The sequence below is a fragment of the Sceloporus occidentalis genome, unplaced genomic scaffold (assembly GCF_023333645.1).
Source record: "Sceloporus occidentalis isolate IW3139 unplaced genomic scaffold, rSceOcc1.0.p SCAF_4, whole genome shotgun sequence".
Classification (NCBI taxonomy): domain Eukaryota; kingdom Metazoa; phylum Chordata; class Lepidosauria; order Squamata; family Phrynosomatidae; genus Sceloporus; species Sceloporus occidentalis.
In genome coordinates this window covers 27,608,475-28,158,130 of record NW_028316984.1, presented here as the reverse complement: position 1 = coordinate 28,158,130, position 549,656 = coordinate 27,608,475, and the positions used below count along the sequence as shown (strand labels likewise).

At 41.3% G+C, this 549,656-nt stretch overlaps 4 protein-coding genes across 8 annotated transcripts; 1 reads left to right on the top strand and 3 right to left on the bottom strand.

Moving 5' to 3' along the window:
• Positions 1 to 43,022: 43,022 nt before the first annotated feature.
• Positions 43,023 to 43,856, bottom strand: LOC149313657 (testis-specific serine/threonine-protein kinase 6-like). The gene has a single exon (XM_089523242.1). The coding sequence runs from the start codon at positions 43,854 to 43,856 to the stop codon at positions 43,023 to 43,025; it is 834 nt and encodes a 277-aa protein (XP_089379368.1).
• Positions 43,857 to 52,275: 8,419 nt separating this feature from the next.
• Positions 52,276 to 83,213, top strand: NABP1 (nucleic acid binding protein 1). Of its 2 annotated transcripts, XM_089519559.1 has the most exons (7): positions 52,276 to 52,911; positions 54,090 to 54,228; positions 61,664 to 61,735; positions 64,636 to 64,711; positions 65,104 to 65,173; positions 66,371 to 66,442; positions 80,982 to 83,213. In XM_089519559.1, exons 1-7 carry the CDS (start codon positions 52,821 to 52,823, stop codon positions 81,011 to 81,013), a joined length of 552 nt encoding a protein of 183 aa, XP_089375685.1. In that variant the 5' UTR covers positions 52,276 to 52,820; the 3' UTR covers positions 81,014 to 83,213. The 2 variants fall into 2 exon arrangements, with proteins under 2 accessions (XP_089375685.1, XP_089375684.1); XM_089519558.1 differs by lacking the exon at positions 80,982 to 83,213 and having other exon boundaries at positions 66,371 to 69,633.
• Positions 83,214 to 143,029: 59,816 nt separating this feature from the next.
• Positions 143,030 to 179,454, bottom strand: CAVIN2 (caveolae associated protein 2). The gene is made up of 3 exons (XM_089519553.1): positions 178,746 to 179,454; positions 147,108 to 148,002; positions 143,030 to 143,656 (listed from the first exon to the last, which is right to left on the bottom strand). Exons 1-2 carry the CDS (start codon positions 179,262 to 179,264, stop codon positions 147,214 to 147,216), a joined length of 1,308 nt encoding a protein of 435 aa, XP_089375679.1. The 5' UTR covers positions 179,265 to 179,454; the 3' UTR covers positions 143,030 to 143,656; positions 147,108 to 147,213.
• Positions 179,455 to 225,070: 45,616 nt separating this feature from the next.
• TMEFF2 (transmembrane protein with EGF like and two follistatin like domains 2) lies at positions 225,071 to 538,504 on the bottom strand. Of its 4 annotated transcripts, none has more exons than XM_089519557.1 (10): positions 538,245 to 538,504; positions 535,536 to 535,645; positions 515,392 to 515,521; positions 510,445 to 510,471; positions 371,282 to 371,378; positions 337,446 to 337,594; positions 329,953 to 330,012; positions 286,491 to 286,614; positions 282,715 to 282,873; positions 225,071 to 225,125 (listed from the first exon to the last, which is right to left on the bottom strand). In XM_089519557.1, the coding sequence occupies exons 1-10, from the start codon at positions 538,411 to 538,413 to the stop codon at positions 225,086 to 225,088; spliced, it is 1,065 nt and encodes a 354-aa protein (XP_089375683.1). In that variant the 5' UTR covers positions 538,414 to 538,504; the 3' UTR covers positions 225,071 to 225,085. The 4 variants fall into 4 exon arrangements, with proteins under 4 accessions (XP_089375683.1, XP_089375680.1, XP_089375681.1 ...); XM_089519554.1 differs by lacking the exon at positions 225,071 to 225,125 and adding an exon at positions 274,999 to 275,310; XM_089519555.1 differs by lacking the exon at positions 225,071 to 225,125 and adding an exon at positions 277,330 to 281,255.
• Positions 538,505 to 549,656: the final 11,152 nt, after the last annotated feature.

Sequence of the window (549,656 nt, the reverse complement as noted above, 5' to 3'; positions counted from 1 at the left end):
CTGGGAAATAAGTACAATAAGAAGGGGAACGCCGTGGATGGCTAACAGAGCAAATTCCCAGCTCTTTGCCTAGTGACGTCTGTTGATCTTGCTCAAAACTGGTATCAGTTTGCTGCAGAACTTGGAAAATGTTACTTTTTAGACTACAGACTCATCCAGCCAGCATGGCCAGTGGCTTTTCTAAGATCTGGACTGTAGTGTAGATAGTGCTAAATTGTTTTTGTTTTTTGTTAATTGTCTATTTAGAAGATTTGTTTTACCCTGTCTTTCCTATTTGTTAAATTTTCAAGACTACTTACTGTCAAATTATTAAAAATGCACATATGAACAAAATAACATATATACTAAAATTGAATTAAAACAGAAAAAAACACCAGTGACTAATAAAGGGCAATGTCAGTTAGAAGCTACTGAAAAGCTCAGTTAAAAGCAAGGCAAAACAGGACAGTGTTAACAGTCACACTCTGAATGCACCCAAAACCAGGCTTACTTCTTGCTGCTATTTCTCTTTCTTTAGGTACCTTGGGAGCAAATGAGACTTTGGTCCAAAACACACTGCAGAAATAACCCAGTTTCTTTAACTGCCCTGGCTCAATGCTAGGGAATTTGGGGAACTGTAGTTTTGTGAGACATTTTGCCTTCTCTGTCAGAGACCTCTGGTACCACAATATACAATTCCCAGGATTTTCTAGCACTGAGCCAGGGCAGTTAAATCAGTCTCAAACTGGATTATTTCTGCATTGTGTTTTGGATCTTTGCTGCTGGCCACTGTATGTCATAGTTGAACCATATGGAGAATTAGAGATAATCTAGTATTTGGTACAGTATATTCCTCCTGCAACATAGGAACCTAGCATCTTCATTGCTATGATGTGTATGTGTGTCATACTCTCTGACTATCCTAATTTGGCTGAAACAGTCTCGATTAACCCTCCATCATTCCACTTTTTCAGCTGTTTTAAAAATGTCCAAGTTTCTCTCTTCCCTCTTTATCCCTTCATCCGCAGCTTACTTCCATTGCTGGAAACTCAGGCCCGGTAAATACCTTCCTTAATGTGCGGAGCGGTAGCGGCCTTTTTCCCTGCCAGAGGGAAGCTGCAGCCACCAAATCACATGGATTCCCACCAGCGGAAAAAGAACCCGCAAAAAACTGGTTCTTTTTGCGCCGCTATTTTGATACCCGAGTGCACCAATGGCACACTTGTGATGTCACAAGTGTGCCGCGACGTGCAGACAATATGCATCCTTCACATAACAATGGCGGCACCCATTGTTATGGCGCTGAGCCGTACTAGGGTTAGGGACCGTGTGGTTGCAGCACGTACCCTTAACCCTAGTACGCCATCAGCATGGCGCCTTTGGTGCGTCTGTACCACACCTCAGTTCAAAGTGCAAAAGTAGTTTTTACTCAATTAACTCAGCAAGGGGGAGTGGAGGGTGTGAGATCTTGCCCTTCCCAGTAGGTTCAGGCAAAAGCAAACTGCTGCAGCCTCTCCCAGCTAACTATAATATTTGCCATTTTGACACACAGTCATGTTGCTTGCCCACGTGCCCCAATTTTTATCTGTGAAATGTTGTAGAGCATGGTGTGTGGGAAGTCAGATGATGATTATGTTTTCTGTGGCAAGAAAATTATGAGCCTGTCTTCTTAGTAGTTAAGAGATTTGTTTTTCTTTCCTTTCTTTCTAAAAATTCAGAGCCCCCTCTCCACAGCCCAGTATATTTACTCACTTCATTTTCTCATTTCCCAAAAGCTTCAAGTAAAAGGAGCTCAAATAATTTGGAGCCATACAGATTCAGACTTTTTTGGGTAATAGATTCAAAGTAATGCATTAGTGATAATGCACTTTGGATGACATCATAATGGTTTATTTGTGACAGTGCTATGTAAACTGAATGTAGACTTTGTACAACTGATACAGTTGAAAAGATTAGGACTTGTGATGGGATGAAAAATAAATACTCATAAACCAATGAATTCATCCAGTTTGTGGTTTTCATGTTTCTTTAAAAAAAGTGTGTGCATATTTTGGGGTTTCCTTTTATTTTGAAGAAACCATACATGGCAGATTCTTCTTTTTAAGTTTCTATTCCCTTTTAGAATTATATGTAAATAAATGTCCACAATTCAAAATGTGGATTTTTTGAAAATGTACACAAATACACTTTAGTCAATGTTTAATGTGCCATTAAGAAAAACATGTTTTAAAATGCATACAATGTATGCCATACGTTAAGAAAAGTGCCTACCCAAATATACACAGGTTTCCATGCCAAAACCAATAAAGTCTCACAGTCTAATCCAAAATAAGGACAGGGAGAAAATGCAGGTGAAATTTGGAGAAATGCAATGAAATTGAGACTGTGAGAGATTATTGTATCTGGAGATTAGCGACTTTCTGTTGTTTCTAAGCCTTCTCCACTATAAAATCTAGAATCATTTAGGGGCTTGCCAAGTGTTGCATTTAAACATACCCTGTATTATAACATTCACCAAAATGGGTGGGGTGGGGTCCTATGTAATAACAGTAAAACATTGAACTTGCAGGAGCATGCATGTTGGAGTATGCCTCAGCTCCAGGCTTCCCTAGATGAGACAGATTACCTAGACCCATTCTGATCTAGCTACATACTCAGTTATATGAACAGGGACTTCTTGGGTCACCCTGAATGATGACCTATGCTGGGAAGTGTGTCCTTGTGGATCCTACACGACCTCTTGGTAACTCTTGATAACAAAAATTATGGAATCCCTCTGAATTGTGTAGGATGCAATTTGGAGACTTGGGCCCAGTACAGACTGCCAGTTTGCGACAGCCTGGGGCCAAGTTAGAGTTCCAGAGCGTGCAGCATCCACATGCTCCAGAACCCTAGCATGTATGGACAGCACCATCTTTACATGGTGCTGTCCATATGGGGCGCACATGCATGACGCAAGCATGGTGCTGCGTCCGTACCTCCGGGTGCCATGTTTTTGTCATGGATGTGTCACAATGCGCCAGTGGTGCACTGATGACAGTGTCCATGCGTGCCAAGAAGAAGCCGTTTTTTCCAGGTTCTTTTTGGTCCAGAGGGGCACTGCACAGTTTGGCTACTGCGGCGTCCCTCCGGAGGAAAACAGGGCACCTCCAACCCACCTTTTCAAGGCGGTATGTACCACACTGTTTTACACTTAGCGCCAACCTTTTCTGGAGAGGTAAGTTCCAAAGATGGTACTGGGGAATTCATCTTTCACACCATGGCCTCTGGGGTCCCTCAAAGGTGTGCTTTGCTCTTTGTGCTATCCAACACGTACATGAAACCACAGTGAGCAATCAGTTGGAATTTGGGGGGCTGGTGTAACAAGTATGCTGATGAAAGCTTAGTCACTGTCTTTTAACCTAAATATAAAGAACTGGTTTGTGCCTCTGTTTAGTAATGGAATGAATGACAACAAATGCCATATTAAACTTGTCTTATATCCAGAGGGAATAAGTGCCAGGAAAGGTAATCTATAGTAGGGAGAAACCCTTATAGGTGAATCAAGCCAGACCACATCATACAAGGGGTAATCCGGAGAGTTCACAGATAACAAAGAAAAGTGCAATACCCAGCTACCAGTCATTCCATAATCCCACATGAGAAGCCAGAAAACACAATAACCAATGCCAAAATGGAAAGTCAACAAGATATATAATTTAAGACAAACCAGAGGTTAACAATCCAGATAAATCAGGGGTCGGCAACCTCCGGCCCGCGGGCTGGATGCGGCCCACGAAGGCCTGGCTACCGGCCCCTGGCTGCTGTTGCTGCCGCCGCTGCGGCAGCCGCCCATCGCAGCTTTTCGCCGCTCTGGGCGCCGCCATTTTGGGCGGCAAAATGGCAGCAAAGTCCGCGCGACATTCCCCAAGGTCGCGCAAGACTTCCCCACCATTTTGGGCAAAAAAATGGTGGCACCCATAGCGGCCTCTGGGGCTATGGGCGCCGCCATTTTGCCGCCCAAAATGGCAGCGCCCAGAGCGGCGAAAAGCCGCGATGTGTGGCGGCGGTGGCAGCGGCGGCGGGCCTCTAGGAGGCCCGCTGCCGTCTCTGGGACCCTCCTGGAGGGCTCCCAGGGCGGCAAGGGGCCTCTGCGGGGCCCGCTGCCGTCTCTGGGGCCCTCCAGGCGGGCTCCCAGGGCGGCAGGGGTCCTCTGTGGGGCCTGCTGCCGTCCCTGGGCCCTCCAGGAGGGCTCCCAGGGCGGCAGGGGGCCTCTGCAGGGCCCGCTGCCGTCCCTGGGGCCCTGCAGGAGGGCTCCCAGGGCGGCAGGGGGCCTCTGCGGGGCCCGCTGCCATCTCTGGGGCCTTCCAGGAGGGCTCCCAGGGCGGCAGGGGGCCTCTGGGGGGCCCGGTTCCGTCTCTGGGGCCCTCCAGGAGGGCTCCGATGGTGGCAGGGGGCCTCTGGGGGGCCCGGTGCCGTCGCTGGGGCCCTCCAGGAGGGCTCCGAGGGCGGCAGGGGGCCTCTGGGGGGCCCGATGCCGTCGCTGGGGCCCTCCAGGAGGGCTCCGAGGGTGGCAGGGGGCCTCTGGGAGGCCTGGTGCTGTCGCTGGGGCCCTCCAGGAGGGCTCCGAGGGTGGCAGGGGGCCTCTGGGAGGCCCGGTGCTGTCGCTGGGGCCCTCCAGGGGGTCCTCCAGCGCTGGCAGCCCCCCCCAGCTTTTTGCCGGTCTCTGATGGGGCCTGGGGCCCCATCAGGGGCCAGCAAAAATGTGGAGGCCTGGTCCCCGGAGGGTGGAAGCTCCGCCCCCGGCATGCGGCCCCGCCCCTGGAGGGTGGAAGCTCCACTCCCCGGCTTCGGCCCCCCAGTCGCCTGAGGGACAGCAACTCGGCCCCCAGCTCAAAATGGTTGCCTACCCCTGAGATAAATCTATGAACACAAAGATAACTGAAAGGCAAGTAAAGTGAACGAATGCATCAGCTCCCAGCAGCTGCTTGACTATGAAACACTTAGGCCTCTAACAGGTTTGGAAGATAGCAGTTGGGTGGTACAGTGATGACACCAGATAAATAAATAGTAAAAAATAACAATAATGAAGAAATGTATTCTTATCTACAGTCTTCTCCACCCTAATGGATACAGTGGATATGCATTGTGATGTGCAGGTGCATTTCCCATGTGCTCTGCATTGTAACTGTGGGTCATAATATAGCAGTGGGACATGTACGTGCAGTGCAGTTGCTGGATGCAGACAATGAAATCTATTTCTAGGCACAGGAACTTTGTGGGTTTGGGCAGTATTACTTATGTAAAACAGCAACTACAATGTTTCTTTATGTAACCAGATTCTATGAGGAAGATGCTAATGTCAGTTCATCACTTCAAAGGAACAAATTCTGATGCAATGAAAAGAAGGCTCTGGTGTTACCCAGCAGATAGAGAGGAAGGTACAAATTTACCTGAGGTTTTGTTTTCAGGTATGCTTAAGTCACAGAAAGTCTAAGAAGAGAGAAAAAGTAGAGTAATATTATATGAGTTATACAGTGCCCTGGTTCTTGGTGCCACAGTACGTGATGCACTGCTTGAAGTAACAGAAAACAATCCTCATGTCTAAAGTTCCCTATGAAGTCCAGTTTCCTGCCTTTGAAGGTCAATCTCTTTTCAAAGTTAAAAAAATCCCTTTGCTATTACATTCCAAGACAACTTCGGAAATTCCTTCCACAGACTTGGAAAGAGTGAAAAAAGCTTGATTAGCCTGACTTGGCCTCTCTTGGCTTACAAAAGGCCTTCTTGTCCTCAGATGTTCTTTGAGAGGTAACAAAACAAAAGCTGCATCTTCCCATACGTTGCAAATGCACACACGCAAAATGAAACAGTTACATGTTCTCCCGAGTTCTCTTGGCATCAAGAAGTTCCAGGATCGGTGCAATAGATTTTACTTTGCTTTTGATAAAGGAATATACAAGACACCTGGTTTTCTTTTGCTTTATTTACAAACATGCAAACACAGCAGGTGTTATTCTTCCAAAATGGTGTGGAAAGAAGTTGTGCAAGAGGCACAGAGTTCCATGCTCCTGCCAAATCCTGCATGTGTCAACCCCATGTGAACAAAAGGGATTCAACCTGAATTCATCCCAGATTACGTATTTTCATTGTGTGAATAGCCCCTGAATGTTGGAAATTAAAGCACCAATCTGAAGCAGTGGGAGTGGGAAGCAATAGTGTTGCTTTCCCTTTTGGTTTTTCCTAGATCTGTGTGTAGATTGCTATGCTTAGGCTTTAATTCCTTCCCTCTTTCTCTGAAGCCACTTTCTGCTACTTCTTCTCCCAGATAAAATGAGACAGACAGCATACTGAATTTCCGTAATGGATGCTTGAGCAGCTACAAACATGGATCTCAGCACTCAGAGCTTCTGTACTCATATTTATGGATATCAGACACTCTTCAAATATATTTCTGGAAACAAGAAATGAAGGTTTTTTTTTATAGCTTGTTGGAAGTACCCAGAGTAGTTACTCCTATTTTATAGCCCCAAGAGGAGAGTATTAGTGTGCTGCACTCTGCTATCCATGGGGGAAGAATTCAGAGACACAGTCATATTAGCCTGGAATATCAGTATGCAGTCTGGAATAGTTTGTAGTACTACTGAGACTAACCCTATGCATCCGATGAAGTCAACGAAGGGGCTCGACAGACTGTCCCAAAAGAGTGAGCTGGAGCTGCCCATTTTTGCTTCTGAGGGACACCGCAGCAGCCAAACTGCGCAGCCTCCCTCTGCACCCAAAAGAATCCACTAAAAGCGGGAGTTCTTTTTGGCATGTGCGGTGAATGCCATGAGTGCGCCATTGGCACACTGTCATGCATCAATGACGCAAGCATGGCACCACGACGTGCGGACGTGTGCTGTGCTTGCATCATCATGGTGGCCCCCATGTGGACGGGGCCGAACCATGATGGTGCCGCCACCGTGTGGTAGGGCTTGGGAGAATGCGGTCGCTCCACATTCCCAAGCCCTAAAATTGGCCCCAGACTGCTGGTTTCAGGCAGTCTGTACCGGGCCAAGTCTACAAAAGCATATGCTGCAACTTCTTTCAGTTTCATAGGTGCTGCAAGATCCCTTTGCACTCTGCTAGTAAAAAGACCAGATATTCTAAAACTGGGTGTGTTTGGCTCAATGCACTTAAGAGTATTTATTTATTCACACTTTTCTTCCTTCAGAAAATTACTGTTTGAGACTACAGTTTCCAGAATCCTGCATCCAGCATGACCACTTAAGAGTTACAGTACAAAAAGTTAACTTTTCTAAAACTCTAATTTGTTCAGGGCTTTCCTACACAGCCTCTCAGGTTGTTTCTTTCCACTCTGGAGCAAGGACTAAATAGGGCCTTTGTAGGTCCTATTCAGCCATTCTCTCCTCACTTTTCCAATGCAAGTGTGGAAGTATGTATGTGTTAATGTTTTTTCCCACCACAGTTCTTGCTGGACTTCATTATTCTTAATATTCTTATTTGTCTTCCTTTTTATGCCCCACTCTTCCAAGGTGGCTGAGGGGCATTTGCAACGGGGTGGATTTTCTGGGTAAGAAGGCTCCTTGTGGGATGGAAGACCCCAGGCAATCTGGCTTCAGAATCATGCCATCACCCTACTCAGGGGACCAGCATTGAGACAAAATGGGCTCTGAGCTAAGCTCTTTGTTTGTTGTGAGTACAACAAACAAAGTTATGTTAAGCTCTTTGTGAATTAAGCTCTTTGTTTGTTGTGTGTACTATTGGCAGTGAGCTAGGGAAGGGAGAATCTGCCCCCCAAGCAGGTGTCTTCAATAATCCCCTGCTCAAGTTCTACAGGTTGTTTGGGCATTGGCTACAAAAAATGACCTTAGCTTTTCAAGTATGCTGTAAAAGTATGCTTCGTTCCCAGTTTCCAGTGTGATGTCATAAAGGTCATCAGCACCCAGCTTAGATTTTGCTGTCATGCACCACCTAGGTTTTGAAATTTGGCAAAGAATTGACTGGCATTAGGTGAGTTGGAAGGCAGCAGAGTCCTTTCTTGTCCAGTGCATTCTTTCAAAGACCAGCTCTGACACTAGTGAAGCAGAAGAGGTTCCCCATGGCAGAATCCCACTCCCTGGCATGGGACTAGCTGAGGAGGTTAGTGGGCATGTCTAGCCCTCCACTCCTACATGTGTGATGGCAATCTCATGGAGTCAGGGAGAATAGCTGAACAGACCCAGAATATGCAAAGGGATCTTGTAGCAGATGTGAGACTAACTGAACTAAAGTTGTAGCATCAGTTTTCATAGACTTGGTTTACTTCCTCAGATGCATGGAGTGCCTGGGAAGGACCTTTATAACCAGGCTGTATGAACAGCTAGAAAAATGCAAATCTTGTGGGTATAGTGATGAGGTGACAGGTTCAGTTTGAACCATGGTCATTGAGGAACTAAGTTAGGAGGAAAGATGTTGTCTAAGGCCCGGGTGGGTGGGTGATCACATGAATGGTGGAGGGAGTTTGGGTACGTGTTGTGTGCAGGCTTGAAACTGGAGTAATAAGTGTAGTGTAATAATAATAAGTGTAATGTGCTAGGAAGCCATTGTGTCTGAATTCCATACCCACAGTGTGTCTGTATTCTCAGTAAAGGTTTAACGTAAAGCCTATTCTTCTTGGATACGTGACACAGAATTGCAAAACAGCCCTGTATTTTTAGGCTGGCTATTCTGGTTGCTTTTTTAAAATGCAACATAGAAACTACAGTACTGTTATCACTACAGGTCAGTCACCCTTTTAAGGCCTCATTCCCACTTACAAATAAATCAGTTTGCTATCCAAATTCGTGGATCGATTTGACAGCGGAGCATGGTTCACACTGCATTTGCCCCAATCGCATTTTCTTGTTGTAAAATAACCCACTTCTCATTCACATTGACCAATGATTTGATTCCAAAGGGACCCTCTTCAATGGACGAACATCTGATTACATCATAAAAAAAACCCTGATTCCGATCTGCATCCCATTCACACTTGTGCTGAATCGATTTATTGCAAAAGATGTGTAAAAAATTAGTGTCAAAAAGAAGTGCATTAAATGGGTCTAGCGCATGCCCCCCCCCCCTTTCCAAACTGTTTCAGCAATTCAGCTCAAGTGTGAACAAGGGTCATTTAAACCACTTCAAACTGGTTTGCAATCTAGTTTAAAACATAGTGGGAATGAGGCCTAAGTAAAGAGAGCCATGAAATCCAGCTTCATGAATGAAGAGCCATGATACACAGCTTAGTTAACCGGTAAGCAACATTTTAGTAGGAAGTAAAAATAATATGCCTGGATCCTTTTTGTCTTTTGATTCTTAGGACATATCTCCACAAATGTGTACCCATCATACTAGATAACAGCCACAAATGTATCATTTGGTATACTTGTTGACAGCTCAAGTGTGACAAGCATTAGCTCAGCTTTTATTTCTTAAAACTAACTCACTCTAGGCTGGCATTTTTCCTAAAAAGCATTGCAGGGAGCTAAAATTAGATTCCTTTATGGTTCTCCCGAAGGTTAAGGAGGTGGGAGGTGGACTTAAAATGGTTAAGAATACCATTTTGAACAGGAGCTTATGAACAGACATTTTAACATTCTGCTTTCAACTAATGGATGGCATTTCAAAGGTGCTGACAAGTGTGAATTACCCCAAGGTGCTGACTGTGATAGGAGAATATAGCCAATCTCCTGGAAACGGCATTTTGTCATTCTTCCAAAAGAGATATATATATATATATATATGTATATATGTATATATATATATATATCCATACAGATATTGGACTTGTAGAGAGCTGTTAAAACCATTACCAAGGTTATCTGGACATAATTCACCTTACTATATTATTAGCAACATTCTCTCTAAGCCTTAGGTATACTTGTATAACACTGTGAAATTATCTTTTGATGATGTATTTCTGGGTCTCTTTTTACTAAAAGCATTCTGAATGATTTTTGGAATTGGTCCCAACAACGAAATCAGACCATTTTAATTGTAACATATCATTTATATAATTCACTCAGAAACTGTCCTGAGTTTGTTCCCTGTGTGTGCGTCTTAACCAGTTTTTATGCTGTGAGTGGGAGTGATGTACTGGTTTGAGTGTTAGACTAGGGCTGCATCTACACTGCAGAAATAATCCAGGTTAATGCCACTTGAACTGCCCTGGTTCAATGTTATGGAATTCTGTAGTTCATTGTAGCACCAGAGTTCTCTGATGGAGAAGATTAAATGGCTCACAAAACGACAGATCCCAAAAGTCCATAGCACTGACCCATGGCAGTTAAAGCTGTGTCAACCTGGATTGTTTTTGGAGTGCAAATGCAGCCTAGGAGTCTGCGACACCAGGACTCAAATCCCTGCTCAGCCAGAGGAACCCAGTGGGCAACCTTGCGCTCTCTGTGTCATTAAAGGAAGACAAAGGCAAACCTCCTTTCAAGAAGTCTTGCTTAGAAAACTCAATGAGAGGGTTGCCTGAAGTCACAATTGACGTGAAGGCACATAACATTTAAAAAAAAAATGATGTCGTATATGTATTTATTTTAAATAACACATTTGGGAAAAATATCTACACATTAAATCCAGAAATTCAGGATGTAATTCATAGGATTTAATAATAATAATAATAATAATAATAATATGTTTTATTTATATACCACTATTCCAAAGATCATAGCGGTGAACAGCAAGTAAGCTAATTAGCAAGTAAGCTAATTTGCCCCCAACAGTCTGGGTACTCCTTTTAGCGACCTCGGAAGGATGCAAGCCTGAGTCGAGCTTGGGCCCTTTTGCTGGTCTTGAACTCGCAACCTTGTGGTTTTGAGTGAATGGCTGCAGTACAGGCATTTAACCACTGCGCCACCAGGGCTCAAACAAGTTATTTGGAGGAGAGCCTGTGCCGATAATATCTTAAGCAGAGCTTGCAAATAATGATTTACCACCAACAAGTTACTTGTAATGCATTCCTTCCTCCAGTAATTATGATCTAGTCTCCTTTAACTGAAAGTGCAACTCAGAAAGGGATAGCATTGCTCCTTTTGCAACTGTAACGTTAGGTACCTTGAGAGTTACAGGGATTAAACGGTGGAGAAGGAATATCACATGGTTCAAATGCTGCCTTCTGTTCTCTTATCTATGTGGAGCTGACAACCAGATACAGTAGATGGGAAGAGACAGTATTTTCTATCAATGACTGGTTTTGTAACATTCAAAGGTTTTATTTTTTCACAGCAGTGGGACCTTGCTATCCACTGGTGTTTGGTTTCAGGACCCCAGTGAACACCAAAATCTGTGGATGTTCAAGTCTCATTAAATACAATGACATAGTGAAATTGTATCCCTTGTATAAAATGACAAAATTGAGGTTTGCTTTTTGAAATGTACGTAATTTTAAAAAATATTTGCAAACCGTGGATGGTTGGATCCATGGCTAAAGAATCAATGGATACACAGGGCTGACTGTATTTTCTTTTTGAAAGATTTAAGAAAGTCACATTTAGAATTATGTGACTAATGACATCTAACTACTTTGGGAGTCTTTAGAACTATAATTGTAATCAATAGCTTGTCTAAAGTGTCTGAGAGCTGGGTTTTAGAACAACACAAAATGATATCCAACAGTTTTTTTAGGAAGCCATTGTTATTGTGTGTTTGGCCATTTAATGAATGTACTTATGAATGCCTTTTTATGAATGCACATATCAAAGCTGAAACCTATGAGTGGCCAGGAACCTTTAACAAAAGAAAAGTGTTTCTTACCAAATATTTTAGATCTTCTGGAATGTCCAGCCTGAGCAGGGAAGGTTAAGTTACTTCCTGAGGCTAGTAGAAAGAATAAAGAAACCTTCTTAACACATACTTGCTTTTTCAATTTTCATCCCCCTTGCCTGTGTATTGGCATGAGAAAGAGAATGGGGAGGAGAGGAGAGAAAGCAAATGAGATTTAGTTGAAGTTTATAAATGTAGCTTTTGGGAATGAAGCAGTTCTTCCCTTGAAATTGGCTGCAAGATAATAAGTTGCTGTGCTATCTATTTCAAGAGTCTGTTTGGTTTCACTACAGTTTCCTTGTGATCATTATAAAAAACAAAACAAAAAACAAACCCACTGCTCCTATCCCTTGTTATAAGGATAACCATACGTTTCTTATCCTGTCTTATCCATGCACTGCCACAGTACTTTTCTTTGTCCCAGACACTGTGCAGTCTTTATATACTGGACTCTTTGGGTATCAGTTGTTGGACCTTCAAGTCATTTCTGACTTATGGCGACCCCAAGACAAACTTATCACAGGGTTTTCTTGGAAGAATTTTATTCAAGGTGTGTTTGCTTTTGTCTACCTCTGAGGCTGAGAGGGTGTCAAATGGTCACAGTCATCCAGTGGGTTTCCATGCCCTAGTGGAAATTCAAACTCTGGTCTCCAGAGTCATAGTCCAGCGTCCAAACCATTACACCACATTGGCTCTCTGGGAATCAGTTAGCTCAGCAAAAACTGAGAATCTGTTAAGAGTGTCTACTGCTCTACAAACAGTTTTCTCACTCTGAACATGCCTCTGCAAGGAGAGAGAATAACTTTCTGCCCAATTCCATTTAATAACCACTGAGGAGAACAGCAAGAGGAAGGAGCCTCTTGTTTCCTCAGAATTCAAGTGGTTTTTTTCTTTTCAACACCCATTTTAATCTTTTACACTTTCATAGGTATTTCCAGATGTGAGTGACATACCATCCAACTGTCCCAAGTAGGCAGGAACAGCCTGCATCCATTTTCTTTTTCATCTGCTCTGAAAATGTTCCAGTTTCTTTCTCCCACTTTTCCACTTTGCCCTCAGTTTTTCCCCCCATTGCTGCAATTGTTTTTAAAAATTGATGTGTCTCAGAGATCAGGTTGAAATCTCAGGAAACTTCCAGTCTCCAAGCAGGGAGATAACTCAGTTCAGGACAGTTCAGGAAGAAGATAAATGCTAGATTTTGCACCCATCTCTAGACATTCCTAATTACGGCTGCCAGTGTGAAAACTGGAGATGGGATCTATACCTTTAATGGTTGTGTAGAAAAGGTGAGCAGCAACATTTACTAAACAGCCATGAAAAGAACAGAAGCCATCTCTAGTTTTCAGTCTAGTGACCCTGTGCCCAGGCTCTCTGGCTCAGCATAGAAGTATCTGTTATGTCTGTTGTACATGTGTGATGCCAGTACCCCAAAGAGCCAAGAATAGAGGACTAGAGCGAGAGGTGGTGGGTGGGTGCACTTGGGCTCAATGTGCCATTGGGAGCAAGACAGGGAGTTATGTGCCACTGTTGTGTCCCAAGTCTGGTAGTGGCAGCATGATTGTTGTTGTGTGCTTTCTAGTTGTTTCTGACTTATGGCAACCCTAAGGCAAATGTAATCCTAATACAAACCTGCCATGAGGTTTTTGCAGCACGATTTGTTCTGAGGGGGTTTGCTTTTGCCTTCCTGTGAGGCTGAGAGTGTGTGACTTGCGAAAGGTCACCTAGCAGGTTTCCATAGCTGTATGGGGATTCAAACTCTGGCCTCCAGAGTAAAAGTTCAGTGTCCAAACTACTACATCATGCTGGCTCTCAGTAGTGGCACAGAGCCTGGAAAAGGTCCTCAAGTGCTGCCAGCCATTCACAAGCCCCTGCAGCTTTGTAGATTCTGGAAAAACTAGATACCATGTGTGCTGCAGATAAGGTCATATAGGGTATAAGACCTAGGGGGAAGGGCAGCAGTTACTGTAGTTATGAGATCCATTTTGTGGTCTGCCCATTCTATAAAAAATGGTTGGAGATTGCCTCTCACTTGTTATATCAACTGGTTGTCTGAGTTTTACTCAAATTCTGGGACCACTTACCTAGATTGCTTACATGCTAATTTCCACAGTACCACTCTATCTGCTAACTACTGGCTGACATAACAAGGGCCACCCTTGTGATATCACAAAGATCACTGTCTATACCAAAGCCCCATTCCTTGGTCTTGGTTTTGGGCCCTGAAACTTCAGGCAATGGGATGCTGTTCACCTGGGAAACTTACTGTTTAGAGAAGGAAGGGATAAAGTGGTAGATATTATGGATCCAGCAATCTTTCATGCCATATTTGGCTCACAATGCCACTGAATGTACACTGTGGGTCAACTACATCTGGAGAAATTGCATAGCCCTTCCATTAAATTTAGAAAAGTCAGGTTACTTTTTAAAATGAGGTCTGGAGGTGGGGAAAATGGAAGTTAAAGGAAGAAGTTACGAGAGAAGAAGAGTACAATGTAGATATCTTCTGTCTAACATTTGAGCCTTATTCAGGTTTCACCCAGGTTTGCCCTGAAAGGTTCATTTATGTTTGTAAAAGCACCAAGTTATTGCTAAAACTTTGTAGCTGCAAAAAGAGAAGTCTTTCCATGTCACTTTCGGTTGTGCTCATGTTAGCCCTTGGCAGTTATTTAGGGAATTAAGTGTTGAACGGTTTCACAGCTGAGTTATGTTTAATTATATACTTGAAATGAAAGTCAAACATTAAGATACAAATGTGAAAAGTTTAATAATGAAAAATTACTTTCTGCCATAAACCTGTTGCTTTGCAATCCTTTGCTATCAGCATCTGCCCCAGTGGTGATCCTTTGCAATATTCACCAAATGATTTATTTTTCAAGCATAATTCATTCGATTGTATTTAATTTATGGCTGCCACATAGTCATCAACTGTCCTTATTTGGCAGGGGAAATCCTGATTAATCCTTTGTCATTCAGTTTTTCAGCTGCTTTTCAAATGATGCAGTTGCTCTTTTCCCCTCCCACTTTCCTCCTTTGCCCTCAGCTTACTTCAGTCGCTAAAAACTGTGTTCAAAATGCTGGAGCAGTTGCACTCATTTAATGGGGAGAGAGGAGAGAAGAGGAGATGGTGGAATCTTGCCCTTCCCAGTAGGCTCAGGCAAAAGCAAACTGGAGCAGCCTCTCCTAGCTTGTGTGTTCTTTCTTGTTTAATAACTACTGCCATCTTGAACACACACTGATGTTGCTTGGCCACATGTGTCCCAGTTTTCATCTTTAATATTGGAGTGTATGAGATTATGAAGGATGTCAACCTGATACGCCTGAAAGGTTCCAAGAGTAGCAACACCTTTGTGTGTGTGTGTGCTAAATTTTTTTCTTTTGTAGCTAGAGTATGGGCCACAGAAAAGGCATTGGGGCCTCAGGCTGCATTTAGCCCAACTCTGCTGTATACAGATGTAGTGTGGTAAGGAATATTCACAGTATTTACCAAGGCTCTTAGATAGTTTGCAGCCAGTTAACCTAGCAGGGAGGAGGGAAGAGTAGGTGGTAGAACGCTTCCTTGCAGGTTCAGGCAAAAGCAAACTGCTGCAGCCTTTTAGCATGTGTGTTCTTCCTCATTAATACCTTTTGTCATCTTGACCACACTCTGAAGTTGCTTGGTCACATGTGTACTGGTTTTCATTTGTGAAATTTTAGAGGGTATTCTGTTAGCTGAGGAGCCAGCATGGCGTCATCGTCTGTGCATTGGACTACAACTCTGGAGACTAGGGTTCAAATCCCCATTTGGCCATGGAAACCTACTGGGTGACTTTGGGCAAGGCACACTCTCTCAGCTTCAGAGGAAGGTAAAGGCAAAAGTGTCTCTGAACAAATCTTGCCAAGAAAATCATGTGATAGTGTTGCCTTAGGGTTGCCATAAGCTGGAAATGACAATGAGCGCGTTAATACAATTTAATACTTTAAACTCTTAATGTTTTTAACTTTATAAATCATTTATCCTTTTTAATGCATTTTTTAAAAAATTGTATTGCTTTTAAATATGTCGTTAGCTGCCTTAAGTCCCTATATTGGCAGAAACGTGGGCATAAATAAATAAAATAAATAATGTTGCTAGATGGTTAGCAAACATAGGGAGAGAAACATGTTCCTTTTTAGAAAAATATATGAAGAGTTGTGATTCTGAAAAACACAATTCTGTCTAGCACATTCCAGCACCTATGTGTCCTGGAAAATAAATGAATCATTGTTGGGACCCTAAGGAACTATTCTTGATAATATATATTGCCTTTGTCCTATTCTAGGAAAACACTTGTGGTGCATTAAAGAACAAAAGAAACACCAGCTATTGCTTCAATAAGCCTGCTTTTTGAGGGAGGATATCCAGCTAAGAACCGCTATATTTCTATGAACAAGACAAATTAATCCATATTACAGCACAGTTAAGATACCATAATGCTTGCAAGAAGGAACTGGCAGTCACTGTGAAATATGTTGTACTCTGTGAGGAGATGGATGGGAGTTTAATATTCTTCATAGATAGATAGACAGACAGACAATAGGACCATCAATTCATAAAGCCATTAAACAGGGAGAGAAGAGAAAATACAATTTGCAAGTCTGTTGATTTCTTCCCACCACTCCTGCACCAATATTCTTTCCAGGTAATGCTTATTTATCCTCTAACATACTTCTTGTTAAAGCTGGGATTGTACTTGGCAAAGATCTAGGTATCCTTCTTTAGTATCTTGGAAGATGGCCTTGAGAATCAAATTTTAGCACAACTCTGCTGCAGGCCAGTGCAGTAACAATGAAAAGGCATACCGGGAGAAAATGGTAAACCAGTATGGAATATCAATTGAAAATATAATGTGAGACCTAATACAAACACGGCTGATAAAGTGGCACCTAGCTGTGGCTATCTTTGGCTGGATCTGCCAAACCAAAGAAGTGGAGATGTTGAATCTGGATATTTCCAGACTGATGGTTCTTAGTGCTACCAGTCAGAAGCAACTTTTATGCAGATATTCTGCCCTTTTCTTTTAACATATTTATTTATTGTATTGGTAGAAAGAAAAAGCAAAGGCTGGAAGGAACCATGGTGGTGATGATGATGGCTAACACTCCTATAAAATGTTGTGGATGAAGCAAGGCCATAAAAGCTGGCTTCAGAAGCACCTTCTTTGTTCCTGGCCTAGCTTTTTTGAGCTCTGTTTAATTAGATTGATTTGTATGTTTTAATGGAGAGATTATTAACAAATGCAGAGGATCCAAGGGCTGCTACATCCCCATTTTAGCTGTCTCAAATGCCTACTGACTGCCCGGTGCCATTTCCCCAAACCTGGAAGTTATTTTATAGCTTAAACAGTCTTGGTGCCACTTCCACATTTCAAATTATGCTCTCTGGGTTCTTTTCCAAATGCATATGCATACGACAGTGAGAGAGAGAGGGGACTGGTTAAATTAAGATTTGCTCGTCCCCATGGAAGCCACACTGAAGCCAAACTCACTTGCACAATTCCCAGCCCTGTTTCATGGCTTCTTCCTTTTCTTCTATTCATGTTGCGTGCCTATTGCCCATTTTCCCAACCTCTCTGCCTTCTATATTGCCTTTCCTCCAAGGTATCCAGAGCATACTATAAGGTTCCCAGCTGGTGTTCCCAGCCTGGCTGATTCCAGGGCTAAGTTCCCAGAATGCCATTTTAAGATGAGTAGAATGGAAGAAGTAATATTGAAAATCATGAATATGTGCAGGAGAATTATGGGCAGAAGCTGAGCTTTTGAGAACAGTTTGCTTTTCCACTCGAGGGGGCCTTCAAAATCCATAAAGACATGTTTCCTACCTCATTCTTTTAGCCAAGAGAAAACTAGTAATGTGAAAAACTGTTCAGCAATAAATATTAATGCTAAGCTATTGTTCCCAGTGCTTCATGATTAGGGTTGCCATAAGTCAGGACCTCCAAACAGGGACAAATGTAGGACAAGTGTAGGACAACATTTTCAAATGTAGGAAAACATTTCTAAAAATGGAGGACACGTGAAAAAAAATTGGTGATTTTTAAAAAATGTTAATCTAAATGCATGTTTCTTAGGCATGATCAAAATGGAGGACATTTTGACATTATTCCTGGACAGACAACAGGAATGTAATTCCCTTTCTGGCCACACACACACCCAATTCTAAAACACACACACACACAGCACATTTACACTATCATTTCTTTCTTTCTTTCTTTCTTGCTTGCTTCTGTTGGATTTTTAACACTTTTGCCTGATGAAGATGTCAGTGGAGCTTTGAAAGCTTGCATGATATATTTTGTGCATTTTGGTTGGTACTATAAGGGTATCACTGCATGGTAGATTTGGGCTGTTACTGTGCTTGTGTGTCCAATTTGTTAGCACAGAATGTTTTAATATGTGTGAACATTCTTGATAAGTGTAATCCTGAAAGGTACACCATGTGAAGAATCATAATGACAATACTAGAAGGTCCAAAAGGTTGGAATTAACAAAGAGAGTATGGGGCAATGTTGCACTAGGTGACTCTGGGCAAGTCCTACTCCCAACTCTCTCAGCCTCAAGGACAGATCTGGCAGCAGACCTCTTCAGAATACAATCTTGCCAAGAAACCCCTGGCTAGGTTTGCCTGATTATGGTCTCAAAGTGCTCTTCAGTTCTAAGTCTCTGGTGCCACTGCCATTCTGCAAAGTACAGTTTCCACATCCAGGCAGGGTTGCCATAAGTCAGAAAGGAGTTGAAGGCACACAATTGCAATAACAATAACAACAACAGAAGAGGAGGAGGAAAGAAAAGAAGAAGGAGGGAAGAAGAGGGGGCTGGCTTGGTGGCTAGAGAATTGGAGGAGCCAGAATAGCCATGCAAACCCAGTGGGAGACCTTGGGCAAGTCACACTCTCTCAGCCTCTTAGGCAATCCTCTCCTCCTTTGAAGAAACTATGCCAAGAGAACTCTGCAGGGCTGCCATAAGTCAGAAAGGAGTTGAAGGCACACAATAACAATAACAGAAGAGGAAAAAGAGGAGAAGAGGAGGAGGAGGAGGAGGAAGGCTGGGGGACAAGGAGGCCGCCACACCAGGAGACCCCCCCCCCGCCATGCTCCTTCTCCTTCTCCCTGGAGGCAGCCATCTTGGCTGCTGCCTGAGCTCCTGGCTGAAGAGGAGGAGGAGGAGGCGTGACTAAGGGGGTCCCATGGGGGGAAGGAGCCAATCCTGCCTTCTTCCAGGCAGGCAGAGCTTGTCAGTCAAAAGTCTTGACTGGAGATTGACAAAATCTGGCCTGGAGTTAGCAGGAACCCGGGATTGAAAGGGCAAAACGGGCGGGAAACGGTTTAAACCCTCCAATCCGTGAATTTCACGGAGGCAGCCGGGTTATGGCAAGCCTATCCCCAGCCCATGTGTAACTGAAGCAACGTCTGATATCTGCACAATGAAGTAGGCAAGCAGGCGCGAGAACAATGGCTGCAGCCGCCGCCACTCACGTGGATTGGGGAGTGTGTTCAGAGACGAGGGATCTGATTGGTCGAGAGCAGGCCACGCCCCTCCCTCCCTTCCCCAATCACGCGGGAGAGCGCGTGGCTCTTGACCACGCCCCCTTTCTCAACGGTCAGAGTGCTAGCCTTCTACATTAACGTACCACGTAGTCGGCCTGCCCTTTTGTGAGCTGTAAGCTTGTGGGGGTGAAGCAGGCCGGCTGTGGTAAGGACAGCATGTCCTCATGGAGCTCCAGGACATCATATTTCCTTTCTGCTTTGCCATTTTAATTGTTGCACTGCTTAATGACTACCGATCCAGGATCCATACCGAAACTGACAATTGAGAGTCTGTGGAGTTTTTCTGCAGAGCTTCTGCAAGTGCTACAATGCCAGCCCAGTCTTGTGAAGGAGAGGGATTCAGAGGAAATGCTGAGCAGCAGGAAGTAAGATACAAAAGGTTGTTCTCACAGCACAGCAGGATATAAAAAGGACTTCAGCCCTTCACAAGCATAGTAAAATTCCAGCAGCCTTCAGGTATGATGACTTCAGACGCAGACAGCACTCTGGAGGCCAGGTTTCGAATCCAGGGCCTGGGGCACTGTAGAGGTTCCGTCGCAACCATACCAACCTCCCCGCCTCCCAGCAGCTAGCTCGCCTCTTTCCTGGTCCCGGCTGCGGGGGCAAGGAACGAGGCGAGGCCTTTAAGCCATATCTTGTCATGTGTGTGTCTGTCTCTGTGTGAACGAAACGTGTCAGGTAGTTCTATATAAAGAGAGAGAGGGAGGATTGCCATGGCTGAGCCCTTGAATGTCTGGGGGATATCTGTGCCTTTCCCCTTCAAGGCCTGAGGCCTCGGGGTAAATTATGACGCGGCCTGAGCGGGGAAGCGGGGCGAGGCAGAAGGGAGGGCTGCCCCAAGACCTCTGGGCCCGAGGGAGCGTCCGGGCGAGGCGGGCAATTGCTATTGGTATATACTGATATAGGTATTGGGTTAAGAGACTGGAGGGACTATTTAGCAGAGAGAAATCATACAGGCAAAAGGATGAATCCTTCCCCCATCATTACTACTTTAATCACATAAGGACACATACCCCCCACAGACATACATGGGTTTTACACACACACAAATGTGAAAATATTGGGAAATATGATGACAGACGTTTTTGTGTTGTCAGTTTTAGCCCTTGTTACAAGTGCTGTGAATGGGTTTTGTACATACAGGATGCTAAACAGAATTGATCATTTTTCAGTTTTTGTGGTATTTTACTCCATGATCATCTTCTTTTCTCTTCCTTAACAGAAGACCCTGTTAAAAAGTCACTGTTAACCGTGACACTTATTTACTGGTCTGTATTAGTATTGATAAAATCATGAAATGCACAAATCCTCAAGTTTTCAAAGCAAATAAGAATAGCAGAAAGCCCATAACAATCAAGTTTGGAGATGTGAGATGTTTTTCAGTAAAGGTACGTTTTTTTCTGTTCATATATGGTCTTCATAAATTAGGCTAAAGACTCCTTATTAGCTATTATATTTCTGAGAGTGGTCAGTGTCCTTGTTCACATTTGTAAAAAGATGTATGCACAGCCATATACCAGAGAATCAAGAAGTGTTTTATTCTTCTGTAGAGGGGAAATGTTCCCATGAAAGACAATATGGGGTGCTCAGATAAGGTCAAGGATATTAGTTCATTTACAGAGATTAAGAATTAATATAAACTTCTGATTTATCACTAACTTTATATAAGGAGAAGAATTTTTCTCTAGCTTTGGACCAGCAAACGCTTTCTGGTGACTACCAGAAGCCCATATCTGTGGATCTGTTTGGATTTGAGCTACCCTTGACAAATATCATAATGGAGTAAGCAAAGACAGAGGTGATGAATTATACAGTGATGGTGAACCTATGGCACGCGTGCCAGGGGTGGCACTCAGAGCCCTCTCTGTGGGCACATGTGCCGTTGCCCCAGCACAGAATTTGCCAGAGTTTGTTACTAGAAAGCCAGAGGGACATGGCACTTTGCAACAAATAAGTGGGTTTTGGGTTGCAGTTTGGACACTTGGCCTCTAAAAGGTTCACCATCACTGAATTATGATGTCCAAATAAGTTCAAAATTTGAATCCATTACACCTATTTTAAAATCCCTATGCTGGTTCCCCATTTGCTTCCGGGCACAATATAAGGTATTGGTTATTACCTATAAAGCCCTAAATGGCTTGGGTCCAACATACCTGAGGGAACGCCTCCTCCCATATAATCCTTCCCACACTCTCAGGTCCTCTGGGATGAATGTATTGCAGTCAGGGAGAACTAGACTAGTTTCCACTTTCCAGAGGACATTTTCTGTTGCCACTCCAAAAATCTGGAACGATTTACCGGACGAGATCCGCCAAATAACATCTTTAGGCGCCTTCAAGAAGGCAATAAAAACAGATCTTTTCCGACGAGCCTTCCCGAACTGACTTCCAATTTTTCCACTTACCTAATTATTCCCATTGGATTGAATGATCTTGATTGATTTTATTGGCCATCGGCTGGGAATTGTTTTATTGTTTTGTAGGGTGGGAGGGAGTTTGGGAACTTGAAATGTAATATGTCTTTTAACTATTGTTCCCGTGTTTGTTTGTTTATTTGTTTTACTTGATTTTATTGTCTTTGATATCTTGTTACCCACCTCAATCCAATACAGGGAGAGGCGGGATATAAATAAATATTATTATTATTATAATGTGGGTTTTAAGAGACCTATGAGCAAGCAGCTAATTTGATAATTAAATTGATAATTTAGTGACTGTGCAAAGGGCAGAATGGATAGATGTGTAGCTTTATGATGAGAAAGGGGAGTAAATGGAGTCACAACAGGTATATTTGTCTTTATCGGTGTAAGAACACAAAGGATTGAGGCAAGATTTTCCTATGAAGTCTGTTGCAAGTAGGGAACATTTCCTGAATTTGTTCCTTCAGTAAATGTATTTGCTCCATATTTTGATTTTCAGGTTCCAAAGCAGAAAAGTGATCCTAGGAATAGGATTACATTAGAACTGGTGGGCTTTGAAGGACCAAAGGACTTTCCAAGGCTGTTTGGGAATGTGACTATGCACCTCTATGATGTTATTCAGGTAAGTGTAATGAAAAGAGATGTTCTTATTTATAATTATTGTAATTATTATTTGTTCTTCAAATGTGTAGATATATGTTACTCAGTTTTGTAGAAAGTATGTAGTTGGTATTTATAATGATAGCTAAATAACATTTTACTATTTTACCCTCAGTATTTTGTTGGACCAGCTCCCATCAGCCTTAGCCAATAGTGAAGTATTATGGTCCTTGCACAGGTCTACCACCCTGATTCCAATAGTCTTTATTTTCCTAGTCAATGGATGCAGTGGCTCAGGTGGTTAAGATGCTGACTTCGTTGATTGCAAGATCGTCAGGTTGACAGTTTGAGGCCCGAGTGCTGCATGATGGGGTGAGCGCCCATCACAAGTCCCAGCTTCTGCCAATCTAGCAATTAGAAAGCATGCAAATGCAAGTAAATAAATAGGTACCATTCCGGTGGGAAGCTAAACAGCATTCTGTGCAATCATGCTGGCCACATGATCACAGAGTAGTCTCTGACAATGTTGGCTCTTTGGCTTCGTAACGGAGATGAGCACCGCATGCTATGGATGGACATGACCATAGAGTTGTATTGGAGGACTCCAGATGCCTAGAGAGACCATTTTTCCGGATGCAGGTGAGTGAGACCATGGATACCAATCCCATGGATGAGGGTAGTGATATTCTGACACACACATCCCCCCGCTTCATTTGGTACAAAGATTTAACTCAGTTAAATTTTAGCCAAGATATCAAAATGTACCGTATTTGTGAGTTTTATCTTCAGGAGTATTATACCTCTGAATATAAGATGCTGGGGACAAATAATAGATGAAGCCCACTTGTGGGCTTCCCAGACAACATTTGGTTGGCCTCTGTTGGGAACAAAATGCTAGATTGTGTGACCTTTGATCAGTCAAGGCTATGATTGTATTTTTAACTAACTCTTGGTTTTTTCATAATTGGGCATATGTACCACATTTGGGGAAGCCAGTCATATAATTGGATTTTATATTTTCATATATGAAGGACCCAAACTTTTCTGTCTTTCCTTTTCCAAATATTCTTAGAGGTTCCTTGAGCTAAAACCTAAAGCCTGCTAGGGCCTCATTTGAAAGTCTTCAGATCCCCTCCTCCATCTCAAGACATTGTGGAGACTTCATAATCACAACCTCATCAGTCCTCTCTCTCAACATATTTTCAGTAACATCTTGCCTGAGGAAGAGCCCTAGAGATTTTGAAAACTGATAGACTTTTTATGCCCTTCTGGTTGTCCTAGTAGTTATTACATACTTCACAATGAACTTCACGATTATTGTAATGGACACCACAGCTATCTTTCCTGTATAACCATTTGTTATGGGTATGGATTTATAATCAGCTAAGAGCTATCGATTAAAGAGGGATGGAATTAGACCTGGTGATTGATTACAGTGTTATGAATAGTCTGAAATAGCTTGGCCTTTTTCAAACCTCTAGGCTTTTGTTTGGAATTTAATGAAATGACTGAAGTGAGCAAATCTTTGGGCAGTGAAGGAGCTCTCTAAATGTTGCTATTTCTCCCCATTCAGAAGCAGTCCTTCACTGAAATATGTGCTATGAGAATTCGAAATATGGTAAGGTATCTTTTTAAAAAATGAAAAATGCATATTGCAGAACTACTGTAAACAATCTGTCTAAATTACTGTAATAGATTTTTAATCTGAATTTAAGCGTTGCAGCACAGGGACATTTTTAAATGTTTTGAGTTATGGGTGAGGGAAAAGTTAACAATATATATAAACTTGTTTATAGAGTCATGTTATAGAACAACATAGGTATACTGAAATTAGAAATTAGAAAATATCTTTCAGCCCATCCTGCTTTAATCCTGAAACAGTAACCTCTAAGCCCTTTTTCTGTTGTATAGCAATGAAATTTATTAGATTAGAGGTTTCTAAATGGGCCTAGAGTGGTAGATTCAGAAGGTCACTGTTAATTAATCCCCGTGTTTATCCCGATGTATGATCTGCAGATACAAGCAACAGCAACAGAAGCTACTATGTCGGGGAAGTTTTTTTTAAAAGAACATTCTTACGGCCACAGCCTATTTGTTTTTAAAAGGACTAATATCTCAGTCTTTCACCATACATTTTCAGCCAAATTATTGAACATTTTCCCATTCTGGATGTATTTGTTTGTCATTTGTAGACTGGGACGAGTGCTTCTCCTAAAACTTTGAATTAGCACGGTTCTAATGGAATAATTGAAAGCTGAAAGTGTTTGTTTTAATGAATTCATTTTTCCTAAAAAATGTTACTCTAATTTTCTACACTGTATCTTACACAGGTGGTTTACCAAAAATAAAAAATAAAAATCTGTATTGAGATACCGTGAAAGAAGATTAAAATGTCTGCCCTTTCTCAAAGATTAAGATTCTTATTCATGGATTGTCAGGTTTAATTTAATTCATTATGACTATAGTAAAGATGACCAACATCTAAATTCTTGGAGAATGTTTTATCCTCTAAATGGTGGTGGTGGTGGTGGTGGGGAACTAAAGTTAATAATAGGCCTTATAATAAATTTCTTTTCATAGCGAAGGTTCTATAGGTATAAATTGTCTAAGTCGTTCCATATAGACATTTATATTTACTTATATTGCACTAAATTCAACTGCTGATCTCATAATTTTGATTCAGTGGGTCTCCTCTCTTTGAGACTAGAGATGTGAATTTGGGGCCGGGGGGGGGGGGGGGCAGAAAAAATAATTGTGTTGTGATAATCGCACCATTATCCCACAAACAGGAACTCTAGTGCCACTTTTCATTCATTTATTTGCGGGATAATGGTGCAATTATCGCAGTGCCACGTGGCATCGTTTGATCGTCTTTGTACAATTGCACAATAGTGACAGGAGCATCCTGCTATGGCTGTGTGAAAATATCCTGAAACCAACCTATCGTGGGTTTTCCAAGCAAGATTTGTTCAGAGGAGATTTGCTGTTGCCATCCCCCAAGCCTGAGAGCATGTGACTTGCCCAGCATCTGGATTATTTATGTGTATCCTTGACACAATACTGAATTCTCATTGTAGACTATCCCAAAGTGCTCTTCTGAGGATGGTTACTAATTAGAAACAATGAGCTATTTAATATTAATTAATTTCCCCAATAACTATGATATAGGTAAGTCGTGTTAGTACTGCAGTTTAACAAGATATTAGCTCACTCTTTTTTGAAACGGTCATGGAGTCTGCATTTAATTACTTTCTAAAGAAGGAATGTAGGACCAGACAGCCAATGAGCAAGATTAGGCCATTCAGATTTCAGTTTACACCTAGGATTTACACTTTAGCTGCCCTGGTTCAATGTAATACAGTTCTGGGAACTGTAGTTTTGGGCAACATTTAGCCTTCTCTGTCAGAGAGGTCTGGTGCCACAATAAACTACAATTCCCAGGATCCCCTAGCACTGTGTCAGGGCAGTTAAAGCACTCTCAAACTGGATCTGCAGTGTGTTTTGGACCTATGACAAAGAAACAAGCAAAGGTTTATTTATTTTGTGTGTGTGTGTTCATTCATGTGTATTCCATCTGTTACCTAGTTGTGAGTCTCTACCCTTTAGCAAAATGCACAAGTTCATTGGGAAACTGAAGTTAAGAGAAACTAGTCGGCTGTTAAATTAACAAAGCTAGAGATTAATTTTCAAATTTGCGTCAGATTAAAATAAAAAGGTCAATAGAACAAGATGAGTTTTTCAAAGGTGCTGGATTGAAAGTACTTTCAGAAAATGAATTTTTGTCTTCTGGTGGTGCACAATCTTTCTTGAAAGTTAGGGTCCTGATCTTGAACAGCTACAATTCTGTATCTACAAGTAAAACAAAGTGCAAGCCATACAAAAAGCATCAGGTAGGTAGCCCTAATGACCCATCAACACCAATTGCAATGGTGTTAGAGCTGTTACTTTTGCTAGTGTTTTGCCTCCCCTCATATTCAGGCTTTGATTAAATGCAGACTACACGGACCCCTCTCTTCTTGTAAATGCTAATCTGATGAAGAGATCTGGAGAACTCAAGAACATGCTTCTTATTTTGTGATATATGTTATATGAATGTGAGATTATGCCTAGTATAGATAATACTCTTATTAAGCTTCCAACAGATTTAAGGCACAGGAAACAAGTGTAATGTAATTTCAAACTGTAGATGGCACTGCTCATCCCTGCTTTAGTGTAAGCCGTTCTGCCTTGATCAGAAAGAAGCTCCCAGAGGATGTGATTTATCTTTTCATTTTTATGTATGTTTGGGTTTTTTTAAATCTTATTTATTTTAGTATGGTATTGAGGTTTACTGCCACTTGAAAATATGCATACTTATTTAGACATTAGTGCTTATTTAGACAATATGCATACTTATTAACACAATTAATTTAGACTTTGGCGTTGTTGTTGTGGGCCTTCAAGCTATTTCTGACTTATAGTGACTCCATCCAGGGATTTTCTAGAGAATTTGTTCGAGGAGAGTTGCCTTTGCCTTCCACTGAGGCTGAGAGAGTGTGACTTGCCCAAAGTGACCCAGTAGGTTTCCATGGCTGAGTGGGGATTTGAACCCTGGTCTCCCAGTGTTCTAGTCCAACACTTAAACCACTATGCCATGCTGGCTTTACTTGTTAAGTCATACCCACCTTAGCCCTTCTTCTCCCAATTTAGGCATGATTACTAAATTCATTGTAGTTCAAGATAAGTAACAGATGGCATTAGAGCAGAGTTGATATTTTTTGGTTTGGTGGGAGAGGGGGAATGATTTTGAGAGAATTACCTGTTATCAGTGGAGTCTAAAAACGTGTATAGTTCAGAGGTAAAAGAGTTAGTGAAATAATAATACAATATTACAAGTTGAGTCTCCCTGATCCAGAATTCTGAAATTCAAAAGATCCCAAAACCAAAACATTCTCATGAGTGGTTGAGATAGAGGCGCCTCTGCTTTCTGATGGTTCAGTGTACACAAATGATGGCCCTTTGTGGCATGGCAGCAGCGCCGATACTAGGGTTAGGGACTGCGCAGCAACCACACAGTCCCTAACTCTAGTATGTGCAGGCGGCGTAACAATGGCGGCATCCCGTGTACACAGGTCCTGCCATTGTGACATAAGCGCTGCACGGCATTAGCATGTCACCGCACATTGCATATGTCGCAGGTGTGCCATTGGCGGTCTGTACCGCACCCTTGTTTCATGCACAAAAAAATATTGTATAAATTACCTTCAGGCTATGTGTATAAAACCTATATGTATATCAAATACAAATTAATGTTGTGTTTAGACTTGGGCCCCATTTCCAAAATATTATATACGTATAACCAAACAGAGGTATTCCAAAATAATTTTTTAAAATTGGAAATCCCAAAACACTTCAGGTCCCAAGCATTTTGGATAAGGGAGACACAACCTGCATTTGGTTTCCTTTAGGATAACAAATATGTGGTCCTTTGGATGTTTTTGCTCTGTAGTTTCCATAGCACTACTCAGTATAACCAAGAGTCAGGGGTGATTGGAGCTGTAGTCCAAAAATATGGACCCCTCCTTTTGCTCTTGTGGATTGGGTCTCAAAACTCTAACTATGGGGCCGAATAGACCGCTCCTAAGAGACGGCTTGCAGCTGCCTCTGTCTTCACCGGATCGGGCCCACAACAACTACATGCTGCGGCCCCGATCTGGCCTTTCCATAGAGCAAAAAGGAGCTGCAAAAAGTGGTTCCCTTTTGCACCGTGGAAAGGGCACCATAGCTGCCGGTGCCACAGCTTTTTGGTGCACCTTTAGCACTGCATCATCTGGATGCAGCACCAGAGGAACGCCATGATGCCGCCCGCAGTGTGGTGGGGCAAGCGGTGTCACGGTGGCAGAGTTGAGGGATGATGCAGATGCCCCGCCCCCACTCCAGCCCCATGCCAGTCTTTGATGCCGGTCTGTACAGCCCCTATGTTAATTAAAAGGAACAGTTATTTATAATTCGTGGACATTACCCATAACTTGATTTCAGTGCTTCCAATCTGTATTAACAGTGAAGATGCCCTACTTTTTGGGGATCAAAGGTACAGCTTGAAAGCAGCCAAATAAGTGGAGTCAGGTTTTACTAATTTCTCTAAAGCAGGGGGTGGGAATCATGTGGCAGCTCTAGCCAGCATAGCCAATGACAAGGAATGCTGGGAGTTGCAATCCAGAAACATCAAGGACGGCAATGTTTGGTCAAAAGCAAATGTCACCTAGTTCAGCAGTCAAACTAAGTTTGCTCTCACTGTATGGAATCACATTAACTTTATTCATGTGTTCACTCACAAGCCTGTGGAATTCATTTCCCAATAAACTAACCCAGGATGTAGCTTCAAGGGTGGGGGGGAACCTTTTGCCTTTCAGATCTTTTGGTTTACAAATGCCATCAGACCTACTTGAACTAAAGGACTGTAATAATTGTAGTCCAAAGTGCTGCCACATGGCAGAATTAATGCAGTCTGACACTACTCTAACTGCAATGGCTCAGTGCTATGGAATCCTGGGATTTGTAGTTTGCTCTGGCACTAGAGCTCTCTGACAGAGAAAGCTAAATATCTCAAAGAACTACAACTCCCAGAATTCCATAGGATGGAGCCATGGCAGTTAAAGTGGTGTCAAATTGCATTAATTCTACAGTATAGATACAGCATGAATAACAAAAAGAAACCGCCATATCAGATCCAGTTCTTGATCTGCAAGTTGGGGGACAATACAAGAATTTATTCAATATGATAACATAATAAATTGCTCTGGTGAAGTTTGGGGAATCCCTTAATTGAAATGGTGATAACAACATTCATCTCTGTTCAACTGACAAAATTGTTGTCCTCGCAGAAGAATATGTTATTCTGAAGGCCTGGCTCTTCCACATGATTAAAAAATTGTTCTACCTCTAAGCATATGGCAGAGCCCCTGTCAGTTTGTTTTAAATCATGAAAAAGAAGAGATTGCACCAGAAAAAATAAAAATAAAAATCTCTATGCAGGGGAAAAAATAGTTTTCGCCTTTATTACCTTCCATAGTTCTTTGGGTAATATTTGCCCAATTACTTAATTTGAATGAAGAAATTAAATTAAATTAAATTATAGAAGAATAATTATGAGGGCAACGCAGTGGATCATATGCCATGGGTTCTTGCTTTTTCCTTTGTTTTACTAATCTTATTTAATATGATTCACCAGCCTTGTCATGGTTTGTCTCGCTCATTAAATAGAAAACATATTTTTAAAATAAAATACACAGAAATCCCACAACATGCTCAGTTTTTGCAGAACATTATTTGAGGGGAGTATGGGGCAAAATACAAAGCCAGTATGGTGTAGTGGTTTGAGTGTTGGACTATGACTCTCGAGACCAGGGTTTGATTCTCATCTAACACTTCGTTTGTTATGGAAGAGGATGGGTCTGACTACTGTAGAACACTAGGGGGCCATATTAGCCCTCCTGGAGAACTTGGAGGGCCATATCTGCTCCAGTAAAACAAACAAAACATCTCTCTTTTTTGCCTCCAAATGCTCTCTATGGGAGATGGGAGCATATATTTGGGGTTTCCTAGGTCCCTAGTGGGAATTTTGGTACATTTGGGGGCAAATAAACGTTTAAAAACTGTTGAAAATTTTTGTTTTGGGAGGATGGTCCTTGGAGGCTTAAAACACTCTATATCCCCTAGAGATAATCTTGGGCATTTGGAGGGGGGGAAACCTGTTTGACCCCAGGGAGGCACAAAACAGTCCTGGGGGACCGCATGCAGCCCATAGGTTGCACATTAGCTGCATCTGAGCTAGTTGTTTGACTGACCATCAGAAAACCTGGCCAGGAACACTCCTTGGGGTAATTCCCACTGGCGGAATAACCCACATTTGGATTTGGCTCTGCCCCGCTATCTCAATTGATTACAAAAGGTTCCTCATTCTCACTATGAAAAGGGGGGCTGTTTGGAATTGATTTTTTTCGTTGGCACCCTTGTCGTTCCCATTGGAGCCAGGGAAGGCGAAGCAGCCTTTCAGCCAGTTTTCAAAAATCACGTCCTCTGGAACGGATGTAGGACGCGACGGGAACATCTGGCGGCAGCGGCGGCATTCCTCTGTGTGATAACATCCATTCTTAGCCCCATCCCATTCTGGTCATGCCCCCTTTTGGGAACGTGATGGGGCCGTTCTGGGGGTAATGCGATAAAATTCATAAACACACTAAAAGATCCTTCTAAAACAACCCGTTAATCACCAAAAGTCATTCTACTGGTTGAAAGAGGGCAGAAATATACAAAACAGGGGATAAGAACTGGATCGGCATGATATTGCACTGATTTAGGGAATCAATGTTGATCTTTAACAATAATGGCCAGCTTGCAAAAAAAAAAAAAAAAGAACCTTGGAACAATTTATAAATACTAAACATGTTTTGTTCTGAAATCTCCTGTGCTGTTTCAGTTTTGATTCCTTGCTACACTTTCTGTTCTTTGGTTAGTGCCTTCGCTTTCAGTATTCTTGAATGGAGGGATTCTAAAGTTATTTTTGCTCCCTCTGAGCAAAACTAAAGCAAAAAAAGAATCATTGCTGTAAGGAGAGGAGTGAAAAGGAACACCATGAACCTAAACAATATTTGGATTTCAATACTGGGTATGCCAGTCTTAATTGTTAGAGGGAGAGACCCGGGATTTAATCACAAAACCATAAAACAAACAAAACAAAAAAACACAACCCACTATAACATGGTCTCAAAATGGTCCTTTAGCCCCATGTTGTATAATGGTCACAATTTCTTGCTACACTGATTTCCAGCCCACAACGATGGCTTAGCCATTTCCGTCTATAATTGTACAATCTGACTCAAATGGGAGATGGCTCGTGGAGCCTAATAAACACTTAGGTGTAAGTCCTCTAAATGAGCCTGCTGTCATGGCAACTCCTGTTTATACAGGACACAAGAAGGTAAGCCTGTTAAGTCGCTCTGCTTGCCTTCCTTTTATCAAAACGAACAGTCCACGCTTTGCTGCTGCGGCGGCTTTGCTGCTGCGGCTTTGCTGTAATTACCAGTCCTGGAAATTAACAGGCTGCTTACTTAGATGAGTATCTGAAGAGATTAACCTTGAGAAGGCTACAGTTGAAATTCAGTCAATTTCCCTCATTATTATTATTATTATTATTATTAATTAACTGTTGTCAAGGCGACTTTGATGTATGACGATCCTACGAATGAAAGCCCTCCAAGTCACTCTATCCTCAACAACCCTTCTCAAGTCTTGCAGGCTCAGCCAAGGCCTCCTTGACTGAGTCTTTGTTGTACTACTTCTTGTTGTATAAGTCAGTTTCCAACTTACGGTGACCCTGGCAAGCCTATCATGGGGTTTACTTGGCAAGATTGCTTTCCCCTCAGGCTTAGAGCATATGCCTTGTCCAAGGTTACCCAGTGGGTTTTCATGGCTGAGGTACGAACCCTGGTCTCCAAAGTCATAGTCCAACACTCAAACCACTAAGCCATGAATCTATCCATCTGGAATGTGGTCTTCCTCTTTTCCTTTTGGCTTCTACCTTATTAAGCCTCATTGTCTTTTATAGGCAGTCATTTTTTCTCATTATATGGCCAAAATATGTCAGCCTCAGTTGAGTCATCTTGGCTTCAAGGCAGAGTTCAGATTTGATTCACTCTCAGACCCATTCATTGGTCTTTTTCGCATTCCACAGTATCCACTGAACTCCTCTCCAGCACCACATCTCAAATGAGTTAATTCTCTTCCTATCTGTTTTCTTCACTGCCCAGCTTTCACAGCTATACATAAGAATGGGAAATACAATTGCATGGGAAATATGATGGCACAGACAGTCCTAACTTTAGTACCTTTGCACTTCAGGAGGGTCCTATTTATTTCCTGCATACCTGCCCTTCCAAATCCTAGTCTTCTTCTGATTTCTCCATTCTGGTTAGTAACTGATTCAAGATATGGAAAATCTTGAACTATTTCAAATTATATTTCAAATTATGTAAATCATCCATACTCATTTGTTTAAAGTGCTGAAGTAGTTTGCACTCAGTTAACTCAGCAGGGGTGAGAGGAAAGAATCAGGTGGAATTGTGCCCTTTCCAGTAGACTCAGGCAAAAGCAAACTGCTGTAGCCTCTTCTAACTTGTCACTCCCACCCAGCCTTAATAACTTATGCCATCTTGACCACACTCTGATGTTGCTTGGCCACACATCTCCCAGTTTTCATCTGTGAAATATTTGTCAAGCTCTCGGGGTCCCCTCCTTCTTCTGCCTGTACTGGATGGGACCTCCAGAGGCCACCTACTGTATCTTAGCTGCTTCCATCCACTGATTTGAATCTTCCTTGCAGAGCAAAGCAATGGGACATTTCACTTGCACTGTGCTTTCCACCATAGTCTCTTCAGGGGCAGTATGCAGACTGAGTGAATGCATGTGAAGAGTGTGTGTGAGAGAAGTACTTTTAAACGAAAGACTTTATTCTAAGCAAGCCATCTACATTAACAAAAGGGCAACTTCCTTTCGGCACACTTAGGGCATTTACAAGTTACAGAATAGTTTACATCATACTCGGACAAGGTCACCAAAAATAAACACAATTCCTAATACAACTGTCTAAACACTTAACACTTGTTGTTGTGTGCCTTCAAGTCATTTCTGACTTGGTTTTCTTGGCAAGATTTGTTCAGAGGAGGCTTGCCATTGCCTTCCTTTGAGGCTGAGAGCATGTGACTTGCCCAGGGTCAGCCAGTGGGTTTCATGGCCAAGCAGGGAATTGAACCTTGGTTTCCAGAATTATAGTCTTAACACTCAAACCACTATGCCGTACTCCTGAGACATAATTACACAAGCCCTGTTCTCACTACAATTCTGCTAGTTAAGGAAAACAGAAACATATTGGTTTGAGAGCAGCTATTATTGCACGTCTTTGCAGCAGTATAACTGAGGCTGTTCCTTTCCTAGCATGATCTTCCACACTCTCCCTTAACCCCACCACTATGCAGCATGCCTTTCAGTCTTGTTTTGTTTTATTTTAGCTTTACTTGTTAACACAATTCCAGAGTTGTTGTTGTTGTGCGGCTTCAAATTGATTCTGACCTCTGGAGACCCTAAGGGGTTCACCTATCATGGGGTTTTCTTGGCAAGATTTGTTCAGATGGGTTTTTCCATTGCCTTCCCTGAGGCTGAGAGAGTGTGACTTGCCCAAGGTCACCCAGTGGGTGTTTACATGACCAAGCCAGGATTTGAACTCTGGTCTGCCAGTGTCCTAGTCTAACGCTCAGACCACTATGCCACACTTCCAGAGTTACGCTAATGCAATTAAATACAATTATTATGGTTAAATAATAATAATAATAATAATAATAATAATAAAGAAACAAGAAAATAAATAAAGGAAATCAGTCTGCTTGCGAAAGCAAAGGGCAAGGGGGACAGCAAGAGAGAAAGAGATGGTGACACCAATGACTGTCAATATTGTAAATGCCCAGGCAGTGCCATTTTGCACATGAGGACTAATGGGAGTGCAGTGTGAATGGCAGCTAATTGAGGAGTGCCCTCCATCAGTAAAAAAGGATGCCCAAACCATGCATTGCAGACAGAGCAGCTATGAGTGGTACTGATGTCATGTGATAAGTATCACCAAAAGAGCTTTTTTATTACTATAATTGCATTTTAAAAGCTCCATGTGAAAATCTCCCAGGAGGAGAGAGTCTGCTCCTCAGCTGTGTTGCCTAGATAATGGGAGAAGCCGATTATCACAATATTGGCAGGTATGGTGGTACTCCATATCCTTCAGATGAAGGTACTCCACCTAACCTGAAGGCAGCAGGCTAGATAGAATACAAGGCAGACCTCATGGTACACAGTTCTCTCCTTCAAGCTACTGCTGCCCAAAACAGCCATTTTTCCTAATAATTGGTCCTGTCCATGCTCCAAATGGTTTGGGGCTGGAGGTTTGCAGAGAAGAGACCTACTTTTCCTGACTGCACTGATGTCATCACATTCACTTTGCAGGGCTTTGCTGTGGCGCATGGTATCTGCCATTTGCATTATCTTCCTGCTGGATCAAACAGTAATAGAGTGGTGGGGGTGTGGGGAGAGTAGAGCTTGGGCAAGTTACTTTTTACACTACAGGTTCCAGAATCCTTCCAGCTAGCATGGCCAGTGGCTAGAGGATTCTTGGGGCTATAGTCCAAACAAGTGAAATTTGTCAAGCTCTCCTCCCTTCTCATGTTGCAAGCAAGACACACTGCAGGATACACTGCAGGAAGAAATCTAAAAGACCCACCACTATCCCACCTCACATGACTAAATCTGGGTGATGTTTGGGTCTAACCATTTAGACATCCCTCTTAAGTCAAACCCAGTCAGTTGAGGTTGAATGTACCTAACAGGGGCAAAGCACTGGATTTTCCTTTAACTCTTTGACCTTCTGCAGTGCTCAGTTGCCAAGTAGTCGTGAAAAACTGAGAAACAAGTTAAACTGGATGTCAGCTCTGACGTGAACCAGAATTGTCATGTCTGCGGATGCAGGGCTTAAAAAAAAAAGCCTTGTTGCTTGATAACTAAGGCATTCTGTGGAATACAAAAGGCCCTGTGATGGACCTGAGCAAGACATTCAGGGACTGTGATGCCAGGCTCCTTTCTATGCCCAAGTGAACTAAGGCTTGGGAAACCAGTAAAGGTCAAGACTTTACTGAACTCAGACAGATCTCTTTTTCTCCCAGCCTGACCCACCTCACAGGGTTGCTGTTAGCAAAAATTGGAATGGAGGAAAGCCAGGCATGATATAAATGTAACTAAGGCCCTCAACAGACCAGCAAAATACATGCGATTGGTCGGGTACCTTGTTAGGAAGGATCGAATTAGGGGAATTTGAATTAGCTCAAATATGAGAGGCGGGTCCTAACAACACATGCACAAGATCGTGTCCCTATGCATATACCAGAGGTCGCCTAGTCCACCCCCAAGAGAAAGAGACTTTGATACCAATGAGGTGCAATTAAACTATGAACATTTATTAAAGCCACACAACAAAAGGGATCACACACACACACACACACTTTCAATGCTATAGCAAGGGAGGGGTGAGTTCGGGGAGTAAAGGAAGGAAGAGAGAGGCACCGTTGGGAATATTTCCCTTAGACGTCTTCTCCAAGGAACCGGATGAGATGTAGGATGGATAGTGGATCATGGCCATGGGAAGGGGAAAGGAAAGAGCGGCCGCGGTGGTTTAAGAGCTGAGTTCTGGTGGGCAAAGCTAACTTAGAGGCCCAGTGACAGTGAGCTTGGCTTCGCTCAAGTGATTTCAGCAGAGCAAAATGCTCTTGGAATCTCAGGCTTGGAATGCTCAACAATCCCACTGAAGGGCTGAAAACTTATATAGGGCTAAACATACCCTCAGGCGATGGCTTGCCTGCTAGACAAAGTCTTGATTGCTTTGGCTTTGTCTAAGCCGAAAGCTACACAATAGTTGCACAATACAAGAGGTCTGACACTTTTCAGGAGAGCAGATACCTTGATGGCCGAGCCGTTAAGTGAATCACTGGCTCATTTAAGAAGGAAGCCACATCTATTGTCTTCCTCTATGTAGGTTTCTGCGAATCTGGTTTTGCAACTCCCAAAGACTTCCTCTGAAAGGTTTAATTCTACCTTTTCCTGAGACCTGGCCTTGTCAGGGCGGCTGGCTACGTGATCTGCTCGCTTTTAGGTTAATGGCGGTTTGCAGTGGGATCAGTCAGGGGTCATGGCTTCAGACTGCATGGCACCCAAAATTTTATATAAAGCCATACTCGGTAACAGCCTCCACTATATTACACTATATGTAATATTTTCAGGCCATGGATGGTTGAATCCTTGGAAATGGCGGGTCGACTGTAAGTCACACAGAAACCAAAAGAAAAAGAAAAAAAAGACTGCAGTTGTAGATGGTGTGAAATAGGAGCTCCCTTGAAGGATCAGATAGGCGGAGGTGAGATTGTTTCTTTCTGCACATGGAAGGATATGGGCAATTTTCTTTTTCAATTTGTTACCCTCCATCTCAGATTCTGGCTATTTTAAATGTGTCAGTTGTGAACATAAAGGCAACGGTGAAGCTTGCATGAGAATAATGGTACAGTGTGACAGTCATATCTTATTATTATTATTATTATTATTAATCTTTATTTATGAAGCGCTGTAAATTTACACAGCACTGTGCATACAATCTTTTTAGTTAGACGGTTCCCTGCCCTCGGGCTTACAATCCAAAAAGACATGACACAGAAGGAAAAGGGAGTGGTGGAGGGAAAGGGGATGAGGTCCAGCAGTTCCTCTCTACCTCCAAGGCCTGGACCAAGGCAGATGGACAGGAGGGAGGGCTTGGCATCATAATGGATGGTTAATCTTCTACCAGGGAAAATACATACTCTCAAGTAGGATAATACATATACAGTACATAGCAATACAGGAAATGGTTTGATAAATAGGCACCAAAAGAACATCAAATAGTAAACGGCAATTATGCAATTATGCAATATCTGAAGAAATGTGTATTGTTGACTTCGTCGCTTGTGGGAAGAAAACTTTTGGTTTCCTCTAAAATAAACAGTAACAAAAAATAGAGTCCCCTCTGTGTGTATGAGAGAGATCTAATTGCAGAAAAAATGACAGTAGCAGTAGCCTGTATAACAGACAAGATGTGAGTTTATTGCACAAACTCAGGGACCAGTGGGTGAAAGCCAGGGCATGTGGCTTTAAAGCAGGATGTACTGTAACAGTGTTGCCAACAAGCCTCAAAGATATTCCCCTGCATGTTTTACCAGAATCCCCGGAATTCCCCAATATTACCTGGAATATTCAGTCAAAATCCCTGTAATGTTAATATGGCGGATCTTTTGCAAATAAACGTCAACATAAATTAATAAAAAATAATTGTAACTTATTTCAACTCTCAAAATTACCATTGAACCAACCAAAGAATCTTTCAGTCCTTCTAATACTTTCAAGATACTTCTTTTGGCATGAAGGGGGTCCAGAAGCTTTGTGCCAAATAGAAACGTGTTTGAGACCCCTTTAACTGCCCTGGCTCAGTGCTATGGAATCCTGGGAATTCTAGTTTTCTGAGACATTTAACCTTCTCTGTTAGCAAACTCTGGTGCGACAAGAAACTACAATTCCCAGGATTTCATAGCACTGAGCCAGGACAATTAAAGCGGTCTCAAACTGGATTATTTCTTCAGTGTGTTTTGGACCTTAGTTATTAAAAATGCTCAAGGTCCACTCCATATTGCAGAAATAATCCAGTTTGAGACTGCTTTAACTGCCCTGGCTCAGTGCTAGGGAATTCTAGGAATTGTAGTTTTGTGAGAAAGAGCTGTGGTGCCACAATAAACTACAATTCCCATGCATCTGAGGAAGTACGCTTAAGTCTAGGCAAGCTCATGCTGCCAAATTCTTTCTTGCAGGGAGTCTCAAAGGGGCTACAAGATCTCCCTACAATTATTATTATTATTATTATTATTATTATTATTATTATTATTTCCAAGTGCACCTGAGGAAGTAGACTTAGGTCTGACAGTCTGGGCCTGGCCTCATGCATGGGAGGTAGTTTAAATTCTTCTACTGCCGATGGGCAAATGGAGGGACGGGACTACGATTCCCATCAGCCTCTTGGAAGATCTGACCATGATGGGGGGCCTAAAGGGGCGGGGTTGAATGGAAAGATATAATTCCCCATAAACGGAAAGGATTACCCAATGGGAAAGTTTAATTCCCCAGAAATTCCCCATAATTTTTTAATATCTGGAAATTACCCCAAATGGCTTTTTATTACATGGAAACCGAGGAATTCCCCGGAAATTTGGAACACTGTATTGTAAGGAAGTCCAAGGCAAGAGATAAGTTTCTTCCTCTGGTTGAGAATGTCACAATTTGGAGAAGCAGAATCTGTTGTAAAGCTATCTGTAAGAAATGTTGCCTAACCAAATCTTAGAATGTTAGGCTAGAATATTAATTTGATGTGTTAAACATTTAGATTGAGAAATTATTTCATTGCCACTGACACTAAAATAATTTAAATTAAATTAGTTGAAATTATCATAAGGCATGGAGGAGATTTAGGTCACAGGAATGCTTTTTAACTGCTCACTGATGTTCTCTTTAAGACACATTTAATTCATTTAGTGCGGAATGTTGTTACATTTCCATCATTAAGGGCAGACTTGGATTACCAGCTTCAGAACTTATTGTAATACTTCCATGGTTGCCTATGCAGAATACTGGATCAGGATTTCCCAGTGAATGATTTGTTGCTGGTTATTGCCGAGATAAGTCCTCTTTAATCATGACGTTGTGTAAAAATTCTCACTGTGATTGTGCAGTTTTTATGGGCTAATGTCTGTTTAAACCCCCACTTTCCTCTGATTTTCCCTATAGTGATAAAGTCCATAGGGGAACACAGCAAATCCTGGAGATGCTCTAAACAAGGCCTAGTCCATAAGCTATGGTCCTGTCCAGTCATTGCTCCCTTCTGGCGGGAAGCAGTTGTAGGTATCACATTTGTTCTTAAAATGTTATTGGACTTTTCTGCTGTTATAGTCTAATGCTTAATCCACCTGGTCGCTCTGGCTGATACACAGTGCACAACCGCAATGCAAAGTATAGGATGCACAACCAAAATGCACAACGAGCAACTTGCAGAGACAAGGCACAGATGAACATGCTGTGTGTGCAACCCAGCTTCCACTGCTATCAGCAAAATGCATCAGTTGCAGAACAATGGCTTTTTGGCCCTGCGTGTGTAGTGTGACTTGCCCATGCATATATCCCTAAGTGAATTCCGGCCCTTGACAATTACCTTCTCAGTTACCAGTCAAGCAGAAATGTTGGTTTTGCAAATATTCCAGGGCAGTCCAAAGCACTTCCCGTCAGGGCTATAGAAAGACTTTAATTTGCTGCTTCTGCTGCCACTTCTACTGCCTGTGCTACTCGACCATAGAAATTAAACTTTGTGCTTTCCCAAGTTGTTTTAAAACTAGAAGTTATTCTCAGAGCAACAGGAAAGCTTCTATTTGAACGCCCTAAAGTGAGACTTACAGCTACTCACCAAAAAGCGTTCACAGCTATGGCCCCTTTGCATTGGAATAATCTCCCGGAAGAGATTCGACTCATTCCAGCTCTCGACGCCTTTAAAAAGCTGCTGAAAACTCATCTCTTCCAACAAGCATACCCTCCTGTAAAGGAAATTACTCTCAATTGAAATCTACCTCAGGATGTTATATGTTATATTGTGATTGTTAATTGTATGTTTTTAGATAAGTTTATCTTGAATGTTGATTTTAAATAATTGTAACTGTGATGTTTTATGGAATTTTGATATGGGGAGAGGCAGGAAAATATAAATAAATTTTTTATTATTATTATTATTAAAATCATTCTGAAAAAAATTTAATTTATGCTATAATGAATTAATTTTAACCCCAAAGATTTGCAATTAATACGATCACATTTAATGCATAGAAATAAATCTTTTCAAATAACAATTAATTCATTCTTTTAATGGGCTGGGAAGATTTAATTTCTAAATACTGTTTTTTTTCTTTTAATTAAATATATTTTATATGCCCATAGTTTACAAAGACCAACACAAACAATGATGAGCTACAATTTTTTAAAAGAAATAAATAATAATGATAATGGGCACGTAATGAAATTAAATGTCAAAAGTAATGCAAGAAGACAAGCTGAAGTTGCTTTTAGTTGCTTTAAAATATCATTTTTGAGTAATTTTGCTGGGATTTTTTCAGGTTTTGCTTTGTTCTCTGATCAATCCTAAAATCAATCCACTCCCTAAAAAAAAAAGAATAGTGAATAGTAATGTACAGTAAAAGGAAAGAGAGAACATGACGAGTAATTGAAAAACACCACCACCAAGACGGTAATATGCAATGACATTTATGAGCCAGTGTGGTGTATTGGTTTGAGTGTTGGATTATGACTCTGGAGACCAGGGTTTGAATCCCAACTCAGCCATTGAAACCCACTGGGGTGACTTTGGGCAAGTCACACACTCTCAGCCTCACAGGATGGCAATGGCAAACCTCCTCTGAAGAAACTTGCCAAGAAAATCCCATGCTAGGTTCACTTTAGGGTTGCCATAAGCTGGAAACAATTGGAAGGTACACAACAACAATGGCAACAATGGCATTTAATAATTTCTTAAATAATATAGCCAAGATCTTCTTGGGCCTACAGGCCAGCCAGTGCCTAGGCCCTAGGCACAGTTCTGCCCCCCCCCCCCCCCCGAAATAGTCACCGATTGTCAATGGGGTGCCTCCAAAAGCTACTGGCCAAACTCCTTGTGCCACTGCTGAACTGGCTGCCTCCATTGTTCCCACAGTCCCATGCTAAGTAGGCCAATGGCCCTTTCCGCTCCACCAGCTTCAAACAGAATGACTGACTATAATGAGTAAAAAGAATTAATTAGTTAAAAAAAAGCTTCCCAAGGCCTGCTTCTTCTGTCTGCGTGCTTCTGAATACACGAATAAAGATTCCAGACCTTAGGTCTTACCCAAAGCCTTTTCTGAGTAGCTTTTGCCTCATAGCAGACAGTATGCCGGAGAAAAAGTCGAACATTCATGTGATACCCTGCTCTTTTTAAAAAAAAACCCACGATGTACTAACTGTGCATATATATTTTCTAATGCACTGTTTGTTATTGTTGTTGTGTGCCTTCAAGTTGTTTCTGACTTATGGAGAACCTATCATGGGGTTTTCTTGGCGTTCAGAGAAGGTTTGGCATTGCCTTCCCCTGAGGCTGAAAGTAGATTCAAAGCAGAGCAGAGGGTGAGCCCTAGCACCACAAAGACTGGGAGGGAAAGTGGAAACTAAATAACTAAACCCATAGGCTCCTCCTGCCTCAGCGTCTTTGCAAGTTGCAGCAAGAAATCAAAGAAGCCTTGCAAACTAGTTAACTGCTGCTGTGCTAGATGAGCTGGAGACTTTTATACAGCCCTTTGGTCTCGCCTGGGGCTAAGCTCTCAAAAACTGGAGCATTCCTTAACCCCTATACTGAGTACCAACATAGTGCAACACATGGATAAGTGGTCAATGCGCATGGCTGATATTCTATTGCACAATAGCAATATGTAGTGCATACTCACACACAACTCTGTGAAGTTTAATGCACTGTTGCATGTGCCATGGAACCACATGCAGAACTCCACTTATGCTGCTGTCAGCTGGATAGAACTGTTGTGCATTGCCCTCCAAAATCACTCTTCATGCATAGTGTTGTTGCTGTGTGCCTGAGTGCCTTCAAGTCGTTTCTGACCTATGGCAACCCTAAGGCGAAGGTACCATGGGGTTTTCTTGGCATGTTTCTTCAGAGGGAGTTTGCCATTACCATCCTCTGAGGCTGAGAGAGTGGGACCTGCTAACAGGAAACTTGCTTAGAAGTCCCAGTCTCCTGGCTGGCAAAGCTCCTGAACATTCTGTCTGGAGGTTGTGGGAGTTGCAGTTCCAAGAAGTAAAACTCCAAATGTTGGGTCTTTGGGTCCTTTCGCACCGTGATTTCCCCTTAACATCTATGGCTACCTCCTAGGGAATCCTGGAGCTTGTAGTTTGGTTGAAGGTATTAGAGTATCTCCCTGGCTGAGGATTTTAAAGGCCCTTCCCTCATTGCCATTCCCAAGATTCCATAACATGTTGCCATGGCAGTCAAAGAGGAATCATAACACTGTAATTGTATAGTGTGAAAAAGCCCCGGGTGTCCTCTGTGTGCGTTTTGTTGGCAAATAAAGGGAGTTGTAGTTCAAAACATGTGGAGGGCTCCAGATTGCCTATTCTTGAATTAGAAGAATTATACCCAATTGTTGTAACATTTTCAAATTGTTATATTTTCAGCAAGGAAAATTCCAGCTATAAGAAGCTAGCATACAGAACAGATTCCCTAACTTGAGTATTTCTCCAGACTGGAAGAACTGGCAGCTAAATGGCTAATGTAGTTCTGTGTAAGTAAATTTAATGCAATGCCCACTGGAGTAATAAATATGTCAATAAATTCTCATTTGCCATATAAATCTATGGGGTCTACACTAGCTGTTACTAGCTAGGTCTTTCTTTGCATCATAGTTTTTCACACTGCAGAGTTATAGCATTATGATTCTCCTTTAATTGACATGGCTGAACCCTATGGAATCCTGGGATTGGTAGTTGAGTGCCTCCCCAAATGGGAAACCCCAGGATTCCATAGGATGTTGCCATTGCAAATAAAGCGGAATCATAACACTGTAAATGTGCAGTGTGAAAGGTTCCTATGTTGGCAGCCTCTCTAAACACCCTCCCCCCACAGCTGAGTTGTCCATAGGGCACAGGCCTTTCCCATCCCACAAATACATAGTTATAAAGAGAATGACAACTGACACGTGAAAGAGGGTTTAAAAGATCTCATTGGCATCCCAAACTTAAATACACATGTTTGAAAGAAAGTCCCTTAATTTCAGAGGAACTTTTATTGAAATTGTTTTCTTTAGGTTTTCCTCCCCTCACTACAGCCATTTGCTCACTTTCTTTCCAAGGTAAACATCCCAGAAACTTCTTTTTTGCAGCTATACATTTCTGTTGTTAACATGATATATTCCCCACTTCACCCTTCTTGAAGCATCTGCAATTAGCACCAATGCCAGGGTCTCCAAGTAGCGCCTTTATGTTTCCCCCTTCAGCCAGTTATTCTTAGAGACTTGTCCTGCACAGGGCCGGGATTCTGGACTGAACTGGAGCAGCTGAGTTATGAGAGCTTTGCAGGGTTCAGATAAACAGGGAAGATCCTCTGGAAACACGACTCCTTTCTTCTGGCGGCAAGGCATGCTATGGATGTGAGTATCATCAAACGGCATGCAACCAGTTATCATCACATACAGCATGACACCTAAGCTCCATATATCATACTTTTTGGAATCATAGGGAATGCCCATCAGTACCTCCGGGGAGGCATAGGCAGCTGATCCACAGTAGGTGGTACTCAGTTCTGGGTATCCACGGGACTCTTTGCCAAAGCCAAAATCGGTCAGTTTGGCTCGCCGGCCATCAGACGTGAGCAACACATTCTCACACTTGAGGTCCCGGTGCACCAAATGTCTGTCATGGAGGTAGCGGACAGCACCCACCACTTGGGCAAAGATGTCCCGGGCTTGAGGAGTACAGGGCAGTTTCCCCACTTGCTGCACCATTTGTAGCAGGTCTGTCGAGGCTGCTTCCATCACGATGTAGAGTGTCCCGTTGCAGACTTCAATGAATTCGTAGACCCGGACGATGTGTGGGTGCCGAATCCCTCGCAAGATGGAGAGCTCCCGCGGCAGGAACTTCTCAACAAAATCCCGGGGTGCTCGACGTCGGTCCACCATTTTGATGGCCAGGGGTCCCTTGTATTTGGCAGAGGTGGCCACTCTCACTTTGGAATAGCTGCCTTCCCCCAGGGTCTGGCCCAGCTTGTAACCCAGGTCAGTCAGAAGTTTGTCTCCTTTGGAAGCCCTTGACATGATGATCCGGTAAGGCTGAAAAGGCCTTTGGTTTTCTTCCTGGGATTAAATGCTTTACCCCATTGTGATTGATATCTCTAGACCTTCACTCCCCATGTGCCCACTGAGGACCTGACTTCGAAGTCATCACTACTCATTCAGGTATTGTGAAGTGTCATGAAGTGTCATGGGTTATGTCTCCCTGGGCATAATCAGTTGAAACCCAATGGGAACATAGGGCTAATGAATCCAGTTTAGACATCCAATGGATGGATACAACAGGCTTGGGGTATTAAGTTTGGGAATTAGCCTAGCTTTGTCCCTATCAGAGGAACTGTTAGTGTATAAGTGTGTGAGTGAGAGAGACTGGGGTCTTAGAAAACAACTTTTTACTCTAGTTCCCAGGATCCCCAACCAAAAGGGCCAGTGTGTGTTAGATTGGAGTTTCTGGGAATTGTGATCTAAAAACACCCTTTAAAAATGCTGGTGTGACTATGCTTGGGAGCATTCCATCTTGTGAACACTCAGTTGCTGTGATACAGCCCAGACAAAGTGTACCCACTGCAGTGAGAACAAATCATTGAATGCTTTGAAGCTTTAGGTTGTTGTTTTTAACCTCCTTGGCCTCTCAGGAGTTTCATAAGTTCCTTTAGAATTTTCTTTTACTTTGAAATGTGTTTTTTTTTCTTTACAAAAAGAACCAATTTTCTGATTTATTCAAAAGTACAGAACCAATTTGTGCCAAGCATGTAATATTCTAGGGAGTTTCAACTGTTTAGATTATGTAAATAGGACATCAGCGTGAAAGAAGGAAGATGAAGGGTTTGGAATAGCTTGTTACTAAATACTAGCACTAAAGTGCTAATACATATAATGAAGGCAGCTGGTTTTATCTTGGCAAAATAATTGCTCTGGCAACAAGGAAAACCTGAAAGAGATCTCCAAGGGGCCTCAAGGTCAAGTGTTGGACAGGTAAGAGTAAAATCTTGAGCTCCTTCTCTTACAAAATCTTGCAAATAGAACATTATTTGATTCTTCCCAGGAAGGATCTTTTAAACAGAAGCTTCCTTTTATTTCGTAAGATGCACAAACTGAACAGCCATGGCCTCTTCCTGCCAACTGCTGGTATCAAACCATATGCTAAGATGGTATGCTTAGCACATAGTAGGTGATCTTGGCCTTGAAAGATCAAACTGTATAACATTATAAGCATTCCTCATAACCTAATGTGGATTTTATGAATCTTAAGTGTTTTTTCAAGGAAGAAACTGTAGACTTCCCCCAAGAAGATCTGGTTCTAATTATTCTTATTGTTAAGTCATTTCTGACTATAGGCGACTTTAAGGTGATCCTATCATGGGGTTCTTTTTCGCAAGATTTGTTCAGAGAGGGGTTGCCTTTGCCTTCCTCTGAGGCTAGAGAGTGTAACTTGCCCAGGGTAATCCAGTAGATTTCCATGGCTGAGCATAGATTTGAAGCCCAGTCTTCAGTGCCATAGTCTAACATTCAAAGCCACACTGGCTCCCTGCTCTAATTATATTCCATGTCCATTCCATGTAAAGAATCAGATTCTAAGAACACATAAAGTTAAACTATTATTTAAAGGAAGGATATGTTATCCCTTTCTTATTACAACAACAGCATTGTCATCTCCCTTTTCCAAATACTTTTCAGAGCTATGCATCACCAACTACAAATCCCAGGATTCTATAGGATGGAACCATGACAGTTAAAGTGGTCTCAAAGTACTAGAACTATATAGTGTAGATACACTCCTTGACTGTGTGGAGTTCCACCATATTTAACATTCTAATTCAGAAATTGTTACATTGGTACAGGTGTACTTGATCTACTTAAAAACAGTCCCAGTTGTTGAGGCTGCAGACAATCTCTAACATAACACAATAGCTGAACCACAATTCCCAAGATTCTTGGAGCGAGACAGCAATTGCCCCGAAAATAAAACAAAAATAACATTGTTCAGCACTCCGAAGGAAGCATGCTGGATCAGACAAAAGCAGATTTATTCAGAGCCAGAGAGTTACTTTTGTGGAGTACAACCTCCAATATATGCCAGCTACCAGTAGGCACTGGCCATGAAGGTGGGGGATTATGAGGAACTGTATTAAAATATATATAAAATAAATTAATCGTAACTTCCCCAAGCTCAGAGTCAATCTAATGCAGTGGTGGGAAACATGAGGCCTCTAGATATCATTGCACTGTAACTGCCAGCAGCCCTAGCCAGGATAGGTGATAGTGACAGATACTGGGAGCTGTAGTATGGAGAGCCACAGGATTCCTACCTGAGTCTTGTTAGCCGATCATCCTGCTTCCCACACTAGCTAACTAGATGTGTTTCAGAAGCTAACAGGCCTCTGGGTAAAGAGATAATATACCCTCCAACCAGCCCAATTTGACAGGGAGAGTCACAATTAATCCTCTGATATCCCACTTTTTCAGCTGCTTTTAAAATATCCCAGTTTGTCTCCCCTTTTCCCGCTTTTTCCTCCCCTTACTTCAGTCTCTGCAAACTGAGTTCAAAGTATAAAAGTAGTTTGCACTCAGTTAATTCAGCAGGAGGAGAGGGACAGATTCCTGCCCTTTCCAGTAGCCTCAGGCGATAGTAAACTGCTGCAGCATCTCCTAGCTTGTCTGTTCATCCTCATTAATAGCTTTTGCGATCTTAACCACACTCCAATGTTGCTTAGTCACAATGTGTCCCGATCTTCATCTGTGAAATATTAGAAGGCATGAGATAGGCTCTATCTTAGCCCTGGGTGAAAGGATCTCATAGACATAGGGGTGAAACAGACTGCCTTGAAGTAGCAACCTGCTGCCACCCCTTGGTGGAGCAACAGATTGGGGTTGTGGCAACCGGCGCCAACTGCATGATCCGGCATTTTTCTGGGCCAAAAAGAAGTAGCAAAATGCTGCTTCTTTTTGGCCCCAAACAGGGCACCCTTGACACCACCGTGTGGCTCTTCCCCGTTTCTTTGGTGCAGTGTGTCAAAATGCTGTGCTGAAGAAACATTGTGACGTCACCCACCGTCTGGTCGGGCAGGTGGCATGATGCCACTTTGGGGGTGGAGTCAGGGTGTGCGGCATGTAATCACCATGTCCCCACTCCACCCTGATGCTGTCCCTTTTGGCCAGTCTGTACTGCCTCTTACTCTCCAGTCAAAAACACATTTAATTAAAGTAGGTTCCACCGGTTTCCATGGACTTTATACCTACCAAATGAAGTGACAGTTTTTGTTGTGTGCCTTCAAGTAATTTCTGGCTTATGGCAACCCTATCCCATGTTTTCTTGCCAGGGTTTCTGGCAAGATTTGTTCATAGGAGGTTTGAGATTTTCTTCCCCTGAGGTCGAGAGCATGTGACTTACCCAAGGTCACCCAGTGGGTTTAATGGACAAGCAGGGACTCAAAACTCTGGTTTCCAAGATTATCAGATGGGGAAAAAAGCTAAAGGTGTGTGCTTCTGGAAACATGATAATTATGAGAAGTCAGATAGTCCTGATATTTCAGCTTCCTCATATCACTGGGAGTGGGATGAACAGACAATTGGGTGAGCAGATTTACAAAGACAGAAGGCAGAAAAGCAAAACCCGAATGCAGAAACACAGCATGAAGAAGGATCGTGCACAAGAAAACTGCAATGAGTAGAAATGTGAGGGCTCGGGGAAAAAACTGCAACTGAACACACTGGGGTTTAGATGATGGGCAGTCATGCAATGGTGCCACAATGATAAATGTTAATACAGAACAATTATGAGGTTAAAAGTCTAGCTTAAGAAATAACTGCCTAACAGGATGCCAGCCACAGTTACTCCTCAGAGCAGAAAAAGATTGGGAGTCTACAATGTGTAAACAGTACGGTTTCTAGATTGGAGCCTTTTTTCCACTTTGTTTCCCAATTATTTTTGAACCTCATTAGAGTTACTATAGCACAGAGATCTGGCCTCACACCCTTTTTTAAAGTAAATCATCCTTGCAAGTTTTTATTTAAACAGGTAACACACACACATCAAGAAGTGTGTGCACATGCATGCGCATGCATGCACACACACACACCAAGAAGCCAGCATATAAAAATATGCATATCTTTCTAAGCAGAATGAGAAAAAGTTGTATAACCCAAAAATACAGAACTGGGGAGCAGATGAAAAACTGGAATTTTCTCCCCATAACGGTTACATAGTTAGGTGTCATAAGTAATTAAGATAAGTACTAAATCAAAAAAGGGAATAAAAAAGCTATACTAAGGGTTAGAGATAAAATTACCAAATGTAGGGATAGCCATGCTGTCGATCATAAGGCAAAGTCCACATTCTGGTAAATTGTTTATTAGGTCAAACAGAAAGGCACATAATTCATTATGCAGAGGAACACAATTCATTGTGTGAGCTTCTGGGACGGACATGGTTCTTCCATCAAGCACAAATGGTAAAATGAGACATGCAAGTGAGCAGTGATAGGAAGGAAAGAGACGATGTTAGAGGAGTCACATAGTCTGCATGTTGTTTTCAGTTGTTATGGAGGAAGGCCTTCCAGACTATCAAATTAGACTCATTAACCACCACCGCCCAACCCTATGGTCCTGACCTACTGGAACCAAGGAAAGCAATAAAATAATAGCAATAAATTTTGGTTCGCCATTTGAAATAAACACATCTCTATGCAAATTAGAGGCCTCTTTTCAGGAGGAGAGACACAACTGCTGGATTAAAAACTGGAGAGGGTTCCTATATCTTTTAATGATTGTACAGAACAGGGATTTCAGCAGATGTTGTTTGTCACGCAGCCAGGTAACAAGCAAATCACTCAAATTACCTTTTCTACACAACCATCAAAGGTACAGGAGCCCTCTCCAGTTTTCACTGTTGTGGAAAACTGATAAAACACTGCAAGTTCTTCCACTTGACTCACAGCAACTCACTTGGGCAACATTAAACCAGCTATTTTTTCCTGCATTGGTACAGCAGTCTTACTTCACGTTGCACAGGAGTATTATTATATCTTTCCTTCAAGTAGGCAGACAGCATACACCAAAAGCATAGGGCTGTAAATGCTTTTCTAAGTGGGGACAGGGTCAGGTTGAAAAAAGTATTGTTCCATTTTATATAGTGGGTACTATAAGGAATATGTTGTCAATTTTTCAAACCCTCACCTAAATGGATATACACCCCTCTCCCCAGCACACTTCTACTTTTGTTGGTAAACTCAAGACTGGATTTCTTCAATGCTAGCTCTGTACCAAGTTCAGAAACATCTATTGGTTCAAAACATGGAAGCCAGATAGGTTATTGTTAAATCTAGGAGTGATAATATTACACCAACATTAAAATAACTTATTTGGTCGCCAGTCAGTTTCTGGGCAAGGTACAAAGTGTTGGTCGTTGCCTTTGAAGCCCTGCATGGTTTGGGTCTAGATTACCTACAGATCGCCTCCTCCCATATAATCCACTCTGTACACAGTCCTCTGGCAGACATTTACTCCAGTCATCCAGGACTAGGTTGGCAACTATCAGCAATGGACTTTTTCATTAGTTGCCCCTAGGAATGACCTGCCAGAAGAGATTAGCCAACTGAATACTCTGAATTTAAGACAGCTTTAAAGACCAGTCTTTCCCACAGGCCAATCCAGATGATTTTAAAATTATGCTTTTTTAAATTATGAGTATTAAAGTATGGATTGCTTGTTTTAATATATATTGGTCTTATATAGTCAGACTGATGCTATGTGTTTTAAACAAATGCATGTTTTAAACTGATGTTATATGTTGTATTTTTATCTGTTGTTTTTCCCTGCCTCAATTCATTGGGAGAGGTTGGTAAGAAATAACAACAACAACAGCAACAACAATCTTTTGTGTTATGACAATGGGTCAGTTATGATATCAGTTCAAAGCTCTGCATGTATATGCTTTCAAGTCATCTTTTGACTTACGGTGACCTCATGAATTTCATAGGATTTTCTTAGGCAAGGGATGTGGTTTTCACATCCCTTGCCTAAGAAAAGTTAGAAGCAAGTTCAAGCAGAGACTGCACAACGAGAAACCTGAAAAGCCATCTTTGTAGTTTGTATCAGCCTTTTCCATGTTGTATTACAGCTTCCGCTGTGCCAGCAAGAATGTGCAGCTGGGAGTTGTGGAATATGCTGGCTGACTCATCTGGTTGTTGCTCACTTTGGGGAAAGGTGTATATATGTGTAAATGTATCCCAGTTTTCTGCTGGGTACTATTTTGAATGTGGATGGCAGAAAGTGGGGAAAAGTTGGCCCTCCAGATAGTTTGGCCTACAACTCCCATCATCCTCACAGTGTGGCCAGTGCTTAGGGTGTTGTACTTTAACACATCTGGAGGGCCACGGGTTCTCCAGCCCAGCTGAAACACACATAAAAAGAGAACACACAACCAGGAACACCAATACCTGCCCCTTAGTTAGAAAGCCATGAGACATTTCACACCTGAATCTAAAACGGGGCCTCCTTAAAGGCAACATATGGGCACACTGTGGGTCTGGTTTCCTCTATTGGCAGCGTGTACAAATTTTCAGATTTTGCTGTCATGCATTTCAGAGGCTATTTGTTAATTAATAATTACAGTTGGTCCTCTGTATCCGCGATTCTTTATCCATGGATTATATATATGTAAATTCCCAAAAGCAAACCTTGATTTTGCCATCTTTTATACAGGATACAATTACTCTGCTAATGTATTTAATGGGACTTGAGCATCCACAGATTTTGGTATCCACGATGGGGGGTACTGGAACCCAAACCCCAGCGGATACCAAGGGCCCACTGTATTACTGGTTTGTGCCATATGATAACAATTTTAGTAATAATTATAGATTTGCCATTGCATGCCTATTTGTCAGGCTGTAAGCCCATACTGGTCCCAAACAAACCACCAGCTGAAGAAAAGTGAAACAGATCCCTGTGCTTGCACCTTGGAGAATCTGAGAATACAGGCCTTATTCTGGGACAAGGTATTTAATAAGATGGTAACTATCTTGTAATTTTCTTGCCAAGCTGGAGAATTTACGAGCAGAAGCAAAGTATATCTTGCACATGACGTTCTCAACGCACTATTTAAGGCTGTCTCAGTCCCTACTGAGAGTTGAACACTTTGCACATCCTTGGAGGCAGTTGGCAGCAGGTAGGTAGGGTTTGTGAACAGGCACTTGGCTGTGAACCTGTTATACATTTTGTGGACACCTAAATATCCTAAAGGCAGCAGATTTTGTCTGATCTTGGAACCTAAGCAGGGTCAGACCTGATTAGTACTTGGATGGGAGACAGCTAGTGAAAAACAGGTGCTGCAGGCGATATTTCAGAGGAAAGAACTGGTAAAACTATCACTGAGTATTCCTTGGTTAAGAAACCCTATCAAATGTCATGGCTGGGTGACCAGATATCGTAACTGCAAAGGAGGACAAGACACTGCAAAGTGTATGCACTCAAGAAAAATGTAAGGCATTACAAAATAAAAGCTTAAAACACATAAACATCAATTCATGCTTCTTAGTCATGCTCAAAACAGACATTTGGGAATTCCTCCTGGAAAAGGAGGGCATCTGGTGACCCTCACTGGGTGACCTTGGGCAAGTCACACTCTCTCAGCCTCAGGGAGTCACACTCTCTCAGCCTTTCAGGGAAAGGCCATGGCAAACCCTCCTCTGAACAAACCTTGCCAAGAAAACCCCATGCTGGGTTCTCCTTAGGGCTGCTGTAAGTTGGAAAGGACTTCAAGGCACAGAAGGCACACATGACTTGAACATGAGCCAACAGTGTGATGCGGCAGCTAAAAAGGCCAATGCGATTCTAGGCTGCATCAATAGAAATATAATGTCTAGATCAAAGGAAGTAATACTGCCACTGTATCCTGCTTTGGTCAGGCATGGCAGAAGGGGGTTGGACTGGATGGCCCTTGTGGTCTCTTCCAACTCTATGATTCTATGACTCTATGGGGAAACCCAGCCTTCTGGGAAGCAAGAGAGAGAGAGAGAGAGAGCAAAAAGAAAAAACCCAGAGCAAAGAAAGGGGGCGGGGCTGGGAGGGCCTGTGAACATTCTAGGTCACAGGACAAAAGAATCCCCGCCAGCCAATCAGAGCGCCTCCCGGGGCTGCCTTCTCACATTCCGTTCCATTCCGGCGTCTCCGCGTCCCACGGACGGTTCCATCGCAGCCGCAGGGGGGGACGGGATCCTCCACCTCGCGCTCCCTCTTTCTCCAGGGCTGTTCAGAGCACTGGAGGGAATGGAGGCGGGGCCGCGAAACTCAACCCCCACCCAATGAGTTTTCACCACGTGGGCGTCCGGCTTCCTCCCTCTGCTTTGTCTTCCTCCCCCCTTTCTTAGATGCAATGGTCCAGTCCGGCTGGGTATAAAAGGCGAGCGCAGCACATGCTTGCCTTTAGACAGAGGGGGAGCGTTTGCAAGGAAGGAGGGTCTCTGTATGGGGAGAGCAGTGAGGAAAGGGAAGGGCCATTGTAAAACAAGAATAATAACAACAATATTTGGTTAATAATAATATATATTTTTATCAAGGAGGAGGTTCTTTGCCTTGGGGAGGGGAAGGGAGCCAGGCAGTGGGGGTTTCCCCCTTTTCCTATTAGTCCTGCTCACCCCTTTCCCCCTATTAGTCCTGTTCACCCACAGCACCCCCTTTTTTCTGGGTGTTGATCAGCAATAGAAACCAGCTGTCTTTTTTTAGGACTCCTCTCTCTCTCTCTCCTTTCCAAGACCCCTCCCAAGAATAAACACAATTTATTAATAATATTATTATTAATCAATATTATTAATATTGATATAACAAACTGGTCACCAGCTCTTTCATTGCCCACCCCAAGTGCCCCCCTCTGTCTCTGTGTGCCAAGGAATGCTTGGTCCAGCTCAGCCTGGGCCCCCCAATAGTCTGCCCCCCATCATCACCATCCTCTTCCTCTCTTCTTCTTCCTCCTTTTCCTGAGCCAACAGGATGAGCGTGGCCAACGACACATACATCTTCATAAAAGACATAAAGCCTGGACTGAAAAATTTAAATGTCGTCTTTATTGTGCTGGAGATAGGTAAGTTGTGCACAGAGAGGAAAAAAAAACCTTTGGCAAAGCTTTTGGCTTCTTGTCTTGTCCCCCCCCCCCCTTTTCTCCACCCCACTTTCTTCCCTCGTTTTCTTGGGTCAGGAGTTGCAAAGTGTGTATCCTTTGGGGTGTGTGTGTTTGTGTGTGGCACGTGGTCCCCTTGCCCAACATTTGGGGATTTACTCCTCCCTGCTTTGCTCCACCTTCTCCCCTTCCTCCTCCTCTTCTCCTGCTCTTATATAATCCCCCCACACTATTATTTAGGGTTCCTCCCTGATGTGCAATGCCCCCCCCCTTCTGTCAATTATTTCCACTTGCATGCAAAGCCCTGAGGGTCTTCCTAAGGAGTTCATTACACTGGTGGGGTTCATTTTGGCATTAAAAGAGAGATTAAAGCGCATGTAAAGCATCCCACAAACGAAGCGGAAATGGCGAGTAACTGCACGAATGGTTATCGCACACAGTTGCGCAAATGATATCGGGAATGCGTGGTCGCTGAAACCCAGAAAGTAAAAAGATGTGCATTAATGCTTCGTTATGGCCACTCTAATGGCGGGTTTTGTGTAACGCCGTATGAGATCGTTTTGCGTAAATAAAGCAGTTTTTTTCCAGGATATTCACGGGACAAACTCCCGATTGCCTTTGTGTGATAAACTCCTAAGTCACTTTTTGCCTGTGAGTAAACTTTTTAAGTAGCCAGTAGGCAAAAGGGATCTTGCAGCACCTTTTCCAGACTGGGTCTTTGAATTTTAAGGAATCAGCTTATACTAATGGTTTAAGATTGATACTAATGGTTTGAGACTTCTGCAGTCAGCCCTCCATATCCACGGATTCCTTATCTACGGATTCAAGCACCCACGGCTTGAAAATATTTTTTTAAAAATTCTGAAAAGCAAGCGGTGATTGTGCCATTTCATGTAAGGGTAACCATTTTACTCTGCCATTGTATATAATGGGCCTTGAGCATTCATGGATTTAGATATCCACAGGGAGTCCTGGAATCAAACCCCAGTGGATACCAAGGGCCCGCTGTACTAATTAATGATTTGGAACGTCTCTCAAGGATTTGAATTTTAAGTAGCCAGTTTATACTAATGATCTGAGGCTTTCCTCTTTTCCTCCTCTTCTCTTTCTCTCTCTCCCCCCCTCTTTTTTCTCGTTTGCAGGGCGAGTTACCAAAACCAAAGATGGGCACGAGGTGAGATCCTGCAAAGTAGCAGACAAGACAGGCAGCATCACCATCTCAGTATGGGACGAACTTGGCAGCCTCATCCAGCCGGGCGATATTATCCGATTGACTAAAGGGTATGTAATGCAGGGACATAATGCTGAGCCCAGCCAGTCACTCATTTTTAGCTGCTGGAGGAACTTCTCTGCTGGCTGACTGTTCCTGTTAATGCCTTCCTGGTTGGTTCTGACTCACAATGTGTCTTCCTCTCTTTTGCAGTGATAATTAGTTCAGGAGGAAGACCAAGGGAGCAGGGATATTTGGCTTGGTCTCACAGGGCCAAATTAGATGTGATGGCACCAGTCTTGATGAAGCCTGAGTCCTGCTCACATCACATCCTTAGGAGCTGTGCGGTAACGCTACCAGGGTTTGCAGGATGGATTTGTGGATTAGGAGGGATGATGGCATTATTTGCCACACCCACACCTTTCCTCAGGGCTTTCCTGTTTCCTCTGAGCATAGCTGCAATTGGTTGTGAGCACTGGGTGTATATATGCACACTAGGGATGGGAAGAGTATTGGCAGAATCTCTTGTTCTCGGCAAGAGAGGCTGTCTCGACAGGTTTAGACCAGCTGCAGGCCACTGTGAGATGATGGGTTCTCTGCTTTTTCATACTGAAGTTTACATAATTTGCACGGGAATGTCTAAGCACAAAATTGCTGCCTTCTCTCTTTGTGAAGGAGAGCACAAACATAGCAAATGCAAGAGGGTCAAAAAGAAGCTCAAAAGTGGTAGTGAGGCTTTTTTAAAAAGTTAATTTTTTTATGCCCATGCTACAAGGCAGCAGCTCTTGGCATTTACATTGCAGTATGCATCACAACTGATTCTCGAAAATGTGAAAACTCTCAGATCAAATATCTCTCTCCTGCCTTTGGGGTGGGGAACCTGTGGTTTCTTGATTTTGCCCTTAAGAGTGTAGTGTAGCAGGCAAGGGTTTTTCATCCCTACATAAACATGCATGCATGTGTACACAGATAAATATGGATGCATCTCCACTTGCATTTTTGGATTCTCTTTTGGAGAGGGTTGGTTATGGGAGCTCTCTTCATTAATGCTGTTACTCTTTGATGACGGTTCTCATAATCCACTGCGGAGGAAGCTGTATCTTTGGCTGAGTGTTTTGCCTGGTGTGAATGGCTCTTGGGTTTTCTCCTCCACCGGCTACCTTAGATCCTGAGGTTTCAACCTGGGTCCTTTTATCATGCAGCTCATGTGCTCTGGCCTCTCTCGCTGTATTTTATTCTTGTTATATACTTGCAATTTGACTCTGACCTATGGTGACATGGTTTTTCTTAATAAGAGTTTTTCAGAGGTCCTTCTTCCATTGCCTTCCTCTCAGTCTGTGAGAGTGTGGTTTACCCAAGGTCATGCCTGAATCCTGGTCTCCTGGAGTTCTAGGCCAGCTCTCAAACCACTACCCCATACTGTATGTGGTTTATTTTTTAAAGCAAAGTGAACTCATCTGTCTTTCACATCCCAGCATGCTTCCCTGCAGTTGCCCAGTCTTAGTGGTCCAGTCCCTGCGAGCTACCTTGAGGGCAAAAATTGCTTGGGGAGTTAAGTAGCAGAGGAAGAAGGTTTCAGTTCCTTTCATTGTTGCTTCTGCCCCTGCCTGTGCCCCCAATCCCGAAGGCATCATTTTGTGCATTCATATGTACACACTTATTCTCCCTGCTTGGTACATGATTGGGGCAGATCCAGTTTTAAGCAAGTAGGTTGTCTGCCATCACTTCCATCTTGAGTCACAGTGATGCAGCCTTTCTTGACCGCTGTGGTCAGTGACTCATCTTTCTAAGAAGCTGGTGGTGTTTACTTGAAGGAAACAATGACCCACCCACATTTCCTGCATAGTCTCCTTTTGGCTTTTATACTTTTGCCATTCTTAAATACTGGGTAGACTAGTGTTTTCACATTACAAGAAAGCAAGGGTTTGTTTTTTTTGTCCCTGAGATCCAGAGTGAGCATCCCAGTAGTGCTTGTCCTTAGGACACACTGAATTTATACAGGTGAAGAAGTTGCTCATTATCCTAGCGTTGTCTGACATAAGTTTTGCTGATCCCCATTAGGACAAAAATAACTTGAATAAAGTTGTTTTTGAAGAGAGGATGATTACTCTGTAAGTAGCCTGCAGTCTCCTAATGTTTTATTTGTAATTTTAAAATTTAAACCAGTTTATAGTACTAAAATATTAATTAATGATGCATATCTATATAAACACAGATACAGACACACACTCTCCAGATGTCTGGGCAGCAGCTCTCACAGTTCCCTATTATTGGCTATACTTAGTTCCCACTCTTTATGGGAACTCAGTGACAGTTTCCTTCATTCACAAAATTTGATGCTGTGTCATGCAATGTGGTCTGATGTGATCCATGGGCAGCTGCCTCCAAACATGGTGTCATGCTTGAGGGTACATTCAGGAGACAAAATGTTCTCTGGTTTACATTTTTAGTTATAGGCTTAATGTGAAAGGTGGCCCAATATTTATTTATTTATTTATTTATTTATTTATTTATTTAGGTATTTATATCCCGCCCTTCAGCCCTAATGGCTCTCAGGGCGGCTTTCAATTCTTATTTTTAATCAGACAGTTCCCTACCCTCAGGCTTACAATCTAAAAGACACAAAACAAAAGGAGAAGGGAATGGTGGAGGGAAAGGGGATGAGGTCTAGTGGTTCTTCTCTCCCTTGAGGCCTGGACCAAGGCAGATGGATTGGAGGGAGGGTTCTTCCTTCTTCCAGGCTAGTCCTGATGGAGCTGGACCTGCCTGGTGAACTCCCTCTCAGGCTGGCGGATGGCAGTTATGGAGATGGAGTCTCCTTCCTCTCAGGCTGGCCCTGGTGGAGCTGGCCCTGCCTGGTGAACTCCCTCTCAGGCCGGCGGGTGGCAGTTATGGAGGGTGGCGTCTCCTTCCTCTCAGACTGGCCCTGATGGAGCTGGACCTGCCTGGTGAACTCCCTCTCAGGCCGGCGGGTGGCAGTTATGGAGGGTGGCGTCTCCTTCCTCTCAGGCTGGCCCTTATGGAGCTGGACCTGCCCTGTGAACTCCCTCTCAGGCCGGCGGATGGTAGTTATGGAGGGCGGAGTCTCCTTCCTTCAGGCTAGCCCTGATGGAGCTGGACCTGCCTGCCAGCCGGGCAGCCCTCCGTCCTCTACAGCCCCTGGCTGGGCTCCTCCGAACTAGAGTCCTCCTCCGCTCCTGCCAGCGGCGGGGCTTATGTAGTTCATTATCAATATGTAGTTCATTATCAAGCAAAACCATTGACACTGTTGTCTCCAGCCTTTTCTATCCTTTTCCAACAGAGTTGGATCTGCAGAGCTAAATCTTTAGTGGCACATCCCTCGCAGTCAACTAGTGTAGTAGTACCTGGCTTTTTTACACACATAGTAAGAAAAGCCCAAGTGTGTCCATCTGTGGTATCTTTTTGAATTTTGATATATTAGAGGATTGAGGCTTCAGCATGTAAGATGATTTGTAACATAGCACTTTCCCTGTAGTGGCTGGTATTTTTGCTTCCTCTTTCTATGAGCTACCTTCAGGCACAACAGAGAGAATGGCTTGCTTTAGAAGAGAAATAGATCTATCAGCTAACAACAAAAAGCATCCTATTACCAAGTGTGTACTATTTGCAAGTGACAGATGCAGCCCACAGGAGATCAAAGAGATTGCCATGTTACATCGTTTTGTAAACATAATTAAAAATGAGAACCCAACTAATATTTGCTTGCCTTTGCATTAACTGGTCCATCGTTTATTGTCAACATGTAATATAGCCATCTTCCTACCAGATGTTTTGAGAGAGAAAAAATGCTTGTCTATATTCTGGCTTAGAAAGTTAGGTCAGAATATAGTGAAATACATTGCTGTTAGCTTCCCTCTAGTCATTCTCAACTCATGGAGACCCTGTGGATGAGACATCTCAAAGACCTCCTTTGCTCTACCTCCCTGACCGGGTCTTACAGGTCCAGGCCCATGGTCTCGCTGACTGAATGTAGTCCTCTGACCTGTGGTCTTCCTATCATTCTGCTGGCTTCCACATTTCCTAGCGTTATTGCTTTTTCTAATGAATCTTTCCTTCTAATGTTGTGTCCAAAGTATGACAACCTCAGTTTAGTCATCCTGGCTTCCAGGGAGAGTTCGAGCTTTATCTGTTCTGGAGTCCAGATGTTCATTTTTTTGACCATTCATGGTATCCTTAGCACTCTTCTCCAGCACCACATCTCAAATGAGCTTATTTTCTTTTTGACTGCTTTCTTTACTGTCCAGCTCTCACGTCTGCACATGGTGATGGGGAATACAATAGCTTGGATGGTAGTATTTAGTGAAATATATAGACTTTCATTAAAATTTTTGTGCTAGCCTTGAAAATGTGAGGTCACCATAGGAACTTTGTCAACTGTTTACTCATTTGCAGTCTGGACATAATATCTATTTCCCAGGGTGTAAAGGTTATAATGTATACAAAAGCCTATAAATGCTACATACATACGTTTTAATGATGTCAAAGTAGAAAATGCTAATGGCATTATCCCTGGGCAGCAATATTTGTTAGCAAAAAATCATAGTTGTACTCTTAAAGGAAAATGGCATTCTTTTTCCTTATAAGTTAATTTTAGCAGATGTTCATTTGTTGAGTATGCACTGGTGAACACAGACCTCATCTTTTACAGAAAGAAATTTTATAATTTTTCTCACAAAGGTACTTTCTCCCATCTAGGTTTAAAGGCACCCAGCTTTGTTTGCATGACTGATGTGTTTGGCCAGTGGGAATGCTTGCATCAAACTGCCTGGTATGGCAAGACATTTCTATAGCCATTTTATAGCTATCCCCAAGCTTATAGAACCCAAAAATAATTGGTCATTAAGTTGTGTCAAAAAGTAACATGGTGACACATGGCTAAGAATGTTTGAAAGGTAAATCCTAAACCTGTTTGGGAGTTGAATAGAGGGTGGCACACTCTCCTTGGAGGTCGTTAAGCAGAGGCTGAGTGGGCATTTTCAGGAGTGCTTTAATTGTATATTCCTGCATGGCATGTTCCCTATGGTTCCTCCCATCTCTATGGTTTTATGATTCTATAACCTATTTATGTGCCGATGACAAAGCCATCTGAAAGCCCTCAAGAGAACTAAAATACTCTTTTTAGTTGTGGTTTTCCTTTAGCATAGCGACAGTAGGCAGACCAAGGAAAATATGCAAGGCTACATGTACAGCTTGTGTGGTGGAGTGTAATCTGTAAGGAAACTGCATTGACTTGTCTTCAAACTTCTGTTCAGCTCTGATGTCCATCAGAGGATCTTGGCCAAATCATTTCCTCTCTCAACCAGACCAGCATCACAGGATTGTGATGGGGACAAAAATGGAAGAACCCACCTATATGTCCTCCAGAAGCCACTTGAAAGATGTTTTGCATACAAATGTGATTTGTACATAGAATTATCCAAAGTGTTGCAAGAACATAGTTCTTGATTTGATGCAAAAACAATCATTAGTGTTTCTGCAGGGCCATATAGAGTTCTTGGATTGCCTCCATGTCTACATGCGTATGTAACAAGTTTTGCTCCTTGGGATAACGTGTAAGGTGTTCAGATTACAATTTGGCTTTAGACACCAGGCAAAGGTCATTCTCTATTTGTGTCAGAGCTTTTATATGACAGTATCCACACGAAGTCAATGACTAACTTGTTTAGATACTGATAAAACTTAACAGCATTTGTAGCACCTAAGTAGGAAAATGTTAGAAATGTAGAGGGAGATGGTATCCTAGATACTTAGTATGTTTTTTTCTTTTACTGAGCCTTAGGAATGGGTTTCTTACAAGATAACTAATGATTATATAAGTAAAGATTTTTGCTTGATGATCTCAACAGTTAGTTTTCAAGGCCCAACTGAGCAGAGAGCTGGAAATGTAAGAGTCATTACAAACAACACATCCCAACCTGCTGTTGAAAAAACAGTAACAGTTTGAAAATCATTTTTCTTGTGTATCATCCACTTATTTCTTTAATAATGTTTTGTTCCATCAGGCACGATACAGCTGCTCAGTCACCTAGTGATTAGAACCAAAAAATAAAGGACATGTATTTAATGAAGAATAAACTTTTCTTCTTTGCAGGCCAAAACTTTAAGAGTGTGAGTAATTTTTTGTGAGGTTAGATCATTTTTTCCAGTGGTATATTTTGTTGAATATAAACTTCTGGATCACGGCATTGTCTTAACTGCCATGTGCCTGATTTCTACTGGATTAGGTTATGTGTACTTGAGGGGAAAAGAGAGGCAAATGGGAGAATACTGATGAAGAGTTGGGCCATATTGGGCAACTCCTCAAGTATTCTGTTTAAAAGTGTAAAGGAAATTGTATTGTCCGCTGGTTTCTTTTTGATTGCAAGTCTTAGTAGTTCTAACCAGTATGTCTGGTGGTGAGTAATTCATGGAGTTGCAGTCTGGTAGTACTTGAAGGGCCACGTGATCCCTCCACCCATAATGAAATATAAGTCTTGGCTTTTAGGTAATGATCCTAGCTTAGCTCATGTGGGTTATGCAATTGGGGGTGCCACTTGGTTGCAGCAGTGGTCCTGCTAACATGAATACTTGAGTGTGATTCACTTTCACTAGATATGGACTTAACTCTTCAGGCCTCATGTTTCCCTAGAAGGTGTAGACAATTTATGAGAAACTTTTTTTTAATGGCTGATATTTAGGACTGCTGGTAGATCAAAAGCACAGTAAAGCATTTTTTAACAACAAATTAAGTTGTTGATGATCATCTTAAAGCTGTTTAATTTGGTGATTGCACAGTGGCTATTGTGCTCTAAAATAAGGGGAAACGTGATTATATCTTGATACCCTAACAGACAGAATGGACACTAGCACAGAGGTTGGGAATCTTAGGCCATTGAGATGCTGATGAACTACTATTCCCATTACTACTACTGGTCAGGCTAGCTGGGGCCAGTGAAGCTTGAGTTGAATAATGTGTGGTTTTCCAGCCTTGTTCTAAAATAGGGTTGGGAATAAAGTGTTAAGATGTTGTAGCAGCCCTAACCAGCAGCGAGGAATGCTGGGAGGTGCAGTCCTACAGTATATGGAGGGCCTCATGTTCCTTCCACTTTGCTAAAGAATCAGTTTGGATAGCAAGTTCATACTGGTGTGGCTGTAGTAAAACTGGTATGTGTGACCTCTGCTGATTTAACATTTGTAGTAATGGCTACAGTGAAAGGCTCATGAAAAAAACCCTGCAGAACATCATAGCCTTGGAAGATAATCCATTGTGTGCTGATGGTTTATCAAAATTGCCTATTGGACAAACCCAGTATCTTCTGTACAAAGCTGAGCACTTCAAAATTCTCTTGGTTTCAGTGGATCATGTGTTTAACTGTCCAATATGATGAGATGAAGATGTGCTTAAGTTTTTCTTGGCCATTTCTTGCCTTTTCTTTTGTCAGGCTGGAACAGTGCTTCTTCTTTTCTTTCCATGCCTTCTAATGCTGCTGGTGCTCTTTTGGTTAGGTATGCATCTCTGTGGAAAGGATGCCTTACGCTTTACACTGGAAGGGGCGGCGACCTTCAAAAAATTGGGGAGTGAGTATCTCATTTTACACATACTTGGTACACCTGCTTGCAGCCTTGCGCTGGGCAGCCTACACTGCTAGGTATATGTTGCCAACAGGCCTCAAGTAACAAATGTATTTGCCTGTTATTACTATTTTCTTGTGCTTAGTGTGGTAGTCTGCCAGAACATTCTATTTATGACAATTTGGCTTTTTCAAATGGAGCAGTGTTATCCATTTACATTTGTTTATATAAGTTGATTTATTTTAAACTATCCCCAAAACACTTTCCCAAAGGGGTTTACATGTGACATTGATTTCTCTTCTGGGTACAGCTGTAAAAAGGTAAGTTTTAGGTGTCTAAGCTGTCTCCTTTGTTGGTTAATGCAATTGTCGCTTTCAAGGACTTGCAGCACTGAAAACTGAAGTCCTCTATTTATCCACAGGCCAGTACGGTAGAGGCAGCCGCAATGCAGGCTTCCACATTCTACTCTGGTCATGAGCTCCAGCTTGTCTTGGAGGAGCCAGCCTCTCTAGGGGTGTAAAGGTAAATTTCCCCCTCCATCTAGCAGAGTCTTTTGGGGCATAATGATGATGGTCTAAGTCATAAGCGGGGAACTGTTGACTCTTCAGGTATTTGGACTACAACTCCCACAATCCCTTAATTGTTGACCTTGCTTGTTGGGGCTCTGGGTGCTAAAGTCCAAGACATTTGGAGGACCAGATGTTCCATGTCCAGACATTAAAGCAGCCTTCTCATCCTTGCACCCTTCAGATACTTTAGGCCACAGCTCTTACTAGTCTGGACCATTGGCCAAGCTGCTGAGTATGATGGGTGTTTCAGTTCAAAACATCTAGGTGTTGCTGAGATGGTGAATGCTTCCTTCAGGCGTCAGGGATCATGCTGTTCCTTTGCTTCTTTAACACAGAAAGCAGTTTTGAATTGGTAGTCTGTAGAAACTTGTGATACAGATTTTAAAAGCAGTGTTGTTGGAAAGGTAAATGCATTACAGTATAACCCATATATCTGCGGGCCTACTACCTGTGATTTCACTTACTGATTCTGGATCCTCCAGGTGATTCTATGGTATGCTGGCAGTGGATGACCATAGAGCCATGCCGAAGGACCTAGAAATGCCTAGACAGGTATTCTGTCTAGGACTCTCTAGGTCCTCCAGTGCAACTGTGTGGTTAACTTCCTTCAGAAGTCATTCATTTGAACACAGTTCACTATTATTTGTAGTTCTGTGTTTTTGTGGTACATCCAGGAATATATCCCCCCTTCCCTGCATACAGATGTCATATTGGAGTTAGTCCACCCAGATGTGTTTACCCACTGATGGTTGAAACATCGTGTGTGCAGATGGATGCATGGATGGGCCATTACATAAATAACAATGGGTATAAGACATTGGTCACTACTGACATCATCACATCAAATACAATGTTTTCTAAAGGTGATCATGATTTAGCTGCTCTTAATTATGTGTATGGTAACTGAACAATGATCATTCATGTATGAGCCAGCCACAATTGTGGTAGAATGTTGTGGACATTTTCCATCTGTAGGATATGAAACATCACAAATTTACCATCAATGGGCTTTCATGCTGTATTTGTGGCCTACTATGTAAAGTATGGCCTTTGGTTATTTTTTAAAAAAACTTCTTACACTTCAAAAAAAGAGAACAAGCAAGTTTCTGTGCCACATGGTACATTGCTGGGGATTAAAACAAGTGGACAGGAATGCTATACTGAGAAATAAAACCATCTCAGTGGAACCAGTCTAGAATTGGCTGGTACTAATATTTACAAAGGCAGGGGGTTTTCTTGATACCATTTTGGGATTTAGGAGGATTAAAATGGATTTATGGAATCATTCACTATTTCTGATTTTAGTTGGAATAGGCAGTGTGACAGGTCCTGGCCATTTCTAATTGGAACAGCATGTTTGAAGAAATGATAATTAGAGGCATGGTGGGATCTTTTTTGATGCCCATAGATTCTTTGCTGATGTGTTGGATGGGCCTGCTGAGCCAATTGTCACTTAACAACTATTAACCTGAGTAGCCTTGCAGACAACTTTTTTCCTTCAGTATTGTGAAAGTGCTTGACAGTTTCATAGACAACATAAGGTTGTGTGTGAGTTCTGCAGTTTAGCATGCCCTTATATAGTGCTTACAGAGCTTGAAAGATTAAAACAGTAGTTATGTTTCAGGAGTACATATTGCATTAAACCAGGTATGGGGCATCACAGGCCCATCTATCCTAACCAGTGTAGCCAGTGATCTGATGAGAGAAGTAGTTTACTTATCCCCTATAGGGTCATACTCAAAATCTGAGTTTTTCTTTCATCATCGTTGTTGTGGATATTTCCTGTTAACCTGGTCTTGTTTTTTGAGAAGTAAGACATGCTTAAAATAATGAAACTTGCTTTGAACAAAATATGTACAGCAGGACTGGGTAGTTATAGCCCTCCAGATGTTGTAATACAACTCGCACACCCCTTGCCTTTGGCTGTGCTTGCTAGGGCTGATGGGAGCCATAGTTCAACATCTGGAAAACCACAGTTGCCCATCTCAGTCTATATGAGACCAATCTTGGTATGTGTGGAAGTGAATGATAACATTCAAGATAGGTATCTCTTGAATACCATGCTGTAAAAGAAGCAACATGGAAACTCTATTGTATCCTGAATGGCAACTTAGTTAGAAGAAGCTGCGTTGACATTGATAGGATCTCTGAGTAGACCTGCTTAGAACTTGACCTGAGTCGCATTGATAAGGCCAACCACCAAGTGTGAACCTTGCTACTGGGGCACGAGTGGGGGCTGCTTGCATCCCTGTTTATCTCTGGGAATTAAAAGAATGCATTCTGTGATAAGGTAGTTTTAGCAAAGTAACTCTCTCATGAGTTTGTTTTGTTTTACAGGTTCTGCATGGTGTACTCGGAAGTGCCCAACTTCAGTGAGCCCAATGCAGATCACCTTGGGCAGCCTACCAAAGCGGTATGTCAGCTGTGTGCTGCTTTGTGTGTGTATCTGTGGTTCAACAGCTTCATGCAGGGTTTAGCTTCATTCTAGGGGACATCCTTTGGATGATGAAGAGCTCTCTTCTGTTCACCCCAGGCTGACTAAGTCTAAAAAGAATACAGCAACATTCTGAAGGCTCACTAAACTTTTCCTTATACAGTTCTTTTAAGTGTGATTTTGCCAGTGGTTTGTTTGGTGTACTGTATGGGACGAGATGGGCACTTAAAAAGATGGGGGAAAGCTATCTTGCAAAGGATAACTTTGGCATCTGTTGAAAGTAATGCCCCCCTGGAACCTCCATATTGCTTTCTGTTTTGATAGGTTGGTTAGTTGTCTTAATGGATCTCTCTCTTACATTTCTTTTAAAGGCACAGGGTGAGCAGAGTAATAATTCCCTTCCATCAGCTAATGTGGGTACTTGTACTTTTGGGCCAGCTGGTAAGTATAAGAGTGCATGTTTGACCATACAAGCGAGTGAGTGATTTTTGGAAATGAGATTTAGGAATACTGTGGCAATTAGTTTAAACTGGTTTATTGACACAAGCTAAGATCAAAGCCCATGGATTTATGTTGACTTGTTTCAGTAGGCCATTGTTTAAATCAGACCTCCAGAGGTTGTTGGACTGCAGCTTTCAGCAGCTCTAGCCAGCATTGCCACTGGTGAGGAATGCTGGAAGCTGCAATTCAACACCATCTGGAGGACCCGTCGTTCCAACCATAGTTTGGAGGCAAAAGATGAACTGGCTGGTTCAGACCAAAAGTAGATATTTCCAATTGCTTCCAGTGCACCTTCACTTTGCAATCTTGGCTTTTCTGAGCATGTCTTCTACTCATTCACTCTCTCTGTCTCTTATTTAGCTAGACTTTCTGCTTATTTTTGGTTGTTTTGCATATACCTTCCTGATCATCATTCACACAGTATAGAGTCTGTTTTCTTTTGGCTGCCTCCTTAATGAATGGCAATCGCCAACCATTTTTATCAAATGACAACATGTTGAGATGAACACATGGCCTTTTGCAGGGCTGCTGGTGGGTGTCATCTTCTGGTTGTCACAAGCTCATTTTTCAGAAAAACTCTCCTGTTGAGAGCAAGACCACAGAACAATTCTCACATGTGGGGTGGTATTAGTGGTATTGGATATAACAAAATAAATCCCTCTGTGGCTCTGTGCTCATCATGTAATGTTCAAAAACGATTTTGTATTCCCTCTTATTACTGCAGTGAGGATAGATGATGAGTCCCAGGCCTGCTTTTCTTCTTATCTGTCCTCCCTTTTCCTTTGAGCACCTGCGTCCACTAACAGGCCAGTTGTAGCATCTCAGCACATTTTGCTATCAGTTAAAGCAGACCTCTGGGAAGAGGCTGCTAAGTCACAGAGGCATGTAGCAACTTGTTTTCTCTGTACTTTGGTTACCGTTGCGTGGCGTCTGAAAATACAGACTGTCCCTGGGGACTCAGTGTTCCCCACAGATGCCTTCCTAGCTCTTGTCAACCTCGAGTAGATATGTTTCCTGATTTTAAGGACAAGGCTGCTTAAAAGGCAAAGCTGTTTTCAGAACTGATGGCCATGAACCCTGAGAACTTGGAGTGTCTGATGCTCTCTCTCTTTTTCTTTTTTCTTGTTTATTCTTTAGGCAATGGTTTGCCCACAGGACCTGAGCTGGGTGGCGTGTCAACCACTTATAACCATGCCCCCTCCTATGCAGGTACTGGGAGGGCCAGTGGACGAGGTGCCCCCACTCCTTCAGTGCCGCCTAACAATACTCGTTCCCTTCAAAGCACCATAAGTAATGGGAGGGACCCCCGCAGAGCTTCGAAAAGATGACCAAGCCAAAATTCCACACTCTCTGCCTAAACTCTTTAATGCCCTACTTGAAAACACTTCCTGCACTTTTATTTGTGGTTAACTGTGAAAAAGGTTTGTCCTTCCCCTTGTTCATAAGCCTTCTGTTTGTCTGGAGAGAGGGATTTTTTTCTCTCTCTTCCCCACGTCACAGCTGAAAATCCAGTGGAAGTGAAACTGCTGATACTGTGTTGCCCCAGGAAGAAAACATCTTTAAACAGCGGCATGGTTGATTTTTTTTTTTTAAATATTAGACCCTGATTCCCAAAACACACCCAGTCATTCTGGGTTGCTTATTTTTATTCTGGTCTGGTTTGAACAACACAGCCTTAAGATGTTTAATAGCTCCTCTCCTCCCTGTGTCGGACTTTTATCATGGTCAGTGGGAGCTTGTGCATAAAACATGGGGAGGAACCTCAAATCTAAAAAGTGTCCATTAAAATGACATGGTGTTAAGTGTAAACTGTCTGATGCTGTCACAGAAATGCTGTCTGGTTTCTTTCTTTCATTTTTCCTGTTGGCTAATTCAGTTAGAGTCAGATTTCTCTTGTGACCCTGTTTATATATTTAAAGTCCCTGCAGTAGTACATACATGGACTGCATGCCCCAGCCATCTTTCCTAGATGAGAATGCTGGGAGTTGCAGTTCAGCAACTTGTAGAAGTTGTTCTATCTCTATATAAACAGTGCTGCAACATTTCAGACTTAAATCTCTGTAAAATAATACCTTTCATGTTTGTAATAGACCTCCATGGAAATTGAAAGGTACTGTAGTTGCAGTAGCATTGTCCTGGGGCTCTTTCACGCTGTACCATTGTAGCACTCTTGATTCTACTTTAATTGCCATGGTTCCATTCTGTGAAATCCTGAAACTGGGAATTTAGGGAGGGACTTTTGCAATATTCAGTCAGGGACCTCCACTGGTGCCTCTGACCAAACTGCAAAGCCCATGGTTTTATAAGGTAGAGCCGTATCCGTTAAAGTGATATAATTATGCAGTGTGAAAGTGTTCTTAGTCTTCAAAACATCCAGCAGCATGTACCTACTTGAAAGGGGTGCAGTCCAGAAGAATACCTACTGCTTGACTCTGCAGTAAAGTATAAAAAGACTATTCTCTATGTGTCACTGACTTCAAAAAGGTAAAGATACAGTTTCATGTTTTGGGGCAATAAAACACAGAAGTGTAGCCTGCCAGACAGAAAACCAGCTTGAATGATTCTTACTTGCTAGTTTTTTTGTTTGGTAGTATTTTTTTTATCCACCCTCTAATGTAGAACCTTTAGCATCATGTCCAGGAGACACTTCACTGCTTGATTGTCCTGATGTCATAAACTGGCTCAAACGTGTGTCAGAGAGCTGCAAACAAAGTGTGTCTCTGTGTGTGAGAATATTCACTGTTGATGCCCCCTTTTCTTGAGGAGACCCTCTATCTGAATTCTCAAGTACACTCTTTTGCCCATGATTGGCTTTGGAGCTACTCTTCTTGATTTCTAGAAAGTCAGCCTCACACCTGTTCATGCAAATAGTTTTCAAGCTATTGCGTTTGAATAAGAGAAGGTGTATTCTGGTGGTCCTGGCCCTCAAGTAAAAGGAGTGCATTTAAATATTCTTGGTGTCCTTTACCACCAGGCCATGAAAACATGTTGACGAATCCCTGCATGGGGACACTCTCAGGTTTGGAATGGATTTAAATGCTGTTGAACGACCGATTCCCCCCACCCTTGAATTTTTGAAGTGGACCTCAAAGTTGCACTAGCCATGTGAAGGGGGGGAAGCACCCTAATATCTTTTTTCCACCTAATTATTCGAGAGTACCTGGGATAGAAATGTATGTGTTCAGCTTTTACCTTAACCATATCTCCTTGGAAGTGGATCCTGACAACTTATTTGCAAGCAAGGAAAGGTGGGGGTATTAACATGGTTTAGCTTCACCTTTGATGTATAAAACCTGATCAGGCTTTTGGCACCTCGTTCTATCTGTCCGCTTGTGTTAATTTTCCCAAATGTTAATGAAGAGTTTAAATAGGATGGATTACTTGGAAGGGAGGTTGCAACTTTGGCTAATGCAGTAGTACTCCTATATAAAATCCTACTGCCTGTATTTTAATTTTTTGATATTGACATGTTTTAGCTCACTGTTGGGATATCACAAGAAGTTTAATGGCATGTTTTGACCACTATTCAGTTCTGTCTTCATATTTTAGTTAGAAGTATTAGTGCAAAGTCTGTAGTTCTAAAACTACTCTTGGGTGGCAGTGGAGCAGAGGAAACAACACCTGCCACCTGCTTAAATGGGGGTGTAATTGCTCTGGGAGAAACCCTCATTATTGCAGCCAATGTTCAGTGTTCATTGCTAAACATGGGTTACAGGCTGTCCACAAAACACTGCTTTTGCGTGCTGCTCATTGCTGTAGATGAACATGTCATATTTTGTAACCAAAGCCGCAAACATAAAAGTAGCACAGAAGGAAAGATGCCACTCTTTTTTTGTAATTATTTTTTAATTCAATATCCAAAAAGAAAAAAAAGACACACGTTGATTCAATTTCTCACCCCTATTAAAAGAAAATGATTTCCTGCTTCTCTCAGGCTGTATTTTAGGTATATTTCTATGCTTCTCCATCCTTTCTTACCATCTCTTATTCAACTCGTCTTACCCTTACGAAAACAATTTCCTTATAACAATTTACAGTCTAAGCATCGAACCCTATAATACTGGTGTCCCCCTTTTTAAATTACAAATTCCATAAAAGGGTTCCACATATCTAAGAAAGTTTCTATTGAGTTGCCTCATGGCCAAGTTAGTTAATTATCTGAGCCAATAGCACTTGATTCTGCAGTAACATATAAGAAGGCCATTCAGATGAGGGAATCTAGTAGCACCTCTAAAACATGACTGGTTTCTTCTAGTGGGTTCCCCTGCTGTAGTTTCCTTCATGCTGTTGACATCACAGCTTTCAGAATTGCACACCTGCTGTCTGGCCTCAGTTTGGAAGTCCCAATAGTATCTGGGGCTTTGGAGGCTTGACAGACCACCCTGAAGGGGTGGTGTGACACTGGCCCTTTCCTAGCTGGATTGGGACTGCAGCAATTGCATGGCGCAGCCCTGATCCAGTCTTTCCAGGGTGCAAAAAGGAGCCACAAAAAGTGGCTCCTTTTTGCACCCTGGAAAGGGCATCATAGCTGTGCTGCTATAGCTTGGCAATGCTCTTTTGTCACTGTGTTGTGTGGATGCAGTGTCGGAGAAGTGGCATGACACCATGCGCTGTGTAGAGTGGCGTGCGGTGTCATGGCACCCTGGCAGTAGAGTCGGGACGTCTGTCATCTGGACGCAACACCCTAATTCCACCCCCTGACCGTCCTTAGTGGCTAGTCTGAAGAGGCCCATACGCTCGGGATCCACTGACCTGCACTCTAAAGTCAGACCATTTTTCATTTGGCCAGTCACCATTCTCATGGTTTGTAGCTTCTCGGAACAAAAATATATTGAAAACCACAAAGTGTGCCACTTTTTTTTTGGTTGTTAAATGACAGTACTGCAGCCACAAGGTTATGAGTTTGATCCAGGGCTCCAAGGTTGACTCAGCCTTCCATCCTTTTATAGGTCAGCTGGTTGGGGGCAAATGGTTTACAGATTGTAAACTGCCGAGTCCCCTGATAAGTGGTGTAGAAGTGTAAATGCTGTTGCTAAATTGTCATGAAGAAAAGGCTTGTTTTTCCAGCAGTTGAGAGCAAGTGTAAAAAAAACCACAAAACCATAGAGCAGCAGAACCTGAAAAACAGTTTTAATTTTTATGAGTAGCAATTTTAATTTTTATGAGGGTGTTGCAGTTAGCATATTTATGCTTGAATGAGCAGATTTCCAAGTAGAAGTATGGAGGCATTTCTGGAATTGTTCTGCAATGATGTAGCACCCAGATAGGAAGTGAGGAGTACAGTCATAAGTTACTTCTTGTTGCAAGGTTTTTAGGTTCTGTTTTGGAAGCACGGTAGTTCTCCCTCCCATGGTGGAATCAATCGTTGCTAGTTTCTGTGACTTAGCATGAATGCCAAAAAGGGATTGATGAGACTAATGTAGTTGATGACGTGGTGCTCTAACCCATAATGCCACACACCTATCATCATACAAAAACACCACAAGTATTGAAATCTCGGTTTGTGAGAAAGTAGTTTCTGGTAAACATGATTTAAGTTTAATAGCAAAGATGATAAAATGTTCAATTTGATTTGTATTGAATTTTGTGAAGCCCCCCCCAGCTCTGTGTTCAACCAAAATGTTCTGTTAAGTAAAAGCAGTGCTGCTCAGCAGGTGCCATTTCATAGATGAACCAAAAACATCTGTGTAATCTTTACGGTCAGTAATGTTTCTGTTTGTTAATTTAAGCTTAACTGTTCTTATTTTCACTCAATTAATCACTTCTCTATTTTCTTAAGGGCAAAATCGGTATCAAGCCAAAAGGAAATGGAATAAGACAGCACAGGAGGAAGTTTTGCTTGGTTTGCCCATCTCCTCATGGATAGCTCTTGTGCAGATGTCTATGTTGGATTTTTGCTTGCTTTATATAGGTTTTTAAAAATGGTGTCCTGAGAGGAAAGAAATGGTCTGTGTGAATGGAGCACAGACTAACCTTGGTAACTTCTTGGAGCCTCGAAAAGAGAGGTGGATGAAGCCAATTCCTTTTTTCTGTATGCACTTGAAACCCTTTGTCCTTGGGAAACCCATGATGTATGCATCATTTCCATACCTTCATTCACTCAAAAGTCCTCTTTCCCTTAATGTAGTACCATCATAAACAAGATGACTGTCACTAGCTCCACTTTGACACTTGATGGCATGTTACCATGGCTGAAGGTACTAAGTGCCAGTTCACGCAATTTATTAAGTGTTTATTCATCACTTAGCCTTTCAGGGCTCCCAAGATGATCCACAACAGGTGACACAACCTTCTTTGAAAACCAACATTAAAATAATTATTTTAAAGTGAGCTATAAAGCAGAAACACAAACCGAAGCACACATTTTAACACTGCTCAGAACTATGTGGAACAAAGCAATCCTGGTTGCCTGCCAGAAGCTCATTAGCAATGGAGATGGCCTGACTTTTTCAGGGTGGCGTGTGTGTGGCTACAAGGGGGTTTCCACTATATAGGTGCTCACCTGGCCTTTTCAGGGGGATCAGGCCCATTAATAGAGCAGCCACAGGAACGTGTCTTCTGGACAGGTTCATAGGAGACAATGTGGTCTTTTGGCTACCTTCTGGATTATCGGTTTGCTTAGTCAAACATTTAGGCATTGTGTCTCATGAGCCTCCATTTCAGTTGTGTAGGAGTACATTCAAGGATGGGGAAAGTTGCTTTGTTAGACTCTGATTCAACAGCTGATTTTTTAAAATATGAGGATCAGGACAAAAGTAGATGCCATTTAACTGTTAGAACTGATCTTTCACTGTGATGGTTGGAAAGGAGCATCTGTAAGGCTACCATGGTCAGATTTCCAACAACAAGCCTTACAGTAGCCCTCATCTAAATGGTGAATCCTTCCCTGTTAAAGGCTATAAACTCAGGCAACAACAACATCAAATCTTACCTAGAATTGTAAAGATGACAAACATTTGTGTAAATGCCCCCTCTAGTGGTAGTAGAATATATGTAGCTCCCCAGTAGCAGATCAGTAACAGTCTTGTTTGATCAGGCCAGAAATAGACCAGAATTGAGAATGTGTAGTTTTCCTTGTTGGGGAGCGGGTGGGCTTGAATTAAGAATGGTGAAAGGGATGAAATGCTTATCAGTAAGTCCAGATAACAAAGGTATCTTGTAGCTGCTTTGTGATTAACTGAGAAGTTGGTTTGCTGCCACGCTGTAGGATCAATGATGTTTGACATGGCTTTAGTTGGCATGGCTTAATGCTATGGAATCCTGTGATTTGTAGTTTGTTGTGAAACCAGAATTTTGACAAAGGCTTAATATCTCACGGAGCTACAGATCTCAGAATGAGATAGCACTGAACCATGGCAGCTGACACAGTGCATTGCTTCCGCAGTGTACTGCATTAATTCTGCATGTAGATGCTGCCTAAGTATTTCATCTGATGCCAGATACAAGTATGTGAAGAAAGTGATAGCAAAAGGGAGTATAGCATGGTGTAGTAGCATGGTATTGTTGTTTGAGCATTGGACTCTGGAAATGAAGGTTTGATTCCCCTGCTTGGCCATAGTAACCCACTGAGCAACCTTGGATGAGTCACACACTCTCAGCCCTAGAAAACTGAGGCTTAGGGTTGGCGTAAGTCAGAAATGACTAGTAGGCACACAACAGCATGTGTATGCTTATTTGCACATATAACAATTCCATGTCACAGTGAAAAAGATGCACAGCATGTATCTGGATATCCAAATATCGTAGAGTCCACAGTCATGTTCATGCCCCGCTGTCCTCAAGACTGAGGGCAAACCGACAGCACAAGACAGTGAATGAGTCAGGCCATAAATGGCAAGCAGTTATGAATATGACAGTGTTATATTTCTTGGGGAGAGAATATGATGGAGTAATACTCCAAAGCACTTTGGCAGAATTATGCATGTTGCAGGGCCTGGTAAACTTGTGATCTGACAAATCAAATGTAACTCTTAGGGGTAGTGGTCTGGAACTTGATTGGTTAGAACAGGAATGGCCAGTTTTAGATCATCTTGAGCCACAGGCTGCAACTTATTTTCAAGGGGTTTTTTTTTTTTTAGGGGTGTGTGTGTGTGTATTATTTTGCTATAAATATATAACATTTTTAATTTAATCACACAGCTGATTGGAGACTGTGGCCTTTTGGATCTTACTGATAAATCCTTTGAAATCTAGTTGAGCATGATTACTATTAGTAGTAGTCAGCTTTTTCACAAAGGAATCAAAGTGGATTCCAACAGGATAAATAAAACATCAAACAATTAAAAATTACAATTAAAAAACCCCAACCCCTCCCCCCAATCATAAAAATAGTGATCAACCCCTAAAAAATGATTATGGTAAACATCACAAAATTTAAGACTGTCCAATATGAATACACTAAAATTTTGGGCAGATATAAATGGCAGATTTATAAAAGGCCTTGGAGCAAGCAACGTAATCCCTCTTTTCCTGGGCAAAGCCTGTCAAGAGAACAGAAAAGCCTGGGTCAGATGCAGATTTATCAACTTCTTGTGCCTTGTGAAATTTGGGGAAGGCCCTGGAAGGAGCAAATGAGGTGAGGCGTATAACAGTATTCCTCTAGAGTGTCTGATGCAGTGGATCAACATTTTCCCCCAGATTGTGGCAGGGACAGGAAATATATATATTTTTGTCATATGATAGTTTCTTGGAAATTCACTGCAACAGCAGCCAATGGTCCACAGCCTACCACTGAGCAGCACTGGCCTATAGGATATAGTTGGAAGAGGAGAAGGTGTGTATGGGGGTTATTTGTTGTCATTTCCAATTTATGGCAGTCCTTAGATGAACCTATCACAGAGTTTTGCCTTCCCCTTCCTCTGAGGTTGAGAGAGTCTCTGTTGGCTAAAATCACCCAGTGGGTTTCCATAGCTGAGCAGGGATTTGATTCCTGGTCTCCAAGAGTTGCAGTCCAATGCTCAAAGCACTACGCCATGCTGGCTTCCATATTGGATGGCCGTGGTTTGTACATCAAGTCTAAATTTGTTGCTCACAACTTGATAATTTTTGATAGTGGTTTGACATTAAAAAATTTTTTTGCATGTTTTAAAAGAATACATTTATGTCTTAATGATTAGCATTAACTCATTAATTTTGTCAAAATTCTATTGACATGGAATCAAAGTGGGAAGGGACTATGAAATCCAAACCTTGCCATGCAGGAATACATAACTAAAACACCCCTGAGATGGCCATCCAAGTTTTGTCTAAAGACTTCCAAAGAAGGAGAATCCATCACCCTCTGAGGCAATCTATTAAACTATTGAGCAGTTCTTGCAGTAAAAAAGTTCTTAATGTTTAGATGGACTCTTTTCTTGTGATCGGAATACATTTGTTTGTGTTCTAGGCACTGCAGTAGCAGAAAGCAAGCTGGCTTCATCTTCTGTGTGTCATCCTTAGAAATACTTTGCTATCATGTCACTTCTCAATCTTTTCATTTCCAACCTATTAACAAATGAATTAATTTTTAGATATAAATAAGTTGTGCATTAGAACAAATTCCAACATTACCAGGTTGTAGCATCTTGATCTTTTTCCTCTGTCCTCCTTTAGCACTCTCTTCTCTTATTTATGCTTTCTGTGGCGCTTCAGCAACTCCTCTATCTTGCATGCCAAGTTCTGCTGTCCTTTGCCTTCTCTGGTGGTTATACAAGTATCTATAAAATCAAGCTACACATTATTTTAAAGATGTAGCTAACAAGGGTCTAGCAATAAACATTGTAAGTGTGATCTAGCAGTGGCGTTCAAGACCTTAGTAGGAGGCAAAATGTTAGCACAACCTGCCAATGCACTATGAGCTCCAATTCAATTAGGTCCCTCTGTATACAAATGCAGAGCTGCAAGATATTTCTTTAAAGCCATGTGTAGTTTGGATCTTGGAGTTGGAGTGTGTGCACAAAAGGCATAGCTTATCTTTGTTGGCTCAAGGGCATAAACAAGAACCCAACAAGAGCACTCCTGGGTCAAACCAAGGTTCAGTATTTTATTTTCACAGTGACCCACCAGATGCCCATATGGGAAGCTTGCTAGTAGGATATGAGTGCAAATGCACCTTCTAGTTTACATCCTCCAGCAGTGGATATACAGAGGTGTGTTTTCTCTGACACAAGGTGTGCTTGTGTATGTGCTATTGAACCATTATGACTAGTAGTAACTGGTATTTTGAACTCCATCTTAGACCTATAACTGTCCCCTGAAAGAGCTCCCACATCATTTTGGCTGCTCTTCATCATGACGTAACACTTTGAGTGTTGGACTATGACTCTGGAGACCAGGGTTTGATTCCCAGCTTGGCCATGGAAACCCACTGGGGGACCTTGGGCAAGTCACATGCTCTCAGGGGAAGGCAATGGGAAACCTCCTTTGAACAAATCTTGCCAAGAAAACCTTATGCTAGTTTTGCCTTAGGGTCACCATAAGTTGGAAACAACTTGAAGGCACATGACAGCAAAGAAAACAACCGAAGGGTTCTAGCAAAAAGATATGTATAAGGAAATAACAGCACCCTTTAAGATACTATATTGTTTTTTTGCTCCAGGGTGCTGTTATTTCCTTATACATATCTTTTTGCTAGAACCCTTCGGTTGTTTTGTTTGGTTTTTATCTTGGGTTTTTTCAGTTTGGCTGGTTTACATGACAACAAAGTCCAGAACCTCAAAAGATAGGGTTTGTCAAGATATCTGGCAGGATGTTTTTATAGGTGAGCTTCCTCCTCATTTATTTATTTTTTACCTGCCTCTCCCCATGAATCAGGGTGGGGAATGACAGCAAATCAACAATGCACATCAGTTAAAGCACATTAATTAGTTTAAAAGGCTGTGCAAGTCTGTTTCTCAATTTGCTTGTGGAAAATGTGCCATTCCATGAAAATAGAGATATTCCCTTAATACGAACATCTTTGTTGAGATGTCTCACAAAAATTACTTCTAAGTGCAGTTATAAAATCTTACTTTGGTTGAGCCTTTAACGAAGTCTGACATAGGAGGAAACAGTGGGGAGGAAAAATCTAGGAGCTGCCTGGCCCAGCACAACAGTTTTAGAACAATTTTTATCTGCCTGAAATCTTTCACCATCCCATCATGCCAGCCAGGAATGATGGAAGTTGTAACCCTAGACAGCTGAAGGACCTTCAGTTTGGCTTAGGTTAGTAGAGACAGTATGGAGGCAGATGTATGAACGGATAGACCTGGTATAAGAATGCTACCCATGTTTCCTTCCAAATGGGCAGTGCCAATATTGGACTAAATTTCCCATCCTGCCTGGTCACTGGTTTTGGTTATGAAAGTTCGGCAAGGTCTGGATATCTAATAAGCTGATGCCTTCTGAAATGGTGATGTCAGTTGCAATTCTACCTTACAATTAAAAACGATAGGCTTTTCTGTTTGACACAAGCTCTTTCAGTGTTGTGGCAACCTTACGAGAGGCACAGCAAAGGAACAAGCAACCAGGATTTGTGGGAGTTTACATTAGCTATTTTTATGTTTCTTTGCTTGTTGATAAGACTCTCCTGCATTGGGGAATTGTTTGCCTTTCCTTTTCCCTTCTTGATTGGCACGAAGTTTAATTTAAGCTAATCAGGCTGAACGCACGAAAGGAAAGTGCAGCTCTTGGCTGATTGCAGTGTAGAATGTGGTTTGATGAAGGGCTGCAATAAATAGTATATATTTTTATGCACCTCTCAGTAGGATTGGGAGGAAGAAAACTACCAAGGGAATAATTCACTCTTCTATCTGCTTAGGAGGAGGTGCAGGAATGGACAAGAGGAGTGTTGTGAGGAAAGGGGACTGTTGACAGAGTTTGGAAAAGTTAGATCTATGGCTCTGGCTGTGTTGGCTGGAAGATTTTATAGAGTTGTCCAAAAAAGAAGAAGAAGAAATTTTCCCATTGCTTCCATGCCTTTGTGTGCTTTCAAGAAACAGCTGGCTGGATATTTTGGTTCAATGGGAGCAGGTAGTTCCTACATTCTCCTACACAATATCCATCTCTTTTTGAATAACATTGATTGAATCTGCCATTCCTGAGCCAATTTGGTGTCATTTGTAGCAGAACAGACCTTGGACGTTTCAAAAGGCGGATGATAAAGAGAAGAAATACACATTTCTTTCTTTTCAACTAGTACAAAAAGGAGGGTGAGGTGGGTGGCGGGGGGGAAGGTTCTCTAAGAAATCTGTCTATATTTCTAGAAAGGGTGAACAAGAGATTGTAATACATATAATGGACAATCTGTTTGATATATAAGGTTGAAAACTGGAATCAAAATTCCTGTTGAACAGCATTTGCAAGCCTAGCCCTTTAGTTAAAGGTAGGGTTTGACAATTTTACCATGATTCTTCAGTACAAAATGTGTTCCACGTGGAAGAGTTTTCAGTCCCCTGAAAAGTGAAGGACACAAAGAGCCTTGCATTTCTTTATCCTTCCCCATCCCCCTGGTTATTTCAAAGATAAAAATCTTTGAAACAATTTCCCCTACCCTAGGGCCATCTGTTCAAAAGTGACTGTAATTTTCTAGGTGAGTGCTCCTCTTCAAATATTCTGCAACCATGTCTATCTTCCATTGAGCTGGAACCTCAGGTGCCAAATAGAAAGGGAGTGTAAAGCATTCTGAAGACACACATGCTGTTACCTGGTAAGAGTTCTCACAACACAATTTAGGAGGTTAGCACACAATCCCCTGTTCTCACCACAATTAATGAAAGAATACACATATGTATCGGCTTGGGAGAAGTACCTATCATATGTGTCTGCAAGCACTTTAGCAGCCATTGCTGGTCTGAGACTCTTTCCCAAACTTCTTCATCTCTGCCCTGTTGCTTGACCAGCATGTCTTTCGGGTCTTTTATTTCTCTCTCTCTTTTTAACACAATTTGGGCATGGTGGCAATGCAATTTAAGTGGATGGGGGGGGGGGAGAAAACATTTTTTAAAGGGTGCGCTCTCATCCTGGAGAGAAGTGGCCAGTGAGATGCCATAGGGTTTTGTGCTGGGCCCAGTGCTATTCAACATCTTTATCAATGACTTGGATGAAAGAATAGACGGCATGCTTATCAAATTTGCAAATGATACCAAATTAGGAGTAGTTAATACCCCAGAGGATAGGATCAAAATTCAAAATGATCTTAATAGATTAGAAAGTTGGTACAAAACTAACAAAATGAATGCCAGCAGGGAGAAATGAAAGGACGAAAAAATGAAATGCACAGATATAGGAGGTGAAAGGGATCTAGAAGTCCTAGTAGACCTAAACATGAGTCAACAGTGTAATGTGGCAGCTAAAAAAGCCAATGTGATTCTAGTCTGTATCAATATAGGTATAGTGTCTAGATTGGAGGATGCTCTCCCACTGATGAATGATAGAACTGGTAGTCCACTCAGCTCTTGCACATGGAAAGGGGAAAGGTGCCATCTTCCTCTTTATCTCAGGCAGAAAAATGTCTTAGGTTGACCCTGATGTACATACTGGTTTCATTCCATTCATTGTCACGGAGGCAGCCGTTGGCCTATCTGCAGAATATGCCATTTGTATCTTTGTCTACAGTGTTTATAAACTGAGAAGAGCATGGGGTAAGAGCAGCGTGTTCCCATAAAAGCAAGAATCTGACATAATTATCTGAAAGCCAATACAGTTTGAACGCTGGTAAACATCTGAGGGTGAACAGATATTCCAGCACAAAAGAGCATGCCTTGAATATTTAGAGCTGAAACAATACCTTTAAATAAAGTAAGAAGCATTATTGTCACAGTATTAATGCTGTTTTTCCCAGTGTGTTGTCAGCAGTACCTTGGTTACAGAAAGGGGTCAACTTTTAATTGACTTTTAATTAGAAGAAGCATGTGTTTCTCCCCTACTAGGCATTTGCAAGTAACCACCAGAGAATCCCAGTTAACAGTATAACCAATTTGTAAGAAATTCCAAAGCTTGTTTCCTTTGCAGTAAAAAGTGCTCCCTTGGCACCTGGAGTGTATTAGCCAAAGATACCTCATTGTGCCAAATAGTACTGCCTGACTTCAAGTTTCACAAATTGCCTTCCATGTGGCATCATACCAGGATTGGGAGTTCACAACCGTCACCATCCTATCCCTCCTATTTAGTCTCAAATTCTACAGTAGTTGCTGCCCTATTTCTAAATTCTATTAAAGCTTGGAAAAACTTCAAAACCATAAACAGAATTCTACATGCACTACGTACTTCATTACATAAGTATGTTAATTGTGTAGTTAAGTAGTGTCTCCTGGCCTAACCCTTCCAAATCTAATTTACTGGCAGCAGCCATATGGAGAAAAGATGATCCATTCTTCTGGCAATTGGAGTGTGGGTGGATGATGTTTTCACTCTCCTTCCCGGCAGCCAGGCAGGCTGTGACAAGGAAATGTGACAGGAGTTGGGCTTCTAATTGTCACAGCCTTGCTTGCTGGTGAAAAGGGGTGGAAATGTCATCTGTCTATCCACTGATCACCAGCAGAATGAACCCACGTCTCTCAGTGTGGCTGATGCCTGGTAAAAAAGGTCTGAAGGCAGTTACGATTGAGGCAACAGTGCCATGATTGTGGCTATGTAGGGACCATGAATACAGATCTACTATGGACACATAACTCCAGGTTATGCATAAATCGGATCCTGAATTCCATTCCATAGTTCTCAGAATTCTCCATGGCCATATTGAGGATAACTGGACCATTATGCCATGCTGGCTTGTTTCTAAAAGCCCATACCTAAAATGCCTATTTCAGGATTCCGTAGGATGGAACCATGGCAGAAAGTGGGATCATAGTGGTATAATTGTGTCAAGTGAAGGTGTTTGTCATCTTTTATTTTATTTTTAAATAATTATACAGTCCCCCCCCCCCCCCCAACTTGTGATATACATTCTTCACTTCCACTTTTATCCTAGTAATAATTCTATGGAGTCAGATGTTCACAGCCTCAGAAAATCCCATGATAGGTTTGACTTAGGGTCACCATAAGTCAGAAACAACTTGAAGGCACACAAGAACAAAGTTAGGCTAAGACATGGTTCCTAGCCCAAGGTCATCGAGTGAGTATCAAAACTCAGGTCTCTTCCCTCTTGTCCTAAATTCACTTTCTGTTTCTAGAGTCAATAGCTTAGTGGTTAACCAACATTTACATATATCTAGTGATTCAGTGAGGCTACTCCACCTGGAACTAGCAAATGGATTTAGGCTTTACCAAAAGCAAAGCAATGAAAACTCAACCTCCACTGCAAGTGTGTACATAAGCTGCCTCTTTACTGTCCTTTTATTACATTCCTGTTCCTGAATATAACACCACATAATCACTGGATTAGTGATAATTAATGGAATTCTGAGTAATCACTGGATTAGAATTCATTAATGTTGTTACAGGTAAGCTTGGTCTTATTTTAATGAGAGTTTCAGAGTGGTGATAGATGAGAATTTAGCTGTCTGCCTAGCAAGTGCTAAAACACAGTAACTTTTCTGGGCAGGAAATTAGATACTTTCTGATACTGTGTCTCTTCAAGTCATTTTGGACTTCGGTTGACCCTAAGGTGAATCTATCACAGAGTTTTCTTGGCAAGATTTGTTCAGAGGGTTTGCTTTTGGCTTGCTTTGAAGCTAAAAGAGTGCGACTTGCCCAAGGTGGCCCAGTGGGTTTGCATGACCCAGCAGAGATTTGAACCCTGTTCTCCTGAGTAATGCTCAAACTACTACATCATGCTGTCTCTCTTTTACAGGTACTTTTACAGATGTAGCAAATGCTGGATAAGAAGAAACAAGAGTACCATGTATAACAGCCAAACCATTTTCAAACTACATCACATTGCTTATGCTATTCTTTATTCTACATTCATGTTTAGCTGGTAAAAACATTTTCTCTAATTTCTGCCCTCTACGTTTTTGTTGCCCTCTTGCTGTCAGCGTTGATACAAATGTAGATTCAATGCCTTTCAAAGATAGCCTTTTATAGAGCAGAGGTTATACCTACCCTTATCAATTCTGTCCCCCTTCCCAGTAGTGTTACTTCAGGTGAGTGATGTCTTCTCTGCCGGATCATATCTATGACAAATTTAGAATTTCAGTCTCATTGCAGAAAACAGAGACAATGAAAAAGAGCTGGAATCTATGGTTCAGTTTCATCAGATACTTGTTAAGGCCCCCAACTCTGCAAGGGAGCTATTGCCAGTCTCTGGAGCCTCCTACATTGGTGCTGCAAGCAAGTGAGCAATGAGAGGAACAAGTTGAACAGTACTGTCTTTTGTGTGCCTTTTCTTCTCTCACTGGAAAGTGGTGCCACTTGAGCATAAAGGAACGGAAACCAAAATGGCAGCATCAATTATGGCAAGGAGGAAGAAATGGGTGCACTCACTGAGCAGAGGGCTGGTGAGAGCCTAATGCCTAACACCCAAGTATTTGAAGGGGTGTCACATTGAGGATGGCGCAAGCTTGTTTTCTGCTGCTCCAGAGAGTAGAACATGGAACAATGGATACAAGCTCCAGGAAAAGAGATTCCACCTCAACATTAGGAGGAACTTCCTGACAGTAAGGGCTGTTTGACAGTGGAACACACTCCCTCAGAGTGTGATAGAGTCTCCTTATTTGGAGGTCTTTAAGCAGAGGCTGGATGGCTATCTGTCAGGGATGCTTTGATTGAGATTTCCTGCATGGCAAAGGGTTGGGCTGGATGACCCTTGTGGTCTCTTCCAACTCTATGATTCTAAGATACTCATAGATCTTATGATATAGGGCAGGATATGAATATTTACATCAGGGACGTAGCCAGGATTTTAGGAAAGGGGGGGGGGTCCAGACTAAGTGCCACCATTATAATGGAGCTTGGGTGCAGTGGTGCAGCAGCACACACCATTCATTTTTCTAATGGAAGGGGGGTCCGGACCCCAAGATCCTCCCCTTGGCTATGTCCCTGTTTACATATTACATAATCAGTACCCTCCCATCCTGAAACCAGAATGGCAGTCATGCTACACTCTTGCAACAAAACAGAGCAAAATCCTCTGGCACTTTAAAGACAGGTAGGCTGTTAGCCAGTGGATTGTTGTCCATTGCATCCAGCACATTCCCTTGGTGAATGTAGACACATTTACAGGGTTACAAATGTCTATGGAAGGCCAATTCAGCACTAAGTATGTGATCTGTCTATTCAAATGTATAATGGATGTAAACAAACTGAGCATTCACAACAGTAGTCACAGTAAAAGTGCTGTGTTTCTAGCTAGGACTGTCTAATGTAATACTGGTAGGTAGGGAATAATTAAGTCTGAATCAGTTTAGGACTTAGGGCCAACCCAAGGCATCTTACTGCCTGAAGCAGATGAATAGATGCCATCCCTACCAATGCTTTAAAGGCTAATTAAATGAATTTGTTAAATGGCCTGAATTTCCTCATTTTGGCTGAATTCCATAGACCACTTAATTTAAAATGCAGTTACTCCTACACTTCAATGGATTAGTTATTTGGGATCATTAGAATTTTTAAGGGAGGTTTCCCCTCTGCCAATAGAGCAAGACAGGAGGGCCTCAAGAGAAGAAGGTTGAGACTGGAGGAAATATATCCTATGGTTTTCTGGTGGCTGGCTTTCATAGATTAGACACAAAAGAAGTGATAGGGAAAGAAACACACACAATAGTAAACCCTTCTAGAGTGGAGGAATGGAATGGGAAGGGGGGTTTGCCTAGCAGAAGGCCTTCAGAGATAAGCTCTGCCTTCAGACCCTTTAGGACTGAAGGCAGGTGCCTCTGTGGACGCTAGTACAGTTTTTCTGGGTGGCAGTTGAAGAATGGGAGAGATTGTGAGTCACTACCATCCTCCTCCTGTAATTTATATTTTAAATTTTATTATCAAGTTTTTAACTGCTTTTATCTGTGACCCATCTTTCCAAGAGGAAGGCAGCAAAATAAATAAATAAATAAATTATTGATTTTATTTTCTGGTTTAGAATATTATTGTTTGAGATGAGCTTTAATGAACCTGTTGCTGTTGTTACGTGCCTTCAAGTTGTTTCCGATTTAAGGCAACTCTAAAGTGAACCTGTAATGGAGTTTTCTTGTCAAGTAGGCAGCAGTAGAAGGCTATTGTTGGCAGGTGATGGCCTGAGTCATGCTGGAAGATGAGCAGACGAAAGAGTCCTCAGAGGTATGGTTGATGTGATTAAGTCCTGCAATGGTGTTGCAGGAGGAGGTTTGTTGCTGGACATAGTTCATGGAAGTATGCCAGGACTGGCTCTAATCAAATCTGTGCGCTCTAATTCAGTCCTGTGCGAAAACACGGGCATCATCTAAAATCCAATAGGCATCATGTTGTATAGATTTTAGGTAAAAGGAATAGTCCTAGTGAATATGTCAAAAATACCCAGAAGGAACTGGAATGATAAAGCAAGATTCCTTGCTGGAATCCAACTTGTGGCCAGTTATCACCCCCTCCCGCTCCATCGCAAGTTAAAAGAAATGGAAGCTGGCAGTTGTGAGTTACCTAGAATTTTGTTAGTATCTGTGTTACAATGAAAATGTGCCATTTGTCCCTTTTATGGCATGGTTTAAAATGGCCTGCCTGATGTATGCTGGGGAAATGTATACGCAGTGAATAATTCACTACGGCATCTGTTCCCCAAGACTACATATATAATTTTCCTCCCAGAAACTACCTAATATGGTGTCTGTGTTGGCAGCAATTTCTCTTTCAGTATTTTAAACAAAGGTTTATTATTTCAACCAGCACATTTCACCCCAAGTGTGTCAACGCACTGCAGAACTGATTTTGATCTATGTTTATAGGATGGGTGAAAACTCAGCTAGAGTCATAATTTTCTTCTTTGGCTTAGTGGAATAAGAGCTGTGTATATACTTTGAGTAAACAGTCCAATTTGGACAAGCGAAGAAGCGTAGCAAACACACCATTTTGATGTCTTAAAGCACTCAAGAAATACTGCTATCTAATAGTTTCACAGTATTATCTGCTTTATAAGCTGAAGTGAAAGATACCTCCTTTCCTAACAATTTATTAACATTGCCAGGTTTGTAAAAACCGGGTTGTCTTTTCTTCCGCTCTTGAAAATGGAAGTAAAATATATTTGCCTGATGCCTATTATGAAGCGTTATACATATTTGTCAGGGTATAAATAAGCAAGCACCTTTTGACTTTCTTTCAATAACACACAGCGGATACATTCCAAGATCATTTTATCAAGTGAGTTTCTGACATCTCATGGTATTTTAAGACTCACAATTTCAATTCAAAGGCTAGCATAGAAAAAATTCTGGATTTGTGTTAATATTTTTACCTTCCTTGATGCCTGTCTCACATTTCAGATGGAAATAGCCCAAGGCTGGCCCAAGATATCTGGCTGCCTGAGGCAAAGAACAAGATGGTGCCCACTCTATTTCATGTCCTAGCAATTGAATCTTAGATATGGGCAATGGGAGGACCCTGTACTATACTTGAAGACAGCAGATGAGTTTAGGGGGATGAAGAACACACACACCTCTGCCCCCCAAGAGAAAGAAATGGAACCCAGGAGGAATGCCTGGTCAGAGGGCACCACGGTCTCTCAAGATCTGTGGCCTGGCTCTTTTGCCTTAGTTTGCCACATGACAGAGCAAACTTGGAAGCGGCAAACGTTGGTGAGGAAGGGAGCATTATAATAAATTTACATTTCAAAAGTATCATGAATGGAAATGATGTGATACATTTTTGGTGATAAGTACCATTTTCTAGGACCTGCCCCTCTCTCCCCAAAAGTTACAGAAAAGTTACAAGAAATGGAATGAGCAATGGAATGGATTGCTAATTATTTGTGATAATGTTCATTGACAGTTAATTTCCTTTGACAGCTTTGCAAAAAGCTACACAATGAATTCATTTTTTTTAAAAAAACTAAAAACATTCTGAGCTCTGTAGTAGAGTTGGACTTGAGGTGGTCTTAATGTGGTTTTGTATTTCAACAGTTCTAAAGGGCAGTGGAATCCAAGGCTTAAGCAGTGACTTGTTGAAATCAATTTATCTTTTAACTTTGACTTAGATATGCTGGTATATTCACTACCAGCTCTATTGATTACAAAGGATTTGTTTGAAAAATGAAATAGAAGAGACTGTTGATGTGTCCCAAAAGCTGTTGCATCTTGGCAGGCAGCAAATGAAACTTCACAGCTGGGGACAGATGGTGGTTTCTTCAGAGAGCTGAAGACAGCTTGAAAGAGACCTCTTTGTTTGCCCCTTACTTCATCATTAACTATATTCAAGTTGACTTTGTCTCTTGGTGACCCTGTGAATAAAGCACCTTGAAGCCCTTCTCAACTGCTCTGCTCAGGTCTTGCAGGATCAGGCCTGTGGCTTCTCTGATTGAGTCTAACCATCTGGCATGTGGCCTTCCTCTCTTGTTACTTGCCTCCATCTTTCCTAGCATTATCATCTTTTTAGTGAGTCATCTCATGATGTGGCTGAAGTACAATAGCCTCAGTTTAGTCATCTTGGCTTCCAGGGAGAGTTCAGGTTTGATCTGTTGTCTTTTTGGCCATCCATGGTATTGTCAGAACTCTTTTTCAGCACCATATCTCAAATTAGTGGCTAAGGCACCCCCGTAGCCTCCCACAGTTGCCCACCCCTAATGTAAGGGATAGTAGCAGGACCCCCAAATCCTTGTTGACCCAGACCTCACAGACCCCTTAGGTAGTCCTAACTGTAAGGTTTTCTGTCCCATATAACCAAATACCTTGCCACAGATGAGCAAGAGGCACCATTTTCTACTCCACCTCACTCAACCAAATGTCTTGGACCAGGTCTAGCCAGGGAGGAATGCATAAATGTGGTTAGGTGACTTTTCTTTCTCAGAGGCTTTGTTGACTGAGGGATGCCTGTATATAAATATCTTAAGAGGAAGAGGAGAAAAAGCAGTCAATGAAGGCTTTTTAAAGTACATATTCCCCACCCCAAGTTGGGCCAAAAAGAGAGAGAGAGAGAGAGAGAGAGAGAGATAAAAGCATAGTATCATAGAGCTGGAAGAGACCACAAGGGCCATTCAGACCAACCCCTGTCATGCAGGAATACACAGTGAAAACACTCCCGATAGATGGGCATCCAGCCTGTGTTTAAAACCTCCAAAGGAGTCTCCACTACACTCTTAGGGAGTGTGTTCCTCTGTCGAACAGCTCTTACTGTCAGAAAGTTCTTAATGTTTAGGTTATTATTATTATTATTATTATTATTATTATTAACCTTTATTTATAAAGCGCTGTAAATTTACACAGCGCTGTACATACAATCTTTTAGTCAGACGGTTCCCTGCCCTCAGGCTTACAATCTAAAAAGACATGACACAAAAGGAGAAGGGAGTGGTAGTGGGGAATAGGAAATCTCTTTTCCTGTAGTTTTAGTCGATTACTCCAGGTCCTAGTCTCTAGAGCAGCAGAAAACATGTTTGCTCCATTCTCAATATGACATCCATTCAAATATTTAAACATGGGGGCAAACCTCCCCTGAATAAATCTCACCAAGAAATGCCCATGATAGGTTTGCCTTAGGGTTGTCATAAGTTGGAAATTGATTGAAGGCACAGAACAACAACAACAAAGTTTAAGTCACCCCATAACCTTATTTTCTCCAAGTTAAACATACCCAGGTCCCTAAGCTGCTCCTCTATAGGGCATGGTTTCCAGACCTTTCACCATTTTGGTTACCCTCCTCTGGACATGCCTCAGCTTGTCAATGTCCTTTTTGAATGGTACTGTAAATTGTGACTGTCAAGGTGAGCTCCAGTCAAAGCAGAACTGAGTAGTACTATTACTTTGCTCAATCTAGACACTCAGCCTAGTATCATATTTGCCTTTTTTAACTGCTGCATCACTCTGTTGACTGATGTTCAGTTTGTGGTCTACTGAGACTCCTAGATTCCTTTTGTATGTACTGGTGTTGATTCAGGTGTCACCATCCTATACCTGTGCATTTCATTTTTTTCTGCCTGAATCTTGTCCCTATTGAAATTAATTTTGTTCAGTTAATAGTTCCTAGATGAGCAAAAATTTGAGAACAGGTAGCTGGGACTGGGAGGGGGAGCTTTAAATCTCTGTGTACTGTATTGGTCCTGAACAAGAGCAGAGAGCCCCATGTGTTTCCATAAAACTAAAAGCAAAAAGCAAAAATGAATTAATGTAATGGCATGCTATATATTTTAATGTACCATGCAGTTTAGTTCTGGGACAACTCTTCCTCCTCTGCAGGAATTTGCTGAACAGAAGGGAGCCTGCTAATGTGGAATTGTTTGAACACAGAATCCACTAGCAGTTAAATTTATCTGTTAAACTACTAAACACATCTTTGCTTGTAAGGATAATTCACTCTGGGGTGAGCACCTCTAACAAATGTTTATATAACTTTTTAAAATTGATACACATGTATAGTAAGGGACAAGCTCACAGTGGAATAAAAGCCCCTCCATGGACCAGTCCAGAGTGAGAATAATTGAAGACACAAACAAACTGTCTCTGTTAAGAACAAAGATAATAAAATCAATGTGCATGCCCAAACACACTGCCCGAGGGATATGTGTGCTTCTTTTGAGCTAACTTCAATGTCTTGTCTCTTTGAATGACAGGAATGTAACTCCTCTGGCACTGGTTTTGAAATGTACATAGCTACATCTGGGTATAGAGCTGCCCAAATAATGTGATGCATGGGAAATACAAAAAAGAAGAATATCAGGGCAATCCATTCTATAGTTTGCTGTTTTCTAAGATCGTTGCCTGAAAGTATCTAAAAGCACATCTTAGTAAGAGCTGCTCACAAAGCTACACAGGAAGAAACTGATGTATGTGTGCAAATCAAATGAATTTGTTACATTGCAGCTGCAGAAGGAATGGGAGCCAGTTTTCACCAGTGCTACATCATGGGCTATGCTGGTGCATTTTGGCCATCAATATAATTTGGGGCCACACTTTTTTTGTGGTTTGGGGGTCTCTGGAAGGTGGGAGAAATAAATGACATTTGTGGCTGCATTTAGATTGTTTTGGCCAGTGAAAAATTGTCTGAAAATCGGTAGCCATTTGTTTCGGATTGCGTGGGTTTGGGGGAAGGATGCGACCATCTTCAGGGATACATGAATTGGACCTAGGGGCTGCTTGCAGCCCATAGTTCCCCCTTGCCTAAGTTACATGATCTTTCAAGTTTGAACATATTACCCTATTGATCTGTCAATTTATAGGTATATATGTATACCCAAGTTATAGGTATATATGTATACACACACCCACACACACACACATATATATAGCACAGCAGGACATTTAGAGCTAATTGCAGTTTCCAAAGGTGTATACATAGGGTTAAAATATAGTTAAAAGCATGACTTTCATGTCACATGCAGATATCTCACATATACATGGTTCTAGAATTTGTTTACAGTTGGCCCTCTGTATCCATGGATTCTGCATCCACAGATTCAACCGTCCACACCTTGAAAATATTTCCTCTCAAAAATTCCAAACAGCAAACCTTGATTTTTGCTATTTTATATAAAGGACCGCGTTTTACTATGCCACTGTATATAATAGGACTTGAGTGTCCACAAATTTTGGTATCCACAACCAAATCACAATACCACTCTCTCTGTGTATATATCTTCAAGTCACCTGTTGACTTATGTATGACAACTCCATGAATTTCCTAGGGTTTTCTTTAACCACATGAAACTATGTAGACGTAAATACATTTAGGCTCTGCGTATGATATTGTTATTTAGAAGTATAATTTTAATTTTGCTAGTTGTTCATGTCACAACTATTACCTTTACATTCAGCGATGTATGGGAATGACAATTTATGAGTAACATTAGTCCAAAAAACATTATTAAGGATTCTGTATGGTGTGGTATGGGAAGTGGTCAGTGGGATGGTTACATTATGAGTTACTGCATGAGTGACGCCAGCTCTAGTGACACCACTGTTGATAGAAATGAAAGCAGAAATAGAAAAGAAGCAGAGAAGAGGCACTAGGGTGGGTGAAGGACTAAGGGCTTTGTGTTGGGTACTTTGTCTAGTTGGTAAATAAAACAAATATTAAGATAGTGTTGCAAGATGTAGGATATTTTCTCCAGCATGCAGTTAGGCAACAAGGGGAAAAACCCATGGAAAAGCAAACACTAAGTCTCTCCAGAGGCCTCCACAAAGATGTCTTCACAGGAAAAGCAGGTCTCTTCATGGTGGTGCATTTGATTTTCTCCACTTTCTCTTCAGAAGGTACCTGATTCCTGTTCAACATGCCTGTAAACATGATAATGAGATGGAATTACAGGAGCCATTGACGGAGGCTGTCTGAATGGCTGCCAAGATGTTTGTTGATTGCTGGTACGCTGCCAGGCCTCTTTAGAAATTAAGGGATTCTTTTAAATCATAAAATTGCTTTGTATTGAGGGGTAATTATGAATGACTGCAAAGCATTTCATATCAAGCAAATAAGCCTATTTTCATTCCCCATACTGATTGGCACAGTGTTTTGCATCTTTCCTGTAGCAATTAACACAGCCCTTGTGTATTAAGTCAATCTGTCTTATATGGGCCTGTGCATGGAGAATTTCATGCAGAATTTGTTATCTGGCACTGAATTATGGGAGCTTTCTATTCTATAGAACGTTCTGCTTTGTAAATACATTTGTGGCGTTGGCTTTTGAGGATTTGATTATTCACCGATTTGATTAATATGTTCTCTCTAGGAATCTCTAGGTCCTATGGTCAACTTTCACCAGACATTATGATGGAGGACATAGAGATTCCTAGAGAGACCACTTGTCTAGACATTTATAGGTCCTCTAGCACAATTCTATGGTCAACCTCTATCAGATGTTGACCACACAGTTGCACTGGAAGACCTAGAGATTTCTAGAGGGGTGACCGCTCAGGTTAAAAAAAATAGTGTTATGTAGTTTTCCCACTTTCACAGAGATCCTGCATTTCTAACACCAATGAATGTGGAGTGCCCACTGTAGAATAATTTTCTGCTCTCTTCATGGTTAAGTAACTCTCTATTTCCCGCGATTATGAGGACACCTGTGAAAATGTTGTTGATAGCAAGACACCGAGCGCTATATAATTCTCCTGTAAATGGGAACATTTTAAGGAAGCTTCCTCTCTGGACTAGTTGAATTCCTCCTTCTTTTGCTGCATTTACTGTGCATTTAATTGGCTGTTATACTGTTTCAATACTAGGGATTGTTCGCTGCCATGAATGAAATATCAAATTTTAGAATAATTAAACAAACAAACAAACACCACACTTTCTTTGTACTGTTGTTCAAAGTGCAGGGCAATGCATGCAATTTATAAGTGAAAAATTGAATGTGCATTATGTGTCACTGAGCACAAGGTGAACAGGGCTTTGTCCAATTTTTTTGTTGCTTCAAGTTCCTCAATGCGGGTGAGTGATTCAGATCTTAGAAAAATTCTTCTTTGGGATTACAACTCCTTTGATCTCCCACTGACCACACTCATGCCCACCAATGAATTCTGGGAACTGTTTGTTTGTTTGTTGTCGTGTACCTTCATGGCAACCCTAATGCTGCCCTATCATTGGGTTTTCCTGGCTGGATTAGTTCAGAGGAGGTTTGCCATTGCATTTCCCTGACGCTTTCTCTGGAGTTTATCAGACAAGGGAAATTGGAAGTATAATCCAATGGCAATCCAAACGCAATCATGGGGTTTCACGTTATTGCGTGATAGATTACCACACACAATTTCAGGCAGTGGCAAGCTATTTTCGGGTAATGGGAAGTCAGTTCAAATGCAATTCGAATTCACGTAAATTCACTAACCTAGCAAATTCACGTGAATGCGTTTTGGCCCCACTTTCTTTTCATTTGAAATTAAGAGAAATTCCTCCCATGTGATAAACTCCTGTCTCTCTGTGGTGCAGCAGGAAAGTCAATCAACTGTATAGGAACTTGAGTGCATTCCAAATTTGCAAATGTAACTAGAAAATGTATGTAGAGAGGCCTTGTAGCACCTCTGAGACTAACTGAAAGAAAGAAGTTGGCAGCATGAGCTTTCATAGACTTAGGTGTACTTCCATCTATGAAAGCTCATGCTGCCAACTTCTTTCTTTCAGTTAGTCTCACAGGCACTACAAGGTCTCTTCACACACTGATTCTACAGACTAATGTAACTAGAAGTAACTTAAAAAGTAATAGTGCTAAAGGAGTGATGTTATCCCTCCTGAACTGTGATCTTATTTTTATCTTTTTTGTTGGGGGAAAAGAGTAGTATTAAATTTACAGTGCACCCGCATCATATGCAGGCACGTCATACGTGGCTTCCAGCATACGCTGGAAGCAGTGCTGGAAAAAAGCCTTGTGCACCCCAGAAGAAATAATGGGGCGTGTGGCCACCGCATGGCAGGCACAAGCCCCATTATTTCCAATTGGGCTTGAGTATACCCATTTTTCTTTTACACGGGGGGGGGGGGGGTGTGTGGGTCCAGAATGGATCCCTGCGTAAGGGAAGGGCCCACTGTATAATGTTGTGTGCCTTCAAGTTGTTTCCAACTAATGGCTGCCTTAAGGTGAATTTATCATGAGGTTTTCTTGGCAAGATTTGTTCATAGAGGGTTTGCCTTTGCCTTTCTCTGAGGTTAATAGAGTGTGACTTGCCCAGGGTCAGCCAGGAGATTCATGGACAAGCAGGAATTGAACCCTGGTCTCCAGAGTCATAGTCCCACATACAAACCAGTACACCATGCCATCTCTCTTTTATTAAACTTATATGTAATGTTTATTAATAGTATTAAAACAGTATAAACAAGTTATTTGGAAGACATTAACTCTGTCAGATTACAACTGCTAACATTCCTAGTTAGCATGGCTGTGCTGTTTCAGGATGGTTTGAATTGGAGACTAACATGGTCTGGACAATGCCAGATTAGGGAAGGCTTGGCTGGAATTTCTATCTCATTGGCTAGATGAGCAGTTACTTTCTGTGGTAATATGAGATGAAGTCTTGATGGAATAGGGCTTCTTGCCTGTGGTTATTTTTGATGAAGCCATTGAGCAATGATTAGATTAAATTGCCATTGCCCTTGTCATTTCTGATGTCCATCTGCAGCTGCAAAAGCATATCCTGGGGCTTGATCTCATCATTGCCAATGTTGTAGAGATTCTGACAGGTTTTTCTTTCTCTTTGTTTAAAGTTTCCTTACACCTTGCTATGCTCACTTTGTAGCTTCTTTGAAAATCCATGTTTCTGTAGAAGGGGCCAACTGAATCCTTCATCAAAAGCCTGAAGCATAATGTTGCCCATTTGCTCTGGGTTTGGACAGTGATGGCAAGAAAAATGCCTGTTTGTGGGGAAAATACATTAGACTATTGTTCCCATCATTCTCAGATAACACACCATGTTTGTCTAGGGATGATGGGAATTGTGCTTGGCAAAATATTAAGAGGGCTGATCAGTTATCAGCATGGATTGTTGCAAGCAGAGAACATACATCTTTAGACGGATATCCAAATTTGGTCTTGATAAGGACAAAGTTCAAGAACCATTGGTCTTGAGAAATGGATAACAGATCAGTCAGAAGAATTTCAGTTTCATACACAAAGATGAAGATTTTAGGTGAAATTCTGTGACTTCTGTATTACATCAGATGCTCACAATATTCAACCAGAATATCTGTGAATATGCATGAATAATTCATACTGTATATAAATGGGTTAGGCAGAATGCAACAAAATACAACTTTCTCAGAAATTTCTTCTTTCAGCAGAATGTACCTGTGTATAAATTTGCAGCAAGAGATTATCTGGATTATAATTAGGAAAGGTGATCCCTCGGTTAGAAAGTACATAGATACCCCATGACTTTCTAGTGATTCAAGCAGGGAGTCTAGTAATCTTGTTCTTTTTGTTGTCAATGCTTCAAAAGATCCAAGGAATTAATGCCTTGACTACAGCATAACATGTTTTGTGATGTCTTCTAAACCTTATCCTGCTGCACAAGGGCAGATCACACTGGGCCCAGGAGATTATTACACTCATAGTTATAGCCACGTATCAATTATTTGAAACAGAGCCACAAAACTGCCAGCCAAAGAGTCACTACGTCTCTGAGGGCATTGTTAAAAAGGGGATGCTGAGAGGCTGTTTGTCCTACTGTGCCACCCAGCACTACTCTCACTACCATGTGTCACTTGCTCTGAGGTCAGAGCAAGGCGCCAAGCATAAAGCACATGGCTGGGTGCCTTGTTCTGACCTGAGAGCGGGTGATGTATGGCAGCGGTGCTGGTGCAGGGAGGCACAATAGGCCATGTTGTAAACAGCTGCTCAGCACTGCAACAGAGAGCTCTGAATCTTCCAGGAAGATCCAGAGCAAATGGTGAGCTATTTTAAACTGTTCTAAGGGGGTACAGTGGCGTCGGTGCTGAACTGGCTGCACATTGTCGAGCCAGATCACACCAGAATCAGTTTGGCCAGTATTTAAGAAAGCTGTTCTAGAGACAAAATACAGAGGAAGGGACTAGACCTCTAAGAAGTCTAAGTAACTCTTATCAAACTTCACATAGCAGGATTCTGTAGGATTCAGAAACAACAGTACTATTTCACAGCTATTACTATGTAGTATAGACACAACCATGTGGTCATCTGGTTTTCTGGTGCCACATGTGACTCAGTTATATTGTATACCCTACCCATATTGTTTACCCAATATGCTGTAATTTGAGGCTGAGACTTACCCAAGGTCATGCAGTAGGTTTCTATGACCGAGTCCAAGGCTCAAACCATTACACCATGCTGGCTGTGATATGTAGTAACATAATGCCAGTCCTCTACTGGATATGGATGTTATGGAACTTCCCAATTCTTATTCCCACAAACCTAAGTCCTCCTTTGAAATTGTAACACTCCAGTAGGATTCCAGCCATTAATTGCACTCAACCCAGCTTAGCTTCCCAAATCAGATAGGACTGGGTGTGTTTCGGGTTGCATGGTTACCACTGGGCTATTCTAAATGTCAGGTAAATAGATTCATAAATACACAATTTGTTGCCTTAGAATCCTAGAGTTGGAAGAGACCACAAGGGCCATCCAGTCCAACCCCCTGCCATGCAGAAAATCCAAATCAAAGCATCCCCGAAAGATGACCATCCAGCCTCTGTTTAAAGACCTCCAAGGAAGGAGATTCCACTACACGCCAAGGGAGTGTCTTCCACTGTTGAACAGCCCTTACTGTCAAGAAGTTCCTCCTAATGCTGAGCTGGAATCTCTTTTCCTGTAGCTTGCATCCTTTGCTCCAGGTCCTAGTCTCTGGAGCAGCAGAAAACAAGCTTGCTCCCTCCTCAATATGACATCCCTTCAAATATTTAAACAGGGCTATCATATCACCTCTTAACCTTCTCTTCTCCAGGCTGAACATCCCCAGCTCCCTGAGTCGTTCCTCATAGGCCATGGCTTCCAGATCCTTCACCATTTTAGCTGTCCTCCTTTGGACATGCTCCAGTTTCTCCACATCCTTTTTAAATTGTGGTGCCCAGAACTGGACACAATATTCCAGGTGGGGCCTGACCAGAGCAGAATACAGTGGCACTATTACTTCCCTTGATCTAGACACTATATTTTTATTGATGCAGCCTAAAATTGCATTGGCCTTTTTAGCTGCCGTGTCGCACTGTTGACTCATGTTCAACTTGTGGTCTACTTGGACTCCCAGATCCCTTTGGCACATAGTTTTGTTCAGCCCGGTGTCGCCCATCCTATATCTGTGCATTTTATTTTTCCACCCTAAGTGTATAGTACCATACATTTCTCCGTGTTGAAATTGATTTTGTTAGCTTTGGCCCAGCTTTCTAATTTATTAAGGTCATTTTGTATTTTGATCCTGTCCTCTGGGCCTTCAGATGCTACATTTGCAAGTGTACATTTCAGGTGTATGCTCAAAAATGTAATGTGTAAAATGTTCCTTAAAAATAAGAAGTATCGAGTACTTATGAGTAAAGATATGTTGGATTGTTGTGTAAATCATTCACCCATGGGGCAAAGCAATGAAGCATACAAAATATGCAAAGCATATTTAGAAGTAAGATGACTACTTTCCATATGGTACTGCCATGTATGTGTGCTTAAGGGTGTCATCTTAAAAGGTGTGCACTCTATCTCACATGCAGAAATCAATGCTTATACATTTCTTGAAAAGCTTCAAAACTAGATAACCATTTTTCACCCAAAAGACATAATTCAAAAGGTGTGTAGATAATACTGTAAACCCATGGATATACTTTCAACTGTTTGTATGTGGCTCTTGGAATTAATAATAAATAAATAAAATCTCCCTAATGCCTGTTCTAAGCTATCCATTTTGAGATCTGAAATGACACAAGTGTAGCAGTGAGGCTTGATCACAATTACAGGAATGTTCAAGAGGTGATGAAACTTGAATTTAGAATCAGGTACTTATTGAGACAAATCACTAATCAACGTTCAGGGACTGAAAATACATAAAATACCATGGAAATGATGAATCTCACCGAAAGGATTAAATTTAAACATTTGTTTAAACATTTTTAAAAAATATTTCTTGCACCTTAACATTGACTATGCTAATTATTTCCAGCATATCTTCACCTATACAAAAGGTCATTTTATTTACCTTTCCAAAAGTTTTGTTTTAGGGATGAAGGAGAAACATGTCTGGTCTGAATTTTTGCACAAGTGCACAAAATGCTAAGTTGCTGGATCTACAATGCACAACATACACTTGTGCCCTGAAATCTGTAATTTTTTATGATTCAGTTTTGCCACTTTATGCAAAGGACATGATTTTGCTACATCATTGTTTTTAAAGGGACTTGAGTATCCACAGATTTTGGTATCCAAGGGAAGTCCTGGAACCAAACTCCAATTGATTGCAAGGGTCCACAGTATAAGGAAAAGACCAGGTGCAAAAATGCATACATTGCATGTGTGTGTGTGTGTGGGGGGGGGGGGGGGCAAGGGAGTTCATTAAATTAAAGGGAAATACAAAAAGATCGCAACCTAGGAAGAGTTTATGAAAATTATTACATTGGGAGAAATAGGTTTGATGAAAACAAGGACCAAAACAAACTGGCAGAAATTTGACAAAATTTTACCAATCCCTACTTTATTTAGTTTAATTTTTATTTCATTTTTCTTTTAGCAATGGAGATTATCACACATAAAAAAGGACATGAGCAAAGTAGATCACTCCCATCCATATCCTGTCCTTATTGCATGATTGAGCAAAGATTATCACATACATTGCGCTTATCCCATCAATGAAGTGGAATTGTCCTGTCACTTTTCATTAACGGAAACATCTGTTAATGAAAAGTGATGTGACAATTACACTTCATTGATGGTATAATAACAGGATAATTTTACGCAATAAGGACTGGAGATAATCTGTTTTGCTTCCATCCTTTTTCACTTGTGATAATCTCCAATGTCAAGGAAGAATCCATGGAGACTTTCCCACCCAGATATAGAACAATCCAGTGATGTTGTACAAAGAACTATGGCAGAATCAGAGGCCTCATTCAGGCATCTGGAAATACTCAGGGGGCACATGTTCTAATTTTTTTAATTTAAACAAATTCAGCCATTTATAGAATAATTAATTTAAAACTGGGACTGGCATGAGGTGGATGGAAGGAGGAAGTGGGAACACAGGCAGGCAAGAGATGAGACAGGACAGGATTTGTAGATTTGTTTGCTACAGCAAGCTGAGGGTTGTCTGTGCCAAGGTGCAATAACTGTTATTTGCTGTTTGAAGCATCAAGAATCTTTCCATTTTGAAGGGGTGGCTCAAGAGGCTTGGGGGTGCTACACGTTTGAATCTGGTTGTATGCATGTGGCCCATGATCTATATTTTGTATTGTGGAATAAATATATGTGGATGACAGCAGACTTGTGAGGTGAATTAGGCTGATCAGGCAGAAAGAGAGTGACAGGCACAATGGACCCAGTTAATCCCTGAGTGAGTGGCGATTTAAAGTCAGAGTGGAAGACTCATTACACATTGCTCTTAAGCCTCCTCTCTCACCTTCATGACAGCCATCGAGGAAAATCTTCGTTTGCAAAAGATTTCTGAGACTCTTGCTAGCCTTCCAATGTCCGGCATTAAGAAGCGATTAAAATATAACTGAGAACAGTTTCTGAACTTTACCAGCATTAGGTCATGGACAAGGGCACGAAAATGTAAATCTGTTTTCCATTTAAGAAGGCCTTTGTTCAAGACCAAACTTTGAAAGTTACTTCTTAAAATTAATATGTTTCCATGACTCGTCACAGCATTTGAGGACCAATCTGTTGCCTTTAAGCAGTTTTTAAATGATGTAGTTTAAAAAGTACCTATGTGTGACTCGCTCTATTCCATTAAAAATTACTCTTGAAATGCCTCTAAAATTACCCTTTATACTAACTTTGAACATTGGAAAGTGTTACTTCTTACACAAATAAAAGAACTTTTTTCCTATCAATTAGGTTGTGATCCAAATGTAACTTCATACAGTTTACTAAGAAAAGAAACCTGGCCCATCTGACTATGGCTGCATCTGCACTGCAGAATTAATGCGATTTGACACTGCTTGAACTGCCATGGCTCTATGCTATGGAATTCTGGGATTTGTCATTATATGAGATATTTAGCCTTGTCTGTCAGAGAGCTCTGGTGCTGCAACAAACTACAAATCCCAGGATTCTATAGGATGTACCCATGACAGTTAAAGTGGTGTCAAACTGCATTAATTCTGTGGTGTGGCAGCAGCCTATGTTTCTTGAAACTCATTGTCCTAATTCCAGATGTTAATATCAAATACAGTAGGACTAATAATAAATAGAACTAAATAGATTTAATGGACAGATTAAATACAGTCGGACCACCATATCCATGGATTCTATCCATAGATTCAGTCAAACTCAGTTCGAAAATATTCACACACACAAAATCCAGAAAGTAAACCTTGGTGATTTAAAATCAGAGTGGAAAGAAAGGAACACCATTGTACTACACCATTTTATATAATAGGACTTGAACATCCACTGATTTTAGTATCCACAGGGGGAGGGAGGTCTGGAAACAAACCCCAGTGGATACCATGAGTCCACTCTAGAATTAAATTGAATCAATGGGAATTTAGTAATTCAGCACATATGTGAGTTCCACTGATTCAGGGGCAAATTATTACTTGGATTTGCCTCACTTGGATTTAGGTTATTACTTCCAAGCACTGGTTCCAGATTAGATGATGGATTTGTGAAACATCTGCTTACAATAAATACAGTGCTGGAAGACAACAAGAAACATGACTTAGTGTATTCCACCTAGTGCCTAAAATGTACAAACCAGATATCACTACATGTCCCAGTTGTTTGTGGTGTTAGTGCCATCTGGGCAGATTGACCTGATCTCCTAGACCAGTGGTCCCAAAACTTTGGTTCTCCACATGTTTTGGATTTCAACTCCCACAAGCCCCAACCAGGTTGGCCAACAGTCAGGAATTCTGGGAGACGAAATCCAAGACATTTGGAGGATCAAATTCTGGGAACCACTGCTGTAGATTAAGTGTTTACAGAAACACTTACAGAAACACTGAAGCTCAAGTTCCATACCTTGAATGTTTATTTTAATGTTTAACCTGCAGTGGAATCACCACCACAGTGGCATGGAAGCCACTGGCTTCTATTGCTCCAAAATAAATACTCAGATGTATGAAATGTAGAGATGCCACATGTCTTTAAAGCCACAGCAACGTCACGGTTGTACCCAAGAGTCTTTCAAATGAGAATGTCTCTCCAATAGGTCATTAATTATGGTTTTAGAATAGCTACAATTTAAGTTAATTTAATTCTGTTCTATTAGTAGATTTCAGAGTCACTGATGCTGTATTATTGGGTAAAATTCTTACTGAAAAATCCTTCAAGACATTATTTCACTGGGATTTAATTTCCTTTCATCTAACAATCAACTTGAACATCACTTGATTGACAAAATGCATCTGTTTTGTGGATGGCATTGTTACATGATCCACAAAACTCTGCTGAAGACCACATTTACATGGAAAACCAGTTTACTATGCCTACTTTTCATTGTTATCAGCCACGAGGAATAGAATATATAGGGGAAAAGTGAGTTCTAACATATATGTGGATGTTTAGATTCAAGTGACCTTAAAAAACACTTGGAGCACCTTAGACAAATGCTTTTTGGCTCTTTCCTGTCTGCTTACAACATCAGAATACATACATACATACATACATACATACATACATACATACATACATATCTGGTGTACAAAAGGTCTTACACACATGTGTTATTCTCACAACATCCCCACCCCACCATCAAGTAAAAGTCTAGGCCCTGGAGAGTGTTGGAGTCTCCTTCTTTGGAGGTTTTTAAACAGAGGCTGGATAGCCATCTGTTGAGAATGCTTTGATTGTGTATTCCATATGGCTCTCGTGGTCTCTTCCAACTCTATGATTCTGTGGTTCTATTTTGTACCTTGCCGGTGGTCATAACTATTCTTCTGTGTTTGCTTCAGGTCAGTTCATTTCAGCAAATAATGAAATGGTCTCTAAGCAGGGCTGGCCCTAACATCTGGCAAGATGGGGTAGCTGCCTCAGGAAACAGATCTAAGCTTCAGGTGGTTTACTGACACTGTATGTGATGCTGAGAAGCCTTGACTTGATTTTGAGTGCAACTGAAATGGTCAGACTGAACCTGTACTCTATATACTGTACAGTTCTTGTACACTGGTGAGCAGAGGGGGGCTTTTATTCAGGCACATGGTCTCACTTCTTCAAGGACTGTATTTTTTATCAAGACCATTTCAGGAGGACTCCTGGCTGAAATAAACTGTCATGGCAACAGTGGCTGCAAGTAAGGAACCAAAAGAAAACTGAATGAAATTTAGGCAAGGTTAGGAGCTGGTCTTTTAAAACCATAGCTCTTAATAGGATACACATGCAGAGTCAGTGGGAATTGGTGCCTCCCATGTTAGAAGGACAGTGAATTCATTCTGATTTCTAGTACAAACCTTAAAGAAACTATTTTGAAAATAAGATTTAACATCTTGCATAGTTCCTTTAAAGTTCAGGCTAAATACCAGAGTGGACTCTCTATCCTTTGTTGTTGTTGCATGCCTTCAAGTAATTTCTAGTTTATGGTGACCCTAAGGCAAACCTATTATGGGGTTTTCTTGGCAAGATTTGTTCAGAGGAGGTTTGCCATTGCTTTCCCCTAAGGCTGAGAGAGTGCCCCAGGTCACCCAATGAGTTTCCATGGCTGAACAACCACTACGCCACACTGACATGAAATCTCTCAGCCATGGATTCTATGCACCTTAACTTGAGTGGTTTTTGAGTGGTGGTGATAGTAGGTGTCATTTGCTCCATCTGAGGCAGCACAATGTGAGTTAGACTCTATAAAATTTATAGTTAAGGTGCTACGGTCTTTTTGTTCATTCCAAATAAACAACGACAGACCTATCAGCTTTAAACTTGAAATACTACAGCTGTCTTATGAGAAGCAGCAAGGTCTGCTTGCACCCACCAGATGGCAATGTTGTCCTGCAGGACCAACTGCTCTGAGCATTTGGGCTGCCTCCTAAACTGTTGAAGTCAGCGACCGTATGTATAGACATCCGGTGGGTTTCACGAGTCTGAGCAGAATCTGATTTTTAGAGCACTTTTTATGATGATATCATTATTTCTTTACAGCTACAAATTAACTGTCTGCTTCAATATGCGCTGTGTTCTCCATGCCTTCGGGGATCTCCTTGTCAGTTATGCAAGCTTCCAGTTTTATGAGTCTGACATGGTACCAATGAGAATCGAGATGGATTCCTTCAAGACAGGTCATTAGAGACGACAAGCCAACGCTAATACCTTTGGGCAGTGAATCCAGCACGGGCGGCTCATTGCCATTGATTTCCGGCAATTATATTAAAGTTGCCTGTATGAACAAACACCCAGCCAGGCTTGACAAAATAGTCTTTGTTATTCTGACAACATCATGCACCTTCATGGCTGGCATTGTTTTGCTTTAGCAGTTATCCACCTGATGCAGAATAAAATAAAAAGGAAGGAAAAAGGTGGAGGCAGGAGAATCATCTCATATTTCGGGCTCTAAGACTGCATGCTGTGAGGATACAGGAAGCTGGACCTTAACAACTGGCTTTGATGCTTCAGGCTATGGGCTCCATCACATGGAGGAGACAAACATCATTAAATCGTGATTAAATCATGCTAATAGCACAATTGAGAGGAAGATTAACACACTCCTGCATACTTCTCCTGTTCGTATCCTGTGCATAAACAGTAATGGACATGTAATTGGATAATAATGGGAGTTTCCGTTATTATCCAATGATGTGTCCATTACTGCTTATGCACAGGACACGGATTGGAGAAGTTCACGGGGTGTGATAATCTTCTCCCTGATCATGCTAAGAGCACTATTTAATCACGATTTAATGACACTTGTCTCCCATGTGAAAAAGTCCTATATGACACTCTTTCCTTACATTGTTGATTCACACATATATCCTGTACCTAGTTTGATGACTTCAGTGTGATGGCCACTGGAAGAATGTTCATGAGCTCCTCAACTTGTCCTAAGGCACAGTGCATTTCAGTCTAGTAAACTTCTCAACTTCACTTGTGATTGCCGATGAACAGGTGAGATCTAGAGGTTGATCCACAGATGCATGATAGTGATGTGATCTCTATCACTTCATGATAGTGATGTCAAGTGGGGATTTGGATGTGTGAATGCACCGTCCAGTATCAATGCTGTATTTAATGTAATTAGAGCAAGTGTGAGGGAACCAATGTGGTTTAGTGGTTTGAGCATTGGACTATGGCTCTAGAGATCATGGTTCAAATCCCCATTCAGCCATGGAAACCCACTGGGTGGCCTTGGACATGTCATGCTCTCTCAGCCTCAAAGGAAGGCAATGGCAGACCTCCTCTGAACAAATCTTGTCAAGAAACCCCCCTGATAGAGTTGCTTAGCATTGCCAAAAATCAGATATGATTTGAAGGCACGCAACAACATGAATACATAAGGGAGCCAGCATGGTGTAAAAGTTTCAATGCTGGACCGGAACTCTGGAAGACCAGGCTTCAAATCCCTACTCAACCATGGAAACCCTTGGGCAAACCCCATTCTCTCAGCCCAAGAGAAAGGCAATGGGAAACCTGCTATGAGCAAATTTTGTCAAGGAAGTACTATACAGTGGCCACAAGGTGGAATCAACCCAAAGACAAATAAAAATGAATGTATAATTTAAAGATTTGACGTAATATTCTACTATTTCAGTTATAGTAATAAATTCTTTATCTGCATTCATGCATATAAATCAGTCCATGGAGAAGTGTATTTTCTCCTTCTACAATATGTCTATGGCTACTGTACAGACAGACCAGGGAGTGGCTGAGGGAAATTGCCTATCTGCCACAAGCTCACTGGGGCCATGCACTGGAGACCCACTGTCTCTGGCTTGTCTCTGAGGACAGGTTTATCCACAGCTATTCATATATTAGTCAGATGAAACCTCCATCGTCATCGTCATCGTCATCATCATCATCATCATTTGGATTGACAATTGAATTTTTCTTCAACACTGGAGTGAAAGGGCTAGTGTTCTCCATCCTGGCCTTGGACTGATTGACTGATTGATTGAGTGAGTACTGCTCCTAGAATATCCTAGTCAGTATGGCCTGTGGCTAACGCAGAAAATTCAGGACAGCAGTGGTGGCTGATGGTTTCCAGTGGGGCAGTGAATCTATTTGGGGTTCTAGGCTGAATTTTAATGTAGCTGTATAGTACAAGGTGCTCAACCTACTTTGGGAAGAGGAAGAGAGGTTAGTACCTTGGATATTGTTGGTAACTTCCATTGAGTCAACGCACTGCTCGGCTTATGTCCTGAAAATTCAGGCCTGTGATCTCCTTGGTTGAGTCTAACTGTGGCCTTTCCCTCTTTCTACTGCCCTTTACCTTTCCTAGCATTATTGTCTTTTCCAATGAGTCATGCCTTCTCATGATGTGCCCAAAATACAATAGTCTCAGTTTCCAGGAAGAGTTCAGGTGTGACCTGTTCAAGGATCCATTTGTTTTTTGGCTGTCCAGGTTATTCTCAGCACTCTTCTCCAGCAACACATCTCAAATGTGTTGATTTTCTTGTTATTCACTTTCTTCACTGTCCAGTTCTTACATCCATACATTCTAATGGGAAATACAATGGACTGAATGATTCTAATTTTACTGCTTATTTGTATATCTTTACGCATCATGATCTTCCTTACTTCTTTCTAAGTTGCCCTTCCCATTCTCAGTCTTCTTCTGATATCTTGACTGTGGTCTTCTTTCTGACCTACGTTTGTTCAAGGTATGGAAATATTTAACTATTTTGATTTCCCCTTTGTCTAGGTTGAACTTATGTAGCTCCTCCATGGCCATTATTTTTATTTTCTTTATGTTCGGCATGTTTTTTTTCTTTATGTTATGATCCCTTTGCCAATTGGGAACCATTCTGTTTCTCCGTGTTCTTTTCTAACTATATCCTCTTGTCCGAAATACAAATTTCTCACCAGGACTATCAAATTTAGTACCTTTAAGAGCATTCTTTTCAACATCTATGTAGTCAAAGGCTTTGCTATAGTCTATAAAGGATATGCTGATTTTCTTTTGAAATTCATTGGTTCACTCTATTAACCATCATAAGTTTGCAATGTGGTGCATGGCAAACCTAGCGCCTCTCTTTTTTGAACACCACTTGTACCTCATGGATTTCTCCCTCCATATACAATTGGAGTCTATGCTGCAGACCTTTGAACATAATTTTGCTTGTGTGGGATATTAAATCTGTGGTCCTTTGGTGCAGTCTTTTGTGTCTCGTTTTATGTGGATGAGGATGTATATTGATTGTTTCCAATCCGTGGCCACAATTGTGTTTTCCATATTTGTTGCATTATTTAAGGAGCTTATCGCATGCACAAATATGCCGGTTTACCTCTTCCGCATTCAATTCAGGATCTTGGATGTCACCGGATGTTATCAGACCTAAATCACCACCAATCTAGCTGTGATGCCACCACCAAAATGCACCCTGGGTTGAAGCTTCTCTCAGCTGGCCATTTTTTGAAGTTGGAAGTCTGATTCTTCAGATTCTCTTATATTCTTTTCTTCCACCCTCATCCTCCTGCCTCCTACATGGGGATTAAGCAAACAACCTTACTTTACAGGCCCAAAGATTAAAGGTGAAATGTTTTTAATACTCTGAAATGCTACCTAAATTCTCAGTATTATTCTAAACTTGAATGGCCCAGTTGGAAACTGGTGAAATAGCAGTTCTAGAAAATGGCATGCCTGTTTCATTGTAAAACATTGGCTGTTATCGTGGGGGCTGAACCATCAGGAAAAAGCAACAGCCACCAGCCATTTTGTGTTCCTTTCTGCTTGGCATTGTCCTTAAAGAAGCAGTCTGTCTTATTTCAAGTCATTAAAATGATATGTCTGACTCCCAGAGGGAAGAGAACGCTCCCAGAATATGGCAAAAGCTACTGTTTTGGGCTACAACTCCCAGATCCCCTAGCCAGCTTGGCCTGTTGACATGCTGTCTGGGATAATCCTGGGAGCTGCAGGCCCAAAAGGTAACATTTACTAAGCTCCACATTTTCCTGTTTCCCCTTTCTTCTGTAGACATCTCGCTGCTACACATTCGTAGGCTGCCTCTGTGTGACATTTACTGAGAAAGATGCAGAGTCTCTTTATAGTGACTGGAGTGGGAAGGGAGAATTCTGCAACCAGGCCTGATGCTTAGCTGCTATTCTTAAAGCTGTGAGTCCTTTCTCTGTGAAGGGAAAAAGAATGTGCCAGCATATGTTTAAAATCTCACATATGTCAGGAGTAGCTTGAGTGGGGAATACCATTTGCTAATAGCTTCCTTTCTACAAAAGCAATAGTAGAAGAACAAACCCCGTTAACTCTGATGTGAATTGCCCTTCTCTCTGCCTCTCCAGGCATTATGCCTTTATTTTTTTGGCAAAAGGTTCTCCTCTCAACTGTCTTTTGAGCACAACAGAACCTCTTGGTTTAATTTTGGCATTAAGTATTGTTAAAGAGTTTCTTCACTACGTAATCTATTTTCCCATTTCCTCTCTTTACCTTATCAGTTTGGGGGACTGAAGCATTTCAGAGACACCTGCATCTAGTTACTCATCACAGCCCAGGCAAGAAATAATTACAGGTGCTTGTGAAGCAATATTGGGAGAATACTGATAGTTTCTTATTCATTGCCTTTACTGTAGATGTGTGAGCACATTTCAGAATCGTGGGGCCTATTTTGCAGACTACAGAGAAATGGAATGGTTTTCAATTGGCAAGGGAGTCAAGCAAGGCTGCATTTTATAACCCTATACTGTATGTTTAACCTCTATGCCTAAAATGTTATATGTAAAGCAGAACTAGGCTTGGAGGGAAGGAGGCATGAAAACTGGAGGAAGGAACACCACCAATTTAAAATATGCAGAGGACTCCATACTACTAATACAAGCTAGCAAAGACTTGGAATGATTACTGAAGAGAGATACTTTTCAGCTTGTGCAGCCTGATGATGTGGATTGGATCCTTCGAGAGATAAAAGCCATGGACACTGGCTGAGTGGGTAAAGGAGGTAGTAAGTGCCTCCCTATAATAAGGCAGAGTTCCATCTTGCCTAAAGGAGGCAGTTGTAAGGTCTTTGTTAAAAAAAAGTCATCCCTCAGTCCCGCTATAATGAATAATTATTGGTCAGTGTCCAACCTACCATTTTTGAGCAAGGTAGTGGAATGTGTGGTAGCTTTCCAACTCTAGGGGTTTCTGAATGAAATGAATTACCTAGTTCCATTTCAATCTGGTTTCAGGCTTGGCTATGGAACAGAGACAGCTTTAGTTGCCTTGGCTGACGATCTACACAGGGACCTGGACAGGGTAAATGTGTCCCTGTTAGTTCTGCTGGACCTCTCAGCGGCTTTTGATACCATTGGCCATGGTATCCTTCTGGACTGCCTCTCTGGGATGAGACCGTGTGGTACTGTTTTACAGTGGCTCCATTCCTTCCTGGAGGGGCGAAACCAGAAGGTGGTGCTAAGGGACTCCTGCTCAACCCTGGCCATTGGCCTGTGGGGTTCCTCAGGGATCTGTTTTGTCCCCTATGCTTTTTAACATATACATGAAGCCACTGGGAGAGGTCATCCAGAGCTTTGGAGTGTGGTGTCATCAATATGCCCATAACAACTCTACTACTGTTTTCCATGCCAATCCAAGGAGGCTATCCTGATCCTAAACTGAAAAACTGCATGAGAAGCCTGGAGAAGCATGGATTGCATACGAGCTGCTTACGGGTTGTCATGGGGCAGTATGATAAAACCCGTCTTTGACTTTTAGATCCCATATCTATCTTGCAGGTGAATTGCTGTGCAATAATCTCCATGGATCTCCAAAATAAAATCAGAAACAACAGGCAGAAAATCAGCAACCTTCTAGTCTAATCAGTCTGGATGCCTTCTTACAATCTGGTTTTGTAGAACAATTCTCTTCTATTCCCTCCTTGTATCCATCTTTGTTACCCATATTCTCTGGATATGGGGGAGGATTCTCTCCACGTGAAAGAGTTTTTAACTGGTTTGCCCTAAGGCCTGATATGAACAATAAAGAAGATGGCTTCAGAACCATCTTTAATGTCAAACAAGCAGATACTAAGAACATAAAGGCTAGAATATGTTGTAAAAATAGACTTAAAAACAAAACAAAACACCAACAGTTAGTTCTAGCTAGCTTTCCCAAAAATGCTCACAGCCAATCACAAAGGAGGATACATTGCTATTATAATCTAAGCCTGTCCTTTATGATCCTGAATAGTATACTTCTTGAAACCCCAATTTTCCTTACCCTCCCTATTCCTTTTTCTTTTAGCAGCCTAATTTAGTGTGATGGGTTTCTTTTTGTTGTTGCCACTGTTAAAACAACTGGGAGCCAATTGTTTTGCTGATGTAGTGGAAACAATCCCAAGATCTACTAGCAAACCCTGATTTACATTCTGCTAGATCTCATCATGTGAAGCATTTCATTGGCCACACTATCTGGGCTTCATGGAGGCTGAAGTCCAAAATATCTGGAAAACACCAGATTGGCCAGGCAACTTTACACCCATTGTGCAAATTTGATTAGTTTGCAGAGGAAGGTTTGAATGGTATTGAGGCTGATGTGAAGGCTAACATGTTTGACATTTGTTAATGTTAAATTCTGTGACTCTCATACATTTGCATTGTGCCTCTGTAGTCCTTTGCCCTTCTGTCCTCTGATCGATACAGAGGTGAAATTTATTCCTCGTGTAACATTTCTGGAAAAGAAAAACAACTATAAATTTATAAAGGAGCTACACTGTATACACTAAACATGCCAGTTAACACTACACCTCAGGCAGTTTTTAATTTTAGATAGATGAGTCAAATTGCTGAAAAACAATATTTGATATTTAGGCATAGTGTACTCAGAAAGACTGAGAACTAATCTTTTATAAACATGGCCCATATTTGTCTCTTCCCAGTCTTTCCTGTAGTTAGCTCTGCTATGCAGATACAGAAGTGGTATGAGGAGTAGTACATCATGAAGTATAGTACCATTGTTTTCAGGTGGGTTTTTATTTTAAACCTCCATGGTAGTTCCTCTGCTTTCTGGCTCCTATACATGGCTAAAAGAGAGCTGAAAGCAATAAATAAAAATTGAAGAGGCAGCTGTTGGATCACCACACAGGACCTGCTTGGGATGCAGATCTTGACCATGGCACATCAGTGTTCAGAGGTAGTAACAGTGATCACTATCTTTGTTGCCCATATTTTGCCAGTCCTTATGTAGCAAAATTACATTTACTTTGTTACCCATATTCTGCCATCCTTGAAGACATAGTTCAACAGTTTTGAGAACTTCAAAGTCTGTAGAAACCCCCCCAGGTAAGGTGGGGGAAAGGAACCTTCTCCACAGCCCATTGAGGACTGAGTATGTTAATAGCAATAGCACCTACATTTCTATACCACTGATAGAGAGTTCTGCTGCTGAGCTTGTGAGAGTAGATCTGCTTCTGTATGTACCTCTCTCCATGGAAGAAAATCAGAAAATCATGGAAGAAAATTTATGGACCCCAACATGCTGTTTGAGGGGTTCTGAGGAAGTAACTCAAACATTAACTTTTCCAGACTGAGACGAAAACCCCTCCTGCTTTGAGATTCTCAGCAGAAGAAACATGGTTGAAGGGTCACTGAAATCATCACTGGCTCTTCCAGGACCAGTCACATAACACCAATTCTGAAAGATCTCCATTGGCTGCCTATCCGCTTCCGGGCACAATACAAGGTGTTGGTTATTACCTATAAAGCCCTATATGGCTTGGGCCCAGGGTACTTGAAGGACCGCCTCTCCCCATACATTCCGCCCCGCACACTCAGATCTGCTGGGAAGCAATTGTTATGTGTCCCAGAGGCAAGATATTCTACCACCACTCAGAGGGCCTTTTCTATCTCGGGCCCCATCCTCTGGAACTCGCTTCCGGACGAGCTCCGCTCGGCCACCTCCCTGGACCACTTCAAAAAGGGGCTTAAAACTTTTCTGTTCCAGCAGGCTTACCCCTAACATTCCATGTTGCCCCCTTCTCTCTCCTCATTGTCTTTGCAATTTTGTGCTAGTTGGGAAACTTTTTTAGCTGTATTTTAACTGTTGTAAGATTTTGTATTTTCTGTATTTAAATTTTGTTGTATATTGATTGTATTGTGTTTTTGGCTGTTGTGACCCGCCTTGATTGCAGGAAGGGCAGGCTAAAAATAAAGCTGCTATTATTATTATTATTATTATTATTATTATTATTATTATTATCACTATGCAGATAGAGCAAAGCTATCCTGACAGGAGAATTCTGTATGTGGCTTGGTGGATGGTGATGCAAAGTCATTCCTCTCAGTGATTATTTTCGCATATATTAATCTGGAGCTTGACTAGCGCATGCACATACACAGACATGGAGAGCGACCCAGCTGCCACCACTGTGCTGAACACAGACAAGCTGTTGGAGCCCAGGAGTGTTCAGGCCCTGACATGTTTCCAGGCAGGATGGCTTTCATATCTGATAGGGTTTTGCTTGTTGCTGTTGGAGTGTCTGGTCACTGGCTGATCCCTTAATGAGAGCTGACTTGTCATTTCCCCAAATTAAAGGCATTACTGCAGGTCTTGCCCATGTATTGTTTCTTGCATTCTTAACATTGGCAGTGGGTGACATCAGCCTCGGATGCTCTCGCCTGGACTTGCTGCAGTCAGTGAATAAACCACATGTGTTGGTGGATTCCAAAGACAATTCTATGGTGTGTCTGTGCCTCTTTTCATGGCTCTGAAATCCTGTGTCTGTGTGTGGCTGGATTTGGACTGCAAGTTATTTCTGTCAGCTGGTTCTGTCAGCATTTGTATGAGAGGGGGGAAAGGGCATAGCATAAACTAGTAATTGATGAGACCAGAGCTTGGAAGAAAACAACAACTGTGGGGACTATAATTCCCAGAATCCCCAGCTGTGTTAGCGAGACAAGCCTCCATGATCTTGATGAAGTGATCCATCCAGTGAGGCAGCTGGGCAATGTTAAATGCTGGATATATTGGTCTTATGGGCCAGCAGGGGCCTTGATTGGTGTATTTCTTCAGTTCTGAAGGCCAAAGGAACGTCTCTTTCTTTCGATCCCACTTCTCTCCCTTCCTTCATGATCCTATGCTTTAAAGCTGCTTTAAAGTTCCCATTAGAACAAAGAACAAAATAAACTATTCACTAACCTCATTTTTTTAAAAGAGTTATTCTGAGCATGTATAGCTTTAAATTCATTTAAATCCCAGTGCTCACAGAATTAAAATGGAGTTTGTTTCTGCTGCCCTGATGCTTTTACACACAAATTTGAGAATATGTACCATTTTGTTGAAAAGCATTGTATATATTTTAAAATGACAAAATGAGTATCTGTTTCCAGGTACATACTTTCTCAGCTGCATCTTTACTGTAATTAAAAACATATATTTTAAAATAAGTAAAAGGAAATGATGCTGTGGATTTGGTTTACCAACTGGGTTTAATGTTGGGTTTCATTGATCCAGATTAATGAAGAAGAGAGCCCTGAGGTCTGCTGCTGAGGTGAATGTGCCCAGAGGTCTGCTGCTTGTAGCCCATGTGTGTAGCTAATCTTGCCTTCTTATATGTCTCTTAAATGGAAGGAAACAACAGGGTTGGACTTCCGTAGACAGAGCGAGGTGGCTGCATCAGGCGTTGGATGATGGATGGAGCTGGTGGGGAGAGAATTACCATTCTATAGTTATACTTGAGCCTTCTAACCTTGGTTTGTGAGTTCCCCTTGAGGTATGGCAGAGAATACTGACTTGTCACAAGTACTGAACTGCCAGTCCACTTGGCTTATGCATGTGGAATATAGCTGATGCCGAATACTTTTATTAATCCTTTAAATGACCACATTTGTTGTTGTTAAGCACCTTCAAGTTGATCTCAAGTCATGGCAACTCTGTGGATGAGACACCTCCAAAACTCCTGGTCTTCTGCTTAGTTCCTGCAAAGTCATACCCATGACCTCCTTAATTGAGTTCATCCATCTAGCATGTGGTCTTCCTCTCTTTCTACATCCCTGCATACAAATAAACATTTGCCTCTTTGAAATCATGATTTAGCAAATGCTCCCACTCCTGCTGTTGCTGCTTCCTGCTTGCTCCTACTCCCCCTTTTCACAGGAGACTTTTCTGGCAAAGGATGAAAACCTTGACCCACTTCAGTTTTTGGAGAGAATTGAAATATGCAATACTTTGGGGTCAAGCGAGAGATCTAGTGCAGAACGATGTGAGCTTTTTGTGCAACTAGTGGAGTGTAAAAGCAGAAGCTCCAGGTCTGGCATCAGAGAGGGATGAGACAGTTTGGAGCCCAGGTCTCTGTATTGTATTGATAGCCTAAGACTATCAATGACTATATATTATTTCCAGAAACAGACACAGCATGGTTGTTATTACTAGTTGCTGGGAGTGTATAGGAAGGAGGGTACTGTTGCACTCTGATTGATCCAGCTTGTGGGTTTCCCCAAATAGGGAATGACTGAGACAAGGTGAGCAAAAAGCATGCTGGACTAGACAGAAGTTTGATGGCTCTTACCTAGTCATTTTAAACTGGAGATGTCAGGGACCGAGTGCAGAATATTTCACATAGTAAGGGTATATTCTGCTACTAAGGCTGCATCTGCATTGCAGAAATAATGCAGTTTGACACTGCTTTAACTGTCATGGCTCAATGCTATGGATTTGGAATTTGTTGTAACTCCAGAACTTTCTGACAGAGAAGTCTAAATATCTTGCAAAACTACAAATTCCAGAATTCCATAGCACTGAGCCATAGTAGTCAAAGAAGTATGAAGTCTTACCTACTGTTCCACCCAGTAAGGTTGCCTTGCCAAGTTCCCAGATTATGGAATTGGTTTTGCTAAATTCTGTGCAATTCAGCCCCTCCTGCAGAACAGGCTATGTTGCTCTCAAGTGTTTCAGGCATCAGATGGCATAATCCTAAGCAGAACACAAACTGATGTCACATTGCAGTAGTTTCCACTCCTTGCACTTCCAGACATTTCGGATTAGAAGTTCCACTGGCCAAATCGGCTGAGGTTTCTTAAACTGAAGTCTGAAGCAACTGAAAGATAAATGGATGAGAACTACTTTTATGGCCAACAACCATTTTTTAAAAAACCTTAGATGGATTTGCATCTGCTTTATCAAGATGTAATATTCAATTCAGAGGTGAATCTCAAGTCAGGGTGAACCCACTCTTTTTTTTTTTGTCTGAACTTGTTAAGGAGCTATCCATAGAGGTGAGCATATTTAGGGTTAGGGTGGAACCTTTAATACCGGTTTTAAATTTTGGATTAAAACCCAGTGCAGATTCACACTAAGATAGAAACCATCACCCTCAACTGATTCAAAGCCCCCTCAAAAAAATCTTTACTTCTTTTCAGGTAGTACCTGATTTTCTAGTTCTAGTAAGGAGGGATTACTGATGCAAGATTTTTCACACAGCCACTTGTGGGGGCCTGATGCAAGAGGACAAGCATTCCTAAGCACACCTTGCCTTTTGGGATAGAGAAACCTGTCAACAGTAAAACCACACCTTCCCCTTTCACTATTTGCTTTGACCACCCAGAGAGAAGAAATGTCTAAATGTACTCCTAGAGAGGTGAGCATGAATGCATTTTGCAAGGAAGGTAGAAAAGTGCTTTGATAACAGCTTTCTCTCTTGATCCAATTCCATTTTCTGATGGAAAAATGTTGGGTGAGAACAGACACTGTACTGGCAGAGCCTAAAGGTCCACCAGGTATAGCTAAGTGTATTCTTCAGCTCCCCACACTGTTAATCTTCCTGTTTGCAGGCTGACCGTTCCCCCGGTTCATTCGATGGCCAGGGAAAGATGGGGGAAGATGGAGGAAGGCAGCTAGGCAGCAGCTAGCCACATTCCTGCAACCAGTATCTCCCAGAAACCCTTTCCAGTTTGACCAACGATCAGGAATTCTGGGAGTTGAAGTCCTAAATATCTGGAGGACCAAAGTTTGGGAATTACTGAGCTAGAGGAAAATAACATCATCTTACTCGAACTTTGGAAGACCGCTGGGATGTCCAGAAAGGTGCTTCATCCTTCCTGCAATCTTAGGCCCTTATTACACGAGCAAAATTTGAAGCTATCCCAGGGTCAATGTGAAGGCAATGTGAAGGCAATGCAGGGGCAATCATGGGGTTTCAAGTTTGTTTATCACATGATGCCAAATGCAATCAGGAGCCATCCTAAACACAATCAGGGGTCATTCCAGGGTTAGGTAAATTCGGGGGGAAAAGAGGGTTTACCTAACCCTGAATGACCCTGGAATGACCCCGATTGTGTTTAAGATGGCTCCTGATTGAAACCCCATGATTGCCCCTGCATTGCCTTCACATTGACCTTGGGATAACTTCAAATTTTACTCGTGTGATAAAAGCCTTAAGTTGGAATTGATTTGAAGGCACACACCACCACCACATGTCCCTTACAGAAAACCAGCCAAAGTTGCTCAGGATGTTCATTGCCTGTGATTCAGAATATCTGTGCTTGTATCTCAGCATGGCTATGAACTGATTGTGTTTCCAAACCTCACTCACTGAGCCGCTGTTTAATATCTGTAAAGTACAGTGGGTCCTCGCCTTACGCGGGGATCCGTTCCGGATCCCTCCGCATAAGGCGAATTCCGCCTATGCTCAAGCCCCATTGTAAACAATGGGGCTCGTGCACGGCGGCACGGCGGCGCACGGGGCGCAACGGGCGCGCGCACCCATTCAATTGAATGGGACGCGCCGTCCCTTCTGCCCCGTGCGTGCCCCGCGGCTTGAGCGCGTATGCTCAAGCCGCATAAGGCGCGCCCGCGTATGACGTGGGCGCGCTGTAGTATTATTAAAGTCTTAGCATGAGGAATGACAGTTTGAGGAAGAATGACATCATATTGGTAATTTGGTATTTTTTTAAAAATCCTTTGTAAGTTGCATGGACTATAAAACTCACAATTGTTCAGCCTAGGCACTGGAAATTAAATAAATGACTAGGCTGTTGGATGATAAGTAACTTCATGCGTTTGCTTTCATGGGCCTCATTCACACTACGTTTTAAATTGGTTTGAAGTGGTTTAAATGACCCTGGCTCACACTTGAACTGAATCACTGAAGCAATTCTGAGAGGGAGGGGCATACTGTAGACCCATTTAACCCATGTCTTTTTGACGCTGATTTTTCTGCAAGTTTTTGGATAAATCGATTTTACGCAAGTGTGAACCAGATGCGGATTGGAATCAATTTCAAGAAGCGATTTGAAGAACTGAATTCACAAATCGAGTCAGTGTCAGTATCAGTGTGAACAAGACGCAGATCGGAATTGATTTACTATGACATGATAAGGAGTCACTGGGTAGGGGCAGCGGAAATTAACAAACTGTGTTCGCTCACCCTTCAGCCCTCATATGGAAGTACATAAATGCAGGATCTCTAAAGCAGGACACATGGTCACTCCATTAAGTATATGTGGTGATGGTAAAACAGACTTGGCCTAATCTGATAATTGTGAATCAGCTGTCCATAGAAGTCAGACAACAGCCACCCTTACTATAAAATACACCCTCATTTATGGGGTAGTCTAGCTTATCTATTTGAGGAGGGGCTATCTGCTTGCAAAGGACCAGCCTCTACCATGATGCCATGCTTTTCAAGTAGTGTAAGCCTATCAGTGGCAACTAGTCATGGCGACTGCTTATTACCTCTGGTGTCGAAGGCCGTGTCTCTCTGCATATCAGTTGCTGTGGATAAGGATGGAAAAAAATATTTGGAAAATGGCTCAAAAAAGTATTTCTTCAGTGCCAGGAAACTCTGATGAGCAGAATCACAAACTGATGAGAATACTTACAATTTGAGTCTTATTCTGCACAAAATTTGCATATTTTGTTTGTGCAGGAAACAGCTGTTAGTGTTTACAAAATAATATTTTTGAAACTGTTTGCAGTTTAGGACTTATTCCATACCAAAATTCAGGTGAAGATTTTAGTGCACTATGAGCAGAAAGCAGCATTTTCCAGTGCAAAAAAAATGCTGTATTTATGCAAAAAGTAAAAATAAAAAAAACCTGCAAAATTTCCACATAATAAGTCCTGAAATGTGAGTAGTCTTTGCAGATAGTACAGTTTTCAACCACTTTCTGGCAGTGGGGAAAAAACTGTTAAAAATTCTTATTGATTCCTTTGACAATGAAAAGTGTGAAGAATTTCATCCCTAACTGAGGAACACAAGCAGAGTAGTTGTACTCAGGTCCTACTGGTGGGCTTTCTGTAGGAATCAAGTTGGCTATTGTGCAAACACAATGCTGGACTAGATAGGCCTCTTGGTCTGATGGAACAAGGCAAATTACATTCTTACATTCTTAAGTATGTAGAAATTTCCACCTTCAATCCCTGCCAATTTAAAAGATGCCTTTATGCACACAGGCCTCTAAAGGATTTGCTTTGGCCCCTGGTGAAGATATTTCATGAGTTTCTTGTCTACTGAATAAAACTCTTTTGGAGGTGGTTCAGTGCTTAAAGTGGAAAGATGAAGCACAAATCTGGAAAGAACTATGGAAGTATCTGTTAGAATTTTTCAAAGACATGGCCATGTAAATAGTCCTGTGACACTTCTAAAGCTGGCAAATTTATTGCAACATAAGCACTTATGACCTACAGCCTATCAGTTCAGACTTCATGAGTCAGACGAAGTGGACAGTGATCCATTGAAGCATATATACTGAAGTAAGTTTAAAAGGTGGTGCAAGACCCCTATTAATTTCTGTTGGATTTTCTTACTGTCCTCCCTGTAAGTATTCTCATCAGTTTGTGATTCTGCTCATCAGAGTTTCCTGGCACTGAAGAAATACTTTTTTGAGCCATTTTACAAATATTTTTTTTCCATCCTTATCCACAGCAACTGATATGCAGAGAGACATGGCCTTCGGCACCAGAGGTAATAAGCAGTCGCCATGACTAGTTGCCACTGATAGGCTTACACTACTTGAAAAGCATGGCATCATGGTAGAGGCTGGTCCTTTGCAAGCAGATAGCCCCTCCTCAAATAGATAAGCTAGACTACCCCATAAATGAGGGTGTATTTTATAGTAAGGGTGGCTGTTGTCTGACTTCTATGGACAGCTGATTCACAATTATCAGATTAGGCCAAGTCTGTTTTACCATCACCACATATACTTAATGGAGTGACCATGTGTCCTGCTTTAGAGATCCTGCTTTACTCCCCTGTCTGAAGGTCTGCTCAGTCAAGGTCTGGTTTAAAGACCAAAACCCTAAGATGGAAGAGCAAGAAGGGCCCATGAAGTTATCCATTAATAGTGAGCATCTGGACAACAGACTGAGCAGCAGGCATACAAGTCATGATCATTTCCAAATTTGCACCTATATGTGTAAATCACCACATGCAAATATTATGCAGAATTGCACCTTCCTTTGTATTCTTCTTTGGTGATGGTTAAATGACCAGCTTGTTGTTTAATATAGGCAGCCCCTTTCAACAGGTTACAGCTAGCAATGGTCACCTCTTACCAACAGCGGCATGAATTCTCTTGCTATCTGTGGCTAACAGGGTTGCCAGGTGGAATAAGTGACAGGGCTTCTGAATTTGACCGTGTAAAAGAGGGAATTTCAGCTGGCATTGCTTGCATGAAAAGCAACATCAGCTGAGCTTCCATCTTCTACACAATTTTTAAACCCCTGTCTCCTATTTCACCTCACAATCCTAGAGGCAACACAAGTGCTGCTTTGGCTTCTCCTGTTCCACCATGTCTGTTACCACCTTCTTCCATGGCTTCTGTCTTGCTCTAAGAGCAAGAGCATGACAGAGGGCAGATGTGTGAACTCTTAGGATTTTAGCACTGGTTTAGGACTTTCTGAATGTCAATGCTGGAAGACAAAAAGGGAACAGAGTTTATCTTTATTTCCCCCGTTTCCTCCCACTTTCCTACAAGCATTTGACACTCTAAACGTCTTTGCCTTTCCATTCCAAACTTCTAAGGTTTCGTTAGCCCTGGGGAATCTGGGCTATTGGTCTGTTTAGTTTTATTTTTCTTTGTTACAATGCTAAACCATGTGGGCTTCTTGTGCAGTGTATTATGTCATGCTGGTTGTTGTTGCATGCCTTCAAGTAGATTCTGACTTATGGCAACCCTAAGGTGATCCTATCATGGGGTTTTCTTGGCAAGATTTGTTCAGAAGAGGTTTTCCACTGCTTCCTCTGAGGCTGACAGCTGCCCAGCCTCACCCAGTGGGTTTCCATGGCTGAGCTGAGAATTGAACCCTGGTCTTCAGAATCAGTCTAATGTTCAAATCACATATCTACCTGGTTTTATTTTAGTTTGTTACATCTGTCTCCAGCTCTTCCAATTGCTCAGTGAAGTGCAGGTGGAGTTCCCAGGGAAGTTCCCCAGATTCATCTTTTTAATTTATCATTTTAGTTTGTTTATTTGCAATACCAACACAAAAAATAAATAAAACAAAAAAGATAACTACACAAAAAAGATAAACACAAAACAAAAAGATAAACATAAATACACCCCCATATGACAGAACGGATTAGATTCAGAAAAAAACCTCTCAAAGACAGAACCAGTTTTTTAGCAGAGAACTTTATCGCATCGGGTTCTCGGCCCAGCCTGGCAGGAAACGGAAATGAGTGGGGGACGGATTTTACCGCACACACCCGTCCCTCACTCGTTCCGTTCCCCCTCTCTTCCCTGCCCATTCCGTTCCAAAGGGAACGCTTTTTGAGAACTGTTCAGAACAGTTCTCAAAAATTTCCCCCTCTGGAACAGATTAAGAACGGAAGAGAGGGGGAACGGAACGAATAAGGGACGGGTGCGTGCGGTAAAATCCGTCCCCCACTCGTTCCGCACTCGTCCCTGCTCCTTCCGTTCCGTGCTCAGAACGGAACGGAAGGAGCCAATGCGATAAAATTCAGAGTAACGATATTTTTTCTTCTTTTCCATTGAATAACTCTGCATCTTTATTTTCCAAAAATAAAGTAAAATATCAGGGTTTTCCCAGATTCATGATACTCTGTTTAGTTTCTGAAATGGAACTACATTAGTCATGTGTGCACTTCACATGAACTATATATATATTTGGTAGTTCACTGGCAGTGCACAGACTTTGCATGTCTAATGTTCCTAGGCTTGGTATCTGGTTTCTCATTTTAAATGTTAAATTTTAAAGAATGTTGAGTATCGTGTTTGGGAAAGATCTCTGACTGATTTTCCTGGAGAACTGCCTTCAGTACACAGTACTTTTCTGGCTACAAAAATGTTATCATTCAGTATGAAGCAACCTCTTAGATCTTGGATAAGAATTACTACTTCTCCAGGCTTACCCCAGACTTCCAATGGCTTCATATATACAAGAGAACTTTCATTACAAAGTGAACAATTGTGTAACAGTCCCAAGAGGCCATAGAAGCAAATGAAAAAACAGAAAAGTGAAGGAAGCCAGAAGACAAAAAAATGTTTCTGAATAAATATGTGAAAGTGGAGAAATTCCAAAGGGAGTTGGGGGAAAAATGGTTCTAGCAAGCATGCCCTGTCTTTTCAGTTAAAGGCAAAATGTTTCTTAACTGAGGTTGCGGCAGATATGAGAGATCACTTTGTATTTCTTAAGTAGTATTGCAAGAAAAGACAGAGAAACTTTCTCTGGTAGAAGAGATGGCTTTTTCTTCTAGTGCTCTCTCACCCCCACCTACTATACACTTGAAAAAACAACTTATGCTGCCACAGTGGAGCATTATATCCATGCAAGTCACTAGGAAAATCCCAGCCATTAATATGTATTTATATTCCTCCATTTCCCATGAATTGAGACTTCAGGCACCTTACAAAAAACAGATGCAGGTGAAAACACATATGACTGTATGAAATGCTTGGATAAAAACATATAAGGAGTTATTATTAAAATGCTATTAAACTTTCAATTGAATTAATCCTAAAGGCACCAGATCCTGTCTAATATTGGAAGCTAAGCACGGTCAACCCTGGTTAGTACTTGGATTGGAGACTGCTAAGATTAATGTCCCTCTAGAGGCATGATAACCTCAGGCCACTGTTTCTTTCTCTACCTCGCCTACCTTGCAAGGTGGTTGTGAAGAGAAAGTGGAGCCATGTACACCACTTTGATCTCACTGAAAAAAATGGAGGGGGTATATATTTAACTGATACGTGAAGTTAAAACATTTTGAACTGTAGCTTCCAATAGCCAGGGTTTTGTGCATTGTCTCAGTATATCTCAGTATATGCCTTAACAAAGAAATCTAAATACCTAAAGGCACCAGAACCCTAAAGACACCTGATCTTGGAAGCTAAGCATGATCAGACCTGGATAGTGTTTGGATGGGAAATTGATAAGGGATGCCAAGTACTGTAACCTATATTTCAGAGGAAGGAACTGGCAAAACCACTGCTGAAGATCCCATGCCTAAGAAAATCCTATTAAATTCATAGAGTCACCACAAGTTGACAGGGAACTCGAAGGCACATCCACACGCACAAAATTAAAAACTACAGTGGTACCCCGGGATACGAATGCGCCAGGATACGAAATTTCCGGGTTACGAAATAAATTTACTTAAAAAAACTGTTCCGCGTTACGAAAGTTTTTTCGGGTTACGAAAAAACTTTTGGTGCTTTTCGGCGCGATTTCGCACCAAAAAGCGGCTTTCGCTATTAGCGCCTATGGGCATTTCGGCTAGCGAAAGTTTCCGGGTTACGAAAAGGGCAGCGGAACGAATTAATTTCGTAACCCGGGGGACCACTGTATTTAGAACTCAGCTATTAAAAGGGGAAATAAATTAAAATAGCACAGATGCTATTAAAAGTGCTTTGGGAAGCTTGTCACAATCAAAAGGTATTAACTGCTAAAGGAAGAAAAATAACAAGGAGCCTCTAGCCTCTCTACGAAGGGAATTGCAGAGTTTGGGAGCAACCACTGAGAAGGCCCTCTCTTGGATTTCTAAGAGGGAATTCCTGCGAGGGTGGCAGAAGTAAGAAAACAACTTCTCCCAAAGACCTCAAAGCCCAGGAAGGATTAGATGGGAGACCTCTTCCTTCAGATAGTCAGGACATGATGAAAGGGGTGGTGGTGGACTTTATAGGTCACAGCCAGCACTTTTCACATGACGACTGATTAAATCTCCGTCACCCCACTTTTTCAGCTTCTTTAAGAATGCCCCAGTTTCTTTATCCTCCTCCAGCTTCTCCCCTTTCTGTACAGCTTACTTCAGTTGCTGAAAACTGAGTTCAAAATGCAAAAGTAGTTTGCACTCAGTTAGCTCAGTCATAGGTCAGTACAAACCATGCAATAAGCAATGTTGCCATGGAGCCAGTGTTTGTAAGGTTTATATCCTAGGATTTTTTTAATTACTAAGGAACATTTGCTATCATTCCTTGACCTCTCAAACTTTAGCTGCAGTTCCCATGGCAGTTGGAGTAGATGACACAACATTAGCTTTCCTTGCAGCAGCATACTATTATGATATATCACTCATGTGCATGTCTGTGGGGCTAAGTCCAATGCTAGGATTAACAAGTACAGACTTGTCAAAATCAATGGGATTTTAGTTCATTGTAATTAAGCAGTCTAATTTATTCATTTATTATTTATTTGATTCATTTATAGCCTACCTTTCTCCCAATAATGGGACTCAAGGCAGCTAACAGCATTTTAAAACAATACAGATGAAAATACTACAAAAGTTAAAGGAAAGTATAAAATGTACAATTAAACAGTCATATGTTAGAACAATTAAAAATACTAAAATGCATTAAAAACAATACAAATAAAAGACCCTTAAAAAAAGTCAAAAACAGCACCAAACTGCATTAAGAGCCCAAACGCAACAGTTTGTAAAGGCCTGGTGGTGCAAAAATGTTTTAATCTGCTGCTGGAAGGAAAGCAAGGATAGGGCCAACCTTGGCTCTCTGGGAAGGGAAGTTCTAAAGTGTGGGAGCAGCCACCAAGAAGGCCCTCTCCTTTATTTCCACCAAATGACCCCGAGAGAGTGGTGGAATGGGGAGAAGGGTCTTTCCAGATGATCTTAAAATCCTACTGGGCTCATACAAGGAAATATGGTCCTTCAAATATCCTGGACCCAAGTCATTTCTATGGATCTTCTTTAAACAGATCTGATGTTGGATTTAGCACATGTGCACACAGAGACGGAATCATAGAACTGGAAGAGACCACATGGGCCATCCAGTCCAACTCCATGATTCATTGGCCTGAGCTTTACCTGGAAGCAAAGATGGCTAAATTGAGATTGCCATATTTTGGTTGTATCATGAGAAGAAAGGACTCACTAGGAAAGATCATAAAGCTTGGTGAAGTGGTGGGAGGGGCACTAGGAAAAGATGAAGACCACATTCTAGATGAATAGACTCAATCAGAGAAGCCATGACCATGAATCTGCAGGAGTTGAGCAAGGCGGTTGAGGATAGGGTGACTTGGAGGTCTCTCATTCATAGGGTTGCCATGGGTTGAGGTCAACTCAAAGGTAATTAACAACAAACAAGATTGTGTGCATATTGGGTAAGGAAAGTACGGGTAATTGACTCCATTTTGCAGCTTCTCAATCCTCCCTGGAAACTTCCCAAACCCCAAGACAATAATTTCTTTTTTGAAAAATCAGTTGAAAAAACAGTTTAAAACACCAAAAAAATATGCCCAAGCAACCACAAAAACATAGTGGCTGATCTCTCTTTGCCCCTCACTACCCCACAACATTGAGAAAAGAAAAATCAGGGGGCAAAAAGAAGCTGGAAAAATCAGGTATGTTTTGGTTGATTCCCAGAATCCTTGCTTCTGGTCATACTGGGAATAACCATATGGTCTGTGGGGTGTACTTGTCCACCTCTGGTATCTCTGTCTCTAGCTCTTTCTAGATCCACACACACCCTGATCCAGATATTTAAAACTGTATGAAGAGCCCAACTGTAACAGAGAAAGAGAGATGGGATGCCCTCAGCTACATTTTAGGACTCTCTTTGAAGATATTCCTCCAGGGGTTTTCATGATGAAAGCTTGCACTTCAAAAATTGACCAGACTTTTGTTTTGTGAGAGTTTTGTTTTTTTAACAAAATATTTGGTTTTTCCCCTCTCTAAAATTACATCTAAACATATCAATGAGTATATGAATAATGTATGGAAACCTCATCCTTTCTGTATCCTCATCCTATAGAATCCTGGGCTTTGCAGTTTAGGGAGGATCCTTTAGAATTCTCAGCCAAACAGCTCCAGTGCCTCCCCAAACTATAAAGCCCAGGATTCAACAAGATGGAACCACGACAATGAAATTGGAATAACGGTACTATAAATGTGTAGTGTGAAAGGGTCCCAGATTGGATCATTTGTCCTCACACAGCACAGGCTGGAGAGCAATTGAAAAGGGGAGTGGTATTCTCTGCAGAGCCTTCTCCAAATTAATCTGCAACCTTCAGGTGTAGTGAAGGATGTTGCTCCATCACTAGCAGTGTAGTAAAATCCAACCACCTGTCTGACTGGCTTCAGCATGGGGTTGGGGAGAGCATCTATTCTCACAGGCACAAAAATGGCTTGGCTTGACCTGTTAGACAAGAGATGGGTATTTGTAAAAGATCCACCCCCCCCTTTTTTTAAACACATTTTAGAGTTACTGTTTTAGGACTGTTGTAATTTTATTGCCTTTACAGATTTTACAGCTACCTTCTACACCATCTCTAATAGTTTGTGTTGATGTCATTTAATAAAAAGCTATTCTCCTCCTGCCCTGCAAAGGCATAAATGCATACTCATTTGTTGTGTGTGTATTTTTTACATTTGGGAAGGGTTTTTTTTTTGTATTTGCTTATATTTAGTTTCTCATGACAAGGTGTCACTAATTAAAAACCTTTGGGCCCTTTGGGTCATGTGAATAAAGAATTGCATTAACTATATCTATAAGTGGGTATTTTCTATGTGTTGGACCTGTACCTTTGTCATAGCTTCATGCAATTCTCAAACAGGAGAAAGTGTTGCCAAAAATATGGGCAGCCTGTCACATGGAACAGCTCCCAAACACTGGGATACTTGATTGATAGATCAAATTGCTGTCTGAAACAAATGCAGGCAGCTGGCTGCCTATGAGCGAATTATTTTTCCCTATTACTCTGCAGCAGACTTCAGCCATCATCTCTGTGCTTTTGAGAACCAATCAAAGAGAATTTCTAGAAACAGAAATATGTTTGGTGAAGCTCAGTCACACACACACACATAGAGAGTCAGAGGTGATCTCTTTAACTGATTTTTCAAAGTTTTAAAAATTCTGTTCCACAGACATTTCTGTTCCTTCCTTTCATTCTTTATTCTTACATTCAAATCTCCCACTCCTTGTTGTGCTTCTTTGTGGCACAGGTAAGTCCTTGATAAAAGCTATACATTCTTACAACTAAGTTGAGTCTCCCTTCTCCAAATGCTCGGGACCAGAAGTGTTTTGAAATTTGGATATTTTCAGATTTTGAAATGTTTGCATATACTTAATGAGATATCTTGGAGATGGGAACCAAGTTTAAACATGAAATTGATGTCTGTGTCATGTACATCTTGTACACATAGCCTAGAAGTAATTTTATACATGCTATTTTAATAATTCTGTGCTTGAAACAAAGTTTGGGTATACTGAACCATCAGAAAGCAAAGGACTCACTATCTGAGCCATCCATGTGGACAATTTTGGACATTGAAGTATTTTGGATTTCAGAATTCCAAATAAGGGAGACTCAACCTGTACAAGCTTTTCTATATTCTTTCATTAAAAACAACAACATTGAATATGATAATGTCACCTGACAGATTATTTTAGCTGCGAAAGACTTTGGGGAAGGATTATTGACTATTTTATTCCTCTCTTGACCTCAAAAGCCCAATAAGACAAACATTTGGGAGTTATTCTGCAATCCACACTAAAGGAGTTGGCTGTTCTCATCTGGTTCTCAAACTTCTCACATGGTGGTATGCATGATGGTGCAGGATGGTGCTCTAAGTCAGTGTTGTTGGTCTGAAATCTTTTGCTTGAAATTAGGAGATCTTATAGGTACCTGAAAGCTGGATTTAGCAAGTAAGGGCAAGTTTGCTTGAGCTACTGGTTTTTAAATATATCAATAAATATAATATTAATAAGAGAACCAGGATGGCATAATAATTAATAATAATAATTTGTTTTATTTATATACCGCTATTCCAAAGATCATAGCGGTGAACAGCAAGTAAGCTAATTAGCAAGTAAGCTAATTTGCCCCCAACAGTCTGGGTACTCATTTTAGCGACCTCAGAAGGATGCAAGCCTGAGTCGAGCTTGGGCCCTTTTGCTGATCTTGAACTCGCAACCTTGTGGTTTCAAGTGAATGGCTGCAGTACAGGCATTTAACCACTGCGCCACCAGGGCATATTGGTTTGAGTACTGGACTGGGACTCTGGAGACCAGGGTTCAGTTCCCAACTCAGCCATGAAACCCACTGGGTGACCTTGGGCAAGTCACATGTTCTCAGCCTCAGGGAAAGGCAATGGCAAACCTCCTCTAAACAAATCTTCCCAAGAAAACCCCATGAAAGCTTCTCCTTAGGGATGCTGTAACTTGGAAATGACTTCAAGGCATACAATAGCAGCAGCAAGACAACAGCAACAGCAACAACAACAAACCTCATTTAACTAATCTTTTGCTCATTTGCTCTGTGGATATTTTTCAACAGATTTTTATAGTTAAGTTTGGCTCTTTGTTTGTATCACTGACACTCACAAGTAAATACTTTTAAGTGTCTTTTTGAAATCACCAATGCATCGGCATTCCATATGCAATTAAGGTTTTTGGATGAAAGAGACTTATGGATGGGAGGGAAGGCAAAATATTTCTCACTTTAGTTTGCCCATTTGTTAATCTACAAACTGATAGGCAAGATGAAAGTAATATTAAGCAATTCCCCCTCATCATATTTAACCTATATTTTGAAAAAGAAGAAGAGGAGGAGGAGGAGGAGGAGGAAGGAGCAGGAAAGGAATGAGGAGGAAAAAGAAACAAAATCCTAGGAACAGGCCTTCATCTTTTTCAAATAACAGGAGATGAAACTTTGTAATCTCTAAGCAAAGTCTGGAAAGGCTGCTTGTCAGTTTCACCTCAGTAGCCAGTTCCCCTGAACTCTGAAGGCAAAGTCTGAAGATCTGGCTGCTGCTAGGGATGAAGAAACTGACAACACACCGTGTGACAAAGTCCCCTTTCAAGATTCAAAGTGAGCTGCAAGACTTCAGATTTTGCCTTCAGACTAGACAGCTTTGGCTGCCGTTTTCATCTCCTGTAGTATCAAAGGCACAGCTGAACACTTGCCTGTGACACTTGTGCAGCCAATACCACTCCAAAGCACAATAAGGCAGGGGAGGAAAAATGGCTTTTCCGTAACACTGTTCATTGACTTAGGCTCCTTTCATCAGAGATCTCCGAGTGGCATGTGGGTAGGGTTGCCAGTTCAGGATTATCCCAGGCCTTTGGTTTCTGAACCAAAACCCAGAGACCTAGGGACAACCCCTGGGGATGTCATTAAATGTTATGCATTAAGTACCAACCACAGTTGCTCACATTCAAACACACACAAACAGAAGTTATTTTTCTGATTGTAAATTAAAGAGAAATTTTAGCTAAATGGGCTGTTCCCAGATCAAAGTGAAATTAGATTATTCCTACGCACTTAATTTACATGATAAAGAACTCTTAATTTAGTCTGAGCCAGTGTGGTGTAGAAGTTTGAGCACTGGACTATGACTCTGGAGATCAGGATTCAACACTCTGCTCAGCCATGGAAACCCATGGGATGAGTTAGGATGAATCACACACTCTCAGCCTCAGAAAGCCCCATGATAGGTTTGCCTTAGGGCTGCTGTAAGTCAGAAACAATCTTAAGATGACCACCATTATCATGTTTCTAGTTAAAAGGTGGATGCAGAATAGAGGGGGATGACTGAATCCATGGATAAAAAAATCCATGGTTATGGAAGGCTGACTGTACATACTTCTGCTCCCCTGGATAGGTTTTGTACATTGGAACAACAAATTGCAGTGAGCTATTGCTCTACTAGCTGAGCTGGAGATTTTTACATCTTTCCTTTCCTTTTGGCTGGAGCTGAGCCTACTTTAAAAAAGAAAAAAGAAAAAGGAGGAATGTGCACCCTTGTCTCCTGTCTGGAGATGACCCACAAAAACTGGAGATTCAGGGCCAGGCCAGGAGATCTAGCCACTCTACAAATGTGTGTCTATGAATTTTAGATGGCTTAGGACAAAAGGGTAGAAATATAAGATGCTTCCCTTTGATCTGGCCAGGTTTTTGTCTATCTGTTTTCCATTCTGAGTGGTGTTCTGCAATGTCTCAGTCAAATGTCTACTCTTGGGCCTGCTAGTGAAACAATTTATCAGAGGACCTTTTCTTCAGCTGCCCCTAGACTGGGGAATGTCCTACCAGAAGAGACTCGACAGCTTTGAAGACTAGTCTCTTCTGGAAGGCTTATCCAGAGAATTTTTAAATTGTGAATTTTAAATGATGACTTTTAGATGTGGATTGTTTTAATATGTGCACATCTTATATGTCTTTTTAAATTGATGTATGTTTTAACCAATATGTTTTAATTGATGTTGTTGTTAGATAATTGTTGTTGTCCCCATCTCAATCCATGGGTAGGCACAGATACGAAATCATCATCATCATCATCACTACCACCACCACCTGGAAATGCCAGGGAGATTCTGCAAACAAAGAATGTGCTCTATCACTGAACTACAGTTCTTCCCTAGACAGCCCAATACGGTTCATAAAACTGAAAGATTATAAATCTAGGTAGCCCATATTTAAGACAAGCACACTGTTTGCCACTGCATTTTATTGGCTCATTCTATTCCATTGTTGCATGAATTCTGGGATAAAACAATATTTCCACAACAAAAATGATTCTACGAAAGAAAGCATCTGAACTAACTAATACATCAATAGTATATTTGTTCCATGAGAAACAAAATGATGTAGTGGTTTGAGTTGGACTAGGACCAAGATGTGAATCTTTGCTCAGCCATGGAAAGCCCCTGGTTGACCTTAGGCAAGCCACAGTCTCTCAGGGAAAAGCAATAGCCAACCTCTTCTGAATAAATCTTGCCAAGAAAATGTGCTCACAGGTGAAAGGAAAGCAGCTTCAGACTTTCTTTTCCCCTCTGAGCACATCAACAGTTGAACATCCTTTTGGCTTGTTAGCTATGTTGCCACTGCTGCTTCTCTCTGAGGGTTCCTCCACTAATCTCTTCCTCCATTATTGCTGCTGCTCAGTAGCTGTTTGGCATATTTAGTCTGGCTCTTCAGCAAAAGCCTGTCTGACATGGCAGACCCTACCAGCAGCACTACTACCATCAGCATTGCCTCTTGCCTTGTAGAAGCACACAATCCCACCACCGTAGAAAGGTAGTGTCATTGATACGTAGACAAGGTTAGTCACCTTTTACAGCCCAAAGAGACTTTGTGTCCAGGCTGAGAGAATCAATCTGGCTCAAGACTGAACTCAGAGAAGAAATACAGTGCCACAGTTTGATTCTAATCACTGTTGGGTGTCCACAACAAATAAACCAGGACACAGAGTCAATAACTCTCTGTCACCAAAATACCAATTGATCCACAGGGAATCTGAGAAGTAATTCTTCTTAAAAGGTGAGAAAATCTTCTGCCTTGCTGCATGGTTGTTTCTTATTCTTCACTTCTTTCCACAAGCTGCCTTGGTTTCTTTGTTCTTTTTGTTTCCTTTCCCAAGAAACCTTTAATACCAGCTTCTTCATTTCTTTCTCCTTTCCAGTGAAAGAGAATTCCTTGGTTCCATTTACCAAATAACCTTTGCAGCTTTTTTCTTTTTCTTTTGTTTTTTTGGGGAACACATGAAACTACTCTCAGAGATAATTTGATCATTCTGAGAACGTAACAATGGGAGACAAGCAGAGAGATGAGGGCTGTCAGTACAACTGATTCTGTGAATTAATTCACATTTTTAAAGTGCTGCAGCCATTCTGTCATCTCCCAATGCTACTCATCTCATTTTGTTGCTGGTGTAAAAACCAGGGGTGAGTAATTTTCACAACAGATTGTAAAGAAGACCAATGTATCCCTAAATTTCAGATTAAAGGGGTGAATCTATGCGAGAGCGTGGGGAAGTTTAGAAAAATAACTTTAAAAAAAAAAAAAGTTACTTTTAGTGGCCATGCTGGTTGGAGGTTTCTAGGAGCTGTGGTCAAAAAAAGCAACTTTTCCAAGCTCTGAGATAGTGGCATACCAAAGGTTCTCTAGTGAATATTTGAGTGATTGAGGTTTAAACCAACAAACGATAGTCATTCTGGCTGCACAATTAACTGTCTGAACTTTTATAGCATGCTGGAACTTTCTATGAATGCCCTCTGCTTGATCTCTAGGAATCTAACAAAATATTCAATTGAGTTAGCAGGAGACACTGGAAAAGAGGCTGGGAGTTTGGGCCAAAATATAACCTTTCCAAATCGAGCATAAAAAGATGCTGTGTATTCTACATCATGCATTAACTTTGGCAGAACTAATGCTCCTGGGTTTGACTGGAGTGGGCTTACTTTCAAAGGGGGAAGAGGCTGTGTGGCCTTTGGAATGGATCTGTTTCTAGTGTGACTGAACATGGTGGCTGGCCAGAGTAGAGAACATCTCTACTTAATTTGCCCACTCAGCACCTTAACCACCTACTAGAAGTGTGACTATTTTGGAACACACAAGCCATTTAGTTCAGTATTCATTTGTTACAAAACAAAGGCACTGAGTAACAAATGAGTATGTCATTTGTAGCCATTTATCGCTCATTCATCAGAAAGAGGAGTTTATCTGTTTCTGCCAATGCCAGCAGTAGAGCTGATTTTGTTGGATGTCCCTCCTAGCTGCTGTCATTTTCCCAGAATGCTTCTAGGGGAATAATAATAATAATAATAGACTCAAATGGGGGCTACCAAGAATGGCTGCTGAATTCACATTTGTTGCCACTCTTTATTGTTGTTGTTGATATTTGTCATCATGTCAACTTCATCTTATGGTGTCCTTATGAAAGAGCCAGCATAGTGTAGCGATCTGAACATTGGACTATGACTCTGGAGACCAGGGTTCAGTTAAAAACAGTTTAACATCTACTTTCTGGTTCCCAGCCTGTACACACCACATTCCAAAATTCTCTTCACCATCCCTGTGGTCATCCACCCAACATGTCCTTAGGCAACATGTTTCTCCTGCTATCTCAGAGTTTTTCAAAATCCATCAATGAGCATTGTTAAAACTGAATGTGTCACCTCATCACCATATCCACAAGTGTTGCATTGCCATGGCTATTCATACAGTCTGATTAAAAAGGTCCTTCCTGGCCACTAGTTTATTGCATGCATCTGAGGAAGTAGGCCAGGTTTACAAGAATTTATTTTACAACTTCTTTCACACAGTTATTCTCAAAGGTGCTACAAGATCCCTTTGCATACTGATATTCCAGACTGACACAGATATGTCTCTGAATTATGTTAACTGTTCTTCTAACGTAAGCTAACTTTTCAATTAATACCACTTTCCACTTTCTTTTCTACCAGATGGTTGTTGCTGTATGCCTTCAAGCCATCTTAGGTTCTCAATTTATGGAGAACCTAAGGCAATGGGGTTTTCTTGGCAAAATTTGTTCAGAAGGGGTTTGCCATTGCTTTCCTCTAAGGCTGAGAGGGTGTGACTTGCCCAAGCTCACCCAGTCAGTTTCTGTGGCTGGGTGGGGATGTGAACTCTGGTCATCCATCTATCATTAAATTGGGAAGACTTTTCCATTTTGCAGCAATCTCTAAACTTGCTAGTGAAAGCAATATGGTTATAAAATTTGTGTGTGAACAAGGGTAGGAATCTGCTGCAGTAAATTATGGCCTAAATCCTGTTGTTAGTCCTGGCTAGAGTAGATCCATTCAATCAATGGAATTTACTCATGTGTTGTCTCACTATTCAATAATCAAATTAATGAGTCTACTCTATTTGGGAATAACTGACGAGATATCAGCTGATATGACTTGGGAGATTGTACCCAGGACCATTTCTCAATATTTTCCTTTACTTTGGGGCACAGCAACCTGTGGTATGGAAAGGAGCCTTTAGAGCTGCAACTTCCCTAAAATAAAGGAGAAATGATATTTGTTATTCTACACATTTTGTTGGGGGCATGATGCCATTTGTGTGACAGTCTTAATGTCTTCTGTCTAGTTAGAGCAGAGATAGATTATAATACTGAAAATGCCAAACATTGTGCCAATTCTGCCTCTGATATTTTAATCATAAGGTCTGCTTTCCATATAGTTATTAGCTCAATACACAGTCAACTTTTCCTGTATGAACCATTCATATAATTAGGCAACATGTTACTTAGGATGTTTTCCAAAGATATCTCAGATTTTTTCAAAATCTATCACTCTTAGTGGTTTTAGATTCTTTTTCTCTTTCCCAAATTCTCTTGCTAGTGCAAGTATCTAATCAGTCTGAAGCCATATAGTTTTTACATTATGTATTTTGGATAATAATTGCTGCTTTCCAATCAGTTTCCCAAAGTAAAACAAATCTTTAACTTGTAATAATCTGATGTCCAATGGTTTCTAAAATAATTGACATTTTCAGGTATGTTGAACTGGGACGTGATGAAGAAAGGACATAAAGGGAAATGTTTAGTTGTATGAATTTAATCTCATCCCCCCCCCCCCAACCATTTCTAAGGGGAAAATCTGATCTGTATGGTTATCCCTAATTTCCATACCCCTTTAGTGGACGTTTTGCTTCCGTAACAAGTTGAGAAAGTCATTCTATTTGAAATGTTTCATAATACAATCCCAAATTAGACATTGTTAACCCATTTTTTAATTACAGAATTTAACTGTTTTAATAAAACATGACATTTCCCCCTTTGAAATGAATGCATCTATTTTTTTGTGTGTTTTTCCAAGTGTAACTTTTCTTGAAAAGTTGCATATCCTTGTGAGGAGGGCAAGAGGCAAAACAGAAAGATGGAGAGAGAAAGAAGAGGAGAAATGGGGAGATAAAGGAAAATAGGTGAGGGAATGAAACATGAAACCAATTTTGTAGGAGAAGGAGACTTTTACAAAGAGTCAGAATGAGACAGAAAGTGTGTGTGCGTGCGCCTCTACCTATAAAAGTGACAGACACAGGGGCTGTACAGATGGGCAGCGTGCAGCCGTCCCTTTACTGTCCTGACCAGGGCCATGGCAACCTCACCTCATGGCCCTGTTCTGGCCTCTGGAGAGCGCAAAAAGGAGCTGCAAAAGGCAGTTCCTTTTTTGTCCACTAAGGGGTGACATAGCCGCGACGGCATGGCTTTATGACATCCCTTCAGTGCTGCATCATGTGGATGCAGCACTAGAAGAGTGTCATGATGGCGTGTGCAGTGTAGACTGGCATGTGGACACTGTGCTCTAACTCTGCCCACAGGCCAACACAAAATGCCAGTCACATTAATGTTGTGTTAATGCTCAATTAGCCTGATATGTCTGAAAACAATCCAGCTTTTGTGGGATATTCCCAGGATTTATCCACAAGATTTGTGTGCTTTGCCAAAGAGGACCTTATCATATGGGAGGCAAAGCACACAAATTCTGTAGATAAATGGGGGTTAGAGCCCAGGAATATCCCATAAAAGCTGGATCGTTTTCAGACATGTCAGGCTAATTGAGCATTAATGTGACATTAACCCATGCAGAAAGTGGGCAAAATTTCACCACTTTTTACTTTCGAGGTTGATGTCATGTTAATGTTCAATTAGCTCGACGTCATCTGAAAACAAATGGGATTTGGGCACTTCCCTCCCATGTAATAAAGTCTAGAGAGAGCATGGAGATGTGTGTATGTAAGAGAGACACTTAGCACCATCACCATCGACACTCTTTCTCTCTTAAGTTCATCACTATGTTGCTTCTCAAAGGAAACAAAAAAGAAAAAAATATGGTTAGAAGGTAATCTTGTGAGAGGAAGAGAATGTGTGGGGTGGTTTGAACTATACACAGTTTTACACCCAAGCAAACAATTTCTCTCCTTCTGCTCACCAAAGCTGGACTGGAAACCCAGAATATCGCTGCTGCTGCTGCTGCTGCTTGTTGTTGTTGTTGTTGTGTGCCTTCAAGTCATTTCTGACTTATAGTGACTGTAAGGTGACACTATCATGGGGGTTTCTGGGTCTGAGAACATGTAACACGCCCAAAGTCACCCAGTGGGTTTTCATGCCTGAGCCGGCAATCGAACCTTGGTTTCAAAGGTCATAGTTTAACTTTCAAGTCACTACACCACTGATCCCTTGGTTACCTGAGTTCTTGGTTGTGAACTTTCTGGCTTCACAATGACCACCAGTGAATTCCAGAGGCTTTGCTGCCACTGTACAATATAAACAGGTTTCCTGTCCACTGATGCATCTGGTCCCTGCTAAAACTTAGCCACAAAGCCTGCTAATCAGTAGCAGGAGCTTGGAAGTTTTCTGTCCATGGAAGCTTGGTCTTTGTAACTGGCACTGAACTCTAGGAACTGGGCTAGCTAGAGGTCTGAATAAATAGTTTTCTAATGAGGGTATCATTTAGGTGAATTTAGATCGTTTCTGAAGGGACGCTCCTAGAGTGGTATATGCACTTGCAGGGACCTGCTACAACCTAATGAAGTTTCCTGCAGGGCTGTTATGAATTAGCCCTTGGGGTAGCCTTATTAGGTAGCACAAACCTGAGAGCTGTCTCAGCCTGCAGCTCCCAGCTGCTCTGCCCGGAGGGTGGGGTCAGATGTCTATATTAAGCCACCCTCCCTTAATACAAAGCAGTATTTATTAAGAAAGGCCTCCTTCCCTCTCCCTGGTATGAAGAGGCCGAACCAAAAGTTGCAAAAGTGGAAAACTCTGTATATTTTGAACTCCAGGCTGATCATAATTAGAACAAGAGAGAGTGAAAAAGTCTTCTGGAGAGAATTGGTGACTCATAGTTTGTGTTCCCTGGAGTGTTGCTATGGAAAAGGAATTCTGTGCCAGCCGTCATGCAGATATTAATCCTTGATTTGAAAGGAAGATAAATAGCCAAACTTTACTTTAGCCCCAAACCAAACTTAAGTTTGTATCAACAGTGGAATGCATCTTGTTAGACCAGGCAACTCAATTGCAGAGGAGAAATGAAATGCATTAAATCAACGAGGCTGAAAGTACACTGTGCTTTTCAAGGAGAGCTAGTTCTTTTATCTGATGTGGGAATACATTGGAGGGGGATGAAGGCAAAAGGGAGAGGAGTGAGTAAGCCAACCCAGAAATGGATCAAGTGTCAGGGCTTTCCACACATGCATCCATGGTGTTGTCACCAGAACCTGGAAAAGGTATTTCTTCCGACTATAGCTCTTGGAATTCCCCAGCTGGCATGGCCCTGTCGATGCTGATTTGGATCTTCTGGGTCATGTAGTCCTCAAAACCAGCTTTTCCAAGCTCTAATTTTGCGTCATGTTCAGTTCACCTTTGAACCTGTCTTGCACACTATTTATTGTACACTATAGAGATCATCATATGAAGCTTTAAATGGCATTAAAGCTAGAGAATAGCATCATTCATAATACTTATTACGTAATGCCATTTCCATCTCATCACTGCTTTGCCATGAGATGTTGTTGGAGAGTCCCTTTTCATGGATGATGAGAACCCATCAATAAGCTCACAATCACACTGCTGTCCCATTAGTCCTCTGGTGCAAAATGTGACTTTTGTGGCATTTTCAATATTGGGCAGTCACATGGTGTCAGTGTCCCCTCATCTGCCCTGTCCCTGTTCCCTCTCACTATTCTCAAGCAGGCTGTTTTCCTTTATTTTTTCCTCTTTTAACAGTAACAATAACAGTGAAATCCCAAAACTCACACTGGCTAGGGCATAAAACAGGGGAGCAGGGTTAACTGATTAATTAATAAATTAATTAAATTTCTATGATGCCTTTCTCCTAGAAAGGGACACAAAGTGGCTCACAGAGAGTGCGGAAGAAAGTGCTGGGGGCCGTTGATGGCAAAACAGCCCCAGTTGCACTATTAATGAGATAGGCAATAATGAATGAACCTTAACTGGCATATATCCATTTCCTTTTACTAATGCAATTGCAGCAAGAATGAAGCTTGTATGATAATGTTGGATGTCTCTTCCCATGGAAAGAAAGCTGAGGAGTAAGAATGTCAAGAATGAGAAAAACTGGATGTTTGAAGGAGGTGTCAAGCAGTCAGAGGTGAAGGGATAGTGGTTTCAAAAGCAGGCATGTCAACCAGCAGGCTGGATAAGAGCTTCCAAAGTGACATGACTATGCTTGTAGGGTGAAGGTTTGATTCCTCAGTGCTAGAACCTTAGGCTGCATACCAACACACACCACCGCACTCACTATGCCGTATTTTAGAATAGTCATATATAGGAGTATACTATCAGAAGCCTATGGCCTGTTACAGACTGCCAAAATAAAGCTGCTTCGGGTCTCTTTGGAGGTATGCTATTTAAATGATGCATGGGTCCTATGAGTCCGGAGGTCGCGCCAAAGCCACACTCCATTCTTAAGCACTGGAGTGCAGCTTTTGGTGCAGCTTCCGGATTCTTAGGATGCATGCATCATTTAAACAGCATATCTCCAAAGAGACCTGAAGCAGCTTCATTTTGGCAGTCTGTAACAGGCCTTTCTTTCACAACTACTTCATAAAAAATTGTCTTCAGACTATAATTGGCTTTCTGTTGACTAGGAACATGTGGGATGACTCTCAGTAGGGAAATATAGCATATTTGGTCACTGGAATCACACTGATTTCTCAGTGACTCACTCTGGTTGGGAAAGTTTAATATTACTTTGTGGCCAAGGTGGGCCTTATGGTTAGGCTCAGTGAAGCCGACACCTGAGGCGGCAGATACTAAGGGGCACAGAAAGGCAATGTGGGATTGCCAGATAGAGCTGTGTATGCCATGATGACTACCCAGTGCCCCTATCATAAGCCAGTCTGGTGCCCTCAGATATAGCAGAATGTCAGTATCATTGCCGGTGTTGGAGTACATTTCAGCTCTGAATCCAGTAGGGCTGCCATCTTGTCCATCAGCTCAAATTGCAAAAGTATTTGAGCCAACTCTGCTTGCACCTCAACAAGTAATGCTTTTAACTGACTGTGAGTGAAAATGGGTGGCTTCCATGTTAGTGAAGTGTTGAATCTGCTCCGGGCTTTGGTTCAAACTTTAAAAGAGCAATCCAAGGTACTTGATTTAGCTCCTTAGATAAACTCTCTTCAATTGACTGGTTGTCAGTGCCTCCTGCACTGCATGAGGCCAAATTCTGAAGAAGATTGCTGTTCAACCAAAGCCTATGTGGCCCACTGTGGAAAGACACTGGCAGAATGGAATATTAGGAGCAGCCCATCAGACACAGGCTGACAAAAAGGTGGGGCCTGCCTGATGAGCAGCTATAAAAAGGAGGAGGAGACGATATGAGCAGAAGAGTATGTCAAGAACTGCTAGGAGTGCAGTTAGAATGGTCAGGAGTGCAGCTGGAAATAAGAGATTAGCCTTAATGGGATTCGGATTCCCATATAAGGAGGAAGTATTTAGAAAGACAAAAGAAGACCTGAGAAATTAGTTTAAAGTATTACATTCTTTGAGAAGTGGAGAGCCAGTAATGGGAGGGGGGCTCATATCCACCTTATTCTGTGTATAGTACTAAACTTTCAGAGGATTTATACTCCTAATGAATTTTAGTAGATGATGTGTGTGTAAAGAAACAAAACATAGTTAGAAGTGTAACTGAAGTCATTGAGTATACTGGAACAAAGTCAATTTTTAATAAGTAAAGTGCTGTTCATGCTGTAACAACAAGCCTTGAGAATCAACTACCAAAAGAGATACAGTGCGCCTGTGCCATACGTGGGTCCACTATACGCGGTTTTCAGCTTACGCTGGAGCCGTGTGACAAAATAATGAATGGTGCAAGTGCTCTCCTGCGCCGCAAGCACAAGCCCCATTACATTCAATGGGGCTTGAGCATACACATTTTTTGCCTTACACGGCGGGGGGTGGTGGTGGTGGTGGTGGTAAGGCTCCACGGTACTATTGTAAGTTCTGTCTGTAAATAAAAGTTATTTTCTTTTTGTTCACAAAGGCATGGTCTGAAGTGATTTATAAGTAACAACATCAAAAACACACTTCTAAGAATATAAAAAACGCTTAATAGTAGAGAAACTGAAGTCAGTGATAGGACCAAGAATTAGAGAGATAGTTCTGAGGGAACAGAAGCCTGAAACTATTTAGGAAAGGACAGGAAAAGTATGCTGTGAAACCCAGTGGTCACAACATCCACCATCTTGTTTCTCACTCATTCTGGCCATCCTAATGCCTTCAGAATGCCAACAAGCTGGGCAGGAAGGAAAGAGTTGGATCCCAGCACCTGGTATGATACAAGAGGCATGCTTTCTTTTAAATGCTTTCTTTCCACTTTCAGGCAGGGAGTTTGGACATAGAGAAGCAAAATGTATACAAACATCCTTTTTACTGAAATTATAGTATAGATGGCACAATCTGGCATTGCTTTAGAGGGACATTGTAATCAGAAAGTTGGTTTTAAACTAAAACAACTTCCCTTTCATGCATCCTTTTCATCCAGGGCCCAGGTCCTAAATGTGGTTTGCAACTTCCATAAAGCCAGAGTTGCGGATGTATTTGAAAACATGCACGCAAACAAGCAACTGGTCTCTTTCCTCCTTTGTAATCTAATTACCATAAGGAAAAGCCCTAGGGATGAGACTTTAGCTTGAAAGGCTGCCAGTGATGGCAAGAGATGGGACAGACTAAAGCTTGCGTTTCCGCAGTAGCGTCGTCTGTGCTTTGCTGACAAAATGAATCCTTTTTATTCTGTTGGTGAACCAAGAATAACAGATTAGAGGATCATAGCGCAACAGTGATTGTCCAGCATGCTTGCCCAGATCCCAGGATACAGACCACTCTGCAAACTATGCATGGCTTTTTAGAGCCCCAATCAAAGGAAAAACTATGTCATTGATAGAAACCTGGTTGCTGCCAGCAGCAGGTTTACTGATCAGACGCTGACGACACCCAAGGTTAAAATAAGTATGATTTGTTCTTTAGGTACATTTTCCTTATACATTACCCATGCTAGGTATTTTTTCATTTGTTGGATGTACAAGCTGCAATTTACATATGTTGCCAGAATTTACCTTCTGCCTGCACTTTTTTTTAAAAACGGTATCTTTCAGTGCAAGCATTATTTTTTACCATAGTGCCCTTTAGAGCTAGTAGTGGTTCATTGGGATTAGACTTTATCAAATTCTGCCTGCCTGTTCTTTCATCTTTGTCTACTAAAAATAATGCAAAAAAAATATGGTTAGGCACATAAACCTTCATGTCTATTTCCCCATGATTTTTTGATTTGGGATATATTTATCACAAGTTTATAAAACAGGTGATGCTGTAGTAACTGTATTGATTTGATGAGCTGCAAAAATAGGTGCACAACAACACACACCTGCCAATCTCACTCCAAAAATGCAAAACATTATTTAGCAAATAATCTGTTTTTAAATGCCTGCTGGAACAGAAAAAAAAAATCACTTGATGGGGAAAGGTGAGGAAGGAGGGTGATGATGTGAGCACTTGGATAACAGGCTGAGCAAGCTTGATCAGTTGGTTGTAGTCTTTAATCTCCAAGACAGTGAGATGTACTGTGGGCCCTTGCTATTTGCAGAGGTTTGGTTCCAGGGCTCCAAAATACTAATACATGGATGTTCAAGTCCCGTTATATACAATGCATAGGAAAATGGACTTTTTAAATTATTATTTTCAAGCTGCGGGATGGTGGAATCCATGGATACAGAATCTGTAGATAACAAGGGCCAACTGTATTTCGTTTTAATTATAGCATTTCCTTTTGAACGTGAATCTATAACCTTAGAATAGAATAGAACCTTTATTACGGTCATAGGCCAACAGAGATAAAGAGAAGATACAGAATAACTGTTATTAATCTATAACCTTAATTAGCATATGGAAATAGTATGTAAATGCATATTCTCTTGTTTCCTTCTGCTTGCTTTGATTTTTGCTGATGCATTCCCTCTTTTTTGTTAGCTTGTGTGTGGTCATCCTTGGCATGCTGTTTTGCTTTGGGACAGCACATTGGCTCTTTCCATGGGACTGCAGGCCCTTCTATGGCCCAAGGGCACATGTATGCACACAGGGAGAGAGGAAGAGGAAGCGGCAGGTGCTGTGACATTTAGGATTAGAGTTAACATGTCAGGAAACAGAATGGTAAGGGCTTTTAGCACACCAGAGCCCTTCTAATATAAGACATGTTTGTCCAGTCAGCAAAAGCACTGGTGGTGTTCTTCCTTGGGATGTACATGTCAGGAAGAAGACTCTGAGAGAACCAGTGATGTCCTCTGGATTTGGTCAAATTCTGCCTCACAGAACAGGAATGCTCAGCACTGTTTTTGTTGCATCTGTGCAATGTTGGAGGGTGCAGCATTGCGTGCTTGTTTGAAAAATTATAGATGTCCACGTCTTTCTGCTTCTGGCGCTGTATGTTCCACAACTATCATCTGCCATTCCCAGTTCTATTTTTTATTTTGTGTTGTGATTTTGGTGCCAGCTGAGCACAAAGTAACTGTTTTTCATTCATGATTACATCTTAGTTCCTTTGCTTACAGTCTTGAAATGCTGCAGTTTTCTTACTCTGGACCACCGTGGTGATGTGCGTTATTTTCATAACAGTTGTCCACAAACATCTGGGAGAAATAAACACCTTGGCTGACATCTTGGATGGGAAGGTATGACATAAAGTATTCCTGAGGCAGAATTACATCTCCTCTCTCCACTCCTGCAGGACTCATCTTACTGCTATGGCACCCCTCCATGGCCACTTGCAGCTGATGGAGAGTAGAGGCACTGGAGAACTGTCTGGCTATATGCCACATGTACTATAACATTGTGGTCCTCTGGGATCCCAGGAAGTCTTAGCTTAGAGGATTCCTTTGTTCTGCATCTGATTATGGGGTCAGAGCCATATGGTTCTCCAATGCCCTTCACTCTCCATTAATTAGTAAATGTGAAGCCTTCCCCTCGCCACAAGTAAGGTGACTCCTGCGTGTGGTCTATGAAGGATGTAGTGAATTTCTCCCTTTGCAATGAGCAAGAGTTCATCATGTAGCCATCATTGAAATTCACTACAGGATGCCAGTCATTTTTGCTTGGTTAGCAGGGAAAACCACCCTAAACTATAAAGACTACAGTTACACAACTGCCCTTGCCCCATCCTCAAGCTTCACTACCCTGCAAAAGGAAACCATGCCTCCAAATGGCATCCAATTTTCCTAATAATTCTTTCAGAAAAGGTTATCAACAGTACTCTTTAAATAATACATAAACAAGCACTTAAAGGTGTTGTAGCACAAACCCCACCATATTTACTTAGTTGAAATTTGGCAGGCTCCGTCTCTGCACAGGGAGCTGCTATTTCTGTGAAGTTTATCCAACTCTGCCAAACAGCAAGAAAGGTTCAGTCCTTTGTTGATTTCCAGCGGCAATCAGTGGGAAGTGCAAAGCTTTGGATTTACTAGGTTGGAACTTCTTTTTTTCAAAAAAGGCAGTGGTTGAGTTGAACATTTAAGTATTTGTGTATGGAGGGTGGGAGAGCAGGTTGTTTATTTCAGAAACTGGCATACCTGAGGAAGCCTGGAGTTGTGTATTTGTAAAAATATAAGTGTGTGAGAGAGCATGTGCCAGGAAAGGAGGAAGTATTGTCATCTGTTTATCACAAATATTCCTTTTAAAAATGTAGAAATAAATTTCCACTCGTGTGTGAATTTTATTTTTAACCTTGAGCTTTCGAAACCAGCATGGGCTTCCAGTCTTTGAAACCAATTCCATGCTTGAATTCCACATTGCTGTTTTTAACTTTGAATGTGGAAAGCACTGACAGCTCTTGTTGTTTAACTGCAATGGCAAGGATTTTCTTTTTCATGTTATTGAAACCTGAAGTGTGTTTTTCACTCAAGCACCTAAGAAAAGCTAGGTAAAATAGGTCTGTTGCCTGCCATTTCCCCCATAGTTTGCCATAAAGCTCGCAGGAGCATAAACAAATACGGGTGGTAGCTGAGAGTGAAATGCAAACATGATGTTCAATTCCCTGGCAAGTGTTAAAGGGTTGCTGGAAGTTGACAGCTATCCCATGAAGGTTAAACATACATGCTTTGTCCTGTCAGTAAAATTAAGCCTTTTAAAGACTGTGTGGCACTCAGTGCGACACAAGAGTATCTGTGTGAATAAACAGAATGCCCACTTCAATACATTTCTATGTGTAGAGCTCTTTAAGGTACATATTAAAAGACTAGTTCAGTAGATCAAAAAATGCAGGTGGAACATGACATACACTAGAACTGGCAAGATACTTGTGTGAGTTATGTTTTGGAAGTCGTGCTCTGATCTCTTATGTTTTCTTTCTTTTTCTTTAATGAGAGTAATGGAGTTGAGACAAATGGGATGTAACATCAGAAACTCCAGTCCACCTGAGAGTTTATATACAACTATAGCTGGGAGTATGTTATGAAGCCCCTTTAATGGTTTCTTTTCCTTCAGGGCACGCAAGGTAGTTTATATTTAGTTCTCCCCTCTCATTTTATCCACAGAACCCTGTGAGGTACATTTGACTGAGACTTATCCAAAGTCACCAAGTGGTTTTCACAGCTGAGCAGGGATTTGAATCTGAGCCTCAGAGGTAGGGATGGAAACAAGTGAAAATTATTCTCTAAATTATTGCAAAATTATTCTCAAGTGTTGGGAAGCCCTGACAAGAAGAATCCAAATGACTTGGAATCTTCTCAGTTCATGACTTATTCTGCATGAAAAATCCAGTGGCAGGTGTTGGTTTTTTTTGCACAGTAAAGGCATTTTTGACACAGAAAACTGCTTTTCTGCACTAATCCCTGCATTTGCTGTTCAGAAGCAAACCTGTTTTCTGTGTAGGAGTTGTTCTCTGCCTAGAAATGTTACTTTCTGTACAGAAAATGTTGTCTTCTGTGCGGGGAGAAGATACTTACCTACATTTATTTTATGATATTTTATTTTATTTTGCACAGATTATGAACTTTGAATTGTCTTTAAAAACTGCACTGTTCTGGACATCTTTCTCAATGAGAACAAAAGTGTGATAAGATTATTCATTCTTGACTGTGCAAATGAAATTTATGAAGCTTTACATCCCTTCTTTGATGACCTTGTCTGTTTTGTTTTTTTCTTCCAAGAGGAGGAGAGTTTTAAACAAAAGCACATCTGGGTGGAGGAGCAAGAAGATGCTTAATCCTTTATCCACTTGTCACTTTTTTTCCTCACAGTCTCCCCTCTTTTTGCATTTGCTCTGCAACTCCTAGAATTCCCAAGCTGGTTGGGGGATCCTGGGAGCTGTAGTCCCAAAAGTAACTTTCCTAAGCACTGGGTTGAACTCACTGGGTTAAGAAGGCTTTGTGAACTTCAGCTTGTTGTTATGTGCCTTCAAGTCGTTTCTGATTTATGGCAAACCTATCACAAAGTGATCTTGGCAAGATTGTTTGCAGAGGAGGTTTGGCATTGCCTTCTCCTGAGGCTGAGAGATTGTGACTTGTTCAAAGTCACCCAGTGGATTTACATGGCTGAGCCAGGATTCGACCCCTGGTCTCCAAAGCCATAATCCAATGCTCAGATCACTCCACTGTGCTGGTTCCTCTTCACAGTGGGAGAGAAGACTTTGTGCAACTTCTTGCTTAAGATTCTTCCTGTTAAGCTTTCCTTTTTCTTTGAATAAGGACCCAGAAAAGAGTGATGCGGTTCCATCTATTTAGTTGTGGGATGCACTTAGCTTTTCAGTCACATGCAATACCCTTCTCAGATGGGGATGAGCATCTCTATTGTTATCAAAAGATACAGCCAGGTACATGGATGAGGTCAAATGACCACTGCAATAGCGGTGCATATCTGGATATGCTTGTATAGTTGTGCACACAGACGTCTGCTTCTGGACACAGATTTCCTTTGACTTGATATTAAATGTGTTTTTATAAAATCAAATAACATACTCTTTGTATTGAGGGGGTTGAAAATGATCAAGATTGCATGGGGGGAATTTAACCTTTTCCTCTCCTTTGGCAATCTTGAGCAAAGTCCTTTCGCTGACACTGATATTTGAATTGGGAAGGTTCTCAGCACCACAGCAACAAAGGGCCAAGTCACCGCAGGCCTGTTGTGATACATTTATTATCATCTCCCCATTCAGCTGATGTTCTAAAAAGCTGTAATCAACATGTGAAATGCAAGGCTACAGTTTAGCTCTCAACCCAACAAGCATATTGGCTGAGTCAAAGTCCCAGCCAAGTAATTTTACTGTTGCCAGATGGGTCAGAGGCAGCTATCTCCCTTGCTCTCACTTCTTTCCAGATGTGTAATAGCAGACTCGAGGCTTTCAGCCATGATTCCATTCTCTCAGCCACTGATCAGGAAGCATCTGGTTTTGAACAGCCTCCACCCTCAGTTTAAAGCTAACCCTTCTTTCCTGGTTGGTCAAGGATAGCTAGAATACGACTGGCTGCACCTCTGCAAGCAACCAACAACCAGGAGGACAGAGCCATGCTTAGAAGCCCCTGGCTACTCTTGCACACTGGGAGTGATGATGTGGCAGAAGTGGGTAGAGAAACAGGATAGCGCCTTGTGCAACATCATTAAAAGGAACAGATATTTATGACAGCAATGGGTACATCTACATTTTACAAATAATAATGCAGTTTGGCACCACTTGAATTACCATGGCTCCAATCTACCAAATCCTGGGATTTGTAGTTTTGTGAGACACCAGCACACTTGGGCAGAAAAGGCTATTTGTAAAACTACAAATCCCAGGATGCCATAGGATGACGCTACAGAAATTAGTGTTAAACTGTATTGCTTCTCCAGTGTAGATGCAGCCACTGTTACCAACAGGAGCCTTTCGTGTCATATTCCACAATAAGTTTGCTCAGACACATGTCACTTAATTCAATTTGATGTTTATTTACTTGATCACATCTGTAGTTAGTAACAGGTACAGTTGTTAATTCAAAATAAGATGAATGTGTGGATTATATCACAGTTTCCCCCTACTGATTGCAACTCTCACAATATTGATATTTTTAAAGAAAAAGTTTAACAGTCAATAGGCCTGCTTAGAAATTAACTCTGATCAAACATCTAGTAACATGTATAGCTAATGGGAAGCTCACCACATGGCACAGCTCCCTATCACAGATACATTTTCTAAAAGAAGATTTTCTTAACTTGCAGTTCTAAATATATCCTGGGGTAAAAAAAAAGCAAGGCTTTAGTGCAATATTATGTAAAAAGCAGATTTATCCATATTAAAAGGGAAAAACATTGCATACAAATAAAACAAGATTGTCAGGCACTTGCATGTCGGCTGATAATTTACCTTTGTGATTAATGGAATGAAGATTCAGAGAGAATTAAAATGCAGAAGGAATGTGGTTTCATTTCTAAATATGTCCAGCTTTTGGTTGTAAACTATAATGTTTGCAGAGAATTCAGACGCTGTTCAGACGCTGTCTCACTTTGAAGTCCAGTACATATTGAAAGATTGGGAATCAACCTTCACACTTTTCAGGCCTCCTGAAATGAATCAACATTGTGAACAAGCAGATTTTACACTGAGTTAGTGCAGAAGAAAATCTTGGTGGGTTGTATTCACTGTCTTTTGTAACTCAAATCACACACACACAAAAACGCACAACAAAGTATAAAATCTTCTGATTTCACTAGCCCAAAAGGTAAACATTCTTCTCACTTTAAAACTGGCACTTATATTCCCATCTGAACATAAATCCAATCTATCACATTGAATGTTCAAAATGTGGAAATGATATAAAAAAAGAGTCAGGAAAGCTATAAATTGAATCGTCATGCATCTGGTACATGTCCCAAACTAGGGAGATTTTCTAAATTCACTGGCCTTTTACCTCCTGGTCAGCATTTACTAGAGTTACTTCACACCGTTGAACACTGACCAGATGTATGAAGGATCATAAACATTCCTCAATGTTTTCCATCTCTCTCCTCATTTTGGACAGTGGCCAGTGAAGTTATGTACACTCCAGTTCCATGAAAATCAAGGAGGCTACAGTGCACATTACTTAGGATTATGCTCATCCTCTATATCATATGCATCCAAATAATTTATAGATATATTTTCCAAAACACCCTTGTCTATAAAGTTGTGCAGGTGCAGAATGAAAAGGCATCCATGATAAACACTTCACTTGTTATTGCTTGGTTTTGAATTCATTACTATTCAACTCCCTCCTCTGTTTTTAAAAAATATCATATATTCTCTTTACCTTTATTAGATTATATTGCAATATTCCAACCTGTTTCTCACATTGCACTCTTAAAATACAGTAGTTGGGTGCATAGAAGAATCTGTTTGATAATTATTTCTACAAACTGCTTAGATTACAATATATGTCTCCCTTTTGCCATTTAAACATAGTCATTTTGAGTAAGGAAACAGCATTTTATTTAAAAACTGTTCTCTTTTAAAAGCTTTCTCTCTTGAAATATACTATATATATATATGTATGTATGTATATATACATTAGTTATTGAATCAGCATACTTGGAACACAAAAGCTAAACTATACTAGAGAGCATATGCAGACAGTGCTAAGTTTATACAAACAACCATCTTGTTTACTCAGTCAAAAGTATCACCCATCTCCCACTTATCATTAGGTCCAACATTGCTGTCCATAGTAGTTTTCCTTTGGGAATGTGGCCACATGAAGAAAAGGTGGAAATGCAGATCTTTTGCAAGAGATACACATTCCCAGGATATCACTCTTCTCACCCCACTGGAATATTCCCAAGGAACACAAATATCTAACTCTGTTATGTTCCTCCGGGTTCTTTATCTTAGGTCCGTGATGAGGAATATGTAGGATTTCAAATGTTGAGACAACAATTCCCATCATGCCTGAGCCCTGGCCATGCAGGCTTGGACTGAATGGACTTCAACAACAACTGGAAGGCCTGCAGGTTCCCCATCACTGTCCTGGAATAACCTGTATGGCCTGAAATCTCTAAAATTCAGATGCTGAGGCAAGGCATGTTCTGAAAGATGTTTGGTGGTTATAAATGAATATGTATTGGATTAAAGCAGGGGTGGGCAACTGTGGGAGGCTAGGAGGCAGTATTGCCTCCCCAAGCTACCATGGAAGACTGCTCCTCATCACCCTCATTCTAAAAACTTAAAAACTGAAAAGTAAAATATAATAATATGGCCACAAAACGACCCTGGGGGCACGTGGAGCATTTCCACCCTATTTTTATGAGTCTCTGGGCCATTTTAAACCATGGAAGGGCCTTTTTTTTTAAACAAAAGGCAATTATCAGAAATCACTGCCTATTTACCTCCAGTGAATAGGACGTCTCTTGGACCTAACATGGCCCAGGAGAGCCAAAAACACAGTGAAAATACCCCCATAGAGCATTTGGGAGGATTTGGAAACAATAAACAAAATGTTTTTGGTGGCTCTTGAGGACCACAGATACAGCTCTGGGGGCCACATGCTGCCCACAGGCTGCACTTTGCTCATCCATGTATTAAGAGAGGCCCATGCCAAGCCATCATTATCCATTGTGGGAGGGACATGTGGAAAAGGTCTTCATTCAAAATGGTCCTTGCTATGCCATCCGTAACTGATCCTGCTTCATAAGGCCATAAGCCTTTCACCTAGGAGTAAGCTTTGCTAAACCCAGCAGAACTTATATACGAGTAGACATGTCATAGGACTGCACTGTATTTCCAATAATGTTATTTTTTAAAAAGACAAAACAAAACCTCCACCTGAGAAGAATGGACATGGCATTGTAAAGACTAATAAAGATTTGATTAATAGGGTCCTTACTAAGCTGACATCCAAATAAGCTAGTGGCTCACATCCTTATGGACTGAGAGTTTATATAATCCTATGGGGGTGGGGAGATTATTTTTCAGGGACTTGTCTTATAGATCTTGTTATACAGCAAAGGTGGGAATCCTGTCACGCATCAAGTAGTGCTGAACTGCTACTCCCATCGGCCCTAGCCAACATCACCAGTGAGATGAGGAGTGCGGGGACCTGGAGTCCAACAATACCCAGAGGACCAAAGGATTCTCATCTCTGCCCTACAAGGCTGATGCTTAAAGTGGGGGATCACATTGTGTGTGGGCATTACCACATCAAAAAAGGAACCCAAGAAACCAAGTTTAAATGTTTCATAGGGAGGAAAATAGATCAAACTACAAAATTAAATCACAAAAAAGGAATAGCAGATAGCGTACAAGTTATGGTATGTAGTTTTGAAAAGCAATGAGGAGGAGAGCAGCTAATTAACTTGCAAAGAGGGCACAGCAAGCATCCTCTCCAGTTCCCTCCAAATCAGATTATTTCTCGGGGCCGGCAAGCAAAGCTGAGCACAGTTTAGTGTCCTTTTCAACAGGGGCTCACTCTTTCCCTCAAATTCATTATTCCTGAGCAGCATGCCTTTAAGGGAAAAAAACTTCCATGGAATATATCTGAATGAACACTACACAGAAAAGTGGGGTGCTATAGATCTTATCTGTATCTCAGATTTGGCCTTACACATTCTTTCTCCCCAGAGAACTTTCAAGGTTTAAGTTTCTTGGAGTGGGAGCTAAGCATCTCTGAGAACTCTCAGCATCTGCAGTAAACTATAATTCCCAATATTGTTTAGGGAGGAGTTAAATGAATGTTAAAAGGATGAAATATGTAAGGTAGCTGTGCTGTACTTCAGCTGGCTTAGCTCTCTCTGCCGGTTCTTTTAAACACTGTTTTATAGCTCTAAGCCTCCGGTCCCATTACAATTAACTGCAGCAATTCTTATCTAATAACTGAATCTGTTGAGGGAGTGGCAGGGATGGAGCATGGTGGTTGGTGTTGCCTACAGAATGTCAACAGACTTAACTCTAAATGATCATGGGCATCAGATCTCACTTTCACTATGGATTTCAGTTCTAATGAAACACAGGAAGAAATCTACCTTAAAAACAGTAACAACTTACTTTAACTCGCTATTACCCCATTTATCGTGTATTAGGCATACACCCAGGTTATTGATGTAGCTAAAAAAAGTAGGAATTTAGAGAAACATAAAAAGGCTCAGAAGATTTATGCAGTTTGGTCTACATGGAGGACAGCTGCTTGGCTCGATTCTTCCTCCAACTTTTCCACTTCGCTGCTGATCGGTTTGTTCCTTTCATCATAAAGTTCCTGCCTGATTTCTAGTGAAGCCCTGTAGTCGTCACCTTCTTCAACAATCGCAAGCTCAATGTTGTTGTTGATTGCTGCTTCTCCTTCACTTCCTGATTCTTTTTCCAGCGCATCAGCCAGGGCTTTTCCTTCTTCAGCTGGAGCAATGGGAGATGCCAGGTCTGAGTGAATCTCAGTGAAGGAGGTCTCATCATCATTTGCCGTGTGCTCACTGACAGAAACATCTTCTGGCTTGTCTTCTGCTTCCATGGAAGTGTCTCCATCACGAACCTTTTTCACATTGAATGTAAGGGGAGAGACCTTGAAAGATGAACTTTTTGATGAGGAAGATTTCTGGTGGTTAGGGGTGAGAGATTTCCTAATCTTCTCTCTCCGTTCAACGGACACAATCTTGGTGCCGATCTTGTTCATCTTCTTCTCAATATTTTGCCGGGAAAATGCCTTCTTCAGGCTGTCCACCTTCTTGAGACTTGACCTCTTGATCTTCTCAGCTCTTGTCTCCTCTATTTTTTCATCCATGCTATCTTCTGCACCGTCATCATGGGGCACTTCATCCTCTGAAGACAGCTCCACAGTGTGCAGTGTTTCCTCCAGAGTTTTGTTCTCGTCAACAGACTCTTCCTTCCCGTCAGTAATGCTTGGAACAGGCTCTTTCACAAAGACACTGGCAGGAATTTCATTTTCTTCCTGTAAAGAATTGACATATGTTTATTTAGGAGTTCGTGTGACACTGATGTGATAAACAAATCACAGTTCTGAACAACATCAATATTTTTCTTTTGAGCAATGAGGTAAAGGAAGTTAAGTAAGTTTTTGTTGTTGCCACAGTATATTTAACCAGGAACAATCACTTATTTCCTATGGAATTGTTCTGTTACGCAGTGTAAGAGACTAATGAGCTTATGAGCTGTCAACTACAGTATTTTTCAATTCAATTTGTTTTGCATTCCTGTGTTGGGGGCTAGTACAGATCTAGTTTAATGCATTTAGGAGCTGGATGCAGGATCACTTCCTGTTTCCCTTTCAGGTCCACCCTTCTGGAAGACAAATCCCACTACAGGGTTTAACTGAAGTTAACTGTGAATATGGCAGGGTTCCTGCATGATTCAAGACTGGAATTCAGCAATGAACCATAGTCAAGCCACTGATGTTATTATCTCTCCACTAGCTCTAAATCTCTAAAAGTGGAAAAGTAGTAGAGGCTGATTCCCTTCCCACTGTGGAATTCATGTTATCTTTATCACTAGAAGATCCCGTGACAATATAAAACATCCCAGAAAAAAACCTAACCAGAATGATATAGGCTTTTGCAATTGTACACATGCTTCTCAACAGCTAAGAGTACTGGGCTGTAATCCTCTATCATGGCCTACATTGTGTAACTTTATGTATACTTAGCTATGAAGCAGAGCTGCTAAGAAGTCCTGTGACACCAGAAGAGTATGTCAATATGCATTGGCACTCCCTTGTTGGTGTCCTAATGCAAAATGAGACTGGTGCACATTGGTCCCAATGTGCATTGGTCACCTTGCTGGTTCCCCTGCGTAGCAACATAACAGCAACTCTTTACTGGATACCGATGTTATGGAACTCTAACCCCCCAACAGAATTCTGGCCCCAGATTTCTAATTCAGTTGTTAAGCCTGTATCCAAGAGCACCCTAGGATGTCTCACTTTAGTTCAGGATATGTGGTTTAAATCCCCCAGTATTTGATCAGATTAACACATTTCTTTGACATGCACACAATACTCAACCTAGGTCAAACTCTGGCCTTGGAACAAGGTGGTTGAATGTATGAAGTTACCTTACACAGAGTCAGAGTATAATACATACAGCTCACTATACCAGGAACTCCCAATGTTGGCAGCCTTAAGATATTGTTGGACTAGAAATCCCACTAGCATTGCCATGTTGGCTGGGTGTGATGAGAACTGTGGGACAATATCATCTCAGGGCCTAAGGCTGGGAAAGGCTGCACTGACTGGCAGCAGCTCTCCAGAAATGGATATTTCCCAGCTCTGCCTGAAGATGCCAGGGCCTGAAAGTGGCATCCTTATTACTTTGTATCAGTACTACTCAAACTGGTGGTCTATGGAATGTTACCAATCCACAGGGCATCAGCTGCTGGTCCCTGGAGAGTTTCCAGGAAGGAAAGCAATGACTGTTGCCAATGGTATACTGTTCCCTGCCATACTGAGAAAAAATGTTGCTGTTCTTCCATATCAAATAGCTTTTCAAAAAACATTGGTCTACATCATTGAGCCAAGGCTAACTGGAGTGCTCAGTTACCCATTCACCCATCCCTCTATCCGTCCACTATCTAGCTTTACTTGTTACAAATGGAACAGCAACATTTTTGTATATGCAGTGGGAAACCTAAGGACTGTGGTGGGGAAATGAAGCCATTAAACTGTTGCAGAGTTGGACAAGAAGTCAAGCATAAATTGACAAGCACTAAAATTAGAATGAACAGAATCTGGAATTCCTGTAAAGTGGCTCAAAAGAGCATTTGGGCAGGCCTATCTACACAACACAATCCCTGTCTCCCCCCCTGTCCACCCCCATACTTTAAATAGGATTTGAGAAGCCTGGACTTTGGTGATTGTGCTGAGTAGAAAGAGCAGGATATTTTGCCTTGAAACATTTACATTCTTTTGTTACTTTTTGTCACACGTGATAAACAACTAGGCATTTTTTTCCACTGATTTTTTTCTTTGTGTCTCCTTGTTTTTCTCTTTCGACTTTCAACAGGTTGTAGAAATGATGGATAAAAATGATGAGTAATCATCAGTTCCCTCTAAAAGTATTGGTATAAGAAATGACTGAATAAATGTTAAAGCTCTAACAATGATAGCATCTCGATGCTAAGGGCTTCATTGACTACACAGAACATTTCTGAAGAAACAGTGGGGAGGATGTGGTGACACATACATTGGCCTTCATATTATGGTGGGAATGTAAAGTAATCAATACATGTTGGCAAAGAGTGGTTAAAAAAATGCAAGATACACTCTCCAAAGCCTGAGTGTGTGTCATCTGGATAGGGTATGCGTATGTACCTTCAAGTCACCCATCAATTTATGGTGACCCCCCCTGAATTTCATTAGGGTTTCTTCAGCAAGGAATACTCAGAGGTGGTTTGCTTTTGTCTGAAATACAGCTTACAGCATCTGGTATTCTTTGGTGGTGTCCTAACAAGTACAGTCACCACTCTGTTTTCATGGGGGATCTGTTCCAGACTCCCTTGTGAAAATGGAAATTTGCCTATATTCAAGCCCCATTGGCTGGAATGGCAGTGCATGCCCCATTTTGTCTCCCTCCGTTTGCCACCCGCGCAAGTCTGTGAAAAAAGAGGGGAGTCTGTACTAACCAGGACTAACCCTGCTTAACTTCCAAGATCAGATGGGATCTGATGCCATCAGGGCATTTAGGCCTAGCCTGGATAAGGACAACTTTTAAATAACAGCAGAATTAATCACTACAAAAAAGTGACTGACCCACTAAAGTTGCCTAAAAAGGGGTTCCCTTCCCTCAAATGAATTCTTCCAGAAATGGTATATGTATAGCAGGTTAGTGGAACAAGGTTCTTGGAAACTAAATATACTACAGTAATTTCAACACATCCTTCTAGTTTCACCAGCTGAAACTAGACTTTCACAGAAAAGATACAGTACAGGACCTCAGCCTCATTTTCCATGTAGACATTGTAAGTGTTCCCTATGGGTTCTTGAGAGGGAACTTGGGTTCTTGACAGAGGTGGAGGCCTGCCCCCAAAGTGGGACCAAATTTTCTAAATGTTTAAAAAGGAATTGAAATCACTAGGACTAACTGAACCACTGTGTACAAAACCTAAAGCCACTTTAACTGAAGAGAGAGTTAAGCCTTATTTAAACATGATGCCAAAACAGGGTACAGAAAAGCATGCAAGAGGCACACTGTTGGGCATGGTGGCCCCATCTTTCAACACTTTCTCAGAATTCCTCACTTCTCAGCATGTTCTACTTCTGTTCAAGGAAATGCTTGTAGAAGCCCTCTTCAGATCTTCTCACTCAACATCAGGAATACAGAAAAGTGATGTTGCCATGTGTATCTAGGGTTGCCATATCCCGCCCCCTGGCGGGACAATCCCGGTTTGGGCGGTGCCATCCCGGTCCCGGTCCGGTTTGGCGACCAAACCGGGACGGCCCCGCCCACCGCGGCCACCTCCGCCGCCGCGGCGGCTCCAAGGCCAGGGAGGAGGAGGAGGAGGCGGCCGCTTCCCACCGTGGCGATCACCGCGATGAGGGGCGGCCTCCGCCTCCTTCCCGGCCTGGGAGCCGGCCGAGGCTTGCTCCCAGACCGAGAGGAGGAGGAGGCCGCTTCCCACCGCGGCAATCACCGCGATGAGGGGCGGCCTCTGCCTCCTTCCCGGCCTGGGAGCAGGCCGAGGCTTCCTCCCAGGCCAGGAAGGAGGGGGAGGCCGTTTGCCACCGCGGCGATCACCGCGATGACAGGCGGCCCTGGCCCTCCTTCCCGGCCTCTATGGAGGCTTGGGCCTCCACAGAGGCCGGGAAAGGGAGTGGGGGCCGCCCGCGATCGCCGCGATCGCGGGCGCTCTCCTCCCTCCTTCCCGGCCCCTATGGAGGCCCAAGCCTCCACAGAGGCCGGGAAAGGGAGTGGGGGCCGCCCGCGATTGCAGCGATCGCCGCGATCGCGGGCGCTCTCCTCCCTCCTTCCCGGCCTCTATGGAGGCCCAAGCCTCCACAGAGGCCGGGAAAGGGAGTGGGGGCTGCCCGCAATCGCGGCGATCGCGGGCGCTCTCCTCCCTCCTTCCCGGCCTCTATGGAGGCCCAAGCCTCCACAGAGGCCGGGAAAGGGAGTGGGGGCCGCCCGCGATCGCAGCGATTGCCGCGATCGCGGGCGCTCTCCTCCCTCCTTCCCGGCCTCTATGGAGGCCCAAGCCTCCACAGAGGCCGGGAAAGGGAGTGGGGGCTGCCCGCAATCGCGGCGATCGCGGGCGCTCTCCTCCCTCCTTCCCGGCCCCTATGGAGGCCCAAGCCTCCACAGAGGCCGGGAAAGGGAGTGGGGGCCGCCCGCGATTGCAGCGATCGCCGCGATCGCGGGCGCTCTCCTCCCTCCTTCCCGGCCTCTATGGAGGCCCAAGCCTCCACAGAGGCCGGGAAAGGGAGTGGGGGCTGCCCGCAATCGCGGCGATCGCGGGCGCTCTCCTCCCTCCTTCCCGGCCTCTATGGAGGCCCAAGCCTCCACAGAGGCCGGGAAAGGGAGTGGGGGCCGCCCGCGATCGCAGCGATTGCCGCGATCGCGGGCGCTCTCCTCCCTCCTTCCCGGCCTCTATGGAGGCCCAAGCCTCCACAGAGGCCGGGAAAGGGAGTGGGGGCTGCCCGCAATCGCGGCGATCGCGGGCGCTCTCCTCCCTCCTTCCCGGCCTCTATGGAGGCCCAAGCCTTCACAAAGGCCGGGAAAGGGAGTGGGGGCCGCCCGCGATCGCGGCGATCGCGGGCGCTCTCCTCCCTCCTTCCCGGCCCCTATGGAGGCCCAAGCCTCCACAGAGGCCGGGAAAGGGAGTGGGGGCCGCCCGCAATCGCGGCGATCGCGGGCGCTCTCCTCCCTCCTTCCCGGCCTCTATGGAGGCCCAAGCCTTCACAGAGGCCGGGAAAGGGAGTGGGGGCCGGGAGGAGGCTGCTTCCCACCGCGGTGATCGCCGCAATGAGGAGCAGCCCTTGCATCCTTCCCGGCCTGAGAGGAGGCCGAGGCTTCCTCCCAAGCCAGGAAGGAGGAGGAGGACAAGGTTTTAAAATGTAGGACCTTTAAAAAAAAAAAAGGTCCTACATTTTTAAGCCTTGTCCTACATTTGTCCCGGTTCGGAGCTCCTCATTTATGGCAACCCTATGTGTATCTCTATTTCCCTTCTACCTGTTCATGTGTCCTATTCAGGCATACCACTTTAAATCATGGATGAGGAACCACTGGATGTTGTTGGACTTGAGTTCCCATCAGTCCTACCTAGCATAGCTAGTGGGCTGGCAAACTCAGAACTGTTATTCAGGCAGCCTACAAGCTCTCTGCCTTTGCTTTATGCATTTTTTCCCCTAAGAATTCACTTGCTGGAACATATGCGACAGAAAACTAGTTGCAGAACGTCACAGGTTTCTCTTTGTTTTAGAAGACTGTTCCTCCCATGAACATCATGAGAAAAAAACAAACCCAAACAATATAGTATATCTTTCATTTTTATATATCCTGTCCCAGTATTTTAAATGAGTTCTTAAAAAAGTCAAACAGCTTGACTGAGTGCAAGATGGCATCTGCACTACATTCAGAAACTCATCCTGGGCCAATCCTTGCCAAATAACCTTTCCTCCAAGAAATCATTTTGGCAAAGGATCACACTTTCTGTTCAGTAATTCGCAGATGCCACATTGTATCTGTGATGTTTTGCAATTAGTTTCTCACTGGGAACAGGGTTGAAGCAATCACAATATTTCAGTTGGCATGCCCACCTAGTTCTGTGTCTAAAGATACTCCTCTTCACTGCTTCTTCACAGTGTGAGATCAAGTTTATCGCATGAGCATTATCTGGTTCAGAAGGACAAACCAAGTACATTGCAGTGACATAAATGCTTGAGAATATGTAGATACCAGAAATGGCAACAGATTGGGAGGGAGGGAATAGCTTCAAGAGATATTGTTAAAACTGATAGACTTTTCTAGGCTTGAAGGCAATGCAGGCCTGCTACTGGCTTCATTTCTGACTTCTGGGACATAGCTTGCGAAACTGTGGCTTTTTAAAAATACATAGACACTAGCTTGTGTATAGTCTGCAAACATCCTGATATGGCAATAGTCCTAAACTACTCCTCCTCCTCCTCCTCCTCCTCCTCCTCATCATCATCATCATCATCACCTTGTTTCCCCCCCAGAATTGGGACAGAGATTAATACTCTACTGTCCCACTTTCTCAGCTGTTTTTAAAATAAAAGTCCCAGTTTCTCTCTCGTTCTCTCACTTTTACCCCTTTGTTGTTAACTTTACTTCAGTTACTGAAAAATGATTTCAAAATGAAAAAGTCATTTGCACCATTTAACTTGCTGGGGAGAAGGGAGGAGAGGAAGGGGAATCCTTCTTCCCTCTCCAGTAGATTCAAGTAAAAGCAAAATGGTGCAGCCACTCCGAGCTTATTTGCTCTTTGTCATAAATATTTTTTGACATCTTTTCTATATTCCAATGTTGCTTGACCACACATGTCCGGCTTTTAACTGTTAAATGTTGGAAAGTATGCTTATAGAGAAAGAACTTCAGTTGCTTCTCAACAGCCTCTTCTTGATTTGGAGAACACTTCTTTTAGAATACTTGACTTTCTTGATAGTTCTGGGTTGCAAGTATTACCCCATTGCATGCCACAGCAGTTAAGAATGATTGCTATTTCTTGCAACATCTCCTGGCATAACTTTTTTTGTCTCTTAACATTTGTACATATTTCCATTGACACTTTCCTTTTTCCCTATGGTGGCCCCAGCCCATGCATTTCTTTTCTTAGGTTATTTTTGAGTGTTTTAAATTATTTTCAGGGATTTTAATCCTTCTCACATGTCTAGTCCTGATCAAGAAGTGAAACAATCACCCAGGCTTCCTGGTATGTGCCAGTTCAGACCACAAGTAGGGGCATCACATATCTGAATTTTCTTCCATACAGTTGGCCACCGGGGTTTGGTTCAGGACCCCCATGGATACTACAATCCGTGGATGCTCGAGTCCCGTTGTACACATAAAATGGTACCCCTTATATAAAATGGCAAAATCAAGGTTTGCTATTTTGGAGTTCTTTAAAAATATATATATTCAAGTCATGGATGGTTGAACCTGTGGATGAAAAATCTGGGGATATGGAATGCCAATTGTACCTTTCTTTTTTTTAAAAGCCCTGTTTATTGAAAATAAAATATGTGAAATATGGGGGGTGATTGAAGATCTTGGGAGGAATGATAGAATGCTTCAGGGACCATAGGTAGTCTGCAGTCCTCAGTATGCCAGTAGTTGTTTTAAACAGCAGGGACAATTTAAACAAACTTAGGGACTGTGCACAAAGCCCTATAGGGGCAGCCTCCAGCTCCCCTTTTTATAGCCAGAATGGGGGATGCAGGAACTACATGTCGCAGCCCTGATCTGGCCTTTCCAGGGTGTGAAAAGAAGCTGCAAAAAGCAGCTCCTTTTTGCGACCTGGAAAGGGCACCACAGGCACAGCATTGCAACTTTATGGTGCTCTTTCGGCGCTGTGGTGCAGTGCATGATGCCACACTGCCCTGGGGGCAGAGCCAGGTGTGCATCGTGTAGACACTACGCCCCAACTCCACCCTCCAGCTGGCCTTTCAGGCCAGTCTGTACAGGGTCTGAGGCAATAGAATGAGATTAGCCATATGAACATTGGCTCTCTTGTAGCCCTCATGCTTTTCATAGAATCACAGAATCATAGAGCTGGAAGAGATCTCAAGGGCCATCCAAGCCAACCCCTGCCATGCAGGAAAACACAATCAAAGCATCTCCGACAGATGGCTATCTAGCCACTACTTAAAAAACCTCCAAAGAAGGAGACCCCATCACTCTCTGAGGGAGTGTGTTCCACTGTTGAACACCTCTTATTGTCAGGAAATTCCTCCTAATGATTAGGTGGAATCTTTTTTCCTGCAGTTTGAATCCATTGTTCCATGCTCTAGTCTCTGGAGGAGCAGAAACAAGCTTGTTTTTTGGCACTCCTTAATTTAAGGAGGTTGGGGCCAAATTCAAGGAACTTGAATTATAATTATACTTATACTGTTAGTATCATATGGAGGACCTGTGTGTGCTTCCAGTGAGGTATTCCCCCCCCTGATGCAAAAGTCCAAAAGGACCCCCACCTCAGTGGTAAAACATTGCATTACTAGTGAAAAGACACAGGTTGAACCTTGGCATCCCCAGGTAAGACTGGGAAGACTCCTGAAAAGTTGTGACCAGTTAGTAGAAATCAGGGATGGGCAATGTGAGGTCTTCTGCATGTGGGATGGCAACTTCCATCAGCCCAATGGATAAACCATAGCCAGTGGTAAAGGATGCTGGGAGATGCAGGCCAATAGAGCATTTGAAGGACCACAGTTTCCCACTCACTCATTGTGTAGACAAATCAAACTAGATGGACCAGAAAGGCAGCTTTCTGTATTCTAACATACTTATTTTAAAAGTCACATTCATGTATAAATTACATCTTCTCGGAATCCCTCTGAAATATAGACAAGCTGATATTTTAAGGGGAAAGTCGCAACACATGCATGAGTGCACATCTCATAGTAAAAGCAAGACATGACTATTTTTTACACAGGTATGTGCACCACACTTCAAAAATATATTACAAAAAGTAGTCCCAAGCCTATACTGAGTCTACTGTTAAGATGGCATTTTACACAATACTTTTCGGATTTATTCTTGAGCTGGGCATGATTACTGATAGATATCCTGGGCAACTTCTGGGAAGAGCACTTTGGGATACTTAGCAAGCTTGCAATCTGTGGCTTATTACCTTTCTAGGGAACTCTTGAAATCAAGGCAATTAAATACTTCATGTTCGTTTGTATTACACTGGCACATGCCAAAGCTGTCTGAACCTCTTGTAGACTTAAAAAGCAATCTTATATATGACTACTCAGAAGTAAGACACATGGTATGTAGAGGCGGGCAACCATACAGATAGATGATGGGGCCAATTTTTTTTTGTCCCTGTGCCCACACAGACCACAAACTATCATGATTCAGGTACACTGGAACTAACATCATGCCATTTCCAGTCAAATTTGGGCCAATTTTTGCTCTTTCTGTAAGTTTTAAATAAGGTTTGGAAGGCTGTGGGGGATAGCTGCAGCTGGGTGTGGAGTTTTTTGGCTGGTTACTAGGTGGAAAAAAATCATCCAAAAAAATCAATACAGGGAAAAATCTATTTTGAAGGATGGGTGGTTTTGCACTCATCAGGGAAGTTTCGGGGCTTATGCAAGTGAAATTCAGGCCACTTCCCCCAACCCCGGCATAATGGGAAATGCTCCCAGGTAAAGGTATACATGACTACAACCTTAATTTGGTTATGCTTAGTGATGTTTCTTAAATATACTATTTTTTTCCTTGGCCTAAACTTCCTTGCGACTTGTACATGTTTGTACATCCAATCAAGACTTGAATATCTGGCAATGCTGTTTGACGTTAAAAAGTTAAATTACATGTAAAGTGATCGAATAGTCTAATACAGAGTAACACTTTATATTACTAATCACTACCCACTCATCACGCTTTATTATATCATGAACTAGGGATAGGAACTAGGTTTCTTATCAAAGGCAGAAATTAATAATTTTAGCAATTTTCTTCCCACTACAAGAAAGTCTTTGAACTCCATGCCAGTTTCGAAGTCTGTTTGCAATGTGAGACTTATTCTGCACAAAATCCGTATGTAGTTGTTTTGTAGAGAAAATAGCATTTTCGGTGCAGAAAAAAGCATTTTCTGTGTGGAAAATAATATTTCATTGTACAAATATTAATTCTGTGTAGAATTATAAATATAGAAATGTGTAGAAATTAGAAATATAGAAATTCATAGAAATATTATTTCTCTAAACATTTTCTAAGGGATGTGGTGGCTTCATGGTTAAGATGCCAGTTCTGATGATTGGAAGGCTGGCAGTTTGCGGCCTGAGTACTGCATGAGGGGGTCAGCTCCTGCCACTAGTACCAGCTTATGCTAGCCTAGCAGTTCGAAAGTATGCAAATACAATTTGATAGATATGTTCCACTTTGGTTGGAAGGTAACAGCATTTAGTGCAGTCATATGCTGGGCACATAACCATGTTGTCTTCCGACAACGCTGGCTCTTTGGTTTAGTAATGGAGATGAGCACTGCCCTCTACAATCGGTTACAACTAGACATTCATGTCAATGGACTACCTTTACCTTTACCTTTTTAAACATTTTCTGCGCGCGCGCACACACACAAAACTTAATTGGGGATTTGTTCTCAAAAAATTCCCAAATTGCTGATTTTGCCTGCAAGGAAAATAACCTTTCAATGCAGAAAATAAATAAAGCAAAAATATCGAGAAGATATTAAAATATATGTTATTTTTCATTTTGCAAATTTAGCAGAGTGCATTATGTACTAGAAAAGTATTCTAAATTTGTTTAGAAGTTTATTTCAATTGGTGCATTGATTCTAGAAGGAAAATGTGTTCTTGACTGAAGCAGGTCCCTGAAGACTGAAGTGTAAAATCCTCTCAAATTATACACATCATACAGTGGACCCTTGTTATACGCTGGGGTTTGGTTCCCAGATTCCCCATGTATAACAAAATCAGTGTATGCTCAAGTCCCATTAAATATAATGACATAGCAAAATGGTGTCCCTTATAAAAAATGGAAAATCAAGGTTTGATATTTGAAATGTATACTTTTTCTGGAAAATTTTCAAACCGTGTATGCTTGAATCCTTGTATAAAAAATCCGCGTATAAGAAGGGCCGAATGTAATACCACCTGCCCAACTGTAGACAGAGCTTGGAAATATTTCCCCCCAAGTACTACTTATAGGTTATTATTTCTGGACTATACTGACCAGAAACTCCCAGCCAGAATGACTATTGCCTATGCTGGCTGGGAGGATCTTGGCGATAAACAAACCAACAAACTCTCCTAATTTTTGCTTATTTGATACAATTTCCCATTTCAAAAACTATTCTGTTATGTGGAAAACCATGCATCAGGAAGAAAGTTAGTTCTCCTTCCAAGATGCTACAAAGCTGTGGCAGAACTGTGGCAATATTTCTGAATTTGTTTACTGTGTATAAGCTCTAATGGTTTCATAAACTGCTTCACAAACTTTTTTTTTAAATAGACATTATAATTTTCTGAATCTTTAACCTTCCAACTCTTCCTACTTAAATGTCCAGGTGTTTTGTCAGTTTCTTTTTATTCGAGCCTAAGCAACATAAAAGGCAACCAAACAATTAAATCCCCTATGCCCCCCTCTTCCTCCTTGCCTTTTCATTTTAAGATCAAATATTTACTAACTGCAGTATCTGGAATAGCGCTGAATACCAATTCATTGGCCCTTAGCTCTAATTTACTCGGATATTTTTGTTTGTTTGTTTCTCACGTTATTAAATAGCACATTGTCTTCAAAAAATCTGACAGCACTTCCCACTTTTGGATTGCAACATGGGCATTTGTTGAATCTCTGGGCTGTATGACTGGCAGAATGACGTTTATTCTGAACCCAAGTAGGCAAAAAATCATGCAGGTCATGTGCTTCCAACAAAGCAGAAAAGGAACAATGCCAAAGCTTAATAAGGCTTTGCAAACAGTCATTTCTGTGTTTTGTTAGGTTTTTCTGTGCCTGCATTTATAACAACTCCTGCCGCTCTATTTGAAAGACATAGGAACCAAGCAGAACAGTACAGTAAATCTAAATGAGAGAAGAGGAAGGAAAAAGAAAGTAAAGGCTTCGGGGAGTTAAAAAGATTTTTTTCAAACAAAGTGCAAACAACACGTATTATGAAAAACTTGCCTCAATGGTACATTTTAGAGGAGCCAGGTTTTATAAGCCATGGGTCAGAAAAGAATGTACTATGCAACATTCCTGATATTGGCCTGCCGTGGGAAGTGCATGGAGGGTTATGATATTAGATGACACAGGTGCTTATCTGTGCCTATCTATATACTATATAACTGTAGCAGTTTGAAACCCCTTTAACAGTCATGGCTCCTTCCTATGTCATGTTGGTTGTTGCTGCATGCCTTCAAGTAGTTTCTGACTTATGGCAACCCTAAGGTGACCCTATCATGGACTTTTCTTGGCAAGATTTGTTCAGAGTAGGGTTGCCATAACCCGGTTGCAACCGGGTTTTTCCTGGTTTTGGCGGCACCTGCCCGGTCACGGCACGGGTGCCGCCAAAACCCGGGAAAAGCCCGGTTGCAGCGGGGTTGCTAGGCAACCCTGGGGCCTCGCTGCCCTCCCCCTCCTCCACCGCGCATGGCCGCGCGGAGGAAAAGGAGAGCAGCGAGGCCAGGGGCGGAGGAGGCTGCAGGGAGGCGGCGCCTCTTGGGCGCAGCCGCGCCAACCTCCCTGCCTCCCTGCAGCCTCCTTGCCTTCTTCCTGGTCCCTGCGGGGGCCAGGAACAAGGTGAGGCCGCGGCGATCGCCACCGGCCTCCTCGCCTCCTTCCTTGTCCCTGCGGGGGCCAGGAACAAGGCGAGGCCGCGGCGATCGCCGCCGGCCTGCTCCCCTCCTTCCTGGTCCCTACGGGGGCCAGGAACGAGGCGAGGCCCCGATCCTGGCCTCCGATCGCGGCGAGGCCCGGGGCCGAGGCAGGGAGGGAAAGCCTCCTTAAGTGGAGGCTTTCCCTAGCCGCTTGACCTCCGCTCCCCGCTGCGATCATGAGGGAAAATGTAGGACATAATTTTCAAATGTAGGACACATTTTTGTGTGTCCTACATTTGAAAAATTTATCCTACATTTTTCCCGGTTTGGAGGTCTGGCACTATGGCAACCCTAGTTCAGAGGAGGTTTGCCATTGCTTTCCACTGAAGCTGAGAGCATGTGACTTTGCCCAAGTCACCCAGTGGGTTTCACGGCTGAGTAGGGATTTGAACCCTAGTCTCCAGAGTCATAGTCCAGTACTCAAACCACTATGTCACACTGGCTCCTTATATAAAAATTATATTACACACAGGATAGTATTCTGTTTGTAGAGTCGTCCAAAGAGAATCATTTGTTAGAATGTGTATTAACTCCTCTTAACTATCAGAAGCATGAACTACAAGGGTGCAAAAGAATTCTTCATTTGTTCTTGTACTTCACAAGACATCAGCATCACAGGCCCTTCTGGTGAGGACACAAAAGGGAGCCTTTTCAGTGGCTGCTCCCAGGCTGTGGAACTCCTTTCCACAGGAGGCTAGGCTGGCCCCCTCCCTGCTTTCATTTTGTTGGCAAGCAAAAACATTTTCATTCAGACAGGCTTTTAATGCTGTTTAGACTGTGAAACTCCCTTCCCAAGGAGACCAGAATGGTCCCTTCATTGTTATTGTTCCGCTGGCAGGCCAAGACCTTCCTTTTCCGAAAGCATTTAAAACAGAATTTTTTAAAAGGACAGTCTGGGTGTTGTATTCTTTTAAATGTACTGTAAACACTTTTATCTTTTTAACTATATGTTATTCTTTTATAGGCAATCTATTTTAATATTGTAATAATTTAATTCTGTTTTAATATAACACTTTTCTATGTTTTGGATTGTACTGTTTTAATCTTGTAAACCGCTCTGAGTCCCAGTTTTGGGAAAAAGGCGAGATATAAATAAATATAATGATAATAAATAATAATGATTAATTGGTGTCAAGGAGCCATTTTTTGACTGCATTGCCATTTTTAACTGTATTGCTATGAAATTATTTCACACTCTTTAAAATCTAATGTCAGTTTAATATCTTAATTTATTAAACTGTGTTTCAATTATTTTATTAACAGGTTTTTAATTTTTTCTTGTTTCACTCTTTTCTAAACTGCCTTGAATCCCTTGCTAGGAGAATGGCAGGGTATAAATTAAATAAGGAAACAATAAATCGTAATAATAAAATGTAAGTGAACACTGGAATTAACTGTAGTCCAGCAAACCCCCAAAACATAGGCATTTATATTCGTATCCACTTGTTTTTCCGTAAGGGAAAAGGAATGTATTTATGAGGAACATGCAGTATCATATTTAATCTTCCCTCCTTGTGTGTGTGTGTTTTGTGACCTAAGAACTAAACCAAAATCTTGCCCCGGAGTTACACAGGTCCTTTGTCTTCTATAGGAAAAACAGATGCTAATATTGTTTGGGAAGGGAAAAAACAGGCATGCTTTATTTCTCAGAAAGACTCTGAAAGCTAACTGAATATAACCTTTTGAGTGCGTGTGTGTGTTTAGCTTTTCATCCTGTGGACAATGCTCTTCTCCTCAGTTCTTTAAACTAGGGTGCGGTTTAAAGAACTTAATTGGTCTTTTCTTTATTAAGCTCATATAATCAAAATAGATGAGAAGGCTTTTTGTCTGGAAAGGCCTTTGCTGGATGAGAAGGGAAAAAACAAAAGAGCCCAGAATCTCATAGCAGTGCTTATAATATATTCTAGGGTGTGCTAAGTCTGTTCCCTGGGCACAGGCATGCTTGGCAGAAAAGGCTGTGTGGCTTCCAGAGCTGAATATTTAAGTTGCTCCTATAAGCTTGGCAGCATCTTTGGCCTGAGATGTATGACATAAAATACAGGAATAAGACTTTTTCATGAGCCAGCCGCTTCAGGCGCAGAGTCTGCAAGACAGCACTCTTCTGAGGTAGGAAAGCTGTGCCCAAAGGAGATGGATCACAGGCTAAACCTGAAACCTTTGGGGGGGAAAGTGTTGAACTATTGGGAAACCTGTGTGTTCAATAAGTGCCCTTTTTTTACTTGTCAAGGTGTATAAAATAGACCTTGAGATGCTGGTAAGTGCTCTTTTCTAGAACAATTCAGATCCCTTTGTTCTAGACAGGGGCATATGGGGAGTTGTTGTCAGGACTAGTCCTACCATGGCAGACTGAAGGGGCAGATGTCTATAAGGGTGCTGGGGAAAAAATGGGCTGTTCCTCCTGAGCTAACTACTTGTTGTTCCTTCCTGTTGGAAAATGGACTTACATGTCCCACTCAGCTGGCCCTGTCCCCTCCCAAACTAGCTGGTTGCTTCTCAGAGGCTGTGGAGGCCATTCTCCCATCATCAGTGTTTAAATGAGATTCCGCTACTGGTTTAGTTGGCTTCTGAATATGAAATGGGAAAGCGGCCATCTTACAGAAGGCAGCAACATATCTTTTCATGGTAAAAGGCATTCAAAAGGGGTTTACCATGCCTCCTTCTGTGAAGTACTGTATTAACAAGTGTTAGCTATGGTGCCATTGTCATTGTCTCTGAAAGATCCCCCACCAGTATCAACCCCTACGACTCTGGTGCCCAGAAGCTGTTTGGCACATTTTGTCTGGCTGCTCAGCAAAAGCCTGTCAGACATGCAGAGAAAGCTTCTATAGCAGCTGGTTTGGGGTTTTGTCTGTAACCCGGGTATAGTGGGCCACTGACAGAATGAGGAATTTCCACAGAGTGAACATAATCGCTAACTTAACCAATATTGTCTTGTCAAGTGGCAATAATACATTTCTGTCTTTAAACCTTTGTTCCTGGTTTGTTATCATGCCTAGAGTCTAACCAAATTGTCATCACCACATAACCAGGAATATTGGTGGTGATGGTTTGGGGTAAGATATCCCCAAACAGAACAAAACAAGTCCCTAAATTATATGTATTTCTTCTTATTTTCCCCTCCATCACTAAAACAGGTCTATTTGATCTGCTGAATATGGACAGCCTAGAAAGAACTCCTAATAAAAAATATTTGTAAAAAAACTTTATTAGCCTACATTTTTCTACCATTGTACTGTTCCTATGCCCCAATTTAAATGGGCCTTTTTCGCCGCCCCAGTCACGTGCTAGGGGTTGGCCATCTGTACTGGCCTTACCCCTAGCACGTGATGGGGGCATCAAAATGGCAGCGGCCTGTACATATGGGTGCCGCCATTTTGACGCGACGGACGCCGTTTGAGCACTCGGGCATCGCAAGTGCAACGCAAAAAGAACCCGCTTTTTGCGGGTTCTTTTTCCACCACTGGGAAGCCTCGCCGTTTGGAGGCTGAGGCTTCCCGCTGGTGGAAATGCAGGTGGCGACAGACTGCCCTTTTTAGGCTGTCTGTATCCTGCCTCTAAGACTAAAGCTTAGAAAACCGTGACATCTCTGTTGTATCAATACCATGTTCTCTCCATTGCTTTTCTTCTGTTGCTTCCCATGAGCTGATTTTAACCCTTAAAAAATCTGAATGACAAGAGTGGAGCATGAATTATGAGGCAAAACAGTTTTACTGCTAATAAACGTTTCTAGACCTAAAGAACAGATATGTTTTTGGTGATGGGGCAGTAGTGGAATTTGCTAACAGTAAAAAGGGTTTTGGTTTCAGAGGTCATCACTGGTAAGGAAAGGATAATATGTATCTCTCAGGCTTTCTTGTTTTGCCTTACAATTTGACTTCTGTCTTATCCATCTCATATTTTCCGTCAACTTTCCCTTTGCCATTGCATGTTGCAAAGAATTCCTAATTTAAAAGTAACACATCTTTGCAGAATGATTATACAGATCAAGTGACATTATAGGCCATTTGCATGAACTGGAGTATTGATCTGAGATTTCAGTGAACATATAGGATTTATATGCCTCAACACATTATTTGTTTTAACCATAGTTTATTACTTAAGATACAAGTGACATGGCAGCCAAACCAACCAATCATGGTTTGTCATCCCTATTTCTATTTTTCCTCATCCGTTTCTTTTGTGAGTTCCCATTTCAGGATGGGCAGCTCAAAGAAAAAGTAGGGACAGGCATGTTTGTGAGTCAACAAGCATGATTTGCGGCTGATTAATAAAACACAGTTTGTTACCAGACACAGGTTTTCACATTGTAACAAACCAGGTTTGAACAATTCATGGCTTGTCTTGATTTGTAAGTGCAGTCACTGTTGCAAAATATAGTTATCACACCCCTTTCAACTCATTTTAAATTCCATCCAAATAAAAGCTTAAGAAGTAATTAGCTTTACGCACACTGACATAAAAATGAACTCTAAATTTAAAGGAACTGCTTCCAAGCAAAAGTGTCTAGGATTGGGTTGTTTATACTAGCTTTCTTTGTTTATTCAGAGTTTCTATTTTAAAATAGCAGAGGCACTGAAAAGACAAAGCACTAAAAAGGAGAACGCATGAGCTTATGAGGATCTTTTCCCCTTCTGGTTTTATAATCCTGAGAACTGTGGGGTGAAGAGAACAATAAGCAAGGTGGAGTCTTTTCCTCCCAGAGGGAAAAGACAGGAGGTTAGCTAGTGATTTTTGCCAAATGTTTTCCATCAAGACCTGTCTAATTTATTTAAAGTATTATCATCTAATGGCGTAAGAGGTATTTAACATGGAATCAGATCAAGACTCTTTCTTTGTTAAACCTGGGGAAGTCAAACAGCTTTTGCCTCTATTTAAAGCTGTAGCTTTCCTATAACTAACTGGGATGGCTTGTATACTTGCTGCAAATTTAGATTTTGCATAGACCAGACCACTGCTAAAAAAGGGGATGGAATGCAACACTGTTGATCCTATAAAAATGCAAGTCTGGTTTTACAAGCACATATTGTTTTCAAAAAGAGCTGTGCTTCTGAATGAGCCAGATTGGTCCCCAAAAGTTTCAGCTGGCACACCATCAAGAACAGCTGGTATTTATAACTAGGCAAGAGCTCAATTTTAACCAGCAAAAGAAACTGCCCTCTTACAAGTTATAGAGCTGAACTAGAATTCTGAGAATGTTCTCTACTCAAACATGGAGAGTGGAGTACAATGCTGCTGTTTACTCTAGAGTAGGGTGGGCAACTTCTTTTTTTCTTGGTGAGGGTTACTTGGTAAGCTGTGAACAACGCAACACAGTTTCTTTCTATATCTACCACTTCTTTCTCTATTTATCTCCCCCTCCTTTCTCTTCTCCTCACCCAGTGGCTTGCCTGGGGAGGAACAGATCTCTCTTGCCAGTGGGATTTTGAATCCTTTGCAATGAGAACTTGAAGTCAGTCCAACGGCCACAGTGATGCCCACTGCTTCTCTGGAACAGAACTTGGAGGAGTTACTTTTTTGGACAACAGGCCACAGAATGTCACATGTGACATGGCCTTTTGACAGACTGGCCAGGAAATTCTTGGAGTTCTTGTCCAAAAAAGAAATTTTTCATTTCCAGAATCAATAAAGCAGTGCTGCTAACATCTTCCTGCTAACTACTTACATTAGCCATGTGTGACACTACAACACCTTGACACAAGCCTAGGAATGGTGCTTTTTCAATTTGGAAAAGCTCGTCCAATTTATGAAAGCTTTGCCCAAGGCGTTCAAGGTGCCTTATATGGGCCTTTACAGACCAGCCTGAAAAGCCAGCCTGGGGGCAGAGTCGGGGTGTAGCGCCCTCATGACACATGCCTGACTCTACCCCCATGGCACCCTGACGCTGCACACCACTCCAGATGGCACATGGTGTCACGGTGAGCCTCCAGCGCTACATCCAGACGACACAGTGCGTGAGGTTGCCACGGCCCTGATTCATTTAGGAAAGGAGCAACTGGAGGCCACCTCTTAGGGGTGATCTGTTGAGCCCCTATGTCTCTCCTCACTCCCTATTCTCACACAACCATATCCCTATGAGGTAGCTCATGCCCAGAGTCACCCAGTGAGTTTTATGGTCCAATAGAGATGGAAGCCTGTATCTTCCAAGTTCCCGTATAATACCATAAGCACTAAACGATAGCTATGGGTTAAGTGGAGATTGACTGAGATCTGTTGGGGATGCTTTAGCTTCAGATTTCCTGAACCAACCAAAGGGTTAAACTAGAGAGGCTACAAGGTGCTTTACAGTTCTGTGATTTGTGGTCCCAAAGCCCAACTCAACTGCTAATTCTGATCTTGGACCAATCACTTTATTTCAATCTAACCTATCAGCTCTGGTGGCAGAGATATATGCTTCCTGCAGAGCACCCTCAGTTCCTTAGGGAAGGAAAAGCAGAATAACATTGTAAGAGATAAATCAAGATATTCCCTGTTCAAGGGTGGGAAGTGTGAAGTCCTCCAGATACTGTTTAATATACCCACATTACTCACCATTGAGCGTATTGGCTAAGGCTGCTGGATATCGCAGTCCAACAACATCTGGAGGGCCACACAATTCCCATTCCTGCTGTACATATTAGCATTTAAGACTTAACAAGATAATTGTATACTCTGGGAAAGGGGAAACTTTGATTCTCCAGATGTTTTGGATGCCAGTTTAGAAGCCACAGATAGCAATGTCTAAAGGCAAGAGATTGAGTGAGCTGTAATACAGAGAGCCAAAGGTTCCCTGTCCATGACATGTAGTGTATAGCTAACACAAAACAGGATCAAGAAATCCTCTGACTTATTTTCAGATCATGTAATGAAGTTATTGACCTGCTAGTTCTGATTAGAGTAGACTCACTGAAGCAATTGGATTTACCTATAATTTTGTTTTTAAACATGGGATTTGCATAGTGTTTCCTTGACTTTCCATCTTATGAGTTGCTTTTAATATGCTGCTTTTTATTTCTTCTTTCTCTCTGTGTAGCATTCAAATCCTTGTCCTTCTATGTCACACTGTTACTTTATATATGTTTAAATTTCAAGTAAGTTCTTACCTCCTTACAAATAGTGTCCTTACATCCAGTGTTATTTTTCCTCTTCTAAATATTGTGTACAAGGTTTAAAACAAATCAAATATTACACCTACACTCAGTCCTATTTGTCTTCTTTGCTTATTTGTAAATGTATATGATGGTAAACCTATCACCAATTACACCAGTTCTCAAAAAGTTAGCTACCTGTTGGTTCAACATTCAATTTGATTTCTACTATAAGTCTATTCTAGATGGGAGTAACTGACTCGATTTGGCCATAACCTCTGCAAGTGCAGAGTAAGGAGTTTTGTATATATACAGAGACTCTGTTGTCCAGCTTAGCTTGAATTGCAGGGTGGCTACCTCACCATGGCAGCAGAGGTGATGTAGCCATGGGTGCTGTGGCAACTGGGGATGGTGGTGGCATCAGAATGCATCTCTGCCAGAAGAGAAAACTGCCCTGTCAGCTTCAGAGCAGCTAAAGAATTGGTAAGGCAGCTTTGCTCCTGACAAATATGGCTTTTGCTGCACCGTCCCAATCCCTGTTGCTATGCACTACTCCAAAAATGCCTTATGCCAGTATAACTGACTGTTATGCCAATGCAACTCAACAAAACTATTTTTTTATTTATTTCTCACTTTTCTCTTCTCATAGGCCCCAAGACTCCGGCAGCTCTCTACATGTTAGCACTGTAGAAGAAAACCAATATACTTGTCTCTGTCACTTTCCTGATCTGGAAAATGTGCCTCCATGTGATTATATTCTAGCCTGAGCAACAATGAATGGGTCTTGTGTGTGGGCACTGATGTAGAAAATGGAACATCATCTGCCAGGCAGGAGGAGGGTGTACACAATACAAACATTTCTTTCAGCGCTCGTGCTTTTGATAACGTTGGATGGATCGGCAGCCAAATAAGTCTGCGAATAAGGAGGTGGGGAAATGGAATCTTCTAATAGATTCTTAATAAAATCGTGATATATCTGGGAATAGTGAGTCTGAATGCTTTCTTCTTTGTTCATTACACTACATTGTATGCTCCACTGCATTTTCATCATTCTCAACTTTATGGCAAAAGTTTTGCTGTTTTTCAGAGGAAAGCCAACACAAAACCCCAAGATTTAAGCTCTGGAGCCTTCATGAATGTACTAGGTGATGCTAGGCAAAGCTATTCTTTCTCAGAATGAACCCTATAACCCTATATCCCAAAGCTATTAAAAAGAGAATTTTAATGACTTACAGGGTTGTTGTAAGGATTACAGAAAAAATATATAGGAAGTATTCAAACCTTCCTTATCACTAGATAAATGTAACGGTAGCAACAATATCTGCTTGCATTAACTGTCTCTAGTCATATAGGAAAAAGAGTTATCTGATGACTGAAAAAACATTATATAAAGTTAGTAGTTAATATATACCAGGAAACATTTGATAATTTTAGCACATGCCATTAACTAGGGACAGGGGAAGATAGAAAGCAAGGCTACTCCATCAACTCTATAGAAAGATCAGCTTTATCAGGCTCCTCCCTCTACTGCCATTCCATCAAGATGCACCAGAGGGAAATGGAAAGCAAGGCCTTTCCATCAGCTCTGCTGAATAAGCAGCTCCACTTGATTCCTCTTTCAACTGTCACAAGGCATCAGTTGTGACAGAAGAAGGAAAGTGGCCCATGCCATTAGCTCTGCTTGAAAGACCATCTTCATGTGGCTCTTTCTTTTTGTTGAGCTCTGTTTCATTCCATCTGGTTAAGAATTTGTTCTTTCCTCTTCCTTCTTCAACATACTTCCCTTTTGTGTCATGCCTTTTAAACTGTGGGCAGGGACTGCTCTGCTCTATTGATCAAGTATAAGCTATCCAGGGAGCTTTTCCCCCCCAGTGGAATGGTGGGATTTAAACAGATACAGAAACAATTAATAAATACTTCTGTAAGAACTGGGTAGTGATGACTATTCGACAGCATGGTAAAAACTGGTATAGTTACAAGGTTGACAAACATTTAAGTGGGTATGCTGTCTGCAGCTCTTTAATCCAGGCTCCCCCCCCCCCCAATTAGTAATCCCAAAATGAATAGTCTGAAACATATTGTGGTACCATGTTATCTTAAGATGTCAGTTGTTGTAACGTTTTTTGTGGGAAGGGAATATTTAAAGCCACATCATAATCTGATGCCTTTGCTTATGCATAAATCAGGCACTGTCCTGACAGGCCAAATAAACAACAGAGGCCACATACCATGAAACAGTAAAGTGGAAAAAATGTTACTCAGTGCGCAGTGCAATTGGCAAAACCAATTACATTTGACAGCTTTGAGAGCCTCTGGCTAAGGCTGGAATATTTACAGAATTTGCTATCTTCTTTCCTCTCAAGATCTTAAAATGAAGGCTGCCTCTCATATTATACTAGAAAGAGTTGGGGCAACCTTTGGGACAGACTCTCTGAAGGACGAAAGCCCTTGAACTCTTTGCAGACAGGAGATATAAATCCATTGATATCTTTTGGAGATGCTTGTGCATGCTGGTCTTAAAACACGGGAGTGACATATGTCACCCTAGGATTGGAAAAAATATACACATAGATCAGTGATTCCCAATGATTCCCAAACTCTGGTCCTACAGTTATTTTGGCCTTCAGTTCCCAGAAGTGTTGACTGGCTAGGGCTTCTGCAAGTTGAAGCCCAAAATTCCTGGAGGACTAAAGTCTGGGAACCACTGACATAAAGTGCTGGATGCAAACCTGCATCTTTGCTTTGCTGAGTTCAGTGGAACTTACTGCCAGGTATGTGTGGACAGGATTGCTGCCTTCTTGTGGCATTTCTGATTGCTAAGGGAATGTCAAGAATCCTACACATGCTTCTCCAGTGCAACAGGAGCACAGGAGGTTCCAGGACCTTGAACTGGCTGGAACAAAGTTGCTTATCACTGGAAGCATGATACAACAGAGCTCAGTGTTCATTCCCACAGTTCACTCCTGAGATAGCACATACAAGAGAAGCTCTCTCTCCCTCCCTCTTTTTCTATCAAATTGCCTTATCTTTCCCCTCTTTGATAGCTTGTTAATTCATTACTTAACTACTTTGTTTTAAATTCTTTCTCTTTCTCCTCCCACACATGTTCCAAGTCAGTTTTCAGAGTTTCTTTACTTAGAAAACAATCATCAGCAATTTGGGTGTGGCTGATCATTTTCCCTTCAGTACTTGGAGAACCGCTGCTGAATAAAACACAAAACATCCCTGCACATTATAAGCTTGAGAGAACTGGCGGATGGTGTGTACCTAAATGTGTGTACGAATTCACTTGAGAGAGAGGGAGCTGTTGCTGCATTTTCCCTTCCTGAATCACAGGAGAAGTAACAGATGGTATCAGCTGAACCCAGGAAAATGCCTCTGTGTATTTGTAACATTTCTATTGTAACTCCAGGTACTCTACACAGCTTCCTCCACACTCAACTTTATCCTCCCAAGAACCTTGTAATGTCAATGGGGCTGAGAGAAAGAGTGACTCCTCAAAGACTATTTTTGTATAACTTTGTAGCATCTTGTAGTCAGGTTGCGTGTGGGGCCCAAATCCGGATCTCTAAAGTCCCAGTCCAGCCTCTTAATCACACTGTCTACGCCATCCTACCACTACCAGGGTGAAGTGGTTAAATGGATGCTGGAACAAGCTTCCCAGGCATTCTTCCTGAGCCCTTCCCCAACTGATATCCATTCCCAGTTCTCTGAGCTGGTGCTCCAGTGAGACAATGCTTCCTTGCCGATAACCTGGCTAGGTTCCTTGCCTTGCTGTTTTTAGAGAAAACAAATCTGGAGGCAGCCATTTCAAACACAGAATATGCCCCTGCATCCCTCCATTGGAGTGCAGAATTTATTGGAAGGGGGAGTAAGCAGATGCCAAGAAAAGCCAATGACAGGTTTGCCTTAGGGTTGCCATAAGTCAGAAATGACTTAAAGGTACAGAAAAATGTGTGTGTGTGTGTGTGTGTGTACATATACGCACATACATAAACACATACACATTACTTTTCTAGTACCATTGTTCTCCAAATGCTCTATTTAACCAGAAGTAGTCAGCCATCATCCTTAAGGGTATGTGTTACAAAATTACACATCACCAAAGTAGTCATTGTGTCAAAAGAAGACACCACTTCCCATACTTGGTACCTAAAGTGTTAAGAATAGTTGTCCATTCAAAGAATTTCTCACAAAAAAACCTAGATATCTGAAGTGTTTCTAGCAAGTAACTCTGGCCATGAATAAAAACCTAGGTCATGTTGCACATCTGAATAAGGCCTCCATAAACAATTGTCTCATCAAGACACTTTTACCATGGAACGCTTGGAATAACTTTTGTATGTAAACATGAATGCCACACTGTTTTCAGTGGCACTCTGCCCATAGGAATGTGATTAAAACACAATGTGGGTGTCCTAAGATCACACACAGGCAGGGATTGATTGTCTATTTAGGGATGCTGTTTGGTCAGTACATTAGAATGAGAGAAGTGGAGAAAAGAGGCTAATGTACTCCATGTGTAGTTTTGGAGGTGGTGGGGAAGAAGGGTACTAGTTTAACCCAGCTACTTGTTTCCATGAAGCTCCATTCATGGAATCTATTGATGGAAGACTGGGAAATGAGATAAAAGAATCCAGATACATTTGACAGGTGAAATCCAAAACCCAGATATATTAAACAGATGAAATCCAAATCCTATGCCTGCTAACTTACAAGTAAATCTCTCTCTTTTCAATGTGGTTTACTCCTGGCTGAGTTTCCATAGAATCTCACTTGTACTTTGTACTGGGCTTAGTAGGACATCTTTCTGAGTGAGCAAGCTCAAGATCATGCTGCCAACAAGTGAAGCTTGCCTTGAAGTTTCTTGGGGCAGCTGCAAACATTTTAGATTCTTGTGGTCAGTTCATTTGGTGAATAGCAACAAACAGTACCATTACGTTTGACTTTCCTTCAAACTGGAGTTGTAATTCAATGTTCAATAAATTGGTTTTAATTGTTTAATTGATTTTATTACCCCATAAAGACATTTTCTTGTTTTAAGGTGCTACAGGACACTTTGTTATTTCTGCTGCACAGTGGTGTAGCAGAGCCAGAGCTTGCAGGGTTAAAGTCCTGCAACTTTTTGGTTAGCAGGGACTACACCATCCTCTGAAACTTTTATGGACTCCTCAGTTCCCCCCTCTGAGTATAGTGACTATGTCCATAGTAGCTGGAGGGAAAATTAACCCCTCCCCCCCCAAAAAAAATATTGTTATTCCTGTTGTAAAGAAAAGTACCTTGGGATAGTTTGCAAAAGGATCTTGCAGCACTCCACCACATGCATCTGAGGAAGAAGACTTAAATCTAGGACAGCTCATGCAACCAACTTCTTTCAGTTAATCTCAAAGGTGCCGCAAGATCCCTTTCCACACAGATTTTCAAGACTACCACAGCTGTATCTTTGAATTCTACCACCACTGGAGTAGTTTGGTTTTGTGGAAGTAAAACCCATTCGCCTTACATAATAACTGCTGTTACTATGCATTTTGTACTTTCTACAACAGTTTTGCTATTGGAAAGATGATTATAAATGCTTGCAGTTCAAAATTTGCCACTATATCAGGGTTGCTCTAGGCAGAATAAGATGACCCCACCCTTTTGGATGTAAGATAATCAAAGGTCTGGAAACCAAGCCTTATGGGAAATGACTGGGAGAGCTGGGTATGTTTAGCTTGGAAAAGAGAAGTCTGAAAGGTGATAGCCATCTTTATATATCTGAAAGGATGTCAGCTTGTTTCCGCTGCTTCAGATATTAGAACACAAACCAATGGATACAAATGACAAGAAAAGAGATTCCACATTAGGAATAATTATTTGATGGTAAGAACTGTTGGATAGTGGAATGCAGTGCCTCGGAGAGTGGTGGTATCTCCTTCTTTGGAGGATTTTCAACAGATTGGATGGGCATCTTTCAGGGATATTTTAGCTGTATATTCCTGCAGGGCAGGGGGTTGGACTGGATGACCCTTTCAGCCCCTTCCAGCTCTAGGATTCTAAAAGTATATAACAGAGGAGGAGGTGCTATTGAAGAGGCAGCTGTTTTGACTCCATGAAGGAGACTCTTGGGAGGGGAACAGGGCATTTACTTTACTGAACCACTCACCGAGTCTTACTGTATCGCCTAGACCACAACATAATATATTTACCAACATTAAATTACAGACAGATGTCCAGGATACCAGAGTCCACATCTTGGGAAAGTACACAGCAGAGACTGAGGTTTCATCAGTGGACATGGCCCGTTGCAGAGTAAATGGGAAAACTTAGAAAGATTCATGCCGTGAAGACATTTTAAAACAACAGTTAAGAGAAATGGAGGGAGGCTAAAATAATTTGTCAGGATGACAAAGTTTGTTAAAGCACAGCTCATGTTTTCAGGAGTGCTTCTTAAAACAGCCAGGAGCAAAGTGTAATTGGGTTTTTAAAAAAGAAAAGAAAATTATATCAGCTGACAAACAGGAAAGGGTGAAGTTTAAAACCTAGCCTATGATCTCAGAAGAGAAATCTTAACCAACTGGGAAGAAAACACCATTGATTTTTAAAAGGATATAGCTCCAAATGAGATTGCAACCTGCAACTGCTTGGAAGTTTGATGCACACATATTATTTACCTCTCTGTTGGGCACAAAAATAGGAAATACATTCCAGAAGTGTATCTGCTATCCCTTTATATTATTTGCAGAGAACCCAAACAGACTGTATTTCCAAACAGGAAACCCACACAAAACGATGATTAAAAACAAACAAAACTTAACCAAGCAGTGGATAACATGAAAGATGTTTTAAAAACTAATTTATTTACTAATGCAGTTTGCAATTTGATCATTGAATATTTACAGCTGCAATGGTAAGCAAGTTTCTTTGGGAGTGAACACCACTGAACTCAACAGGACGTACTTCTGAGTAAACATGCCTAGAACCAAACTGTAATGCAGTGGTGATGCCTGAGCTGTATATCGTTGCCTAATTAAACCAAACTGGGGGAGGAAAAGCAATAATTTGTTGCAAGGAAACTAGATAGGATTCAATAGAGAGTGTGTTCCAAGTCTCTGGGTAGGGCTGGATTGCAGTGCCAACAGCTAACGGATCTTCGCCCACCCCAGAGCACAACAGTGTGGCCTCTGTTTGTCTAGTGGAATTTTGGAGGCAGAGAGTTTTGATGATTCATACCTATTTCAGTTTGAAGAAAATGGCTTGAACTAGACATGATACCTCAGTGTTGAGAGACTAGGATTCCTTTCTTTGTGTCTCAGTTTGACCCTGGCAAAGATCAAGACTGTGCCATTGAGCATGTGCTATGTAACCACAGTTCACATTTGATACGATCACAGAGGCAGTGACTCCCAGCCAGAACTGATCCCTGGGATTGATCCCTTCTGTTTGCTTCCTTTGCGCATGTTGGGAGGATGGAAGAAGTTGAGGGAGTGAAAGAGAGACCTTGAATGCACCAGGAAAAATATGTGGGGTCTATAGGGGAGGGAAGGAGACAGCTGTTGATGTTATTATGTTTATGACTCAGGTTTCTGCCAAAAAGCTAGGGTACTGGTTGTGGTTCCCAGTGAGGTGTACTATTTAAGATAGTGGCCTGGGATTGGGGAGATCTAACTCCACACTGAACCAGAGAACTTCCTTGGTGACTTTGAGCCAGTCATGTTCTCGCAGCTTGACCTACCTCACAGTGCTGTCTTTGTGAGGATAATGTGGTGTTGGAAAGCATAAGGAGAGCCACACTAGCTGCTTTGGCTCATTCACAGGAAAGGAAAGGTGGGACATCTGTAACTCCAAAATAAACTCCAAAATAAATTCTGTCCTCCATTTTATCCCCTCAGAGGATTAGGATACATATTTTGGGAGGCTATCAAATGAGACGGGTAACTCAAAAATAAAGGCTCTCTTCGATTTTATCTTCTGAACAAACTATATTTTCTTTCCAGGCAAGCATTCTCTGAAGATGCCAGGCACAGATTCTGGTGAAACGTCAGGAAGAAACTCTTCTAGAACATAGCCACAGAGGCCAAAAAACCCACAAAAATCTATGGATGCCAGTCATGAAAGCCTTCAACTTCACAAACTATGTGGTGTTCTGTTGGCATGTGCCTTCAAGTCAAGTCTGACTTAAGGCGAAACTGCTATGGGGTTTTCTTGGCAGGATTTGTTCTGGGAGGCCACTGCCTTCCCCTGAGGCTGAGAGAGTGTTACTTGTCCAACGTCACCCAGTAGGTTTCATGGCTGAGTGGGGAATAGAACCCTGGTCTCCAGGGTCATAAATCACTACAACAAAAGGGACAGGTTGGTAATCCATATTTTCTGAAAGTAGGCGAATGGGGGAAGAACTTTTAGTTCCACTGTTTCTTCTCTGAGTCAGTGTGGCACAATAGTTTGAGTGTTGTTTTTTCAGATGGCGTAGGTTTAGCACCTTATTTATGGCCACTACAAATAGTCTACAGAAGTATAAAGGATGGGATGTTGTGTCATAACGGCACCTTATCACTTTAGAGCACAAAAATGAGGTTTCCTCTCCCATCACAGTTGTTTTAAAATAAAGGGAATATTTGTTGTTGTTATTGTTGTTAACTACCCTTGAGTTGGCCCCTACTCATGGCAAACGTGAGACATCTCCAAGAATTCCCTGTCCTTTACTGCTCTGCTTTAGGTCCTGCAAATTCAGGCCCATGACCTCCCTCACTGAGTTGGGAGGTAGTGGTTTGAGTGTTGGACTACAACTCGGAAGATGAGGGTGCTTGGTGACCTTGGGCAAGCCACACTCTCTCAGCCTCAGGACAAGGCAATGGCCAACCTCCTCTGAACAAATCTTGCCAAGGAAACCCCAGCATAGGTTGAAAAGGACTGGAAGGCCCCCAACCACAACATTTCCTCTCCTCCTGTGAAATAAGTTGCCTCCAGCCAGGGTGACCAGATGTCCTAACTGCCAAGGAGGGCAAATGTAGGACCTTCCAGAAAAGTGGAGGACATAACCAAATCAATGTTCAAAACACTATAAGTATCAGCACATGCTTCTGAGTCTTCTTGGACAGAAGGTTGAATTGAGGACATATATTGGAAAAGGAGGGCATCTGGTCACTTTGTCCTGGGCAAGTTATTCTCTCTCAACCTTAGAAGATGGCCATGGCAAACCTCCTCTGAACTAATTTCCCCCAAAAAACACCAGGATAGGTTCACCATCCTTTGGAAAAGACTTGAATGCTCCCAACAAACATCTCCTCTCCCCCCTGGGAAATGAGTCACCCCTAGTCAGGGTGATCAGATGTCCTACCTGCCAAGGAGGCCAAAATGTAGGACATTGCAGAGAAAAATGTTGGATACTACCAAATCCAAGCTCAAAATGCTCCTATAAATATCAGTGCATGTTTCTTTGTCATGCTCCCAATGGAGGACCTTTTGGAATTCTTCTTGCACAGAAGGTGGGAATGGAGGACATGTCCCTGCCTTGGGTGAGTCACACCCTCTCACCCTCAGGGGACAGCCATGGCCAACCTCCTCTAAATAAATCTTGTCAAGGAAACCCCATGATCTGCTGGCCATCATAGTTTTTTTGTAGGTTTTTTGGGCTATGTGGCCATGTTCTAAAAGAGTTTATTCCTGAGAAGATAAAATAGAGGAGAGCACTTTTGGCCATCAGTTGGAAACATCTAGAAGGCACTCAACATCTCCTATCCCTCTGGTGAAATCGGTGGCCCCTAGTCAGGGTGATGAGATGTCCTAATGGCAAAGGAGGCCAAAGCACCACCAAATGTAGGTCACTCCCCCCCCCCCCCAATGGAGGGCATGACAAAACCAAGGCTGGCTACACTCCTAGCGATATCAATGCATGCTTCTTTGTCAAGTGGAGGACCTTTTGGAATTCCTCCTGGACTGAGATGGAAGTCAGGTCTTGGCAAAAAAAGGTCTCTCACTCGCTTAGCCTGAGAGGTTGGCCATGGCCAGCCTCTTCTAAATAAATCTTGCCAAGGAAACCTCGAGATCTATTGGCCATCAGTTGGAAAGTTCTTGAAGGCCTCCAATCACAACATCTTCTGTCCCTCTGGGGAAATGGGTGGCAACTAGTCAGGGTGATGAGATGTCCTGACGGCAAAGGAGGCTAAACGTAGGACCTCCCCCCCAAAAAGGAGAGCATGACCAAACTACGGCTTGCAACACTCCTAGTGATATCAATGTGTGCTTCTTTGTCAAGTGGGGGACCTTTTTGGAAATTGCTCTTGGACTGAGATGGAAGGCAGGCCTTGGCAAAAGAAGGTCACCTACTCTCTCAGCCAGGGAGGTTGGCCATGGCCAAGCTCCTCTGAACAAATCTTGTCAAGGGAACCCCAGGATCTTTCAGGCCATGAGTTGGGAAGCTCTTGAAGGCCCTCAACCACAACATCTGTCCCTCTGCAGAAATGGGTGGTAACTAGTCAGGATAATGAGATGGAGGGCAGGTCTTGGAAAAAGAAGGACGTCTGGTCTCCCTAGTCTTCGGCAAGTTATTCTCTCTCAGCCTCTGAGGATGGCCATGGCCAACCTCCTCTGAACCTCAGCCTGGGAGGATGGCCATGGCCAACCTCCTGTGAACAAATCTTGCCAGGATCTGTTGGGCCATCAGTTGGAAAGGTCTTGAAGGCCCTCAACCACAACATCTCCTGTCCCTCTGGGGAAATGGGTTGTGACTAGTCAGGATAATGAGATGGAGAACAGCTCTTGAAAAAAGAAGGACGTCTGGTCCTCCCACTCTTGGGCAAGTTATTCCCTCTCAGACTCAGATGGCCATGGCCAAGCTCCTCTGAACAAATCTTGCCAAGGGAATGTCAGGATCTGTTGGGCCATGGGTTGGTAATGTCTTGAAGGCCCTCAACCACAGCGTCTCCCCTCTGCTCCTGGGAGATGGGTGGCTCTTAGTGACTCTTCCCCCCAAACCCAATCTTGCCAAGGGAATCCCAGGAAATGTGGGGCCATGAGTTGGGAAGCTCTTGAAGGCCCTCAACCGCAGCTGGGCGATGGGTGGCTCCTGTTGCCTCTCCCCTCCAACCCCCCCAGTCCCCCCAGCCTGTCCATGCCAAGGCTGACCTGGAAGATGAGGACCTTGAAGTGGTTCCTGCGGAGGAGCTGGGCGTGGTTGTGCTCGAGGCGCTTGACCTGGGCGCACTGGCGGTCCATGCGCTCGCGGACCTCTCGGGTGTGGGCGCTGACCTTGCGGGACTTCTCCAGCAGCTTGGCCACCGTGTTGGAGGTGGAGGTGTGGTGCTTGCAGAGCTTGCTCAGGTCGCTCTGGATGCCCTTGACCGAGCCCTCCAGCTCGCCCTGGCGCTGCTCCATCCGCTCCTGCTTCTCCTGCACCGAGTCCAGCATGTGCACCAGCTTGTCCAGCAGGGTCAGCACCGTGATGGCGTTCACCTGCTGCTGCTGCTGCTGCTGCGGGGAGCCTTCTCGGAGGCTGGCCTCTCCCGGAGGATGGGGCTGCTGCAAGCTGGGGCTGCGGCTGCCCGAGGAGGGCACCGGGCTGGCACTCCTGGCATCCAGGGGGCCTTCGGAGCTGGGAGAAACGTAGCCACTGCTCTTCTCGGCTTGCAGCCCATCTTCCCCCATGGTGGCACCTCCAAGCCTAGGAAGCTCTTGGAGCAAAAGGTGCCCAAAGAGGTGCCCTAAGTCAAGCCCAGCCTAGTGGGCAGTGGGCAAAGCCTTGTCTGGGAGCCTGCTGGAAAGTTGGAGGCCTCCCCACTTGCTGCCTCTAGACTGGGCTTCCCTCCCCTCCTCTTTCCTCTCTTGCTTTAGGAGAGGAATGGCATATTTCTCTCATGACTTCATGGGCGAGGGCGGGGAAAGGCACACACAACACAACACACACACCACACACACACACAAGGCCTGGCCCAGCACCCAGAGCCTGCCATTGGCTGACCCAAAGCTGTCAACTTTTTGCCACTGACTCCCCTCCCTCCTCCTCCTCCTCAATGTTCTCTTCTCTGGGGCTCGGCCTCTCTCCTTCTTTCCTTCCTTCCTTCCTTCCTTCCCTCCTCTTCATGACTTGGATGGAAAGAATGGCTGGCCCTTAGCCTGTCTCTGGCGGGAAGGGAAAGGAGGGGGGAAAGAAGAAAAATAAAAGGTGGAGAACATCTTCGTTGTTGGAGGGTGTTTTGAGAAATAATAAAGAAAGGTTGCACCTTCTTTGGCATTTTTAGGAAGTTTTCTCACAGATACAAAGAATATTTGTTTTTATGTATTTCTAATCACACTCCTCTCTCCTCATTCGCTGGAGTTAGGGGCACAGGACCCCAGGGAATGTGGAAAAAACACAAATAACAAAAACACTGTTCTTTTACCTCAGAGAACACCTCTCCAGGAATCTCTAAGTCTTCCAGTGCAACTCTATGATCAACATCTGACAGATATTGACCATAAGAACTATGCAGGAAGAGCTACAAAGGCCTAGTGGAGTGGCTCTCTAGGAATTTCTAGGTGCATCAGTGGGACTTTTGGTTAAAGTTGACCATAGAGCTGCACTGGAGGAGCTAGATATTCCTTGAGAGAACATATTAATCAAATCTGTGAATATTGAAATCCACAGAAGTCAAAGCCCCAAAGGTGGAGGAATGAGTGTACACTCATCCCTCCATATTTGCCGATTTGATATTTGCAGATTTGATTATTCACAGATTTGATTAATATGTTCTCTCAAGGAATATCTAGCTCCTCCAGTGCAACTCTGTGGTCAACTTTAACCAAAAGTCCCACTGAAAGACCTAGAGATTCCTAGAGAGAATACTCTTCTAGGCCTTTGTAGCTCCTCCAGGGCAGTTCTTTGGTCAGTGTCTGCCAGACGTTGGCCACAGAGTTGCCCTGGAGGACCTAGAGATCCCTAGAGAGGTGTCCTCGCAGGTAAAAACATGGTGTCTTTGTTATTTGTGGTTTTTCCATATTCACAGGGGTCTTGTGCCCCTAACCCTAGCAAATATGGAGGGGCAAGTGTATTTCATTTGTATGCTGCCTTTCTCCCAGGAGGGATCCAAGGTGGCTAATAAAATATATTCACTGTATAACAATTGATGTGAGTGTCTTGTCTGCCTTCAGGTTGTTTCTGACTTATCATTACTGAGTTTTCCTGGGTAGTTTCTTCGGGGGGGGGGGTGCTGTGGCCATCCTCTGAGGTTGAGAGAGTGTGACTTGCACAAGATCACTCAGTGGGATTTTGTGGCCAAGCCAGGATTTGAACCCTAGTCCCCAGAGTCCAGTCCAGTGCTCAAAGCTCTACACCACGCAGGCTCTCTACAACAATTGGTACGCATCTGAAAGTCATTTGGATATCTTGAAATAAGAAAAGCAGGTGTATAGTGTGTAGTAATGAATTCAGAGGAACTGCCACCAAAATAGCAGCATGCAAAGGGATCTTGTAGCACTGTTGAGACTAACTGTAAGGAAGAAGTTCCTAGCTTCCGTAGATTTAAGTCTGCTTCTTCAGATGCTATAAGATCCCTTTGCATACTTCTGTTCCAGACTAACATGGCTAGCTATCTGAATTCTGCCACAAACCTCCTTAACTATGGGGCCGCCCTGAACCCTTGGGCTGCCTGAAGTGGAACAGAAAACACTGCCTCTCCGGCATGCCCAAATCAAAGTGCCTGGTACCCAAAGCCAGCCAAGTTATTTTGGCACCTGAGGCAGAAAATACCACAAATGCTGCACCTCTCCCCATCATTGACAGGATTCAAAACACAACCAAAACAGCACATCATTTCAGGACACTCCAAATCTGCTGTCTAATGTGTCTGCTTCATCCTTCCTAAAGACAGGAGGAGGATAGAATCTCCCGCCATAACTGTGGGGCTCAAGGATACATAGAAAGTGAAGGTAGGAGCTATTGCCTCTGTTTTACCACCAGCATCTGCCAGCTGGGGGAACCAACTGCCTTAGGCTGCATCTGCACTGCAGGAATAGTGCAATTTGACACCACTTGCACTGCCATGGTTCCATCCTAAAGAATCCTGGGATTTGAAGTTTTATATTTACCATTCTCTGAGAGCACAGCGAACTACAAATCCTAGGATTCCATAGGATGGAGCCATGACAGTTAAATCGGTGTCAGACTGGACTATATCTGCAGTGTGGATGCAGCTTTCCATTAGGCTAATGATAATATATAGCCTTGTAGGACTTTGAGATAAAAATGCAGTGTCTTGTGCAACAGAATGAGCAAGAGGGCCCCAAATACGGCAGAGCAGGCTTATTGCATGCAACTAGACTACAACCTCTGGGTAGTTAGGGGTCCTATAGAAGATAGAGAACAAAAGTCCTCCGTTTGAAGGTGTTCTGGATTTGGAGGGCTGGGTAGCCAAAGGCAGCTTTAAAGATAAAGAACCATATGTCTAAGGTCCTCAAAGCTACCCATCAACAGTGAGGACCTGGACAGAAAAATGCGGAGCACATGGGTCTCCTAGGCGGGTTACACACCGCCAGAAAGTACGCGCAGAGCGCGTACTAGGGTTAGGAAGAGGCGGTGCATCCGCATGCCCCTAACCCTAGTACGCGCTCTGCGCATACAAAATGGCAGCGGCCGTTCCACACGGCCGACGCCATGATTACGTCACAACTACGCTGCCTCCACATGAGGCGGCACGGTTGTGATGTATTGAGGCCGCGCTGCGGCGCATAGTGCGCCTTTTCTCTGGCCCTGGAAGGAGTGCGATTTCCGCGCTCCTTCCTTGGAGCGTCCGGGAAACATGTGGTTTGGCTGCTGCGGTTCCTGGACGCTGCAAGCGGCGGCGGCGGGAGAACGCTGCAACCTGGCAGTTTGTAACCCGCCCTTGTCACCTCCTCCTATAGGCAGAAAGGTCACCTCCTCCTATAGTGAAATGTGTCATGTTTATGTTTAAATTACAGCAGTTTCCCCTAAACTTGCATTTTGAAATCTTAAATCAGCATATGCCCATCTGTTTTCTCCTTTCGCTCCCCTTCTCCCTTTTGGTTATCAGAAAGCCCTATCTACCTTATTCATGTTCTGTAGAACTGCCTGCTGGCAATACACACACACACACACACACACACCTCTATCTGCGGGTTAACTGCTACCTGATTCATTACAGGGCAACTGTTTAAAAATCACTTGGAAGGTTTTAAAATTGATTCATACTCATGATTAATCCAGTATGCTTTACAATCCAAGCAGTTAGGTGTCTAATTTGTGGAAGCAAAGTTTGAAGGCTGTGCTGTAACTCTCAGTTGCATTTTTGTGCGATATCAGAGCTGGATGGCATACAATGTATTGAATTAGCTGTTCAGCTTGTTCTGTCAGATTTTTACATTGGAATCTTGTTCTAGGTGTGATCTTTATATCTTTTTCTGAGTTGCCCTTGAGGGATGGGGGTGGGAATGAGATAGACCAATTCCTTTGGGAAGATTCCTTCCTTTCCAAACAGTGATGGCTGATAGCTTCTGCAGCATTAGGGCAAAGTTTAAAGGAGATAGCCAAAGTAAAAAACAAAACAAAAACCTATTATAAGGGAAAGGGTTAGCCTGCAGGATAGAAACTTGGGTTGAGGCAAAACAAAGCTTCTCATCCTTGCAGAATAATGGCTTGTTATATGCCTCTTAAAATGAAGTGCAGAAGAAGAGGAATAGAATCACAGACCTGGAAGAGTCCAAAAAGGCCATCTAGCCCAGCCCCTTGCCATACAGGAAGACACAATCAAAGCACTCCAGACAGATGGCAATTCAACCTCTGTTTAAAATCCTCCAAAGGAGGTTCCACCACACTCTGAGGTGGCATATTGCACCTTCAAACATTTCTTATCATCAGGAGGTTCTTCCTAATGTTAAGATGGAATCTCTTTTTCTGTTCTTTGAACTCATTGCTCCTTGTCATAGTCTTTGGAGCAGCAGAAACAAGTTTGATCCTTTTTCCATATGACATCCTTTCAAATAATTAAACATGGCTATCATGCCAACTCTTAACCTTTTCTTCCCCAGAATAAACATATCCACCTCCCTAAGTGGTTTCCAGACCCTTCACCATTTTGGTTCCCCTCCTCTGTACGTGTTCCAGGCTGTCTATATCCTTAAATTGTGGTGCCTATAACTGGACACAGTATTATTGGTGAGGTCTTTGAATAAAGTGACACTATTACTTCCCTTGATCTAGACATAATGCTCTTATTGATACAGCCTAGAATCACATTCGCTTTTCTAGCTGCTTCATCAAGCTGCTGACTCTTGTTCAGATTGCTGTCCACTAAGACTCCTTGATCCCTTCTGCATGTCATGTTATCAAGTCAAGTGTCCTCCATCCTATCTCTGTGCATTTCATTTTTACTGCTCACGTGTATTACCCTACATTTCCTCCTGTTGAAATTCATTTTGCTCCAGTTTTCTAATCTGTTAAAGTCATTTTGAATTCTGATCCTGTCCTCTGAATTCTGATCCTGATATTAGCCACCCCTCCTAAATTAGTGTAATCTGCAAATTTGATAAGTATACCCTCTATTCTATAACCCAAGTCATTGATAAAGATGTTGAATAGCACTGGGCCCAGGACAGAACCCTGTGGCACCCCACTGGTCATTTCTCTCCAGGATGAGGAGGAACCATTGCTGAGCACCCTTTGGAGTTCCGTTGGTCAACCAGTTACAGATCCACCTAACAGTTGCATCATCTAGCCCACATTTTACTAGTGTGTTTGCAAGAATATCATGGGGGACCTTGTCAAATGCCTGACTGAAATCAAGATATGCTACATCCACAGCATTCCCTTCATCTACTAAGCTTGTAATGCTCTATATAAATAAAAGCAATAAGATTAATCTTTTTGAGAAGCCCATGTTGACTTTTAGTGATCACAGCATTCCTTTCTAAGTGCTTACTGTCTGTTTATTGATCTGCTCTAGAATCTTTCCTGGTACTGATGTCAGGCTGATTGGGCAGTAATTGTTTGGGCCTTCTTTCCCCCACCTCCTGTTTTGAATATGGGGACAACATTTGCCCTTCTCCAGTTTGCTGGGATTTCTGTTCTGTAGGAAATCTCAAAGATTATCACCAGTGGTTCTAAGATTACTACTGCCAATTCTTTTAACTCCCTTGGATGTAGAGTGGGCCCTTGGGATCTGCTGGGGTTTGATTCCAGGAACCACCCCCACCCCCACCCCAGATACCAAAATCCATCAATGCTCAAGTTCATAAAATACAATAGATAGTGAAATGGTGTGCATTATGTAAAATGGTAAAATCAAGGTTTGCTTTTTAGAATGTATACATTTTGGATTTTTTCAGATTGTTGGTGTTTGAATCTGTGAATAAAGAATCAGTAGATACAGAGGGCCGAGTGTAGTTCACCTGGCACTGGGGACATGTATTCATTTAGGACTTTATCACATGAGGCTAGCACAGCAGAATTTCTGCAGGATAAAAGTGTCTTTTGCTGGTACTCATCACATGACATTGTGTCCATTCTGCTGCTCCTTTGCATGCCATTAATTCCTGGAGTGTTCCTTTTCATTGTTGGGTAAAACCTGACAATGCCGCCCAATCGTGTTGCTTTTCCATTATGAATTTCCATGTGCTAAGTGCGCTGAAGTTCTGCTTTTCAGTAAGTTACATGTGTGAGTGGCTGTGATTCTACTTCTCCACCCAGCTCCCTCTCCCTCTCATTATTCTCAAGCAAGCTCCTTTCCTTTCTCTTTCCATTTTCCCTTTCTCTTCTTTTTAATTTCATTGTATTGCCATAATTGTACAATTGCAGAAAAATAAAGATAATAAAAATGAAAAGGCATGCTGGGTAGGGCATAGGGCAGGAAGACAGGGTTATGGAGGCCATGCGGAAGATAAAGTGTAGAACCATAGATTGCCTTAGCACCTTAGCACTATTGCAGAGTATCACAGAAGTGCGATAACAAATTTCTCCAAATCAATATTTTCCATTTCCTTAAACTAACATGATTGCAGTGAGACAGCAGGCTGGGATGATAAAGTTCTTAGAGTAGCCAGGCATTGCTATACTACCTCTTTACCTATTGTGTGCTTCATTTCCCCTACTGCATCATCTGTTTTCCCCCAGATTGAGCACTGTTCTCTTTTTGGGAGAAGACTGAGGCAAATAAAGTGTTGAGTAGTTCTGCCTTTTCTCTGTCTCCTGTTAGTATTTTGCCATCTTCTCCATGCAATGGACCTACCATTTCCTTGTTCTTCCTTTTGCTATAGACATGACCAAAAAGTCCCCTTTATTGTTTTTAACCTCTCTAGCAAGCCTGAACTTGTTCTGAGTTTTAGCTTTTCTGATTTTCTCCCTGCATGTGCTGGCTATTCGTTGGAATTCCTCTTTGGTGATTTCCCTCTTTCCCCATTTCTTGTGCATGTCTCTTTTGAGTCTTAGCTCAGTTGAAAGTTCTTTAGACATCCATCCTGGTTTCTTTAAACACCTCCTACTTTTCCTCCTCATTGGAACTGCTTGAAATGTTGCCTATAATACCTCACTTTTAACACACTCTCATCCCTCATGAACACCTTCCTTCCTTCCTGACAATGGCATTGCTGGCAGTATTTCTCTAAGTTTACTGAAAACAGCATTCTTAAAATCTGGAAAATGTTTGTGACTATGCTTGGCTTCCCCTTTCCATTGTATAAGAAATTCCCGGAGAACATGGTCACTCCCACCTAAGGATTCTGCCACTTGCACCCCATTAACCAGATCATCAGTGTTGGATAGGATTAGACATAAATAGCTGATCCCCTTGTTGCCTCTTCCACTTTCTGGACAATGAAATTGTCTGTAAGGCAAGAAAGGAATTTGTTGGACTTTATTTCTTGGCAGAGTTTGATTTCCAACAAATATCAGGATAGTTGAAATCTCCCATTACTACTGCACTGTTTGCTTCTGAAAGTTTGGTGATCTTTTTCAGGAAGGCATAATCTAAATCCACAGTCTGAGTTGGGTGTCTATAGTAGATCCCCACAATTACTGTACATCACTGTCAATCAATCAATCATTTATTATTGCGGCATACAGCCAGTACAAGATAAAATACAATAACGGTGACCAAACATCTGTATAAACAACACACTCAAAATGACCTTTTACAAACAGGTACAAATATCAGCAAGAAATCTAGAATAAAATAAAGCTCATTGCCATGTGTCAGTTAACAGGGGAATGTTGTTTCACTCCCCCTCAGTTTTTACCTTTATCATATAATGCTCCTCCTCTTCCTCCTTTGCTGTTTGACCTATTTCTTTGAAATAGGTTATTCCCCTTCTATGGAGTTTATCACATGGGGGAAATCCTGTGCAAAAATGGGATTTAAAAGGTAGAAAACTCCCACAAAAGTGGGTTGGTTTTCACACATGTCATACCTGAATGGAAAGTAAACAAAAGCCGTTCCTTGTTAATTTTGGGATTTTGTATACTTTCCCTCCACTTCCTGTTTGGGTTAACATTAGTTTAACAATGACATTGTGTGAAAATCAACCCACTTTTGCAGTTTCCCCCCCAATTTAAACCCCCATTTTTGCATGGGATTTCCCCCGTGTGATAAACTCGTATTACTACATTCCAGTCATGAGACTCATCCCACCAGGTTTCAGTGATGCCTATTATATTTGCTTTGCTCTTTTAAGAGTTCGAGTTCATCTTGTTTATTTCCTATGTTCTTTACATTATTGTAGAGACATCTAAGACCATGGGTCACTCTCCCCAGCTGCTTATTTAAGTTTTTCCCCTCTCCTACTATTCTGGTACATAGTTCTGGTACTATTCACTCAGTTCTCTCTATACAATTTGGGCTATTATTTCCAGCACTTGATGGACTTCTGCCTGCAAGAATACTGTGTTCCAAATATGTTCCAAACTACCTTTTGGGAGGAGCCAGTTTGAATCACTCTACATATTTGATCTGGAGTTCATCTAGCTGACTTAAAGACCATGTTTCATAATCCTCAAAATGCATTTTTTGACAATGGAACACAATTTATGTAATTAGTGGATCAGTTAAAATTATGATTTCCCCTAACTTGACATGAGAACATGTTTAAGAACAAAACAATGGAATTCTGCCATTTGGTATCAAGACCTCTCATTCAGTTTTGATTTTTTCTTCTTACATTCTAGGAAAGAACGTAACAACATCCATATAATATATTTTTCCACTGTGTTACATGAAGGTTAGCCAAGGATTAGTGCTGGCCAACTGAGTTCTTCTTTATTTAGATTTTGATTTGCCTAAAGCCCTCATCACTTGAGGGCACAGATTTCTCAGATGAATGAGATAGAGTGGCCACATTTTCTGGTTAAAAGGGTTTCCCTTAATTTAAGAACCGCCTTGCAACACAAGGAATATCCACTTTCAGGCATTATACTCTTCTGGTTTCTCTCTGGCAATGCTAACATAAAGCTTTCTGAATGACCTAAATCTTCAAAATAGTCTCTGTGTTGTGTGCAGCACACAACCCTTGTGAGAACATGGAGTGGAAATAAGATTACCCACAGATTGCCACCAGATTCTTGTGCACTCAGCAAAAAACTAGCGTAGATATTTCTATTCTTTTAAGAAGCAGTCTTGAGCAGAAGTAGGCATATATAGGTGTATGTACATACACAGACACACATACAAGAGAGAAAGCTGAAGTATACCTAATGGTTCCCAATCTGTACTTAATAACGCCCTCCCCCCTCCAAAGGGTCCATGGTGCCTTCTATTTTTCTACTATTCCCCTTTTTTATTATAGGAATCTTACCAGCAGATCCGTAGAAAATCCTGGCCTATCTTCTTGCCTTCTTTTTAACCTTAGAAATCTTAGCAGCAGTGTTTTGCACACCCTTTTCTCCCTGTCTCAGGAATCTTAGAAGTAGTGCTTCAGGGAGCTTTCTCTTGTTTTCTGGCCCTTAAAAAAATCTTTCCCAGTTAATTATGGCAGATCCCAATTTGTGCTTCTAGAAAGTTGCTTGTTTGGAAAGTTGACCCGAAACTTAGGAAACGGCTAACACCACTGTCAGATTTAGAAACATCTGCCATGATTGTCCCAGGAGATATGGCAGCCCCACTGCCTTTGCTCTTCTGAATTTTGAATAAGGATATCAAATTAAAACTGGGCATTACAACTTGGATGGCAACGCAAAACATCCTGTCAATTTCTGAGGTACCTGTCATGATTTCCTGATGAGTTAGAGGTGTCCCCTCTTTTTTGCTTCATGGCAACTTATGTAAATCATTGCTTATTTTATTATTGCATGCATGAATAAATACTTTCAAAAGTTTTCATCTCTCTATATGAAACTGTAAAAGGTTTTGAACTGTTGTCAATGAGTTTTCATACTTCAGAACTTTTTTGTGAACACATTGCAGGAAAAAAAATTTTTTTGCATCCTCCCCAAGAATTATACAAAATATACTGTTTTCTTTGCATAATTTTTTTGAACATACAAACCCAATATTTTAAACAAACTCCCCCCTGAAATGTGCAAAAAAAATTCTCAGTGATTGCCCATTTTCTTAATGGACAGTCTCAGTGGCTTAAGACATCCTTCTAATCAAGAATGAGAAAACTGATGAGTATTCTTTATATCGCTACTGCAACTTAGATGACAAATTAAAAGGGGATCAGCAATCCTGGGCTTGAGCCTAACCAACAGGGAGGGGAAGGACACTGCAATCAAAGCAGTTGGTACCTTGGGGGAAGTGACCATGTAATGCTAAAATGTACGATTGTGGGACAGACAAAGTAGAGTTTAGTTGACCATGACCTTGGATTTCAGGAAAGCTCAGGAAAATCCTGAGTAGAATCCCATGGCTAGAGATACTAAAAGAAAAAGACACCCAGCACAGGTGAGGTTTCTTGAAGAAGACATTGCAAAAAGTACAATCTCAAGCAATTCCATGGTAGAAGAAAAAAGAGAGAAAGATCTGAAAAAGCTAATGTGGCTGCCTGATAAACTCCAAGGAGGAAGTGAAAAAAAAGAGCATGCATAAAGAAAGAAAGGAAGAATAAGCAAGGAAGAATTTGCTAACCTATTTGCATGGCCAGGGGCCAGTGGATTCTAAGTGCTGAATGGGGGATTCATGAAGTTTTCATCTAAGAAAGTAACTTCTGCAAGCTTTGATCCTTATGGAGGTTTCTCAGAGTGGATCTGTGTGTTCCTGGCATTCTGCAGGTGCTACCCACAAACACATAATTAAAAATGAATCGCTACACTGCAGAACCAGACTCCAGCATTTGCCCTTTCCAAAGGTGAGCTTTTAAAAACCTTCTGTCATTCCTCACAGAATCAGAAAATAGAGGCCTTGGCTTTTAATCATTTCTTTCCCCCCACTTCCACCCCCTACTCTCTTAAAAACAAAATTGCTTTAGTTTTTAGTTTTCTTGTTATTTTCATGCGCTCATTAGAGAACAGCCATTAGAGTGTGAGAACAGAATGTTTCCTGAGCCGTTGGGAAATGAAGGCCAAATATTGGACAGGTTTCAAGCTCTGAAACAATACCCCCATCCGATCTGAGAGCTGTGTATGCGAGTTTGGAAAAAAATGGGGCGGGGGGGGGGGAGAGTGGAGGTCAGAAAAAACGTTGCCTCGGAAGATTCCAAACCTGTGGCCAAACTCCATAGTCCTTGGCAGAACTCCTGTTGATCTCATGCCATCTCCCACAATGACCTGGGAAAGTGGAGAGACCTTTGGTATTGTATGTGATGCTTCATGTAAGCAGAAGGTCTGAAGGAACACAATGTCACCATCACCTCACCATGGCAAGAAGAAGGTCTTAGGGTGCATGGCTCTCTCTGTATTTTCACGGTTCTCTCCCCCTGAAAATCCTAGGATGTTTGGGGCAGCTTTTATATGGTAAATGACTAGCCTTTCAGATGTTCACCTACAACCCTCAGCAGACCTAGGATCTTAGAATCATAAAGCTGGAAGGAACGACAAAGGGCATCTAGTCTAACCCTCTGCCATCCAGGAATGCACAACTAAAGTATTCCTGAGAGATGGCCATCCAATCTCTGTTTAAAAGCCTCCAAAGAAACAGAGTTTTTCACTTTCTCAGACAGTTTATTTCATTAGCAAACAATTTGTACTGTCAATAAATTATTCCCCATGTTTTAATGATTGTATGATGAGACTTCAGCCTCACATTTGGAGGGCCACAGCTTCCCAGCTCTCGCTTAGTGCAAAGTGATCTTTCAAGTGTTTGACCATTTCCTGATCCAAGCATGTGACAAAAGGTCTTGGCAGGTCACTATTTATGGCTGGTCCATTGGATTTGGCTTAATCACAAATTGGGCTAAGTTGTTTTATCGGAGAGTTTCATTTGGAGAAAAGAATTCTGGGGACTTCTGCTATCTTAGTATTGTAGTCCATTCATTGCAGAGCTCAGAAACATTAATGTTTTGCACTGCAACTCCAAGAACCCTTTGGACATGCTGGCTGGAGGACTCTGGGAGTTATAGTCCAAAAAAACTTTTCCACACTCTGCTTTGTTGGATTTTTTTTTAAAAAAAATAACACCCTAGCTAGCCATGATTCATTACAAGAGAACCTTCGCAAAAATCCATCCATCACACTCTGCCCAAATTTAAATTTTAATAGTAAGGGAGACAACAAAGAGAAAAAGGAAATAATATACACAACTTGCAAAGATGGATAGCAAATCATTCTCTGACTTTTTACATAAAGTTACCCAGTTCGCACCTCTCAAATGAGTGCTGAAATGTGCATTCTTTGGAATGTTGCAAAGCAGTTGGCAATGCAAAGATTTAATATAATTAAGGAAAACCATACACAAAATGAATCTATTAGGGGAAAGTGTAAATATCATGTTATATTGGGTAAAAATCACTTCCCAGATGTGCATATTCACAGAAAAGCATGTGTAAAAACCTATGTATAAGAATATTTTTTAAATGTATGTCATATTCAGAAATGGATGTGGAAAAGGGGCTTGCAGTCAGGAAAGTGTGAAAATGAAAATGAAATTGTCCCCAGTCCTTGATGCTGAGTAGGCACAATAATGCTGCAGAAGCAAGCACACAAGTTGTTAGCTCAAAGTTACAACATGTCTGTGCTTCAATTTCAAATTAGCTCTGCAATAGATAAATCAGCAATGCTGTTCTATGTATGTTCCATGTACATGGAAAACCAGCTATCTATTAGCGTTCTCTACCACACCCTTAATGTCAAGGCCATACAAAACTTTCACCAGGGGAGCCACTCCACACCTTCATGTTGTATAAGAATGTATAGCAGTTAGAGCATTTAACAAGGACTTGGGAAATGCAAGGTCAAGACCCTACTGAGCTGGGAAATTCACCAGGTGCCTTGGGTCTGACTCTCCTTTAGAGATTGCTGTGGGGATAAAAGTGGGGCAGACCAGAGTCATGGATGCTACCTTGATTTCATTGGTGGAAAGTGGGATATAAAAGCAACTAATACAGTGGGCCCTTCCCTTATGTGGGGTATCTGTTTTGTATCCCTCCTGCATAAGGGAAATTTCACGTATGCTTGCGACCCATTGTAAATACTGCGTGCTCACAGAGTGGTGTGGTGCATGCGCCACAGTCGTGCATGCCATTTGTTTACTTGTTACGCAGCTTCAGCATAAGCTTGAAGCCACATATACTACACCCATTACTATCAAACTTTGCTGCAGATTCAAAAACATCCAGAACTTTAAGCTGAACTTTCTGCTGAACTCTCTTTGTTGTTCCACTCCCTTGTGGCACAACATTTCTTTCCTCCTGTGTATCTTTTCCTTTCAGAAAGAATGACAAATACATTTTTCCTGAGTTCTCTTCAGCAAGTGTGTTTTCCTTAAAAATAATGGCCGCGTAATCACGGTTGTGACAAATGGGAATTAAATTGTTTGGGCCTCTCGCCAACACAGGGGCGTCATGGCTCCTAGAAGACCAGCCCTGGAAAGTGTTAAGGAATCTGCCATTCTAAACAGTAATATGTGGAAGAGGTGTCTTTGTCAAGTACGGCATTGCAATGTACAATGTTTCCATGTACATGTTTCCATTTCCACATATTATTAATGCATACCCCTTTGTGTTGTAAACATTGCAAGGAAGTGGAGCATAATGACACAATTGGGCCTTTTCACACTATGGGCATGTCTACCTGAGCAAAATGAACTAGTTTTCCCTGTCCTCATAATGTAGGGACAATGCCCTGATGCAAGTATGGACTGTCTTAAAACATGAAGCCAGTTCCACACTGAATCTGTCCCATCCTTTTTTTGAACCAGATTAAAAAGATTTACCATTTACTCTAGATATTCCTGACTCTGGAGTGACACTGGTGACCTGTTTAATCACAAGTCCTGCTGTGCTGCTTAATGCTGCCACCACTGACAAGGGTTGCTTCCCCTGAGGTCACAACAAGACACCCAGCCATGTGATTGACACTGGGTGCCTCGTTTGTGGCCTTGGAGCAACTCCCACCAGTGGTGGTGCCACATGGCACAGCGGGATGTGTGTGTAGACAGCCACCCAGCATTGCCCCAGCTGCTCCTGGACCACAATACTCCGGCAGCAGCCCAGAGTATTTTGGCTGGTGTAGACCCACCCCACATCATTAGAGAACTATAATTTCACTTTAACTGCTACAGCAACATCCTATAGAATCCTGGGATTTGCAGTTTAGGGAGGGGCATCTGGATTCCTCAGCCAGGGAGCTCCTTTGGTGCCTCACCAAACTGTAAATCCCAGAGTTCTATAGAATGCGGCCATGGCAGTTACACTGGAATACTAGTGCCATATCTTCCAATATTTCCCAGATGAGAATCAGAACTTGCAACATGTGACCAAGCAATATCAGGGTGTGGTCAAGATGGCAAAAGTTACTAAAATTTTATTTGTCATTATATGTGAAAAATAAAAAAAAGTAAGAAAAATATGGGAAAGGTTATTATCGAGGAAGAACACGCAAGCAAGGAGAGGCTGCAGCAGTGTGCTTTGGCCTGAGCCTCCTGGGGAAGGGCAATTCCATCCCCTCCTATTTCTCCTCTCCTCCACTGAGGTAAATGAGTGCAAACTACTTTTTCATTTTAACTCAGTTTGCATTTAAGTAAACTGAAGATCAAATAGCAAAGCAGAAGGAGGAGAGAGAAACTGGGACATTTTACAAGTTGAAAAGTGGGATGACAGAGGATTAATTGGGGCTGTCCCTGTCAAATTGGGACAGTAGGAAGGAATGTAGTGCTGTAATTGTGTAGTGTGAAAGGACCCCTGATCATAGCTGCAGAATCAAGTGTTTAAAAGACAGTAGAAATCTGTACAGAAATATTTCTATTTAGATAGCTGATGGGGAAAGATTCACCATGAAAGAAATAGCTGTTTCAGCTGGGGAGAGCTACCTATGTTCATTTCAGAACTGAGTACAGAGAGGTCTTTTTTATGAACAGCTGAACACAGGTTCTGACAGATTGTTTGGTGTAACTAAGCACATATATGTTGATGTAATGAACATAATACCTATCAACTGTGTACATAATGTGCCAGGAAAACAAGCACTGAACACAGCAAGATTTATGTTGGAGCAAACATGCATAGCATTCCACTGTACCTCTGCCAAGCAATGAGTTCAGGTCCACGGACTGGAAGATTTAAATTGGGGATACACCAAGGAAAAGAAGGGAAGAAATGAGTGGAGAAGAGGGTTGCAGCTTTTGGACTGCTGAAGGCAGGGCAGGGGGAATTCCTTTGGCTCTGAACATTCCCATTGGGCAGATAACTAATCTGATTTTATGTCTATGCCTCCTGTCTCTTAGAACTGGGATCCAAGGTGGGTTACAAGAAAATAAAACAAATGGACATAAAATTATAAAAGTACAGTAAAAAGTTTGTTGTTGTTGTGTGCCTTCAAGTCACTTCCAGCTTATGGAAACCCTAAGGTGAATCTGTCATGGGGATTTCTTGGCAAGTTTCTTCAGAGAGGGTTTGCCACTGCCATACTCTGAGGCTGAGAGAGCGTGAATTGTTCAAGATCACCCAATGAGCTGGGATTCAAACCCTAGTCTCCAGAGTCATAGTCCAACACTCAAACCACTATTATACTTAAACACACTATAATAATAAAATATGATTGGATTACAAAGGATTTTAAAATATGAATGTTGTAACATCTTGCTTGGCCTTGCTTTTGTCCAGCCTTTGGCAGATCCTTTTGTGTCTGGCTTTGTTTGTTTTTTGCATAAATTTCCTGAAAGGCACACTTTGCTTTCTCATTAGCCTCTCACAGTGGGTTCTGGCATGCCATTACTGGTTATGTACCATGATGTAGTAGAGGATTCTGATGTGCAGGCAATCATCCTGACAGCCCTCATAGCCACACCCCAAGCAGAGAGCAAACATTCAGGCAGAGATATTGGCCCGGTACATACTGGCTTTTCAGGCACCCTCATCACATGCAAGGGTTGCCTTGGGGGGGAGGGCGGAGTGCCCACAAGCCCCGCAACCCTCACACATGATGAGGGCGTTATAATGGTGGCACCCTGTATATTTGGGCATTGCCATTGTTATGTAAATGCTGTGCGGCATCCTTATGGTGCCGCGTGACACTTATGTAACAAGTGTGCCAGTGGCACACTTGTTACGCCGCAGCGTAAAAAGAACCCACTTTTTGCGGGTTCTTTTTACACCAGTGGGAAGCCACACCATTTGGCAGCTGAGGCTTCCCTCCGGCAGAAAAACAGGCGCTGGAGGGCTGTCCTTTTTGGGCAGTCTGTACTGTGCCATAGATTCATACTGAGAAACTAGGTCTAGGCATTTTTCTTCTCCACAAGCAGTAGGTATTTTGTAAAGTTAATGGGTCTTAATCTTACATTCTGGACTGAGCTACAGCTACAAAATGCTTTTGATGGCAAGAGACAAAGCTCATAACATATTACTGTTGATAAATAACCAAATACCCCCCTCCCCAATCCTCACTTCTCCCCCAGCTACTGTGTGAATTGCCACTAGGATCAGAGGGAACAGGGGGTTTGACAGATTATGGCTGGCATTCTGTTGGAGCAATATGCATGCATATATCATGCTATGCATGTGAGGCAAATTATTAACCATAAGAGAACAGATGTACAGTTGCCCCTCCGTATTCATGAATTCTTTAATCCATGGGTTCAGCTATCCATGGCTTGAAAATATACCGAACATATATAAAAAAAGCAAACTTTGATTTTGCTGTTTTATATAAGAGATGCCATTTTAGTACGCCATTGTCTAGAATGGGACTTGAGCTTCCACAGAATTTGGTATCCACAGGGAGCCCTGGAACCAAACCCCAGTGGATTCCAAGGGCTCCACTGTATTTTGCTGAGAGCACCAGAGGCTGGTGGAATGAGGAAAATGTGGTGGTACTGAGAAACCAAAAGTCTGGGTGCAGAAAGGATTGGGGGCCTAGTTCTAACCTGCAAGCAAATTTTGATCAGAGCCGTATTCTCTGGATGGCCCTTGTGGTTTCTTCCAACTCTATGATTCTATGATTCTAGATTTTCACACATAGGGCTGTTGTGCATTGTGGCTATGCACTGCAAATTATGCTGGGTGGGTGCATTTGGCGCATTGCATCACAGCACCGAGTCAGTGACATGTGTCACACAATGATGTTATGCACGGGGGTTGCATAGTGTTGGTGCAATTTATCTCTTGCATGGGGATAGTTCCACTATGCTGAGAGGAAGTTGGATTGCAGGGTTGTCATCAACCCTGCCAGTCAAAAAGTATTGTTACTTTTACTGGCTCCATAGACACCTGTATCTGAGTCCAGGCGGACTGGACTTCTTGGCTGACTCTGGAGTTATCAACGGATGCCTTAGCTATTGATTCATTCTTCCTTTGGGCCAAGCTTTCTACCTAACTCTTCTTTACCACTCATTCCCTGCCTGAGCAGTAGACACTTGTGTCTCATAAAATTGTTTGCCTTCTCCAACTGCTGCTCTTGCTGCCAATGCAGCAAAAACAGTAGTTACAATTGTGTTTTGCATAAGGTTGTGCTTTAGATGAACTTGGAGTTAATCCATCCATACCCCCCAAATGTATACAAGAGGAAATATCTGAGCCCAGAAGGCTCTGCTAATTTCCTGGAGCAACACTGCTATATACTGCCTCTCGGTAAAGCTTGTATCCTGAATGAATCAGATGACTAAAGGTTATTTGCTTGCTTATGTAAGGATTTACAAAAATCTAACTCAGGATTATATGGTTTGACCTGATGAGTGTCTGACAGTTTCTGAGTTATGTTGAGACAAGCCAAACACAATGGAAGCCTGCCTTTTTATGTAAATAAGAGATCGAGATGGAATATTGTGCACTGGATGTTCATCCATTCACATTTTGTGATGCACAATGTGTCCTTCCTCTTCCTTTTTCTAGACTCTCCAAATGTTTTTCCCTGCCCAAATTTGCTCACATATACTACCAATTCAGTGCTGTTTCCTCCAATGATAAAAAGATGGTTCTTCTTTCATAATGTGATCCTTATCAACCAGGGTACTGTATATACTATGAAGATGATAGCATGACGACAGTATGCAACCAATCACAGCTGGCCATGTCATAATATTCCTGAGAACAACACATCACAGGGAATCAGTTATCTTTACTCTAAATTGTCTCCATGGGTGAGCATTTCTTCCACTGCTATCACTACCACAATTCTGTTTCATGGCAACCCCAGTAAAAATTACCAAAAGTGGCAGATTTTTTTTCACAACTGCAACATTTGTTCACAAAATCATCCCCCTTTCACTTCAGCAGTATTTTCTCAAGAGAGCATATAATATCCAGATACACGTGATGTGAGTCATCACTCACTACCCATAATGTTCTTTGACTCAAAAAGAGTAAGTAAAATCCCTCCCAAGCTATAACTTTAGACATTCTTAAGTAACCAGGACTCCAACTCTCATTACAAGATGGTGGTGTATACAGTCCACCCTTGGCTAACATGGGGGATCCATTCCAGACCCCCCCCCACGTAAGCCAAATACGTGCATGCTCAAGCCCCATTCAAGTGAACGGGGCTTGTGCATGTGGTGGTGTGGCGGCACGGCGGTGTGTGTGCCATGGGCACGTGCCCCATTCATTCAAATGGAATGCGCCATCCCTTATGCCTTGCAAGTTCCCGCGTGGCTTTTAGCATATGCATTGAATGCACTGTACATTACACATGCATTCTATGACCACACCACTCCATTATGAAAAACTGGGATCAGAGAAGCATCTTCCCCAAGAAGATCATGACTTGGGAGGGACAGCTAGACATAGAACCAATACAGTGAGATAGAAGATGGAAGATGGCAGTGCATGCACTGGTGACCTCAAGGCTGGACCTCTGCAATTTGCTGTACATTGGGCTACCTCTGTACCAAGTATGGGAACTTCAATTTGTGAAAAACATGGCAGCCAGATTAGTTACTGGTCATCTAGAAGTGATCATATTATGCATACAGTGTCCCTAGGTATCCACTGGGGTTTAGTTCCAGAATCTCCTGTGGATACCAAAATATGTGGATGCTCAAATCCCATTACATGGCATAGTAAAATGGTGCCCCTTATATAAAATAGCAAAATCAAAGTTTGCTTTGTGGAGTATAAATATAGATATTTGGAATATTTTCAAGCTGTGGATGGCTGAATTCATGGATAAAGAAGTCATGGATATGAAGGGCCAACTGTATATTAAAGTCACTCCTCTGGCTGTCAGTTAGTTTCCAGGCAAGGTAAAAAGTATTGGTTGTTATCTTAGAAGTCCTACATAGTTTGGGTCCAGGTTACCTAAATGATCCCCTTCTCCTGTATAATCTATCCTATATACTCTGGTCTTATGGGGACATTTACTTCAGTTATCTAGGACCAGGCTTGGAATTGTTAACCAGAGGACCTTTTTTCTTTTCCGCAACCCCCACTAGTAGGATGACCTGCTAGAAGAGATTCAACAGCTGGATATACTGCCTATGTTTAAAACAGCATTATAGGCCACTCTCTTCTGGTAGCTCTATCCAGTTATTTTTTTAAAATTATGAGTTTTTAAATTATGAACTGATTGTTTTTAATATGTATGTTTTTAGCAGATGTTATCCTCTTTTAGCTGATTATGTATTTGGGGTTTGTGTTTTTAATTGTGTTATGGGTATTTGTTGCTATATAGGAAGCTGGGATGTTTAGCCTGGAGAAGGTTAAGAGGTGATATGATAGCCCTGTTTAAATACTTGAAGGGATGTCATATTGAGGGGGGAACAAGCTTGTTTTCTGCTGCTCCAGAGACTAGGACCTGGAGCAATGGATGCAAGCTACAGGAAAAGAGATTCCATCTCAACATTAGGAGGAACTTCCTGACAGTAAGGACTGTTCGACAGTGGAACAAACTCCCTTGGAGGGTAGTGGAGTCTCCTTCCCTGGAGCTCTTTAAACAGAGGCTGGATGGCCATCTGTCGGGGATGCTTTGATTGAGACCTCCTGCATGGCAGGGGGTTGGACTGGGTGGCCCTAGCGGTCCCTTCCAACTCTATGATTCTATGATTCTATGATTCTATGATTTTAATCTATTGTTCTCCGTCTCGATCCATAGAGAGAGGAGGGTATGAAAATAATAATAATAATAATGATAATAATAATGAGGAGGAGGAGGAGGAGGAGGAGCAGCAGCAGCAGCAATTCCTCAAGTAGTAAAAAAAATCTGTTTGTCATAGTATGTATTTTTACTCAGGTTGTATTTAGTGTGTTTTGTTTTGAGATTTGTCATTGGAAGGTAAACATGGGATCAATGTGCAAGTCTGCTTCCTGAGTCACATATCTCTGGGAAGTTCATGATGTGGAAAATCAATTTATCATATGGCATATGCATTATCCTTAATCCTGATTTGATCAATGAAAATCTGGTGGCTTTACTAGCATTTGTTGTTGATGTGTGTCTTCAAGTCATTTTTGATTTATGGTGACCCTAACATGGGGTTTTCTTAGACTGGGGGAAGTTTGCCATTGCCATCCTCCAAGACTGAGGGACTGTGATTCACAAAACTACAAATCCCAGAATTCTGTAGAATGGAGCCTTGGCAGTTAATGTGGTTTCTATAGTGTAGATGCATCTGCAGCCTCCGATTTTAAGAAATTGTGCTTCAATGCAGATTTGTATGGTTATGTGCCACACTGAAGTTTGTAAGTATTCAATTATGTTGTGTGCGATTCCCAAGCTATTATGGGAAGGAGGAACATCCTAAAATATAAAGATACACAAACTGTATGAAAATAATGACCAACTGTGACCTACAAAATGTAAAAACCCTAGATGCCAGCTCAACAGAAAATACAAATGAATATCTGCTCTGTTGGGTTGTTTATACTGTTTTCTAATGATTGTTGAACTGATCCTGATGATACAGCGAACAAGAAAACAACAATAATAATTAATCCATATGTTAGCTTGCTTCTGCACTTTCAGTAGATGGCAGGAGATACCACCAAATCCAGCTAGAGATAGGAAGCAAACTCTCGTCTCTCTCTTTCTGCCGAGCATTAGAAAAGGCTGATTCGCAGAGCCCTACATTTTCTTGTTGATGCCTGAGGAAAATTATTTATGAGTATGGATCTGTGTTAAACTCTTCCACTGTGTACTCCCCTGCCTAATCCAGAGAGGTTAAGGTAAGTATTAAAACAATATTGAAATGACTCTCTGTTCTGGGTAAAAGTAACCAGGCCACATGATTAATTGTCCAGATCGTGAAAGTTAATTCAGTATCGTAAATTGTGTTAAATGGAGTCTCAGCACCTGTGAAGAAGAAATGCTGGCCTTTATTTCCACGGCGTAATCAGGGAAAACAGTTGTAACATTAGGCAACCTTTGGGGCTGGAGTTCAGCCAGTTTCCACCTCAGACTGGCCAAATAAGATAACCACATTTTCAAAGTATTACTTGGAGCCATTTTTTTTTAAAAAATCACACACTGTTATCTATTTTTCTGCACAGTTGATCAAAACTCCATGGGAATGGCTTATTTGGGCAATGTGTTTTTTAGATTTGTACAAACCTGAAATAGAAGCTTCCCTTATATAGAAGCTTTCTTTGGGAAATCTTTGGGAAAGTATCAGTAGGTCAAAATTTTTTAAAAAGTGACTCAGAAAATGACACCCATCCCATCCTTATGGGTAGCACACTGGGTGGGGGAATAAAAATAGCAAGAAGCAGGAAATCCACCAGGTGAAAGCCTGCAATGAAGTCAGAGCCTTTCCACAACATTGGCCCCATTGCCCTCCTTCTATCCAAACACCAGTTTTATCAATAGTGACATAATTATTTTGCAGACTTGGGAAAGTTTCTTTTTTAAAAAGCAGTCACTTCTGGCCACAAATTGCCCAACCTGCAAATACTTATAGTTGTTTTGCTGTGTGCCTTCAAGTCATTTCTGACGTATGGTGACCCTAAGGTAAGCATATCAGAAGATTTTGTTGGCAAGATTTGTTCAGAGAAGCTTTGCCTTCCTCTGAGGCTGGGAGCGTGTGACTTCCTCAAGGCCACACAATGGATGAGTGGGGATTTCAACCTTGGTCTTCAGAGTCATAGCCCAACATTAGAACCACTACATCATGTTGGCTCTCAGTTATAGGAGTTTATCACACAAAGGAGATTGGGAGTTTATCCCATGAATATCCCAGAAAAAGCACGTAACTACATGAAACGATTCCACATGACGTTGCACAAAACCCGCCATTAAAGTGGTCACAAAGAAGCATTAACACACAGCTTTTTGAGTTTTCAGCAACAATGCATTTCTGATATCACTTTATTTGCGTAATTGTGTGTGATACTGGTAATCATTCACACAATTATGCACCATTTTTGCTTTATTTGTGGGATGTTTGGAATGTACTTTAATCTCTCTTTAATGCCAAAATGAGCACCAGTGTAATAAATCCCATAGTTACTTTTGAATAACAAATACAAGTATTATATTAAATAGTGATGATACATAATTTTAGTTAACTTTGAATAATAAAAGGCAAAAAAATATGTCTTGGGTCTCCAGAGTCATAGTCCAATGTTCAAACCACTATACCATACTGGCTCTGAGTTGTGCCCAAGTTCATAACTACAACCTATCCACAATAAGATGAGAATTCCAGCTGCAATTTATTAGTTATGTTTGCCAATCAAAACTGAAGATGGAAGTGAGTTTCTTCTGCAGCTTTTGAAAAAAAATAAATCAGATGTCCTACAATTTAATAAATGAGTTTTGTGTTACTCAAAAAACACACACCATAGAACTGCTCCTCTGTTGTTGGTTCGAAGTTTGAGACCCAGTCAAAACTGCCCAGTAAAGAGAGATTAATTCAATAAAATGTGCTTTTAAGGAATTCACTGGGTCTGCCAAACTTGACAAACCTATGGAAAATATGTTGAGATTTTTAAATATGCAAACTCAAAAAGGAGTGGGCATATTTTAAAGAGAGAGAAAGAGATCGGGTGAAGCTTATGTGATGGTAGTTTATTTTTTTCCGTGGCTGGTTGAAGAATGTTCCCAAACATTGTATTACTGAACAGAAAACATTAATGTTTTAAATAGTGGACATTCTTTAACTTCCCTCCTCCAAGTTCAGGACCGCATCACTGCTCTCCTTCTGGCAGGCTGCTTCCAGTATATCCAGTATCATATACCACTAGTTTACCTTGCATGTCTGTGTGGGACAATCCCAACTCCTGCAGTGCCAGCAAAGAATTCCCCTTGATAATTCAGTCCACAAGAACCTTTTGAGGACAGCTGCTGGAGAGTGTGGCCATGTGCGAAAGAGAGAGTGGGCTGAGACTGGTCTCTCTGGAGCACCAATGAATGTAGTGAAAAGACTTGTGTGTCAGAAAGGGGTGTGTGAATTGGGGCTATCTGATCCCTTGTTGGGGTGGGTGAAGAAACAGCTAGGACTAGAGGTACAAATATAGGCCAGTTTGAAGCAGGAAGACAGATGATTTAAAAAACAACACCACATTTTTTACTAACACAAATAATTATATGTAAGTCAAAATAAAAGGACAGATCTTAACAAAAGATACACACACATACACTTGCTGACATCTTACTTTAACATCAAATCAATCATAAATATGATGTCCCCCCCACACATATTGTTTATGTATGCCTTCAAGTCGTTTTCAACTTATGGTGACCCTGAGATGAACCTATCATGGGGTTTACTTGGCAAGATTTGTTCAGATGAGGTTTGCCATTTTTTTCTACTGAGGCTGAGAGCATGTGATTTCCCTAAGGACACACAATGGGTTTCATGTATGAACTGGGAATCAAACGCTGGGCTCCAGAGTCATAATTCAACACTTAAACCACTACACCACATTGGCTCTTTCCCAACATACCTTCATATAAAATATTTGTCAAAAACTACCACTACCATGTCAGGATGCACAGGGAAGCCATTGAAACCCACAAACATCTGGATAATTTCAAGCGGAAAGAAAAAACCCTTAAAGTGAACAAAATTTGGCCTAAAGAATAGCCAAATTAGGACTCAGCAAATGCAAATAGGGAAACCACTCAGAGTCAGGGGCTTTCCCAGCAGATAATGATGAACAATTAGCAGACATTAATCCTCTTTTGCATTAGCCTTCCAGCCTGAGGCCTGCCATCAGCAACAGAACAATACATATGCAAATCACTCCTGCATTCCCAGGCTCACACAGTATATATACACCCACTTTTCCCAGGCAAGTATTCTCTGAAGATGTCAGCCACAGATGCTAGTGAAACGTCAGGAAGAAACTCTTCTAGAACATGGCCACATAGCCCGAAAAACCCACAAAAAACTATTGTCAAAAACTGTCTATATCAATTTCCATCTAGGCTTGCTAGCATTTTCTCTAAATCATCATGATCTTTCCCAAAATTTATAACAGTTATCTCATTCTTCTTTTAATTTTAATGACTCTATCTTTTGTTTTACCCTGTTTTTTTTGCTAATGTCCATCTTAGTTTCAGCTGCTGAATGTGTGCATGTACATCCATGTATGCACATGGATCTAGTGCCAGACGGACAGGTTCTTTAATACCTCATCTTCATGTATTGTGTCAAACCAGGTTTATAATTTCCCTTGCAAATTGCAGGCAGAGGGGGGCTCAGCCTAGATTGTGACTTCAGGAAGGGGCAAAGTGAACTAAAATACCCACCACCTACTGCTCAGGTCTTAATCTGGATCAGGAAACTCACATCGGCAGTTTGTGGGGTGGAAACACCCTATTCTGCTGCGTAGTAAATGTTTGAAATAATTTAAAGCCATTTTCTTGCTGCTGCATACTCATCTGACACCAAAACAACGAGAATGCCCCTGTAGATGCCTCCATAGTTCTTCTAGACTGCCTGATTGGATTCATGTCTCTGTAGATATAGTATAACTTTCATGTTGCTTCTTCACCTTATAGCCCTTTGGTGCTAATGGTTTCCTCATTTTGTCAGCTGTCACTCTCATATTTTTCTGCACCATCTCCCTTGCAGTGTGAACACTTTTGTGCCACACCATCACCGAACATCCTTAACCCTCAGGCCTCCCAACCAAATGCTTGCTCACAAAGGAAGCCTCCTTTGTCCATGTTGTCTCTATTTCACATTCTTATTTTTCTTTTCTTTTTTTGAGGGGAGGGCAAGTCAGTGGGTACAATTCTGTCAAGTTTTTCATGTTCCACTAATACCAGTGAGAAGTGTAAGCATGAGCTTCTAACACGTTTCTCATACTGAAAACAATTGGACTTACTTAGTTTTTCATTTGTCATACTTGCCCCCTCCTGCAGGAGGTGTGAAACCTTATATGGGGAGTAGTTATGAGGAAGAACCATACTGAACCAAGTGGCGTTATGTACGTTTCCCCATTACATGTACATAAAACAGCTATACATAATTGAATTAGCTATTTTTATTTACACGATATATCTGTATTTGTGGTTTGTTGTAGATCAGTGATGGCGAACCTGTGGCACGCGTGCCAGAGGTGGCACTTAGAGCCCTCTCTGTGGGCACACGCACCATCATCCCAACACAGACTTCACTAGAGTTTGTCATTAGAAATCCAGAGAGACATGGCACTTTGCAATAAATAAGTGGGGTTTGGGTTGCAGTTTGGGCACTCAGTCTCTAAATGGTTCTCCACCACTGTTCTAGATATATGAGCCTGGCTTCTCTTCTGATGTTCTCAGGGTGTGGGAGAGAGGTCTCAGGGAGAGTACTGCCTTTTAAAGGATTGTGTTTATGTCCATTTGTTACTCTCTGTCCTCTTTCTTTGAGTGGAGTATTCCATGAAATTGTTATTTATGTTGACTATATCAAGCTTCATGGAATCACCAGAGGTTGATCACAAGAACCCTATGATATCACAGGGGTCATCTCTTGGTCCTAGGTGGTGGCCCTGAAATCTCAGAGCCTGGGATAGTTCCAACCAGTCAATCCTAGATGTATCTGTGGTGACTGCCACTTCCCTTCCTTCTCCACCTGGTGACATAACCATTCATGTACCTCAAACTCATCAAAGACACTAGCCTTTTTCTTGACTGCAAAGCATTGGAATAACTGGATGAAATGTGCAGGAATATTTGATATCTATATTAAGCTCAATGTAGTGGGGCAAATGCAACATGAGCTTGTGGTAGAAACTGGAGTAATAATTCTGGATGCTCTTGTAAGGTTGTGTGTGTGTGTGTGTGTGTGTGTGTGTGTGTAAAAACATATATTTATTGTCTCAGCAAATCCACCCAAGGATAGTAAAGAAAACAGACAAAAGAGGTTGATCTATACTTGGTTAGAAGAGCCCCTAAAAGCTGGCTCTCATGTAGGGGTAAGCTAGCATCCATTATTGGGGTTGGAGTCTCATGGGTGTTCCTTCCAGAGCAAAGGAAAACAAAGACACTGATTTCTTTAGAGAAGGGGAAATGATGTCTTCAGGTAAGAAGGATGCAAACACTTTGAATATATTGACCAAAGAAAGAATAAGAGAAGTGAAAACAAAGGGCAGGCATTATTTAGACTCCCTTCTTTCACTAACCACTGTATACAAATGTTGGTCCCTCTTTGCTTCTAACAAAATGGCCTCAGAAAGCAGCCTCTCTCTCTCTCTCTGTGTGTGTGTGTGTGGCAGCAAAATAGTGATAACACGTAGGTCAGTGAAAATGTAAATACCTTTACTGTGATGCCATAATGGTAGTAGCTGAGGCTTAAGGCTGCTCCAAACAGTCAGCAGCCACCCTCGGGCCCACTTTGGTCAACTAACAAGGAGATGGTGGAGGTGAGAGTGAGTAGGTCTGTGGGTAGGTAGCAATTTTGTGGGAGGTCAAGTAAACTGCCACTATGGAGGACAGTCCTGGAGGTGCTCCAAACTCTTCCCAATCTGCCACCTGAGCTGAGATGCTCACCTTGGCTTGTGAGATGTGTGTACAAAAAACAACAACAACAACAAATAGATTGACTGTCCCACATCCTGTGAAAAAAGTATATGACCCTATATGTGTGTAAGGGGAGAGGGGGAAGCAAGTGACAGCATGGCAGGTTCTGTTGCTCCTTACATCATGCCTTTGTTGCATCCAAAATCAGAACAAATAAATCCTCAGAGGAACAGCATGATCCCACTGGTGTGATGGCAGTTCTCCCACTAAATCTCTTTGCATCATTATCATGATCCTGCGGCACTGGGCATATCTTCTTCAGGGCTATTGAGCCCACATTTTATCTTTCTATCTGAAAAAAAAAATCACCAAGGAAATCCTAAATCCTGTTGTTAGGGTGGGCAAGGAAAATGTAGGGTTAGTAAGGAGCTGTGATTGCTGAAGTAACTGGATGGTGTTGTGGCCCTTCCTGGTTATGTGGACCTTGCTAGATGCCCATGCATGCCAGTCTGTGGCATCAGCTAAGGTATGCATGACAAAAGTCACGTATGATAAGTACCGCAAAATGAGGAAAGTCTGCATTCTTTTTGACATGCCAAGAAAAATAGAAAGACATGCAAACACAAAGCATTAAAGATATTAACTATAGGCCATGGTCCTGGCAATATAAGTCCAGGGCTGTTTTCATGAGAAATCAATCTGCATAGATTTATATTGACAGAAATTTGCAGCTACTGCTAATCACATGATGCTTGGACTAATAAATGTTTAATGTGCAAGCATTACTGATAATTTATGAGGCGCTGAGTAAGAGGTAAAGCAATGGGATGAGGTTCTAAGGAGTTGTAAATGAGGAAGGGAAAACGGCTGTAAAGGATATTTTGGATTCTTTTTCCAAACGTTTATTTATTTCCAAAGGCTGTCCGTGAGGAAGACTTTGAACATTTTGACCACATGGTGCTGGTCTGTCACTTGAAACATTTGCATCCAGAGGTGAGCTGCTAGAAGATAGGTCAGCACACATTCTTGCCAAATTTATAATGAAGAAGGAATATCAAGAGGCAACCTATATTGACTCTTTCTCCAAAATTATTTCTCTGCAACTGCACAGAGGAGTTGGAATGGGAAAATGTTGAAATGTATCTAGCTAATAACACAATCTAGCCTGTTAAGCTTGTGGCTCAGCTCCATTGATTTTGGAGGAAGGAGAGTTAACTAAACCTGACCTTAAATTACTCTCCCTGAAATGAGTGAAGCTTCCAAAGGCTTAGCTTTGGATAGCTTGCGTCAACTTCCTTGTAATAATGGCTATGGTGGGCCAGAAGGAGGACAAAATACACTGTAGTCACATGTAGCTGCTTTATTGTAAAGAGATAGGATTATTGGCTTCCGGGAGATTGTCTGCAGAGAGATCTTTGTCTCAAAGGTGCTACAAATCTATCTACATAATGATTCTACAGACTAACATGGCTATATCTTTGAATTTTACAGGAGATTGATCAGAGATCAGACTAGCAGGAGGATGGGAAGTTCCTTTGGGCCACATCAGACCCATGAGGCATAGGCTCATCTGCTATAAGGCAATATTAATATTTTCCCACAGTTAAGGATTTGTTTTGGAGTGTGACCCCTGACATGGTGAATGTTGCAGTCTGAGGTTGACTACTCCCAACTAGAGCAGACCCATTCAATACATTGTTGAATGGTGAGTCAACACATAGGTATATACTATTGACTGAATAGGACTTGTCAGGACTAACAACAGGATTTAGGCCTGAGAGTCTCTTGCTTTCTTTTCTAGATAGTAAGATAAAATGTGGATTCTCTCAGTAGCCCCGAAGAAGAGGTTTCCAGTGCTGCAGGATTGAGATAATGATGTGAAGAGATTTAGTGGGAGAACTGCCATCACAGCAGTGGGATCTTGCTGGTCCCTTGAGGATTTATTTGTTCTGATTTTGCATTTTACTTTTAACCCAGAAGGACTCTTGCCCCAAAGGTGGCTTACACAAAGTGACATAATATAGGAGGCCTGCTTCCCTTACCCTGATAATGGTTGTGCTGGACTACTATTTCATTACTCCTAACCAGTACATATGCTGCCACCTTCTGGTAGCTGTCAGGAGTTGTAGTCCAACAGCGCTGCAAGACACTGGATAGGAGAAGGCTGTGATAAATGTGAGGGCTGCTTCTATCCTTCATGCCAGTGGGTTAGGAGCAATCTACCAACCTTCCTCTTGGAAATATGAGAGGGAATTTTCATTGCAGATGTCACATCCCACGGAAAGGTAAACCCAATCTTCATATTGATACAACAACCCTGTGGAAGTAGACAGGCTAGCTGAGGAAAAATAAATAAATAAATAAATAATTTGGTGTTCACTCGTAAATGTTGTGGCTATGTAGATAATTTGAACCCAGGACTCTACAACATTCTATGCAGCACTCCACCATGAGAGATCCCAAATACGTGTTGGATCAGTTGCTTACAGAGTACACTTAATTTTTTTAAAAGGAGGATGAAGACTTTGGGATGTGGGCATAAACAGCACCTGATATCATGAGCGTTGGTGAGCTAGTGACTCATCTGGGTCAGCCATAGCCATAGGAGGCAATAGAAATGTCATTGAGGAGCGATACATAAAAATGCTAATCTGAAGTTTATAGTGCTGGATTGTATCCCAGTCATGTCAGTTTCGGGTGACTCAGCTTTTCACACAGTTATGTGACAAAGTACCTTGGATGATGTCCTCTTGCCTTTGATTTCCTCTTTAATGGGTGGAATTAAGCAGCGGATAGAAATACACAGAACTTGCCACCTATTCAGTTTTGACTACTGCCTTTATTTTTGTGTTTTTGAAAAAAGAAAGAAGGAAAAGAAAGAAGGAAAGAGACAAAAAGAGACAAAAGAGAGGCACAGTCTGAATCTTTGGTGTGTACATTATGGTAAATATATTGGTTCTAACCAGGATTTGGTTCTCAGCTTGGCCATGAAACCCACTGGATGACCTTGGGCAAGTCACATACTCTTAACCTCAGGAGAAGACAGCGGCAAACTTCCTCTGAACAAATCTTGCCAAGAAAACCACATGATACATTTGCCTTAGGGTTGCCATAAATTGGAAATGACTTGGAGGCACACAACAACCAAATTTATTTGTATTTTACAGCAGCAGCGGTAACAACAACAGTGATAATGGTGGTAATAATACTCAGGCCAAGGTGCATAATAGTATGATGCTATGTGGCTCTGGATTAGAACAAAATAGCTGTTTGGCTCCTGGGACCTTTTCAAACTATGTAGTTACAGCATTAGGATTCTACTTTAATGTCTATAACAACATGTAAACATGGGACTGGCAGTTTTAGGGAGAGAGACCATTACAATCCTCAGCCAGAGAATTCTCCTCAGGTACTTCTGATCAAACTACCAATCCCAGAACTCTATAGGATGCAACCATGGCAGTTAAAGTGGAATCATAGTACTATATAACAGGTGTCAACATTGAACACTACAAAACTTTAGCTGAAGTTTTGAGGATACTTGATTTTACAGTTCATAATTCCTCCAGAACTCTCTCTTTGGGGACTGTGGCTGAGCTATTTTCCCTGCTATTCTTAGGACAGGACTAGAAATGAGGCAGAAAATTTATGATTATCTTTATCCTTTTTTAAGAAGCAAAAAAGAGTTGATTTCAGGCATAATGTGGGAACAGCAGGGTTTAATACTTTCCTCAATGCAATTTCCTTGCTTGAAATACAGGCATACCTCAGTTAACAAAGCCTCAAAGAACAGAGCTCCTTTTTTTATAAAGTCTTTTAATGTCCATCCAGTCCCTTCCTTTTTTTCTTTCTCCAGCTACCTGGACATTTTTTTAGCTGTCTCAATATTGGGCGGATGGTAAAAAAGACTGGAGAAACACAGACTTTTGGCGCAGGGTTGCAGCAGCTTGTCTGCAATTATCAATGCAATAAACAAGTCTTGAGCCAGAACAAACTTGGATTCTGCTCTACTGCATCCTACTGTGACTGTGAGGTTCTGCCTACAACCAGCAAAGTAAAAAGCAGCTGCCCTTTCTGAGCATGAGTGAAAAGCAAAACAGAAAGAAAAGGGAGACGAGATAAGCTTGCCTCAACAGCTACCTCTAACATGCTTTAAAAGCATAGACCTATAAGCTTGGCCATCAAAATGGGAATCAGAAGTGGAAAGAAGAAAGAAAATAGCATCCCAGTATCCATGTTGCAAGAAGCCCCCAAGTGGTTGCTAGGAGGTTCTAAATGTTTTATTTACTTATGCAATGCTTACCTGACCTGGTTTGGAATAAAGGTTTGTTGGAACATGTTGGACTGCTCTTTTGTGTGGTGTAAGAACCTATCCTTATTCTTTCCATTCAAAGGCATAGCTGTGTTAGTAGGAAAATCAGAATGCAAAGGGATCTTGCAACACTTTTGAGACCTCATGAAAGAGAGAAGTTGGTAGCATGAACTTTTGTAGACTTGAGCCTACTTCCTCAGATGCTCGAGGAAGTAGGCTCAAGTCTATGGACTTTATCATGCGTGGAAAATCAGGGTGGGGGGGTTAAACAGTGATTATCCCATGAAAATCATGTTATCGAGATTAACATTTTCACAAGACATTGCAATTAAAGTACCAATATCCTGGGAATAAACAGGCAATAAACAGCAACAAATCATTCTCGGGGAAATCCCATGCTGTTTATTGTCTGTTTATTCCTCGGATAATGGCTCTTTAATCGCAATGTGTGTGAAAATGTTAATCATGGGTGGGTTACAGACCACCATAAAGTACGCGCTCTGCGCATACTAGGGTTAGGAAGGGCCGTATTAGGGTTAGGAAGGGTCTTACCTTCCTCATGGCCCTTCTTCCTAGTACGCGCGGAGCACGTCCTTAATGGCAGCGCCCATCCACATGGGCGCCGCCATTTTGATGTCTTGGATGCATAGCATCCAGACGTGTCACGGCAGAAGTGACGCCACGAGGGCGCGCTTCACCCCTCGTGGCGCCACTTCCGCGTTTTGAAAAGGAGCACCATTTTGGCGCTCCTTTTTCGCTGCGCCGGGAAGCCTCACGGTCTGGCCGCTGGGGCTTCCCTCCGCAGTGAATGGTGGCGGTGGGAAAACGGCCGCTTGAGGGCGGTCTGTAACCCGCCATGATTGTGCAATTTTCACTGGATAATTTCTGTTTAAACCCCCGATTTCCTCCCTGTAATAAAGTCCTAGGAAAGCTCATGCTACTAACTTCTATCTTTCAGTTGGTCTCAAAGATGCTGCAAGATCACTTTGCATACTATTCTTTCCTTGTTATTTGGGTGGCTATTTGACAGTGCTTGGCAGTGAGATTTTGTGGGAACAAGTTGAAAAAGGGAGCTTCATATTGCCAAAAGAAGAAGGAATGCAGCTCCTAAAATTTAAATAAATATAGGGGGTGGGGGAGGCAGGTACAGATTTGTTGTAAGATATAAACTTTCACCTCCTTACTGCTAAACTCTCAAATGAATCTCAGGCAGATTTTGTACAGTACATGCAAGTTCTGCAAAATTTAAAATGAAGATGCAAACATTTTACCTTTCTTTTTTAAAAAAATGAGGAAAATTTATGGACAATTTAATTGATTGATTTTGTGGATAAATGTACTTGCTGAGTTTTCCAGGGAATGGGAGGGGAAGGGAGTGGCTGTTGCCTTGGTGGCTGATGGATGAAAAAGAGAGAACAGAGGTTGCACAGGAAGTCAGCTTGCAGGCATCCTAGAAATCCTGGCCCTCACTGATTCTCAACCTTGGGTCTGCAAGATTTCCCCATTTTCCTTGAATACAAATTCATTATTGTTAAGAACATGGAAGGTTTCAGTCTATCTTTCCAAAATGGCTTTGTTTGTACGGTAGGAAGTCATTAGCTTTGATTTGTCTGTCTTGGGTGGTCTGATTGTCACATTCAGGTGACTTATTGAAGCTGTACAGACCCTATACAACCAAACCACAAACAAACATCAACAAGCAAAGCACCTCCATTTCCTCATGGTTGTTATAAACTAGCTTTGGGAGGAAGGAATCACTCTTGCAATTATTTTTCTTTCTTTCTTTTTTAAAAGAAAATACTTTGTTTAGAGTTCTGGAGGAAAGACAGAGCGAGATAAAAAATACCCATGTGTAGTGAGAGAAGTGAAGAGAAAGAGTCATCATTCACCAACAGGTAAGTAACCCCAAAGCCAACAAAGAGATAAATAGCACCACTGGTGTCCTGCTCATTTGTCCCTGAAATGAAAGTGCAGGTGAACTGACTTTGCAAAGAAAGTTTTGCAGAAAGGAACAACGGGTACAATTTCTTCTTGGATCCGTATGTTTCAGGTATGTACGCTCAGGATATCATGTGTGTATGTGCATTCAAGTTGCCTGTCGACTTACTGAAAACCAATTTCTTAGGTTTTTTTTAGGCAAGGAATCCTGAGATGTAGTTTTGCCAGTTTCTTCATCTGAAATATAGCTACTGCACTTGGTGTTTGTTGGCAGTCTCCCATCCAAGTACTAAACAGGGATGACTCTGCTTAGCTTCCAAGATGAGACGGGGTTGGGAACCTTTTGGGTTTTTAGGCCATCTCAGGGTACCATATCTGTCTTCAAATTTCCAGCAGCAATATCCCAACTTAGAGGGCCAGATGGGAAAGAAAACAGAAAGATGACTGTAGAAATATTGAAATCATTCTTTCCTCCCACCTCCTTGGTTGAGATGGTAAGTCTGAATCACTGGTCTGTGTATAGCATCCTTGCACTCTGGTTAGTGGAAGGGGCATTCATTCATGTACATGATCTTGCTTTTTTAAGGATGTGCTGTCAAGACTGTCAGACGGGGACTCCTGGCTGGAAGAAATTGTCCTGGTCACAGTGGCAGCAAATAATGAAGCAGAAGGAAGCTGAGTGAGATTTAAGAATGGTTAGAACCAGGTTCTTAAAAGCTCTTAATGCTTATAGCTATACATGTTTTCTATGGCAACTGGTTAGCAGGGCAGTGAATATGCTCTGGCTTCTAGTCCAAACTTTAAAGGAGCTATGTTGTGGATAGGATTCAGCACTTCACAGCTCCTTTAAAGATTAGACTAAATCTCAGAGGATTTCCTGCCCCACAGACATGACAGCTCTGAGCTATCACTGCATATTGCCAGAGACTAAATAAACAACTAGTCCCCAGTTTGTGGTTATGAGATGTTATACTTTCGGTCCCAGAAGCCCCAGCTAGCGATTCTTGGAAATGTAAGTCCAGTTACATCTTGGGAACCTGAAATTGGGAACAAATGAAATTAACAAACTGAACCATGTGATGCCAGCTGGATATACTGTAATGACTTCATATCACGGTGAAATAGGCACTCCCTCTGTAGCCAGATTCCCAAATGCCATGTTTACATGCATGTTCATTTCATGATTTCTCTACGCTCAGTTACTGTATATGTTGGACCAGTTCATGTAATCTATCCGTTTCCAGTGAAAATGTAGACTGCTGCCACACTGCATTCATTCCAAACCTACTTTAGAAAATGAAAGAAAGACAGTATCATCTGCACATGATAGGATAATTCTGACCAAAGCCAATTTAGGCAGGCTGAAGGGTTCTGAAGAAACAGAAGTAGAGAGATAATTAAGGTACAGAATGTATAATGAAGGTGCCAAAATACAGCCCTGGTGCACATCTTTATCAACAGAAAATATCTGTGAGATCCCACATCTAACTTGTACAGTAATATTTGTATATAAATTCATGAATAACCATAGCAATCTCTTGTCAATAGAGGAGGCAAGGAATTTGGCCCATAATCTCTCTCTCAGGATTAGATGAAAGGCTGACTTCAGATCAATGAATGCAACATACAAACTGTTGCTATGGAATCTAGAATATTTCTCTGCCAGATGATTTAGGACCAAGCAATGGTTATATGTTGACTTAACCTTTCTGAAACTTGACTGTTCATCACCAAGGATATCAGTCTCTATCCACTCAGAAAGGTGATTATTAAGAAATTGGGCATACAGTTTGCCTATGACAGAGAGTAATCTTATAAACTGATAGTTAGATGGGCCATTCCTATGTCCTTTTGTAGATGTGAATTAGAATCACTTATGGCCAGCTATTAGGTAGTTTAGTCTGTTAGCGCTGGGGTACAACTGTGTCCACACACAGAAGACTGCCAGCCAGGAAGACAAACACCAGTGTTGAGTCTGGAAGTGGTTCACAACTGCCAAGGTTTTTAATTTTAGTTGCAGTAAATATTTACAATCATGATACAGCAATATTTACACAAACCAACATAAAGCTCCGCCATCAACCAACATCCACACCACCACATTGTGTACTGGAGCATTCATCCTTATATACACAAACACAGCTAGGATTCTGATCCAAACCCCTGTTAGTAATTTCATCAGCTTTGTCTCATGTAGCCACAGTGACAGTGCGGTTTGGAACTGCTATGACTCACCTCCATGCTCAAGTTGCATCAGCTTCCTCTGAGTCAGCATTTCCTCTTTAACCCATTGCATACACCTGAGACATTTTACATAGCCTGGGGCAAAGATATACTGACAATGCCATCAGTTTAATATGAGTGAAAAGAGTTGCAGGAAGGGGTGCCCACCATGTTATATTTGTTTTCAGCAGTTTGGGCAAGATTAAATCAGGCCCTGATGCTTTGTCAAATTTAAGATGGGTAACTAATATCTTTAATTCATCTTGGGACACAGAAGACCACAGAGGAGCATCCAAAAGCTTGAAGAGAATGAGCTTAACTACTCAGAGATCACAGAACCTGTTCCCCACTAGCTCTATACAGGGCATACAAGAAATAAATGCCTCACACATTTACAGGAATATTGCAATTGGGTGAATCCACAGTATTTGCTATCATATCTGTGATTGTAGCCCAAAACAACTTGGTGTTTTTTGTAAGGAGAAATATATGAGAGATGCCCATTGCATTTGAATAGATTCTTTCTTTTTCTTTGCTAACAGTGATTTATAGTATCTTTTGGGAATATAATAAGGTTGTGGTACTGTCTGACAGTTGTCTCTCCCATATTGACCATACATTTTCATTAATCAGGTTCTGTCTTCAGCACAGTCTTTACTGAACCAGGGAGCCATCCCTTTATGTCTAAAATTGCTAGGCCTCCTTTCTGTTCACCTCAGTGTTGTTGTCAGTACCAAAAGGAGCCGAGAATAACTTTCCAGGGCCTCTTGTTTATTATGTGATGCAATAATATGATTTTTAAACCACAAACATGGCGTTGAATTCAAGATAGTTGAAATCTCATCATGCAGGTTTTCTGACCACTGCAGCCTTTCTGTGCCAATCATCATAATTGAATTAATAGGAATTGTATCTGGGAATGGATATTAATGTGAACCCCAAAAAGCTTGTCCACTTCTCACTGGGATTTTGGTAAGAGGGATGCCCACTTTGTTTTGTTTAAGTGTTTTCTACTGCTGCACACCTTGGGGTCCCTCTGAACGTGCTCAGACCACCTTCTTTCTGCACAAATGGGCCCATTTCTCTCAGTATGGGAGGCAGGGTGGAGTTAGAATGAATAGGAAGAAAAATTACACCAATAGTTTAAACCTGGTGAAAAGATTAAAAAACACACTCCTTGCCTGAAGGCTTACATTCTAATAGACGGTAGAAGAAAAGGAAAAAAGGATATGTGTGTGTATGTGTGTGTGTTAATGTGGAAACCAACATTGCAGGCTCCGGAAATACCTCAGAATTGCAGCAAGGATAGATTCTAAAATCAATGCTGTTTTCATATTCATGTTGCAATATGCAAAAGATATCTTTTGAGCCTAGAACAAACAGAAGTAATACTGTAGGGTCCCCTACTGTGGGGAAATTGAAAACTTTAAAACAAAAGAGATAGGCCTTGTACAACATGAAATATATGCTATTCAAAGGATGCAAAACTACAGTTTCATTCTCTAGTAAGCTTCCTATCTAGAAGTTAATATGCAAAGAAGCAATACAATTTCACTTTTATCAGACAGTCTAAATCATGCAGTCCACAGGAGAATTCTTTTTTGCTTCCTACCAAATAACAATAATTCAGAGTAGCACAAGAGACATTTTTTTAAAAAAATCTAAACTAGCACTATATATATATATATATATATATATATATATATCCATCCCATACATACCATGTATTTCTGGTGTATTATCTTACACATTTGAAGAAGACTGTAATAAAACCCATTTTTCATTTAGAAAGAAATGAAGTAAGATGAAATTTCCATGACAAAAATATAAAAGAGGAAAGTAATCTTGTCTTTTTGGATAGTATTATCACAGGCTCCAAATGCTAATGCAGTATGCGGCATTACTGCACAGGAACAAAGAACAATTATCAGCCTTGGTCCACTTGCAAAGGTGGGGCAGGCCTTGCCATTATGGAGGGTGGCACAGCTACCTTGGGCAGCAGTTAGAAGGAGACAAGGAGTGGCATCTCCAGCATACATACTGGAGGACAGAACTTGCAGGGCAATGGGAAGGCTGCATTTTTCACAAAGTTAGGCTCATGCCCTGCCACTGAGGTTCAAGTAAGATTCATTTTCCAGTAAGTCAGTTGTTATATGTGGAATTGCATACCCTCCAACATTGCACATGTGAAAACTGGGAAACATGATGTCAAGCAAGAGCAGAGTGTAAGTTGGTAGAACTTATTAATGAGAAATCACACACCAACTAGGGGAGACTGCAGGAGTTTGCTTTTGCCAGAGCCTGTTGGGAAACCAGCATAGTGGTTTGAGCATTGGACTATAACTCTGGAAACCAGGGTTTGCATCCTGACTTGGCCATGAAACCTCTTGCCTGACCCTAGGCAAGTTATACTCTCTCAGTTTCAGAGGATTGCAATGGCAAACCCACTGTGAAGAAACTTGCCAAGAAAACACCTTAGGGTTGCCATAAGTCGGAAACAGCTTGAAGGCATCTGACAACAACAAACTGGAAAGGGAAGAACTTGCCTATCCTCTCTCCTGCTGAGTAAACTGAATCCAAATTTTGAGTCCAAAGTACAAGCTTTTGTACTTTGAACTCAGTTTCTTCCAATTCAAGTAAGAAAAAACAACAGGAAACGTGGGAGGATGAAAGAAAAACTAGGACATTTTAAAAGCAGCTGAAAAAGTGGGATGACAAAGATTAAGCTGGACTGTTGCTGCAAATTGAGACTGTCCACAAAATGTCCCTAAAAATTTGAATCATATAAGAGAGCTTATTTCACTACTCTTTGAAAAGCTTATAACAGCCTCATTCCCACTACGGTTTAAACTTAATCATGATTCAGTGTGATCTGGTTTAAACGACTACGGTGTCACGGCCAGCCACGAGGAGGACGAGGAGGAGAACTCGGCTCCTCAGGTACAGGAGGAACCTGAGTCTGTGCCAGGGCCCAGTTCTGCCCTGCTAGGTCCCAGCTCTCCTCTCCCAGTCCCAGTAGATTTGCCTCAGCCAGACCCTAGCTCTGTGGGATCTTCTTCAGTGGATCCTGGAGCTCAGCAGCCCAGCCTTGCCCCAATAGAGGTTTCAGGCTTGGGAGACATAGAGCAGCAGGGCATTGAGGTTCCTACCTTCAGCCTGAGGAGATCAGAAAGGGCGTGCCTTCAACGTTCCAAAAGACTTAATGAGAAACACTCATTAGCCACTCAGCAGCTGTGATAAGGGAACTGGTGTGAGATATAAGACACGTGGCAGACACCGAGCTCCTTTATCAGAGTCTATTTGCTTCCATTAGTGACGGCTGCTTGCTCTGACTCCCCTGGATTCCTTGCTTCCTAGACCTCTGACTGCCTTTGAATCTTTAACCTCAGATCGGACTCGTTGACCAACTCTCTGGCACTCTTGACCTCAGACTAGACTTGTAGAATTGCTCTCTGTAATCCTGAACTTTGGACTGGCTTGTGGCTTATTCTATTCAGATGTCAGCTGGTACTGTTGCCTGTGGAATTGCTTCTTGACAGCTTGGCGTGGTTTACTCTTGCCGAGCAGGCTCTTATCAGCCGTGTGAGTGTGTGTTGGCAGCATTCCCGGACACACAGTTCCCACTTAATCTGATTCAGAAAGAGGGGCCATGCTTTTGACCCATTTAACCTGTGTCAAAAAGAAAGACACTGTTTTTCCCCCGGGTCTTTTGGGCTGAATCGATTTATTTCAAAATAAATCCATTCAGCCCAAGTGGGAACCGTGCGGATTCAAATTTGCCTCGGCCTTCTCTGCTCCCGGCCTCCTTGCCTCCTCCCGGCCTTCTTCCGCCCCCGGCCCTTCTCCGCCTTCGGCCTCCTTGCCTTCTTCCCAGCCTCTCTGGCACTGGCCTTCTTCTGGAGCAAACATAGTGAGAACCACGCTCGCTGCTGAACTGATTCCTGGATTTGGTTCAGAAACCCGATTTAGCGGTAAGTGAGAATGAGGACAAAAAGTTACTTTTTGAACTACAACTCCTAGAAATCCTTGCTCACATATATTAAAATAACAGAGTACATTAATAGATATTAGCTAAAGGTTTACAATGTTGCTATTATTGTTTTGTATTTCTGATTAAAAGTGTTTTTTAAAGGTTTACATGCAGCTTTAGTAGTTTTGTCTGTGCCTGCTTGTTAATAGTAAATCTATATATGAGGTTACAGAGAAAGAGTCTGTCTTTTAGCAGACTTTGTAACGCCTTTGTCAGTTTTTGATCTGCAAAAATATTCCACCAATTATTTATACCATGCACCTATTGATATACTGTTAACTTCTTTCAGTAGCCTTCCCATGAGGTTGTTCCAGACAGAGACAGAAAGCAGGATGGTCCTATGAGCATTGCTGAAAGACCAGCTCCTGCAGACTCTTTCCTCAACTGTTACCAGACTGCCATTCCATCAACCTGTTGCAGAGATGTGAAGCAGGCTTTTTCATCAGCCCTGCTGCAAGGCTAACGTTGTGAGGTTCCTGCAGTCCCTGAACTCTTTCCACTTCACGTGGTCATTGAAAGGCCTGCTGTATAAGACTTACCACCTGAATCTACTTTTTTCTTTTCTCTCCTAAGGCCATTTTCCTTTTTGTCATGTCTTTCAGATTGTAAGCCTGCAGGCAGGAACTGTCTTGTTTTACTGACTATGTGCTTCAGTGGCAGAGGAAGGCAGAAATGCTTTTAATAAATAATCAAATAAAACTTGTTGAGTGAGAAGATGAATTTTACAATGCAACAGTTCATGCTTCATGCAAAAATGGAAAGCAAAATAAGCCACATCTGCCCCAAAGCTCTATTCCTACAGGACAGTGATTAAGCAGAATGCACTCCTTCATAAGCAGTGAAGACTCTAGCATGTTTTGGCTCGTAAATTTAGTGGCAGCAGGCATCATAATGTTTGTTTTTGCCCTTTATACTGGAAGTGATCGAGTAGATACTGGATACAGATAGTGACTTTCTGTTCTGTTTCCAGGCATCTGTCACATTGTGTGAGGCTGCTTTGCATTGTCAAAATGACATTGAAAGACATAACCCAATGCAAAAAAAAAGGCCTCAAGCATTGTAAGAGTGACATGGCATGCTCTAAACAATATTTGCTATTTGTGGATCAGGTACTCCTTCAAAACTGGTGTTTAGGATGATCCTTAGATAATTCAATAAATGTGCTTTTCCAGCAGTAACAATGGCAATGTGGGTTAATATTTGCTGTTTAAGACAGATGGCATGAAAATGCAAAAGGAAAAGTTAAGATTCTAAGTATGTTTTGAGACCAGTTATTGAAGTGGCCATGGAATGCCTGTTGAAGCCCAACATCTAAATCATATATGAAATAATTAAATAGTGTTCACCATAAATAATGTGTCTACATCATATATGCTTACTTGTGGCTAATATATTAATTTGTTCTTCCTATTTGCTGTTATGTCACCATTGGGATTAGACTAAAAATTGGGGGTGTGGGAGGGAGAACAGCAACAACAAAAGAATCTGATGTCTGGTTTCCTTCTTATTTGGTCAGAAAGTGTACCTTTCAGATGCTGTAATATTTGTTTCCCATCTTCCTTGGGTATAGAGGAGGATACTTTGTATATGGTAACCAGCATGGTGTAGTGGTTTGGGTGCTGGACTAGGGGCTCTGGAGACCAGGGTTCTTCACCAATGAAACCCATTGGATGACCTTAGGCAAGGCATACTTTCTCACCCTCAAAGGAAGGCAATGACACCCGCCCCCCGCCCCCGAACAAATCTTGCCAAGAAAACCCTGTGATCGTTTCACCTTCAGGTTGTCATGAGTTGGAAATGGCTTGAAGGCACATAACAACAACAAGCTTTGTATATGAAATGGGCTCTACCTATCTTAACCTAGGGCTAGAGATGAGCAATGAACAAGGTGCTTTAGCAATTGAAGGAAGTAATAGTGCCACTCTGTTCTACTTTGGTCAGGCCTCACCTGGAATACTGTGTCCAGTTCTGGGCACCACAATTCAAGAAGGGTGTTGACAAGCTGGAGCATCTCCAGAGGAGGGTGACAAAATGGTGAAAGATCTGGAAACCTTGCCCTATGAGGAGCAGCTTAGGGAGCTGGGTATGCTTAGCCTAGAGAAGAGAAGGTTACGCGTGAAATGATAGCCATGTTCAAATGTTTGAAGGAATGTCATATTGAGGATGGAGCAAGCTTGTTTTCTGCTGCATCAGAGACTAGGACCCAGAGAAATGGATTCAAACTACAGGAAAAAAGATTCCATCTAAGCATTAGGAAGAAGTTCCTGATGGTAAGAACTGTTCAGCGGTGGAATACACTGCCTTAGAGTGTGGTGGAGTCTCCTTCTTTGAAGAGTTTTAAATAGAGCTGGATGGCCATCTCTTGGGAGTGCTTTGATAGTGCATTCCTGTTCAGCAGGAGTTGGACCGGATGGCCCTTGTGGGCTCTTCCAGCTCTATAATTCTATAATAGCTTGGATTTGCACTACAAGTGAGACTAACCTCTCACAGCCAGTTCTACTCAGATCTGCAACAAAAATGAGACACACCCAGAAAGGAAATTGAGTTGCTATTGCCATCTAGGCCTATTCCTTAAAGAGACAGGTCCTGCCTACTGCAGATATTGTACATGCGTATTTTCATTATTAGTTTTTCAGAAAACAAACTAGATGAATATATTAAATAAATCTTGGCTACTACAAATTTCTTTTCCATCCTGCCTTGCCAACTCTTCTAGTTTGCCATCACAAGCAGGCAGAGGAAACAGGATGTTTCTTGAATCTTTGAATGTTCACAATGACTCAAGCATTTGATGTGTTTCCAGTTGTGCATGCCTGAAGTTTGAACCTCTCCAGTGGTCAGATCCCACCTTCAGAAGAATATGGCATATGACAACATGAATTATGCCTTGCTGATTTTTCTCTTTGCCTATTTTTCGGAATAATATTATCTGAATTTTGAAAGTGGATTTCTCCAAGTTTTCTTTTGCTGCAAAAGTTTTGTGAGGGGAAAACACACACACACACACACACACACACACACACACACACACACACACCTAGATACTTCAAGAAAACCAGTTCACTGTCAGAAAATATATCTGAGGAAACTGTGCCTGAAGAAAATCTTCAGAAGTGTCAGCACTCATGACAATATCTGTTCTTTCTGCGTTCATAGGTGTCCTGTGTGTGATGTGTCATAATTTGAAAGGAAAAAGAAATGGTTACATTTCTGTTGCAGAGAACCCTGCACCCAATATAACCCCAGTTCTGTTCTGGTTATTTAAAATACTCTTCAGCTTGCATTCATGGAAGATAATATTGTTTGAGGAGAGACATAATATTCCAGATGTATGAGGTATAGAGTGTCGGTGCCTAAGGGTGTGGGGGTTCTTTTGGATAACGCCACAGCTGTCCATAATAGACAATTTGCCTCCTATTCCATAGGCTCTTTTCAAACCATTTCCAAAACAGTTTGTTGTTTTTTGGAAAATGGAACTGGAAAACCCAATCCCTTCTATGAAGAAGAGAATGACTGATTCAATTGCTCTATGTTGTGCTGTTGCAGATATCTAGTGACCATTACATCTCTGGACCCACTTTCCCCCTGCTTTCTATTTATGGAAGATTTTGGGAACTGTTATTAATAGGGGATGTTTAAAATAATTTGTTGAAAGATTTTAATTATTTCCTTGTTTCCTGTTTTTATCTTGACCTTTTAACCAAAGGACTGTTAAGGCAGCAAGAATAAATGCCTCTTTATTTATCTTATTTCATTCTCATTACTTTCCCTTTGTACGCAATTATTATGAAACAGTAGTAAGTCATGGAACAAATTAAGAAAACTAAAATTAATCAACTCATTACAATATTGAAAAGGGATCTAAAGTATGCTTAATCTTAACAAAATCTATCCCCAAACAAAACAGCACCAAATCCTTGTGCAGCCAGTTGTGAGTCATGCTGGATGATATGCACATCACAGTGACAGTACTACCCACTAAGAGTGACCCTGTATCTTACTTTACAGAGGATGCTCCTCTGTTTGGTGGCTGCAGGGTGGACCTTGGATGAGGATGGGTAACCCCGCCCCCCAAGTAGTGGAATAAGGGGGCAAATTACAATCAACGAAATCTGAGATTCCATCCAGTCCAAAGTGATACAGGCCAGGAAGGTCAAGTGAAAGAATCATGATGTTGGAAAGGATTGAAAAGTCTTCTTATGTCCATTCACGTCAATTTGGACTTATGGTGACTGTGTCATAGACTTTCTTAAAAGGGGGATTGCTATTGTCTTTTGCTAAGACTGAGAAAGCATAACACAACCAAGGTCACCCTGGGGCTTTCCATGGCTGAATTAGGATTTGATCCCTGGTCTTCTGGAGTCCTAGTCCAAGAATCAAACCACTACATCATGCTGGCTCTAAAGTCTTTTGTTCTGTAGTATCACCATTCTAAGTATCAACACTTGTAGTGCCATGCAAGCTGTTGCCTTTAACCCAAATCTGCACTAGGAGATAACATGTACAGCTTTGCATCTCCCCATTCTCTTCCTCCTCTTTGGAAATATGGCATATTCACATCAACATGTGTCCCTTGTTCTTTGCTGGCAGAGGAACAGAGAGAGGGTCGCTTGTTGGCATGGAAGCCGGAAGCTGTTCTGCTACTTAGAGAAACTATGCACGGTACAATGAAGGATTGGGGATTCCACACTCTCTTTATGGAGGAGCCTGCGGCACTGAATCAGTACAAGTAACACAATAGGCAGCTCATGTTCCTGCCGGGAGGATCAGTCTCCACAGTCTTAGTGCAGGCTGTTTGGAAATGTAATTTGTGTGTGTGTGTGTGTGTGTGTGTGAGAGAGAGAGAGAGAGAGAGAGGCCCTATCTTATGCTGACTCTTCTTAGTAGTTTATCATATGAGGACCTATGTGCTTGCATCCTGGAAATGACTGAAATGCTTGCATCTTGGATAAACACACAATTGTGCTAATGATTTTTACACACAGAGCACAACAAGGCATTAGAAGTATATTGCCAACAGGAGAAAGTGGGTAGAAAGCGTATTTGGTTTTCACAGGGATGTGGACAAATCCTGTTGTTTTTTTGAGCATGCACACAGAAGCAGTAGTTGCATCACCAGAAATGATGCGCAAATCTGTCATTTCTCCCTGGGAGAGTGGTGGGGGTCTCCTTCTTTGGCAATCTCTGGATGGCCATCTGTGACAGGGGGTGCTTCCATGGCAGTTATAGTGATGTCAAACTGGATCATTCCTGCAGTGCAGATCCTAACTTGGTGAGGGACTGGCAGGGAGGCACAAGCTGTGGGGCAGAGACACATTGAATGGCAAAGAGAGGGAGGCAGCCCTGTAGCCAGATGTTCCTGCATGGCAGAATGGAGTTGGTCTGGATGGGTCTCTGCAGTGTGCAGAAGCCCAAGCAAAAGCAAGGAGGCAGGAATCCTTCACCCTGCTCCTGCAAGGTGCTCCTGCAAGCCAGGGGGGACCCAGCTGATGGGTGCTTCCAGCCCAAGGGAAGGAGAACAGGCCTTCTGCTTTGGGACCAAGCCCTGGCAAGGGACTGATGTAGGAACTGCACTCCTTCCTCCTTGACCCTGGTGGGTCTAGTCTGAGCCACAAGCTCAGACTCGGGGCAGGCGTCCTCAGTTTCTAGGACAAATCCATTTTGGCCTTCTGTTCCAGGAGGAATTCCAAGAGGTCCTCTGTGAGAAAAACATTCTTTGCCCTGAAGCTGTGTTCAACTGGGCACAACAAAACCAGGAAGTAAACTCGCCCCAAAGAATAATCGGAAATCTGGCAACAAGTAAAATCTCATGAACAAACCGCAAATATCTTTCACACTGGAGCACTTGCGCAAAGAAAGTGAATTAGTGATTGAAATAGAAATTAAAACATGGTGTTTTACTGAAAATTTCCATTTCATGATTCTTGACACTTTCTGTTCAAATTCCATGCAGTTTGCACACAACGTCATCTGAAAACCATTTATGCAAGTGTGCCTAATATGTTGGATAACCCTGGGTTCTATCCCATCTAACCTTCCAATTTTCCCTGTGTGATAAAGTCCATACATTTGATATCAACACACACTTTGGATGATCTGGCACGTTTAGGATGATGTACAGTATGGGATAGTGAAAGTCTCTAAGAAAGAATTCCCATCATGCTCACAAAGTGACAATTCTGACATCTAGTTGTTAATTTTTTAGGAGGCTATCCAGTGGTGCTTAAATTGCTTTCAACCTGGTTGAAATGAAGAGTTGCAGTGTCCACATGGCAACACTCCTTGAAGGGCCTTTGCTCTATAATTCCCTGGCCTGTATGTCACAATGATAAATCTTACTATAGAACCGGATGTGCTCTATTCTTCTCTTTCTTCTTTGTTCTCCTTCTGTCTCAAAAAACACAGATTAAAGCAAGCTGGATGTGGTGTTGCTGTTGCATTGTTACTGCTTCATGATAACTGTTTAAATCAAGACAGCCACTCCTTTGGACTTGTGATCAAAGCCTGGATCTAATCTTGAGCTTGAAGAGAGGAGAATCCAACCACAGAATGTTATTTTAAAAACAGATGCTGTGCTCCTAGGGTCCGGCCACCGGGTGGAAAGCAACTTGGAAAAGTCTGAGAGAAAAAAAGATGAAGATAAACAAACAAATAACTAGTACAGAGGTTAAAATATAATTAAATTATCAATAAAATAAAAAGCAATTAAAATAGACCATTAAAAAAGAACAACAAATATAAATAGCACAGCACACGAAAGGCTATGCAGTAAGCCTTCAAAGGCCTTCATGGTCCTGCCAAAACAAAAAGGCTTCACTAGCCTATGAAAAGATAGTAAGGAGGGTCCCAGTGTAACCTCTCTAAGAAGTAAGTTCCATAGCCTGGGGGCAGCCACTGAGAAGGCCCTCTCCTGCATTCCCACCAGATGTCCCTGTGAGGGTTGTGGAACAGAGAGAGAAGGGCTTTCCTAGACATTCTTAAGACATACCCAGGTTCATATGGGGACACATGGTCCTTCAGATAACTTGGGGCACATTTGCATCACAGAATTATAGCATTTTGATTCCACTTGAACTATCATGGATGCCACCCACTGAATCTTGCTGGGGCTTGTAATTTGGTCAGAGGCACCAGAGGAGCTCCCTGGCTATGGATTTTGAAGGCCCAGCCTTAAATGGAAAACCTCAGAATCTCATAAGACAGAACTGTGGCAGTTGAACTGGAATAATAGCAGTAAAATTCCATAATGAGAACAAGGCCCAGGACCTGAGTCAAACAAGATTTTGCAGATCATAACTAGTGCTTTGAACTGTGCCTGGAAACAGACTGGAATGTTCTAACCATGAGATAGGAATAAACAATCAGAGGGTGGTTAAGAGCTCAAATAGACTACTGATTGTACAGTCAGACATTCTTATACATGGATTTTTTTATACAGGGATTCAAGCATCCATGGTTTGAAAATGTTCAAAAAAAGTATAAATTTCAAATATCAAACCTTGATTTTCCATTTTTTATATAAGGGACACCATTTTGCTATGTCATTATATTTAATGGGACTTGAGCATCCACAGATTTTGTTATCCACGCGGGATCTTGGAACCAAACTCCAGCGTATAACAAAGGTCCACTGTAAAACCATTTGGTGTAGCATCTGTGTTCTTGAACCTTCTTTTTCTTCTATATTGTGTATACACACACACACACACACACACACACACACACACACACACAGTCTTAGTAGACGAACTATCCAAAATGTTGATGTCTTTGAATTCCTCTACCTGCTCTCTTTAACCTCTGTATCCACAGATTCAACCATCCATGGCTTGAAAATATTGAAAACAAATGTAAATCCCAAAAAGCAAATCTTGATTTTCCTATTTTATATAAAAGACACAATTTTCCTATGCCATTGTATATAATGTTATTTGAGAACTCATATCCACCTGGGTGTGTGTATCTGTGTTTCCTGAAACAAAACCCCAGCAGATACCAAGGTCCCAATGTACCATCACATTTTTGCGTGTGTGTGTGTGTGTGTGTGTGTGTGTGTATATATATATATATATACACACGCACACGCAAAAATGTGATGGTACATATATATATATATGTGGTTAGTAACATTTTTGCTAGCCATGATTAGACTTTATGAAGATCAGGAAAGTAAATATAGGTTGTATAAGCACTGAATGTCTGAATTCTTCATGCATCCCTTGAAAATGAACCATATTACCTTTCTGACAGCTTTACATCTATCTCTGTCTGCCAGCCTGTATCCATCTGAGTGATTAACAAACAGAACTTAATAGATGAAATGGAAAAATAATTCAGCTTCTGCTTACTTCACTTACTGAAAACAAAAATGAACAGCATCCAAAATGGTTGCCAACGTTTTTAGTGGTTTTTAGTGAGTGAAGAAGGCCAAAACTTAAACCTTTTTGCTATTTTATATTTATTAAGTTCTGTTTGTTAATCACATACACACAAACACACACAAATGCACATATATATTAGGAGTAACAGCATCCTTCTGAGAGCCAGAACAAACTTGTCAAAAGTGCTATTTGTTTGCTTTTAAGTCATGCACACATACATAATATTAATATATGTGCACACATACATAAGTATATGTGTAAGTGTGCAAAACAAACTTTAGCTCTCAAGGTTCACAGGTACTGTAATCCACACTTTTAAAAAAAATGTGGGTGAGGGAAGGACAGCAGAAGCTTCCATTACAGCCTTTATATTTTGTTACAAGTGGGTAGAAAACACTTCACTGTTGTTGCTTGCTTTCAGGTACTTTGCAGAAAGGAGAAGTGTTCTTATCTTTTCTAGCTAAAAATAGGTATGTCTTCTAATGACAAACTTCATCCTCCCAAAGCACTATAAAAGTATACTTTTATTTTGTTCACCCAGATTCACCCTGACTCACTTCTGAATTACAGTGTACAAATGGTTAAAGGAGAGTCAGCATGGCATCAGGATTCAAATCCCAACTCAGCCATGGAAACCCACTGGGTGACCTTGGGAAAGTCACATTCTCTCAGCCTCAGAGGGAGGCAATAGCATACCCTCTCTGAAGAAACTTGTCAAGAAAACACCATGATGCTTTAGGGTTCCCATAAGTCAGAAATGACTGGAAGGCACAAAAGGCACACAACAACAAAAACAACATAGAGGTCGAGGGGGGGGGGAGGTACCAATAATTTTTATGACAATTGGATTATATTGATCAGTTTCCTGAAAATGTGATATAATACTGAGGCTGTTTGATGATTATGAAACATTTAACATGCCTACTGGCAAAACAACATCTGAGTATTTTTTACCCAAGAAAACCCTGTGAAATTCATGGGGTCACCATAAGTCAACAGGGAACAGGAAGGTACACACACACCACACAAACACATTAATTGCTAAATGCAATGGTTGGAACAAGCTGTATAATCAGCTGTCTAGAATTCTTCTGTTTGGGATTAATTAAATTATTAATGAAACTATAGCTGCATTAATAGACTGAAGATTTTCATCGTTTGTTAATTTAAATATATGATATTATGTAAACAGGCATAACCTCCACCTCTACAACTTCATTTTCATATTTACAGAGAAACCTGCATGCAATCCTTAGTTGCCTCCATCCCTCTAGAAGAGGATTACATAAAGGGAAGCTTTGTTCCTTCACAAGTCTATATTTGTCACTATCCTTTTAGTAAGTTATCATCATAAGGCAGAATTACAACATTGCAACTCAATTTTTGATGATTTGTTTTGATCAAGCAATGACCACAATTCCCCCTACCCACCTTGTAATCCACCCCCACCCCACATAGCCATTCCTGGGTTGTTGGAGAGTGAGGGAATTAGTGGCAGCACATCCAGCAATTTTCCTTGTAGCTGGACACATAGCAAGTCACCTGTACCAGTGCATCAAACTGAATAAAAATAGCTGGACACATTGCTGCTGTTCCCATTGTTGTTGTTGTTATTGTTGTTAATGGTTTTCAAGTTGAAAACTTGAGTTGATGTACTGCAACACTATGAATGAGAGACCTCTGTCAACCCATCCTTCACTGCCCTGCTCAGATCTTGAAGATGTGGCTTCTCTGATTAAATCTCTCCATCTGATATGTGATCTTCCTCTTTTTTTTAATTGCCCTCCACTTTACCAAGCATTATTGTCTTTTCTAGTAAGTCCTTTCTTCTCATGATATGGCTAAAATATGACAACCTCAGTTTAATCATCTTTGTTTCTAGAGAGTTCAGGCCTCATTTGCTCTGGGACCCATTTATTGGCTTCTTTAGCAGTCCATGATATCCACAGAACTCTTCTTCAGCACTACATTTCATATGTGTTGATTTTCTTCCTATCAGGTTTTTTTCACTGTCCAGCTTTCACAACCATACACAAAGATGGGGGAATATTATGGCATGGACCATCCTAAATTTAGTATTCAAGACACATTTTTACACATCAGGATCTTGTCTAGTTCCTTCCTAGCTGCCCTTCCAAGTCTTCTTTTGATTTCTGTCTTCTTTTGATTTCTTGAGTGCAGTCTCCACTCTGATTGATAACTGAAACCAAGCATGGAAAATCTTATACTATTTCAGTGTTTACATTGTGTACTTTAAAATTATGTAGATACTTCCTTCACTGTCCAACAATCCTGAAATGGCTATGTGGTGTATGTGTGTGGCAGGGGATATGTGGGCTTGTGGTAGAGGGCTAGCATCAGGAGATGCAGCTAAGGAGACAGAATGACATAAGACACATAATATCCTGGTGCAGAATTCTGGCCCTAGGTTTCTTTCATGCTACACAGTTATAACACTTGATGCCACTTTAATTATCGTGGCTCCATCCTAAGTAATCACAGGGTTTGTACTTTTGTGAGGTTTCAGAGCTCTCTAGAAGAGAGAATTATAAATATTTCACAAACAACAACAACAAAACAAAAACCCAGGTTTCCATAGGATGGAGCCATGGCCATTTAAGTGGAATCACAATGGGCCTTTCGTATCTACTAGAGTTTGGTTCCAGGACCCCTTGTTGATACCAGAATCCATGGATTAAAGTGCCATTCTGTACAATGGGGTAATAAAATGGTTTCTCATATATATAAAAAAGGCATAATCAAAGTTTTCTTTCTGGATATTTTTGAGGGAATATTTTCAGGCCATGGTTGGAAGAATCCATGAGCCTGTGGCAATGTAGGACTGACTGTGTAATACTATAATTGTGAAGTGTCAATGAATTCTTAGGCTCTTGTGCAAAGAGCTGAGTGCATGAAGGCTGGAAGATGGTATCAGTGGCAAGTCTGAGTTCCTTGGGGGAATATTATAAATCAAGGGGACTTTATTCAAGTGAATGGTGTGACCACCTGGCTGTGTGTGTATTGTTTCAATACTCAACATTTATTGGAGGCAACTTTAAAGCTCTAAATGAAAATCCTGCTTGGCACCCTATTACTTAGTTATGATGTAAGTTAGACTTGTGACCGTGCTTTCCATTTTCTCACAAATACATATATTAAAATCAAATTACCCACATAATTGTGGCAAAGGCCTAGTTCCTGTCCCTGGCTAACTCCACCCACTGCGTTAAACCAGTAATTCATAGGATTTCCAAGCTCTTAACCAAACACCTATCTGGGTTGCTTTCAAACATATGAACAGCATCCTACTTTTCCTTGAGCTTTCACAACTGTATTTTGAACATTGCTTGACCCCCTCCCCCTGCTTTTAAATTTATTTTTAACCCATCTGGAGTCTCGGAAGGCATCTCTTGTCAGTCCAATTTGCATGCTCTACATGGGCACATTGGAAACTCTTTGCCCTTATTAGCAAACACAGCCAGCCATTTCCTTAAGTGTTCCTGGCTGAAAAGCATCCCTGAGTGCCACAGAGAATTAAGACTGTGAAGGGTATGAGGCTTGTGTGCGTGTCTTTTGCAGAAACGTAAAACTTTTCCCCTTCTGCACTCCTTTTCAAGTCTTTGTGACTGACTTCACAAAGGCCTTTTCGAAAGAAGATAGAGAAGACACAGCTTCTTCTGCTTGCCTGGGCTACCAATGTTAACCAGAGAGCAGGGGGTCAATTTTTCTTTTCCCCTCCCTCCCTCCCTTCCTTCCTTCCTTTCCTCCTCCTCCTTCTCCTCTTTCTTTGTTGCTGGAGAAACAGGGAATACATCCCTTGCCCTGCCCACTCCATCCTTGGAGGAGCAGAAGCCAATGCCGCTGAGATAAAGGAGGACAAAACTGCTGACCTAGGCTGCCATGCAAGGCCTTGAACTACAGCCCAGCAAGAGCAAAAGGGTCTGATAGGCTGCAGGATTAAGTCTGCTTATCTATTTTTCTGGATTTCACTTAGGATTTAGTCAGAATTTCCTGCATCTGCATCAGCAAAAAGAAATGCCTATTCCAGGGGATTTTAAAGGGTCAACAATAGGCCATGGATGTTTTAAACATATATTTCAGAGCCTTTGTAAGCTCCTGAAAATGTATAGGAGGGAATCGGCTTCAGGAAATAGTTTCTTGGCTTACCCAAAAATGTCAAAATCAGCAGGGCAATCTTTTAATTAAGTCCTTCCCCCAACCCTTTGCTCACTGCTTTTTCAGCACCAGTAATACCCTTGGTAGAATTGATGTGCTTCTGCTATCACAGTCCATTCATTTTCTCCACATGGCAACTTCCCTCTCCCCAGAAAACAAACTTGCTTTAAAGTCAATGGGACTAAGCCCCTATTGATTTCTTTGGTGCTGAATCAACCCTTGAGACTGTGGCTCTTTAAACTCTTCCCTCTCTGAGATTTCAAGGCATTTATTTGCTGCTTTACAGTTTGTAGGAGGGGGAACTAGTAATCAAAGTGGCTGCCATACAAACATTGCTCATACAATATTCTGTTTTCATTTGTTTGGCGGCCCGAAAGGTGTTGGTGAATAGCAGATGATCTATCAGCCTTGCTTGAGTTTCATAAGAATGGAAAGCTGTACTGAATATAGACTATCTGAGTCAGGAGAGTAGCTATACAAATGAGTGCATTGCCTTCCCCACAGAAATATTCTTTCCCACAATGAAAGTTTATTTCAGTCCCCAAATTTCTAGCATTGCAGATAACAAGAAACTGGAAACGATTCACATCTAGAACTCATATATATAGAACTCCCTTGGTAACTCTGCCTGCCACTTTTCTTTGGCTCATCTTATCACTGTTTACTGGGGCTCCCAACTCATGAATGATAGTAAAGTCCAAACAGGCAAAGGTACCATCAACATTTTATTTATGCTCTCTTAAAACTTGGAATCTCAGGAATTTTACACAGGAGAATGAGCAGGCTCTCTATTCTTTTTTAGGCTATTCTATTAACATGGACAAAATAATAAATCTATATACGTATGCACTTCATTTAGGGAGGAACATAAACATTTCGTCATCTAGGCACGTTTCATGTAAGGCATCACATTTCCTACATCATATTCCATCATATTAATCAAAGCAAGCATTCACTAAGAGGTAAATGGCTTTCCAACCTCCCACCAGTGAAGCAGGAGCCTTGTCACAATTCCTTTTGGCAGTCTTGCTTGCTAGCAAGAGAGGACTAGAAAGTTTATTCTACTTATGCCTCAATTGCCAATCAAAGAGACCTATTTCACCAGAACTGGCTGTTGGCTATTAAGGTGGATTTGGGGATTAGACCAGGGGATGTTGCATAGTTACATAACTAAGTAACCAGTGTAGAGACTATCAGCTGTTGTTTTTGCTGCTGCTGCTGCTGCTATTATTATTATTATTATTATTATTATTATTATTACTGCAGCAACAGATGCATTTTGGATCCTGCCCACGAAACAATTCTGATGGGTGTGCTTTTGAAATGTTATTCTTCTACCAGACAAAGAAGAACCTCTTTGGATTAACAGTCCGTCTAAAAGCTGAAATCATTTAAGACATCACATTAAAATGCCATTCCAAGTTGGAAGAATCCATTAAAACTTTTATAGAGCTTTTTGCATTGGTTTCCTCCCCCCACTCTCTCTGGTACATTTTGTTCCAGGTATATGGAGCACCTGTCTTACAATATTCCCCCTCATGCATTTTGGTAATGAATGCTTTACTCTCAGTTTAAAATGTACCTTTGAAAGCTTTATTTCATTTTTCGGGAATCAAAAAATAAAATAAAATAAAATAAAATGCACTGATTGTTCTTCCCTCCTCCAAAGGATAGCAAAGTTTTTTTTGTTTCTTTTGGTGATAACAGTTTCTTCCTAATCGTAATCTGTTTATTTGTATCTTCAAATCATTGGTGCTTATTCACACATGCATGTTCATAGTTAGATAAAATGTAATATATAACGATCACTTCTTTTGTGTGAATAGGTCCACACAAATCTCAGCATCTCTAATGACAATGGTTTTGAATGGAATGAGCTCATAAACTTGACTGTCAGTTATGCCTAAGGAAACCATATGAAATTCAAGTCACTAGGTGACTTGAAGGCTCATATACACACAGACACACACACAGCAAGTACAGAGCAATCAAGAAATATATAGACAGCAAACCAGTCTTCAGAGTGACATGGCATTATTTCCTTTCACTAAAGCTTGAAAAAGTCTCTTTCGGGACTACAGCTCCCAGCATCCCCCAGATCCCCCCAGACAGAAGCCCCAGACTGGGGCATCCTAGGAGTCATAGTGCAAAAAACAAAACAAAACAAACAAAACAAAACACTTCATTAAGTTTTCTAAGGTGGGTTACAGACCGTCCATTTGGGGCGGGCTGTACCCGCCCCTTTCCCCGGAGTATCGGGGCCTCAGCGGCCAGAATGGCAGCTGCTGAGGCCCCGATTCGCCGCTTTCTGGGCTGCGGGGAAGCGGCAAAAGGCCGCTTCCCCGCAGCCTGGAAAGGGGTGTCCCTGGGGCTTCATGCCCCAAGGACACCCTGCGGCAACGGGGTGGAGGAGAAAGGGTCCGCTTCTCCTTTGGTCCTCTGAGTGCAGCCGTCTGAAAGCTGCGCCCAGCGGACCAAACCAGGAAGGAGCTCCGAAACGGAGCTCCTTCCTGCTCTGTGGAAAGGGCGCATTATGCGCCCTGGCGCGGAGCGAGGACGTCATGTCCGCACTGCCCCATATAGAGGTGGAGCGGTTGTGAAATCCTCATGGTGGCGACCGTGTGGAACAGCCACCGCCATTTTGTGCGTGCGGAGCGTGCACTAGGGTTAGGGGGATGCGGAAGCACCGCCCCTTTCTAACCCTAGTGCGTGCTCTGCACGCACAACATGGCCCGTTTGTAATGGGCCTAAGCCTTTTTCAGTGATTCTCTGAGATTGCTTAGGCTGATGGATAAGGATTTGCCCAAGGTTACCAAGTGAAGTCACATTGCACTTTATATATCAAATGGCTGCTACAATGATGTTACATTGGTGTCCCCCCCATTATTTACATTAATACATGTTTAAAGGATGCATCAACTAATCATTAAACACTATACTGTATCTTGGAGGAAACCATAAGGGGCCTCCTTAGTGTGTGTTCTGAAGACCTTAGTGTCTAGCCTTCATCTTTTCCATTTTTTTACTGTGCAAATCACCAGTGCAATACTGGGGTATTCACATAGCAAGCATGCGCACTTAGCAAAGCAAGGGTGAAAACTGAGGCTCTTCAGATGCTGATGAACTACTATTTCTGTCATTCTTTACCACTGGTCAGATTACCAGGGCCTGGTGGGAGTCCAACAATATCTGGAAGGTCATAGGTTCCTCATCCCTGCTGTAAAGTGTGAACCTCAGTGGGCACATTGCTATGCTTTCACTTGTCTGAAAGGACAAAGTCTGTATTATTTTATGAGCAAGAGGATTTCTTTACTTTTATTTTTTGTAGCCTCTCTCAGCATGAGCAAGAGGGCTCGGCTACAAATAAGGAATTATTTATAGCAAAGGTTGTACAAAACCCGCTGGACCTTCCATTATCCTCGGAAGGGGGACTGGGAGGTATTTCAGGTCAGATGGCAACGTTCATGTCAGGTTGAGACACAACAATTGGGCCATTATCTGTTGCTGTAGCAATTGTGAGATCCTTGAACAGTGCAGGAGGGCTGTTGCTGTGGCAGAGACGGAATGATTATTTGTACATGACAGTCATGGAGATTTCTGCTTGCCCTTTCCCACATGAATATAAATAAAAGTGATGGAGATCATAAACAGATTGAAAGACCATTGGGTAAGGTGAGGTGACTTAATCAGGCAGCATATTTTGAGTGTCATGAAATGGCAGCCAATTTAAAGTCTATAATTTGCCACAATTATATTTCTGATGTCAGGTTTTGAATAGATTTCTTGCCTTTTTTGTGCCAAAATAAGCTGGCTGCCTTTAGGCACTTTGCACCTTGATTTGGCTGGGTGGAAAGCAGCACTGGTTGCACTGCCTGAGGACTCAAACCAATCCCTTTCAAAGGGGAAAAAAGATTGCTGGGGTGGGGTGGGGGGTGCTGATTTTCCGTTTAATGTTCCAGTTATGTTTTTATTGTGCTGTTAAGTCTACTCTAACCTATTATAAACTTAAATGACAATAACCTTAGGAACAACAAACAAACAAACCAACAAACAATTAAATTTATAGTTTTTTGTGGGTTTTTTGGGCTATGTGGCCATGTTCTAGAAGAGTTTATTCCTGACGTTTCACCGGCATCTGTGACTGGTATCTTCAGAGAATAATTAAATTATGTGACACAGCTGTTGCAGCTATCATAATCCTATAGCAGTCCTTGAGTGTATGTAAAATTATAGGCCATCATGTAGCAATAAATTTATGAGACTAAAAGTTTACTTAATTCAATATAATATTGCTTTTGAAAGTTAAACAATGGCGATTTAGGCTATCATTTTTTCTAGTACCTCTTGGTCTATCAGAGCTTGGCGATATCCATTTTGGTTCTTCCTTGGGATGCTTTGTGGAATATTGGTTCTGCTCTGCAGTGAATAGAAGCAAGTCTAGTTACTTACTGCTTTTTCTGGAAAACTGAATCACACTCTAAGGTTTGCTAGGTGTTGAAATCAGCACCGCCCTTCCAGATGGTTATTTGATCATTCTGCATAATGCCAAGCATCAAAATGTCTCATGAAAAATGGGATGCGATGATAATGGTAGCAACTCCTTCATACAAGGATGGTATGTATGAAGTTACGGTAGCCAAAGTGTTTGGAGGGAATGGACTTTGAAATTCCTTCCTTCCTTGATGTATACACAGAGACAGCACCTGCCCTCATGCTTACAATCAGTGGTATCTACCCTCCGGTTTACAATGTCGGAGGGGGGGGGGGGGGGAACCAAAAGGGAAAGGGGGTTGTGTAGGAAAAGAGAAAGGAAGAAAACTCAGGCATAATTCCCTGATGCATTAGGTTGCTCTGCCTGATGGAATGGTTTTGAGGCAAGTTAGGGAAGTGGATTTTTGGAGGCTTGATGACTGTGCTTTCCATCTCTTCCTTTCTATAGTCTGGCATATGCACTGTATTTCCAAAGGTAACTGGTGGGCATTAAGCCCAGGACTGTTGCTTACATCAGGGTCTTATGGAGCTATCCACAAATGGCCAAACAAAAAGTATTGTCCACTGGAATATATTTAAATAAATAATAAAATAATAAAATTTTTATTTGTACCCCGCCCTTCCGGGTGATCAGGGCGGCTAACAAAATGCACCGAAGCGCAAACAAAATACAAGATTAAAAACATACAATAACAATAACAATCCTTAAAAACACTGAAAACCCCTTAGCCCAACCTCACGGCCACGAGAGAGGAGGGAGGCCCACAGGATGTTTAGTCGGGGAATGCCTGATTAAATAGGAAGGTTTTTAGGCCCTTCCTAAATTGGGCCAGGGTGGTAGATGAGCGGAGCTCCGTGGGCAACATATTCCAGAGGGCTGGGGCAGCTGTGGAAAAGGATCTTCTAGCAGTAGCAGCCAACCTAGCCCCAGGCACCTTCAGGAGTTGCTGCCCAGATGTTCTGAGGGTGCGAGGCGGAATGTACGGGGAGAGGCGGTCCTTCAGGAATCCTGGGCCCAAGCCATTTAGGGCTTTATAGGTGATAACCAACGCCTTATATTGCGCTCGGAAGCGAATGGGCAGCCAATGGAGGTCTTTAAGCACGGGTGTTATATGGCTGGTCCTGGGAGCACCAGTGACCAGCCGCGCTGCCATGTTCTGCACCAGTTGCAGCTTCCGAGTTTGGTATAAAGGTTGCCCCATGTAGAGTACATTACAGAAATCCAGTCTCGAAGTTACCAGAGCATGTACAACAGTTTCAAGGTCCCTCTGAGCCAGGTATGGGCGCAGCTGGCGAATCAGCCGAAGCTGATAACAGGTACTCTTGACCGTCGCATTCACCTGAGCAGTCAGGCGAAGGGAAGAGTCAAGAAGCACCCCCAGACTGCGCACGGAGTCCTTCACGGGGAGCGTGACCCCATTCAGAACAGGTGGAACCACCGTCATTCCTGGTCCAGGGGAACCTATCACTAGTACCTCCGTTTTTTCTGGATTAAGCTTGAGTCGGTTTTCCCTCATCCAGCCCATTACTGACTCCAGACAGGCCACGAGAGGAGAGACGCCATCCCCGGTCACTGCATCAGTCGGAGACATAGAGAAAATGATTTGGGTGTCATCAGCGTACTGATAACCCCGCGCCCCATATCTCCGGATGATCTCTCCCAGCGGTTTCATGTAAATGTTAAATAGCATGGGGGACAAAATGGCTCCTTGAGGGACCCCAGTTTTAAGGGCCCGCTCACTGGAGCACACGTCCCCCAGCTGCACCATCTGGGACCTCCCAGAGAGGTAGGAGCGGAACCACTGGAGCGCAGTGCCCCCGATTCCCACCTCAGCCAGGCGCCCCAGAAGGATACCATGGTCTATGGTATCGAAAGCCGCTGAGATGTCCAAGAGCACCAACAGGGACACGCTTCCCCTGTCAATGCCCAGACGGAGATCATCGACCAAGGCGACCATGGCCGTCTCAACCCCGTGACCCGCCCGGAAGCCAGTTTGAAATGGGTCCAGATAATCCGTTTCATCCAAGACCGCCTGAAGCTGGATCGCAACCGCCCTCTCAATCACCTTCCCCAAGAATGGTAGCAGCGACACCGGCCGATAATTATTATGAACCAGGGGGTCAAGGGAGGGCTTTTTTAGGATCGGTCTTACTATGGCCAATTTAAGATCCGATGGAAATCGTCCATCCCTGAAAGATGTATTAATTATCCGGCGTAACAAAAGTGTCACCGCCGGTCCCCCCTGGGCCGCTAACCATGAGGGACAGGGATCAAGAGAGCAGGTTGTTTTCCGAACACTTCTGAGGATCTTGTCCACATCCTCGGTACTCACCGACTCAAACTGATCCAGTATAATATAATCCACGGAGGCTCTGGACGCTTCTACCCTAGGTTCTGCCATAATGTCGGCGTTCAGACCTTCGCTTATACGAGAAGTTTTATCCACGAAAAAGTCGTTAAACAAGTCGCAGCAGGCCTTAGAGGGTTCAAGGATCTGGTTCAGGGCGGGAGGGAGCTGAGTTAGCTCCCTGACCACCCTGAACAACTCTGCTGGACGCGACTCCGCAGACGCAATACGAGCACCATAGAACGAATTCTTTGTTGCTCGTATTGCCTCTCCATAGTCCTCTAACAGTCGGTCTAGGAGAGTCTTGTCGCTGAAGCGAAGGTGTTTCCGCCAACGGTACTCTAGCCGTCGCAGAGCCCGCTTCCTCGCCCGGAGATCTTCCGTGTACCAGGGCTTGCGTTTGGAAGCGGGCCTGAGAGGGCGCTTGGGAGCGATTCTGTGTATAGCCCCAGAGAGACCGGTATTCCAGATACCGGTAAGGGCATCAACAGAGTCGCCGTCATTTCCAACCGTGAGCCCCTCTAAGGCTTCTTGGAACCTCTCAGGTTCCATCAGCCTTCGAGGGTGGACCATCCTAATCGGTCCACCACCCCCGGGGGGGATCTGGGTAGAAGCCTTGATTATCACCTCTACCAGGAAATGATCCGTCCATGACAAGGGGGAAATATCAGCTATTTCCACCCACGGATTTTCCGCCTCCGAACAGAAGACCAAATCGAGAGTATTACCTGCGCAATGCGTGGGACCCCGTATCAGCTGGGACAGGCCCATGGCCGCCATGGTCTCCATGAATTCCCGAGCCGCACCAGGTGGAACAGAGCTTGCCGTGAGGGAGATGTTGAAGTCACCCAGGACAAGAAGCCTGGGCGCCTCCAACATCAGCTCAGCAACCAGCTGTGTCAGCTCGTTAAGGGAGTCCGCTAGTGCACGGGGTGGCCGGTACACTAACAGAATCCCTAGACTGTCCCTAGCCTTTAGGGTCAGGTAAATACACTCAATATAGGTGGTCTGTCGGAGGTGGTTCCTGGTGAGGGACACGGTGTTCCTATGTACCAAGGCCACACCCCCCCCGCCCACCTAACCTGCGCTGGTCCTTCACCGAGTACCCGGCAGGGAGGGCCTGAGCCCACACAGCATCCCCTTCAGGCCCCAGCCAGGTCTCGGTAATGCAAGCCAGGTCACACTTTGAGTCCTCCAGGAGATCATGAATCCTGATCCGCAAGACTTAAAATAAAAAGCAGGTGACCAAGTCTATTACCAAGTGGAAACTAGAATGCACTTCAATATATTGTGATAGAAATTCCTAATCATTCATTTTAGTATGGCCCACTATTGTAGGAGTGTCTATTTTGAATTCACTGTTTGCCCTCAATTATTCTTTCTGTTGCTATAATCAGGGTATTGGATGCTTTGGCATAGAAAGCACCCCAAAACAGCATTTTATAACCCCACAGAGGATTTTTGTTTTAAAAAATGATTTTTGAACTGGCATTTTAGGAGAAAAAAGGGTGGGGGAGATCTCTGTGGGAGGTTAAGATGTCATTGACCTCATAAGGATTTCACTTTCACATAAAAACATGAAATAACACTGGAAGGAAAGAAAATAATTTTAGCTCGAAGGCAACTCATTTGTGTGCTAAAGAAACCCTCCAGTCTTGCAGTAGGAACTAAAAGCCCATTAAAGGGTGCATGATTAGACTAGGGAGTTTATTACATTGCCTTTTCCTGTCCTTTCCTCCTGAGCTAGACGTGGGATGAAAACTTTTAAATGTGGATTTTATCACACACCTTTGGGTCCAGGCAGGAGGCATTCTGTACCCAATCATGGCCTCCCATACCCAATCTGGATTTCTCCCACATCTTGAAAGAATGGGAAAATCCCATGCTTTCAAAAAGTGCAGAAGTGCGGAACGGGTACAAGATGCCATGATCGGGTACAGGATGCCTCCTGCCTAGGCATGGAGATTTATGATAAAATCAGTGTTTAAAAACATCCATCCCACACCTAGCTCGGGAGGAGAGGACAGGAAAGGGCAGTGTGATAAACTCCTAGAAGAAACCACTCACAAAACAATACCTTGCCAAAATTAGCAGTTGGAAAGTCAAAATTCCCCTTAGCTTTAAAGTTTCAAGCTAGTCATTAACAACACAATCCTATGTCTCCTTTCAGCAGGCACAATGATATTGCTGAATTGGCATAAGCAGTAATTTGAGGGTCAGGGCAGCCAGTGAAACATAGTGGACACCTTGCAAACTCCTTCTTCCCTTTCTGAGAGGAGTGTGTAGTTTTCATGGGCTTTTGAAGGAGTGGAGGGTCAGACAAGCAGGAAACACCAGGTTGGCTGGAGGTGGACTGGGACCAGATGAGGCCACGTGAAGGCTTCACTTAGTTCTGTTCACTGACTATATAGACCAGACCTCGGCTCTCTCAGATTCAGTTCATGCCTAGCATGGTGGGGTTTGGAGCCCATGTGACCCTCAGACCAAGGTGGGAGTTCTCTTATGGGGTCTTGGGGTTAGACATATGGGGATATGCCACTTCTGGAGTAGATGGATCCACCCTATGAAAATACCCATGTGAATCCCCACATCAGTCATTCCAGAGGTACCCAGATGACAGACTGGATTCGTTGGTTTTCAGTGGCTAGCATATGCTTCAGTCAATGCCTCAATGCAGACTGTAATGGAGCCAAGCATTGTCAGTCATAAGCAATCAAGTTGTGGCCTGTCAAGTTGTTTCTGACTTATGGTGACCTTAAAGCAAATCTACCAAACAGTTTTCTTGGCAAATTTCTTCAGAGGGGGCTTGCCACTGCTAGCCTCTGAGGCTGAGGGCATGAGTTTCATGGCCAAGCTGGGAATAGAACCCTGTTGTCTAGAGTTGTAGTCCAGCATTCAATCCACTACACCACACAGGCCCTCATCATAAATGTGCATGGGATTGCAATGCAAGTCTATCAGTTAGGATAGGATAGCATGTCATTTCTTTAAAAAAAAAAAAACACACCTCCCCCAAGAGCCACAGAATTCCCTCCTGAATGAACAAACCTCAAAAGGTTACTGACACAAAGCTATCTGATTTTTCTTACTCACTGAAAGCAAGACTGTTGCCTCTAGCAGCCGGATTCCTCCTTACCTCTTGACCAGCTGTGGGTTCTCAAGCTAAATGGGTCCTCATTGAAAGACCTGATTCATGAGGGGGAATTTAGCCTCCAGCTTTGCCTAAATGGAGGCTGCCACCTGCACCAGATTAAGCACTGAGGTTTTGCAAAGTGAACTGTTGAGTTATTATTACTCGACAATAATTTCACTTAAGAACAGAGTCTAGAATCCCCAGGGGTGTAATGCTGGGAGCTGATCTGTTTTAGATTGACAGGGACTCTGAAGAAAGAGTTGTGAAACACATATTAACACCTTTCCTCCCCCCCCTTTTTTTTCCTTTTCTACATCGGTGGCATGTGAAAGTGTATCAGGTTCCTTGTTTTGGAAAGTCTGAACTCAAACATAGCTCCCACTTAAGGCTGAGATAAAAAATACTGCCTTGCTTTTGTGGATCTCTTCTCAGGCTGCAGAAGCATCAGTAAGGGATTTCTTGTGTTTTTTTTTTTTTTTACAGGAGGGAGACGTTTTGAATCCAGATCTAACCATGTACATCTGAGTTGGTAGAAGGAGGGTTTACTTCTGGAAAGTCCCACAGCTGGAATTATAAACCAAAGATGAAGAAGGAATTTTTTTTGCTGGAACCCCTGCTGCCTGATATTCAGGGAAAGGGATAGATTAAGGAATACCCTGAGCTACATATCTACTGGTGGTCTACATGCCCTAGAGACACCTGATTCTGTTTGATCTTGGAAGCTAAGCAAGGTCAGCCCTTAGATGGGAGATTACTAGTGAACAGTGGGTGCTTTAGGCTATATTTCAGAGGAAGGAACTGGCAAAACCACCTCTGAGTATTCTTTGTCCAAGAAAACCTTGTGAAATAAATGGGGTCGCTATACATAAACAGGCATTGTGAAGGTGTCGTTGTTGTTGTTGTTGTGTGCCTTCAAGTCATTTCTGAATTTGGGTTAAACAAGGGCTAGTTAATGACATTTACAATCCTAGAAGACCACAAGAGGGGGAGCAATCTGATGCAGGCTCAGCTGGGACCAGGTACCAGACTACCATCCCAGCTTTTCCTTGGGTGAAACAGCAGACACTGGGGTGCATTCCATTTTACTGCACTGCTCCTCAGCCAGTCATCTGTTAGAAGATAGACCCAGGTGCTCCCACCCAAGCTGTATAACTTTAGAATTGGGAGCAAAGCACCAGATCCACCTCAAGGGCAGAGTCCTTCTCCACCTCCAGGCCATGGAACTCTATGAAGGTTGTTCCAGAGCTGTACCCTTCACCCAAAGGGGGTGTCACAGTGTACACTGGAACTCTTCCTTTCTCCCCTGCTACCTGCTATGGGCACCTATTTATTTCCACCACCAGGAATGAATTATCCCAAGTTCCCCAGATACAGTGTGGGGTAGGTGAAAATCCCCTTAGGAAAAAGGGGAGAAAGATATTTCCCAGCCCATAGCCATGTTCACATTGCACTAAGGATGGGAGGGTGGGGTGTGTTGCTGAAGCTGCAAGGGGAAGCATGGTAGGGCAATGAGGCCCTGTATTGCCTGTATCACAGCAGCTTGTGCCATGCGCAGGGACACCTGATCTCCTCCCATCGGAGGCTATCAAAGTCAGGTCCCTCCATGCAGTGCTGCACACTGCAATGTCTAGGACCCACTAACTTTATGCAGCCACCCAAGAAAGAGATTGAGAAGGAATTACATTTGTTCTCCCTTCTCTATTCTCCATACATCCTTTTCTTGTTTAAGAAAGGAAACATCACATATTTGTTTTGATATTACATCTTGGGCAGAAGGTTTTTCTTGTGTTAGGATGGTTATGTGTATGAGTATACATGTGTACACACCAGTTGTGTATGTGTACTGGTCGAATGTTGGAAAAGACTCGGTAACAGTTTTGAAAGTCCTCTTTCACTACTCCATTTTTTAAAAAAATGTTCCTTCTGTTGCAAGTAACTTTTTCTACTCCACTTCCTTCCTTCCTCTCTTGCTAGTCCTTGTTTATGGTCATAAAGCACCTGAGACCAGGGAGCTGAATTTGTGCTTGAAAAATGCCAATCGTATCCCTATGCTCATCTGCCACATCGTGTCCCCTGGAAGTCTTTTTTATCTTGCTTCTTGTTGCTGTGGAAGATAATTCCTTCAAAGAGCAACCCTGTTGCCCGGTGTTCCAGTTTAACTTATTGCTCTTGTGTTTGCCAAGCCAACCATCAATGCCAGAATCTGAATCAAGGTTTGCTGGCAGGAGCGTTGGCTGTTTTGCCCTTGCAGTTGGCAGAGAGTCTAATTTCTCCTGATTGTGAGTGCTTGTCATCATCCTTTTGTGAATTAGCTGTGCCTTCAGATGAGGCATAATGGACCCAAAGTCTGCAGACCTCCTCTTGGAGCTGTCTGTCAAAAGGAGGGCTAATGCACTTGGTTAGCATATTTGCCTGCCATTTTGTTGGAAGCAGAAAGCAGCTGGCTGGTGGCGACTGGCATTGATTAGACCGGAACAGAGCTCCAAATACCTTTTTGGCAATCAAAGACTGAGGGGAGGATGCAGTAATGTTAATGTACAGCCACGGGAAGGTGTGAGCAACTAGAAAGGCTATTTGTTCCCACACAGCCTAGTCATAGGGAATTAGATGAAAGATGACAATTTTTTGGCTGTGGGGTCTACCTCAGGCCTGAAAAAGAATAAAAGAGCCTCCAGAAAGCCTGGGGCTATTCTTCATGTAATATTCTTTTTCTCTTTCTAATCTAAAGCTTATTGCTGTGAGGTGTGTGTGAGTGTGTGTGTGTGTTTCAAAAATGCTCAGTGTGACTGGTTGAAGCTATAGTGGTTCCCAATTTGCATATCCATTCAAGATTGGCACATTTTACACAAAGTACCATCTTGCATGTAAGTGGGGAGGAACCCCTTGCCCCTGGTCCATAGGAAAGAGTGAGGGGGAGGGCGTCTACTGGTCCAGAGTAGCCAAGTCCAGCTACAGCCCTCTGCCAGTGGTTCTCAATGTTCCTAATGCTGCAACCCTTTAATATAGTTCCCCATGTTGTGGTGACCCCCAACCATAAAATTATTTTCATTGCTACATGCAAATATGTGTTTTCCAATGGTCTAAGGTGACCCCTGTGAAAGGGTTGTTCGACCCCCAAAGGAGTCCTGACCCACAGGTTGGGAACCACTACTCTAGACCATGCCTGAGTATATTTACAGGAACGTATTTGCTTGGTTTTGTCTGTTGTCCAGATCCTGAGAGATTTTCTGAAACCTTTCAGAAGTAATGCGAGTGTACTCTCATGCAACAGTCTGAACTTCTGGGCCTTCTGACCTGGCCCTAGTCTCCCTTTCAAACAGACAAAATGTGATTGCACTATATTGTTAGGACTATGTGAGATTAAAAGAAGGAGATTTGGTTTCCTCTCTCTGATATGATCTATCAGTAGAGGGGAGAGGAGATGAGGGGGCCACGCCTTTCCTTTCCCAGTAGGCTCAGGCAAAAGCAAACGGTGGCAGCCGCACCTAGATTGTACCTTTTTTCCCATTAATACCTTTTGCCATGTTGACTACACTCCAGTGTTGCTTGGCTACAGATGTTCCGGCTTTTGTCCATGGAATATTGGAGGGTATGGAGCTAGTCTGTGATGGGTTAATGGATGTCTACCCCTCCACTGGTTTGTGATATGATAAAGGAGGTGTACATGGAGCAAAGTACATGTGATTCCCCCCTTCCTTGTGTTTTTAGCTGTACAAAATGTACATTCATTTTGAGGGACAAAATGCCTCAAGCGGGCTCCAAAGGAACACTACACAGAGATCACACTGAACCAGCAGGAACAATATAATTTTGCATAAACCTAAATCCATTCTTTTGAGTTTTGTTCATCATAATTACATTTGCAATGCAAGTAGCTGTGAACTGTTCTTGTAAGGGGAGAAGGGAGGGAAATCAAAGTTCAGTTTGTTAATTTATTCAGAGCTTCTACTTTGGGGGTAAAGATATTTTAGCTTTCAATACAAGTTAATTTGGAACATTTTAGAGTGTTTCCTGATAGACAATGCCAGAGTGATGTTGCACGGAAGCCTTTAAAAGTTTATTGACCTTAAATAATTTAAATCCATGCATTTGCAAACTAATCTTGAGCAAAAAGTGAAGATTACACTTTGTAAATGTACCTTTATGAGCTTAGCTCCAGATACAACAATCCCTCCTTGTTCCCTAGCAACAGCTATACCATCACTTAGTGTGAGTTCAGTCCAAACAGAAACTGATTATTATTTAGGGATGAATATAGTCACTTCCTACCTTCCATTTCTGCTGCTCCCTTTAATTAATGACGTCAAACTTTGTTATTATGTTTGAAGGCCTAGAACTATTATTATTAATGGCTGATTTCCAGAAACAATGGAAGCATCATGCCCGCTATCCTTTTAGAAGGCCCAAGCATCTTTTCAGAAGCTGGTTTAAAACTTGTAACACTGGCTTCTTTCTTACATTTCCACGGCAATCCACCATCTCATATTTCTAATCTCGAGAACCAGGATTTTTTTTTCTTTTTAAAAATCTTTTAATTTTGAAAATATGATTGGCTCATTCTTCATTTCGGAAAATGTCTGTCTGTATTCCTTTAAAAAAATAAAAATAAAATTCTTACCCTGGGAGTCCAACAGGTTTGCTAGCTGTTTTATAACTTTTGGGTCACTAATGTTGATTTCTTAATTTTTTTCCCTCCTTCTAATAGGCCACTGAGGTGGAGACAGGCTAATGAGCCTCGGAGCTTTATTTATTTATTTAGTTAGTTAGTTATGGAGTTTTTGATTGTGAAATAATGAAGTAGCCCTCAGGTCCATTTCTCTTGCAAGTTCCCAATTAGTAGCTAAGGTGTCCAGCTCATGTAACCATTAGGACTGAACAGAATGTACAACAAATGCCATTAGTTGCTTTTGAATCTGTGCTCTGACAAGCAGGTGACATTATCCAAACTTGCACTAAAACCCTGAGTGACTTAAACATATCCTTCAACTGTCTCAGGCATAGTACATACTGCCCTGAAAGGGAGGGCTGGAGTTGTCCATTTTTCTTCTGGAGGGAGGGACGCCGCAGCAGCCAAAAGCTCATGTCACGAGTGCATCATTGGCACACTCGTGATGTGGACGGGATGCCACCATGATGCTACCGCTGTTACACGCTAGAGTTCAGGAGTGTGTGGTTACTGTGCGCTCCCGAACCCTAGTATTGGTGGCGGCATGCTACTTTTGGCCTGTGTGTACCAAGCCTAAGTTTGGCAAGGGCAGTCCCAATTAATCCTCTATCACGTCACTTTTTCCACTGCTTTTAAAATGTCTCAGATTCTCCTCCTCTCATGTCCCCCCTTTATCCTTGCTTTACTTCAATTGCTGCAAAGTGAGTTCGAAGTGCAAAAGTCATTTCTACTCAATTAACTCAGTGGGGCAGAGGATGACAAAATGTTGCCCTTCCCACTAAACCAAGGTAAAAGCAACCTGCTGAAGCCTCTCCTAGCTTGTGTGTCTTCCTCATTAATAACTATGTCCATCTTGACCACCCTCTGATGTTACTTGGCCACACATGTCCCAGTTTTCATCTGTGAAATGTTGGAGGGTATGGAGACTTACTTAGAAGCCTGCAAATGGGCCCTAGAGCAAAATAGGGCCAAATTTCCACTAGAAAGCTAGATTACTAAACTGATGCTTTAGTACTTTGGGCTTCTCATGAGATGACATGATTTTATTGCAAGAGACAGTAAGGCTCAGTAAAATAGAAGGCAATAGGAATAGGGGGAGACTGCATTACAGATGGATGGAGTCAATCAGCGCTTTATAAATAAAGGTTATTAATAAATAACAATAATAATAATAATAATAATAATAATAATAATCAAGGTCTTTTGTCTGCAGTACCTGAGCCCTGATGCCCAGAGCTCTCCAAGAGCTCTTGTTTGTGGGACTGCCATCAAAACAGATTAACAACAAATAAAGGGTCAAATTTTGAAAGCAGTTGCAGGCAGCCAAAAATGACAGGCCAGGCCTCAAAGACACGAACACAATTTCAGGAGTTTAGTTATCCATTTGTTGGCAGTGGGATAAATGGAGTGTAAGCCACTGGGTGGGGAGGGGGAGAGTTTGCTGTAGAAAGGTGAAGGAAAGAGATTCTCTTCCCCACTGTTGTTAATAAGATATTGGACATCCCTTTTAACTTTCATGGCCTGGACCACTCTAGTCTGACACAGGGAAACAAGGGCAACTGTAAAAGAGTATTCTGCTTCAAACGGATGTGAAAAGCCACGAGTGTGGAGGTTGAAGGGACCTGGCAGCTCGTGCCAACCTGTCATCTCTTTAAGGATTCCTATTAAGTCATAAACATGGCAGAGATTAAAGAGTTTATTAATGTTATTAGAGGCTTGAGATGAAATGCCATGCCTAAAGGGTCTCTCTCTCTCTGTCTTTAATGAAAACATTTTCATCACCTCCGGAATCTATAATAATCTTCATTGCAGAAATCTTGTGATGATTTTATTTTAATTAGAAGAGATGTCTGAAAAGTCGGGAAGTAATCTCACCAAATTCCTCGCTGTGTTTTAACTCTCTCTTTAAATCTGCACAACCTGAGAGCTAAGCATCCTCAGCCACTACAAGGGCTACTCCACATGATCTAGCATTTTTGCATTTAAGACATTTTGCGTAAGACTTCATGTGCCGCCCATGTGCCAGTTGGGAGGTCTGGCTCTGAAACAGATTTGCCTTTCTTTATTTCAGAGGAAAATAGATAGATAGATAGATAGATAGATAGATAGATAGATAGATAGATGAATGCAAAGCAATCCCATTCATATGTAAGCAACATAAATTACAGTTGATCTCAGTTAGGGAAATAAATCTTTGTAAATGTCATTCTCACAGGCAAGAATGAAAATTTTACCATTTTCCTCTTTGCTGCTAGAAAGTTCTCAAAAACTTTGCAGTTTCTGAAAACTATTTGTAATCTGGGACATACTCCATGGGAAAAAAAGAAAAAGAGAAAAAGAGAAAGGAAAGGAAAAAAGAAAAATGCATGTGAGTTTTTTTCCACAGACTATGACATTTCCTGCACAGAAAACAGGATTTTCTGCACAACACATTTTCTATGAATAAAATACCGTTTTCGTTGCAAGTCATACTTTTTTTTGCATGCAGAACCTATTCTCTATGTAGAAAATGCTGGTTTTTGTTCACCCCCCCCCCACTCCTATTTATTATTCACAGATAATATGAATGGAACATGCTATCTAGGATTTTTCTTATTAGGGCATCAAACACTAGAATAATCAATTTTTTTCCTGAAATTTTCAAGTAGTCTTTCCAGTCCTAAGCTCAATTAAAATTAAAATGGGATGGGAGAAGAAGATGTTTTCTATCACAGGTATAACCAGCAATGTGTAGCTTTCATTAGGAAACACACACACATCCACATGAGAACCTGCAATATAGTGATTTAAGTATTGGATAGCAGGATTCAAATTCCCACTTGGCTGTGAAAACCAAGTGTTAGACATGTCACACTCCCTTAGCCTCAGAGAATGGTGATGGAAAAGCCTCTCTGAACACATCTTGCCAAGAAAACTCATGATATGTTTGCCTTAGGGTCTCCATAAGTCTGAAATGACTTGAAGGCACACAACCAAAAACAACTGGCAAAAAAAGCAAGGAATTAGTACAATGGTGCTGTAGGCTTTGGAACACTTTGGGTGATCAGAGGACCACCCAAAATTATTGATTGTTACACAGAACTTGAAGGTTACAAGGTTGTGTCTGCCCCCCCCCCCTCCTATAAAGATAACGAACATTTGGAGAATCTGGAACTGTAGCTGTTACTAAGTACTTTCAAAAAGTAACCTTGACCGGTGAGGGTACTGGGAACACATGAGACACAGAATCACAAAGCTGCCTCTTGACTTTCTAGGTAACAAAGGCACAGACTGAGATCCTGGATTAGGATATGTTTTATCTAGTTCTACACAGGTGGAACTATGACATGTTTCCCTTTCAAGCCCTCAACCCACTTTTAAAGCAGCTGCATTCCTCTCCCAACATGGGAGCCAGTGGATCTGAGTGAAAAAGCTTCTGTAATGCTGGATGCATAACAATGGGCTTCTGGGATGTTTTGAGCTTCTTCTGGAGGTCCTGGAAGATGATATGCATCCAGATGTAGACTGACAGCTGGATCTTCTCCACCCCTCCACTTGCCACCAGCCAATAAATGTCTGCCCTGGGGGTGAGGTTGGGAGCTGCAGCAATGTAAAAGGTGGTTTTCAGGGGAAAGGGAATTTGGTCATTGCGTGGTTGGTAAAGAATTCTGACTCCTGCAGCAACCAAGAAAGTGAACCACTCGGGAGTAAGATGAATTTATTCCTTCATAAGACAGTAAATAGGATGCCAGCCCTAAATCATAATAACTTAAACAACTTCAAACAGAGGCTGGATGGCCATCTGTCGGGGATGCTTTGATTGTGATTTCCTGCATGGCAGGGGGTTGGACTGGATGGCCCTTGCGGTCTCTTCCAACTCTACAATTCTATGATTCTTCTATGATTCTATGAACTAATGATTTGTTGCCCTTTTGATAACATGATCCCCAACCTGGGGCCTTATTGCATGGGGCCCTCTCCTGCTGCAGTTCTGTGGCCTGCCAAAATCAGGATGGCATTCTTACCTCCCACAGTTTTGCAATCCCAGATAAGAGCCCCTGTTAGTGCCCAAACCTCATCACATTGCTCTTGCTGCTTCTGTTCTACCCTCCTTCCCTTGGCTCTATTTCCTGGGAAAGCTACATGGCTGCTTGTAAGGGGAGGTTGGGGGGAGAAGCTTTGGGAAGAAGGCAGAGGAATAAGGAGGAGGAGAGATGAAGAGAGGAAGGTGTGTGTGTGTTGCATTGCAGTGACAGAACAGAACTCTGGAAGAGGGCTAGATCTCCATTTCCTCACACTTGTCCATTGAACAGGCAAAATGGGTAGGAAAGCACTAGAACTTTCACATTGAAAATCATGCATGACAGCAGTGCTAAAGGAGGTCATTAATGGATTTTTCCTGTGAGTACAAATATTCACTTTTACTAGTCTCCAACAGTTCAACTACACCATGGCAGCAATGTCATGCGGAATGAAAGAATCTGACATGTGTTTATAATGTTATCCCACCACTTTGAGGGTCATGTGTGATAACATCCCTAATGTCTCAGGTTATTACTTCACTGTGTCGAATGGTAGGGTTGGCTCTTCTCAGAAGCTTCTTTTTTTCAACTCAAAACCACTCAACAATTAAAGCTCTGGTCACTTACTCTTGAAATATCTAAGGAGTGGACCTGAGATCTGTTTTACGAATGTGATGAACACAGAGAGAAAGAGAGAGAGAGAGAGAGATCATTTGGGTGTGGAAAATCAAACAAACAGGAATTCAACAAACATGGCACACTAGCACTTGGTGAGTATAGGCATGTAAAGGTTGCTGACTCTAGCAGAGAAGCAATGTGGAGGTTGTTAAAGGTGCAATGCACCAAGGTTTTTTCATATCTTATTCTACATCAGCCTTTCATCTCCCTTGCCCCATGCTGGGCATTATCAAGCATTCTTGTTCTGAGTTGGAAATAGTCTTTCTTGTTTTTCACATTGTAGTATAAACATCCAGCACAGCTTTCTTTCATGGCTGAATATTAAGCCCCCAAGGATCCAGATTTGGTTGTGTTCTTCTGCTCTTATAAAAAAGCAATTGTGTGCGTGCATGTGTGGGCTTGTTAGTTTTAAAATAATCCAGTGTAATTTTGCTTCCATAAATGAATTTGAAGGAGAAAAACTATTGTGACTATAAAAGAAAGAAACCAGTGTAGTACACAGATGGCATTTTATACATATTTGCTTCTGTGTCATCTGCTCTGAACATAAATATCAGTTCAATAAGTTCATTGCTGTACGTTAGAAGCAAAGCCAACCCCCTGTTCTCCCACATTGTAACGACAGTAACAAAATGAAAAATCGCCATCAAACCCCCTCATTTATTTGCATATTTTGATGCTGTCAGAGTCAGCAGTGTTAATGTAGCATAAAGATAGTTTTAAATAGAAACATTATGTTTTAAAACCCTCATAAACATCAAAGCAAAATAAACACTGGGAACAGATTTGAGAGAGAGTGTGTGCACACAAGTATAACTATTTTGTGATGGTGCAGTAATGAATGCTCTTACTTATGATATTTTTAAATGATGAATTATAATTTGATGCTGAATTACTCTGGAATTTCTTTGGAAATTGAGCTGTTATCATCGCAACTTCAGATGAGTCTTTATGTGATTGCATGTTTGTTTGTTTGTTGTTGTTGTTGTTGTTGTTGTTGTTGTTGTGTGTCTTCAAGTTGTTTACAATTCATGGCAACCCTAAGGCTATCCTATCATGGGGTTTGCTTGGCAAGATTTGTTCAGAGGGAGGTTGATCAGAGGTAGGCTGTGAGAGTGTAAGTTGTCCAAGGTCACCCAATGGGTTTCCATGGCTGAGCAAGGATTTGAATCCTGTTCTCCAGTCATCATCCAGTAGTTATTCCTTGCCAGGGGATCTAGGGATTAGCTGCAGCAAGGTGATTCTCACCTATGTACTAGTGTAATTATTTATCTATACAATAACATTGTGATAGGAAAGTCATTGTGGTTCAAGCACTGGATGATGACTCTGGAGAACAGGATTCAAATCCTTGCTCAGCCATGGTAACCCATTGGGTGACCTTGGACAACTTACACTCTCACAGCCTCCCTCTGATCAATCTCCCGCTGAACAAATCTTGCCAAGCAAACCCCATGATAGGATAGCCTTAGGGTTGCCATGAATTGTAAACAACTTGAAGACACACAACAACAACAACAACAATGGATTGTGATTACTCATATTTCATATACTGCCTCTTTCCAAGCAGAGCTTGAAAAATTACTTTTACAAAGACTGAATATAAAGAGGACATGCAGGAGTCAACCATAACTGAGTTGTGGTAGGAGGATGTCCTAGTTCCCAGAGCATCATCCTTTCACTGCTCCATTATGGATGACTTCAGCACATCCTCATATTCCTACTTCTTAAAAATGACTTCCCAAGTTCTGCTCTCATGGAACATAGACACAGGACTGCAATCCAAATTCCTTTCATTTAAATGAAACTTATGTGTTTAGACTGCCAATGCCAGCTAGCCTCACTTGTCAAAACATCTTCACTTAATATAGCATTTCTTAATATAGCATTAGCATTTTGAACAATGTCTCCGTGCTTCTAATTTGTTACAGAGGAGTCCAAAGATTTAATATTTTACAAAGTTGCATAGTTCCAGACAATGATTCATTACAGTCTCCTTAATTAAAGCTTTGTTGTCTTTCTGCAAAATATTTTATTCGTTTTAATTGAACTGTGAATGCTTCTCTCTCTCTCTCTCTCATTTTCTTTCTTTCTTTCTTTCTTTCTTTCTTTCTTTCTTTTTCCTCCACCTCCTATTCTTTCAGTAAAATGAAATTAAGATAAACCCTGCATATTTCTGCCTACATGTGGACCAAGGCAATAGCCAAAATAACGTGCTTTCATAATAGATCAGCATTGGCATCACCAAGGAGAGAAAAAGAAAAGCCATCTGGATAGTGGATATATGGCCATGAAAATTGCTATTAGTAATGATCACTCTAATAATTACCACTTTCATTTGATGACTCCACATGTCATAGACCTTCAGGCATCACAGATAGCATTTAATAAACTGAATGAATTTATAAAGAAGGAAGGCTGACCTTCTTCAGTTAGATTTCAAAGGCAAAAGGCAAATCTGTTCCCGTGCAGCTTAGGTAACTGCTGACATACTGTGACATCTACATTTCATTCTGTTTATTCCATTTATACCATGGCTTTAACTCCTCAAATGATCCCTGGTGATTTCCCCCATCCCCATATTACAAATCTTTCTAGTTCTTTAATAGCTGTCCTCCCCATTCTTAGACTTCTTCTGATTTCTTGACTACAGTCCCCGTTCTGATCTATGGTTGATCCAAGATATAAGAACACTTTTACTATTTCTATGTCCTTATTGTCTAAGTTGAACTTGTGAAGGTCCTCTGTGGTCAATATTTTTGTTTTCTTTATGTTTAACAGTACGCCTGCCTTTGAACTTTCTTTTATGACTTTCCACAATAGTTGCTCTAGGTCCACAATGTTTTCTGCTAATAGGATAGTGTCATCTGCATATCTTAGACTGTTGATGTTCCTTCCTCCTATTTTAACTCCTCCTGCTTAAACAATTTATAAAGTTAAAAACATTAAACATTAAAAGTATTAAAATGTATTAAAACTCTATATAAACCTTTAAAGTCTGAATTATATAGCCCAACACTCATCAGTTTGAAAAGTCTGAGGGCACAAAAATGTTTTTATCTGACCCTGAAAGCAAGGACCATCCTGGCCTCTCTAGGGAGAGAGTTCCAAAGTCCAGGAACAGCCACCGAGAAAGTCCTCTCTCTTGTTCCCAACAAATGAGCCTGAGAGAGTGGAGGGATAGAAAGAAGGGCCTTTCCAGATGAGCTTATTATTCTAATGGTCTCATAAAGGGAGATATGATCCATCAAATAGCCTGGACCTTCAAATAAGCCATATAGGGCTTTATAGGTCAAATTCAGCACTTTAACGTGTGCCTGGAAAAAAGACTAGCAGCCAATGGAGCTTTGCAACAAGGGAGTTGTGTGCTCCCTCTAGCCAGCTCCAGTTAACAACCTGATTGTAACTCTCTGGGCCTTCTGAAGTTTCTGTGCACTTTTCAAAGTCAGTCCTGAATAGTGCTCATTGCAGTAACTCAGGCTTGTACCACTGTATTCAGATATGACTTCTCCAGGAATGGACCCAGTTGGAAGAACAGCTTTAGCTGTCCAGAAGCACTCCTGTTCACTGCTGAAACCTGAGTTTCCAGGCTCAAGAGCTGAATCCAGGAGTACTCCCATACTGTGAACCTATGTTCAAGGGGGGCTGTAACCTAATCTAATACATGATGAATCCCTATTCCCAGATCTGTTTTTCAACTGACCAGGAATACCTCTGTCTTGTCTAGATTATGCTTCAATTGGTTTGCCTTTGTTCAATCCATTACAGCTGCCAGACAACAGTTTAGCACAGGAACAGCTTCCTTGGAATTAGGTGGGAAGGAGCGATAGAGCTGGGTATCATCAGCATACTGGCGCACCTGACTCCAAAACTCAGTACAATCTCTCTCAGTACTTTCATGTAGATGTTAAAAGTTAATTTTGCACAACAGTGCCTAGAATCCTCCAGCCCGAGAATTCTGTAAATTGTCATCCAAAAAATTAACGTTTCCACAAGTGTGGAAGTGTGCAACCCAGGCTATCTTTAATGCAACAGATTACCTATCATGGCTAAATGTTTTTCTTGAAAGTTTAAATATGACACTTGTAGGTCATGTCCAGAGGTTCAGGAGGCTGGAAGCCTGAGACTGGATGAAGAACTTGGCTTTCTAATATTCTCTTAAAATGTAAATTCTCCTGTTGTGACGGAGCATGGAAGAGTCATTACGTGTGTGTATGTGTCTGTTGATATATGATGACCTCATGAATTTCATAGGGTTTTCTAAGGCAAGGGTTATTTAGAGGGTGGTTTTGCCAGTTCCTTCCTCTGAAATGAAACTCTGGTACAGGCTGGCACTATGCGCTGGCGTGGGGCCAATTTTATGGCTCGGGAGAGCAGAGCATCCATGGGCACCATCATGGCTCGCCCCCAAATGGTGCTGCACTGTGCATATGTCATCGGTGCACACAAGGGCTACAATGGTGCCCCGCACATGCCTTAACATCTTTTTATGCCTCACGGAGGCTGCACCGTTTGGTTGCTCCAGCCTCTGTCAGAGGCAGAAAGAGGCAGAGTTTCACTGCCCCTTTCTCCCCATCTGGCAAGTCCCATAGCCTACAGCAACTGCTATTCATTGGCAGTCTCCCTATCCAAAAACTAACCAGGCCTGACTCATCTTAATTTCCAAGATCTGGTGCCTTTAAGTTATTTACTAAGTCTCAAACATCTTCCTCTCCTCTCCTCAGCTAATGCCGCAATACAGGAACAGAGGCTGGAGTGCTTCTTGTCAGAGCAATGGGATTACCTGGGTGTAGTGTCCTCTATTCTCTCCTCTTCTGTCATTGACCCATGGGAAAATAAAACAAAATCCAAAATCTGCAAAAGAGTGATACCTTTATTGACCAGCCAAAATAGACAAAACACATCATCTAACCTGTCAAAGCTCCACTGGCTTCTTCATCAGGCAAAAAAGGGCATCTGGCTGGCATGGCAGTGGTCCAAGCAATGTTGGCTGGCTATGTCCAGCCACCCTTTCAATTTCCCACCATGCCTCAGAACAGCACTAGGTCAGGAGCCCTGCTGGAAAGTGAAACCATGGCTAGGTCCAGTTTTCTAGTGCTGCTCAGAGTGCCATTCCAAAGAATAAGAGCAGACATAAACCACGTGTCCTATCAGAGCAATGTAGCAATAACAAGTACATTTCTATACCGCTTATCAGTGCACTTCTTAAGCACTCCCTAAGTGGTTTACAAAGTGTAAACTGATTGCCCCCAACAATCTGGGTACTCTTTTTGGTGATCACTGTGCCACCAGGGCACATCCATTTGAAGCAGAATACTCTTTTACAGTTACCCTTGTACATTGGCACTGCCACCCTGCTTCCTTCTTTTTCCTTTCTTTTCAACCCAAAGTTCTGGTTGTTTCAATTCTGGGATATGCTCAGGGCTGGAGAGGGAGTACTGGGATGACATGTATCTGAAGATACACCAGGTTCATATTTTAGTTCATTGGAAGCACTTTGTCATGCCCAAATGCTGAGGAAGGAGGAATTTCACTGAGCTCTAGGGAAGGCCATACAGAAATCTTTCACTATATCCTCATTGGAAGAGAGAATCCCATAGAGTTCCACCCTCTTTATTATTTTTTAAGGCAGATTTCTAGTCCTTATGCCTGAAGTTTAATCTAAACACTCCGTGTGCATAACATGTAAGGAAGATTTCCCCCACTTATTTTCTATTTGTATTTGCACAGGAAATCGTTGTCCAGAAAAATAACTTTTCCAAACTGAGCTCAGAAGGCAGAGTTTATTGTGAGTAAGGTTTTTGAGTGGGTGGTGAAATAGCACTTCAGTATCTTATGTAACTATTTGTCCCTTCTCATAAATAGCAAAATCAGAACAAATAAACCAAAATAACATACACTGCAAATCAATTAAGCATACTTACTGTGTATCATTTAGGTGGATCACATACATATGAATTTTTTTGCAGTTTATTTGTACATTGTAATGTACAGTCAAAACCAAAATGATATACATTCAGAAAATATATACAGAAAATAAAGACAAAATTAAGAAGAAAAGAGAAGAGAGAGAAGAAGAAGACACAGTAGGGCCCTGATCCCCCAGTCCTAACTGAACTGAAAATAAAAATAAAAAGAGATATAAAATATATTATTTGGCCATTACAGATAAAACTAAATAATTTTTCTAGAATTATGTATAACCATAACCACAGATTATTGCATTGTTAGATTTCTTATTGTGCAAAAGGTCCATAAACCCACATTATGATTTAGCTTGATCTGTAGTACCCAAATAATCTCTCTCCCTTTTTATTAAGATGGGGGGATCAGGGTCCTCCTGTGTCTTTCCCCCCCTCTTTTCTTCTCATTCTTATTTTTTTCTCTCTATATATTTTCTGAATGTATATCATTTTGATTTTGACTGTATATTAGAATGTTAGTTTGAAAGAAAACTTACAAATAAACAAACAAATAAATAAAATACATCTTCAGTTGGTTTATCCTTTAAAACCCACATTAGTTTGGCCATTTCCACTAACTCTGCAACCTTAATAATCCATGCTTCCATTGTCAGGGCCTCAGTCCATTTCCCAGTTTGTGCAAATAATAATCTTGCTGCTGTTTCCATGTATTGAAGAAGAAATCCATATTTATTTCCCCTAATGTCCAACAGAAACATTTCTGATAACATTACAAAAATCTACCCTAATTTTTTTTTAATTAGCATATAAATCTTAGACCAATAACCTATAGCTTAAAGTTTAGTATTTAATTAGAAAGAAATCAAGTCTTTTAGGTTTGCACTGCAGAATGATGTGCAAGTTGAGTGTTCAAAACATTGTTCTTAGGCAGTTTTCACTGTGTGTTACCTGTGTGTGACAATCTACAGGTTTACAATTTAAATACCTTTTCCAAGTTATAGTTTTTAAAGCCTGTTCAATTTAGCAGTTAGGTGTTTTCTTCTTGACATCAGAAGGGAATGGAAGGACATACCAGGACCTATTTTATGGTATCCCCAAACTTTGTAGAATATACTTTCTGAAATTTCATTTTTGCCTGAGCAATTGTTGCTTATCTTTCATGAAACAACTATATAGCCTTTTCATTCCAGGAGGCTTAAGGAATTTTTTCAGCATTTCTGTCGCTGTTTCTTGGGAATAATATTAATTTCATCATCTCCAAGTGGAGAAATGTTAGTTATGATTGTCCTCTTCAAATAAGTGAAGAATCATATACTTGCATACTTGTATTCAGTTGGGTTTATTCTCAGATAAGAATGTTCAAATTACAGCACCATTATAGATGGAACATGTAACTATTGTTGGGTTATCATATTCCTGTTCTCCAAATCTAGGCAGATTACTTTACATAATATACAAATTAAGCACTTTAACCGTGGCATTGCTTATCTGTCTGCTAGGTGCTACCACTGTTTTACTCTGGGGCTATTTATATAACAATCATTCAATGGAGAGAAAGACATTATGGTTAGAGTGCTGGACCTGGAAGAAGAAGACCCCAATTCAAATCCATCTTTTCATGAAGCTTGCTTAGTTATCTTTGACATTAGTAAGAGCTAGAGGAGTTAAGTGCAAATTGATACAACTGAACACTAAGGTTAGGATAGTTCATCTCATTGTATTTCCCATCACTGTGTATGAGTTTGAGAGCTGGACAGTGAAAAAAGTGGATAGAAACAAAATCACCTCATTTGAACTGTGGTGCTGGAGAAGAGTTCTGTAGATAAAAATACAAAAAAAAGTGTTGCTGAACAGATCAAGTCTGAAATCTCTCTAGAAATCAAGGCCCGTTACAGACGGGCCTAAAAGTGCACACTCTGTGCATGCTAGGGTTAGAAAGGGGTGTCCTTTCTGGACACCCCCAACCCTAGGACGTGCGGAGCACACACAAAATGGCGGCGGCCTTTCCACACGGCCGCCGCCATGACTACGTCACAACCGTGCCACCTCTAAATGGGGTGGCGCAGTTGTGATGTAGTGGGGCCGTGTGAGGGCGCCTAGTGTGCCCTTTTCGCAGCCCCGGAAGGAGCTCTGTTTCGGAGCTCCTCCAGGTTTGCATTGCTGGGCGCAGCCTTTAGATGGCTGCGCCCAGCAATGCAGAGGAGAAAGGGGCCAAGCAGCCCCTTTCTCCTCCTCCCCGCCGCTGCGGGGTGTCCTTGGGGCTTGAAGCCTTAAGGACACCCCTTTCCAGGCCTCGGGGAAGTGGCCTTTTGCCGCTTCCCCGTGGCCTGGAAAGCGGCGGATCGGGGCCTCAGCGGCTGCTGCTCTGACCACTGAGGCCCCAATCCAGCGGGGAAAGGGGCGGGTGCAGGCCACCGCTTTTCGGCGGTCTGTAACGCGCCCAAGATGACTAAATTGAGGCTGTTGTACTTTGGCTACATCATGAGAGGGCATGACTCATTGGAAAAGACCATTATGCTTGGAAAGGCAGAAAGGAAGAAAGGAAGACTGTATATCAGGGGGATAGACTCAATCAAAGAGGCCACAGCCCTGAGCCTAAGGAACTGAGCAGAGCTGTCCTGGAAATGCCTTACTCATAAGGTCGCCAGGGTTGAGAGTGACTTGAGGGCATTAACACACACACACACACACACACACACACACAGGAGTTAACTGGAAATCCATAGCTCTTTCTCATCTTTGCCGTGACACTTGCAAACATCTCTTAGGCAGAGTGAGGCAGAGGACAAGGAGCAGTAAATTGCTCTATTCCATTCCCTTCCATCTTTGCCTCATCTCTCCACCTTGCCCTTTGGAACCTCCACTGAGCTTCCTTCTTTTTGCTCCAACCCTCCTTCCTGCCCACCCCTACATGCCTCACCTCATACTTCTGCCATCCTGAGTGCCTATCACCTGCAAAGAAGCAGAGAATGGTGCTACCTAAAACAGGTGGCAAGTGATTACCCAAACCTCTTGGTAATCTAATTTCCCAACATTTGAAGTATCAATGACAGCTGGTGGGGACCCCCAGTCCCCACACTTGTTATTTGGGTAACACTTATAATTTGGGCCATTGCAATGATGAAGCGATGATAATGAATCCAAGTAGTTATGTCATAAGTTTGGCTTATGGCATTATAAAGATCTAAAAGGATACCAGCCATTTTTATTCTCCTTACCTGCATGTTTTATTATCATCGTTGCCTGATGAAGATGACTGTGAATTTTGAAAGCTAATGTGATGAACAGTGGGGCCATGGAATCTGCTGCAATTTGGGTTCTTGGACACCCCCCCCCCCCCCTGTGGATAACAAAATCTGTGGATGCTCAAGTCTCATTAAAGACATGGGCATAGTAAAATGGTGTACCTGACATAAAATGGCAAAATCAAGGTTTCCTTTTTAGAATTCATTTTTTTTTAAATATTTCCAAGCGTGGATGGTTGAATCTGTGGATAAATAATCTGGATAGGGGATATTGGGTGGCCTAACAAAATTATTGCTGAAAGCTGTATTTTTGGAGTTTTGTTTCATTTTGTGTTATGGCCAACAAGTCTGCTGCTGCAAAACTGATAAAGAGTGCTTTAGTTCTTCACCCCCTACTTGGAAGCCTTCCCATTAAGTGTGAGAGTGTGGTGTTGCCTACCCCAGTTCATCATCTACTATTTGAGACTGCTGTCTCACCTTGGCTCTTGGCAGGACCAGCCTTGCCAGAAGACAAAATCCACGTGCAAATTAGCTCATTGTGAGCTCCAGGTCCCAGAGACAGTATACATCATTGGGGGTGTGTGAAAGTGAATGATTGCTTATGCCTCACTTGTACATTTATCAGAGGTATCTGGCTGACTACTGTTAGAAGCAGGGGCAAAGCTAGATGGAACTTTGTCCTGAGCTAGCAGGGCCCCTCTTATGCAAAAACCTAATGAATTGAATGAGAATTATACAAAGACATGAGTGTGTTTTCAGTTTTTAAAATGTCATTTGCCTCAGTGGATTACAAGCAAGAGCAGTTGTTTTAATAGTCTGCTCAGTGATTTTATGTTGCCTAGAGAGTTCTTCAAAATAGTGTGTATGATGGTTTTATATTAAGGGGAGTCAACTATCAACCAACCAACCAACCAACCAACCAACCAACCAACCAACCAATCAACCAACCAACCAATGTTGGCAGCAGTGTAGCATAGCATTAAGTGCACTTGCAATCAATAAGCTTAAATAGCTCTTAACTGGGCTCTGGATTGTGGCCATTGCCTTCCTCTTCTCTTCAGTCATTCATTCAGTAAGCGCTGTTCGACAGTGGAATGCACTCCCTCGGAGGGTGATAGAGTCTCCTTCCTTGGAGGTCTTTAAACAGAGGCTGGATGGCCATCTGTCAGGGATGCTTTGAATTGGATTTCCTGCATGGCAGGGGGTTGGACTGGATGGCCCTAGTGGTCTCTTCCAACTCTACAATTCTATGATTCTATGATTCTATTAGGCTTATGAGATTTTCTAAAAGAAGCTAATCTAAAGGGCCTACAGTTCTCTGGCAGCAGCACCTGGGGCTTGATAGCTTTCATATAGTGCTGCATCAGTATGACAGACTGATCAGATACCCTGGCGGTACAGACCGGCCCTTTGGGGTGGCTTGCACCTGCCCCTTTCTGCAGAGGATTATGACCAGGGCAGCCTCACCGGCAGCCCAGAGACCCCAATCCGGCACTTTTCCAGGCCATGGAGAAGCGGCAAAATGCCACTTCTCTGTGGCCTGGGAAAGGGGTGTCCTTGGGGCTTCATGCCCCTGGATACCCTGGGAGCCAGAGCCACGGGAGAAAGGGGCCACTCGGCCCCTTTCTCCCTGGCATCATTCCCGCAGCTGTTTGGTGGCTGTGGGAATGAGGCGTATGCCTAGAAGGAGCTCCGTTTCAGAGCTCCTTCTTGCCCTGCAGCCAGGCTTCTGTGAGTGGCCTGGGGCGGCGCAAAGACGTCATGTCCGCGTCACACCGTTTAGACGTGGCGCATACATGACATCATAATGGCAGGGTCCGTGTACACAGGGCGCCGCCATTATCACGCCACTGGCACATACTAGGGTTAGGGAGCATGTACATGGTGTGCGCTCCCTAACCCTAATACCGGTGCTGGTATGCCATTTGTTGGCAGTCTGTACTGCGCCCGTGTGTGCTCTCAAGCCATTTCTGACTTCCGTGAGACTGTCTTAGCAAGATGTGTTCAGAGGGTATTTGCCATTGGCTTCCTCTGACATGGAGAAGGTGGGACTTGCCCAAAATCACCCAATGGGTTTCCATGGCTGAGCGTATAGAGAGCTTTTTGAGTGTTGGACTACAATTTGGCTCCCCACAAATTGTAGCCCAACACTCAAAAGGCTCTCTATATGCTATGCATGGTCCAGCTAACTATGCAGAATTCCTGCTGGCCCAGAAAAACGTACTGTTTGTGTTAGGAAGCAAGCCAGTAACAGTGGGAATAAAACTTGCAGAAATCTAACAGTGTTGCACTGAATAACAATAATGACAATCCCCCCAACACACATTTAATTTCATGCAGGTCCATGTAGTTCCTCCATCTTGCATACTGTGTTGCTGCCAAAGTGAGCATCCTAGGAACACACGTCATTTTTATTAATCTGTGAACACAATGCTCTGTTTTTTATTATTGTTTTAAAAACATAAAACCCAGAGAAAAACCTGTCCATAACCTCAAATTCAGGTCACATTACTGGCCTGAAGCTCTTCACTTTCACCTGTGCAATAAAATCTGCAACATCAGCCCCAGGCTAAAGGCAATGTGCCATCCTGCTCATTTGCATTTTAAAAGCCAGGGAAGGATATGGAACAATTACTTGATCAGATGGGAAGGCAAGCAGTTGTTTTAAAGCAGCAGTGGGCAAAGTGAGAGCTCTCCCCCAGGAATGTTTTTGTGGCCCTCGGTACCCGTAGAATTCCCAACCTGACTGTTTTCTGTCCAAAAGAGAACGTAAATTGCCTCCAACTGCAACAACACATCTTTTCAATGTGTTGCAAAGTCTACCATCCCCAAATATCCAGTTTTCAGAACCTGAAGTGGATTTCTGCCCACTTTGTATTTTCTATTTTGTTTTTCAGTAGTCCAAGTGGCCCCCTGGAAATTCCCAGGGGATAAAACTGGGCCCGAGACTGCCAAAGTTGGCTTTTCCTATTTTAAAACACCACTGGTAAAGAGCAGATGGTTTTCTTTCCCATTTTGCTGTTATTCATCCTCCCCCCCCCCCCCCCCAATTTGCTGGGGTTTTTGGTGGGGGGAGTGGCGTGGCTGGAGTATTAAAATAGGCAAATAAAAACATCAAAAGTATGCAGATCTCAGGGCGACCAGACGTAGGATGTGTCTTCTTTTCCAGGACACATCCTACATTTCAACCTTCTCTTCAGGAGGAATTCCAAAATGAGCATGATGTAGAAGCTTGCATTTCTATTTATATGAGTGTCTGAGCTTTTTTTTTTTTGGTCATGTTCTCTATTTTTCTTGAATGTCCTCCATTCAGCAGTGCCTTGTCCTCCTTTGTGGTTAGCCTTAGAGGAATCTAGTCCTTCCTGTACTTATTGGATTTGGTGGTTTATAAAATGCATTTATTTATTATTTTAATAGGAGGAAAAGCCACCCCCCTTCCTGCAAGTGTGTCTCTTCTTATTTGCATAAGCACTTAATGACTTCACCTTCCACCAGAAAAGGGCACATTGAAGCTATAGTGGGAGAAAACTAATAGCAAGCAAAGGTCAACCCCAAGGCCTCATCCGGAGTTTTGATCATCTGTTTGCAGGTTTCCTAAACCGAGTGCTACAGCAGTTACTTTTTATTTATAAGCCCTGGTTAATGCCATCTACTTTAGCACTATATAACTAACGGGAGCAGGCTTCTTCTTCTTTTTTAATCACACGTTCTTGGCAGCTTCAAGACAAGACTGCAGCAAATTTTACTGCTTTCTAGCACTCTTTGGATAAGACTGCAGGAACGCTTAGACAAATGTACATGTTTGTTTATATGTGCGTCCTTCTTTGTGTTACACAAAGTGTGTGGGTGCACTTTTACAATACTGTGCTTTTCATGAACGTTCCATGACATTTTGCATTACAGATCCCAAAATAAACAAACCACATTTGAGACAATTTCAGAAATGTCCACTGTGAAGCTCAGAAAGCTCAAAGTTCCAGAGCCAGATATTGGCTGGAGGGTTGTGGACACCATAGTCCAAAAAACAATTTCCTCAAATTATCAGGTATTTATTTGGGGAAAGGGAGGAGTCAGCAGGTAGGGTCTTGTGTACTAGCCTTGTTTTTTTCATGTAGAGATGTCTCTCTTTTCCACCCTCTATGACAGGGGTAGGCAACCTTTTTGAGCTGGGGGCCGGGTTGCTGTCCCTCAGGCGACTGGGGGGCCGAAGCCGGGGGTGGAGCTTCAACCCTCCGGGGCGGGGCCACGTGCCGGGGGTGGAGCTTCCACCCTCCGGGGCGGGGCCGCGTGCCGGAGGTGGAGCTTCCACCCTCCGCGGTGGGGCTGTGTGCCGGGGGGTGGAGCTTCCACCCTCTGGGGGCGAGGCCTCCCCATCTTTGCTGGCCCCTGACGGGGCCCCAGGCCCCGTCAGAGACCGGCAAAAAAGCTGGGGGGGCCCGCCAGCGCTGGAGGGACCCTTGCAGGGCCCCAGCAATGGCACCGGGCCCCCCAGAGGCCCCCTGCCGCCCTCGGAGCCCTCCTGGAGGGCCCTGGCGACGGCAGCGGGCCCCCCAGAGGCCCCCTGCCGCCCTCGGAGCCCTCCTGGAGGGCTCCGGAGACGGCAGCGGGCCTCCTAGAGGCCCGCCGCCGCTGCCCCTGCGGCCACCCATCGTGGCTTTTCGCCGCTCTGGGCGCCACCATTTTGGGCGGCAAAATGGCGGCGCCCAGAGCCCCAGAGGCCGCTATGGGCGCCGCCATTTTGCCGCCCAAAATGGCGGCGCCCAGAGCGGCGAAAAGTCGTGACGGGCGGCTGTGGTGGCGGTGGCAGCAACATCGGCCAGGGGCCGGGCGCCAGGCCTCCGCAGGCCGCATCCGGCCCGCGGGCCGGAGGTTGCCGACCCCTGCTCTATGATGAGACAGCCATTCTTCTGGAATCTAGGTGGAATGGGACTGGATTTTGCTCAAAAGCATCATGTTGCTGGGCCAGGAGGAACTGGTCCAATTCTCTGTGCAGAACATAATCATCCTGGCAAGCATAAATAAAACACCAGGAAGGTAGAAAAAGGCAGCTATCATGCCCAGCCTGGAGGATGATTCGGAGGACTCAAAGGGTGAGTCAGAGCCTCTGAGACCTGAGCCTGCAATTGGGGAGCCTGAGGCCGGCCCTAGCTCTGCTGGAGCAGTGTCTGTGCCCCCCCCCAGAGGTTCAGCCACCAAGTCTGCCTTGGGCTGAGGCTGTGGACATAGAGAAGGATCTGGAAAGTGTGCCTACCTTCAGGGAGTGTCGAGCCAAAAGAGAGGGCCTTCAAAGATCACTGAGGCTTTATCAGAAATGCATTTGTAATCAGAATGCCTGCTGCCTGTCTATTTAGGCAGCTGGAGCATGTGTGCCTCCTTGTCAGTGATTATTCCTGGAGGAAAGACTTTGTCTCTGGTTCCCAAAGCTTCTTGGAACAAATCCTTGCTATTTAGACTGCTGACTATCTTGATTATCTGGAACCCTTGACCTTGGACTGCCTTATCGACCTGCCTATCTGATACCTTGAATCTTGGACCATTTGACAACTCTTTTGGTAATCCTTCTGCTGATACTGTCTTGAATCTCCAAGATTCTCCTTTGACTCTGCTATCTGGGGGTTTGTTTGTTTGAGAACTAGGCTGGCTTTATCAGCCATTTGGCTGCTTTCCTGGACAGCAGCAGAGAAGACCCCCTACAATAGCATCCCTAAGAGATGACTTCTCCATCCTTCAGTCTGCATGGTTGGGCAGTCATTCTTGATAGAATCATCATATGTTTTCTTTTGGAATGCTTCTGGGACATTCTGGGCTTTGGCACATACTGTTATGACAGCCAGTGTGGCATAGTGGTTTGAGTGTTGGACTATAGGTCTGGAGGCCAGAGTTCAATTCCTCTCTTGGTCATGAAACCCTCTGGGCTAGTCACCCTCTCAGCCTCAAAGGAAGGCAATGGCAAACCTCCTCTGAACAAATCTTGTCAAGAAAATCTCATGATAGGTTCACCTTAGGGTTGCCATAAGTTGAAAATGACTTGAAGGCACATTAGAGCAGCAACAATAAATAGTCCAGGCAGCAATGCTCTGGCATAGTGGCATCGGAAAGTCAAAGCCAAAGTGGCTACTGAATGACAAGACCCTTTGGCAGGAGGGAGGTGATGAGGTGAATCAGGCTTTCATGTGTGAACTAGAGGACATTGTAAAATGGAGAAAAAGAGACAGCAGATGTATGGTCTGGAATGGTAATGTTGCTGCACTGTGTTTGCTTCAGCAAGAGCTGCTTGAGTTTGCATCTGTGTCCAGGACAAGACTGTGTGGAACTGAATGTTTACCATGGAATTAATTGGACTAATATTTGCATTGTCTCAGTCTTCTCTGCATTAACTAAGCTCTACTTGGCTGTGTTCTTTTGGCTGTGTAAGGGCTCAAAGACCTTTTGTGGACTCACTTCTCTACAGATTAGTGGGTGGTACTTTATTTAACTTGCTTTTAATTCAGTTGTTTTAAAACTTATAATTGGTTTAATGTTATAAAATTCATTTAATATTAATACCATTTGGGTGTGTGTTTTGAAAAAGCTGTACTTTTTAAAGTTCATCTTGTTGTGAGCTAACTTGAGCCCTAGTTTTGGGAGAAAGGTAGGATGTAAATCACAGGAATGAGTGGATGAATGGATGGATGGATACTATCTGACTAAATTATTTCCTTCAAAGTAACTACATAGTAAATGACATTTGCTTGCTTAAAATAAAAAACAAAACAAACACCTTGATCTTGCCAGAAGCTGACCATAGAGTTGTGCTGGGGAACTTAAAAGTTCCTAGAGAAAACACTTCTCTAGGCATTTGTAGGTCCTCCAGCATGATTCTATGATCAACCTCTGGCAGACGTTGACCATAGAATTGCACTGGAAGACCTGGAGATGCTTAGGACATTATCAGACAAGGGAAATTGGAAGTATAATCCAATGGCAATCCGAATGCAATCATGGGGTTTCATGTTATTGCGTGATAGACTACCACACACAATTTTGGGCAATGGGAAGTCAGTCCGAACGCAATCATGGGGTTTCACGTTATTGCGTGAGAGGTGATCACACACAATTTCGGGCAATGGCAAGCTATTTTTGAGCAATGGGAAGTCAGTTCGAACGCAATTCGAATTCACTGAACCAGAGAATTCACGTGAATGTGTTCTGGCCCCACTTTCTTTTCATTCGAAATTAAGAGAAACTCCTCCTGTGTGATAAATGCCTTAGAGAGGTCTCTCTAGGGTAAAAAGAATATTGTTTTTATTTGTGGTTTTTCCACATTGAAGGGGGTCTTTCACCTCTAACCCCAGCGAATGTAGAGGGACCACTGGATCATAACTTAGCCTGAAGAAGAAGAGCCCTCCCTCCGGTCCATCTGCCTTGGTCCAGGCCTCAGAGGGAGAAAAGAATGCTGGATCTGATCCCTCCCCCCCTCACCATTCCCTTCTCCTTTTGTGTCGTGTCTTTTAGATTGTAAGCCTGAGGGCAGGGAACCGTCTATTATCCCCTCTGTTGTAAGCCGCTCGGATTCCCAGTGATTGGGCGGCATATAAATAAATCCTATTATTATTATTATTATTATTATTATTATTATTATTACCTGAGAAACTGAAACTTTATTTTGAATATGTTGAAAGGAATGGCCAACTTACATGGAACTTTGATTGGATTTTAACTGGACATTTAACAAATAGATACTGCACATTGTGGGCTACGTATTTAGATTAAATCCTCTTTGGGAGGGCTATTATTTAATGTAATGAGTCAAAGCAATTTCTGAACTTGAGAAATGACTGATAGCATTGTTTTTATTGCCTCAGAAATAATATTGGTTAAGTACTTGAAAAACTAAGCTTCCACGTGTAAAAAAATGGATGTTTAAGTGCTCAAAACTGTCAGAAATAGGCAAGATTATGGACTGGCTTCCATTCTATTGCTTGGTACCAGCTAGAATAGACCCAGTGAATCAACTGTTAAATAACACGTCAATGCATAGCTATATCCCATTGATTTAGTGGGTCTGTTCTAGTTAGAATAATAACTAGCTACTAGATTTTTCTAGTTAGAAATCCAATAAAGATTTCAATAAAATCCTATAAAAACAAGAGTGCAATGGGTAATCAGTTTACTAGATCAATGGCGAATACCATTTTTTGATTTCACTTGGTATCACAGACAGATTAGTTTACACAGAAGCTTATCATAAGTGCAAATATTGTTATCTCTTTGTCCATCTATATTCCATCCATCCATTCAATAGAGATTATATGTGTGTGTGTGTGTGTGTGTGTTTATGCATATGTATATGTATGGGGATGCTTAACTTTAGTGATGTGATCATATTGTTCTGCTTTCACAACCCTATCTTTAGCTATACCTGGAAGCTTCCAGAGTGAAATGAATCTCACCCACCAGATATAATTACTATATTGCATATTGTAGCTAGAAACCTGTAGGAAAAGAATTGAATGGATGGCTTTCATCGCTATGTGACATTCAAACCTACAATGATTGTCATCTCATGTTCTTGCTTCCTATTGCCCCCTTAGGGTATCCAGATTGCACAGTTACAATGACAGAAGAAGCCACTATCTCCTTTGAAGGATGGATTGATCCCCCTGTTTTACATGACACTGACTCAAATCACATTTTTCTGTATGAATGTGCAGCTGCTGTGAGAACAAATAGTTACATCTTATGAAGAGCTTGGGAAAGTAACATGTTTGGAGTATAGGTTCTCCAGCCAGCATGAGCATTTTGTATTTTTTGTCTGCTGGCCATGCTTGCTAGGTGGATCCTGGTAGCTGTAATCCAAAGAAGATGGTTTTCCAACTATGATCCTATTCATGGTGGCAGAGGAAGGGTTAATCTGCTCTGCTTTCCACCATCCAAACTCTCTCTTGTTCCTGTCTTACCTTGGCTCCTTTCATTACACGCTTTGTAGCTAGCTGAACACTTGCCTATGGACCTATATTTGAATTTTTACATGTGCTTACTTTGGTCTGATTTCTGTTGTTACTTCTGACTAGAGTTAACTTATTATTTATTTATGCCCCAGTCCAAGAGCATCCCACATCCTCAGCCCTAAGGATGGCCCTCTGATGATGTTATGAGAACCTGATGATGTGATGGGAGCAGGCCCTGAAGCTTTTATATTTATTGTTTGCACTTATATCCAGGCTATCTTTCAGCGAGTTCAAGATGGTGTCTACGGTTCTCCTGTTTCCTGACTAATCTTCCCAACAAGCCTCTGTGGTATTGTCAGTCAAAGGAAATGTCTGAAGTCATCCGGTAAGTTTCATGGCTCAGTGGGGAATGGAGCCTGGATTGCCAAAGTCCAGATACAACACTCTTAAACGCTTCACTCAAGCTTTAGAAATCTAAAAAGAAATTTATCTTTTGGTTTGATGTGAAACCTATGCAAGTTCAGTGTGTTTGCAAAACAAACTCTGGACAAAATGATGCAGGGTGGGGATGCAACCTAAGGTCAATTTTAAGAAAGACCATGCCTGGTCCAAACCTCTTTTCCATATATCTAATGAAATATTTTATTTCAAAACAGCACCCTGGGAACCCCAGCAACAAATGCTGGAATATTCCACAACATTGCATCACATTTGGCCCATCTAGTGAAGCCCATTGTCTCAACATTGTTGTTAAATATGCAAATAAAGTTTCTTTTGTCCTTGGGGGAGGGAGAAGAAATATTTTATTTAAATTTAAGACGTGAGCTCCATGTACAGTGATAAGAGTTGTATGGATATTATAAAACTACCACATCACTGTTGGAAGTGGTGAGAGGTTATGCATCCATGGCTAGATCTGCATTCCCCCCTGCATCTTGTATATGATATATCAGAAATGGCTATGGTTAATCTCCTCACATGGGTATTTTGGAGGCTGGCTTGGACTGAAAACTAATTGTGAAATAGGAGGTTTAAGAACAGATCATCTCCCCATTCTAATCTCAATCACATTTTTCTGAAAAAAATATTGAACAACTAATTAAAGCTTATTCAGGCATATCATGTCTTACATAGAATAAGCAATGACACAAAGTTCAGTTCTTTCTGCAGAAAAAAAATTCCACCCATCCCTTTGAGTCCTAAATTGGGACTCAAGGTGGCTTCAAAATAAGAGAATGACAATTAAAACATATATGGTTAAAACAGATAAACTTGAGAAAAAGGTTGAGTATTTAAATTAACAACAAAATTAAAACTATTTAAAATTGCACAAAGAATAAAAGCAGTGCAGCACCATCAAAAGCCATGTTATAAAACAGTCAATTCTGAAAGCTTGTGAGAATAACAATAAAAAAAGTTTTTTCACATTTCATGTGGCTAATCTCCCAGCGAAGAATATGAGAAACTCTCGTTGTTATGGAGACAGTTTGTGCTATATGAACAAGGATGTTTTTTCATCTGTCTTGACTGTTTTGAAAACCACCACCACCACCACCACCACAAACGTGGTGCAATTTGTGCAACTTGCAAACTGTGTGCAATTTGATGAAGGTTCTGCCTTTTGAGGAAGAAAGGGCTTTACTCACAAGAGGTATCTCTGTCCAGTTTTCATGGATCCACTTTCCCACATGCATCTTAGCTTACACCATTCAGTAGGGCTCCATCCACTTGTTCTGCATTTTTGGTGGACGGGCTTTAAGGGATAACATATTCTGCTGGTTTGAGCATTGGACTATGACTCTGGAGACTAGTGTTCAAATCCCAACTTAACTATGGAAACCCACTAGGTAACCTTGGGCAAGTCACATTCTCTCAGCCTTAGAGGATGGCAACCCCCCCCCCCAAAAAAAAAGAAACATTGCCAAGAAAGTTCCACCATAGGTTCACCATCATAGGTGGCCATTAGGAAGAAATCATTTGAAGACAGGCAACAATAACATCAACAACGTTCCCTACATTGGGTTCCATGGGAGAACATAACCAACCAGGGGCACTTGCAAATTGATCTAAAGAGAAAGACAAGGGACTCTTAAATTTGCCAGGCTTTGCATGCTGCAAGGAAGTCACCTCCTGCACAATTCCTCCCCACTTTTTTCAAAGCTTTTGTATCCTGATGGGGGCAGGGAAGAACTTCTCCATTCAACATGGGAAGGTCATGGATGTTGAAGTAGGGCTGGGATGGGTGGTTGTACCGTTTTTCCTTCTGCTTATGTACTGTACTCTGTTTAAGCAGCATGCCTGAATACAGTAGGTTCACTACAGTGGTAAAGTAGACCCAGAATTAGCAGGGATGATGACATGTTTTCCCTCTCCTCTCTGAAGAAACTCTCATAGTAACTGGTGATGGCACGATGGGGAGAGATGGATTCTTCCCAGCAATTATATATTGTTCTGAGCTACCCTATTGTAATGCAAATTTTCTTGGTGGCTTGGCTTGGCCTTGAATAGGCAATTGGGACTCATTAGCTGTACAAAAAGCCCACCCACTTTGAAGATGAGAACTGCTAGACCCAGGCTTGTTGATATGTCTGGACACAGCTGCCTGATTTGTTTGGAACTCTACTTGGGTGCATGGGTATCATGTATGAGGATGCACATGATTAGCCCTAAACTTCAACATTTTCCACTACAGTGCTGGATCTGTACCCATATGCCACCAGACTTAATCTAGCTGTGGATCTGTACATTTGAACCTACCTATAATCATATTCCTTAGTTTAACCTAGAGATCAGGGGGTGGATGAAAGGTGAATGGGAAACCTTTTTGCCTCTTATTCTGTTCAGATAAAGCTCAGGGAAGTAATTCATCTTCAAAAGATCTCTAAAGCTCCTTTGAAATAAAATGATTAAAGGCTGTCTCTCCTCTTATCCCACATCAGACACACCATTAAATGTCTTGTTGTCCCCTTTGACTACAAATGCACTTTTTTTGGGGTTGTAGCTGCAAGTTTTGTTTTAAAGTGAGAGTTAGCATACTGTTACCAGTGAGGTTCATTACAGCGAGGTTCATTACAGCAACATCAAAGCAAACTCTACTATCTTAACCACATGCAGTTTTTTTTTTAAAAAATTGCATTATAGTTAACTATGGGTGTAAGGAATGGAAACCAAGGTGGACCAAAGGGTGTGTTTATGATTTTTTTTTGTTGAAAGTATTGATTGGCTGGTGACCTGACTAAAGACAAATATATATATATATTAATCACTACAATCTCCTTACCATATTTGCTCAGATGTAAAACCCATGGAAATCAGTGGGTCTTCACTCCAAGCAAACCTGGCCAGAATCAAGCTGCAAGATTGCTGTTCTGGCCATGCTAAATTAATGTGCACACCTGGTTGAATCAAGTGGGGTTTACTGCCAAAGATAATATGCACAAAATTGCCTAGATCCAATTCACAAATGATAAATCTAAGTGATGATGTAGTAGTGGCCCAGAAGAATAATAGCTTGGAATTGGATCAACTTTGACCTAGGCCACCCCCTTGGGTTTAACAAGGGTTTGGGAGCAGGGATTTCAGCCTTCTTCAATTGACATCCTACCCCCGAATTCCTAACAGATTGATTTTTGGTCCAGTTATATTAGACAGAATAAAATGTTGCAGTGTGGTGTGTTCCTGTTCTTTGTTTGCTGGACATAATCCTGCCAGGATTCTACATTCTCTTGTCATTTCTACTTGGCTTTTTATCTTTCCTTGTAGGAAGTCATTATCACTAGATTTTTTTTTTTTTTTTGAGGATGGAAGACAGTATTCCTCTGCCTAGTCATCCCCCACCCCATTTTTTTGCACTTCTACAAAGTTTAGTGTTCTCCTAAGCCAGTGGTTCCTAACCTTTGTAACTTCAGCTCCCATAATTCCTGACTATTGACCATGTTGGCTGTGGCTTCTTAGATCTGAAGGCCAAAACAAATGGAGGACCAAAGGTTGGGAATCACTCACCTAAATCCTGTTGATACTGCCATAATGAGAGAAAGTAGTGCTGTTTTGGTTACATATGAAATGAGACCCTTTACCTAAACATCAGCAAGAGAATAAATGATATTTGATGTATCTGTATGATATTTTGTTTGTGGCTTCCTCATGTTCTTCAACAGAGAACTAAGTTACGGGAATGGCTTTATGAGGAAACAGCACTGCCCTGGCATTTCAGATTTAACATTCCCATTCATTTTAGCAGTGGAAATCATTTCAGTTACTCTAGTTATTAAAAAGCATAACATCATGATGGGCTGTTTTACAACCAGGAACTGAATTTAGAAATGAAGGTACTATACTACCTTTTTCAGGAAAAATTCTCAGAAAGAATTAAAGAAGAGGCAGGGAATATAGAATCCTCCAGATGTTGTTGGTCTTCAATTCCCATCAGTCCTACCACAGCTTTACCTACAACATTGGGAGGGTGTAGAAAACTCACCAGAAGCATGGCCTCAGCTATTCCTAGCTCCCTGGCCTCAGGAGGAAAGGTGGCCTAAGTTAAAGCAGCAACAGCAGGGTGGTGTGGTCAGGAGGCCAATAAAAACCACTAGCAAATGCAGATAGGGGAGCTCTGGAAAGCAGAAGTTATATGACAGGAGAAGGGTTGCAAATTCTTGGGACCTGAGTTCTGGGAGAGCAAAGGCCTGTGGGAAAAGACTAGAGTAGCAGTTAGATTGAAGCTTTTCTTGGTCGCCTGACTGGGGAGGACATTCAGGCAACTTGGGAGCTCAGAGAGATTTGCAGAGAACATTGAGGACAATGCAAATGCCAGCCAAGGAAGTCAGGTATATAGTAGACATGGCCAGCTGAAGTGAAGCCTGTTTTACAGCTATATTCTTTTTACTGATCTTTTAGTTTTGCCTGCTCCTTGAAGCTAATCTGCACCAGCTGCTTGGGCTCCCCATCCTGCAACCACTCATCCAGCCGTTGACAAGTTGGTGTTGTTGCCATTTCCATGGCTGAGGACTCTTTCAGCTTAAAGCCCATTCTTCCTACCCAAGAGGCTCTAAGTGCATTTAGAGGGCCATGTAAGTAGGGACATTTGATATACCCCTTCCCATGGAAGATACAGCTTCCGTAACAGAGGGTTACATACCTGAACGCATGGCTGAAAGGAACCCAATGTCCTCACATAAGTACTCAGTGCTACCCAAACCCAAAGACATTTTGCTGCTCTAAGCAGAATCCACATTTGTCGTTCCCACCCTCTTTTGCTGAGTCCATTGCTTTACTTGCTGTACTAACCAGACAACCTTTCTTACTTTCTTCTAATCTCCTTGATGGTGCCATGTGAGGCTGGCCACTCTCCTTTGGCTATACATAACTGGTCTTCTTTGGTGTTTAGTTAAGCTAGAGGTTGAGCAGCGTGTCCAATCTCCTCTCTTGGGAGCCCAGAAAGATTCTTTCTTTCTTTGGTTTTAGACAGGCCATTAAACCTTTGTTTCTACCTCCTGGTGTGGCAAAACATAATTCTGCACTCTGTTTCCAAAGATTGTTTTTCTCTTGCTTTAATTTGTTCAGCATGCTATTTATTACAATATTGTTTATATGTTTTAATTCTTGTGTTGCTTTAGGGACTACAACCGGGCCTAAAAGGTTTTTAACACATTATAGAAAGCATCAAAGTACCCACGTGGCGGTTACTTCAGGGAAAGATTGAAATAACAGATGCACGAGGAGGTAAAAGCCATAGTAGAGTTTTCTAGTACTAGCTGCAGTTCTACACAGTTAGGCTGCCTATATCCCATCAACACTGTATAAGAAGGAAAGACCCCACCAGAAAAGACAATCATGTTTTAAAATAATATGGAAATTACATTCCTATGGTGACAGACTATTTTCTGGAAATTCATGTCACCAGCCACAACTCTTTGTTATCAACCTCAAGTGTGTTTCATTTTAATTCTGAGACCTATCAGAACTATAGATTCCTTTCTCTTCTGTTCTTTTTAAAGTATGTTTTTGTGTTATAGTGTCCTAGTGCATCAAGGCATCAAAGAAATGGCACGTTTGCACCATAACTGGATAACTCTATATTTAAAAAATAAATAAAAAAGAAAATTTGTGCTTTATTCCACAGAACCACTTCAGCAAACCACATCCTCATTAAGAAATTTAGAAAACCACTAGAGCAGCTAAAATTAATTTTTAAAACATCATTCATTGCAAACAGCCCCTGAATGCAAGGAGTGTATGTGGAAACAATAACCACCAGCAAAACCCAATGAGCTACATCTCAAGAATTCACACTTCTTTAGACCACTCTGGAAGAGCCATAGGTTTGGTAATGAAGCCCTTGTGCCTATATATAGTAAACAGATGTGTGTATAATTGCAACCCAGGCTGATTAGAGCAAAAGACAATGCAGTTGTCAGATTTAGAAAATTTAAGAAAGCAAAAAAATTTTTCTCATCACTGAGTATTTATTATATATAACAAATACATGAAAAAGAAAAAACTATATTGTGTGATATAAATAGTTTATTTACATTACAGAAAAAACATCAAGACAATGTATACTATTTCAAATATATCCATACATAATCAAATATAGCTGTAGTACATGTTTTTTCATTGGTGTAGATTACCACAAATGCAAGGCAACATGTGTAGATCTTTTGTCTATAATACTGTATTTTTGTAAAGTCCAAGCTCTCTGCAGCTTGCTTTTGCCATTGTGGAAACATGCGCTCTTTTAAATTAACCTGGTTGATGCTCTGGTTGTGTTGTCTGAACTGTAGTGTCCTGTGTTTTGCTTCTGCCTGTGGATTCGGTTGCTCCTGGGACATTTCCTGGAAAGCAAGTGGGGAATGGGTTGCGAGGAAGGGAAAAAGAACATGTAATTTGCTTTGCTAAAGGACAGTGGAGGTAAGACAAGGACTAAAGTCCAGTGAAGATCAGCTGAGAACAACAGGCTGTCTGTACAACTCATCCCTGACAGTGCACCTATGGTTACTCTTTGCAGAGAGAGAAAAAAAAGGGCATCCCCTCTGTTCTTCTCTGAAAATGCTGAGGCACTTATCTGGGGATTTACTGGAAGCCAGGGTTACTTCCATGCCTGGTGAAAATATGGCTGAAGCGTAATGTACAGGAAAAGCTTGGGATATGTCCCCCAGGTCTCCTTCCAACAGGGAAAGCATGAATAATTGCGGGGGTGTGTGTGTGGAATCAGTGGTTGAGATCCTTCATTGGGTGTGTAGAGTGTAATGGTCTGAACAGGCAGGGGGCTTTTTGTCAACCCTGTGGGGTACTCCTATGGGGAGGGAGGAAGGGAGGTGCATACTCCTTTACTTGTTCATGTACATGTGGGTGTTTCAGTACAAAAAAGTAACATAAGTGTGTCACTGTCTATTTTAATTTAAAATAAAGATTTTAAAAGATTACACTGGCTTGGAGTCTATTCCCATGGGCTCATTTCTATCCACTGATTTTTTAAAAGAATTCTTCCTTTCCCTGAAATGTTGTCTTTTCATTTTTGGGATTTTTATTATTTAAAAAACCATTAAAAATAGCTGTGATAACATCAAATCAATGGAGCTGAAAGGATCAACAATAAATCCCTTCATACACAGGGTTGGGAACTTGAAAAATTAAAACATTTATCATTATTGTTTGAAAACAAAAGAAATGGATACCACATTGAAGAAAAACCTGCCATTGTTCTATCTTGTGCCTGCATGGTCAATTTTTCTGACAAAGCTATAGACTAAACACTTGATTGCTATATGAACAATGAAAATGGTTCAGCCGATTTCCAGTGTAGCATAACTGGACACTACAATGCATAAGAACCTAGCGGTTGAAGACTATGTAAGCATACCCTCCAACAATTCCTTGATGAAAATTAGGGCTCATGTGGCTAAGAAACATGGGGGGGGTGTGTGTGTGGTCAATGTGGCAAAAGTTATTAATGAGGAACACACAAGCTACAGCAGTTTGCTTTTACCTGACCCTACTGGGAAGGACACATTTCTTTCTTCTTCTCTTGCCCCACTGCATTAATTTAGTGCAAACAATTTCTACACTTTGAACTCAGTTTGAAGCAGGTGAAAAAAAACACTGAAGACAAAGAGGTAATGTGGGAGGAAGGCTATTTTACAAGCAGATGAAATAGCAGGATGATTAATTGGGACTGTCCCTCCCAAACTGGGATGGGGGAGGAGAAGGCATGGGAGGCAGCAGAGAGAGAAAATTGAGAACAACCAGTGATCCTCTCTTGTGCAAAGGTCAGTCTTCAATTCCTGCTATGGAACTTGTATACAGTGAGGGAAAATACTCTACTGTGATTGTAGCACTCTCTAGTACTATATGGTATTGGATCCTGGGGGAGCAGGGTTTGGATCTCCATACAGCCATGGAAACTCCCTGGATGATCTTGGTCAAGCCCTATGCTCTCAGTGTCAAAAGAAGGCAATGACAAATCTGTGAATAAATCTTGCCAGGAAAACCCCGCGATAGGGTTACCATATGTTGGAGTCAAACTGAAGGCACACAACAGCAAACGTGATTGTATAGACATGCATGTGTGCTCACACTGTCTCTCGCACAAACAGAGGCGGGTTACAGACCGCCGAAAAGCGGCAGCCTGCATCCGCCCCTTTCCCAGCCGGATCGGGGCCTCAGTGGCCAGAGCGGCAGCCGCTGAGGACCCGATCCGCTGCTTTCCAGGCTGCGGGGGAGCGGCAAAAGTCCCCTTCCCCACAGCCTGGAAAGGGATGTCCTTGGGGCTTCAAGCCCCAAGGACACCCCGCGGTGGCGGGGAGGAGGAGAAAGGGGCCGCTTGGTCCCTTTCTCCTCTGCATCTCTGGGCGCAGCTGTCTGAAGGCTGCGCCCAGCGACACAAACGGCAAAAGGAGCTCTGTCTCAGAGTTCCTTTTGCAGCTGGGGAAGGGGCACACTATGCGCCCTGGCATGGCGTGACATCACGTCTGCACCGCCTCGTATAGATGTGGCGCGGTCGTGACATCATAATGGCGGCGGCCGTCTGGAACGGCCGCCGCCATTTTGTGCGCGCTCTGCACGTGTTAGGGTTGGGGGCATCTGGAAAGGATGCCCCTTTCTAACCCTAGCACGTGCGGAGCGCACACTTTTAGGCCCGTTTATAACGGGCCAGAGATATGTAGCTTTTTCTCTGCGTTAAAAATCCTGTCAGACAAGCTGATCTCTTCAAGGTGGTTTACAAAAATACAATTTTACTTATGCATTTCAAAAATTAAAATATACTGGTTTTCCACTCACAAATTCATAGCTTGCAAGAATAAAAGTCATGGGTTTCATCAAGATTTTACGCTCTTAAAGTCTCTTGCTTCCACTGCACCTACCAGTCAGAGGCTGGGACAGGGGGAAGAGAAGTGATTTTTCCCTTTTTCCTGTCCCTTTGAATAGCCATTGCTACCTTCCTCACTGTTCTAGAAAGGCACTAAATCCCATGGACCAGATCTGGGGAGGAACAAGGGGATGCAAACAGAGAGAGGATATCAAATCCACCCAAATGAACCAGTAAAAAAATCACTGGATTTCAAACCTTCTAGGGATGGAAGAAGCTCTTCCATTTGTGAGACACAATTTTTTTTTATCTAACCCTATATGAACAGTTAAATCACATCAAAAATTATGAAAGCCTCTATGAAAAAGTAAAAGAAACAGACCCTCCCCTTTCTGCACAAGAAATGCTAACAGAAACTATAGCAATAGTCAAACAATCAATACAAATAATAAAACAGAAGTAAAAAACAGCCAGGCTAGTTAAAAGTCATAAAATAATAAAGCAGAAGAAACAACTTTTAAAAACCATTAAATGCCCTGGTGAACAGGAAGGTATATCAGATTTCTGAGATTAAGCATTATACATAGCATAATAATTGTATTGCATTTCCCTTACGCATTACATTTTACATTGTGTCTAAAATGCTGTTTGTACTTGTTACCATGAACTTCTCTTCCCGGACCAGATACTAGCTATTCATCACAGGCATGACAACCCAGGAGAGGCCTTTCTGTACACTACTAAAATCATTCATAGAATTTTGGCAATCATGTACAATTATCTGATATTTGATTTAATATTTGATCTTTTTAATTTGTTGTCTGCTTTTTTTTATCTAATTCTATCTTGGACTATTATCTATTGTTTTATATGTACTTGGTAGAATGTGCCATTGGCAGGTTTCATTTGTATTGATTTTATTGTTTGTATGTACAGCGCTGTGTAAATCTACAGCGCTATATAAATAAAATATAATAATAATACTCCTACTTTACACCCTCTATGATGTATTAAGAAAATGTGACCATTTATGATGATCTATGATGATCTATTTTTTGCATCTGATACCTTTCTTTTGTAATCTGCTTTGGTTCCGCGAGGAAAAAGCAGAATATAAATAAAAATAAAATGTCTAAAGCATGGACATTTACTTCCAATCTCATGGAATTTCTGCTATTTTACCAGATGGTTATTAGCGCTTGCTTCTGGAGTATTGTGGACACTCACAGTCCAAATCTATTTAGTTTTACTCAGAACACTGAAATTCCCACTCTTCAGTGGGACTTCTAAATTAGGCTACAATCCTAATTTAGCTCACTGGGGCTAACTCTTGAGAAGGTATTTTCCACAGCTGCTACTTAGGATTGCACTGCTAGCCTTCATACGACTGATCTTGCTCAGTAGCCTTGCATGTGAAGAGAGAATGTTCTGATAGTTTTACAATGCTAGAGCAAGGGAAAAGAAGAAATTTGGCTAAAAGTGAAAGCAAGGGACACATTTTCATAGATGAATGTAATATAGTGCAATACATAACACACCTATATGGAACATCAATATAGTAAATACAAGACTATGTATTCTGTTACATATAATTCCCAGGGAAGATTCTTTAAGAATTTGATTAGCAGCAATATCTAACTCTGGTAAAATATGCGTTTTGTTGGTTGACTGGAACTGGCATCTGTTAGTGACTTGTGCAATTACGTATTTGTAAATCCCTTTTTTGGATGGTACACAGATGGGTAGTGTAGTAGTTAAATCAATGGACTAGCATTCTAGGAGAACAGGGTTCAAATATCCACTTGACCATGGAAATCCACTGGGTGACCTTAGCCAAGTCACAATCTCTTGTCCTCAGAGGAAGACAGTGGCAAACATTTTCTGAACAAACCTTGCCAAGAAAACCATGTGATAAGTTTGATTTAGGATCTTTGTTGGAAATTACTTGAAGGCACACAACAACAAGCAGAAGGCAAGTCTCTTGCCCTTATGCTTTATCCAAAAACTTGCAACACCTCGCAGCTATCACACCCCAGGAAGGGCTGCTGCTGTTTCATCTAAACGGAGGGAAGGGAAAGGAAACGCAGAATCTCTGATTGCTCTGAGTTCTGGTGCATACACTCTATTTGCAAGCTCACCCCCATTTTCTCTCTTTCTTTCCCAAACCGAGCTGTAACCAGCTGCTTCCCTGTGGTCTGGATCACTCGGTAAATCAACAGCAGCATCGGCCTCTCAGACGGCTGGTGGGAGGACACACAGCTGTGCATGTAGTGCTACACTCACATGTAGGACCTCAGCCTGTGCCTTATATGACTGCATTGTTCACACTAGGTGCTGAAAACACCTGTTCTATCTTTTAATGTACACCCCATGGTGATCAGCTGAAACGGATGTGCACTGATCTGCAGTCTGACACTTTGTATTTCCACATTTTTAGTTTATGTCTAACATTTGATTTTATACGAATAAATGACTGATATATTAATATACTGAACTGAATGCAACTCTCACACAGTGGTATAATGCAGCTCTCACAAAGTTGCATAATGTTCTTTTCCTAGTGAAAAAGACAATGCGAGGAACAGGCTATGAGTATGAATAAGATTAAAGAGGGTTGGCCTTGTGTCCCTCAATCTACCACAGATCAGCTGAACAGGTAAGATTCATGTAAAATCCAACCATTTCTTCTACATACAAACTCTGTTACCTTGCTTTATGGCCTAAAGCTGACGAACTTGAAGTCACTGGGGAAGATTGCTTGAACAACATGATGTAGTGCCATTTTTCTGTTGAGCAGTTACTTTCCCATCTCTGCCCTTTTATGTACACTGTATTTTTGCCTCTGTGAATTATCGTCCTGTTCCCCGAAACCTGCTTTAATATAATACATTGCCTTTTTGCAGGGGAGCATCTACTCTTGAGGGTAGAGTTGATGAACTGAACTTGGGTTGGCAAGCCATCTCCAAGCTACAGCAGGCATTTTTCTATTATGCCTTTAGGCCAGGAAAGGATTTATGAATTATTTTGTACCTTTTTCTGGCCCAAATGTCACACCTTTCCTCTAAGCATAGCGAGAATGTGGATGCTTAGATATATTGGAGCTTTTAAAGTTTCTATAGGAACCTGACATCTGGTCCCCCCCTTCTCTCTCATCTTTTAAGGAAAGGGATTTATTTTTAATGTATACGATTTATTGGAGTAGCTGAAGGAAGACTGAATCACCGTGTGAAGTCTGAGGAAAGCCACAAGAAAATGGGGAAAACTGCAAATCTTTTTGGAAAAGTACTGAAGGATGTGTATTACTAACATTTATGGAAAGACACAATTTCAAAGTGCCTCATACAAAGGATTTCTCTCAGTCCATTTACATCAGTTATGTCTAATCTGATTTGCAGTGGTTCTTCAAAGCCTCATTTATGCCAAATCCTTTGAATCTTGATTTCGATTGGGAGTTGAGTTCTTTCTGATAGGATTGGGAGTGTCAACAGAAGTAATATTTTAATTTCTGAAGCAGAATGTGGTTGAAGACACCAATCAAATGCTAACCAACTACACACCAACATTTGCAACACACAGTCTATATACAATAATCATCTATGTCTTCACACAGAAGAACAGAGTGACCCAGGAAAATACAAACATTGATAATCCCCGAGTTATTAAAAATAAATTCCTCCCCCAACTTTCTACTGTGTATTATGGATTGCTTACTAAGTGTGCAGTGATGGAAATTTGGACAAGTCAGTTAGATTCATTTGTAGCCTACAAAAACCAGAATTCACATTTGAGCTGGTGAGGGGAAGCTGTATTTCTGCCATCATGGCCACATCCTAAAGTTGCATAACCACATGTGTCCTATGTGAAATATTGGAGGGTATGGCACAGCAATGATGAGAAAATAATGGAAGCTGCAGTCTGGCAACATTTGGAAGGCCCTAGGTTTCTCAGTCCTGCCACAGAGCATGTTTAACACTCCTGTGACTGAACATAACAAGGGAAACATGGTAAGGGCTCAAACAAAGGGTGTAGTCATCTTGCAGAATTAAAACAGTTTCGCCCCACTATAACTGCTATGACTCTATCCTACAGAATCCTGGGAATTGTAGTTTGGTGAGACACCAGAGTACTCTCACAGACCAGACTGAATACCTCATCTTCGTATGCATCTCATCTCCTTACTCACAAGGTTTTGAATATCAATTAACACATGCACTACCAGTCGTTCTCTAGACTCTCCACTTCACTCTACACATTTGAGGAAGTAGACTCAAGTCTATGAAAGTTCATGCTACCAATTTCTTTCTTTCAGTTAAATCTCAAAAGTTCTACAAGATCCCTTTGCATACTGATTTTCCAGATTAACATGGCTATATCTTTGAAGTCCCAGGATTCTGTAGGTCAGAGTCCTGGCAGTTAAAGTGGTGTCAAACTACTTTAATTCTGCAGTGTGGCTGCACCCAAAGTGTCTTCTAGGATGGGAGTTGTTTTTCCATTACTGATCTTTTGATGCCGAACTTGAGAAGCTTCCAGGAAATCTTAGTGTTCCTCAGAACAGCTTTAAAATTGCTAATATAAATGAAAGCACAATGGTTATCTGTGAGCACAGAACATAGGAGCATCTGCGACCAAGCCCATGATGTTACATCAGACATGGCTAGTTCTAGCAGTCCTGAACAGGCAGTGTTTCTCACTGGCCTCCAGGCAAACCTATGTTTGGATTCTTGACTGGATAGGAAGAGGAAAAGCAGAGCTTGGGAAAAAAAATTGAACAGTAACTTCTAGAATACCCCAGGAGCTGGAATCCAAAACATTCTTAGTTCTGAGGGAAAGTAAATGTGGATGCCACTGTGCTTTGCAGCTGTGCTTTTTGTACTCTAAGTAAGAGTGTTTTTCTCTGACTCAAGAAGATACCTTGGACTGTGTTACTCACCTTGTAATGCAGAGGACCACAACGCAGATGATAGCGATCTGGATAGTCCCAATCACTGCTGCTATTAAGACATACTGAAATCGTACAGGGCCTGGAACCACATATAAAACACTATAGTCTTTCTTTTCACAGTGTTGTCCAGTGTAGCCTGCATCACACCTAGAACAGACAAAGATGTAGTTACCCTTTTTTTCCAGTGATAATTTCTGCTTTGAACAAGTATAGTCCAGACCCTGCAGAGAGATGGTGTCTGCAACTGGATTAGAATACTGTATTGCAGTGACTGTGTATATCTTGTAAAATGCTGAGAACATTGTTTTTATGTCCCAATAACCTTGGAGATATAAGGGGATTTGTTTAGTGGTCAGTTTATGACTGCCGCCTATCACCCTAAACTAAAATTCTCACATGAGCCAAACTGAAAATTCACAGAAAAGTCCTTCTTGAGGAGGTTTATCTCTGTTCCAGCTAACAATTCATTTGAAACTGTTACCAACTGTTTGCATTTCTTTTCTTTTTTTATTGCAAGAAATCTCAGAGCTTGACCTTCAACAACATTTCCAGGAGGGCTTTCAACATTTCAAAACATAATAAAACAAGTTAAATAAAACATGCTAGCTGAAGTAAAACTATTCAAATTGAAAGAACTGAGAAAAGAAAAACATTTTTTCCTGGTGGTGAAATGACATAAAAGTAGGTGTCTCTCTAGGGACAGCACTTTCACCAATAGGTCAGGCAATCTCTCTCTCTTTTTTTTTTTTGGGGGGGGGGGGAAACTAGCTTAATTTAGGAGATAATGCAGGCAAGCATTTAATTTTCAGTGAGATTTTTTTCTCAGGGTCAATGAGAACGAAGGCTGCTACTGTGCACAAATGTTTGCTTCAAATAGACCACATCTTCATCACAAAACCATAGCCCTTGGCATCCAAAACAGCATTTGAACAGCATTACGTCACAAGTATAGCAGTGCTTTGTATAGTGGGCCCTTGGTATCCACTGGGGTTTGGTTCCAGGACCCCCATAGATACCTGCATATAAAATGGCAAAATCAAGGTTTGCTTTTTAGAATTTATATTTTTATATTTTTTAAAAATATTTTCAAGCTGCAGATTATCAAATCCATGGATAAAAGAATGTGTGGATATGGAGGGCTGACTGTACTTGTATTTGCCGAGATGGATAGCGACTGCTGGACTGGTGAGGATTTTATCTTTAGAATACTATAATGTTGTGTTTTACTGTTATGTTTTTGGTTATATATATCTGATGTGCCACCCTTTGGCAAAAAGGGTGTTATAAATGGATGATGGTGATGAGGATGATAATGATGATAATTGTTATTATTATTCATACTGTTCCTTCTTCAGCTGTGCTTGACATGGACACAGTAGTGCCTCAATGAGTCTGTTTCAATTTTCCTCATGTAAATGCTGCCTCTCTCTCCCTTTCTCTTTCTAGGGGACAAACAAAGTAGATACCAGGGGCATAGCTACAGGAGGGAAAAATGAGGGTGTAATGATCCCTGAAATAAGAATTCTGTCTACTGATGAAATTTCCCTTTCATGCCCAATTTTCTAGCATTAATTCTTGTTGTGTGCCTTCAAGTCATTTTTGGCTTATGGTGGCCCTAAAGCCCTATCATGGAGTTTTCTTGGCAGTGGCTTTTGCCATTGCCTTCCTCTGAAGCTGAGAAAGTGTGGTTTTTCATGGCTGACCGGGGATGTGAACCTTGATCTCCAGAATTGTAGTCCAATGCTCAAACCATTACATGATGTTGGATATTTCAACCCATATAGATGTCCAAATAACACCTATAATTTAAATATATATATAATATATACATGAAAGGAAAAACCCAATAGACTAGTGTATGTCACCAGGTGCTCAGTGTTCACGGGCAATTTCCAGCAACCCCTTTTAATCTTTAAATTGGACTTGGACTGGAGAATGTCTTTTGGGGAGGGGGCACCTTTAAACAGAGATGTGACCGCCAATATTCTTCAAACGGAAGACTACCCTCTATAAAAGAAGCCACTGTAAGGTGAAACCTGACATGAGGGTTGCAGATTTTATTCAATTTATAGCCTGCCTTTCCAGACAAAGAGCCCAGAGTGAAGAAACCTCACATAAAATAAATTATAACACAACACAGAAACACCATTAGACCCATAATTCTAAAATCACAAATATATAATAAACTTCCATCTGCCGCAGTCAAATAAAAGAGAGGCTAGCTGTCCATTTTAAACAGAAAAAGAGGTGAGGAGTGCAGAGCCTGACCCCAGCCCTATCCCCATCTCACCCAAGCTCTGATGCTCAGGTGAAAGAAATGATCTTGGGGAAATGGGCTATTGTAAAGTAGACCATTGTGGAGGAAGTATCTTCTCCTCATCCAGTTTATCTCTTGTTGTCGATATTTGTCCCCCTGCACACACCCTCCGATTTTGGTGTAACCAGGGCCAATTGGGCTTAAACATTCAGCGATACCACCATCACATCTAACTGGGTCCTCAATTTCTTTGTTGAAGAGTTTGGCACTGGGTACTGATTTTTATGATTTTGATGTGGCAGAAGAAAGAAAGCACCCTGCAGTTTCACCCCTTAGGGAAGCAGAGCTCCTGATTACTAGAGGTATTTTTTTTTAAAAATCCATAATGACAGCATGTAATACCTGAGCAGAAAGGGAGAAAATAAGGAAGGTCACCAAAGACCTCCCTAAAATTTGTCTTCTGAGCCTGAAGGCCAGTCCATACTGCATTTTTACTCATGTACACACCCCATACTTTCCCAGAGCTCTGTTACTCCAAAAGCACCCTTAAATATTGATCTGAATACCCTGAAATCTGTGATTCAAAGATCCCTCTAATCATGCAGATTACACCTGTTTCATACCATCATTGTGTTCATAGTTGCTATAGGCAACTTGTCGTCTTCTGGTGATAAGCTTCTCTGCACCTCACTAAGCTGGTCCTCAGACAGAAAGTATGCAGATTTTCACCAGGATTTTACTTGAACCCTTTCCACATTGGCAGAACCTTCCAGAGTGCATTTGGCTGCCACAGCTTCAAGAACTATGGGTCATCTCTATGCCACAAGAGACAACAGAGTAGGATTTTGTGGAAGTACTGCCCAAGATACGCACCCTTTATCCAGCTTTTGTTACCCTTATATTCCACATTTATTCTGAGAGGTTTAAAAATGAGGGTCAGCCTAGGAGTGCAGGTTTGCTTGCACTCAGGTATGCAGAGAACTCAAGTCTCCACGCCAGGCTTCCCACTCTGCAGAAGTATGAGATCTGGACATCCAGTTCCATTAGTTGCCATGCAGCATTGCTTTCTGTAGCTAACCTTTCTTCACCCCTCACCTTTCTTGCACTTCACACCAACCTCCTGTCTTCAACCATTTTGCCAGATGGGGAAATTGATGTTGACATAGTTCTTGACTTTTTGTACACTGTTCGGTTTCTTGAGAGGACAGCTGTTGGCTGTGTGCTCAAAAGCAACGGATAATATACAGCAAGACAACCTAGGCTTCTGTAGTGCCTTTTTAGGAAGGTATTGACAGTCATTGCAGGAATGCTTTTATAAACAGATTAATGGTGCTGCATAATTCAGTGCAGTTTTGCTACGTACATTATGTGCCTCTGTACATAATTTAGATCCAGAGTGGATGGGGCTTTGACAATTATTGTCTTCCTTGCAGCATCAAGATAACCTGTATTAGCAAGTCTGCCAATTCTGTTTATCGTCACACGTTCAGTTTGGGGAAAGTGTTACCTGCAAGATGGTTCCAGCATATTAGCAGAGTGTTCACATTTTCCATGCATGCAGAAACCATTATAGTGTTCTGGACAAGGAATGTAGATCCCTCTGGCACTTTCTTCTAGTTTGTTTGCATTCTCTGTAAAAATACAGGTGAAAAGAATATCAAAGTGTAAAATGTAATGCAAGATGAAGAAACAATAACAGAGACAAGAATAAACAAATGCTGCTTTGTTTAGGGCATTTGAGGGATTCAAAAGCAGTTATCTGAAACACTTCATTTAAGTGCAGAGGAAACTATTAAAATAATGCTACACTGTAAAATAGGAATACAGATTTAAATAAACATGCCTGGGGAATGGTAGAATAAAAGTTTTACAGAAACACTGCAATTCCTTGAAATGGCCCCGTCAGTTACCCACTTTTGTTTCCCAACTGTTCAAAGGGCGAGTTGAGTATTTTTTAAAATTCCTTCTCAATGAAATTAAGGGGGCTTCAAAGTATTCAATTTTATAAGACTGCATCATTATTGCATACCATATTCACACACAGACTCTAACTTATTAAGCGGAACTAGTTATAGTTTGTGTTCAAAGCCTCAAGGGGAAACTACTTTTAGAATTACATCAAAAATCAACTCTTTACTTACCCCAAGTCATGAAAACACTTCTAGTTACTTAAAAACTGAAAACTACGGCCTGTTACAGACTGCCAAAATAAAGCTGCTTCGGGTCTCTTTGGGGGATATGCTATTTAAATGATGCATGGGTCCTAAGAGTCCAGAGGTCACGCCAAAGCCACACTCCATTTCTAAGCACTGGAGTGCAGCTTTGGTGCAGTTTCTGGATTCTTAGGATGCATGCATCATTTAAATAGTATACCTCCAAAGAGACTCGAAGCAGCTTTATTTTGGCAGTCTGTAAGAGGCCTACAAGTCACTGGCCTGTAGAATAAAATTGAGTATTTCTATTCACCTGTTTGTCAGCTGAACAGCTGGAGCAGCTCCAGAACAAGTCAGCAGTTAAGGCAGGGGTGGGGAAGTGTAGCCACTGTGTCACAACTGCCCCCCAAACTATCACTTTTGAGACCTTTAAAACCCTCATCAGTCTTCTGGAACACCTAACTTTTTCAATATGATTTTGGGTGATTTCTGCACAAGAAACATGCTAAAGACCTCAAGTTGCCCATATCCCAAACTGCACAGAAACAACCAAAAAGTGCCCTCCCATCCTCTACCCTCACCTGTCTAAGGCTGCATCTGCATTGCAGAAATAATCCAGGTTGAGACCACTTTAACTGCCATGGCTCAGTCCTATGGAATTCTGGAAACTGTAGTTTTGTGAGACATTTAGCCTTCTCTGTCAGTGAGCTCAGGTGTCACAACAAACTACAGAATCCCAGAATTCCTCAGAATTGAGCCATAGTAATTAAATTGGTGTCAACCTGGATTATTTCTACAGTGTGATGGCAGTCTCAATAATTTTTTTTATTTATTTGTTGAATGGTGACAAGGAATGACCAAATGAAAAGGAAGTAGAAGAAAGTGTTTTCCTGGAGGGTGGAAGGGTTTGTGTGCAGTTCATGGAGGGGGATTGATTCTCAGCTCCTATGCAGTAGCACACAGTTTAAACCATGTGATATTTTATTTCCACCAAGGCAGACCCCTGGGAACATAAAGGAACTTTAAGAGTTAACATTATATTACAAAAAGACTGGAGGTTAGTGATGTGAGTATGAAGAATTTCATTTGTTTTCTCTTCACTGTGGAAAATGAACATTCCTCTGCTGTATTCTTCCCCTGTATGAATGTCTCAAAGGCATTATAGAGAAATTATTCTGCATAGAAAAACGTATGTGGGTGGGTATATCTGGTGGTTTTTTGCATTAAACCCCACACTTTTCTGTGCAGACAAAATGTTTTCTGCATAGGAAATTGTTTCATGTGCAGAAAACAAGGTTTTGCATTCACAAACGTGTTTTTGTAAGTAGAATAATCCCTCTGCAACACTTTGGGATATAGAATATGGAGACAAAATGGTGCAAGGTTGTAGTGGTTTATTATTTTTCCTAACAGGCTTTTTCAACCATTAGGAACCCCATGTTTCAACTTGGTATTGAATAATCAATATTCTTTCCATCACTATTTCATGGAGGGAACTATACAATATTCTTCATAAAGATACAGTTTTTAATGTAAATTGGTTATACTTTTATCACAGGTTGAGTCTCTCTTATCCAAAATGCTTGGGGCCAGATTTGGACTTTTTGGATTTTGGAATATTTGAATATTCTATAATGAGATATCTTGGAAATGGGACCCATGTCTAAACATGAAATTCATTTATGTTTCATATATACTTGATGCACATAGCCTAAAGAGAATGTTATACAGAATATTTTATGTAATTTTATGCATGAAACAAAGCTTGTGTATACTAGACCATCAGAAAACAGTGGTGTCAGCCACCCATGTGGACAATTTTGGATTTTGGAGTATTTCAGAATTCTGGATAAGGAAGACTCAACCTCTACTGAAAAAATTAATAAATTACAAGTTATAGGGACTTTGTCCCTTCTGTGCTCTCGTTTCAATCCTTCCCCATCCAGCTCGGAACTACTTATATTCCAACACAGTGGTACTCAAACTTTTTACCGTTTATATCTAGATTCAGATGTCACCCCCCCCCCCCACTCATCATAGTATATGAATAAAATATACTTTCTTTATTTAGTGTGCATATTTTCATTTGCACATTCATATACGTCCATATTTTAACATTTTATAAGGAAATAACATTGTTCAAATTAGAACAGTGTTATTTAAGAAAATGCAATATTTAACTCAACACGTATTACACATAAAGAAGTTTGGGAGGAGGAGGAGGAAAAGGGGAGGAGGAAGACGGCGGATCAGAGCTCCCAATTTCACGTTTTGTGCAACTCTTGCCCCCCTGGGGGTCCTGTCCCACTTTTTGAGAACCACTGATCTAACACACCACAGTGCACTGAACATTTGTTGTTTTTCTGTGTGCTTTCAAGTCATTTCCAACTTACAGTATGGCGAACCTAAGGCAACCCTATCATGAGGTTTCCTTGGCAAGTTTCTGCAGGAGGCTTTGTCACTGCCATCCTCTGAGGCTGAGAGAGCATGACTTGCCCAAGGATACCCAATGAGTTTCATGGCTGAGATAGGATTCGAAATCTACTTTTCATATTCATAGTCCAATGCTCAAACCATTATACCATGCTGGCTCTTAAACATAGCTGAACTCAAAAGGAAGATATAAACCCTTAAGTATACTGTGTGGGAAGACATTTATTTCAGCCTTTTGCAAGTATATTCTTACATGGCTATCTGACAGGCTCGGAAATGAAATAGCCCATGATTTATTAATGCTCTTTATGATGCTTTATCTTAAAATCTGGATAGGAAGAAAACTCTGGAATTTAGAAACAAACCGTCTACCTTTGCTTATTAGGGCCTCTTCTGCAGCAGTTTAACCACTGAGCACTAAGGCTTCTTTGCTTTATCTTATCATGGAAAAGGCTTCAGAGCCACAGAAGCTTTGCTTCTAAGTGTGAGCTGCAATTTTACTCCTTCCTGAAGCCAGAAGAGGATATTGAACAGGATGAAAGCTCAGCTTTCATGCAATTTTGTTAAATTCCAGCAAAAATATAAGATATAGGAAACTCAGATAAATGTTGGCTCTAATCTGGATACAGTTTGTAGGCAAGTAGCCATGACTAATAATGCACTGTGGATAGGATTGTGCCCAACAGCCCCTGTTACTGTCATGTAACTAAAGTCAGATGGGAATGGAAATTTGCCGTGTGGATTGAAGGGGAGATGTACAATATAAGCCATGTGGTTAAAAGCACTTTCATCTACATTACAAGCTGACAAACAGTAGGTACTGCCTGTATTTATCTATATGTACAGTTGTTTGGAGTGGTCCTTAGAGGCATCTGTGTGGCCATTTGCATGTGGAAGTTCTAGGGAAGTGGGCTTCATGTGCCTCCTGTCCTCTATTTTTGGCCCCTGCGAACTCCTAGCCTTCCAGGACCAAATAAATTTGCACCCCCACAAAAAAGATCAGTGGTGTGATTTTGCCTCTTGTGTTCTACTGTCTAATATATAGTCAGCCCTCCATGGTTTCAACCATCCACAGCTTGAAAATATTTTAAAAAAATGAAATTCCAAAAAGCAAATCTTGATTTTTGCCATTTTTATATAAGGGACTCCATTTCACTGTCCCACTATATATAGAGACTTGAACAGCCACAGTTTTTGGTATCCATGGGGGTGGTGGTCCTGGAGCCAAACCCTACTGGATACCAAGGGACCACTTTAGATACCAAGCCTTAGACTTAAGACTTAGCTGTCGGCTTAAGACATTGCTCCCTCCCTCCCTCCCTCCCTCCCTCCCAGTCTTAGATGGACCACATGTTGCATAGACACATTGGCTGGAGGTCAGCTTCCTTCTATTTCCATCCCACCCAGGGGTTTTGGGTAGGATGAGAGATTCTAGAAGAGTTTGGGAGCAGTGGGTTTTTGCATGTTTAGGCAGGGCTAGATGTGGTTTTCAGAGAAAAATCACCCCAAATTGAGCCAAAGATTGATGTTTAGTCAAAGAACTGAATGAATAAGGATAAATTGCAAGCTTATCACACAGCTTTTAATGCAACTTACCACTCCCTAACTGAAGCCTAATTCAGGCTGCATCCTCATCCTATTGCACGGCTTTTGTCTCCAAATCTGACATCTGAGTACAGCCCATGTCCCTTTACATGCTTTGGCAGTTATTTTTCAAAGTTTGGAGCTTTCCGACTTTGAAAAATGGCTGCTGAAGCGCGTGAAGGGACGTGGGCTGCAGCTGGGCTGTACTTGCATGGTGGATTAGGAGACAAAAGCTGTGTGACAGGGTGAGGATGCAGCCCAAATTAGGCTTCAATTCGGGAGCAGTGATTCACATTATAAGTGATAAGCTTCTTGGTGTAGAAGCTAATTACCCATATTCTACATTGCCTACTTAGTTATGTATGTATGCCCAGACATCCCCTCAATCCACTTTAACAGCCAACACTGGGATTGGGGAAAAGATGTCTTTTCAGCTGGCAAATGGGGTGCAAGGATCTTTCTACACCCCACACTAGTGATGAAAGGCATACATAAAAACAACCAGGAGTGTGCACACTGTCTGCACAGTTGCTTTTGAGAGGCTGTGGATCATGACTGTCTATCTGACTGTCCTCATACATCTGGGAATGGTTTCTGTCAAGACATTATATATTGACTTATTTTTTGTTGCCATATTAATATTAATTACCAAAAGAGGCTAGAAAAGGCAATCATTCTCCCCTTCTCAAAATCACCACATACAAGGAAGCTAACCAAGGCGGCATGGTGTGCGGCAAGTTTAAAACTGAAGAAAATTCTTTACTGAGTGGGTGTCAAAGTGGATTTCCTCTTTCCATAATCTCACAGCATAATCCTATTATGGTTACTCAGAAGTAGGTCCCACTGAGTTCAAGAAAGTTTACAGCCATGTATGGATGCCTAGGATTGTGACCTTAGTACCTCAATATTATTATTTCAGTCCAAAGCCATGACAAATTCTCATCTTCCTTTGCGTAATCTAGTTATTCAGAAAACCAGATTTGGAAGGCAATATCTCCTGACTATTAAACAGAAGGGTTTGGTCTCTGCTGTTCCTAACACTGCTCCTGTAAAGAGCAGGACTGGAAATGAAAGTCACTCTTATTCTCTGGCACAATTTTGCAATTATTCATACAGCAATGCTACAGATTATGATTTCAACATTAATCAAATTGCAGTTACATTGTGCTTGACAGCTCATCTTCAAATACCAGCCTTTCCAGTGTCCTTATTAGACAGGAAGGAATTATTTTAGCTTTATTGAAGTGATGGTTTCTCTCTCTCTCTCTCTCTCTCCCTCTCCCTCTCTCCCTCCCTCCCTCCTTCCTTCCTTCCTTGTCCTTATTCAAACCAAATTTATATGGAACTAACAGAGAACCCTCAGAGCTTAATGACAAAATGTAGTTTGCTGTGAAAACAGCTTTATCTAAATTGTGTCATTTTTGACACATTAGCAATTATCTTGTGTTCAGATTTGGAAGGGGAAAACCTATACATACCCTTTTTTCATTCTGCTTGGCATATTAACCTTCCACAATGAACCAGTGAGAGGAAAAGTTACAACAATAGTAGTTCTAGAAAGGAATCTCCTGAAGTTAACAGTGAAACTGTTTTTCAGTGGTGAGAATCAGTGTGAAGTCACACACAAATGCCCAACAATTAATGACTTTAATATCAAAAAGTGACCTGCATATATGGAAGAGGAGGCAGTGCCATATAATGGTTGAGTGCTGGAGGGAAGTTTAGCAAGATCCAGGGTCTAATCCCTTCTGTGCCATGAGATTCACTGGATGACTTTGAACTAGATTCAGTGGATGAATTTGGATTTCTCAGCATTAACTGCTTCACAGAGTAGTTGTGAGGATAAAGTGGGAAGGAGGAGAGCCATGTGTGGCATCCTGAGTTGGAATAATAAATATAACAGGGTTTTTGTACCATGTCACTTTCTATCCATAGTGCTAACTGAGTGAACAATTATGGAGCAAAGGCTGTAGATTACCACAATTTCTATTGTGTCAGAATTCAAAGAGATAGCTGTGTTAGTTTGAAAAATCAGTATGCAAAGAGGTCTTGTAGCACCTTTCCAGACTAACTGAAAGGAAAGCTCATGCTACCAACTTCTTTCTTTCAATTAGTCTCAAAGGTGCTACAAGATCCCTTTGCACAATTTCTATTAACCAGAGTAAGCTTTGCAAAGACCCTGTCACTGGGGGCCCTTTCACACTACTGAATTATAGTGCTATGATCTCACATTAACTGCCACGGCAACATCCTATGCAATCCTGAGATTGGCAGTTTAGAAGGAGGGGCCTTTAGACTTCTCAGCCAGAGAATTCTCCTCTGTGTCCTTTGACCAACTCCAAGCCCTAGGACTCCATAGGCAGTTAAAGTGGAATCACATTGCTTAGTGTGACAAGGCCCCAGAGAGCCCGTGTGCCATGATAATATTGATGGGAGTGTGTATGCTATGACAAGCTAATTTAAACAGCATAAGATGGCACAAGGGTAGGGAATGGGGAACATGTTTGGGACAAGAAGTGGATTCCCACAAATTCCCACATGGGCCATATGACAGAAGGGACAGCACTATGCCCCTCACTGTTAATGGGATTTCCAGCCAAAGCTTCATGGCTCCTGTTATCTTCTCTGCATAAATAAAGATGAGCAGCAGCATACCTACACGATGACTGATTTTAAGGTTTCTCTCAGCTGTATGTGGTAACCATGTACTTTGTAGTATATATAATCCCATAACTCTTCCCCCCCCCCCTTTATTTTTTGTGGAAAAAGATCATACATCAAGAGTGGTTCTATGTGGAAATGAGAAACAATGAATTATGTGGCCTAAGTCCAACATGAAACTGGTGGTAGCATCTGGATTCTGACAATTCCCTCTCTCTCCTGCAAATCCCAGAGCTGCCTAAAAGCAAGGTTGAGAGGTTTTTGTTCTCTGGAGTAGGTTTAGGAGAACCTGTAGGGCTGCAAAAGGAAGAGTTGATCATGCCTTCCCTCATGGCATTAGATTCATCTCTTACATGAGTAAATGCCAGTGCTTGATACATCCTGGAGACTAGACACTAGTTCTAGATGGTCTGAATGAGATACTTAATTTCCTCCCATCCCCTTTGTCACTAAGTTATATTTGTCATTTTCTGTCATGGGACTCACTCAGAGCATTAGCTAGGATGAATTTTTCATAACTTTTGACTTCTAGAAAGGCTCATATTGGATGCACTTCCTATGGGCAAGTTACTTAATCCCTTATTGTCTATTGCTGTTGTGTGCCTTCAGGTTGTTTATGGAGAGCTGATGCAAACCTCTCATAATGTTTTCTGGGCAATATTTCTTTAGAGGGGGTTTGTCTTTGCCTTCCTCTGAGGCTAAGAGAGTGTGAGTTGTCCCTGGTCACCCAGTAGGACTCCGTGGTCGAATGGGTATTCAAGCCCTGGTTTCATAGTCCAACCCTCAAACCACTGGGTCTCTACTTAATTCCTGCCTTTCCACAAGTCATCTTGCTGCTGCATCAGGTTGACTGAAATATACTTGTCTGAAATTTATGCAAAGTTTTGAACAATATTTAAAGGTTTTTAAGATATCTTTTACTTTCAAGCTATTTCAATTTTCAAAAACCTTTAAAAGTTTGATAAATTTCTGAAATCAGGTATGTGTGGTATTCTATGCTTTGTGGCTGTTCTTCTATAGCAAGTGATATATACTGTACTGGTTGTGTTTTACTTTTTTAGACATCCCATGATGAAGACCTTGGGATGATGGTGGTGGGTACCAAAAGGTATTAAGTTCATAATAAAATGACCTTCAAGATTTTCAGATGCTGTCTTTCTTTTTTGGATTGCTACCAGCCAGCCAATCCATCCTCTCTGACAGTTTTATCTATAAGACACATGTGTTAGGCACTCACTTTACAGTTCTATGAACTTAGGGTCTCTGCTTTCAGCCAGGAGGAGAGAATGTTTCCCCTAAAAAAACAATTGCATGCTGCCAGACATGCAGCTGTAGGAGGCTACTTTTGCATTTTTCTTTTCTTTCTAGCTTGGAGTACAAGTCCAATGTTTTGCTAAAAACAATTCTTGTAAAGGTGTTAAAAACAGAGGTGTGAAGAGTTTGTGGATTTTTTTCTGTTCAAAGAAAAGTGTTGAAAACTTAATTTTCAACTACAGAAAAATAATTTCTCATTTCTTACACATCATGTTTTTTTAGCTGAATCACCTGTTCTCAGTGACTGCTATTGACAGATGATACACAAAGAGTTATCCTCTTTAAAGACAGGGGTGTGGAAGGTGCAGCCTGTGGGATCCCTAAGTGCAGCCCCGGGGGATCCCCAAGCAGCTGCTTAAAGTCCCCAGACCCCTTAGAATTAATTTTTGAAGCGTTCTACAGAAAAGAAATGATCAGAGATACTAAATGGTATAAATACAATGATTTGATAGAAATTAGGAATGGGAATTGGACAATCAAAACAAAGGAAAAATTAACAGAAGAAGGATGGAAAAGGTCATGGCTCGCATGTAGACAAATTTATGAAAGATTCAAGATAGACTTTAAAACTTATGGATTTGAGAAAAAAGGGGATGAATCACAATTGGGGAAGATATTGGCTTCTGAGGAGAATAAATTAATTGGTAAAAATTATAAAGTAATCTTGGAATATGACACAGAAGAAGATGTGGTTAAACACCAGATGATCCAATGGGCAAAAAATATCGGACATCCTATATTACTATCACAATGGGAAAGGGTTTGGAAAAATGGATTTAGGTATACAGCCTCCCAAAATTTGAGGGAAAATTTTTATAAAATGTTCTACCAATGGTATCTATCACCGGACAAGATTGCAAAGATATATAAAACAAAAGGAAATAGATGTTGGAAATGTAAAAATGAAATAGGTACGTTTTATCACTGTTGGTGGACCTGTAAATGGGCGAGAAAGTACTGGTTAATGATAAATAATATAATTAGTGGAATTTTAGGTATTAAACTGCAATTAAAACCAGAACTTTACCTTTTGGGCATATTTGGAGACGAAATCAGCTCTAAACATGAAAAAATTGTCTATTATATGATAACCCTTGCTCGGGTGTGTTTCGCACAAAAATGGAAATGTGAAGATATACCATCAAAGGAGGATTGGATGTGGAAATTATACGATGGAATGGGAATGGACAAGTTAACACAGGCATTAAGGAATGATACAGAAAGCAAATTAATGGAAGATTGGAAGGGAGTTATGGAATTTTTAAAAGAAAATTTGGGTAAATATGCATATATTAAGATAGATTAGAACAAGAGAGATGGATCCTATTGATTAACTAATATTTGGTTTTTAGGAAAATAACTATATAGAGCTGGAATAATAATGGTAAGCAGGAAGTCAGTTTGTATGAATGAGAGAAGAGAAAAAGAAGGGAATGTGATAAGAGGGAAAATTAGGGATTGGTGTGGAAATTTAAAAGGTAAGAAAGAGAAGAGTAAGATGTAGGTGGACAACCAATGGGGATAGAAGATAGAGGTAGGTAGGTTAGGGATGAGTTAGAGAAGATAGGTAAGGAAAGTAGGTGTATGAGTAAGTATGGGAGTTGTGTATTGTAAAGTGTATTGTAAAATGTACTGTGTGTAATGTTGTATTTTTGTAATTGTTTTAATTTTATTAATAAAATATTATTAAAAAAAGAATTAATTTTTGGGCTATTTTTGCTCCAAACCTGCAAGAAAAATCTCCCCAAACAACTTAGAACTACAGTGGTTTTCTCCCCACAACTCCTCAAAGCCCCCCAAATGTCCCGAAAAACACAAGCAAAGTAAAGTAAAATAAATGGACAAAACCGTGATCAGAGATGCTGTTGCATCCCTTCGAGCACACCAAAACACACTAGTGTGGTTGGCAGAAGGAAAGAAAAATGTCACCACTATTTCTTTTACATCACCAAGTGCCCCCAACAGTAACATCATGGGGGCTCACCCCTAGAGACATCTATGTTCTTAGGATCTGACTTTGAAATCCTTGGGTCTGAGAAGCTCTTGACCTGGTAATCCTAAAGAGAAGAAGTACCTCTGGGTATATCTAACCTGTAGAAATAATGCAATTTGACACCACTTTAATTGCCATGGCTCCATTCTACAGAATCCTGGCATTTTTAGTTTTAAGAGGCACCAGCCCTCTTCAGCAGAGAAGGCTAAACAACTTTTAAAACTACAAATCTCAGGATTCCAAAGGATGGAGCTACAGCATTGAAGTGGTGTCAAACTGCATTATTTCTATAGGGTAGATGCACTAGATGTATGTCGAGTACACAAGTCCTAATTCCACCTTCACTAGAGTAACTCCATTCAATCAATGGGATTTAACTAAATGTTGACTCACCACCCAACAGTTGATTCAAAGGATCTATCCTAGCTGGGATTGCCAGTAGGATTCAGGCCAATGTGTGATGTGGTCATGAATGAAAAAAGCATGGCCTGCTTTCAAACCTAAACCCCTCGCTGCCTCCCAAAGAGCTTTTGAGGAACTATCTTACCCTGAGGGAATGGCAGGGGATGGAGCAGAAATAACTATTAACCAATTCTCAGTAGTTGCTCCTCCCTTCCCAGCTGTGAGGAGCTATCCTGCCCTTATGCACTCATGAGCAGAAAGCAAAAGGATAACAGAAACAGCAGAAGAAAAGAGAGAGCAAAGGAACAGGCTAGCAAAGAACATGACAGTCCAAAAGGAGAACAGAGGCAGGCCTTAGATTGGATGCAGAACTTGCATCCCCACCCAGCCACCTGCACAATGGAATCAACTGTCAATGACATACCTTTTCTCCCTCTCAATACACAACTTCTTCCCTTATGTCTCCCCCTGCTTCTTTGGATGAACTCATTACACTTCTGAACTCTTCCAAACCTGCAACTTGCTCTCTTGACCCAATTCCTACTCGTCTTCTAACCTCTATAGCTCCTTCTTTTCTGCCCTCGCTTCTCCATATCTTCAATCTCTCTCTCTCTACAGGATCCTTCCCGTCGGACTTCAAACATGCTCTCATCTCCCCAATTCTGATAAAACCTTCTCTTGACCCCTCCTCTCTGTCTAGCTGTCGTCCGATTTCTCTTCTTCCCTTTCTTTCTAAAGTTTTGGAACGGGTTGTTTATTATCACTGTCTTGAGTTTCTTGAAACCAACTCCATCCTCGATCCCTTTTAGTCTGGTTTCCACCCATGGCATTCTACAGAGACAGCTCTCACTAAGATCTCGAATGACCTTTTACAGGCCAAGGCTAATGGCTTCTATTCTGTTCTCATCCTTCTTGATCTGTCTGCAGCCTTTGACACCGTTGATCACTGTCTTCTAGTTGATATACTTTCTGACCTTGGGTTCTCAGACTCTGTTCTCGACTGGTTTAGAACTTACTTGTAAGGCAGATCTTTTGCAGTAGTCACTGGAAGGTCAAACTTCGTCCTCTGTTCCCTTATCTGTTGGAGTTCCCCAGGGCTCTGTTCTGGGTCCCCTTCTGTTTTATCACTACCCACTGTCCTTAGGTAAACTCATTAGCTCTTTTGGTTTTTCCTACCATCTGTATGCCGATGACACCCAGTTGTATCTTTCCGCCCCTGACCTTTCTCCAAGGCTTGAACAGCAAGTTTCGTCTTGCCTCACAGCTGTCTCGCAGTGGATGCACCATCGGCGTTTGAAGCTCAACATGTCCAAGACGGAGCTTCTTGTCTTTCCTCCTAAGGCCACCCTTCAACACTCCTTTTCTGTCTCTGTGGACAACATTTCTATTCAACCAGTCCAGCAAGCCCGCAGTCTTGGTTTTATCTTTGGCCTGTTACAGACTGCCAAAATAAAGCTGCTTCGGGTCTCTTTGGAGATATGCTATTTAAATGATGCATGGGTCCTAAGAGTCCAGAGGTCATGCCAAAGCCACACTCTATTCCTAAGCACTGGAATGCAGCTTTGGTGCAGCTTCCGGATTCTTAGGATGCATGCCTCATTTAAATAGCATACCTCCAAAGAGACCCGAAGCAGCTTTATTTTGGCAGTCTGTAACAGGCCTTTGATTCTTCTCTGTCGTGTATCCCTCAGATCCAGACCACAGCCAAGGCTTGTAGATTCCTTTTGTACAATATTCCCAAAATCCAACCTTATCTTTCCGCCTCTACTGCCAAGATCCTGGTTCATGCCCTAGTGGTCTCACGACTCGATTACTGTAACATCCTCCTGGCTGGGCTTCCTCTTTCTCACCTCCGTCCTTTAACTTCTGTCCAGCATTCAGCTGCACGCATTATCACATCCACCCACCGCTCTGACCACATCTCTCCTGTGTTGGTATCCCTTCACTGGCTCCCCCTCCCTTTCCGCATTCAGTATAAGCTCCTGCTCTCAACGTTTAAAGCCCTCCATGGGCTGGCCCCTCCTTACTTATCAGACCTTCTTTCTCCTCACCTTCCCACTCGGGCCCTCCGTTCTGGTAGTCAAGGTCTGCTGTCCCAGCCCAGGATTTCCTCTGCCCCATCTCAGATTCGCCCCTTTGCACTCGCTGCCCCTCATTCCTGGAACCTTTTTCCCCTGCGAGCAAGAGCCATCACTTCTTTAACCAGCTTCAAAACGGAGCTGAAGACCATCTTGTTCAGAGAAGCGTTCCCAGGCATTGCATAATTGTCACTTGCTATTTGATGCTCTTTTGTTGTCTGTTTATTGAATCATTTCCTGTATTGCTATGTATTTTATATGTATTATCCTACTAGAAAAGCCCCTTCCCCACCACCACTCCCTTCTCCTTTTGTGTCGTGTCTTTCTAGATTGTAAGCCTGAGGGCAGGGAACCATCCCATTAAAAAGATTGCATGTACAGCGCTGTGTAAATTTACAGCACTTTATAAATAAAGGTTAATAATAATAATAATAATAATAATAATAATGTCTTTTAGACTGTAAGCCAGAGGACAGAGGTTGTCAAATTATTGATTTTTTAAAGCCCATCTGGGAGGCTTTTTTTTTTTTATGGTGTACAGAGTAAAAATTTTACAAACAAACCAAGTTAAGATTCTTTAAAAAGACAGCTGATGAGAAGTGATTATGAGATGTCATGGGTTTACTCTTTTAAAGCATCCCACAAGTCCTATCAGGGTGTGCAGAGTCATTTCTTTGTGATCCATAGACTCACCTTACTACCCTACAGTTTGTAACCCTTTTCAGGGTAGAATGAGTGCTTGCAATGATGCGGAGAAAATAGCATGAACCCTGACGATAAATTGAAATTAGGGAGCCCTTTAAAATATCCTCAACTTGAGTGATATTAACATGTAAATAGGATGTAAACTACAAGGAAGGAAACTAATTATCATTAATTAATGGGTACATAACAGCCCACATATTGATTGCTATGGCTTGCTGGCATTCTCAAAATCAACTGAGCAAGTTAATCATTGTCTCTTAAAATGCCTGTCATTTATCAGAAATTACTTTTAATGTAAGAACAGGCTTACTGGGTGAAAATCAATAATCTTTTCAAAGAGTGGCCAGTTTTTCATGGTACGGTTAAAATGTCAAGAACTCAAAATAATAGCAGAATTATTTGTGTCAACATCTCTCCCTGGTTCTGGCCCAACTGGCAAGAGACTGTGTGCCACAGCAATCATAGTGATCTCAAACATGTTTATTTGGAAATATGTTCCATTAAACCCCCTATGATTTGAGTGGTAAGCAAATGTATTGAAGATCAATTAATTATAGGTGTTTGTATCACTATATTGTTCCTCAGCATTTGGAAGATCACTAGGCAAAACATGCTTGTCTTTATATTGTGCTGTATCTCGAGTAGGGTGGAGTTCGAGTGTTGCATTATAAGGAGGATATCGACAAACTGCAATACTTCCAGAGGAAGGCAATCTGACTGGAGAAGAGCATCAGGCCAGACATCAAGTACAAGAGTTGTTTCCCTAACAGATGAGGAGGTCAAGGAGAGAGGTGACAAATCTTCAAATATCAGGACTGTCATATCTAAGATGAAATGGACTTGCTCTCTGTGGCTTTTGCCAACAGGACTAGAATCATAGGGTGGGAACTGCAGAGAAGTGAGTTTCTACTGAACATCATGACAAACCTTCAAGTAATACTGACTGCTGTTCATCATAGGTACAGCATCTCTTGGGACAGAGTTGATTTTTCCTCAGTGGATGTATTGGAGCAGTGGCTTAATGACCATCCATCAGGGCAGAATGATGGAACTGCATCTTACATTGCAGAGCCTGCGCATAAGCAGAGATTTGGACTACATGATCTCTAAAAACCCTTTTAACTGTATGAAAAATTCTGTGAAATAACTTCTATTACATCCTATAATTCTGTGAAAAAACCCCCACACAGTTATAATGTCATCTATGTTACAGTGTTTTACAGAGGTCTGCTGTGTGGAAATACATCTCCTTTGTTCATTAAGAAGTGGGATTTAATCAAGAGTCTAGTACTACATGGCATATCATGATAGTTCTTTCTCAGTTTTCCCCGCAAATAAGTCATGATTAAGTATACTTGTATTATGTTCCCACTCATACACTGTTTTTGTTTTGTTTGTTTTTTAAAAAAGAGATGTTCTACTCATTTAGATTCTCTGACCTTTCCTGGCCCATGTTATGGAAATGTACTCTCTGTGGTGCCTAAATCTTTATTTTGTCTTTTATCTAGTTTCTAATCTGTGAATGAGAACCAGTGTGGTGTAGTGGTCGAGTGTTGGATAAGGATCTCAGGAGACCAGGATTTGGTTCCCCACTCGACTAATGGAGACTAATTGGGTGACTTTACGCATGTCCCACTCTCTGAGCCTCAGAGGATGACAATGGCAACCTCAGAACAAATCTCACCACAACTCCCTGATAGGTTCATTTTAGGATCACCATAGAACAGAAGTGACTTAAAGGCACACAGCAACAAGTCTGCAAATACGGTAGATATTTTAAAATCAGAAAACACCCTCCTCTGCTCTTATAAGGAGATGTTTTTGCTTGCAATGTTTAAATATGTATTTGACAGAGAGGGCAGGGTAGCTTCTCTTATCAGAAGGGTGAGTAATCTGTTCTCTGCTATCCAGAAATCAATCCAAAGGAAACGGAAGGGATGACGTAATGTATTTAATGGCCTTAAGCCAGAACACCATCAGAAAGCATTAGTGGACTGATCATAAATTAAACTTATTTCCCCATTTCAGAGCAGAGCAGTTTTACATTACTTGGTGAAATTTACTGTGCTTAAAAGAACAAAGCAATCAAACAATCCCTCCCCCATGTAATTCTAGTTAGTCACTGCAAGGATGAAAAAATAGCAGTACATTTCCCCCTCAGTTTGGTTACAGAGTTGCATTATATCTGATATGATGCAGTTTGGAGAGGTAGACAGCAGTGGGGACAGACAGTGGTGGGTGACCTAGCACTTAAAAGAGAAACCACCAACAACACATTTCCCCCCAAAATGCTTCTGGGATCTTTATCAGAGCCAGTGAGGAATAGATTGGCAGCTTGTGAGATCATCATCATCATCATCATCATCATCATCATCATCATCATCATCATCATCATCTCCCCCTCCTCTTTCTTCTTCTTTAGCCCAAAGGATTGATGTAAGGTATTTATTAGGGCAACTAAAAAGTCATAAAAATCTCTCAAGTCTCACTAAAAAGGCAGAGATTTTCATCCTTCTCCTGAGCCACCTCTAGTCTCTCTATCACACAGGAAGAAAGTGTCCTCCTCCCATCATTAAATTGTCATTAAATTCTGTTAATTGCACTATCGGGGGAAAGATTATCACACTTCTCCCGTTTTTGTCCCATTTGTAAACAGTAATGGAGGCATCATTTGGTATTAATGGAAACTCCTGTTAATACCAAATGATGGGTCCACTACTGTTGGGACATGAATGGGAGAATCATGTAGGGGTGTGATAATCTGCCCCCGCCCCCCGATTGTGCAATTAACAGGATTTAATGATGATTTAATGATGGGAGGAGGACACTTGCCTCCTCCGTGTGATAATCTCCTCTGAAACTCCCTTCCCAGAGAAGCTAGTATGGCTCCTTCCTTGCTGTCCCTCTGTCAGTTGGCAAAGACTTCTTTTATTCTGACAGTCTCTTAGAACTGAAGGTTTGGAAAGAAAGGGCTTTTAAGAGCACAATGTACTGTTATAATCACACTCTTTTAAAAACAGCCTTTAAAAACATTTTATTTGTGTGTTTTGAACTGTTTTAGTTTAGTATGATTTTAGTTTAATCACCCGTCAATGCTGATATCTTCCATTTTCTAGCTACAGAGGGCCCTCCATATTTGCTGAGGTTAGGGAAAGTGGAAAAAGTGTAAAAGTGGAAAAAATGCAAATAAAAAACCCAATTTTTTAATCTGAGAGAATACCTCTCTATGAATCTTTAGGATCTCAGTGCAACTCTATGGTCAAAATCCACTGATTGTTGGCCATAGAATTGTGCTGGAGGATCTACAAGTGCCCAGAGAAGTGTCCTCTATAGGAATATCTAGGTCCTCCAGTGCTACTTATGGTGAAAGTTGGCTACAGAATTGCACTGGAGGACATATAGATTCCCAGAGAGAACATATTAATCAAACCCACAAATAATGAAATCTGCAAAAGTCAAATCTGCAAACATGGAGAATCAACTGTATATTGTACTTGTTTTAATCTGTAAATTTGAGTCCTGTTTTTGGGGGGAAAGCATGGTAATTATGATGCTGATGAGGATGATGATGTCTTTTCAGTGTGCCTGATGAAATTATTGCTACCATATGACCTTTGGAATATGTCTTACTGTCAACATGGTTACCCATGGATTTGTATTCATTTCCCCCCTGAAATCCAGAGGTCCATCATCTAGGCCAAGCACAAAATAAAAGAGGCACCACAATATGGGGGCTGAATAGATGGAGCCTGTGTGTGATATATACTTTGGAAAAGTTACTTATTTGTATTACAATTCCCAGAATTTTCCCACAGTCTTCTAAGTTACAGTCCACAAAAGGAACTTTTCCAAGATTTGACCTATACTGGGATGACCAACATAAATTGCTCCGAATACAAATCTACATCTGAATGACTGAGGATCAGAGACTGTAACACCACACTCCAGTCACACTGTATAGGTCACATTGTATAGTGACAATGAGATCAAGATATGTAATTTTTTAAAAAGCAATTTGATAAAAAGAGCAATCGTTGTCAATACTTTTGCATACAGTCCTAGTTTTATAACTGGGCAACAGTGAGCCTCAGGGATATATACCATGGATCAGCCAAGTACACTTGCATAGAAAGCACACCCTTTGTGTTGTTAAACTTAGAGTCAACACCCTTTTCTGACCGACTGCAAATCATCACCCAAAGAATCTATATCTTTATCAGTAACTGAAAAGTTACTTTTTTGGACTGCAGCTGCCAGAATCTGCCAGCTGCTGTGGGATCCTGGGAGGTATAATCTACAACAGTAACTTTGCTAAGCTTTGCTTCTGCTCTGCCTCCCAGTTTTCCTGCACAAGCTCTTATTTTCTTGCAGTGTCATATTTATTTCCTCCTCCTCAGCAAATCCTCATAGTACAAGACTTTGAAGGCAAACCTGTAGCAGGTGAGGTTTGCTGGGAATATTCTACACATCTGGCACATTCAGAGAATAAACCTTTATGGGTGTCTTAATGTGGGAATCACTTGCAAGAGTTATCTCAGGTCTGGAAAATGTGAATGCAAGAATTGATCCACATACACTGTGTTTGCAACCTTAGATGGATTCCTACTGTGCTAACATAAGGAGGGATAATTCCCAAGGATCACATTTTGATGGGCTCCATTACACATGTAACAATATAAATGGAACATGAGTTAAGTTTTTAAGGTCCATGTTATAAAATTCCCTGGCGTTCTGCATAATCATGCAGGAGTTGCAGCTAGCTCAGGGAGGTGACTTTCAGTTAAGGAAATAAGATTCCATGATTCTGCCCAATGATGTCCCGCTGGTTTTACTTTTTATATTGCATTATCTAATTTCTGAATCAAAATAGCCTGGCTGATGTGGAATTCAGAAAATAGCTTATTTATATGTAGATGCAGCTCTATGACATTTTCAAATGCCATGCATTTGCATATGAAGGTTTCTTCTCTCTCCCATCCCACTTTCTTGAGTAAACAGATTCATTCTGCTGCAACATCCATGATAATCTATACAGAAACAATACCCCCCCCTAAAAAAAAAAAAAGGTCTTACTCAAACCACTAGCAACAAAAACTATAGTTTGAATATTAGTGGGAAAAACAGCACGGGTGGAGCAGCAGGAGGAAATTGTACTAATGCTAGTATGAATAATGATGTTTAAACTTTTAAAACACAGAAACATTATAGGAAAAAAGTTAAGCAATGGCTATCAGTGGTAGTTTCTTGACTGTCTTTTTGATTGATGATTATACCTCTGATGACCTGAGGATTTTGTAGAAAATGGATAGAGGTAATCCATAACATAAATCAATATTTACAAATCAGCTTTGAAGCAAAGCATAGAACCTTCGTGGGTGACCTGAGAAAGGCCAGAGATCAAATTCATTTTCATAACGATCAGAGTGGGATTTATTATTATTATTAGGCAGACATTCTATTGAAGGGCATGTATTTGCCCTCAAAAGGGCCAAGAAGCTGCCCAAGAAGTCACTCTTCAATTCTTATGCCTTTCACTTAACTTGTCAATTGTTTCCTAGTATTCTTCCACAACATGAAGAAAAATGGGGAAAAAACCAATTTGCTTGTTGTTTTACAGGTAGGCAAGGAACAAAACAATACTGCTTGGTTTTGGACATAATGGCAGGATACAGACCGCCCAAAAAGGGCGGTCTCCCACTGCCCTGGTTTGCTCCATGAGGGAGCCGCAGCAGAAAACCGTGCGGCTCAGTCACGAAACAAAAAAACTCTGCAAAAAGCGGGTTCCTCTTGTGACGCCTTTGTGACACTGCAATGCGCCAATGGTGCACTTGCAACGTCACAAAGGCGCCAGGATGTGTGGATGCTAAGCGTCCGTCGCGTCAATGGCAGTGCTCGTGTGTACAGGGCACCACCATTTTGACGCCCCCGTCATGTGCTAGGGGTGAGGCCAATATGGACGGTGTGTCCTCGGCCAACCCCTAGCATGTGACAGGGGTGCCACAAAGGCCTGTATAAATTGGGCCAATATTATTAGAAAGGAAGGAAACAGTAGCGAGTCACCGTCCTGATGGCACAGTGGTTAAATGCATGTACTGCAGCCACTCACTTACAAACCACAAGGTTGTGAGTTCAATCCCAGCCAGGTTTCAGGGGCAGCTCAGCCTGGCATCCTTACAAGATTGTTAAAAATGTGTACCCAGCTTGCTGGGGGGCAATTACCTTACACATTGTAAACAGCTTATGGAGTGCTTAAGTGCTCTGCTAAGTGGTATAGAAATGTACTTGCTATTGCTTCCCACCTTAATACTTTCGGTGTGTATTGCCTTCTTTGTACTGATCCTGGCTGGCTTCAGCTATACTTGTCTTTCCATGTGTGAAGTGGGAAAGTGGGGTTTTTATGTTGCTTTACTTTTTAAAAAATGTGCTGTATTTTAAAAAGCAATTTCTAATTTCCAAAGGGGTATATCAACCATATAGTTCCAGAGACTGGCCCTTGCCTGCCTTTGAAGTTGCGGGTGTGTAAAGCTGAGAAAGTGGAATTTGCTCAAAATCACCGAGTAAGTTTCCATGGCTGAGTGGAGATTTGAACCCTGGTCTTCCGGGGTCAGAGTCCAACACTCAAACCACTACACCATGCTGAGAAAAATCAAACACACCAGTAAACACACACCATGTAAGATCTGGCCAGTCATTTCCATTGATGAGCAGGGATTTGAACTCTGGTGCCCACCATTTTTTAAAAAATAGAACAATGAGCTGCAAGTTAAGCTATCCAGGACAGGTGTGCCAGAAACCTGTGTGCAAAGGAAGAGGATGACAAGCTGAGACTTCTTCTTCAATTGCTAAACTATGGTTTAGAAAACTGGGAATCTTTAAACAGATTATTCTCTCTTATCATCTTAAATTAACCCTGGAGAGATTACCATCTATGACTCAGGACAGTAGTGTCAGTCCACTGCATATTCAAATTTTAAGAATATCATTTAGCCAAATTTATGGGTGTTGTAGTCCTACTTATTTCCATGGGAGAGTTGAGGACATGTCCCTATTGAAACAAAGCGGACCTGATGTTTTTAAAAATCTGGCTAGATTGTGGCCCTAATTCTTAGGGCTTCCATTTTTGTTGCTGCACATGCTTCAGCATGGAACTATGACAGACTTTCTATGCACAGTGAATTCAGTTTCAAACATTTAATTATATATTCTTCTGTCTATAAAACCTTTACATTTATACAGTGGGCCTTTCCTTTACACAGGGGATCATTTCCGGACTCCCTTCCTGTGTAAGGGAAATCCAGCGTTTGCTGGAGCCCTATTAGAAATAGCAGGGTTTGTGCCCATGGCATGTGCACATGCCCCATTACTTCTTCTGGGGTGCACCAGAACTTTTTCTGGTGCAGCTTTCAGCGTATGCTGAAAGCCACGTATATCATGCCTGCATATGATGGAAGCACACTGTATTGTGTCATTACAACCTAAATCATGCCCTGAGAATGAGACAGCGAATAATACTTTATATTTAAAGTAGTGAGAGATCATGTAGCTCAACATGAAAATAGAATGCAAAGGAATCTTGTAGCCCCTTTGAGACTAACTGTGCAAAAGAAGTTGTAGCATAAGCTTTCAAGGACTTGGCCTACTTCCTCAGCATGCAGACCATGAAACTGAGAAAGTAGACCAAGGGCCCATACAGACAGGCCAAAATAAAACTGCTTTGGGTCACTTTAGAGGTATGCTGTTTAAATAATGCATGCATCCTAAGAGGCCAGAAGCTGTGCTCCTGTCCTTAGCCTCTTAGGATGCAAATATCATTTAAAAGCATACCTCCAAAGTGACTTGAAGCAGCTTTATTTTGGCCTGTTTGTATGGGCCCAATGTCTACAAAAGCTTATGCTACAATTTCCTTTGCTCAGCTAGTCTCAAAGGGGCTACAAAATCCTTTTGCATACTGATATTCTGTGTTAACCTGACTATGTCTCTGAATGAAACTAAAAATATCACATTAGAAATGTGTCAACGTGTCAACAGTCCCTGATCATTCTTATTGGCATAGGAGTGCCACCAAATAGAATAGGGTCTTCCGTTAGAAAAAAAAAGTCTCTTCCCTATTCATTTCAGTGAATGAAACATATCCATGACCACTGCTGCCCACAACAGAGTGCATGAAGAACTCTAGGGCAAGGAACATGGTGTGCAGAAACAAGTAAAACTGTCTCACCAAATGAAGACACTGCTGCTACTACCAACTACCAGAATAACAACAGCAACGACATTAAGCTTGAAATCACCAAAATACATTTATGTAATGTGTTGATCCTGTTTTCAAGAACCGTGAAGCAAAATGCACATTTATAGATAAAAGAAATGAGAGAAACAAAATGAACATCTAATAAAAGGAGTCTCAGAGAATCTCTTAATCTAATATCAAATATCTTTCATTTCCCATACAAAAGTAGCTTGGTTTTCAAAGGAAGAATGAGGTGGGATTGGATGGAGGTGGGGGCAGTAGCCGGTAAGGATGCTGGGAGATAGCATCAGATGTGATAAATTGGCTGAGCTGACAGAAAGTTGATGAACTCTTTTGATATGACCCTAAAAATAGCAAGGTGATGCTTGCTCACTGACACTTCTTTAATGGCAGATGGATATGCATGACCTAACTTTTAAGACAAGTGTCAGGAATATTGATGTGTGGAGTATAGAAGATCATTTCGCTGGCACTGCTGCAGGAGATGGTTTGCATGATTAATGATGTTTCTTGAGTTTCTTCCCCCGAGGGAAGATATAGGATGAACCTCTGTCACCCCAAAGGTACAAAGGAATTCTGGATGAGCTGGAAGAGATCTTTAGCCATAAAGAAAATGTCCCTTCCCACAAAGGGGAAAAAGAACAGTAGAGCAAAAAGGTATTGACAATGCTGATGGCCAAGAGTGTTTGGCCTCTCTAACCATGATGTGTTTCTGTGACTGCTATGGGGGAAAAACTGATCTGACAATGCTAAGTATAGGTTTTAGATGCTCACAAAGTGGATCTGAAAATTGTGTGTTCATTCAAAACAGTACTAATACCTTCTTGGAGTAAAAGGCAAGATTGACTATCTACAAACAAGTGTAATGTAGTTTGAGGTGTCAGAGATAGGGCAGAGATGCTTCATGGTGGCCTGGCTTAGTTGTGAGAAACTTGCTCTTGGAGTGGAGAATGAACAGGTAGAATAGAAAGTCATGTAGATGAGCATTACTGGAAAAGGAAGGATTATTATAGCAAAGTCATACCACTGTTTTGTTTTTTCCAATTCATGGTTGGCATATAGTCTAAACGAAAAATTTGGTTTCAGTAAAGGTAAAAGTTTCCCTTTTGACAAGGTTGTGAAGTCGTGTCCAACTGTAGGGGGTGGTGCTCATCTCCATTACTAAGCCAAAGAACCAGTATTGTCAAAGACTACTCTGTGTGTCATATGGCTAGCATGACTGGACAGAATGCTATTACCTTGCCACTGAAGTGGCATCTACTTATCTACTTGCACTTTTACATGTGTTTGAATTACTAGGTAGGCAGAAGCTGGGACTAGTGACAGGAGCTGAATCCATCATGCTCCACTTGGGCCTCGACCTGCCTACTTGCTGATCTTGCAGTCGTCAGAGTCAGTGTCTTAACTGCTGTGCCACCACATCCCTTTGGTTTCAGTACTTTATGGGATTTGCCTAAACAGCAAAATCTGATGTGAATTCACAGTTTCTTCCTAGTCTGAAGGAATTTGAAACAAACAAATGAGTATTGATTGGGTCAGTAGTGGAATTTTTTTGAGAAATCAGGGACCCTGGAACTGTTTTGAAGGTGTGAATGGGGCAGACAAGTTGTTATTAGACAGAAGATGACAGAACCTCACTAATGGTCACATATAGCTCCCAACATCTGTGATCGACACCCTTTTCATTATTCCAAGATATTTTACCTTGCCTTCCAAATCTTAGCATCTCAGACACTCTTGATTACCACACTACACTCTTATAGTGATATTCCATTTTAACTGCTCTGGTTGAAAAGAAGAGGCATTTAGAATTCTCAAACAGAGAGCTCTTAGGCCTCACTGAACTACAAGCCTCAGAATGCAAGCGGAGGCAGCCAGAGCAGTAAAAGTGGAACAGCAACACTATAATGTGGACTGTGATCGCATTCTTTTAGGCTACCCATACAGTGGGCCTTTCCCTCTCATGGGGGATCTGTTCCAGATCCCCCCTGTAAGGGGAATTCTATGTATGCTCGAGTCCCATTCAAAAGATGCACGTGCACCATTACCCCTGCCTGGACATGCTGAGCCTTCTTCCAGTGCGGCTTTCAGCATACACATATAATGAGGGCACATTGTATAGTGATCACATCCCTCTGAATGCATGCAGTTCTTGGAAGAAGGGAATGGTAATTATACCATGATATGTATTTTGTTTTTCTGTATAAACATGGATGTAATCTACATTTCATTGCCTATATCCTCTCTGCTCATTTCAAATCAATATCAACAGCATAGCCTAGGAAAAAGTGAGCTACTGCTGATAACAAGATGACTAAGTGCGGATCAATAAAGCAACCAAAGGCTTCAGATTGAGAAGCCCTGAACAAAAGGAAGGCTTTTGAGCCAGTCAGAGTGCTTCACCCACTCTAATTATGATCTGCAAAGTAAGTGTGAATGCTGTTCATTATAAAATACACATATATGACAGCAAGCAAGATTTGATGAGGCCAAAAAGAGAGTGTTGAGTATTTTCTACTTTTGTTAAGCATCACATACCAATGTGTTCTGACTAGCAGCCAAGCTAGAGGATGGGATATCACATTTTGACAGATTCACATGAAGAACTTGTAGAAAGTTAATTTTGCCCTTGATCAAGGGCTTGGCTTCAATTTTCCCCCACAACCTAAAAGCCACACATTTCCAGAGCTACAACAAAAATAGTATGCCATCCTTATGCACACATACATATCTGTCCATCTTTGTGATGGACAGCTACCACTCTTATCTATAAAAGTACATTTTCTCAAATGTCAGAGAAATCAGAGGGAAAAAAACTGGAACTGAGAAAGAAAGAATCTTCACATCTTGATATAAAACTAGCCACATCTATATAAATGTTTATTGGCCTGGAATAACAGCATGTAAACCTAAATTTTAAGAAGAACTTTGTGAAGCATTACAGTTCCTCCCTCTTAAAAACCACCAAAATGAAACCTTCACTTCCAGATCTACTCTCTGTGTATATAGATTTCTCTGGCATACTAATTTTGTTGTTATTTGTCTTCTCATCAACGGCAACTCACAGTGACCCTCTCATAGAGTTCTGCTCAAGGTTACTCAGTGGGTTTCTAGGGCTGACCTGGGATCTGACTCCTGGATTCCCAGAGTCCTAGGCTGCATCTGTACTGCAGATATAATGCAGTCTGACACTACTTCAATGTCCATGGCTTAATGCTATGGAATTCTGGAATCTGATATCTATGGGGAATCCTGGAACCAAACCCCAGAAGATAACAAAGGCCCAATGTATGTATAAATAAAAAATAAACAAACAAATATTTCATAAAGAAAGATCATTTCTGTTTCTAAACTTTCGCAGATGTAAGCAGCAGTGGCAGTTCCATGTCATTGTGGTGGTGCATCTGCTCTGTGTTTTAGTCCAAACTTTAAAGTCAGTGTTTAAAATGCCAGACTCATTTTGGGAGTTGGTGTCATTGCTTTACATTCTATTCTTTTGACATTTTTGAAAAGCCTCTTCTGTTCCAAAATATGAGACGCCTACAATGTTATTTTGACATTTTTTTCTAGTGTTATTGTTCTGTTCGCTTTGTGTGGCTGCTCAGGAGGTTGCCCTCCCAGCAAATTTGGCAGTATTTAGAAACCCTTGTAATTACTGGGAAACAATATGTTTTATGCATCAAGTACAGAAGACACTGATTTCTTAAGAATGCTTGTTTCTTATTTTAGATGGAACTATATTTGAAAGTAATAAAATTCCATAGGGACACACAAAAAAGTGACAGTGTTTGAAATAATACATCTGAAATAACGCATAATAATAGGATAGTCAAAGGCCCAGGATTGGTAGAGGTTGTTGATGTTTGGATTCTTTTTCTTTTCTTTTTAAAGTCCAGATGACTTAACTCCTTTCCTGGTCCATGGGGTGAATTTCTGGGACCAGCTGTGACTTTTCGAACACAGGGCAGGAACAATTTTTTAAAAATAAAATCCCAGGAAATCCTGATTAAGGCAGGAGTAAAGTCCCACACCTGTCTCCACTGCCTTGCTCTCTCTCTAGGATGTTGCTTCGATGATGCCTTGAATGGGGATATAGCCTTTGGCACTGAAATCTTCAAACTTCCCTCCCTCAATGCATGCCAGAGGTGGGGAGGAAAACCTTGCTCACACCACATATCGAGGAAGAAAACAAAACAGGATGAAGCCTTGGTATATATCAGGCATATTTGGATGTGGGGATAAAAATACACATTTCATTCCAAGGTGAGCTTTTAGTTGATCTGGATGAGCTCATTGTCTGAACTGTTGAGTGGCCCATTCATTGATTCTCTTCCATTCTAACCACAATGACAATTCCAGTGTATTGTGCAGCATAAATAGGGCCATGTCTGAAGTAGTGTTTGCCTGTGCAGAATCCAGTATATTCTGCCAAATGTCAAGTGTCAGAAAATACAAGATAGAACTGGATTAAAACCAAATCAAATCAACACTTTTAGGTATTGAGGGTGTTCCCTGAATCCACTGAAATCCAGAATTTTATCACACCAGCTACAAAAGTGGAATTTTAACAGCATAAAAGTATATTTGGCAGTACTTATCACACAGCATCATGTCTGACCTGCTGCTGCTTTGCATTCCATTTGCTACTGTATTGCATCTTTTCATTGATGGGCAAACCCTTTCAATAGGCTCTCAATCATGATGTTATTCCATTACTCCCTTCATGCCACAGGCCTCTTTTGCTGCAGTTCTGCTTCTCAGTCACTCAGTGGGCTGAATGGGCAAGATTCTGCTCATCTCCCCCCTCTCACAGGAATCGCAGCTGCCAACATCTTCCTGAAACTGGCTGCTGTGTGCATATGCACACAGAAGCCAGCTTCAGAAGGCAAATGGTAGCCTTGCTGGATACTGTGAGCCCAAACAGCTGTATTTTTGAGTGGCACAAATGTGTAGCTACCACTTGCTGCCTGACATTGTTCCAAAAAGATACAACTTCAATAGTGGAAACTGTGATGGCCTTACACTCTCATAGAACCTCTTAACTGTACGAAACTGGCATCAAAGAGATACTGCCATTTCTTACTCTTCAGACATCTTAGCCACACAGCTGGACTACAGGAGAATAGAGCAAACAAAACTGTAGAAGTGAAGAATCAGGAACACTAAACAATGTCTGTATATTTTTGGAAACACAAGTAGAAGTGAAGAATCAAGAAGAGCAAAGAAGGTTCACATCTTTTTGGATGTTAAAAGTACATTCAACTAAATAGTTAAAAATCTGCTACATGACCAAGGTTGTTTATACAGCTGAAATGAAGGCCCGGAAAGCTATTAAATTCTGTCAAAGCCTTCCTTTTTGCAAGGCTGAATATCCATCCGTCATGTGTTACTAAGGGGAGATATATGAAAATTCCATTTGCTAATCGACTTTGTATTTGTGAGGTAGCCCCAGATACCCTCCAACATATTGTTTTTCTTTGTCCATTATATCAAAAACCGAGAAAGAAATTGACAAAGAAATTAATGGAAATGAATTATCATGTAATGGATATAACTTTAGTGCACCTATTGGAGGATTGTAACGAGCAGATTACACGATTGATGGCAAATTTTCTAATGGAGGCAACAAAAATCTGGTATAAACTGAACAACGGTAGTGCATAGAATTACATGTTATAAGGATGAAATTTTAAAGTAACTATGTTAATAATTTTAGTCAAATTTTAATTTTGTATGATGTTTTTGAGATGCCTAATAAAGGTTTTATGGTATGGTATGGTATTAAATTCTGTCTCTGGAAACCACAACTGTCACAGCGGTTCAGGCAGAAACAAGCTCCAAGGGACCCTGGAGGTGAGGAACTACTTCTCTGAACCTGCAGTCAAAAGGCAACAAAGGGCTTATCTGTACTCACTGAGAAAAATCTGGAGTGCCTCTGCAGTTTCCCAATGTGCTGTTTATACAACATCAAGGTGAATTCAGAGTAAGTGGCTGCACACTTCCCACTTTTGAAGTCACCTTGATGTAAGATGGCGGTTGGAAACTGCAGATTCAGCCATTGGGCAGATTCGCTCATACACATCTCCGATGATTGAACATGCTGGAGATGAGCAAGCGCTAATCTACATGCCAGCAGCAGTGTTATCTTTTTAGAAAATGTCGCTCACACTGCTCCAACCTGTAGTGTCAAGTTCAGAACTTCTTGATGGGAAGGATAATGTCACTGGCAAGCCCACTCACTTGCCCATTTCTAGTTCCTTCCCTGCCCCCAACGTGAAACCATTTCAGAACATCAGCCACACATCCAATCATCAGCATTATTTGCAAAGTCTAGAGTAAACTACGGTCATTTTTTCCTGCAGATTTTGCCCTAAAAACCCCATAGCTGTGTTCTGCCAGGATAGACTACAGAATGAGTGAGTAGTATTTCTAAAGTATAGACAAGGCCAAAATTGATCAGTTGAAATATTGAAAACTAACAACACTGGCCTGAGACCAACACTGTGCTAAAGGCAGTATGGCAGAATTCCTCCCCTCTCCTTGCATTCAAAAACTGTCACTGCAGTTTCCCAGCCCTTCAGAACCACTTGGGGGTGAGGTCTATAAGAGGGTATGGGGGGGGGGGGAACGGGACTGTTCCCATCCTAATGTCACTGATGGTCGATTCTGTCAGTAGAGCACCCCATAGAAACATCCCATGGTTTGTCTATCAGCTTCATTTCTAGATCTCAGATGAAGGTGAGGCTTATTCTCTCCTTTCTCCCTTAATCCATTCTCATTTTAGCTAGAAATAACCATGTTTCTACTATTAAATGAAAATTTAAATGAAGCACCCTTGGGAAGAGGTGTTTTTGATGTACAACACACATAGCTTTAAATCACAGATAATATAAAAGCGAGAGAGATTAAAGGCATGAGGGATCCCCCTCCCTCTCTTTTTTTTTTAAATTTAGTCAGAAAATACATTTTCCCATTATGAAATGTTGTCAAGAACTGATAAAGCTTGTCATAACAGGTCTACATTTTAATTCAGTGTGCTCATTCATATCTTTCAGAAATGTACTGTTACTGATTATGGAACATTCATTTATTATATTTAGAGGAAGGAATTATTTATGACATTTATATCCCAAGGAGCTTAGAAACATGGTTTTTCCTCACAACCACCCTGTGAAGTAGTTTATTCTGTGAGTGATTGACTGGTCCAAAACCATCCAATAACTGATCTGAGTAATACTGCACCTTCAGTAATAGGTACCTAGCATGACATATGCAGTAACATGTCAAGTAACAATCAACTAGAGATGTGTATTAGATATGGATGAATCTTGAATTAAATTGGACTGATTTACTCTATATATGCATGTATACGTCTAGAAATTTTAGTCAAAAAATAATAACCCCCAAAATTTGTGTTGACTTATCTATGAGAAAATGTAAGTACTGTACTTTAATGCTTATTTTAAAAAGGAACCATTCCCTGGTGACAAGCAAGAGCATAATTTGTCCTGGAAGCACTGACCCACCCCAATACTCTTATCCATCCAGCAAACAGTTATGCCTGCTGGAATTGTGTAAGATCTTTGCCATTCTTTTCCTTTGCTTCATCTTTTAGATCTTTTGCTATGTGCCCCTACATTTTACCCTCAACTTATCCACAGGTCATATAAAAATCCATAATTTTACCCACAAAACCTTGACTTATACATAAGGTTGATTTATAGTCAAGTATATATGGTAGGCAGATTTGGAATTCTTCTGAAGCTAAACAAGGGTCATCAGATCACCCCAATATGCATATGGGTTCTTCCAAAGATGCAGAAGTGATTTAATGTTCTGGAGGGATGCATCATATCTGCAAAATTGTATTCCCTGTCTCCTAATCTCTCCAGAGAATGAAGAAGAATGGGAATAGTTTTATGACTGACATCTTTGTGTAGTGTGAATGGGCCCCAGGTGGCCTGTCTGTCTGCTGAGTCTACTGGAACAGCTTCAAGGCTACCTGCTCACTCTCCACTCTGTTGTGTGTGTGTTTGAACTGGACGTGCAGCCAGGAGCAGAATTATTACCTCATCCACTGAGATCCACCAGGGTGTCTAGAGGCCTCAATGGATGATGTCTTTCTGCATCTTGCTATCAGCACATAGTCAAAAGCTTTTTTGATCTCCCCAACCCAATTGTCACCAGCCTGAGAATGGCCACGTGGAAGAAGCAGCTGCTGCTTTATGGTATATCCAAGGGGGGAACTTGGTTGTTGCAGAGGGAAGATGGGAATACTAACTGCTACAACCAAAACCAAACCAAACCAAACATAAGCATGCATAAGGTGGACTTATGCCTGCATATGCCACTAACAGGATGCCAGCCAAAGGGTGTATGTGAATGAATGGTGGGTGGGGAATGCTTTCATAAATCCACAGACCTTAAATGTTCCTTTTGCACTATACAGTGTGCACAGGCTCTGTGGTATACATATTTATAGACTTTCTCAAAAGAATGTCATCCATTCCATCAAGGGTGAAGCTCTTAAAATGTCTGTGACTTTGTTGCTGTCAACTGAAAAAAATAAAAATAAAACAAGCTAAACAAAGAATACTCCCAAACAGGAATCACTATTAAAACACTGAATAAAAGTGAAGCATGTTTCCATAAAATTATCTTGTTTGATTAATCACCTAACCATACAACCATAGGGAGTTCTTTTTAAATTAAAAGCTTCCTTAAAGTTAAAATGAACCTTTTAACATAAAAAAGAAATGCACCATACACTGCAGGCAGCCTCCTGGGTGCCTTGCTTCCTGGAATACCCATGGGAGGATATCATGATGAAACTCCATCCACAGGAATTCTAGGAAACAGGACAGATGAGTGAAGCTTCAGAGGATCAGAGAACAGTGGGAAAAGATGGTGAATTTAAAACAAAGGTAAAAGAAAGAACACTGAAACTGAATGGCCAGCTTGCAATGGTAAAAAATAATTAATTAACTGCTTTTTTTCCTTGCAAAGTTGTAAAACATACTGGCTGCAATTCAGCATGACTCAACATAGCATAGCCTCTGACATCCCCTTCCAAATGGCAATTCCATGCATCATGGAAAACAGACAGGTTCAGAGAAGCATCTACTTATGTCTCCGTAGCCAGACATAAAATGATTACAATGCTGAGATCTGCCTGGGTATTCCAGGGCTCTCAGTGCTGATATAATAATTTTGCTTCTGAACACAGGGGCATAGCCAGATTATTCTCTGATAAATATCTAGCTATGCTTATCAGAAGCACTTCAGGGGGGTGCTTCAGAGATTGTATCGTAAGTCTCGGGGAAGTTGAGCACTGCCGAGCTGCAAAAAAAGGGGGGGATATAACCCAGAACCCATCTCAAAAAACACTAGAAATGACAACAAACTTGGGCTAGAAAATACTAAGTACAGTCAGCCCTTGGTATCCACAGAGGATCTGTTCTAAATCCCATCATGGATACAAAATCCACAGATGCTCAAGCTGTTCCTAACAGTGGTGCAGCCACGTGGCTGCACCACCATTAGGGACAGCCCCTGTTGTCTCATGGTGGCGTATGCATACAGCCAGGCTGCCACTGGGGACAATGGGACCTAATGGCAGCATGGCCAAGTACATGTGTTACCATAGAATAACAGAGTCTGTCTCTAATGGTGGCATGGCCACGCACATGGGTCACCATTGTGTACAGTGGCTTGCTGTCCATGGATGTTTGGATCCATGGATGGGAAATCCGTGGATACTGAGGACTTACTGTATATAGTGTAGCTCAATGGTGCCACTAGGGTTGATATCACCCAGTGTGGTAACTTATGGTATCAATCTCCCTCTCACTGACCTCCTGCCATTTCACATCATACAGAATCCTTAGTAATGCTTTTTTACACTGTTACTCATAAATTGTAATTCCCATATACCACTGAATGTAATGCTAATAGTTGTGGCACTCCACATTACCGCACAACCTTCTTATAGTGCTGGTATTCCACTTTTACTGCTCTGTCTGCCTCCTGTTGCATTCTGGGGTTTGTAGTTCAGTGAGGCCAAAGAACTCTCTGGCTGAGAATTCTAAATGCCCCTCCCTCAATTGCAAATCCCAGAATGCAGCTGGATGCAGCCAGAGCAGTTAAAGTGGAATAGCAGTGCTAGAAGAGTGCAGAGAGATAATCTACAAAAACAACTACCCAAACTAAAATTATACCTTCAAATATCAATATCACATGCACAACCTAAATGTATTTACATATCCATAGTGGAGATTTGGGTAAAATGTGATGTTTTTTAAAGAATATTTTAAAATAATATATTTTTAAAAAATCATTTAAAAAAAAAAAACCCTGAAAATTAAAAATTTCGAATTTTAAAATTTTAATTAAAAAAATTCTTGGGCCTCTCCTTTCTCCTCCCACTGAGTGTCACCCCACTCCCACCATCTCTTAAAGCATTTTAAAGGGAAGCAAGTGAATGCCACAGCCCATTTCTGCCCAAAGGTAGGTGTTTGGGGAGCAGTGGTGTCAACCCCTCCTTAGGGTGTCAGCTGGTGCAGTCCACAACCATCCCTCTAGTGTTGCCCCTAGATGGCTGGGGAGGAGTGTGAGTTCAGCTAGTATGAGCAGTATGCTATGGTCTGATCCGCATGGCAGAAATAATGCAGTTTGACACTGCTTTAATGGGCATGGCTCAATGCTAAGAAATTCTGAGATTTTTAGTTTCTTGTGGCGCTAGAGCTCCCTGACAGAGAAGGCTAAATATCTTTCAAAAGTACAAGTCCCAGAACTCCACAGCACTGAGCCATGGCCATTAAAGTGGTGTCAAACTGCATTATTTCAGCACTGCAAATTAGATCCATACCATTTTGTGTGGAAACATTTGTAAATATTTAGGGACTGGCATTATTTCATTGTATTCATAGCCAAACCAGAAATCCTCAAAGAATTATTTGCCCTCCTTCAGTTTTGCACATTCAGGTTCATGGTTGAAAGCAATAACATTTTGTGTGGCAGCGTCTTGCAAAATATAAAAATAGATAATGTGACATGAGTGGGACACGCCTCACCCAATCACACACACAAAATGGCATTTGCTCAATTAATGGTGAAAACCACTAACAGCATTTGGGGAAAAATCTTAGATGTCATCACCAGTCTTCATCAAAGAAAATGTAATCTTAGTAATCCACATCTTCCCTAAATGGAATTAGCTTTTCTCCAACTATTTATTTTAACCTACTGGGGCCCATAATGCAGATGTGTGTGTGTTTTTATAATAAAAATATATATATATATATAAAAGTTTGTTTAAGAATACAAAAAATGCAGGAGGCACAATCAAACCCAGTGAGACTAAGGGATATATGCACGGAGGGAGACTCATTTTCCAAGTTTTTATTTTATAATAAGGATGGCACCTTATTTAAGCTCATTTATCCAGTTGGGCATGGCAGAGACCCTGATTCTGAGCACGTGCAGAGGGACCAACAGAGGGATTAGTGGGCATTAAAAAGCCTCTAATTTGTTTTGGAGCAGGGATTTCCAATTTTCGAGTAAGCAGAAACAACTATAAATGATGCATGATGTATTTATGAACTGGGGCATAGCGGTGCAGGATCAGTTCATGCCAGCTCAGGGTTCTTCTGTGCAAAAGTCTTCCTCTGCCCTGCAAATACAATTTCCGTGTTTATCCTTAACTGCCACTAACTCAACACAATGTTACAGATGACTGGCTGTATGATATTATGGGAAACAAGTAAAGTACAGTCTTGGAGGGAATGGATATACACAGAGAACCAAACCCTCTCCATTTTTGTTAAGGGATACTGTTCACCCCTAATGCAAATCTCAGAATGGGAAATCCTTGTACTGTTATTTCCCCCCGTCCATCACCCCAACCCCTGAAGGGGTTTGACACTTTAATTCATTTCTAAGGCTTACATTTTTCAGGAAGGCTAGCGAGACTGTAATAGCTCAATCTGGGCCATTTATTTATTTATTATGCTGTTCATGCCAATAAGATATGTGACAAGCTTGCTCTCTGTTTCTCTCTCCTCCATCTCCAGTTTGCTTATTTATTTCCTTCAGATTAAAGTTATTAGGCCAGACGGCAGTGTGTTTACAAGCTATGTGCTTGTGGACAAACCAACAGCTTTCATTTCCATGTTCGTTTGCTGAGTGGCTTCATTAGTGAAAATGAGGCATAAACCGACTCCATGTAAAATGTGGTCTACATTTGTTAATAAGAAAATTAAACATGAGGCTTTAGGGGGAATAATAGCAACATTTAGGAAACTACGGCAAAATATACAATATATACTCAACTATAGAGGTTAACCTTGTGTATAACTCGAGGGCAGATTTTTAGGGCGAAAAGTATAGATTTTGATATGACTCATGGATAAGTTGAGAGAAAACCCAGGGGCATGCAACAAAGAATCTAAAGGATGAAGCAAAGGAAAACAATGCCACAGAATGTACTAAATTCCAGTACTAAATTCCAGCAGGCTTAACTGTTTGTGCTCGCCCTAAAGGCTGGATGGATGAGAGAGTAGAGGAGGGTCAGTGCTTCCAGGTCAGATTACACTCTTGCCTTTCACCAAGGGATAGCTTATTTTAAAATAAGCATTAAAGTACACTACTTGACCTGTGGATGGGTTGACTCAGGTTTTTTTTTGGGTCAATTTTTTCACTAAAACTTCTAAACTTATACATAAGTATATACAGTAAACTAGATTGGGCAGCCAAATGGCCCTCTTCTCTTTTGACTACTGGTTGTTGTTGTTGTTGTTGTTTTATTAACTTGCATCATGTTGTATGTCATATTACACAGGTCTATGGTGTTACAGCAGCTCGCTCAACATGACATCTTTAGGAAGGGTCACAGAGTCCCACAGCACATGGAAGGGATGATGACAAGGATTGATGGGTACTCTACACTACAGCTTTTAGAGTTGTCATGAGTGCTTTCTGGTTAATATTCAGGGTTGGTGGCCTTTGGCCCTCTAGATATTTTGGAGTTCAATTCCCCAAACCCCAGCCAATGATAAGAGGGTGGAAAAATTGTAGTCAAAAATATTTGAAGCATCTGAACTCCTACATATGAATATGTGTGTACACACAAGTCAGACCACAGAGATGCCGCACTGTATTTAAAGGCTGCATACTAGGGAGTGATCATGTGAGCTGGTTTGTTGATGCTCATGCTGATCCTCTTTAGCTTTGTAAAGAGTTCCATGTAGCTGCTCTCTCATACATTTTTGAATATAGGCCATGGATACCATTTATGTTAAACTTCTCAAATCAGTAATGAGAAAAAAGAAAGCCTTTAAAAAAAGGAATCAAAAAGGATCCTAGAGCAAAATTATAGGTCTTTTATTGCTTTCTCTGAATCTCAGAAAAAAGGTTGGCACAGTAATACATTTTTGTTAAAAATACTTAATTTAAAGGGACGTTGTCAGGTAGTTTAGGCTCAAGATTTGACCTACTTTTAAATGTTACAAATTGCAAACTAGGACTGGCTCCTTTTTCAAATTCTAACCATTTATTGCTAAAAATCTATGAAGTGAATTACAGTCAGTAAAAAGAAAAAAGGATGCCCCCCTTAACTATGTTCATAACATTGGATGACACATCTTATTAAATGGTCCAATGGAGAGGAATAATAATAATAATAATAATAATAATAATAATAATAATTTTTAGCTTGCCTCTCCATATGGATCAAGGTGGGTTACAATAAAAAATAAGAATACATAATACAACCTAGTCATAAAATTACATAGCCCAACCTTCCCCCAACATAAAAATAAAATAATCAATTATGATTTCAAGTTAAAATTAAATTATACAATAATTAAAAGATGGGTAGTTAGCAAAAACTACTATGAGCAGACAGGATTCTTTAGGATTCTTTTTTAATGGCAGGTCAGTCTGGGAAGGCCTGCTGGAAGAGATCTGTCTTGACTGCCTTCTTAAAGGTGTCAAGGGTGGTAATCTGACAAATCTCCTCTGGCAGGTCGTTCCACACTTTTGGGGCGGCTGATGAAAAGGTCCTCTAGGAAACTGCAGCCAACCTGGTCTTCTTCGGCTGCAGTAAATTCTTCCCAGAGGACCTGAGTGTGTGGAATGGATTATAAGAAAGGAGGTGCTCCTGCAAGTAAGCTGGACCCAAGCCATGTAGGGTTTCAAAGGTAATAACCAACACCTTGTACCATGCCCAGAAGATGACTGGCAGTCAATGAAGAGATTTTAAAGTAGAAGTTAAATGGTCGAATCTGAATTTACCAGCAACCAACCTGGCTGCCATATTTTGTATCAGTTGAAGCTTCCAAACTTGGCACAAGGGTAGCCCCATGTAGAGTACATTGCAAAAGTGGAGATGAGAAGTTACCAGCACATATACCATCATTTCTAGATCCCTTGTCTCCAGGTAGGGTTGCAGCTGATGTATCAGCCGAAGCTGATAGCAGCACTCCTGACTGTTGCATCTATCTGTGATGACAACTGGAGCAATGAGTCCAGGAGCACCCCCAAGCTGCAAATGCAGTCCGATAGGGGAAATGTGACATATCTCCAAACCCGGATTAGGATCCCCTATGGCAAGTACCTCTGTCTTACTAGGATTCAGCCAGATACGCCATCTTTTTCCCAATGGGGCTCTCCAGATTCATTGGACTATACATTCCACCATCCCCAGCTAGCATAGGGAAGGCTGGAATAGATCATTGTTTTGCAATTCTCTGTCAGGGGAGCCACCAAAAATTACTTTGTGTAACACTAGTGCAAAGTATTCATTAAAAAAAGAAAGTAAGAAAAATTCACATCTCTTCTCACAAGCTTTCCTAAAGGTGCATCTACACTGTAGAAATAATACAGTTTGACACCACTTTAAGTGCTGTAGCTCCATCCTATGAAATCCTGGGATTTGTAGTTTTACAAGGTCTTTAGACTTCTTTACCAAAGTATGCTGGTGCCTCACCAAACTATAAGTTCCAGGATTCTCAAGGATGGAGCCATGGCAGTTAAAGTGGTGCCAAACTGCATTATTTCTATAGTGTAGATCCACCCTTAATAATTTCAATTTGTTTGTTGGAAGCCACATGTCACCAAGAGGAAAACTGAGAGTGGGGTGAGAGGACAAAATAAAAAGGTTCCCCTTGGTGGGATAGTGACACCACCAAACTGGTAAAGAAGGCCTTTCTAGTCTGCGGGATCATATATTGAATGTAATCCTATTCAGGCATTCTAAAGTAGCATTCATTAAATAGAAGGTGGATTAAATGGACTAAACATACCTATTACCTGTTTCTATCATCCTCTAGCTGGGATTAAAAGAATATTTAAAAAAATTCAAAAAATTGTTGTAATAAATTTTCTGAGTGTTGAGAAACCCCAATGAGGAATCCTGGACTGATGAAAATTTTGTAGTTCCGGACCTATTCTGCAAAAAATTTGTGTGAGACTGTTGTTATAGAAAAGAAAAATTTCTACACATGAATAAACAGCATTTTTATTTTGCAGAACTATTATTTACTGTGAATAAAAAATTGTTTTCTCTGAAGAAAATACTATAACTTAATCTCTGCAAAAATCACACATGGCTGTTTGCATAGAAGACAACATTTTGTGTAAAGAAAATAATATGTAATTTCTAAAATAAATGTCTGGATAAGGATGACAGAATAGTATCAAAAACAATTTGTGTCAGAGATTTGTCATGCTGTTACAAAGGAGGATGCTTATCAATGGCACATCCTGTATTTCAAAGAATACAAGTTATACGTGTGTCATTTTTTCACTTGGTAAATGTAACTCACTGTTATCCCAAGCTTGAAAATCTATCTGAGATAAGGGAAAACTTCCAAAGAGTCTCCAGTAAGAATGCAAAGCAAACTAAAGACTTAGATCCTGAGTGCATAATCTTAAAGCATCCATTCAGGGATGTTATCAAAGAGACAATGTTCTTTCTTCATACAGTAATCAGCTATATGAGAGGCATTAACATCCACTGAGCTAAGGAGCACAGACAGCATCCATAAAATAATCCCTAAATACAAGCAAGGCAGCCCGGCTGATAAGATGAAAGTGGAGGATTGTATGGACACAGAGTCTGTAAATGGATCCAGAAAAAGGTGTGAACTCCTCATGAACCTTGGTTTTATTGCTATCTGATTAATAATTTAGGGCCCTTTGACCCGAGTTTTCCACCGAGGATTAATTCATAAAGGCGCTACAGGAAGTTGGAGGCACAGCTGGTCAAAGATCTCCTCCCTCGTAGACCAAATTGGGGTAGGGATGGCTAATCCCATCACAGCATGGTGGAGCACTCCCCTGCTATAAAATGATGTCCCAAGCTTTTGGGACTTTATTTTGTGTTGTTCTTGGATGGATGACATTCCCCAAACTTTCCATTCTGTGGATATTTATGATTATTCAATCTGTCAAGCTGTTTTACTTTGCTTTTTGTAATTTTCACTGTCAAGAGTGAAGTATCTCATTCTGCAGGCGATTTTGGGTTTTTATGGGGGGGGGGGATAGATTTTTATGCCCCCTTTGGGGGAAAATAAGCAATTTTTGTACGTATTTATAAATTTATAATTTTCCCTGTGTGGTTTTGCAAATATACACACATTTTCAAGTATTTTCTTTTCAGTTTAACAAAACATTTCTAGATGATTTTTTCCAAATATCTGCAGTTTTGGCAATTTGCCCACAACTACACATATACAGATAAACACACAGTGTAAACGGTTTAAAATTGTTGTGCATATTTTAAAAACTGCACTGCAAACCTTGGAAATATGCAAAGTGCAAACTGATCCATCTTAAAGTTTGGGATTTGTGAATTTGGTAGATACACACTGAATGGGAACAAAAGCTTTTCCCCCAGCACATAACCCCACTCAGTACTTGTAATTATACCGTAAAATCTCTGCAGAGATCCTTTATTGCATGCAGAGAGCATAAAGCAGTGTGAGTCATAACTCTGCTCCCTCCCATGCTTTCCTTCATGCTCTGCCCAAGGCAAGAGAGAATGGGGGCGGCCCATAAGAATCCAGTTGTATTCTTGCACCCAGATGCATCTAATAATAGCCATCCTCCTGAGGATTCTCAGAGAATCCTTCAAGAGAAGGCTAATATGGCATTGGTTGAGCGAGACACTAAGATGGCTTCACTTGGGCTAACTTAGGAAAACATATCTCTATTGAATTGCATGTCTTTGTTTCATGGATATCCCCCCCCCCCACACACACACACAAAAAGCTGACACAATGAAGATTAAACCCAAGATATTTACTTCCTCTGTAACAAAAGTGTTAAGGGCTTTCTGACAGCAAGGACTTGGTTGTTTACACAGAAGGGGCCTGCTGAAGGTCAGTTTAGATGCCTGGCATGGAAAGATAACCTAGGCTCCGGCTAGAAATTTTAGTTAGAAGGCAAGTCACTCTGGCACATGCACCATGTATGTGACTTGGCAAAACTGTACTAGAGTATACAATAAGTCTGGAAATGTCAGCCCCCCCTTTCCATTCCCCCCTCTCTGTGTCACATTAAAGAATGGCAATAAAATATGTATAAAAAGCAGATAAAAAAAATCAACTCATTTGAGATGTGGTGCTGGAGAAGATTGCTGGGGAGACTGTGGACAGTCAAAAACAACAACAAATAAATGGGTCCTAGGACAGATCAAGAAGTCAAGAAGATCAAATTAAGGCTGTTGTACTTTAGCCACATCATGAGAAGGCACAACTCATTAGAAAAGATAATAATGATAGGAAAGGTTGAGGGTGATAGAGAGGAAAACCGCATGCCAGATGGCTAGACTCAATTAGGGTGGTCACAGGCATGAATCTACAAGACTTAAGTAGAGCAGTCAAAGACAGAGGGTCTTCGTGTTTTCTCCAGTGTCACCATGAGTTGAGGTCATCTTGAGGACAGGTAACAACAACAACAACAAAATATGGGAACTTTACTAGCAACCCTTCTCTGGATGTCTGGTAGCTGCCCTTTTTATTATCCATTAGACTTCTGGCAAAGAAAGGAGCACATCACATACAAGAGGTATGGTCAATGAGTCACAGTCATAGGTCAAGGTGGATCTAGAAGGGGATGAATAAGCCAAGATAACAACTACTAAGAAGAAATCTTCCCCCATATTTTCCAAGCTGTTGCCACCCAACCTATCATCAAATGTCTTTTCTCCTTGCAAGACCTCATCTTAGGCTGAAGCAAAAATTGTCCTATAAGAATTCGAAGTGAAGAGCAAAAATTTGCCCAAATGCTATTTCTGAGCTCACCACTTTTTGATATTTGTCATCATATGTGACATGGCTGCCACTTCCAAACTGGGAACAACCATATGTAAACAAGGCAACAATACTTTCAGAAATTCAGCTGTCCACCTGGTACTGTAATATATAAAACCCAGTGGCAAACTTCCATTGGATCCTACTGTATCCTCAAGGACTAGCAATTCCCCTCCCCTCTCTCAAAGCTTCCCACCCTTGCACTCCCAAAACTGCCCTAGTGGTCTGGCGAAAACCAGATGGAATTGGTTTGTGCCACTGCAGTGAGGAGGGGAAGAAAGTCACCATTCTGCTAGTGCTGGATGTGATTGTCCACCACTGAATCTTGACTGTAAATCCCACTCACTAGTCTATTGTTCTGGAACTCAGTGCCTTAACACAACCAGCCATAATAATGCTTAAATTATTTTCATTTGTTTTTTTAAATTGAAAATGGTATAACATTTTTCTTAGCTAAATAAATGAATGAATAAGCACTACAATGATCTTTTAAACTGAAAAAATGGTTCTTAAAACATATGTCATACACATACAATTATATCAAACTGTTTATTAAGCCATGTGCTGCAGATAGATGGTGAATGTCTTGCTGTCTAATGGGGCTAACAAAATCTTCATAAATTAAACTCAGCACATGCCAATAAATATGGGACATGCTGTCTTTTATCTTTCGGTACATCCCGAACACAAACCAAGTGTTTAATGTCAAAGTTAGCCCTGCAACCTCACAAAGCTCTAGTTCCTGAACAGAAAGGAAATCACAAATAAAAGCCATTATGAATCTCTTGTCATGTTTTCAATGATTATAGTCCCAAGTATTCCCATTCTCAGTTCTACAGTCAAGCTGTGAAAGACTACAGAAGCATTATAGACTCCTTGCACATTAATCCTTCTGGTAAAGCAGATTTGAAAAATAAAAATAAGCTAAAATAAAGATACTGCTCCCACGCTATCAAACAACACTTGATAAAACCTTAAATAACATTTACATATATATTATATTTCAAAATACTATGTTAAGCCTGAGCTGGGGTTATATTTTATTGGAAATTCCAAATAAATTAAAGCCATTCATCATTAAAAAAATAATCTGTTCTAAAATATCTCATTAACTTTGCATCCAAAAGCAGGCAAGTTATACTGCCTATTCCAGCAAGGTCTGAAGACACAAGCAGCCAGAAATGAGCTATATGAAATTATTGGTTTCAACTTCATGGCATGCTGATCTTTTTTCCAAATGAAATTTGAATCACTGTGGATGCTGCACTGATGAATGGGAGTGCAAACGAAGTCAACCCTAGGAAAACGGGAAGGGGGAGTTCATGCATTAAAATGAAAAGAAGTGCCTGATTTAAAAGCAGTACTGTCAGGAGATTAATGGTTTTTAAAACTTTGATTATTCTGGCATTTAACTGATTAACTGAGGTATTTAAATATAATTAAATGAATGTACATTTTTGGAAACTCTATAAAAGCATCTTTTTTGGGGAAGGCATCCTGCACTGAGGGAACTAGCACTTTCAGATATGAAATCCATTTCATTCAGTGACAGAAACATCATTCCTTATAGTCTGTTTTTCATCACATTACCAAATGGGGAAAATATGGCCAATATGATACATCATAGCCAAAAGGGGTCATAAAATAAACAGGAACAAAGGCTATTAATACTGTGAGGTACAATAGAGAATTATGAGAATACTATGAGATATTGAGCCAATAGCTTAAATCTAGTTGGTACCCTCAACTAAAATCTGTCTACTAAATCTATGCTACTTGACAAAAACCAACACTTAGGGGTGAAACAGATGGTCAAAATAAGTAGGTTTCCAACTGGCTTCGAGGCGGGGTGTTTAAATGATGCGCACCTTGAAGGCGTCTGGAGAGCTGTCTGGGGAGAAAAGCTGGACTAAAAAGGAGCTGGATTTTTCTGCTTCTTCCCAGAAAGTGCGCACTTTTGCATGGATGTCTAAATGCTGCAATGCCAGAGCAGCTTTAAAGGGGCACTGGATCCAAACCCTAACCCTAACTCTGCATATAAATGCCCCGTTGCAGGTGCACCTTTAGAAGGGATGGAACTGTCGTACCCAAGCAGTGGGGGTGGCAATGCCCAAAAGAGAAACCATGACATCTCTCATGGAGATACGAAAAACATACACAAACTAGACAAAGAGGGGGCATGGGTTGAAGGGGGCACGATTGTACCTTGCCAGCATCTGCATGGGTGCTCCGATGCTCTGTCCCAGTGGAGTGCTCCACTTCAAGTCACTTTTTCCTGCTTGTCTGTTTGCCCCTTAGGGGCTGTTTAGACCGCCCCTAAGGGGTGGCCGGCAGCCATCTCTTTCTTCGCCAGATCGGGGCTGTGGCAATCATATGCTGCAGCCTCGATCTGGACTTTCTGTGCTGCAAAAAAGCAACTCCTTTCTTTGCTACGGAAAGGGCACCATAGCCACTGGTGCTGCGGCTTTTCTGTGCTCCTTTCGCACTGCATCATCTGGATGCAGCGTCAGAGGAGCGTCATGACACCGCCCATCGTGAGGTGGGGTGTGCAGTGTTATGCTGGCATGGGGGCACAGTCAGGGCATGTGTCATGCAGATGCCCCGCCCCCATGCCAGACTTTTTGTCCGGTCTGTACAGTTTGTCAGTTCCATTGGTTGTGTTGAATTTGGGACAGTGAGGCTGGTTTCAACTGTAGTCTTTTCAGAATCAGTTACCCATACTGCTGCTGCTGTTGTTTTGTGACTTCAAGTTTTTTCCAACTTATGGCAAGCCTAAGGTAAACTTATCATAGAGTTTTCTGGGGCAGAGAGAGTATGACCCGGCCAAGGTCACCCAGTGAGTTTTCATGGTCGAGCAGGGAACTGAATCCTGGTTTCCAGAGTTATAGTTCAATGCTCAAACCACTACGCCAAGCTGGCTCTTGGGGATAGCCTCACATTTCCATTTTTATTCACATTAATAACATTTACTTAAATTAAAGGCACTGACATCTTTTGTTAGCTTTTGGAAATTTGGCAAAAGTAAATGTGCTTTCCCTCCATGAGAAAACCTTTTATTTCTATGCAGTGGAATTAATTGATTACCTGCATAATCTGTTCTTGCATAATGTCCGTCTTCTGACTTTGTAGTGGTAGTTGTATTATCTGAAAAACACCAATACATTTTATCTTGTTATATTATGATGACTGTATCCCCCTGCACTGGCAAATTGCTCTCTTGCACTTTTAAGTCATGACAGTGCTACCTCAAATCAGCACTATGCTAATTCTGAAACATAAGAAAAATTACTATATCCTTGCCTGCTTCTCCAGGAAAAAACAGTCCAAATGCTTTAGCAAAGTTTCTGTGGTACACAGTCTTCACAAGACTTATGGTACAAGCCAGGATTGGTGGGATAATCCTCAAATCTATCTGAAGGCTGCATTTTTGAATGCATGCTTATGCTACACTCGCCCTGAATATGCAATGCTGGCAAATATATGAACATTTAAAAAATCATGTTCAATAAAAAGTCAATGCAAAATCTGCTTGTTCAGTACAAAATCTGCATATCTGAGGAAACATGTCATGAACTCATACATTCTTTTTAAAGGAATGCAATGACAAAATTGTCAAATTATGTTTTCATGTTTCTGTGCAATAATAAAAAGAATTGATATTTCAACATTCGTAGCCATTACATAAAAATGGCTTCAAGAATTATATAAAACATTTAATAAATATAAAGCATTTAGCATGGAGATTTGGAAGATATGGTTGCATCTCTGTTTCAAAAATTGTAACAGGGAAAACCCTAGCTCAGTCTTCTGACTTTTAACAAGTAATTTGTTTATTTTTAAAATGCACATTATTCAAAGAGTAACATTTTCCTTTTTGCCAGCACATTACTTTTAGTTCCTTTTAAAATGTATTTTCCCTTAAAAATACACTTTAAAAATCCAAAAATATCCTAAATCACTCCTTGGTTTGAGGATGAGGGGGCTGTCGCCGCCCCATTACTGGTCAGATCAGTGTTGCACCAACCGACTGCCATGATCTCGATCCAGTTTCTAAAAAGCACAAAAAGGAGCCTCAAATAGTGCTCCTTTTTGCACCCTCTAATGGGCATCACAGCCACAGCGGCATGGCTTTGTGACACCCTTTTCGTGCTGCATCATCTAGATGCAGCACCAGGGTTGTGCCATGATGCTACATTCTTTTTAGAAGGGCATGTGGACTTTATGGCATGAAGGGGCAGAACCATGGCATCCAGCATGTGGATGCTGCGCCGTGGCTCCTACAGGCTGGCACAAAATGTCATTCTGTACTGCCCTCTAAGTCACTATCACTTATTTTGCAAATGGAATGTCATTATGCCCCAGTTAATCAAAAGTAATATGTTGCAGTTAAAATTGTTACTTGTAATTTCTTACTTCCAAGTTGTAGAAAAACAATTATAACCTGAAGCTTCTTCAGGAGCTTTGGATATGTAACAGAAAAGACAAGATGGTGACAGAAATCAATTAAAAAGCAGTTTGGGGCATCTCCATCTGCATGTCCTTGCTCCAGATGTTGCAGACACTGTCCTGGTCTGCTGACATGGACCATATAATTTTTCAGTAATGAACGCCTTGATTTTTAAGTACAGTTGAATGAACCAAGAATTCATTGAGAACCCATATGGTGCAGTGGTTTGAGCATTGGACTATGATTTTGGAGACCAAGATTCAAATCCCAGCTTTACCATGAAGCACACTAGGTGACCCTGGATGAGTCACACTCTTTCAGCCCTAAAGGAGGACCATGAAAAACCCCTCTGAAGAAACTTGCCAAGAAAACCTCATGATAGATTCAACTTCGGGTTGCCATAAGTCAGAAACAACTTGAAGGCACACAACAACAACAACAACTAAAGGCCTTCCCAAAGGTTGGTCCAAAACACACCTGGACAATAAGGAGAAAGGAAAAAAAAAAAGAACAGAGCACCTGACTCTGAAATTATCTAGATTGCTGTTTAGTGCCTTCAAGTTGATTCAAGTTTATGACAATCCTATCATAAGGTGGTTTTTTTTTTTTTAGAAGATTGCTTCAGAGGGGGGTTTCTATTGCATTTAAGGCTGAGAGAGTGGGAATTGCCGAAGATCACCCAGTGGGTTTCCATGGCTGAGTGGGGATTTGAACCTTAATCTCCCAGAGTCATAATGCCACACTTGAATCACTACACCATGCTGGGAAAAACAAAAACACCAGCAGTCTTATACATTCTGGCAGCATGTGTGGCTGCTTTGGACTGTGATGCTATAAACACTCCCCCAGGAGTAAGTTCCACTGAGATCAGTGGGACTCATTTCGGAATTGACATGCATACCATTGCACTAGAAGTTTGAGGATGCTGCCACACTGCTGAATTAATGCAATTTGACACCCCATTACCTGCCAATGCTCAAGGCTTTTGAATTCTGGCATTTGCAGCTTTGTGAGCTATTTAGCCTTCTCTGTCAGAGAGCCCTTGGAGACCAAGATTCAAATCCCAGGACCCCATAGGATGGAACCATGACAGTTAAAGTGGCGTCAAACTGCATTAATTCTGCAGTGTGGCAGCAGCCTCAGACTCTTACACATAGAAAGTAATAGTGGTTCCCTCCCCTTCTTCTGATGGCTTCAGTTCACACAACATTCAAGTTATATATTGATCAAAGCAAAGTGACATGAAGCAAAAGAAAAAAGAAAAGTGGATCCAAATCCTGTGTTCAGAATTGTTTATGCATTCACACACTTTACATCATTCCTTGTTTTTCAAAGTTTCAGGGTTTGTATCTTCTCAATAATTCTATTAGCACACAGGAAAGTACTTGAGAAATGGGGAAAAGTTCATTGTATGAGCACTAGTAGCAAATGAGAGATCAAAAACCTTAACCTTGATGGAGGAGCAGATCAGGGCGCCTAAGGCAAAAGTTATCTGCTTCTCAAATATAGTTTTCAACAGAGGGCTTGTCTACACTGCTTAAAAAAGAAATCCCTTAAAAAACCTGCTCTCCCCTTGAATCTGGGGCAATACTGCCACATAACATGCAACCTCATAGCCAAATCTGGGGCAAAAAGGCCACACAACACATGGCCATATCTGCCCCAGATCCGGGCTATCCTAGCTTATCACAGAGTTTTTAAATTCTGGTATTTTCTCCAGAGTTTGTGCCACCATTTTATTGTCCGGAAGAGTTCCCAGGCTGATCAGTCAGGATTCCCCTTCCTCCTCCTCTTCCATTGGCACTACTGTCAGCAGCATCTTGCAGCTGCTTATTGAGAGCAGATGAGGTGCTGGGAGCTTCATTTGCCTCAGAGCTAGCACTGCAGAGGGAGAAGAAGCCTGCCATTTGGCTTGGAGCTGGTATGGATAGATTTGAAGGTAGCAGCAGTGCAGAGTGGTGGCAGTAACCCAGCAAACTCTGAAGGGACAGTTGAGTAGTGTAGACAATCTATCTGATATTCCTGGAGAGAAAAAGATACGTGGGGTGGCTCTGGGACAGGTGTGGGGGTAGGAGTCCATTTGGACTTTTGCCCCTACTGTAGACGAGTCCTAGATAAGATCTCTGTACACAAGACAGAGCAAAACTCAGTATGTGTCTTCCATGGCTGGCATCCAGCATCTATTGCCTGGGCTATGAATGGCTGACATAGTCAGCTTTGAAGCTGCCAATCATCTGTTGGATTCCATCAGATGGAGCTATCATGTTTAACAGCTTCCTGGGGCAGTGGCAATATGTATCCTGATATCACCCCAAAACCTACATTCTGGCACTACCATGCTGTTAAAATGTTCCTGGTGTGCTCCTGAATTTCAGCAGTGATGCAGTTTTCTGGGAGAACAAGACGTCTGGAAAATGCACACTCAGTACCCTTTAAAGCATGATGTGCACTGGCAACCCTGGGATTAAAATCTCGCCCATCTCTTCCTCAGGATAGTGAGTGTCAAAGATGACAGTGCCACCCAGTGCCTAGAGCCTCAGTCTTGGAGGAAAAGGTGGGAGATAAATAAAGTGAGTGAGTGATGGGATGGAAGCATGCTCCCAGAAAGCTTCTGAGACTGTAATTCTATTTTTTTTTTTGAAAGAAGCAAAATCTCCTCACAGATATTGATTTCAAGAGATGTGTGTGTGTGTGTGTGTGCTGCACCACTGAAATATAGCAGAGAGGTGGCATGTTTGAAAAATGGCAGCAGTGGTGGTAAATCTCCATGTGTCGTCTGCCAACCCCTGGATCAATGTCTCACCCAACTCTTCTGCAGGCTGGTGACTGGTGCTATTAACCTGATGGTGTCACCCATCTTGCTGGTGGCAAGATGATTTTGCAGCCACTACCTGACTCAGTTGTGGGTTAGGGCCTTGGCACAAAATAACTTCACTTCTTAGATGACACATTTTGAAATGTTTGCTGGCCTAAACATTCCAAATGCAACTTTTCCTAGGAAAATGGGAAGGGCGAAATCCAATAATTTTTGAGTGGTGTTGGAAGACTATAGAGAAATTGTGTGTGTGCATGTGGACTTCCACTATATTCTTCCACAGTGACCGAATCTGAACAATTCTGTGGCAGTGTTGGAAAACATGGCCACTCCTTTTGATGAAGAGTCAATCCACATGATGTAAGGGTAACATAGTGGTCACCAAGCTACAAAAAAGTGGGCTCTGTTGCTTTTAATAATGTCCAAACTACTGTTAAAATACGTGTGTGTGTGTGCGTGCGCGCACGCAAGACACACAAAGAGAAAGTGTGATGGGAGGGAGGGACTAGCACTTGTTTTACCAAGAAAATCCCTGATTCACCCCACTTTTTGATCTTCACATTGAGAGAACTCTAAGGTGGTTTGGGTGCTAGAGCTATGGTATTCTAGGAACATATGAATTAGACCGATAAATTAATAATCAATAAATAAAATACAATATACAGTAGAGGAAGCAGAAAAATCTTCACGAGTGAACTAATGTTCAGCCCTGCAAATTCAATGAGACTCGCAGCTGGGTTCTATGCATTCTGAGTCAATTACTCAAGTACCTAGGGTTTCTCAGATACTTGAGGGCTGGACCCAGGGCCTCCAGTTTTCAGAGGAAGGGGGAGAAATCTCCAAGCAAGAAAGCAGCCTTAAAAACTGTGTACTTATATTTTCCTTTTTACTTAGACTTAATGGTTTTCATTTGAATGCAATTCTCTGTGCAAGTGTGATTGATGCTTAAGGGATCATGCTTGATGACTTCACCAGGGCTGCCTCGTGTAACATCACACTTGCAGTGTCACTAGGGCCCATGCTCTGTGACATCACTAGATCTTAGATTCTGCCCAGAAATTGTAAGGCTTGGAATACTGTATATATCCAATTATTAGTCAAAAAATTTATGCCCAAAAGTTGACCTTAAAATCGTTGGTTGACCTATATATGGGTCAATACAGTAATACTGCTTAGAAAGGTCCTGAAAGAAGCTCTGCCCTGATGCCTCACTCTCCCTGCCTTGGCAGTGATCTCTGAAAGATTAACCTTCTTAATCTGATGTTAAACCCTTCTCTTCCCATCCTCTTCCTCTCTCTCTGGATGTCTCTTGACCACCAAACCCCACTTCCCTTCCCTTCTCAATCTGATGTTAAAACCTTCCTTCCCCATCCTCCTCCTCTCTTACTGGACCTCTCTGACCACCAAACACCCCATTTCCCTCCATTTTCTTCCTTATCGATCCAATGTTAAAACCCTCTCCTCCAGCACCAGAGATGTGGTGTTAGGTGGTTGGGAGACGTTCAGAGAAGGAGAAGGAGGGAAGGAAGTGGTGTTTTCCCCTTTGATCCTTTGTTACATGCCCCTAAGTTTTACCCTTGACCTATACCCAGGTCATATCAAAATCTATGATTTTGGCTCCCAAACCTGCCCTTGCTCGACTTATATATGAGGTCGACTTGTATAAGAGTATATATGGTAATCTTGACGTGGAAGCCCTAGAAATAGCACACAACATCAGGACAGTTAGGAAGCATTTGGAGAAGAAGAGGAAGCAAACTTAACATGAGGCCCCTAACCTGTGAGGACCTTGGAACCATTGCTAAACTAGCCTTTCTTCACACTACCCTGTTGTTAAAATGACCTCCTTTCACAGCCTGTGAATAGTGATACAAAATGTATGTTTGTGTGTGTGTGTAGCTTTCTAAAGGTCAGCATATTTATTTATTAAAATATTTATATTTTGTCCTTAGATCTCGAGGTAGCTTGAAACAAAATCAATGTAATCAATTTAAAATCAATTAAAATGTAAAATAGCAAACGAAAATTTATAGCCTAAAACAGATTAGCTTGCAAATTAAAACAGGTTAAAACAAATTAGACCATGCAGATTTTAAATCACAAAGGCTTTAAGAAAAAGCCAGGTGTTAACTTGTTGCTGAAATGAAGCTACCATGAGTGTCAACTGGATCTCTAAGGTAAGGGCATTTCACAACTAAGGTGCCACAAGAGAAAAGACCCCGTTCCACTCTCACTGGTGCCCTCATTGTAGGACACAAAAAGTGCCATTCAGCATACCTTAGGCTATGAGCAAACATATATCAGGAAACATGTTTCTTCAACTATAGAGGTCCCAATCCATTTGGGGATTTTAATGTCACCAGTACCTTGGATCTGGACAGATGTTTAGTGATGGTCAGTGCAATTCCTTTAAGACCAGTGTTATCTTTATCTTTCTTTTGATTTATGTATTTAATATATTTATTTGATAAATAGATTTATCAAATAAATATAAAAATAAACAAATATTAAATGTTTCCTACAAAATGTCTTGATCAGAAATGTTGGTGCTGTGTTTTGTACAGGTTGAGTCCTCTTATCCAAAATGCTTGGGACCAGAAGTGTTTTGGATTTTGAATTTTTAAAAAATTTTTGGACTGCCTGTATTTGTAAATATGTACATAATGAGATATATTGGAGATGGGACCTAAGTATAAATACAAAATTCATTTATGTTTCATATGCATCTTCTACATATAGCCTGAAGGAAATTTTATACAATATATTTAATAACTGTGTGAATGAAAAAGTATGTGTACACCGAACCACCTGAAAACAAAAGTATCATTATCTCAGTCACCCATGAAGAAGTTTTTGTAGTACTTTCAATTTTGGAATTCTGGATAAGAGAGACTCACCTGTACTTGGTATGCAACTTCAGATGTATCAGGGTGTACTGGAGTACATTTTACAAACCTAAGGCATCTTCTTCGTCCTCAAGCTGCACTGACAAGGCATATCACAAGCACAGTGCAAGACTAGACCCTGATGTTGGAAACACTGATCACAAGCAGCACAGGGAACCGCATTTGTTTTCAGTTGGACTGAAGTGAGTGTGCAAAAGGCGAACAGTGGGCTATGCTTGCAGTCAAACTAGAATGAAGACTCTTAACTATATTTTACATGTCACATATACTGGAAATGCATTTGCAATGTGAGCAGCACTTAATAATGAGCAGGACAACCCCTCCTACACTGCTCTCTCTTTCTCGCCCACGTAAAAATACAGTAAAAAGGTAGAGCACTCTTTGAAATGGATTTTGCTGCAAACATTACCTTGACATCGGCCCAAAGACATGACTTCAATTTTCTCCTGTTTCTGGCATGATGCTTCTTTGATCTGACATGCATTATCATAAGATTTCCCATCGGAAGCACAGAGAGGATTGAAGTTGGTTTGAGAACAGTCAATGTTACACACGCACCTGCAACAATAATAAAAAAGGGCCTAATGTAAAAATAAAATAAAATAACACCACCAATGTATAATACAAGAAAGCCCAACCACATTTAAGAAATAAATGGTAAAAAATAGCAAGTCAAATGAATATGCTTGACATTTTGCCGTAAGATTCTCATAGTGATTGAATGAAAGCAAAGACTCTTAGGAGTGGCACAACTGGCGTAGTTGCATGCCTGTATAGGACTGATATCCTGGAAAAAAATAAAGCAGAAAGAACTACAATCAGTCTATCGACTAAGAGGATGAACTGTGAAGCAGGAAGTGTTCAGTTCAATACCAACTGGGGAGAAGACCTTTCCCATGGCAGCACTCTAATTATGCAGTGCTCATCTTGGGACAAGGCAGGATATAAAATAAATAAATACTTGTATTTGACCATATGAGTTTTATTATTCTTTGTATCTTACTGTGAATGGCTTTGGGAACTAGCTTACTGTAAACTGGTATACAAATACACTAAGTTCCAGCCATGAATAGAGATCACTTCAGCTGATATATTTCTCCTAGGGAAGCTTGATGTCTTGTTTTCAGACAGCCACACCTGTCTTTGTGTAAGACTGCTATTTTCTATGCAACCCCCCTGCAAACCTGTACAACAAAATACCTTTGTAGAAAAAATTTTAGGCCAGAAAACCAGAATCTTAGACAAAAATAGTCATATGGTTTTGTTGTTTAAGATGTTTGTTTTCTGAATACGATGTTTGTTATGCAAAATTTCAATTTCCAATGCAAAAAGCCACAATTGTGTGGAATAATTATCTTGCACAAGAAATAGCCATGCAGTTTCCTTCTGCAAAACTGCTGGGCTGTTGTTTTTTGTCGATAAAACAAGAATTCTGCACAACACATAGACAGACACTCACATATAGTAGAAACAGTTTTTTGGGGGTAAAATGCCATAGTTCTTTCTCACACAAAAAAGTTTATTTCAGCCCAGAAATCCAAAATGTGAATAGTGGGCAAAAAATACATAAATATTATTTTCTGCACAGCGAAAGGAGGCTGCAAATTATTTATACTCAATTGCAAAGACAAAATGGAATAATTTTAATATTTCTAGTGAATCTTCGCTGCCCCTTTGCTGCATACTTCTTTTATTATAGAAAGAAGATCTTCCTCCTCTCTGTTTTATATAGAACATACATGTGCCACATGACACATCTAATGCTGGCCTAGGAATGACCTCAAAGAAGGGATTGGCAGAGTAAACTTATGTTTACTTATGGCCAGTCACAAAACATATGATACTAAATGCAAGATACATATGTGAGGAAAATGTAATCATAAACAGGTGTCTTTCAACACTGGAACACCTCTGAAAACATTATGATAAATATATCATTAATTTGATGCTTATTTTCTTCCTCTATATCTTGGCTATGTAATTTCTCTGTGCAGAGAAAGGGACTACTCATTTTTCGATGCACAGAGGTAATACAGCAGTTTTGCACACGTGTACTATTGTGCCCTTCTTTGAAGGTTGTGCACAGGATTGCAAGAAGACAGACAATCTCTACCAGTGCCTCAACAGGTTAGATGGGGAAGGAACATGAGTCTAATTTGGCGTAAGGGGAAATAAAAAGGACCCCCAGTGACGCAGTGGTTAAATGTCTGTACTGCAGTCACTCACAAACCACAAGGTTGTGAGTTCAATACCAGTCAGGGGCTCAGGGTCGATTTAGCCTGGCATCCTTCTGAGGTCTCTAAAATGAGTACAGTCCACCCTTCCCTTACGCAGAGGATCTGTTCCAGACCCCCTTGCATAAGGGAGAAAATGTGGATGCTCAAATGAATGGGGCTTGTGCTCGCAGCGGTGCACGGTGCGCACGCCATGGGAGCGTGCACCATTGTTTCCTTCCGGTGTGAGCCTCCCTTCCTTCCGTTGTGGCTTCCAGCATATGCTGGAAGCCGTGTAAAACACGCCCATGTATAACGTGGGTGCACTTTACTCAGCTTGTTGGAGGCAATTAGCTCACACATTGTAAATTGCTTAAGGAGTGTTTAAGTGCGCTGATAAGTGGTATAGAAATGTACTTGCTATTGCTACTGTTATAAAGGGAAATGTTCCACACCCCTGGCATAAGCATCCATCGGGTGGCAGCAAATGAGTGTGAGAAAGCAAGAATTGTCAGTTCTCTTGCCTTTTTTATCTTTTTAAAAATTGTAATATACTTTAAGATAATATCTCTCAGATGTATCTGTGTGTGTGACTTTCAATTTTTCCAAACCTGCAAAAAAAATAAAAAGCCAAAAATATGCTAAAATCAGCAGTGATGTTAATTTCACTGTTGTAGATATCCCATATAGTTTATGGTGTTAATTTTGAGGTATAATAGTAATGCATTAAAGAACAGAAATAAAGAATAGTCATAATATCAATTTGGAAACTTAGGAACAAAAAATCAGGAAGGCGGCCTGTAATAGTACAGAGAATGAACAAGATTTCAGATACAAAACTTCTGTTGAGTGCTCATCTTGGACAATAGGTGTGTTGAGAATCCTTAATAAAATACATACATACATACATGGATTTTTGTGAAATGGATATTCAGATAATCTCTGGGAGCTTAGTTTCTCTGCAAAGCCACTGGAAAGTAGCTTGGAATGTGTCATATGCAGGATTTTCAAGCATCTTTCCAGCATCTGAAACATGGCCATGGATACTGGTCAAGTTGCTCATTATTAAATTTTGCAGATTTTGATACAAGGGAACCCTGGGCACTTAAACTCAGTTTATTTCTGAAACAATATCAGAATAGATTTCCCAGCAGGGCTGATGTTTGAAATCTTTAAGACTTACCAGAACAGGCCTTGTAAAATAGGTGAAACATGCCTCTGGTGTGTAATTGACCTGTGTGATGATGTCCTTGACCTGAACTGGGTGGCTCTGGATATGTGCAGTAAGGAATAACTGCCCTGGGGATCTTTATAGAACACTTTAGATCCCCTTGCCTAAGTCTAACAACATTGTTGCACCAACTCAGTGCAATGCTATGCAACAGAGCCTTTTACGCAAGTACAGCCTAGTAGCAATTCTGGGCTTTGTTGAAGAACCCTCCAAACATCTGTATCAACTTCTGAAATTATTCCAAAGGATTCTGGAGCTTTGAGAGACTCTAAATCTAATTCCTGAATACCATCTCCAGAGGACAACTAAAGAATTCTACCCATCACTCAGTGAAACTCTTTTGGAGACAGTTATTATTGTTCTTTGGTGGTAGAGGAGGTGGCGGGGTGATTATTCTTCCTGGTCTGAGCATTTAGGACAAGGAGGGCAATATATCTAAATGAACAGAAACCTCAAGGTGTACTTCCCTTTGGGGCAAAGAATTATTCTTATTGTCGCATTAAAAGGTGAGCAAACAATGACAGCCCTGTTTGTGGCAGCAGTAAGACAGTACTTTCCCCGTCCCAAAGGCACCTGGACATGCCTCACTTTTAAAACAATAGATCATTTGATCATTTTATCACCATGCATGTGACAGCCAGTTATAGTTTTATCAATAAATCTACTTCATTTATGTGCTACTGCAAACAGTCTGCTGAATAAAGTGGCTCACATAAAAGTTGTTATTGTTTTACTTGTGGACAAGGAACCATGACAGGAGAGTATCAACAATGTTGCTCAGGTTAAGGGCACTTTCCCATCATGGAACTCTATTGACAGGTAGGACTACAGATCTCTTCCAGTTTGGCTGGAGATCATCCCGCACAGCTGAAGGTCCAACAGATTGGGAAAGATTAGGTATTCTTATTAAGGTATCACAATGGTCACCTTTCACATTCATTTGTAGTAGGGAGGAGCCTCTTGAAGAACTTATTGGTGCATTTCAGAAGCAATTCAGAAACCATACTCTGTGCCATGCTCCTCTCACAAAAAGGATTGTGGGAAGTGGAACCTTTGGGTATCAGCCAAATGATTCCTCGGATTCTATCAGGGTTGTGCACTTGGATCTTCCCCTCTCTCTCCAATGAAAAGTGGTTGGACGTTTCAACAGCTGCCACAGGGCAGATGCCCACTTTGCTGAGAAGACAGTGGAGGGAAGAAAGTTGAAAGAAAGTTATCCCTCCACATTTCCTTTCCTCCCTCCTTCTCTCCCTCTCATTTCACAATGGAATGTTTTCTTGTAATACATTTACAAGAAAGTTATTCCATAACAAATAAATTTAATTTATAGACAGGAAAATGGCCCACATTTTATAGTATTACCAATGGACAAATGGTCCCCAAACCGGTGGCAGTTTCAATGCCTCAGTATCTTATTTACAAAGAGAATTTTCATTAAGGAGAATCTCATTAATAAGATTAATGAAGATCTCTTTAATGAGAAGCCTAGGGTGGGTGGAGATTTATTTTCTATTTGTTTCAATTACAATTTTCTCCAAATTTTATTAATTTCTTCATATTTGGGATGTGAAGACCATTTAAAACAAACCCAAACCCAAAGGTACCGTTTAAGCCTGGCTTTGAATTCCTGCCTTTTCAACCATGTTGGTGTTGAATTATATTCCCTCAGTGGTTCCACATTGTTAATAACTATATGGCAGGTATACATGCATAATCCTCTCCATGCTAGAAACAGCTGCACCTACTGAACTGGGCCAGTGCACAGAGGGAGAACGTCATTACAGTTCATTGTTGAAGCATTTGCTAATCATAAAACGGGAAGGAAAGAAGATGAAGTTTAATATAGCAAAACAGAAAGCTCCCCTTGCAACTAAAAATTCATTTGGTTCTTCTAACTCATCTGATATATTAGAAGTTTATGTCCCCAAAGTCCTAAGTTACAAGAAAAAAGAAACTTTCTCTTGGAGGCTTAAAATGTTTGTGAATATCCTTTGTAACCCTTTCAGCAACCCCATGCCCAGCCCAGCTCAGCCCAGATCAATACACTCCTGCTATGCCTAGTTTTTTTTACACCTGCAGATATTTGGATCTACAGATTGTATCTTCACTGGCCCAGTTTTGCACCCTTCCATAAATGTAAAGCCAAGCTGTGACCAAGAAGAAGATGAGCCAGCAATTTAGTCAGCCCTCTTTGTTCACAGACTTTTTGTCCATGGATTCAAGCATCTATAACTTGAAAATATTTTCTAACACTATAAATTCTATGAAGTAAACCTTGAATTTTGCCATTTTATACAAGGGACAGCATTTAACTATGCTACTGTACTTGAGCATCCACAGATTTGGCATCCATGGGAGGGGGAGACCTGGGAATAAACCCCAGTGGATACCAAGAGCCTACTGTAGTCTGAATGAGGTATCTTCCTTAAGGTAGAATCAGCAAGTCTTAACATATTGGCTTGAAAAGTCCTTTCAAGGATTGTGGCAACTTCAGTTCAGAACTCCATAGTAACAGGAAAGAGAATATAGATGCATCTTGAAGAAATGGCCTACTTCTTCACTTTGAACTTCCTCGTTGGGAATGAAAGCATGTGGCTCCACTCACAGTATATTATCCCCCCCACCCCCACCCCTACTTCAGAAATCCTATTTATCAAGACTGTTTTTGCCTGTGAAAAATAGGAAGAATGGGAGATGGAAATGTTATCAGACTGGCAACTGCCACTCTGCAGAATTAATGCAGCTTAACACCACTTTAACTGTTGTGACTCCATCCTATGACATCTTGGGATTTGTAGTTTGTTATGTAACCAGAGGCTTCTGATAGAGAAGGCTAAATATCTCACAAAGCTACACATCCCAAAATTCTACAGCATCGAGCCATGGCCAATAAAGCAATATCAAACTGCATTAATTCTGCAGTGTGGCAGTAGCCACAGACAGCTATAAATGATTGCCCCAGCAGAAGCCCTATTGAGGAAGTATGCTTAATATATACATACCTTTTCACTGCACCTTCATTAGAGTGACAAGTAAACAGAAATATTTGAATGTTATAGTGTTAGTCACTTTAATGAATGCATACTCTTAAGTGAGTAACTACATTCTTCTGGGGTTCAGAATAGAGTGCTGTTTGTTGCCTGAAGTGCTGTTTGATGCTTTGAGATATATGGATGTTTCACAGTAAAGAATGGAAAATTGACCTATTTATATTTCACAGATAATTGCATAGGAACACAGAATAATCACCAGCATGCCATAACATGATTGAATTAAATTCTTCTTTACAATTTTGAATGGAACAGCACTCTAGAATTAACAGTCGGTCCTTCCTTTCTGCAATGTAATAATTGAGGCATAATCAGAAATGACTGGATGATTTCTAGGTGAGCAACAGACACAACTCCTGCTTGTAGCTTTGATGAGGCAATGGAAAATCAGTGAGAGAAAAAAAAAAGAATTATAGAAACTGGTCCACCCATTGATTTTACTCATCTCACTGTAATAGTTTGTATATTATTATTATTATTATTATTATTATTATTATTATTATTATTATTATTATTATTATTTAACCTTTATTTATAAAGCGCTGTAAATTTACACAGCGCTGTACATACAATCTTTTTAATTAGACGGTTCCCTGCCCTCAGGCTTACAATCTAAAAAGACATGACACAAAAGGAGAAGGGAAAGGTGGTGGGAAAGGGGATGTGGTCCAGCAGTTCCTCTCTACCTCCAAGCCTGGACCAAGGCAGATGGACTGGAGGGAGGGCTTGGCTTCGTAATGGATGGTTAATCTTCTTTCAGGGAGGCCTGTTGGAGCTAGCCTGCCTCTCTAGTAGGATAATACATATAAATAACATAGCAATACAGCAAATGGTTCGATAAAACAGGAACCAAAAGAACGTCAAATAGCATGCAACAATTATGCAATGCCTGGGAAAGCTTCTCTGAACAGGATGGTCTTCAACTCCTTTTTGAAGCTGGTTAAGGAAGTGATGGCCCTTGCTCACGGGGGAAGAAGGTTCCAGGAGTGAGGGGCAGCGAGTGAAAAGGGGCGAATCTGAGATGGGGCAGAGGAAATCCTGGGCTGGGACAGCTGACCCTGACTACCAGAGTGGAGGGTCCTAGTGGGAAGGTGAGGAGAAATAAGGTCTGATAAGTAAGGAGGGGCCAGTCCATGGAGGGCTTTAAATGTTGGCAGCAGGAGCTTATACTGAATGCGGAAAGGGAGGGGGAGCCAGTGAAGGGATGCCAACACAGGAGAGATGTGGTCAGAGCGGTGGGTGGATGTGATAATGCGTGCAGCTGAATGCTGGACAGAGATTAAAGGACGAAGGTGAGAAAGAGGAAGCCCTGCCAGAAGGACGTTACAGTAATCAAGTCGTGAGATCACTAGGGCATGGACCAGGATCTTGGCAGTAGAGGAGGAGAGATATGGTCGGATTTTGGCAATATTGTACAAAAAGAATCTACAAGCCTTGGCTGTGGTCTGGATCTGAGGGATACACGACAGAGAAGAGTCAAAGATAAAACCAAGACTGTGGGCTTGCTGGACTGGTTGAATAGAAATGTCCACAGGGACAGAAAAGGAGTGTTGAAGGGTGGGCTTAGGAGGAAAGACAAGAAGCTCTGTCTTGGGCATGTTGCGTTGCAAACGTCGATGGCGCTTCCACTGCGAGACAGCTGAGAGACATGACGAAACTTGCTGTTCAAGTCGGGGGTGGAAAGATACAACTGGGAGTCATCGGCATACAGGTGGTAGGAAAAACCAAAAGAGCTAATGAGCTTACCTAAGGACAGTGTGTAGAGAGAAAACAGAAGGGGACCCAGAACAGAGCCCTGGGGAACTCCAACAGATAAGGGAACAGGAGATGAAGTCTGACCACCTGCAACCACTGCAAAAGATCTGCCAGACAAATAAGATCGAAACCAGTCGAGAACAGAGTCTGAGAACCCAAGGTCAGAAAGTATATCAACTAGAAGACAGTGATCAACGGTGTCAAAGGCTGCAGACAGATCAAGAAGGATGAGAACAGAGTAAAGGCCATTAGCCTTGGCCTGTAAAAGGTCATTTGAGATCTTAGTGAGAGCTGTCTCTGTAGAATGCCTTGGGCGGAAACCAGACTGAAAGGGATCGAGAATGGAGTTGGCTTCAAGAATCACAAATGTCTACCCAATTCCATCTTTTTAGGCATGTGGCTATGCCAAGGATCTACCCACATGACACCCCCACCCATCCTGTACATGCTTTTTCAACACTATTTGTCTGCCACATTTCTACTTCACCTCACCAAAATTCAAGGCAGCTTGTAACAAAACAAAACTTTCTAAAATCATACATTAAAACGGAGCATTAAAACAACAAAATCAACTGTAGCAACACTAGGTTTTATCTGAGAGTCGGTCTGGTACAGTGGTTAGTGTTTTTGTCCTGAGACTCTGGAGATCCAGGTTCAACTCCCCCCTGAGGTATGAAATTCACTGGGTGATTCTGGGCCAGTAATTCACTCTCAGCCTGAGCAACCTCACTCTGGTTGTTGTGAGGATTAAATGGATAGTCAATAGATTTGACACCAGAGTCAATGCATGCTGTTACAATTCATCCTAGATTCAGCAGGGAGCAGGAGAGACTAAGCACAGCCTTGCGACAACCTTAACAGCTTGTACCTGAATATACAGAGAAAGGGGAAAGTCATACACTCTGCATTTGGCATCCTTTGTGTGCTTGTTTTTATATTGGGGGGGTGGGAGAGACAAACTTGAAACCAACCAACCAACCAAACAAGCCAACCAGAACACAGTTAGGCTGCCATTGTTCTACCTCTAGGACTGCCTGAGATTCTGTGGTGCTTTGGCTTCACATGGGGTTATTCACACTGAAAATAATCTAGGATGAATCTAGGTTAAATCTCCACTCTTCACACACATCCTGAATGCACATAATTAAGGCTTCTTTTTGGGGGGGAGGGGGTTTAAAAACCTCATTTAATCTGGGATAATAGATATTTGGTTTTCCCCGAGTTTTGTTTTAAATATTTTGTCAGTAGTGTGAATAACTGATGCAAGTAGACCTGAATAGACCTAACTGAATACCAAAACACTGCATACCAAAACAAGGGGTTCTGAATGCATTTGCATTGTTGGTTCCATCTGTATTTGAATGCTTGTATATGTGAACACAACCAAACTCACAGAGATGTGCATAGATGAGGATCTATACGGTTCCATAGTGTGAATAACAAACCTGGAATGCATGAGTGAGATGATTCACACTGTCACACTAAAAACAATAATGTGTAAATGACCCCACAGTAACAGCTCTATTTATATGTCATACTTCAATGGGAATTAGCTTTCTTTTTAGGAACCTTTTGTATTCACACTATGGAGCCACAGAGATCCTCTTCCAAGCTGTTTCAGGAAATGACCACTATAAGAAGTTCAATGCCTTCTGAATGAAATTGTTTAAAGCGGCCATGAAATGCACTAAATATGTCCACAGCATCTATCAGCATATGACTGCTGATTTTATCAAGTCGAGACATTGTCACTTTCTCCCCCAAGTCAAAGTGATGCTAATTTGGGCAGCTCCAATTTGTGATGGCTCATTTTCTGAATAAAAATAAAAATAAGAAAGGCAAGTATTTACAATACAAGCTGTTGTGCAGTTTAGTAGACTTTTATTTTTATAGTTTTCTCTCAAACAGAAGACCATAAAAGTTTGCATGTGTGGGTGAGTGTGCATACACACATTCACATCCTACTGTATAAAGAAAATGAAGAAAGAAAACTGAATATCAGGAGAAACAGAATAGAGGTCAGCCCACAAACTGTGGACAAATAACTAATATAAGCATGAGAAAAGCCATCTCAAAGGTTCTACTCATATTGAAAAAAAGAAGGAAAGCTAATGTGTCTTGGCTTTTGCCTCCTGATAGATATCTCCCTATCATTTCTTGAGTATGAAGAAGTCGTGATGAGGAGAATTTTGGAATGGTGAGAATCTTCACAGCTTGGTTCTCAAGCTGTGCAAATTTTGCATGTGTTTTTTGTGTATCCAGAAAAGAAAATTTTCTGGGCAGGAGACAATATTTGTGATCAGAAAATGCTCTTTTCTGTACAGAAGGTGCTGTTTTCTGAGCAAAAAAGTGCAACTTTTGCATGGAGTAAGTCCCCAGCTATAGAATGTTATGTAAAAAAAAGATGGTATATTCTGCACAAGAAAGTATTTCTATGCAGAAATATTATTTTCTGCACAGAAAATATTGTTTTCCTACAAAGAAAATGTTTTTCTGTGCAAAACAAAAACATGACATTTGTGTAAAATAAGTCCTGAACTGCAGTTTTCAAAGACTTTCTCACAATGTGAAGAAAATTGTTCAAATTACCTGTTGGTCCCTTCAATAATGAAATTAGCAAAGAATTACACCTCTGGTTACCATTTTCCCCAAAGGACACTACCCCAAATCCTATGTGTACCTGCTTGTGAAAGACAAAGAAATAGACAGAAAGATCTGTGTGTACACACATGTGCACACACACACAAACCTACACTAAAACCAATGCAATGAAAAATGCAAGTATATTAAAATGGTTCTTGTTGGAAATGTCTGTGCAATGCCTTCAGGGGCAGTTTCTTTTCCTAAGGAGAATAACAGTGTGATCTTTTATATGTCTGCTCAGTATGAGTCCCACTGAGTTCAATAGGGCTTCCTCCCAGCAGACAAGTGTACATAGGATTGCAACCATCATAACAGAAGAGAAAAGAAAAACCCAACTCCAAATGCTTCTTTTGAAAGAAATCTGATCTATCTTTTAAAAATGTGTATTTTATTTATCATGCCTTTTGCCCCTTTGAGCTTTTCAGTGTTAAGCGGCTTGATGTGTCTGATTTTTGCAGTGGTTCCCTGTGAAGTTTTACCTCTTTCCCCTCTCTTCAAATGTTTGCCTTTGCTGAGAGCAAGAGGAGAAAAGCCTTATTCCCGGAGGGTGCAGCTGTGCTTATGCATGGCATTTCAATCGCATGCTGTTATTCAAACAATTAGAAATCACACAGACCGTGCAAGGAATTATCTGGGCACTGCACAGAGCATTTTATTATTATGGAGTGCATAATGAAAATGATTTGAAGGACCCCAAAGCCTCATAACATAAAGAAGCTTTGAATAATCAGGTGGTGCATTAATTTTTTTTCAAAGGGCCACAATAGATGAAAATGTGGTTTACTGGACATATGTCAAGGTAAAATGCACTAAAGTGGAGAATGTATTTACCGTGGATCTCCACTGCATACCAACTACAATGAAACAGAGAAGGGAAGTTGCTGTAGTGATCAAAGGCAGGTACAGGGATCTTGTAGCTGCTGGGTCACTGATTTCTTCTCTCTCTCTTACTCTCTTGCAAGAATGGAAGAGGGACCAGGGTGTTAAGTAGCACATTTTAAAAGGCAGTCCCCTTAAATTTAGTGAGTGCAGTATTCAAAAACAAATTCTTATGTTTACTTAGGGAAATGGTGACTTTTGGCTAGGTTTTGTGCATTTTTTCTTGTTGTGCACCTTCAACTCACTTCTGACTTAAGGCAAATTTATTCAGGGGTTTTTGTGGCAAGATTTTTTCAGGGGACGTTTGCCATTGCCCTCCTCTGGGGCTGAGAGTGTGGCTTGCCCAAAGCCACCTAGTGGGTTTCCATGGTTGAGTGGGGATTCAAATCCTGGTCTCTGGGAGTCTGTCTCAGGGTGACCAGATACCCTCCCTTTCTAAGACATGTCCTACATTTCAACGTTCTGTCCAGAAGGAATTTCAACATGTCCTCCAGTTTGAGCATGACTAAGAAGCGTGAATTTACAGTTATATGAGTGTTTTTAGCTTTTATTTCATAATCTCCTACATTTTGCTCGAATGTCCTACATTTTGCAGTGCCTTGTCCTCCTTTCTGGTTATAACATCTGGTCACCCTGGTCTGACTCCAACCTCTATACCACAGTGGCTCATGTATTGTACAAGCTCTTGTATAAATGCCACTGGTTGTTTTGTGAAAATACACTAGGAAGGTGTCTCCTTTAATTGTTGAGATGTAACTAGAGACATGTTCCAGGAATAGGTGACTGCTTTCAAATCAAACCACCAGACCATTTCCCCTCCAACCTACTACATGATGTCCTTGAGCAACATAGTTCAGAGTAGGAATCAGAAGTCTTCGTGACCGCAAACTTTCCACAGAACACTTTGAAAAGCAAGCCCTAGAAACATCACCAAAAAAGTCCACAGCATGGTTCAAACATGTGGACAACACTTTCACCATTTGGAGCCACAGAGAAAAAGATCTGACAATGTTTCTGAACCATCTGAACAACATCCACCCGAACATCTAATTCACAATGGAAAAAGAAAAGGAAGGAACATTGCCATTCTTGGATGTCCTTGTCATCTGCAAACCAAACCAACGTTTGGGCCACACAGTATACAGAAAACCTACACACATGGACAGATACCTACACATGAACTCCAACTATCACCCAGGACAAAAAAAGAAGCACAATAAAAATACTGGTAGACTGGGCAAAAAGGATCTGTGAACCCCATTTCTAGGAAGATGAATTGAAGCATCTGGACTGGGCTCTATAGGCTGATGGTTACTCCAGCTCAGACATCAGAAGGGCTGCCAGATGGAGAAAAACCCATAGGAGTGAAGACAAACAACCACCCAAAGGGAAGGTATTTTTACCATACATCAAAGGAGTCACAGACAGAACAGGGAAACTGGTGAGGAAACACAACCTCCAAATGATCTACAAGCCGACCAAGAAAATCCAGCAAATGATGTGCTCAGCGAAGGACAGGAAAGACCCTCTCACAGTCACAGGAGTTTACCACATAATGTGCAGTTGCAGACAAGTCTACATACGGGCTACCAAATGCAGTGTGCAAACACGAATTAAGGAACATGAGAGACATTGCAGAGTGGGTCAGCCAGAAAAATCAGCAGTAGCAGAACACGTTATAAACCACCCTGGGCATAAAATGCTATGTGAAAACACTTAAATTCTGGACCATGCCAACAACTATCAGGTCAGAATGCACAGGTAAGCCATAGAAATCCACAAACACCTGGACAATTTCAACAGGAAAGAGGAAGCCCTTAAAGTGAACAAAGCTTGGCTACCAGTCCTGAAAACAGCAAAATCAAGACCCAGCAAATGGATCACTAATTAAATGGACACCCTGAGGCCTTGCCATTCAACAACAGAACAATACATATTAACATGTAAATCACCTCCTCTCAACCAAGGGTCACACAGTATATACTCCACTCACTTTCATGCCAGCATTCTCTGAAGATGCCAGCCACAAATTCTGGTGAAACATCAGGAATAAACTCTTCCAGAACATGGCCTCATAGCCCAAACTCCCCCCCCCCAAAAAAAAAAAACTATGGATGCCAGCTGTGAAAGCCTTCAACTTCACATCAGAAATGACTTCAGTTCCCTGTCTTTCATCAACTCTACAGTCGTACTGAGTTTCACAGGATGTGGCGTAAGCCTATTTAGTGGCTATAGAATCAAGGTAAACAAAGCCAGCCAGCAGCAATAGCTCCCTATTTCTTACTCACTACATCTCTCATCTCTTATTAAAATTCCTTTCTCAGTCTGCAGCCAACTTTCACCCTTCCACTCTTTCAGTTCAATTATAATATAACCTTCATCTAGCTCACACCTGTCTCTGGAGACTCCAACACTGTATTAGCTTGCATGGTGCAGCACCTTGAGGGCAAAATAAATGTCCCATTTTTCTTTTGAAAATGGCTGCAATTTAGATAGAGCTGAAACAGTGGAATAAGTACAAGCAGTATTAAGTGGGTGTAGCCTCTCCCCCCGCCTCGAAACTAGGAAGCTTAAAAATCTCAAACCATTGCATACACCCACACACTAGAACAGAACAAAGTAGGGCTAGACAACTACTAAGTATCTGGTGTAGCTATATATAAACCTTAAGATAGTATATAAAAGATTATATGGAATTATTTTTAGCCACAATAATGACTAATGTAAGCACAATTTCAGTTCCTATTGCTGTGTATTTTTGTGTTCACCTCTAGAACGTACACTCACATATTATAACATTAATCAACAAAGGCATACATTACATGCAATGTTTCACTTAACATAATTCAAACAGGTCTGGGACAACAATAATATGCAGCTACAGGAATGCTGATTCTCTCATCCAGCTCCACCATTATCAGAAATAGCTTCCAACAAACAAATTCAATCCATAGGATGTTTATGTTGCAATGACAGATAACATTCACTCCCATCCAGTATCTTTGTGACTTTAAATTTCCATCTGGCAGTTGTAGCTCAATAGTAAACTTTCACAAACAATTAGACTTTTGTAACCAAAACAATATGACTTCCTCCGGAATACCAAGACGTTTTGTAGTAATTTCTTCAGTTGTGCTTAATCGTGCCTAAACTTTACTCACTTACATTATATGAAGAAGTCTCCAAGGGTAACAAATTTAACAATATTATTAATAAGAGGCTAATTCATAAAACAACAAAGATTAACAATAAAATAAATTGCTTGAGCAATAGCTGCCAGATGGCAATTTAATGTCACAAAGAACTAATACTTGACAGGAGGGAATGTGATCTGTTATTGCAGCTTAAATATCCTTGGACTGAGTTTGTTTGTTGTTAGCTAATTCTGACAATGGTGCAGCTGGAGGAGAGAATCAACATTACTTGCAGAATCTAGCTGCATATTATTGTCATCCCAGCACTGTTTGGATAAAGTTAAGTGAAACATTGCAAGTAAAAATAGATAATAAGGGCTTTCTTTCAAGCAGCGGCTAAGATACACAGACCTACATGTCTTTTTCTATTTCTAGAGGTTTTTGTGCAGGATTGCCTATTAAGAATTTAGTTAAGTTTTCTGGGCTACGTGGCTGTGTTCTGGAAGAATTTATATCTGACATTTTGCCTGCTTCTGTGGCTGGCATCTTCAGAAGGTGGTTGACATGGAAGTGTGTGGGGTAGATATACTTGTGTGACCCTTGGTTGAGAGGAAGTGATTTACATGTTAATCTGTGTGTTGGTTGTGTTGTTGAATGGCAAAGCCCCAGGGTGGGAGGATATGTGAGTCCATTGTGTGGGGGGAAACCTCCCCAACCATGGGTGGTGTTCATTTGCATGTACTAAGTCTTAATTTTGGTGTTTTTCAGGACTGGTAGCCAAACTTTGTTTACATCATGGGCTGCTAGAGTTAAATCAGACCAAGCTGTTCCGAAAGACAGAGTAGAGCTTCAAAGTACGAACATCTTGCTGAACAGAGTAATAAAGTGGTATCACAGTAGCCAGGAATTAGTAATTACAACACCGACAACACCATATCACTTCTTTTCTTTTTCTGTTTTATCATACAGAAAAAGAGGGCTTTGCAAGCTGAATGTAAATACATTTTTGGGATTCTGCTGTAATCAGCAAAACTCAGAGCTAGGATGACAGACCAATTAACAATCCCTGTATATGGTGATAATCCCATCATATGCAATGTTTCCTTCCATTGCAAGAGTTTCCCCCCATTATACCTCTGGTGGTATAAATATTGTTTCAAAGCTCTAGCCTATCACTATAAATTTAAAAGGGATCTTGAGATGAGATAATTCACATGTGCTTATCACACTGAGACCGAATTGAAGCAATTCCTGGAAGGTATTTGACAAGTTAATTTTTGAAAAATGAAATTTCATGCCTCTTAGTAACTGGTTGATTTCACTGGCCTAGTTCTTCTTTTGCTTTTTGTCTCATATCTTTTACTAGTCAATGATGACACCTCTCTCAATAAAAAAAGTAATCCAAGGGCCACTATCACCAGTGGGGCGAACTACTTCTTCAGGGCCTCACCTGCTCCATTTTCAAGCCTTACTTTAAAAGAACAGGAAACCAAGATGGCTGACGTGTTAGATGATAACTAGGCGCTTATGTAAAGCAAGTTAAAGTGGCTAATAGAGAAATCATGCATGAATATGAATAAAGCAGGGATCATAAACAAGCAATGTCACTGTGAAGGACAGGAGAGGGAAAATGTGGCAACATCATTATTATCCTGTCTGAGAGGATGAATGCTAAGGATCAAGAGTAATAATTTGTTGTTGTTAAGATCAGCATGGGCTGTTATTTCTCTGCAGCTACAGTGCTTTGGAGCAGTTGGGTTGGGATTTAAATGTGTATAATTAGGTTGGTGGAAAGAAATTCAGTAGCCTGACTAACCCCAGAAAGTGCTGTACTGTGTGTTGGGGCATGCTGCTGAATGGGGAGAAGTGTAGGGCAGGAGGAACCTAAGAATGAGATGATGTTCTTTCCCATGCACTATAGGATGGGTGCAGCTTATATTAATGGATCCTAGATCTAACCCATTTTTTATTTTGTGAGACAAGCAGCCCTTTTATGATTGTACTTTTACTGTCATGGTTGTATCCTATGGAATCATGGGATTGACACCTTGGTCAGAGACTTCAGAGGAGCTCACTGGCTGAGGATTCTAAAGGGTGCTTCCTAACGGTCTTTGGAGGAGGAGTGACACAAAAATGAATGTAATAATATAAGAAAAGTATAGATGCACCTATAAACGCATCCACATCCACTATGTCCCTGCACTAATCAGGAAGAAGAATCCATGAATCACATTCTTTCTTTACTCGTAGTTTCTACAAGCAAGCTTGGCGACACATGATTAATCCATTAATGACATATCTACCAGGAAAATCAACCCAATTTTATGTCATATGTTTTCTATTTTGAAAAAAAAGAAGTGGTATTCTAGGCTTGAGTATGACATGTATCCCTCAATTACATGCCATATGTTTTGAATGAAAACATATTTCATTCAAACATTACACTATGGGCCCTTGTTTCACCCATCTGAAGGAACACATTGGGCCTTCTTTCCAAGTAGATGTTGAGGGCTAGAAAGCTTACCAGGACAAAAAATAGATAGCAGTCCCAATCCATCATCACAAACATGGCTGTATACTCAGAGATCCAAAGCGAGACTTTGAAGGGCTTAAACACCTCAAGCCCTCTGCCTGGATGGAGGAATCTGCCAGTTTCATTTTGTCTGAGAGTTATTATTTTTTTTAAAGTCAAGTCTTTTCTAGCCAATTTACCTAGGATTTCACATATATTGGAAGGTTCTAAAAACAAAACAAAACAAACAAAACAATTGAAATGTCTTGGTCATGCCTATAAAGCAGGGCTAGCTTACTTCTCCAAATGGCATGTGCACCTCTAGCTGATCTATTTAGCAAACACAGAGATTTCTGTTGCATCCTTGCTTCCTTAAGAATACTTACATAAAACTCAATATCAACACAATCCATTTATTGCTAAAATGCTGGTAGGAAATTGGAAAAAGTATAAATAAGACACATTGCTTGTGATCCCATGCCCCTGAAGGCACTGTAAGGCTCAAAAGCCTGCTCTGTTCACAGCCTCATAAAACTGAAGCAATAAATGTCAACTCTTTTCTTGATTGCACATTAAGCCAATCGGCTTTTTATTGCAACTAAATAGGCCGTCATCAAGGCACCAGTCATTTTACTACTAGAGCATGACTCCAACAAAAATGCATAGGCTGATGGGATACATTGTGTGTGTGTGTCATGGGAAGAATTATTTTTCATATGCATACAAACATGCACACATGTGAATGAATGAAATCGACAGGTTTCAGAAGAAGAAGAAGAAGAAGAAGAAGAAGAAGAAATGAATTAAAGGAAAGAAAACCAGCCTGCTCCCTGAGTCAATGCTAGAGAATTTTGGGAACTGTGGTTTTGTGAAACCTTTAGCCTTCTCTGTCAGAGAGCTGTGGTGCCACAATATGCTACAAGTCTCAGGATTCCCTAGAACTCCCTCTGCCCGTACTACCTGTTCTCCCATTAGTTTAGGGCTACAGTTCAATTCTGAGAGGGAGGCATTTTATTTGCAAAATCTGACTATTTCAAAGTATCGAGCCATGTTCTCTAAAGCTAGATTTAATGTAATTCCCTCAGCGGTGCTAGAGGGTCGCTTCAAGGGAATCCCCTATCATGAACGGGTTTGCCCTTGTGGTGAAGGCTCTATTGAGTCTTTAGAACACGTTCTATTCTTTTGTACCTTCTATAAAGATGAGAGGTCAAGATTAATTTTTTCCCTCCTGCTCAAGTTCCTGGGTAGACCAAACAGCTGGTACATGGAGTACCTGTTAAATGTTTCTAAGAAAAGCAAAACGGAAACAGTGGCTAAGTTTCTTTTTTCTGCTGTTAAAATACGTAAGATCATGTGTCAAACTAAATGAACAGTCTTGTTTTTTGCATTTTGTATAGTCAAACAAATATCCACCTTGGGCTTGTGTTTTATGGTTTAGTATCATTCAATATATCTGAGAGTGTTTTTGTATATACATAAATGCACATACCATGAGCATGTTATGAACATCTATTTTATAGTTTTATTTTAACAAGTTCACGTGTTTTAAATGTTTTACATGTTTTATATACATTTTTGCTGTTTAATGGTCTGTTGGCTGAAATAAAGTTGAATTTGAATCCGCCCCCCTCAGAACTGAGCCAGGGCAATTAAAGCGGTCTCAAACTGGATTATTTAAGCAGAGTGTTTTGGACCTTAGAGAAGCAAGGAAACTGTAATGTTGTTCAGCATGCATTCCGTTCTTCTTAGACACTGAGGAAATGGTTGCTGCAGAAAATACAAAAAAATAAAACAAAACAAAACATGCTTTTCTGTTTTCCCCTAGAAACAATGTCTCTTTCACCTCATCTAATCCCTGACTGTGTACACATCCAATGGTCAGAGCTAGGTGACCATTTTGTATTTGCTCCCCAAGCCCAAAATCAAAATGCAGCAATCCAAATAAGTATAGTTCCTTATATCATGGGGGTGAAGTTGTCTGTAGGACTGTAGGAGTAGTGGCCTCTCAACAGTGTCTGTGCTGTTTTGTGTATGAATACATTCTGTTTCTGGGAGAAAGACCCTATAGACAACATCCACAGAAAGAGCTTTCAGGGCACCTAACTATTTTTACTTCCTTCACTTTTTCTCACCTGATCCAATGCAGCTTTTCTTCTTGTGCATTGAAATGAATAAAAGTTTGGTGAAGAAACAATTGGTGCTACCAGTTTTTTTCTTCTTGAATAGGATTGGGGGTGGGGGGTGGTGGCTGATGAATTCTTCCATACTTCATCCTTACTCATTATGCTTCTCTTTAGATGTTTTGAAGGTACATTATGGGAAACATGAAAGGTATATAACAATGTAGATTATTGCACTGTTCTTAAATAATAGGATAGATGCAGGATTGAAACAGTAATTGACAGATCTTCTCACATCACATTGTGGCTAGGCAGTAGGTATCCTGTAGTAGTCATTCTGTGCTTCTGCTGCTGCTTTTAATGAATGGGAAAATCCCATGAATAGCTGTCAGTCCCGCAGTTAACTTGTTATTGAAGTATGTCCGATAGGTCATTCCAGGGTAATTGAGAGAGAAGGGGGTTTAAACTGGTTTCACTGCATAGCCCCCATTCCCAATGAAGGCAAGACTTCTTACTCACAAGAAGGCAGGAGAAAGGGGATTTAAACCAGTTTCAGTGCACACAGCCCATCCTCAATGAAGGCAAGACTACTTACTCACTTACTTAATCTCAGATAGCTGACCAGCAAACAGAATAGTAGTGTGATAAGATGTATTGCCAACCTGTCGTCAATTTGCAATTGTATGATAATGTGGAAAAAAATCATCCCTGTTTCAGCTGTTAAAAAAACTGCAACAGCATTGGGAGGGAAGCTTCATGCGCTAATCTCCAATATCCCCATTCTGCAAGGATTTGGATGCTAGCCTTTCAGATCTACCTGCAACTATAGCAGTGGAAAGGAACCCTTGACCTGTGAGCCTGTGGATGTTCCTCACCTGTTCCCAAAGGAGCTTCTCATCCTCTGAAGCCACATTACCTCTTGACAAGCTGGGATGGGATTCCCTACTATGCTTTTTCCTCCCAAACTCTCAGCCGGCATATGTGGGCATTGGCCAAGTCCCATAGTCAATTCCTGCTGGCTCCTCAGTTGGCTTTTGCAAGTGCTAGCTGAGACCATTTTGCTTCCCTTACAAATCCCCCAAGTAGAGAAAGGGGAGGAGGATCACAGCTAGTCTCCATTGGGTAGAAAAAGCTCAATGATGTTCTGGAGATCATCCAACTGTGAGGGTGGGGAAATATGTCAACAAACATGGTTCCCTATCCTGGTGCCACATAACTGTTGTTCCCCATTGAATCTTCTGTTAGAAAGATAGTAGCTTTCCTTCATTATTTCCAGATTGGCTTTCTCTTTCTTTCTGGTAAAGGTCACCTTTGCCCATACAGATCTTGCTTTATCCATCCCATCTTTCTTTATTTTATCACTAGCAAGTTCTTTGTTAGCATACAAATCTCCTCTGACTCATTTGCCATTAACCTTTTCTGGCCAGGCAACCCTATCAATAGATGCAATTTCAGATATAGCAACTGTTACATGCGGTTTCTATTATAATACCTGTGTCTTTTCATCTTCAAAAAATCATTCAAATGCCTCTGTTTTGTTATCCAAATGCCATGCATTAGTATAAGGACATCCAAATTGTTTCTTTTGACTTTGCTCAATTTAACAGATTATTCATAATGATTAGTTGCAAGGAACATTTCGGAAAGTGTGTGTGAGAGAGAGAGGAGGTGGGAAAAAGAGGGCGGTAGGATTCAGCAAGATTCAGAAGCTTGCTGTTAGATATATTTAAAGCTAAACTGATTTAAAATGCATTGGCTTTCAAGACTGTTTACAATGATTTTTTAATTTTTTTTACAAAAATAATTTTCGTGATATCATATCCTAGGGCTCAGGTTTCATAGTTTTCCTCCTCTACTACAGTGGTTCATACTGTTTTGGGACTATAGACCCCTCTGAGAATCTGATGAAAGTTATGAACCTCTCCTCAGGAAAGTATACACAAACATATATTCACAAAACTATTTTATGATATTGGAAACTGATTATCTTCACATAGACCAGTCTAGCACAACCTTCCTAAAATTAACACTTAAAAGGACAACATCTTTCCTTAAAATTCATCATAAGAGACAAAAATTCAAAATAATAGGAAGGAAGTTGAAGAGGAGAAAAAAATCAGTTTGCACCCAGTCTGTGAACACCTTGAACCTCAGGCTAAAAGCCCCAGGATAAGAACCCACCTAAGACGACTTTGTTTAGGGAAGCTTTCTAACTTACAACCTGATTCTGATGGTTGAAAATGTGTTTTATTCTAAAGATACGTTGTTAATTTTATAATTTCCTGCTTTTCACTCTTAGACTGTACACCATAGACAGGCTTTTATTTGGATTTTAATTGCTTACAACACTATACAAATAAATGCTAATACTAATGCTAATAATAATAATAATAATAATAATAATAAAGTCCCTGTTTTTCAAAACATTGAATGTCGTTCTAAAATCTAACGTGTTAGAGTCAGCACTACTGTTGTTTTTTAAAGTAACATTTTAGTCCTTGCACATTACTTTATTTATCAGTAACAAACTGCTAACATTTTAATGCACAGTTAATTAAAAAAAATAACCTTAAGAACTTCCCACCATCCAACATTTAAAGGAATGATGTATAAATGTTACTCATTCTACCCAAAGAATAATGACTTCATTTTACAAACATATTACAATGCAATTTCCTAAGTATAATGTTATGCTGAGATATGTGTTACAACGTTACTTTTAACCCATGATTTGCAAGTTCAAGCTGGTTCAGATGGCCCCATGAAGAGCCCCCATATGACCTTTGTGGTTTGTTTCAAACTCATTAAAAGAAACTGGCTCCCAATGTTCCAATGATATCACGCTATTTATATTCTAGGAGCCATTATATCCAATCCAAAGAGATAAATGCTTGAGACGATAGAGGTCATGAAGTATATTTGGCTCCATCGCAACCTCCTCTTAGTGAGGGTGAAAGGAGATGCGTATGGGTTAAGCAGAGTCCAGATGACACAAAACTTAGCAAACAATTTGAGTGGTGTTTCATTACCCGTACGCAAAAGTAAAAGTGGGGAGGGTAGAAGTTGATTAGAATTTGCTGCATTAGAACTATCCATTTCTATTTTGAATAGTACAGTATAAGGGGCTTGGAGGGATTATAAATGTGCAATTAGAGTTATATAAATTGCAGGACTCTACTGATTGCTATTATGGCTGGATTTTTCCTGATCTGGTGCAAGTGCGTCATATAATTCTTGCACATACTGCTGAATGTAAAGCAGCCAATACCTGTGCAATGTGCATAGACTAGCTCTTGGTATATGAGTGCTAATGCTGCAGCATCCTGCTAAAATGTTCTGGCTAAAATGGGCAGATATGTGAGTGGCTTATTGATGAAATTACCATTTGAACTGAGAAGCTGCCAAAATCAGATATCAGTTTCCTTTATATGTTTTCCTTGCTTTCTTGGAAAATATTTGCCCATAATAAAGATAAATATTGATTGTTTGAGCAATATTGATTTTAGGAGGTAGTTGCTGCTGACAGCTGCATTATTTGTACAAATGTCTATACTCTTTCAATGAAGTTTAGATGCATGCAAATTTAGTTTGAGCATCTTGATGTGGGGTTTTACTTGCTGAATTGGCATGGAATAGAATTTGCATATAATGTGTGGCTGCAATTAGAGCAGAAATATGAAGTTAAGGGTTTTTGTATGTGGGTTTCTTTGGCATTTTTTCTCCTGGCATCTTGGTAGTGGACATTTTTCTTTTTGTCAGGATGACTACTCTAATAACATTGTGATCCCATGGTTCCCTAGAATAGCATCCCAGGAGTGGTAAATTATGTCAGATCTCTGCTTCCAATCTCTGCACCCTCAAAATTTATGCAGATACTTATGGTTATCACTGTGGAAACTACTGTATTATTTTTGCAAGTGCTGCATGCTGTTGAAAATGTTATAAACAATAGAGAAGGGACATGAAACACATTTTTGCATGTAAAAATGCATGCTAGTGTATGGCCACCTTGTTGATAAATGTGTACATTTTGCATATTATTTTCCACCTAAAATCTGCCAGAGTGAAAACAAAATCCAGCAAGAGCATTCTTTAGATGACTGTCTGGATGAGAGTTTGTGACCTGTTGAAATATCTGCGAGATTATTTATATTTGATCGCTACATCACTACTCAGAGGTACTGAAATACCTGGATTTTACACTAGATTATTTCCCTCCTATTAAAAAAAAGAGAGGAAATTTGGTTCCGAAAAAAGGGGGCTGATAATTCTCAGCCTTAGCTGAAGGCAATGGCAAAATCTCCCCTGAACAAATCCTGCCACGAAACCCCCAGAAAAACCCTTAGAGTCTCCAGTGTTGGAATCCCCCCCCCCAGCTCTGCCCATGATTCTGCCGCCATTAGGACTTCTGTGTAAGTAAAATAAAAGCTGTACCTGTATTAAATCAGAATCCATCAGAGTTTGGAAAGTTAATTTTTATACATGATTTCTTATTTTTGTCCAAAAAATTGGGGGAATTCTGGAAATGCATCATGAAAGCATTTTTAATTCCCCAAAATAATAAGGAAGACATTTTTAACTCCAAAAAATAATAAGGGAGAAATGTTTACTTGCTAGATGGTGTGTGTGTGTGTGTGTGTGTGTGAGACAACATTAATTTTGGATCCTCATATATGTTATGACAGGGAGATCTTTCATATATGTTACAACAGGAAGATTCCCACCCCCCAGTCCACCTTCAATAACCTGGTAGTACATTTGTTTGAATCTCCTAGAAAGAAAATCACTTTTAGAATTCACTGTGTTTAGTTATTGAACTCCTTCCATTTTTATAGCTTACAAGTAGTCCAAAAGACAGGCAGTTTCCAGTCTTCTTGACCTGTAACATAAATTTAAGACTTTGGATATGGCTTTTTGACACGGTCATGCACTGACATTAAGCCATTTTACAAGATGAAAAGCCACTTCCTTTGATATGTTCTATTTATACACTCTCCAAGAGCTCTGATATGTGTGTGTGTGTGTGTGTGTGTGTGGTTGGGTGAGAAGAGGATGATCTCTGAACTACTTCTCAGTACTCAAAACCATAATGCTTCACTTTACTTTTTGTTGTTGTAGTTGTTGTTGGAGAGGAATGGTGTGACAATGAATCACCCCCGTCATCTCAAGTCAATTATTTTCTTAGCAAGCACAGGAATCAAGCCCAAAGCAAGCATGGTGAATGCCCGATTTACCAATAGATTACAATGTAGTGCTTAATAAATGGGTGCAACCACTGGCCTGCTTGAAATATTCATGAAGCTTACGCTAGGACAAAATGCATTAAATGTGGGAATAATGCCAGTAATGTATGATCCTCTTACAGACAAGGAGCTTTCACAGATTAAAAGAAGCAAGACGTTAAAGACTTTTAAACTGAACAGTCTTTGTTTTTAACAGAGTGAAGGATGTTCACTAATGGAATGCCAAATTGTTTGTGTGTACATGTGCACACACGTAAGTTTTGCTCTCTCGATAAGAAAAATATGCTAAAGCTCTGGTGTGTGGAGTTACCACCTCCATTAAAAGATCAGGGTTGATGTTGCCTGGAAGCAGAGTAGCTAAGGACTGTTCAACACACTTTATGGCAGAAAGCCCAGTTTTGCTAACAAATGTACCTGCAATAATAAAAATAATAAAAAAGCAACACACCACCCTTCATATATTACAGTCTGCACCCATTTACTGCCATGAAAATAATCCTAAAGGTTTGCTGATGGCAGAGAAGGGAGGAGGAGATCAAAATATGCTAATTCTTTAGGATTTAATTTATCTCAGTTATTTATTAAGACTTTAGATGTTCAAAGCACCCATATAAAGAACCATTCATTACATCCAGAAATAGCACTCCCGTTCACATGTTTCGCTAGGAGAGGGGAGAACCAAACTGTTATTCATTTAACCTCCAGTGAAAACGGTGTCTGAAGGACACTCCCCATAGTCATACCCCTAGGAGATACCAAACATGCAGGCAGTGGTTTTGATCCATATCAACAGTGATGTATTCAAGTCTTTTACTCCAATTCTCAAGTCAAGTCTCAAGTCTCTGTCTTCAGGTCTCAAGTTGAGTCTCAAGTCCTGGCAAGATACTTTCAAGCCAAGTCTCAAGTCTGCAAGCCAACTTTAACAGGAAAAAAAAAGATGGGATAGTGGTATATGTGTGTATGGGGGGGGGGGGGCAGAGTTTCAATAACTATAAAATCAAGAAGATGTGCACAAAAATAGGTTAAAAAATAATGATAGGCAATTTATCAAGATATCATTTTAGAAAAATGAGGCCTACTTAGCAGCCCATCCCTGCTGCACATCAGAGGAACCTTCTAAAGCTTTTCCTAGGAGCCACAGGCAAGACTCATCCCTATGGAACAGGGCATGGGGATTTTCAGTAGGGCAACATAAAATACCACTTCCATCACATGGATCAATAGGCACAAAGCAATGAGTTCAAAGGAGGAAAAATCTTTTCTGTTCTGAAATGTTTCTGGATATAGTTAGGCTAGCAAGTTGGTCACTAAAAATATACAAGTCACAAGTTGAGTCAGTGCATCATTTGTTGTGGAGCTGAGTCCAAGTCGAGTCAGTGAAGGGCTTTGAGTCTGACCAGAGTCTGAGCCAATCGACTTGAGTCTACATCACTGCATATCAACACATCATTTCAATCAATTTTCATCTCCATAAGAAGCATGTTTCTTGTAAAAGCAATGGATCTTAATTGCTCATTTAAGACCAAGTGATTTCCCCAAATCCTTTGCATTACAACAGGGATCACTCTCCATGATATATTGTTCTTGGGAAAATCTGCACCTCCCTCCCAACAACCTGCTCTTGTGAGAATTGCAGGTAAACTCAGAAAGGCCATTAAAGCCTGAGAGGAGTCTCAGATGTTAATCAGAAAGCTTCAGCCTCCCAGGTCTGACTCCACTACAGTTAGGCGGGTTACAGACCGCCCATTTGGGGCGGGATGTACCCGCCCCTTTCCCCGGTGTATCGGGGCCTCAGTGGCCAGAATGGCAGCTGCTGAGGCCTCGATCCGCCGCTTTTCAGGCTGTGGGGAAGCGGCGAAACGCTGCTTCCCCACAGCCTGAAAAGGGGTGTCCTTGGGGCTTCAAGCCCCAAGGACACCCCACAGCGGTGGGGAGGAGGAGAAAGGGGCCGCTTGGCCCCTTTCTCCCTTGCTTCGTGGGCGCAGCCATCTAAAGGCTGCGCCCAGCGACGCAAAGCAGCGCTGCAAACCAGGAAGGAGCTCTGAAACGGAGCTCCTTCCTGGTCCACGCAAAGGGCGCACTAAGCGCCCTGGCACAGAGCGAGGACATCACGTACGCGCTGCCCGTATAGAGGCGGCGCGGCCGTGACGTCCTCATGGCGGTGGCTGTCTGGAACGGCCGCCGTCATTTTTTACACACAGAGCACGTATTAGGGAGGTGTGGAAGCACCGCACCTCCCTAACCCTAGTACGCGCTCCGCGCGTACTTTAATGGCAGTGTGTAACCCGCCTTAGTCATCCCTACGTATAGATTAGCCTGAATTATTTGATAAATTTTCAAGAGGATGAGGAATCACAGGGTTTGCATATAGTCCACAACAGTGCTACTCAAGGTGGTGGTCCATGAACTGATGCTGGTCCCTGAGCCATTAGCTACATGTCTGCTGGGAGTTTCCAGGAGACACAAAACAGTTGGAGCTCATGGTTATAAATATGGTACCCATTCCTTGCACATTAGGGGAGAAATGCTGGTTCCCTACATCATATAGCATGAGAAGCACAGGTTTAGAGCTCCTAGAAAAGGCTCACTTCACCCTGGAAGTTGAGTGATGGAGAATCTAATTTCATCCATTATCACCCTGTTTCAGCATTTTCTTCCCACTCCCAAATCCAGGGAAGAGTTAATTGTCCCATACCAGGTGACTATAGCAGAGTGCTCATTCTTGACTTGAACAATTATGTATGCCATATTTGATCCACAGTCTGAATGGGACTTTCATAGCCCCCCTCCCTTCTGAACAGCTACTGCAGTAATTTGTATCTAAATCAGACAATGATAATGAATAGTGACAACAGTGAGTATTAATTTTGCTGAGTGGGATTTGGCAGAAACGTTAGGGAAGAGTTTGAATGGGGACAAGAGGCTGCAAAAGCACAAGCTGTAGCTGTGCTGAATAATATTAATTGTTCTTTTAAATCAACCCAGCCACATCTGTTGGCACACCTGCACCTTCTTTCTTCCCAGGCATGCTAAGAGTGGGTGAAAAGCTGCCACATGTATTATTCTGTGCTCATAGTGATTTGTCAATGTGGTAGCTACAGTAGGGACCTGTGATACAAAGCGAAGCTCCAAGGCTCCCGTTCATCCTGTTGTAATCAATACAATCATGGTGGCTTAAGCTCTTTCACAACTTTAGATGCAAAACAATGTACTGCACATTGCCCCCGCACGGCACAGGGTCTGCCTCTGTGGTTTGCACAACAGCACAGCCGTCCAGCCATCCAAGTAAAAAGCCTCTGCAGGTGGGCAGCAGTGGCGTTGGTGCTTCCATACCCTCCTTGCTATGGGAAGAATTTTTATTCAAGCAGGCTTTTAAAGTAATTGTGCCAGATAGGCTTTTATACAGGGTGTATGTTCTAATTATGTAATCAACCTTTCTAGGTTTTTATAAATTTATATTGTTTTTTTAGCTAGTTGATTTTAATTTTCTTTACAAAGTTTTTAAATGGTTTTATTTGTGAGGCACACTGGGTCTCTTTCTGGGAGAAACACAGAATTGAAATGAAATAAGTAGATAAAATAGAAGGGGAAAAAACACATGGTGACAGCAGCAATGGTGACTCTAGCAGGCCTTGCATGCCACCAAAGGAGAAGAGAGAACATGGTCATTGGCTATTTTATCAATCCCTTCCTCCCAGGGGTATTGGGGCAAATGGAACTATGGAAAGGTGGATTGGGAAAACTGCCTGTGCTGTAGCACAAGAGATTTTCTTGGTTACCCCTCCCAAAATGCCTTATCACCCAGAAAGCTGCTGCTTTCACCTCATTTGGGGTGTGTGCAGGGAATGCTAGAACAATCACTACCGCCTTCCTTTCCTCATGCCATGGCAGGCAGAGTGCAGAGGTGACACTGCCACCACCAATCTCCTCTCCTGGCACAGTGGGAGTTCACAGTGAGCACCGCAGAGGTTGCTCTGTAAAACTGATGGGGATTCTTTTCTCTTATTCCTTGAATCACCCCTCTGTACATTTGCAGACTGTTCCAAAGGCTTCCCCCGCTGTTTTTAAATCCAAATTGAAAACTTTTTTGTTGTCTAAAACTTTTGGAATTTCAGATTAATGTTTATATCGTTAGTATATCTGATTATCTGTACTGCCTAGTTTGCTTTATTTTGCTTTATTTCCCACTGTATTTGAATATTGTATTTTAGTATTTTATATTATTGAAAAGTTACATTTTATTATCTAACTGTAAATTGCCATGAACATGGATAGCACTACATAAACAATCATCATCTTTATCAACATCATCATCTCCTGGGGCAGGGGAAGGAAAGGGGAGTGGAATGAGAAAAATGGCTTGCCTGGCCTCCTGAGCAGGAAGGAGAGCACCATTTCTGTGGGTATGCAGCAAACAACCATTTTTGGAAGAATGCACTATTTTCTGCATTAAAAAGGTTTTTGGGTGTGATAAATTGATTTCCACATATCTGAAAATTTTGTAAAGTAGTCCAATAATGCACACACACACACACACACCCCCAGTCAAACAGCAGCTTATCTTTTTTCTCCAGTTGAAATACACTTTCTCAATAAGGATAATGCAATAGGAATAAACTCTTCTAGAACATGGCCACATAGCCTGAAAACCCAACAAAAAGCTATGGATGCTGGCCATGAAAGCTTTCGACTTCACAAAGGATGACACAATTTGTGAATATTCTTTACATCCTACAGTGGAGATGCATCCCAGAAAAATGGCACTCCTAATTTTGGTTGGAGGGCACTAGACTGGTGAGTGAATGCAGACTTTGATGTTTGCCACCTTCTAAGACCAAATTTGTGCACACAGTAAAACAATCCATATAAAAACTCAATAATACAACTTTAGAGACACTTGGCCCTCTATATCCACAGATAATTCATCCACAAATTCAACCATCCACAGCTTGGAAATACCCCCCCCCCAAAAAAAAATCCCCCCAAAGCAAATCTTGATTTTGCCATTGTATTTAATACAATATGTAATGTTTACAATGGCTGAGTGTCCTTCCTTGAGCATCCACAGATTTTGATATCCACAGGGAGTCCAGAACCAAACTCCAGGAGCTATCAAGAGCCCACTGTAATGGCTGGGGAAAGCCAAACCAACAAGGTCAGTTTTCAGTAAGTAACTAGAAGTTGCTAGCACTGGATCTTGCCATACTGCAGAATGGAGATCATTCAACAGGATGGATTCCATCACAGAGAAACTCAATTTCAATGTTGCCACCTAGGCCAAATGAACATCTGCAGTCTTCAGCATAAATATCAGGGCTTTCCATAAAGAGCAAAATGGTATACTGGTGGACTGGTATGGGGGAGCTATTGTTTTGAAGTAACCTGGTTCCTGAGTTGGTTAAGGCTTTGTATAATAATAAATCCAGCTAAAAATTAGTTTAGTAGCAGATTGACAGTCAGTGCAGATTCTTCAACACAGATGTAATATGCAGACCTTGGAAAACCTTTGATTAAAGTTCCCATAATCCCCCAGCCAGGATGGCAGGCAATATCTGGACAGTAAGGCGTCTCAGTCAGCAACGTGTTTACTGCATTCTGCTTTAGTTGCAGATTCTAGGCCAGAGTGTTCCCAATGGACTTATTCACAATCCATAGGAGAGACTGTAACACTGTGAACAGCATGATGAGTGGGTTTTCCCAAGTAAGAGTGGCTCCTATTTTTGTGCCTGTGTAGGTGGAGGCAGAACATGGAGGGGTTTCAAATTGACTTGAACTCCAGCATTTTGTTGCATCTTAAAAGAAATTAAATACGGTTTGCATGTTACAACAGACAATAAAAAACTACACTTGTAGTTTGTGTATGAAAATGATTATGGGTGGGGTTTTTGGGAGGGGTACAATTGATGGTCTGTGGTCCAAGTGGAGGGACAGATACTTCATTCTACAGGGGTGGATCTTCTGTTCTCATTGCTCAGATAATGGGCGGCTTGTATTGTTGTTGTGAGTCTTCACGTCATTTCTGACTTATGGTGATGTTAAGGCAAACCTATTAAGGTGGTTTCTCAGCAGGATTTGATGTGAAGGGGTTTCCTACTGCCTTCCTCTGAGGGTGACAGATTGTGATTTGCCCAAGATCACCCAGTGGTTTTCCAGGCTTGAGTAGTGATTTGAACCTTGGTCTCCCAGAGTCCAAGTCTCATTTTAAAGTATGATATAAAGGCGTGGTACAGATCTCCCAAAAAGGGAGGCCTGTCGGCGCCTTTTTCCCCCCACAAGGAAGCTGCAGCTGCCAAACTGCACGGCTTCTTTGCAGAGGAAAAAGAACCTGTGAAAAGTGGGTTCTTTTTGTGCTGCCATCGTGATGTCCAAGTGCGCCAATGTCGCACTCATGATGTCACAAGCGTGTTGCGACGTGCGGACACTATGCGTCCATCACGTAACAATGGCAGCACCCATATACACGGGGGCACCGCCATTTTTATGGCGCTGTGCCATACTAGGGTTAGGGACTGTACGGTTGCCCTGCCATAGTTAAAGAAAAGTTGGCAAACCTGTCTTAGCTGTTGGGGCATAAGGTCTCATTGCTTCTTGTGGTGACAGTGATAACAATGCCAAATTTATATTTATACTAATCTTTAATTAATTTTCAACACTTCTATGCAGTGGGCACTTGTTATCTGCTAGGGAAGTGGTCCCCAAATTGTGCTCTTTAAGAGATTTTGGACTTCATCTCCCAGGATCCCACACTACTGGCCGACATGGCTGAGGCTTCTGGGAGCCGAAGTCCAAAATCTCTTAAAGGACAGTTTGGGAACCACTGTGCTAGGGTTTTCTTCCAGGACCCTCCATGGATACCCAAATTCATGGATCTCAAGTCACATTATATACAATGGTGTAGTACAATGTTGCTCCTTATATAAAATGACAAAGTCAAGGTTTACTTTCTCTCTCTCTCTCTCTGTCTGTCTGTGTGTGTGTGTGTATCAAGCTGTGGATAGTTGAATCCATGGGTGAACAATCTGTGGATATGGAGGGATGACTGTACTTTTAATCACATGATGGCATAGAACCAAGAAAATAGGAGACATACAAATCTGTTGACTTCCAGGTGACCTGACCTGGTCACTTATTCTGTTCTTGAAAAAATGCCTTGCTGCCTTTTGAGATGCGGGCATATAGCATCTTTCCTAGCAATTTACCTCCTATACCTCCCACTTCCTTAAAAATGGGTTTTATGTAGCAATCCTCAGAGGTTAGAAATGCCCATTGGGGGTGACAGCATGGCTACTGGGATTCTGCAGGTGTAGGAATAATTTTTCCAAGCTCTATAATACTCCCAGGTATCTGGCAGAAAGTACCATTGGACTGAATGAGACTTGCTTTTGAGTGATATGTTGTAGCATTGCACTGAGTGTGGAAAGGCCGACCTGTCAATAAAGATGGAGCACTTCACCTCCCATAGTCATTATGCAGCTCTTAACAGGCTAAGATGCTTCAAAGGAGTAGAATCAGAAATCAGCACAAGTTTCCTGCTGTAAGGGGATTACTGCTGGCATATAGTGAGTCAATAATTTTTTTCTCACTCCCTTGGTTAGCTTGACATTTATCAATAATGTCCAGCTCTTACAGCTGTGTGCATGCATGCATGCCGTCCTCACTTGCATGTTATTCTGTAACCAATTACTCACATGTTGGGAAATATTGTACATATGTTCACCTGTTTTCCAGGACATTACTTATGGATTCTAACTGAACGATTCCCCCATCCATGAAAATGCCTAGGGAAATCATTGCCAATTTGTTTTGGAATATCAATTTTTTTTTAAAAAAAAAAAGTCCACACCCACCTCCACTGAGATTTTGCTTGAATTAAACACTGTTCACTCAGATACATGTATACATCCATCAGTTGGATCTCATTGTGCATATATGTAGCTGTATAAATGGCATTTCTTTTCGTTATGTGCAGACTTTCCATTTGATCTTGAGGGTGGCTGATTTGCAAGAGGAAATAATGATTGCAGACACCTCTGCCCTAGGCTGCAGAGGCTAGGGATGGGTGGACTGAGTTGAAAGGAAGAAGAAAGATATGCACGGCTGAACAGAATGAAACAGGCCTGCACAACTTGTGGCTCACTGAGGCAATGGTCCTATATACTTATGTTGATAAATTCAATGACACTCCTACGGCAAGTATAATATTGCACTGTATCCCTGTGCAGTGGCTAACTAGAGTGCTACTTTTAAGAAAATTGCATCCTAAAGTATTACCCAACCACTGAATAGTTACAGAGCACTTTAGCCTCTCAGATGCATTCTTTATCAAAATGATTTCTCATGTTCTCAATAGTGGCAGACATCTTGTGCTTTGCTTTGAATAGGTTCTGTACAAAATTAGCATGTGTGAGAAGAGATAATCATACAGCTACACAGAATTTTTGTGTGAGAAAACAGTATTTCTGTGCAGTAAACAATCTTTTCTGTGCAAGAGATAATTTTGTTGTATTTTAGGATTTAGAAGTGTTAGAAAATCCTGTCTCTTACCAGTAAATCCTCTTTTCTGTGCAAAAAAGCTATGTGTAATTTTTTCACAAAATAAGTCCACAACTACAGCATTTTCTGTGCAGAAACAAATATTTCTGGACACAAAGATTACTTTCCATGCATAAAATGTTGTTTTCTGTGCAACTCTTGCTGCCCTATGTGTGAATTTTGTGCAGAATTAAGTCCCAAACTGCAAATATTTTATTCAGGCCTGGATTCTTTTCATCAGGCACATATATGGTTTTTCAACCATTTTAAAATATTCTTTTCATCCTCATTTGAGAGCCAGGCACCACTTAAAAACAGGCAAACCTGTTATGACATAGACACACCCCTTCCTTCCTACTGAGGTCTAAGCTTAGTCTGTGGGAACATTACTTATTATCTCAACACTCCATCTGTGGAGAAGGTCATCTCATGATCAAATATGAATGTGGGGGAAAAAACATCTATGTATTCATGGACAGCATAACACAGGAGCCTATATGCAATCCATAACCAATCTATAATCTGTGTTTTTTTGTGGGTTTTTCGGGCTATGTGGCCATGTTCTAGAAGAGTGTCTTCCTGATGTTTTGCCAGCATCTGTGGCTGGCATCTTCTCTGAAGATGCCAGCCACAGACACTGGTGAAACATCAGGAAGAAACCCACAAAAAACCATGGATGCTGGCCACGAAAGCCTTCAACTTCACATTGAAAATCTATAATATGTTTTGGTAGGCCGGGGGTTGCACTAAAATAGGTTATGTACTTAGTGTACATGCAGATATGCTTATGCAAAGGAGACCGTGAACATGGAGAGAGCTGGAGAGACAAAGTAAAGATGATTCTGCTCCCACCTCAAAGGCATGGAAGACAAAAGTTGTGTAAGGAAAAATCAAGTTTGTCAGAACAAAAATTATAGCAATAGGTTTCTGTACCAGACATCCTCTGCATCTTCATCACACTCTGCCCCAAATTGACAAATGTCACATGTGGAGGTTTCTTTTTGAACAGTTTCTCCAGAACCTTCACTGCCTACAAAAAGAAAAAGGAAAAAAGACAGAAAGCAAGCAGGAAAGTGTCAGTTTGTTAGCCCATAACTTGTAACTCCATCAACAGAGAAAATTATCCACATTTGTATATTGCAAAATTAGGAATGTAAATCTTTGCTTTTAAAACTCCGCATTCTGAATTTTGTATATTTTGAATCTCTATTTTCTTCTTGAATTACATTTGATCTGCATTTTCATTTTATGCTTGCATTTTGTTTGATGTGTGCTTATATTTTGTTCTTCCATGTGAGTATAAAAAAATTCAAGGGTTCTCCTCAGTGGATACGTTTATAAATCCTTTTATGCAATTGTTTTAGATGTTTGAGGGCCTTTGGCTGCTGACACACTGCAGAATTAATGTAATTTGACACTACTTTAACTGTCATGGCTCCATCCTATGAAATCCTGAAGTTTGTAGTTTGATGTGGCACCAGAGCTCTCTGATAGAGAAGGCTAAATATCTCACAAAATTACAAATCCCAGAATTACATAGCTTTAAGCCATGGCAGTTAAAGCAGTGTCAAACTGCATTAATTCTACAATACAGATGCAAGCCTTCAGTGTGAATATTTCACAAAGAGGTGGTGTGTGTGTGTGTGTGTGTGTGTGTGTGTGTGTGTGTGTGCAAACCCTCTTTTCTGCACAAACCCCACCATTTCTCTGGGAAAACATTTTCCTGATGACAAAAAAGTTAAATTATTAATCCATTTGTAAAGTTCCCATTCATGCAGAGTCATGCCCTTGTAGACACATATTTGAGTCATCTCCAGATGACCACTTTAAAGGATAGGATAGAGATGAAAGCTCATTTCCTGCCTTTTCCCAAATGGATTGTCAATTATTTGTGTTTCAAAAGCTTTTATTTTTCATACATCTCTTGCCTCCTTCCAGGCTAGTGGTGGAAACAATTGTGGGGTGGAAGAAGCTGGGGCAATGTGCCCAGATGCCAGATAAAACCCAACCAACAAAATAATATGGCATCGCAGGCAAAGCCAGCTCCTCCTCCTCTCCCCAAAACTTTTTCCCAGGGCAAATCACACTCAATGTTGGGGCTGTTGCTCCCCTTTCTGGTAGGGCTCATATTTTGTGCAGCCTTGCCTATAGTCACACATGACCCATGCATACCCTCCAACATTTCACAGATGAAAACTAGAACATATGTGGCCAAGCAACATTATATTAGAATGTAGTGAACATGACAAAATGTATTAATGAGGAAGAACACACAAACTAGGAGAAGCTGCTGCTGTTTGCTTTTGTTTGAGCATCATAGGAAGGGACAGAATCGGGCAACTTCCTCTCTTTTTCCTCTTACTGAATTCACTGAGTACAAACTACTTTTGCACTTCAAACTCAGTTTGCAAGAACTGAAATCACCTGAACAGGAAGTGAGGAGAGTGGAAGGAAGAGAGGAAACTGGGACAGTTGAAAAGCAGCTGAAAAAGTGGGAGGGTTAAGCAGGACTGCCAAATTGGGACACTTGGAGGGTATGCACACAGAGAGTTTGCCAGACACTGTGTAGGGCTTATGTCACAAGATTGTGATAATGTTCACTGCCTCAGTTCAAATGGTGTGTGATGGGAGAAAATGCAAGCACACACCATGGCTGTTCCTCATCTCCCCCTTTGTTACAGCTTTTGGGGTGTACTGTTGCACACCTAAAATACACATAGAAGCCCCTTTGTGTTGAGCCAGTGAGTCCAGGTGCCAGATGGGAGTGGGGAGGAGATGGACACCCAGGCTGTAAAGACCCCTCTTAAAATAAGATCCAATCTCCTCCTCCTTCTCCTCTAGCTCTACATGCCATGAGACTTGTCTCTCTTCTTGGAGACCCAGGGAAGTATAGCACAGTTTACACATTCATTAAAGAAAAATGGAATTACATTTAATTAAAAAAAACAAAACACCAGCTCTAACATGCTGTTTGGGTTAATGTGCAATCCATGACATCACAACATCAAACACAATAAGGAACAACAAGATGAGTATTGGCAAGAGAAGTGTGACCCTGTTGGTACTTTTGGACCTCCCAGTGGCATTCAATACCCTCGGCCATGGTATCCTTCTGGAACGCCTGGGAGAATTGGGAACTGGGGGCACTGTACTTCTCTCAGGCAGGTTCCAGATGGTAGTGGTTGCAGATAGTTGTTCCTCTAAAAGGGAACACAAATATGGAGTCCCTCAGTGCACAATACTATCCCCAATGTTATTTAACATTTATATGAAGCCACTCAGAGAGATCATCTGGAGACATGGGGCGGGGTGCTATCAGTATGCTGATGACACCCAGATATACTTATCCATGCCTTGGAAAACAGCATTAACTAATGATGCCATCTCTCCTCTAAATGAATGTCTTCGGTAATGGACTGGATGAGGAAAAACAAATTGAAGCTGAATCCAGATAAGACGGAGGTACTTGTTGTAGGGGATCCTACTCCGGGTATGGAGTTATGTCATCCAGTCCTACACGGGGTCACACTTCCCCTAAAGGACAATGTTCACAGCTTGAGAGTACTCCTGGAATTGTCCCTCCAGCTGACAGCTCAGATAAACACGGCAGCCAGGGGTGCTTGTTATCAGCTACAGCTGATATGCCAGCTGTGACCCTTCCTGGAGTTAGAGAACCTGAAAACAGTGGTCCATGCTTTGGTAACCTCACGTCTTGACTTCTGCAATGTGCTTTACATAGGACTACCCTTGTGCTTGGTTCAGAAACTCCAATTAATTAAAAATATGGCAACCAGGTTGGTCAACCAAGAAACAACCACTTAACTCTAATTTTAACATCTCTCCACTGGCTGCCTATTAGTTTCCGGGCTCAGTACAAGGTGTTGGTCATTACCCTTAAAGCCCTACATGGCTTGGGTCCAGCCTATGTAAAGGAAGGCCTTCCTCCTTATAATCCGCCCGCAGGCTCTAGTCCGCTGGGGAGAAACCCATTAAAGCCTTCTAAAACAAGGTTGGCTACAGTTTCCCAGAGGACCTTCTCATCGGTTGCTCCTAACCTATGGAATTGCTTGTCGGAGGAGATCCGTCAAATTATGAACCTTAATAGTTTCAAAAAAGCCATCAAGATGAATCTCTTCCAGCAGGCCTTACCTGACTGATGGTTGCACCTATGTTTTTAGAAGCCTAATATGTGGTTTGCCCTTATATCCTATGAAACCCTGTCATGAATGTCCCAATGATTTTAATAGATTTTAACAGAATTTAAAGTTGTTATTGTGTTAATTTTGTGGAATTTTATGGATTGCTTGGATATGGGAATAGAGGATTTAATTTATGTTACTGGTTATTTTATGAATTCTGTGTATTATGTAACATTTTATCAATGTAAGCTGCCTTGATCTGCAGGGAGAGGTGAATTAATACTAATTAGCATTAGTATTCTTTAAAAACAGCTGCAAGCTAAAATTCTGGGGCATCAGAAAGTCTGCAATGTGGTTACCAGGTAAATAGAAGGGCAATGCAGAGTCAAGGTGCCACTGCTGAGAAAGCCCTGGTGTATAGTGGGTTAGCTGTTCTTCACACTAAAGTTTCAAGATACAAGTTAATGATCTACAAAGCATTTTTACATTTCCCAAAGGAGAGAGCTTCACACATGTGCCATCCAAGCATTATAGATCTGTTATATCTTTTGTAAACCAGCCAGGTTGTCCAGGCCTCAGAAAACACGCCTTTGCATATTTTTCTTTGTAAAATTGTTTGGTTTCCATTGACCTACTAATCCCATTGAAAACCACCTTCCAATAGTCTTAAATTTAATGTAGAGGGCTTTCACTGTCTTCTTCTCCATCATCCCTCTGCATCCCAGCAATGATGTACCCCCTTACACTGTTAACTGGCATGCTTTTCCTAGGGACTAAACAAGATCTCATGAAGAAACACAAGAATTCAGATTTTTATCTGAAGTTCTCAGCATCCATAGGAGGCTTATGTTTTGAATGCTAAGTAGGCGTTTTAGAGAAAGAGCTTTAAGCACATACGTGCAGCATCCATTTCTATTAGAACATAACAGGTACTGTAGTTCTTTCATTTCAGTAGCAACTTGTGAGTTAACAGAGTAATGGGTCTGACAGGACTAAATGGCACAAGCTTATGCTCTGGCATTCAGTTAAAATAGCAGCTTCCTCTTCTCTTCTCTCCTTTCCTCTCCTCTCTTTTTAAAAAATTCTGTGGCTGGTCTCCACAGTGCTGCCTGGTGATAAAATTTGTTTAAGGTGAATTGTTCTCTCTCTCTTTCTCTCACCATCTCTCTTCCCCCTACTGTGCAGATGAGTGCCTTGATAAAACCAGACAACCTAGAAAGAGTTATTTTCTCCTTATTTCCTGCTGCTATTTAAGCTTCAGAGGATAAAAGATGTTCATTTTCTAAGGTGACTGGGGGCTCTTGTTCTCCCTTGTCCCCCTCCCTTTTTTTGCACTACTTTCTAATTTGCACTTGCCTCCACAGCTTGACTGAAGACATTTCAGAGTAAAATGAAGTCATTTCCAGAGAGGCAAAAGAAGGTGGAAAGTGTCTCCTTGCCACATCTAGAATATTCAATCAGTAGTTCAGCTAAAATGATATAGGCTATAGGGCCATCTGTTGTCCAGGATGGACTGAGCTAAAGAAGAAAACCTCCAGATATTTTGTCTGCTGGCTCTTATGATATGCCACTCAACACACCAGTATTTCCCAAAACATCCTCCATCATCTCAGGATAGCTCCATCTACCCCGATAGCACATTGGTTCATTATGACCTGTCATGGATATAAAAACTGTGATCTGGGCTTTGTTGAAGAAATTAGTAGACTTACCCTTAGTAGACTTCTCTCCCCACCCCCCCACCCCCCAAAATCTCAAACACTTCTGGTCCCAAGCATTTCACATAAGGGAAATTCAAACTCTATCTCATTTATATATCTCAGTGCTTCAGAGCCCCAAGTAGTTGCTCAATGGACCATGTTTTACATTACAATAAAGATTTGTTTCCTGAGCCCCCACTGACACAACATTTTTCTCATAAGTCTTGCTTTTATTTGCCTTCTATACTTTGACACAATCAGTCCTTCAGACATACTGAGCTGTCTGCTGAACCATATATAGAGTTCTCTTCTAAAGAAGTTTAAAATTGTATGAGAATTCCAACTATTCCTCTTCTCACTTTATCTCCACGTGTTCAGTTGATCTATGACTGAGAGTGCAACTTCATATGCTCGCTTAGACTCCATCTTGACCTCATTGTGCCCAGGGGAAGGTGTGATGATTTTGATTGCACAAGATTCCTGGCTAAATATAAGATTCTACCTATTGATATATTACATGTATATATAGTTTACTTCACACTTTTTGCTGAATGCCCAGAAGTTGAGAAAGGGTCACCAAGTGTCACCCCACAATCACCTGGTGATTGAATATGAATAGGAAAGGTGAGAACAGAGCTAATATCACACTGTTTGGGATCAAAAGCTCTTTGATACTATCTATTTATCATCATTGTCATTTATGTATATAGCGCCATGACTGTACCCTTGAGCTTACAATCTAAAGACAAGACACAAAAGGAAAGTGGATGGCACTGGGGGGTGGGGGGAGTAGGTCCAGCATCACTGCCCCATTTTCTCTCCCTCTGAGGCCAGGGCAGTGGTAACTGGTTCATCTAGCATAGTGGTGTCTAAACAGATAGACAATGATTATCTAAGACAGAGTTGGGGAATTTTGTCCCCTCCCTCTGTTCTGAACTAGAACATTTATAAGTCCCAGTCAGCATGGACAATGTATAAGGATTATGGCATTAATGTAAACCAAACTATCTGGAGGGCACAAGTTGCCTCCTGTGGCTCTAATGCAGTGGTTCCCAACCTTCCTAATGCCGTGACCCTTTAATACAGTTACTCATGTTGTGGTGACCCTCAACCATAACATTATTTTCATTGCTACATGCAAATATGTTTTCCAATGGTCTTAAGTGACCCCTGTGAAAGGGTCATTCGACCCCCAAAGGGGTCCCGACCCACAGGTTGGGAACCACTGCTCTAATGTATCATGGTCCCTTCCCAACTGCACTACATACAATAATTTCATCTCCCTTTTGATGCTAGGGATTGTATCTGGATGTTTCTTCATGCAATACCCAAACTCTGCCAATGAAGAAATGAAGGACTATATTGCATGCCATCAAAGATCTGCACAACACTGACATACATGGCTAGTGAGTTGTGCTTGATATGCCTGATATTTGATCCTGTTAGTTGTCATATGCATTCGAGGCCATTCCTATTTATGGCCTGTTACAAACGGGCACCCTAGTACGTGCTGAGCACGTACTAGGGTTAGAAAGGGGTGTCTTTTCCGGATGACCCTAACCCTAGCACGTGCTTGGCGTGTACAAAATGGCGGCGCCTGTTCTACATGGGCGCCGCCATCTTGACGTAGCAGATGCTTAGCGTCCGCACGTCACACATTGCTAATGACATCGCGCAAGGGCACCATTGGCGCCTTGCGGCGTCATTAGCGTGCCGCAAGAAGAAGCTGCATTTTGCAGCTTCTTTTTTGCTGCGCAGAGGAGCCACGTGGTTTGGCTGCTGAGGCTCCTCCATGCAGCAAATGAAGGTGCTTTTCAGACCGCCCTTTTGGGCGGTCTGTAAAGCGCCTATGTCACCCTTATGGCAAATGGTTTTCATGGCAAGGTTATTAAGGTTTGTCATTGACTTTCTCTTAGGCTGAGAAAGTGGGATTTACCCAAGGTCACCCATTGGGTTTCCATGGCTGAAGGGGATTCAAACCCTGGTTTTCTGGAGTCGTAGTCCAGCACTACACCGTGCTGGCTGTTGCACATATTTTCTTCTTTTTTCTATTATTACTTTTATCTTTTATTGCAAACCTACCATGATAAGGTTTCTTTGAAAAGTGGCATTTCAATAAACAAAATATTTTGGCTAAGATCCTGCATTTATAATGCTGTGGCTCTCCTTCTCCCACACACCTGGGAGGTCCCTCTCCCATATTCTCTTGTCTTTTTTCCTCTTGGCTCTTCCATGCCTTCTTCATCATCTGAATTTCCTACTCCTCCCACCCCATAACCAGTAAATTACCTCAGCAGCACCCCACTCCCCTGGATCTAAGCAGTTGGTGAAGTAGATTTTTGAACACCGCATAAAGGGCTAGTGAATAACTACTTGAGCTGTATCCAAAAGAAGACACACATGAATATAAATCTGACCAATGTTTGTATATGCCACTAACATGATTTCATCCTTCATATTATTATTATTTTTTAAATGTGTTGTATATTAGAGTAGAAGAAGGTATTTCCTGGCTGAAATTGGCTTTTAGCTTGGCCTCAAATTTTGCAAGCTATTAACTAAGCAAGAATTGATCAAAAGAGGTATCCACAACACCAGCCCACTCTTCCTGCATGCATCTGGTTGAAGAGTACATAACCGTGTTAAATATCATTAGGGCATGGGAGGAATGAGGAGGAAAAACTGAACCAAACTTTCAAATAAGAAAAAGAAAAGAGAAAGCAGACAAAAACATATGATGATTTGAACATGAGATGGAAGGATCCTATTGTAAGCTTTCAAGTTATCATGAGAGAATGAAGTAGGTCAAAATGACAGGAGTGAAAGTGAGAGACTGCTAAGGGATACACAGAGGGAAGCCAGGAGTGTTGGCAAAATGCATAAGACTAAAGACTACCAACACCTTTCTATAAAGTGAATAAAACTCACTCGCGGCACAAAGAGAGGCCAGAAAAAGGCTTCAAGGCTGAAAATGATTTCGTCCTTATAATCAATAAGTCTTCTAACCCCCCAGGCACTATAACACACACATTCCCCCAAATACATTTGCTCAGTTGAAAGCTGCAAAGTGAGAAAAATGAATGGGTGTGAAGCAAGGGGTCGGCTCAGGAGCAACTATCTGTTCAGATCTCTCGCAAAGGCTCAGAAATAACATTAGAGGGAAGATGAATAGAAAAATTCACAACTGTATCTGCTGACAATACTGTGTGTGTGACATAGTTTGCCTCTGCTGGAATCCCACAGCCTTCTCCTTCAGTAAAAGCAAAATTCATATCCCACACAAGCTCCCACAAAAGGAAATTAACAACAATTTCCATTGCCAACTTGAGTCCCGATCAAAAGCTGTTGATGTGAGTTGAAAACACGAGCACTGATATCAGTGAGCTTTCAATCAAAGTCTCAGCATGGAAAGTGGTGCTATAACTGGAGATTATAACATCAAGAGTTTCTTAGATGCAAGCAAGGCATGGGGTCTGAGCAGTGTGAGCAAAAGGATGCACGTAAGTGCCCAGATTTTATGCAACAAGCATCCTTCTCTTGCTGACGGCTTGCTAAGGGATGATTCATATGTTACAAGAAAGGCCATTCCTCCATGATTACATGATTCTGACACTCACATAGGAATCCTCCCACATGGTCCAACAGTCCCACAGGATTCTGTCATTCAATTGTCACCAGAACAGTGTGGGACTGAGCCACAAGGAACTAGCAACCATTCAGCTCTGCTAAATGGGGCTCAGGCAGGTTTGGGGGCACAGAGCCATTGTAGACCCCCTCAGCAGCAGCAAATGTATGCTAATTCTATTTCTCTTTTATTATGTTTCTAATTGTTTTCAGTATCAAGGATCCATGCACGGAAAATTATATATACAAAGGGGAAAGGAAAGGGCATCTCCTATGATGGGATGATTGAGTGATTGAATAATTCTCATTTCTAAATGGGGATAATAAAATCTTCCTGTTTTGATTTCGTTACATTTCTCTGAATACTGTTTACATTCCATTTTTGTTTTGTACCAAGACACTCTTTGTTTCCATTGCATGAAAAATTGTGTGCATTTTTTTTACTATTTCTAATGTGTAAACGAATTTATGCATCATATAGTTCTGTGAGCACTTTATAGCTCCAAATGCCCCCTAAGTTGCACAAATGTAGGAATTCAAGAGGTGAAGCGCATTTCTTCTCAGGACGAGTCTCAGGAATTGTAAAAAGGCCACCAAACAAATGCAGCCAAAATCTTTCCCATGTCTACTTCTGAAAGAGGTGTCGGGGACAATGACCACATTCCTAAAGAAAGGTCTTGTGGAAAGTATGCTTGGTCCCCTGCATCCCTCACAATTGCTTTTTGAATTATGAAGGTGATCTCCAAAGAGACCAATGGAAGCTTTCTTCTTCATGTACAGTGCCTCTCCATTTTGGACTGCATGCCTCCCTACAGCTGGTATATATCTCTCTGCATATACTCCAATCCTTGTATTGCAGAATGATGCCATATTCTCTATATCTTTACTGCAGAAATCAAGAAGAGGGCTAAATCTATTTTTATCCAAACCAGACTTTTCTATAGCTCTCCAATAAGATCTTGAGACCACTGGTGGCCACAATATCCATTAAAACATTCCATACTCTCCACCATTTCACATCTGAAAACTGGGACACACTCTGGCCAGGCAACATCAGAGTATGGTCAAGATGGCAGAAGTTATAAATGAAGAAAACAGACAAGCTAGGAGAGTCTGCCGCCATTTGTTTTTGCCTGGGCCTACTGGGAAGTGCAAGATTCCATCCCCACCTCTTCTTTCCCCCCTGCTGAGTTAACGGAATGCAACCTACTTTTGTAGTTTGAATTCAGTTTGCAGCACTGGGAGGAGGAGCTGAGAGAAAGTTGGACAGTTGAAAAGCAGCTAAAAATGTGGGATAAAGAGATGATTAGTCAGGACTGTCCCTACCAAACTGGGATAGTTGGATGGTAAACATTTCTTTCATCCAGTTTATTTACATAAACTTCCCAGGCTATTTACTTGTTTCTGGACTAATTTAATGCAGCAGATGCTTGCAACCAGGGCGGTCTCATGTTCATCCCCAGCATCTCTGAATGGGGATAGCAATGCTCCTATCTAAAACTGTGGAGGGCCACTGTTGGCAGAACTAGGCTAGAGGGGAGGGACCTATGATTTGACACAGTGTAAGGCACCTTCCAAAGGCCTGTAATGGATCTCTTCTTGTTTACGTGCTTCCCCAGCCTCCCTCCCCCCTGCCAAAATCTCACATTTATGAGGCGTTGGGGAAAGTTACTTTTTTGGACTGTAATTTCAGATTCTACATGGGACACTGGGCTATGGACTAGAACTCCAGATTCTGGGAGAGGTCGTTCAAAAAGCACCTTTCCAAGTAGAATCTGAAAGCACCATAAAATGTAATGATTCAAGACCCACACAACAGAGGGCTTTTAAGGTATATAGACCCTTGGAGCTGTAGCCTCCCAAAAGGAGCTTTTCCAAGCTCTCCATGTATCAAACTCTTTATTGCTTGGGAAATCCAAGATGTAGGCCTATTCAGAGAGGCTGTTAAGACTTTCTGTCTTCCTCTGTATAGGCAAGCTTTTAAACTTAAAGCATGATGGAATATAGTTGAGCTTCTTTTATTCTTGCTGTCACTATGTTAACACTGCTGATTGGGTTTTTGTTATAGATTTGGGTACTTTAATGTTGCTCTCCACATTCAGAAGTTAACATTTATTCAAAAGTAGCTTATTAATGGTCAAGTAAATTACCAGTCTCATTTCCCCATTACAGTCACTGATCTTTTAATAATATTACTTGACTGCTAAACACTGCAGAAATTATATGGCTGATAGCTTGTTTTGTGCATGTATGTGTAGAGGGCATAGGGCAGATGGAGGGAGAGAGGCAATGATGTTGGCAACAATGGTACATGGCAGTGCTTCTTCCCTTGTTCAGGTGCTGGGAGAGCCCAGGCCACAACTGTGTACAGGCACCAGTTCTTCTCTCCTTAGCGTGCAAAGAAGAGACCATCAAAAGATCCAAGACTCACAACGCACAGCTCTCTGACTTCAATACCAATAGGAAATGACTCTGCTTGTAAATGAGAGCCAGCATGGTGTAGTGGTTTGAGCATTGGCTTACGAATCTGGAGACCAGGGTTTGATTCGGCACTCAGCCATGGAAACCCATTGAGTGACCTTGGGTGAGTCACATACTCTCAGCCCCCCAAAAACCCACAATAGATTCACCTTACGGTCAGCATAAGTCAGAAACGACCTGAAGACACTCAACAACAATAATGCTTGTAATTGCCTCTTGAACTGTTCCTCCTTAAAGCAGTGGTGTCATGCCACCAAGAGATGCTTTCTCACACTGGACTTTACATGTAAGATGACATTCCTCCTGCACCAAGGTAATCACAGCACCTCCATCCCATCCCACCCCAGCCCTACATTACTTTGCCATGTATGAAACAAAATTGAGAAATGCCAGTGTGTGTTAACAGTGACTGTGTCTGACAGTACTTAGAAGTACCCTAGTCTTACAAAACCAAAAAATACCCAGAAGAAGTTCATTTGAATTTGCTAAGAGCTACATCTGGGAAAATTCACAAGACAAAATCACCAAGTAGTGCACTGGGAACTCTTATGGCTCTGCTCTTGTTTTAATTTTATTTTAAAAGGAAACAGATTCCTTACAAAGGGAAAGAGCATATGCAGCAGCTGTAAACATCAATGTGGTTTCATTATGCTACAAATTAGGAGAGAGGGATTCTGGCCATTTTCACAAGTGATGCTTAAATCAGGTTTTTTTAATTTCCCATGCCTGTCATTTGAATGAAAAACCTACATGGGCCAGAACAAGCATTTGGTTCCAGAACTTGTTCTCTTTTGGCTGCACCCCATCACAACAGTATAAATGATTCACACTGCTTGGAAGAGAAAGTAATCTAGAAACTTGGATGGCAATTCAATCAGTATTTACTTGGGAGTGAGTCCTATTGGAATTGGTGAGATTTTGTTTTTGGAGTAAGCAGGTAAGTGGGCATTGTCACAATACTCCTCTAACTTTCTAGGGAGTAATAGTCAACTCCTGTACAGCTCTACTCAGAAATAATTTCTGCCAAATTCAGTGGTACTTAATTTATGGAAGTGTGCATATATAGGCTTGTGCTTCAGTGTATGGAGAGTACACCCCCCTTTGTTATTAACAAATTCTTCAGTATATGGAAAAATTCTGTTAACTGCTCTGGAACTTTGAACTGTTGATTCAAATTAACTGAAGCTGGATATGCAAATCATGTTATTGAGGGAATCTTGCATTCCAGCTTCAATTAATCCTTTTATTGAGAGGAATTTCCCAGACTCTGGGTGATGTACATACAATTCTGCTTTCTGTGACAGAGAGCTGGCATAGATGTCCTCTTCATATTCCCCTCTCTATTTATCTAGCTTCAGGATTTGGTTTGGTTTAGCTTGATAGAAAAAATATTCTAAGAAAACATGACCTTTCAAAAATTAAAACCAAATGCATATTGCAAGTATAGTGGTAATATATTGGCTCAGATACCTTTTACTTTCCTGCTCTTTTCCTCTTACTCCAGTGCAGACTAAAAGCACTGTATTCCTTAAGCTGGAAAAGTTTTCCCCTCCTATGCATTCACATCATGATGTATATAGTACCTAAAGCTAGAGAAGTTATTTCGGCACATGTGGGAGAACACCCCTTAAGCACTACTCACCTCCAGCAGTAAAAACATAATTAATAATAAAGCATACACCTTACTATTTGTGGCCTTTTTATGGCACCCCAAAATATACTGTTTGAGGAAGTTCTTACTTTTCCTGAATCATAGAATCATAGAGTTGGAAGAGATCTCAAGAGCCATCCAGTTAAAATCCCCTGCCATGCAGGAACACACAATCAAAGTATCCCCAACAGATGGTCATCCAGCCTCTATTTAAAAGTCTCCAAAGGAGGAGACTCCACCACACTCTGAAAGATGATCTTGCTCTCACTTTTGTCACCTTCTAACCGAGTAGAACTATGTTCAGACTTTGGAAACTCTGGGGAAGGGGTAGGAATTTTGACAGATCCATTCCTTGATCCAGGCCAGGCTACTAAACAAAGTTTAGAGAGTCCACTCCAGGTTTTTCTATTGGGTATCTGAGAAGTTTGGGACAGTTGGACCATGGTCCTGGAAAGAAAGGAAAGGAAAGGAACAGCACTAAAACCTACAGCAATACATGCAGTTTGTGAGCCTATATTCTTTCTTCCCAGAACTCCAGGACTCTAAACACAACAGACATCCATAATTTGTTTCATGCTGTGCAGTAACCTATATATAGATAGCATTAAACTAAATAACACACAACACATCAGCAGGCCACTATGTTAGAATCACAAAACCAGAGTTGGAAGAGACCTCAAGGGCCATCCAGTCCAACCCCATTGTGCCATGCAGGAACTCTCAATCAAAGCATCCCTGACAGATGGCCATCCAGTCTCTGTTTAAAGACCTCCAGGGAAGGAGACTCCACTACACTCCAAGCGAGTGCGTTCCACTGTCAAACAGCCCTTACTGTCGGGAAGTTCCTCCTAATGTTGAGGTGGAATCTCTTTTCCTGTAGCTTGCATCTATTGTTCTGTGTCCTGTTCTTTGGAGCAGCAGAAAACAAGCTTGCTCTCTCCTCAATAAGACATCCCTTCAAATATTTAAATAGGGCTATCATATCACCTCTTAACCTTTTCTTCTCCAGGCTAAACATCCCCAGCTCCCTAAGTTGTTTCTCATATTTAGATGGAATCTCTCTTCCTGTAGTTTGAATGCATTGTTCCATGTCCTAGGAGATTATCACATGGGAGGGACAGTGTCCTTCTGCTGTCCTTCTCCCATCCTTAAACTGGGCTAATCGAGTGATCAGGGGCTGAAGTTTCACACACCTCCACATGCTTCTGCCATCCTTCTCCTGTGTGTAAGATGTAATGGATCCGTCCCTGCATGTTTCTCCCATGTGTAAAGTGTCATGGAGCTATCATTTGGTATTAACGGGAACTCCTGTTAATACAAAATGACAGCTCCATGATACTTTACACATGGGAGAAGGACAGCAGAAGCACATAGGGGTGTGATCCCTGACCATGCAATTAGCCCAGTTTAAGGTTGGGAGAAGGAAAGCAGAAGGATGCTGTCCCTCCTTTGTGGGACACATTTTTAAACCTCTGGGAAATCACCTTTCTTTCACTCTTTTTCTCCCTTCATTGTGATAATGTATGTTTTTTCCCTACTTCCCAACAGCACCCACTTCATTTGCAAGCATTTTCCAGTAGTATATTTCTTTCACACTCACCCAGGGTGATCAGATTCATAACTGCAAAGGAGGATAAGGAACTTCAAAAATGTAGGACATTACAAAATAAAAGCTAAAAGCACTAATATAAATATAAATTCACCAAATTTACAAATGTAAATAAACAGAAAGAACCGCCCTGATGTGGCATTATTTTGTTTTGTGGTATCCTACAATGCCATTATATAATTCTGGTAAAGTAGGGAAGGGAAGGAGGACCAACATACTTTAAAAAAAAAAAAGATGATGCCAGGTAGGTAATTTCCAGTTTCACTGCCTTTTCTTCTTCTTTTTCCTTCCCCTCTTCCCCTTCTTTGGCTAGAATTGCACTGTAGTGGCACTGTGAAAGTGGGAAATAGCACAAAGCAAACAATCAAAACTCCAAAGGGATGGGTGGGAGAAAAGCAGGCACTGTGCATCCTCCCTTGCAAAACAGCTTGGGGTCTTCCTTTCATTTCCCCCTTCCCTCCAAGATCTTTGGTGTTTTCAGTGCACTATATACTGATACACTTCAAAAGGTGAAGTCGTGTCACCCAAATGCCTCCACACACATCATACTGCAACTGAAATGGCACTGAAAGAGAAAGGGTGCAGCTTGGAAGGAAGGACAAGCATCTACAAGCTATCTCCCATCCACTCACACATCTTCCACCAAAGTTTGCGGAAGAGTCACAAAGTGACTTTCCAAGACAAACATCCAGTCCTTATTAAATGTACTTAAAAAAGAAAGATCAACAAGTTTATTTCAGAACTAGAAAAAAATCAGATATTGAAAGGGAGAAGCGCAGAATTGTGACAAGATAGAGAAATGCAAAACATCTGTGGACTGTTAATAAATTTCAGATTTAACCTACCCTCCCCCTTAAAAATATGTCCACAATACCTTTCCTTCACACATACACATGAATTGTAGACATACAGTTATAGAGTCAACATTCCCTTGCAGTACAATATTTTGCTGAACAATAAAAGATTTCATTATTCAGTAGAAAGAAAGGAAGGAAAAAAAGAAACCAAAACCAATCAACTCACCCCAGAGAATGAATATGCCTTTAAGAATTCTGCATAGGTTCAGTTCCAATTGCAAACCCACTTAGTAAGGAGGAAGCTCAGCTCAGATCCATAGGATCTGTTTCTTAGTAAACCGGCATTGGATTGTCCTTCACAGATCAGAGAAGCCACTGGGAAGCAGAGCACAGGGCACAATGTGAACAAAGTGGAGCCAAGTGCTTGATGTGGCAGAATTTATTTCAAAAACCAGGGAGAGCCCTCTCTCCAGCTTCTCCAGCTGTGCCATTACTCAGGCCAGGAGAGGAGAATGGCACTTATTAGCTCCCTATCTGGTCACTAGGATTAAACAGCAGAAGCCTTGAATTTGTACGCACACTGCAGAGTCATTCAACCTTCGGAAAACATAACAAGGGAAAACACAAAGTAAAAGAGGCATCAGACTTTGTCTTGGAAAACGTGTTGGCTTTAAAGTCTTGGTTCTGATGTTCCTAGATTTATATGTTTATCTTTCTGGATATTACTATGCCTAGCAAGATAGCATCATCATATATTAAAAAGTACTTTTTCTGGGAACCAGCAAACTCCCAATGGTTAAAAAAAAAAGTAAAACAGAAAGAAGAAAAGGGAGGGGGAGAAGATTTAGGTATCTTGGAAGATTTCCTATCACTGCACAACATAACTCTCTAATGGTTCGGTGCCTTGGAGGGTCATCGGAGATCACTTATCATATAAATCAAATAGGTGGCAAGCTATAAGAGTGCAAGCCTATAGCAATTTCATGTCTTTGCTCACAGACATCAAATCTATCTTTTAGGCAGACTATGGGAAAAGATAATGTGCTGGGTCTATTTATACACTATTCGAAAGACCCAAATCGAGAGATCAGCTAATCTGAAGATGCCATTGTGGCTACTGATTAAATGGCAATTTGTTGAGGAAATGGCTGGCTTTTAACCCTCAAAAGATTTGATTGGCTCAAACTCTCATTTGCACAGTGGGACTTCCCCACTTTACAGAAATGACAGTTGTACCTGTCCCAATACAGCTGGTTGTACTAAAACATCACTAGATCAGTTTGTGTAACTTGGCACCTCTTCAGGTGCTGAAACTGAATTGTGGTTGGAAAGTAGTTTGGTTACAATACTACAGTAGGATGGTCTCATGAATATCCTTGACACTATGATGGTGGATGAGGAATTCCCAGTGGGAAAAGCCCATCCCTTTGTCTAAAATACAAACATTAAGCCTGTGGAGCTTAATGTTCAGGTTCTGCCCATCTAATCATTACTGTCTCTTCCAACAGGGTTCAGGCAATTGCTTCGATCATGGAGTCCCTGCGTTCAAACGCTTTTCACAACAGTGTGTCACCATAATGCCATGTGGTAATTGTGAATTGATTCACTGCAAGGCATCTTGTGTGTGTGTGTGTGCGCGTGGGTAGTTTCCTGGAAGACTATTCAGAGGATCTACATACTGCTAAACTGAGTGCATAGCAGAGGTTCTTGTAGCTGAAGAAGAAAGTCACAGAAATGCTCCTGCTTTGTGTGATTTTGATTGGAAAAGCTGTAGAAGAGAAGAGAGACTGTCATACACATATTCCATTTGTTTTTACTAATCAAAATGATCTCTTAAATTCTGTTTTTTTTTTAACCAAAGGGGAAAGATGTAGAAACATTACAAGGAGGAAAACAGAGCATGGGAAGTTACTTTTAAAAGTAATTAATCATATTGTTCCAAGACCCCAACATACTTAGTTACCATTATTACCATTAGTTACCACTATAGTTTATTTTTTTAAAAAATGTATCAGCATCCCCTTTCATCACAAGTAACTATCTTGTTACTTTTGGTTAATTTAAAAAATATATCTGAATACTGCAGATCATTGATCTCTGGTACAAAACACAATCTCCTCCTGTTCATCTAGCTGTTTCTCTTTACATCTACAAGAAAGAACAAGGCAGAAGCATATGGATGTGCTAAAACTTTGTCTGGAAGCAATGAAGGACTAGATGTGGTTGCATGAATTAAGGTTCAGCCAGATAAGAAAGAATTTCTGCTGTTTAGTAGGAATGCCTAACCTTGGATCAGGATTACAACTTATTCTGGATGGGGTTGGGCTCCCCCTGAAAGACCAAATTTGTAACTTGGGGGTGCTATAGACCCAATTATTGTGGGGTGCTATAGACCCAATTATTGTGGCCAGGATTGTTTTTGCCTAGCGTCACTTGCTACCAGTGGGGATTTGCAGGGGCAGGACTACTGGAGGGGGACTTCTGGGGCCGGGGAAATGGCCATGTGGGCTACGGAAATGGCCGCCTGCCACCCGCCCTGGCTGTAGACCTTCCCAAGGTCTGGAGGGGCATCCACGTGGGCCCAAGGAGCACATGGAGGTGGTGGTGGGGGTGACACAAGGATGACCCTTGTGGTATCTTCCACCTCATGATTCTATGATTCTAGGTTTCTTCTCAAAGGTAGCCACAAGTAATTTCAGATATATTTTTTTTTTACCCTGCTGAGAAAGTCTTAGAAAACTATGCAGTTTTCAAAGGCTACTAACAATTCGGGACTCATCCTGTGCAAAATTCAAATGTAGTTGTTTTGTGCAGAAAACAGCAGGAAACATAATTTTCTACATGAAAAAAAGTATTTCAATGCAGAAATATGAATTCCTGTGCAGAAAATTCTGTTCTCTGCACAGGAAATGCTATATGTGAATTATGAAGCTGAAAGCTTTCATGGCTGGCATCCATAGTTTTTCATGGGTTTTTTGGGCTATGTGGGCATGTTCTAGAAGAGTTTATTCCTGATGTTTCGCCAGTATCTGTGGTTGGCATCTTCAGAGAATGCTGCCCTGGAAGAGAGAGAGAGAGAGAGAGTGTGTGTGTGTGTGTGTGTATACACACACACACACACACACACACACTCTCTGTGTGACCCTGGGTAGGGAGGAGTGATTAACACAGATAAACATAGGAATCATTTCTCCCTACCCAGGGTCACACTGTGTGTGTGTGTGTGTGTGCGTGCGTGTGTGCGCGTGTGCGTGTGTGTGCGTGCGTGTGTGTGTGTGTGTGTGCGTGCGTGCACACACACACACTCTCTCTTCCAGGTCAGCATTTCTAAAGATGCCAGCCACAGATACTGGCGAAACGTCAGAATAAACTCTTCTAGAACATGCCCACATAGCCCGAAAAACCCATGAAAAACTATGTGTGAATTTTACGCAGACTAAATCTCTAATTACAGCATTTTATCCACAGAAAAAGCATTTTCTGCACATGAATGAATATCTCTGTGTTAAAATACTGTTTCTCATGCATAAAAGGTTGTTTCTTATGCATAAAATGCTGTTTTCTGCACAAAACAACTACATGTAAATTTTGCAAAAAGTCCTGAACTAGGAAGATACTCATCAGTCTAAGATTCTTCTCATCATGGTTTCAACATTAAAAAGCAAAATAAAACATGTTCCTTGCCCATTTTTCAAGTATGTTCAAATATTCTTTCCATCCCCAGTACTGTAATACCAAAAAGAAAACTGCCCACTTTCCAACCCTCCAACTATCAGCTTCCGGGCCCAGTACAAGGTGTTGGTTATCACCTTTAAAGCCCTAAATCGCTTGGGTCCAAGCTATCTTAGGGACCGCCTCCTCCCGTACAATCCTCCCCGCGCTCTCCGGTCCTCTGGGAGGAACTTACTGCAGCCTCTAAAATCTAGGCTTGCAGCGACCTCCCAGAGGGCGTTCTCTGCTGTCGCCCCCAAACTCTGGAACGACCTGCCAGATGAGATCCGTCAGATAACATCATTAGACAGCTTTAAAAAAGCGGTCAAGACGGATCTCTTCCGGCAGGCCTTTCCAGATTAACCATCCCGGCCCAGGTTCCCAGGTTCCCTGATTCCCTCATTCCTCCCGTGGCCCCATCTTAGTGATGGTTGAGGATCAACAGAGGGATATCAGGGTTTTTAGTTTTAATTGCTGTTTTTATGCTTGGTATTGTGTTTTTAATATGTTATACTATTTAATACTGTCTTAAGGGGGGGAGGGATAAAGGGTTTTTAATTCTCATATTTTATATTTTACTGTTGTTAACCGCCCGGATTGGTTTGCCAGAGGGCGGTATACAAATAATAATAATAATAATAATAATAATAATTAACTGTCCTGATTTGCAGGGATAGTCCCAATTAACCCCTGCCATCCCACTTTTTCATCCATTTTTACAATGTCCCAGTTTCTCTCTCCTCTTCCCACTTCCTCCTTTGTCCTCAGTTTATCTCAGTTGCTGCAAACTGAGTTCAAAGTGTAAAAGAAGGGTGGGGTTGTGCCCTTCTTTGCAGGCTCAGGAAAAAGCAAAATGTTGCAGTCCCTTCTAGCTTCTGTTTTCTTCCTTTTTAATATTTTTTGCCATCTTGACTATACTCCTATTTTTCTTGGCCACATGTGTCCTGGTTTTTATTTGTAAAATGCTAGAGGGCATGGGTTTCTAGCATTTGTGTTCTTGGAAAGCACATGGGTAGCATCTAGAAGAGGTTTGGAAACTAATTTATGTTTAGGTAAGAGTTTTAGTGGTTAATGGATTTGAAGATCATGACCCAATGATCTGTTACCTTGTTACCCTGTGTTTTGATAATAGCCTGCCTCGTATTAAAAATAAAAGGGTTCTTGTTCTTTTATTTAAAGATATATACATAACAATTATCCTGTGTTTACAATAGTTCAAAAAATTAACATTATGCACCACCATAAGATAACATACTAATTAACTAAACAACTGTAGCAGATTAGACTTTACATCTTTTAGTAATGAACATGAATGCAGGTTGCTGAGAGGACTCTAGCTAATTTGGAGCCACCAAGAAACAAGAATGAGGTGCCATCAGCATTCTTGGGGAATTGCAGAGACTTTCAAAAGTGTGTGTGTGTGTGTGTGTATATATATATATATATATATATATATATCCTTAGGAAAATAAAAACCCTAGGAGAACAATATTTTAAGGGACTCATTACCATCACAAAGGCAAAATAAAGACAGTAATTTATCAGAAATTATGAGAAATCCTGATATCAGGCCCTTTGGAGCATACAGTACATATGGAGCAAATATAAGCCAACCAGTGACCGTGTAAAAAGAGTGGGAGTGCTAAAGTTGTCTGACACTTTCATTATTTGGAAGGGAATGGATATGGAACACAGCTACCATTCTGGAGCACAGATGGAGCCAAGTGCTATACGGTACTGTAGAAGAGATCTGAAGGGAAGCTAAACATCTTCAATCACTGCCTCTTCCTGTTTGTCATTATTTGCTTTCAGCAAGCAAACTTGGCCTCTCTCAGCCTGCTCTTGTCTGGCAAGATTGTCAAGCATCTCACACTGAAATAACATTACCTCCTGTCCTACTAGGGGCTGGGTTGAGTTTACCTGGGATGCTGATTCACTTCACACACCAAAGAACAGCTTGGCTCCTCGGCCAGCTGCAAGCTAGTTAGCATGTGCTGGTATTTTGTTTAATTTTCAGTGTGTTGGAAACATCTGATTGGAAGTTATTGGGCACCTCCTATGTGAAGTGCCAGCAGGTACTCTTAAAACTACATTTTGTTTTCCTCAACAAAATTATATGGTATGATAGGGTTTTTAAAAATCATTTTTTTGATTCTCACTATTGTTAGTACACAAAACTACAGTACAGTACACTAGGCAGTCACACTTCAAGCTTGATAAACTTAGTTTGAGTTTTTTTTTTTTAAAAAAACAAAACTAAAATGGTCAATCACATGGAGGGAGGTGAAAAATAGTGGTAGGACTTCCGGTGTGGGAAGAATCTGAGGAGGACATGGGTTAGAGGAGTTCCCAAACCCTAGCCTTCACAACAATGGTACTTGGTGGAACGGGGCTACAATTTACCCGTCCATATTCTTGTTGGGATACAAGAATAACCTGGCAACTCAAAGGGGGGTCTAAGGAAATGCCCAGGTGGGTTATTATTCTTAGACCGAAGAGTTGTGGACACCCATTGTTGTAACCGTATTAGTACGGGGGAAGAAGTCTTCCACGCTGAGAAAGCTACAAAAGAGCTGCACATGTAAGCTAGAATACAATTGGACTAACCCACAAAAATTACTCCTGGATTTTCCATGGTGACAGAAAGAAAGAGGTTTTTTTTTTTTGAGCTTTATTTTGGATCTGGTTTGGACTTACAAATCTCGCTGGAGGCAGAAGCGTTTGTGTGTTGGACTCCAACTCCCAGAAACCTCTAACAAACAGAACACACCCATAAAACTGAAGGGACGGCAGAGGTGGAAGGAAAACGTGGAGTGGACTAGGCAAAGGGGAAAGAAGACAGATAAAGAGCTTCTTGGCGCTCTACCTTAGGCTCTGTGTTTTGCTGAAGACGGAGAAGGAGGTTTTTGGAGTTTTATTTCTGCTTATATTTTGCTGGAGGTAGAAACGTTTTGTGTACTGGACTACAACTCCCAGAAGTCTCTAATAAACAGAACACACCCATAAAGGGGAGAAAAGCTGAAAGGACTGCAGAGGTGGGAGGAAAATGCGGAGTGGGCTAGGTAAAGGGGAAAAGCAGACAGAGAAAGAGCCTTTTTGGAGCTTTACTTTGGGCTCTGTATTTTGCTGCAGATAGAGAGGGAGGTTTTTGGACTTCTGTTTTAGGCTTTGTGTTTTGCTGGAAACAGAAGCGTTTGTGTGCTGAACTACAACTCCCAGAAGCCTCTAACAAACAGAACACACCCATAAAGCTGAAGAGACTGCAGAGGTGGAAGGAAAACGTGGAGTGGACTTGGCAAAGGGGAAAAGCAGATAAAGAGCTTCCTGGGGCTTTACTTTAGGCTCTGTGTTTTGCAACAGATAGATAAGGAGATTTTTGGAACTTTACTTTAGGCTTTGTGTTTTGCTGGAAACAGAAGTGTTTGAGGGCTGAACTACAACTCCCAGAAGCCTCTAAACAAACAGAACACACCCATAAAGCTGAAGAGACTGTAGAGGTGGAAGGAAAACGTGGAGTGGACTTGGCAAAGGGGAAAAGCAGATAAAGAGCTTCCTGGGGCTTTATTTTAGGCTCTGTGTTTTGCAACAGATAGATAAGGAGATTTTTGGAACTTTACTTTAGGCTTTGTGTTTTGCTGGAAACAGAAGTGTTTGAGGGCTGAACTACAACTCCCAGAAGCCTCTAAACAAACAGAACACACCCATAAAGTAGAAGAGACTGTAGAGGTGGAAGGAAAACGTGGAGTGGACTTGGCAAAGGGGAAAAGCAGATAAAGAGCTTCCTGGGGCTTTACTTTAGGCTCTGTGTTTTGCAACAGATAGAGAAGGAGATTTTTGGAACTTTACTTTAGGCTTTGTGTTTTGCTGGAAATAGAAGTGTTTGAGTGCTGGACTATAATTTCTAGAAGCCTCTAACAAACAGAACACACCCATAAAGGGGAGGAAAGCTCAAGGGACCACAGAGGTGGAAGGAAAACGTGGAGTGGATTAAGCAAAGGGAAAAGTAGATGGAGAAAGAGATTTTTGGAGCTTTACTTTAGACTTTGTGTTTGCTGAAGGTAGAAGCGTTTGTGTGCTTCTGAAGAAATTATATGGAGACAAGAGAATCTACAAGACGAAAAGAGAAAGAAAGAGTAAGACTGAATTGGAAATTAAATTAATGTAATATAATATATTATTAGAGATACTAAGAAAGTAAGCTGCTTAACTGTATAACTTATGTTAGAATTATTCTTGTAAAATGTTTACTAAGATTATAAATTTGATAAATTTTGGGTTTAAAATAGGAAGATAAGTGTTTAAATTAGGAGAAGAAATAAGGGGAAACGAAATGGAAGTGTAATATTCTGAATGTGGTATGATAAAATAAGAGATTGAGTTGATTGAGATTTTTGAGAGATATCACTATATTGATTGTTTGGGTATAGAGCTAATTGTTATTGGTTATTAGTTATAGATCTTACTCTCTTAATCTTACTATTAACCTTAACTCATAAATTGTAAATTAGGAAGAACAGCAACAAAAAAAAGAAACCATGGCAAAAACAAACAAAGGATCAACCCAATCTCAGCTTCTATTAACAACACAAAGAAGAGGTTCTATGGAAGATTCAATTAAAATAATTGATCCAAATATTCGGATTTTGGATGAAATAAGAAAACTACAACAGGAAATTAAGGACGCAAGACTAGAAACTAAGGAAGATATTAGAGTTGCATGCGCAGAATTAAGAGAGGAAATAAAAGATACAAGATCAGAAATAAGGAAAGACGTCAAAAAGGAATTGGAATTCTTTGGGAAAAAAATAGATAAATTAACAACAGACTTAAATAAAACTCAGAAAGAAGTTGAACAAATAAAAGAAAGGACTAATTTGTTGGAAAAATCTTCTAAAGACATCAATCAACAACAAGAGGAGTACCGACGCATGGAATGGAATAATGAACTACGGTACAGGGAAAAATGCATTAAATTAAGAGGATTAATGGAGAAAAATAAAGAAGATCTATATGAAAGACTGATTCCTGCTTTAGCCATGTATATTGAAACAACAGCAGAAGAACTGGAACTAGAAATTGATAAAACTTTCAGAATAAATTCATCCCTTCAAAATAAAGATAGAAATACTCCAAGAGATATAGCAGTTTGCTTTACGAGAACCAAAATTAGAGATAAATTCATCCAGAGAAGCTATGAATCAAAATTATGGATTGACGATACAGAGATTAAAATATTTAAAGACATTCCTCCACAAATAATGTTAAATAGACAAAAATATAAACCACTAACGCAACTCCTGAAGAATATGAATGTAGAATTTAGATGGGAACGGATTGAAGGACTATCTTTTTCTTACAAGCAAAAGAGATATAAAATAGATACTTTAGAAAAAGCTAATGAAATGGAAATGAAACTAAGACGAGATGATAAAGAAAATGGAGGAAAGAGATTAGAAAGGAATCACCCAATGAGAGAATGGAAACAGAGTAAAAATAACGAAAAGGATAAAGAAACAGGGAAAAGACCGGAAGAAGAAAAAGAACTGGAAAGATTTAAACCGTTAGAAAGAACGGAAATAGATCTTTTGGCTTGATTCCCAAATACCAAGATTACTATCGTTGCTCATTCTTTGTGTTTTTATTGTATACCCAACAAAATAAATAAATAAAGAAAGGGGTGGAAGGGGTGGAACAATAACAACAACAACCACAACAACCATAATGACAACTAAGATAATATCATGGAATGTGAAAGGGATAAATTCCAAGCATAAAAGAAGCATAATCTTTCACCAATTGGAAAAACAAAAAGGAGACATTATTTGTATCCAGGAAACTAAAATTAAAACTGAAGAAATAAGATTTCTAAGGAACCCCAAATTGGGGGAATGTTATTTTTCAGCTACAAATAAAAAGAAAAAAGGAATAGCATTATATGTTAGTAAAAAATTTAACTCTAAAGAAATATTTTGTGATGATAATGGATCTATTATAGCAGTTGAAATCAAGCTAAGGAATCTTGTAGTTTTGGCTATAGGTATATATGCACCTCATGAAAACAAAGAAATCTTTTTCTCCAATTTACATAAAAAAATTCAAAAGTTATCTTATGATAATGTTTTACTTCTAGGCGATTTTAATGCTGTAATAAACCCAAGTATAGATAGGAAATCTATAACAGGAAGAAATATCAAGAAACACCAAGGTAAACTGCCTAGAACTTTTTTTCATATGATGGATGACCTAAAACTCTTCGATGTTTGGAGATTTAAGTATGGAGAGACAAGAGAATTCACATTTTTTTCAGAGGTATATAATTCTTTCTCTAGAATAGACTTATTTTTAGCATCTAAGGCTTTGCTCCCCTATGTACAATCTTCTGAGATATTGGGGAAACCACTATCAGATCATAATCCAATTGTGATGAATTTGCAAGAAAAGAAAATAGGACACTCTTGGAGATTAAATGATGATCTACTAGGGGATGAAAAAATAGTAATGCGGATGAAAAAAGAAATGAAATGGTACTTTAAGGAAAATATGACAGATGACCTACCTATGAAAACGATATGGGACGCAAGCAAGGCAGTAGCAAGGGGGATACTTATCAAATTAAATATTGAACTAAGAAAGAAGACAAAACTTGAAGAAATAAACTTACAGAATGAGATGAAACAAAAAGAAAAAGAATGGAGAGAAAAGGGAGATAAAAAACTAAAAATAGAAGTTGAAATTTTACAAGAAAAACTTAAAACATTGGCTATTAAAGAAATTGCTACTAAATTGAAAATGATTAAACAAAAAAACTTTGAATATGGAAATAAAGCGGGAAAACTTCTAGCACAAAAAATCAAAAAAATTAAAGAAAAAAAGTTAATCAACCTAATAAAATATAAAGGAAAACAATATAACACTCAAGATGAGATTATAGAAAAATTTGTAAAATACTATGAAGAATTATATGATGACAATACAAAAATAGAAAATAAGAACATGAAAATTAAACAATATTTGGAACAACAGAATATCAAACAACTAGAAGAAACACAGAAACAAATACTTAATAAAGAAATTACTGATAAAGAAATTTTGGAAGCAATACAGAGACAAAAAGTGGGGAAGGCCTCGGGTCCGGATGGACTATCAGCCATTTACTATAAAAAGTTAAAGGAAGAACTGATTAAACCATTAAAACAAACAATTAACGAAATATATATGCATGGTATCCCTGAAACATGGAAGGAAGCGCTGATAACAGTTATACCTAAAGGTGAAAAAGACCAATCTGAAATAAAAAACTATAGGCCTATTTCTCTCACAAACGTGGACTACAAAATTTTTTCATCAATACTAGCCGAAAGACTAAAAAAAATCTTAGCTGAATATATACACAAAGACCAAAATGGGTTTTTACCTGGAAGATACGGCCAAAATAATATTAGAACCTTTATAAATATACTGGAACATTATGAACAGCATAATGAAAGAAAACTAGCCTGTATATTATTAGATGCGGAAAAGGCCTTTGACCAGGTAGACTGGAAATTTATGTTTGAAACAATTAACAGAGCTGATATGGGAGAAAAATAGTGGTAGGAGGGCAGAAGCTAAAGTCAGGGCAAAATATTGACAGGAGGGAAGAGGGTAGAGTCAGATGAAAATAATGGGTGGTTGAGAGTATCTACTGCACCCAGGAGCATCCAGCGGAAAGTCCTGCACATACAAGTACAAATCTACATCTGAGTTAGTTTTTTGTGGGTTTTTCGGGCTATGTGGCCATGTTCTAGCAAAGTTTCTTCCTGATGTTTCACCAGCATCTGTGGCTGGCATCTTCAGAGAATGTTTGCCTGGAAAGGACTTGGCTATATATATTGTGTGATCTGGAAAGGCAGGAGTGATTTGCATGTGTATTGTTGGTTACTAATGGCAGGCCTCAGGGTGGGAGGGTCTGCAAAAGAGGATTAGTGTATGCTTGATTAGTGCTCACTGTCTGCTGGGAAACCCCTGACCCTGGGAGATTTCTCATTTCCATTTGCTTTATCTTGCTCTCTTTCAGGACTGGTAGCCAAACCTTGTTTACTTTAAGGGATTCCTCTTTCCTGTTGAAATTGTCCAGGTGTTTGTGGATTTCAATGGCTTCCCTGTGCATCCTGACTTGGTAGTGGTTGGCATGGTCCAGAATTTCAGTGTTTTCAAACAGTTTTTTGTGGGTTTTTTGGGCTATGTGGCCATGTTCTAGCAGAGTTTCTTTCTGACATTTCGCCAGCATCTGTGGCTGGCATCTTCAAAGATGAAGATGCCAGCCACAGATGCTGGTGAAATGTCAGAAAAAAACTCTGCTAGAACATGGACACATAGCCTGAAAAACCCACAAAAAACTATGGATGCCGGCCATGAAAGCTTCCGACTTTACATTTTCAAACAGTATTTTATGCCCAGGATGGTTTGTGGCATGTTCTGCTACTGCTGAGTTTTCTGGCTGGCCCAGTCTGCAGTGCCTCTCGTGTTCCTTGATTCTGGTTTGCACGCTGTGTTTGGTGGTCCCTATGTAGACTTGTCCACAGCTGCATGGTATGCGGTAAACTCCTGTAGCTGTGAGAGGGTCTCTCTGGTCCTTGGCTGAGCGAAGCATTTGCTGGATGTTCTTCATCGTTTTGTAAACCATTTGAAGGCTGTGCTTCCTCACCACTTTGCCTACTCTATCTGTGACTCCTTTGATGTATGGTCAAAATACCTTCCCTTTCGGTGACTGCTTGTCTTCACTCCTCTGGCTTTTTCAGGGCTTAACAGCCCTTCTGATGCCAAGTCCTTTCCAGGCAAACATTCTCTGAAGATGCCAGCCACAGATGCTGGCGAAATGTCAGGAAGAAACTTTGCTAGAACATGGCCACATAGCCCGAAAAACCCACAAAAAACTATGGTTGCCGGCCATGAAAGCCTTTGACTTCACATTACATCTGAGTTACTTTAGCTGCAATATTTTTCTTTCTTTCTTTAATTTATATTCCACCTTTCTCCCAATATGGATCCAGAGCAGCCTAGCAGAATGAAGAATTTTGTTCTGGCGGTTACAGTTAATTCACAATTGGGAGTCAGGCACCCTAGATAACTTCTTTCAAAACATCCAGTGGTGTGTAGACTTTAAAGGATGCCTGCCTGCCCATTCCTATGCCAGGCTGTAGTGGTGGAATAGGCTGTGAAAGGTTTTGAGATTCTCACTGGAATTACCTATTTCACACATCTCAAGGCTCAAAAGACCCAGAAAGCTGCACATTAGCAAGGTTTGTGGTACATTTTGTAGGCACAAAATCATGAATACATTTAAAAAATGCAAATGGGTGAAGTTGTGCATAATAGGAAAATACTCCTAAACATGCTATAGTCCATGGGGAAAATGTATACAATATTTATGCACTGGGAACACATCATTACAAAAATGTGTATATTGAAAATGTGTATGAATTCCATGTGGAAAGGGGGGGGGGGCACAAAGCTTTGCAAGTGGATATAAGAAAAGGTTGGGATGGGAATCAGGTGGTATTCAGAGAAAGGCAACAAAATGGAGTCTGAGAGTTCTCCACACTCCAGTCAATTGAATCCTGAACAAAGATCATAGTCCTTTTGGTAAATACTTTGACTAAAATATCTGAAACGCAAGCTTTATGCATGGGTTTTGCTGACTTGGGAGCCCAAAATATTTCTTATGTGTGGCTTTCAATAGAAATGCCTAGATCTGTCTCCACCTCTGGATATGAACCCTCCAACTGTATTATGATTCCAGACAAGTAATTAACTAATTCATATTGCAGAGTAGTGATATGGCAAACCACAAGGTGAATGCTGCCAAGTCAAATAAACAGTAGTTAGGCTTCTTCTCTCTCGCGCGCTCTTGCTCTGTGCTACTCATCCTGTTTGCTACTGACACAGACACAATTTAAAGCCAACTGCTTTAATCAAAATCAACATGTCCTGCTTATGCTTACAGTGCTGGAATATAAGGGCACATAACAGAGCAGAAGCGACAGACGTTGAAATGGGTAATAGATTGCAACTGGAGGCAGATTCTGCCTAAAAGACTGAAAAGTAACATGCCAGTTGGAGGCTTTAGCCAATCCACTTAAGAATCTAAATGAGCCTTTCAGCTATTTGATTCATACCAATTCACAATTTCTCCCCCATGAATAGCTAGCCAGAAGATAGCATTCTTCTCTGGCCAGCAGGCCCTCACCAGCAAAACAAATGCCAGCATATTTTTGATAATGAGAATAACTTTGAGAAGGATTTGGAAGATTTGCCTTTTTTTTGGATTATGCCCCCCAGAGTCTTCTAGGACAAAAGAAACACAAAATCTCTGATAAGACAACGTTGGAAATAAAGGAAGAGGTTTAAGTGTGTTGCTGATATACAATAATAGTGCTGTTACACATTATATAAATTGAACATTGAACAATACACTACAAAATTTACTATGAATGACATAAACACCACACAAGATAAAGAGGCTAATATTTATATGGAAAAGGGATGCTACCAGATGTCCTTTGAGAGTGACTGAAAGAAATAAGAAACTTTTATCTTTCAGTTAGTCTCAAAGGTACCAGAAGTTCTCTTTCCATACTGATTTTACCGACTAACATGGCTATATCTTTGAAATCTGGTTAATATCTAATGTATTCCCCTTCTCCACAATGATTTACAAATTAAATTACAAGGTACCAGAAGACTTAATCTAAAAGATGAAATATCTTTACATAATGGTTCAAATGAGAGCCAGTGTGGTGTAGTGGTTTGAGTGTTGGACTATGACTCTGCAGAACAAGGTTCTCAGGCATGAAGCCCATTGGGTGACCCTGGGCAAGTCACACTCTCTCTCTCTCTCTCAACCTCAGAGGATGGCAATGGCAGACCCCCTCTGAAGAAACTTGCCAAGAAAATGCTGCAATGAGTTTGCCTTACGGTTGCTGTAAGTCAGAAATGACTTGACAGCACACAACAACAGCAATGGTTCATATATGATGGCACCTTACACTTCAGCACAGATCACACTTGTAAGTGCAACTTCATAATTAGTCAATCAAAAAACTACACTGAACACAATTCAAATGCAGGTAAATGCAGTGGTAACCAATCCAAATAGATTTCAGCACCATATGTTGTCATAACAGCAACAAGAGGAGTCAGATTTTAGCACAAGAAGTCTTCTTAGAGCAACAAGAGAGATATGACAGGTCTTGGGTGTTATCATTCCCATTTTGCCATAGTAGGCTTCTTCAGTTGAGTATGCAAAATTCCATGCATGCTATTTGATGACTATAGCTTGCTGTTATGTATTGCAGATGGAATGGTCTTCTACAACCTTGTAAATTTAGTTTGTGACTCACTGTGGAGAAAGACTATATTAGATATTGTCCAGTTTATCTTGTGTGGTTTTTATGTCATTCATAGTAACTTTTGTAGTGTGTTATTAAATGTTTAATGTCCACCATCTTGAGGGAGAGAGAGGCAGGCTAGCTCCAACAGTCCCTGCTTGGAAGAAGAGAAGCCCTCCCTTCATCCACCATCTTGAGGGAGAGAGAGGCAGGCTAGGTCCACCAGGGCTAGCCTGAAGAAGAAGAGCCCTCCCTCCGGTCCATCTGCCTTGGTCCAGGCCTCAGAGGGAGAGAAGAATGCTGGACCTGATCTCCTCCCTCCCTCCCCATTCCCTTCTCCTTTTGTGTCGTGTCTTTTAGATTGTAAGCCTGAGGGCAGGGAATTGTCTATTATCCCCTCTGTTGTAAAGCGCTCGCATTTCCAGTGATTGGGCGGTATATAAATAAATCCTATTATTATTATTATTATTATTATTATTATTATCATTATTATATTGTATATCAACAATACTATTGTACAGTCGGACTTCCTATCCACAGACTCTTTATCCCGAGAGTCAACTTTCTATGGCTTGAAAATATTTTAAAAATATATAAATTCTAAAAAGCAAGCCTCAGTGTTGCCATTTTATATAAGGGTCACTATTTCACTATGCTACTGTATTTAATAGGATGTGAGCATCCACAGATTTTGGTATCCACAGATTTTCTGGAACCAAACCATAGCAAATGGCAAGGGCCCATTGTATATCAGCAAAATGTTTGTACCTGTTACTTTAGTTTTCTAGCCAATACTGGGACTGGCCTGGAGATTGGCTTGGTGATTCTGCGGCGTATAGAGCCCCCCCCCCCCCCCCACATCCAAGGTAACTTTTTAAAGCTCTGCATTTGAGCATGTATCTTCCAAAAGCTCCGTGACTGAATGAAGGTATGTAATTCCCATTCATCACAACAGAGCAGACACAGAAAATGTTCTTTGTAGACTGCATCCACTCAAAGAGCTCTCCTTCGTTTATTGGCTGGTTTTTGTAAGGTGTACCTTGCTTTGTTGGAATGATAAATGTAATAGCCTGCCATAAAATGAACCAAGGGAATCTGTAAGGGTAAATTGTCTGATGAAATCCATTTGTTACCTCTATTTCATTCCAAGAAGCACCTTTTCAGGCAATCTAATCTTATACAAAATCGTAAGACTTCAGGATTGATTGGGCTAAATAAATTTATAGATGACATATTAACCTGGTTAGACATTCCTCCCCCCCACTTCCCTTCATTAGCACTGTTAATAATTAGCTCAGGCCAGAGCACTAAAACCGATCATATGATATGACCCAAGGGGATAGAAAATGCATCAGGGACATCTTGTATCAGGCTTTCAAAGTGCTTCATACAGAAGTTATATTTAGCAATCACTATTTTCAGCCTTTGAAGAAAGGAACCCAATGCTAGAGGTTTTGTTTTTGATCCCCAAAAAAACCCCAAACATTCCTTCTTAACATTCATTAGATAAAACACATCAAGGCACAAAAAAGAGGATTTTATCAAGTTCCTACTTGATTGAACTTCCGCTTTTTATTTTTGCGCTGACAACAGTCTCTTTGGGAAAAGCAACGTTTACAAAAATAGAACCCACAGTGAACGTTGATGCTCAAACTGAAAGGAGATTGTTGTTATTCTGTGTCCTGGAATATGAGCACTGTTCTCCGGAGAGCTGTTTGCTACCATGAAATAAAAATCTAACAAGCGTAATCAATTAGGAAGGCATCTGGGTGAAATTTTAAACAGCCTCTTTCCCACCTCTATCAGAATAAAATAAGCTACTGTATTTGCAAAGCAATATATTCACATGTTTTATGATTGAATAAACATAACAGAATAGTAACTGCAATAAAAAGCTACTTTAAGAATTATTATTAAGAATCAAACATACTTCCATAGGGTGGAATGAGATGACAGCATGAGGGAAGAACTGCATCCAGAAAAGTTACTCTTTGGACTATAACTCACCAAATTCCTCAGCTTCTATGGCCACATGCCCAAGAAATACTAAGCCTTTAATGCAACAGTTGTACTCCATCCCTGTCCTTTGCACTTGCTAAGATCTCTTTACTGAAGTGTTTTCTTAACACCATTCCTACTTAGGCTTGTATCCAATGGTGACCTTCTTTCAGTGGGAGATGCAGCACTAGCAGAACAGATTCTTTCTCCTTCCTGGAGGATGTCACTGGGCCTCCCTGTTTGCTCCAGAGTATTGGGAAGGCTCCACTCTGATAGTTAAAGAGGGGTAAGGGAACAAGATGAAGGAGAATTCACACTGCATTAATGGGAGTTTACTCATATGGCACAGGGGATATGTCTATACTGGTCCCCTTAATCTGGAGTATTATGCTCCAGAGCTGTCCCATTTTAACTCAATGCTGTCCAAGCATGTCCAGATGACTGGCCAGGCAACACTGCATTGTTCCCATTCTGACCTAAGCAGAAGTGATGGTAATGGCCAGGATCTTGCAGGGAGATGCTTAGCTGGTGAGTCTGCTGCAGCAGACATTAAGATAGGTGTGTAGTAGTAGTAGTAGTAACAACAACAACAACTTGCCTTTCCCCATGGATTGAGGCGGGGAACAACAACAGACCAACAAATATACATCAGTTAAGAACACAACATCAGTTAAAACATACATCAATTTAAAAGAACAAACAAGAAACATAAGTTTTAAAACAAATTATGTTTAAAATTCATGATTTAAAATTTACAGTTTTAAAAATAAACTGGAAAGACCTGCCAGAAAAGGCTAGTATTCAATGCTGCGTTCAATTCGGACAGCATATTCAGCTGTCAAATTTGTTCTGGAAGGTCTTCCACAGACAGCTAGGCTGTCTGTGGTGGAATGACCGATTTAGCTGTCGGTCGATTTAGCCCGATTTAGCTGTCCTCATGTCCAATATATCTGGGTTCACACTGGAGTAATTAGCATTTTCTGTTAAAATGCTTTAGCGGCTTAAAGAAATGGATTTGCTTCATGTATTGTGAGGACTCATTGCAACAAAACGAGGGTGAGTCTGGGGGTTTTGGTCAGTGTAAACAAGCCTTGATATAGGGGTCATTCCTTATTCTCCTATTGATATATTTATAGCATTTTCTTTATCCAAAAATATCAAAGTTCTTGTTTTTGTTTTGTTTTTTGCCTCACACAACCTCCATCTGTTTGCACAGTATTTGCGTCCCATAAGTGGGCCTGATGGTAGGGACTCTTTCCACAGGAATGCTTGTATGTAAGATGGGCCAATTTGGGCAATTCTCCCCTATCAAATCGTAAGGATGACAGCAATAGGTCTTCACACATATGATCCTCTGCCTGCAAGGCCTTCATGACAAGCTATTTTAGGCATATCATTTGGGACAAAGAAGAACTGAAACTGGTCTACATTTTTAACTGGACCAGCCAAATTTATCTTCAGAAACTAATGTGAGAATTGGAAAATAGATATTCTCTGGACTGCAAAAGTCTCTGAATTTTTAAAGGGAGCTTATGTGAAGCAAAATTGTATTCAAAATGCATACATTAGGGAAAGTTGCAAAAGAAAATAAACATGAATTTCTGGGTGTTCATTTTATTGATTGATTGACTGATTGATTGATTGATTGATTGTAGTTGTGATGTGGAAATTAGACAGAATAAATATAGGCAAACTGACAGAGATAATAAATTGGCTAATTCACCTATGCCTACACACACAGTAGACAGTGGAGTATTCCTCATTTTCCATCATGAGACAAAAGGTTTGGCTATTTGGGCAAGTGTCTGGACTGAAGAAGTATCCAAATTCTTAAGCAAAAAGAAACTAAGGATGGTCCAAAGATAAGTGCATTCACGTCATATGTTAGTGAGATGCATGCCAACAAAATGGAGCCTCTTTGGAACATTACAGCTCCCTATTCCCATTTTTGTGATCTGGCAATACTAATGATATCCTAGATGAGTTTACAAGAACAAAAAGGATTTTCTCCGATTGTATCCCCACCCACATTTCTTTCTCTTTTTTTACTGCAAAGGTATGTACATGGATTTTAGGAGACAAAGAGCATTTGTTAATGTTCTCCTTTTACTGTATTAAGTGAAGACCCTGCTCAATACAATGGAAGGCAGAAGAGTGACAAAGAAATGGTACTGATGGTTTAAAAGAGGGGCAGGATATAAATCACAGGCTGGGTTTGCTGCAGCTCTCTCCTATTCAAGCTGCAAGCAGCTTTCTGTAGATAAAAGCATTAGAAAGCTGAAAAGAGTTGACATTACAAACTTGGCACCACTGTGTCATGTTGCACACATAGGGGAAAGGAGGATCTGCCAGAGTGAAAGCCAAAGATAATATAGAAAGCATAAAGGCAACATACTGACCTTATTTAAAGCCTCCAAAGCTTAACATTAGGATTTTGTTCACACCCCACCACTGCCACCACCACCAGCAGCAACAACAACAACAACAGCAATCAAAACATTTGGTATTCATCACTTTCCTGGAGGTTCCTTTAAATATTCAATTTCTTTTATCTACAGGTTTCCAGATCAAGTTGCCAGATTCAAAGTAATGATTTCCATCAGTCATTGCTTAATACATTCAGCTGTGTCCTTCCTCTCCATACATGACACTTATTTGCATCTCATTACCAAGGATACCAGGTACTGGCATTTGGCTTTCAGAAATTAACACACAGTAATAGACTGTGAACTTTTGCTTAAAGCCCAGATACCATTTTGACAAGACCTCTCTCCCCTTTCAGTCTATGCCCAGTTTAATCCATACTTCTCACAGCTAACAGACTAAAATATTAACTGGGAAAAGAAAATAACCTCGGTGTTCATGGCAACTGGTAGAGTTAGCGAGATCCTACCACAAAGGCAATTATGAAGAGATTTTCAGAACACTGCAGATGAAAGAAGACTTAACGATAAAGCACTCGAGGATACATAAAACCATCTGAAAGTAAAGAGAAGGAGGGAAAATAGGCATGTCTTGTTTCCCCGTCAAAAGGATGGAGTACTTTAATTTCGCTACTGAATGAATTGTATTATTTAGTTTGCAATTTAGCGACACTCAACCAACAGGCCTCGTAGCACGAAGTCAAGCATTACTGAGAACATACTCTCAGATGAAAATCAGGACTTGTGTGGCCAAGCAACATCAGAATGTAGTTAACATGGCAAATGTTATTAATGAGGAAGAATGCACAAGCTAGGAGAGGCTGCAGCAACTCACATTTGACTGTGCCTCGTGGGAAGGACCTCTGCATCCCCCTCTCCTCCCACTGAGTTGAATGCAATTATTAACATTTTAAGCCCAATTTTCATCAACAGAACTGAACTGAGCATGAAGGGGAAAAGTGGGAGGAGGAGAAAGAAACTGGAACATTTTAAAAGCAGTTGAAAAATAGGACATCAGAGGATTAATTAGGACTGTCCTTACCAAATTAGGACAGTTGGGTGTGTGCGTGTGTAAGAATATTTTACAACATATTACTTCAGTCCTCTCCATTGACGCCCCCTTGTTGTGGGGGAGAGGCTTGCGTACCCTAATGAAGTTGTGAGCTATGCTGGCGGTGGTGTAATAGCCACCAGTAGGGCCCCCCATGCCAGACAGGTCCCAACCGAAGGGTCTGACCAAGAGCGCCAAAGGGCAGGATGGGCTCTCTAGCCTTATGGCAACCATTTTAGGAGAAGGAAAACTCTAATCCCAAACCCATGCAGATGGTGCTCGTCTAACCCTCTTAGGTCAACCATCTAAGAGAAGGAAACTCTAATCAAACCTACAACCTGAGGACCTCGCTGCCACTGTCCATGCTTGTCAAGGCCTCAGCAGTCAAACCTCTGGTTTAAAGGGTGAGGCCAGTTCTGTGCACGCTGCGCTCAACCAGAAAATCCATTGCACAGGCTCGAATTACTTCAGTATACATTCTTCATTGTATGACATATCCATAACCTAAAGAAACACCATCTTAGTCACAGGAAATTAATGCTAACTGAAATAAGTTTATCCTTTTCTATGTGCCCAACTAACCATTAAATATGAATAACTTGAGCTTAAGAAAAAAATGATCTTCTAACAAACAATCTGACTTCTGCACAGGTAAATGAGAGGTGAAATTCTCTCATCATGGTACAGGTAGTAACTACCAAGAATGTAAGTTTCTGGGTCTGCTATTTGGACAGATTTGGTCACATAGGTCTGTGCTCACTGACCAGAATGGTTTGAGACCTTACTAATGTCTAAGGAAAGTTTGTATAGCATCATAAGGAAAGAGTAAGCCATCTGTTAGAGGGTTTGGATGTAAACAGAGCCATGTTTGAGCCCATCTGAATTTGACACATATAAGCAAGCAGGGATCCCTTGTTACCTTCTTCGATCTCAGCCAGAAACTTCATAAGGCCAGAAGAGATCTCTTATGGCTATGAGAAATAAAGTTCATGTCAAAAATGTGTGGTGTGGGGAATATTCTTTCCTCCCTGCTTCTCCTCCTGTGCTGGACTCTTATGGAGGGAGATACATCTGCAATGGATAATATTTTCTATATCATCGTAGTGATCTTGGCTCATGTCTAATATGCAGATAAGAGAAAATTAGGATGGAAACTGAGAAGTTGGCTATACTCAGACTTTTGTGTATTGTACAGAAAGACAAGGCTGGGTGATAACCACATATTGTAGCGAGAAATACTCGAAGTGGCAAAAGTCAAAAGGGCAAGTTATTGGAAACCTCAAAGTAATGAGTAAATATTCCCTACCAGCTGCTGCTTCTGCTATTGTTGTTGTTGTTGTTGTTATTATTATTATTATTATTTGAACATGCCGCTCTTGCTTGACTAGCACAGGGCCAAAACTAAAATATCAACTCAAAATTATAAACACTTTGTACAGGTCTACTACCAATCTCATCCGCTTAATTTAATAATAACTCACAAATTGTGCTCAGAGTGGTTTAAGGTTTGTTGTTGTTGTTGGCCTTCAAGTTGTTTCCAACTTACAGTGACCCTATAACAAACTTAACATGTGGGTTTCTTGGCAAGATTTTGCCTTTGCCTTCTCTGAAGCCAAGAGAGTATGACTTGCCCAAGGTCACTGAGGGGTTTCCATGGCTGAGCAGGGATTTGGACACTGGCCTCCTAGTTCCCTAGTCCAGCATTCAAAACACCACATCATGTTGGTTTTCATATGGGGGGTTAACATATTTCTGAATGCAACTTTCATGGTGATGGCAAAAATGAGACGGGGTAGCCCCCTCACCCTGCACTAAATTTTCAAGTCAATTTTCCTGGGGAAGGCAATGGAAGATAAGCTGCTTCATATAATATGTCACCACATTAGAGCAAACGGCATCACACTCGCTTAGAAAATAATCAACCACAGGATTCTTTTTAATAATCCATAGTCTTAGCTCCCGTGTTGTAGATCTGGGCACAAGGGAACTGACAGCAGATTGCAGCTTTGTCTCTGCGGCATCACACTAGAGGGGAATGATGATAAGTGAATGCCTTATGAGGGAGCACTTTCCATTCATTGGGAACATTCACTTTCACAGTTAACGGCACCAAGCAATCAGATGAATAGGGACGTGGATAAAATTCCAAAGCACTCTCCCTGTGTTTGATCATTAATAATTGTTTCACTACCTGCTATCGGTATCTTAACCCAATTACATGCTTTATGATGTCACATGTGTGAGTACTTTAAGGTAATGATTGTGTTCTTAATCAGAAAGCAATCTGGTCTAATTTTGATAACGTCTGACCAAAACCGAATCAATCAAATTTGCTTTTAGACTACAATTAATAAAAAGAGACTATTATACCCTCAGGGTGAGCCATCAGTTTTTCATAGGATGTGCTAAGGCATAAATAATGAGCAAATCGCAGGTTGATCTATTTTTCTTTTGCAAAGGGAGTGGATTGCAAAGAAATACTGTCAAAATTGGAAATGTAGAGATATGATGGGCCACATCACCATGAGAGTTCTCATTCTGTGATGACTTGCAGAAGCTGAATGTGTGGACTGTCTTCTTTAAGAAGGTTCTGTATGAGCCAGTGTATGGCATAGTGGTTTCAGTGTTGAACTGTTACTCTGGAGACCAGGGATCAATTCCTAGCTTGGTCATGAAACCCACTGGTGATCTTGGGCAAGTAGCATGTCCTCATCCTCAGGGGAAACCAATGGCAAACCTCCTCTGAACCAAGGAAACCCCATGATAGGCTTGCCTTAGGGTTGCCATAAGTCGGAAACAACTTGAACCCACAACCACAACCACACACAACAACAAGAAGAAGTCTGGCAGCATATGAAAAGCAGGGTTGTTGGTTGTGCCACTGTTTAACCAGCTAGGCTGAGGTGTGCTGAAAATGCAGTGCTGTAGTCCTGTTCTTTAAAATGAAGAAGAAGGAAGAGTGAGGTTACTAATCTCTTACATGAAATTTTCTACATTTGGTCCTTTGCCTCAGGCAGGGAAATATCTGAAGTTGGCACTAGTTGTGCTGTATCTGTAACAGCAGCTCCTCACGTCTTCAGTCAATAAGTAAAGGTCAGGACTTTGGTCTCTAAACACTATGGGAGAAGTAATGATTCCTACAGAAAATCCCTTCATTTCTTCTTGAGATATACCCACACTGCAGAATTAAAGCACTTTGACATGACTTTAACTGCTATGACTCTATCCTACAGGATCCTGGGATTCTGACATACCAGGCTGAACATCTCATTACAAACCCCAGGATTCTGCATGATAGAGTCATGGCAGGTAAAGTGGTCTCAAACTGCTTTAATTCTGCAGTGTGGCTACATCCTTAGTTTGTTTTTCTGTGCAATGATGGTCCCATCAAATTAACCCAATTGTTCCAATCCTTGCTCATGTCACAGACTTCCCAATATTACTGTTGTTTCACAAGTGTTACCCACAATCCCTTGCTGAGCATGCCAAGAATTGAAGCATTCTTTCTTGACCATTAAGCCTAGAGCTGTGTCGCAGCTTCTTTGCCCAGTGATCACACAGCCTTGTTGGAAGAGACATGCACAATGATGAATCAGAGATCCACACAGAACTGTCTGTCATATCTGATAAGTGTGAGTGAATCACATGGATGTTTAGTCACTGTCATAATAATCACTTACAACTGGAAAAAAAAGTTCCTACCAAAAAAGAAAAAAAAAGTGGAAAAAAAAAAAGGAAGCGATTTATGGAGGCTTCAATGATACACAGGGTCAGTTTAAAAGGTTATAATGATGTGATGTGTGCCATGGAGATTTTAATTATTTAGCTGTAAATTTATCCTTTAAGAATGACTCAACATCTTTAACTGGGTTACTGCGATGGATTTCAGCTGTGATTACAAAATGGCCAGTTTAATTAATCTCTGAAATTGAATCTGGACTCAAGATGCTTATTTTCCCTTTGAAACAAAGACACCTATGAATTCTAATGGAGGGAAACTATGACGTAGATAAAAGCTGCTACAGCAAGCCCCGTTCCTGAAAGATGTCTCTCAATTAGGGCTGCATCTACACTGCAGAATGCATGCAGTTTGACACCTTTTTAATTGCTATGGCTCAGTGCAATGAAATTCTGGGATTTGCAATTTTGTGGGACATTTAGCCTTCTTTGTCATAGGGCATGCACAACAGAAACTCAGACAGAGACACTGGCATGCACTGAGGCACTTGCACAGGGAACTGAGGCAGTGGAACAAATTAAGGCACAGGTGCAAGATACTAGGGCATGCACGATAGGGTCTCAGGCTGAGGCACTGGCATGCTCTGAGGCACCAGCACAGGAGACTGCACAGGTGAAGCATGATGAGGCTGAGGTGCAGGGAGAATTTAGAGTGCCGATGCTTTCACAGAAGGGGAAGTACTTTGTGCTGAAGCAAGCACAGGTCTCTTCTGGAGCAGAAACAGGGAAGGCACAGAGCACACGTGGTGTTCGCAAAAAGGACAAATGTGTAGGTGGTGCAGGTGGATAGCTGGTAAGCTACAGAAGTTTGGCATGCACACTTACACACACACCTCTATGCATTTAGAGGGGATTGTCAGGGATTTGAAGGGTTAAAACACAGCACACAGGGAAATGCTTGATGTGTGTGTGTGTTTGGCCATGAGCATTCAGCAGAGTGGCAAAGTTGATCAGCACAGCTGAAGCTCATTGGCTCAAGGACACTTCAATGCCCAAGTGCACGTAGCCATGGCTGATGAAACCATGTGTCTAGATTGCACTGGAGACACATGACATGGTTACACACCTGAACTCACTGGGTTTGGGAGACCACATGGTCTGGAGACTATATAAGCCCAGGGGTTGCAAGGGTGTGGTGTGGGTTTGTAGAAGGAGTTGGACTGGAGTTTTAAAGATCTGTATTTGTATTATAGCACTGTGAATAAAAAGCACTTCGGGAGACTTAGTTTCTCTGGTGGTTTATCAGAAGAAACTATAGCATCGGTTTGCTGTGTGTCCCCGGAGGTTCCTGCATTGCTGCAGTTCCTGGAAGACATCCAGTTGCTGTCATCCCCAATTGGACTTTGGAGCCACGCTTCTGCTTCTGGAAATTTGCCAGCTCTGCTAAAGGGTCTGATTTAACCCCAGGACTCGTTGGAGTTGCTGACAGTGGTTGTTGGACCCCAGCAGTTGCGCTGACAATTATATAGGATGGAGCCATGGCAGTTTTGTCAAACTGCATGTGTAGATGCACCCTTGGTAGGATTTATAGCTGTAATTATCATGGGGTTCCCCCCTTCGTTCCCTATATAATGTTTTTCCTGGCCTGATACTTTTCTTGTAAATTTCTAGTAGCTTTTGCCACAACTTTAAAAACCATTGCAGGGTATGGGTTTCTCTCCCTGTCCCAGGAGTTTCTGATACCAGCACAGTAAATATATCACATCTGTAGCCATTGTTTTGGTTCCTCTTGCTGTACTTTTGAACTGTCCCACGGATAGTGTTTGGAATTAGGATGCAGATTTTCTGGTGACCTTTCTTCCCTGATTATGTTTCTGGTTACATTTCTTGATTGTACATTTGAACAGACTGAACACCCTCCCCATCTCTGTTTTTTCTCCCTTTCACAGTTATAGTTCTAAAGTGGTATATCACTTTAGCACTATGACTATAACATGTTTTAAAAAATTAGGTGTGAGAGAAAGGGAAGGTAGAAATCCAAATTGAATGATGGTAAGCCGGCCTGAGAGGAAGGAGACTCCACCCTCCATAACTGCCATCCACCGGCCTGAGAGGGAGTTCACCAGGCAGGTCCAGCTCCATCAGGACTAGCCTGGAAGAAGGAAGAGCCCTCCCTCCAATCCATCTGCCTTGGTCCAGGCCTCAAGGGAGAGAAGAACCACTAGACCTCATCCCCTTTCCCTCCACCATTCCCTTCTCCTTTTGTTTCGTGTCTTTTAGATTGTAAGCCTGAGGGTAGGGAACTGTCTGATTAAAAATAAGAATTGTAAGCCGCCCTGAGAGCCATTAGGGCTGAAGGGCGGGATATAAATACCTAAATAAATAAATATAAATAAATAAGCCAATAATTCTGAAAATCTTATGGATTCAATTGATCTGCTCTAGCTGGGTTTAGCAACTGGATTTAGGTCTCGGTTTTTGATGTGAAGGGTTTTAGAGGATGTTTAGGTTTTATGCTTTCATGCAATTTACATATTTAATAAAGCCATCTTGTTTTAGTTTCTCACCTGAAAAATAAAAAATTAATACTCAAAAACTGACACATTTCTGTTTAGATCAAATAGTAACTGTCTAAATCCCACAGGAGATCTGGCTCTAAAGAGTGATGACTCCAATTCTGTCAACCCTTGAAGGGTGTTTTTTTTTATCTGCGAGCAATGCACAAACAGAAAAACAGTTTTAGTATACCAATAAACAAATGTGACCTTCCCAGTAAAAAGCAGAATAAATATCGCATCAAGAAGAAAAGATATTCATCAGAGACAAAACGTACTAATCATTACCAAATCTATATAAACAGAATTACATTTCTGTCTGTCTGTCTGTTTCTTATTGCATCACATAAACATGGCTTGATGGATTTTCACCAAATTTGGAGGGCATGTTTGGGAACAGTTGAGCTTGAATTAGATTATGTGGCATACACTAAAACCCACTTAGGGGGGTTAGAGCACCCTTTGTATTTTTCATTGCATTTTTACTAATTTTGGACAAAACGCCTGAGATGATCTTATTTAACATAAAAGCTATGTGACATAAATGAATTTCATGCCAGGGCTGGAGGGCAATCTCTTTCATTCACACAGAGAAATGTGGCACATTATTTGAAGGAATTCAACATGCTAAGTTTAGAAATGTTTGGAGTTATGTTGTTACTATATAAGTTTCTGGCCGTTTGTCTATATGTTGCAGCATTATCTATAAACAGCTGGACAAATTTTTACCAGATTTGGAGGCAATGTTTAAGATGGTCAGACGTAATGCAAGCTACAAGACATACATGAAATTCACTTGGGGGAAGAGCGAGGTACCCCAATTATTTTTTTTCATTCATAGAGTGTAGTTTGTTTGATGACTGATTGGGAGAAGCACACTCCCAAGATGAAGATGGTAGAGGATAAAAGGAATAAGCTGGATGGGAATGGTTTAGGAGATTACTGGTTCCAATTACATAAATCTCAGATTTCAGTTTGCTTTAACTTTTTTCATTGTTTCCTGAATAAGCACTCTATATGTTGCTAACCCAACTAGGTAACTATTTGTGGAACTCACACTTAAAGTTTGAACACCTACCTTGATGCCTACACTTACACAGTGCTGTACACAAAGTAGGACTGTGGCAGATCAGTTGATGAATGTTGACAAAAATATTAATGTGCCAAAACACAGCTTTATGAAGGCATTTTTGTATCACTACAGCATACGCTTCAGACCTCTGTCATATTTTCTTAACTGCTGTTTTCTCAGGAGAGTAATGCAAGTCATATTGACCTTAATTTTTCTGAAATACCTCTCTGATAGTTTCAGTTAACATTACTGCAGATATTCTCTCTGACTAGACAATATTGCTGTCAAGTTGCCATATAGTTATTGGGTACACAGCTTGTGTCAACTTTTGTATCCACTATAGTGTATGGAAAAACAGAATTAAACAAAGTTTCACATAAATTGCCCCTGTGGTTAGGTTCCATGAGCTTTCTACAATTTATTGTTCTAATTCCTACTATGAATTCCCTTCAGAGGAGCTCACAACACCCCCCCCCCATGCAGCGCCTTTGAGAGAAATTTTTCAAGACGGACCAAGATTTTTTTCAGGCCTGGGTTAGGGGCTTCTCGAAAAAGATCCAAATGGACCATAAATCCTCAATTAAGTCTTTTCACTAAAGATAATGGTATGACATGAATTTTTTTAAAGTTGTAGTTTTTCCTTCTCTGGAAAAAAACCCGGCTATGATAAAATATGAACAAAGTAGACAGCTTTTGGTGTATGATTATCAAAGTATAACTGAACAAGATGGCTAATCTCAGGCTACCACTGGTAAAATTCTGTAAATACTTTATTCCCTGTGCACCAGAATGAGCAGATAACAATATACTTTATCCTTTATATAAAGCAACTGTAAGTCTAATCAGCTAATGAAATGAATTTTTCTGCCCTTTTTATCTGCAAAATTTCTAATAACCTTGGTAAAATAATGCAATGGAAAGGGGCCATGAGAGGTGGTTTTTTTTTGAGAGAGGGGGGGAGGGCATCAGAAATTCATGTGCCCCATAGCCCTCCAGGCCCCATACCTATGTACTGACTGGATCCCACTCTTACAGGTCCTGCCTCCCTGAATCTCATTTATGTCCTTGGAGAGAAAGGTATCTCAAAAGTTGATAAAACAAGGTTAAACAACAACAACAACCCTGAATATTTGTTTTATGAAGGGAAAGGAGAATTGATACAATGAAGCTGAGAAGTATATATTTAAAAAATCCCTTCCCCCTTCTGTTTCTAGTAAAGACGGTACAGAATATCCTCATGTTAAGTTCACAGGCCTTCATTACATACTGAATTTCCCCCCTCCCCTTTATCAAGACTTTTCTGCTCCATTTGAATCCCAAACAGTACAAGCCTGTCCCATGGGAGCAAACTTACTCTCCAGCTGTCAAAATAATTTCATATCTGAATTAAGATGAGAATGAATTTCATTAAAGCTGAAACACTTGCCTTTGTACAGCATTATTCTCCTTGCTTTGTACTTACATTCCTTAATTGCCAGTCTTCATTTTACCCATTTAAAGGAGAGCATGTTAATGGGATGTTTGGGTTCAGCAGGGGGGCACAAATAAAGATTGGCTTTGTTTAGGGTGAGTGGGTGATTATCAATTTTGTATACACATCCCTATAGGCACTGTTGCCACGGCTCTTTTTGCAGGAGTCACAAAAGGAAACTAAGCCTGCTGAACCATTTTGCGTTTCATCTGGCCTGTGTGTCATGGGGATGCTATGATTGTGATGGAAACTCAGATTTGTTAACTAGCCTGCTGAATTATGTATATAGCTAATCTACACTGTTAATATGTTAACAAAATCACACTGAGAGATATTCCGCACAGGTTGATGATGATGATGATGATGATGATGATGATGATGCTAATACATTTTATTTCTATTTCCCACCTCTCCCTGCGGATTGAGGCGGGATTACAACAAACAAATTATTCCAGCAATAAAAACATATCAAATACATTCAATAAAAACAATATCATATTATCAATATAATAAGGTTAATAAAATACAATTAACTTTCATAAAACATACAGTACTAATGGAGGTGGGATATTTTACAGCAAATTTGGTGGATAGGCTCATCGGAAGAGATCCATCTTTAGTCCTTCTTGAAGGCATCTAAGGTGGTAATAAGGCGGATCTCTTCTGACGAGTCATTTCATAACTTGGGAGCTATGACAGAAAATGCTCTGTGGGAAGTTGTTTTTAACCTACTTTTTGCACACTCTAACAATTTCTTCCCAGGCTCAGTTGGAGATCTGATGGTAAAGCAGTGGATTTCTGGCAGGATTTAGTAGAATTTACTCTCAGACAGGTACAGGACTGCACCGCAAGTTGCTTTTTATATTTCACAAAAGCAATTTGTTTGCTAAAGTGCAGCCTATCAACCTTACCATATCCTAATAATGATTAAATGATCTAGTTTAAATTTGGTTAGGCCAGTTATTAGCTCAGGATGATCTACATCAAGGATAGGAAAGGTGCAGTGTGAAGACTGCAAATGGCTGACAAAACTGTGTGTGACCCTGTGGCTCTTCTATTTTAATTTGCCTTGGCTAAAATCTCTTCCCATTCTTCCCAGAAGCTATGAGGTAATTTCACACTTTTTTAATGCAGGATGTCTTTTCCTAATCATACGTAAACTAGAAATGTATGACTTCTGTTTTAAAAGGCTTCTCCTTGCCTGGAATAGCTCCCACCCCTTGCCAAATATAGAGAACTCCTATGTTAAAAGTGGAGAAGGAGGCTGTTCACTCAGGAATAAAGAAAGAATTTCTGTAATCTTCTACGGCTGAGTCTCTCTTATCTAGAGTTCCGAAATCCAAAGCACTCCAAAAACAAAAATCTTTTTTATGGGTGGCTGAGATAGTGACACCTTTGTTTTCTGATGGTTCAAAGTACACCAAATTTGTTTAATGCATACAGTTATTAAAAATATTGTGTATAAAATTACCTTCAATCTGTGTGTATAAGGTGTTTGTGAAACATATATGAATCCTGTGCTTAGACATGGGTCTTATCTCAAAGATATCTGATTATCTGCATATATGCCAATACAGGTATTCTAAAATTTTAATAAATTCTAAATCCCAAACACCTCTGGTCCCAAGCATTTTAGGTAAGGGCGACTGAACATGTACACGTAAGGGATAGATGCATTCTTTGAATGCTGGTGACATTTGGAGAAATACAGCAAAATGCACTATGCATTTGCAACCTACCCATGGGCAGTTAGTTTGCTTCACACATGTATGCATTTTCCAGGCTTGGGCAAGAAGGAACCTGATGCTTCCTTGTAAAAGTAGTTTTTGCTGCTCACATGTGTGGTGTCAGAAGCCAGGTAGCACAACGTGCCATCTTACATACCAATCTGTTGCCTGGGCCCAATTCCATCTCAGTGAGCCAAGATGGCTCATGGGAATACTAGAATCTCCAAGCCATCTCTGTGCTTCACCTGCCCACTGCATTACAGCCAGCTGGATGCTTTCCTTCTGCCTCTGTGGACCTAAGCCTCTCCAGTCTGCATAACTATGCTGGCAGGTTTTTTCACTCATCCACTCTTACAATGGATCTCAGACTGAGAGCTTTTCATGCCCCTAGTGCTGTTTTTACTACATATTTCAGGTACTATCAACCTAGAGAACCAAAAATAGGAGGATTCCTTTAATTTATTATTATGTTTGGTTGGGTTTTCCATAGGAGAAGCAGTACATCTTCTCAGAAGTAGATCCAAGTGGATTTACTAGAATTTACTCTCAGATAGGCACAGGACTGCACTATAAGTTGCTTTTTATGGCGGGATACAAACCGCCGCTTTGCGGCGCTTCCCCGCCGCCGCCGTTTGCTCCGCGCGGGAGCTGCAGCAGCCAAACCGCGCGGCTCCCGCGCGGAGCAAAAAAGAAGCTCCAAAATGGAGCTTCTTTTGGAGTCGTGTTTGCGACGTAGCGAGGCACCAGGGGCGCACTCACTACGTCACAAAGGACGCGACACGTCTGGACGCTATGCGCTATGCGTCCAGTACGTAAAGATGGCGGCGCCCATGTGGAAGGGGCGCCGCCATCTTGTACGTATAGGATACGTACTAGGGTTAGGGGGGTGCGGAAGCACCGCCCCTTTCTAACCCTAGTACGTATCCTATACGTACTATATGGCGGTTTGTATCCCGCCTCTATTTCACAAATGCAAGTGGTAACTGCACTAAGGTTTTGAGCTAGAACAGACTGGCTCTAAAAGCTGCTATCCAAGTGGCCTGGGAATGCAACATTTATATGTTGCACGTTCCCATACTGCCTTGAAGCCGCCTGCTAGTCAGGAGGCTGCCCAGATGGCTTCAAGGCACTGCAATAGCATGACGTTTACATGCCACTGAAGCACCTGGAAGCTGGCTTTGGGCTGTGCTGGGGTGGGAAAAGCTGTCCTTTCTCCTGAAAAAGGAGCAGATCTTTTCCATTCCTTTTTTTTTTTGGCTGGGGAAAAGGTGGATTGGGGCTGCAGTGTGTGTTCACTGGGCCCCAATCCATCTTCGGAAGGAGTGGCTTTAAGCTGCCCCTTCTGCCGGTCTGTTTCACCCCTTTGTCAGCATCCTTGAATACATGCCTGTTACTGTGTGAGTCAGCACATTTGAACTAGAGATGCTGCAAAGCTTCAGAACTTCATGATTTACAATATACATCTTAAGGACAAGGCGAGCATTTGGTACCACATATTCTTCCCTGGCTCAGACTTCCTACCTCCACTCTACCCAAGCAGCTGGGCCCTGTTCCAATGTCACATGTTACTGCTGTTGGGGTGGCAGTGGCAGAACCAACTAAGGAACATGGGGAACAGGGGGGCTTTTTCTTCAGTCCTTTCCTGCTTTCTTCTTCTACTTCTCTTGCTCTTTCTCTGGCCCCACTCCCAGTACCTGAAAGTGGGTCCTTGTTATCTGCTGGAATTTGGTTCCAGGACCCCCGTGGATAGCAAATTTTGTGGATGTTCACATCCCATTAAATACAGTATATAAAATGGCAAAATCAAGGTTGACTTTTTGGAATTTATATTTTTGGGGAATAATTTCAAACCATGGATGCTTGAATCCATTGATGAAGATTCCATAGATACAGAGGGCCAACTGTAGCATGTAAATGTCCCAAGGCATCTGAGAACATCAGATGCCTTTGGGAAAACTGCATTGCCCTGTGTCCCAGGCACAGGACAGAATGGGAGTGGAAAGAAATGGGCAGAGAACTCTGTCGGCACCACAGGATCTGCCAGATGAGATACCAGTTGCTGTGTGTACAAATACATTTGGTACTGGGTGAAGAAAAACTTTTATTTACATGTGGTAAAGCCCAAGCAAGATGAGATTATCACACCAGGGAAAGTGATGGGAGCATATCCGTAACTATCACGCTAGTATACTAAGATTGTCAGCTATGGCCAAGTAACATCTGTGTATTGGCAAAATGGCAAAACATATTAATAAAGAAGAACATGGAAGCTAGTAGAGGTTGCAGCAGTTTGCTTTTCCCTGAGACTTCTGAGATTCCATCCATACCTCTCTTCTGCTAATCTAACTCTCTTGGAATTCTATTTGCAGCAACAGACGTAAGCAGAGGACATTTTAAAAGCAGTAGATATTTTAAAAGCAGTGGAAATACTGGGAGGGCAAAGGATTAATCAGGAATGTCCTTACCAAATTGGGACAGTTGGAGGATATGTTCTAGTACAGTGGCTGGTTGTAATTAGAAGTAGGCATCCTGTTGTGTTTCATATTAAAACAAGCTTTCTAAGAAACTTCATCTGTCCTTTGTTGAATCAACAGAACACCAGGAATTCCTATTAAAATGCCCTCACTCCAAGCATTCCCCACTCAGTTTTGTCTTAATTTAAACTGAGCATGAGGAAGTCCACCCATTTATAGTTATAAATATATTCCTACCAGGTTGGCTGAGCTGAAAGTATACGCTTTCACTTCTTCAATGAACCACAAAGAGAATGTGCTACAAAAGGAATTTTAACAAATCCAACCATGGCCTTGCTCTTGTGTATGTGACACTTTCAAGAACCACACATTGGCTCTGGTGTCACAAGCCTGGGCAGCAAACAAAATCCCTGTTGTTTAAAACTGGGCTTTTTGCCCAATCACAAGATAACTGTAGCTGTACGATGGCTGCATGGAGAGTGTGCTGACCTTCAGTACAGTAGAGAAAATTCTATCAGTCCTCTAAAATAGCCACTACACATAAATAAAAGGAACAGGGAAGTTGGACTTCTATGTACATGCTCTGGTAAAAACAGCGAGTAAAGATGTTAGTGGAAAATTAAAAGCTTGGAAAGTTACTTTAAAATAATTTGTTTATCACTGCATGTCTTAGCTCCCTTCAAAATTAGGCAGTTAAAGTTATAACAACTTTTTTTTTAAAGTAACTATTTGACATCTTATCCAAAATACAATTAGAATACCTTTCTAGTAACGAGAATATATTTTAGTTACTTTTAGGAGAGGAGAAGCATTACAGTACTACAAGCCATTGGATAGTAACATAAAACATCCTAAGTACTAATTGTTGATGATGATGGAATCAACAGTCAAAGCACTCTCAATGTATGGTCATCCAGCCTCTCTTTAAAAATATGCAAAGAAGGAGACTCCACCACTCTCTGAGGCAGCATATTCCACTATTGAACAGCTCTCACTGTCAGGAACCTCTTCCCAATGTTGAGGTGGAATCTCTTTTCCTGTAGTTTGTGTCCTAGTCTCTGGAGCAGCAGAAAACAACCCTGCTCCATCCGCAATATGACAGTCTTTCAAATATTTAAACATAGCAATCTTGTTACTTCTTAACCTTCTCTTCCTCAGGCTAAAGGCTGTTCATGTTGTTATATTTACACCCTACCTTTTCCACAAGATTGGGACTCACAACACATTAACGTGATTGCCATATAGTTAAAAACGTAGTACTTTACCACACTGGGAAAATGGGGGGGGGTGAATTGGGGGTTTAAACAGTGATTATCCTGTGAAAATCACACAATCACAATTAAGATTTTCACACACATCATGATTAAAGAGTCATTATCCTGGGAATAACCAGGGAATAACCATGCAATAAACAGCATTAAATCGTTCATGGGATTTTCCTGTGAATGATTTGTTGCTGTTTATTGCCTGGTTATTCCCAGGATAATAGCTCTTTAATCGCAACGTTGTGTGAAAATATTAATCACAATTGCGTCATTTTCACAGGATAATCACTGTTTAAACACCTGATTTTCCCCATGTGATAAAGGCCTGTTACAGACTGCCAAAATAAAGCTGCTTCGGGTCTCTTTGGAGATATGCTATTTAAATGATGCATGGGTCCTAAGAGTCCAGAGGTCGCACCAAAGCCACACTCCATTCCTAAGCACTGGAGTGCAGCTTTGGTGCAGCTTCCGGATTCTTAGGATGCATGCATCATTTAAACAGCATACCTCCAAAGAGACCCGAAGCAGCTTTATTTTGGCAGTCTGTAACAGGCCAAAGTTAATAAAAACAACAACTTTACAATAGAATTAAACTTTTGACAATATTAAAACAATGTAAGACCTACACTTAAAATGATAAAAAACAGTTTAAAAGAGTACAATTTAAAACAATGCAACACCCTCTTAAAAGCCCTTTAAAAAAAAAAAAATCAAGTCCTGAGAGTCCGTTGAACTCAAAACAGTCCTTGCCTGCCAACTGAAGGACAGCAAGGAAGAAGACATTCTGGCTGGTCTATAGAGACAATTCTAAAGTCTAGGGACAGCTACTGAGAAAGACCTATTTCATGCTCCCACCAATTGAACCTGTGTGTTGCAGAGTGAAAGTGGAATGGACCAAAGTTTCAAAGCAGTTTGGATTGAAACTCCCAGAGACCCTTAGATGGAATGGCCAGTGGCCAGTGGATACACACATACAAGCAATCAAAATCCTCAAATTTACACTGAGCCAATCTCTCAAGATAAATCAAAATGTTCAATAGTTCTTTTGGGTGATATAAAATTATGTACAGTATAACTCCCATATCCACAGGGGATATGTTCCTGGACTTACTGTGGAAACGGAAACTATGGATAATAGGAAACTCTACTGAAATGAATGATTTCCAGAGGAAGCTGACCATAGAGTTGTGCTGGAGGACCTAGAGCAGTGGTTCCCAACCTGTGGGTCAGGACCCCTTTGGGGGTCGAATGATCCTTTCAAGGGGGTCGCCTAAGACCATCGGAAAACACCTATTTAATTACAGTTATGAAGTAGCAACAAAAATAATTTCATGGTCACCACAACATGAGGAACTGTATTAAAGGGTCGCGGCATTAGGAAGGTTGGGAACCACTGACCTAGAGAGTCATAGAAAGAACACATCTCTAGGCATTTCTAGGTCCTCCAGCACTATTCTACGAGCAACTTCTGCTGGAAGCATACCACACAATTGCTGGAGGACCTAGAAAATGCCTAGAGAAAACACTGTTTTTAAATGTGGGTACTGGGTACCATGGATATGGGGGTTGTGCTGTATCTATAGCTTTGATCATCAACCATGGACTCTCTCACAGTACATGATTATAGCACTATGATTTCACTTTAAACTGCCATGGAAACATGCTATGGAATCCTGTGACATTTAAGAGGGACATTTAAGAATCCTCAGCCAAATTGCTGCTCTGGTGACTCTGGTCACACTACAAACCCCAGGATTCCAAGGATTCCATAGGATGTAGTCATGGCAGTTCAAGTGGAATCAAAGGGCTATAATTGTGTAGGGTGAAAGGAGCTTGTCACTTACACATTGTGATTTTACATGTGGGGCTCATACCAAAGTAATTGTGGACTGAGCTGTAGACTTGGCCTTCACTTTACAAGGTAGCTTCACTGCTAGTACAAAGAGTAACTTCACTATAACCCACACAAATATAATTTTACAAATACCCACACCTCCTTCTTTAGGATGTTCATAGAAGCAATTTTTAAAAATTTATTGCCCATTTCCTGGAAATACAAAAAGCAACTTAAGAAGAGAAAGATAAGAACCAAAGTTAATTACATTGCTTACAGAAATATACCCTATTTACGACTTGTGACTTTTACAGCTCAAGGGAATCAGTGGCGCAACTGAGTAAATGAGTCACATGGTTAAATTTTAGCACTGTGCAAATGTGAAAAACTGTTTTCCTATTTGTCCTGAGAATGGTGGAGTCATCATATTATACTAATTAAAGTTTCAATAAAATCTGGCTTGTAGTTCATAAACTTGGATGTGAGTTAAAGCCACACATAAAAGTGCTGAAAAGGATTTTGATGAATATGTAGGCTAATAAATCTCCCTTTTTATATGTTTGAATCCACTGAATAAATGAGCTGATTGGATAATAGGCAAAGTTCAAAAAAACAGGAAGGAGGGAAAGGCTAGTAAAAAGCCATATAATTCAATGTTTTGGCTAGGGATTGGGCATGTGTAATGGAATGGTTGCCATGCCAAGCAATGCTGCTTTTCATCAGGTCACTATTTCCACTGACTGTGAGATCTTCCAGACATTTCTGCAAATGGGACAAGATTCTGGAACCCTTGCCTGGAACTCAGACAATGTAGTCAAAGGATAATAATAAATAATAATAAAAGCTTTATTTATATACCGCCCTTCGAAACATCAGGGCGGTTTACAGCAGTGCAAAATACATATACATAAAATAACAAGGCAAGAAACAACAACATCAATACAATTAACTTAAAACTCATGCCAGGTCATCAGTGCAGCTGGCAAAAGGGGGGGGGGAGGCATTCAGGGGGAGAAGTCGGGGTAGGCCTGCTCGAAGAAAAGTGTTTTCAACCCCTTCTTAAATTGGGCCAAGGAGGTAGCTGAGCGGAGTTCAGTGGGCAGCGAGTTCCAGAGGGTGGGGGCTGAGATGGAAAAGGCCCTTCTAGAGGTGTTAACTAATCTAACCTCTGGGATAGCTCAGTCCCCATCTCCTGTTTCTCAGCACAAAGGGTATTAATAGAAAAATCCAACAAAGCACAAGGCAAAGGACTTGACTGGCAAGCAATGAAATCCTATGCAATAAAGTCCTCTTGCTTTTCGTCGAGCATTAGCCATCAAACAATACTTCTGTGCAATCATTATCAACTATAAGAATATCATTGGCAGTAATGCTTGCAAAGACTGTGCGTTAAGCTTCCTTGTGAAGTCTGGGACTGCACAGAAATGTGTCATTAAGAAATAGATAAAAAGGAAATAGGAAGACAATACAGTTAGAAGGAATTGGAAGGAGGTGCATTATTACATTTACTACCCTGAATGGTAGTGGCAAACAAGAAATGAAGAGCTTAACAAATTTCTGAATGTCGTAGATTATGACATAATCAGCCAAGCAGCATATGCCAGCCCCCTGCCCCACTACCATGTTACCAAATGTTTTGCCACTCAAGGCAGAAAATCCAAAAAGTACTACCTTCACCTTGTTGTTAGTTATAATAACTTTGTCCTAATTCCAGTTGCCATTCCTGACTAGATTAAAACTATTGATACATAATCTCCACCATTTTAGAGATGAAAAATAAGGCACATGGGCCAAAATCAAAGTGTCGTCAAGGTGGCAGAAACTATTAATGGGGAAAAACACAGAAGCTGGGACAGGCTGCAGCAATTTGCTTTTGCCTGAGTTTACAGGGAAATCAAATTCTGTCCATCACTCTTCTATCCTTTTATTGAGCTCAAACTACTTTTCCACTTTTAACTCAGTTTTCGGCAACTGAAGTGAACTAAGGACAAAGGGAGAAAGTGGGAGGAAGAGAGAGAAACCGGGTCATGTTTAAAGTAGCTGGAAAAGTGGAATGACAGAGATTTAATCTAGACTGCCTCTGCCCAGCTGGGACAGGTGGAGGCTATGCTGATACAACAGGAACTCAACAAGTTAATATTTGTGTAAATTCAGTTGATTGAAAGAGACTAACTCCAGCTAGGACTACCAATTAGATTTAGGTCAATAAATTATTATTTTTTAAATGATTCCCAACATTTCTTCTCAGAGGCCACTGCCTCACTCTGCCTAATGGTGGGCCAGCCTTGGATAAATCAGTATTTCCCCCCTTCTCTTCCATTTTTGCTTGGAAACTACCCCTGCTACCCCCCCCCCCCACACACACTGCTGATGGTCTAATCCATATGCTTAAAAGTGACCACCTTGTTCCCTGAGCTGCATTCCTATTATTTCAAATGTCAGAGTAAAAGTGCATAGTACAGCACTGTCAACTTGCCAGAAATGAAAGACTTGGAGGAACAATGGGCGAAGTTTCTTTCCAACTGCCAAAAACTTTTCCCCCCTTAATGTTTTATTTCAAGCACATCCAGACAGCTTGTAGCATGCACGGTATGACTTGAAAAGAACTACAGGTCGAGGTATCTCATAGCAGAATATTACTGTGGATTTAGTACTAATTCCAGCTTTATTCTCTCCTTAATTCCTGTATCACATAAGCTCATCTAGGCTGATAAACCCCCTTGAAGTATACATTCTTTGAAGTGTGGCTTGAGCTGGTTTGTCAAAAGACAAAAAAGGCTGCATGATTTGTTTGAAAAACAATCACCATTGTATATGAGGTTATGACCCACTCAAACCTCCCGCAAGAGATTTTAATTAAAGAAGGAAAAACAAAGGTTCCCTCAATTGACCACTAAGTTTTATTCTGGATGGAAATGCATTCTATTTGAAGGATCTATTCTAAATGTTGTGTTCTGAGCTGGTCATGCCAGCCATCTCTTGGTGCAATGAATACTCTTGGCCTGTACCCGTTAAGAACAGTGCTTCAGAATTAGTGCGTAGGTTTGTGTGTGTGAGAGAGAGATCTGCGGCACCAACATCCCTGAAAAAACTTATTATTGATCCAGAGTTAAAATTATGCATACAGCTTTGTTTCTGAAGGCAGTATTCTTTAGAGACTTCAATTGCCATTAGAATAAGAAAACTGTCAAATATACATCTAAGTCTAGGCTTTTTTCAGGCACATGTGGGTGGTTTGAATAGAAAACAGCATTTTCTGCACAGAAAATAATGGGCGTTTTTAAAAAAAAAAACACAAAGAAATAACATTTCTGCATAAAAATATAAATTTCTGAGCAGAAAATGCTGTTTTCTACACAGAAACACCATATGCTGTGCAAAACATTCACATACAAATTTTGTACAGAATAAGTTCCAAATTGTGAATATTCTTCAAAAATTGTGTAGTTTTCAAGGACTTTTTCACAGTGGAAAGTGCACTGAAAATGCTGTTTGCTTCACAGAAAAGGATGTTTCCTGTGTAAAACAACCATGTTCAAATTTTGCACCGCATAAGTCCCAAATTGCAAATAGCATTTGAAAATGTGTGGGGTTTGAAGACTTTTCTCGCCATGGGAAGAAAATTTCTAAAATTATTCATTGCACCCTTCCCAAATTACATCTCTAAAACTGTATCAGTTTGAATCTCATCTATGCAATGAGAATTAGGTGTCTCATCATGCTGTGCTCTAACAAGGAAAGATACAATTTTGTAAAATGGCGTATTTTGTAACAACTCTGCCTCCTCTCCATTTAGCAGCTTGTCTTTGAATGTTATGAAAGCAGAGTGCTGACAAACAGTGAACACACTTGGTCACCTTGGTCAAGCAACTAAATGTAAATATCTCTCAGCCTCAGATCATTCTCCCATTTCTGCAATATGGTGATACTAATTCTAACCTATCACTCAGAATTGTTGGAAGAACTTCTGAGAATGTATATTGAGCACTTTGAATACTTGCTATGCTCTGTATAGGTGAGCTGAAATTTCTCAGAAGGCATTCCCCCCCTAGAACAAGCCTTAATACTTTCTGTTTACTCATTCCCTTTCAAAAAGACAGCTGTATTGACAAATGTTCTCTAACTATTTTCCATTATCCTATGCATCTGGTGTCCACCCACTTCCATCTCATGAAATACCAGAATGACATTTGGTCACTGTGTTACAGAGGCTGCAAAATAGTAGCCAGCATGTGAACACAGTTGTCAATGGTTGCATTGGTAGTAGTGGGAAGGAGTGAGTATCAGGGAATAAAATTAACACATCTTGGACAGTGCCACTACTAATAGTGAGCCTTGCCTTCAAAAACTGTTGGAAAATTGGTCTTTATTCAAGGAATATTTAACAAAATGTCCCCCCGCCTATGATTCTGGGCGCATCTATACTATAGAAACAATGCAGTTCAGCACCACTTTAATTGCCATTCTTCCATTCTACAGAATCTTGGGATTTGTAATTTTGTGAGTCACCAGCACTCTTTGGCAAAGAAGGCTGAAGACCTTGTAAAATTACAAATCTCAGGATTTCATAGGATGGAGCGACAACACTTACAGTGGTGTCAAACTGGAACATTGCAACAGTGTAGAACAGTGATGGTGAACCTTTTAGAAGCCGAGTGCCCAAAGTGCAACCCCAAACCCACTTATTTATTGCAAAGTGCCATGTCCCTCTGGCTTTCTAGTAACAAACTCTGGCAAACTCTGTCCTGGGGCGACAGCACATGTGCCCACAGAGAGGGCTCTGAGTGCCACCCCTGGCACGTGTGCCATAGGTTCGCCATCACTGGTGTAGATGCACCCACTGTTATAATGCTATTGCCAGATTCAGCACCAAAGGAAAGTACAATTCTTATCTTAATTTATTTTACTATTTTAAAATACTGAAAATATGAAACACTAGTTTCTACTTTTTCTAAGACTTCCAAAGACAGCAGTAATTCTAATTAGAAGTGCAGAACTCCTATTGATTTTAATAAGACTTGTATATTTGGAATGCATGTCTTTCGGTCTCTCCTTTCTCCTAACAAACCAGAAATAATAAAATATGCCAAGATGCTTCAACTTCCACCTTCTTCAGCTGCTCTGAAAAAATAAAGTAAGCTGGATCCAAGATAGTAGTTATGAAACATAGAAGATGGCATATTCAAAATGGATACATGGTTAGATACCATTCTCTAGGACACTCGTGAAGCCCTTTTTAGAATCAATTTCTATGGCAGAGCCCCTAAGAGGCCTACCCTGTGTTTTACGAGATCCCCCCCCCCTTTTGTTTCTTATTCTTTAATTTTATTCAATTTTTATTTCTTTCATTTTCCTGGAGTGGCTGCGGAGCAACTGGGAAGTGCTCTTACTTTTCAGATCACTGAAAAAAGTAATTAAAATGTTTGACCAGTGGTGGGTCTTATCTTTTGGTTTGGATGTTAAACTTGTGGTTTCCAAAGTACTGTGTAGATTTTTCAGTAGTAGTTTTGGTCAGCTGGGAGTTGATGCATAAATACTTTTAATACATACATACATGCACATGCTCGATGCACTTAATGATATAAATTAGATTGCAGGATCTGTATGTGAGGCACTGTTTAATATAAGAAGTCCTGCAAGTGACAGTGCTCTAAAAGATTAACGTCTTTCTAGATACACATAGGTGATGCAGTTTTTGCATGATGTAGGGTGTGATCCAAGACTGCTGAACATCAGGCAGCACTTCAAACAATTCTGTTCTGGATCCCAATAAAATGAGGTTAATCACTTGAGAGAACATATTTATCAGAGTGACTATCAAAACAGAAGGAAGATGATCTGGCTTCTGGCTTCTTCAGCTGCTCTTAAAAAGAATAAGCTGTATCTAGTGTCACAGTTAAAAGAATACAGAGAATGGAATCTTCAAAAAAATGGATGAAATCAGATTAGATGTTAGATATAGTAAATGATTAGATAAATAACTATATCTGTATTATATATAACTCTATCTGTCTATCTATGTCTATGTGTTGATACATATCTCAACTATTCAGTGAATGGATGGATGTGGTATAAACACATGAAAAGAAAGACAGAGACCCTGTGCCTTAAACTGCTACATGGTAAGAGCATTTCAGCACCTCTTGCTACATGGTAGACTTGACTCATAAAAATTCTGCTTTCCTTTCGCCAAAGGGAAAAAGGTGGTGATTACCAAGCAGAGGAGAATGGTCTGCCACAGATCCATAACATACAGTGCACTTTCAGTGGTTTGCACTTGGTTGCTGAATGTCCCAGCTAAGGGTGAATGCCACCATGGAATCAACTGGTACTGCACTGTCCCTATTCTAAAAGGTGAGCTTTCCTGCAGTGCCAGACTCCCTTGCCCCAGTGGTGTCCCTATGGGGTTGTGGGGGTACAGTCCACACCAGGCAACACCTCAGAAGAGAGATGACACCCCACTGGGCCCTCCTCCTGCTGTAGGTGAAAAGAGGCATGCACACCCCTGCAGATGCAGGTCCCTTATTAGGAGGAAGCCACCACCATGGCAAAGGAGAAGAGCAAGCATGCCCTTTTGGCTGCCTCCCTCCTGGCTGACCCCCTCCCATGCCAGGTGACACCAAGCATGGGGTACCACTGTTTTGCCCCAACAGAATCTGTGGCTTGGTGAGAAGGACTGACTGCCCTTGAAATTTATGGAAATACTTATGTATATTCCTGTGGGGGAAGAGGAAACTGAGACACTTTTGGAAGTGATGGGTGAAGATGATTAAAGAGAGGAAAATACAAGAGATGGGAGAAGAAATGTTTTTGTTTTGTTTTTTGCATGCTGTTGCTGTTGTGTGCCTTCAAGTTGTTTCCGACTTATGGCGACCCTAAGGTGACTATATCATAGGATTTTCTGGGCAAGATTTGTTTAGAGGTTTGCCATTGCCTTTCCCTGAGGCTGAGAACATGTGACTTGCCCAAGGTTGGCCACTGGGTTTCATGGCCAAGCTGAGAATCAAACCCTGGTCTCCAAAGTCACAGTCCAACACTCAGACCAATACGTCATGTGGCTTTTTATAAAAATGCATATATATAGCTTCAAATTATAGAACTTGTCAAAAAATGTATGTTATTTGTCATTGAAAATTCATTAAGGTGAAAATAAAAACCCAGAAATCATGCTTTGTGGATTGCGAAGCAGACATGAGCACCAGGCCTGCTGAAATATGTGAAGTGGATTATGTTTGATTCCTGTATCATTACTGTGGAATGGACAGCAGACCAAGTATGACTAGGAAAATGTAATTTCATTGGTTTGTTTTAAAAACTACACACACTGCAAAATGGTGCTTGGCCCAAACTCCAAGGTTAACAATCCTGCTTTTTCATAAATTATCATAGGACATTTTTTTTAAAAAAAAATAACCACATGTTAATGACATTATTGTTAGAAGTTAGCATCCCTTGCTACATAATAACCTTTTACACAAGACAGTCATTTGAGCTTTGCCCTAGGTCACAGAAGTGAATCTTGCCATATAGACAAAGTGATGCATCCTGACCTCATTTAATTTATTCCCCCACATGGGTGGAATAACACATCCTATAATAAACAATGACAGGCATTTTGCAACAAAATGCCAAAAACCAACACACAAAAAAGTTATAGCTCTGGCATAAAATCCATGAAGTTTGCAACTGCACTCAGCTTCCCCATCCCTCACCACAACTGTTTACAGGGAAACAGTAAATGTGCCCTTTTCACTTATGTCAGTTACAAATGATCATAAATATGTATCTGTCATGAAATTTTGATCAGGGAACTCATTTCAACAAACCGGAAGAGCTATCTTGAGGATTTAGTACTCTAATCATTATCAGATTAGAAGGATTCATTCAACTATGTCTCTCCACACAATATCACCCATTCCATGCAATTTCTTCAGAGGTCACTTTCTCAGTTCTTCTCTCTGTGTTTTTAAGAGCTCAGTTTCCTCTCCCTCTTTCTTCCTCTGGGAGATTACTGATTTGCTTGCAGTCCTGAAATAGGTGGAGGTGCTTAAGTATGCAGACAATGCAGTGAAGATGTATTTAAAGGTCTCTACTGTAATCTGAACTGTGGATCTAAAACATGCTATCAATATTAATCAACACTACTCCAAGTAGTTAAGTTGCTCCTTTTTTTAATAAGAGGAAAGAAAAAAAAATGAAAAGACATTTCATAGGATGCAACTTCAAAAGAGGACATATAAAAGAGGATGACAACTAGGGAGGGGATTGATATAGTTTAAAGAGGGTCTCTTAAATGTTAACACCACACAGGTTGTAATCTTATGGTCTCTGGGAAGGAGTCCCATGGCCACAGGGTGTTTCAGGTCTCCTTCTCTACCAGGCAGAGAGGTGGATCTGGATCTGACTTTGGAGAGAGAGGGCCAACATTTCTCTCCTCCTTGCCCCTTTCCACCTAACTCTATGAAAATGTCTGTGGACTTGGTTTCTGATATTTGAGCCAAAGAATGAGAAAACTATCAGGATAGAAAGATTATGAATCCTACAGTTACAAATCTTTCCATAATCTACCACTGGTACTACCAAAATGGGAAAGGAAGCTTTGTATGAATGTGGCAAGGGTGGATTGTGGGGGGAAACCTGGAAGTGCAGGATGTGTAGATCCCCTGATGCTGCCACTCCACCTCAGGATTTGAGGGAAATGGATGGAACTTGTGGCAACTATACTTTCTTTCTTATAGCAACCAGTGAAAGGGAAATCATAAATCTAAAAGGAAGGAAATTAAAAGGGGATAGAGGAACTTCCTCCTCTCTTGCTCCCATCTTGATGGCAGAACTGTTTCTGGATCTTCCCAATATTGATCCCAGAAGAAGCCTAGGGTTGTTGTGTGCAGAAGAGTCAATGTCACAAATGCCATCTTTCCAATTATGTCCAAGTCTTTCAGATCAACAGGAAAAGTGAATAGTGCTGGAACTAAGGCTGTAATAGCCAAGACCATAATTTTTAAATAGTGTAACAAAAGAAGACTATGAGTTTTCATCTTCATATTTATACAGGTAGTTTAACAAATTTATTACAGCTTGCTGCAACTAACAATAATAATAAAAAAGAAAAAAGCCATTAGAAAAAAATTAATAAAAACATCTAAAGATACATTAAATAGCATCCTTACACATGAGCTTACAAATCAGCAGATAAATGCACAGGCTGTCATTCCCATTGCAAAGCTGCACTCAACCCACAGTGCATGAGGTGTTTCAATGAGATGCCTCATTGAGTTCTCTTTTAATATTACGTTTGACACTATGTAATGTCTTTATCATACAACATTCAGGTCGCTAAAGAAGACTTACTGGCCTGGTTCTCATGTGGCTGCAAAACTATGGCTCAGCTGTTGTGGCTAGGCTTGCATTTGTGTGCTCCCTCCTTCCCTTGTTGTTGCTGTTGTAGTTGTTAGCTTCCCTTGAGTCAACCTTGCATCATGTTGACCCTGTGGATGAGACATCTCCAAGCCCTCCTATCCTCAGCTTCTCTGCTCAGGCTCTGCAGGCTCAGGCCTGTGAAGTCCCTGATTGAGTATAGCTGTCTGGCGTGTGGTTTTCCTCTTTTTCTGCTACCTTCCACTTTTCCTAGCATCATCACCTGTTCTAATAAGTCTTTTCTTCTCATGGTGTATCCAAAGCAAACCAACCTTAGTCATCCTGGCTTCCAGAGAGAGTTTGAGATTTATCTGTTCTAGGATCCATTTATTTGGCTTTTTGGCCATTATATAAATCCTCAGCACTCTTCTCCAGCACCACAACTCAGATGAGTTGATTTTCTTCCCATCTGCTTTCTTCACTGTCCAGCTCTCACATCCATACATGGTGATGGGGAATACAATGGCTTGCATGATCCCAACTTTAGTATACAGTGTTATGCCTTTGCACCAAAGGATCTTGTTTAGTTCTTTTGAAGCTGCTCTTCCCAGTCCCAGTCTTCTTCTGATTTCTTGACTGTAGTCTCCATTCTGATCAATGCTTAATCTGAGAAATGGAAATTCTTTGTAATTGTCTAGAACCTTTTCCCCTGGCATACTTCAATTCCTTCTCTTGGCTTTTTGGCTTGTCATGAGGGGTCATTATAACTATATAAGGCCTCCACTGTTGGAACCACTATGCTTCTGTATACCAGCTACTGGAAACACAGGCTGGTAGGCACTATTATATTCATGCCCTGTTGTGATCTTCCTATAACTTTGGGCTGGTATCAATAGTTACTAGTCATGTTGGCTATATCCTACATCAAGGGGCAGAGACAGTGTACCTCTGCATACCAGTTGTTGAAGAATGTGAGTGGGTGGGTAGGTGGTTATTTAACTCATGTCCTCCTTAAGAATTGGCAGGTGCAGAATGCTGGGCCCCTTTCACACTACACAATTATATTGCTATAATTCCGCTTTAGCTGCCATGGCTGCCTCCTGTGGAGTCTTGGGATTTATAGTTTGTTGATGCACCAGGGGCACTCCCTGGTTGAGAATTCTAAATGCCCCTTCCTAAACTGCCAATCCCAGGACTCCACAGTATTTTATTTAAAGCAGAATCATAGTACTATAACTGTGTAGTGTGAAATGGTTCCAGGAATACTAGACATGTTTTTTGCCTGATCCAGAAGAGCTCTTCTCATATTTTTATGTTGCTGGCCATGTATGTGTTCCAGTGCTGGCTTAAAGGTGTGCTGTAAACGTAACATGGCCAATTTGGATTTCAAAGACAACTCCATTTACTGCATATCTGGAAGTGAGGGGAAGGAATATGTTAACTGAGGAGAAGACAGTGGAGAAGTGAGCACAGAATCTGATCATGGCTCTTCAGTGATTGTTTGGCCATGGCATCTGAAGCAATCCATTTTCTGTTTCTAGCCCGAAAGACTCCATGTTTGTGAACAGGTATACTTTTGCCTGCCCTGCTTTATCCTGCATGATGTCTTTCACACTACACATAGGCCTGTTACAGACTGCCAAAATAAAGCTGCTTTGGGTCTCTTTGGAGGGATGCTATTTAAATGATGCATGCATCCTAAGAATCTGGAAGCTGCACCAAAGCTGCACTCCAGTGCTTAGGAATGGAGTGTGGCTTTGGCGTGACCTCTGGACTCTTAGGACCCATGCATCATTTAAATAGCATACCTCCAAAGAGACCCGAAGCAGCTTTATTTTGGCAGTCTGTAACAGGCCATAGCCTTCTAGAATGTGTGAAACTCCCACCTTTTCACTGGGGACTAAAGCTGGCTTTGCTATCTACCTGTAAATTTGCTTTTAACATCCAAGAATCAGTTTGCTCTGTGCAAAATTAAACCTTCGCATTTGCAAACCCAAATCTTTTATCTCCTTTAGCATGCACTGATGCTTCCCGGCAAACTGCAAAATAGTTCTCAAGATATCATTTCACAACACCTTCAAGTTAATAATATACCAGGGTCGCCCCCACCCCTTTGTAGTTGATGGGAGGAACAGAGTTATATTCTAGTGGAACACTTTCTGACTTCGTAATCATCAACAAAAAGCCAGAGAAAGCAATATGGAAATATTCTGTTGCACTGTCAATACAAAACAGGGACTACTTTTTGCATGCCCACAAGGCTCTTGCCCCTCCTTCTGCGGCCTTCATTTTTGAATAATGACTTGTTCCTGTTTTTGGCAATGCTCCTTTCTGAGCTTTCAAGGAATCCCAGACTATCTAGTTTACAATCTCATTTCAGAAGATGACAATTTTATGTGAGTTTATTTTTGGCACAGCGGCAATCAATCCGTATGTGGTAGTCATTTTGGCAGTTACGAGTTTAATCCATAGAGTACACACAGCATTTTAATCAACCAGCATATGCTACAGATATTGTCCTCACTGTAAGTTACTTTTTAGCTCCTGCCTCAATAGTATTAAGTGAAGCTAGATGGAGGAGGGGATATGCTGGGCAAAATATTACAGTACATCATGCAGTCATACTGTCATATATGCAGTCCTTAACTTTTTAGAATAAAAATCTGCTTGTCACCTTTAACCTCAGCCTGCAACTTATGCCTTGTTTTGTTAAGAATTATACAACATATGCTTGCGTTACACATGAGAATACAATTCAATATTTCTTGGTTTTGTGCATTTTTCTTTCATTCTTTTTCTTTCTCTTTTTACCCCTCTATCTTTTACTTCTTTAAAAGACACCCCTCTCATACCTATAAGTTTAGACATAGCTTGGTCTTAGGCTCTGACCCACCTTTTCGTGACCAATGCCCCCCACAATCTCAAATATACAAGTGTAGGAAATGAACCATTTCAGTGAAAAATATTTGTTTTGTATGCAGGAATTGTCAGGTACAATTGCAAAAAAACAAACAAACAACAACAACAAAAAAACCAATTAAAAACAACAACCGAGAAAGCAAGTGAGAAACACCTTTGCCTGAAACCTCATGGTGTTGTTGCTAACCACTTGGATGGCCAGTAAGGCAGCTCAGTCTCTCCAAACTTCATGTTTCACTTCCAAACAAAGGGCCTGTCTACACTTGGGGGGAAAGTCCAATGACTCCCCATCTGTTTTGCCCCACTGCCAGCCTAGAGTTGCGCCATGCCTGCTTTATCTGCAGCAGTTGTCTACACTGCTGTTGCTGTGGTCTGCTATCAGCTCCCACCACCACTATCTTTCCCACAGAGCCTGGACAGGTCATGATCTGGCAGGGGCTGCCATTTTCCTTCCTCACCTGGAACAATGTTAAAATAAAGATTTTTCCTGCTTGTGAAGTGCCTGGCACCTCATTGTAACCTTATGTATGCCACCAGAAGAAGTGCTGGAGAAGGAAATATGTTGTTCTGGGCAAGGAACTGGGTTTTTCCCTTCTTAGCATTGCTCCTGGCATCAGAACGGAAGGCTGAGGTAACAGGGGGAGGTCAAGGCAGGATACTCTGGGGCCAGGATACTGCAGACTGCCGCTGGAGTAACCTGGCCAGTGCAGACAGGACCAGGGTCACTTGGAGCTCCCTCATTCACAGCGTTGCCATGTCAAAGTTGACTTGATGGCAGTTAACAAAAACAGGGGCAGATGAAATTAAATAGAGGTTATTAACCAAAAATAGTTGGGTGGCAACACAGACATCCTAATATATATGTTATATATGTAGTGAATTTAAAAAAACAAGCAAAAAACCCTGGCTGGGGTACTGATCTCCTTGAAGAACAAGGCCCACCATCCTGGGGAGCTGCTGGTTTGGCTGTGTACCTGGATGCTGAGGTTGGGACTGTAGCCAGGAACGTCTCTGACCAGCTTAGGTTCATGTACCAACTGTGTCTATTCCTGGCAAGACTAGGCTTTCCTAGGCTTAGTTACATCTAGACTGGATTATTGCAATGTCCTTTATATGGGCTGGCACTGAAGCATTTTCAGAAACCAGAATTGGTCCAGAATGCTGCAACCAGAAGGTTAGCAGTAGAGGCTATAAGCTTCATGTCAATGGGTGGTGAATCCATTCTAGGTTTTAGTCTGAACTCTGAAGGACCCCTTGCATAGCTTGACACTTACTTAAAGTTCAGATTAAAAGATGGAATGAATTCTCCACCCCATTGACATGGGAGCCATTGGGTATCACCAAACACTAGCAGGCACCCACTTTCAGATTCACCTGGCACCGTTGCTGCAGTCTGCACTGGCTACCAGTTTGTTTCTGCACTCAAGTTCCAACTTTTGATAACAAAAGTTAAATTAATTTTTAAAAATGTATTTATTTCATTTATATCCTGCTGTCTCCCTCCATGGGATCCAAGCAGTATACGACCTCTTAAAAACACAATACACTTAAAAAAAACACCTCTTAATACAAAAGTTAAGAGACAATTTAACAAAATTCCTAAAAAAACCCACCCCAAAACAAAAACAAAACAAGTTAAAAACAAGTTAAAAACAGCATTAAAAGATACTTAAAACATAATAAAATGGAAACACTACAAATAAAAACACAAAAGTCCTAAATAGCTTAGGTTCAGGATGCTGTAGGAACCACTCCTTCCTACACTACATTGCCTGCTCCCTAAGATAGGACCAAAAGGAGAAGAGAGAGAAGAGGACAAAAGAAAGGAAGGCTTTCTCAATGGCTGTGCCAAAATGTTAGCATTCCTGCCCCCCCCCCCCCCCAGTGGTACCCTGTTTGAGTGCATTTTGACTTGCCTTTTTAGTCAGGCATTTGCTTCCTGATTTTTAAACAGTCCTGTAGTCTGTATTTATATTATCTATCTGACTTTACTATATTTGCAGTGCTGTTGCATTTCATTGCTTATGACTTGTTAAACACCCCGATCAGTGTGTAACACCAAAACTGCAGCTACCCTATGGAAATAATGCAGTTTTCTACCACTTTCAATGCTACAGCTCCATCCTATGGAATCCTGGGATTTGTAGTGGTACAGTGTCTTTAGCCTTCGCTGCCATAGTGTGCTGGTGCCTCACAAAACTAGAAATCCCAGTATTCTGAAGGATGGAGCCATGGCAGTTAAAGCGGTATCGAACTGCATTGTTTTTACAGTACTATGCAGATGAATAAGTTTCTACATGAATAAAAACAAACAAAATAGCTTTTAATACACACAGTAACAACACACACTCTAACAATGGCAACAATAGATTTGGACTGGTTGCATGCCTGGATATGTTTGTTTAGATTTTTGTTAAAAAGAAAGAGGAGGGGGAGGAGGAAAAATAGGAGATGTTGTTTTTATTATTTTGAAATTGTAATACGGAGTTTGTTAAAGCTTCTCAGGATCAGACCTGAAGTCGACAACAATATACAGCTAAAAAACAAACAAACATAAAAATGGTTAGGAGCTCCACTAATTTTATGTGCCTTTAATCCGCTCTTATCACATTGTGCAAAAGCACTCCGAAATTAAATGTAACTCTTTAATAAAGATATTGACCGCTTGCAGAGGCCACAGTCTGCTTCCCCTGCTGAAGACATTAGCAGCTTAAACAAATCTAACCTAGTGATATGTGGCATCAAAAGACTTTCATTTAATCAACACACCAGTCATAGGACAAGCATTTATTCTATCCTTATGACAAAAGGGGAAAAGAAAGTTTGATCTTTCTGGCCATCTACTTAACGGAGATTGTTTGTTGCAGCTCAGAGCTACACGCCCAAGTCAATGTGAAAGCATGTCTGGGGAAATGAATATATACAAATTCAGGGTAAACAAGGCCACCGACTTCGATGTACATAGATATGCAAATATTACTAACAACAATAGCCCTGGAAACTTTATGGCACATTTGCTTTTAGCAGCCGTTGTTTTAAAATTAGCATTGTAAATAAAGGGAGGAAAAGGGCAATTTTATCAGGTTTAACTTAAAGCTTGCTACAGACTCACTGTGAAGCTGTTTTAATGTGATGAATGCCAAGCTACTAAAGATACGAGTCCAAACGGGTACATGTTGTTTGTACTTGCATGCTGGTATTAGAATAATGCCATTCCAGTGAAGGCTATAAAATGTCATTTGCCTACATGCACAAATTAAAAGAGGATTAATAAAGAATGGCCTGAGTGAAAGAACATCTTGAAGCACCCACTCACCTCTGCTACTCTAAGAATGGACCTTTCACGCATAAGGAGGCCGACTCAGACAACATTAAAGGTTACTCCCTCCATGATGATTCAGAGCCTTTTGCACAGAAGTCAACACTGTGATTAATAGTTTTATTTGCCAGCATCATGGAACTGGAGACTGATCTAAGGTGTATCTGCACTGTAGAAATAATGCAGTCTGACACCATTTTAAATGCTATAACACCATCCCATGGAATGCTGGGATTTATACTTTTAGCAAGGTCTTTAGCCTTCTCTGCCATAGAGTGCTGGTACCTCACATGACTACAAATCCCAGGATTCTATAGGATGAACCCATGGCAGTTAAAGTGGTGTCAAACTCCATTATTTCTACAACATGCTCCTCCTTCTTGTAACTACCCCACTGGGATTACATTTAACACATCAAAGAGAATTTGCATTTCACATTCAAGATTGGGTGCCATCTTAGTCTGTTAGCCCTTTGGGTGGGACCTCAAAAGCTGGGAGAAAAGTTGTGGCTTCCCCTGATGAAGTGGGTTCTAGTCATTGAATTCTTCTGCCTATGGATGGAAGAGAATTCTACTGGATGTGACAATCTCTATGAAAGGAGTGTTCTCAAACCCTCTTGAGACTCACTGTGAGAGCAATACACCTCATTTGACAGTTCACACATTTGCACTGCTTCCAGATCATTTTGGTCTTCTTGCCATTACATGCCTTCAAGCCATCTCTGACTTATGGTGAACCTGTCATAGGTTTTTCTTGGCAAAGTTTATTCAGAGGGTTTTGCCATTACTATTCTCTAAGGCTGAGAAAGTGTGACTTGCCCAAGGTCACCCAATGGGTTTCCATGACCCATCAGGGATCTGAATTCTGATCTCCCAGAATGCTAGTCCAACACTCAAGCACTAATAAAACAACTTTTTTTTTTGCCCTGATATACATAAGATTGAGTTGTTTGTGTTATATGAAGCTTGGCCTTATTTAATTTCTGTTCTGGCTTTTTAAAAAAGGTGTTGTCTCCTGCCATTCAGAGAAACTTTGTGAAGGTAGGTTGGAAATGTGAACATTAGAACCCTGCCTGGGCCATGATCTCATTATCTTCTTTTTTGACTGCAGGGATCTTTCCCTCTAATACCCAGTCTAGGTCCAAAGCAGTTTGCTGCCTCAAACAAACAACAACATGGTGATCATGTGGTGTAGGAAAGACCAGGTAACCCCCATTTTTCTCCTCCAAAACCTTTGGGAAGGCATCTCCTACCATCATCTTGCACAGTGTTAAAGCCAGCCCTGGCAAAAAGAGTAGGATTTTTCTACATGATGCCATGAGGCTCAGGCTGCCAACATAATCATTTCTGAACCCTCGTTCAAATCCTGCTTTGTTGCAGTCTATGATAATAATAAAAAGTGCCCTGCCTCCCTTTCCCACCTTTGAAATGCTGCTTCCCAAGCTTACTTCAGCAAAATGACACTTATTAAATACTTTAAGTGTAAGGATTACTGCCAGAAGTAAAAGCATGATTAATTCATTAGTAGTAGCACATGAGTTCCTGTTAACAAGCTCTTGGCAATTCCACTTTGTCTCTAGACCAACTCAAAATGCATTAACGAAAGTAACAGTTCTCCCCAGGTTGTGGTAGGGAGTATTTTGTCTTTCCTACTAGTTTTACAGTCAGCCCTTCTTATACACAGATTTCTTGTACACGGATTCAAGCATCCACGGTTTGAAAATGGTCAAAAAAAGTTTAAATTTCAAATATCAAACCTTGATTTTCCATTTTTTTATAAGGGACATCATTTTGCTATGTCATTATATTTAATGGGACTTGAGCATCCACAGATTTTGTTATCCACAGGGGATCTTGGAACCAGACCCCAGCGTATAACAAGGGCCTACTGTATAATGCAATTACTAACTTTTTAGTGCTGATTCTCCTCCTTCTCCTCCTCCTCTCCTCCTCCATCATCAAACATTTAAGCTCTCATGTTGATGGAACAACTTCTCCCTTTACCATCAACCTCAAGAGAAGATCATCTCCCTTCTCTTGCATGGTTCTCTCTGCTTAAATCCATGAAATTGGATTTTATTCCCAGTGGTCAATATCCTTCCCTGAATTAAATACACACTCACACACACACATAGAACCTTCTCAACTGTGTGCCTCTGCATGGTGGCAGTGATGGGCAAATCTACCCCACAATGTTGGGATCTACTACTCTTAGTAGCTATCCAAAGCTAACCATGAATGCATGCCTCCCTCATGTTCTGTATTTTTGTGGGAAAAGTGACCCATTTTAGTATATTCTTACCAAAGTGAAATTCAACATAACTGAAAATTTGTCCCCATATCAAATGTAGGAGACCAACAAAAGTGCTTTATCCACAGCATAGGAACAAGCACAGACTTAAGGGAGTTTTGCTTTTGCACTGGAATTCTGTACAGCCAGCCCTCTCAATGTCACTTAGGCACGTTACATACACGCTGAAAGTACATGCCGAGCACGTACTAGGGTTAGAAAGGGGCGTCCTTTCCGGATGCCCCTAACCCTAGTACGCGCTCGGTGCGTACAAAATGGCAGCGCCCGTTCTATACGGGCGCCGCCATTTTGACGTCGTGGACGCCTAGTGTCCGCATGTTGTGTGGCGCTAATGACGTCATGAGTGTGCCATTGGCGCCTTGCAACGTCAGTAGCACGCCACAAGAAGCAGCTGTATTTTGAAGCTTCTTTTTTGAGGCGCAGAGGAGTCGTGCGGTTTGGCCACTGGGGCTCCTCTGTGTCACAAATGATGGTGCTTTTCAGACCGCCCTTTTGCGCGGTCTGTAAAGCGCCTAAGAGAATTACAATGCTTATAACCTCTAGTTACCATCAACCCTAACACAAAAGCAATGTAAGCATCACAGTTTAGTTAACAGAATGGCCAAATCATCCCATTGCAAGGTGTTCCTTGGGGCTGCAGACTGAAATCAGTTAAAGATGCGCAGACTTAAAATCAACAACAGCGGTATCATCCGGACAAAGCATTATTTAAGACTCAGAGTGTGACAAATAATTAGATGACTTAGGTTCAAAACACACTGCAGACATCATCCAGTTTGAGACTGCTTTAACTTCCCTGGCTCAAAGCTAGGGAATTCTGGGAACTGTAGTTTTGTGAGACATTTAGCCTTCTCTGGTGCCACAATAGACTACAATTACAGCATTCCCTAGCAATGAGTCAGGGCAGTTAAAGCAGTCTCAGACTGGATTATTTCTGCGGTATGTTTTGGATTTCAATTTTATGGCTTAATGCAGGGGTAGGCAACCTTATTGAGCCGGGGGCCGGGTTGCTGTCCCTCAGACAACTGGGGGGCCGAAGCCAATATATAAATAATTAAATATTTTTTTTTTTAAAAATTAAATATATAAATAAACCAGGACAAATGTAGGACAAAATTTTCAAATGGAAGACACTTTTTTTAAAAAAATGGAGGACACGTGAAAAAATTTGCTGATTTTTAATTTTTTTTTAATATAAATGCATGTTTCTGAGGCTTCTATAGACAATTGCCCCCCAAAGGCCCCGGCAGCAATCGGCGGCAGGACCGGGCTGGGGCCGGTCCCAAGGCCTCGCCGGGCCGCATCCAGCCCGCGGGCCGCAGGTTGCCTACCCCTGGCTTAATGTGACTACTGTACTAGAGTGAGGTAATTTCAATTTCCATTTTCAGATCAGAAGAGTCTAAATAAAGTACCTTCATGGCTAGCTATAGTTGGGGATGATGTGAACTGTATTTATTTATTTATTTAGGTATTTATATCCCACCCTTCAGCCCTAATGGCTCTCAGGGCAGCTTACAATTATTATTTTTAATCAGACAGTTCCCTGCCCTCAGGCTTACAATCTAAAAGACACAAAACAAAAGGAGAAGGGAATGGTGGAGGGAAAGGGGATGAGGTCCAGTGGTTCTTCTCTCCCTCTGAGGCCTGGGCCAAGGCAGATGGATTGGAGGGAGGGCTCTTCCTTCTTCCAAGCTAGCCCTGATGGAGCTGGACCTGCCTGGTAAACTCCCTCTCAGGCCAGCGGATGGCAGTTATGGAGTCCAACCTAGCTGGATGCTTGAGGATTGAAGGAGTCTGATGTCTACTTTACTGCAGGGATAGATCCACTGCCTATTTGATGTCAGTTTCATGATCACCAAACCTACCTTACTTAAAGCATTAAATCAGGGACTGAGCACACTCACATTACCAGTACAGCTTTAAGTACAGTTTGAAGCCCAGCATCCCATGTATACAAATCTATATGTTTTGAATGTACTTCATGGTGCAAAGTTTAACTATACACCTGGAAGAAGTATAAGGCTCACTGCAAATGCTATTTACCTGTTCAGGTCACCCACCCCTTAAATACCTAACATCGTTTTAAGGAAGTGGCAAGTATGTAGAGTTTGATGTACTTCACAGAATTTCACAGAAGTGCTTCCTTTAGCTAGAAAAGCTGTGAACTGGGACTTGAACAAATGACAGGAACAATGAATATCTGAGAGTCTCTTCTTTCCCTGGCACTTTCCCAGAGGGAACCTAACTGACGGTCCATAAGGAGGATGGCTTCAGTGACATGGTGGGGCCCAGGTGTCAGTCTGGAGATAGTCCAGGGAGACAGATCAGACCTACACAAAAGACAGCAAGATTTTACCTGATCTGGGGTATAAATCAAGAGGAGACATTAAAAAACCCTCAGGGAGATCAGGAGTTAAAGGATCCCAATGAGCACCATTTATCATTGCACACAAACAGCAGAGCCTTCCAAGCTGTTGCTTATCTGGATACAATCCGAACAAATGATCCATCTCAGCCAAATAAATCTTTAACCCATCAAGCAGTGATTTTAAATGCTAGCTTTGAATTTACAAATAATCATTAGCAACTGATTTGTCCTCTGGACACTAGCCGTGAGGATGAATTTTAGCCAATTCTGCTAAAAAGGTATTTTGGACTAGTTACACTGACATTTATCAATGATCTACATAATACTAACGTTTATTTCAAAAGAGATGGCTGAAATTTATATTCAGTAGAACCTTTCCACAGTGCAGACAACCAGCTTGATTTTCTAAAGTGTGTGTGTGCTTGTGTAAAACCACTATTCATTCTTTGAATTTTCTTTCATGTACTTTGGTTTAGTACACTAGCATTTTGGCAGTGAATGCACAGTGCACACTTTGCTAAACACAGGGACAATTTATAGCCATGAAGAAAAGGAAGGTAGATGAAGTAACTTTGTAGATCCCTTTGAAATGCTCTGGTTGGATTGAGTATACAGATGTTTAAATATTTGAAGGGATGTCATATTGAGGAAGGAGCAAGCTTGTTTTCTGCTGCTCAAGAGAACAGGACCCGGAACAATGGATGCAAGCTCCAGGAAAAGAGATTCCACCTCAACATTAGGAAGAACTTCCTGACAGTAAGGGCTGTTCGACAGTGGAACAAACTCCCTCGGAGTGTAGTGGAGTCTCCTTCCTTGGAGGTCTTTAAGCAGAGGCTAGATGGCCATCTATTGGGGATGCTTTGATTGTGATTTCCTGCATGGCAGGGGGTTGGACTGGATGGCCCATGCGGTCTCTTCCAACTCTATGATTCTATGATTCTAACCATTCTATGCTAGAAGTGAAAACCCGATATTTTTATTCCTATCCTCCATACATGTGTCAACATTTCTTGGGTGTATGTATAGGTCTGTGTGCATACGCTCAGGAATGTATTATCTGAATTATTAATGTTTTCATCCATGCACCCCATTGTGAGACAGATCATTGTTAACTGTTATTTTGACCTGCAACTGGTATCAGGTTCTGCAATTGTTTCAATAATAGTCACTAAAACCAAGAAGCCTGAGCTAATGACTCTCTGTCCCTTCTGCCTCTCACCAGTATAGCCAGTGGATTGGAGTGCTTAGAGTGCTGGAATGATACTTGGGAGGATCAGGTTCAAATTCACACTGAGTCATGATTTTTGCTACCAGTCCTTCAGGCTGACCTGTCTTAGGAGTTTATAAAATGGGAAAACTGAAGTTTAAAAGGGTCAGAACCCGTGGTTATACAGTGTATTGGGCACAATTGCCCAAATGGTTTTCACATAACGTTGCATGCAAACCGCTTACAATCAACAAAAAAGTGACATGAAATAGGAAATGAGCATTTTGGGGAAAATATCAGAAATTCATTTCCATTTCATTCACAAATTCACCTTTTTTTTTTTTTTTTTTTTGCCCAATTGCTGCAGTGTGAAAGCTACTTGCAGTTTATTCATGAGATTCTCCCTGTTTTTTTGTGTTTGTTGCCAGATTTCCCATGGTTCTTTGGGGCAAGTTTACTTCCAGTGCCATAGAATAAGTAAAATAAGTACCCATCCTTCTTTGTAACCAGAGCTCTTAAAACAAACAGCTGATTCAAGGGCAGAATGAGAGGAGAGTGAATGAATGCTTGCCTGAGTCCTGGCACTGTCCTCTCTCTCTCTCTCTCTCTCTCTCTCTCTCTCTGTGTGTGTCTCCTGCTTCAGCCGCAGCAATCCTCAAACTGTATTCTTTAAGGGATTTTGGATTTTAACTTCCAGAATACCAGGCTACTGACCAACATGGTTGAGGCTTCTGTGAGCTGAAGTCCAAAATCCCTTAAAGGGGACAGTTTGGGGATCACTTCAGCCTTCCCTCCTAGCCAGAGCTCTTAAAGAAACAGCTGCTGAGGCAAAGGCAGGGACAGAGCAAGCAAGACAGAGTAAAGGCTGAGTTCGCTCTTGTTCTTTCCTGTATGTATGTCTCCCTGTTCCAACCTCTGCCCCGATAGCCAGGGCTCTTAAAGGAATAGCTGCTGAGGGAAAGCAGGGACACACACACACACAGATTTGTCATGGTCTACATGTGAAAATCATTTGCACATTTGATTGCTTTTTTGGAGTGGCCATGCTTTTATTAGTATTGGGATGGAGGCACATTTGGTCCTGTGGTGTGACCAAATGTGCATAAGTGCAGATTGATCTCAGATTCTGCATGGGATAACAGTGCTTTGCATGTGAAAACCATTTGCACAATTGTGAGTTAATAATGGGTCATTACCATTTAAAACTTCTAATTTTCCCCATATGATAAACTCCTTAGAGGATTTATTTTTAGAATAGACCCCACTGGAGGAAAACCAGAATATAAATGTAATAAGTAAATAATTAATAAATCCATGTTATAGTCACAACAGAGCCAGTCTGATCTGAATATTGGGTTATGGCTCTGGAGACCAGACTTTAAATCCTCACTCAACCATTGCAACCCACTGGGTGACCTAAGGCAAGTCACACTCTCTCAGCCTCAGAGGGAAGCAAAGGCAAACTTCCTCTGAAGAAACTTGCCAAGAAACCACCATGATAGGCTCAACATAAATCAGAAATGATTTGAACAGTGGTTGCAGTACATTGATATAATAAACTGAAAAGTCATAGGGGGTATACAGATGGGCAGCTAAACGCCGCCCCTGTATGCCACAGATCAGTGCTGCAGCATCCGAACGCTGCAGCACTGATCCGCACCCCAAAAGAAACTGCTCTGAGCAGCTTCATAGAACAGGCGTCATTGGTGTGTCCGTGCGCTATGACACCCCTGCTGACTAACACCGTTTGGGCGCTGTGCGCCACAGACACCATCATGGCATGCGCCGTATGGACAGGCGCACACCATGATGGTGCCCAAGTGGCAAAACTAGGGCTGGGGGCATGTGGACACTCAGCCATAGTTCAGCCCTACTCTGCAGTCAGGCCAATACAAAGTGCCGGTCTGTACTGCCTCATAGTCTTCTTAAGCTGACATGATCTCCAGTGAAAAATGTAAATGGTTATGCTAAAGTCAACTTCCTGCTATTATGGCTGTAGTCTTCCTTTGATAATTGCCAGGAGGTTAAATAGCACGAAATTCTACTGGAGCATACATACATAAGACTGGAGTGCAAGAATTCTCATGATATTTTGTGGGCCTCTTTATAGCATCCTTTTCTCCTCTTACATGATTTAATCATGTCACCTATATAATCAATGCAGCCTTGCTCTGCCGGGTTAGATTTTCCCGTTTTATTGGTGGGAAGGAAAGAGAAGCAGCAGTGGTGATGAACAGATAAGAAACATGCTTACATACGCATGTAAAGACTGGATAGGCAATTTGCTTTAAAAGGTGCTCGAATAAGCACCAAGGATGCCTGTTCGAGGGTGACATCTACTGGCACAGCTTCTGTAAACAAGCTCAGCAGTAAGGTTGCTGCAGGCTATTGCGGTAACCATTTCACTATGCAGGTTACAAAAGAGCCCAGTGCAGAACTGGATGAGTATGGCAGATTGAGGGAAGAGGAAAGTAGAGAATTGTATTTCTCATTCATCTGCCACCAAGCTCTTCTTTGCAGAGAACAGTAAACATGGTTATTTTGCCTAGAGCTTTTAAAACAAGTTCGCTTCATTATCAAGCATGACATCTTGAAGAGACATCACAAAATATCATAAAATACTGCCAACACTGCCTGTAGCTGTGTGTGGGTATGTGTGTGTGTTTGTCAGGCAAAAGCCTCTCAAGTTTTTATTTACCTAGTCATTTAAACTTGTGCAAATCTCTTTGGCCTGTTACAGACTGCCAAAATAAAGCTGCATCCTAAGAATCCGGAAGCCGCACCAAAGCTGCACTCCAGTGCTTAGGAATGGAGTGTGGCTTTGGCGCGACCTCCAGACTCTTAGGACCCATGCATCATTTAAATAGCATACCTCCAAAGAGACCCGAAGCAGCTTTATTTTGGCAGTCTGTAACAGGCCTTTGTTTCAGAATTTGTCCTCTTTTTTTTGTCATTGTTGTAATGTATTCATTCATTCATTTCCTAGTTACATATATATCCTGTCTATTTTCCAGTGAGATCAGTGTGACATTTCATGGCTCCCTTTCTCTCGATTTTATTCCCATGTCAACTCTGGGAGGTAGCTTAGGCGAAAGAGGAAGGAAGGAAGGAAGGAAGGAAGGAAGGAAGGAAGGGGTGGGGCTCAGAGTTTTATTCTGTTTTATACTGTACATCATCTTGAAGTCCAGCCAAAATGGAGGACAGTATCAAAACAGTCCAATAAATAAATATTGACAAGATGAAGTCTAGGGAAGCAAAGTTGTCAGGATCAATGAAAATACAAAGAATTAGTGTTTGAGTGTGTATGTTGAAGTCACCCGCCAACTTATGGTGACCCCTGGATTTCTGCAATTCAGGGTTTTCTTAGGCAACAAATAGTCAGACATGCTTTGCCATTGCCTTCCTCTAAAATATAGCAACTGGTATTTGTTGGCAGTCTCCCATTCAAGTATTAACCAGGGCTGCCCTGCTTAGTTTTCAAGATCAGGTGGGATCTGGAGCCTTTAGGGTAGTTAGGCCTGGTAAAGAGCCAGCATGGTGTAGTGGTTTGAGCAATACACTATGACTCTGGAGACCAGGGTTTGAATCCCCAATCAGCCATGGAAACCCACTGGGTCACCTTGGACAAGTCAGCCTCAGAGAAAGGCAATGGCAAACCCTCTATGAAGAAATCTTGCCAAGACAACCTGTGACAGGGCCACAGAGTCACCATAAATCAGAAATGACTTGAAAATACACAACAACAACAACAACAACAACAACAAGCTAACATGCAATGCCTTGAGCAGCCATATCTGGATGCTACCTATCAAGTTTTTTTAAAATTTTCAACAGGCATATAAAGAGTTAATATACAGCTCTTTATATGCCTATTGAAAATCAAGCACCTGAAAGAGCTGAGATTTTGATATGGATGTTCAAGGATCATGTTGGGTTTTATATTTTGAATGAAACCAATCAGAACTGCATCACCTAAATTAATGTGAGGAGCAGAATACAATTTGCCATTAGTTTTCATTTCTTGGAAATCTGCAATTCAGTCCATTCCGCAATTCAGTCAGTTTTTGTACAGGTCAAAATTGCACAAAAAGGCATATAAAATGGTACATCTTGTACAAAATGTATTTAGAAATGTATACTTTGAAAGAATGTATACTTTATGAAAAAAATATTTTGAGGGCTCTTTAATTAGTATTTAAGTACAGCATTTATTCATTTTTTAAAAACCAAACAACCACATATTAGTACAGAAATGGGATATAACAAGAGTTGTGAAAATAAAACTATAATGGAGTGGAAAAAAGACTTGACTGAACTCTATATATTCAAAGTACTGTATTCCTTGCCTACGAAATATACCCACATTGCCTTGGAAAGTGTTTCTGTGTGACTTTGGGCACACCATTTGTGCTCTCTTTTCACTAACCAGTCTGTTACAAGAAATTGCTTAGTGTGTCTGCCTGTGTGTGTGTGTCTAGTTGAGGGCTTAGACGTTCATTGCCTCAGATATATTATGGGAGGCATCAATACAATTGGCCTAAAATGTTCCATGATTATTGACTACATAGCTTTGAAAATGTAAATAAAAGTTTTAGATATTATTTTAAAGTGAGTATCTTTGGACTCAGCAAAGAAAATACTAATATCTAGGTATTGATATGATTATTATTTATTAAGCACTTAGGAGGCATTGATATGATCATTATTTATTAAGCACTTAGGAAGGATACTGTCTGTACGTTTTCCCTTATATGTCCATAAGTGGTTAAAAAAATTTTAAGATTGGGATGATAAGTTTGAATTGTACTAGGCTGTACAAGCTATCTTGTGGCTACAAGTCCTGAATTACAGTAATTTCTCCGTTTTCAAGAATATGACTCAGAAAAATCTCACAGTTTTGAAAACCAGCCTCTCACCTACTGCTGTTTGTCTCTCACTTTGAACATTGTAGTGTTTTTCGCAGCTCACCTTCCTCTTTGATCTCTCTTTCTTATGTAATCCTTTATTATTCTTTCTTTTCTTAGGTATCGCCTTTCTTGACCAAAGGGATAGAACAGCTGGCTCTGCATCACTACCGTACTATCCTGTTGCAGATTGCTTGGGTCTGCATGTTTATTGCCCCAGCAAGATGATAGACGTAGTAGGACAACATTCACCCTTTGACTGTATACAAGTGTTTAAAAGAAAGTAATTCCCAACTTGGTCAGGGGTGAGATAAAAAAGGAAGCAAGAAACAACAAGAGGCCAATAGGACTCCTGGAAGCACTATAGTGAAAATCTATGGGTGCATTAAACAAAAGAACCATTAATGAAGATTAAATTAGTAGGTGGGGAGTAATTTTTAAGGTGGTGCATATGTTATAAATGTAATAAATTATGCTGTATGTGAAGTTAATTGAGAACACTGGAATTGTCTAAATGGTTGGCACAATGTGTTAGAAAACTTGAGGGTTTTTTTTTAAAAAAACCACATTAAACTGCTTGGTTGTTGTTGTTACACTGTTGAACATAAAGAAAACAAAAATAATGACCATGGAGAATTTACATAAATTCAATCTAGATAATGAAGAAATAGAAATAGTTAAAGAATTCTCATAGTTGGGATCAAACATTGATAGCAATGGGGATTGAAGCCAGGAAATTAGAAGACAGTTAAGAATGGGGAGGGCAGCTATGAAAGAACTAAAAAAGATCCTAAATGCAAAGGCATACAATTGAGCACAAAAGTTAGAATCATACAAGTCATTGTATTCCCTATTACTATGTATGTATGTGAGAGCTGGGAGGTTAATATAGAAGATAGGAAGAAAATCAATTCCTTCAAGATATGGTGCTGGAGAAGAACACTGAGGATCCTGTGGACAGCAAGAAAGACAAACAAATGGGTCCTAGAGCAGATCAAGCCAGAAATCTCCCTGGAAGCCAAGATGACAAAACTGAGGCTATTGTACTTCGGACACATCATGAGAAGGCATGACTCACTGGAAAAGACAATAATGTTAGGAAAGATGGAGGGAAGCAGAAAGAGAGGAAGGCCACATGTTAGATGGATGGACTCTATTAAGGAGGCAACGGATATCAGTTTGCAAGAACTAAGCAGTGCAGTGGAGGACGAGGAGTCTTGGAGATGTCTCATTCACAGGGCTGCCATGGGTCAACATCAACTTGGGGCAGTAAACAACAACAAAAAACCTTCAGGTTATTTCCAACATGTGGATACCCTAAGGTAAACTTTTCGTGAGGTTTTCTCAGCAAGATTTGTTCAAAGGGGGTTTGCCATTGTCTTTCCCTGAGGCTGAGAGCATGTAACTTGGCCAAAGTCAACTAGTGGGTTTCTACGGCTGAGCTGAGAATCAAACCCTGGTCTCCAGAATTGGAGTCCAACGTTCAAGCGACTATGCCACTCTGGCTCTCTAAACTGTTTTATATGAGGACAATTTTGGAGCTTCTATGTGGCTGAAGTGTTTTTGTCTTGGTGCTCTGCATGCCACAAGAGCAGGTCTTATCTTCACCCATGCTGCAGATCAAAGTATACACACACTCTGGTTGCAGCTTTCAATTTGTCATATTATCTCCATTGCAAATAGAGCTGAAGGGACAGACGGTATCATTTCTTTGATGCAGCAGAGATTGCTGTATGTTTGTGTGTGGAACAAATGGAGCCCTCTGCCTAGTAACAACATTCATAGATCAACCCTGACACAGAAGGGATCATGCAATTTTCATTTGCAGAACATCTAATCCTGATACGAACAAGTCCCCTATATATAAATATAAGCAAGACTGTCAATTCAAGTCATGGCTATAATATTCTATTCTTTCTTTTTATTCTGGGCATTTTATTGTTTCACTCCATCCACCCATGATGTTATCATTTATGACTAACAGAGAAGAATGAAACCAGCACAACCAATTACTGGAAGAGTTCACAATGATCAAAAGCAGATGCTTCCACACTTGCCCCTTATTTCCCATTCTCCTCTTTGTATATTAAAATATCAAAATTAGCCGTACATTTGGATCATTTGATCTGTACATGAAGACAAATCATTTGCAAACTTTCTAGGACTACACCACTTTTATGATGTAGGAATACTTCTCACTTCCTTTGCTTTTCAAATAAAACTACCTGCAGGTGAAAGAGCATGATTGGATAAAGGCCAAATTGGAAACTTTCTCCTTGACGTGCTACATTTCAATATGGAAAAGTTATAATGGGGGTAGGGGGAGATTGTTTCAAACATGGGATTCTGCACATCCTAACATGGAATGAAATACTACTCTCTCCCAAAAGATGGCTCTTATGTCCCATGAACACATGAAGGTGCCCAATGGGCACACAAGGATATTGCCATTCCACACAGAGACGCACTCAGTGCATGAGAAAAATGCTGAACTCCATGTTCTGAAACCCATTTCTAGAGGGGGGAAACTGTCCCAAGATTCCAGCTCTCGTGAATACAGAGAGACATGGGCAGAATATATTAGATAGTGACCGGTGAGGGCTCAGAAAGCATAAGGAAGAGGGATCAAGCTTCTGGTGGTCAGAACTAAACCTTATTAAAGACAGAATTTGGGTACAGCTGTCAATTTTGTCTTTGTTCAGTTTTTCACTTTTCCATTTGCTTTGTCCTGTTCCTAGATCAGATTTTCTTTTTTTTAAAGTCTGCATGAAAAGCTCTAGTGTTTTAAAGGCATGCAGGTGAATGCCGAAGCACATTTCTGCCCAAAGGCAAATATTTGGTGAGCACTGGTGTCACTCCCCCTTTAGGGTGCCACCTGGTGTGGTCTTAACCCCCTCCCCCCAATGCCCCCTAATGATGCCCCTGTCATATTAAAATGTGAAGCACATCAATTTCTCACCCATCCCTAAATGTGAGTTCTCTCATCAGTAGTGGAGAATATCAGCAAGCCTGGTCATTAAGATTCAAGAGTTAGATAGGATATGGTAATCATTAATGCCAAGAGCTCCACTACAGTGCATCATAAGAAGAGGGCAGAAGGAAAAAAAGATGCCACATAGACATCATGATGGTACAGTGTGCAATGTGCATGTGGCACCTCCTTTTCTTTTACTTTTTCCTTATAACACATTGTAGCAGAGCTAGTTTCACAAAGAATACCCAGAGAACAAGAGAAATTAAATTGAGCTTTACGAAGAATTCAGAAAAAAAAAAAGAAGAGGTGGTGGTAGCGTGTACTGGAGGAACTGACGTTTCTGCTCCTCCCTCCCCCCCATTTGCATCCTTAGCTGAACTGTTGCAGCCACGATCTCCTTTCCTTCCCCTCCTTTCCACTCCTCCTTGCTCAGCACTTACTGAATGTGCCTTCTGCCCTTAACCTGAGAATGCAGTCAAGCTTCTCTTGACAGAAATCATATTAATGCTGCTTTGTATATGAGTTGACCTTAGGTGCTACTGAAAAATGAATGCTCTCAAAGGATCTTCAAAAGTAGCCTGCCAAGTACTCTGCCCATGGCAGTCCTTTTTTAAAGCTCACCTGGGGTGCCTACATATATAGATTTACACCCATATGTTTGTTTCTTTATTTCTTTGTGTATGTGGACACTCACAGGGAAGTGGAATGACACCAGTACAATACAATGAGCTGTGACTGACCCAGATGAGTTGGAGGATTTTGCTCCTCATCAGATGCTTCACTAGTGGTGGTGGAGGAAGTGTACTAGACTGCTTAACAGTATGAACTGAGACCAGAAATGCCCCCTGTCCTTAAAGTACTAATTGCCTTGGCATTCTCCATGTTATGTTAGCTTGCCTTAGGGAAGCCCTGATCTTCCATTCTCAGCTTCCATACCTACCTCTGGGTCAGTGAAAGGGATCTCTGTCACCAGGTAAGAGAAACAAGGGCTGTGTTGCTCCTTGTTGTCCTCACTGTAATCTAAAGCAAGATGCCAAGGGAATGGTTTGATAGACTGGGAGGATCTAGGCATTCCAAATAAATAAGGAAATAAATGTGAGGGCCCTAATCCTACCTTTCCTATTTTAGGAAGTTTCCTTTTGGACTACTGTTCCCAGAATCCCCTTACCTGAGACCCTGGAGAATTACTGTCAGTGTACACAAGACTAAGCTAGGTGGGCCAAATGGTATAGTCTCTCAAGCAGAGGAACTGTGATCTAGTGGCAGATAACATGCTTTGCATGTAGAAGATTCCAGGTTTAAACCCCAACATTTCCAGTTAGAGCTGGAAAAACTATTACATGATACCTTAGTTAGAGTAAACAGTACTGGCCTAGGTGGACCAATGATGTGCCTCAGCATTAGGCAGCTTCGTACATGATTCTTTTGAGAGAATGTATGCAGTGAGAGAATGCATTATGCCTACCCTTCCAACCATGCACTTCCACTATGTAATTTACCTCCATTTGCATTAAGATCTAAGAACCTGCTCCTTTAGGATGAAAAAAAAAAAGTTCCAGCACTCATTCGTGGCACCATTTCAAGTGTGCAACATGCATGTAATCTACTGAAACTGACAAAAATCAGGAAAACTCATCTGTGAAATATCATGCGACTTGGAATAAAAAGAAGATACAGCTATCCAAAATGTGTTTATGAAAAGACAAGTGGTCACTGTCTTGCCTGATATCATATTTTGGAAATCTTATGCATGCTCAACATCTGAAGTTACACAGTGCAGAGCACCCAGTTTTCTGATAACTCAATTTAGCAGTATGCTTGAATGTATCAGGAAAAACATCTATGTCTGAATAACACAGAAAGCAGAATGTTTACCATTCAATTCATCAACACAAAATGCTGGATGGACTTTTCACCATTTCCATAGTCCTGTCTCTTCTTAGCTTTCTTAATGAGATGGCTTCTGCAATCATGGCCAATGGATTTAAATGCTTTCTTCTTCCACCAATAGGCAGATCTAGAATGGGTCCTCAATGTGTTCAGGGCTAAAGTGATCAAATAATTATATGGGGCTATGTGACTACAACAAAGTCAGCTAGACAGTTTTCTGTATTGCCACATTTTTTACTAAGTTGCCTTGAGAATAACCTGAAGGATCACTAGAATCAAGAGCAGGTTTCCCACAGTTATCTATCCATTGTGGCTATTTGTCTAAACATGAATAACCATTGTTGCTCTTGGGGATACCAATAAAAATCAAGTACTGTATGGCATTGGGCATTCAGTTCCACTGATGAGTAAGTGGCTGCTATACAGTTAAAGAGGGAGACAGAATCATGCTTAGCCTGTCCATCAAATTGCAAAGAAGGAAACATGGAATATGAAATAATTTGTGTCACATATTAAGATATCAGAGGTGGCATAGTGATTATTAAAATTAGTAATTATAATTAAAATCCCTTTGTAGAAATTATTGTTTCTCTTAGAGAAAAATAAATAATAAAGGTCATCTATACATATTACAATGCTAGTTAATACCCCAGCCTCATCAGGACTCTCTTGGCCAGTTCATCACATCTCCTTTCTTGTTCCCAGCCAGCATCACACTACTTTCCAATGACTCCCATCACCATTCTTATAGTTATCTAACCACTTTGTCTTTAGGCAACATTCTTCCTGCCTTTGTTCCCCAGTATTGTTAAAACTGAACTTGTCACATTATTACCATACCCACAAGTTTTGCATTTCTATTGCTATTCACACACACCACCAACTTATAAAAATCTGTTCCTAGACACTGTACTCCATGCATTCTGGGGAGGTAGACTTCAGCCTACAAAAGTTTATGGTTATGGTTTGAATCCTGGTCTCCCACTATCCTAGTCCAATACTGAAGTCACACCACACTACACTGACAGTGCTGTAACTGTGTAATGTGAAAGGGTGTCAAAAAGGATCTCTCTGGGTTGGAGGAAGATCCACCAGCTGCCCCTTGGAATGCAACATTTAATCTTTAGCTATAACCCCAACGTTCATCACCTCTTGAATTGTACAGACAATGTGTTACCTTCCATTTATCTGCTCTGAAAGCCTATCCTGAAACTCAGGGTCAGGAAATAGCAAAGGGCCCAGTTCACACACAACATAATTATAGTGGCATGATTCCAACTGCCACAGCTGTATCCTGTCAAATCATATAATTGGCAATTTGGTCAGAGGCACCAGAGGAGCTCCCTGGCTGAGGATTTGTAGAATCATAGAGTTGGAAGAGACCACACGGGCCATCCAGTTCAACCCCCCTGCCATGCAGGAACTCTCAATCAAAGCATCCCCGACAGATGGCCATCCAGCCTCGGCTTGAAGACCTCCAGGGAAGGAGACTTCACCATTCTTCGAAGAAGGCCCTCCTTCAACTTTCAATCACATGAGTCCATGGAATGTTGCTATTGCAGTGAAAGTGGAACCGCAGCACTATTATTATGTCCAGCTGTAATGAATGGCCTAATAGGGATCTTTAATTTTGTTCTTCAAGGAAGCAATGAATAATTTTAGCCATTTTAGCAATCTTCTTCCAGCTGTGAGAAAACTGAACTTTTTTTGAAGACTATTCACAGTTTTTGCAGCTGTCACTTTTAAAGGCTTATTTTGTGCACAACTCATGTTCTTCAGAAAAATATTATTTTATACAGAAAATGTTGTTTTCTGCAGAAAAAATAAAGCACATAAATTTTGTACAAAATAAATTCCAAACTGTAAAGATTCTTGTCAGTCCAGTTCAGTTCTTGTCAGTATCGTCATAAGAATTCCCAGATATTTGAGAAACATGTACAGTAGACCCTTGTTATATGCTGGTTTTTGCTTCCAAGATCCCCCGTGGATAACAAAATCCATGGATGCTCAAGCAAAATGGTGTCTCTTATAAGAAATGGAAAATCGAGGTTTGATATTTGAAATTTATATATTTTTTTGAACATTTTCAAACCGTGGATGCTTGAATCTGTGTATAAAAAATCCATGTATAAGAAAGGCCGACTGTATTTTAACCATTTTTGAACATTTAAAAATATTTTTCCCATTCCTACAGTAGAGGCCAAGTACAATATGTTTTAGGTACTCCACTGCACAAGATGCCTGATCTTCCTCCACCAGTTTTAGAAAGAGATGCATAGCAAATCATACTATATACTTAAAAGGCTTCAGTTTACTCCGGCAATAAATGATGATGATGAAAATAGTACTGGTGGTGATGGTGATGACGACAATATAATGTAGCAAAACGGCAATCCTAGACACACTTAGCTGAGAAGAAGTAATATTGAGTGGAATGTGTCTTATTTCTATGTACAGTGTGTCCGCACTATAGGCTTACGCGAAAGCCTCACGACAGCAGAATGAACGGTGCACATGCCTGTGGCATGCACACTCTCCCACAGTGCGAGTACGAGCCCCATTCAACTGAATGGGACTTCAGCATGCACATTTTTCAGCTTCTGCAGGGGGTCCGGAACGGATCCCTTGCGTAAGCCAAGGGGCCACTGTATATATGCATAGATTTGCATTTCAAGCAACATCATACCTACTAGATGCTATACAAAAAAGATAAAAGAAAAGAAAAAGCCTACTTGAAGGCATCTTGGTTAAATACAACACATGAAAAATAAAACTGGGAAGGAAAGTACGTTACCTTTGGGAAATCTATCCATTGTGTATAAAACATGTGGTGCTTAACGGATGAATAGTATTAGATGTAGAGGATCAGAGCCACAAGTGTTATTTTTAATTATTGGTGTGTATGTGTGTGTTAGACAAATCTTTAGAAAGCTCCTTAAATGGACACAGTAAGGTGAGTGGGATAATCCAAGAGCAATAGACTTTGATTGAAAGTCACTGAAGTAATTCTAGAAGTAATTAGATCTTTGGGCAGCAGAGTGATAAAATAGGACAAATGACCTTTTCCCTTTCTCCAGAACTAGCAGTCTTGTTTTGCTAATTTATTCCACTTTCAAGGCCTACTTTCAAGAGTTTCTTCCTTGTATTGGTCCTGCAAGACAGGGCTGTCCCAAGACATTTTGCTGGACTCTCTTCCTCTGTTGATGTGCCCTGCTCCAATGTGTGGTGGACAGAAGAGTGGGGTCAGTAGGCATTTGTTTGTTAATCATATGAGAGTGTCCAAGTAAAATTACTGCATCTGAGATGACACACAAATTGTCGATAAGATGCAACATCTAGGATGGAATCATCATGCTCACATTCACCATTCATACTTGCAAGGTGTGGAGCTTGTAATATCGAATACTCATCAGTTCAAGTCTCACACTGTCCTGCTCTCACACTGCAATAGCCAGGTAGAGTGCCAGGAGCTAAGAACCCAAAGGAACAAGCAGAATCTGACCTCTATAGTCAGTAGAAACCTTCTCAAAATGGTGACAGGAAATGACACAACATTACATGCTGCCAGCATTTTGACCAGGGAGATTATCACATGCAAAAATAAAGTGACTTACCCCTGGCGATTGCATCCCGGCTGCATCCCAACTCCTTGCTGCACTAAGCCAGTCGAATTGCAAACACTGGAGCTTCCCATATTTGCAAACTGGCTGGCTGAGCATGGCTGGGAGCCGGGATGCAATTGCCTGACAGCATTGGCAGCATTTTTCATATGAAAATTCCCAATTGCATCCCGTGAGTGACTGTATCCTGGCAGGGGTAAGCCACTTTATTTTTGTATGAGATAATCTCCCAGGACTGAGACAAAAATAGAGTTATCTGAGGATACTATCCAGTGTGTGTGTGTGTGTGTGTGTGTGTGTGTGTGTGTGTGTGTATGGTCCAACAGGGAGGCAGAGGTGAGAAAACGGGCCCCTCGACCCAGTGTAGTTGCTTATCTCTGATTTAAGATATCAGTTATCAGTTATCAAAGTTTCTGTGTAACAGAAATCAGTCTGAAGACATGCACCATGTTGTTATTACGACATAACATTTAAGAAGAGCATACAAATGTTATTGTGAGGATAAGGTGGTGGAGGCAAACTCTGGCCAATTTCGTGCAGGTGCTGTGTTTGGACTAGGTGTACCTTTTAATGAAGACTGGATTTCAGTTCACATAAATTGCCTTCATCGATTTCCCAACAACAAAGTTGATTTGGGTTATTTCCCCAACAAAGGCATCATTTCCTGTTGCTGTCACTGAGGAATGACTATGCAAGTGAGAATCAGACCAAAATACATTTCTGTTCTGTTGAATGTTCTGTTCTGTTGAATTATAGAAGATCAGGGCAGTATGGTCTGCTGAACTGAGGAGCTTGCATAGTCCTGTGTACACACAGAAAATCATATCCTAAATATATTTGCTTGGATGTGAGTCATATTTAAATCGATAGAACTGAGTTCCATTTAATATTGTTTAGGATTAGCCTTTCTCTCCCTCTGCCACACACATACATTTCTTTGCAAAGAGCAATTTCTTTGTGTAGCAACAACAACAGCTCAATAGATACATTTTTCACAAGACCTTTGTGAATAGGGCATAATTGCAGCTTTTGATATTGAGTTCTCCAAGCTTCCCAGATATAAGCGTGCCCTCAAATCAACAGCTTTTCTCCTCCCAGCAGTGTCCTTGCAATGACAGACTTGAGACAAACTGCAAGTATCAGCTGATTAGTACTAAGTCAACCCTTCAAACCACTAGCCTTTTCAGCCGAGGAACTGATAAATGAGAGCTACTATATTCAGCCAGACCAAATGCATCAAGGAACTGCATCCACATAATGGCACTTAGATTACCTCTGATCACTTCTAAGTGGTGATGATACCTTTTCCGATCATCAGGAGGAGAAAACAATCCTACTCAACATACTCAACATTTTATCCAGCTACACATTTCTAATAATAATACTTCTAATAATATGTAGAAGAGCATTTATTGATTACCAATGGCACATTACAGAGTACATGAAATAATCACAAAGCTGATAGTATATTTCAGGTAGAAGATTAGTAAGAGATGTGTCATTTCTTTGTCCTCACTAACTGAAAAGAAGATGTATATGGTGGCTTCATCTGTGCACATTTCTCTCCAATTACACTTATTTCTGACTTCCTTTTCTCTCTTCTATTGATTTCCATACTATCAACATTTAGACTGCCTTCTCTTTGGCACAGAGACCTGGTTTCTTTGTTGTTGCTGTTGCTTGTATTGTTTTGTATGGTCCATGAACATTTATGACATCATATGATATAATCAAAATGGCAAACACAATAGAAATTCTTGGAGATCTTATAGCGCTGTGAAAAACACTCATGTTCTGTGTGTCAAGAGAATCTATTATACAGAAGATGGAACAAACTTGTTTTCTCATGCTTTGGAGACTAAGGCATGAGCCAACAGATTTAAATTTCAAACAAAAAGATTCCATTTAAATATTAGGAAGAACCCCCCTGATGATTGCAACTGTTTGTCAGTGGATCAAATTGTGTCAGAATGTGGTGAAATTTCTTTTGTAGGTTTTTGAGATAGGATAGCCATCTTTTGGGAGTGCTTTAGTTGTGGATTCCTGCATGGTAGAGGAATGGACTGCATGGTGTCTGTGTTCCCTTCCAATTCTATTATACTATGATCTGAGGAAATGGGAGAGTAGAGATCTCTGCCTGCTTTGATTGAGATTTCCTGCATGGCAGGGGGTTGGACTGGATGGCCCTTGTGGTATCTTCCAACTCTATGATTCTATGATTCCTAGAGAGTAAACAGCCAGTTGGAACAGGACAGTAATACTAGGCAAGATTGATCAATGGTCCAGCTCAGTATAAAAAGAGCTTCACAAGTTAATGCATACTGGTAAAGCTCTCTTATACTGAGCTGGGCCACTGATCCATCTTGCCTGGCATTAACTGTTCTGTAAAAAGGGCCCCTGGGTCTCACTGGTCAAGGAATGAGTATGTGTGGTCCTACAGATGTTATCCATGAGCCCTGAGGTGGGAGGGTGAGAGGAATGAGGGATTGCTACCCAGAAACATTAGGAAGGCCACATATTCTCCATCTTGTTGTAAGTGAACATGAAATAATGGAATATGAATTGTCAGCAAGAATTTGTTTACAAAGATAATGCTTAAAATTCTTACATATATTTCCCTTCCTTGTTATATCTTTATGAACTGGTGTAGAATTTTGCTTATATCATAAACTTTTTATTTGGCCTTAGGCAAACTATTATCTCTCAGTCTTGCAGTCTTACTGCATGAGAAAACAAAGTGGCAATGGAGCCAGACAGTAGCAACTTTCTCTGTGCCCGACCACATGATGTTGTAGCGCTTCAGTTCTCTTCCCACAGGAGATGGTTGTAAAAGCATGCCTTTTGTCAAATGGATTTTTCCAGCCAAAAAAAGTCATGCTTTTACAATTGTCTCCGACATCATGCAGTAAGGCACAGAGAAAGGTGCTATTCTTTGGTCCCATTTTCTCATATGAAAAAGCTCTTAGCCTCCCCTTCTGTGATATGGGGGAACTAATAATACTGATTTACATTACAGGTTCATTGAAGTGACAATAAAGTTCTTTGAACACTTGAAAGTGCTACATGAGAAGGGCACTTTTCTTGTTTCTTTTTTCACCTGAAGCATTTATAATGGAACAAGTACTGGGAAAACCACAACCTCGAACAGGGGCTATTACACAACATCATGGTTTTACTATATGTCTCCTGTTTATTATTCATCTCCTTTCTCTCCTATATGATTTTTTAAGGTTTTAAGATCTGAAAGGAATGGCTTCCACCGCCAACAAAATGGAAAAATCCATTTTGTCAACTGTCTGATGGCCAAATGGGAGGGAGCCTTTTCGGTGGCTGCTCCCAGGCCGTGGAATTCCCTTCTGTGGGCAGCTAGGCTTGCCCTCTCTCTGCTCTCTTTTCGCTGTCATGCAAAAACCTTTTTAATAAGCCAAGCTTTTATTGATCACTTGTTTGCTGGAAGTCTCTCTGTGTGTGTGTGTGTGTGTGTGTGTGTGTGTAATTTATTTTTTAAACATTATGTTATTCAATGATTTTGCATTTTTTTTTTAAAAAAAGGTGTTTAAATATGATAACCTTTGAAACAAAAATTAAAACAAATCATGAAAACAATCTGTTAATTCTCCCTGAACACTATATAGCTCTTTTGTTTTGCTAGTCTGAGGGAACAATTTATTTTCACTTGGGGAGCAAGTGACAAGGACTAGGTGTGCAGGAGTGTTTTGAGGGTCTTCTTCAAAATTTCATGAGCATGCACATCTCGGCAAGAAATTCAGATGCCCACCTTCACTCTCATGGCACAATCACATTCATCTGATTGGCTGGAATCATCCATACAACGTCTCACAAAAAAAATAATACTCCAAATTGCTTCAGAGTGGCAACATATTGGGGGAATGATGCAAGCAGCTGCAAACATGTAGCCATCACCTGGATTAAAGGTGAAGGGAGAGAAAATATTAAACCTCCCCACAATTCTCCCACTGAAAAATGAGACTGGCAAACATTCTGTATCTCCTAAATGGAATGCAACTATGTACTCCTAAGCATCCACGTATGAAACAAGCAGTACAACACTACATAGTTTTCTGGATCCCAGGATAGTACATAGATACCTCAACCAATGTACCTTAAGGCTGTATTTTGGACTATGGCAGTCACGTTGGCTCCAGAGACTTGAAAGTCAGAGTAGATAACAAATGATCTGTGAAGCTTGAAAGCTCATGCTCTCACTAAAGAGAAAGTGAATCAATATGAAGTGCTGGCTTATCTGCTCCATCTCCCTTAAAACTGATGTCCAGTCTTCTTTGAATCTCTCTCTCTCTCTCTCTCTCTCTCTCTCTCTCATGGTGGAATCCAATCTGAGTTGCCACAAAAGGCAGATGGTTGTCCACAGAGCACCATGTGATTTCATCATCTAAAATTACACAGCAATTTTGCTTGTTTTCCTCTTTAATAATCTTTGATGAGGGTGCTGTGAACAAAGCAGCACTGAAAATCTGGCTCCCTGTTTCTTGCATTTGCAGTACAAATGAGACCATATACTAGCGAGAAAGTACATTCAGTCCTACCTATTCCCTCATGGCTCTTTTCTAATTCAAATACAGCATTAAAAATATTCACAAGTGGCATATCCTGGATGTATTCTTAGCAGTACCTGTGAAAAGCTCATGATTTCTCTTCTATTCTAAGACACTTTGATGCCACAAAATACAAAACTGCTTACCCCCAATGGCCATTTCAAGTTTCTCCTCTCCCTCCCTTCCTCCATCTTGAAGGCCTACTTCCTTCCCTGTTTCTCTACTCGGATGCATGCATGTTCATGTTCCCAATCTGTTAATTCCACTTGCAGGTATTTTCAATTAAATGAGCACATCCCCTCCTTCACAGACTCTGTAGAGTTCAGATGTCATGACTGCAAATTAGAAATCTCTGTCAGAAATCAAGGAAACAGCATGCCCACATCCCTCCCTTCCCAGATTGAAATGGAAAGTCTGAAGAGAGATGCAAATGTACCTGCAATGCTCTGTAGTCAGAGCTCTCCATAATCAAGATTCCTAGTCACTTGGGTAGGCAAACATGGCTACACAGTCTTTTCAGGTCAGGGGTAGGCAAAAAGTAGCCCATGGATTGCATGCAGTCCCTGTGTCCTACAGACCATTCCTCACACACGTGTGCGCACACACAGAGAGAGAGAGAGAGCTAACCACATGTTTTTCAGTTTAAAAATGGTAAGATTGCATCTCTGACAACCTCTGTGAGTTCAATATACCCACAAAAAGCAATCCCTCAAGCTCTTTTTTATCCAAATAAAGACTTTTTTTTGAACATGGAAGTGACCATTGCCTTTTGGGGAACTGACTTTTTTGCAAGTTGCATGGTAGAGGGGTGCAGCCTGCAAATAACAAAATGCCTCCTGGACCTTCTGGGGTTGTGTCCTTTAGAAGTTTTTACTGGGGTGGCCAGGAAGTAGAGCATGGCAGAGAGACAATGTTTTATTTCCTTGCTCATTGTTTGTGAACCCCTGAAGTAAGGGAACACCTGGATTAAAGAAACAACACATTTCCAACTATTTCCAGTGATGTAACAAAGGACATTTCAGGGAAGAACAAGAACTCACAGACTCCTTAGTTGGCTTATTAATTTATTGTTCCTAATAATAATAATAATGATTTTCAGATTATGTTGCAGCAAAGCCCTCCAAATTAGTGCACCACAAAATCCTGCACTATCATCCAGAAATTCCATCCAGCTCAAGTGCCTTCATTTTTGTCTGATTCTTCTCCAAAATGGTAACAGAAAGTGACATGACATCACTGTTTTGGAAAGGAAAGGTATCCTAGCATGCTCAAGGCGGTGCAGCCCATGAGCAAGCAAGCAATGGAAACTGGACCCTCCACTCATCTAGTTGCCCACTCCTACCTAGACAACATTGATGAGGGTGTGTAATTATTTCTTTATTAAAAATGTGTTTTTAGAAATTGAAACCAGATTTGTAAAAGTGTACATTTTTTTTATGTTTTACTAGATACCAGGTATATAACTTCCAACTATACAGAGTGCCAGATTTTAAATTTTAAATTTAATTTAAATTTTAGCCAGATTTCTCAGGGTTGTTCAGCAACTTTCCTTCTAGTGTCACTTGGCTATACCATAGAATTACGTCACTGACTGCTGAGAAGGTTGTTGCCCTTTCTTTTAAATATTGTATTCCTTGTGGTTTACAATGTAAGTTTCTCTCTTGTAATGTTTAGTGTTGCTAAAGTTTAAGTTAAGCGGAAGTTAAAGAATGTGAGTAACCCACTGTGACACAATTGAAATCCATGCATGCATGCTCAAACACAAGCATTTCCTAAACAATCATGGGAAACAATGCCTAAGTGCGAAACACTGAAGCACACTAATATCGTTGATGTTGCGCTACTGAGTGATGGTGTGGAAATATGTCACCATAGCGCAAAAGTATTTGAATTGGCAGGTAACGTAGTACGGTAATTGCAGGAGGGTGCCAAAAATGAGCCCAGTGTGATAATTTCCATTGTCTCTAGAAATCTTTATCTTCACAATATTTTATATTTCTTTTATTGACTTGGTTAAAAATGCCTACATTTTACAGTTTGAAAAGGACTTTATTTAACAACTGAACTAGTGAACCATTCAAATATCCACTGACATGTTTTATTAATGTTGCTGTTTATAAAGAAGAAAAGTGACCAGAAGGATAAACAATCTTATCAGAACAGTTTGAAAGGCTGTTTGGCGGTGGTTATTCCAGCACATTACAAAAATGTCATGATTAACTAAATAGCTAGACCTGGTTTATTTCCCAAGTGAATTCACAAATTCATTCTGTTTTAGAACTAAAATGACAATGATTATCATGAAAATGAAAATGAATCTGAAAACAATGTGGAATAATTGTATAGTGTGTAGCTACCTTCTAATGAAACCTCTGAGTGGGTCTCAAAATTATAATAAGCAACGGCATACCTCTACTACAAAATGAAGATTAAATGGAATCTTTTCTCAGTAGTGCTTTGAATTGTGATTTAAATAATCAGAGAAGCTATTTAAATCATGATTTAAATCAAATCAGACTAGGCTGCCCAGGCTAGAGCTGCCTCATGTCCTGACATTTCAGGGACAGAATCTGTGACAGGGATGAGAACTGCTCTTGTCATGAAACAGGGGACTTTCTTGGTTGACATTACAAGGGGCAGCCCGCTTGTGGTATAATTAACCAGGATACTATAAGCATCAACAACTGCACCAGGTGTGCTAATGCTCTCATCCTGAGATTCCTCCCATTGTCCCTGAGGACTGGAGAAGAGGCACTGGGCTCTGAGGCCAGGCCCAGGTACTGGAATCTGGCAACCCTATATCAACCCCAGTATTGGCCACTGTGGTGGTAGGGACACAGTTGTGGAGGGTTTTATCCCAAATGTAACTTTTCCAACCCCTGTTATAACCTGATATCTCTAACAGACCTCTCAGCAAACCTTACCAAATTCTTGATTCCAGGATTTTTTATATGGAAACCATGAGAATTAAACTGTTAAAAAACTGACATACATTTGTAGTGTCAATGTGTAAATTCCGTCTTGTGCATCAGTGATACCTCTCCTCCTCCTGTCTTTCTCTCACATGCACTCTCTCTCTCATTCCTATGTGCCCACACTAAGAAGGCAAGCTTACTCTTGTCTATTCAGAAGTCAGCCTTATTGAGTTCAAAGGAACCTATTTCCAGGTAAGTTATAGTAAAACACAATTTTGAGTTTTCACTGATCACTAATTGTTTGTTTCACAAGGAAATTAATTAATACATTTATTTATTTGATTTATATCCCATTTTTCTTACAAAACAGGTCGCAAGGAATCTGACAATGTACATTAAAACAAAATGGCAAAAACAACATGATATACAAACTCCAATTACTTAATCAATCCAAATAAAACATTATTTTAAGGCACCCCCCTTCCATGAAGCTATAATACTCCTGGCATATGTATTTTACTTGTTGTTTACAGCTGAATAAAAACAATATTCAGAACCCATATATAATCTATCACTTGGCAACTTAGGATCTCAAAGAAAGAACTCCTCCTCACTTTGGTTAATAAAAAAAAATCTGAAAGAACTTGTAATGCTGCTAATGTATATTTAATGTCAACGTTGGCACCGTTGGGATGTGTTAATGTGGCACTTTAATTATGGCTTCTCTCTTTATATTTTTCCTCTATGGGGCAAGTCACCTTTAATGAGGAAAAGGCTTGGAGAAAGTTCAACATCATCATTACTGCAGGTTCCTTTTTTGCTCTCCACTATCCTGCAACTGCCCTCACCAGTACTCTGCATGTGACAGAAGCCTATCAGCTGGAATATGTTAATTTTTTTTCCTAATGGGGTAATGGTGTCTCAAGGCTTTCAAGCAGGAATTACTATGATAATGGGCATGTTTAAAAGAGTATAAGGAAAACCTTGATTATGGACCTATCTGCTCCAAACTTCCAACTCCCAAAGAAACCAAAGTTTATTCCATTGCTAATTTGTGACAAAGGTTCAGTGTGAGGTTATTCCTGTGCATTAAGAGGAAAATCACCCTGAATAGCAAAGACAAAAGGCTCATTTCTAATTGCAAAAATCCATTAGTCAGCTGACATGCACTAAGCCTGATGTGTGCACACTTGAGTTCAAGGAGACAAGTGGGCTTTTCAAATCAATCATCCAACTAAGAAATCTTCCCAAAATTATTGTTCATGTATATGGAAACTGACATGCATTTGCTGATTCCTATTTTCCTCGCTTTCCTTCTGATAAAATGATAAGAATCTATGTAGGACATCAGAACCCCACTCAAACATCACTGGAAAATCCTATTGAATCCTCCCATCCTGTTGTAGAGGCTTAACCAGGCATTGGAAGTACAGTTTGTACCCACCTGAAGCTCCTCTTCAAAGCCAAAAGACAGGCTGGGGGACAACATTTAGACAGTCCTGAATCCAATTGTTAATCTCATCTAGAGGAATTGAATCAATGGGATTTACAGTAAGTGTGGACTCACTAACAGCTGATTCATTGGATCTGCGTGCTGGGACTACAAACATGATTGAAAGCTCATTGCCTTGACTGCACTCCTTTGTGACTCCAAAGCTGGGTGTTATGAAAATACCCTCCAAAATTTCACAGATGAAAACTGAGACATGTGTGGCCAAACAACATCAGAGTGTGGTCAAGATGGCAAAGGTTATTAATGAAAAAGAACAGACAGGTTTGGAGAGCCTGCAGCAGTTTGCTTTTCCTGATCCTATTGGAAAGGGCAATATTGCACCCCTCCTAGCCTTCCTCCCATGTTGAGTTAACTGAGTGCAAACTACTTTTGCATTTGAACTCAATTTACAGCAATTGAAGTAAGCTGAAGGAAAGTGGGAGGAGAAGAAAGAAACTGGGACATTTTAAAGAGCTGAAAGTGGGTTGATAGAGGATTGATCAGAACTGTCCCTGCCAAACTGGGACAGTTGGAGTATATGCAGGAGGTTCAAGAGCACAATGTTTTAAATGGAGTGGGAAGCAACAGAAGAATTATTTATTTCCCCTGTATAAGTTTATTCTCCCAGGCTGAATTCACTGAATCCAATGTAGTGAGTGTACAATCTACAGAGCAGCAAATATAGCCATCCCTCCGTTTTCATGGGGGATCTGTTCCGGACACACACACTCAGGCATGAAAGTGGAAACTCTCCAATATTCAAGCCCATTGGCTTGAATGGTGGTGTGTGCAGGGGTGCACCATGAGACGTCCCCCTCTGTTTGCCACCCGTGAACATGTGAAGGATGCGGATTGTTGTCTAGGTAGTAGTGGAACAACTGGCTTTGAAGTGGTGATAGCAAAGAACACTTCACAGATGAGAAAATAAGAAGGAGGAATGACCTGGAAACAACAGTAAGAAAATCAGAAAAGAGGAGGAAGACCAACAGTGAGTCCTGCATTTATGCCAAAAGTAAGAGAACTATAGGCAACCATGCTAGCTTTATTGTACTAAGTTCCAACAATGCCAAATTACACAATCTTTCAAGTTACACAGATTATTCCAACAAAGAGAATGAAAAGATAATGAGCTCTCTGTAAAAGAGAAAGGGAGAAAAGGAGAAAAGGAGAAAGAAATGTTCCTTAGACTTAAATTTAAAATTCTAAGTGTTTCAGGAATATAGTAGCCTAATTAGGAAAAGCACTCATGTCATCAAAACCAAATAATACAAAGACATCAACCAGAAGCTAGTTACAGAGTATTGTGATGATGACCCAGGAAGGCATAATACCAGTTCAACTCTTTGAATTTTTCATTCGGGCAAAGTTGTTAATTGCAGCCCTCTGAGTCTTTTACTTTGCATTCAAGATAAAAGTCTGAAGGGTCCAATGAGACAAATAGTTGAAGCCTGCTTGTAGTCAGTTTTCTCACATAGCTTCATTTGACTTCTGAAAGCTACAATCCTATCAACACGTGGCAATAAAACCTATTTAAACTCTGTAGGATTTGCTTTCAATCAAGCAGTATGTTAATGAGGAAACAGTGGTGGCAGAGTAGAAAGGATCTAGGATGGCTGGTTAGGATAAAGCTCAAAATACTGAAGGTGTGGAAGACACGGTATGAGCTTGAGGTGTGCATGTGTGCTGTTTTGATTCCAACTCCCAGCTCCCAATGTTCTACGCATCATCCCTGGGATAGTGATGTAGCCAGGGTGTGTGTGTCCAAGTGGTCCGGACCCCCCTTCCGAAGCTGCGCTGGAATACAATTAATGATGTGTGCGCCGCTGTGCCCAAGCCCCCCCTTTCCCAAAATCCTGGCTGCGTCCCTGCCTGGGGGCAGACAAACAAAAAATCCAAGCTTTGGTCTTCTAATGCAAACTTAAGAAATTATAGGAAGGAATTGATCCCATCAGACACACATCTTTGTGGTTGTCTCTTTGTACCATACCCAGAAACATGATTAAACATTTCCAGTATTAATATCCTTTTAATCTTTTAGAAATTGACATTGCTCAACGCAGATACTGTCTCACTGCGTACTCCTACTTACAGACCAAATATTGGATACTATAACTATTAATGATTATCTATGAGGTCAAAAAGGAACCCTCACTGTTAATGGGCAGACATCTGATCTGCTGTGTGGGTAATCAATACACTGTAGATATATACAATGGCAGCTAAAAAAGACAATGTGATTCTAGATGGCATCAATAGGAGCATAGTGTCTAGATCAAGGGACATTATTCTGCTTTGACCAGGCTTCACCACGAATGCTGTTTGGAGTTCTGGGCACCATAATTCAAGAAGGATATTGATAAGCTGGAGCATGTCCAGAGAAGGGCAACCAAAATGGTGAAAGGTCTGGAAACCATGTCCTATGAGGAGAAGCTTAGGGAGCTGGGTATTCTTAGCCTGGAGAAGAGAAGGTTGAGAGGTGACATGATGGCTATATTTAAATGTTTGAAGTGGTGTCATATTCAATATGGAGCAAGCATCTTTTCTGCTGCTCCAGAGACTAGGATATGGAGCAATGGTTTCAAACTCTAGAAAGCGATTCCACCTAAATATTAGGGGGAACTTTCTGACAGTAAGAGCTGTTTGCCGTGTGATGGGGCTTCCTTCTTTGGACATTTTCAAACAGAAGTTGGATGGCTTTGATTGTATCTTTCTGTATGTCATGGAGTTGGACTGGATGGCCCTTGTGGTCTCTTCCAACTCTATGATTTTTAGATTCTATGATGATTTCAACTAACAAACGACAGGCACACTTAATGCAGTCTTCTTGAATTGAGAACTGCAGAAGGGCACATTCTGAAGGATAACTATGTTTTGGAATCCATACATTGGTCTGAAAAATGTGATTAATTTATTTCATTTCACTCCTCTGGGTAAAATTGTACTTCAAACCCCTTGGGGTTGGATTTAGGTTAGTCCACTTAAAAATGAAAACTAAATGGAAATCCTCAGCAGCTCCATGCACATCCAGATAACACCTTAACTCAAGGCCACCCTACTGCACTGCTTTGATATAAACATATGTATTTTATGCCAATACTTCAGTAGGGGAAAGATGAAAGCTGGGGGAGTATCATTACAAAACTGAACTGGTTTAAATGCTATTCCTTTCCCCAGGGAACAACAGTTCTGTTCTGAAAATGAAGAAGTAGAGGCCAAAAATATCTTCTGTATCAGCACCTAAAATTGTCAATGTCCCCAGAATTTTTAGGGGAGAAGCCATGACAGTTAAATTGCTATAAAATCAACATTAAATTATGATATTTATATAGAATCAGGAGAAAGGAAATTGGGTGGGATATTGAAGATTTTTTAAAGTCTACATTTAGACATGAACAGACCTGATCTGCATTCCTCGACACAGTATCCTTCCTTTTTCTATTTCTCTAAATTTTGCTGCACAATTCTCTTTTAAAAAAATGAACTAAAACATGTTCCAAAGTGCCTATTGGAAACACAGTAAAAGTAATGCACATTTTAAATTTTATTTTAAACCACAGACTGGGGTGGAAATTGGGTAGAATTTTCTTATGAATGAACTTTTCTGAAAATCACATAGATAAAAAAAAAAAAAACCATCTGATTCCTACATTCCTAATGGGATAGGGGGATCATTATACAGGGCTAGATGAAAGGAAGTACTACATCCGGCTTCTGATCAAAAAGGAGAATACTGATCCTCTTGTGTGCAATATTTTGCTGGCTGCATCACAATAGCTAAAATTGCTTATATTTATTATTTCTGTCCTGCTTTTCTATCTACAGGAAATACCTCAGTGATGAATAGGTAAACCATTCTGAACTTCCCAGTCCCCCCCTCCCCCCGTGTTCCCTCAATCATTGACACTGAACCTTTTGCTAGGAAGCTGGGTTTACTTTGACCTCCATTCACAAGGGCTGTGTAACACTTTGGCCATTCTGCAGGACACTTTTGTCCTGTGTAGAGATTACTTCTCATTACCAAAGCAATTCATGGTAGTGTCTATAAACTCCATCATGTCTCAAGCTGGATCTGGAGGATATAGATTATCTAGACCAGAGATGGGAATCAAGTGGCTCTCCAAATGTTATTAGACTGCAGCTCCCAGCAGTATGCACCCCTGGTGATAATGTCCATGTTGCTGGGACTTTCAATTCAATAACAACTCTGGGCTGTGTGGTTCCCAACCAAATCGAGACACTTTTGGCCTGGTATTGGGATGGAATCAGAGTTAGTTGGCCTGATGAATGACTGTCATGGAGAATGGGGCAGGGGGAATGTGAGCTATTATTCTTGCTTGATCTCTCAGCAGCTTTTAATAGCATTGCCCATAGTGTCCTCCTGGATCAGTTCTGTGAGTGTGCAGTGGGGACAGCATTTCATATTGGTGCTGCTCCTACCTGCAAGGTTAGTTTAGAGGCATGACAATGGGTTTTTGTGTTTCAGGTCTGTGGTAACTGTGCTGAGGGAAACCAAAGGACACAATATTGCTCCAGTTTTTTTTAACATCTGCATGAAGTCAATGGTCATCAGGGAATTTCAGAATGCACACCATTAATATGTAGATAAGACTTAGCTATATTTCTCTATTATATCTGAGTCAGCTGGCATTGTGGATGAGGTGGTCCCGACTGACCTGAACTCGACGTAGCCCTGCACTGTTAATAACTCCCCTTTCAGATCTCATGTAAATAGTTCCATAAAGTGTGACCCTAGCTAAATCAACTTCTCTATCCAGCTTGATTATCCCAAGTGTGGGTTGTCAATAAATGAAAACTTCTTTCTATAGTCATATAATATATTTTCACAGAATTACTATTACTTCTCTTCTCCTGTTTCACCAAAAAAGCAAGCAGAAAGGATCTGTCAGGTTTATGGTCTGCTTCTGTACAGTTAGGAAGGAGTCCTGCCCTGTATTGCAGATTGAAATTTTAATATTCACATTTCAGTATGTTTAGACTAGACTACATTTCCCCCTTTTCTGGAAACAAATGGCAGTTGTATTCAGGTTGGCAGAGACTAATGAGTTAAATATTCCTTTCATTTTCCACTGATTTCAAATGACTTAAAATTCACTAATGAAAACCAGGGAACTATTAATTCGTCAATCATTAAAATTCATCTTAAAACTAAATTAGCTATAATTATAAGAAGACAGATTCCCAAATAATAAGTTCTAAGTAGCTTTATTTTAATACTCAAAATATGACATGAAAGTTCTTAAAAGGGTGAACACTGCATAGGTTAATGTGCAGCCATGTCTCTTCTCTTGTTTTCTCTGTTCCTATCAAACTACTAGTACTCCTTTCCTTCCCCCCCTTTTTTTTCTCTTTTTAAAGAATGCAACCAGTCACAGTTTTTGTGCAGTATTTAGAGATCTTTCAAGCCTGACTAGCTGTTAAGGGAAAGTTACACTGAAAGGGGATATAGCCAGTGTTAATCAAGCTGCGGAAATCATGGGACCTATTTTCAAAAGGAATAGCTATCTTATTCACCAAGGATTTGAGACCTCAGAAGTTTATTGCAGTTCTTAATATCTGTAAGATGCCTTGTAGTACAATAGATAAAAGAGACTCATAACTCCAAATAATACCCATGAAATCTATACTTATTTCTTTCTGCTTTGGGATATAAGAAACTACAAAATTTCAAATATCTACCTACACACACACGCACATAGAAATATGTTGAAAAAGTCTGCATGCATAATAACATGGGTGAAAAATTTATTATATTTATTTATTTTATGTAATTCATATCTCATCTTTTAGCACAGATTTAAAACTGCAGATAAAAGCATATGTAGAATACAGCCCACAGCTAGAAATGTGTGTGTGTATATATATATGTATATGTATATGTATATGTATATGTATATATGTATGTATGTATGTGTGTGTGTGTATATATATATATATATATATATATATATATACAGTATATATAAAATAGCTTGCAAAATTAAATAAATAAGCTATTAAAAACAGCATTGACATAAACCAATTAAGGGTGTATCCACACTGCAGCATTAAAGAAATCTGATACCACTTTAGCTCCCACAACTCTATCCTACAGAATCCTGGGATTTGTAGTTTGGTGAGGTATTCAGCCTGATCTGTCACAGAGCTCAGGTGCCTCACCAAACTACAAATTCAGGATTCTGTAGGATACAGTCATGACAGTTAAAGTGATGTCAAACCTAATTCTGCAGTGGGGACAGACCCTTAGAAGCATTTAAAGCATAACAATGAGGATAAAAATGCTGCATCCAAATCTCTCCTATTAAATAAATACTCTTCTGGAGCAGCCAGAATTATTAGCCAAGGCAAGTATTTGCCTGCTAAAGGAAGGACAGCAGAGAGCAGGAGCCTAGTTTCCACATTTGGAAACAGCCAATGAGAAGGCCCTCTCATTTGAAGGGATGGAGGAAGCTTTGCTGCTCCAGAGAATAGGTCCTGGAGCAATGGATTTAAACTACAGGTAAAGAGATTCCACCTTGACATTAGGAGGAACTTCCTGACAGTAAGAGCTGTTTGACAGTGGAAGATACTCCCTGGGAGACTGTGGTGGAGTCTTCTTCTTTGGAGGTCTTTAAACAGAGGCTAGATGGCCATCTGCCAGGGGTGTCTTGACTGTGAGTTCCTGTATGGCAGGGGGTTGGACTGGATGGCCAAATTTGCCTGTGGTGAGACTGAGAGAAAGCCCACTCCCCAAGCCCAACACCTGGGCAGGTTCATATAGGGAGACAGTGTATTTCAGGTAGTCTGCAACCAAGCCATATAGGGCTTGGTAAATCATAACCAGCAATTTGATTTATGCCCCAGAAATACACCAGAAAACAATATTGCTCCAACTGAATTTCATAGGTTTCATACCAGATTACACTTCTACACTACATTACACTTGAAACAGCAGCTAGATTACATTCAGGGTGTGTGTACACTGTGGAAATAATGCAATTTGACAGCACTTTTAACTGCCATGGCTCCATCCTACTGAATACTGGGATCTGTACTTATGTGAGGCACAAGCATTCTTTGGCAGAGAAGGCTAAAGACCTTGTAAAACTACAAACCCCAGGATTCCATAGGATGGAACTACAGCACTTAAAATGGTTTCAAACTGCATCATTTCTAGAATGTAAATGCAATTCGTCCTTTTTAGTGATGTCACTGTATTTCATAGGGTTGGGATGCAGGCTAGGTGCTCACACAGGACACAAAATTCTTCTAGAAACACAAACCTAACTCCCTGAATATTAGTATCTGCAAGGTACCATTCTGCTGTGAATGGGCTCCACTCCAATGGGTCTGCATGCTTGTGAAGCTCTCTCACTTCAAAACATTACTGTCTGGAGGGATGGCTTTACACTCCAGCAAGCTAATTTTAAGAGGTAGTTTTCTTTAAAAATTGGTGATTATATTTAGGCGTATGAAAAAACACTTACATAAGAGAGGGAATTCAGACAGCAGCAGGCAGGTTCTTCCACAAGTACCTCCTGGTTTGTGAGTCAGATAGTTACCAAGAGCTCCTTGCTTGGCTTGCTTCCTTCCCCTTTGGGAAAGCTCAGAAAGACAGGGTGGATAAGAAAGAGCTTTTGATGTTTGAAAGGCAAGTGCCTTAGAATCCCTGAGTAGTTTTAGAAAGCTTTTGAAATGCTTATTTTTTTACTTGTTACCTCTAAGACTATTTTTATTTTATTTTAATTTTTTGTACCTAAAAAATGCTTTTACACAGTATTTCATTATCCTGTAAAATATACTATTGGGTTTTTTTTAAAAGTAGATTTCTCTCAAGTTATCTGGAATCATTCATATTGTCACTATAATATCTGCTGTGTATACCTTTATGGGACATTCTAAATTGTGATCAGCAGCTTAGTGTTTAACACAGAGAGACATATGAATATTTCTCATAGAAAGGCCGACATTTGTCAAGAGATGCCAAAGTGCTTAATATTTCAGATTTCCAGACATGGAAAAAAAAATACTGCTAATTCTTGTGTCCCAAAGCTTTAATGCTATCGTATCCCACCATAGTCTGTGTAATGAGGAAAAATCCTGCACCTTTCTGACCTACTGATTCTTCAGTGGTTTCACTGTGTGTGACAGATTTAATCGAACTACTACATTTAGCAGAATACCAAAGCAAGACTACAAGGTTTTCCACCAAGATTAAAGTATTTTTTCTCCATGATGAGAGCGTCTGCATGAACTATGGATTTTATGAATCACAGACTAAACTTTCCCTTGTCTTGTCTGTTTTTGTTGTCAGAAAGAACAGGTATCTTGCTAATAAGGATTGGAGAGCTGCCCTAAAACACTGCTGTCAGGAATTATTGTTTGTTACAACATGGGATCTTCCCTATTCATAAATATCATTTTAACTAATCAAGGCATGTGTTTCATATTCTTAAAATATATGCATTTGTGCTTGATTGGAACAAAAATTTCTGAAACAGACCATAACATTTATTGCAAATTCCCTCACCATTTCCTAGTGGGCAGGTCAACTGTCCTTGGCCTGAATCCTATTGTGTATTTCCAACTGGAGCAGACCCACTGAATCCATTGATGAATGATGAGCCAACATGTACATCAATCCCATTGATTCAGTAGATATACTCCAGCTGGAATGAAAACAGGATTGAGCCTTAGTATCCCAAGATCTTGCTAGTGTGCAATAATCTAAAGCAAGGTAGGGAACCTTCATCCACTAGGATATGGTGAACAACTACTCCCATTGTGTCTTATCATTGCCCAGGTTAGCCAGGACTAATGGGAATAGCATCATCAAACATATTGCGGGCCATAGGTTCCCTAGACCCAGTCCAAAAGAACAGAATCACAGTGTTGGAAGAGACCACAAGGGCCATCCAGTCCAACCCCCTGCCACGAAGGAATACACAATGAAAGCAGATGGACATCCAGCCGCTGCTCAAAAACTTCCAAAGAAAGGTGACTCCATCACACTCTGAGGGAGTGTGTTCCACTGTCAAGCATCTTTTACTGTCAGGAAGTTCTTGCTAACAGGGAGCTGGAATCTCTTTTCCTGTAGCTTGAATCTATTGTTCCATGTTATGGTCTCTGGAGCAGCAGAAAGCAAGTTTGCTCCATCCTCAGTAAGACATTCCTTCAAATATTTAAACATGGCTATCATGTCACTTCTTAACCATCTCTACCCTAGGCTAAACATACCCAGCTCCCTAAGATGCTCCTCATATGGCACAGTTTCCAGATCTTTCACCATTTTGGTCACCCTCCTCTGGACATGCTCCAATTTGTCAACACCTGTTTTGAACTGTGATGCCCAGAACTGCATACAGTATTCCAGGTGAAGCCTGATCAAGCAGAATAAAGTGGCATTATTATTTCCTCCAATCTAGACACTATAAACCTATCGGTGCAGCCAAAAACTGAATTGGCTTTTCTAGCTGTCTAATCACACTGCTGGCACATTTTTAACTAGTGGTCTACTAAGACTCCTCAACTCCTTTGAGATGCACTGTGAAATGTTAGTCATTGCTTTGTCCAGGGTTTCTAGATTTGGTCTTCATTCCAGCAACACCACCCCCTTGCTACTGTTTGCATGCAGAGGATAATGACACACTCAAATGAGATGCAGTTCACAGGACAGTGCAGATCTTTATTTTGTCTTGTGACAAAAAATAAAAATGATATAAAAATAAGGTGCATAGTACTTCCAATACATGATAAAAATCTTTTTTGTTTGTTTTTTGTGGGTTTTTCAGGCTATGTGGCCATGTTCTAGAAGAGTCCTGATGTTTCGCCAGCATCTGTGGCTGACATCTTCAGAGAAACAAGTCTTATTGTTGTCTCCATGTGAAATCTATATGCACAAACATATGTTGCCATATTTTAAGTGTGCTAATGTGGAGTAGGTTCCTTTCAAAATCAATCAGTGCCCCCCCTCCCCCCTCCGGGCGAAGAACACATTTGCAGAGATTACTTTCAGGTCATTAGTCTTGCCAGTTTCTGAGGACCAGTCTTGTTAGGATGTTACAGCAAAGATTTTAAATAATTTTGTAAGTACCTTAAAGACCAACTGGTTTATAATGGCATAGAGTTGCTGTGGCATAATATTTGTAAACTCCAGCCTGAGGTTCAGCCAAAGTATCACCAAACTGATCTTTTGCCTCTAACTTGGGAGTGGGTGAAAAACAACAAAATCATTCCATGAAATCTTTCCCCAAACTGCTGTTTTAGGAGTAATGGAATTATTTGGGCTGTGAAGAATGAGATCAACCGTCTGTTCAGACCTTCTCATTCATGCATTTGTTGTACACTTGGGGAAAGAGAAGGAACGTAATGACTAGCCCAAAGCACAGATATATTACTGGGGGAAGACTACAACTTCTAGAATCTCCATGGTGGCATGGCTTTAAAAAAATAAATAATAAATACTGAAGACCACACAGCTTTAGCAATGAGAATATAAACACAGTGTTGCCTGCACTTCTTAACCAGGAACATGATGAACAAAAACACTGTGAGTGATAGTATGCTTGCAGTGTGAGATAAGGATGGAGAAAAATGAATTTTTTTGAAAAATGGTTCAGGAATTATTCTGTAAAAAATTCATGTGTGTGCCTGGGGAGAAGGTGCACATAAAATAGCATTTAATGGACAGGAAGCAGAAATATTATTTTCTTTGTAGAAAATGCTGTTTCCTGCATGGAAAATGTGTGCAGTCCCCACAAATACAGTAACTCTTCCAAAAACATATGCAAATATTGTATGCAATAAGCCCTCAACTATAGTATTGTTTTTCAAAAACCAGCATTTTCTACAAAGAAAATAATATTACTGTGCAGAAGTATTATTTTTGCAGAAAATGTTGATTTCTGAACAAAAATTGCACATTTTTTGCACAGAATATGTCCTAACATGTGAATAGTCTTTGGAAACGGTACCATTTTCAAAGAATTTCTCGCAGCAGGGAGAAATATGCCAAAACTGGTTATTCTTTCCTTCAAAAACAGAATTAGTGGAGAACTACATTTCTAATATGGGATCTTGATTTGGACCTGTCTTGTGAAACAAATATATTCTCTTTTGGAGGTAACTATCTGAAGGAAGACAGATAGTGGGATATATGCTCGGTTCCTTAAATGAAGAGAACCTATGGAAGCTGTTCTCAGAGTATTATTGGAGAGTAAAGGAAATAATTGATTGACATTCTTGATGAGGGAGGAGGTTGCCCTCCAGAAACTAATAAAATGAAATGCAACTAGTCTCCAGGGAATCATTCTGCAGTTGAAATAAATTATTGCCCTAATAATTATATTGGTTGAAGCCTAATCTTTACCTACTTTAATTCACCAGTTTTCTTAGTCATGGCAACCACAGCATGAAAAACATGGCTGGGCATATTTCTGAGTTGAGAAAAAAGAGAGAAAGGACACCTCCCAGCCAACCTGTCTAGTCTGCAAATGGGTTTGCAGTTTTAAGAGTCATGTAGCTTCTGTGCTCATAGTCAGTGATGAAATCAAATCATGTATGCACCCAAAAAAGGAAGAAAAAAGAAAAATCAAACAAAGAGGGGCAGTGATCCAGAGCCATCTCACCCCTAGACAAATGGAATAAATTTGCTGGAAATCCAGGGCTCATATCCAGGAGCTTGTGTTCTTAAAATAAAATTACATGACACGTTTGCAAAGAATTCTGGCATTCCTACAGCTAACATCACTCTAACGTCACATTTAACTCACCTAGTTATGAAATTCTCTCGTGAATTTCTCTCTGGATTTTTTAAAAGAATTATATATAGTTAGAAATTAGCTGGTTTTGATCATGGAACAGCATCAGCATACTAATTAACTGTCACTAAATCAGACTACATTTCCAGACCAAGGTCACTATAGTTTTATTTCTACTTCTTTGTGAGGAAACTGAAATACTATATAAACATTCTAGAAGGGTGGGGAGAATGTGCTTATGTGGATGACTACACAGGTGTGTCATTTCCCATTTTGATTCTTTGTGGGTGCATGTGGTCTTAGCATATTTGCTTTTTTGCCTCTAAAATCCTTTGACATTCTAAGGCTGGATTCTGAACATTAGAAATGCTACTTTTTAAACAAACAAACAAACAAACAAACAAACAGAGCTGAACAGGAGTACTTGAAAACATAATGGTCTGATTCCAAATGATATTATGATAGTCATAAATTTTACCACAAGTGCTTTTTATATAACTATCATCTCCAGAAAGAGCAGAGGTGTCTTCCAGATGAATGTCAGAGATAATCAATACAGTTCCTACGGACCTCGTTCCATAGATGGAGCTAAGTTGACCTATCCATCTGTACTGTGTTGTTCGGGGTGGCAAAGAGATGGCAAAGGGATGACAAAGGTGTGACAAGATTACAGACATTGCTGGATTGCAACTCCTGGCATCCCTGACCATTAAACACGCTAGCTTGGACAGGAGTTGCAGCCTAGCAATATCTAGAGGGCTTAAACCCAGTTCCAAAAAACAGTAATGTTCTGCATTCCAGAGGCCAAAGACCAACCCAGAAGCCACCATGCTAATTGTGCTACCATGTTAACTTTGTACAGAGGATACAGAAGGACCTGAGAATTCATAGTTTGGATGCCCTGTCTTTTGCAAATGAGAAAGGCCCCACCAAGTGCTCTTCCATTCCAGGAGTCAGAAGGCCTTGGCTCACCTGTCATTCTTATGTGAAAAACACACTCATGCATGCAATTGCAGATTATTTTCTTTAAACTGCATTTTTCAAATACACATGATCAATCATGTGCCTGGCTTACATGGTGAGACAAAAATATTTAATGAGTACTAATGAAGACAAATTTGCAATTTGCACCAATTCTGAAGTTAGCTACAAATTCTACCTACTAAATCAGAAGACAAAAGGGAAGAAAGTGCACCAGTCAACCCATAATAGTGAAGCAGTGAGACAAAATGGGAGGGGGGGATCCCCTGCTTATCATTATGTACAATAACTAATTAAAAAGATTGTATGTACAGCGCTGTGTAAATTTACAGCGCTTTATAAATAAAGGTTAATAATAATAATAATAATAATAATAATAATAATGTGAAGTGGGATAAGAGGAACAGCACTTTTGAATGATACAACCCATTCATGTCTCTCTGACATAACTGCAGGTTACAAGTCATATTTTATTATGACCGTCTGTGTGACTACCTGATCACCTTTCTCTCCATATCTCTTTGACAAAAGAATTACACCAGAGGTTATTCAGGGTGAACTATTTGCAAATTGATTCTGAAATAAACTAGAAGCCATTAATCACAAAGGGAGCTTAGAAGGGTTAGCTGGAATAAGCTCACAAAATCATGTTCTTCATATGAATTCTAGTCAAGGAAATGTTTTCCCCCTGCATCTATTGTGTATGTGTCTACCATTTTCCAAAGTTCAATGGTGACACTGAAAGCACCACCTACTTCTCCTGCTTACACTATTATTTGTTGTGGAAACTGACCAAACATCTGGTAGCATAATGCACTGAATGTCTGAATTGTTCGTTAGGTTTGCTGATTATGCCTTTGGTAATTACATAGGAGGACAAAATCTGGCAATGTATTGCTCTTCCTCTGGCAGTTATGGAACCAGGTAAAAAGATGCATCTCCCAAAATATCAAGTGCATGCTCACAGGTCACTCACAGTCGAAGCTGTGGGAGAGTAGGAAAAAAGCAATTGGAAGGAGAACTGAGAGATGTGCAGAAAGTATATACTGGGGCTCTTGTCACTCATATATTTATATAGCCATACAATTTTTTGTCTCACTGCCATCTCAGGTACATTAGGCTTGGCAGGCTATGTAACAGTCCAAAATCCTGAAATACCTGTTTAATCAAGAGATTATTCTGATACGAGAGCAAGACACAGCATACACATCACTGCCCTCTCATACCACGTCAATTCTATTTAAAAATATTGCCCTGAATCCAATCACTAGAGTAGATCAATTAAATCAAAGGACTTACATAAGTGATTTACTACTCAGCAGGTGATTCAATGGCTCTAATCCAGCAGGGATTATCCATTAGTATTAGCCCATTGTCTTTACCTAGCTTCTCCTAGATATACACTTTGGTGTTTAATGAAACCAGCATAGCTACTAAAAAATATTTTGCTTAGCCATGCGCAAGGAGAGGGAGGGATATAATAAACACTTTTCTTCAGTTCATTTCAGAGGTATTGTATTAACACGAGGAAAGGGATAATGATTGGTTTCTATGGCTGAGTGAGGATTTTTAACCTGGTCTCCCAGAGTCTAGTCCAACATTCAGACCACTATACCATGGTGTCTCTTTCTTACAGGTACTGTTGCAGATTATTACTGTGCTTCTAAAAGACAGTGCATTTCACCAAAGTGGGGGAAGATGTGGACAGATGGCTGGCCTACCTCCCTTTAGTTCTGCTCTCACTTCCCCTTTCTCTCACACATACAGATTGTGATGCCTCTCTGTTCTTAATTCATCTTCATTCTCTTGGGTTCACCCAGTATATTTCAGGTGGCTTTTATTATGCCTTGCTCAACTAAATGCGTTTCCTCCATTGTGTAAGTCACACCAGAAAATCCAACTATTTAAATTATAACACATATGTATAATTTCCCCCTTTCCCCTTGCATAACTAAGAAAAAAATAGAATAAATGCCATTCATTAATTTTGAAAATTTAACAACTTCTCTTCCTGTTAGGAATTTTGTTTTTTAGTTCAGGATGACTGCTGACAATTTACTCAGCTTTTGAGAAACCAATGTCCCTTTTCCTCTGTATTTTAGGATGGTCATGGATTTGCCAGTTTCAATAATGCATATTTTCTGAGGCTAATAAAAACATTTACCATCATTATCATAGGGAGAACTCTTATTAAGTAATTAAGTTGTTTATAATATGGTAGACTTCAATGCAATTTGCATGCTGCTTAGAGCACTAGTTAACCTTTTGTGAAGCCAAACTGGCTTTAAAAACACTGTACAGAATTGGATCGAAGCCCAGTGGCAACTGGCAATTCATGAGTCCAAACAAGCTGGTGATCAGGTTCTACTGAAGCAGACTAAGATGGAAATGGCAAGAGGCCTGGTCTTAGATGGGATGGTGGTAATATTCCACAAGCTGGGGCATAAAGGGGTTGAGATGAGAAAAGAATCTCACGGGTTCTTTCATGGGCAGCTTGCTCACACTGGCAACACAAGCTTTGGAGAATCCTTCTACTAGAGAAATGAAATGAAATGAGATTTATTTATATACCGCCATTCCTATGATCACGGCGGTTTACAACAGAATAAGATACAAAATACAACAATACAAAATACAACAATACAGATTTCAAACAGCATAAAAACCATATACTACTATACAACAATAAATCCATTGTTATTCACCTAGCTGGCTGCATTTTATCTGGAATTATGGTGCCAATTTGCAAAATAAGCTGGCACAGATTCCAAAGTTTCATTTTTTAAAAGCAATCTCTAGCCTATACAGGAATGCAGTTGACTGCCCTGTCATCCCTCAACCTTTCCAACTAGTTCCAGATGAAAGAGTGAGAGAGAGTGGATTGCAAGAGCACCAAAGCCAGGTGAGTGGAAAGACAAACACATGCAAGAAGTGGGGCTAATAAAGTGGTGACCACAAAATGGAGTACAGTGAACAGAAAGCAGAAGGGCTTGGAGCAAATCAGCTGCAGAGAGTTTGGACAGTTCTCTGGTTCCCTAAAACATTTTTGTGTCACCAGGCCTTTACAAACTCTTAATATTGGGTTCTTAATGCTGTGTGGAGCTGAATTTATTTTAAGAATCTGCATAAAAGTTTGTTATTGCTTAAAATGTATTTTAATATTTTAATTGTTTTAATATATGATTGTTTAATTGTATATTTTATACTTTCATTTAACTTTTGTAGTGTTTTTAATCTGTATTGTTTTAAAATGCTAGCTGCCTTAAGTCCCATTATTGGGAAACAGACAGGATATAAACAAATTTATTATTATTATTATTATTATTGAGGTGGGAGATGTCATTCCCATAATGATTTGGATATGCTGAAGCCAAAAATATGTCTTTCTTCCTGGTAATGTCAGTCACATAATATCCTTGAAAAAATGAGTGCAAATATTATGAGCAGCCAAGATAAATGCAGCCCACCAGCCATGTATTATGACCTTCAGAATCTTTCCAGCCTTTTGTCATTGCAGACTAGTGCCAAAATGAAGGAGTTTCTTCAAATCCCCATGTGTCACCACAGGATTATTGGACTCTGCCTGGCTCAGTGTGTCACAATGTGTTCATTCCTGGACTACAGACAATAGCTGGTTCATATGAGAAGAGATATTCTTTATTGCTTACGAAACAGTGGGGGCAATGTCCTTCAACATTTTCTTTGTGATTGAGCTAAAGATCTGAGAGGAGGAGGAGGAGGAGGAGGAGGAGGAAGAAGAAGAAGAAGAAGAAGAAGAAGAAGAAGAAGAAGAAGAAGAAGAGCCAACAAAAAAACAAATGCCAGGAGTGCTGAGATTGAGGAAAAATTCATATGAACAAGGATTAGCTGGGAAAGCAAAACATGATATTGCAACTTTAGATGCCAAATGCCAAGCACCTAAAATACACAGACATGTTTATGCAAAAACTATATATAAAAGACAGTTGTGTGTATCTTGGTATCCAAAGATTTTTAAACTAAATTTCCATATGTCCACTACTGTTCTGATTCCCAGGACAGGAAGATAGTCGGTAGATGTAGACTAAGTAGAAAAACGACTTGAGAGAGAAATGGAGAGAAATCAAAATGGTCCAATCCATCCGCCCTGAAGAGATTTCAGTCCCAACCCCTAATGCCTGTTCCATATTCAATGCTTTATCCAGTGCTCTACTCTGGATCTCCAATTAACCTGGCTCTCCAAGGGGATTACTCATGAGAGAGGTTGCCTTGGCAGAAGTTTGTCACAATCCCTTTCCTCCCGCTCTAGTTGGTGCAGAGACATGACAAGGACACAGTATGAAGTGAAATTGCTAAGACACTTTGAAAGCTCTCCAGAGCAAGGGTGAATAGACAGTTTTAAGTGGGAAATAAATGAACTGAACAGGCAGTCTAGGGATACAGAAATATAAAGTCATGTTTGGATATGAGATTTGTCAACCTAAAGCCACTGTTTTCTCAAAAAGAGAAACTTGACAGTGTTTTGATTCCTGTTTCATCATGGGCAAACTGTTTGGGGGGAGGACTGCATCAGCCCCTTCAGACCCTTTGGTAAGTAACCTCCGCCATATGCGACGTAACCTTACATTGAAGGTTAAGCCGCCAGGAATATAATGGTGCGCACAGGAATGCTTTTCCATTAAAACAAATGGGGTTTGAGCATACACTTTCCCCCCAAACGTGGGGTGGGTGGGTGTCCAGAACAGATCCCCTGCATATGGAGAGGGCCCACTGTAGTTACAATGCTACGATTCTACTTGAACCGCCATGGCTGCATCCTGTGGAATCCTGGGGTGTGTAGTTTGCACAGAGGCAACAGAAGAGTATTGTTTTGTTGAGAATCCTAATGGCCCCTCCTTCACTTTACGATCTCAGGATTCCATGAGATGCAGCCACAGCAGTTAAAGTGGAATCATAGTGCTACTATTCTGTATTGTGAAACAGCCATGGCTGGGCTGGTAGGGAATGAGATAGTAGTGAATCAGGCCAAGATGCAGGCACATTCCCATTCATTCACATACTACACTTGTTCACCCATTCTCTCTCTCATTCTCTGTTTCTGTCACACACATACACATACTTTCTCCCTCAACAAGCAATACCCCCAGGAGTACTTAGTTTAAAGACCATGCCCACTGACCCACAAGATAGCTGTTTTGCCACTGTGAGAGAGCCATCATGACATAGTGGTTTGACTGTTGGACTACAACTCTGGAGACCAAAGTTTGATTGCGCCATAAAACCCACTGAGTGACAATGGGCATGTCACATGCTCTCTGCCTCAGGGGAAGGCAATGGCAAATCTCATCTGAACAAATTTTGCCATGAAAACGTCATGATAGGTTCATCTTAGGTCAGAAATAACTTGAAGATGCACATCAAACACATCTATAGCTATATCACATCCCTTATCAAAGATAAAAGTTGTATACATATGCACATAGGCACCCCCTGGCCATCCAACTCAAAGTACGGTATCCAAAGCCAATCATCTGATTTGATATAAGAGATACAATATCTACAAAAGTAAAAATACACTAATAACAAAGTCACTAGCTAGCAATTTCCTACCTACTCATAACAATCTAAATGTGCTGCCCAAGGCAGCTCCTTAATTCTACCTAATGGTGGGACTATCTCTATGCAACATAGTGCAGAAAACATGCACACGTTTCTCTTTAATGTACAGCATTTCTACAAAGGGTTAAATAGGCTGAGGTGATGCTCCATTACTTAAGTTGTGATAAGGGCAGATCATAACCCATTCCTGTTTCCTCTCTTCCAGCTACTTCTTTTCCAGTCAGCATTTAGGAGAATCAATGTCTGTGTTTTAATATATCTTGGTTTAATTGCATGTATCTTATTGTTTTCTAATTACCAACACAACAATTTGATCCACATCCCAAGTCTGGCATTCCTGTGACTTCTAACACCACAGAAATATTCTGCAGTGCCAGGGTGATTTTTCTCATGCAGTAAGCAGTTTGCCTCTGCCTTGCATCCCCAAGGCACTTCTAAGCAGTTACTGGATTAAAGCCAATTTTACAAACTGCTTCCGTTGTGAGGCACATTTTTTGGTAACATAATAAACGGACTGGATTAAAGTGGGGAGAGAAAGCAGCATTTCAGAGACAACAAATACACACAAATTCACAATGAAGAATTGTCCCTGAATTAACCAATGCTAATGAGGATATCTGAGAGCCAGCATGGCATGGAGGTTTGAGTGTTGGACGATGACTCTGGAGACCAGGGTCCAGTTGAATGTGGATATTTTAAGGTGTTGTGAGCCGCTTTGATTGTCTCATCACAGAAAAGCGGGATAAAAATAAAAGTTTTATTATTTTATTTATCCAGTGGGTGAATTTGGGCAAGTCACATGCTCTCCGCCTCAGAGGGTGGCAATAGCACACCTCCTCTGAACAAATCTTGCCAAGAAAACACCTTAAAGTCACCATAAACAGGAAATTATTTGAAGGCACACAACAGCAACAACGAGGATATTTACTTGAAACTGCACCGCTATGTCAGTGTACTTGCATGTAAACAAGGACAGGGATCGTGACTTTTACTTCTGATTAAACATACATACGACTAAGCTGTTCATTCAGAAATTCTTCTACAGTTATCATGAACAGCAGGGTGGTCCCCTGTGTGAGGACCAGGGACCAATCCCCCCTGACCTTTCCATGAGCTAACCACCCAAACAGGCCCAGTGTTCTCCTTTCCCTGTGTGTATGTGTCTTCAAGTCACCTGTTAACTTATAGTGACCCCATGAATTTTATAGGGTTCATTCATGTTGCCATTTTGAGAGAAACTGCACAGAAAAAAGGAGGTACCTGGAAGTAATACTGCCAGTGGGGTGCTTGCGGACGGGACTTTTGTTTGAAAATTTCCCCAAAATTATGATGAATGTTAAGAAAACAGGAGAGCTGGGGGGGGGGGCATGAGAAGCTGGTTAGGCGTCTCAGGTCACTAGTAGGCTGCACTATGCCCACCTATGATTTACAGTTTCACAGCCCATCTGTCTTAGGAACAGATGCTTTTTTCCTTAAAATTTACCAACATTTACACATTTTTTTAATATATGGATGAAAAGAACTTGAGAAATTTGGGGCTGAGGTGTTTCACCCTGCTCAGAAGCAGACCATCTCCACTTAAAATGCTGGGTTGGAATCACTACATAGGAAACAACATTGGTGCTGAATTAGGGTTTCCACCTCTTCACTTTAATTGAATCCCTTGTGTTTAACAGCTAACATGGCAGACGGGTAGCACAATCTTCTCCATGCCTAGAATAGCTGTATTTACTGATATTGGCTCTCTGTGTGTCTGTGTGTGGAGATGTTTTGGTTCAATTTCATTTTTGAGTAATTTCCTCCAATCGGCATTCTTTTTTTTTTTTTTTTTTAAACTGTTTGAGACAAAAAAAAGTTGGGTTGCCTGCAGGAGAAAATGCAACCAACAGATTCCCCCATACCTAATCTGTTTTGGGAGAGCCAGCATGGTGTAGTGGTTTGACCACTGGATTACAACTCTGGAGTCCAAGGTTTGATTTCTTGGTCACCTATGGAAACCCAATGGGTGACCCTGGGTGAGTCACACATTCTCAGCCCCAGAAAACCCTGTGATAGGTTCACCTTAAAGTTGCCATAAGCTGGAAACAACTTGTAGCCCCACAACAACAACAAACCTGGTCTTTTCAAGTAAGAGACTGGTGCTTCTGCTGACCTCCTTGTTCTTTCCATCAAGGATACACTTTAGTTGGCACAAGAAGGCTTTATTTTACAATATGCTATTACAACTCTAAGTGCAAAGTGCTAGAACTGTTTGACATATTACAACCTGAATCTTAACTAGAAGGTACTTTAATCGAAATGTTTCACTGTCAGGCCCAACAACAAAAAGATGAGCTTCTCCCTCTCCCAACTCCCGCGTATCAAGAATTAATCTTATTGTTGAAGCTAATACAATCCAAAGCAGAATCCAGCCTCTCTAAGTCCCCTCAGGTTAAGATGCATTTTATCCTCTTCCGTTGACACTGTCATCTATACTCTGTTAACGGAAAAGTGGTCCCTGGAGTTCTCCACAATTAACCCTTTGCCGCATGCAGGTAACTATGTAGTGGGTCTGGGCTTATAGGAATGGCTCTATGAATGAGCAGATTTCATCTTCCTTCCAGGGGAGGAATTCAATGTTCTCTGTGATGTTGTTGTTAGCTGCCCTCAAGTTGTCCTCGACTCATGGTGAGCCTGAATATGAGACATCTCCAAGCTCCCCATCCTCCACTGCTCTGCTTAGGTCTTGTAGATTCAGACCTGTGACCTCTCTGATTAAGTCTAATTTGGCCTGTGGTTTTCCTCTCTTTCTGCCGCCTTCTGCCTTTCCTAGCATTCTTTTTGTTTTTACTGATTCAAATCAAATGAGTTGATTTTTTTTATCAGCTTTCTTCACTGTCCAGCTCTAACAGCCATAGATGGTGATGGGAAATACAGTGGACTGGACAATTCTAATTTTATTGCTCAATTGTATATCTTTACTCTGTAGGGTCCTGTCTAGTACTTTCATCACTGCCTTTCCCATTCGTACTCCTAGTCTTCTGATTTATTGCTGCAGTCTCCTTTCTGATCAATGTTTGATTCAAAGTATAGGAAATCTTTAACTATTTCAATTTTCATATTGCCTATATTGAATTTATGTATTTATGATCATTATTTTTATTTTCTTCATATTTAGCAACAACCTTCCCATCTCTTTAAGAGCATTCCATTGCTTTTTGTCATCTATGCAGTAAACCATGCTAAAATCTTTAAAGCACATGCGGATTTTCTTTTGGAATTCTTTGGTGCGCTCAGTTAGCCATCAGATGTTTGCTATCTCCCCATATCTCCCTAGTGCTTCTGCCTTTACTGAACCCTGCTAGAACCTCTGGGATTTCTCTCTCCATGTATGGCTGGAGGCTATGTTGCAGAATTTTAAGCATAATTTTGCTTGCATGGGAAATACTATGATAATATAGTTGTTGCAGTCTTTTGTGTCTCCTTTTTTTGTGGATGGGGATGAATAATGAACATTTCCAGTCTGTTGGCTGGCCACCATTTTGTTTGCCATATTTGTTGCCATATTTTAGTTAACATTAGAGATGATATTGTCTGTGTGTATTGTATCAGTACAATTGGAATATCATCTGTTCCTGGTGATTTATTCTTCCTATTTTCTCTTATTGCATCTTCTACCACGCCTTCTGGAATTTGGGATCCATTTTCATATGCTTCTTCATTCCATGTGTCATTCATTTTTTCATCTTATATAACTCTTCTGTGAATTGAAACCAACATATTTTTATTTCTTCTTCATCTTGTAGTATCTTATCATACAGCATCCCAGCCTTTGGTTTGAACTTCCCTTGGAGTTCTCTTATCTTGTGGAAAAGATCTCACCTTTTCCCTTTTTATTATTGTCTTCTTTTTTGTTTATTATCTTCCAGGGGACTTATTCTGTGCAAAAAAACCACATGGTTATTTTGCACAGGAAACTGTTTTCTACACACATGTGGATTTTGCACAGAATAAGTTCTGCACTGCAAATAGGCTTTGAAAACTGCATAATTTTTCAATAATTTTTCATAATGTGAATAAAATTGCTAACATTTCTCATTACTACCTTGGAGAAAAAAAGCCATACAGAATTGCACCCCTACTACACACACTCTGCAACAGACCCCATAGCAGCCTACTTAAATAATAATAGTAATAATAATAATAATAATAAATTATTTATATCCTGCTTCTCCAATGATTGAAGCGGCTTACACTAAAAATATCCATGCAATACAATAATACAATAATGTTTCATTATATCCCATACCCTCCCTAATCCTCCCATTCACAATAAAATACAATTAAATTATTGGACAGTCATTAAAACAATTATTAAAAACAAGGTAAATGTAGTTAGGGCAATTATCAAATGAATCGATACAAGGTTACTGGAAGTTCATCTTAATCTGGAAAGGCCTGCTGAAAGAGATATGTCTTGATTTCCTTTTTAAAGCAATCAAGACTAGTAATACTTCGAATCTGTTCCGGCAGGCTATTCCTTTACTAGTATGGTGCAGAAGATGTCATCTCATCATCAGTACTAAAGACTAAGAAGTAAGCGTACTGAGGTAAGAGCCCTAGCACCCAAATGTGTTCAGCTCACTCTGGTTTAAACTGCTTTTGAATTCCTCTCTTCTCCTTAACCCTAAAAATAAAAGTTATTACAAAGGAGATTAATTTGACCAGTCACTGATGGTAACAGATTAATCTGAAAGAGGAATATGGTACTCTCATTTGCCAAGGTGTTTGCAAACCTCTTTTACTACAAGGGATCATGAGGCATGTGCCTTTCAGTATGTGCAGAGTTTGCTGTACTGCCACCACTGCTCTCTACTCTATATTAGTCTTTCTATCATACAGTCGAATCCAGAAAGATCTGCAAGAGCAAAGAGTAGCCAGGTTTCACAAGTACATAGTTAAATTGCAGGACTGAGTGATGGCCTGCAACTTCCCATGCTGGGATGGTGGGGGAGCACACAGATTCATGAACCATAAGACTGCCAATAGCTGTTCCTCATATATCAAAGCCAGGAATATGGGGCCACTTGATAGAGTTGGATTGCAGTTCCCATAATTCCGAGCTGGCATAATGAATGGATATATTTAAAAATGCTCACAAATTTTCTCAGTTAGGAGGGGTGTCCTTCCACCCCACTGGGAAAACACCCAACTGCCACCATTTTATTTCAGCTGCTTTATTTTGCAGAACACTGTGTCTTTTACACAAATGTGAGTGGAATGTCTGAAGATATATATATATATATATACACACACACACACATACACACACACACACACACACACACACACACAGAAAAATGAACAAAGACTTGCAAACCTCATCTAATGAAGACAGCCATTTTGAAATCCTCCATTCTTGTGTACAGAATGAAATAAGGGATGTTTTTCATCCCTTGCGCTAACCAGTGTGATCTAGTGATTTGAGGACTGGACTATGACTCTGAACAAATCTTTTCAAAAAAACACCTCTATAGATTTGCCTTAGGATTGCCATAAGTCAGAAATTACTTGAAGGCACATTACAACAACAACAGTGCTAGTCAGAAGGCAGGTTCTCTTATCTTTAACTAGGTATGTACATGGGGTAACCTCTATCCCATTTGTTTGTATCTACCATGCAAAATCAAGTGACAATGTTGGGCAATTATGCAGAAACTTCTGAGGGGTCTTTAGGGCAGAAAGTGCCCCAGAGAGAGGATATAACCCATTTCCAAGGGAGTCAGAGAAGAAAGGCAGGCTGGAAGCAGTCCAAAAGCAGAAATGCTAGATGAGCTTCAAATTGCTTGTCTGCCAACTGGGCATAAAAGAACAGAAGTTCTATCCTCTAGCAAAGGGAAGGACATGAATTTAATAATACAATTAAGAACACAGCCAGTTTCTTGCTGCCCAGTATACATAGTAGGGATGGATGAGAATTTAACCTGAGCCCATTTTTTATAAGAATTTGCCAAAATTTGTAAATTTCCTCCTAAACAGGATTGAAAGAACACATGGTCTGAATGTGAGGAAAGACTGAAACTAATATTTCTTTCCAATGAGGTCCAGAGTGTTTCACTATTAAAAGGGTGCATTTCACTACCTGTGTAGTCAACTGTGTTGGTGCTAAATAAAGATGAATATTCACTAATGTAATTTTCTCATTCTTAAGAAATCATGTAAAGAAAAACCCAACCAATCGTAATGCCCCAATTACTTTTAACCAGGATCCAAGCAAGGAGAAACCAAGCAGGTAAACAGCTGAAATGTTTTAAAAATGCACAAAAATATTTTCATGATTTTTTTACAAGAAACGTAAAAAATGCAAAAGCTCTTGTAAATTTACCCAGCAGGAAAAATAAATGCTTGAAACATTTAATTTCCTTGTGCAAGAAAGAAGTAAATGAAGATTTACATCCCTATGGCTGACTTTTTATTACTGGCAGACCACTCATCTTTAATACTGTATGTCAGTCAGATACACAATGGTCGTTCTGCTATAGGGAATAGTCTTTCTTATTGAATCTGTCTGGTGCAAATGGCATTAAAACTATGTGTTTTGGTTCATTTTCGAAAAATGTGCCAAAGTTCACAAAGCACATATTTAGAACTAAGTTTTCCAGATCCCAGTGTGTTAATATATATCTTTTCCTTCATTGGTTAGAATTTTTGGTTTTGATTTGAATGACCTGTTCTTTAGACCTGCAATATGTATTATGGTTAATTACATCACCAGGGCCTGTTCTCTGTGACATCACCAGCAGTCATCCTAAATTTGGAAGCTCTGAAATTTATTTTGTTATTTAGGTATTTATTTCATTTGCCTGCTACCGTTCTCCCTGTAGGTACCCAAGGCGGTTCATAGGCAAAAACATTTGAAATCTCAGTAAAATTAAAAACAATTAAAATCTACACCCAATATAAAATCACATAAAAATATACAAACGTAAAAAGCATAGCTAAAACCCACCTGCTCCATAAAAACCATCTCGATATGATTTATATACCAAATGCCTGCTTAATTAAAAAGGCCTTGGCTTGCCAAGGAAAACAGGCAGGGAGGGGAATCAGCCTAGCCTCTTGTGGAAGGGTATTCCAGAGGGTGGAAGCAGCCACCAAGAAGACTCTCTATCGTGTTTTCACAAAGCAAGCCTGTAATTTCCTTCTCCTGAACATCTTAGGGCTCTGGCTGGTTCGTATGGGGAGATAGAGTCTCTCAGATAGTCTGGACCTAAGCCATATAGGGCTTTATAGGTCATGACTAGCACTTTCAATTGTGCCCAGAAATGAACTAGTAGCCAGTGATGCTGTTTCAACAAAGGAGTTACATGCTTCCTATAACTGGTCCATTCTAGCTACAGTGTTTTGCACCTGCTGGAGTTTCCAAACAGTTTCCAAGGGTAGCCCCACATACAGTATGTTACATTAGTCCAAATGGCATGTAATCAAGGCATGTGTCACTGTAGCCAGATCTCACACCTCAAGAAATGGGTGCAGCAGGCAAATTAGTTTTAACTGTGTGAATGCACTCCTGGCCACTGCTGAAACCTGGATGTCTAGGCTCAGAGTTGAGTCCAGGAGCACATCCAAACTATGAGTCTGAAATTTCAGGGGCAATGTAACCCTATCCAGCACAGGCAAAGTCCCTATTCTCTGATCTGCCTTATGACTGACCAGGAGCATCTCTGTATTGCCTGGATTAAGTTTCAATTTGTTTCTCCTCATCCAGTCCATTACTGACAGAAGACAATGGTTCAGTATAGTTTCCTTGGAGTCAGAAGAAAAGGAGAGATAGAGTTGGTGGTCATCCGCATACTGGTGAAACCACACTCCAAATCTCCAGATGATCTCTCCCAGAGGTTTCATGTGGATGTTGAATAACATGGGGGACAGAACAGAACCATGAGGGACCCCACAGGCCAATTGTCAAACAGGAGTTCTCCAACACCACCTTCTGAGTCCCCCCCCCCCGCAAGAAAGAATGGAACCACTGCATAACAGTGCCCCCAAGTCCCATCTCAGAGAGATGGCCTAGTAGGACACCAAGGTGGATATCAAAAGCTGCTGAGATCCAGCAGAACCAACAGAGACACACCCCCCATAGGTCATCCACCAAGGCGACCAAATCTCATAGCCAGGTCTGAGCCAGACTGAAATGGATCTAGATAATCCATCTCATCCAGAAACCCCTGGAGCTGGGAGGCCACTACTCATTCCAGAACCTTGCCCAAGAATGGAATATTAGATATTAGATAATATCTCAGGGCCTTTATATAGCAACCTTATTTAGAAATGAAAGAATTTGAAGTTTAAAAACTGCCAGATTTGCCCATCTCTCATATATACACATAACACTGAATGCTTCCTGACGTTTAAGAAACAAATCAAATCTAGAAGAACTATAAGATGAGATGCATGTACAACATATATGTGTGACTGTATTGTATTCCTGGAAGTTAGGTTCTTCTGTTTTTCAAAGTGACTTCCTAAGCTAGAGCAATACAAGACAGAGTTTTAGATCTTAAGCCACTGAGATTAGTTGTCTGCGCAGTAGAAAACATGATAAGGAGGAAATCAATAGCTTAAATAAATAAATAATTTTCACTGTGAGAAAGATTCACACTAACAATAAAGCAACAGTGTTTGATATATTTTGCTATAAACGCCACTGATAAGCCACTAAAAGAAAGAAGATGATGATGCAAATAGGTCTCCTCTATTACTCACACTCAGCCAGAGAGAAAAGAGAAGGGAGGGAGGGAGAGCACTGTTCACTCACTATTTGCCAGATCCATCAAACTGTTGTTCATTATATTTCTTTCCACCCAAACACACGGATGTCTTATGTGCAATTAGATGCACACCATCTCTGTCAAAGCACTGGAGCGTCTCGTTCTACTAGAGATTACAAGAGAGATGGCTTTTCAACATGTCCCATTCACTTTCGATCCGATTACAAGTGGCATTGCTTAATTTTTGGCAGATCTGAGTGGCTAATTGGAGATAAGCAGATTGAAAATGGGTTGGGGGGACCTGTTCATGCCAGGCAACTCATTTTTCAGAAATGAGAAGTGGTGGAGGGAATAGGAACAACTGGGTACAGAACTGGACATCAGTCATAGCTCTCTACCATTTGCTTAAATTGATTACCAGCCTAGATAATGCTCTGTCATGGCCTGCAAGATAAATGCACTGTGCCAGCTCCTATTTTGATTATGTTTTCTCTTAGAACAGCAAAGCATATCACAGTCTGATAGCACAGAATGCTCAGGCATGCCTTAGGCCCAAGGTGTATTTTGACAATTTCAAGCCCCTGGTGGGAGAGAAGAGTGATGGGAGAAAGAATTCCTGTTGGTCCTACCCTTACTCACTTTGCAATAGTGGTTACATGGACATGGATACAGCCATGTAGTTCAGGTAGATGGCACAAGTCCCCTTCCCACTTTTGTTCAACCTTTGCTCTCTAGAGAAGGGGCAGAAAGGATTTCTGTGACCAAGCCTGCCTAAGACAGAATAGCAAACAACACCTCTCCTCCTCTAAAAGTCAAGGTGCACATTATCCCAATCTGACTAATGCTGGGTCAGCCAGGAGAGGCCAGGAGTATTCTGGCCCCAAAGCTGCCCTAACTCTCCCCCCTCCCAATTACCTCGGGCAATCTGGGGTAATGCCAGGCAGCTGTTTGCATGCACATCTCATTGTGCCATCCAGTGCTGCCACTGTTGGGGCAAGCCATTCGCTCTGACATCAGAACAAGGTGCCCAGTGTCAATCACGTGGTGAGGCATCTTGCAATGTCTGGTGGTACAGCAGGATGTCTTGTAAACAGCCACTTGGTGTTGCAATGGAGAGTTCCAGATATTCTGGGAAGATCCAGAGCAAAAGGTGATTTTATTAAAATCTTTAAGGGTTGGTATGGAACAGGTTTGGTGCTAGTTCACACCAGAACAGGGAGATGCGCCCTGCATCATCTGGATTGATTGCTAGGAGGACGGGGATGGCCCATGCAGACAGGCATGTGTTACTGTTACTGCTCCACAAACAGAAAAGCAAGAATACTATCAAGATACATCAAACAACTAACAATTTATGCTTTAATGGCACTCCAAATCTGCATCAGTCATCTCACTCTATCAAATGGTAGGGCTGGCACTATCCTGAGACCTTTGTAAAGTTCTTACAAAGAGTGGGCAGGGTACTTATCACTTTATGGGGTGTCCTAGGTGCCCTCCTTTAAAAAAATACACTACAGGAAGGGTGCTGCTATATTCAGCAGCAAGCAGTTGCTCATTGCTTTTCACGGTCTCTTTGGAATGGTGCTGGGAATAGTGTCATGTGATAATATCAGATGGTCTCCAGGAACACTGCACAGGGGAAATGATAAATGGCTCGTTCCCATGGACAGTACTACATCATGCTATTTTTTTTTTAAAAAAAAACATAATCTAATTTCAAAAATTAAAATTAAAGTCACGTGGGTAGTTATTTGGTTTCTCCACATTTCTCTGGGCTTGAAACAGAGCTTGGAATATTTACCTTTTTGTGCTACAAAGTTTGGAGTTATCATCCAAAAACACACTATTTCAAGAGCTGGTGTTAAGGTGAGGGAATGTACATCTATTACCACCTCCCCCACCTCTTTTTTACAAAACCAACATTTTAACAAGATTCAGTTATTACTCCTCCATCACCATATCAATCCCAATTAATAGTTAATATCCTGACTACACAGTATATCTGGTTCAAGTTGCCTGTATCAGGAATTAAAGAGAGAGTTGGATATGTCACAAAGCTGCTTTGATGTCAAATACACCCTGACATGGAAATGGTTCATTTGAAATGTTCAAGGGGGGAAAGGCCAATCATATCCATATTGGCTAGAGCAAACCCTAAAAATCGGTTGAAATCCAACACGAGTCTAGAAAATAGAAATTAAATCTGAAAGAGCATGTGAACTTTTAAGAAGACTTTTTGACTAGTCTTATTTTATTGGTTCTTTTAGAGCTCAAGGGAATTTCTGAGTGGAGAAATCCTATAACCCTAGAAAGTAGTTGAAGAAAAGGCCACAGGAAATCATCAAGTTATTGATTTGGGTGTTAAAACACCCTAACTATGAAATCCTTAGGAGAGTAGTACATACTTCACTGGTTCCATCCTGGGTAAGTAATAAATATAACTTTATATTTCCTTTGCAACAGAAAGGAATGTAGTTGTAGGATGTATATAATTGAATCTGGACCTTTCCAATTTATCTAAACAGGTGATCTACTTCTGATCTGCACTCCATTTCTATATTCTCCCAGTCCCCACAAAATAAATGCACACAATTTTTCATTAAAATATGGGTTTAAAATACCCAGCACTGTCTCCATCCACAAGTAATTCCCCAAAATGGGCTGAAAACGAGCTCCTTTTTAAAACTAAGGCTTATGTCTTACCAGAATTAGCTCTGTCATTGTCCTGTGTTTTTCTAAATGGTTTGGAATTTTTATACAGGTTAAGTACCCTTGAGAACATAAATGTTTCATATATAGGATTTTTTCAGATTTTGGAAAACTAGTATTTGCACATAAGCAACGTACAATACACAATGCACAACATAAGTAGTGTAGTACATACTGTATTTGTGAGGCTAAAGAAATATGCAAGACATGTGACTCTGGAGAGAGATGCCACTCAAGAGAGACTGGGGAACTGTGAAATGGTGGAAATCCAAATGTAGTGCATAGCAGGAATCCATGGCTCCTGTTATTTCACAGAGCCTCATGTCTCTCTCCAGTTGTGTCTCTTTCCAGCCTCATGTCTCTCTCAGGCATCACATCTTTTTCATTTGATATTTATATTGTCTATGAGACATGATAAAATATAAGACATAAAGAAAACAAAAATAACAACCACAGTGGATTTATATAGATAATGAGGAAATCAAAAGAGTTAAAGATATCCCATATCTTGGATTAAACACTGATCAGAACAGAGATTGCAGTCAAGGTATCAGAAGAAGATTAGTAATGGGAAGGGTAGCTACAAAAGAACTAGACAAGATCCTAAACTGTAAAAATATACAACTGAGTACTAAAATTAGAATTGTCCAATCCACTGTATTCCCCATCATCATGTATGGATGTGGGAAATGGACAATGAAGAAAGAGGATAGAAAGAAAATAAGTTCATTTCAGATATGGTGCTGGAGAAGAGTGCAGAGGATACTCTGGAAATCCAAAAAGACAAACAATCAAACCAGAACTCTCCCCTGGAAGCAAAACAAAATGGCTAAACTGAGGCTGTAGTACTTTGTCCACATCATGCGAAGGCATGACTCGTTAGGAAAGATAATAATATTAGGAAAAACAGAAGGGAGAGGAAGAAAGGAAGACTGCATGCCAGATGGCTAGTATCAATCAGAGAGGCACGGGTCTGAATTTGCAGTATCTGAGGAGAGCAGCTGAAGATAGGGGATCTTGGTGGTGTCTCATTCACAGGGCTGCCATGAGTCAAGGTAGATTCAAAGGCAGTTAACAACAACAATACACAAGGCTGGAGAGAGATCTGACAGGTGAATGAGCAAGAGCACTGCTATTGCCTCAAAGCTGAAAGTGGGTGGCGGGCAGCAAAAACTTTCAGTTTTTGGAAGTGTTTGGATTTCTGGATTAGGGATACTCAACCTGCACCTTCTGAAGTTGGATTGGGGGCATGGCAAATGCATGCCACAGCCCCAATCCACCTTAAGCCGCCCGAAAAAGGTGAATGAAAGCCAGATTTTCCTGGCCACTGCAACTGGAAGACAGCTGTGATGGTGTGCAGCATGTAAACGATGCACCACTGGAGCACCCAGAAACCAGTCCATGTGTGGGCGGCTGCCCATCTTGAAGCCTGCTTCCAGAAGTCTTGAGGGCATCCACTGTCTTATGCCAGTCTATTTTGAAACTTTGGCCCGTTCCGGACGGGCATAAAGTACGCGCTCTGCGCGTACTAGGGTTAGGAAGGGATGTCACTTCCTGATGCCCCTAACCCTAGTACGCACGGAGCGCGCACAAAATGGTGGTGCCCATTCCACACAGGGGCCGCCATGTTGATGTCGCAGACACATAGCATACGGACATCGCGCAGCAGAAGTGACGCTGCGAGTGCGTGACTAGCGCCTCGTGATGCCACTTCCAGGGCACAAAAAGAAGCACCATTTTGGCGCTTCTTTTCGGCTGCGCCCAGGAATCGCGTGGTTTGGCCGCTGCGGTTCCCGGATGCAGAAACCGGCGCCGCTGGCAGACCACCGCTTTTAGGCGGTCTGTAACGCGCCTTAGTCTTCTTCTGCTTCCCACCCTTTTTCTTGTCTCAGGACCCTTAGCAGCATTGCCTCACAGAGCCCATTCCTGTGTATTCTAGCCCCTTTAAAAACAATTTCCCAAAAAGTTTTGACAGCCTCTTCTTTTTGAACTTTTAGGAATTTGTGAAATTGATGACTTGAGCTCTTTGAGGTCTCTCACTCATAGGTCTTTGAGCTCTTTGAGGTCTCTCACTCATAGGTCTTCCTACATCAAAGCCAACTTGATGACAAATAACAAGAAAGTGCTGTCCAATATTGTCTTGAAAGTGGCAATTACAACTTGACACTGGGAACTTTTTTAAAATATGCACCATAAAGGTGTGGCCTAAATACCTTAAAGGCACCAGATCCTGTCTGATTTTGAAAGCTAAGCAGGGTCAGTCCTAGTTTGGTTACAACACAGTATACTGGGCAGAACATTGTACTTAGACCCAGGTTTTCATATGACTATTCAGCTATGAAGCTTCCTGGGTAATGTTGGGCTAGTCACCACATCTTGTACTAGCCCCCAAAGTATGGGGTGAAGAGAAAAGGAAGCAAGGGAGGGAGGGACATATTGGCCGTACTGGAGAATCAGTGAAATAAATATGATAATCATCATCTTGACTTAAGAAAACACGTAAGTGAATGTGACATATGACAAATGGTAGTATACATCTTTCATTACACCCCTGTTTGTTGGCATTCTATACCAACAAGACTTTAAATGTTCTATCACGTTTCATTAATTTTTAAATGTCACTGGTTTAACACAAGCCTTGTGTGTTAGAAATGCAAACACACAATAGAAAAGTAGTAACATACAGTCTTGGCTGTACGTGAATTTTAAATAATGAATTTTAAATGTGGATTGTTTTAATATGTGTACATCTCATTTATCTTTTTAAATTGATATGTGTTTTCACAGATGCCTTTTTAAATGATGTTGTTCGTCTGTTAACTGTTGTTGTTCCCCGCCTTGTCAATCTGTAGGGAGAGGTGGGAAAGCAACGACTACAACAACAACAATGTTGTTAAGGCTGGTGTGACTGAATGCAATGCACAACAGGTAGTATGTGGGCATCTGCATGACATGGAGCCAGGCAGTGATTTTTGGTGTGGAGGTACATTGTTACAAATATGCACGTCATTCTTTTTATACTGTCTGTGGCCCCTTGACAAATTATTACATTATCCACAACAGCCAGCCCTAAAATTAAGGGGAGGAAGGGCCTGAATCAAATTGTGCTTTCCAACTGCATTAGTCTGTTCTCATTATTTTCATGTCTATTGTGAAACTATTGTCCATCGGTAACACATTTATACCCAGTTTCATTCAAATCAATGTACACTTGGGTTTTTATTGAGTATTTTGGCTCAAGTGCTATTGCTCATGAGGTGTTTACAGCAATGTTCACTGTGCTCTCTGTAGTCCTGTCTATCAATCAAGCATGCAATAAAGCAAAGATTTAAAAGGGAGGGGGGAGGGAGTGGAGAAGAAACAGCCTTTCTGAATTTAACAGTTATTCACACCAAAATAGCATCAAGACAGGTACAAATGTATTTGGGTCAAGGTAGCAGTTTGTGTGCTGTCCTTTCCTTTATTATTTAAAAAGCAGAGCCAGGATGAAGAAAAAAAAGTGGAACAAATGTGAGTAAGTGATGCATAGTACTGTCCCAGCACCCAAATACTCAGCATGAAGGCAGGATTAATCCTGCTGCCAAGTGTAATACAGGGTAGGAGCCTAGAGACCAGACTTCAGGATTAATTCACTGCAAAGTTTCTGGTAGAGAGTATGACCATTCAACTTCCTATACACAGGATGCTATGTTACTGTCTAGAAAGCAAATACAGTTGGCCCTCCGTTTGTGTGGGGGATCCATTCCCCCTCCCGCACAAACGGAGGCTTGTGTGTATTCAAGCAAGGCGCACCATTAGAAATAGCTGAGATCACCCCTCTGCGCATAACCGAGGTCACAGATCTCAGATCGATGAGTAAGGATGTGCAACTGTAACTGATTAACCACTATAAAACAAAATGGAGCTACTTGTAAACATTTACAACACTACAACATTTATTTCAGGGGGGACTTCATTTCCCCCTGAAATAAAGTTCCTCCATCCATTTCGATAGGCTATGGGCTTTCATCCACTAGTTTATCAGGAGGCATCATGGACCATTAAACAGAGCAGAACTGGAGCTAGGAGCCCTCTCAAAACTCAGCATGGGGGATAGAGCCTGAGTCCCCTCTCTGATGTGATCTGGCAAAATTGGACCATCAGGATTCCTCTGTAGTTGAGCCTCTTCAAGAATTACCAATCAGAAATGTACTAAATGATCAGGCAATAAGAAATATAAAGGCAGTGCCTGTGGGTGAACCATGAATTACGAAGGTTGTCTGCAATCTATTCTACATATACTTACTTGGGACTAAGCTATGTTGAACACTTGGAGGGCATTTCTAAATATACATTGTGATGGTAAGAGTCTTGATATTTAAGGATGTTTGGTTGCTAATACATGGAAAAAGTAATTTCCACTCTTTCTGGAAGTACTTGCAAGAAGGCAAAGTTAATAACAACCTGCCTGGCAGTTTTAAGCCTCCCCATTTTAAAAGAGTTTCATGGTCCCTGTGTGGCATGGAAAGTATAACGGAAATCTTCTGAAGTGGATAAAATGATTGTCCCCTTCATAGCCAGTAGCAACATAGCTTTTATGGAGTTCTCCCCCAGCATTCCCAGTCATTACTAGTCTTAGGGAGCATGAGAATTTGGCTTACATCAGTAGTTCTCAGACTTTTTACCTAGTGGCCCCCTTTAAATCTACATGTAGATGTCATCCCCCCCACACACACAATTGACATAGTACATGAATACAACTATTTTGTTTTAGTGTGCGTATTTTCATTTGCACGTTCATGTCTATTCATATTTTAACATTTTACAAAGGAAATAATATTGTTCAAAACAACAGATTTATTTAAATACATTTAATACTGAACTCAATGCATGTGTAAATTTTACACATAAAAAAGATTTAGGAAGAGGAAGAGGAGGGATCAGGGTCTCTAAGTCTTGCATACCCCTGAGAAACTCTTGTGCTCCCCCCCAGGGGGTCCTACCCTGCTGTTTGAGAACCAATGTCTTACACATTAAGACCACTTCAAGCAACATTGGTGTTTTCCTATGGACATCAGCTCTAGAATTGACAAGTCAACACATTTGCCCACTGATCACCCAGAAGCAGAAACCTGACTCAAGGGAACTGGTGTAAAGCTTAAAGTTCCATGGAAGATGGAAATAACAATCTCCACTACTTTTCTTTCACAACACATTCTAGATATAAGCCATCTGCTTCATTGTTACTCCAACAGATAGGAGGGCATCCTGACAATCCAGAACTAGTATGGGTAATACAGTGGATGTAGTGTACAGTGACCTCCTCCAACCTCAACCCCTGGGCATAATACAATACGTATTTTATGATAAGGTCAGCTTTAAAAGTTCCCTATACATAGACCTGGTTCAAGACATTATTCTGCCTGAGGAGCACCAATTAATTGTGTTTTCCCTTCATCACTACCCAAAGACAAGTAGCATAGTACAGTGGACCCTTGTTATCCCCCATGTGTAACAAAATCTGTGGATGCTCAAGTCCCATTAAATATAATGACATAGCAAAATGGTGTTCCTTATAAAAAAATGGAAAATCAAGGTTTGATATTTGAAATTTATACTTTTTTTTTGAACATTTTCAAACCGTGGATGCTTGAATCCCTGTATAAAAAAATCCATGTATAAGAAGGGCTGATTGTACTCTAGGCTATTTTAGCACAAGTTAAAAGAAAATTTCACAAGCATCTCTTTCCCACCTCCTGGAAGAAAAAATGCAGCGTAATAAACTATATAATAACTAACGTGTTATTGTTAGTTACAGGTATTATATTATAACAATTGTACACTGTAATAACTAACAATCTGCAACTTTTTCATGCTACCCATGCAGCTGCATCACTCTGCAGAAGTCAAGCTAAATTGCTTTTCTTTCCTTGTGCTTTGTTCAGAGGGTTCCTAACCTTCTTTCCCCCAGGTTTTTTGTTCTTGTATTTATATTTCACATTTATAATCCAGCTCTCCTTCAAGGTCAGGGTGGCTTACATACAGATGGCTCACAGCAAATGTACAAGAAACAGAAATGTTAAGCAAGTAGTTGTGCAGGTTCTAGCAGAATACCTACTACAATTAGCACAAGCTATACAGTAAGTAGAAAGATATGGTAGCAGTCTGGATGCCTGCTTGTATGACTGACCACACAAGCAGAACCAAAGCATTAGGTCTGACATTCACACAAGGAGAAAAACAAGGTTTCCATAACTGGCAGAAGCTATGCACAACCTGTAGGTAACCCCATCTACACTGCAAACAGCCCTATGAATTCAGTGGGCTTACCTCCAAGTCTGAATGATACTTAGAATTCTTGTGTTTTCTAGAGCCCAGAAGTACCGAGTTAACAAGCAAAAAACGCCACATATAACTGGTTACCCTTTCCAGTAATGCGAGTATAACAAAATTATATTGGCAACATAACACAATGAGTGGGGACAAGGTTACTTCAGTGATGCAACAAGTAACATTTTCTGGTCAGTTTTTAAGGTACATTTTAAAGAACTCCCCCCAAGAATTGATCACGTTTTATTTCATTCTTTTACCAAGCCTAAGGTTTTTATTTTAAGGCACTGGAAGGTAACCAAAAAGTAAAAAGCTGCACAAGAGTAAAGAATGACAATGAATTACCTATGTAAAGAAAATGAACTACTTTTAAAAAGTAATTTTGAACCCTACACACACACACTCACTACACACCTCACTCAAGTATTCTCCCATGCCACAGAAGAAAAGGGGAAGGGGACAATAGAAGTAGCAGTTCTACTGTCCTGACCAAAATGCTACCAAAAAGGATGGTAATGTGGCTGAGGTAGCCAAGTAGCTGTGGAAGGGGAGACTAGGAAAACTGACTACACTGCAGTTCAGGTGCCTGAAGTGTCCCTTTGCTTCTGGCAACTTGTGAGGGCCACCAGAGGAGCTCCTACCATCATGATCATCATCTCCCTCTCTTCCTGATTCCAGGACAGGGTAAGAAGCATCCACCATTTCTGACTGGCTAGAAACCAAGATGTGCTTTTCCAGATCAGCTGCCCTTCTACATAGGTTTGTCCAGGCATTTGAATCCCTTAGGAGACTTTCACTATTACAACATTGTCAGAGTTCAGCTGTTTTTATACAGTGACAAATTTAATAGAGTCCTGACATGATAATGATTCCAGTAGTGCTCTCCTCCAAAAGTGCCAAAGAAAGAGCCCTATTTCCTTCATCATCTCACAGGTTGCGCCCCCCTCCAACACTTGCTTTAATGACACCTAAAATTATGGTTTTTATTACACAGCTTTGTACCTGCTAAAAGAGAAAGCTGTGAGAGTGTTTAAATGACAAGGATTATTTCCCCCCTTCTGGCACATTAATGTGCTTCTGTACCTGAAACGGCACTGGTTGTCTATTCAATCATGGATTTTATATACAAGCTGGGCAGCTTTGTAGACCTTAAAAAGGGATGCAATGACTTGATCCTGCCTACTGCACAGATCTACTTCCCTACAAGCTGCCTAGTCAGTCCCTGAGGTCCTGTTCTACTTGTCTTTTGTCAGCCTGTGCTTTTCATCTGAAATTGTTTGGAAACCATGCTTTTAGTTGCTGTGCTCTTTGAGCCTGGCAATCATTATCTAGGGAGAATGGTTGACTTTGTTCCCAGTATATTTCTAAGAACAATATTGATACATTACCCATTTTTCTTTTGTGTTTTACTGCATGAATTTGAGCTGCCAATTTAATATAATTATTCAGGGAGAAGCCAATATAAATATTCTCTCTGTCTGTCTCAGTCTCTCAGTCCTCTTCCTCCTGCTGCTCTCTGCTGAAACATTTCTTGGTCAGGCTCCAGAATTTAAAAAGAACTGTGGAGACAATAGAGCTTGTATAGGTTCCTTTCTTTTGGATTTACAGGGAGTTCTGGGAGTTTCAGTCCAAAAAAAGTAACTTCCAAGCTTTGGAAGGGAACATGCAAATTACAGGAGTCAACTATTCAGATGGTGAGCACTGTTCTCTACATCTGCCTTTCCATTCATTTTTCAAGCACAGGCAACAGACTGGATGTTACTCTGTGGGGTGAACATGTCCCCTATTTCTCCAAGTTGGACAAAGACCACTGAGAAATAGAGGCAATCTTCCCATCTTCCATTTTTGTCTTCCTTTACAGATGGCTTCCCTAGGGCAAAACAGAATGCAAAGCAACAGACAACCATGACCATATAAAACAAAAAGGGCTGGGTGAGAATTGCCATCCTGGGTGAAAATTGAGGAGGAAATCTGTGATAGAAGGAAGGAACTCTTTTTTCTGACAGTCCACTTCATTGCAGAAGGAAGGTGTGGAGCTCTCTCTTTCTCTCTATGAAGGACAAGCTCTTGACTACAACAAAATAGGCTCGGGCAGATGTAGTGTCTTCATCCTCTGGTAACTTTCATGTAGCTTTATTTCAGAATGTATTGTTGTAGCTTTATTTCAGAATGTATTGTTGTTCATCAAAGACCATTAAACAAATAAAAAGATGCCAGGTGTATTGTGTTCAGAGAGACACTAACCACAAGACTCCCCTCTTATCCATAATTCAGTTATGTGGATCTCCCAGTTACGCCAAATTACATTAGTTGTCTCCTGTGTAACTTATGTCAAAGCAGTCCTGCGTTAATAACTGTCCTGTTTATCTGACAATCTTTTTTGACATCTGCCAGGCAGGTTGGATGAATGAGGCTATTTGGATAATGAGGTTCTGAGTTGCCAAAAGATTTGAGAGACCGAGAGAGGGAGATGAGAAAAGAAAACACACGAAACTGCTCCTTTGGAAATGTTGAAACAACCACACACAAATGCAAATATATGGGAATCTTTTGTAACAAATCATAAAGATCAGACATGAGAGGGTTTGAAAAAATATCAGAAATTAAGTCTGAAATTTAAGAGAATAAGAAATATACAGAGAATTTTGAAATTGTTACAGAAGAAATGCAAAAATGGTGGAAATATATTTGATCAGTCCAATGCACTACATTAGGAGCTTCTGTTTACAACACCCCCAATAAATGCCACTAATATCCAAGTCAAGATGTGCCACACAAAGTGAGTGTAAGTACAAACAAGTATATCATGTCTGAGGAAAGAAGTATAGGACATTCCAGGTGACTCGTCATGTGGAAGCTACACCACAAGGATGTGCATGGGAACAGGAAACAAATCCAAATGAATCCATTTGATCTGACAAAAAACAAACAAACACACAACTTCTTGATGACCACAAGTTGAAATCCATTACACACTGAAGCATCAGGCTGAAATGAAAAGATTCGGCTAAAAAACCACCTGAGCATTCTGTCTGCAGTTGTTTACACAAACATCAGGTCAACATGATGGAAAGATCAGCAGTTCATGTTCTCAAGCTAACCTGTGTTCATAGCATATGCTACTTTCACAAGACGTTGCCATATACTGTATATCCTTGATGCCAAACCCCATTTGGCAAATGCAGCAACATGCCTTTGAGAGAGCTGCTACTTCATTCTGCTGTTTCCTTCTTAAACACAGCGTTGTCATGGTGCATAAGGAGTGACAGCACAATGTTTCATATCCAGGTACACATTTTGAGCCACTGTTTCCAGCAATATTTTCGATGTGATTCCAAAATCTAAGCTTACACCAAACATAGTATGCACCTCTTTTATCTCTCTCTGTGTTGTGACAGCTATCTCTTTCAGTCCCCAAGTATTACAGTAAGTTTGGGATGGATATCATGCAAACAACACTCACCTACTGAACTTTCTCAAGAGAAAATTCTTAACTCCACACACAGCACAAATTCATTGTGCTGGATAGCCTGATTCTCAGCAGATGCTGCCGACTGACATAGAAAACCAAAGCCAAACTACCCATCTGGTCAATACCAATAACCGTTAATTTGACACAGGCAAAAGGAAATGAGTTTTCATAAAATTCAGAAATTAAACTAAGCAGTTCCTGTATAAAAGACAGGGCAATCCTGTGAACTGTGTATCCTTATCTAGCTATGTAAAGTAATTTGTGACTGGACTGTCAATGGACTGAGTTCCTCCCAAATGTTCATAATACATAGTATCAGAACATGTAAGTTAATTTTTAAAAAGTAGTTAATAACAATGCCACTCCAAAAATACAATACAGTCAGCCCTTCTTATACACGGATTTTTAATACATGGATTGAAGCATCCGTGGTTTGAAAATGTAAAAAAAAAAGGATGAATTTCAAATATCAAACCTTGATTTTCCATTTTTTATGGGGGATACCATTTTGCTATTTCATTATATTTAATGGGACTTGAGCATCCTTGGATTTTGTTATCCGCGGGGGATCTTGGAACCAAACCCCAGCGTATAACAAGGGTCCACTGTAGTTAATTGCCAATACATTTGCTATTTCAAAAAACCTAAAATAGTTACTGTAAAATATGAATGCAGTTATACAAGGCTCAGCAGAAGCCAACAGTTGAACCATTTCATATTCTTCCTCCTCTATTTGTTCAGCCCTTGGAACCATGAAGGTAATTAAAGAGTTATACTATAAAGAGAGTGAAGTTACCCCATTAAGTTACGATTATGATGGAACTGTCATAACTTCCTTATTAGACAAGGGAATTAATGACTTGTCATATGTAACCAGTTACTTCCAAGCTCTCCTCAGTGCAAGCCATTGGAAAAGAGAAGATATCGAGACAAACAGACCCCACACTCATCCTCAGTGTAAAAGTTTGGTTAATTAAAGCACCTGTGATTGTATCAAAGAGATAACTCCCCAACAAATATGCTAAATAAGGAGCTGGTAAACCTATGGCCTTGATCTAAAAGTGGTCTGTAAGACAACCCATCTGTTTAGCTGCCTCCAGTACTGTGGAAACATTGATGGACCATCAGCTGGTGCACTCTAGTGAAAAAGAGGCAGCTGATTTATAAGAAGGCTAGGTTTCAAACTCCCAGGGTCACACAGGAAGAAACTGTTCCATCACCTGACTCTAGCAGAAAGATTTGAATTGCTGTTCTCTGTAATAAAGATGATGATCTCTGGAATTCCGGATGGGGCACAAAAGACTGTTCTCTACCTTATTATGTCCCTTTGTCTCTGCAGCTGTTAAGCCCCAGAGGAGTTGCCCCTGCTTTCTGGTGAAAACGGGAGAGAACAGGGAGGCACTTCAAACTTTGATGAACTGAGTAATCTCAGTTGAGAAGGTGAAGGTAATGGGAGCATGCTCACAGGTAAAATATATCCTCCTAACCCTTCCTGGAACTTGACAGGGGGCTGGATGGGGTATTGCACAAAGGGCTACAGAACAACACCTTGCATTCCATCAAAAAAGAAACATACATGAACACAATAATAATAATAATAATAATAATAATAATAATAATCAGTTTATTTGTATTCTCCTGCTTCTCCCAACGGATTGAAGCGGTATTACAACCAAAAATCTCCATACAGGCAATCATGTCTAAAATACATATCATAAAAACTTACGTATACATACATCACTGATGTACATCACAACCAATGTCTGCAGTATCAAGAGCAGAGGCTGTTAAAATTATATATATATATATATATATATATATATATATATAAAAACACAAAAATGGAACTTTCCCACCCTCTGCTCTTGAGCTACAGCTCTCAGCATCCCCCTGCCAGCATGACCACAGGAACATCTTCTAAACACAGCTACACAAAGACAAAGCAGTAAGGAAAGAACAAAGGGTTGTCTCACTCAGCATGTCCTAGGGTCAGTTGTGTCCACTTAACCCTAAGGGTGCATCTACACTAACAGGATAACCTAACTTACCTCCAGGTTACTGTAATCCACAGCAACCATGAGCTTGCCTTCACTTTTGCCACACACACCAAGGTAAGTTCTGAAGCACACATCACATAGGCTCCTATACCAATTAAGCCTGGTTTGATATATTGTAACATGTGAAACTACATGGCTGTTCCAGACTTTTCCTTCCTCCTACCATACGTGCAAATCTGAACTCCTATCCTGGCCTCACACCAAGATTGCTATGAAATGTAGTCCACACACACTCACACACACACACAAATATCTGGATTTTCCACTCAAAACCAGGATACATCCCATTTTTTCTTCTGGATTAAAGCCATGAGGTGATGAGAATGCCCAGATTTGTCCCAAATTGTCCCAGATGTTGCTTGGACAGCTTGCTGTGAAAACTAGGTGAGACCATTTTATTTGGTCCAAACCTACACCATGCTGTTCAAAGGTTCTGCATTCAGTGTCTGCATCTGCTACATCCAAAGATAAATAGCCCTCTTTGTCTGAATCCCACCACCACTCCCAAGCATCTCTAGCAAGTTTACCTACTTCAAAACACAGCACCAGGCAGATGATTTTTACTTTTATTTTATTTTTTTTGCAGCTGGAAAGAGGAAGGAGTTGGCTTTGCAACTGACTCAAGGATTTGTCAGTCAGTTGCACACACAGACTCTTCAGCTGCAAACCAAGGAAGCAGGTTGGTCTTGAGTAAAACAAGTACAAGATATGGATATAGGAAGTCCCAGGTTGAATCCCAGCATTTCCAGGTAAGACTGGGGAAAGATTTGTTCCTGAAAGCATGGAGAACTACTGACTGCCAGTGTGGATATATAATACTGAGTTAGATGAACCATAGACTTAATTTGGTACTAGGCAACTTTTCTAGGGCCCAAGAAAGTATCCCCCAAAAGTCAGTGGTGTCCCTAGGGTTGGTGTCACCCAGTGCAGTCACTTATGGGGGAGGGCAGAACTACTGGAGGTGGGACTTCCGGTGGACCTCTGGGGCATGCGGAAGCATACGTGTGCGGCTGGAGATGCCACCACATGGCCCCAGGGAGCAGCAGCTCATATATAGAATGAGCTATATAAGAATCAACAACAACCAGGCCTGCACACCAGTGACAAAGTAGTCACTGAAAATTTACCTACAAGTCATATCATAACAAACAAACACTAAATGAAGGCCTTCCCAAATTCTGAGCATGTCATCTGCAAGAATGAATACAGTCAAATATATTATATAGTATCCCTTAACCAGAAGAACCAGAAACAGTCTGGACACAATTAAGCCAAAGCAAAACACATCTACCATGGGAATTCCATTTGAATCTCATGAATTTCAATGAAAATTCTATACCTATTTACTGAGAGGTAAGTCCCAGTGTCATAAGTGGGCCTGATCCCATAAACATGGATAAACTACAGCCTTAAGTGCTTACTTTTAGAGGGACTGAGCTTGCAACCTATAGAAAGCCTTAAATGAGCAAACTGACTTGGAAATAAATAAGTGTGACATGACCACTGTCAAAACATGTTCTTTTTCATCACTTCCTTGTCAATTATACTCCTCCCAGAAGAAGAAGAAAAAAAAATACTTGAGGGGAATCCCTTGAAACCACTTTAAATTCATTGAGTATGCAATGACAAAAACCTATGGTAAGAGGTCTATCATAGTAAGAGACACAAGAGTACTAGCAACAGTAGATGGAGATAGAGTTCTAGTCGAATCATGAATAATATAAAAACCTCACAGGAGTAACTTATTTTTTTCTTAAAGAAAGCTTTCTGAATTTTCATTAGCAAACAGCTCTTCATTACACAGTTACAGTGGGGCAAAAATGCAGCCTGTCACTAGATGAGAAAAAATAATCCAAACAAGAGACAATATGGGATAGTACAAAATAGCCATCTAGTAAGGCTACTGCATTCTGGTACATAATTTCAATAAATTCGAAGGGGATGAACGGGGTTGGAATGTGGGGGAAAGCAATGAAACATTCCTACCTCCATCTCCAGATCCAGAGCCTGCATCTGTAAGGAAGAATAAGATGAGGGGAAATCAATACACATGTATCTATATGCATGAAGATAGTTTGTATGTATGCAAAGCCACATCCTGTTTAGTTAAATGTATTTGAGCAAACTGTGTATTTGATGGCATTCCTCAGTAAATTACAGAGATCTGTCCTAAATGTTTCATGTGAACTCTGCTGCTGAAATGATTATTATATAAAGTTGCATAAAGATGCTGAAGGTGTCCCTGCTTTAATTCTCCATTTACAGCCCTGAGACGGGCAATGATACTTTCTTTCACTACAAAATTTATTTCACATTCCCTAGGAAGATATTTGTTGAATCTCCCCCCACCCCCAGCCACCTTTAAAGGCAGCTTTCAAAGCAAACAGAAATAAAGCAACATTAGGCTGTAGAATCTGTGGAGTACAATCGAGAACACAAACATGTTGCTCTGATGAGAGACCCAAAACACACACACACACCTGTTCCACAGTACAAATGCAAGCAGCCAGGTCCTACCAATCCCACTCTTGACTACTGACCACAATGAATGGGATCTGTAGTCCAACAACATCTGAGAATTTAAGATTAGTTAAGGCTGAGCGAGACTATAGCTTAAGTCATTGGCTAAATAAAAGCAGTTTATTGACCCTTTCTATTCAAACAGCACTACAACCTCTAGCATTTTAGAGGCAGGAACAGAGGTGTTCAAATTCCTTCTACAATGATAGCTTCTTGAGTTGGCCATCCATCTTTACATGTGGCTAAATAAGACATATGTAATTCTTGTAAAACAGCTAGATTTCTACTGAATGAACAGAAATGTTTCTTTTGTTTTAAAAATATGCATCAAAGAGAGACATTTCCATGAAATCATAAGCTCTATTGTAAAATTGGTTAGTAGCCACCCATGATGTACCCCAGCTACTGCAGTACAGGGGTGATATTCTGAGTCTCAAATGGGGCTTTAGTAGCCATACATGCATAAATATACCAGAGACAGGACACTTCTGTTACCCCACGCTTGACTATCCAATGCCCCAGGGAGTGGGGGGAGGGGGTCTGGCTTGAGGCCTCAGAGCCATTCCAAAATATTTTGAGATTATCAGGATGGTGGCACCTGCTTCATTACTATGCAAAGAAGCCAAAAGGACTGGCTGTGGAAACTTACTGGCAATGGGGCAGCTTTTCCCACTCTATAAGAAGGCCACATAGGACTCGTTGTCTGGTCCTCCAACCCCTTTGTTCTGTTTACGACATTGGCCTCTCCCTTACTTTGTTTGACAAGAGGGCCAGCCCTATGAGGAACACATTCCTGTTGCCCTGAGGAGGATGGGTAAGGAGATATGCCAGAAATGGGTAGCCCCAGTTCTTTTTATGTCATAACATTAAAAGCAGACCTTCTCTCCTTCCCTTGATAGCCCTTTCTCTTCTCTACTCCTTTTTTCCTCTGCCTTCCTTTGGATGTTGTTGGACAAGGCCTGTATTGAAAGCAGGTGGCACCAGATCATGACTGTTTTTGAAAGTTAAGTGGAGTCATTCCTGGGTGGTAATTGGATGGGAAATCATCAAAGGATACCAGTACTATAGGCTATATTTCAGAAAAAGGAACTGGCAAAATCACCTCTTGAATATTCCTTACCTAAAAAAACAACCCTATGACATTTATGACATCACCATAAGTTGACAGGTGAAGGTGTACACACACACACACACAGAGTTAGGACCCTGACAAAAGCTCAAACCCCACTAAGTGGAAAACTAACTACCATCCCCTGGAGATACCTCTCCTCTTCACAATGCCAAGTGCCCTTTCACTGTTGCCCAGAAAACAGGGGTGATGAGAAGGGGCAGCAGTAGATGCTGTTGCCTGCTTGCTCTCTGTCTGCCAATTTAGCAAATGGTGATGAGGAAAGGGAAGAAAGGAGGAACCAAAATTCTAGTGACTGGAGCAACAAATCTACTCTTGACTTTATTGCTGTTCCTCTCTCAGCTACTCAAAACAGGTCTTCAAAGACTAGACCTGAACCTTTCAAAGGTTTCAAACTCACAGAGCTTCCATACAAATTAGAAGATCTGCAGGAGGAGTGACAGTGAAAATGAAAAGTGGGTTCACCAGCCCTCGGTGAACTCCCCACCAGCTGTCTTGCTGATGATCCATAAAGTGAACAGTGGCCTCAGTGTCTACTTGAGCTAGGACTGTGTAATTGCTTAAATGTTGGATATCAGAAGAACAGCATTTGAATTGAGACCCAATGTGGTGTAGTGGTTTGAGTGTTGTACAAGCACTCTAGAGACCAGGGTTCAATTCCCAGTTCGGCCACGAAACCCACTGGGTGACTCTAGGCAAGTCACACTCTCTCAGCTTTAGGGGAGGGTAATGACAAACCTCCTCTGAGCAAATCTTACCAAGAAAACCCCAGGAGAGGGTCACTATAAGTCGGAAATGACTTGAAGACACACAGCAACAACAATAACAACAACAACAGGGTTTAAATTTCTGCTTGGCCATGGAAACCCACTAGGTGACCTTGGGCAAGTCCCATTCTCTCAGCCTCAGAGGAAAGCTAGGGCAAATCTTTGAGTAAATCCTACCAAGAAAATCCAATGAGAGGGGGGCCATATTTGCAGGCATGTAATAGCAGCAAAGACTAAAGAAGGCTAATGGGGGGGGGGGGTGTGTGCCCAAGGGATCCTGGACTGGACACTGTTGCCAGGGGAATGAGAGGTCACTTTTGTCAAGGCTCTGAACTGATTGTTTGCAGAGGACTTTAGGGATCAAGGACCAACTGGCGGACATTCTTGATCTAGTGATAATTCTGGCAAATCAGGCAGAAAGAGAGGCTGTAATTTACTAGGGGCAGGTAAGAATAAAATAGAACAGCTGTTCCAGATTTTTTAAAAAAAGAAATAAACTGTTTGAGCATTTGGTACCAAAGACTTTGGGCAAAGACAGATCAGTTTAATATTGTATGCCCAGATGACTAGTCACTGCAAAAGCTTTGTTAAGGGGCCCTGAAGCAAAACTTGAAGTGTACACTGAACAGGGATTTTCAAGGTAATTTAAAAGCAATTTTAATATTAAAAATCAGGACTTTAAAAAATTGCTTTGATAATAGTAAAAAAGAAAGAAAAGAAAAACGACACAGATCAGAGCTTTGTTTCAGCAGAAACTCAGTTCGCAAACACTTTGCAGTGTCACAGTCAGTTAGAGAAAGCCAGTGGAGCACTTGCAAAATACAACATTGGGATTCTGTCTGAGAGCTGAGACTCAGAATCCAAATTTATCTACAGTCAGACTCAGTTAATCCAGCTCAGTTTGCAAACTTCCATCATCATTCCAATTTTCTTTTTAAGCCTTCATTTTAAACAATACTGCAGTAACGCTCAAATTGAAATAGTGTGTTGCAATTAAAACAAGTCAGCAACCGTACATATGTCTAAAGAAAAGATGAGACAGCAAGCCACTAAAAAACAAAAGTTTTTGCTTACTTTTCAGATGAACAAGTCTTAGAAACAAGATTTTTAAAGATCACAATTTCTGGGTCACTACTTACACATTGCTAGAGTGGATAGGAATGAAATTTTTCCAGGAAAAAAATGTTATTTGTTTAGACTACAAATCTCCTGTATTTGCAAAGTTGTTAAAAACATCTTTCTGCTCATTGCAGAGCTTGGCAAATGGAATTTCAAAGCACAGAAATATTTTCTCACTATTGCCAGACATGTGTAAATGGTGTCATTTCTTGGAATGGCATGCTCTCTGGTTGATGCTTCATGTATCATGCTAAATGACTCCACGAGGGCCCACTCTTGTGGGGATGGCAGTAGGTCTCACTTGGTGACCCTACTTTTAGCACAAACTGTTGCAGCCTCTCCTAGCTTGTGTTTTTCCTTCATTAGTAACTTTTACTTTCTTGATTACATGCTGATGTTGCTTGGCTACATGTTTCCTGGTATCTCTGTAAAATGCTGGTGGGATCAGAAATATTACTATGGTTGCCACTCCTGCCCCAGGTGAATGAACAGCTTTTGTACTGCATACAGATCACAAAAAGACCAGTAAACTATTACTTTAAAGACTGCCATAACTGCCTGCCCTCTTTGGTATGTTTGCCCTTTACCAACCCCACTCCTCTTTTCCTTTACTGGCACTATGGCAAAAATGGGCAAGAATACACTCCAAAATGTTTTGAGGTATCTGCCCTGCTTAGTTAAGTAAGGACAATTCTTCAGTTTTTAACTGTGCATGCAGGGCTAAAACATTTGTAGATTACATATATAATACAAGTGTTTTAAGAAAATACAACTATTCCTTATGCTCTGAAAGATTATGCCAAGATAAAAAAAAATTGCAGGTAGTTTCTGCAAGAGTGCCAAGCTTTCAGTTATTGATCTGAGATGAGTCTGGTAGCACTGCAAATGAGTGCTCATTACACACACACACACACACACACACACACACACACACACACACACACACTCTGCCTCTTGGATTTGGTTTTAGGACATGTTCTAGATCAGGGGAAGCAAAATACAGCTCTGTGACCATATGTAACCCAGAACAATTTATGCTGCCCAACTGTCTCTAAAATTCTCTTGGATTGGCTTCTTCCTCAGGAGGGAGCCATGGTGGTGGCAAAGCCTAAAGGGGTGCACTTGCCCCTTCTTATCCCATGGCGGAAGAAGGGCCTGACCAGATGTCACCCCTCTTTTGAGGAGTCACCCAGTGCGGCCTGCACTGCCTGCACTTCCTGAATCCTTAATGTCTCGGGGAGAGGGAACAAAGAAATAATAATGTTGTTATCATCAAAACCAAACATGTATTTCCTGCCACCTCTGCTTTGCATTTTTGGACATTATTCACAATTTTTCAAAGGGCAGAAAATGTCCCACTTCTTCCAGTTTCCCCACTCCATTCTGAATAACACCTACCAGTGGCACATGATCCTTCTGATACCACAAGTATTTCACTTTGTTGTTTGCAGGCAGCCTGTCTCAAGTAGCATTCATTCTGATAAGTATCGCCGTTGGAGCCACACACAGGCACGTAGTCGCTGTTACACTAATGAGCAGGAAAGAAAGACAGCAACAGTGCGGTTAGTAAATAAATCCAGCCAAGTGATGAAGCCCCTACTCTTTTACATCCAGATTCCTGACTGTGAACAACTTGCTAAAGAACAATGCCATCGGAACTAACTTAGGTCAGGCTCATTCACCCAAACCTACAAGTATTGAAAAGTCCATAAAGAAGGGATATAAAACATTTCAAGCTTTTAGGCATACAGCAAACTGACGGCAAAAGTAACAGGAATTTAAGTAGATGCTGTTGAGAGATTTAAAGAGGCAGGACTGATATAAACTTTCAAAGCAGAACAAGACCTGTAACTGGAATTAACAGAATTTAGGGCTTGGCCCTTCTTTCTCTACTCCTCAGAATGAGTGGGAAGAACCTCTGTGCAAAAACAACAGAAATGAATGTTTCTATGCGTACACATATTATTGTGCGTTACTGGCCCTGCTGCAGTCCGCTATAGCTTGAAGGACATCTGGCTCTCCTCTTCCTCTCTATCATCAGTACAGACTGTCCCTAAATCTCAGGTTTTGGCCTTGAAATCTCAGGGCCTTAGATGCTCCTGATCTGTCAACCCTACTTATTACGGTGGCCCAATAATAGCTGGTTGACCAATCTGAACCATGAAGAAAGAGTATTGGCAATTGCTAAAACGTGAATCTTGTTTGCATAGCACTACATAGCCTTGCATTGAAGAACTATTCCACATTATAACAGTGGGATTCCTAGAACTGACTTGTAAATCTTACATATATACTTCTGTCCGATTTTTATTGGTCTACACAGGAATAGCAGGCATATTTACTTATTTAGTTCCTACCTACTGACTGACCTACAATGACTTGCCTTTCTCCTAGCAAAGGATTTAAGGTGACTAAATAAAACAACAGATACTGAGAGACAAAATGTCTACTATCAGCAAGGTGACCATACTTCAAAAGGGAATTGGTATCTGTTCTTTTGAGCTCTGTTGTTGATAACCCTCAGACCTATAAGGAAAATGAGCCACACTAAGTTGTAGTCAACCAAAGAATTTAGTAAGAGACAGCTACTACCTCATCTCCTGCTGCACCAAGTAACATACAAGGAGGGGTGGGCAATAATATTGCCCCTGGGACATTCATTAGATTTTGGTCTGGTTTGGATGTTCAGATCCCAAGCTGCTAAATCATAAATGCCAAGGAAGGGAAGAAGCAAGTGGAGCAATGGTCCCACTGCTCACTCCAGGCAGACAGAGAACTGAGCATCCACATGGGGCCCCTGAATAGAACTATATGGAGGAAAGACAGACAAACGTCTGGGGTGTGCAGATTTCTAGGATGAATTTAGCAGCCCCATTTGAGCTCCAAACAAATTATGCAGGATATTATAAATTGCAAACAATTTGACCCTTGTCTATGCTAATAAAAACTTGAGACTTCTTGAAACATATTTTACTACCATTGTTCTAGTAGGCAGCATTGCTATTCAGTGCAACTGACTTGACCCTTTTTTAAAAAAGGAAAAAAAAAGCTTCTCACAGAGCCAGGTGTAAGACTGTCGCTATTCATATCATGGCAAAGCCACATGAAGGAGAACAGAACACCTGCAGCAGTGATTAATCTGCACTTTATCGGCCCACCTGAAATTCCTGCTAAGCATTGTACACCATCCATCTTTGCTTCCTCCATCAAACAAAAAGGACAGCTGCCCCCACTACCACCCTGTGTTCATTTTAATAAAAAATAATTCCATTTTGTAATGAAAATTAGGCAACCTACAGAGTGCAGTTATCACAAGATAATCACACTCCGAGGCATTAGAGATACTTGGCTGTGCCCTGTACCTGATAATTATGCCAGGGATGTGATTATCTCATGATTACTGTACTCCTGATATGCCTCATTGTTTAATTAGAACAAATGTAATGATCAAGATTATTATTTACAAATGATCACCTCTGTTTAAAATCCAGTAAAAAAAATTGGAAATAAGTCACCCTGCCAATTAGCTGTTCTGTATTAAAATGTCTCATGATATGCTAATGTGCATGACACACGCACCAGACGAAATGGAGAGCTATGATGATGACAAACTTCAAACGTGCCACAGACAGGAATGATCAGGATGTTGATTAACACGTAGACAGTTATAAAGGTTATCCTGCTTGGTTTCATGGAGGAACAAGGCCCAGGAAATTATTAATACTTGGGTACAGTGACATTTCAGCTTAGCCAAGGGATGAAACATCTTCTGTACACCCTAATGGCTGTTCTATTATTCAGACTCACAGGCCTTTCTCTCTGACTTTCTCAGTTGCTGTTCCACTATTCCTTTTTATGAAACAGATCTAAACCTTCTGACATCTCCTCCTGCTAAGCTACAGCTTTGGGAGGCAGCTCTTTCCATGTCAGTTTGCTTGCTGAAACATCTTTTAGAGCAGAGATGGCCAACACAGAAATAAGGATGGGGGGGGGGGGATCAAAACCATTAAAATAATAGAGGGAAAAGATTTCCCCAACATCTGGAAACCCTGACAAGGAGAATTCTGGATAGATAAGAATGTTCACAATTATTTCTTCTGTGGGAAAAGCACGTGCAAGGTTTTGGCACAAAACATGACCAATTCTGTGCAGAAAGCAATTCTTCTGCACTGAAAATAGCATTTCTGCAAAACAAATGATATTACCCTCATCTGTTTTCTCCATAAGTCCTAAACATCTAATAGTCTTTTATAATTGTGCAGCATGGAGGCAAAAATGGTAAATTTGTTATTCTTGGCAACATAAATGAAATTTGCAAATATCTACAACCCTGTCACCATCCATGGGCTACACCTGCCCACCATCCTTTTGTGTGTCTCCCCTAATTCTCATCAATATTGATGTTTCTGCCACCATTGCAGCAAAAATCCCAGTGATTCTGTTGGGAAACATTATAAGTGGGGAGCATACACAATTTCCTGCAGCAGAATTGCACTCCTATTGGGCTATGCTGTGTACAATACTTGGGCTACAGATCTCTTAGTGCCTTGTTTCACAACACAATCCTTGAGATGTTTGCTCTGCTGTGGTTTCCTGGAGATGAGAAGTCCACTGAGGCCCCATCAACTTGAGATACAGTCCAGTCATGCTTTGGAGCAAGGATGAGCAACTGTGCAGGTGAATGCCAATTTCCACGATCCCTTGTAGGTTGTGCTACATTGTACAGTGTACTACAGTACCTCAATTTTCATCCATGCCCTTCCCAAAATGGTATATGAAAGTAATGATGTGAGGGGGAGGATATCTGCGGATGACTGGGTTCTGGGCTGGGTGAGTATGTATGTCAAAAAGACACTGCAGAAATAATCCAGTTTGAGATGGCTTTAACTGCCCTGGCTTAGTGCTAAGGAATCCTGGGAATTGTAGTTTATTGTGGCCTCAGGGTTCTCTGAAGGCTAAATGTTTCACAAAACTAGTTCCCAGAATTCCCTAGCATTGAGCCAGGGCAGTTAAAGTGGTCTCAGACTGAATTATTTCTGCAGTGTGTTTTGGACCTAGGTGTTTTTATGCACTGCACATGTCTGGGAATTTCCATGGTTTGGGGACAATATTGCCCAAACATTGCACTATTATTATTTTGTTATATTGGTGATTGGTGGCTTTGGGGGACTGGGAGGGGATCCAGGCCATGAAGACCATAGACCACAAGTTCTCCATTCCTCCTTTAGAGCCAACCCCAAGAGCCAGACATATGGCACCAGGACTGAAAAGGCCCTAGGTTCAGGTCTTGACGTCCTCCATGATGTTCACTTGATAATCTTTGGCCAGTCTCTCCTTCACTCCCTGCCCCTCCACTCAGCCCAACCTACTTTATAGGATTGTCATGAGGATAAGCAGTGAGACAGATAAGAACTAATTCCCATCTGTATCAGGAATGTGCCACTGCTCATAAGTAAATAGCATGACAATTTTGCAAAAATGTTCTTTTTGCAGAAAGGAACGGGAAATACTCTTTTTTGCAATTTTCTTTTTGCTGTGAGAAAGACTTCATAAAACACAGTTTGTGAAGTCTGTTCATAGTTTGAAACTTATTCTGTAGAAAATTCACACATGGTTAATATGTATCGAAGACAACAACAGCATTTTCTGAAAAGCAAACTATGTTTTCTAGATAGAAAATAATTCCATGCAAAAATATTTTTTTATGCAAAAGAGCTGTTTTGTGTGAAAAAAATACTGTTTTCTAAACTGAAAAAGCTGTTTGCTGCACAAAACTAAAAGTCTGAATTCTGCACAGAATAAGTCTCAAACTGTGAATATTATCATCAGTCCGTGATTGTTCTTGTCATTGTATCTTGACATTCAAAACACCATTTTTTGACCATTTTAAAAAAAATATGCTTGAAGAGTCTTTCCATCTCTGTGGGTAAAGGCAACAATCCAGGGCAATCAGCTGCCAGTTCTCCAATAATATCAGCTGGGACAAGAAAAACCTTAATGTTCTTTTTGGAAATGATAAATAGAACAATCTCATATGCACATCCTCAAAAGAAAAAAACATGCTCATGGTAGTACTACTAATTTAAGTATGACTAGATAAAAGTATCTGTAGTTGGGCTATTGTAAGAGCCAGTATAGTGTAGTGGTTTAAACGCTGGACTATGATTCTGGAGGCCACAGTCTGAATCCCTGCTTGGCCATGGGAACCCACTGAGCGGCCTTGGCCAAGTCACACTCTCTCAGCCTCAGAGAAAGACAAGCGAACAAACACACACCCCCAAAATAATCTTGCCAAGAAAACCTAGTGATAAATTTGCCTTGATGTGTCATAAATTGGAAAGAACTTTACATATATATATATATATACACACATATATATATATATACTGTATGGACCCTTGGGGAAGGATTATGCAGTTACTGAACTTGTCTTTAGTTGGTAGAAAACAGAATAACCCACAGAAGAGACCAGCTGTGAAATAAGCAGGGAGATGTAACAAATAAGCAGCCATGGATGAAGAACAGGCTTACTGGGCAGGTTTGGTGGAGTCTGTAGAGTGACCTTTCTGTTTTCATGAATGATGCACACAGCTTAAAATTGTTAACGTTTAAAACTGTCCCAAAATGTCCTCTTAGATTTTCCAACCAATTTGCAAATGTCAGAAACTAGTAACTTCTTCAGCAATATCCAAGTGGATAGAGGCAAAACCAAAGTTGCCATTTTAGGTCCCAGGGGAAAGATATTACCTGTCAATACATTATGTTCCCATGGAGATAAATAATGACAGCTGCCTTCTATGAAGAAGAATTCTGCCACCATGGAACTGGAGACAGTGGTGAAGAGTGTTAGGCTACATCTATACTGCAGAAACAATGCAGTTTGATGCTGCTTTAACTGCCATAGCTCCATCCTATGGAATTCTGGGATTTGTAATTTAGTGGGGCCCCAGAACTCTCTGACAAAGAAGGCTAAATATTTCACAAACTACAAATTCCAAAATTCCATTGCATTGAGCCATGGCAGTGAAAGCAATGTCAAACTGCATTTTTTCTGCAGTGCAAATACAGCTTTAGTCATGGATGTGGGAGTGTGCATGTGCCATTTACACATCACAAAACAGAGAGAGAAAGAGGGAGGGAGGGAGGGAAGGAAAGAAAGAAAGAAAGAAAGAGGCAGTGGATTGCTACTTCCAGCATTCTTCACGAATGGCTATGCTAGTTATCTCTGATTGGAATTACAGTCTGGCAATATCTAGAGAGCCATGTTTCCCAACCCTGTCCTAAAAGATATCACTCCTCTAAAAATATGTAGAATTTTGAAAGAATTCTTATCTCAAAATCTTGCAGCAACCAATCTCTGACAGATTTGTAAATTGAAGAGATCTTATTTACTCATGTATCTTCTGGGCCTGTACAGTTATCAACAGTAATATTCTTCTTTCACTCATGCTAGAATCAATATCTCTGCTTGTTTATGCTTCTTTTTTCTCTTGCAACCAGTTAGCAGACTTGTGCACAGAAAATGTCAGCAGGAGTTAAACTCTGATACAGGTAATTCTGCAACTTTATGAAAGATATGTGGCTTAAACCTGTAAGTGTTGGTTGCACTTCTTTGCTCCCAGTCAGCCACAGTGGCTGAAAAAATGCCATCATGGTTCAAGTAAGAGAGAAGGAAGAAAGTAAATGCTAAATGGTGATTAAAATATCTTGACAGATATGTTATGGCCTCTGTGTCTTTATACCAATAGGATGGTGATGCTAAGCATTTCAGTAACAAAAATAACCTCTCTAGGTCTGATAAATTCTTACATTGAGGAGTGTGATATTTCCTCAAAAATGACTAATTTTTGGACAAACATTCTGTGCTCAGCACATTCATTCTCAAATCTGGTAAAAATGTCTATGCCCAGCTATATAGCTATTAGAAAAAGTAAACAGCTCAAACAAAGCTGGAATGAGCTTACTGCTTATCAGTGCTGGTTATTGCAAACCTATGAACAAATTTGTCCAAAACAAACAAACAAACCTATTGATAGTTTCACCTTAGGGTTGCCAAAAGCTGAAAATGACTTGAAGGCACACAACAACCTCAACAACAACAACAACATTTAACTATGTCATTGCATATAATGGGACTTGAGCATCCACAGATTTTGTGGATCCTGGAACCAAACGCCAGCAGATATTGAGGGTCCATTATAAGTAACATGTGTGGATAAGTAGCAGGACAGATTCTAGAAAAATGAAGTAACAAGGCTAACCCATAGGACAGATACTGTCTAACCAAAATTAATAGACACTTTTGGACTGGGTTTTCTTCTAGAACACATCCAAACCAGTGTTTGGGAATTTTATCATTTAGACTACAGTTCCCAGCATTCTTCAGACAGACTACAACTCACAGAATTCTCCAGCCAGTACAGCAAAACGGGAACTTTTCCAGGCTTTGGTGAATACTATATATTCCACCTATATAATAATAATAATAATAATAATAATAATAATAAATTTTATTTGTATACCGCTTTTCCATAGATCAAAGCGGTTTACAGACCATATAAAAACCATTAAAAACATCTCATAAAAATAGATAAAATCCACTAATATAAATTATACAAAATCTGAACACAATCACTTAACACAGTAAGGCAGAGAATCGATGGAAACAGGCATACACAGCTTCATTTTACAGGGGGGAAGGCAGAAGAGGAAGGTTTTGAGCCTCTTTTTAAATGTTACCAGGGAGGTCACAAGATGGAGCACCTCGGGGAGACCATTCCAAATTTGTGGGGCTGCCACTGAATAGTATATGGTCATACAAATGTTGGACTTTGATTCACAAGACTCATTTAGCTTCCATAATTTTCAATTAGATTTTGTCACAGGTTTTATCACAGAATTCTTCTCTGTTAAAAATGACATATTTTTAGTTTTCTATATTTTTATATCTGAAAGGCATAAAACTATGTTGGTGTATAACTGCATGTACATGCGTGTACACATACGCAGGGAGACACAAAAGACAGATATATTGCAGATTTGCTAGTAGCCCAGAATCTCTGCAATTACATATACTTGTACGTAGAGACAAGATTACAAAGCTTATTGACTCATCCTTAGAGGTAGGTAGGCTTCTCCCAGCCTGAACTAAATTGTCTAGGAAATAAAACAAATGCTTCCAGAAAAGACAGAAATAGCCTGGCTTATTTTTTTCAAGCCAATCTAGCTTTTGGAACTGGCATCTCCACTCCCCAAACTACATTGATCCATCACCCCATTTCCCTACTAGGCAATGAGATTGGAGCAGGAAAAGTGGTGGGATTACTGCCACTGTGATCCCACAGGTCACTGGGGCCTTTTCTTCGAATGCCCTTGCAATGTTCTGTAGAGAGAAGGGAGGCAGAAACCTATACTTCCTACTTTCCTCTTCTTTTAATACACCTATATTGCCACCACTGCTGTTTGCATCAGACCGCACAATAACTATCACCGAAGAGTCAAGAGCATTGGGGAGGGACAGGATGTGGGTTGACTGAGGAAATTGGGAATTTTTCTCCAGCTTGGATTTAATTTTGAGCCAGCAAAGATTGGGGGGATTCTTTCTTGACACAGTCATGAGCACATGAAGCTCATCCAAATCCCAAGCTCTCAAGCCATAGTACACTGCAGAATTTTTATGCTCAACAAACACCGCATAAAGAGGCTTCACAGACTTACTTGACTCTTATTTTATCCTCACTGCCATTATTCCCTTCACTCACTTGTCTTTCATATGTAACATTGACTCAGTTCTAGAGGATAGGGCTTACTGGGGCACTACAGTATAAGAATGACATACTTCAAGCCTCCTCATAGAGGGGATTAATGTATGAACCAAATTCTTGTCAGGATGTAAGTAGCTTTCTGTTGTCTTCTTCTGATTGGCCCTTTTAAACAAACTTGTATATTCTGAATATGGAAGAGCTTCAACAGTTCATCCAGAAAGACCATGTTTTGTTTAAGCTAGGAGTGGACAATTCTCAAGTATATGGAACAATGTGACTAAACCCAACTGGAGCATGTACATCAACATCAATCTGCTTGCTAAATATCTTGGGGCCAGGATACTTGATATTTTATATTTGAAAGAGCATTTTCTATCATATGAACCTGCCCCACATCTGAGATCCTTTATGGTGGGCCTACTGCATGTCCTACCACCCCATGTGATTAGGCTGGTAGGTACTTGTAATTTAGGGCCTATACACACAGGCTAAAATAAAGCTGCGTTGGGTCACTTTGGAGGTATGTTGTTTAAATGATGCATGCATCCTAAGAGTCTGGAATCCACGCCAAAGTCATGCTCTAGTTCTAAAGACTGGAGCGGGACTTTGGCACAGCTTTGGAACCCTTAGGATGCATGCATCATTTAAACAACATACCTCCAAAGTGACCTGAAGTAGCTTTATTTTGGCCTGCCTGTACGGACCCATAGTTTTCTTTCCACACAGCAACAATCTAGGCAGAAGGCTCATATTGCAGCAGAAAAACACAATTTGTTTAAAAGAAAAACAAAAAAATTAAAACAACAAACAAGGACAAGTAACAGTGGCTCTGGGTGTATAGAAAAGGCAGCTTGGTTTAGTTTGTTGTGGGCTGTGGTGATGGTCTGACAGTAACCTGGTTGCTTTCTCTTACAGATTAAGTACAGAGATGAAGAGTGCGTCTACATTCTAGAAATAAGCAGGAAAAGGACAGGGTGGCATAGGTGGGGAATACGTGGCACCTCAGAAGCCCCACTCCCACGCTTAGCAAAACCATGCATGTTTTAGGTGCTTAGGCTGGGCTGCTCCAGCAAGCACTATGACACTGAACAGAGCTGCATACGGGCTGGCCCAGGACATTTTGTTCCCCGTGGTGAAGGACAAATTGGGGCTTCCTCCTCAATCCATGTACAGAAGCCAACAACAGGCAGTTGAACTTTACTTCCACACATGCATTGAGATGGCATCCTAAGTCAGCAAACCATTGTAGAGGGCCCATGAAGGTCATATAGCATTAACAGCTCTGTCTTCCAATAGAAGGAAAGAGCTGGAGAAGTTATCACTGCGAGGTAACTGGAAAGCTGCCTTCACTGTTTTGCCTAAAGGTAGGACCAGCCAGAGAGTCAGCATGGTAGAGAGGTTTGAGTGTAGGATTAGGACTCTGGAGGTCAGTGTTAGCATCCCCATTCAGCCATGGAAACATACTAGGTGATGTTGGGCAAGTCACTCTCTCTCAGCCCTAGAAAACGCCATGGTATGTTCACTTTAGGGTCTCCATAAGTCAAAAATGACTTGAAGGCACACAACAACAAAGGAGTAGCCTGCAGGAAAGAATTTATGCACTTACAGTAGCCAAAGAGCAAAATAAGAATAATTCCCTCCTGCCCTGAACTGAAAGCTGGTGGACAACTTGGGAATAAGTAATAGAATAGTTGAAAATGGATGGATGTCTGTATAATTATCTCCACATCCTTCCTTGCTTTCCCCTATTAAAACAATCAAGAATCTTCTGAGATACTAAAGCTGTTGCTGAAAGGTCTCCCACCAGGGACGTAGCCAGGATTTTGGGAAGGGGGGGGCTTGGGCACATTGGTGTGTACATACCACGTGCACGGGTGCCATTCATTGTATTCCAGCGCAGTTTCAGGAGGAGGGGCCCGGACCCCGCAGACCCCCTCCTTTGGGTAAGTCACTGCTCCCATGGCTGGGAATGATGAGAGCATTAGATGCCTAGAACTGGAAGGGGCCTCATGGGCTGAGTCCAACCCACTGCTTAGTACAGGACCTTCAGCTAAATCTTACCCAGAAAGTAGCTGTCCAGCTTCTTTCTGAAGATGTGCAAAAAAAGACCAAGATATTGATCCCATTGCTGAACATTCTTCTCTGAGGTGCTTTTTCCTTTCTGCTAGATGTTTACCATAAAATACAATTAAAATTAATATATGCTTCCTTTTCATGCAAGGACTTGCATGTTGAAGAACAAACATTCAGCACTGTTGGCTTTTTAAATGCATCATTATTTTCTCTGCAGGCTTTTATACTTTTTAAAGATTGCTTGCTTCTTCTTCTTTTTTAGAATTATGTTGTTGCACCAAGATGTTTTTGTAAACTGTCTTGAATAGTAGAAGGAGGATTTTTTAAAAAAAGAAATGAAAGAAATCATTTACATTATTTAATTTCTGATTTTTCAAAAATAATGGCTACTAACATGATTAACATTCAGATAACATGTTTCTAGTACCATCCCAGTATTTTCACCTATGGTAATTGTTTCAGCTGGTCTGTCAGGCAAATCAGGATGGTGAATTCCTTTAGGACTATTATAGTAAACCCAGGCCCATCGTAGACCAGCTCAATAGCAGTAACAACTAAGCAGTTATTAGGGGGCAAACTACCTGTTACACATAAAAGTGTGAGTAACCAAACCCTTTCAGCTTTTTTTTCTTATTTTAGGAAAAGCTTCTTGATGAAGAGATTTTGAATAAGGGAAGAAGGTTGATTAATGCTTTCCTACCTGCTCTTTCTGGATACAAATCCTTACCAGTACCTTGATGATGGTTTCCCCCCACTTAGGGTATTAAATATGTGTTTCTTTGGGCATAGATAAGAAAACTGATTATGCACCCCTTCCTTCCATATTTTCTTGTCTTCCCACTAAAAACAGGCCCCTTCCAAAAACAGTGTTTCCTGATGTGAATGAGTCAGAGTGCATGTGTGTGTAAGGTTCACAAAGTTCTACAGGCCAACATCAGCAAACACAATCACTACCTTGTTTTTTCTTATGCAAGAATCCTGCCTTGTTTGTTTCCTTTCAAACAAGGTGCAGATTGTAAGGAGGTCTAAAAGGAAAGAAATGCTACCAAGAATTAATGCCCTAATGAGCATGGAGGACTGTTTTCTAACAGAAGAAGCAGTTAGCTTCTGCTTCTTTTGAAGCAGATGTGTAATGAGCGCTCTGCAGAGAAAGTGAACTCTCTTACCATACGGACTCAGTAGGTGTCTGGTGGTATATCTGTATGCAAAATTACCAAATAGCAAAAATGAGTTTCTTGGGAAGAAGGCCCTTCCTGGAAGGGAACAGAATTTATTTAAGCAGTCCCAAATAGTCTAATCTGCATTCGCCTTTTGAGTCAAGGGGATTTTTATATAGCTTCTACTTCTATTGTTTGCATCCTGTTTGTATATACAGTGGACCCTTGTTATACACTGGGGTTTGGTTCCAAGATCCCCCGTGTATAACAAAATCTGTGTATGCTCAAGGCCCATTAAATGTGACATAGAAAAATGGTGTCCCTTATAAAAAATGGAAAATCAAGGTTTGATATTTGAAATTTATACTTTTTTTGAACTTTTTCAAACTGTGTATGCTTGAATCCGTGTATAAAAAATCTGTGTATAACAAGGGCCAACTGTACACATTATAGCTGAGAAGGACTTTTACCGGAGAGGCTAAGGAGCTTCTAACACCACCTGTCTTTCCTACTGCTGCAAAAGCCTCCAATGGGTACATGATAGAAGATGTTTTTAAAAGTGATTTTATTTATTTCATTACTTTGGTTTTCCCTGTCCCTTCCCAAAGGCATGAAACAATACTTAAAAATAAAGACCCATCATGGAAACAAAATGCTGGTTCTAGTTCACATTATCCCCTCCAGATCTACTTAATCCCACCTGGTAGTATCACCTGAAGAGAAATGTTTTTACAACCCTTCTGGACAGTACACAGGCCAATTTTCAGGCAGAGTGAAGCATCAGCTGTCTCAGGAAGTAAAGAGGGGACAGAGAGGTTCTTAAAGCCATGAGATCTGTCCTGCCTATTATAGATTAGCTCACTGCTGTCAGGGGGAATGGAAAGAACTTGTCCATTACCACTGCTGAACTGAATTCAACTGCTCCTTCATTAGGCTTTTAAACATTGAATGGTGGTGAAGAGTGGGAAAAGACCTTTTGCCCTTCAGACCAAACAGCAAAATGCCATGATGATGCCATCTATACCTTTGGGGTCTAATCTACAGGATGCCATTTACTGTTTTGACCCAAATTACTCTGGTGAGGTCTTTCAAAGGCAGAATTTGATCTGTAACATGTTAAAGACAGATACATGAAGGGTTTTCCTCAACTGATAAGTTAATATATACTTTGGTGTAGGATTGGGACAATGTAAATGATGGCGTTAAATAGTTATGACATGTAGACAACATATTAACATGGAGCTGACTTTAACGTGATCCAGCCTACCCCACAATGTGTATTATCTTGCTCAGTACATATAATTAAAAAAAAAGTTTTGGTAAAATGTGTCCTATCTATAGATTTAGGACCATGAAGGGCTAATAATAGTTTATATTCCTGTCCCAGTTTTGAGAAGGATGCAGTATGATTATAAATGTGTTCCTTGGTTTCTTATTCTTGATCCCTTCTGAAGTAATTGCTTGAATCAGCAACACAAGTCCTTTGTTGGATATTAACTTTCTGCTGCAATAACATCATTTTCCAGACTGCCAAATTACCCATTTAGGCTAGAAGAGGTATGCTGGGTGTCTACTGATGTCAGTGGAAGAATCTGACTGTGCCAAACTACCAGCAGCAACACTACAAATATAAGCCCTTAGATTGTGAGTGCAGTGCCAGCCACAGACTGCTGGCACAGCTATCATATGGTACTTAGTAGACTACAGCCAATGTGATGTTGTGGTTTGAGCATTCGACTATGACTCTATAGACCAGGGTTCAACTCCCCACTCAGCCAGGAAATCCACTGGGGGGCTGTGCAGACCAACAGTATGGGCCGGCTTGGAGGCAGAGTTGGGGCATAGTGTCTACATGACACACACCCTGCCTCTGTTCCAGGATGGCATGATGCCGCATGCCACACTTCACAGCATCACGGCACCCCTCCAGTACTGCGTACATTTGACACAGTACCGAAGGAGCTCTGCCAAGCTGTGGGAACACAGCTATTGTGCTCTTTGCAGGGCACAAACAGGAGCTGCTCTTTGCGCCCTGCAAAGGCCACATCAGGGCTGTGGCATGCCACTGCTGCAGCCCTGATCTGGCTGTAACAAGGGCAGCTGGATGCTGCCCCTTTGTGGCTGTGTGCACAGCCCCTGGGTGACCATGGAAGAGTCGCACACCCTCAGCCTCAGAAAGCCCCATGATAGGTTCACCTTGGGTTGCCATAAGTCAGAAACTACCACCACAACAGACTGGCATTAGCGTGTTAACAAGTGTTAGGAAAGGACAAGTCTTGTTATTGAAAGCCTCTGATTTAAACAAAGAGAACAAGGAGAGACTGTGGTGCAAAGTGGATGGCTGCTTGAAGACATCTTCTGTTTGAACAACACTGTTTAAAGTATAGTATAAAGATTAAAGATCCTAAGAAATGTTATCCTATTTCCAATACCTGGACATTGAAAGCAGAAACACTGGTCAGTTGGTCACACTTTTATACACCTTTGACAGACGTATTCATTTAAATTTTAGTGCCTATGTCTAAATGTACAGCTACTGGACAACAGGGTCACCATGAGTCAGGATCAACATGAGAGCAGTTAACAAACGGAACATAATGGAAATCTTTAGTCTGGATCTCTGGATATTACCATATAAATACATTTAGATTAATGGGCATCTTCTGGAAAACCACTGACTTTTAACTCATAAACTCTGTCACTTGTTCATAACTGTAACTTTTTGACACATCCACTTGGTAACACAGTTAGAACCAGTTTAACTACACAGATAACACAGGGCTTTGCATAAAGAGGCACTTAGCCAACCTACACCCTTTCCAATGGGTGCATGCAAACACACACACACTCTTACTTCCCTTCTCATTTAATCCAGAAACTTTCTTCACTTACTTTCGTTCTTTCTGAACTCTATTTATGGCTTAAACTAACTATGAGCAAACAAGCTCCACCTGCTGACAGTGAAAGCAATAGCCACAAAATGTAAAGGCCCAGCTGAGAGCAGTCTGCCTTCTCTGTGAGGCTGCTACTGATCAAAATCTCCCCATACAAGGGGAAGTAAATGAGATGGTTGCCACTGAATAGGATTATGTGGTTTCTGGCTTCCTCCTCCCTGTGCTACTTCCTGCTCCACACAGGCTGCAAAACTCACTGTTAACTGCATCTGGCCCATAAACTGAATGTATTGTATCTGTATTAAACAGTGTATGCAACTACCGTACTAGATTTACACTTCTGAAGCCCATGTTTTTCTCCATAAGCATGCCCCTTTCCAATTTATTTATTTATTTCTCCAAGTGCATAATTGTTTACCAGCTCTGTCATACTTTGAATGAAACTATAGAAACTGGTAAATGCATGACAAGGGTGAACTGCTCTCCACCCTCTGCCCCATCATGCTGCACCTGTGGCTCAGCTGGCCAGGGTTGATGATGGGAGTCGTTGTCCACCAATGGAAGAAAGGGCCACAAGTGGCCCACCTTCTGCTTTAAGGAAACTCTGGTGGCTGTTGAAGAAGGCTTGACAGCCTAGGCAATAATCACACATGAACTATGCATTGGGTATGGTGGCACTTGTCAGGAAAGATACAAACATTTGCACTCAAAAGGGATCATGCTTCAATCATTAAATCTGAAAGGAGCCACAGGCAGAAACAATGCAATTTGACATCAGTGGTGGTCTCTGACCGGGTGACACCCAGTACAGAGGGCAGGACCTCTGGGGTGCAGGACTTCTGGCACCAGACTTTTGGTGGGACTGTCGGAGCGCCTGCACAGCTCAGATGAGCACCCATGGGGGCTGCAATGGTGCCCATGTGGCCCCGAGAGGCACCCACATAGGCCTGAGAAGTACCCGTACAGCATCTAAAGCACCTGTGTGGGTTGGAGGAGCACCCGCGCAGGCCAAAATAGTACCCCCATGGGCTGAAATGGCACCCATGGAGAACCGAGTAGCACCCGTGCAGGCCAAAATAGCATTTGCGCAGCCCCAGTGGGCACCCACGTGGGCCCAAGAAGTGCCTACACAGCTCCTGGAGTGCCTGCATGAGTGCAAGGAGTGCCCACAGGGGCCAAAGGAGTGTTTGCAAGGGCCAGCTGGGTGTCACTTCCCTTTTGGGGTGTCACTCTGATCCTTGCGTGTCGCCTGGTGTGGTCCGCACCACCCCACATACACACACCCCAGTGACACTACTGTTTGACACCAATTTTACTGCCATGGCTCAATCCTATGGAATTCTGGGGTTTGTAATTTTGTGAGGTGTTTAACCTTCTCTATCAGAAAGCTCTGGTGCCACAACAAACTGCAAATTCTAGGATTCCAAAGCAATGAGCCATGGCAGTTACAGTGGTGTCCAGTTGCAGTAATTCTGCAGTATGGCAGCAGCCTAAGAAAGATTAGAATGGCACTTTGAGAAATGGAAGGATCATATCCTTCTACTGTCCCAATTTGGCAAGAACAATCCCAATTAATTCTCTCTATTCCCACTTCCTCAGCTACTATTCTGCTCTTCCCAATGCTCTGCTTTATCCTCAGGTTACTTCCATTGCTGCTAATAGAGTTCAAAGCAGTGAACTAGTTTGGATTCAACTAACTCAGCAGTGGGGAAGGGAGACCAGGCAGCAGAATCTTGGCCTTCCCAGGAAGCTCAGGCAAAAGCAAAGTGCTGCAGCTTCTCCTAGCTTGCCTACTCTTCCTCATGAATACCTTTTGGCCATCTTGACCACACTCTGATACTGCTTGGCCACACAGGTCCTGGTTTACATCTGTGAAATATTGGAAGGTCTGAAATATTACTATGAAAATTCAAAAGAATAAGGTACACCCAGCAGCCTGATTTTACTCATAGCACTGAGCCAGATGCTGTATTTTTAAGTGGAGGGAAGCATACAGTCAGCCACTGTGGCATAGTTGTTTGAGCATTGGACTGCAAATCTAGACATCAGCATGGTCATGGAAACCCACTTGGTAACATTGGGTGAGTCATATATAAATTCACCCACAGAAAACCCCATAATAGGTTCATCTTAGGTCAGTCCACCATAAGTTAGAAATGACTTGAAGGCAGACAACAACAAAAACAACAAAGCATATAGACTTCAACAATGAGTGCTAGCGGTTGCCTGAGGAGGCATGGGGAGGACCAAACAGAAGCTCGGTCAAGTAGCATAAAACTGAGCATCTATAACACATGACCCACCAAGCTGGACAGAGCCCACCACAACCCATGAGTGGTCGGATAAGCAGGGTGTTAGTAAATTTTGGGGTCTGTCTCCCTTTAGGGACTGGGAGTAAGGAGGTATTAAGTATCTGACAGACCAAGATAGGTGACTGCTATTGGGCCACATCCATCTTGGTGATCACAAGTGGTGTGCCTTACCCTGTGCTACTACTGAAGTCACATAAAAACCCATTCTAAGAGATATACGTAAAAGTACACCAGATTTGCATCTGTGTCTCTCTTTGTTTCTTGCTCACTCACGCACATATGCAGTTCTCCCTGGGCTACACTGTTCTTCTATCCACACACAGATACTGCTAATGATAACATTGTGCTACGTCAGGGTTGGCCTTTCTGTAGAGTGAGGCAGCATATTCCAGGATGTCATGGAAGGACAGCAACTTGAGAATTTATTTACTTTCTTGTTACTGCATTTACTGCCAGGAATGGGGATGGGCAGTTATGAATTTTTGTACCTCATGTACAAAAATAACTTGGCTGGCTATGTGGTACAACATACTACGACATAGTGAAGGGGAATGGAATTTGCTGTTCTGCCTCAGGCAGCAAAATTTCTTGGGCTGGCCCTGTGTTAAGTAGTAGCACTGTACTGTGCTTGATTTTTGGTTATTACTATTATAATTGTAGAACAATATTCCTTGACAGAATGTATTGTTTCAATTAGGTTATTGGTTATGCTTATAAAATTTATGAGCGATAAGTTCATTGCCCCCAAGTTTCATATTTATGATATTATATAAGTTGCTATTCATTAAGGTAAGGAAATATTGGTATTTTTGAATGTACATATACGGTATGTTTATTATACTGTTCTGTAACAGACTGACCTAGTGTTCCTTAAATGGTATTAGTTTAGAGATGCACTGTGTACGGGGTTCATGCCCTACAATTTTCCTAAGCAGCAATATTTTCCAGCATTGCTTCAGAAAAGGCTAACACAATAAAAGGCCTGGACTCACTAGATCTGTTTTCTGTACCTATCTTTAGTCTTAGAACTAGGGTCATTGACCACAGAATCTTTCCCCCTTTGTTATGTCTAACAGCAGTTAGATTTTCAACAACTGGGAGCAATTAATCAATGTGGTATAGTCATTTGAGTGCTGGATGAGGACTACAATAGACTAGGGTTTGAATCCTCACCTTACATACATGTAAACCTAGTAGGTGACCTTGGGGAAGTTAGACTTTCTCAGTCTAAAAGGAAGGCAATGGCAAACTTCCTCTGAATAGGTCTTGGCAATAAAACTCTAGGAGAGGGTCACCATAAGTCAGTGTAAACTTGAAGGCACATAACAACAACAAGAAGAGATTTATATCCCGTTTTTCTCCCATAATGGGGTTCAAGATGGCTCTGTACTATTCAGTCATTTCCACTGAAAACTTCACCGGCAGACTTCTATCTATGAATCCTTTACTTTAGAGGATATCAATACAGTACAGAGATATGGATGTCAATTGGCAACTATATCTGGAATATGATTTTACTTCATGGATGAGTAAGGAAAAGCAATGCCCCCATACATGCAGTATTAAGGAGGAAGCACAACATGGCACTGATGCCCATTTTAGAAAATAAGCCTAACATCCAGACATTATAGCTACCCTGAATTCCAAGCACTTTACCTGGATTCTATACCAAGGCACCTTTGCATTATCATTTATACTTCATTACTGAAGCTTTTGGCAGGGTTTGATAGCTAGTATAATTCTTGAATCTTCTATTTAGGATCCTGGATTCAATAGGCTATATATTTACAGCAACTGTCTTTCTTCTCTGGGAGTGAATTTCTCTTCTGTCTGCTATTAAGAAAGTCTCACATCCGTTCTCCCATCTTCACTAACGTTAAACCCATTGTGAGGCCAAACTAAAGATGCCAGGCAAAAGAAACTAAATGTACTCTTTGCCTGCTTTAATTTTACTGCCCAGGGCACTGCATTTCCTGCCTTTATCCACAGAGGCTGAGACATAAGGACAGAGCATTAAATCACTCCTTTTGAGAAAAAGAAATTTCCAAGTAACTCAGGATTTTCTTTTAGATTTTTTTCTGACTACTTTCATGCATCTTACCTTTAGAAAAAAGGAGAGTATCTGAACGTAACTTTAGCAGTGCCCTGTGCTGAGCAAAATGATTTTGTATAAGAAGGATGCTTAATTTAAAGACTGGTTAAACCTTCACTATGTTTATCATGCATTCTTAAAGATCTGTTTATTGTGCTAAACTCTCATATATTGCAGTTACAATACAGTGAGATTATAACAGTGTTTCTTTGTGATTGTTCTCCTGCAAGTAAATATTAAAGAAACTATAAAAGAAAATGCTTAGGTTTACCAAAATGAACCTACTTTAGAGTGAATAGCATCTCAGCACAGAGATTCAATGCATGCTAAAATGAGCAAGAATGTTTTCTGAACACCTAAGCAAATTATAATTGCATTCCCTATAAGAAGAAAATAAATTCTTAATTAGTATGTTGAGTCATGATACTATTTCTCTTCCATTAATGCTCCATTAACATCTCAACTCTAAACCATTACTTGGATATATATTCCTTTGTCTTCCATAGAAGCTACCTCATATTTAGTTCACAATGTGGGTACAAGCCATCTTGGATAGCCTTATGTGGTGGCAATACAGTCCATGGGAATCAGGGAGACTTAGTTCCAAGTAATATTTACTCAGTAAACCACTATATAGTACATCATCAGCAAATCAGTTAAACCAAACATTTTGGTCTCTGTCCTATTAATGATAATCACTCAGCTATCTGGACACTGTGTTGCTAACAATGGGGGCTTGTCAATAGAAGATGCCTTTAAACGTTGTTAGAGTTTGGACTGAGACTAAGCTACACAGGAATGCTTTTTCCCTTGCAAGAATGAGGCAGCAGTATAAACAACGAAATACTGTCTCAGCGTGTCTTTGATACATAGCAGCATTCTATAGAAAGCTTGCAAATCAACTTTCCTGCCACCATATCAGGGCCTTCTGCGTGTACAAAGTAGGATGTATACGACTAAATGCAGAAAGGATAGAAAATCCCAGTTTTCAAAGGCTAGAACCATTAAGAGTCTGAAGATGAAGACCCCAAAGAGGCATTTGGAAGAACAGCATCTCCATTTTCCCAGAGAACCCTCTGTCTTCTTGACACCAGTTGGCTGTCCTGCCAGCTCTTTAGATTTGCTGCCAGGTTTTCACTCTGACTTCTCTACATGCAGAGAAATAAATTGCCAAGTGATGGGTTGTAAAGGGAGATTCCTGATTTGTATTCTCATTAGAGAATTAAGGAAGGAGAGATCAATCTTCTTACCTTGAACTGACAGACGCAAGTCACGGTGTCTCCGATTCTTAAGCACTCCCCATCGAATTTACAGGTATTGGTGTCACAGAGAAAGAGATCATTTTCTCTGTCATCATAACCTCAAATGTAAAAAAAAGAAAAACGCTGTCAGCTTCAGTCTGGGAAGAAGGGAAATTATACAGCAGAACTGCTTTTAAATACATATGGTACACTTAACCTTGTTGAATAAGCAATACATAAGCTAGGTAGTTTCTCTTCTCTTTTCCACCTTGCCTTGTTCTTACTCTTCTTTCTCAAGGAGTTTGCAAACCCAGCCACTGCCCCTGCCTCTTCCTTCCCTATATAAAAGTAGAGTCCGTTTCCTCCAAATGAAGCATTAGGTTGCAAAGCAATACGTTCTTCTGCCCTTCCCTCCCAGACCTTCCTCTCTGAAGGAATGTAATATATATGTGTGTTTGTCTGTTGGTGTGTGTATTCCAGGTGGTGATAAAACAAAGCCTCCTAATAATAAAGATAAACAGGCTGTGTGCTTTTTGTGATAGGCTGTCTGATTCCAATGAAGATTGATCACCTCCAGGTTAATAGGAGGGGTGCCAGCTTCTTCAAAGAGCTGCTGAAAGCGCCTCGCTCCTTCCCTCCAGTTTTGACAGGCAGGCTAACAGATCTGGCTCAAGATTCAGCTCAGGAATGCCAGCTCCTATTTGAGACCTCAGCTAGTTGCCATCCTCTTCCGAGGGCGTGTGGTGGTGAGATATTAAGGAACACAGCCATCTTTAGGATCCAAATCCATCAAGATACCGATTGCATTAATACCCTCACGTTCTTGGCTGCGTCTCGGCCGTTTCTTAGAAAGGAAAACACGGAGCAAAACTGCTTCACTGGCAGTAATGTCTGAGATATCGGAGAGGCAGACACTGCATGGAAAGCGTGGCATTCCTCTTACAGACCCTGAGTAATTTCAGGGACAGTTTTTAACATCAGAAGGATATTAGCTGGGCTAAATACTGTATTTGCTGCAGAGGCTGTTGTGACTCGGGTGGGGATGAAGAAGCTGGTTTTCCACAGCTTTGGCATTTAAGATGCGACTTCACACAAGAATGAAAGAAGTCAATGCAGGACAATAATGGTCTGTATCCAGACTGTATTCCCTCACCTTCAGAACTGGAAGCAAACAGTGTTACAGAGGGATATAGTTAGCCAGCATAATCCCGTAAAGGAGACGCTGCCCCCAAATACTGCTAGCGGATTAAGAAGTCTAGCAGTATTTTAATGTCTGATCTGTTGGCTGTTAATAAATAATTCAATTCAGGGTACAGAGAGGGGGATCTGCACCAATCATGCTTTCAAGAAGGAATGTGCAGGTTCATCCCGGCTACTACTCCCAGAAGCCTTTTTTTGCAAGGCATGACTGTGTGGAAAGCTCTGCACAACTGGTAAACACACTCCAGACAGAACTACAACTAGCCTATTGAGGATGAAGATGATCCCAAGCAAAGGCAACGGGGGAGAGAGAGGCAAGAACTCCCTGCAGCCTCTTCCTTCTTCAATGAGGACCTTTTGCTTGGATGGCGCCTGGCAGGGCTGAAACTGACCAGAGAAAAACCATCAGCCTGTTTAAAGGCATGATCTGTTTTAGTAGGAAGCATTTTTGTTATTCTAGGGTAAATAGGTTGTTTTATATGCCATAGAGCTAACTGGTGGTCAAAGTTTTAAAAGGTTTTGATGATTATTATTACTAATGTGATGACTATAACCTGTGTTTGGCTGTCAGGAATAAACTGTGTATGAGAGTGAGAATCTTAAAGAAGGAGTCGAGGAGGAGAAAAAAACACAGCCTTTAGGGGTGAACACTTGCCCTTCTGTGATCCACCTAAATTTGGGGATAAATGTTGCGGTTCAGCCCTTGGTCTCTCCCCAAACAGTATGATTTCTTTAAAAAGTTTATAGGCGGTTGTGGGAGGGAAAGGCAGGAAATCCTTTGGCTGTCTATACTTTTTCAAAGCCAAAAGATGCCTAGCAATAGGGATATAGGTAAAGGAAGGGAGACTGCGCCTTCCAGGTTGGAGGATTTGCTGGTTCTTGGAAAGGCGAGCCAGCCCTGCCTTGGTCTGCAAGATCTCAGCACTGTCTCAGGCAGCCCCCGCTTGATTTATTGCCTTCTCTCTCCTCCCTCTAACTTTTAATGCTCCAAAGGCTGGGAGCCATCCCCATCTGAAGAGCTGCAAACGAGCAAAAAGAGAGAGAGAGAGAGAGAGAGAGAGAGAGGGAAGGGATAATAAAGGAGAGAGGATCCAAGAGGAGAGTCCCCTTGGCCAGCTCCCGGATCATACAGCCCCAAAATGGGGTCCTAACTCTCCAAGTGGAGGGGGCTCCCAGAAACCAAAAAAGGCTTGGGGCGGCAGAGAAAGAAAGATGGGAGGAAAGGAGGCAAGCGAAGGAAGATGGAGAGGGAAGGAGTTCTTGCCTCCAGCCATCGGAAGGAACGAAACCTAGAAGCATTCCCAGGCAGCAGGTCAAGTTTTGGGGGACAGAGATGCTGGCTCAGTCCTCCTCCTCCTCCCGATCCTCTCTGGATCTCTCCTCCTTTCCCAAAGCTGCCCAGATCCCGCCTTTCCCCCGCAGTGGGGTTCCTCTGGAGTTCCTTTGGGCAGCAGATGGAGAAGCCCTGGGGGCCATGCCCTCCCTCTCCCTCCGGCCGGGTCCCTCCGGGAGCCTTACCGGAGCAGTTCCATCCGGTGGGCGTCTGGCAGTCGCTGAGGGAGGTGGGGAAGGCGGCGGCCAGCTTGGCCGGGCGGGCGCCCAGGAGCAGCATCCCCGGCAGGAGCAGCCAGGCCAGGCAGTCGCCCAGCGTCCAGCATGAGCCCGAGCCCTCGCCCCCCGCCACCATCGCGGCGGCAGGCGCCCCCCTCCCGGCTCCTCTTCTTCTTCTTCTTTCCGAGCGCGGGGCGACCTCAGCGGGGCTCCCCCCCGTCTTCCTCCTCCTCTTCCTCCTCCGGCGGCGGCTGCTCCTCCTCAGGCGGAGCGGGGGCCCTTAGCATCCCGGGGGCCCCAGCCACCTCCGGACAGCGGCTACAACCGAGAGGGAGCAGCGAAGGCGAGCGGAGCGGCCAGCAGAGCCAGGTCCCGGCATGATGAGCAGGATGGAGATGGAGGCGCCTCGGGGGAGCCCAAGAGTTTCAGCAGCCCAGGCAAGGCGAGACCAGGGCCGGCCCAGGGCCAGAGGGAAGGGGCCATAGGGCTCCCAGGAGGAGGAGGAGGAGGAGGAGGAGGGAGGCCAGCCTGTCCCGGTCCCGGCGCCGCGCCGCTAAGCCCCTGCCTCTGCCTCCGTCCCTGCCGCCCGCATCCCTCCTCTCTCTGGCGCCCGAGAGAGAGAGAGAGAGAGACGGCAGCGGCAGCAGGTCCCCAATCAGCCCGCCGGGGTCACGTGGCGCAGGCAGGGCGGGCCCTGATTGGACGAGAGGGATGCAGGGCCCAAGGAGGGAGGGAGGGAGGGAGGGGGAGGAGGAGGATGCTCCGCCGCCAGAAGGAAGGAGCCCAGGAGGAAGGAAGGACGCCTCCCCAGGGAGAGGAAGGAGAGCGGGAAGAGGAAGAAGAGGAGAGGCGGAGGAGGGCCAGGGAGGGGCGCCTCCGGAGGAAAAGGAGGAGGAAGAAGAAAAAGAAGAAGAGGGGGAGGAAGGGAGGGGGAAAGGAGAAGGAAGAAGAAAAAGAGGAGAAGGAAGAGGAAGGAGAAGAAGAGGAGGAGGAGGAGGAGAGAAGAGGAAGCTCAGGGAGGGGTACCTCCGGAAGGAGAGGAAGAGGAGGAAGAAGAGGCGGAAGGGAAAGGAATAAGAAGGGGAGGAGGAAGAGGAAAAAGAGGAGGAGGGGAGGAGGAAGGATAAGAGGAAGAGGAGGCGAGGAAGACAAGCTCTGGGGCATGAGAGGGATGGGGGTGTTTTGGTGGGGAGCCTGCCTCCTTTCCCTCCCCTCCTTCTTCCTTCCTGGCGATCCCCGCCTGGCCTTTCATCTCCGCCTTCCTCCCTCTCTCCCCTGAGGAGCCCCACTCTCGGCCCACAACAAACTCTCCCAGAATTCCATAGCTTTGAGCCGGAATAAGAGTTAAAGCGGGGCCAAACTGGGTTATGTCTCCAGTATGGAGCCAGCCTTAGGAGGGTTTGGGTGGAATGGAAAGCCAGGGACAGATCTCTCTCTCTCTCTCTCTCTCTCTCTCTCTCTCTCTCTATATATATATATATATATATATATATATGCCATTGCTATGGGAGGCTGTCAATTCAAATTACAAATGCTTCGTGTATGGAAATGAAGTCGCAAATCCAGTTTGAAGGGTGGTCGCTGGTGGACAAAGGCAGAGGAGACTGGCCTCCGGGGGCGGGGGGAGAAGAGACTCCACCGCGGCTTGGTTTGAGGAGTTGGACCAGGACTCTGGAGACCAGGACTTTGGTTCCCAGCCCTGCCATGGAACCCATCCACTTTGGGCAAGAAGTCACACTCTCTCAGCCTCAAGGGAAGGCCAGGGCAAACCTCCTCTGGACCCATCTTGCCTCAGAAGACACACACAGACACCCCTCACTGCCTTGCCTTCCCATTTCAGGCACCATCAGGAGTCCCCTTCCCTTTTGATCCTCTTTGGAGACATCTTTGGAGATCTCGAGGAAGACAGGATCCAATCGGGAAGATCTCTTCTGGGGGGCAGAGGGATAGAAATAAGGTGACCAGGCGTCCTCCTCCTTTTCCTGGACCTGTCCTACATTCCAGCCTCCTGCCCAGGAAGCCTCCCAAAATGTCTTCCATTTGGAGCAGGACTTGTATATGAGTGTGTTCCTCCTCTTCTTTTCTTTAAAACGAGTTTGGAGCTGAGGTGGGGAGTTCCCCAGGCTCAAAGGGGCCAGATCTGGCCTCACCACAAAAATGGAGGTTGCCTTCAAGGAAAAGTTGAGGACATGGCCCAATAAAGACTAAACATGACCCTACACATCCCTGCTTCTGAGCCCTGCTCCAAATGCAGAACCTTTTGGCATTATCCCTCCTGGGTAGGAGGCTGGAATGGAGGACGGGTCCTGGAAAAGGAGGACAGCCTCTGGCCACCCAGCCCAGGTCTCCTCCACCTCCTCAGGCAAGAGGGCTCAGGTCCAACTTCAGAAGGAGCTGACCATTGCCCTCCCCTGAGGCTGAGAGAGTGTGACTTGCCCAGGCTCACGGCCCCACTGGGAAGCCACTCGAGTAGACCTCTTCAATCAACTGTTGAGCTGACACTTAGGTAAATGCATTTGGTCGGATGGGTCTACTCTAAGGAGGAGGAGCAAAGGGAAGAGCTCCCAAGAAAAGGTGAAATTGTGTGTGTGTGAGTGTGTGTGTATACATACACACCTCCAGAAACCTGGATCTGGATCCCAGCTCAGCCATGTTAAACCCACTGGGTGACCTTGAGCAAGTCACACTCTCTCAGCCTCAGAGGATGGCCATGGCAACCCCCCCTCCAAAGAAACTTGCCAAGGCAACCCCAGGATATAGGGTCACTGTAAGGACTGGGAAACGACTGGAAGGCACACAACAACAACATACACGTATATTCACACACATATATTACCATATATATGTATATATGGGAAGATCGGCCCATCGATCGATCTAGGTATAGCTCTATTTATCCCTGGAGGAGGGCAAGACAGGGAAGGAAAGGGGGGGGGGGAAGAAAACCCAGGCGCCTTCTCTGAGGCTTATCACACGTGAGGGGTTTGCAGCTCAGACCCACACTCACTCCTGTTCTAGCAACGCGAAACATTATGTTTTTTCACACCAGATCCGGAGTCACTCCTGTCTAGCAATGTGAATTCACGTTAAAACATGGCACGTCCACAGCTGCACCAGCAGAGGCTCCTCCACAGAGCCTTTCGCCTCCTGATTTTCCAAACCAACAGTTCAGCACCAACAGTTCAGCTCCATCGTGAGATTTTCTTGTCCAGATTGGTTCATCAGAGGGAGTTTGCCATGGCCATCCCTTGAGGCTGAGAGAGTGTGACTTGCCCAGGGTCACCCAGTGAGTTTCCATGGCTGAGCTCAGGATTGAACCCTGGTCTCTAGAGTTATATTCAAAGCACTACAACACCCCCGATGCCTTGGGCAAGATGCAGCCTGCAAAGCCCAGCAAGACCTTCCTTCCTTGGAGGTCTTTAAATAGAGGCTGGATGGCCATCTGTCAGGGGTGTGTTGATTGAGAGTTCCTGCATGGCAGAATGAGGTTGGACTGGATGGTCTATGGGGCCTCTTCCAACTCTAGGATTCTATGAAGATGGGGCTGGCTGGCTGGCAAATCTATTGCAAGAAAAGATTAAGATTGTCCCTGGCAAGTAACTCTCACCGGTTGAGGAAAGGGAACTGCACACTAAATGCAGAGTAAGGAGGTAGCGAGCTTTTTCTCTCCTGTGTAAAAAATAAAAACACAAATGCCAACCAGCCAGCCAAAAATACTTTCTGGGTGTGAATCAAAACAGAAGAACCACCCCATTCAGAACAATTAATGGTTTTCTGATGGCACAGCTGGTTTTCTGTGTCATATGGAAGGAAAGCAAATGTTGTTAGGTTGTGTGCCCTCAAGTCGTTGCCGACTTTTGTCAACCCTAACACCCTATTATGGGGTTTTCTTTTGGTAAGTTTCTTCAGAGTGGGTTTGCCATCCTCTGAGGCTGAGAGTGTATGACTTGCCCAAAGTCACCCAAACTGCTAGGTGTTTAACAAGGATCGGAAGGCAGCACAGAGTAGTGGCTTGAGTGTTGGACTAGGAATGAGGGAAACCAGAGGCAGAATCCTTGCTCTGCCATGGAAACCCACTCTTGGCTCAGCCACAGAGGAAGGAAATGGTCTCTTAATAAATCTTGCCATAATAATAATAATAACGATAATAATGATAATCTTACCTCTCCACAAGGCTCGAGATGGGGTGCAACATAGATTAAAACACATAAAACCATTTAAACATGTGAAATCTTAGGCCAGAATCACCCTAAATGATAAATGACTTGAAGCACATAACAACAACAATGCTAGGTAGAGGTGCTCCTTGCCAAAATAATGCATTCACTTTTGAAAACTAAAAGGAGATGGTGGCATTTGCTAACCTCTCAGGCAGAATATTTGGGGACAGCCCAGTTAGTGTTGGTGGAGAGTAAGCAGGCACAATTGCATCTATCCAAAAGTGTATTTTAAAAATCTTAAATTATTAAGCAGAGCAAGAAATGCCACCCTCTCGGCAAACCATTGGAGCTTTTTTTTTCCCTTTGTAGGCAGCGAGTAGAAAGAACCACCAAGGAGCGCACACACAAAGCACCACCATGTGGCAGGAGAACATCAGTCACTAGCTATTGCATTATGGAAGAAGCAGTGAAATAAATAAACGACTCCCTAAATGAATTCCTAAAGTCAGAGGCTGTCAGCAAGTGGAGAGGGAGTAAGAGGCCGAGGAAGCTGTTTACAACTATGTTGTGCGTCAGAGCATTTTAAAAGCTGGAGCGGTCTCAGTTTTTTTAAGACACACACACATTAGGTTTAATATATTTTGGGGTGTGGAAACTCCTGTTGTAAACACTGAGGATTTTAATTTTTTTAATGAAAGAAATCTTGTAGCTTTCCTATCACATGAGAAGAGAAAGGCAATGCCTTAAGTGACTTTACAACACTTGAAATACCAGTCTCAAGTGAGAGCAGTGTTGTGGTGTAATGATGGATTTGTTGTTGCTGTTGTTATTGTTGCCATGTGCTTCCAAGTCATTTCTGACTTATGACAACCCTAAGGCAAAGCTATCATAGGGTTTTCTTGTCAAGTTCCTTCAGAAGGGGTATGCCACTGCCATCCTCTGAGGCTGAGAGAATGTGACTTGCCTCAAGTCACCCAGTGGATTATGATGCTTGAGTTGAACACGGATCTCCAGAGTCATATTGCAATGTTCAAACTGCTACACCATGCTGGCTTGCACTGAAAGATCATGGCTCGCTATTCAGTTATGGAGCTCACTGTGGGACCATAACAGTGGTATGGTGAATCTGCTCTGGGTTTTATTATGAATGGAGGAGCTGAACCCTATTTCAATTCATCTCCTTTCCTCAAATAGCTCCTTAAAGTTTGGATCAACCTACTCCATTTACATAGGAACCACCAACCATCACTGGGGTGTGGGCAAGACACAACCGAACCCACCCCTCAGGGTTGCTGTGGATGAACGTGTATAATCCCCCTTTATGAAGATACAATCTCTTTGTAAGAACAGTACATAGGTAAAATAAATATTAAATCAATAGACACATTGATTTTTCTCTTTCAAACAGCCATATCTAGGGCGGCATATTTGTTATTCTTATCCATCTATTGATGTTGTGTGCCTTCATGTCATTTCCAACTTATGGTGATGCTAAGGCAAACCTGTCATGGGATTTTCTTTGCAAGATTTGTTCAGCAGGGGTTTGCCATTGCCTTCCCCTGAAGCAGAGAGAATGTGACATACCCAAGATCACCCAGTGGGTTTCATGGTTGAGTTGGGAATCGAACCATGGTCTCCAGAATCGTAGTCCAACACTCAAATCTTTTAGAGGCAGGGTGGTCATCATACTTCTTCAGATGTTGTTGGACTGCAGTTCCCAGTATTCTTCATCATTCGCTAGGCAAGTTAGGGCAGTTGGGAGTTGCAGTCCATCAACATTTGAAGGCCTTACCATACTCAATCCTGCCTTAGGGTAAAACAATGCACTGAATCATGCAATCGTTTGCACTCTTTCTTAAGACCACATAGCTCCCTTTCTAGGGACAGATGACAAGACAGTTTGCTTTGGGTTTTTCAAAATAGTAACTTCCCACAATTCACATATGTCTTCATGAAGTCTATAAAAATAACTTGAAATGTTTAAAAACTCCTTATTAAAACAAATTACATATGAAAGAGATACAACTGACACATATTTACACAGATAGAAGACATTAAAATTGGCTTTGAAGCACAGCAGACTGCAGCCTACATGTGTGATATTGAACTAGGGTTGCTATGCCGTTTTTGTTACAGGCTCTCCTTTTTAACAGCTGCATGGAAAGCAGGTACAATATGCCCCTCAGCATACTGGAGTTAACTGCCTCCTATTTAAGTACATACATTCTGGCCATGGTTGTACATGCCTTGGTTATATCCCGTTTGGACTAGTGTACAGTGCTCTACATGGGGCTGCCTTTGAAGCATGCTCAGAAACTTCATCAGGCCCTATTTGTTCACTGGGGATGGCTACAGGGAGCGCACAACTCCCTTGTTGCAATTGTGTTTCCAGGCACAATTCAGAGTGCTGGTTTTGATCTATAAAGCCCTATACAGCTTGGGTCCAGGCTATTTGGAGGACTGTATCTCCCTGTATGAACCCATTTGAGCAATGATAATGAACCTTTTAGAGACTGAGTACCCAAACTAAAAGGCTTTCTAGCACTCCTTTCCAGCACTCTTCTCTTCCCCCACCCCCAAGCCTTCAGCTGCCTCTCTGAAGACAACTGAAGGCCCAGGATGGCTGGGAAGAGAACTGGCCTGTGCCTCCTCTTCCCCACCCTCTGCATACCCTGAAAAATGGTTTCATGTGTCACCTCTGGCATGCATACCATAGGTTTGCCAGGGCATTCGGGTTTGGTTGGAGAAACTGAATGGAGACGAAAGGAACACTGGCACATTTTGTTTATCCATTTGAATCTCTCGTCTAACCTGTACTGCAGAAATAAAGCTGTTTGACATCACTTTAACTGCCATGGCTGACTCAATACTAAGGAATTCTGGGATTTGCCTTTTATTATGACACCAAAGCACCTCTGAAAGGGAAAACTCAATATCTCACAAAATTACAAATCCCAGAGTTCCACAGTATTAAGCCCTGGCAGTTAAAGTGGTGTGAAAATGCTTTATTTCTGCAGTGCAGATTAGACCTCTGAAAGTCTAAATATTCTAAAGGCACCAGATCCCATCTGATCTTGCAAGCTAAGCAGGGTCATACCTGGTTAGTACTTGGATGGGAGATCACCAATGAATACCAGGTACTGTGGGCTATATTTCAGAGGAAGGAGTGGCAGAACCACACCTGAGTATTCCTTGCCTAACAAAACCCCATGTAATTTTCAGGGATTTCCATAAACTGACAGGTGACTGGAAAGCAATACACAAATCTCTGACTGGTGCTACTCTAAGTTGTGCCTAGAAGGCTCTATTTTAAAAAAAAAAGGCTCTATTTTAAATTCTTGTCTTGATCCTTTTTGACCATTAATGATCCCTTTGCATGCCAACATGGTGTATTCTTTATCACAGGCATGGCTAACTGGCAATTGTAGCTTTATCCAGTCCCTACAGAAGTACTGGGTTAAAATTTAGCCTTTCAGATGTTTGGACAACTGTTTTCATAACCCTTTGTTATTGGCCATTTCTAAGAGCTGATGTACAAAACATCTGGAAGACTAGATGTTCCCCATTTCTGCTCTATAGCCTTTTGGGACCAAGTGAGAAAACATCTGATTTGACAGATTCTCCCTGTGCTATAGGAAATGAAAGACTGCTCTAGAAGTCACTGGATCATATTATTCATCATCTTTTTTTGCTCTGGGTTGGTGGTCATCTTTGCTGCAGGCAACTTGGGTAAAAAGTCTGAATTCCACTAACAATGATTATACACTTCAGAGTTTATGAGAGGAAGTCATGTCTGATGTTTGTTCTCTTGGCCTCATTGAGTGGACTTCATTTTTCCAGAATCCCATCCCATACTTGTACAGTACTTCCATATGACCTAAAATGTTTTTAGACAACAATAATAGTAGAGCAACCATACATCTATTTAAAACTTCAGTTTCCTGCCTATGGTAGTTTTTGGGTAGATAGCTATTAATGTGCCTGAGTGCTTTGGCTGGGGCATGCAGTAGTCAGATTTTTATTTTATTTTATTTTATTGTGATTGCTCAGGTAAAGATTTTTGATATGAAAACTGTGAATGTGAGCAAGTAAAAACAGTGATTTAAAAGATGTTAATCAAGAAGAAAAAGTTGTCATTTGAAAGCATCATTGATATGGCTGTTGTTAACTGCCTTTGAGTAAACCTGGACTCATGGTGACCCTGTGAACGAAACATCTCCAAGACCCTTTGTTCTCCATTGCTCTGCTTTGGTTCTGCAGACTCATGCTCTTGGCCTCTTTGATTGAATCCAGCCATCTGGTATGTGACTTTCCTGTCTTTCAACTCACTGTCTACCTCAGTGATGGTGAACCTTTTATAGACTGAGTGCCCAAACTGCAACCCAGACCCCACTTATTTATTGCAAAGTGCCACGTCCCTCTGGCTTTCTAGTAAGAGACTCTGGCACACACTGTGCTAGGGCGACAGCATGTGTGCCCACAGAGAGGACCCTGAGTGCCACCTCTGGCACGCATGCCATAGGTTCGTCACCACTGGTCTACCTTTTCTAGCATCATTGTCTTTTCCAGTGATTTATTCTTTCTCATGATTTGCCAAAGTACAACACTCTCAATTTGATCATCTTGGCTTCCAGGGAGAGCTTGGGCTTAATCTGTTCTAGAATCCAATAGCTTGTCTTCTTTGTTGTCGATGGTATTCTCAGCACTTTTCTCCATAACCACATCTTAAATGAATTGATTTTCTTTTGGTTGGCTTTCTTCACTATCCAGCTCTTGCATTGGTACATGGTGATGGGAATACAATGGCTTGGACAAGACTAACTTGGATTGTCTTTACACTTTAGGATCCTGTCTAATTTCTTCATAGTTACTCTCCCCCTTCTTCTTCTTCTTCTTCTTCTTCTTCTTCTTCTTCTTCTTCTTCTTCTTCTTCTTCCTAATTCTCTAGATCTGAAACTCTTTCAATTTCCTCATTATCTGTGATGAATTCTTGTAGATCTTCCATGGTCATTATTTTTCTTTTCATAATGTTCACCATTAATCCTCCTTTTCTTCTTCAGTAATTGTTCCAGGTCTTTGTTGGTTTCTGTTAATAGCATTGTGTCATCTGCATATCTTAGGTTGTTAATGTTCTTTCCTCCACTCCTCCTGCCTCCTGCTCTGCAAACCATTTTATTCTGTATACAGGTTGAATAAATAGGATAATAGTATGCCACTATATATTGCTATATCTAGCAATACCTATAGCACTACAATGATAACAACAAAAAAATTCAGTCCCTTCCCTCTCCCCCAGTTCACTGTTCAGACTGAAAGTAGCAATTTCTGCAGGGTAGTAATATTTCATGGAAAACATGTTATCAATATGTGCCTTTGGATGTCTGTGTCCTTTTTTGGTTGGGTTCTGCTGTTTCTTTTAATTGCTTCAGCCTTTATTCTCCATTGTGTATTAATTACATGAGTGATCCCATTAGGTCAGGGAACATGGCAAGAACTTGATGTCAAATATTTCTGTAGCCAGCCATATTCAAAGATGTGATGATATCAGTCACGGCTATTTGGGGGCAATTGAGAGTAACCACTTGGGTGATCAAACTGATCATGAACCATACATTATGCTAGTTGGTAATTTATTTATCTATATACCACCCCGCACTTTAAAAAAACAAAACAAAACAAACAAAAGAAAACAGTCATATTTTCAGGGTGCTTCAGAAGATTAACAACAACAACACAAATACAATAAAACTCAGCATGTGAATTTGCTGAATGCAACAGAAACACAACAGTGATTAAATCCAGCAAAATAAATACAGGTCTACCTCTGCTTAATGAAGTAGATGTGTTCCTGGGCTTTACTTCTTGAACTGAAAATTTGATACACAGGGAGAAATAACATGGAAAGAACAGGATTAAACACCTACACTACCACCACACTTCAACATGTTTCAACAATATTTTTTCTCCAAAACGAACTATGGGGTCATTCAGACACTGTTGTTTTTAGTACGACTATGCAAATAATCTCACTCACACATTTTGGTTTTGTTGTTCACACTTTTTTAAAACATCAGAACCTCATCTATGCCCATCTCTGTGAGTTTTATTGCTCACACATGTCAGCACTGTGAATAAAGATGGATTTGATGATGCAGACCTATTTGAAACACATGCAAGGCATGCAGAGTTTGTTGCTGTTTATCCCCGGTCTATTCACATCAGTTATTCACACAGCCAACAATGTGAATCTTTTAGGAAAACTCAGGAAAAAATACCCGAGATCGATCATCCCAGGTTAAATGGTTCTTTTTAGCAACCCCCCCCCCAACTTAATCAGATGCATTCAAAATGGATGTGAACAATAAAGATTCAACCCAGATTCTATCAGCATTTTTTCCACCATCTGAATAACCCCTATATGTAAATTTGAAATGAAACAACCAGGTCAGGTAATGCTTGATACAGCAGAGAAAAAACATTTTAAACTTTCTAAAGACTACCTGAAAGCTTCTTCCAAAATACATCCAGGGTTGATTTTTTTCTTTTACCACCTTCCACTTTTCTTATGATTTCCATTCTAATGGAAAAGCTTGTAGATCTATGCTTTTCTAACATGGAGATGGGTGGGATAGGTGGTGAATAAGGCTTATCTGTTTTCCCTGTTTCTCTCTTTTTTGCTGTTTATGCCTGCTCAATAAGGAATTATGGAGACAGTGGCTGTTTACCCTGTCTGTTTCTGGCAGGCACACATAGCTACAGTAATAATAATTAATAATAATAATAATAATAATAATAATAATAATTTATACCCCACTCTTCAGCCAAAAGGCTATCAGAGTGGCAGAATCATGTTCTTTCCCAACAAAAGCTTGTTTATTGAATTGTTTACTGAAGTCACACTGCTGCAACTTGACAATGAACATCTGCATTTGTCCAGCTGTCCTTCACAGTCCTCCCAATGCCAGTGCTGAAAACACAAAACAAAACAAACACCCACAACCCTTCCAGCTAGACAAAGGCAAAGAGGAAAAGGTGGAGCGAGTTGGCCAGAAATAAAAAGACTTTGGCCAGAATTCAGGGTCAGATTTACGGATGCATAACCTGGAACTACACATCTGTAGCAGATCCATATGCATGGTCCCTTCATAGTAACTGCCCCCAGACCTACTTTACCTGGTATTATAGAGAGAAGCAAGGTCCATTTTGCTGGTGATATGAA

What these genes read in the sequence shown, in the direction of transcription:
- TMEFF2 (XM_089519554.1), bottom strand. Translation starts at nt 538,413, where the DNA reads ATGGTGGCGGGGGGCGAGGGCTCGGGCTCATGCTGGACGCTGGGCGAC. An exon ending in GTCTTTGGGCCGATGTCAAG is followed by an intron (nt 330,013 to 337,445) that starts GTAATGTTTGCA and finishes GGTGTTTTTCAG; the next exon opens with ATAATACAACTACCACTACA. An exon ending in GTGGTCCTCTGCATTACAAG is followed by an intron (nt 275,311 to 282,714) that starts GTGAGTAACACA and finishes CTTGCTTTCCAG; the next exon opens with GAAATGTCCCAGGAGCAACC.
- LOC149313657 (XM_089523242.1), bottom strand. Translation starts at nt 43,856, where the DNA reads ATGTCAAGGGCTTCCAAAGGAGACAAACTTCTGACTGACCTGGGTTAC.
- NABP1 (XM_089519558.1), top strand. Translation starts at nt 52,821, where the DNA reads ATGAGCGTGGCCAACGACACATACATCTTCATAAAAGACATAAAGCCT. An exon ending in CTTTATTGTGCTGGAGATAG is followed by an intron (nt 52,912 to 54,089) that starts GTAAGTTGTGCA and finishes TCTCGTTTGCAG; the next exon opens with GGCGAGTTACCAAAACCAAA. An exon ending in TTGGGCAGCCTACCAAAGCG is followed by an intron (nt 64,712 to 65,103) that starts GTATGTCAGCTG and finishes TTTCTTTTAAAG; the next exon opens with GCACAGGGTGAGCAGAGTAA.
- CAVIN2 (XM_089519553.1), bottom strand. Translation starts at nt 179,264, where the DNA reads ATGGGGGAAGATGGGCTGCAAGCCGAGAAGAGCAGTGGCTACGTTTCT. An exon ending in TCAAGGTCCTCATCTTCCAG is followed by an intron (nt 148,003 to 178,745) that starts GTCAGCCTTGGC and finishes AATTCTTTACAG; the next exon opens with GAAGAAAATGAAATTCCTGC.